This window comes from Drosophila ananassae, chromosome 3L (assembly GCF_017639315.1).
Source record: "Drosophila ananassae strain 14024-0371.13 chromosome 3L, ASM1763931v2, whole genome shotgun sequence".
NCBI lineage: Eukaryota > Metazoa > Arthropoda > Insecta > Diptera > Drosophilidae > Drosophila > Drosophila ananassae.
In genome coordinates, this window is record NC_057929.1 from 12501538 (window position 1) to 13047685 (window position 546148).

General features: G+C 46.1%; 38 protein-coding genes, 4 long non-coding RNA genes and 1 other non-coding gene across 107 annotated transcripts; 21 read left to right on the forward strand and 22 right to left on the reverse strand.

Moving 5' to 3' along the window:
- The first annotated feature begins 5057 nt into the window (after window positions 1-5057).
- Window positions 5058-7718, forward strand: LOC6496204. Its single transcript, XM_001960408.4, has 4 exons — window positions 5058-5638; window positions 6858-7049; window positions 7119-7389; window positions 7455-7718. Exons 1-4 carry the CDS (start codon window positions 5554-5556, stop codon window positions 7618-7620), a joined length of 714 nt encoding a protein of 237 aa, XP_001960444.1. The 5' UTR covers window positions 5058-5553; the 3' UTR covers window positions 7621-7718.
- Window positions 7719-12522: 4804 nt separating this feature from the next.
- LOC6494370 (ejaculatory bulb-specific protein 1) lies at window positions 12523-13856 on the reverse strand. Its single transcript, XM_001960409.3, has 2 exons — window positions 13773-13856; window positions 12523-13711 (listed from the first exon to the last, which is right to left on the reverse strand). Exons 1-2 carry the CDS (start codon window positions 13785-13787, stop codon window positions 12689-12691), a joined length of 1038 nt encoding a protein of 345 aa, XP_001960445.1. The 5' UTR covers window positions 13788-13856; the 3' UTR covers window positions 12523-12688.
- A 2425-nt stretch (window positions 13857-16281) lies between these two features.
- Window positions 16282-32109, forward strand: LOC6496206 (protein takeout). Of its 2 annotated transcripts, none has more exons than XM_014908184.3 (4): window positions 16282-16521; window positions 31132-31369; window positions 31430-31563; window positions 31632-32109. In XM_014908184.3, exons 1-4 carry the CDS (start codon window positions 16497-16499, stop codon window positions 32066-32068), a joined length of 834 nt encoding a protein of 277 aa, XP_014763670.1. In that variant the 5' UTR covers window positions 16282-16496; the 3' UTR covers window positions 32069-32109. The 2 variants fall into 2 exon arrangements, with proteins under 2 accessions (XP_014763670.1, XP_001960449.1); XM_001960413.4 differs by lacking the exon at window positions 16282-16521 and adding an exon at window positions 30763-30985.
- Window positions 22858-27019, reverse strand: LOC6494368. Its single transcript, XM_001960411.4, has 6 exons — window positions 26961-27019; window positions 24500-25871; window positions 24241-24373; window positions 24029-24171; window positions 23631-23975; window positions 22858-23571 (listed from the first exon to the last, which is right to left on the reverse strand). The coding sequence occupies exons 2-6, from the start codon at window positions 25830-25832 to the stop codon at window positions 23033-23035; spliced, it is 2493 nt and encodes an 830-aa protein (XP_001960447.1). The 5' UTR covers window positions 25833-25871; window positions 26961-27019; the 3' UTR covers window positions 22858-23032.
- LOC6496205 lies at window positions 28076-29322 on the forward strand. The gene is made up of 3 exons (XM_014908183.3): window positions 28076-28360; window positions 28414-28684; window positions 28736-29322. Exons 1-3 carry the CDS (start codon window positions 28178-28180, stop codon window positions 29113-29115), a joined length of 834 nt encoding a protein of 277 aa, XP_014763669.1. The 5' UTR covers window positions 28076-28177; the 3' UTR covers window positions 29116-29322.
- A 709-nt stretch (window positions 32110-32818) lies between the features above and the next one.
- Window positions 32819-34609, reverse strand: LOC6494367 (MORN repeat-containing protein 3). Its single transcript, XM_001960414.4, has 2 exons — window positions 34064-34609; window positions 32819-34002 (listed from the first exon to the last, which is right to left on the reverse strand). The coding sequence occupies exons 1-2, from the start codon at window positions 34539-34541 to the stop codon at window positions 33563-33565; spliced, it is 918 nt and encodes a 305-aa protein (XP_001960450.1). The 5' UTR covers window positions 34542-34609; the 3' UTR covers window positions 32819-33562.
- Window positions 34610-52285: 17676 nt separating this feature from the next.
- LOC6494366 (protein krueppel) lies at window positions 52286-85493 on the reverse strand. 2 transcript variants are annotated; one of them, XM_044715344.1, is made up of 2 exons: window positions 85215-85493; window positions 52286-54318 (listed from the first exon to the last, which is right to left on the reverse strand). In XM_044715344.1, the coding sequence occupies exons 1-2, from the start codon at window positions 85315-85317 to the stop codon at window positions 52844-52846; spliced, it is 1578 nt and encodes a 525-aa protein (XP_044571279.1). In that variant the 5' UTR covers window positions 85318-85493; the 3' UTR covers window positions 52286-52843. The 2 variants fall into 2 exon arrangements, with proteins under 2 accessions (XP_044571279.1, XP_001960451.1); XM_001960415.3 differs by lacking the exon at window positions 85215-85493 and adding an exon at window positions 54729-55324.
- An 8927-nt stretch (window positions 85494-94420) lies between these two features.
- Window positions 94421-99186, forward strand: LOC6496207 (telomere-associated protein RIF1). Its single transcript, XM_001960416.4, has 4 exons — window positions 94421-94677; window positions 94735-97189; window positions 97245-97507; window positions 97584-99186. The coding sequence occupies exons 1-4, from the start codon at window positions 94576-94578 to the stop codon at window positions 99012-99014; spliced, it is 4251 nt and encodes a 1416-aa protein (XP_001960452.1). The 5' UTR covers window positions 94421-94575; the 3' UTR covers window positions 99015-99186.
- Window positions 99187-99700: 514 nt separating this feature from the next.
- Window positions 99701-104141, reverse strand: LOC26514629. 8 transcript variants are annotated; one of them, XR_004309901.2, is made up of 6 exons: window positions 103962-104141; window positions 102377-102581; window positions 102072-102297; window positions 100470-100747; window positions 100161-100414; window positions 99701-100097 (listed from the first exon to the last, which is right to left on the reverse strand). It is a non-coding gene; the product is annotated as an uncharacterized LOC26514629 (long non-coding RNA). The 8 variants fall into 8 exon arrangements; XR_004309905.2 differs by lacking the exon at window positions 103962-104141 and having other exon boundaries at window positions 100161-100421; window positions 102377-102591; XR_004309900.2 differs by lacking the exon at window positions 103962-104141 and having other exon boundaries at window positions 102377-102587.
- LOC6496208 (glycerol-3-phosphate dehydrogenase, mitochondrial) lies at window positions 102893-107057 on the forward strand. 3 transcript variants are annotated; one of them, XM_014908185.3, is made up of 8 exons: window positions 102893-103052; window positions 104148-104302; window positions 104366-104522; window positions 104586-104695; window positions 104767-104879; window positions 104941-105800; window positions 105859-106562; window positions 106778-107057. In XM_014908185.3, exons 2-8 carry the CDS (start codon window positions 104201-104203, stop codon window positions 106910-106912), a joined length of 2181 nt encoding a protein of 726 aa, XP_014763671.1. In that variant the 5' UTR covers window positions 102893-103052; window positions 104148-104200; the 3' UTR covers window positions 106913-107057. The 3 variants fall into 3 exon arrangements, with proteins under 3 accessions (XP_014763671.1, XP_032306686.1, XP_001960453.1); XM_032450795.2 differs by lacking the exon at window positions 102893-103052 and adding an exon at window positions 103187-103335; XM_001960417.3 differs by lacking the exon at window positions 102893-103052 and adding an exon at window positions 103314-103423.
- Window positions 106674-109306, reverse strand: LOC6494365. The gene is made up of 5 exons (XM_001960418.4): window positions 109084-109306; window positions 108608-108721; window positions 107928-108544; window positions 107653-107863; window positions 106674-107585 (listed from the first exon to the last, which is right to left on the reverse strand). The coding sequence occupies exons 1-5, from the start codon at window positions 109253-109255 to the stop codon at window positions 107068-107070; spliced, it is 1632 nt and encodes a 543-aa protein (XP_001960454.1). The 5' UTR covers window positions 109256-109306; the 3' UTR covers window positions 106674-107067.
- A 1468-nt stretch (window positions 109307-110774) lies between these two features.
- LOC6494364 (protein N-terminal glutamine amidohydrolase) lies at window positions 110775-116411 on the reverse strand. The gene is made up of 5 exons (XM_001960419.4): window positions 115969-116411; window positions 113418-113571; window positions 113182-113330; window positions 112994-113118; window positions 110775-112916 (listed from the first exon to the last, which is right to left on the reverse strand). The coding sequence occupies exons 1-5, from the start codon at window positions 116025-116027 to the stop codon at window positions 112786-112788; spliced, it is 618 nt and encodes a 205-aa protein (XP_001960455.1). The 5' UTR covers window positions 116028-116411; the 3' UTR covers window positions 110775-112785.
- Window positions 116412-117571: 1160 nt separating this feature from the next.
- On the forward strand, window positions 117572-121645 carry LOC6496210 (facilitated trehalose transporter Tret1). 3 transcript variants are annotated; one of them, XM_014908186.3, is made up of 4 exons: window positions 117572-117702; window positions 119348-119823; window positions 119883-120191; window positions 120582-121645. In XM_014908186.3, exons 1-4 carry the CDS (start codon window positions 117572-117574, stop codon window positions 121376-121378), a joined length of 1713 nt encoding a protein of 570 aa, XP_014763672.2. In that variant the 3' UTR covers window positions 121379-121645. The 3 variants fall into 3 exon arrangements, with proteins under 3 accessions (XP_014763672.2, XP_014763673.1, XP_001960457.1); XM_014908187.3 differs by lacking the exon at window positions 117572-117702 and adding an exon at window positions 118252-118477; XM_001960421.4 differs by lacking the exon at window positions 117572-117702 and adding an exon at window positions 119263-119281.
- An 8899-nt stretch (window positions 121646-130544) lies between these two features.
- LOC6496211 (paired box pox-neuro protein) lies at window positions 130545-137625 on the forward strand. The gene is made up of 5 exons (XM_001960422.4): window positions 130545-131049; window positions 133737-134152; window positions 134398-134538; window positions 134613-134692; window positions 136252-137625. Exons 2-5 carry the CDS (start codon window positions 134140-134142, stop codon window positions 137350-137352), a joined length of 1335 nt encoding a protein of 444 aa, XP_001960458.1. The 5' UTR covers window positions 130545-131049; window positions 133737-134139; the 3' UTR covers window positions 137353-137625.
- Window positions 137626-141746: 4121 nt separating this feature from the next.
- LOC6496212 (CLIP domain-containing serine protease 14D) lies at window positions 141747-143738 on the forward strand. The gene is made up of 6 exons (XM_044715297.1): window positions 141747-142061; window positions 142119-142164; window positions 142223-142980; window positions 143047-143092; window positions 143153-143277; window positions 143338-143738. The coding sequence occupies exons 1-6, from the start codon at window positions 141779-141781 to the stop codon at window positions 143700-143702; spliced, it is 1623 nt and encodes a 540-aa protein (XP_044571232.1). The 5' UTR covers window positions 141747-141778; the 3' UTR covers window positions 143703-143738.
- Window positions 143739-143993: 255 nt separating this feature from the next.
- Window positions 143994-147357, forward strand: LOC6496213. Of its 2 annotated transcripts, none has more exons than XM_032450797.2 (6): window positions 143994-144109; window positions 145634-145785; window positions 145862-145951; window positions 146314-146599; window positions 146669-146916; window positions 146981-147357. In XM_032450797.2, the coding sequence occupies exons 4-6, from the start codon at window positions 146492-146494 to the stop codon at window positions 147183-147185; spliced, it is 561 nt and encodes a 186-aa protein (XP_032306688.1). In that variant the 5' UTR covers window positions 143994-144109; window positions 145634-145785; window positions 145862-145951; window positions 146314-146491; the 3' UTR covers window positions 147186-147357. The 2 variants fall into 2 exon arrangements, with proteins under 2 accessions (XP_032306688.1, XP_001960460.2); XM_001960424.4 differs by having other exon boundaries at window positions 146978-147241.
- On the reverse strand, window positions 144164-145634 carry LOC26514830. 2 transcript variants are annotated; one of them, XR_006507211.1, is made up of 4 exons: window positions 145352-145370; window positions 144603-145272; window positions 144477-144542; window positions 144164-144419 (listed from the first exon to the last, which is right to left on the reverse strand). It is a non-coding gene; the product is annotated as an uncharacterized LOC26514830 (long non-coding RNA). The 2 variants fall into 2 exon arrangements; XR_001408747.3 differs by lacking the exon at window positions 145352-145370 and adding an exon at window positions 145445-145634 and having other exon boundaries at window positions 144165-144419.
- A 2247-nt stretch (window positions 147358-149604) lies between the features above and the next one.
- Window positions 149605-177929, reverse strand: LOC6494363 (uncharacterized protein DDB_G0283357-like). The gene is made up of 3 exons (XM_032450794.2): window positions 177680-177929; window positions 177599-177627; window positions 149605-154179 (listed from the first exon to the last, which is right to left on the reverse strand). The coding sequence occupies exon 3, from the start codon at window positions 154161-154163 to the stop codon at window positions 151704-151706; it is 2460 nt and encodes an 819-aa protein (XP_032306685.1). The 5' UTR covers window positions 154164-154179; window positions 177599-177627; window positions 177680-177929; the 3' UTR covers window positions 149605-151703.
- Window positions 155786-208025, forward strand: LOC6496214 (PDZ and LIM domain protein Zasp). 27 transcript variants are annotated; one of them, XM_044715291.1, is made up of 16 exons: window positions 157500-157723; window positions 167372-167497; window positions 188505-188656; window positions 188719-188875; window positions 189898-190031; window positions 190600-190694; window positions 191946-192324; window positions 192870-193064; window positions 193905-194013; window positions 195503-196519; window positions 197000-197150; window positions 197631-197837; window positions 204023-205544; window positions 206798-206981; window positions 207033-207272; window positions 207345-208025. In XM_044715291.1, the coding sequence occupies exons 2-16, from the start codon at window positions 167387-167389 to the stop codon at window positions 207420-207422; spliced, it is 4731 nt and encodes a 1576-aa protein (XP_044571226.1). In that variant the 5' UTR covers window positions 157500-157723; window positions 167372-167386; the 3' UTR covers window positions 207423-208025. The 27 variants fall into 27 exon arrangements, with proteins under 27 accessions (XP_044571223.1, XP_044571226.1, XP_044571224.1 ...); XM_032450788.2 differs by lacking the exon at window positions 191946-192324 and adding an exon at window positions 191396-191672 and having other exon boundaries at window positions 157501-157723; window positions 205415-205544; XM_032450784.2 differs by lacking the exon at window positions 191946-192324 and adding an exon at window positions 191396-191672 and having other exon boundaries at window positions 157501-157723; window positions 196190-196519.
- Window positions 208026-208878: 853 nt separating this feature from the next.
- Window positions 208879-240772, reverse strand: LOC6494362 (actin cytoskeleton-regulatory complex protein PAN1). The gene is made up of 7 exons (XM_001960427.4): window positions 240240-240772; window positions 234681-235569; window positions 231119-232833; window positions 214489-214673; window positions 212749-212977; window positions 212240-212332; window positions 208879-210152 (listed from the first exon to the last, which is right to left on the reverse strand). The coding sequence occupies exons 2-7, from the start codon at window positions 235500-235502 to the stop codon at window positions 209684-209686; spliced, it is 3513 nt and encodes a 1170-aa protein (XP_001960463.1). The 5' UTR covers window positions 235503-235569; window positions 240240-240772; the 3' UTR covers window positions 208879-209683.
- A 24845-nt stretch (window positions 240773-265617) lies between these two features.
- LOC6496215 lies at window positions 265618-266225 on the forward strand. Its single transcript, XM_001960428.3, has 3 exons — window positions 265618-265723; window positions 265805-266001; window positions 266064-266225. Exons 1-3 carry the CDS (start codon window positions 265677-265679, stop codon window positions 266156-266158), a joined length of 339 nt encoding a protein of 112 aa, XP_001960464.1. The 5' UTR covers window positions 265618-265676; the 3' UTR covers window positions 266159-266225.
- A 1339-nt stretch (window positions 266226-267564) lies between these two features.
- On the forward strand, window positions 267565-267917 carry LOC6496216. Its single transcript, XM_001960429.4, has one exon. It carries the CDS (start codon window positions 267619-267621, stop codon window positions 267766-267768), a length of 150 nt encoding a protein of 49 aa, XP_001960465.2. The 5' UTR covers window positions 267565-267618; the 3' UTR covers window positions 267769-267917.
- A 656-nt stretch (window positions 267918-268573) lies between these two features.
- LOC6494361 (serine protease grass) lies at window positions 268574-269897 on the reverse strand. Its single transcript, XM_001960430.4, has 4 exons — window positions 269665-269897; window positions 269562-269607; window positions 269354-269508; window positions 268574-269294 (listed from the first exon to the last, which is right to left on the reverse strand). Exons 1-4 carry the CDS (start codon window positions 269870-269872, stop codon window positions 268849-268851), a joined length of 855 nt encoding a protein of 284 aa, XP_001960466.1. The 5' UTR covers window positions 269873-269897; the 3' UTR covers window positions 268574-268848.
- Window positions 269898-270488: 591 nt separating this feature from the next.
- On the reverse strand, window positions 270489-271717 carry LOC6502517 (chymotrypsin-like protease CTRL-1). Of its 2 annotated transcripts, XM_001960431.4 has the most exons (4): window positions 271374-271717; window positions 271281-271320; window positions 271071-271222; window positions 270490-271017 (listed from the first exon to the last, which is right to left on the reverse strand). In XM_001960431.4, exons 1-4 carry the CDS (start codon window positions 271639-271641, stop codon window positions 270587-270589), a joined length of 891 nt encoding a protein of 296 aa, XP_001960467.2. In that variant the 5' UTR covers window positions 271642-271717; the 3' UTR covers window positions 270490-270586. The 2 variants fall into 2 exon arrangements, with proteins under 2 accessions (XP_044571868.1, XP_001960467.2); XM_044715933.1 differs by lacking the exons at window positions 271281-271320; window positions 271374-271717 and having other exon boundaries at window positions 270489-271006; window positions 271071-271189.
- Window positions 271718-271725: 8 nt separating this feature from the next.
- Window positions 271726-273817, forward strand: LOC6496217 (protein Cep89 homolog). Its single transcript, XM_044715932.1, has 4 exons — window positions 271726-271980; window positions 272045-272473; window positions 272528-273034; window positions 273101-273817. Exons 2-4 carry the CDS (start codon window positions 272276-272278, stop codon window positions 273815-273817), a joined length of 1422 nt encoding a protein of 473 aa, XP_044571867.1. The 5' UTR covers window positions 271726-271980; window positions 272045-272275.
- A 17-nt stretch (window positions 273818-273834) lies between these two features.
- LOC6494359 (importin-11) lies at window positions 273835-277522 on the reverse strand. Its single transcript, XM_001960433.4, has 2 exons — window positions 275304-277522; window positions 273835-275047 (listed from the first exon to the last, which is right to left on the reverse strand). Exons 1-2 carry the CDS (start codon window positions 277407-277409, stop codon window positions 273917-273919), a joined length of 3237 nt encoding a protein of 1078 aa, XP_001960469.1. The 5' UTR covers window positions 277410-277522; the 3' UTR covers window positions 273835-273916.
- Window positions 277523-277976: 454 nt separating this feature from the next.
- Window positions 277977-278737, forward strand: LOC6496218 (V-type proton ATPase subunit F 1). The gene has a single exon (XM_001960434.4). It carries the CDS (start codon window positions 278201-278203, stop codon window positions 278573-278575), a length of 375 nt encoding a protein of 124 aa, XP_001960470.1. The 5' UTR covers window positions 277977-278200; the 3' UTR covers window positions 278576-278737.
- Window positions 278738-278943: 206 nt separating this feature from the next.
- On the forward strand, window positions 278944-281070 carry LOC6496219 (mannose-1-phosphate guanyltransferase alpha). The gene is made up of 4 exons (XM_001960435.4): window positions 278944-279615; window positions 279730-280432; window positions 280494-280758; window positions 280822-281070. The coding sequence occupies exons 1-4, from the start codon at window positions 279368-279370 to the stop codon at window positions 280920-280922; spliced, it is 1317 nt and encodes a 438-aa protein (XP_001960471.1). The 5' UTR covers window positions 278944-279367; the 3' UTR covers window positions 280923-281070.
- On the reverse strand, window positions 281052-281800 carry LOC26515177. Its single transcript, XR_004309861.2, has 2 exons — window positions 281665-281800; window positions 281052-281503 (listed from the first exon to the last, which is right to left on the reverse strand). It is a non-coding gene; the product is annotated as an uncharacterized LOC26515177 (long non-coding RNA).
- On the forward strand, window positions 281223-299053 carry LOC6496220 (RNA-binding protein fusilli). Of its 8 annotated transcripts, XM_001960436.4 has the most exons (13): window positions 281901-282487; window positions 285381-285689; window positions 289213-289476; window positions 290821-291097; window positions 291172-291261; window positions 291317-291371; window positions 292183-292293; window positions 292403-292673; window positions 292849-293175; window positions 293260-293406; window positions 293468-293729; window positions 297619-297863; window positions 297938-299053. In XM_001960436.4, exons 2-13 carry the CDS (start codon window positions 285561-285563, stop codon window positions 298415-298417), a joined length of 2658 nt encoding a protein of 885 aa, XP_001960472.1. In that variant the 5' UTR covers window positions 281901-282487; window positions 285381-285560; the 3' UTR covers window positions 298418-299053. The 8 variants fall into 8 exon arrangements, with proteins under 8 accessions (XP_032306236.1, XP_032306234.1, XP_032306235.1 ...); XM_014908203.3 differs by having other exon boundaries at window positions 281899-282487; window positions 292849-293406; XM_032450343.2 differs by lacking the exons at window positions 297619-297863; window positions 297938-299053 and having other exon boundaries at window positions 281893-282370; window positions 282422-282487; window positions 292849-293406; window positions 293468-296537.
- A 93154-nt stretch (window positions 299054-392207) lies between these two features.
- LOC6496222 (zinc finger HIT domain-containing protein 3) lies at window positions 392208-393128 on the forward strand. The gene is made up of 3 exons (XM_001960439.4): window positions 392208-392590; window positions 392646-392818; window positions 392886-393128. The coding sequence occupies exons 1-3, from the start codon at window positions 392523-392525 to the stop codon at window positions 393086-393088; spliced, it is 444 nt and encodes a 147-aa protein (XP_001960475.2). The 5' UTR covers window positions 392208-392522; the 3' UTR covers window positions 393089-393128.
- LOC6494358 (beta-glucuronidase) lies at window positions 393100-395475 on the reverse strand. 5 transcript variants are annotated; one of them, XM_044715886.1, is made up of 5 exons: window positions 394340-395474; window positions 393919-394244; window positions 393587-393857; window positions 393396-393534; window positions 393100-393336 (listed from the first exon to the last, which is right to left on the reverse strand). In XM_044715886.1, exons 1-5 carry the CDS (start codon window positions 395285-395287, stop codon window positions 393137-393139), a joined length of 1884 nt encoding a protein of 627 aa, XP_044571821.1. In that variant the 5' UTR covers window positions 395288-395474; the 3' UTR covers window positions 393100-393136. The 5 variants fall into 5 exon arrangements, with proteins under 5 accessions (XP_044571821.1, XP_032306091.1, XP_032306089.1 ...); XM_032450200.2 differs by having other exon boundaries at window positions 393100-393348; window positions 393943-394244; window positions 394340-395473; XM_032450198.2 differs by having other exon boundaries at window positions 393100-393348; window positions 394340-395473.
- Window positions 395476-395686: 211 nt separating this feature from the next.
- Window positions 395687-398284, reverse strand: LOC6494357 (beta-glucuronidase). The gene is made up of 5 exons (XM_001960441.4): window positions 396993-398284; window positions 396615-396931; window positions 396297-396558; window positions 396101-396239; window positions 395687-396040 (listed from the first exon to the last, which is right to left on the reverse strand). Exons 1-5 carry the CDS (start codon window positions 398148-398150, stop codon window positions 395859-395861), a joined length of 2058 nt encoding a protein of 685 aa, XP_001960477.1. The 5' UTR covers window positions 398151-398284; the 3' UTR covers window positions 395687-395858.
- A 224-nt stretch (window positions 398285-398508) lies between these two features.
- On the reverse strand, window positions 398509-404314 carry LOC6494356 (beta-glucuronidase). Of its 6 annotated transcripts, none has more exons than XM_014907286.3 (10): window positions 404109-404314; window positions 400770-401173; window positions 400383-400695; window positions 399962-400326; window positions 399724-399896; window positions 399525-399668; window positions 399370-399454; window positions 399129-399305; window positions 398929-399067; window positions 398509-398870 (listed from the first exon to the last, which is right to left on the reverse strand). In XM_014907286.3, exons 1-10 carry the CDS (start codon window positions 404110-404112, stop codon window positions 398704-398706), a joined length of 1971 nt encoding a protein of 656 aa, XP_014762772.1. In that variant the 5' UTR covers window positions 404113-404314; the 3' UTR covers window positions 398509-398703. The 6 variants fall into 6 exon arrangements, with proteins under 6 accessions (XP_014762772.1, XP_001960478.1, XP_014762769.1 ...); XM_001960442.4 differs by lacking the exon at window positions 404109-404314 and adding an exon at window positions 402985-403349; XM_014907283.3 differs by lacking the exon at window positions 404109-404314 and adding an exon at window positions 402248-402779.
- A 14035-nt stretch (window positions 404315-418349) lies between these two features.
- LOC6494355 (lysophosphatidylserine lipase ABHD12) lies at window positions 418350-421971 on the reverse strand. Of its 3 annotated transcripts, XM_032451314.2 has the most exons (6): window positions 421785-421971; window positions 421453-421509; window positions 421112-421145; window positions 420089-420287; window positions 419663-419781; window positions 418350-419588 (listed from the first exon to the last, which is right to left on the reverse strand). In XM_032451314.2, the coding sequence occupies exons 4-6, from the start codon at window positions 420172-420174 to the stop codon at window positions 418561-418563; spliced, it is 1233 nt and encodes a 410-aa protein (XP_032307205.1). In that variant the 5' UTR covers window positions 420175-420287; window positions 421112-421145; window positions 421453-421509; window positions 421785-421971; the 3' UTR covers window positions 418350-418560. The 3 variants fall into 3 exon arrangements, with proteins under 3 accessions (XP_032307205.1, XP_014762764.1, XP_044571775.1); XM_014907278.3 differs by lacking the exon at window positions 420089-420287 and having other exon boundaries at window positions 421785-421926; XM_044715840.1 differs by lacking the exons at window positions 420089-420287; window positions 421453-421509; window positions 421785-421971 and adding an exon at window positions 421239-421437.
- Window positions 419684-429527, reverse strand: LOC6494354 (exostosin-3). 3 transcript variants are annotated; one of them, XR_006507315.1, is made up of 4 exons: window positions 428992-429527; window positions 428796-428921; window positions 426076-428742; window positions 419684-419781 (listed from the first exon to the last, which is right to left on the reverse strand). XR_006507315.1 is itself a non-coding variant. In XM_032451311.2 (3 exons), exons 1-3 carry the CDS (start codon window positions 429214-429216, stop codon window positions 426178-426180), a joined length of 2916 nt encoding a protein of 971 aa, XP_032307202.1. In that variant the 5' UTR covers window positions 429217-429527; the 3' UTR covers window positions 425105-426177. The 3 variants fall into 3 exon arrangements, 1 of the variants encoding a protein (XP_032307202.1); XR_004310010.2 differs by lacking the exon at window positions 419684-419781 and adding an exon at window positions 425105-426018; XM_032451311.2 differs by lacking the exon at window positions 419684-419781 and having other exon boundaries at window positions 425105-428742.
- On the forward strand, window positions 422108-424889 carry LOC6496223 (ankyrin repeat domain-containing protein 13D). 2 transcript variants are annotated; one of them, XM_001960444.4, is made up of 7 exons: window positions 422108-422244; window positions 422374-422512; window positions 422569-422883; window positions 422939-423255; window positions 423309-423404; window positions 423468-424219; window positions 424585-424889. In XM_001960444.4, the coding sequence occupies exons 1-7, from the start codon at window positions 422152-422154 to the stop codon at window positions 424799-424801; spliced, it is 1929 nt and encodes a 642-aa protein (XP_001960480.1). In that variant the 5' UTR covers window positions 422108-422151; the 3' UTR covers window positions 424802-424889. The 2 variants fall into 2 exon arrangements, with proteins under 2 accessions (XP_001960480.1, XP_032307204.1); XM_032451313.2 differs by lacking the exon at window positions 424585-424889 and adding an exon at window positions 424297-424564.
- A 2909-nt stretch (window positions 429528-432436) lies between the features above and the next one.
- LOC26513973 lies at window positions 432437-440010 on the forward strand. The gene is made up of 9 exons (XM_044715371.1): window positions 432437-432710; window positions 432773-432841; window positions 437324-437408; window positions 437465-437623; window positions 437734-437883; window positions 437978-438173; window positions 438235-438332; window positions 438409-438532; window positions 438597-440010. The coding sequence occupies exons 3-7, from the start codon at window positions 437404-437406 to the stop codon at window positions 438304-438306; spliced, it is 582 nt and encodes a 193-aa protein (XP_044571306.1). The 5' UTR covers window positions 432437-432710; window positions 432773-432841; window positions 437324-437403; the 3' UTR covers window positions 438307-438332; window positions 438409-438532; window positions 438597-440010.
- An 11323-nt stretch (window positions 440011-451333) lies between these two features.
- Window positions 451334-523024, reverse strand: LOC6494352 (matrix metalloproteinase-2). 2 transcript variants are annotated; one of them, XM_001960448.4, is made up of 8 exons: window positions 521320-523024; window positions 506723-506824; window positions 506421-506623; window positions 455304-455444; window positions 454772-454917; window positions 453122-453912; window positions 452914-453055; window positions 451334-452856 (listed from the first exon to the last, which is right to left on the reverse strand). In XM_001960448.4, exons 1-8 carry the CDS (start codon window positions 521521-521523, stop codon window positions 452315-452317), a joined length of 2271 nt encoding a protein of 756 aa, XP_001960484.1. In that variant the 5' UTR covers window positions 521524-523024; the 3' UTR covers window positions 451334-452314. The 2 variants fall into 2 exon arrangements, with proteins under 2 accessions (XP_001960484.1, XP_014762763.1); XM_014907277.3 differs by lacking the exons at window positions 506421-506623; window positions 506723-506824; window positions 521320-523024 and adding an exon at window positions 495882-496534.
- Window positions 500082-500153, forward strand: Trnam-cau. Its single transcript has one exon. It is a non-coding gene; the product is annotated as a tRNA-Met (tRNA).
- LOC123257256 lies at window positions 519178-519971 on the reverse strand. Its single transcript, XR_006507256.1, has 2 exons — window positions 519872-519971; window positions 519178-519785 (listed from the first exon to the last, which is right to left on the reverse strand). It is a non-coding gene; the product is annotated as an uncharacterized LOC123257256 (long non-coding RNA).
- A 3419-nt stretch (window positions 523025-526443) lies between the features above and the next one.
- On the reverse strand, window positions 526444-531621 carry LOC6494351 (ubiquitin-like modifier-activating enzyme 1). Its single transcript, XM_001960449.4, has 4 exons — window positions 530423-531621; window positions 528183-529898; window positions 527812-528120; window positions 526444-527755 (listed from the first exon to the last, which is right to left on the reverse strand). Exons 1-4 carry the CDS (start codon window positions 531185-531187, stop codon window positions 526970-526972), a joined length of 3576 nt encoding a protein of 1191 aa, XP_001960485.1. The 5' UTR covers window positions 531188-531621; the 3' UTR covers window positions 526444-526969.
- Window positions 531622-542247: 10626 nt separating this feature from the next.
- LOC6496225 (serine-threonine kinase receptor-associated protein) lies at window positions 542248-543629 on the forward strand. Its single transcript, XM_001960451.3, has one exon. The coding sequence runs from the start codon at window positions 542332-542334 to the stop codon at window positions 543355-543357; it is 1026 nt and encodes a 341-aa protein (XP_001960487.2). The 5' UTR covers window positions 542248-542331; the 3' UTR covers window positions 543358-543629.
- The last annotated feature ends 2519 nt before the right edge of the window (window positions 543630-546148 follow it).

Consider the following 546148-nt stretch of genomic DNA (forward strand, 5'->3'; position numbering starts at 1 on the left):
ATACCCTTTCCGAGGTGGAGACAGATCCTAGGGCCGCGTGATGCAAATACTCGCCAGCGCCATAAATTACCACTTTAATAGTGAAGTCTGGTAGTCAGGTTTTGGGCCAAATATGTTTAATTTAGAGAGGAAAATGCTGAGGCGCCCGGCAGTGGGTGTTGCGAGTGGGCTGGGTGGAGTGGCAGACATGTGCATTAAATGTTCAACATGATTTTTCACTCATTAAATATAAAAATGAAGCGCGGAGGAAAACCGCGCAACGCACCGCAGGGTTGGCTTGTGTTTTTGGCATAATTTATGCGCATTTCTGACTTTGGGAAAGTGGGGGGTTCGCCAAAATGAAGCGAAGTGTTAATTTTGAGAAATGTGAAAAAAAAAAGAAAACAGAAAAAACGCTGGATGAGGCACCGGAGCGGAGCGGACGGTTTGCTGGAGCGTTATGCACGCGTTTTAACGCGTTTTAAGAGTCGAACGACTCTGGCTGGCGCTTGGCATATTATTCCCATGATCCACTAACCGACAATGGGAATGGTTCGGCACAACCAGAGCCACCAGAACGCAGAGTGCAGACCAAAGTGCAGACCAGAGGAATGTGACTCGACTGCCGATTGCCGATTTGAAAACCGAGCTGAAGCAATAATTCATATGCGCCGCAAAGTCTACAGCAATCAAAACGGCAGCAACAATAGAGGTCTGAGCCACCAAACCTGAGTACCCTTTCCGCTCTCCGCAGTGAATAGCTGGTCGTTTGGCCCCTCAAAGTCTTGACACTCTCTGGGAGGGTACGCAGACCAAACTGCTTCTGAATGTCTTCGCTCCGCAGTGGATGGCCCGGGAGGATTGATTTCCCCCGATCTGCCCTGCAACCCCCTGCTTTCAGGTCACAGCCAGTCGCAGACTCGGCTGCCGTCGAAGCCCCAAACGACATAATTGCAGCCTGTCTGCGGTGGCTAATGCAAACAAACATGGGATTATGAGCAGGGAGCCTGAGAAGCCCGGCGAAATTGATGATGAAGCGCGCTCCTGACCCGTCGTAACAAGTAGCTGGCGAAATGCTAAAAAATTGGGTCTCTACGTGTTGCCACAGCGACGCACAGAGGGCAGCGATCAGAGCGATTGCTCAGATCGTACGGATCGCACAGATCGTGCAGATAGCATTTCATTTGCCGCAGCAGCACAATTGGGATGAACTTTCGGTTGAACCCGCACAGCCTAATGCCATCGGAGACCCGCACAAATGCATTAAAACTAGTGCACTTCAATCATGTGCACTGCGTCTGGCGAATCGATTGGACACGCTCCAAAACCTGGGCATGGGTTGCCCGGAATTATCATTCCACCTTCGACGATTTGGCTCCCGTTTTCGGTACTTTCCGTCCTGGCATCAGCATCCTCATCAGGCTCAGATTTTTCATGGGAATTACATACGTGATAGATTGTTTCATACTGCACTATAGGAAAAACTGCTGTTCCCTCAGATGCTGTGTTGATTGGTTTCCAGGCACTGGGTTATGATTGCCATCCTCCGGCTTCGACTTCATTCATATGAGACGTGACTGTATTGAAATTGGCAGCAAGACATGCGAGCTCCGCAGCCTACGAGGACGAATGGAACTCATTTCCATTCCTCGTATTGAAGTATTATGTTTGGAAGCCATTCTAGCAGGGGATGCGGCGTCTCGTGCACCGAATCTGCATTTGAACTCTCGTCCTAAGAGATTTTGCAATAGGATCAATGTGTAAAATTTATATCCACTCATTAGCCATCAGTATTAACAAGCCCCGGAGACGCAGGCGCCCCCGGCGCGGACATGACCCCGGCTGCAGCCCCACAGGTGGTATCAGAGCACGATGTCCTCGCTCCTACTCAACAGGTAACACAGATATTGCAACCCACATGTAGGCACTTTTGGCAAATTGCGGAACAAGCGAACTGCAAATACCGAGATTACTCTGTCTCCGACTCCGGATTATGAAGCGGGTCAAGGGACAGGGCAGGAGCAATCCCATAGAGTCGTGATCAATGGCCACGAAGCCCCAGCACATGAGCAAGGAACATCCCAGGCCAGACACTGACCACCTACAAATATCGGATTCGACTTTCCCGGCTGTGGCTTCCTCCGCGCTTCCAGCTTGTTGCTGTTCAATTAAAGTTTACGCCAATAAATTGTGAGCAGTAAGTCGTTTAATCTAAATTAAGCACCAGATTCGAGGATTGTCGATGGCCGCCGGAACAGCAATCTCCATCAGCTGCCTCATGTGTCATAAGCGAGTTGTAAGGCGCCGACAAAAGCTCAGATTTGCCTGGCAGTGGGAGCGTGACACGACAATTGTGCTGGAAGCCTGTTGCACTTGGGGCTCTGAGGGGAGCCGAGTGTCACGCTCCCATCCGTAGGCTGGCATCCAAAACCAACATGCGGATGAGATCTCAGTTCTGCGGTTCCTCAGTTATGGGGTTCTGAATCTCTGCATTTCCATAACCGAGACATCGGCGGGCGATTGCTTCCTAGTGCCGAAGATTTTGTCTACGAAGCGTAAGCAATTTTTATGCTCATGTTGCTCGTAATCACCGCAAGCCGCAGGTGGTAAAAGGCGTCGTGAATAACCTCAACCTCGACGTCCACGTCTGCGGCCTCGTCTACGTCCTCATCCATAGATGGCTTCAGAGCGGGGCACAGACACCCGAGCAGATCTCCCCCAGAGCGGCGCTTCGCTGATTGAATTGCACTAATTGCGAATTAAAGCTCAGCATTTCGAAGGCCCGAGCAAATTGCATGGTTTCAAAATTGAATTGTAGAATCTATGCGGCATCTGCTGCACCACCCTATTGCTGCAGCTACTAATGAACGCCTCCTTCCTACTCCTGTTCGGGCTTGTTTGGCTTTTATTTCGCTTAATTAATTGGCAGCGCCAAATGTCTAGGGCTCCGACAAAAAAGGACTCCGTGGTCGCAACCGGCGCAAAAGGGGGAGCTGTCAACACCCAGTGGGGCCGACCCATGCCTTCCTTCCTTTCGCGAGCAGAGCTCCAAGGGCATCAGCATCAGCAAGGAGCCGAAAGTCAAGTGTCCTCAGAGAATATGTGCCTGCATATTGCAATTCTTTCATTTTCGGCAGTTTCAGCCAAAAAGTAAAAAACTAATTTTTGTTCTTCCAGGTTGTTTTCGTACTCCCGCACTCCCAGATCTGCACGGTGAAGTGGTTACCTCTGCCACAGGGAGGGCAGGACCTTTTACATGTTGCTCATGCAAAAGGGTTAATTATAACCCGCAATGATTGCTAACGAAGGATGCTTCAAGGGGCATCCTGGCATTAGAAGCAGAGAAAGAACCAGGGTATGAGGAGTGGTGGTCGAAGGAAAAAAAGCTAAAGAAAAGGCGTACATTATTCATGATATTAAGGGCCTTTGTGAGCCCAAAAAATACTCGCTTTCGGGAAGTTTTTTAAAGGTTTGAAGGATTTCTTTCACCATCTGAAGCAAAGCCCAAAAGATACATTAAATTAAATTATGAACATGCTTAATAAATTATGAATATGTTGCTGGGAATTTTTTTAAAAGAATTTGGATTTTCGGCCAGCCTGGCGCCATGAAATATCACATTCGACGTCTCGCATTACTAGCGTGCACTTTGGACTTTACTAAAAACGATTTTCCAATTTTTACATGCGAATTATCGTCCAGCCCCTGCCGGCCTCCTCCCTGGTCTGGGGCAGTCGCCGATCTCCTGGTTGAGTGATTGATAGCATGTTATGAGTTAACATGCTATTATTAGCCCACGAGATGCTACCAAACAATAGCAACTGCGGCCGAGACGAGCCTGCCACAGCCGAATGTTTGCTCACGACTTTCGCGAGTCCCTCTCAGGGCCTTTTTTGACATATTTGCCAAAAGTGGAAAATTGTGCAAGGAAACTGACTTCACATGATTTACGTGGAGGCTTATCCCGCTGAAAATAATTTTGATTGTCAGGCTCCCGCTGCTGTTCGGGTGGCCATTTCCAGCTTCACAAATCAATTGCCAATTTCGGCCCAAAAGATAATCATACAGGTCTGGTCGGGACTGGAACTGGCCAGCAGTCCAGTGCAGTCTTTCCTGGCGCCACAGCTTAGCACCGAAACATATTGGGACTTTAAGGTTTGATGCTCTTGTAATCCATAATAGTACTTCCATTGAGTATTCAAAAGCCGCGCCAAAGTCAATGTCAATACATAAATGAATACATGCGAGCTGTCAGTGTTTCTAATTACGGTCACTCGCCTCATTAATTCATACTTTGAGGCTTAAACCTAGATTCCCATTGGTACCTGTGCAGTTTTGGGTTGCTTGTCTTAGCTTTGTCGAAAAAATATCTGGAAGGTGCCCACAATCTGCACACTCATCCGACAAACCTGTTCCAGAGATAATCAAAGTCTAGAAAGCAGCGTTCTTGGGTCTAAAATATATCGGCTGTGTAAACAAATGTTCAATTGCCCCAAAATATCTTAAGGCAATGAAAGTGTGCTCCTCAGCTGTTCCCTTTCAAATTAAATAACAATGCAAGCCACTTAATTTGTTATACCATTGTTAAAGTCAACAGCTACGTTCCATAAAATCTGACTTGGGGTCTTCTATAGAGCTATATGGAAGAGCCTATGGAGCTATTCATTCGCCAGAGGCCATTGAAGAGGTTTTGAAAAGTGCAACAGTCAAGAAGACGCCGAGGAGATCAAAACACCATTTAGGGTGACAAGTTAATTAAAATTGTAAAAACTCCAAAGAGCCCGACTCCAGAAAGTGAGAGTCTCGAGAAGCCGCAGACGCCTGAGCGAAATTATAACAGCGCTCCTCCGAGCCAACTATGCATAAAATACTGGTTTCTCTCAGGCCCAAAGCCGATACACTTAAGGCGGGATTTTAAACACCGAACATCCAACACCCTACCTTGGAGTCCCTTCTCGTGAGCTTGACAATCAGCCAGTCACTAAGTCATTTGCATTTTTCATAGCCAATTAGACTCCATTCCATAGCTGATGTACCCCGCGAGACGGTCAAGATGGCTCTTTAAAGAGACAAAAGACATTCGATTTTGACGCAGTGGAACTTGTCATCGCAGTCCGGGGAAACGACGACGATGTGTTGGAGTCGTGCCTGGTGGCCGATGGCCAAGACTCGGCTGAACTTGGCTTGCGCATGCGCTACCGTTTTCTTGGCCAGTTGTATTTTGGCCATTAGCACGTACGGAGCTGCGCCCGCGCCTTGAGTCCAAGCCAAGTGTGAAAATCATACAAATGCGAGTAACCGCGGCTCCACTTACCAGAAACTAAAATTGAAGTTGGTGTTAACACACTTTCGACGGTTTTTGCACGAAAGCGAAAGTTGCGTGCCCCAGTGGAGTTTATTGCTCGCTTGGTGTTTACAACAGCCCCCACATAAACAAATAAAGAAGCAAAATAAGAAAAGCTGATCGCACAGGCAAAATTTGAATACTAATACAAATCAAAGCGGTGCAAAGTCCGTCCTCTACGCAGTTGGCCAAAATCATCCTTCGACTCAATTACCAATTTACTGACCAAGATGCCAGCCGCCAGTTCGCATCCACGACTGTTCTTCTACCTGCTCTGCGCCGCCTCCCTCCTGGCCGTCTCCAAATCGGACACCGGTAGTACAAAGAACTCTTACTTCATGTCTTACTTCTATTATCTGGTTATTAACTTTATTAATCCCTTCGCGATGCCCATATTCTACCGCTTCGCAAAGGTGTTCCTAACGTAGTAGGGCTAGTTTCGCGAAGACTAGTTTCGTAAGCGAGCCCTAGAAGTCTGTAAATATAGAGATCACTGAATACTACCCAATAAGTCTGTAAATATCTTGTAGATAAGCTTGTAAATACGAAGATCTTAGGTAATGGTTGATGGACGTCTACTAGGTGTACTCTCAACGAATTTGTGATAATCATAATGAGACACTGTGTTATCCTAATTGTACAATAAACGCAACTGTTTGTATTGCTACTTGGGATGGTGTTTTATTGCTAATTTGTTTTAAGCTAAGATTACTTGTTAATTGGTACTGGTCGGTTTGGGAACTCTGTGTAAATATTGCCATTTTTAGAGTCTTAACTTGACTGTGTAACCCATATTAGCTTTTGAATAATCGAGTCCAGTTACAAGAAGATACGTGCCGGCCAACTCAATGCCAAGCCGCTACGCTAAAGCCCGCCGATAGAGTCGTTTCGTAAATCCAAATCACCTGCCCCATAGCCGGCCACTACAGTATTCCAAATTCCCGGTGTGTACCTGGCTAATTTCGCGTTGTTTGAAGATAATTCAATGACTTATTCTCTACCTTGAAGCGTGATTGTTTTCGAGGTAGCAGTGCATCGAAAGCCGCCTTCCATAATATATGCAGCTATCCGAAGAGAGGGCTCTCGAGCGGATGCCGAACACGTCTCTCTCCCAGAGGCCCCCGGCTCTCGGCTGTCCATGATCTTGACCACCAGGTAGCTCTCAATGTGGCCAACTGGTTTCATTGACATCGAAAATCAAAATCGGCTCGTCTCCGCGGCTCGGACCAACCCGTTTGGCCCGCACCCAAGGTTAATAGTTGAAACTGTTAGGCGATCTCTCGGCTCGCCGGCTGCTGCCGCGTCAGTGGCTCGACGCGGAACTGTTTAGCATAAAACGCGGAAGTGTCTCGGCCGCGGATGATTGGGCAAAATCGTTTGTTTATATTTCTGTTGCTTTTTGACCGTTTCACGGTGCACTACAAAAAAGTCTTGAGCTACTAATCTCGATTTGGAAGGGGAGGTTGGTGGTAGAACCCTGTTTGTCGTTCTGTTTTGTTGGGGCCAGTATTATAAAAGTGATCCGATCCCCCAGTACCGTTACAACCTCCCACCGAGGACTTGGCCTACGACGCAGCCTTGCAGCTCGGACTCCTCAACCACCGCCTGAATCTCCTCGCCCATGAGGAGGAGTCCAGGCAACTGAGCCTTCCCAACGTGACCCTGGGCGGTCTGGTGAACCGCATACCCTGTAGCTGCGACACAGGCTTGTGCAAGTGCTGTGCTGGTAAGTCACGAGGATGTGTGAGCACATCGGCTTGAGAAAAGCATCTTTCCAACTCCCTGCCTATCCTAGGATTCCTTTCCGTCATCGGCATGAACAGTTGCACCGAAGTCGCCTACCGTCCCGACGAGTTCTCCTTCGAGCTGCGAATGCGCGTCAACAACAACATCTGGTTCCGGCGCAAGGTCTCCGGCCAGAACCCCCCGCCATTCTGCTTCCGACCGCCGCGTTTCAACTTCGCCAGAGCCTGCATCCAGTTCCACGACATTTGGTTTGTGGGTCGCAACATGCATGTGTGCATGTACATGTCCGGGGAGTTCCAGGGATTCGAGCTTTTCGAAAGGTTAGCTTCAGTGACAAAGGTTAGCTTCAGTAGACCCCGAATATTCTGACCCCTTCTGCTTCCAGGAACTTTGACTGCCTCCTGTTTGGCGACCATGGCGTCAAGATCGTGCCCCCGGAGCAGGGATATCCAGTGCGACCAAACGACGTGGACATTGACGACGGAGATGATGAGATCGAGGACTACGATGAGAACGTCGTACGCAGCCTGGCCGAGAAGATGATTGGCTAATCATTGGCAGCCTAGAGTTATAGCTAATTTATTTATTTATTTATTTATTACTTCCTTCAACCTCCCACCCTATGAATGTATAAAGTGCCTCAACGTCATCATCCTGTGGTTTCATTCCAATGCCTGCCCACCTGTCTGCCACACCACTTGAGTAAAAAGCCCACCTGTTGTGTATCATCCGCCTCTCCGGGTTCAAGTGCGAAAACTGCAAAAATGACGTGTGATGTGCTCCTGCCACAGATGCCACCCAAGCCACCCAGGCCACTTGCAGCCAGCCATTCAGGAACGAAATAAAAGGGAGAGCTCAACAGAGGCAGCAATTTGTAAAGAATAATGCAACGGTGGGCTGCGGCTGCACCGCATGTGCAACACCCGACAGGGAGCGGGGCGGGGCTCGTATTTGCATTGAAATGCATATGCACAAGCACGTTGACTGTTGCACTTCGTTTGACTTGCAGTTGACTGTGATAAAGGACTTTGTGCTGCAAGGATGCAGCTGCAGCAGCCGCGGCAGGGCAGCCGGAGGAGGGGAGGCGTATTATTTTGCACTTGACTGCTTTGAATGCGACTAGGGCTTCAAGTCAAGTGGTGTGCCCTGAAAACGTATGTGTAGGACTGGTGCATCCAGCTCGAGCGGCGTTGCACCTCAAGTACTTATTGGAGGGCGTGCCACAAACATGATAATGAATAAGCTTAAACATAGGCATAGGTACGGCTTGATTGCTTATTAGCTGCTAAACAATTACCCAACTGGCGGGGCTGAAACCGGTATTTACTGTTGTGCCTCTTAAATGATCAGCCTATTCATCCATAAAAATCCATTTAAATAACAATAAACTGACCCCTCGAGAGGGAATAACGAGGTGTGAACCGCAAGCTGACCAGGGGACGGCCCTAATTTAAAATTCAAATGTGAGTGCGTGTTCATAATGTGCATTTAGCGGCGTAATTGATTTGTTTGTCCGGCACACACGCGACACAGGACACACGAGACTGACCAACCTGGCCAGCCCAGGCCGCAGCACAACAGATACTGACCCTCCTGTTGGTCAATTTGCCAGGTCACGCGGTAAGAGGTGGGGTGCAGTGTATAGACTGCCCCGGACGACCCTTCTCGTTGCGGCGCAACAGATAGAGTCCCAACTCACTTAGGGCGGAGTGGTCAGTTGATGCGATTTGTAAGACACCAAATCGTGTTCTCATCCCCGTCCATTTTTTTCCCGTCCATTCCCCGAGGTCAATTATGTTATTTCCGGTTTAATCTGGTCAGTGGGCAAAATATATAAACATCACGGTCAAGTGGTTAGATCCGTGGCGAAATGGCCCCGGGGGATTGGCTGCCCAGAAACCGGATTGAGTGATACTTTTCTGGGCCCTTCGGTATCGGATTATGCCACATAAATCCAAATGAAGTGGTAATTGAATCGGACACATATTGACTCGGATTGGGGAGCGTTGTACTGACTGCCCCTCTGCATATTAGGTTTCTGGACTAGACCTGCTACAAGTATCAGCTAGGATGGCAATTTTTTCAATTATTATTTCAGTTTTAAAATGTGCATACTTTAATTCTGCATTCTCTGATTCCTTTTTTATAATTTAAATAAATAATGTGAAATAATAGATATTTTAAATTCCTTTTTAAAGGCAGTTCGCCGAATTCTTGGAGGAAATTCCATTTCTTGAGCTAAGGTCCCAGACTTTTCTTCTTCCAGCCAGCCGAAAAAAAACAAATATGTTGAATAAAGATTTTAAAAACTACCCCCAAAAGTAATTAAAACACTCGGTCCTTGCTCCAGACGAAGGAGGTGGTGGCTGGCTCCTTCCGCCACGAAGGTTAATCAAAGCAGAATATACAAAAATACAGAGAGACGGGATGGACAGCCACGCTGTCCTTGGGGCTTAATTTCTTTTAAATTTTTACATTTCGCCAGGAGGGAAGCTCGGAATGATAAAAAGAAGCCATCAGCTTCTGGAAGTGAATCTAGGAATACCAACAGAGACTGTTCCACGCACACACACTTCTGCAGCCAAATGGAAGTCCTGTCCAAAGAAATGCACTTAATATTGGTTAACTCGAAATATTGGAAGGCCAGGACAACTCTCACGTAGGGCCATTTGTTTGCCAGAAATTTTAACAATTTCCCATCAATTATCAGCGACGAAAATCTTCGCACGCGAATCGAAATCGAAAAGATACGCCAAGAAGTTCGAAAGGATACGCGAGGAATCAGAAACCCAATACAGCGACAGGATACATACACAGATACGCAGGCTATGTACGCGACTTTCATGCGTGATGAGCGGGAAATTTCCCCACTTTTCGCGTACTATGTACAGCTCCTGTACATAGCGTTCGCGAGTAAATAAGGCAGGGCTTCCAATTCGGGGTGGCAGGGCTTCCAAAGGGTTAAAATCTGTGCCTACTCGAGAAGCAGAAACATGCGTGAGCGGGGTGTGCGTGTGTTTGTGATAACAGAGTTGCCAGTCCGTCGCAGGCATTATCCTGGGAAGCCCAAGGAAGGAGCCCAACAATGGGAAGACTAAACAAAGTCATTTACATAACTAACGAAGTGGGTGAACAAAGCCTTCTGAGATGGAGGTGGGAGATGGAAGGACGGGGTGAAAAGCCGTGAGCCAGCGGGTAGTGGAGAAGGGTGCTGCTGCCGAAAGAAGCCAACGGATGTGGACGCGGAGGTTGATGGCGCGTGTTGGCGGTTTGCGTGGCCAAAATGAAAATGGCCACCGATGCGCATCTTAAATGTGATGTGTCAATTCTTACTCTTTTACTTAAAAAGCCCTAAAAGAATCTCCACCATTGCGCGTCCTGCTGGCTGCTAAGACTTTCGCCTTTTCCATCAAGGAGCTCCTGCTCGGAACGAGTAAGACTCTGAAATATTAAACGTGTCCCCGTCCCAGCTAGAATCGTACGCTAGTTCCAGCTTGCAAGGTCCAAATGTATTTAAAAATTAATTAAAAACTTGGCCACATTTCGAAACTCAAGGCTTGGTTGAAGCTTGGTCCACACATCGGCGGGTCCTAGCCTATCGACCATAGCCATATCCAACGGAAATGGCGCTGTTGGGAGTGGTGAGACTGTACCCCCTTCTGGGAGGGTACATATTTATATCCACCGCACCGCCGCCGCCGAAAAGACTGGAAAGGGCTCTAAGGAATGCCTCCGTGGCAAAGGCGCTTCCAGTCAGCAAAGCCAATACGAAAACTAGAGCCTGGATGGGAAAGGGACACTTATGGATTGTAGTCTATATAGACGCAGAACAACTCACCAAAAGACGAGTCATTATAGTAGCGATATAGTTATCTGACGCCGTTGGAGGTAGTTCCAAAACTGCTGGAGAGTCACTCCAAAGTTGAGATTATATAGGCGTCTTGGCGACACGTTACAATAGATTGAAAATATGCTAATGTAAGTAGTAAAACTTGAAACGATTATATTTCTTGTAAAAGGATCAAAGGTTAAATTAAAAAACTCCATTAAAGTTTAATAACTTCAAGATTGGTACCCATATATAATACAATAAAAATACAACTTCACATATATTAAGAGAAAGATTAAATCGAAATCAAAACTTTGTTATTAACAAAATAAATTTAATTACTCTTAGGGTCCTTCTCCCAGGTCAAATGCAAATGCTTGTCGGCTTAGTAGTAGGTGCACTCCAGAGCCTTCTTACGAATGATTTCTTTTCACCAATAGATGAAACCCACCTTTAGTTATAACCGTTTAATATCCAACTGCCTTTAGTTTTTCAATAAAGTTATGTTTGCATCTGCTATTGAGACTTTTTCACTATTCCGCCTAGAAATAACCCTTAAATGACCCCTAAATAATCCCTTATGTATTCCCAATATGTTTAAAGCACAGGCGAAGCAAATTGTGATTGAGTGGCTAGTATATTTTCGTATTCATACAAAAAGTTTTATATTCAACCAGGCCACATAGAGCTCTTGACCACATCAAGGACATCAAAATGGACGGTATCCATAGCCGAAGGAAAATTCGCTGACGGGTGTGGTCCAAGAATAGGCGTTGGGGACTGGGACGGGCCTGGGGACGGGAATATTTACCCTGGCTCCCCCGCCATATCCACCAGTAATAGCTTGCATGAGGGCATCGATAGATCCAAGAGCACTGCCAGCCAGGACAGCCACGAGAAGAAATGCAAGCTGGAAAATAGAGTCATGTTTTTAAAAAAATTCCACAACCCAAAATGCTTACCTACCACTAGACGAGCCATCATACAAACTGAAATTAAGGGCTTTCGTTGGCGGCATTGTGTTTATATAGCTCGCTTTCAAATATTTAAATGCAGATTCAAAGGCCTCCACACATCATAAAGCTCTTGAACACAATTTGTTCCAGACCGGACCAAAGGTTAAAATAAGAATTTAAAGTTAGAAATATGCATTCAGGGAATTTATAATTAGGCCAAAGGTGGATCATAAGAACACAGTAATTAATTAGTTATTTAGTTTTTATTATCCTAGAAGAAACTTCTAAATTTAGTCAAGTATGATAGTCAAGCCAGCCAGCCATTCCACCAGTTATAGTTAAATAATTTTTTGGTTTTTATTCAATTTTCTAAGCCATTAAAAGTAGCAATTATTAATAATCCAATCCCACTTATTAAAACATCTTAAGCCCAATAACTTGATATAGATATGCTTCTATTTCTATGCTTCTTATCAATGAATTTTCCATTAATTTATCTTTTTGAAGTTTTTGTTTTATATTGGAACTGACATTTACTAGGCTACTGTCAATAAGACTTATCAATTACCAGTTAATTAGCCAGTAAATTTGTAAATATCCTGCTAAGTTTGCTTTTGAACCGGGAAGGAGCTGCAAGCCCTTCCATTTGATCTTTGAAACACACTTGATTTGGAATGCTGCTTACTTTTATTAATGGGTATTACAATTACAAAGCTTGGCCAAGACAAATGTTAATATAACCCCGACACTTGTCGTTCTTAATACTAAATAGATTAAGCCTAGTCGTTAAACCGTCAGATCCTGTTATCCATTGCGTTTCGAAGTGATCTCCTGCTAACCCAGTACGCCGAGCAGGGGGGAGAATAGCCCGGCCAATATGCTCTTGGGCGTGGGAATTGAGCCTCCCAAGTCCACGCTGATGGAGCCCTGCAGCCCTCGACCAAATCCGAGCTTGTTGCCAAAGAGCGGGTAGCTGGGAGGGGGTGCTCCCGCGGAGGCGCTCGTCGATGAGGTGAACCCGAAGAGGTTGCCCAGTCCACCGAAAAAGGTTCCGAATGGGGTGAAAATGCCGAAGGGGTCCAGCAGGTTCAATCCTGGGCTACTGAGGAATCCAGTGCCGAACAGTCCGTTGTCGCCAAAGAGTCCTGTGCCGAATAGTCCTCCGTTTCCAAAGAGTCCATTGCCCATAGGGCCTCCAGGACCTCCGGGTCCTCCTTGACCTCCGGGTCCTCTGGGACCGCCGGGACCGCCGGGACCGCCGGGACCTCCGAAGCCCAAGTTGAGACCAATACCTCCGCTAAGAGGGGGACGGGAGCCTCCTGGTCCTCCGGGACCTCCCGGAAGTCCTAGGCCAATTAGAGGTGGACCACCCGGACCTCCTGGCCCACGCGGACCTCTGGGACCACCTGGGCCACCCGGACCACCTGGTATGCGTCCAAGAATTGGCCATCCGAAAGGCGGATACAGTGGTGGATAGTTGATGCCCGGAATGCTGGGGAGATGGTCATAGGGTCGTGGGTTCTTGATGATTGTTATCAAGTCGCTTCCCTGGCCAACGCCAGCCGATATCTTGCTGTACGAGGGATTCAGGGGAAGTCCTCCGCCGGCCACGATGTTGGCTGCTTGGGCAGCCTGCAATGCCGCAGCCGCCGAAAGGGCGCCCCCAGCGGAACCGTAGAGTCCTCCATCGAGTCCGCGAATTCCTCCCGGATTGGCTCCGATCAGCACGTCTAGGTAGCGCAGTGGCGCCAGCTTGATGTCCGCCAATCCGTTCAAGGCGGACTCGCTCTGGCGGGCGATTTCGCTCAGCACTGCCTGGGAGCTACCCACGTAGAGCGCCAGCGAAAGTACGATAATCTGGAAGGACCGTGTGTTAGTGGCAAGTCGGGTTGAGGGAACAGGACTAGAGATTCGTTACCAATTGTCGCGCCATGGCTGAACTCAACACAACTGATGCACTCGGCTCCCTCCGAACTGACTTTTATAGGCCTCGAGTACATGAAAATTGGAATATGGAAAATGGAATAGGAGAATAATTATACAGAAGTAGACTTTAAGTTCAGAAATCGGCTGAGGTGGGAACGCTTATTACCGTAGGAAATCGTTCAAATAATTCAAATTTGCGTCCGTTTCACAGAAACTTTGCCATTTAGAATCTAAAGACCGTGGTTTCTATAATGGCCAATAACGATATTCAAATCTTGACCAATTTATATCTGATGCTTGAGGAGTACTTTATACGATGTGTAGGTCCTTTCGCTATCCTTCTGCAATAAAATCTTCGAACAAAGTCATCATTTTCCATATGGACAGTCGCTTACACATCTATTTTGCTACAAACTTTTCTGTACACTTATGTACAAAAAGAATAAGAAATGTACGAGTTATGTACGAGTTGTAGAAGTTAAAGCTCAAAAAGTCATATTTTGGATTTACTTTAAGATAGGTTTCCGAGTCAATAAGCGCACCCGCGTATTTGGACCTCGAAAAATGTAAAGTTTGTCCAAAGAAAATATTTACAAGCACCTTGGCACTTTAAAGGATGCTTCACAGAGTACAACAGTCAAAAAAAGAAAACCAAAAAAGCAGATCGAAGTGAACGAAAGCAAATAGAAAGTTTGCTATCTGGTTAGGTGGTGAGTTTTTTGTTTATTTTTTTGGTTTTCGTTTTTAGGATTTTTTCTTTGCATAAAAATAGGAGAGCTGCCCTCCCCAGTTACTTTAAAATTCAAAGAGACTATATGTATTTACGAAGCGACAAACAGTTGAAGGACTTGAAGGGCCAACACTTTTAAGATGCTACCCTCTTCTTTTCGGCGCGAACACCTTCCTGAAAGACGTTGCCTGGAAAATGCATTCGAATGTGTTTTTATTGACGCGCCCCGAGGTTGCCCGGATGTGTTGTCCTTTGGGCTTTCCATTCCAATATCCGCCGGTGATAAGTTGAATTATTGACAAGAGTTTGCGGCTGCGACGTCGCCAGCAGCCCTGGTCGTTGTCCGGCCCAGGATGCTAATGTCCTTTACGCTTTCGTTTCACAGCCACTGGCACTCCTCGGCCTGTGTCCTTGCCGTGTCGCTGATTCGATTTTGGTCCTTGGGGTTGCCATGCCGCCCGCATCAAAGGAAGCCCTGATATCGTTTATCTGACTTTTTGCTCACTGCTGACTTTTATTGGCTTTAATTTATGCTGATTGTCAAAGCAATGTGTGCTCCGCGAAATGCTGCAACTTCATTTGGTTCAGTTTCAGATAAATTTAGGCCGTTTTTAAAATGCTGCGTCCGAGCGGCAGGCAGTCTATTTACATAAAAGTATCCAGACTAATTGAAATCGGCCCGAAATTTGGCCGCACGCATATATCATAAATGTCAACCCATTATAGCTTTCTCTGGCGGACCAGCGGGCCAGGCGGGATGATTGTCAAAGTGCGAGAATGCGTGTCGTATGTAAATTAATGCGAACGAAGAGACGGGATAACTTTGGCGATGGAGGCCTGAACATGCAAAGGACATCAAAAGGACACACGCAATAGTTCTGACCCGAGTCCGTGTCTTCAAGTGCTAATAAACTACATGCACACCGAATGCGCGTTAATAATTTATGTGGCTAATAGACGACAGGATAAACATCATATGCAGGGAATCCACTTCCCGTCCCGCCCGGCTACCTATCTCTGTGTGTATCCGAAGGACACTAGCCTCCAGGCGGAGGGGTGCAAGGGTGTCGCTACCCACTGGGGTAGTGTCAGCGACGTCAACCCTTTTTCTCCGTTAATTTACGAGACATATTTTATTGTGTTTCGGCCACTGAGTAGCCAAGACCCTGCCGAAGAACCTTGACACTATCGCTTTGTCTATCGCGATACTGTTCGTGTAATCAGGGTAAACATTTCACCTCCGCCTCCGAGCCAATTCGTTGCTTGTTTGCATATCATCGTAACATACACGAAATGTCCCTCCATTGCCTCGGAAATTTAATTAACAAAAGGGTCAATTGTCGCGTGTGAGGACCTCTCCTGCTCCCTTTATGGACAAACAATATTTTTGATTAATTTATGAATATTCGTGTGAAATTCTGTACTTTCTTTATTTATTTATGCCTGCATGGATCAACATTGCGTGTCGCTCGTAAAACCCCAAGTTTAATGAAAGAAATTCTGATAATTACATTTATTAATTCTAATCGCTCCTAAATGCGCCATAAAAGATACTGAAGCAGGAGGAAGTGATAACATCTCGGGGCGAATCAAAACGTCCAAATACCAAACAAAAACAAGCTCCTGAAGAGGATGGATCTCAGCCAAACTGTTTCCAGACCTAAATTAAAACTGAATGCCCATTTGCCAGCTCGAATTCTGAATAGTCATTCTCGGAGCTGGGACTTTATTGTCTTTTATTTTCAATTTTCCATTTGGCTCGGAAAATAAAATCAATAATCCACTTCTGACCCTGGGCTGAGTTTCAGTTTGAGACACTTTGATTTTTGGCCGAAACATTTAAAACTGACTTATCAGAACGTGTGGGTACTCTCAGGACACTACACACAACAAGGTTTCTAAGCCATCAAAGGTCTCTATGCAGTTTAATGCAGCCTCCTCCTTGAGCTCCTGTTCCACCTAAGCGATGTCCTGCGGCGTCTGGCCATGAATTTTTCATGGCACTTTTTAGGTAAGCAAAGGAGTGCACAGATAAGTGCTAACTGTTATAGCCCGGAATTCGCGCTGGCGAATGCTGCAGTTGAACCGACACGATGGCAGGATAGAGGCAGTAGGACAGGGCGGAGCTGTCACTCCGGAAAGAGTTGGCCCAACGCACGGAGTGGAGTCAGAGTGCAGATTTCCATCAACGGCCGGACATGAATAATAAATGCTCCAGTCCAGTTGGAATATGTGCTAAGCTGCCAGTAATTGGAGACAAGCCGAACACTTAGGCCATTTCCCCACCCACCTGGTACAAAAACAGTTCACGCATTGCACAAAAAGGATCTGGGTCTCCCCCAACCCCAATGTGAGCTTTCGCCACGGCAATTAACTTTACAAATCGCATGTGAGTCTGTGATTAATTATTCCAAAACCGGACTCTTCGGCCGGACAGTTAACCCATTTCGACATCGATAAGGGTTGCACTAGCAGCTGTGCTGTTGTGGCCGCCCCAGTTTTTGACATTTCAAATTCGAGGAGCACTCTTGATGAATGTTTGCTCATAAGGCGTAAATTGAAACTATTCTTGACCGTGGCCCCAAAACTTGTGGCCGCTTGACCACATGCCGCTTAGCACATGGTTTCGCCTTCGGACCCGACTACTCCAACGCCCATCTCGCATCCTTGGGTCGCTGCACATGTGTTGCCGGTGCCTGGAAAAGGGTCGGTTAGCTTTCTTATCGGAAGCAAAGTTTGCATTAATTTTGGCCCGGTCAACACTTCATTAATCACACCCGAACGGGCCAACGATTTCAAATGTCTTGTGGTCAAGGACATGTGCGTGAGTGCCGAGTTCCATAAGACGCTTATCGCTTTTATTGAAAATGTGACACACGATGCCGTTTTCCTTTTAGGCACGCACACAGCATCCTGCCCAGACCTCCAGCCCTGGCAGTCCTTACTCCGCAGTCAAATTCTCTCCATGACAGATCCTTTCTTCCCTGGCATCCCTTCAAACAGCTGTTTACTCTGGCTACAAATTTTCAAAGGTGGTTAGGCCTAGATTGGGCAATAGAAAGGGTTAGATTGGGGTTGATGACCCTGAACAGCACTTCCCATTTGCATGTGTGAGGGCAGTTCAAACTATTTGTACGAATTCAACCTTAAATTCGTTAATTTTTAGTCGAGGGGCAGAGAAACGCGAAGAATCAAATTATGATAAACAAAAACAAATATAAAATTACTTTTATAAACTCAAGAGTGGAAAAGTTGCTTCGCCGCGAGTGAAGTGGAAAAAAGGAAGCAAAACTTATTGTAAGCACATAAAATTGTACGCGAGGCTGTGTGTCTGCATCCGCATCCGCGTCGTCCTTTATCCTTCATAATTTGCAGGTCTGTTGCCGCTGCTGATGATGCTGAAGAGCCCACTACAGCTGCACAAAAAGTAAAAAGTTCCTCTTCCGTCCTTGCCTTGGGTGCCTATTTCCGTTCCCCTCAGCTTTTTTCACAGAGGAGTGGCAAAAAGTTAATGGATTGTTAGCTTGTGGTTTCCTTGGTATCTGCAATTAAAGCGCCAGGACACGAGTCCCGTCTTCTCGGAGGATCCCCCACGTCCACTTGTGCTCCGTTGGCAGTTAATGAATTGCAAGTGTTCATAACTAAGAAAACTTGCAAGTTATGCCACATGAGGCTTTCTGAAAGAACCACTAGAGAAAATTCTCGGCAACAGGATGTACGGAAGGGATGTGAAGTAACCAAGATCCAGTTCAGTATCAGTATCAATTAACCAATAATATTTCCGACAGTAAAGTCTTTCTTCCAAGACCAATAATGTCCCTGTAGAATGGCTCTGAACAGGAAACTTACCAGACCTTGTTACTAAGCAAAGATCCTTGAAGAGAGAAAAATCGATAGCCTACATCTGAAGCATAAAAAACGCAGTGAACAATGGCCAAAGAACAAAGCAGAAACAAGAATAATTAAGGGCCCAAAATGAATAACAACCCTCAGTTTTGACTGTGAAATCTTCATGTGCCGCATATATGTTTATAATTTGAGAGTAAAAAGCGAGGATGCGTGGGTAAAAGATTTTTTTGTTGAATAAAATACTCTGCGGTCGGGGAAATGCTCCAGCGCCCGGATCTAATGAGAGCTCTTTAAGGACGATTCGTGTAAGTACGAACCCGAAAAAATTAGGCAAATGCTAATTGTATTTCACCTGTTTTTAAATTTTTGGTCGTTGTACGTTCGACCATTCCTCTAATAAGTCACGGGCACGTGTCTGTTGGGCAAACATGTATGTTAACCTCCTTACATGTGACGTTAACCTCCTTACACACAGGGCACACAGAAAAACGCCTCGAGGCGAGTCCTTCTTTCGAAACTTCGAAGTGTCACCAAACTTTCGTGACCATCCCTAGGGAAGGTCGAGCAAAAAGGATTTCTGGCTTCTCCGGTCACGCCAGACGCATATGCTAATTAAGCAATTAATATTTGTGGGCGAGACAACTTAATTTATTTGCGAATAAGGCATATTTCCATTGTGAAATGTGATATTGGTGCTGGGTCCTTTTTTATTCTCCCCTCCTTGAAGTGGGGAGTGCGGTTGGGCGTCATGCGGCAAGACAATAAACTTATCACATGTTAGCTACTGCCTGGAGCTGAAAACTTTAGCAGCCAGTTTGATTTGCGGTCGCCCTGGTTTTGTCCTCTGCATGTCCTCGGCCCGCCGCCTGACAGGACACTGATATGCGACCCTGTCTCCGCATCTACGTCTTGTGTTATTCAAGTATTTCATCAACTTTCGATGCACAGTCAGCAATAATATTTTCTTAGACACATTCCCAGCTGAGAATAGGTCCGGGCACTGTTTTGCGGTCAGAGCCGTCGACAGAGGAACATGTGCGAGTCCTTCAAGACTAAAGAGAGCCAAGTGCATGTGGAAACTGGAGCTTCTGTCTTGGGGCGACACTTGCCAGACGCTGGAATGAGCGGAGTTGGGCTGCGGACTTCTGACAGATTTCCGTAAGTTTGGCTGGGTGCCAGGGGGCACACGATAGATTGCTTATGAGCTTTAAGACTTCAAATTATGTTTAGGATCGAATATAACTGTGATCCTATAATAGTTTACACCAAAAACAGTTTTGTGTTCTTTGGAAAGATAATAAAAGCCTAAAAGCTTCCGATGACAATCAGCACTCCCATGTCCCACTTTTTAATTTCACGCAAGATTAAAACTGACCTAGAGTCATCGGCTGAAGGCAAGCGTGCGCCGGCAAACCCGTTTCTGTACTCCCATCCCAACTCCCCTGTCATTGCCTGCATTCTCGTAGACTGCAATGAAGGGGTTGCTCAGCGAGGATGAGGGGGTGCCAATTGGCTGCATGACATTTTGATTTGCGTACGTTTTCCCAGAAGGGGCAACTGCAGCACTTGACACTGGGAGGCGGGCCCGGAGCCGTTTGGTTAAGTGAAAAGTTGCATACAGGATGCATTTCACCTCGATCCTTCTCCCGGGGCAGGGAGACTCGAAAAAAATGTTTAGACATTTTACACGAATAAAATGAATGCCCGAACGCCAGTCCTAATGGTTTTTCCTCCAGCCACCAGGAACCACCCTTACTTTCGGCCTTGCATCCTTTCGCTTGATTAAGATTAGAACGCCCAAAAAACACCTCCTTCCTCTAGTATCACTCTTTGAACAAAGGGGGCATTTGTTTCTCAAATTTGGTTTGGTGCCAAAGCACAATAGGGAGACTACTCGGGTGACTGTCAACACGAGTCCTGAAAAAATATCAAATCTTTTTTGGGCATTCGAACGCTTGAAGGTAGTGTGGAGCAATGATTTTTAGATTATTAAAATGTAACAATGGCAGAACGGCGGAGAAGACAACTGTACAGGACGTCTGCAGGGTACTGAAATCTTTTGACATTTCGTAAATTAAAGTGACTTCTCTCTACCCTCTATCTCAGTTCATTTGCGTTTTATCCCTAGCACCTTTTTCATTAAATATTAATTCAAGCAGAATGAAAAAAAAAACTTGTAGAAGCAGATATATGTTTGGGTGAACTTTGAAACTAAATTATTTGTTTTCTATACTTTCTTTTCACAGACGCTTACTTAAACGGAACCTTATTTAGAATAAAAAAATTATTCTCACGCCATTTTCTGCAGAAAAAGGTATCACCGCACAACACTTTCATTTAAATTCAAGTACATTTTACCGCCAATATATCGATATATCGATAAAAAAAAAGAAACTCAATTATACATAATCAACACAGCGTACTCTAGCGAGAAGCAGCGGCAACATCGACTTCTGGCGTCAGTGCCGCCCTCTGGTGGAATTCAAGCAAAGCACTCAAGGGGTTGTGGCAGTCCCAAGCAGTTTATTTTGTTTTTCAGCACTGCAGCATATTACTTTTTTCCTATCGAGGATTGCCAGGACATCAAATAGCCAGGACATATTTCCGAGCCTTCTCATGAGCACAACTCAGCCAATTTACGTCTTATTAACAAATGGTGCAGCTTCTCGAATTCAGCACATTGAGTAGATACTTTTTCCATTAAAAACTGGCCATCTAAAAATTTATCGATTTTTCAACATTTTCAAAGGGGTACCATCATAAAAATCTGCCGAAAATCGATCAAAAAATGGTTATTCAGATTTTGATGCTGTTTGGTGGGGAATTTTAATGCGATTTCATCGGTGTATCTCCCAAAAGAATCGGTTGAATATTGACAGAGATATGGCTTTAGACAGAGGTCGAAATTCAGGATCCAGGGATTGCCAGGACTTCGAATAGTCAGGACTTACGTTAGTTTCTAAAGGTTTCCTAAAAATGATATAGCCTTTGACAGGTTGCTTAATTTTGCTATGACAAACGAAAGTCATACGAGTTTTATTTGCTCAATGTGATTGAACCATAATAATTTTTATTTGGTGTTTTTAAAAGAATGATTCAACCTTAAAACGAGTAAAACGGCAGAAACTGCCAAGTTCAGATTTAGTTTCCAGCGGACGGCACCGTTACACCCTAGATTATTCAAGTTTATGGTGTATTGGGTCTCGTCAGGAGTCTGACAAGCCTCCTGGGTGCAGGACACGTCGCCAAAGCTCTGGGCTTGCACTGAGAAAAACAGTGGAGGACATGGCTCAACGTCGTAGCCAACACAGGCGTCCGTTAGATCGTAGCTGTAGGAGCCAAGTGCCGTTGACTCGCAGCTTTCCTCTGGCCGCAGGGGCGAGGTCAAGTTCCTAAAAGGAAGCTCGATGCTCCGGGAGGTGCACACAGTAAACGTAACCTTAGTGATTGGAGAGATTCTCAGGTAGCGCATGCTCTGTCTTTCCGGCAAGTAAAGAGCGTCCAGTCGGTAGAAGTTTATGCTGCCCAGACGAGCAAACTGAGTGAGGGAGTTGCTCCCAAACTCGGATATGGCCCCGTCTGAATAGCAGCGTGGATTTGACACACGACGGGGAACTACAAAAGAACTTTATAAGCCACAGCACTGCCAGAGCACAAGCCTGCCGACTTACCTTGCCGGATCCGCGTTATGACTGGATTCCCGCAGATCTCGGGAGGCTTTTCAGTGTCCAATAGAAACAGATCTCTGCTTGGCTCATGGACAAAGTCGTGGAACCTGACCAGAGCCCCTCCTCCGTAGTAAATAAAGTGCAAGTTTGGTAAGCGCCAGCTGAGGCGCTCCATGTACCGCTGGCAGTACCCATAGTCCTGCTCGTTGACGTAGGACAGGGCGCTGGGAACCAGGAGCGCCACTATGGAGCGTCCGCCGAGATTGTTGGAAGCTCTGTCGGCCGCAAGCAAGTCCTCCACTCTGCCACTCAAGGTGTTCAGGATCAGGGGCAAATTAAATCCAGGGGGGTCTGAAAACCGATTCCATAAGTAATTGACTATTTTGCGAGACTTTATGCTTACGCCAGGAGTGAGTGGTGGCATTCCACTGCTGATAGACGTTAATAATGTAGTCGGTAGTATTGACCATAACCGAGGCGTCGAAAGCTGCGAAAATAGTCACCCTACTGGCCAAAGGATGGATGTTCAGGCCCTGCAGAACATAGCTGTAAAGGAGGATTTATTAATTACACCTTAGCCCTGGTCATTTCAAACTTACGCGACGTAGTCGACCACCCAGCTGTAGGGCCAGTAGGTGTCGACAAAAACGTAAATATCCGACATAACCGTAGTCCTGTTGGATATATCAGACCATTGCTGGGACGGAAACAAGTCCATGATCTCTAGAAAGCGACAAGAGAATATTAGTAAGGGATACTAATATTAGCGGGTACTAAGGGGAAGAGTATTAACAAGCGGGAACCACCACTCTTTGAATAAAAGGAGAAAGTGCAGTTCTAGTGGGAAAATTTATTCGCGACTCATCACTGGAACATACAACTTATGTAAAAAAGGTTAAAGAATAAGGTGGAACGACAAATTAAATGGGTTTGGTTGGGGGACGGGCAGGAAGCCTTTGAACTCTGACTACCACTATTAATACGCTACGACACTTGGCACTGGTGTCACTGCACGATCCTGTGCAGGATCAGAGCAACCAGGACTGTCAGGAAGCTGGCTGCCAGGCCCGACACGCCGCTGTAGCATCCCATGTTGGCCATCGACACAATGTACCGCCATTGGTCGGGCGTCTGACAGGCGTCCTGGTTGCAGGACGTGGTGTTCGTGGTGGCCTGTACTGATACGTAAAGGTCGGGGCACTGTGTAATGGTGTAGTAGCCTTCACAGGCACTGGAAAGGTCGTAGCTGAAGCTGCTTCCACTTATCGGCGAGCAGGTCTGGTCTATCGCGGTAGAGCCGGTGGAACTCGTGGTGGAGTTCTGCTGGGGCCACTCGTAGGTGCGCGAGGTGCAAATGGTGAAAGATCCTCCGTTCTGGGTCTGAATGGTGAAGTAGCGGTTGGCGCCGGTTCCGAAGAAATAGTTCGCCGACACCCGGTAGAAGTTGACCTTTCCGGGGCCCACGTACTGGGCCGTTTGGTCAGTTCCCCAGCTGGTGGTGTACCAGTTTGAGCCACACCGCGGATTGATGACGCGACGAGGAACTGCAGAAATATACATGTATTTATGAGACACGAGTATAAGTATAACAAGTGTAATTTACTCTGAATTATGCGCTTGGCAACTGGTCCCGCCGAGGTGGCCGCTGTACTGCCTACGGTCAGGGAGAAAAGGTCTTTCGAGGGATCGCGGACGAAGCTGGAGAAGCGCTGAATGCTTCCGCCGCCGTAGTATATAAAGCGCAGATCTGGGATCTGCTCCTGGATGTACTGAATTTCTGTGGTGGCGTAGCTTGAGTCGCCGTCGTTGACAGTTTGCTGATTCGGAATGAGCAAAGCCACGAGAGACCGACCGCTCAAACTGGAGTTGGTCCTCTCCTCGTTCATCAGATTCTGGGTGAGGTTCTGAATGGATCGCAGCACATTGGGAAGATTGAAGCCCTGGGTATCTGTAGGACTTTGGGTCAAACAAATGTGCATTGGGAAAAGTCGAAATACCCACATTGCGCCTGCGTGGTCACGTTCCACTGTTGATAGACGTCTGTGATGTAGTTGGTGGTGTTCACTATGACCTGAGTGTCCTGGGCCGACAGGAGAGTGACTGTGCTGGCGTAAGGGTGGATGTTCAGCTGCTGGAGGACATACCTGCAATGGAATAGGAGCCCCAATGGAATTATGAACTGCGGACAGATCAATGCGGACATGCAAACTCACATCACATAGTCGACGATGTTGCTGTACTGCCAGGAAGTGTCCAGGTAAACAAATATGTTCGTCATCGGCGTAATGACATCCGTCAAGTCAAGATTGCTGGTGGCAGTGCACGTGACGTCGTTTAGGGATTGAGCTGTGGAAGAAATGGCCGAAAAGGCAGAAGTTCGTAACGCGTGCACTTAACTGGTATCTGAGGCATACACATTTATAGTGAGAATGTAGTGGTTCCGCGGCAGTTTTCAAAGCAGGGGCTACTTACGCACATACGTCACCAGGGAGAGGGCGGCGTTGCTGGCAAACTGGGCGATGACGGTTGGCGTAAGGGTGACCTTCAGCTGCATTTGCTTATCCAGCACCTGGGCGAAGGCGCTGGTCTGATCCTGCATTTCCTGGGACGGGGCCACATTGGTGAACTCGCTCTGTCTGCTGCAAGCGTTGATTCCAGAGCTCAAGACACCATTCGTGGAGTAGTACATGCGGAGCAACTGTGAGAGCTTCAGGCTGGACGCCTGAGTCCTCCAAGTAGCCACGTTCTTGGCGAGAATCAGACCGTCCAGGCCGCCCCTGATTTCGGCATCTGTTGCCTCAAGATTGGTGCGTTGGGACAGGAAGTACCAGTGTGGCAGCACAGTGTCATTCCAGCCCCCAGTGGCGCCCACAGAAGCGACATTGTTGCTGGCTGTCGGCACCTGGACAAGCGTTACCTCAGCCAGATCCCCAGAGAGGGTGGCAGCCCATCGATTGTCGACGCCTGTGGTCGTCTGCGACTGAGTGCGCCTGAGGGCGGACAGTCCCAAAAGGGTGTTCACCTGTACTGTCTGTTGCTGGACACCAGCGGCAATGCCAGCGATCAGAGTTCCGGCTGAGACCGTGCCCCAGCTGGTGCGGACAACGCCATCTTCGACGGGACATTGACTGGTGCCTTCGGTCCCAGCATAGGCCCAATCCGAGTCGTAGTCCAGCTGGGGCGAGGCGACAAGATTTTCGCGCTCCAAGCCCAAGCTCAGCCACTCAACGTTACTGTCCTGGTCCTTCCTCCTCAGCGCCCGAGGCAGTCGCTGGGAACGGTACTGGGAGAGCTGATTGCAAACCGAATTCTCGTCCCCGCGCTGTCTGGTGTCGAAGGTGCTCGAAAGCATGAAGTGGAGTGAACAACGCTCCACGCTGGTCAGCGAGCTGTTGGGGAAGCTGTTGGCGTTTCCAGGAATCAGCCGGGAGAGCAGGATGCGGAACTTGGGAAATTGGAAGCCGGTGGGGCTGTATGGAATAACGCCGTCAATGGCAGAGATGCCGGCAGCTCGTTTGATGCCGTCCTGACGGAAACGGTGGAGCAGGGATACTGCCACAGTGCGGATATCTGGCTGCACGCCTGACGAGGAGACGTAGCTGTTTTCCACCTTTTCGATCAGCGAAATAAGCGTGTCCATGTTAGCGGGAAGTCGGTTGTCCCGGTTCATAAAAAATGATGTGTTGTAGCACTCAACGAGGGACGGCGGAATTTGCAGCATGGCGTTCTCCTGGGCCTGCGCGACCCCCAGGAGGAGGCCAACGCAAAGGCAGATGGCTGCTGCCCTAAAGTGATTGGACGACATGGCTCTACTGGCGTCCTACTGGTTTTGTTCGTTTCGAGGCTGGAAATTAAAAAGAAAAATTAACATTATCGTAAAAATTGTTCTGACCGCTGGCCCACATCGCTGACCCTGACATGAAAATTTCTGGCCAAGTGTTAGTCACTATCTATGTTTCTACTTTAATAACGAACGCAACTTGTATTTCTAGGATTTGTAATGGGGCCGCGCCCACCCCTGTCGTAGGTTCTTATCACGCTCTGGGCCCTGGAATGTCTCCACTTTGCTTACCCAGATATTGATCAAATCGTTAGTCATTGTAAATATTGTTTTATGAACACCATAATCGGGTACAATTGTTACAATCATACACTACATTTTTATAGTTTTCTTGTTAAAATAGAAGATAAAGCTTTTAAATTTCCTCACTTCCGTTTGCCGCGACAAGTGAATCACTTCTTGGCTTTCTAATTGTGACTTTAGCAGCCTAGGAGGCAAAGAGGAAATTTCAGAGGCAAGAACTACGTCATTGCGATCAGTTGGGAAATGCTCCGAAATAAGCCCTGATAGCGATTTTTTTACATTGTTGGATTGGCTCTTACAGCTTCCCATTACTTTTTTGGAGCGTGTCGTCACCTACGTGGATATTCGGTTATCAGAATAAAAAATAAGGCGCTGTAAACCCGCCAATGAGTCAAGTCCACTGGACAGGTATATATGTACGTTGGACACACACATTCAATTCTGTTATCAGTTGATATGCGATCCGCAAAGTTTGTTTTTCTTTTGTATGTTCCATATAGATTGGTTTCGACTGTTGAACAGATAAAAGCGATTCTTCGCGATAAACGTTACTACATAGGAGCCAATGAGTCAGGTGTAAACCACACTAACAACCACCTGTGGACTGCGCCCCATTTTATGAACTATGTAAAGCCTTTTAATTTAAGGCACTATGTGATTAGATAACCAAACTCATGGTTAACATTTCATTTTTTTTATTCAACAGTTTTTCGTTCTTTGATCATGGGTTTCCACATTGCACAAATACTACACAATTTTATAGTAAAGGCACTATGGTATTTACTGTTTTTTACTGATTAATTCATAAAAGTTGAAGTTTCCGATACGCGACCAGAAACCGAGCACTACCTTGTTCCACCGGCTATGTTTTTCAAACTGCCAGATTACTTTGCACGCCAGTTATACCGAGCCTCGCCCATGTACAAGAAAGATAAGATAAGATAGCACCTGTTATAGGACTAGGTGAATAATTCCGAATAGCCCATTGTGCGAAATGTTTTTGGTGTCGTTGAAGTTCCTAATCTTTCGGAATACTCGGGGAGTCCTAGAATCCTAAGACCAGAAGCTTTTTCCAGTCGCAGTGCCTAAGCCAAGTGATTTAAACAGAGCGTCCTGGAAAGCGTCCTGCAGGAAGAGTTCCGTATGCGGCTCCCCCAGATTCCAAAGAGCCTCTAAGAGGCTGAATGATGGCAAAAGAACTAACTTGGAAGAAGATGGCCTCAGACATTAACCAGAAGAACCATGTATTGTACTTGCAACATAATTTTTTTACAAAATCTCTTGAATGCAATCTGTGACGTGTCGTTGGAGGAGAAGATGTTCTAATTCATAATTTATTTTAGCTTGTACCTGATTTTTTGAACGTCCCGGGAAACTTATTGTGACATCAGCAACTATCGATGCTGGAAGGAAGGCTGCACTATCGATATATTCAAAATACCGATTATGGATTCTTAAAAAACTCGAAAAAAAGACTCAGATTCAAAAATCGCGAATAAATTGAGATTCGGGCAGGATAAACGTGTCAAACGTAAAAATGACGATAATGGTTTTAAAACCGAGATGGGGATTTGTAGCAGCGACAAAAATTTCAATAGCACCGGAGTTATAAGATGTGGCAGCACCAAGCATTTTATTCCATTTTTAAACACTGAACGCACAGTGCTAGTATATACCAGAAAATACCGTTTTCTTATCGATGTTTTCAGTAATGTTCAGTGTTGCCAATATTGCAACTTGCCCAAATACCCAACATGTTTCAATTGGCATACGAAAATATTTAAAAATAGCGGCCAGCGGGAAAAATAATCCAAAAAAATAAATACTGCTTAGAAACTAGAATTTATAAGATCCTGCAATTAAGTATTGGTTACCATTCAGATGTACATCATCAGATGTATTTTTATTTTTTCGCCACCATAACATTTTTTATATACACTTCTAACGCTTTTTGACCGCTAATTTAGTTTTTTTTTTTGAAGAGTTGGCAACACTGGTAATGTTTAGTATTAAGATTGTTTACTGAAATTTGGGGCAGACTTTTATTTATTTTGATTGTCGAGAGCATGGGCAAGCACAGAAACGCGGCCCAAGATGCAGTTTTTGTCGCGTTCATGGAGCGACATCCAATTATAGCAAAGAATTACTTAAAGGGAGACAAGCAGGCAGCAGAGGAGGCCTGGAAAAGGCTCTCGAAAGAGCTGAACAACGTTGGACCACCGCTGAAGGACACCAGCCAATGGAAACGAGTGAGTGCACCCGAAATGACGACCAAAACTGTACCCTTGTTGGCGTCCCCTAGGTGTGGAAGGACTGGAAGAGCTGCATTACAAAGAAGATCACCAACAACCGGCTGGAAGACTCAAAAGTCAGTGGAAAATGGTCGCTGTACCAGGACACGCTAACGCCGCTGGAGGACGCTGTAGCTGTAATTTCCGACTTGTATGACATGGCCGACACCATTGTGGAAGCTCGGCCCAACCCAAGATCTTCGGATATGTCCAACAGCAGCGTCTCGTCATCGTTACGGAATATAAAAAAGGACCAAGACGACTGCCCGCTTACGGATAAAGGTATGACCCCGAATGTCTGCCGGGATGAAACTAACTCACAATCCTTCTCAGAGGACTGCGAAGAGGAGAAGGAGGAGGAAGTCGATGAAGAGGACTGCGACAATCCAATCAGTGTTCGGAGTTTAAGACCCGGCCGGCGTACAAACACCAGCACCATACAGACGACCCCAAAGAAAAGAAAGCGGGTTCATGAAGATGCGCTTTCGCTGGAGCAAGACACCGCCGTTCCCGTACTAATGGACATAGCCAAGGAGTTGAGGGATTTGAGTCGTCAAACGCGCCTAAATGCACAGCGAAGTGAAGCTAACACTCAGGCTTTGCTGGCACTTGGCACCCAGATATCAGACCTAATGCAACAGCAGCTCAGAGAACGCAAGCGGCTCAACGTTATAATGGAGAAATTTGTTTTAAAAATGGAATCTGCTGAATAGAGCCAATGAACGACATACATTTTCTTCGCAAATATGAATTTAAGTTTAATAAGGTGTTAGTGTTCGTATATCCACTACACCATAAGTGTTCGTGCTCCACTACGCTTCGTTCCTTAGCCTCGGCAATGGTAGTCCCCTCCACTGTCTCAGTTTAAGAACTGGCCATTCCCATCTCAAGATTTTGGGATTAAACATTATATATTTAAATTAAAATTTTTTAAAAAAAGAACGTCTTAATGTAAAATCCAAAAAATCTGAAAATTCATCGTCTTTTCCTGGCTGAAAAAGATCAGAAAAACCCCTGAGCTGAGGCTCTTGGGATATGTAGATAATCCAGATATGATGTGGACACGAACGCGTGGCCAAGTTTTCGTGTTCGTCCTCCATCATCATCTTCATCGTCGCTTTTCGTCATATTGCGGTAAATCCATTTAAGTTTTTAACTTGTGTTTTATGTACTTCTGCGCAAATTTGATGCCGACACGCAATAGAAAATCCGACTCCCCCATATCGGACATGGCCCACCTTTGACGCGCGGGTCGCAGGGTCGAGTCCTGGCATCATTTTATTGCACTTGAAAACTTAATTAGGCCACAATGCGGTGTGAACGCCTATTGATGTAAGAGAGAATTTTCGTTTCGCCAGCTGTGCTGGATTTTTATTACATGCATCAAATGTAATTTGTTACAAATTTGATGTGTTTCTATCTCCTTGAAAATGGCATAAATAAAAAAGTTCTTTGTGCGGCGGGCATGGGGCTGGTTGGACTCCAATCGTGGGAGTTTTAGATGATGGTCTGCCAACAGTTTTTTCTTTATCCGGAACACCCATCATTTAAATGCGTTGCAGGTTTTATGATCAGGCAACTTTTGATTTTAGCGGAGAAGGTGTAGAACATCTAAACATTCTCAGTACGAACTTGGAGCCAACTTACAGCCTCAGAAGCTCGTAAATTTGGGCCACTTTCGAAAGGACATACATACGTGCATGAAAGTGTGCCGGGTGTCAGCGGTCAGTGGGTCAGCCTGCAGATCTCCTAGCACAGGGGTAGTTGGAAACTCTTGAAAGCAATTACTTTAGTGGTTGCAAGGAGGCTTCGACTTCCGCTCGAACACAACTCGGTTTTGAGATAATAAAGCAAAACAGCTTATTTCTGACCAGCCCCATAACCGTTCCTTCAAGTTTCTTGGACAAGGACCAATGTTTGCTTCGTTAGCACGCAGAGCATTTGCATCAAAAAATATAAACATTTTGTACTCTGTGATTGGTGTTGATGTTATCCCCAATCTAGCCTGTGCCATTGTGGCGCATATCTAACGAGTAGAGCGCCGCGCCAAGTGGTCCCCCGGAGGTGGGCACCCAAATTTATTATTCAAATTCTCGCAGCTGATTCGCCTGCATATATTATGCGGAATTACAGCAGCAGAATCTTCAGCTTTGTTTTAATTCACTTAAAACTACATAAATTTAACTTTACATGCAAGGCGACAACTCACGTGCCCCTGAGTGGGGTCGGCGGCGCATACGCGTTTTTTCCAATAGTGAGTCTAGAGTGTCTTCGCCTTGTCCGGACGCCGCTTAGCTGCTCATTATAAGCGACGAAAATGTTGCGGGAGAGGCTTTAGTCAAGCTTTCTTAATTCGATTCAATCAAAAGCCCAGTCAGTAACCCGACGAATCGTTAGTCGATCGCTCGACCGCACCAGCTACGGTTCACTCCAATCCGTGGTCCGAAAATAGCCCGCCGTATACCTATATTTAGTGGGTCAGTTAGCTGCGAAGCATGGTCGCCGAGAGGAGTTACGGTCGCAGCTTGGGGGTGGCGCTGGTGGCGTTTTTGGCTGTGTGCCCGTTAATCAGTGCCAAGTTGCGTAAGTTTAGAAATAGTTCCAAGGACGTATTGCGGAATCTTCAGTCCGAAAAGCTGCATTGCATATTAACGAACTGTCTCACACCATAGTCTGGAAAGAAAACCTGGCAGATTCCCACTTAAATTTAAACAATTATTTGTACACAGCGTCCACTATCAGGCCCTGTTCCCGCGATGATCCCCAGTTGGAGCGCTGCATCATCGACGCTGTCTACAAAATCAGGCCACTGCTGGTCCACGGAGATCTGGGAGATGGCTACAAAACACCGCCTCTGGAGCCCTTGGCCCTCGACGACATCGAACTGGGCAGGAGCAGCCAGTTCCAAGCCGTGTTCCAGGACCTCGAGGCGATTGGGGGCAGTAACTTCATTATAGATCGCCTAATGTACATACGACCTAATAATGCCAAGATGAAGTTAATGAACTTTTCATTCCTTGCATGAAGTGCCAAGCCGATGGACATAGCGTACGATCTTTGGATTACCCTCCCGCGCATTACCTTCAGGGGCAAGTACTCGCTGCACCTCAACCTGCTGCTCTTAGACATCAAAGGGAGGGGGAACATGCAGGGCTTCTGCGGTAAGTCCTTCTGGTCCGTGGAGGGGAGATGGGAGCCCAATCCTAACACCTTGCTCCTTCCTATCCAGAGAACGCGAAGGCCTCGGTCAAGATGCGCGGTACCCGCTACCAGCGAGATGGACAGGAATTTGTGAAGTTCACCAAGATGACCATGCGAATTCAGTTCAAGGACTTTAAACTGAAACTCGATAACCTCTTCAACGGCGACCGGATTCTCGGCGACGTGGGCAACAGCCTCATCAACAACAACCAGGACCTGTATCTGAACGAGATAGTACCGGGTCTGGAGCGCGGTCTCTCCAAGAAGTTCTTGGACGTGGCGAATGAAATCCTGGCCACGGCGACCTTCGATGAAATGTTCCCGCCGGGGAAAACTATAATCAATCCCATATCGTTCCCCTCGCAGCCCCCCCTGTCGGGGCTGGGTCCATCCATATTCGAGACTCCTTTCGCATCCAAAAATCCGGAGGGAAGCATCTTAGCTCAACTGCCACCTAGAAACTAACAAAGACTTATTCTTACGGATTAAATATTGTGTAAAATGTACGAGTTACGTCTTTGGGCTAATGTAGGGGGTGAAAGCAAAACTCAGTTTTCAATGATTTTTTTATTATGTTGGATTCAGGCCACCGAACCGTGGACAGCTCTGAGCAAGTCCGGGTACAGTCCCTTCACCACACGCAAATTATCCTTGGAGCGCTTAATGCCTTACTCCATTTTGCTGTCGTGGCTTTGGAGAGCCGGGAAACTTTTTAATCCTCAACCAAGCCTGCTTTCGCATATTAGGCCCAAAGTTTTTAGAATGCGTAGTCACCGCCTAACGGCACCGGGGGGACAGTTTAAAGGGCACACACACACAGGCCCATGCACCCACACCACCTCGCGGCATTACACCTGTTCAATGGGTCAGGGCACGCACTGTGGCAGCGCCTCCTCTCCTGGCAGCCTCCTCTCCGGCTTGTGATTAATCACCGGCAGCGACAAAGATGAATTTACAGAGATTTTTTGTCCGTAAAAGTTTTTACTTTCATTGCCCCGGACTGGGCAGGTCCTGGGACTGGAACTGGGACTGGGACTGGGCAGTTAATTGCGTTGCATGGACTTGGACCGAGGCTGGTGGCCGGGAAAAAAGTGTTGCCTCCCCGGTGAAACTCGGCTGCTCTAATTAAATTCATGCGACGCAGCTGTCACTGGCAAGGAAAAAGCATTATCGACTTTTAGGCGCTTAATATTTCAAATGAAAATGTTTTTGATGTAAACAGAGGGAAGTCAAAGGAAAACCTTGGCAACATCTTCAACTTCCGCACTGGCCAGTGCCTCGCGAAGTGTCGCCGGCATTAATTTCATTTATTAATTTTTAACTACGCCCGCGCACCAAAATAAAAGGAGCTTGATAAATGGAAAGCTGGAAGGAGCCGAAGCTGGAGCGGAATGGCGGCTGGGGGGATGCTGGGAGGTGGCTCCAAATCTTTTTCTTTTCTTTCATTGTGCTCGTCCCCATTTTTGCTGCTTCCTTTTTTCCACCGCTTTTCTTCTCCGACCTTTTTGTTAATTTTTTTTAATTCTTTGCTTTTCACTTGAAAGGCGCTCGAAACGTGGAGATGCGTCGAGGCTCGCTAATGTCCTTTCTTTTATCATTAAGTAGAAAACGTGGGTGTCCTTTTTGGGGTTGGCTCGGGGCTCGAGGGTGGTCCGTGTTGGGCGTGGCAAGTCCGTGTCATGCTGTGGCAGGGGCGACGGAGATACGCAGGTATTTTAGCGGCCATTAGAGAAAGCCTCGCTCTGTCGGCTTAAAGTTCTAAAGTAGCCCTGTTTTTCACTTTGAAAATGGCGGTGGAGCCGAGAGCTGAGAGCACGTCAAGCAAATAGAATCTTAATAATTGATAAAAAATTTATATTAATAGCCAACTTGTATATGACATCTGTAAGACGCTTGCCGGCGACCACTAGCGAGTCCGGGTGCAGCAAGCTTCAGCTCCCGTAATTAGTTACTTAAAGGCTATATCTGACTAACAGTAGTCTCGTGCCTGGCGATTTTCTCGCAGTCGCAGGTGCAGGAGAACTTGACGTCAGGATACAGGTCAACAATGGTCGGCGTGGCGTCCCGATCTTCGAAGGACGCGTACTGCCGGTTGTGGTGGATAAAGTTGAGGCTGAGCTTGTCATTGAACCGGCGATGCTGCTTCTCGCCGAAGACCTTGTACCTCTGGAAGAGCTCCCGCATTATCTCATTGGGGTACTTGAGGTAGTTGCGCGGAATCGGATAGGGGGTGACGGCATCATTGACTCGGATGGTTCGCTCATCCTGCATCACCGAGGTCTTCACATTATCGTTCTCCCACATCCCCTTCTGGATCTGCCCAGTGTGCATGTGGTAGAACACGCCCTCCCCGTTCTTGTAGCCACGTGCGAAGTGGCCCTCGTAGCGGTTGCCATTAGCTATATGTGGGAATAGTCGGTTAGGAAGTAAAGCGCCCTTATAGCTCCCTCTACTACGAACCATAGAACATGACGCCAAGGCCGTGTCGGAAGTCAGTCTCCCACTCGCCCACATAAATGCTGCCGTCCTTGTACCACTGGATGCCGAGACCGTGGCGCCTGTTCCTCAGCCACTTCCCGAAGTACACGCACCCATCTGGGTAGAACTGCTTCCCCTCGCCGCACTTCATATCGTCGTACCACTGTCCGGCGTATATCAGCTGGACGTTGGTGCCCCGCTTGCGCAGCATCGACCCGACTCCCTGCCGCTTGTTCTGCACCCAGTGTCCCTCATAGACGAGCTGGCCGTCCGGCACCTTCTTGCCCGCGAAGTCGGCCGTGGTCCGCTTCGCGGTCTTCTTCACGCCCCACCCATGAAGCTTGTTGCACAGCCAGTACCCGGAGTAGGTGCCTCCGCCAGGATAGTAGAAGGTGGCCCGTCTCCCTGTGCTGCAGACGGGCTTATTGGGACAGAAGTAACGCTCCAAACAGGTTGCCATGCTCTCAACAAAAATTTAACTTGAACGTTTCTGGGCTGCTCTATTGTGTGTTGTGGTCTGGCGTGACAATTGCAAAATTGATTATTTGGGGCCTACTTCGTAGAGAAGGGGGGCTGCTTCGGGCGGAATGTTTTTCGATAATCTGATCCTTTGATAAGAGGACCTTTTCCAAACACGACCCACCTATACAAATGCAAATAATGGGCTCAGCCCAACTCATACATGCGTGAAAGCGTGGCTCTGGGCAGTGGCAGGGGCCGGGACTGGGAAGAATGTCATTGACACACTTGAAAGTTTTGGGGTTAGCCATTGTGTGGGAATCAAGGATAAATATAAGTCATCATAACACATGAGGGAGGTGGAAAGGTGAACCGCTCTACCCGTGAGGAGTGGACACTGATTGGGTCACCTTTATGCCATGTGCTTGTCATTTGAATTATGCAAAAAGTGCGAAATCCCACCGGAAAGTGGATGTAGCTGTTGTGAACAGAATAAGAAACCTCGTTTGCCTTGTAAAGTGCTTCCTCGCAGGGGTAATCCCCACTTCCCACAGCTCCTTCCTATGAAGCCTTTTGGTTCAACGGTTGTACAACTTGACCGCTTAACTGTGGACTTTGATTGTTAGAGCCTAGCCTGGGATCTGAGTCTGGTCCTTGCAACCACCCCAGCGAACACTGTCCGTGCCCTCCCAGGAATTCCGGGTAAGCTGTTTTGCATAAAGTGCAGCTGCAAAAAATGAGGGGTGTCGTTATTTGCCGAGGTACCCCTGGATTTTTTCGACTTCCTGCTTGTCTCAAACTGGCATCCCTTTGGTTATGTTAATTTCGATTCCGCCGCTTCAATTTCATGGCACAATGTTGCAATTTCGCTTGGGAAGCACTGATGGCAATTAATCGAGGCTATTAAACTGCCGACTATTAATATTCCGGGAACGAGCCTCCTGCTCTGCTGGCCAGCATTGGAGGTCAGCCAATCAGGTTGCTAATTTTTGCAGTTGGGGTGCTGGTGAAGCGGATATCTGCCTGCGGGTGAAGCAATTGCAAGTGACAGGAGCTTTAATTTTTCTTCCTTTCGACGGCCTACTTTCGGGGGCTGGGCGGGGACTGGTTGCCATGTTTATGATAAACTTAATTCAGTGTAAATGAACGGCGCCATGGCCGGGGGCTCAAAGTTGGGGGATACTCCTTGGGCTAACCACATCTAGGGAGAATTTCTCGTTTTATTTTCACTTCTCCTCTTCTCATCCATCCTCTTGTTTTGATAAACTTCAAATAAACAAATCAACGACGGAAAAGAAAAACACACAACTCAGAATGGTGAAAACTTTTTTCGTTTTCGGTTGAATGAAATGGAAAATTTTAATTGCTCTGCCCGAAGTGAGTACTCAGAAATTCAGGCGTTGTATCCCATCTTCATTGATTTTGGGCCCCTGTATTTCGAATTGTGTGGTTTCTGAAATCAGTATAATATCTACATAATATCTCTAATAATGTTTAGTCCCCCAACTTTGCAACCGGAACCCCAAAGACTCAGAGCTTCACTGTCAATCTAAACCCAACAGCCCCAACCCTTGCAAGTTGAAATAATTGTAAAGCGCACACATGCGAAGATGAGGACAAAATGCGACACGCACGGGAAGGACGAAAATTGCAGATTTTTCTCATTAAGCTCATGTCAGATTAGCAGGGACAGGGCAAGGGGCAGAGCTCGGTGTTGGCGCTCGGTTAGAGCCAGAAAGCAGTACACACGGGTGCCATAAATTACTTGCCCCCGAGACAACCCTTGAAAAGCAGCGCGAAACTTTCTCTCAGAAGACGGTGCGCGCATCGACGCTACCCACAACAGCATTTGTTAAAAATTAAGTGATGGGGGTGCTCAATATGGCCAGGACGTGGGTTGAGCCCGCTGGGTGGCTGGGTGGCGGGGTGCTGATTACAACAACACACAATGCCGCGCTGCGACGGATTCTTGGCGAAACAACAGCAATTGTACCGAACAGGGCGCCCCGAGCTGGTCGCACTCTGGGTACCCTCACAGGACGCTACGCCAAGTCGGATTTCAGCAATCAGAGTCAGCACTGGCGACGCCGATCTCTGTTCGCGTATGCTCATAAGGAGAGAATGCCTTCTGTAATGAAAAAATTTGCATATTTTACCGTGTCGCGACGTCTGCTCGCCGATGGGGTTGTTTCCCGGGCAGGCATCATTCGAAGCATAAGCGAAGCCCAGAAAGTACTATGTATCTGTAGGATGCCTGGCGATGAGAGTCCGGGGGTGAGGGCCATGAAAAGTACGGAGTAATGAGTGGTGCTTCGCAGCTCTTTCCAATGGCCGAAGGATTCTCCACCTCCACTACCGCCCTTTGTTTCAGTTTAACCCTTTCCGGACTGGAGAACCCTGCCCACTGGGCAGCCGGCCGGCAGCCAATGAGGGTAGAGCTCAGGGTTAACCCTTTCTCTCTGAACAGGGGTGGGTGAGGGTGCGGGAAGTCCCTCCCACCCCCGCCTACCAACATCGGTCATTGTCGATTTCGGCAAAGTTCGGGCGCAGAGTTTTCTTGGCTTCTTGGCTTCGGAAAACTTTGATTTCATTTGATTTGCATGCGCCAAAGTTTCTTCAACTGGAAAAGAAAACAGAAAGCGAGGGCCACCGAATTCCTCGCTCGAAACAAATTAACAGTCCAGTGATTATTGTCAAAAGCAAAGGAAGAGGAAGCCGGGACAAGTGCCTATCGGGCACTCGGTCCTCCTGCTCTCCTCCCCGTTTTTCCCGTCCTGTCCTGGCCACCAATTCAAAAATTAGAAAAGGGCATAATTTTAATGAACTTTCTCGTCGAGTTCTAGCCGCCTCCCATATAAACATCGCCTGGTAGCCAGAGCAGCTGTCGGAAAAGGACTTACAAGTTTTCATTCTGCTTTGCCCACTTGTCTTGGCTTTTGAGTTGTTCGTGAGCCTCTTTGATGGGAGTTTGTTTTTCAAAAGGAATTTTTTCCAAACCAGAAACGAAAAAGTTGTGCCTCGATCTTGTTGGGATGGGGGAGAGGTAGGGCGAGAGGAACCTGAACAGGACTCCCAGCGCGCAGCGTGGTGCTGGAATAATCACTTCTGCTCAGGGGCTGCCGATCGCAATTACATATCTGTAGGTGCGTGCTGTGACCTTTCCTCGAGCAACTGTAAACTCTAATCCGTAATGGGACTCAAATTGCAGCGGCTGCAAGCCAAAGGGAGGCGGGACACCTGCTTGCGCCCCCGCAATTACTTGCTCCGAGTGTCGATTCAACGCCGTCGACCTATGACATTTGTCATGCAAAACTATAGATGATGGGCTGAGCGATAGGCGCAATCCAGCTGCCAGAAGACCTCGCAATTGGGTCAGTTGATTTCTTGAGCTACTAAGAATCTTACAAATTGCCAAGTTAACTCGCCCCTGACATCGGAACTGAACACTTCCTTCATTCCTTCACGTGGTTGGGAGCAAAGTAGTTTAGGAATCCATTAGATCTTCCTTTGGACCTTTGCAGAAGGGATCAAGCTATTAAAGAATAGACGGATTTCAATTGTCTGATGGAAGACAAACCCAAAATGATTGATTAGAGGCCGGGGTGGACACTCAGGTACCTTTGAGGACCTCATCCAATGCGCTGCTCAGCCCAATCTTGCCTAATATTTTACGCTCATTTAGGGCATTATAGAAAGAGACCTGGCGGATTTGTGCAACACACCCTCCCTCCGACAATGGCCTTAACTCTTGAGCGGACCCGGAGGAATTGCAATAGCGGTTCAAAGGATCACAATGGAGCGGATGGGAAAACTAAAACCAACGCCCGCTTGACATTTGGCTGCTAAACAAATAAATACTGCAAAAAACAAAAAGTAAGAAAAAACGGGAGAGTTGCAGGAAAAAAACAGGGAATACTGTTGGCCTGGCTACTGCAGAGCGGGTAGCCAGGCGGGGGTGCCGGGGTGCGGAGATAGGGCGCAGGTCAATCATGAAGAGGTCTCGTACGGGACGGTGTTGCACGGCAGTTGCACTCTGGTGTTGCCTTTCCGAGGAGAGAATAGGAATATGATTCCCCGCCCCAGCCGAGAATTGAAACTGAAATTGAAATTGTGTCATTTCATGCCAGGAGAAGGAGAACGAGAAGGAGCTGGAGGGGACCTCGTATACACCTGGTCTTCAAGCAGTTTTATGTCCTTTGTGTAGGCTGCTTCCTTCTAACTGTCATTTTTAATTGTTTGCGTTTAACGGTTATCAGCTTGCCACCACCGAGCCGGAGTCGGAGCGGACGCATTTATCGGAATCGGAATTTTTGTTTTTCTTTGGGCTTTTTATGGGCGAAACTCTTGACGTGGCCAGTTGCCCATTAAGCTTACTTTTAAGTGCCATTCAGCCCCGTTCGACCTTCTCCGGCCCAGCCCCAGCCCCCATCCCCAGCCCCAACCAGTGCTGAAGCCTCAGTCCTTTCCCGCGCCTTTCTCTATCTGGTCGCTCTGCACTTGAAAAATTTGCGCATGCACAGCAATTTTTCGGCTCGCCTTTCACTTGTTTCTCATTTTCGTTTTCATTTTCATTTTCCTGCCTTCCCCGTATTCCAATCTTAATTTTTTGTTGATGCTTCTTTGGGGTTGAAAATAATTCATTTATGCAAATGAGGGGGTGTTTAAAATTAAGCAAAGAGCACGTAGGCCAGAAGTGGCGGTGCCGCCAACATCCACGGCGGCCGTAATGAAGGAGGTGACTGGATGGGTATCAGTGGAAGGAAAAAGCGGGCCTCGAGCAGCGCAAGGGCAGTAAGGGCATTGGAAAATGATAAAAACAAAGGTTTCTCGTCCTCCCAGGACCTTATATTTTTGTGCGTGGATATAAGTTACAATTTGTAAGCTTTTAATGGCGGCTGTGGGCAGGGGTGGGGGAGTTCCACTCGGGCACTCGGAGCCGGGAAAGTAGATGACTCATGGCGTTCTGCAGGAGCAGGAATTGGTCATATTTCTTGCGTTGTCCCCAGTCATTCATTACATTTCGCCTAATTAGTAGTCCAAACTCATGCCACTCCCTTCTCCCAGCAGCACTGCCTCTAAGAAGCCGGTTAACTGCAATCATCCAGATTTCATCTCAAATCACTGCACAGGACCTCCGCCATTGTCGAATAAACAGCTCACTTCTTAGGACAAATTGATAATGCCGAGGGGTTCCGCTTCTTCGAACGAGTGTTATGACCCTTTTCATCGGCCACAACAATCGCGATTCAGGACGCAGAAAGGAGTAGCTCAGCCTGATCCTGGCGAAACATGACATTTATTACGCTCTATTAGGCTGGGATCCGAGTCAGAGGGAAAGTGGGGAGCGGCAAGGGGACTGAAGGGCACATGTGATTGGGGTGAGGTCATGCGAATCCTTTCTCGCTCGGGGGTGAAGCGTGTACCCGCCGATTGAGGGCGAAGGGCACTCGGTTGGTAATGCGTTGGTGCGAGATTTCTTATGCAAATGTGACACACATGCACATGTGGAGTAAGCCGGGAAACCAGCACTAAACGTCAGCGCGTGCTGCTTTTGTGGCAACACATACGCATATGTGCGGGGGAGGGGCAGTCAGTTGGCAGTCAGGTCGGGCTTATGGCGAAGGCGAAGGCGAGGTCGGGAGGAGGACTGCCTCGGGGCCGGAGCCGTTGTTTGTGTTCTCTTGTTCCTTCTGCGGCACGCTGAAAGGTTAAATGTGGCCGCTGGGCACATAATTTTGTCAAGTGCTGTCAGAAGGACCTTCGCCGCCCGCCCAAGACTCCCACATGTTTGTATTGTCTGGACTCCTTACGTGCACCGTCCATAGTGCTTAATGGGAAATTAACAACTTAATTAATTCCAATGCCATTTATCTTCGGCCGGCTAGGAAACCTCAACGCCACCAAAATCAACAAATTTCCATTGGTCAAACTTCGAGCATCCTTCCCCATCCTGCCCGCAGTTCTCCTTCACAGTTAGATTTATTTATGCTTGTGCTGGGAGGAGAAGGATATGGTGCCGAATCAGGCTCGGGATACATTCACGTCCTGCCACACGCCGGAATAAGCAGTGGCTCTGTGTTGAGACTTTAAGAGCTTCTTCCATCAAATGTGGGGGCAAGACTCCCTTTCCCCAAACTGCATAGTATCCACCTAATGCTGATGTAATTCGAAATCATTTCATACTCAATTTGGAAAATTTGTTTATTTGTTTGCACGGCACAAACAGGCCTAGTTGGGATAGCGAAAACATGTCCCGCATTATGAACTATAAAATATTCATATGCGTTTGCAGGTACTGGGGAAACACATTAACAAAATTCATCCGCGCGTCGTCGAATCCACGGGCACTCATCTAATTGCATTACAGGAAGAGACTGCTCCGGGAGCAGTCCGACTGGCACCCCATAGCAGGCAGCATAGGCCGTAGGCCGGGGGAATTGCAATTCCTTGCTCTCCAAAGGAATATGTGTCGCCTCGTCCTCACTTGCGCCCGCACCCCCCTGAGCTTGTCAGTCTGTCGGCTGCTTTTCAAATTTTATGACATTTTTATTCGCCATGGAACCCTGGTTCCTGGGGCCGTGCAGGATGTCAACATACCTATGTGCTTTCCGCCGCCATTCCCCCAGTCCACGTTGATTTCGCAAAACAAACATTGTTTTATTTCCTCAGGTTTTGGGGCTGCTGTTTTGATGGCGCGGCTTTTAAATTTTTATAACTGCGGTAATTGGAGTAATTGTTTTGGTAGTTTTTATACTCGTATATCAAAACTAAAAGCTTTTCACTGTCCCCCAAGTTTACGGCAGTTCCAATACATGTCCCATTCGTATGATGTGCGAGGAAAAATCCCGGAGATTAATTGCATCTCGTCTCCAAAGCCAGAGGCCATCCGAGTTGGCGTTCCAAGGATTCGAATAAAAAGAGTTGCCTCGAACCAGGATAGTCTGCCGACCGTAATAAGAGTGCCTTCACAAAGAAAACGCCGGGGGAAAAGTATACGGAGACAGTACGTATGTAGAGGGAGTGGGATATATACATATTAGAAATCGTAATGAAACCGAGGCGAATGCAAATGAACAAAGGCACACTCGTACGTACTTCCCATCCTCTCACAGACCAACACTGCTACGAATCCAGCTACATCATCGCATCCTTGGCAGGGAAATCAAAGCGCCAAATGAGATAAAAAGAAAGCCAAGCCAAAAGGCAAAGCTGAGGAAACGCATTGAGCCAGGGAGAAAATGAAATGGAAAAAAAATTGCGAAAAAATAAAATTAAAATATCGATCAGCATCGGTGGTAACGAACTCCAACCCCTTTCTTGGAGAAGCTTTCCAAATGAGACTCCAACCGAAAGGGCTTCCGCAGCGCCTGGCAGTGGGGCAGGGCGGGTAGGGCGGGGGACGAGCGTGGGTATGTCCTCGACGTGCGCTCTTAAAATTAAAAGCATGTTTGATGAGGAAATTGAACTGGCATATGAGAGCGTGTCTGTCTCAGAGCTGCTTGGAGATGAATTTTCGACGTCTGGGGGGTCGCAGAGCCCCCTTCGACGCATTTAAATCCGTATTCGCTCTGGATTTCTATGGCGAAAATAGCCCCTGGATATCGGGTAGTCGAGTCCCGCTCCCCCAGTGATTAATTCGATGGATCTGGGCTAGCCGCTTTCCAGATACTTTCGTCCTTCCTGCCCTCCATCTGCGCTAAGAGTATTCACCCTTTGCAAATGAGCTGCCTGCATAGAAGAAGTAGCTTCGAGCGGGGAGAGTCGCCCACAAGGAGAAAAACACAATTTTCCACATTATCCTTCAACGCTGACGTCGCCGCTGGCAGCGCAGCCAACGCCAACGTTAACGCCAGCGCCAGCGCCGGCGTGGGCGCTATTCAAATTCTCTACTCTTGCTTTACACGCGCGATTTTCGTTGTTTTCGCTTTTACATTTTTTAATAGCTATAGAATTTTCCCTCGGCCTCCGTGAGGGTGGCACATTTTTTTCAATTCCCCCACCGCAACGCCAACCCTGCCAGCCACTTTCGGCAGCGTGGGTTGACACTTAAAACGGTTGCCAGAAACTTGCCGAATCCGTCGCTGACGCCGTCAACTTCCCAGCCCACCAAATCCGCGCCACCACCCATCCGCACTTGCGGGTATTAAACTTAATGTTGATAGTGTAATTTTATATTTAAAAGGAGCATCCGATCTCAAGGGTTGAGTGTCCATTTGCGCAATGGCTTTTAGGTGTTCCAGCCGATCACTAAATATATTATATATAACATATATCATATACCTACATACATATATCATATCATAAAGCTTCGTCTTCTACAGGACTACAGCTTCGTCCATGGCAATTAGTCCTAGCAATAGAGACATAAGCCATGCGCCTTGAGGGCAAAAATCATCCTTCAGGTCGCCGTCCTTAGCCCTTCTGGCTGAGGCTTAATCAGAAATTACTCCATCGATTTTTTTATTTTTCCATCTCCCAACTTGTTTTGGAGATGCCGCTGGCAACAAACAGAGCGGAATAAAAAATGGGTCTGACGCTGACTTCCGTCGAAGCTACCGGCAGCGTGCCAGGACCCACAGAACTTAAAAAAAAGAGAATCCTCTGACAGAGCCAGTTTTTTAAGCATTTGGCGAGGTAGGGGTAAGGGTAAGGGTGGCTCTTAAATTTTTTTCCTTACCACTGCGCATCCTTTCTTTTCTCGGCTGCCTAATGAAAAGTCGCCGTCAATTACAAGGACGACACGCGTCTGCAAAAAATTAATGAAAACACAAAGTTACGGGAAAAAAATGCGAAAAAATTACCAAAAGTCAGCAAACAAAAATGATCCTTGATGGAAATCTTGTGTAAGCAAATTTTCAACGAGAATGAGGTGCTTGGGAGGGGGTAACCAAATAGAAAGGAACACGATTCAATAAAAGGTGAAACAAATATGTATTCGGTGACACGGAGTAGTGGTTCAAACGGTTGGGAATTATTCATCCTGGTTGGAAGGAGTAACTCTTTCATGGATGAGATTCCACTCAGAGGAAGTGATAAGGCAGGCCAGCAATTACACATCTGTTGTGTTTCGATCGAGTCCTGGCATAATCTTAAATTGAATTATCAGGTCCTTTAACCCGGCCTGTACCTTAGCAATCTCCGCTGGCTCTGTGCTTCAACTGCTACTGCCGGCCAGAAATTTGTCTGTCCTGTTGGATCTGAGCCACGACCTTTTGTCTTCCTGCTGCGCACGTGTGTTTGCCAGTTTTCAATATTTACCTCATATGATGTCAAGGAAGCAATCTGATTTCTTGTACCAACTATTGGGGCAAATGAATGGGGCGGCAGGCGGTGGGGGCGGGCGGAGGCAGCCAGCGTACTACTTGTTTGAACATGTGTCCTTTCTTTTCAAATTGACCGTTCTGTTTGGAAATGGTATTTGGATCAGGACATGCTTGGAAGTGGCAAGGGTCAGCAGACGAAGGCAGCACCGCAGGACATGCCAACGAGGCTGGTGTGGGCAGCTGTCAGGGCCAGGACCTAAGCCCGCAAGCCTTTGAGTTTTTTGTTCACCTTGGCGGCCAGCTGCCCAGATTGCTAATAGGCGTAAATGAGACGCCCGACCAGAGCAAAGGAAACAAAAATCTATAAGGAAAACTAATTTCCGCCGCTTTCAAAGAGCTCTCTCAAGGAAGAGCCCGGCGGAGGGCAGGACGTGTGCCAGGCGCATTCTTTGCGCAAATTCCATCCTTGATCCTCCTCTGCGTGTGCGGCCCCTAAATAGGGCTTATCCCCGTATGCTAAACGAAAAACTGAAGAGACAGGAAAACTACGAATTACGAATTACGAACTGCAATCTGCAGTCTGCAGGCAAGTCAACAGAAACCGAAACCCTTTTCAAATGCCGAAAATGCCTATTCCGGATCTGTCTATGGGGTATAATTTTTTGTAGCAGCCGGCATTTGCATACCAAAAAAATTAAATATTAAAAAAACGAGACTGTGCCTGGCAGGACACACGACAAACGCACCCCTCAGAGTGATTTTTTTTGTTCGTTACTTAGACAACGTTGAAAGTCCTGCGGCTGGGACAACCCTTTTCTGAATTTTTTTTAAAAGGGGTTTCCACAACTTTTAATTTGCATTTTGTTGCTTTGTGTTGCTGTTGGGATTTCCAAAATCAAGTTTCAAACTTACCCCAGCAGTTGTCGGCACCGCATCTCTTCATAAAACGCAAATGCCTCATTTTTTTGGTACAGTTTTTTCTACTCTGAATTTGACAAGTGAATATTCAAGTAACTGAGCAAGGGTTAAAAATCCTGCGACCTGGGGTATAGGTATACATAGGTTTATAAAAAACGTGGGTACTCTAGCATGTGCTCGGGCAGAATAATTTGGGTTGCTGTGGTGAGGGTAAAAAATACAGGAACACAGGAAGCAAAAAGGGTGATTCTGGGGAATTTATTCGAGTGTCCAAAAAACTTGTTAAACTGCTTAATATTATGTTTTTAAGCATCGAATAAAAATGAACTAAGGATCATACTTTTTATAATTTTCATCCTTAAGGAGGTTCCTCATGCTTCTCGAATGTCATAGACTAGTAGAATACAAATTCTTTGAGAAGCACTAAAGGGTAAAAGCCCGCTGTGTAGCATGCAAAGCGAAAGTTAATCACAAAATACATTACGGTGGATATAAAAAATAGACGAACAAAAAAATGAGGCAGACGCGCGTCGCGTTTTTTTTCCGAGAGGGGTTAACTTAATTTATGCGCATCGCTGAGTTGGAAGCGTGGCAGCAACGTCGATTGTGGCAGTGGATGCCTTGCGAGGCTGATTATGCAGCACGGCAGCATCACGAACTGTTTTCCTTTTCGCTCGCTTTTTAATTTGGAAAATATGCCTCGGATGGCACGCATTTCTCGACTGTAACGCTAATGTGGGCCTTGTAAATTATCGATTTATGATTTGGCAGAGACTGGCTAGAAGGGCTGAGGCTGGGCCGGGTGTACTCGCTTGGGCTAGGCTACCCGGGCTTGGAACTCGGGCACAAGATCACCAGAAGGCTCTCACTTCTCCTTGGACCCTGAAACTCCTTCCTTTTCCTCTCACTCCCCGATAAAAGCACTTCAAACTCCAATTAAAAATTATAAGCGGCCCTTAAGTCGAGGTCTCTCCCTCGCTGTACCCATAATACCACCTTGATAAACATTTTTACATTAAGAAAAACTTGGTGGCCACCTGCGCAGTCGACGCCAAATGATGCCGTTAAGATGCTTATAGCGAACCGGGGCGGCGAGCAGGGGAGTAAATACTTCAAAAGGCATTTAGAACAAAAAACCAACACAAAATGAAAGCCACGTTCCCCAACGCCGCAAAGGGGGGTGGCTAAAAAGGGGTGGCAAACGAAATTAAATTTTGTACTTCGCATAAACTTAATTACTCGCCTTGGCCGGCTGGGGGAGAGGGGTGCTGCGGGCGACCAGGGCGCCCAGGACGACCAGGACGACGGGCAAGGAGAGGTCTTCCATCTTCTGGAGAGAGCCTGCGCAGTCGCGAGATCCGCCTTGGCTTCATTCATTAATGGTCGCGCTTAATGGGAAATATTAAATTATGTCGCACTGCATTGTGCCGGGCTGGCTCCGTTTTGGGTCCTTTGCTAATTTAACCCTCCGACGCCAGGACACCGCTCTGAAGACGCTTTTGTCTTCCAATGGGATGCTTGCTTTCATTCGAGTGTCAAACAAAGTCATTTCCATGTTAATTGCTCGCCATTTTGTGCCTTTGGTCCTTGGCCCGGTTGATAGGCTGATTATCCTTTCATTTATGCAAAGTTCTGGCCGTTGTTAATTCGCTTATTTCGCTGCCGTCATCCTGGCCCTGGTTTTGTCTGCATCTTAATTAATGTTTTCCTTGTTGTTATGCAAAGGAGCCGTCCTATTAAAAGGATATCATGTTGAGTCCTGCCTCTTGCCAGACCACTTTGCCGGATATGAAAGGTAATTAAAATTTCTTTATTGGACTATTTAATTGCTTTGCATATTTTGCGGCGTGGAGGTCCGAGGAGGTCTTAACGAGATAAAAAACTTTTTTAGCGCCTAGCTCTCAAAATGTGGATATGAAAATGGATCCATATTTAATCTTTAAGGACCTGTCGGTTCATGTGATGTTGCTTTTTAAAGTGTACCGTCAGCCTGAACCGATTACGCTTTTGTAATCCCTGTCCTCATGGTGCAGCCTCAAATTAGTCAGAAGGCTGCTCGAACGAAGGCTCTTAGAGTGGTCACAACCTCTGCGGCGGTCCCTTTATGCCATAAGCGAATTACGAGTCCATTAGGGCTCTCCAAGGCACCGAAAGTGAAAGTTGGTCGCTCCACGAAAGTAAGTGCGGCTTTATTAAATAATACGTGGTTGCGTCGAAATCCTTTTAGGCCCATGTATAGGTTATAATTAAATTGAGAGTCTCTGAAACTGATGCTGACCAGCATCCCTTCGCCTCCTGCCTCGCGTATGAAAAGTATGCTACAGTTTTTACGCTTCGCACAAGGCACCCGCCAAGCAAAATATAAACAACTGTGCAAGGAAAAACCCACAACAAATCGCTTAAATCGTATCAACAGTTTGCCAACGCACACCCACACCACACCCACACCCACACCCACTCGCACACACAAGCCCACACCACACATGCATAAACAGATACGAGTATGTGTAGTGAATGATAGCTTGTTGATAGCTCACTTTGCCAGGGACACTGAATGTCAACAAGCAACACTCCTTCCCCGGACCAGACCCTCGTCGAACCCGCCAGCAGCACCACCATGCATATGATTTTCAAACGTTTTTCACTTGATTTTCTCTAAACAAATTTGGCAAAAAAAAGGGGAAGAAAGGAAAGGGTCCACGACCTCCCCGGGGGAGTAGCGAAATCCTCGGCGAAGCCCGTGGAAATCGCATGTGTAGTGGCTCTTTGTCGTCATTGTTGTTGTTGGGCAATTGCCGTTTCCGCCGCCGAAGTCGACGCGGTTTATGCATGTAAATTTGTCCAAAATTGTCGGGAATTTGTGGCAAATAAAACACATATGGGGCGGGCGGAAGGGGTCGAACTTGTCTAATGTGTGCGTAATCATCAGGACCTTTATCGTAGAATTGACGTTATGGCTGTTTGGGCGGTGATACTACCGGAGGAATAGAGTTGGCTCGCATTGTGCGAATTTGAATGTCGGCGGGGTTGGAATAACTTGCTTATTTATGAGGACCATATGTGATTTTCGAGAGGATGTGAGCGTGGGAACTTTTGCGATTCGGCTTTTATTGGATTGGGGTTTCTTTTTGTTTTAAGCTCTTCCCCGTAAAATGATGTAGTTCACGCTTTATAGTCCTGATATGGCCTTGTCTTGATGATTTCCGTGGTTTTTTGTTTATCTCGTGGCTTTAATTAACTTATCGATCGCTTCTGGGGAGACAGACACTTTCTCTTGAATGGAAAATGTATCTGGTTTTTAAAAATAAAGCCTTGAGTTTTCGGGGGCAGATACCCTTCATGGCTTCCTCTCCTTCCACTTCCACTCCCACTCCCACTTCCACTCCCGCCCGTGACATTAATACCATGAATAATATACGCTCATTTCTTTAGCTTTTCCGCTGACGTTTGTTTTCCTTCGACTGCGACTTCCACTTCGTCCTTCTGCGCTTCTAATTCCAAAGGGGTTGTTTGTAATTTCTTTAAACAAAAATGTCTTTTTGCTCTTACGTAGCTTTCCTCCAACTTCGGAGAGACCGAAATGAAAAATATAAAAGTAAAATGAGTCGGGGCATCGCCGGGAGCTGCTGCTGGGGAAAGCTCTGTCAAGGGCGAGGGCGGGCGAGCTGTGGGGCAAAAGGGTCTGGAGCTGGGATGCAAAACGTCTCAATGAGTTTACCGCTCGCTGCTTGATAATGAGCAGCAAGGAGGCGAGCCAGCCGAAGCGAAAGAGCTTCGCCCGTCCCACGTCCCACGTTCCACGGCACTGCTCTCCCGGCTGGGACTGCGTTGTTCCAGCATTAAACTCTTTGATTAAGGCGAGGTGCGAGCGAGTCGCAGGACTAAGCCCGTCTCGCTCCGACACGGACGCAGGTGGCCTATTGCCGCCATGCTTCAAAATAACGAAGGTGCCACGAGGGGTTGCGGAGCGAAAGCGAAAGCACTTCGTATGCAAATGAGTTTTTCGTTATCCTTGCTGCTGACGCCGCTGCCGGCATCGCAGTCGCTGCTGGTTGAGAGGGTTGTTTTTCATTTATCTACTCCCCTCCTTTCCCCTTCCACCGGAATTACTCGATAAGAGAAAGAACGGAGCTCGTAATTCCGAGCCGAAAAGGAGTAGAAATTTTAAATGTGAAATTATAATGAGAGCCGTTGTTCCCTCGGCTCGTCGGGGCTCTCAGCGGCTCTTACAGTCTTAGAACATGCTGGGTAACGGCCTCTTTTCTTTTCACTTTCTCCCGGCCAGCTAGCTGGGTGTTCCAGCCCGAACATTGTCTTCGAGTGCGGATCTTGATCCTGATCCCTGCTAATTGTGTTTGCCAAAATTTGCATGCCCTTTTTTCGCATGTCCTGCCAGGCACTGCCGGGGGTAGCAAGGTCTGAATGCAGAATGGGAGCAGAATGGTTCCGTTTCGATATATTCACGTGTTTCTATGCCATGTCCTTTGTCTCGGAGACTATCCAGCCATTGTTTGAAACTATTTCGGTCTCGGCTGGACTGTCTTAACTTGTTTTGTTACGCCAAAGCAGCAAGTTTGCCATTTACATAATATCACAGACCAGCTCATGGCATTAGTTTTTTAATCCTTAGCTGGAAGACTTCCTGCTCGACAGATTCATCATACTGACAAGCTTCAGATCGTTGAGGTGACTTTTCAGGCTTCCTCGGCAATGAGCAGGGATTCATCCCCATCCAGAGTCCAGGTCCCCCAGAATAGCCCACCAGAAATGATACTAGCCAATCTCCCGGACTAATTGCACCCCACACTTTTGGATTAAATTAGTGCAAATGGCCCCAGGATAACAAGCATGAAAGGCTCTGAGGCCGCGGCCAACAGCCCTTCCACATTCAGTCCCGTCCCTCGGTTCACTTGAAGGAGCTTATTATAATGCCTTGCTTGGTTGGGCGCCAGGCTCGGTCAGGACGAGTCCTGTCCGAGCCTCCGTGCCCAGTCCAGTTCGCGGGTGAAAATCATAATTTTTCAATTTGAATAATGAACGGCTGTTGGCTGCGTCGGCGGTTCGTTGCCAGCGAAGCCTTTAAATTTATTTTGAATGCCTTTTATTTTCTTTGGTTTTCTTTCTTCAGCCGTGCCAGAGGAAAAATCCTAACAGCCAAACACTCGTAAACTCATTTGAGAAAAAATGTTCTGCCTCCAAGTCCAAATCATTTACTCGAAAGCTAAAAAGAGCGTGGAGAGGTGGGAGGGAAGTGGGCCGAGATGGACTACACTCCAGAAAATTAGTATGGCAATCCCTCAAAAAAAACTAACATAAGAATATGGAGACGCGAGTGAATCTTTAACTTCAATAATTAGAAACAAATATATCATGTTTGATTACTTATGCCAAAAGGACCCTCTGTGCCCGAAGCACCTCTGATTTCTCCCAGTGTGTGCTGGCAATATTCACGGAGCGCCAAACGAAGAAAGGCTAAAATGCTAATAAGCAGCGCAGTACGCGAACATTTGTCCTCCGTCTCCCTCTTATAGACGGGCTCTATGTAAGCACATAAGGCGCCCTTTATGTAATACTGGTACATACTGCCATTTTGTACATGGAGGGCTGCCAGGATGAAGCCTTTTTTGGCAGTTGAAAGGGGCACAAAGAAGTGGAGGCGTCAGTATCGCTGGAAGGTTGAATAAGGAGCGGCAGGAAGGCTGGGTGGATGGGTGGATGGGTGATGGGGGTGTCGCCTTTCCTCCATGGCGTTGTAGTTGTTTGCTCTCTCACTGGAGATTAAATGGGGAAAAACACTGTGACATTTTCTGGCTGCGCGGGGCGCGTTTTTTATATTCTTTCTTGCTCAGCTGCTGCTCCTTCTCCGGCTCCGTCTCCGTCTCCGGCTCCTGCTGCTGCCCCCGACGCAAATTCAAATTCCGGCGAAGGGATGATGCGAGGGTGGTGGCGACAGCATTAGTGGGGCGTCTTGTGGCAAATGTAAAATAATGCGAAAGGGCTTCGTTTGCATAAATTAAAAATTTATATAATGTTGCCCGTTGTCGCCTTGGTCTCCGCCTTTCGGGAGAAAGGAGCAAGCTCCGGCTAATTTTCCAGGGGTTGCTGGTTTAAAAGTTCTGGCTTGTTATTTAACACAATATTGTAATATATATTTCTTTGTTTCGCAGACATACAATTCGATAATAAACAGAATATATTTAGTTAAAATTAATGAATAATTTAATGATGTATAAGTAGTCCTTAAAGTACGCGTAGATTTGTCTTTTCAATGCCTGAAGGTGCAACAATAAATGGAAAATTGATACGACAAACTGACGGCCCTAGCTTATCGTACGTTTATAGACACATCCAATTCAATAATTTCCGATATTACAGTATAATTGTCTAGTTTTAATTTCCTAGTTGTCGCACAGGGTATATACGAGTATGACTAATACGGGACTGGAGAGCCCTTGATATTCGTTTAGTTTGTAGTAAATGGTTGCATATGTTATATTGCACAACTTGAGCTATAGGTAAGTAGTTAGTATTTACATAAATTGACCTTGTAATCGTACATATACTTAGTTACAGCTAACGCTTTAAATCGCTAAAGTTACATAGTGAGTATTAATATACACAATTAATGTGAAACTTGTGGTGAGGTCTTTGTGCAATGCGCTGAGCTTCGAAGGACTTGGCTCGAGAGGCGCTCGCTATCCGATTTATTATTTTTGTAATCATTTAATCTTGAGGAACTTGTATACCATACATTTGAATGAACAAAGAAAATTACACAATATTTTGTTGCATTTTATGATATTAGAACGAACTAACTCAAAGGACGTCGACGAAAACGCTCATCGACAGCTGAACCAAAGATTGCACTAAAATTATTCTGTAGTATACCTTGGTTTTCGCTATATACACACTAAACTATGTACAGATTACAGATTACGGTTGGATTACCTCTAAAGGGTGTATTTACACTTAGTCCCTACGCTTACGCTATCGAATGCTCAAAAATCGTATTCAATCGTATGTTAGGTTGCGATAAAATATCCATCAAAAGTACAATACATATAACTTTGGTTTGAGTTTCGATTTCATCCTAAATGTTGTATATAAATTCAGTTGAATTGTACGATTGCCAAATTGTTGTATATACTGTCTAGCTCACAACAATTTCGATACATAGAGGTATTGGAGGTATTTGGTTATAGCATTTCTTCCTGTTTACTTGGTTCAATTCTTACAATTAGAGCTAATGCTTAGGGGTACTGAGTGTGATTACTTATATACAGGTGAGCTATGAGTGTGGGTGCCTGTCTCTGCAGTGTTCTCGGGCAAAAGCGTGCTTTCGGAATAAAGGATAATCAGTTTTGGAGGAAAGGGTTCAAATAAAAAGAAATAACGTTGTTTTCATGAGTTTATTTTTCCTATTGCATGCGCAACTGCTAAACTAAGAATAGGTTTAATATAAGTGTAGCTAAAACATATCTTTTGGATCAATAAACGAGATTCATGCATAACTAGGCGCTAGTAATTAAATAATTGTTTTAAATATCAGTGGCAAACAAAACAATTAGAGAATAAAAATGGTTTATTAGTTTAACTTAAAGTTAATTTTGATTCGTGATTATTGGCATTGTTTCTTTAAGAATTCGTAAGATTAAAATAGGCTTATGTAAATAATAAAAATTAGGTGCGAATAGTTTTTCTTTCGTTTTTAGCACAATAACATTTTTGGAGCGCTGTGTAATTTACAATTGGCAGCTTTCATTTGCTGGGTGGATATATACAATCTGAAGAGATTCGAAGAACTTAAAACGATAACTTAAAGTATACATGAGGATGGCACGACATTTTCGGTTCGATTTGGTGGGGTTTTGGCGGCACAAGCTTATGGCAATTGTATCTCCTAGGTTTGTACAATCTTTAGCTTTTGATTTGGGTGCTATTAGTTCTATAAGTGTCTAAATCGTCGATCTATAGTTAGTTGTACTTAGCATTAAATTCCTGTTGCAACAATCTTCACCCTCCACTCGAATTGCAAAATTTTCAATTTTGTGTGGATCATTGCCCGTCAACTTCATCTGATGAAAACTGACCACAGCTATGTACAATTGGCAGTGGGACTGGTCTAGTGGTGCTGCTGGCGCAGGTAGAGGGCTGCGGCGTCGTCCAGGTCGTCTAAGTCGATGTCCTCGGCCTGGTCGTGCGACTCGGCGGAGCGCGGCGAGTGCATGCTCAAGTCCTCGGGCTCGGTCTGCTCGGGCATGTCGCTGGGAACGTGCAGGATCTGGGGGGGCGGCAGGCGGAACACGCGGCGAATGTCCGCAGCCTTGCGACGACCAGAGCTGCTGCAGTGCCCGTCCACCGAGCTGGCTCCGTCCTCGGACAAGTCGAGGGGGGCGTCATCCTCCATGGTGCCCTTTTCGAGGTCCACCGACTCCTCCGAGCCGCCATAGCTGGCGCACATGGCCGCGAACTTGTTGGTGGACGCCTCCAGAGCCATGGAGGTAACGGCCATGGGGTAGTCCCCGCTCATGGCTGGCGACAGAGCCGGAGTGGGCGGCGACTGGATGCCGCACTTGTGGTTCATCAGATGGTGGCGCCGGCGGAACTTCATGTGGCAGCGTTCGCACTCGAACGGCTTTTCGCCGTTGTGGACCAGCATGTGGGACTTGAGTTGGTTCGAATCGCTGAACTTTCCGTCGCAGATCTCGCAAGTGTAGGGCCGCTCTCCAGTGTGCACGCGGAGGTGGCGTCTCAGGTTGGCCACCTGGACGAACTGGCGATCGCAGTGGGAGCAGTGGTACGGCTTCTCTCCTGTGTGCAGGCGCATGTGGGTTTTCAGATGGTGGTCACGGGTGAAACGCTTGTGGCACTCCGGGCACTCGAAGGGCTTCTCGCCGGTGTGGGTGCGTTCGTGGTTCTGCAGGACGTGCTTGTAGCCGAAGCTGCGAGAGCAGATCTTGCAGGTGAAGCTCTTGTCGCGAGAAGGATCCTTGGAAGCACCGCTAACGCCAGCGCCGCCGCTCACTCCCTCGTGTGTGGAGTTGGGCGAGCTTCCGCTGGACGGCGGCGAGATGGGTCCGCCTGGGGTGTGGTAGAGGTCGTTCACGCTCATGCTGATCTCTGTCTGGAACTCCTTCTTCACCGACAACTTGCGGGCCTTCTTGGCGGGCTCGTGGTGCTGGGGAGTGCTGTTGGGGGAGCCCAGGGGATGCTTGCCGCTGCCCAGGGGCGTCGTGGCCACTGGCGAGTGCGGGCTGGCTGGCGGCGAGTGCAAGTGGGTGCCCTGGGGCGGCATCGACTGTTGGGCAGCCCAGGCTCCGAAGAGGGCCGCCGGGTTGTGCGGGAACAGTGTGTTGGCCAGTGTGCTCATGGGCAGCTGGGCCATGAAGGCGGCAGCCTGGCGGTTGGCGGCCAGCAGCTGGGTGGGCGAGAGCATGCCGAAAGCCGAGGCGGCCGCCGCCTGCTGGAGACCGATGGCTGGGTACATGGCGGCAGCGCTGGTGGCTGATGTGTTGGCGGACATGGGGGGCGACAGCGACATGGAGCGGTCAACGGCGACTTCTTCTCTCTTGATGCCGGCCAATGCAGCAGCTAAGCCTGAAACAGAAGAAATATAAGAGTTAGTAAACCGTTCATGGGAGGATTGCATGTGAGTCCTGCAGGGAAGGACTTGGTTGTGGGGCCTGGGGCTCCAGAGGTCTCTCGCTAAGAGCACAGACATGTAAGAGCAATCTCACACATGTAACATGTGCGAGAGTCCTTTTCTCTTGGCTCTTTGTGCTCCCAGCTTTTGTTTTGGGGCCAATGAGTTAGGTGCCGGTTTCGGCCAAACTTGTAAACAAACCCTAATGGCTAGGGCTCTAGTACTAACTGATTGTTGGAGATAGGCCATTGAAGTTAAGTTGTGTTCCGAGTAGATAGATTTGCCGAAAATATGATGGCCAAGTTAAGCGCGGCTTAAACACTATGTAGGTAGTCTAAAGACCAATCTGGGTGGTGGTACTTACTTCGCGTCTGGGCGTCCTGTAGCATTGATATGGCCATAAATATGTGGTGTTTTGTGTGATGCGTTTGTCGCTTCTGCCTTCACTTGAGCAAAAACACTTTGAAATCTGCTTTCAACTGGATCAGTTTGAACAAATTCTCATTTGAGCAATTTTCACTTTTGGGATATGGAGTATTCCGATTCGCGCACTTTTGTACTTTGAGGTAGAGCGTTTGCACTGTGTCCTTTATAAAAAACTTCACCGATTATGCAAAATGAGGTAGTTGCAATTATTCAAGTCTCAGTGACTTGCTTCGCAGTTGCATTTGCCAGGAGGTATTCGTTTGTTGCGCGTCTTGGATGTTCGTTAACACGCCAAGTTTCTTGAGATGTTGACGTGACGACTGGTCGCTGAGGAGTGATGTTAAGAGAGCGGTGGAGCACGTCTTTATACAGCTTGATGTATCCTTTGCTGACGAATCCTTTGAAGCAACAAATTTGCGTGTGTGTAAGAGTTGAGGCGGTTGCTGAGTGTGTGGCACAAAAATGGTTGTTCCTCTCTCTAACAGAACCAAATCACGACTGATACAAATTCGCTGCGTGAGCTAACTATAAGTACGCTTCGCCGCGGCGAAGCAATCCCACTCACCCTCTCACGCACTCACACAGCGACGACACGCACTCAATGCGCCCTCCCGCTCACACACACGCGAGTGCCGTGCAGGAAGGAGGAGAAAGCATCAGGCGACGGCGAAAACCGATCCGTAGACTCGGAGAAGCAGGTAAACTGGGACCGGAGCACTCAGCCGAGTTGAGTATCTTTTCGTTTTTCATCAGCTCGTTTTTTTCCTTTTTTACTTTTTGTTTTTACCTAAAAGTGCTGATTTTTCATATGCAAATTGGTGCGACAGAGACGGCCGGTGGGCCGGAGGGACGTTTCAATGTCGAAGTCGCAAGTCGCCTGCCGGAGTGGACTCCTGCTAGCAGAGCCTGTTTTTTGTTGGTCTTTTTTTAAGGAGGACGAGCTTGGTTGTTTTATGGCCTTACCGTTTTTTGTAGCCATAAAAAATGAAAGTCAAAACTATGCACTAGCCATAAAGGAGTGTAAAAATCTTATGGCCACTTCCGGAGCCCCGGTGTTTTTAGAGCCTTCATAAAAAACTGCACTCTAAGGCTGTTCTAAGTGGAGCAAGGATCATGGCCGAGCGAGCGGCTGCGAACCGGGTAAAGACCACAAAAAAACTCACTCGCATGATTCGTCGACATTTCCCCTTTGAACCATGAGCGCTGCGAAAAGACTCAGGCGACCCGAAGGGGATGAACGCCAAAGGAGGCCTCGGCGAAAGGGAAGCGAGAGCGAAAGAGCCAAAAGTCATGAAAAGAGATGCCATGGATGGGGTGGAATTTCAAGCGTGCGCTGTACGAGTAAGCGGAAGTAAACAAAGCATCAGCTTGTCGAGTCCGAGTCCCCAACGCGGCAGGAGTGGTTTTAAAAAATCACCGAGTGAGTTTTTCTCCAGTGGCTGTCCCTTCCCGGTGCCTGTTGAGCATCCGCCCGACCCGCCCCGCTCGGCAGTCCAGTTTAATGGCTAAATAATTATTGGCACACGACTAAAAAACAAATCGTACATCGTAAAAAAGGAACTAGTAAAAAACGGACACAGGTAGCAGCCCAGAGCCCGGCGAACCCCTTCCTAAAAAACAGTCAACGGAGTAGGAACGTCGAAACATGCATATCTGCCTCTCCGGGCGTTGCTGGTGACTTTGCGGATTGACTTTTAAATTGTTTTATGTTGATTTTTATGGCAAGGACATGCTGCGCTGGACTTATGCTGAAAATGGGTCCAGATCGTTCTGCTGGTTTTTGTAGGTAGGCCAAGGACGCGTAGGACGCGCAGGACTCGCCGGGCGGTTAATGCGAACTACCGTGGAATTTCCGAAAGTGAAACCGAACAATAGCCCTAGCAGGGGCATATCCTTGCTCTGCATAATGTTACGTAAATTTCGAATATTTTCGCCGTCCAAGAGCACGGATGGTTTCAGCGAAAGATGCTGGCAAAAATAAAGCAAAAACAGAAAAATTCGCAGAAGCATTAAACAATATTCATGCTCCCGAGATGACCCTATTGATAACGACTTCTGAGGTTTCGGACAGAACTTACTCTTCTAGTTTCAGGAAATCGCTCTTTCCAGGTTTGGGAATTAGTCAGAAGATGCCATGTTTGCTTGATAAGCGGGCGAGGCCTGGTGTTGACAAAGCAACCTCAGCTCAACGGATTTTAATAAGATCCGGGCCTTATCGAGCGTGACACAATCAGGGGACGAAAGTATTCGCGATTTCAAGTCACAAAGCCCACCAACTCTATCCCCATAGCCGAACAACACGTGCTAAGCTGTGTGCGTGGAAGTGGGTCAATAGTGCGTAGGAAAGTGCGTACGTACTCTTGATAAGCTATCCGCCGGAGGAACTAACCTGGGCCAACATTTTTTATTTTCGATTTCCCATAACACATTTTCTAATCTCGAACTACTTCGGTTTTATGTTCCACTCTGCTAAAATTTCGTTAAAACTCAGCGGCCAGCAGCTGCGTCTAGTTCGGCTTACCCTTTGGAAAATAAACACAATATGCCCAGCCCAAACTAAAATTGAAACTTTTTCCGAAAAAAAGACAAATTTTGAACAAATATATCGAATGAAAACGAGGGCTGTCAACAAAGAGGCAATTGTTTCATAAAAAAAGGGGGAAAGCAGAGAAATAAAAGCGAAAAGCGAAAGTGAAGGCTTAAAACGTCGGACGCCGCGCATGCGCCTTGCAGCCACCCCAGGAGCACAGGATAGGGGATCTTTTTTATTGTTTGGCAAGCCATGAGTGTGCCCACAATTTTTTAGTCATTTGTAACACTCAATCGATTTTATTTAGGTTCTAAAGGGTGCGGTTTCGTGATTTATAGACGAACGGGATGTGACGATTCGATAATGATGAGTGGTTGGTACAACATTACCAAATATTGGAATAGAGATGAAAGGTACTTAAAGTGCATTAGGCGATTCTGTTGCATTTAACCGTAAGCCTTTGAGAAATTCCACAGCACCCACGCGATCTCTTCCGTAATCCTTCCGCTTAGAGCTGCGACCAGAAGCTTTCCCGCGGACTCATCATTAGCCGCGCGATAATCGCTTTTCCTAAGCCAAGGATGGAAATGCGTAACTGTTTAAATCTACTTTTTAATGGGATGGGAAACCCCTTTCGGAAACCCGTACGAGCTGAATCCTGCGGCCTGGGTGATCTCAGCTCAGCTTGGATTAAAGAGGAGCTTAGTGGTAAACTGTATGAGCTTGGCGGAACCACATTATGGAGGACTGCTTCCTCGGCAGGCGATGCCCATTTCGGCAAGAATAAAAAAGTCTTCGGATAGGTGTCTTAAAGGGAAAAAACTACCCCAAAGTATCTTCGTTAGCAGCAGCATCCGCCTCCCTAAATTCAATTTTACTATTTTTTAAGGACTCGGCATACGCTCAGCACGCTTAGAGATTCCCCCAATGTCTATATCAAATTAATGAGGAGGATCAAAAGGTGTGTCCTGGGTTCCTTGCCTTCTGCTAAGGTCGTGAACTGCGAACGCATGTGGGTCTATTCTTCAAATATCGAAGGGAAGGGTTAGATTAAAGACGTACGCCAATGTTTTCCTGAATGAGCCGCCCAGTGATCTAATCAGGAAGCCTCGGAACTTCGGATTAGCTAAGCTGGTCGCGGAGAATTCCTTCAAGGATCAGGATTAGGCGACCACAGGCACAGGCGGATTATGAAAATTTTGATAAGTTGGTTCATGTTCCTACTTTTAATGTTTGTTCTACAACTCATGCATTTGGTTTTAATAATTTCATTTTCGGTGCTGGCTAATGCATAATTTTGAAACACATTCTGCTAATTACTAGCAAAACTTATGAGAGAAAAGATGCTGGCCTGCTGCGTGTAAATAACACCCTCGTCCGAGGATTAGGACGGCTAATCCGCCTGGTCCAAATGACCACGGTAATGTGTTTGCCCAGACCACGAGTGTCTGAGAGTAGAAGCATGCTTTCCACATATTTTGTGGATCTATGGGCTATACCCGGACTAATTTTAATAAAAACTATTAGTGTGACTCGTACTAATATGCGGAGGCTTTCATTCAAAAATATTTACGAAGGGCTTCGAAGTACTATCCCAGTTAAAAAACGGACAACGTCCATAAACTGTCAGGTAGCCAGATCCGCCATAAAAAATGTAAAAAACGGAAGTACTCCTGCTAGACGTCGGCGATGTCCAGTAAAAAAGTCAAACCACCCATATTAAAAAAGTCAAGGGCGGCATAAAAAGTGTGGGAAAAAAGGAGAGCCGGCCAGGCTGCCTCGGCGGCGAGGACGCGGCGAATTCGTTTACGATCCTTGCTGCATGCAAATGATCAGAACTGGACGGCTGTCTGACCTTGCTGATGATGCAAGGACCCGCTGACAATCGACTTTCCTAAGCCGGATTTAGTTCAGTCTAGGGACATTTTTTGCATTGTTTTTCGTTAGGCGATTTTTTGTTTTGTTTTTAAGTGAAATTTGACTTCTTAATTGCCGGCAACTCAAGGCTGGTTCTGGCTACCTGTGGTAGCCGGCAAGCCTGGGACAGAGTAGAGCAGAGTCCTTCCTACCCACGCTTACAGGTAGGTCAGTCGACGCGCTCGCCGTCTGCCCTTCCTCGTTTATTTAGGAATTCCATAATTATGATCCTCATTGGCCCAGAGGCCTGCTTTCTTGCGAATCGAAGAAAACGAACAAAAAAAACAATGCAGGCCAAGCCGCGAAAAAAATCGCGCCGCGCTCTAAGCCGGAGATTAGCCGAAGGATTTAGAGGAAAATCCGTAAATATTACGCCCCTTCGCAGGGGATCAAGCTTAATCGCCATGCTTAAGACTGACTTATATGTTTCAAAAAATTTAATCCGTTTGTGGAGGTAGACGTAACATGTTTTTTCTACCCTAATCCGTGGAAACAGCTGCAGGAATGAGGTAAAAGCCTGGCCGAGTAAAAAGAAATTGTAGCGTTATTGCTTTTTATTAGCAGGCATGGCGAAAAAGTTAAATCCCTGGATTAAGCTAAACCAGTTGGTCCGAGTAGCTGACCTGCACAGGTAGTGGGTGTCTCGAACCCCGGAACATGTTGCTTAGCCACTGATCCAGTGATCATACTTGGATTATAGTTAACTTAAGGAGCCCGATTATTCTTGATCTACTACAAGCGCCAGGATGTTCCAAGCCTATGGCGCAACGTGCCAACCGCAGTTCCGCAGATCAAGATTAATCTCCGGCTTAAGCTGGTTTCATTAAAGAAACTTGTGGAAGGGATTTCGAAACGGCGGGCTGCTTTTCCGATCGTGAAGAGTATCTCAGTATCTGGCCATCCAAATGCTATGCTACAAATGCTACATCCGTATAATAGATATCTTAGTGTTATTGATGAATTTTTTATAATTGTTCTTATGCAAGGTAATAGAGGAACCTGGATAGGCCGTGCCCTTCAACACGGCTCTTTGGCTATTGACCGTTTCATCATTGTTGGCAATTCCTACATCCGGTGCCACACTCCTTTATTCAACAGAAAACAGAACCATTCAATATCAATCATTGGAGTTCTTTTCCGACAGTTGCTTCCGACCTGTAGATTTCTCTGTTGTGTCAGGATATCTGCACTTTAAGTGTTTCTTAGTTCATGGGCAGGACTCGGAGCGCACCCCAAGCCAAATTTCTCCACGGTTTATCGGGGGACCGATGCAAACAACGCCCAGGCGTACAATTGCCGAACCTTTTTCTGAAGCTGGCTCTTATCATTCTGATTAGCGGTGCCGCCGGGCCAATTGTTGCGTGTCAGAAACTTTTCGCTCCAAGTGCTCTCACTCTTATCAACTGTTCAATACTTGCACTGCGCCGCTGCTAAGCTCGATTTTGTTAGAACAATACCTATAAAAATTTAAGCCGCTTCCACGGGCAACATAAATTTGCGAGTTGAAACGCAACGTCAAGATCAAGGATTTTGCTTGGCTTATCAATAGGTCGTACAATGCACCCGGAGCGCATTTTTAGTCAACCAGTTTGTTATCAGCGCCAAAGCTATTTATTTTTTAAAGAACTCGCCGGAGCCTCCTTTCGGTCTCAGTTTCAAAGAGTGGGGGACCTGTACGAAAACAAAAGTAGACTTGGCAACAAAACGCGGCAGCGTGTCACGTAGGCAATGATATGACCAATTAACCCACAAAATGAGTAAAGCAATTGCTTGCTGGTACTGCTCCATACATATAGGTGGTACTAATTTAGCTACAGGACAAAACAAGATTGATTTATAATCCCAAGTGCGCTATTTTCTTCAAAGCGGAATGATAAGCCCCAATCCCAGTCATGGCCGTTCACGGAACGCGCGTTTTGCGTGCGATTTTAGAGTGGCGCCAAAAACGGAAAGGTGCGATGGAGATGACGACGTGATGTCACTCACATGTCTGCAAGTCAATCCAATTAGGCAGAACTACGCAGTGGAAACCGCACAAAGTTTCGGCTTGACAGGATAATCAGGCGGCGATTGTTTGGCAATTAGACAAAGCGAAGTCCTAGAAAAGTCAGGCAGCAGAAAGAAGAACCAAAGAAGGCATTAAAACTACAAAAATTAGAAAAGTATCGCGTTGCACACGGTTGAGCAGCTTTTCGGGCCGAAACTTGGCATGGGGGATGGCAGGACGGGTCCTTTGTTAGCAGTGGCCTGTCAGCGGACCGGCTCTTTTACTTGTCAGCTCTGTTTTTTAGCGTAAATTTGCAAAAATGAAGCTGTAAATTGCATTGATTTGCTGTTGACAGCTGGGCGACAATTGTTGTGACGAGGGGTGGGAACAGGGCCACACGCATCCATCCAGGACGAGGACTAGGAGCGGGATTTGTAAGGAGCAGTTGTCAACAAGCGAGCCAAATGGCGATTTTCATCGGCCAATCCTTTGCAGGCTCTGTCGCTATCAATTAATCAACTCTATTGCCACCTACAACAAATGAAGTAAGTCCCTAGGTGTCCTCAAATCAAACGTATGATTTATGGCTTGCAGGAGCGCAGCTCCTTTCACAAGAGCACTTTTTTGCTCCTTCGCTCCTTAAAAATTGTACAAGTCCCGGGCTCCGTTAATTTTTTCTCTTGTCACTGACCTTTTAGCTTTGTTTAGATCGGCACCGGGACAGACCATTAAAAATTCCTGCGACACTCAGCCAGTTGGCTAACTTTTCTTTCGGCGGAGTCATTAATCATAATTCCAGCGTGGCCCACTTCAATAGGCATTTACTGCAGACTCTTTGACGTTCCACAAAGGACGCTGCTCGAGACTCCAGTTGAAGAATTTTCAATGCTCAAAAGTTGTTCTTTTTCCTACTTTGTGACATTTTTTATTCCTGTCATGCGGCCCATAAGTACATACTTTTTAGGATCGGAAACGCTTCAAATACCTTCCAGTAGTCCGCCAAACCAGGAAGGCCAAACCCCAATGAAGGAAATCCATTTCGGATCCTTAGTCCTAAAAATAAACGTAATAGAATCCAAGTATCTGTTGATTTAAGAACTCTATATGGTAATCTTTCAGGATTGGCGCCAAGGAAACGGGATACGGGATGCTGGTGCTCGTGAAACCGGGAAAAAAGGTCAAATTAAAACCCGGCCAGGTCACGTCGAGGCCATTCGGTAAGCACTTAACCCTACTATGCGAACACGTATCTCTCCCGTTGCCCAGACAGCAAATTGAAATGTCACCTTGCGGCATTTTTATAAATTATCGATTCGCCGGCTCATTCTTACGTGATGTTGTAACAAATTAACAGACATCGATTCGAACAGGATTATCCTTTCTTGTAGTCCCCTTGATCGACCGCCCCAGGCCGTGTCTGAGGAAGGATGTGGGGAGGTGTCGGTATATGGGTAGTCATGCCCCAGTTAGGTGACAAAACGCAGTGGCACGGTAATCCCTCAGATGTTTGCCGCAATCGGCGTGGGCTTTGAATTCGCACGTCTTCTTTTCAGCCGAGTATCGCAATTTCTGGTCATCTACTCCGCCTTCGCATCCCATCACCCTTTGGGGAAATTAAAAAATTGTTGTTAATAAAATTGAGGAAAAATACAGGCGATGAGCGGCGATAATCGAGAAATGTTTTTACAGCGATTGCTGGTACACCCGACGAGCCTCGAGTCTCCGGGGGAACCGGGAGATAACCCAGTCTGCCTGGTCAGCGATTGTCGGTGAAAGCAAATGCATTTCCGGCTCTGTTTACTCAATTGCAATTTCAATCGACTGTCACCGGCTAAGCGACCGATAAGCGAAGAGAAATTTCCAGGGAGGGGGCGACACCGAGTTGGAAATTAAAATATTGGTGAACTTGGCCCCTTTGTGGGTGAGGTTGGGCAGGTCCCCTCCTATCTCCTCCCAAGCTGAAAGCACTCCAATAGTGACTGCCATTTGGTCAGGTCAAATATTTATTTATTTTGTGGCGCCAGTCAAGAGGGGACTAATGAACTTGACCCAACAGAGTGATGGAACCGAGGTCTACCGCCACTCCAATCGATAGACACGGAACCCATGCAATGCAACCCGTGGAGCTGAATTCCTTTCCTGCTTAGTGTCATTAGCTTGTGTCCAAGGCAAATCCTTGCCATCCGCTTCCACAAAGTCACAGAAGCCTAAGCCAAACTGAAAATCTGAAAACAGAATAGAATTCTGACCCTAATCATGGATACCCAACCGAAACCCACGCAAAATATGTTCAATCTTGCGCAAAAGGATAACGAATTTTAAACACATGGGTAGGCAGGACATCTTCGGCTTTGGCTGGCCCGCTGACCAGGGAGTCCTCGGCGGAAAGGAAGCCGAAGAATGTGTGCATTGAGGCAAGCATGCAAAATGTGAGTCCTGCGCTCCTCCGCAAGGAAAACAAGTTCATGCGCTACAAAACACATATGCCTCGTTGAATTTCATTTTTTCCACTCCTTGTTTGTGGACTGACGGTTCTTGGACGAGTCCTTATCCCTCGAACAGAAACCCGACACTTGGGTAACTAGGACATAAAACACAAATAAATCAGAGAGGCGCTCGATAAAAGTGAAAACCATTTCCGGTATCAGCGTGTAGTCCAGGCAACTTTCGATTTCGATTGTGCGCGTATATCAGAGCCGGGGATATTTTCTATAATTTCCACGTCAAATCGGGAACAATAGGCGTGCGGACACGCCCTCGAGACATTCAAATTTCATTTCCGCGTAGGCAGGTCCTTGGCAACGATTAAACGATCGAATTTGTGGACTCACAACAAAGCAGGAGTTTCCGGCCAGGTATTGTGTGGTCCAATAATGATCGCTTATCGTATTGCAAAAAAGGTGAAAGTACATTTTATTGGGGAGACTTTTGCGGTTAAATTCGTAAATACTTTCCACAGTTTTCCTCGTTTATTTTGTCAAGACGAGAAAAATAAAATGGAGAGTGAATCGAGTGTGAAATAAAAGAAAGCCCGCATCGTTCCAGTGCTCATTTAAATTAAACAAGAATATCCGGAGTGGCATTCTTTAGCTTCCATACCCGCGGCCTGCCCAGCCCCACTTAGAATGGGCACTTAAATCGATAGTAACTAAATATTTCCGCTCGTTGGTAATCCGTTTTTGAATACAAATTGCCCTTGCAATATTCAATCAATTTACGCAACGTAACTGGGCAGTAATTTATGGGAAATATGTGCAGGCGTACAGATGCAAACGTAATGGAGCATACTTTGGTGCTTAGTTTTGTGGAATCACGTTTGCCCACTATCTTTTCCGACTGACTCAGACATGCGGGCCTTGGAACTATTTGTGAATACAAGTGCTCTTCGAGGTGCATGAGATCAATACCTTCCAATCCGATCCTCCAATTAAGTCCTTAAATGGCGGGAGTGGGAGAGTAACACTAGAAGCCAAGTCTACTTTTTATCGATTTCAGGGGAAATTCCCAATCTCGGGGCGTCGGGTTCTGAATTTTCAATCAATGGAGCAAAAAAGAACATTTAAGGACCCTTTTCCTTATCAAGATTTAGTTATATTCTGCAAACCTGTCTTGTTAAGTGAAAGTAAATCGTATCAGATAACAGGCAAGGGCATTAAAAATGTCATTCAGTGGTTGTGAGTCACATTTGCCATTTAGTTCTCCGTGTGACTTTCTTAATGAGTAATATCGTGAATTTTTCTAAAAACGGGAACTGGGCGAGCTATACTACCGTAATGTCCGCAGGTTAGCAATCCTTGCGACTAAGTATGTAATGTTGCATTTTCGCCCCGAAATTCTTTAGAAAGTATCACAATGCGGTAATACGAATCTATTTTATTCCTTGGACGTTCCCTTACAAAACGGAAACAAAGAGTAAATCCTTTGTCTGGGCCTTGGCTCTACTTGAGGACCGCCTGGTTCTTTTCTATTGCTTTTGTCTGCTGGCCACATTGACCAGCTAAAAAGGATGAGTGAGTGAGTACTCAGTACTCTGAAATTTCGCAACATGTTATACCTTATTGATGATGAGCCGGCTCGGTAAGGCATCCCTTTATTTTCTGGGGCACTGCAGCATCAAATCATAATGAGCATCTTACGAGATTTCTTTGAAACGGGTTCGCCACAGGATATCGCTTAGTTCCCACATGGTCAGGTCCGAGTCCTCTCTTGACCGACACAGATTTCGTTTCGGGATTAGTCCACTCGGCCAAGCATGAAGTAATGATTAATTAATGCGAAATGCAACTTCACTTGCACACTTATTATTTAATATGCACCGTAATGCAGGGGAGATGCAAGGATGCCAGAAAAGGATGTTTGGTAATGTGTTGCATTCACTTTCCCATGACATGAAAACGGCGCAGCCTGAAACCTTGTATCCTTTCCATGTGTGGGAAACAAACACTTTCTCTCCAAGTGCAACCCGGCGTTCGTCTCACATTACGCATCTCACATCCTGTGGCAACCTGCAAAGGATTGACACTCCGGTGACAAGTGTCATTGTCGTGAATGGAGGAGAGGTCCTTGAACGGCGCAGATGGAGATAGAAAAACCACAAGTTATTCACATGACTGGAAATAGTTGCGGAAATAAAATCCGAGGAATAAAACCTAGTTGAGTGCTAAAAAGGATATTAGAGCCTAAGTGTCCTCGAATCGTAAAAATTGCCGCTTAAGCCAAAAAAGGAATCTGGAAATGCAGACCAAGTTAGAGTCGAATATTGGACGCTCTGCAATAGACTTTGAGGAAGGAATTCAATCACTCAAACATGCTATGTGTATTCAGATTTTAACTCATCGCTGGCATAAATCAAGATAGTATCTTCCAGGGGATTCTGGTCTTCAGGTTTCTTTGCAAACTGCGCTTCAAGATTCTGGTATCAAAGATTCCTTCACAGCTATACTCTCTAACAGAGGGCAGATAAACGCGAATGCAATCATTTGCAGACGTCCAGAGCCCTGTGAGGTCCGTTTCGTTTTTTCGCTTACACGAGCAATAAGTTGCGTATCGTGGGGCTGATTCCTCACCTCATATTGCCTGCCCCTGGTGCTTTTATGGCGGCACATTGACACATTGGTGTGTTGTGGCACAAATTAGCCGCCACCCGACTTTAAGTGCCGGTCAAGCCCAGTTTCCCAGCTTTCCGAACTACGAGTAGTATTTTTTGAGCCTGAATGTTTTGCGCATTTTGCTGGGACATTAAACGGCCCATTAAGTGCGCCTACAAGACTTTTGTCTTTTCCCGAGGATTGATGTATAAGCCGTGGTTTTTCGCCTCTGCGCTCTGTGCTCAAAAAGGGATAATATAATTTAAGTGAGTTTCCTTGTGACGAAAATTTATGACTTTCTTTGCGTCAAATTCCTCTCCATTTAAGACAAAATTATCCGAGTGCCTGTATCGCGCAGAAACTCTATTTTGGTCGGCCATTCATTTTTTAGTGGTCCCCCCTCCGAGTTAATACAAAGTGGTGCCCGACAAGCGTGCTCAACGCCTGCTGCATTTCAAATGTTAAAAAGTTCAAATATTTCCCGGAGAAACCCCAAGCAAATGTCTCATTTCCTGCAACAATTGTCTCCATGTGCTCGCCACTTGGGGAAGTGATTGTTTTTTGTGTGGGCATGGGGAGGAGCGAACTGAGAGGAAAGAACTCTTCTCGGAGAAGACATATGCATTTGCTTAGCTCCGCACATAGTCACCTTTGTGTGACCCCAAGTGCGTGCCTGGGAGGGGCAACTAAGAAAAACTAGCTGGCAATGAGCATCCACCGGGGCCCGAATGTGTTCTTTTTCCAACAACGAGCACCCCTGAATTTTGAAAATAGACTCTGTTTTAAGAATATATTTTACTCAGATGAAAAAAAAACAATTCGCATCCTGGACACTCAACCACAAATGGGCAAGGCGTTGTGAAAGATAATCCCTTTTCCATCGGACAGCAAACAAAAGCCAAACACCTGAGCCGGGAACACCTGTGAGAACGTTCAACAATGCGCAGAAGATGGACAAAAATTGCATGAATCCAGGAAGACCTTGAGCAAATACCGGGCTGGAGAATTCGAGACCACTTTTGGCCAAACAAAACCTCAAGGATGCTGCCGCATTTATGAAACTGAGCTGATCAACTCCTCGAAGTGCATCCGTTTGCGTTTTCACTTTCACAATGAAAACCAAAACCGCAGCCAAATCGCATATAAATGATTGTGGGCATGTGCATATAGGCACAGGATATGCCTTCATTATGTCCTTGCTCTAGTGTCCTACTTTCTAACCGCAAACAAAACACCGGACACTGCTATCGAATTGCCAAGTAGATTTCGGCTGAGATATCGGACGAATAAAAAGAGCAGTATCGGAAACGCAAGTGAAAACATCAAATTGCTGCAAAAATAATGTTTTCTTCAAAAATATATGTTTTCAAAATCCTGTTTTCTGGATTCACTTAACCCTTTGGCCCTGGGAACAGCCAGCAACACCTTATCGTTGCAATACCATCTCATGGGCTTAATTTCGGGCCCTATCCCTTCCCCTGGGGACTCTGCTACCCTTTATTGTTGCGGCAAGTGTCACCAATCTTTTGTGTATCCTTTTCAATTTCCAATTGTCAGAGCCAGTCAACCTTGAAGGTAACACCTTCGATTATTGGAAATTCTCCAAAGAAAGGATGCACCTCGCATTGTTTTCTTTAACCTTTTACTTCCTTTCAGTTCCCGAACGGATTGTGTGTGCGTTTTAAGCCGCAAAGTCGTGCGACTTCGTGAGAACCGACCGGGATTGAATCCTTACGCCAGATCCCGCAATGTTGGAGCTCAGAATCGATTGAGCAACCCATTATGCGAGTAATGCCGAGAAAGGGATTATCCATTGAGGCGACATGCACTCGTATGCCCAGAACGGGTTCCACGAATCTTAAGCTCTAATTAAGGCTATGCTGCCTGGGTCCTAACGACTCCCCCCACTCGTCGCGGGGTGGAGAGCGGCGCAACCCACCGCACTCCATTCTCCACATGATAAATAACGGAAAAGCTGCACGTGCTGCTTTGCTGCTCGCCTGCCCACTATAAACAAAAATGGCCGCCAAAACAGAGAGGGAAAACAACACGCATGTGCTCCAAATTTAACACTTTCGCTCTCTTTCGCCCGCACGTGTCGCCCAGTTTAACCCTTTTAATGCCGTCTCCGTCTGCTTAGCGTCTGTCGGCCATTGACTTGCGCTCCCCAGAACGACGAAGCTCCACCGCCGAGCCCCCCACCGCTGGAGCACCGATTCTCTCTTTACTCTTTCGCATCACGGTCCCACGCTCTTCGCCGTACTCTCATCGCTCTGCGAAAAAGGGGAAGCCGCCATTGCAATGCCTTTCTCCTACCCCTTCCCTGAGCTCGTGTGTGAGTGTGGAGCTGCTTGAGTGAGTTTTTCCAACTCCGTGGTTGTGTATGTGCATGTATGTATGTATCTGTGGGTGTAAGAGTGTGTATTCGATTGAAAGCGAAAGGATTTCGTACATTAAAAGGGTGAAAGAGAGCATTTGGGGTAGCTGCTTATTTTTATCGATTTGTGAGTGGCGCGTCAGTGTATTAGTGCGGCGAAAACACGGACAAACACACACATGGGTTCGACTTTCATTGCCATTCGCTGCTATCCTTTTAACTCTTTATTTTGTGTGCGGGAATTATTTATGTTTTGACAGCGGTTCTCGTGTGTGTGTGTGTGTCGTGGCATTAAGCTGGGGGAGTGGGGAAGTAGGCGGAGTTTGATCGATAATGCTTACGAAATGGCGTCAACTCTTTAAGTTCTGAGTTCTTAGCTACGAAAAGTTCTAAAATCACGCGAGCGAGAAAGCTGTTTGAGTTACAATCGAAAAACTTTCAATGAATCGCCTAATTAAGGCCGCCCCCACCTTGTACATGTGGTTGGCTTCACCTCACTTATCAATTTTGGTAAGCATTTTGATGAATTGCCTTTGCTTGCCTTCAAACGGGTCGACACTACTGCCCCAAAACCCAAACGAAAATCAGAATACACAAAATGCATTAGCCGAAAGGAGATACATCATAGTCAGTTATGCCTTGGGAAAGGAAGGGCCAGCTAAACTTGTGAAGATGCTGGGTGGGTGGGTGTACATACAGATTTCTAGCAATGATAAGGCTAAAATAGTCATAAGCGCAACCCTTAATGAAGGACGCTGATACAGGATATGGGGTTCAAGTCGCGGAGTACACATGCGAGCCAGAGCCCTCCCGCCCGTCCACCTTGTGCATCCTGGGTCTTAGCATAACGTGTTCATTAATAACTAATATCCTGAAGCCACAAATAACATTAGCTGCGGCTCTGCGAAGAGCGGCCCGATGTTGTTTTCTCTCGGTTTTCAATTACATAAGGAGTGGGGCCCGGGCTTAAATGACACATGTGTATGTTCGTCTGAGCCCTGCGTCCTTCGATGAAAGTTTGAAATTAACACCCAAAATGGCCGGGACTCGTCTGCGTAATTAATGAGTACCAAAATACCCCCGAGAACCGAATACGAAAGTTTGTCAGGAAATACACCGCAAAGCGGCGCATCAACGCTCTGGAAATAAGGCCAGCCCCAAGATTTCGCACGCAGAAGTTTCTCTCGGTGTATGGAAGTTTTTCTTTGTCCAATCGGTCAAACTGTTTGGACTTGGTTTTTGGCAGTCAACAAGCAAATGATTTTAGTCCAGCCCCTCCCCTTTCCCTTTTCCCGGCCAGGCCCACTCTTCAGCGCTTTCCACCGCTAATTTCAAGAAAGGAGATGAAGATGTTCCCGCCAGTGTCCAGTCAACTGCATTCCCACGCAAGTTCGATTTCCCCAGGCGCAATTAGGAAAAATAGGAGCATAAATAACGAAATTAGATTGAAGTTGACTCGTCTGAAAACCCTCTCGAATCGGTGCCTTCAATTGGAACCGAACCGCTGAGCTCGCGGATGATCGAGGTTGCGTGCCGAGGCGGCGACCCCCCTTTAAAGCTGGCCTTGCATGATACCCAGCCCGTAAGTGATTAATAGTAGCACAATTCCCATCGCCAGAAAAGCACAAGTGCCTGCAATCCAGTCCAATTCGGCCACAGGAAGCGACAACGAATTATCCAAACCCAGCAATCCGTTGCGCTCGCATCTCTTCTTAATCGGTCTTATTCATACGTTTTATCGTGGCATATTCAACAGAACTTGATTAATTCGTGCACAAAAGACTCATTTATAAGAAAATGTGAGAGAATTTATAATATTTTCGGAGTCCATCTCTACAACGGATTGAAATTGAGACTTTTGTACTAAGCTTAAGTGGATGGCTCGTGGAACCTCCGAGCGCCCCAGGGCTGTGGCAGTAATCGGTTTGTAGAAGTCACATTTCGGGCAAGAAGTATAAACACACTCTCTCTTTGGGGGAACACTTTTATTGAGTTTAAGTAAGCGGGAAGTGTTCCCATGGCCGTAAAACGTAGGCTCATCGGGGTTGCCTGCACATCTTACCCCGCCACGACATGGTCCATTGAAACTAACGATCGACACATGCAGCTAGTTAGGAACGTACATAGAAAGTAGTTTACGAGAAACTACATTGATATTAATGTGCGATCAAACATGGGCCCTACGGTCACTAGCACATGAATAGTTGATTGGTTCTCAAAGAAACGGGAAGTTCGATCAAGGCTTAATTTATGCTAAGCGGTGGCCCATAGGTCGAAATTAGTTGTAGTTTTCGATTGAAATGTTTGCCCATTAAGTGTGGGCAACGCCCACCAGAAAACCAGACGAACCCAATTAATAGAGTCGCAAAACAAATTAACCCCAAGAAATCAACACGAAAGTTCCTCGTTCGCCGCGAGACTGACACACGTCAGAGCGTCAAGACGATAAACGCCATATGGCCTGGCCGCTCGATCCGATTCAGTCCCGATCCGACAAAAACACAAGAGTGCGGCAAGCAAAAAACTCAGATCCGATACAGCGCACATGCCGAGATTTTCGCTCTAGACTCCAGACTCCGGAGACGCGTGTGCCTGTGACCCTTTCTCGATTAGTGCAAGATGCAGGGGAAACATAGGCAAACGATACTGAAGGAGGGAGCCCGACGATGATCACTAAATTAGGGGTAAAAAGATGAGGACGAGGCCTGAACGATAAAGGGCGTCGAACAAAAAACGGAAGGCGACAGAGTCAAGAAAAGGGTGCTATGGATAGGGAACAAGTCGAGGGTCGCGGTCTCTAAATACTTGATAATGAGTTCACATTTTCTCTTTCCCGTCCTCTATCCCGAAGCGATCCCGCGGCTTCTTGGGAGCTCAAATTGAATTATCTTCTTAGCATGCCTTGTGGCATTTTAATGTGCCTAATATGTCACCCCATGCCGCATTGGAAAGAGTTTACGGGGGACCGCCCATCCGTGAGTTGTGGGGTGATCCTCAAGTGACTTCCTCGATTATTCAAGTCGCTCAAATGTCCAATTAATCATTTTGGGGAATAGCATACCCCGTATAGGAGGTCCTACGCGACAGCCGGTTGATTAAGTGTCTTAGATTTCTATCGAAAGAGAAAGTCTTCAATGTATGGGAGGCGACTGCACACAAGGAATTGATTAAGGTTGGATAATTGAATGCATGAGAAGGCTCCGCAGACTTCGAGTACTCGATGGATCAGCTGTTCGTACATCCGTACCTCGAGAGGCGAGCCTTGGAATTAGTTACTCGTCGCCAGGTCCTTTGGAAGAAGTTTCCCAGAAACAATACCGAGTAAACATGAACTTAACTCCGTTTCCCGGAAAAGGCCCAACACTCAATTTGTGTAAGCCCCACCTGATGGCTTATCAAATCGCATCACCTGTAAAAGACACACATTTGCATCCTGTGATGGCCAGCAGAACAAAAGATCGTAGGGCTACGTCACTGAAACTTATCTATAATTGAACCGCAGCACTCTTATCGAAAATTACACAAATGATTGCTAAGGCAAATACGCGAAGGCGAAGGGCGAAGACTGAGCACCGAAGAACGTCCTAAACAAATCGCACTTGGGCTAACCATTTTATCAACCGCAGAATTGCGTTTTCGTGCAATTTGGACAAACATTCTCTTTTTTGTTAGCGGCGCGCGAGGAACATTATCCTTTGGTAAATATTTACGTCTCCGCGCGCTCAAGTGCTCATTGGGAATCCTTTCCATGCACCACATCTGTAATTTGTAAGGCCGTCCTCCGTCGCCTTTCTTTCATCTGGTTCTTGTGCGATTTGTGTGTTAACCAATATCAAACATCCTCGGTTTGTAGATCATGCAAATATCACTGCGCAAACATTGACCAACTCTAATTAGCGTCCTCGATACTCGCAGACGCGTATTTCTTTTGATCATCACAGGTCTATCGCGGCTGAGGATAACCACAAAAATACCTTCCCACAATTAACTTGCAAGTACAAGGCTCTGGAGTCGTAGCATGACACACTGATGGAAAATACTCAGTAATAGACACTCGTACAAGGACACGCATTTCCATACGTCTGAGTTTTAAAAAGTGAAACCGGTCGCCCACACAGCTGCCGCTATTCTTCTTTGTCTAAAAAGAAAGTTTCAATTCGGAAGGTAAAAGGATAATAGCCCTAGGCAAGTGCTTCGATCGTAGATTGTGAGGCGGGTCGGTTTCTAACAGGCGGCACACGGTGCTGAGGAGACCACAAGGAAGGCCAAATTAGTAGAACATATGTTCGAGTCCTAGCCCCGGCGAAAGTGAAGGTGACTAGTGCGATGTTGAAAGTGAAGCGCTGATGAAAAGAAGGCTCCAGCCAGGTTGGGAACACTTCTCGGGGAGAACGCTGTCACTTACTTTTGTTTTCCTTGTTGCAATCAACCACTTTCCTTTAATGATTAGTGTGGCGCATCTAATTGATGGCATGTGGACCTCTTGAGGTCCCTCGATCATCTCAAGGGGTTGTTTCCCTAAATACGTCATATTATTGGAAGGGCTCAAGGCGTCAGATGGTGTCAGAAAAGAGAAGTCATCATCTCCGCTTAGCAATCGCAAAAGGATTTGCTCTGGACTTAAGATGCCATATGACCACACATCATAGGACGGCAGCGGGTCACCAATTGGAATTCGCAGTCGGACCCCAATCTCGATTCCAATCGTCGCGTCATCAAATCAGGCACCAAAAGCACACGCAGCAACTATGTGCCAGGACAAGTAGTAAAAAGTTGTAGGACAGAAAGGAAATTGGAGTGTTGGCAAATGGAGACGCCGTCATTTGGCGGGGATTGGGGATTGGGTTCTGTAACGTAATCATTGTTGCGTCCATTCATAGTCCAACCCTTAAATCACAGTGTACGCAATTTCCTTAATAATCCTCAAGACAATATCGAAAGACCATAACAATATCCTTTTCATGATTATCGGTTTTCTGGCATGACAGTAAGTTCCTCGAGCCATCAGATGCTTCACGCAAAGCTTCCAATCACAATGGACCCGACCCGCTCAGGCTGTCTATTTTGTCGTGACGCAGGAGCAACTTTGATGTTTATTGATTGGTCTTCAGCGAAAGGATGGCACTGGTAGTGCATGATTTCAACTTCTTCCTCAATCGAAGAATCTAAAAATGCCTAATCCAATTCCTACTAAAGAGTTTGCCACAAAGCGAAGGGGCAAAGGGGCTTTAAAACATTCGACTCTGTCCTCGCACAAAGCATCCCTTTTTCCTTATATCAGTCATTTAAAATTCCTTTCATGTTTAAGCGTGCCAAAGAAGCCGCCAGCAAGCAAGATGGGAAGCCCGCTAGAGTCCTGGGAAAATATTAGGAGTATTAAAATTTTAATGCAAATTGTTATTTTATGCAAGAATGTGCCTTCAAATGGCCCTTGTCCCTGCCAAATCCCCCTTTGAAAAAGGACTGCCCAAAGGATTTCTCGGTCATACATAAGTCGGGAAAAAATGTCTTAGAATGATACTTTTGCTTTTTTACTTTATGCATATTATGCGGAGGAGTCGACCTTTGCTAAGCCAACAAGCCAACTGAGGGATCCGCTCATGTGTGGGTGCGGGCTGTTATCGGACTGGCCAAATTTCGGTTGTGGTCCAGACCTTTTTCAATGGCCCAGTTGGTCACGAGGAAGGTTTCAAGCTTGGGCTCACCCGTGGCCCAAAAAGGATAATGAAATTGCGTCCATCGTCTGCTATTCAAATTGTTTCCAGCTGCTGCTAGTTCTTTATTATTATATACTCTTGGCCCATGGCAAGTGCTAAAATAAATAATTTAAATAAGTATTTTAAACGCAGCCCTCCTTGCCTTGGGTCGCAGGGACAGCATTGTCTTGAGACTGAGCTCCTGTAAACATACTGTCGGTTGGGTGCTGCAATGCCTGCATGTACTGGAACACTTTCTTCCGGTCGCTGACCAGTGTCCTCAAATCCACCCCTGCGGGTAATATTTAACCGGACCGCAACCCTAATCATTGGAAAACCGTTTTCAGCCCCTAACAAATAGCTACAAACACATTCTTTGGACTTTTTATGTACCAAATGTGTATTTCAATTATCAAAGTTTACGCACTCAAATCCAAGCCTATCTATATTATATAATTTATATTCTGTAAGTATATAAGCGTGCACCCATGTACCTATCGTTCAAATAAGCCTTTATGGGGTGGCAACTTTTTCCAACGACAGCAATTAAGCGCCGATGGAGAAACCACCTTGATCGGTGATTAGTTTAACCCCTTTAATTGTGCGGGGTGCCCCTCATTAGCCTCAACCCCTAACTACTTGACTTCGTTTGAGAAAAGTCAAACTTTTGACACGGCAGGTTGTTTGCCCGTCAGAGCCCTGATTCGATGCCACGATAGGCCTTTTATTTTGTGGATCAACCCCGGTTACCTAAAGGGTTGAAGCGACAGAAAGGGGTACACGGGAATAATAAGAGTAGAGGCGACCAATCAAATTGCAACAGCCATTTTGATATGTAAATGAACGATAAGAGCATAGCCCATAGTGCACTAAGGACACTCGAAAGGGAACCATGAGCCCCGAAGCTGTGCTCGCGACAGAGTTCCGCGTCTTCGCCGCCATCCTGTTCCTAAGTACCGAGCAAAAGTGTATTGAGGACATTAAAATAGCTGCAATGGGTGTTACAGTAATCATAACTATGCGGTCGCAAAATAAAATGACCATTAAGTTAATTAATACGCCTCAATTACGGCCAGTAAAAAGCTTGTGATGCTGAAGCCATAGTTTTTAATCAAAAAGACATCATAAACCGGGGCCCAGCGTGTGTTTGAATGCTGGAAGTATCCCTTACCCCCATTCGCCTCACATTGCGAGAAATCAAGCATCGTAAAAAATTAGCTGCCTGCTGCTCGACTTCGCAATAAAAAAATCACTTACATTGGCCCATGCAAAAGCACTAATTATTATAGCGCTGCCCAGCTAATAATTATTAATAAGGTGCGTTTTAGGTGTTATGTAACTGCCAAGGATGAAGTGCCCGAAACCCAGCACTTTTTGGATAGTTTCATAAGCCATTTAAAATGCCCATTAAATTTCTATTCCAACGCTCTCATTTGCAGTTACATTTTCTCCGTCGTCTCCTTACGCAATTAATTAAAATTCTGCTTTTGTAAGAACACTGAAGCAAACATCCTTTGCAAACAAACACTCGGGACTCGGGGAGAAGGCAGGCGGCCGAAGGGGGAGGAGGGCGCAGAAGTCGTTAGCGTTAGGCGGTCAAGCCTACGGCGTGGGTAGCTAAAAGCGTTATCAATTCAACGTTCCACGCCGGCCAGCTTTGTCTTTAATTGCAAATTACATTTTGAAAAATTATGCTTCAAAGGCAGTCAAAGATTAGCCAGGACTAGGTTAGGTATCGCCCTGCCTTCTTCGTCTCCGCTCTCCATTCTCCGTCGCCATGTCCTCAGAAAGGAGCACTGCCTTCGCGAAAGTAGAAAACAATTAGTATGCTTTTGATCCTTTGTTTACCCCAACAACAGAGCAGCGACAACGGCAACACACCCAGGCGTCGTTAGCACCCCAAGACCACGTCCAGCTTTCTTTTTGAAGAATTTTTTAATTTTCAAAAGCAAATTCTGAGTCATGAATACGGCAGGGGCCTCTTCCTGCCCGAGCTTCAGCTTGGTCATGATGTTTCAAGCGATTTGTTGTTTCTCATATCCGTTTCATAAAATTCCCCAGGACGTTTGCGCCTCTCCTCCGCACTTTTGTCGACTCACTTCGGTGCGTCCGTGTATTGTATTCCGTGGAGCGGGTGCTGTATTCAGATTGAGCTCTGACCCGGACTCTCGTCCGTGGAGCCATATTTTAGGAAAAATTTAATTGACTTGGCCCCACCTAGTTAGTAGTATTTCTCAAGATGCTGTACTCAAGAAATTACAAAGACTGCTATCGTTCGATTATCGGGCATGAAACCCATTCAGCGCCGCTTCCTAGGAAAGGACTGGCTTAAAGGCTCGCAAAAAGCGTGATAGATATTGAGAGAAATCGATAGTCGCTTCGTTATGGCAAATTCAAGCACAGCGCATTACGCTCTTCGCCCACGAGTAACCCTTGTGATGATGTGATGGTGCGAACACCACCAACCCTATGCTGTCAACCCATTTGCTTTTTCGTTGCTTTTCCCTTATTTTTGACAGAAAAAGCAGCAGTAACCGAAGACGACATGTGGCCCTCAGCCAGGGCTGGCGCTGGACCTGGCCGGGCCGGACTCGATCCGGACCCAGACCGGTTAGTCTTCGACGGGACCGGACCGGTTCAAGCGAATGCTCTAAACGTTTTGGGGTGGGTTTTGCAGAAGGCAGCAAGCAAAACATAAAAATAAAAAGTTTTTATAAGTCTTGCGAGGGCAAGGCGGCCGCACTCATCCAGCCAGCCTATGTGTGCTTGTATTTACCCTCGAAGGGTACCGTCGTACGGTGGACTGGTAGTATGGTTGTGTGGTTGTGGGACTTTTGTCACATGTGTCTCAATGTGTGCTGCCTTTCATGACCCTAACTGGCGCTTTATGTATATAAAATGTTGAAGCGCTCACTGAACATACGAAAGTCTCCGGAGTCCGGATTGCCTTTCACCCTTTTTATTGCGTCTTGAAGTTGTTTTATCTACCCTATGTATTGGCGATTTGTCTTGTGTACCGTTCCGAGGGTATGTACACACGTGTGTGTCTGTATATGTGTGTAACTAGAGCGTGTGTTGAATAACCGGAAATATGAGACATCAAGGCTTTTATAAATGGCGACCGTATATGGTTCTTGTTGATGGTTGATGGCTGGATCTGGGATGGCTTGGACGGCTGGGTGCCTGGGATGGCAGCTTCTAGTCGATGGGGGAGTGCGGACTTTCGAACTTCGGCTTTGCGATAAGGAACAAAAAAAAAGAGGTCCTTGACGTATGCGTTTGACAGCCCCACATAAGGGGTAAATTGAGTTTTTAGGGAGACTCGAGTAAGAGGCATAAGCAACTAAAACTTTCGGATTGTTTGCCTGACCAGACCTAGTCCTGCCCGTGTGGTATGTGTGTTAGTCGAGGCTTGTGTTGTCAAGGCTTGTGCGTGGGCCAAGACGGACAGCAAAACAAATTTAATAAATGACTTTATAGTTATTTTCGTGTCCCTCGCCCACCCGACCAGAGTAGTATGCGGGCGGGAGCGGGCTGGCAACCCCTTGCCAGCCTCACGATTTATGGGCGCTTTATGCGTGCGCGTTTCGGTGTGCGGTTGCTGTAGTCAATTGCCATGGCCAACGGCTGCAGGGACTATCAAAAAATAATACTTTTGTCTGCTCCCCACACTACCCCTTGTGCAATTTTCACGTAATACTTTGCGACCCCAACAAATAACAAAAGCTGTAAACATTTTAATTTTCCTACAATATTTTTGGCATTCTGCGAGCTAAGAGCGTCACATGCGTTGAAAATAAAACCGCCTTGCGCACACACTCTGGCCTAAATCCACGTGCCACCTCATGACTTTGGAGCCCTATTTCTAATACCAGCTGAACACTTGTGCCATTTATATCCTGGCTTGTTTTAAAACTCTGAAATTTAAATAGTACAGGACGAAACGGCCTGCAGTAGTGCGCCATGTCACCTGCCACTTGAACCAAACTAGTTGAGCTATAATTATAAATAGGACAAACACAACAAGGCTGTAAATTTCTTTTAATAACAAGTCCGGACTCCAGAGCTGTCAGAACGAGTTCGGCTTTCTCCTTTAATCACATTTAAAACGACAACGGCGACCACACAAAGTCCATAAAAAAAAGGACGAAAGAAGACCGAACCTCGAAATAATTGGAACAATTTCCTATCAAATTTATGTGCCATAATCGGTAGCAGCAGGTTCAGAGATAAAAATCGAACGCATTCCTACATCGAAGCCCCGCGAGCTCACACATAAGCGTGGAGTAGGTTTAGGCCGGACAGGTGAAAGTGGTCGCGACGGAACAAAGAAGGTGAATACCTCGGGGTCATCGGAGCCATTTTTATTGCCACCAAATCGCTTTGTTAACAATGATTTTTTTGTCCCACCGCGTGCCACTAGTTTGTGGTTTCCTCAACTCCTTGGGCTCCGTGGAACGGCCTTGTTATCCTTCCCTCGACTCCTTTCTTTCCCTGCTTATCACTGACATGGCATCTCCACGTAAAAGATACAAACGGGCTGGGTAAGCAATAACCATCTCGTTCCCTATACTGTCAGAAATGTCTCAATTGCGGCTTCTGTAAATTGGCTCTAGCCCATAATCGAAATTTCACTGAAACGTAAAATTGCCAAGGCCAGAAGGGCATCAAAAGGAAAACGGATTAGCAGCCCTTTTGGGCCTGGACTGTTTAGGCGCCATGGTTAGCCTTTCCCCCGCGTTACCCTTTCTTTCTTATTTATCGATTAGTTCTGAAGGGAGTCACTTTTTGATGGAATCCAAAGATATTTGAAGGATTCTGATGTGCTTATGCACTTCTGGAAATTGATCGCATCGTGGAATAAAGTGGACACTCCAAGAGAAACACATCCTTTGCAGGCTATTGCTTTGGAAGTTGACGTGTTGGCCTTGCATCGTTTGTTTTAATGTCCGTTGAACTAATGGCACCCTCTACCTGTTCTCGCCAAAGAGCAGATGAACTCCAAGCAACCGAGCATAATCTTATCAATGTAACGTGTGCTCGTCAGCCCCTGTCTCCGCACACTTCTTTAATATGCCGACCTCTCTGCCTAGGGACGTACGGGCAGGTGCAAGCACTCCATTTGTTACAATTACCCCAAATATTGTTGTATCCTAAACGCAAAACTATAAATGTTTCTTCAGACTCGAACTCGACTTTTGCAAAGTCGCTGATAAGATAAATGACAGTACTTCACATGCCATTCCCTGATACGGATCTTTGGCTGCCTCCTTCAGTATCGCCCGCTGTGAGAGCCGAGGGAACGTGTGCAGCCTGGTCAGACCAGAGCTCGAACTGGCCAGCATTGAACCCACAACTGGCTTATCTCAAGCGGAGTTTTTAGGGAAAGAGTTCACTTATTCATGTACCAAAGACTGCTCGTCTGATGACCCCCCATAGTGGCAGCTCTGTACACTATAAGAGACTGCATATTTTGGGTACAAAAATGGTTGTATTTTAAAGAACAATTCCTTGAATTGAACTTTGCTAGTGTAATTATAAAGAAGAATTTTTTGTGAATATTCATCACGAGCCTAAACACCTAAAATCGATTCTATTCGTGCCTCAAACCGGTACTCCTACTCAAAATTTCTAAACCTTCGGCATCCTTGCAGTCCTCTAATTACATTCTTCCGGCTCAGAACAAGAGCGAGGGCGGGCATCTCGGGCAGTTTTCGCTTTCCTTTCGTCATTCACCGGCACAATTAGTGGCCTTTGAAACGCCCCCTGCCCCAAGGACTCTAATACCCTCTAGAAAGGGAAAACGGCCAAACTTCGATTCGAATTGAAAACCCAAAATCCATAATAGAGTTTCGATTTTATTGATACGAAAATTGGTTTACACCGAAGGAAATCGCCTTGGCAGCTGTCTTGGAGGGCAACACCTACAGGACGCACGTGGTCCTGGGGATTCTATGCGATTGTGCGCAGAGTCAGACACGCGTCTACTGCCTTTCTGCCCTTTTCGGAAAGTTTTATTTTTTATCATATTGCTTTTGCATGCTAGGACAACTGGCAGAGCAAAAGATTTCAATTTTCTAGGCCAGTGGACAGGCCAGCCTCCATCTAGGAACTGAGATCCGTTTTGGGCAGTTGCTCTGGCAAGCGTAACCACGCACAACGATTTCCTTGCCGCCTGAGGATTTGTTTGTCAAAAACAGACAACAATAACATCAGCGACGAAGCTGCCTTCAGTCCGGCTTGGGCACTCCGGCAGATGGGTTGCCTGTCAAAAATGTACTTGGTTTATTTACTTTTCATCGTAGGCGATTTTACAAAAAAACTTTCCCATAAAACGTCTTTTGCGAAAAAATTATTGCTAAATATTTAAAGCAAATCTTTAACAACCAAAAAAAGCTATCTAACCAACCTGGTCAGAACACGTTTCAATGCAGATTGACAAAGAATTGAGCTACAAATCAAACAAATCATCACAAATTGAGTTGCCAGGTTTTGATGCAGATTTAAAGAGAATTAAACCACAATTCGATCAAGCCATCCCTCTCAAGGATCGGATGAAAATTGGCCAAGATATGGATACCGATTGGGGTCATATATGAGTATCCGGGGTTTCACATGGAGTCCCCACAAAAAATTTGAAAAATATGGATCAAAAATTGTGTTGTCAGGTTTTGATGCAGATTAAAAGAGAACTGAACCACAAATCGATCAAGCTATCCCTCTCAAGGATCGGATGAAAATTGGCCAAGATATGGATACCGATTGGGGTCATATATGAGTATCCGGGGTTTCACATAGAGTCCCCACAAAAAATTTGAAAAATATGGATCAAAAATTGTGTTGCCAGGTTTTGATGCAGATTTAAAGAGATTTGAACCACAAATCGATCAAGCTATCCCTCTCAAGGATCGGATGAAAATTGGCCAAGATATGGATACCGATTGGGGTCATATATGAGTATCCGGGGTTTCACATGGAGTCCCCACAAAAAATTTGAAAAATATGGATCAAAAATTGTGTTGTCAGGTTTTGATGCAGATTAAAAGAGAACTGAACCACAAATCGATCAAGCTATCCCTCTCAAGGATCGGATGAAAATTGGCCAAGTTATGGATACCGATTGGGGTCATATATGAGTATCCGGGGTTTCACATGGAGTCCCCACAAAAAATTTGAAAAATATGGATCAAAAATTGTGTTGTCAGGTTTTGATGCAGATTAAAAGAGAACTGAACCACAAATCGATCAAGCTATCCCTCTCAAGGATCGGATGAAAATTGGCCAAGATATGGATACCGTTTGGGGTCATATATGAGTATCCGGGGTTTCACATTGATTGATGCAGAATCGTTTACAAATCTATGAAGATATTCATCCAGGATTGAGTGAAAATTGGCCAAGAAAAAGATGCCGTTCTCAAAGCGATAAAGATCAGAATATTCGTTCCGTAGCCGCAGTTTGAAAAATGCAACAGAAGATCTCTGAAAGAGTCATTTCCTTCCCGTCAGTTGGTGAAAGGGTGCAACAACCCTTCAGCTATTCGCTGGCGCGCTCATGAGTGCTGTTTAATGGGTTATTAAATAACACCCGTGGATCGAGTTATAAGCACTGGGAAAAGGGTTGCTTTATTCGGTTGTTTGTTGTGATGAGCGTCGATGACACCGCTAATTGCTGGCTAATTTGGTGAAGTTCCCATAAAGGGTTTGGTGTATATAGGGGTTACAATAATGTTATTTATTTGTTGAGGCTTGTAACCATAGTCGTATTTTAAATGGAAGGAACCTTCACGATGAAATAAACACTCTGAAGGAAAGGCCCTCTTGCATTTGTCGCACTTCACGAAGCCTGCTTTAGAATTGGAGTCAGTCATGTGAACTCGTGTGAAAATTCGTCTTTATTGTCCTCGCATTATAATTAAAAAACTAAGACCAGCGATAATGGCGTAGCGAGTCAAAGTTTGCTATGCAAATGACAGGACAATGAGCACTTGCTGCCCATCTTCGTCTACATAACACATAATGGTCAGCGGCTAATTAAAACCATTGCAGACGACTGCTGCTGAATAAACAAGAAATATAACGTAATAATGGCAGAGGAAAAAGTTGTACGAACTTCCTGCGGTATTTTGAAAAGGATACTCTCCGTAAATGCTTAGGACTGGCTCAGTTATGCAGCTCGCCATGTTTTTTTGGGAATGGTTCACTGTTTTGCTTTGTCATTACTCATCAGCTCCGGTGGTTTAGAAGAAAAAAATCCAATTCACAATGGATAGCAAGGATGCGGTACGGACCACTTTTTAATGTCATTCTCCCACTATATCACCACTGTTCCCTCTTTATCCTGCTGGTCATTTCATTTTTTACTTTACCCCAACAGCACATTAACCCACCGAAAATGGCCATTAGAAACGTAGGCAAGAGAAAAATTCAAATTGGCCACGATTTTTTCAGTGGCTCGCTTTACGTGTCTTGGGGTATGTCCATTGTTTCATTTTACTTTTTGCTCATTTTTCACTTAAAATGAGCCGCCGGGCATTCCAGGCATGTGCCGCCTACCACCCACCACCCGGACTAGAGGAGAACTGTGTCGGTTTAACGCCGCACGGGCTGCGGCGCCTGGTTTTCAATTTAGGCAACAGCACCCGGGACCGGGACATCCTTTTAGAGTGTCCTTCGAGTTGAAAGCAGCTTAGGCAAGCTCGAAGTTTGAAATCTTTGTTTGCTAAACCATTCTTTTTTCGACGTTAGCAGCGTTTTCCATTAAAATTCCGTCACTTTTTTTTAGCTGCAGCACCAAGCAGGACAACCAAGCAGACCCAGAGCAGCAGGACCAAAATTTAGAAAAATAACGCTGGAATTTAAATAATAAAGCAAACGCGCACAAATGAATCTAATTTTTTACGAATGACGAAGATGAGCAAAGAGGAACTCCGGGGTCTAGTGTCCGAACGTCCAAACATCCAACGGCAAAGTACCTCCGATGAGAAGTATGGTTAAGAGCCAGTGGGCTTCAGAAGGCTGAAGGCTGAAGGCCGGGTGGGGCTGAGGCCTGGGTAAATGAAAAAGTGTTTTGCTTTCTGCTGCTTATTTTTGTTAATTTTTTCTCTACACTTGTGAATTAATTTTCATTCGTCTCACTGTGGACTCCAGATTTCCTTGACATTTCAAAGAATATAAGGCTGGAAAGGGGATGCTGTCCGTTCTACCAACTCCCCCTGCAGCGTACTCGTATTTTTCGGATTTAAAATCCCAATTTTTCAACCAACCCTACTGCGCTTAAAATTACATGTTTTAGCGCTTGTAAGCACCTTTCACGTCCGAAAACCTTTGATTGCTAGGGTGTGCCAATAATCAAGTGTGACACATAAAGGACACGCTCTGCACTCGCTCCTACATCTGCCGTCCCGCACAGTAGTTGGGAGTATTCCGCTTACCCCGTTCAAACTGTATCAGCAGGCGAAATTGCAAAACATTTTTAACAAAAAATCCAAAAATTCGTATTTCATGTCACGGTTGTGGTGGTGCGAATCACAACCGCCCCGCTCTACCGCGCCCCTTTTTTAAACCGTCCGTCATGAAGTCCTGCACAACCACCCAGCCAGGAGTTGGTGGAAATCAACTTGAAAATGGGTGAAAAAATTGCAAATTGATACAAAAAGACGAGGCTGTGACAAGGAAACAAAGGATAGGGGATTGGGCCGGGTTGTTAATAGGAGAGATCTCCCACTGTTGATTATAGGGTTGAAACTAGGATTTGGCACGTGCGCAGCTAAAGGATTTATTCTAAGATTACGGGCTCTGAAAACTAAAAATTTCATTGATTTTTCCGTTTTTCCGTTACATTCGAAAACGTAAAAATTATTTTTAGGACTATTTGGGTGGAGGACGAACTGTCCATTGAGTCCTAACGAATTTTACCAGGACTGTTATGCAATTAGAAAACGGGGTTTTGTCTCTCCTGAACCCCGATATGTGAAGGCTCTTGACGGTGCATCGGTCAGTCTATTGCCCAACGTTTCGCATGACCAGAACCCTCTATGATCAACCCCTAAAATGGCAACTCGGGCACAACAACAGCTGGTCAAGCCCAGGTCATCCACTGTCCTGCAATTGCCGCCAAAAGTGAGCAGCATTAGAAATGATGCATCCTCATTTCTTTCCTTTCCTTTCCTAAAGGATTGATTGACGTATCTTTAAGGACGGATGGCCATGCTCACATATGGTATTTTAATTTTGAGGACTGACCCCACTTGGAAAGGCATATGATAATTCCTGGCTTGTTCCTAGAACCCATCCAATTGATATCCCACCAGAATTTTGGAACGCAAGGATTTTCTAACGTAGTTTTTTCTTTGAAAACTTTTGACTTTAGAAGTTTAAGTATCTTGGTCTAAAATTTAGAAACGGCAGCTGTGCTATTATGTGTCGCATAGATAACCTTTGGCCTCACGCAAACTCACACATGCGCGTTCACAAACTTTCAGTCGAATGTGAAAACCCAACTGGGTGACTGAGTGACTGTTGTTATACTCGGCACAAAGGATAATACACAAAGGACGAGGCTGACGCAACAATGGCAATGGCAACATTTTTAAAAAGTGTTTTTGTACTGTAACGAGCTCTTGTCGTCGTCCAAAATTTGTGAGGAAACTATAGAAAAACGGGTCATGGAATTTGGGAATGGGTCATGCACAATACAAAATGCCCTATACTAAATACCAAACTATTCTCTGTAATGATTCACATTTCAGCCATTGCCTCTCTATAAGGAATGATTTCAGAAGTTTTTGGGGAAGAATAGAATTAGTTTACAAATCCAAGCAACACTTACGTTCAAAGATTCTCGTTTGATTCCTTATGGACTCCCAAATTATTGTAATCAAAATCCAAATATACCCGCGCGCCAAAGATGTCTTCCAGAGCGCTATATCCATTCCATATATGAACGGTTTGGATCCCGCCCCTTCTCGACACGTGGTGGTGCTCACATCAAAAGTGAGCAGGAAGTCACCGAACCCCAAAAATCAGTCCCCTTCTCCTTTGAGGGGACAAATTTTAATTTTTTAATCGTGCCAACTGTGGCCACGATCAAATGACAATTCAAACAAAAAATTGACAGTGAAAACGGAGCGAGCCTAGGAGCGAGCAGCCAGGGGAGTTGAACCTGGAAGTCTGTTGGGGGACTGGGGAGCTGGTTGCAGGCAAGCCACTCGAGTGTCAAGCGAAGTGTGCACCACATTAATCCTCAGTGGCAGAAGCAGCGTCCCAACTCGCGCCTCCAAGGGGTGGAGCAGACGGCAATTAAAAGCCACAAGACACGCGTCCCCTCCGGTTTCCGTGCTCCATCGACGTGGCATGTTGACAATTTGGATATGTAAATGTGCGACTAATGAACACTTTAAAAATGTCTCCGCCCCGGAGATTGGAATGTGCCAGTCGCATGGCAGCTGTTTCTAAAAAACCACGGCCAACCCAAACATAATATCAAATCGGGGAAGACAAAGTGCAGTAGTCGTCGGCGAGAGCGTCTTCCAGGTATGCTCGCAGACCCAGCAAGGATCAAGATCATCGTCGCGTGCTACCCCTCATATGAGCGAGGCACACTTTTTATGCTCCTAAAAAGTTGCAGCTTCCTTCCTGCATGCTCCTTGATCTCGTGCCCGGCGGACGTTTCCTCACGTCATCAGAGTTCTCCCTATCATTTTGAATTTGGGTTCCGTCTCATCTCCAGTTGTCTACCTATTTTTTTGTTTTCTTTTTTATAGGTAAATCTCATTTAATGCGCTTGTGCCGCATCTTCGATCGGAGATGCCTGGGCTTGTTTGTTGTTGGCTTGTGTATACTTGTGTGCCTCTTTTTAATAGGATTTTTGATGGACCTCCACCACTGACAGAGTCTTTTTTATGAATATCTGCTGCTTGCTTCAGTCGCGTGCTTTGGTTTCCCCTCGCAGTTGCTCCTTTTCGGGCTCCTTCCATCTTTTGTTATTTATAACTTTATGATGTATAAAATTTAGATGCGCATTCTTCTATGATCGTTGATCAACAAATTTTTACTTCATATCTTGCACATGAATGTGATTTCCTAACACTATATTTCCTTAGTTAGCAACGAATCCTGGGGGTATTGAAGTAGGTTCTATTAGGTCATTAGGAGACTTTCTATAGGATACATCAATGTTTTTACCATCCATTCAAACGGCAAACATTTGTTCGAGGCGAAAACCAATATGGAAAAAATATATTCGCAATGGCCACCAACGAATGTGTCGAGCCAGAAATGCAAAAGGCTTCCTAAACCAACAACCCCTTACGCAGGACAATATGCATAATTCCCACCCTTTGGATAGAGCACCCACCGTACATGCATAATGTCCACCCCTTTGGACAACAAACAGCCACCCCCTTTGGTTGCAGCCCTCATGCGTGGGGTTAAACAAGAATGGCGAATGCTACTCCCATATGTGAATATATTCCACTCAGGCACGCACAGGATCAAGGATGCTGTGTATCAGCTTACGCAACATATGCAGATGCGGTGCCAAGATGGAGGCAGGGTAAAAAGTGGCTGCGGGCTCGGACAAAAAATGAATTTTTTCTGGGAGGAACTGGGAGGTGGGGGAGCACGCTCAGGTCGTGGCACACTCCCAGTCCTTGTCCCTAAATTCAACACGTCGCGTGCCAGTGGCATCCTCCCCGAACCCTCTTTTGCATGGGCACAGATAAAAAATAGTTTAAAAAAGCATGGCAAAATGTTTCAACATCCGTGAGCAAAAACTGCAAAAAAATTGTGAAAATTGCCCAAAAGCAGGCAGAACCCTGATGCAAACTGCATCCCTTGTCAACAATGGCACGAAAATCCCGTTGCTGACCTCTCGATGACCCCAAGCCGGGGTCTATGGTCCTCTTTCCGTTTCTCTTGATGATTTTCAGTTCCCTTCGGCTTCATTCAAGCTGCAAACAAAAGGCCGGCATTTCTGTGACTGATTACATGCAACGGCAGCCTATCCTTGCTTCTATTCTGTATTCTGTATTTTGTATTCGGTATTTTGTGTTTTGTATTTCGGGAGATGTGTGAGCTGGGCCGGCGCTTCAACCAAACAATGATTTAGCAGGCCAGCGTTCTCTGATTGTAGTTATAGCGCGCCATTTGCATGCTTCCAATATCATATTTTCCCTTTTCCGATTTGTGCCAACTGGGTGGGAATGGGAAATGAAAAGATCCCCTATACCGAACCGAAGAAGGGGAAGAATATTATTATAGCATTATGCAAAGTTGGGACAAAGCAGGGGCAAGATTAGAAAACTGCAATAGTTTTTCTGCAAAAAATATATGGCATTATATGGCATCCTGCTTCTTGCTTGCCGTTTTATGGAAAATATTACTTAGTGCATGGGCTAGAAACTATTTTCTTAATCGCATATTATTATTTACCTTTCATGAGTCGCCTTCACATAACTAATCGTTCGGTGCAATGATGAGCTTCTAAAAAAGGGTATGCCTAGGGGATTAAAGGAGGAACCCATTACATGACTTGGCGCATTTCAGGTGATCTTTTAATTGGGACACACCAGATAGGAGACTTGGCTGCATATTTTGCAAGTAATGTTAGCTGCAGATTTTCGAAATGTTTACTTACCTTGAGGGCAGGATAAGACGTCCTTGTGGGTAGATGAAAGTAACTCAGGGATTCTGTCAAAATGCACAGCATGTGGCTTAAATAAAAAGAAAAGTCATTGGAATTTATTTATTATTTTACCCCATCTGAAGTCTCTCTAGACTCTTCCCCAGAAGAGTAAGAAAGGAGGTACTATTACTTAAAACGTATGTGGACAATTTACTGTAACATGTCATCCATTACACCCATTTTAAAACTCAAATGTTTGGAACCTTCCTCGTCCTTTCTGGGATAACTCAATTTAACTAAGAAAAACAAATCAAAGAACCCCAAAATAATAGGTAGTCTCGCAACATGCTAATGCGTTTGCTGCCAAATGTCACACCCAAGCCGAATTGTCTAAAAGTTCTGATCAGGATGGGATGCGGGGGCGGTCTGGGCGGGAAGTAGTGTTTGGGAGTTTGATGTTAATATTTTTATTCACACCCTCGGGGTGTGATAGCACACACTCAATTCCCTCCTTAACTCCCCTTGCAATCAACTTCTTACAGACCCAATCGAAATTTGCCTAAAAAAGGCCATTCCCTATGGTTTTTTATTGGTAAGAGGTAAGAGGGCGGCGTGGGCGTCGGCAGCATGGGGTAGTTGGTTTTGGGTCACTCTCAGATAAACGCATTATGGATAAACTTTTGTCGTAGTCTTTGGCATATAAGTCAATTACACAGATCATTTATTACATGGCTGAAGAAATCGTCGTATCTATCTTGAGCTGTAGTTGGCAACGTGTGTTTCTAATGTGATTTTTTATTCGTTGGCCATGCGAACTGAACAAACAAAACGAATCCAATTATTTGATTGTGTGCAGGGTCACTTTTTACAGTTCTATCAACGTATGGAAGTATGAAGCCTATAGTGTCAAGTTGGCATTCTACATTCAGTATTGGAATTGGCTTAACTTTTTTAAAATCATGTAAATATTGTTATTAAGGTTGAGCCAAATATACCTTTGAGTCCTGAAAACACACATTGACCTCAACTTCAGTCCACTCCAATGTAATCAAATGGCCGCTGATAAATTGCCTGAAACCATCCCCAGGCCCGGCCTTTTTAGGGTATCTGCCCAAACATGAGTCTAAGAATTTTCGCAATTTTCTTTTCCTACTATTGGGACCATACGAATATGCTAAAAAAACGATGGACCGGGCTTTTTTCACGGCTTACCAAGCTCAAGTAAATATCTGTCACTGTAAGATACAGATACTCCTGTTTCGCCCGCTCTCCAACAGGCTCTTATTTCGTGTGATGTTCCCGAGAGATAGTTTGATTAATGGCCCAAAAGTACTAGACATGCTTTGGTTATTTTGTTGTTTTTCTAGTTTTAATGTGGGCAGGGGAGCCGGAAACTGTTAACGCATATGGGGCTGGACACTATTAACTTTCGACACTCCATAAACAAAAGAGAACTTTTTACCTACAAAAAGTTCACTGTTTATAACGCGAAATCATCAAGCTAACATTTACGTTTGATTTATAGCAAGTTCATACGATTTGGGGCTTCCAAATGTATTGGTTCCGTTCAAATGCACAGAAGGGGCAGGACATCAAAACTAAGCTGGAGCTGACAACTTGCGTTCGTCACGCGAAGGCATTTAACAACCGTGGCTGCCCTCATTGGGCCTGGCGTGCTATTAATACGAATTCCTCAATCGCCCATGACCATTGGCGCTTTTAATCCTACAAAGCGGTCCTTGCGCTGAGGAGAAAGAAACTTGATTGTCAATTCTGTGCAGTGGGTCTTTCGATTCCTAATATCGCAAGCATTTATCGCATGAATGTGTGCACTGGCATATTCGAAAGACTAGTTTGATGTCTGCTGGTTGGTTGATCAAGATATTCCAGGCAGTATGTGGAAGTACGGTAGGCACTTTACAAGAAGGCTGTCGCCTGTGGGCTATCGGCAGTACTCAAAAATGTTAGGCTAACAAAGAGTATCCTTTTACAGATACCAGTTTGCGTAAACAGATGCCCAGTGGCGCAAGAGAGCGCACGCCAATATGCATAATCCCTTAGGCACACCTTGAGATCAGGACAAAACCAAACCTATGATTGCAATGAAATTGTGGAAGAATGCGGAAGAATTGTTCAATCCAAGACGACAGATGTGCGGCTTAGGTTGCGTATGCAGAGCAGGATTATTCAAGAAGGTATTTGGTTTGCTGTGAGTTATGAATGTGAGTGTCTAAGAGTGTAGTGGCGATTGGTTCCCAAAGCAATTCCAGGAAAACTACTGCAAAATCCTGTAGCGGTTGAAGGTATGCTACATAATAACGCAATCAGAGGATACTTCACTCAGTATCACTAAACAGAATATTTTACCCTTTACATTCTTTTTAAAAGGCCTTTAATAAATTTACCTTTCTTTTCTATATTTTATGAATTCCTTGAACAACACATGATGTATGTTCCCAGGTCCCCCTTCGCACATTTTCACAGATGGTGTACCTGACGCTTTTTGTTTCCAAATAGAACCAGTTACCCATGAAATCAGGTCAAAATCCTTTGCTGTGCCCTGTAATGGTGCTCCAATCTGAAATGCGTTGCATCGCAGACACCTTGCCAAGATTTATAGTTTTTTCCAATTTTCAATGCCTCATTGCGACAGCTCTTTGAACTGTGCAGCCTTTTCATCCTTTCTTTAAGGTTTATTGATTTATTGGCATTCGCAATCATCAATTTACAATTGTTCTTTCCGGCTCCTTTATTCCGTTTAGTGTATCTGCTTTTGTTTACCTAACTAAGTTGTTCGAAAGGAGCTGCTTTAGACTTCAGTGTTTTTGATGAAATGCAGATAGATGGTTGTTTGTGTTACATCTTGCAATCTCAAATGTATCTCAAATCGTTTCGATATGCAAACGAAGCACTTCGAGCCCTAGTTCTAGGCGGCTAATAACACACGCCTTGCCGAGCGGCCCACTCAGAAAATAACGATAATCCTCTCAGATTACCTTTCACTACTTTAAAGTACATAGGAATATGGCACAGTTTGCAAACAGCTTACCTAATTTGCCAACCCACTACAGGTGATTTAAATTAAAACAAAGGACAAACGTTGCGGCATATATCCCTTTGAAACCGGACCTGTTAAAGCATTCCGGGAAAGCGACTAACCAAGGGTTAAGCGGATTGTCCATCTCCTCTAAGAAGTAAAATGGACACCAGAGAATGCCGCCAGAGAAGTCCAGCCCAAATTCATACCGGGATTTGATACTATTTGAGTATATTTGTTATCCTTGCCATAAAAACAAACGCGGGGAAGCGGCCATTAGAGGACTTTTCTCTAAAGCTTTCTCATCCAATTCGTATATAAAAGGTACACATATATAAGACGTGGTAAACCCCAAACAACAAATCTTGCCAATAATTTTGAATGTTCTTGGACGAGTTTCGAAGAGAGCAAACGGTGGACTCATGGAAATTTGTTGGGCAGCTTAAGCTAGGCATAAAATGCAGAATCTTTTTGCGCCCAAACTGTTTTTTCTGTCAGATATTATAAAGGACATGTGTCTATGTCCTGTCGCCTGTCAGCCAACCAAACTAGCGCATAAATTTTTTATTCCAGCCCCACACCCCACACACGCCTAGTTATTGTTTTTTATGAGCTGCGACACTGGCACGCTTCGCCGCTATAGGAGTGGACGCCGCGTTTGGGCCGATGTTACCTTTCTGCTTTCGCACATATCATCTTTGAGTAGCAACAGACTTGGGCTTTAAATTTACACAATGAATACATATTTTCCTAGAGTTCAGTCCTAAAGACTTCAATCACAAATTATGCGAGCAAATCTGTTGTGTGCTCGTGTGTAAGGTTCACTAAAAATCACTTACCTAAGACCGCAAACAAAAACATTTCATAAATTAAGTATTCTTTAAAACAGCGTGAGTCTTTGGCAGTTAAGCTTTCCTGTAAAATATAAAAAAAAAACTCCTGTTGAGCTTGCAGAGCTGTTTGAAAACATAAATCCACTTATTCCCCTTATGCTACCCGGCGGCCATCGCAGGGGTTGTTCTTCAACTCTTTGTCTTCCATCCAATCAAAATGTAGACTCACGTCCTTACCCCTTCCGAACCGCCTAACTCCGTTCCATGAAAATTACACTAAAATCAGTGTGCTGAATCGTAGAACTAGATTCGAACGCAGGCATATTAAACTTTAATTTTATCCTGGCTGAAATTGTCCCCCCATAATTGCTTTATTATCAAAGAAACCTGGCTGCCCAGGAAACCCAAAGCTCCTAAAAAAGTGCCCAAGAGCTCCCCTACCCTGTCGCCCTACCTAGTACCGAGCTTCTTAAAGCTAATAAACTCCAAGCTACATGAAAGCAAATACCTTGCCTGGACCTTCCCCGTCCAAGTGGCAACCGACAAAAAATAGCACCCAACAAGCTTACAAAAAACTTACATGAAGAAGAAAAATTGTAAAACGAAGGCGTACTTCTCTTTTCATTAAATGGAAAAACGAGTAGCACCAAAGTCCGCCCTCGCCCAAGCGAGAAAGGCCATTCCATTCCATTCATCGAAAAACAAGCTAAAACAAGTCGAATTCTTGCCCCATCACCACCACATCCGTGCCGGTACCGCAGATGAAAGTTAACAAGGCATCAAATAACGGGAGGCTGTCTCCAAAGAAGCATAAAGGGTATCCTAGCGACGATCCGCTGGAGGATAAGATGGAGGATGTCAATAGCAAAGAATGTCCGGCAAACAAAAACACGAAGGCGAAGCTTAAAATTGTAACGCAAAATGAAAGTGAGTGGGCCTAAACCCAACTTCAGTCGCGGGGATACGCGTATACAACATATGTCGTGTCCCATCGCATGTCCGATGCCTGAGGCCCAAGTGTTGCTGTGCCGCTGACAACGTAATTCCCTGAAAAAAGGACAATCTACACGCACTCGAAGCCTCTCTCGGCAACATCTTCAGGACCTCTTCGATGGGTTTCTCTGGGGCTCCCCTTTCACACTTACTCTTCGAACTGCATTTTTACATCAGGGGGGAAATTTTATTTAAAAAACTAGAAACTACCAGGAGAGTAAAACGCGGACGTGCAAGGACCGTTTTAGAGCCTCGATTTGAACTCCGCCTTCAGTTAATTTGTCATTTGACTTCCTGGCAGCTGTCTGTCGCTAAAAAGGACTAAATAGAGTTCTATTTTGGGTAGTAGTTTGAATTTGGGGCAGTAATTACGTAAGTAATATTGTTTACTTGATTATTTACTCTTGAATCAATGCAGAGTTCAAATTTTCATCATTATTTATTGTTGAATCAATTCAGAATTCAAATTTTCATCTAAGGCCTCAAAAGAGGATTTCGCACTTCCATTCCGACTTCTCTCATTCACGATCTAAATACCGTTTTGAAACGGAATTAAAGGATTTCAAAATTCGCTTAATATTTTCCATAACACAGGCAAGGGCCAGCTAAAAGGCGTACAGCGCCATCGTGCTGGGCCCTCAGTGCAGCTGCTGGGTCCTGGTCAGTTGCAACCTGAGTGACCGTGAATTACCCAACAGCCAGCATAATGCCCAATCCTTTGGCACAGGCACCGCACCCCTTACTGCGAACTCGTGCAGTTTCTCTTCGATTCGTTAACTCAAAGGTTTCGCTACACAATCTATAATTGTTCTCCATTGTCCTGCCTGCTTGCAGTCCTTTGTGACCACACATAATTTATTGTATTTCCAGTCTTGGCAAACCAGTTTGCCTTTCCCACGCAAACGGTGACGCCAGACTTGCCATTGAAATAGCTGATAGAAGTCTAGTACTGTTGTAACCTTTTCATAATTCCAAGCAACTCCTTTTAGCCCTGTCCCTGGCCTACTGTCTACTATTTTTGTTTCTCGCCTTAAGATTGCGTGTGTTCCTCTTCTAGGAAGTGCACAAACGGAACCCCAGTAAGTCCTTCGTCCTTAATGAAAGAGTTTATTAATATATGAACTCACGCAAAAATTATGTAATCAAAAGTGTATAATATTTGTTTATATAATTAAAAATGTACAAATATTTTATAGATTAGTGTTTCAAATTGAGGTTTAGGCTAACCGCAGGTTAGGTTAAAATTAACCGCATTACGTATTCGTAGAAACGAAAACTTAACCTAATACTTTTTCGGAATAAGTTTATTATGGTTTTATTATAAAACCAAATGCGCGAATATGATCCCCGATGTATGGAATATTTCAAAATTTGAATTCAAATTTGAAATAAGTAAGCTAAAACTAGCGTTTAAAAACTTCAGTACGGATTCTCGCAAGTGCTGCCAATCATCGTTCAGAGTAATGATGCCAGACTGGCCACAAAATCCAATTTTAACGGTAGTTCACAAATCTGGCATCTCTAACCATTAATCGATATATCACAAACGATATATTTGTAGATTTTTCAACACTAAATGCTACGATTCGCGCGCTTTTTTCCTCACCATCATATTTTCGGCGCTTAAAAAATACTTAGACAATCGCACGCGGAGGAATTAGTAAATATTCAGACACTATATAATAAAAAAAGCAATTAACAAATGGACGTCGACTTCGGGGCGGACGCGGGGTGCTCCTATCACACGGTGCAGCTCTCCGCCAAAGAAGTTTTATCCGCGGGTCGCCGTCAGCACTATTGCAACGTAAGTAGGCCAACGAGCAGAAAGTGCATCTATTTCACTGCCCCTTCCTCTTTTCAGATGATTGACCTACTGGCTAGCAGCTGCAAGAGCTCCGGCCTGATAGCGACCTCTTTCACGGACGACGAGTTGGTGGAGTTCTGGCTAGGCGATATTCTGCCACTGATGTTCGATGCCGACAAAAAGATACAGGACTGCGCCGTGGCCGCTTTGGCAGAGGCTCTGGTGGCCCTCGACGTGTCCGCTATTCACACAGCCAAGTGCTGGCCTGAAATCCGAGCAGAGTTCGTCAATAAGTACACTGTGTCCATAGGGGAAATGCGCGACGCCAAGAACTCGAACTGGCACAAGATTTGGACTTTGCTGGTTCAAATCATGGACGAGGAGTTGCTGCGAGGCTGTGTCTACATCAATAAATTCCTGGCCGTGGTGGAGATGGGCTTCCGCAACCCGGACAACGGCGTCCGTTCAGAGGCCTTCCTTTGCTGGCGGGTGCTCATTAAAATCTTTGCCGCCTACGACGAGTTGGCGTCTGGCAAAAGACTTCGGCTGCTCTTGATACCGCTACGCACCTCGCAATCGCGCTCCTCGCACGTCAGTGGTATCAAGCTGCGGGTGTGGTGGTACTTGCTCACCTGCCTGGACGCGGAACTACCGAAATCCTTTGACAGTGCCGTAGAACACTTTCTGGCCTTCGTGTTCGGAGGCGGGCATAAGAACCTTCCAACTGGCCTAGCCCATAGCTATCAAACTGCGCGGGAACTGGCTCTTCCCTGCTTGGTGTCCCTGTGGGGCGTAGAAGCTAGTGAGCCTTTGCAGAGACTTCTTCGAGAGCTTCGTCTGGAGGGCCTGCCTCAACCTTCTCCGCTAATGACCGCCGACGTGCTCCAACAGCATTGGCGGCCACTTTTGGCCGCTGGGGTTGCCGGAATGAAACTACTGACCCAGCACGATGCGACTGAGGCGGAGCAGCTGCTTCTCCAGTTATTGGTGCGCAACCTCTGCCTGGCTATGTTCCGGCTCGCTGTCGCGCCCTTCACCGTGGCCTGCTGTGGGGAGATTGAGAAGATACTGCTTTCTCCGGATGCTTCTGGAGGCCGAGTAGCACGTGCCCTTTTTAACACAATAGCCACCGAGAACTTGGCCATGGAGCGCGTTTCTGCCAGTGACCTGCTTGATGTTTTGGAAGCCTTCCTCAAGCTGATACTCAAGGCAAAGACTGAAGTTCCGGCAGTTATTCTACAGAGGAGCACAGCCAGCATATTCGCCCTGGAAGCTGGAAACCAGAACGAGTTCCGCTTGCTGGGATCATTTGCGGAGCATCTGATGCAGGCCAACGACGAAGAAGACTTCGAAGGCTTCGCCGTTAAGCTGCTAGTTTGGCGCCAAGTTTCCCAAGCCCTGGGAAATTATTTGCGTGGAAACGGGCTAGAGTACCGACTGCCCCACAATGCCACGCTACTGGACTCTTGGCTGCTGTGGCCGCTACAGACTCTCGCCGCCTTTGCCGGAAGGCGCTCGAGCAACGCATTCGACTCGGCCTTCTGCGAGCATTGGAAGCATCTTTTAAACGCCGGACAAAATGCCCCTGAGAGAAGAAAATTTTTGGGCGATCTCAAGAGTTCATTGGAGGAACTTCTCAAAAGCAAGGACGAACCGCTATTCGCAGAGATGTTCGACGCTTACGTGGCCAATGCTCTAAAGATGGGCCTCTGTAAGGAGGCACCCCTGTACAAGGATGTTTTCGGGCTACTCCAGACCATTTTCCAGCACTCCTCCAACCAGCAGATGCTGGAGGGCTGCTTGAATACTCTTCGCAACCTGGTGCAGGAGCTGCGCCAGAACGAACTTATGGTGGTTTTTGACAGCTTAAAACCCACTCTATCGGGTGGTATCCAATGCTGGACGAAGCTAAAATGCGAAGGCGGTTTTCTGGAGGACTGGAAGCGGGCCATCCAGGAGAAGTTCCGGAAGCTTCCTATGAAGACCATGGCCAACCAGCTGAAGGATCTTTTTAAGGGCGACGATCTTTTTGTGATCATTCCATCCGTGTGGAGCCTGAACCCGGAAAAGCTTACCGATCGGCAAAAAGAGCGCTTTGCCGAAAAGTCGGATATACCCGCTCTGTACAATGATATGAGTCAATCGCAGGATTCGGCATCCCTCAAGCCCTGGACCCCCAAAAAGGTAGTTATTGCAAAGAGTAAGCAGGGCGAACTGGCTCTGACCGGCAAAGACGAAAGCGAAGAAAAGCCTGAGAGCGGAGAGTCGGACAAGGATCAAGCTGCTACTGCGACCACCACTCCCAGTAGAAAGACTTCGGGACGCAAAACCCGTGCCCAAGCGGATGGGGAAGCCACTACCAAAGCTGAAGTGACGCCCGTGCGTCAGACGCGCAAAAGGGCAGCTCAGAAGGAAGTGGAGCAAGCAGCCCAGAAAGAATCAGAGCAGCGTCAGCAGAGATCTCCGAAGAAGATGCCGCCGCCGCAATCAACGCCTCAACCTACAGCAGCAGGTAAGCAGATCGGTAACAGGTGGTTTCAGAACCCTCACACAATACTTTTTTGCAGCTGCCGGCAAGCAGTCGAAGGCGCCGAAATCAACCACCACTTTGCACCAAAGCGAGGACCTTTTCCCAGAAGACTCGCCCACTCCTGAGCCCACTGAGGAAACTAAAAAAGCACCCGAAATCCAGTTAACACCGCCGGATTTGGTCGTTGTGGAAATGGCACCATCCACCCAAATGGCCGGGAGCAATACTGAAGCCCTTGCGCCTGTCCAGCCTGCCGCTGAAACATCGCCCAAAAAGCCCACCACGCGATTGTGCAACTTGGTAAGAAAAATCTTCTATTAACTATGCTTTTATTCTAATTCTGAGTGGTACCTCAAACCTCTCGGTTTTGTTCCAGAATTCCCCACCTGACCGCAAGCAGACCAATAACTCTTCGAGTCCTACCATTCGGCCAAAGCCCACTGGGCACCTGACAGGACGTGGTGCCCAGCTCATTAACATGATACGCAACAAGAAACTGGACGGTGTCTCGGGCTCCCCATACGCCTCCATCGCAAGCAGTGCATCGCGCTCCTCCATACACCAGGTGACTCCCGCTCGCATCCTCGATCGCGCCGAACAAGTGTCTACGCCCACCAGTGAGCTAAACGAGTTAACGGGAACAGAGCACACATCAACGCCGATACAAGCACCGCCCTCGAAGGATCTTCTGGTGTTCTCCAAGCGACTCCCATCGCCCTCGGCCAGCCCCTCGGTGAGCATCCTTAAGAGAAAACTGCGCTGCGAAAGCCTTGACGATGCCACCCTGGATTCACCGGCTTTGAAACGCAAACGGGTCAGCTTCCACGATCCACCCGTGTCCGTGACCAAGGAGTACCTAAGGGATGTGGATGAGACACGTAGTGGCAGTATGAGTAGCAGTGGTCTCAAGACGAAGCGTTGCCTGCTGATGGACAAGGTGGCCCAGACAACTGAAATGCGGCAGGCGCTGAGGCGGCGGGGACGCCTGGACAGCATCATCGAGATAGAGCGCTTTGCCAGCGAACAGACCGCCAGGACGGCCACGACTGACAAAACGCTAGACAAGTCGTCGGCTGAAGCTCCTGGAGACGAAGACGCCTTTACCAGCTTGAAGTGGAACGAAACAACTGCTGGTAATAATCTCGATGGCACAGTAAAGAATCACGAGGTGGAATCGGCAGCGGAACCAGCTCTTCAGGATGGGGCAATTTTGGATGCGGATGCCGCCCTCGATTTGGTGGTGGATCAACAGCCCCTGGAGACGGTGCTGCAGCGCTACTTTGACAGGGGCCAACTGAAAAGTGCCGGGACTTTGGCAAAGTTTCTGTCCGGCCAAATGAGCACCAACGACAAGCTTAAGACCAATGTTCTGGAGACGCTATCTGAAAATCACTCCAAGGACTTCCTAGACCATGCGGTTCGCGAGAACCTTTCGTCGGTGGTGTGCGACCGGCTCAATCCCAACTCCGTCCTGGAATATGTCTGTGCCAAGTCAAAGATCAGCAACAGCTGCCGCAGCGGGCTACTGGCTCAGGTACCCGAGATCCTCAACAGCGGCGGGCCGCGCTCCGGGGCTGAGAGAATGACTTTCGTCCAACAGTTGCTGACGCAGTGCAGCCCCGGTGACGACCAGCTGCTCGACCTCATCGATCTCCTGATGCGCACACGCCGCGACCGGAACAGCGCCTCAAAACCTCTGCCAATATCCATTTCCGTCTCCACATCCAAACCCGGCGGCATTGGCTCTGTAATAGGTACCATCGACAACGTGGCCGAAACCGCGGCCGACTCTTCGTCCAACCTGTAATGTTAAACAGCCACCGATATGACATTTTACTGGCCATCGACGATGTAATGTTTAAGTTCAAAGTTATTTAATTTAAGTTTTAAGTATTAAGGTCAAGCAACTTTATTTCATGCCCGTTGGATTACCACTTTTCGGTACCATTTTTAAATAATATAAAAAAATTATATAAAAATGCCATGTTTGGTTTTATTTAACCTTCAAGACTACTATTTTCCTGTTGCAGGTGAAAATAAAACACACTGCTTGCTCCCTCTCCAAGCCTGCCTCTTATAATTCGCAAGCAGTTCTGGCTGGAAAAAGTATAAAGAGAGGGCTGCTGCACGAAAGTTTTTCTTCGAATGACAGATTATCTCGGCCATTTACCGTCCGATTTTAACGAGTGATGTCTTAAACGATTCAGGGAAGCCTTATTAAGCGATTGATGCAAAAAAATTTTGGAATTTCCTAACAAAAATTTTCGCAAATTTTTTTGCATCAATCGCTTATATTAGCTCCAATGAATCGTTTAAGACATCACTCATCGAAATCGGGCGGTAAATGGCCGAGATAATCGGTCATTCGAAAAATAATTCTCGCGCAGCAGCCCTCTATTTATACTTTTTCCAGCCAGAACTGCTTGCGAATTATAAAACAGGCAAGCAGGAGGCAACAATAAATTTTCAAAATTTGATGATTTGGAGATAATGACTGAATTGAGAGATCAAAGTAGTTGCGACTATTTACATTTTAATGAATTTAAATGTTACAAGAACTATAAAAAAAAAATTAAAAACTTAAAAATTCCAGATTAAAATTTGGATGCAGTCATCCGGGGCTGCGGTCATGTTGTCGGTGAGGCTGCAGTCCATTAACTGCTGTTGAATCAAGTCAATCTTTTCGGCTCGGAGAATGGTCCACGCATGAAAGTGCTGCATCAAGCACATGCACTAGCAACCGTCCGTTTCCACTTGGAAATGGCGTAGCCGGGAGACCTATTGCTTCTACTGGTTTTCCCGGTCTGATTGAGAAACCGTACGCTAGTAGAAACAGTTCCTGAATGCATATAGTATTGAACTCAGAATGCCTCCAGTCTGGTGAGGAGTTCTAAGAAAAAAAAGTAAAGTTATATTTATCATGCTAAATCTTTAGCAGGTTGATTTTTCTTACGAATTTACAGCTGGTGCTGGGCTCCACAGGTCATATAATAGTGGTGTGTTCAAGAACAGAGTAAGCCGTTATGATGGGTGTTTTCTTAAGGATCATAGCCCACTTTCATCTGGAAATGGCGTTGTCGATGGTCCTAGACCGTGAAGCATTTGGTATTAGTTCCAGTTTTCCTTATTGCCTTTATATGCAATGTGTACCAGGCGCACAGAACGTTAAGGGAACTTGCATCTTGCACAGGGTGTGTGGTATCCTGTCTAGCAACTCAAATATACAAATTAGATTAGAGCATAAAACCTTTTATCTTCTTACCTCATGTAGTGGGTTCAACCTGCCGACCGATATCCATCCATGGAAGTGTTCCTCCTTCAATGTGTATTATTGCCAAAATTTGTTTTGTACATTTCTTCAAATAAAAAATATGGGTGACACTGTTGAAAATTGTAACCTATCGATATAATGTTAACTAGTTTCGATATTTTATAATATCATCTATAGAAACAAAGATGACACGTTAAATATATCGAAAAAAATATCTTATAATCTATCGATATAACGTTGACTAGTTTCGATATTTCATGGCGCCATCCCTAAAATAAAGACGGTATTTTTAAATGATAATATATCGATAAACGTTAACTTTTAATCTATCGATATATTAGCTAGTTGTTTCGGTATTTTTTTGTTTGTCTTCTCTAACAATAATGATGGTACACGGGTACAATAAGAAGTTATCAATTATTGTTAACTATCGATATTTTTGTAGCAGTGTTGCACACCACCGATTTATACCGCGAAAAAATACTAAACCACCCGTTACCGAAGAACTTTAATGTTTGAATTTAAATGTCACTTTTTGTGGCAATGTTTGGTAATAGGGAAAAAAGATATACTTTCCAATGATTTCAGATAGCATTTACTGAAATTTTCCGATAGATAGCTTCCAAGCAGATTCACGGCTAGAGTCCTCAGGCGCCACCCCCGTGGCTACCCGTGACGTCGTCCACCGGCCGAAAGAACTTTTCGTGTTCACCCCAAAATAGGTTGACTTTTCACTTTTGAAGAAAGACTTTTGAGGCATGCCACCTACCAATAGAAGATTACATGTGATGGTATAATCCACGATGACCACTTGAGGTATAATTCACCACCGTGCCAAGCGTATTGGCAAGTTCACATGCTCCACATGAGTTATATTTTTACGTGTACATTTGGGGGTCAAGTTGTTCCACCTTCATTGGAGGGCATGCCGGTGGCTACACAGATAATGTGTACATAGGCACCTCCAGTAGTGCCTGCCCAACCCTATCTGGTCGCGACAAAGTCAAACCTCCTCCCGCCGGTCGGCGGAGAGTCCGCTGATAATGTTCACGTGCTAGCAAACAGTAACGTCGGCAGATAGAGATCCGTGTGTACATTAGACGAGCTTTCGACGCACCCATACCATTATGTAGCTTGTTTCTTCGCCTCGCCGCCCCAATCTCCGTCTCCATCTCCGGCGACGTCTTTCGAACACTTGAGTAAATGGCATTCCGGCGTGGGCGGAGCACTCTGCACGCCGCAGTTGCGTGCTTCTACCACAGCCGGACAATCCCTTGGATACACTTGTATCAGTTACAGACGGCGTGATAACTGCGCTTTCGGCACAATTAGCCCAGACACCACATTTTGAGAATGCCAAGGTCGTTTGTAGGTCTGTTCCGCTGCGGCGTATAAATAGCCGATAGCCGACTGCCGGTGGAAAGTTCTGCCCCAAATTGCGCAAGTGAAAACTGACCTACCTAACCTACCAGATCTCGTGTGCGATGACGTATGGTATCTGTACGCCCGTACTTAATTGGTCTCCGTCTGGGAGCTGTCTCGTCTCGCCGGCTGGGACGCCGGCTGGTCGGGGAGCGGGTGGAAGACACTTACTTGGACTTCTTGGACATTCGCCGATGTGATTCATTCATAAAGGCGATCCGGGTCCGTTGAAATGCGTAAAGCACTTGTGAAATCAGTACCCTTATCTGCAAGCCGCTAATGGATCGAGTCCAATAGCTGATTGCGTGGAAATTCACGGAAGAGCATTAGCCTTGTGGTGGCGAGGGTTGCTCCCCGTCGTTCCGCTTCTATATCAGCACACACATAATTGAATAATCTGGCGGGCGAAGAGCGCAGAATAATAAAAATATCAGATACGCGGCCCGTTCGCCGACAGTTACAGAATAAATACGTACCGCACACAACGTGGGCGCGCATCTCGCAGGTGCCAAAAATCGAGAGCGGTTTCTACATACATGCAGATACCTACATATATGTACATATAGGTGGGTTGGCCGAATCGCGCGAAAAACAATTTGGTGTGGCGGAAAATCTGCAGACCCTATAGACTGGTTATTCAAGTTATTCCGGAACATCATCCTGAGAATCGTTAAAAGCGCTCTAAAAGAATGTAATACACAAACAGAAAAAAATAATAAGTTAAAAAATAAATAATTATAAGTTAAATGAACATAAACTACGAAAGGACACGTGAAGAAAATCCCTAAGCCTTAGACAAAATATGCCGCGAATCGCAGACTCCCAAGCGTATCTGTTGAATACCTCGTAGCTCAGAGCGAAAAGTGGGAAATTAGCTAATTAGCTGGCGAGAGGGGATGGGGGCGTGGCCCAACAGCTGATTTTGACGAGAACGAGCCCCGAGCTGCAGTACTGCTGTGCACCGAGAAAGTTTTGCCGAGCGGAAAAGCTGCAAAGGTGCACTTTTGGTCGGCGGCAGAGCGACGGCGACTGGCAAATCAAGCGGACGACGAACCGGCAGGCGACAAGGCAGAGAATCGCTTCCAGCTCCCCAGTTCCCAGTTCCAGGAATATCGGACTACTCGGCAGTCCAGAGCACCCGCTAGTCACTAGGTGAGCTCAATAACCGATTCGCCTTGGCCCAGTGCGGAGCAGCAGCGCTGAAAGCAGCAGCGGTCGCGGAAAAGTGACTCAAACTCTGATGTAATCATTTTCACATGCTATTTTACGTCCGCCAAGAACGTTCCGTTCGCATTCTCCGTCGTCGGAATTTCGTGAGTTTCTCGGGTTCTGCTTCTGTTTCGGATACGGATTCGGATTCGGATTCGGATTCGGTTTGGGTTTCGGCTTTGGCTTCAGTCTGTTGCCAAAACTCTCGCGGCCTGGAAGCCAAAAGGTAAACACACCGTAAAGTATCCTGCCTACATCGCCGGAAGTGCGTCCCCATAACCGAGCTCCGACTCGAAAAGAAGCATTCCAAAAAGGTATTGATTTAGCGCACAGATTCAGATACTTCAGATGCGATGCGGACTGGGTTGGAATGGAATAGAACACACTTCCAACGCCGAGAGGAGAGCGAACAGTTTTGCAAAGAGCTTTGGCCAAAGCTTCGAAGTTCGAACAGCTGAGAAGGCCAGAGCGGGCGAGAGGCCCCAACATATTTGGAATACAATAAATTCTCTCTAATCGCATTGGATACCTCACGAATTTTGTTTCATTCGCTGTTTTATTCCATTTGTGATATCATCAAATGACAAACAATCACATACAGACGTTCTGCATGTAAAACCAGTTTAGTTGAAGCTTCCCGTTGGGGAGTGCCCTAGAAGTAACTGGTGTGTTTCGAAAAAGTGACTAAATAACTAAGGTTTAGGACTAAATAATAGGTTTGACACAGGAAACCCCATTTAAAAGATACAATTCCAATGACCCAAAATAATCTGCACAGAAATACAACAAATTCTAAATTCACATTCAGATCGTGTTGGCTTTGGAAAGTATTTATAAATAGAATGCACAAACCAATATTTGTCCATCCTTTTTCTAAATTAAACGTTTTTTCCTTAATCGTGAACCTTTTATGTTGCTGTGTGAACGCGAGTCGGAAAACTAGAATTTATGAAGCTTAGATTTAAAATATTACGCCAAGCCCACTCGGGGTACTACTTTGCCGCCCACTTTAATCGGATTTCCTGAATCCCCTTTCAGCTTTAACAAACACTCGATTGTTTCGATAGTTTCGTGAGAGTGAGATCCCCGAGATGACCTCGCGAATGTTCAAGTTCGGCGTCACAGCCGCCAGCGCCTGCGTGGGCTCCGTTCTGGCGTCCTATACCTTGGACCGCTGGAACTCGCCCCATGTGGTGGGTATTCTTAACATCTAAGCTACTCCTGCCCTCTTCTCACCTGAATGCTCTTCTCCGAAGGTGAACAATGCTGTGCAGCGTCCGCCAAAGAGGAAGCGCACCTTGCCCCCCAGGGCTGACCAGATAAAGTCCCTGATGAGTGGCGAGGAGTTCGATGTGCTGATCATCGGCGGAGGAGCCACCGGAGCGGGCTGTGCCCTCGATTCGGTCACCAGAGGTGAGTCGGCAAAGTGCGTCACAAACTGCTCTGACTAAACCCATAAAAATTTAATCAAAACAGGCCTCAAGACAGCCCTGGTGGAGCTGGATGACTTCGCCAGCGGCACGTCCTCACGGTCCACCAAGCTCATCCATGGCGGAGTCCGCTACCTGCAGAAGGCCATTCTCGGCGTAAGTATCTTTTTCGCAAACCTTCGGCTAGGGGTACAGTAGATAGCTAATTCTCATGTATCATCCATCAGCTAGACTTTGAGCAGTACCGCATGGTGAAGGAGGCTCTTCAGGAGCGCGCCACCATGCTGGAGTCGGCGCCCCACCTGACCCACCCGTTGCCCATCATGCTGCCAGTTTACACGTAATTTGAGCTAATCCTCGTTCCAGTGAGGCGTATAACTAACCCCCGTTTCATCCTCTAGGTGGTGGCAGGTGCCCTACTACTGGGTAGGCATCAAGTGCTACGATCTGGTGGCCGGTGACCGCAACGTGAAGAGCTCCTACTACCTCTCAAAGAAGGACGCCCTGGAACTGTTCCCCATGCTCAAAAAGGATAAGCTGTGCGGCGCCATTGTGTACTACGACGGCCAGCAGGACGACGCTAGGATGTGCCTGGCGGTGGCGTTGACCGCGGCGCGCCACGGCGCTACCGTGTGCAACCACGTCGAGGTGAAGGAGCTGCTCAAGAAGGATGACGGCACTGGCAAGCAGGTGCTATGCGGAGCCAAGGTCAAGGATCATATCTCCGGCAAGGAGTTCATTGTGAAGGCCAAGTGCATCGTGAATGCCGCCGGCCCGTTCACGGATAGCATCCGCAAGATGGACAACCCCACGGTGAAGACCATCTGCTCCCCCAGCTCGGGAGTGCACATCGTACTGCCAGGCTACTACAGCCCTGACCAGATGGGTCTGCTGGATCCCTCGACTTCCGACGGCCGCGTCATCTTCTTCTTGCCCTGGCAGCGGCAGACGATCGCCGGCACCACGGATCTGCCCTGCGAGATTACCCACTCGCCCACCCCCACCGAGGACGAGATCCAGTTCATCCTTAACGAAATCAAGAACTATCTCAATGCCGATGTGGAGGTGCGCCGTGGCGACGTACTCTCCGCCTGGAGCGGCATTCGCCCCCTGGTCTCGGACCCCAACAAAGATGACACCCAGTCCCTGGCCCGCAACCACATTGTCCACGTGAGCCCCTCCAACCTCGTGACCATTGCGGGCGGCAAGTGGACTACCTACCGCGCGATGGCCGAGCACACCATCGACGCTGCCATTAAGGGTGAGTTACTGATCCTTAAGATGCCCCAGAAAAACTACAATTAATTTGTTGTTCCCAGCCTGTAATCTCAAACCGGAGCGCGCGGAGGCCGTAACCTCCTACCTGAAGATTGAGGGCGGACAGGGCTGGACTCCCACCATGTACATTCGCCTTGTGCAGGACTTCGGGCTCGAGTGCGAGGTGGCTCAGCACCTGGCCAAATCGTACGGCGACCGCGCCTTCGCCGTGTCGAAGATGGCCTCCCTGACTGGCAAGCGCTGGCCCATCATCGGCAACCGCATCCACCCCGAGTTCCCCTACATCGACGCCGAAATCCGTTACGGAGTGCGCGAGTACGCCTGCACCGCCGTGGACATGATTGCCCGCCGCCTGCGCCTAGCGTTCCTCAACGTCCAAGCTGCCCAGGAGGCACTGCCTGTCATCGTGGACATCATGGGTGAGGAGCTGAACTGGTCGAAGGATGAAAAGGAGCGTCAGATCAAGGCAGCCACCGAGTTCCTGGCCAACGAAATGGGCCACTCGGTCAACCGCACTTCCAAGGAGCGCATACCCATCAAGCTCTCCAAGGAGGAGATTCAGACCTACATCAAGCGCTTCCAGTTGATCGACAAGGACAAGAAGGGCTATGTCTCTATTAACGACATCCGGCGGGCGCTCAAGAATTTCGGAGACGGCGACGTGTCCGGCGAACAGCTGCATGATATTCTGCGCGAGATCGACACCAACATGAACGGTCAGGTGGAGCTCGACGAGTACCTCCAGGTGGGTTACATATGCATTATTCGCTGGAATAGTTCATTCCGATTTCTCAGAAATGTGAAGAAGGCCATAAACAAGTGGCTGTCACAATCGCTGACAATAAAAGAGTTACTGTTCCGGCACACTTAGTACATATATTTGTTAGGCATTAAGAAACAGTTAGCAGACAATGGTAATCTTTATAACACATTTGATACCCACACTGAAACCAATTACAGATGATGTCCGCCATCAAAACGGGCGACGTGGCCTACTCCCGATTCGCGCGGATGGCCGAGCTGGAGGAGCAGAAGCACGAGGCGGCCAACCTGAAGCAGAAGATCAGTGTGGACCGCTCCGGAGGCGGTTTGTAAGGAAAAAGGAAGAGGACGAGCGACTTAACAACGACCACGACGACACCACATCACCGGCCACAAGGCGAGGATTAGGCTTAAGATCGAAACGGTTAAGATCAAACTTATTTTCATTTTGCTGTTAAAAAAAATCTTTAAACTCATAGAACACCCCTTTAATTAATGGAGCAACTTGATTCCCCATTCTTTCCTTCTACAGCTGGTTCGAGTTGTGGCTTAGTACCCGGACGTTGGGAGGGATTTTGATTTTTGGCATCTGGTTGGGCACCACTCTCGGCTTTTATTGGAGGATTTGGCTTAGACTGGTTCGGCTGAACAGGGACAGGAACCTTCTGAGCGCTCGGTTTTGGATTTGGTTTGATTGGCAGTTTGGGTTGCTTTTCCGCCTGCTCCTTGGGTTGAGCAGGAGCTGCTTTCTGGGCATTCCCATTTGGATTTCTTTGGTTTGGCTGAGCTGCCTTTGCAGTATTCTGGTTTGGCAGCGCATTGTTCTGTTTAGCTTTGGGTGAAATCGTCGGGGGATCCTTTGGCTTTGCACCGTTGCCAGAACTTGCCACTTGGGTGCCTGGTTTTGGAGTTGGCGCCTTAGCCTTGCTGTCCTCCTCTGCGGCCACTGCTTGTAAGCACTGCGAATTATCGGGGATGTTCTCAATTCCTCTGGTTATGGGAGTATCTAAAGTGAAAAAGAATGCCTTGATGAAAGAAAATGCACGTTTGAAACTGAAGTTTGGATTTCATACTAAAATAAGTCTGAACCCTTTTCACTATGTCCTCCGTGAGGTTTCCATCGCCGCGCCTAAAGATATACTGAGTCTTAGACACGCAATTGAACATGGCCTGGCGCTGGTTGGCTGTGAGGTCCGCGAACATGTCCAGCTTGGGGTCCCAAAAGAAAAGCAGCTTGCCCTTGGAAGAGGTCAACCGGAGGGTGTTGCCCAGCCGGTCGAGCATCTGAAAGTTGGTCAGGGCCAGGTCAGCTTTCTTTTCGAAAACTCGACATAGTTTTTATCCTCACCTCTATGACGATCTCAGTCATGGGCTTCTGCCAGTACTTGGGGTCCTGCTTGGTTACTTCCCACAAAAACAAAGTTTTTATGTAGTAGCTCTTCAAGTTGGTCATGTTGTTCTTCTTGTCCCGAAGCCTCTTCATCAACCGTATGGAGTTCTTTAAGTTGTTCTTCCCCTGGAGAAGACCCTTCTCCGCATCGTAGTAGGAGGCGCGGAAGGATATGTTCTCCGGCAGCGGCGGCTTCATGGGCTTGGGAATGGCGTCCCAATGCGGCGTTGTTCCAAAGTGTCGCCTCTGCTGCGGCCCCAGAACGCACTGGTCTGCCTTCAGCCGAATGGCCGGCACGAAGTCGACAGAGTACTCGTATCGTCCTTTCACGTCGATCGTGTGGGCGGGGCCCGATTTTTTGTAGCTCAGGGGCGATACCACCGAGCCCACTTTAATCTGTTTGCCCATCTTGGCAAGTGCCTGAGTCATTACTCCCTGGAGCCAGCTCTGCAATTTGTCCTCGCAAAGCAACTGGTTTCTGTTGACCATTTTCTGGAGTTGTTCGAAAACTAGTTTGTTATGCTCTTGCTTCCCGATGACTTCCATTACCTTAGTCATGTCAAGGGTAACGTTGCCTTCAAGGAGAATAGTTTTGAAATTATTTTCCCAGATTTTACTCTATGTGCACTCCTTCTCACCTGGTTTTCGAGGATCGGCTTTGACGATAATCTTATCATTTTCGGGAAACACCAGGTGAATGACCAAGTCGAACTCGTTGGGCATTGCCACCTTCAGGTTGTCCCCATAGCTGCCTGCAACGGATGTAATAATCTGGAGATTAGCCTAATTGATTTAGCCTAATTGGCCTTCTTTGGGTGGTAAGCCCTGGATTTGCGAATTCATTATATTACACCGCTACTTTATCAGGAAAATGTCACTGTAAGAGTCTTTTCTTTCTGGACATAAGCCGCACATTACGGTGCAGAATTTCAAGTGTACTAGAACGAGAACTTTGCTGAATCTTCGTTTTTGCGGAGATCAATAGAATATATGTATGTACGTGGCTTATCGCCCATATTGAAAACTATGTATGCTTGCTAAAACAACACGAGGGTCTGGTTTTGTAAGTTATTCCAAATACTTGAAGTGTTGCAGCTGTCGAAAGCGTACGTACCTCCAAGCGTGTGCCCCTTCAGGAGCTTGTCCAGCACCTTGTTGCTGCGTAATTGGGTATACAGTTCCTTCCTCAGGGCGTCGTAGTGCTGGGTGTACTCCTCCCGGTGCTGGTCGAAGTTGATGAACTTCCCGTTCACTTCGATCAGGTTCGCTTCAAGATTCTTCGCCATTGCCAGCTGATCCACGTTCCTCTGCAGTCAAACACTATCTGAACAATCAGTTTTTCGCTGTTGAAAACGAAACCTACGGATCGCTCTCCGTCTCAGATACTCGCACTCTTTTTAGGGGTTACTCGCATTAGATTCGCTAAAAAATACGGCTTTTTACAGTTTGAAGAAAGTGCTGATAAATTAATAACGAAGAATAATTATCATTCGATGGATGTAGATGGTTTGGGTGATCCAAACTCAGAAAATACCGTACATTTCTTTCATTAATTTACCTTTTGTGTTAAAATTAAGGAATTAAGTAATTTGTTGAAAGTTCTGAGTGAGCATACCCCTTACACAGTATACAAACATCGTCTAGGGAATAAATTCTCTCGTATCTTTGAGTGCCGGATATTTGAGCTTAAGATAGTAGAGAAACAATGTCTGGAATTCTTGCATACCGCGTACTGTCAAAAATATGTCTAAGGTTCAAATAAAGGATATTAAGACATCTCTTCATCAATATACTCCATAGATAGATATACTAAAAATATGCTTTAAATACCATAACTTATATAATAAAAATACATCTTAGCAGTTTAAGATCTTGGATTTGTGTGGCGTTTATGCTTTGGAATTCTTAAGAATAGGGCACTTAATAGCCGGAAGTGGTTGCCAGGAACCAGGAATGGGCGCTGGTCAAACAAATACTTATTCGTTTAAGACAAGGAAACCAAAAGAAAGAAATTTCGTGCATTCGAAAAGAGCAACTTCCCATATTTACACTACTGGCCAAAATAATAAGTACACAGATATAGTGTTTATTTGTTTCGATATAACTCGATTTTTTTGCTACAATGTAGTTACAATGTTACACAATTTCTAAAACAAGAATGAAAGTAAACCTGTTTATTTGATATATTTTAAACTATTAAAGCTAGAATTGGGTTAAGATATAATGGTTTTTATTATGTCTTGCATATCTTGGTGTAAACCAGGAATGTATCGAATCCCCCCATAAAGAAGGGGAATAACCGACATTTGTGTAAGAAATCCCCAATTCAGTTTGCCCAAGAATGGAATACCAACCAAAAAATGTTATTTAAAATGCAATTTCAAGAATATTTTATTAATCATCATTTTATAATTTAAGTGGTATTTATATTGATTTTCCATTAGCGCTTCACATTTGCAGAATTGAGAGAACAATCATAATTCATTGATCCGTAAATTGAGTGTGATTACATTGTGGTTTCTTTGCTTGAATTGCTGGCTTTCTTAAGTATGCACATTATGTATAAGTACTAGGGAGTTGCAAAAATATTTTACAATAACAATCAAAAGTACGATCGATAGTTGGTAGATTGGATAATTGATAGTTTAAGAAGTGTGTAACAAAGGCTGAGCGGCCAATAAAGCGTAGAATCTGTAAGTATTAGTTTTTAACTAATTTGTGGCTGGGGGCGGGGAGGAGTTAATGGTGGTCGGATGGTGTGCTGGAGAAACAACCCATGGAATTGAAACCACTTGCAGCACGAGCTTCGAGGATTCAAAGGACACCGGGGTGCGGAGTTTATTGTGACCTGGTATTGTGACTCTGATGCTGCTCACGCAGATGGTGCATCCGGAACCGGTGCATCAGAGCCGGCTGCCGGGGCATCATTGTTCGATTTCTGCTCAGTTGCTTTTAGATTTCGTCCAGTTAAATATATGTATATATGCTTATATAAAAAAGAGTAAAAAGACGCCGCAGGCGCCAAACTTAATGATTAGCTTAGAGCTAGGTATATTTCTATATAAGATATATATATGTATATCTGTGTTTTAGCAAGAGGCCCAATATTGTTTATATGCCATGTTATCGGGAGTTTGAATAGAAAAATTGGAAGAGAAAAAGAGTGGCGCCTTTGCTGTTACAAACGCGATAAGTATGCACTATCTAAGTGAGTGGCTAGAGTGACTAAATATAGATTATTTTACACGTTTTATTGCAATCGCTTGCTTGGTGTTCCTTTCAGCGATGGATGTAACGATTCAAAATCAGCGATTCGAACATGAACTCAAGGATAATCGCACAAGTACATACATACGTCGGTATCTATCTAATGCAGACACTCGTTAGAACATTGACAAAATTTGTGTTTGTTGCTACAGTTTCGTATAATTAAAAGTTTAGGTTTAACTTTGAGACTTTTGCACAGCATTTATGTATTATACATCTTCGTTTATGTTTCATATGTTCATGTGTGTACACACCTGGTAATCATACTCCCACACTACAGTACAGTACAGTACAGTACGAATCGAGTAAAAACCTCTCTATACAAATCGAAGTTCGAAATGAAAATAAATGCGAGTTTTCTTAACTAATCCGAGTATGAAGATTGGAAGCCGGACAACAAACAATGGAGAATGGAGAAAAGCCCTGCAAAGGAAGGTCACTCTAGGGACAGATCTGGCCAGGGGTTCTTCAAGACCTAGATTCTAGAAGGAATCGGGAATCGGGACTCGGGGTGCTGCAGCTACCGTAGAGCGTATAATGAATCAGTCTTTGCGCGTCACAAGTTATCAATCGAAACGGAAAACGGTTCGGTAAATACATACATATATCGAAATCAACGCTAAGCGGGACTATGGGGAGTACTGAGGGTCCTCGGGCATACAAACCGTACAAAAACTAGCTAGATACAAACATACAGTACAATACACATTATCAGTATCATCGATTTCGTTACGATTAGCTTCGATTTGTTTGTTTTCCTTTGTATACAAAGTAGATAATTTATGAATTACAATAATAATTGCGGTTCGAGTACGTAATTAATGTAAAGTACAGTAAAACAAGTTAACAAGCCGTCAAGTTCTTAGAGTTAGGTTAAGATTTTTCGTTTAAATTTAGCGTAAATTTAGAGTTAGGTGTGGGTTAGCTTTGAGCCTAGCCAAAAATTGAATTACAGAATCGAGAGCATAGCAAGTTCCTTTAGCCGTACCCGCTGGCCTGGTTACTTGTAATTGGTGCGTTCCATTCATTAGTTGGTTTAAACTTTAAAGATACAAAAAGTATATGGAGAGTAACGAATCAAAATGTCTTCGTCGGTACGTTTACATACAGGTATATATATATATATAAGTGTGTATGTATATATGCGGGGTGTATATACGAGTGGTTAGCTTTTACTTTGGTTTCGTCTTTATCGAATACGTACAATAAAAAATGTATAATTAGATTTATAATTTCTTTAGACTTGAATTTCAATTTCAATACAAATGTACGCGGAGAGCTGCGGAGAGCCAGCGTTGTAACTTCTTTGCTTGATTTTCTGTTAACCTGAATACAAAAATACATTATCATAAATATACTTTATATTTTATCCGTATTTATATATGTATGTGAGTGTATATATAAACATATATGCTTATATGTCCGCGTGTATATGTATGTATGTATATGTATGCAATTGGTAATTAACTGTCTGCTAGCGACAACTCGACAAAACGATAGGGTTCGGTAGCGGGGATGTCCTCGGCCGCCCGGATCCTTGATCCCTGCTCTACTTGTTGTTCTGGGCCATCACGTGGGGCGACTTGTAGAAGTTGTGCACGAACTCCGAGAGGCTGTACACTGCGCCCGGGCCCTTGCCGGCGCTCATGCAGATGAAGTCTCCCAGGCAGTGTAAGTTCGCTGCAGTAAAGGGAGGAGCAAAGGGAAATATTTCAGTTGTCGTTATGTGTCTTATGCGGCAGTGGAGCGGCACTCACTGTTCGAGAGAATGGGTGGATATGAGGGCGGCGGCTTGATCCAACTCCCATCGGGCCGGCGCATGTGACGCCGATCCGAGGAGAACTCAATGAGATATGTGTCTGCGGGTATGACTCTGAAGAATCTGTGGGGTAAGACATGACGGATAAGTTCGATCAGCTAGGCACCCTTCCGAGGGCCGCCTCACCTGTGGTGCTCCGGTCGCAGGGCCAGGTCGGAGCGGAACGTCTCGGTCACGTACTTGTGGAAATATGTTGGAAATGGCAGCGTGGTGTCCAAATCGAAGACCAAACACCGGTTCGGCGACGGATTGTGCATGAAGAAGACGTGGTAGTCCTGTTATTCCGGGATAAGAATGGTACCATAATCGCCAATATTAAAACGAGGAGATCATTCGAACTATTCGAACTCGAAGGCACTCACCCATATCACAACTTGATCGTCGCCACGTCCTGCTTTTTGGCGCCACAGGGGCACCGTGCGACCCTCGTTGGAGACGAAGACGGCGTAGCACTTAGACAGCTCCTCCGGGCGCGTGCGTTTCACCTGCTCGCAGAGCTTCCACACATTTTCCTCGCTGGGAACACACGAGACACTTGTTTTTATTTTGCACAGGGTCGGAGGAGATTAGGATCAGCTTGAGTCAGAGGACCCCCTACTCTACCCGCCCGGGCTAGGCCCCAGTCCCCGCACGAAATGTCAAGTGGGTGGTGTGACCCGTTCCCCTCAGCGGCTGGGCCGGAACCTCTTTATCAGCAACAGGCCGCCTCTTCGGAATTATAATAATCGATTTTGCTCGGCACGCGGCTGGTCTGGGGCGCCTTGGTCTTTGACTTTTGGCCCCTGGCCCCTGGCCCCCGTCTACCCCATCATCATCGCCCAGTGTTTATAGCTCCTTCAAATAAATTCCAATCAATTTTGCCGCCACACAGTGTTGCTAGCATGCTGGCGGAGGATAGGGCGGAGCAGCAGGAGGGGGCGGCCGAAGGGGCCGCAAACAAGGGGGCGGGCCCAGGTGCATGCGAGCGGGGCATTAAACTAGGTGCCACAGCCGAAGCGGAAAACAGGCCATATCCACAGCCGGAGCCAGGCGACGGGTCCGGTCAGAAGTAGTGGCGGAAAGTGGCTCGCGGCGATATCGTGTGCCGCTGTTATTAATGCTCCCCTCGGCAGGGGTTGCCAGGCAGGGAAAAGGGGTAGGGTGCCGGGGTCCTAATGCCAAGGGGCAATGTCTAAGCTCGCCGACTGCCACTGCACATCTGTGAGCCACAGAGGGCGCTACAGAAGAGTGTTAGCCGACAGGACTAGGGGGTGGTGGTGAGAGAGCGGGGCCTTCCAGCCTTTCCCGCCTGGAAGGAGAACGAGTGAGCACACGCCGAGATGATGGGATGACGGGCAGGAATCTAAGTGCAAATGTGAGTGCGCGAGCAGTTGCGAATTAATCAATGAACAAGTCCTGCGGGAGCCAAGGCGCGGGAGGTGAGGCGGCGGGTGGGGGCAGAGGATGAGGTCAGAGGACGCGGCGACACTTCATCCGGATGCGTGTGTTTGTGCGTCCAATAAAGGACTTTTTTATGTTCGGCGCTTTTTGCTTTATATTTTTCCCGCTTCTTTGTCGAAATGTGTCTGTGTGGGTGGGAGGGTGTGTGTGTGGGTGGGTGGGAGAACATAAAACTCGTATCACGCGGCGGGGTAAACAAGTGTAGGGGCCCACGCTCAGACACCCGCTTTTTTAGGCGACAACTCCTTGGGGGGCTGCCTGCCAAGTTGCCATAACTTGTGTCCTCGGCGTCGCCACCGCCATTTTTGCAATTAGCATTTTAAATATTGCCCCAACACAGACACAGACACACACACAGACACATACACACAGTGTGCTCGTACTTTGTTTAATTTTCGCTTTGGTTTGTGGGCGCCATGTGGTTGTTGCTGTTGGCCGATTGTTTTATAGTCGAAACGCGCCTCTCGCATGTGGCAATAAAAACGAGCCGTCCTTCCGCCCCACCGCCACTCGCAGGACCCTCGCTGGCATAAACACAGCACCAACACAGCGGCACGCGTTCTTGTTCTTGCTGCCAGACATGACCGTTTGACCCAATTTCTGGAGCTGCGCAGCACCAAGCGGCGCCGCATCAGGATTCTCCGGAACAGGACTCCAAGAGGGAGGGCGTAGTGGAGCGACCAGGGGGGACAGGAGGAGCGAGTGAGTAATGAGCGAATTTGAATGCAAAGCGGGCACTTCGACGAGCGAGGAGCACGGAACAAGCGCTGGGATAATGAAAACCATCCCAGCCGACACTGGGGCCGAGGAGCCGAAGCCGAAGGACATGCTACGCTGCGTGGCGAATGTTCTTGCCAAAAGAGATAACGCACAAAAATAAAATATACATAATTAAAAGACGGACGGAGCGCCCGCCAGAGTCGGGAGTCGGGACTGGCCAAGCATGAGATAATCATTCACACAGGACGCGCGAGGGAGCAATGGGAATCATGTGCATCGGAGGGGCTGGAAGCCCAGTCCCCAAGCACAGCTGGGAGGGATTAGTTGGGGACCATGGGCGACGGAATGACTATGATTCGAATGTGTCCCACCACTGGAAGTGAACTAAAGTAACCTCGAGCTGGGCAGTTGTTGGTTTGGGCGCCAAGATACCGTGATCTGATGAGGGAAACTACTTCTATTCCGGGGGTCCCCGGGGGGCTATGCCATGTCTCACGCCCATCAGCCTGCTCCCTAACGCTACCTATTGGGTTAATATTCAGGTGCCGCGGGTGGGTGAGTGATTGTCAGCAGCCTAATGAAAAAGTTTCCTCCCCCGCGCCCGTTCTGGGCGGCCTCGTCGTTCGTTCTGTTTGTTATTGCCGCTTGTTGTTCTTTAGCTGTTGCTTTTGCCCTGCCCGGGGGGCCACCCACCGGACTACACAGGACACAGGACACCATCGGCACGGCACAGGATGTGGCTCGGCTACTCACCAGTAACAGGACACATAGGAGCAGTCCGCTATTTTGGGGAACAGAAAGTCCGTGGTCATCTTGCTGGCGTTCGGGATGCGTTGCTGCTGAATCTATTGTTGTTGCTGTTCCTCTTCCTCGGTAGAGCGGTAGAGTGGGGGCGGCGGAGAGAAGCGGGGGCGGGGCGGGGCAAACTGTCGCTGGGCCACGAGACACGAGGACGAGGGATGAGTGGCAAAATCACTGCATAATGCGCCGCTGCCTGGACGAAAGCAGGGACATTATTGTCGTGTATCGGTGTCCGTATCCGTATCTGGAGCTGTGGCTGTATCTGTGTCTGAGGCCGTATCCGTATCTGTATCTGTATCTGTGTCCGCGCGGTGGCATTGGAGGAGGCTGCTTTCCTGGCGGCTGGTTCTGCTCCTGCTTCTGGGACTTGCTCAGCGGCATTCCTCCATGCTAGTGCGAGGTCCTTTGGCCGACAGGACGGTAGCCTTGGGTGAGTGCAGCAGGGGACTGGACTAGCGATGTGTTTTTATGCTTCTATTTTTGTGCTTGCTGTTTTCTGCCTTTCTCTGGCTTCCAGGATGCTGCTGCTTCTTCTTTCTCTACTGTCACACACATACACACACAGGACATACACTTCTCGCTCTCTCGCTCTCGATTCGGGCTTCGCTGCGATTCGATTCGCTTCGCTTCGTTTTGATTTGATTTTTTGCGTATTTGTTGAATAAATTATTCGAAGGATGCTGCCCGATTCAGGTTCTCCTCTTGTTTTTGTTTCTCGGCAACGCACGTCCGCCTGAAGAAAACAAGCGCTTTCATCCCACGCTGCCGTCCTAGTTGGGGCGTTTGGGGGGATGGCGTTTCGGGGAAAAGGGGCGGTCAGGCGGGGGGCCAGGTGACAGAGCCTGGGGCAACACACTCGACGCAACACTCGATTATACTCCCTGGCTCGGTCTCGCTGGGCTCATCCTTGGCGCCAAGTGTGCTCAGTTGCTTCGCGCGAAGACAGTCTCGAAGAAACCAAAAGAGATACTTTCGGAAAATCCTGGAAAAATCGCGCTCGTTTTAAACTTTTTTCGGGCACATTTTATGTGTTCTGCTTTCTTTTGGTTTGAAGCTCCGGTTTGGTGTGACCATCCCTGGCCTGTTGCCATATACCATTCCAAATAAGCCAAAATACCAACATACTGCTTCCAGGTAGATAGGGGGTTTTTCCCAATCCGTGCTTTTAAGTTTCAAACGACAAAATAAGCAAAGCAAAGCATACCAGCGAAGTATTCCAGTAGGAACAGCTAAGAAAGGAGAACATAGTCTACCTAGATGGCTGGCCAATTTATTTTATGAATAAACACCGGCTAACATTAAATGAAAATTTATTCTAGACTTTAGAATTTGGTTTCGAGAGGTTCAAAAGAAAGTCAACCTTAAACTAGACCCTAAATAAGACGGTATAACAGTCCATTTCTGGTTAGATTGTTTTTCCACCACCGGGTTTCAGTCGCTCACTGACAGAAACTAGCAAGTCTACCACCCCGAAAGCGGCACTCGAGCAAAACCTCGTGGCTGGGCCACTGCGCAACGGTTTTTCGGGTTTCCTAGTTAACACCTCGGCTAATCAATGCTATCTAATCGCCCACCAACTAATGGCCAATTGACGAACAATCATTTTGGCAAAAGCCAATTAGTCGCTGAGAGGGACGCCGAGCTGCGGCAGTCATCCCCCTGTTTCACAAACTCGCGACACACTCGGTAAATATTGCGGAAGGCGAGGCGAAATACTTCTCGTTCGATAAGATAAATCTGCCCAGTCTGTTTGTGGCTGTAAATGATTATTCGCTGAACTTCCTCCAAGAATTCAAGCTCTGCCAACCGGCTGTCGTCAGATAAGCGCAGGAGTATCTGTACTATGTGTATATATGACAGGCTGCGTTAACCCAACCAGATCCGCATACCCGAGGTCCATTACCACAGCTTATGGGCGGTTAAATTGGTCACTTAGTGCCTGTCCGATAAGGGAAAGTTCCACTGATTGCGAGTGGAAAACAGGCGGAGGGGGCGCTCCTCCTAATCCATCGGCAATCTGTCAACCCGTTTGCTTATCAAAGACATTCGAGCCGATCAGCGCCTCGGCCCACTATCAGCGATCAAAACGATCATGACACACAAAACGCCAATCTATTGGCTGGATGACGTCTCCCAGCCGCTTTATCGCCATGGACCCCCTCCCCAACTGGGTGGCTTGTGAGCGGGAGAGTGAGAGTCCGATGGGATCCGCTTAGTTCGCGGAGACGGAGACAAGTCCAACAACGTGGCTAGCGGCGTTCAGTTGCTTCCAGCGACTTACCTCGACGGGTTCGCTCCGCTCCGCTTTGCGCCACTCAGTGCCAGTCCGAGATCCGGGGATCTACTTCGAGTCACGACCTTTCTGGCCGGCAGAACCTGTTTTCCCGCCTCGTGGATAGTTTTTGGCAGCAGGTTCTCCATCTCTTCCCGAGGAAACCCATTCCACACACCACAATCAGAAGTGAGTATTCGTTGCAAGCTAAATTGCTGCCATGCGGACTCATTGACTGTTAATTGGCATCGATTGATCAAAGGCAAGGCGCTCACTCGCGATCCACAAACAAATCGATCGGAGCGCTGGATAATCAGCTGTGGCCCAGTCCCACTTCTTGCCCACTAGAGAGCAGAGAGAACAGGGTCAACAGTCGCGCCGCTTATCGGTTAGAATGTTAATACTAGTACTATCGGGCTGTCGGTGGCAAGGCCACTCGGAGCACCACCCAATGCCTATAGTAACAAACACAGAAGAGAGCAAAACAAGTGATAGAAGGCCTAAAGCTTAAGATACCCATTAATGAAGTATTACCAGTAATTCCCTTCGAGCAAATCGCAAATGAAAGTTTTCGCGGATCAATTTGCTATTCACCTAGCATAACCTCATAACCCCCAGAGCAGTAATCTTGATATTTTTATAATAGGAATCATTTTCCTCGATTAGAAATCTGCAACCGATAGACCGGTTAGGCTATTTTTAGGGCCAGTATTCTATTAGCTATAATTCGGAAGTCTAGTTAGGAAGTCTAAGCAAAAAATATGAACCCGAAATCAGTGAGACAGTTCTATAGCGGGGCTGTAGAGTTGTTAGGCTAAGTCGAGCAAATATACAAACCATAAACCGCCTTATGGGGCTCCAACAAAACCTAATCTCTATCAAGAGAAAAACAAATAGCAGGGCAGTGATTTTCAGGTTCTGTGACAGGTATTATGGCTAAGCGAGTTTACTGAAGGGCCGACATCGTCACGACCGATTGGTATAGGCCAGGTGGTGAGAGCTGAATGGGTTAATTCGGGAGAAGTCCAGTCACATATTCTGAAACATTCGGTTTTCTAGCTCCCAACCAAGGATGAAGGAGCACGAGAGTCTGGGACAGTCCGGAAATGAGAGCAACGGCAGGCAGGCCAGGATCGTCTCGGGACTGGATCGGCCCCTGCAGACGCCGCGTCCGCCTGGAGAACAATTTCGAGCCGTACGGCGACAAGTGGTAGCCGTCATCCTGGCCAACATAGGCGTTTTTTCCACCGGCATGACCCTGGCTATGCCAACCGCCACTATCCATCAGCTGAAGGACACCACGGAACCAGTCCACCTGACCGTCACGGAGGCCTCCTGGTTCGCATCGGTCAATGCTTTGTCGGCTCCCTTGGGAGGACTGCTCTCAGGAGTTTTGCTCGACAGTATTGGGCGAAAGAGGTCTCTCATCGTCCTGAACGTGCTAACCATTGCCGCCTGGATTCTGCTGGCCACGCCCAGTCAAACGGACTCGCAGGCCTTTTTCTGGCAGCTCATCGTCTCGCGTTTCATGCTGGGTGAGTATTCATGCGCAAGCATGGACTTCGATAACCTAACCTTGGTTTTGTCTTCGCAGGAATCGGCATGGGTCTGGCCAGTGCCCCGCCAGGAGTCTATGCGGCCGAGATCAGCGTGCCACGGACGCGGGGAAGCCTCATCCTGGGCACCTCCATCTCAGTGGCTGGTGGCATCACGATTCTGTACGGAATCGGCTACTGCATTCGCGACGACTTCCGGCTGATAGCCCTGATCTGCTGTGGCTACCAACTGGTTGCTCTGCTCTGCGTTTTGCCCTTGCCCGAGAGCCACTGCTGGCTCCTGGCCAAGAAGCGAGTGACTGAGGCCAAGCGGTCCCTTAACTACTTCAGGGGCTTTAACAAATCAGGTAAGATCAGCCTTCCCCCAAATCCCAAGGTTACGACTCCCCCAAGAAGAAATCAAAGTCAATAGGCGTTTGGCTTCAAGTTGAATAATTACTGTCATAGCGCCGTTTTGTCACTTCCAAGGCCCTTATCTGTTTGCACTTGAAATGAAAAAATGTTGGAAGTTTATTAGCACTTAAGTCACACCTTAATATTCTCCCGGGGAATCGTAAATCTGATGAAACTAATCATTTTCCATGTTCTGGCAACAGACATACATATATTGGGCAGTAATTCCCAGCCCCAGCCTTATTACTATGACTTTGGCAAATAGCGAAGAGCTTCTTGGGGGAGGTCGTTATGGAGATTCTTCTCCAGCCCTGATAATTTCTTCACTTTTCTTGCTCCCTCAGACGAGATCACCCATCCGCTGGTTTTGGAGGAGTATCAAGTGTTGCAGAAGTCGCTGCAGCAGCGGGACGCCGAGGTGAAGGAGTCCTTTTGGAGGAGTCTCAAACAGCCGGAGGTCCACAAGCCCCTGCTCATCCTGATGTCGCTGTTCGCTTTCCAGCAGCTGACGGGCATCTTCGTGGTCATCGTGTACGCGGTGCAAATATCATCGGAAGCCGGCATCCAGATCGATCCGTTCATGTGTGCCCTGCTGATAGGCTTGGCCCGTCTGATCACCACCTGCCCGATGGGCTACATCTTGGAGCTTTGGGGCCGCCGCAAGGCCGGATTAATATCCACTGTGGGAATGTCTGCGTGCATGTTCCTGCTGGCCGGACAGAGCTGGAGTGAGTTCCTTCAGGGAGTGCCCTACTTGCCAGTTGTAGCCATTGTGGGCTTCATTGTGCTGAGCACTTTGGGTCTGTACACACTGCCCTTCTTCATGATCTCCGAGCTGTTCCCGCAAAGGGTGAGAGGGCCTGCGTCCGGACTGACGGTGGCGGTCGGCATGTTCATCTCCTTCGTGTGCCTGAAGACTTTTCCCGACCTTAAGGAGGCTATCGGCATGCCCAACTGTTTCGTGTTCTTCGGGGTCATGGCCCTGCTGGCCCTGGTCTTTGTCTACTGGGCTCTGCCGGAGACCCGCCGCCGCTCCCTCCTGGAGATCGAGGAGCAGTTCCGGACAGGGAAAAGCCGGAAACGTCAAACTCAGGCCGATGTCGAGATGCAGGAGGTCTTTGTCCGGAAATCAGACAACTGATTTCGACAGATTTCGAAATCGTAAACTTAAGTAGATTCCCATGTGTGCTTAGTACTGTGATAGACCATAAATACACCACAAAATTCTATATTACACCGGGACTGAATTGGAAAAATATTCTCATTTGTTAAACCATTACCACGCTGTTTGTACTGAGCAAGCGCCGTGGAATCAAATAGATTAAGTCAGCCTATACTGAGCCGCTCGCCGATAAGGTCCCGGCCACTGTCTACCTGTTCACAAAATACAAACAACATTTAAAACTTGGTCACATTTTGTTCTCACGCACCTGCCGTTCCAGGCACTGATATAAATTAGTGGCACGCACTGCTCTTCCACCTTGATCTAACCTCTCAATCACGACACTTCAACAGCGCGGATTCTATCTCGCAACCCCCTTTCTCTCTTTTCAGCAAGTCAAGTTTGTGGCCAACGTCATTCGTTTGCCGATCATGAGAGTAAGAGAGCGACACTTTTCCCATGTGGTATAAGAGAAGTATCAAGAGCTACTTTTCCCTATTAATTCTGACAGCTACTGCATATACTGCGCCCAACAGACTTCTAATACGTGTGTAGGAGTACAAGAATTTGGAAAAAAATCGATGGAAAAATTTATTTTCAGGTTTTGATGCAGAATGAAAGCTGATGAACTCACAATTCGATCGAGGTATTCCGCTCAAGGATCGGGTGAAAATTGGCCAAGATAGAGACATCGCAAGGGGCCATATGTGGAAACCAGGCACTGGAACGGGTTGCCCCACAAGATTTGGGGAAAAAATCGAAGGAAAAATTTATTTTCAGGTTTTGATGCAGATTGAAAGCTAATGAACCCACAATTCGATCAAGGTATTCCGCTCAAGGATCGGGTGAAAATTGGCCAAGATAGAGACATCGCAAGGGGCCATATGTGGAAACCAGGCACAAGAAGGGGTTGCCCCACAAGAATTGGGGAAAAAATCGCTGGAAAAATGTATTTTCAGGTTTTGATGCAGAATGAAAGCTGATGAACTCACAATTCGATCGAGGTATTCCGCTCAAGGATCGGGTGAAAATTGGCCAAGATAGAGACATCGCAAGGGGCCATATGTGGAAACCAGGCACTGGAACGGGTTGCCCCACAAGATTTGGGGAAAAAATCGAAGGAAAAATTTATTTTCAGGTTTTGATGCAGATTGAAAGCTAATGAACCCACAATTCGATCAAGGTATTCCGCTCAAGGATCGGGTGAAAATTGGCCAAGATAGAGACATCGCAAGGGGCCATATGTGGAAACCAGGCACAAGAAGGGGTTGCCCCACAAGAATTGGGGAAAAAATCGCTGGAAAAATGTATTTTCAGGTTTTGATGCAGATTGAAAGCTAATGAACCCACAATTCGATCAAGGTATTCCGCTCAAGGATCGGGTGAAAATTGGCCAAGATAGAGACATCGCAAGGGGCCATATGTGGAAACCAGGCACAAAAAGGGGTTGCCCCACAAGAATTGGGGAAAAAATCGATGGAAAAATTTATTTTCAGGGTTTGATGCAGAATGAAAGCTGATGAACTCACAATTCGATCAAGGTATTCCGCTCAAGGATCGGGTGAAAATTGGCCAAGATAGAGACATCGCAAGGGGCTATATGTGGAAACCAGGCACAAGAAGGGGTTGCCCCAAAAGAATTGGGGAAAAAATCGATCGAAAAATGTATTTTCAGAGTTTGATGCAGAATGAAAGCTGATGAACCCACAATTCGATCAAGGTATTCCGCTCGAGGATCGGGTGAAAATTGGCCAAGATAGAGACATCGCAAGGGGCCATATGTGGAAAACAGAGATTAGAAGGGGTTCCCCCACAAGAAATGGGGAAAAAATCGATCGAAAAATTTATTTTCAGGTTTTGATGCAGAATGAAAGCTGATGAACTCACAATTCGATCAATGTATTTCGCTCAAGGATCGGGTGAAAATTGGCCAAGATAGAGACATCGCAAGGGGCCATATGTGGAAACCAGGCACAAGAAGGGGTTGCCCCACAAGAATTGGGGAAAAAATCGATGGAAAAATTTATTTTCAGGTTTTGATGCAGATTGAAAGCTAATGAACCCACAATTCGATCAAGGTATTTTGCTTAAGGATCGGGTGAAAATAGGCTAAGAAGGGAGATTAGAAGGGTTTGCCCCACAAGAATTGGGGAAAAAATTGATCGAAATATTTATTTTCAGGTTTAGATGCAGGTTTAGATCGAAAAATTTGGAAATTGTGGAAATCCCAGTGCCTCTTCTTCCCAAGGGTAGGGATAAGGAACCCCTGAGTGTCTTGACTTTTACAGACGAAAGAATTTGGTTCTGTGGCAACAACGTGTGTGGTCCAAAAGTATCTTCTTCGAGTCGCGTGGCCTTCAAAAGAAGCGTAGCAGTTGCAATTGGTAGCAATTAAGTGCAGTACGCCGATTTGCTTTGTGGTAATGGTTAATGGCAATGGTAACGTCGATAAAGTGCCATCGTCGGCAAACAGCTTGTTCCTGAAGCAGGTCCAAAATTCGGTCCTTCATTATGCCCCAGGCTTGCAAAAATTGGACGAAAAATCTGTTCTGCTTTGGTCGTTAACGAGATGAAGTTTGAAAGGAGCCAGCCACCGAGCTGCGTGCGCCCAAATGCAGGATCCTTTCAAAAGCGCGTACCCCTCCTTGGTTTCTGCTTCCAACAGCTCCTTCTTCAGCCTTACACTGCGAGGTGGCCAAGTGCAGATAGGCAGGCAGATAGGACCTAACGACTCGAGGAATATTTCTGACTGTGCAATAAAGTTGGGATTTTTCAGAGTGCATCAGCTTGGAATGCTTCAGGCGTCGAGGCGTACGTTTATGTAATTATAATAAGTTTTCAATTTTATGGCTTAATAATGCGGTGGGCAGAGGGCACGGGCATCCGCCGAGAGCTGCATCCGTTGCCAGCTGGAGCTGCCCCGTCATTAGGCGACAAGCGTTTAGGCCATGTCAAGAGCGGCGCAGGCCGAAAATCGGGCAAGTTGTTTCGGGCGATTAAGTCAACAAGAGACGGCGCTAACGTGGTATGGTACATGCCACATGATGCGGCCAACCGGGTCCAGGTTGAATGAACTGATGCTGCCACGGGATAATGCCGAAAATTGATGAGCTGCAAATGTGCGAACATTAAAGTTTCCGCTGGCGATGCGCGGCAGTAGCCGCGCTGCCTCCCTCCCTCCATCCAGCCGCCTCCCCTGGCGTGTCTGATTCCTGGCGGTAATCCGACACCTGCCGTGAATTTCGCACTTGGACGCATCGATTACCGCTGTCCGGATTGAAATGTCAACAGCCAGACCAAGGTGGAAGCATCGGCGGTTAAATGACACGTAACGTTTGCTGTGCCAACATCGAATTGGACAATCGGCGGAATAATTCCGCAGCCTGCAAGCCGACATATGTGAGGTGAGAGCAATCTGTGTGGTTTTGGGAAAACAAAGGAGCCCTTTTGGAAGGGAAGCCACGCGTAAACCGCATCGGGGTGGGATGATCAGCCTCCCCGTCCTAGGCGATCATCCCAAGTCTCGCTTACCGGATCTGTCATTATTGTCCTCTCGAACGCAGCAGGACGCGTGTTCGAGGGGACCGTGGCTTTGTTTTGATGCGAATTTGATTATGTTTATAAGGCAATAAATTTGAAAATCAGCACCTCGACCGCACAGAACTGTGACTATAACCGCTTTGTCTGCTATGACAATGCAGAGAGTACATTAAACGGGTAATTTATAGTTGACTCTTGTTGGCTGTAGTTGAGGGACCGGGGATCTTCGGTGGGTCCTGTTTTCCTTTGCAACCCTTACCTCTTCCTGCGCAAATGACATTGTTAAAACGCCCCAAGTGTCTGCAATTTGTTGCTGCACTTAATGTAGTTATAATTCTTAAAAGCTCCAGTATCCACCAGTGCGCGCATTAAGCCAAAGTAGCCCTTTGCTGATCGCTTCTTGCTGATTGTACACCTCTGGGGATCGAGCTGGTCGCCAAATTACAAGTACCCCGAAAGGGTACGATCGGAGAATCGGAGGATCTGGCCAAAGCAGCTGCCAGCTCCGCGCGAGAAAGAAAGGCATCGAATTCGCCAAGACTAGCAAATACCTGGTAGTCACAAATCGATGGGGTTTGTTTAAACTACCTGCAGGCCGTTCTCGTACTTCGTGGCCCAGAAAATCGGGGACCTGGACTTGCTCTTGCTTGGCAGAGCATGTCAAAGCGCCAAGCGACCCCTGGTGCCCCTCAATTTCGCAAGTATCTGGCAAATATGTAGCCCCACACCACTTCGAGATCATCGATCGGCGATCAGCGAGGTGGGCAAAAACCAGAAGTGATTTTTGGCAGCATTACAAATTCGGCAGTAACCGGAGGAAGGGGCCAGCCAGAACCTGTGTTTACCTTCGATCCGATAATCGCCGCTGCAGCCGGGGGGTTTGTTCCTCTTTTTGCCTCTTTAAAGTGTCTGGCAAGGTGTGCAGACTGCCACATTAGCCGGCCAATGGGCTGCTTTACACCTTTGCGGGGCGGACAGGGAGCGGAATGCGGCAGAGCCGTGGGGTGGGGTCCTCCCTAGCCCCACTTGAGGAACCCAGGACCGCCGCCCGACTCATAAAAGGTGTGGAAGGGGTTCGGTGGGCGGTGCCGCCTCAACTGCTCCAGCCCAGTGCTATCCCGCGCCTAGGAACCTCTGGCTAGCGACTTTAATTTTTCAATTAGTCGAGCTACCGTATTTGACTTTTGCTCCTCGTCAGCCGACCGTCCCATCAGGCGACCGCCAAAGGGGCCAACGAACCAGCATGATCATCCTGGGACTCGGATCTGGAATCGGAATCTGACTTTGGAATGGATCGTAAAAAATATTGCATTTAGCCAGACGGGCAGGCAGCCAGAGCGGCCGAGGCAAACGCTTTCCGCGTTTTTCGATTACGATGCAGATGGAACTTGATGTGGCAAAGTTTTTATTGTTATTTTAACACTTTTCCTGGCCCGGTGGCTGGTAGGATGGGATATGGGAACACTGGACAGCGGCCCAGGAGCAGGGAGCAAGCTCGATGGCCTAGACAAGCGTATAATTGATTTGGATTCTATGATGTGTGCTGGCCGATTTCCAGAGGCGTTGCGAGCCATAAAAACCATAATTACAGTCACACACAAGTGAAAGAGGGGAGCTCAAGGAGTTTCAGCAGCGGTGCAGAGAGATTCCCACCTCACAGTCGCTGTGAGTGAACCTCCGGCCGATTAGAGCTTGAGTTTTAAAATTCTGCAGTGGATAGGCTTTGGTGCTTCAGTGTGAATCGTACATGTATCTGCAAAAAACACCCTTTAATCTTATCGATTACAGTCTCCTAATCTATAATCTGGGTGGATCCCTGGCACATCCTATCATTAGCCTGTCAGCGGCGAGCTGCTAGGCCTGCATGGCGTGTTTATTGTGTTTGATCAAATAATTTCTGTTTTATGGCCCAGTAAGTGTCCTTTCTCCCTATTCTTTCCTCGTTGTCCCTGCCGTCTTGTTTTCTTCTTGCGCGGACCTGGCCCAGCTCCTTGCTCCTCCTTTTTCAATTTAGCCATAATTATGTCAGACATTTAATTTATCGCGGCAAAGGTTCCTTAGTCCTTTCGCAGGGGCTTCCTTTCTTGCACGCAAACTTTCGGGCCAGGACTCACCCTGCTCCGGGCTTCCTTTCTCCGCCCGAGGGAATCTCTCTCCATCCCATCCCGTCTCCATGCCCCTTCCCCTTCACCTCCCCCTATACAATTGTGGCCGCCATTTTGTGCGCCAGTGTCAGGGTTCAGTGGAGCGCAGGACGAGTCGACTCTTAATGTGAGAAAATGCTACAACTCCAGTCTCGCCGGCAGAGGGTCCTGTCAGAGGCCTCGTCCTCCCGTAATTGCTCATTTGGCTTATCGGCCGGCCAATCCACTGGCTCTCCTGCTACCACTGCAGGTGTGGAATGTCCTAATAAAACCCTGTAAACTCTATAAAAATTTCGATTTGTGGAAATTGCGTTTTTATTAATTGGCTTTGACATGCCAGTGTCAGTCCTTCGCCAGCCTGTGTCCTAGTTTCTGTTTCCAGTTTTATGGCCCCTTAGAAATCGCGTGCCTTTCGTCCTCCTACGCACTTGTAGTTGTGAGGGACACAGAATTATGGGTAGTTGGGCTGCAACTCCTAGGAACACTTTTATCTTATCGTTTGTCGGCGACTATTTACGAAATTGCCCGATTGTTGTCTTGGTCTTGCGCCACGCGTGTCCTGAAAGCAAGGTGCAACAGGACCGAGCAGCAAGGATCGGGAGGCGAGCCCAGAGCAGTGCAACCTGCCTGACTGCATCCATCATCGCGTGGCAGTCCCTTGATTTGAGGCACATGCGTAACCTGCGCCAATTTGGCGACCCGCACACACATCAACAAAGTCCTCCTGGTCCTTGTCTCCTCTCCTCAATTTTTTGTTGTCCTTTTTCGGACAATTTTCGATGCTGGCTTGCATCTGCTGATTGCAAGAACGGGGCTCCGCAACAAGAACCCTCAATTAGGCCGCCCCTGCAATTAGAAAATACGTTTCATACCAGGATTCAACCATACCAGGGTCTGTGCAGTCTCGACTTTCTCGATAGCAAAAAGCGGCGGCCGATAATTTCATCGCCGAAAGAGCGCCCACGCCACGAACTTTCAGTTTTTGCTCGATTCCCAGGCGCATTCCGATCGGATGCCCCTCATTAATGACCATGAAATCTAGACTATCTGCCCGGAGTCAATTCCGCAGACTGACCTCCAGGCACGAGCCGCCCCAAAAAGAGCCCCTAAATCGGGAGCAGCTCCTGTATTTTTTTTTGGCGGCCATCCTAATGAGTTCGTGGCACGAATCAGTGCCTGTGGCAAGCAGCTCGGCCTAATTTGCTCCAGAAAAACTTGATGTGGGTGTCTGCTCACTCCTCCGACCCTCGTCATCCGCCGCCGCTCCGGGCTCCGGAGTGGATTTCATTTCAATTACAATATAAGCGAGTGTAAATTCCGCGATAGCAATCGCAGTTTGCGGCGCGCGTGGAAAGCGAAGTCAATCGGAAGAAGTTAAGCCGTTGTCCCGCCCCTTTTCATTACAGCCGGCTTTCGGTGCACTACCCCACTGCTCGCTGCTCGCTGCTGACAATCGCCCAATATTAAAACCAGTGCAAGCTCGGCCAAATTTCCCACTTCCGTTGCTCATTTGAATGCCCTTGACAGGAGGGACTGCTCGACGAGGCGGACAGTTTGTCCCTCAACAGTCCCGTATTGCAAACATTCGATTAAACAAGGAAGTCAAGGACTCTTTTATGGTCTAATTATGATACTGTTAAACACCTCATAAGGTCTATGAGTGACTTGATCATCCCACTTAAAAGGTATTGACTGACTGGCACCAGGTTGTCCTTTTTCCTAAGGGGTACTTCGGACTCGAGAGGACAGCTCTCTAGTTGGACTTTGCTGCCCGCCTAAACGCACACTTCCCACACAGATTTGTGCGCGCGCCTTAATTGGGGCGTAGTTGGCTTTTGGTCTCGGCCGGGGTTTGGGTAATTGCTGCCACTTGAAAGGCTTTCGGTCACATAATCGCCTTGTCAGATAGAGCAAGACACACGCTGGTGCTGCGAGGCGGTGGGGCGGGACTGGGCGTTGGGCGTGGCGAGTTGGGTGGGCCGAAGGACTGAAGGACCTCGCAGCACGGACCCGGACAGGGGTGGGAGGCAGGGCGGATGATGCCACCACGCACGGATGGGTCGCTTGATCTTATTATGCCGCGCTTGGTTGCCTGGGAAAAGTCAGAGGCAGCTGGCTGGCAAATGGCAACTGGTAACTGGTAGCTGGTAGCAGGCAGCTTCTGGTGTATCAGCCCATTGTGCTTCCGACCCCCCAGCCTTTGTGACAGTTTTATCTCTGCCCAGCAGCAGCCTCAGCCGGAGGCAAGTCGGGCCTAAGAATTGTTCATGTTTTCGCACACAGGTTTTTGTGGTTTTTTGTGGTGGCAAGTGGATTTGCCTGCGCCACGCGGCTACAGAAAGGGTTACATGTTTAGCCGGTCTTGGGCAGCGATGGCCCACGAAGGCTGGAGGTTCCTCTGCTCTGATCGGCCTTAGATGTCCCAGTCATGGCCACTAATTTCCATTATACCCAGCCGATGTGGGCGCTGTGCCCCGAACTGGATCAATAATGCCAGCTCCGCCCGCCCCGCCCCCGAACAACCAACGAGCAATATGACAGTTTTATCTTTCAGCGCCAGTCACCGTCGCAGTGGAAATTCATTTTCGATTGTGAATGCCGAGCGACAATTGTCGAATTCAATTAACGCTGTGGCACCACCGAGCGTTACTCAATGCCACCACCCAACACCCGGCCCGCAACCCACCCCTCCAGGGAGACGACAGGCCGAGGAGGCGGGAAGAACGATCCGTAGCTGTGGCCGTAGCTGTGGCTGTTTCGCCAGGGTAACGGCTATGCCCCGCGTTGTGTCACAATGTGGGGATCCGGATGCGGAGCCCTGTGCCCTGGGATGCAGCACACCCCCCTGGAACAGCGAGTGAAAGGGGTGGTGGAGGTGTGGGTGTCGCAAGGCGGGGGAGCGGTTTCGTGCTGCGTTGCCTCCGCCGATTGGCCGGAACGCGGCTGCAACGGCAACGGCAACGGATACGGATAAGGCCACGCTGCCGCAACGCTCTGCTCTGCCCGGACCTCGTCCTCTGCCCCGGAAGCGATTTCTTAGCCCAAGAAGGCCCAGTGAACGTCATGCCTCGCACAGTGGGACGAATCCCGCCAGGACAAACAGAATATATACCCTTGAATACATATTATTAAAAAATTGTGAGCACCAAAAATGGAATTTCAAAAACCAAATAACATGTTTAAAAAATTTTCAGTGGGAGCTGAAGGTTTGGTCGGAAAGGTCTTCATTCCATGTTGGCAACACACTCCGCAGTTATCCCACTGTGCCCTGTCGACTCCGCTCCCGGAACACGCATCCCAGCGTCAGTGGTAGCTCTTCACCTGGCCCCCTCCACTTCCGCGGATCGGACCAATGGCAGCTCATCTCCGACACGGCAGGCAACGCATGCGCGGAGAGGCGGCCGTCGCAGGGCTCTCATTGGCCGCTGGTGGACCAAATGGGGCTGGATCTGCGGCGTTTGCGGCAGCCGTGAAAACCGGTTACACCAGAAAAACGGTTCGCCGTGAGCCCGTGAAAGAACCCGTCAGGGTGTGTGTGCCTGTTTAGCACACACTTCAGTGTGCGTGTGGTTTGTTTTCGGTTTCGATTTGGCCGAGGCTCCGCGACAGTCAGTAGCCGTTGTAGGCCGGTGGACCGAGGAGCAGCAACTCCCAGCGCTTCAGTCTCAGTTCCCCCAAAACAGTGATCGAATCGATGCGCCGAGCGATACGCGTGCAGTTAGTCGAATTCTTGACGGTCGAGTGACAAGGTGCGCCGCGACGCGAACTCCCAGCCGACAGACACGCATCACACAAATCTATCCGAGTCATCCGTCGCGTTCCTGAGCTAAGCAATCACTCAGTGCCTCCGCGGGATAAGCCCACTAGCGGAAAGTGTTGTGGTGACCCAGTGCCTGAAGGACTTGCTTTTGGCCAAACTCGTGGATACCCGGCGGTTACCTGTCAGCCAAGCTCAGAAAATTAAAGGTAAGTCGCCAGAAGATCTCGGAAAAGTTTACGATCCGAAGAGCTTACACAATTCATAGCTCCGTGGATAAGAGCCTGAGCTTTTTGGAAAAAAACTTGCAGAGTCTGTGCATCAAAAACGATAAGCTGGTAGGGAGACTTGCAAGAGTCCTGGGGATAGAACAAGAAGCTTCCATGAACTCAGGCTGCTCATGACATTCCCAGCCCTAGCCTGAGAAAACTTGGAGCAACCTGGGCTACGACAATCGGTGCTACGGGAACTGAGACGACTCTACATTATATCCCCAGAATCCCCAATAGCGAGGATGACTTATGGGTGACTTAATTAAGACCCTGCCGGCCGCCGCCGATCGACCTGCCCATAATGACCACCATAAACGATCGCAATCAATTTGTTTGCGCATAATTTGCTTTCTCAACAACTAAATCAATAAATCGAGTCGCTCCCGAGCAGGTTGCGGCGTTATTTGAAAGGCTTTAATAACGATATTTGCTTATCGTGTTCGACACATCGGTCTCAGATTTTTGTAGATCGGCTTATTTCTTAATGAACGACGGGCTAACGGATCGCATCGGAACGGAACGAGCCGCTCTCCATTCAAGCGGCGGCGTTAGTTTCGGCCGCGACTTGTGATTTTAATATTCATTTGTGAATGAAGTGGAAGATGCCACCGGATGGAGGTTGCCGCAAGTCGGAGTCGGACTCCGGCGAATTTGCAATGCAAAACTGCCACTTGGCCAATTGAACTTCCGCCGCTCGGAGATAATGCTCGTATAATTCCGATCGATCGGATCGGCGGCAGATCGATGACTTGCCGCGTTTATAGCCGAGTTTTCCCACGAGTCCAGCAAGCGGCAAGAGTCAAAAATGGTATGCTAATTAATTCTTTGTCATGCCGTCGTCTCTTCTGGCTGCCATAATGGCTCATTGATTTTTGGGAGCTTTCTATAAGCCACCGTCTTTGGTCTTCGGTCTTTCGTGTTTATTTTATTTTTCTTCTTTGGAGACAACGAGCCGCTGGACAACTTACTTAAAACTCTGGTCCAGAAAGACCAAGCTAATCATATTCAAATGGTGAAGCGTACGTTTTATTATAATTTTTTTATTTTAATTAGCGGCTGTTAATGCCCGATCGGGGATCGATGGATCGGTTCATTCAGCGGGGCCGATCCGCGGGGGGCTACTGAGTCAAGGGAGTGGGTTCGCTCCCGATACCGAAACAGAAGCTCGGCCAACCTGTCGGTTCCACTTTCGGTAATCGCACGAATTTAAATTATTGTATGTTTAACTAATTTCTATCGGATTTTATGTGTGTTCCGCTTGACATGTGCATGGAGCTAATTGAGACTTACGAGTCGATTGGCGGAGAAATCGGCGGCGGCCAGGTCTTTATCGGTACGGCTGTGTCCCTGCCCAAAACCTGAACGGGTAAAGGTCAGCTGGGGAGACGGAGATTAGCCACATCTCTAAATATAACTGCCCACTTAAAGCTTACATACATCTTTCTCAAAAACGATCTGGTGACAGAACGAGGAGTCCAGCAAGAGTTAAGGCTACTTCTGGTGTGTGGAGATGGCCAGAGAATCTCCCATGCCTAAGGTCCCGCCCTTGAGGGTTGGCTCTTGCCGGAAATTTTGCTACTCTGCCCGATGGCCTCGATCGGGCCTGGTTTCGGCGAAATGGGCAAGCAGCACGCCAATGGGGAAATTAACCCTTTCATTGCGGCCAAATTGGTTTCGACCGGAATGTCTATTTCACTTTCTACAACAGAGATGGAATGGAATCCTTATCGCCGAGCTTTTGGCCGCGGGCCAACTGCGAACTTAATGGCCCTAACGGCCAGCACGAGTTTCCCGTTCCCGTTCCGAGGTGAGCGGCTGGCCAAGAAAATAAAAAGGCCAAAAAACCAAAAACCTAATGAACAACTTAATTTCGAGTTCTTTTCTTGTTCTCTTTTATTTTCAAGGAAAAGGGGGTGAGTGTGTGGTGCGTGCGGTGGTTTTGCGGCTTAACACGCGCACTTCGGTGGTTTACGAGCTGAAAAATAGCAGCCGGACCGGACCGGGGCTAAGGACTCCCGGGCTCGGCAATTAAATCTAATGTGAATTCCATAATAACATGGCCATGACAAAGTCCGGCCAGTTACAGTTTTTGATTTATACGGTTCTTCAGCGCGTTTTCATGCCTCTGTGACAGGCCGGCGACAGCCACAAATCCTGGCCAAAAACGAGGAAAGGCTGAGAAAGTACAGGAAGCGGAAACCACCCTCCCTCAGGGCCGCTGCAGGGCAGGGTGGTGCTGAAAGCCCATTTGCATATCTCCTTCAGGATTGCATATTTAACCGAAATGAGCAATTGGCCAAAATTCATTTTAATTGTTGGCTGTTGCCTGGCCTGTATTTTGGGAGCCCGTCGCTGTGGAGCGACGCCGACGGGTCAGGGGTCGGGGCAACTCCCGATAATGGGCCAGCGGTTCACGCTGCGCCGGGAATGTGCCTGATAAGCAGCTAATTTGAGATACCTCAGCCTGGTCCCGGTCGCCGGTCACCGGGGCGGGGGACACTGAACACTGAACAGTGAACAGTGGACACTGGACATGGCCAATGAGCACATAAACCACTGCACATTAAATTCTCCAGCCGAGTAGTTTTATAAAATAATTAAGTTTTATGTATTTTCCTTACTAGATTTTCACTGTTCCCTGATCGGTTCTGGCCTGGCCGGAGAGCCGATTTCGTGGAAGCCGTAAAAAGACTTCGGGGAGTGGGCCGCTGAGGCAGCGTTCGAGCACCGAGAACCTCTCAGGTTGGAGCGAGCATCCTAATAGCCCGGCGACCACGACGACATCCATCAAAGCGTTTTTATGGCGTTCTTGCTTGAAATTTGATTAAAATTCAGCGATTAACTAAGCAGCAGCAGTACCAGCACCAGCATCAGCGTTCGACAAACAGCAAATAAACCAAAATACTTTACGGAGGCTAAGCGACTGGTCGGGGAGATCGAATCGGATCGGATCGGATCGAGTCACTTTCGGGCTTGAATTGAATTGTTGATCAAAATATTTGAGTCGACCTGGAACCGATTTCAGCCATGCCGCATACAGGTGAGTGCCTCGCTAATGAACTCTGAAATGAACGCGCCAGATGCGATCGCAGTCCCCAAGAAACCCCCAAAAAGCTAAACAGGGCCACGCTTATTACTGGCGCACTTTTGCCGCCTCCGTTTACGATCGTGCCAGTTAGCCGTTTGGCGGCTTACAGCCAAGACTGCGCCAATTTGACAAGCTGTGCCTTGAGTAGCTTGAGATTTAGGTTTAATAACATCCCCATTCCTCCATCGGCTTTGCAGGTCAAGCTGGGGTCAACCAACTGGGCGGGGTGTTCGTGAATGGCCGCCCCCTGCCGGACTGCGTTCGTCGCCGGATCGTGGAACTGGCCGTGTGCGGCGTCAGGCCCTGTGATATATCGCGCCAGCTCCTGGTTTCTCATGGTAAGGCTGGGAGATATTACTGGTCCGCCTTTTTCTACAGTAACCCCTTTTCGTCTTCTCTTCCCCGCGGACAGGATGCGTCTCTAAAATACTGACCCGCTACTACGAAACGGGATCCATTCGTCCGGGCTCCATTGGCGGCAGCAAGACCAAGGTAAGCAGGTCTTCGGATCGGGGACGGGTACTCAAGGGGCACCTATGTAGATCTATGGGGACGGGAAACCACATGTGGTCCGGTGTGGTGGTGCATGAAATCAACAAACGATTATATAAAAATCAAACGCACAGCAGTAAATCCATAAAGTATCACAGATACACGGAAACAGATAGCCCCCGATAAGCTTTTTGTAACCAGCAGCTAGTTTACATGTTCTCCCGTTTCGATGACAGCTTTTATGGCCGTGTGGGAGTTGCGGGGTGGGGCTGGAACTGGGACTGGGACTGGGTCTGACGAGGGCGTAGGACTTCGAGTGCAGAGAGCGCAGCAAATCAATCTCGCCCGAACGAGCAGATAAGCCAAAGGATGGTGATGTGATGGATGCCCACCTGTGCGGGTCGCACGCCCAATCAAGTGTGGCTGCTACCGTTTAAGCCGCCACTCGCTTCACGGCCCACAAGTGACGACAATGGGGATGGAGCCGCGCGGGGCGGGGCGGAGCAGGACTGGGGGGCTGTGATAGTGCCGTAGGCAACTGGATCACGGATCCAGAGATAACACCGAATCACGACCCAAAGCCCCAGTCTTTTAAGGGTGTTACAGTTTTGTGCACTAGTTTGCGATCCTACTAACTGCTACGTACCACTAATGTGCTGGAATAGAACTCTTTCAGAAGAAAGGGTATCCAAAACCACCGGAAATAAAGTGGGCTTCGTCAAACCCCTCGACTAGACAAACAATTGCTCAGGTGTTATGTTTGCCGACGGCACAGAACACCTAATTAACGGTAGTTGCCACGCCCCAAGTGCACAGTGCACCCAGGCTTTTAGGCCGGGCCTTTGGGGATGGGGCAGGAGCAGCCCTCCCACTTACATGGCGATTCAATAAGTGCCCCGCACTCGCTCGAACAAAACGCGCATTTAACACCTACGCTGGGTCAATAAAGACCAGAAGTGCCCCCACCGCTCCGCTCTCCGCAGCAATAGAGTCCACTGAAGGGCCGGGACAGTGGCTACAAAGGGCCAGAGCGCGTGTAGATGTCCGATAAGATCTGGCATGCAAGCTTACTTCACAAAACGGGGCTGCCGCTACCCCTAAAGTGTATTTATGAATTTTTAATGAATTGCCGCGTCACACGTGAGACCGCCAGTCCGCGGAAACTTGGCCAAATTAACATATGCAAGAGACTCAAATGTTGGGCAGGCGGGCCACAAAGGCCACAAAGGACACCGTGTGGCGGGTCCGATGCAAATCTCGGCCCGAGAACATGTCAGCTGGGAGAGGGCGTTCCTGCACTGCAAATTTTTGCAATTGTTGCAAGTGCAGTCCGCTCTGGTCCGGTTTGGCTTGGTTTGGGCCACAATTGAATTTCACGGCAATTAAATGAGAGGGGGAGACACCAGAAGGGACCAAATGCGGCGCAGTGTCGCGGACATTATCAAGTGACCAATCAACATGTCTCAGAAACAGTGTACCATAGTGCAGCGCGTAGGGATGGGCTTTATCCCCTAACGGCAGCGACTCTAACTCTATGTCTGCCTTTCTCTCTTTTGCAGCAAGTGGCCACGCCCACTGTGGTCAAGAAGATCATCCGACTGAAGGAGGAGAACAGCGGCATGTTCGCGTGGGAGATCCGGGAGCAGCTGCAGCAGCAGCGGGTCTGCGACCCGAGCTCAGTGCCCTCGATCAGCTCGATTAACCGAATCCTGCGGAACAGCGGCCTCTGGACCGACGAGATGACTTCCAGCCAGCAGAACGCAGCAGCAGCAGCGGCCGCAGCAGCAGCGGCAGCGGCGACAGCGGCCCACCAAGCGGGTACCGCCGGAACCTCGCCCGGCTACCAAGTTCCTCCAACCGTGGCGGTGGCCACACCTCCGATCCCGGCCGTTACACCCACTGTCGCCATGCGATACGGCAAGCCGCCGACGCTGATGCTGACCTCTCCGGGCGGCGGCGGTGGCGTTGGCGGTGAGCTGCCCATCAAGCCGGCTCCCAAAATGCCGCCCAACTTGGCCCATGGCCACAGTCCCAGTCACGGCCTGAACCCGAGTGTTTCGGGACTGGATTTGAGTTACTCGGCTCTGCACAAGCACTGGCTGTGGAACCCGTCGCTTCTCTACTACACCCAAGCACACATCCAGGCCCAGGCAGCGGCCTCCGGGGGGCAGTTCCTACCCTACGGCGGCGGCTACTTGCCTCACGCCATGGCAGCGGCGGCTGCCACTTCCTCCGCCGGCACCGGTGGCTTCACTAAGTCGGAGAGCTCCATCGATTTGTCCACACCTGGAGCGGCTGGGGACGCGCTCAGTGATTGTGATTCCGGGAAGTCCTCTCCGGCAGCTCTGTCCCTAGTAGCCTCTGGCGGAGGAGGCGCCGGGATGGGCCACGCTCCCGAGACCTCACCAGGGGCCCCCCTGACCCACAGCCGCAAGAGGAATCCCTACTCCATAGAGGAGCTGCTCAAGAAGCCCGAGAAGCGGCTGCGACTGGACAGCGGTCGCCTGGAGTGCCTAGAGTCGAGTTCGTGCGAAAGCAGCCAAGACAGCCCCATCCCATTGCCTGTGGAGGCCAAGCCGGAGGAGGACGAGACAGCCGAGGGCGACGAGGAGCCCGGGGAGGACCAGGAGGAGGACTGCAGCGTGGAGGTCGTCAACTAGCTCTCCTGGGAGCGCCCCGCCCCCACTGCCCCAGTTATGATCTGTGTATATATGTTAGAATAATCCTGCGCACCATGGTTTTCAGTTTCACGGACTCGGAATTAACTAAAACGTATCTCCCTTAAGCTTCGTTCCACACCAAGATCTCTGATTTAATCTGACAAAGCTTATTGATTCTCTAGACTCTAAACGCAAATCTTTGAATTCCGTTCCCATCTAAGATAGCATTCTGTAAACGGAGGTGATCCAATAAAGTAAATATTTAAACAAAAACAGACAGGTGTTTTGTTCTTGGGGGTGGGACAGGTGGGATAGTAGGCCCAAATAGACCCTCTGAATCGTCCACCGAATCGCCGATCTCTTCGACACTATTTAAATGTTGGGAGGCACGGCAGTGGCCTGCCATCGTCGGTGGTCCGGCCTGCTCTACGGCTTCTGCTTCTTAATTAACTTGCGCGCCAATGAAGTGTCAACAAGTTGCCAACACGCCGGAGGAGGGGCGCGAGGCTGGGACGGAGGCATGGAGGAATTACAGGATGTCTGACACGACCATAACTATCGATCGCCCGCGGAGACCACGCCGGCAGGCAGAAGGGGAAGTCGCCAGAGGCGACAATGGTTGCAACTGCATCTGAAGCACTACTGCCACTGCCACTGGCACTGGGAGTGCGAAAATGGCATTGCCATTGGAAGCGGCTCGGTGGAGCGGCGGCAGGAATTGTGACTGGAATTCGTAAGCAGGCAACGACGCGCGGGGCAGAATCACCTGGGGAGCATCGCCATTCCGGGCGAAGGTGTGAAGTTGCGAGAAACTTTCCCAAGACTTCCGAGCTTCCCGGCCACTGGCTACTCTGAATATGCCACCAATAAATCAGAGGCTAAAAATAATTGCCGCGACAATTGCGCAGAGCCTTAAATTATGCAAAGAGGGCAAAAAATTAAGAGGAGACACACGGGGAAAAAACCCTGCCATAATTGTATCACGTGCAGGCCGCGAATCCGCATCCTGCAAAGGAGCTCCGCACTCACTTCATAAACAATGCTAAAAGGCGTTGAGGATGCGCGCAAGGAAACTGACGGCGCGGAATTCGGAGAGCCGGCAGAATCCGCCGCAGAATCTGCAGAAGAAACGGCTGAAGAAGCCCTCTGATCATGGCGAGATTGGAATGCCCTGGCATGACTATGACTGACAGCCACTGCGACCACCACACAAAAACTGTTACACGCAGAAAAAATGCTGTGCCTCTAGATACTATTGCTTCCAATGGTGGCAAGATTCCCTAGATCATTGACGATGGAATGGAGATTATTTTCAAGTGCAGGCCAGAACGATAAAAGGCTGTGGATCGACGCTGATGGTGATCGTTGATCGCAGCGTCGATCCTGCTCGGGCGACACTTTTGGGCCAGGCCAGGATTGGAGTCAGAGTCGGAGTCACAGAATCTGAATCAGAGGCAGAATCGAATTGAAATCGGGATCTCGGGATCGGGCGATCGGCACAACAGAATATTTTTATACGCTCGCGATCGAAATATCAATGAGGCAATGGGCCAGGCCGGCAAAGACGCGTTTTTGCGGGGCGCTTTTGACGCGACAAAAAACGCGCGCGTCGCTCGCGTTTGGATTTCGCGCTGGCTTTGCCAAGTTTTTGCGCCCAACATGCTCCTCTTGTTAGCCAGCTCTTGCAGGAGAACCCGAACCAGGGAGCAGGAGCAGGAGCAGGAGCTGGCCCAGAAGCCCCCGAAGCAGACCCAAAGCCGGGCAGCTCGCATGGATTGTTGCAATGTTTCGTCGCGCTGTTGCGTTTGATTTGTGTTTTTGGTTTTTGCTCGCCCGCCAGATCGCTCGCCTTTGCTATTTCGGCATAAATCAAAATCCTGTTGGGGCATTGGCAATTGGAATTGCGGTCCGAGAGCCACAAGATGTCGGCGTCGTCGTCGTCGACGTCGTCTTCGAGGCTCGGGGCCCTTCTTTGCGACAGATATTATGGCAGAAAATTTATTTTATGGCGGTAATGGTGTTATGTTTTACGCGATTAGCAGCTCCAAATGTTTGACATTGCAGCGACATCGGAATCAGATTGGGAATCGGGCTGGGAATGTCATTCCGTCGCATTGTGGGTCTGATCCGCCGGAGGGAATGGTAATGGATGACAGCAGCAAGCACCGCAATTAATGGCTTTCAATTAGGGGCAGCCTTAAAGGATTAGGGCGGACTAGGTCTGTTCCATGGAATATGAAATGTGCGAGAGATGCACTCTTCTTCTAATACGTCGGCACATCTCCACTGCCATTTCCTCCGACAAGAGCTTCCGCTTTCTAGGCCAGAGCCTCTGGCCCAAAGACACCAGATTTGACCCGCACACTCGCGGCTGGCTCTTGGCCCCTTCCCGGGTCTCGGGTATGGGATGTGTACATTGTCTGGGTCGCTTTTTAGTGCCACACTGCCTCTTGTTAAATGAAGCAATTTTTTATGGTCAGTTTCCCAAAAGGGTGCACTTAACTGCACCTCTCGGGGTCCGAGGTGACTCGCACTCTCTGCGCGATGGGCTCGGTCTTGGGCCCACTTGTCAACGCATTTCGAGATTGATTTCTCTGTTTTGTCCCTGGCCGTGGGCACAATTAAACCGTAAAAAGCGGCAAGCCGACAGGAGTGCGGCCGGGGAGCCGAAGTTAGGGCCGGGAAGGGGTTAATTGGCGGTGGCAACAGAAGCAGTTATGTTCTCATTTAGAACGCTCCCGACAACAGGTTAGGACCCGATGTGAACTAATAAAATTGAAATGTCTCGGAGACCATTAAATTGTGAGTTTTGAGCACGTTTCGGAATCGGAATTGGAATCGGATTCGGAATAGAAATAGAAATGGGAGTGGGAACAGGAATGGGAATGGGGATGGGAATCGGACTGCGACTGAGGCTGGGAGTGGGAAATGGAATCGGTCGGAGGTAGACAGTAGCAACTTGGTGACATTTACATAATTAACCTTTATTGTGGCCATTGATTGGGGCCGCAAGGGCGGAAATGAACTGGCCGTCGCTGTCATGGGTGTGAATACAGCAGCAGTGCCGAGCTGCGGCCTGTGAGACCGACAGATCTTTCGCAAACGAGACCTGATCCAGAGACACATCCCACAGGCCGCTGAGCCAATGACCCTTCGGTGGTCCGTCGGTCTGTTGAGCGGCAATAAACGCTGAGTTAACAACTTACAGGAGCCAAACACGCCACTCGTTGATGGATATCTCAGGGCGACTCCCTGCGCGGCTCTCCTTGGGCAGAGTGGTCGATTCGGCGGTTTTCAAGCCACATGGTGGCTTTTGCTCTTTACCAACATGAGTCTACAGCCCTTTGACTTCACCAAGTTCGTCTCTTAAAAAGCGCCACCACTGACTGCCTCCGGGCCATCCTCGGTCTGGGACATCGCACCATCGCCCGCTGGGCCGCGAAGGGGTTCTTCGCCGAGCTGAACGAGGCGGATGCAAATGAGCCCCCGGACAGATCTCTTCGAATTGGAAGCCCCAATCACGGCTCCTCCTCCGCCGACAGCGACGCAGTTAATTGGGAGCTTGTGTTATGACATTCTTATCGCCGAATACGCGTCGACCCCACCTGGCGGCTCATAAAAGCGAGTGTGGCTGAGTGGCCCAATGGTTTTGGCAGCTGCGGTGAATACCGATACGAGAACAGCCCGCTAAGGAAGTGAGCGCTTCGGACATTCCGTCAAATCCATCAAATGCGGATCGGATCCGATGCGCTGCGAATCGGACGAAATGCGCATACTTCCGCATGTTCGGAGAGTCGCTTCCCGATTCACCTGCCCGTTCTGGCCACATTAACACGGCCGGCCCGCATTATCCTTGGCGATCATTAGCCGGAGCGGCAATTACGCCACTCAATTGTCTCTGACTTGCGCAGGATCTTGGCGCGGCAGCACCTTTCAAATGGGCTCCTGTTGCTCTCCGTAGGTAATGGAATTATAATTATAGCCTCGATCCCCTTGCTAATGTTGTCAGCGAGCACGCTTTCAACCAAAACAGGCTCCTCACTTTCTGCCTGAGCCTGTTCTTGGGCTGACATTAAATTGTCAAACTGTTTGCCCCGTTACCAAGATGTCCTGGTGGCCACGTGCCAGCACTCTCCGCACTGAGCACCTGAAGCAATATGCCTTAAGAAATGGGGGAGAGATGCGTTTATTTGCGTGTTTACCCCTGCCAATAAACAAAAATATGAAAAGAATTCTAGGAAGAGATAGTCTTTCAATTCTCTTTAAATCTTAGGAACCAAACGCCGTTTTTGGAAGTGTAGAGTGACTCATTACTACAAATTTATGGCACTCGCTTCGGGGAAGTGATAAGCTTATCAACCACTAGAACCGAGCATCGGGACTAAGCTCAGTTTGAAGCTATTTCTCGGTCCGGTCGGTCGCAATAATGTCGTCCACAGTATGGCTCATTTTCACTTTCACTCTGGTTCAGATGAGTTTCCCCGTGTCATCTACATTCATTGACGAAAACTGCGGAAAAGTAAAGGAAGAAAACTTATTCCAAAACATTACTACGAAGACTATTAGAAAACTTAAGGAGGAAAACGAATCCCAAAACATTACTGAGAAAATTGTAGGAGGCGAAAAGGCCAAAATTCTCGAAAACCCATGGATGGTCGTCCTCTCCTGGAATGGCGAATTTGTCTGCGGTGGAACGCTTATTAACAATCGTGAGTACTCCTATCCTATCCTTGGGTGCCCTCCTTAAAGCCCTCAGTGCTTTTCAGGGTACGTTCTCACAGCAGCACATTGCATGGTCAACGGGACGGAACTGTAAGTAGTCAGCCCCCAGATCAAGACGCCCTCTTCAGTCGCATTTTTATTGTTCCAGCGTGGCGCGATTGGGGGTGTACGATCGATCAAAGGAACTGCAGTGCTGGAACTTGAACCGAACGTGTCTCCGCAGTGTTGAATACGCCGTTGAAGCCATCCACATTCCGGCTTCCTATAAAAAACGCAGCCTCGGCGATGACATCGGCTTGCTGCGGTTGGACCGCATGGTGGTCTATATGGATCACATAAGACCTATTTGCATTCTGGCGGATAACCGGAAAAAAACACTCTTGGATGCTATTTCGCAGTTCAAGGCATCTGGATGGGGAGACAATGGGGTGGACACAAAAACCGATTTACTCTTGCAGGTGGACCTCCTTCGGACAGACTGGGCCATTTGTAGCAAGATTTTCTGGGGGGACAACCAAACCATCGACAACGAAAAAGAAAACACTAAGATTTGTGGCGTTGGCAAAATGAGCGCCAACGGCCGGGGCGACTCATGTAATGGGGATTCCGGTGGGCCTATTGGTACGCACATTTGGATTAATGGCGGAACACGCTACACCCAGCTAGGGGTTGTCAGCTACGGCACAAGTGACTGTTCCGGAAAAGGTGTCTATACGAATGTTATGCACTACGCCAATTGGATAAAGAAAACTGTAGACGAGGCGGACATAAAGGTTCTCCTTCCAAAGAAGGATCTGCTGGACGAGGCGTGCTACGACAACTTCATCCGATCCGACCCCTATCCGTGGCTAGCCACGGTCTATCTGTATCGGTTTGTGCTGTCCTACGGAGCGCTTATATCCAAGAGTGAGTAAGGCTACATGTCCTCTGCGGATCTGGGTGATCATGAATTCTTTCTCTCATTTTTTGTAGAATTCGTCATGACCACCGCCACGTTCCTACCTGACAGCGCACCCTTGTAAGTCGCGGCTCCATTTCGGGTTTATTTGACTATTTAATGCTTCCAATCTCTCACCAGGGAGGTGGGCTTCGCCGAGGGAGCCACCTACCACGTCAAAGCCGTCAATAAGCACCCCGACTTTAAAGACCTGGCCGCGGATGACATTGCCCTGCTGGAACTGGCTGATTTTGTCCAGTACGCAGGTAGCTCAGAGTTGCCCGCCTATTTGCCTAGTGACCTACTTTCAACCCCCTCTTTTCTAGCGCACATAAGTCCGATATGCCTGCCCTCGACCACTGCTGAAGCAGAGGTTTTCCGGAAGAAGAACAGAAGGCTGCTGAAGGCCACTGCTGTCAACAGCGACTTCTCCAGCAATGTCGAGATGCCGACGCACAGTCAGTGCGTCCGATATGCCAACGTTTCAAGTAATCAAATCTGCACGAGAGTCGAGTTTCTGGGGCTGAGCAGCGGCAGCCCCTTGGTAACCACCATCGTGACTGGATCCCAAATGGGGCATTCGCTGGTGGGGTTGGCCAGCTACGAGGGCGAAGACGGCAATCTGACTGTATACACGAGTGTCGACAGTTACATGCCTTGGATCCTAGGTTTAGTGAACAAAACCGCGTAAAAACCAATAAAACTGAAAAAGCAGTATGAAAGTGAAGCAAGGTGTTTTCTTTGGGGTATGCACCCCACCCACGTCCTTGCAACAGTGGGGGATAGTCTTATACTTTCTGGTGTGGTTCTTGCACAGATTTGTTGTAAGTATTCGATGTAAAGTAACAAGCGAGTTTCGAAGTCGAGTCGGCGCAGCATGATCCAAGACACAAACCCTTAGGCAAACTTGTTGCACAGCTCTCACATGTAGGTGGCGTCAATTAAAATATTCATTTCTCGAAACGGGGTGTTTGGGACTAAGAGAGTTTCTAGCCTAAGAAAATTGTAAACACGACGTGGACTTGGAGTAATTATTAGAATTTAGCCAAAATAATGCAACAAATTGTAGCAATTCTCTTGCTGGCGCTTGTTTAAATGGTAACACAAATTAATTGTAAAAAATTGAAATAAAAAAATTGAAAAAAAATTTATTTTTCCAGCAGCTTAATTTGAGAAATTTTCAACACTAAAACGAAAATCAAAATATATATATATATATATATATATATATGTACAGATAATATATGTATGTATATGCAGATAATAATAACCAGGGAAATTCTGTAAAATAGTTGTTGTAAGCTGGACAAGATTATGTCGAAGCTTGGACAAGATTAATGTCGAAGCTGGACAAGATTAATGTCGAAGCTGGGCAGGATTATGTGAAAGCTGGATCGGGTTTTCAGCGCTGGAAGAAATCAATTATATTAGCATTTCGAATATTATAATTCAGCTTTAAACTTACAGAGGTAAAATAAAACACGAAAGGAAGTAACTTCTCCGTGGGCAATATTTTTTCAAAAGTCTTCATCTGTTGATAAAAGAAATAAATTAAAATGTATACATATATGAATGTCGAAAAATTACTTACCAATGGAATTGAAGACGACGTGTCCTTCATTTCGGACCACATTTTCCGCTGCTTCAATTGTTCCCCAATGGGGATATACAATTTTTTCCCCCCCTATGCACCTCTTCCAGTGATTTCCCAAATTGGAGGACTTTTGGACATAGGGGCACCACTTGCAAGCCACTGTTTTGCAATCATTTTTGCACAACATTATGTGGTTCTCATATGCCTTCGGTTTTTGGCAAATTTTAAAACAAATTTCGCATTGATATTTTAATGTGGTCCACTCTCGACCACTGCCGTCCTTGTGCGATTCCGGCTTCCAAAAAATTGTGGGGTGGAACCTCCTTCTTTTGCGAGGAGGCGTGGCCGATAAATTAATTAAATTATCCTCCACTGCACGGGGGGGGCTCGGAAGATTCGGCAAAGGACTCATTACATTACTTAATTCTCCAAGGGGACTGGGCGACCTCCGAGGAGTTACCGCGATCCTCTCCGGCGAAACTTCTGGCCTCTTTTTGGCCACTTCTTGCCTCTTTTTGGCCACTTCTTGCCTCTTTTTGGCCACTTCTGGAGCCGATGCATCCGCGGAATCCGGGGGGCGGGGCACGTTTTTTGATGACCCATTCTTAATGATTTCCTCACGAATCGTTTTTAACATTTCCTCGTTGGAAGAAATAAAGTAGAAATTCTGAAAAATGTAATTTAAAAATGTATCATACTAATGAGGAAAGCTAACTTCGGGAGCCGAAGTTGATATATGTACATACCCTTGCAGTGGCAGCTTATATTATTATATACATATATATATCGGATCGGATATATATATATATCGGAAATGTAAATTAAAATTATAAACTTACACCAATTGTATTTTGAGAAAACATCATAAAATTTGTTGCTTCAAACGACGCTGCTGCTTGTTGCGAAACTTACCATGTGGGTGAAACTTACCACACGCGATACCGAAAATTATGTGGCAATATCATTTGCAACATTTCTCACCACTAACAACATGAATTATTTACGCGAATTGAATAATTTTCAAATAGGATTCACCCATGCATTTGATGCCTGGATGAAAAATAAAGAAGACATTCTGGAACAGGGATATTGCCTGTTCACCAGTAATTTCAAGTTATTTGCAGACTTGGCGGAGCCCTTTTTTTTTGCATTCGACGAATTCCATCTTAAAGATATGCAAGTAAGTACTTTTTGAAAAATGTTTCCTTTCTTCTTCCTACATATGTACATATTTCTTGATTATTATTTTTTTACAGAATGCCCCAAAGGAGTTGTATAAATGGAAAATATTTTCGATTGCGTTCTCCACGTTAAAAGGGGACTTGCAAATTGTATATCTAAAAGCTGTAAGTAAATAAATCTATTTTATGTTCTATACTTTTATACCCTTGCAGAGGGTATTATAATTTTGGTCAAAAGTGAGGAACGGCCGGGATCGGTCAACTATATAGCTGCCATATAACTGATTGATCGGAAATGGGATAACTTTGTTGTTTTTTTAGCTAGAAGGATGGGACTTTCTATGGATTCTTCTTAAGGCGAAACAATTCGATCTGCCGATCTGCGATTTCGTAAGGATCAGTTGGCCGACTATATAAGATCCAATATATATATCTAATAACATAAGCTTCGGCTCCGGCCGAAGTTTTATAGTTTATATACATTGTTTTATACCCTTTTTTAATAATATTAATAATGTAATTTCCAGATGACAACAGGAGTAAATCGACTTGGCTCTGCATCAATAAAAGAAGGTGTGGAAATAGTCCACAACACTCTGTTAAAAAAACCATCGTTGCACCATAAATTGGTTTGTGCAATAGCTGATAAATGTGCAGCGAATATGACGGCTATTAGCTATCTCCAGAGTATTCAATAACCTCTTCATGGTCCCAAATTTCAACAAATCGAACTTCTTGGAATTATTGGGGAAAACAAAAGATCTTGTGGAGAAAATTGTGCCAGAAGAATTGCAGCACAGATATTTTGATGAGGTAAATAGTAAAAATAATAATATATTGCAAAAATATCATATTATATATTAAAAAAATTTATAATTTCAGATTCTCAGCGTAGAATGCATGCTCAAACGACTGTTCAATGCATTCCCCCAATGGAATATGCAGCTTTTCTTCTTGAACTCGAACCGCTTTGAGCTATTGGGAGCGAAGCTGTGCAATGAATTGCACTCGGATGCGGAGGAAGGATTTTTCAAAATTAATGACCTCAAAAAACCACAGATTGCAATTAAGTTTATTGCATCTCTTACCACTGTAAAGGTCCATTTAATAAACCTTGAATTAAAGAAAAAGTAAGTATTATTTTAATATTCATTAATAAACTATTATTTAAATTTAACATTGTACTTTCAGTAGAAAATGGATACAAGAATTCAACCAGATGATGGATGAAGAAGAAGCCCCCAGACCATCCAAAAGACCCAAATGGAACACGGACACGGTGGAGGAGTTCTTTGAAACGCATTTGGCCAAGGAGGGTGGTGGCAAGAGCTCGTACAGTGTGGTAGAGGATGCCGACGACGACGAGGAGGAGGATTACTTGCGTACCAACAGGATCTGAAATAAGCATTCCCTAAAATAGGTAGATTAATAAAATTCTCAAAACTCCAACATGAAGTACTAGATGTTTTTTTGAATTTAATAAGATTGTAAAATTATGTGATCTGAAAGGTTAGGAATATCATTTTAATTAAATTATTAAATTAAAGTAATTAAAGAATTTCCCATCAAAAGTCCCCACCACAGACTTGAGCTACAAATACCGTTTCATATGAACTTTCGTGGAGCTTTTTTTGAGCGCCAGCTGGAAAGCTCTGGGGAACAGTTTAAAAATATATATCTGATATTCTACTGCAATGCGACGCCACGATAGCCGAAGATCTTGATTCATAAATAAAAGTGAATACGCTTTATTTGTTATTTCGTTATCGATTAGAGAGGAAAGTTCCCGGTGGCGGATATTTCTGCGACAACAATGTCTGGCCATTGTCAGTGACATGGGACATTCTTATCATTTTGATACACTCCCCCCCTACACCCCATCCGAATATTCACCCTTAAGAACCCATCAGTTGTGACGTAGTGAGCTCACATGGTCCTCAAGTTGGTTAATATTTGATCAGCCTGTTGGAGTAATTGTGGTAACTGAAATAGCAAATAGCACATTAATACGCGCCAAAATCGTATCTGATATCTATTTCCGATGTGTGACGCAGCCTTAACACCATAGCTTCCCATAGCATTATGGGATATCACTTTCGATCTAGGTACTCTTAATATTTATCTATTAGAGGGATGTAATTATAAGAATATAATAGTCATAAGGAAGGTCCTCAAGCGAAAGACCCTTATATTTTCGTGTTTTTGAAACTTGTTTAAAAATAATTTTTCAATAAACTAATTAGGAATCTTATTATAATATACATTTCAGCAAAGGAAATTCCGGATCAGTGAGCACGTTGGCAAATATAATTGTTGTTTAGTTTTTTTGCACAATCACCTGTTTACCTTCCATTACAATGCATTTTTCTGATAATATTTTTCTTCAAGCTCCCAGCTGCTGCAGTTGATTCTTTTTCTTGTTTTTGTAGAAATTATTGTTTGAAAAGAACTGGGGGTGTGGGGGTGGGAGTCCGCCCTTTGCCTGAACGACCTGCCCTTGAAGGGATCCAATGCATCGAACCATAAATACATGTGCCAATCCAATCTCCAACGTCAATACGCCTCTGATGCGTATGATTTATTTTTAGAAGCTGCTATCACACGCAGACCCACACTTACATCTATACGGATATAGGGACATGATACGCACTGTAGGATGTATGACACATCCTAGAAGTCCTCTGAAAAATATTTTTATATTTTTTTTCAAATATTACATCCATTATAGATTCAGCTACCATTTCATTATTATTTCCAAATATACAATTTATTTATTCATAACATAAATGGCGATTTGTCTATCATGGCAATCAATAGAGGAGCCCTGTAATCAATACTAATTATTTGCTATTATGATTACTCCCACACATAAACAGAAAATAGCAATGACACACACATAAGGGGTATGAATTACAATTGGATTCAGAGAATCTTTCGAGTTCTTATCAATTGTGTGCCATATAAGCAAGCCGGGGTGCATTCAACTGCCCTGTGTTGCAAAAACTATATAGATTTTATATATATACATATATAGAGATTTTTGCGCAGTGTAGGGCAAGGAATTAGGAGCATAATACGAGAAATATCTTAACTTCTCTAGGAGACAAATTAAAATAAAATCAAGGGGTGTTTAAATATTTTATTTAGGTATTTAATTATTAATAAACATTTTATATATTAAAATAGTTGATTTTAAGGTTTATAAAATTAAATTTTAAAAATATTTTGTACTTGAAAAAATCTATAAATTTATTATTTATTAAATTATCTATTATCATGGCCAGAGTTAGTAATTCTTTGTACTTCCAAGAGAGCCAGCTGCCTTCACATCCCTACAGTACCGATGGGGAGGGGAGGGGCTAACGAAGTAGAGTGGGAGGGAGGTAAGGCCCCCTGGAGAGCAGAGAACGGGCGGATGCCCGAGCGTTGTGCTGAATAATATCGGCCGATTCTGCTTCGGATTGTGTGTATTTTAAATCTGTTGTTGTTCCTTTTGTGCGCCCGCTGATAACATTTGCGCCTTTGAGTGGCTTGCGATTGATAACGGTAATGACGTTATAGTTAAGGCGTCATTACCGTTAAAACACACACACACCCACACACAACTAATCAAATAGATACTAGTGTCTGTTGGATTCGATTTTAGGCCATTTTAGCACTTAATTAAGGTATAACATGAACTGAAAAAAAATTAATAATAATAAACAACAACAATTGCTATGCACTCGCCCACCCACGTAATCGGGGTATTTTGGAGTAACTACCTGTTGGATGATGACACTTTAAAAAAATAAATTCTTTTGTTTTTTTTTCTGGACTTTAAAATCAAATTTAAGATTTATTTGAAACAAATAACTGTGTTATTACATTGAATATAATCTTATGGCTTATTTTTTTCTCGGGTCTACGGTCTCCGATCTCCGGTATCCGGGTATCCGGTGTTGATGTACCGTCGTTTCTCACATTAAACTTTATAAATGTAATTATATATTACATACACAATTAATTTAATTTAATAGTATAATTTATAATTAGCATTTCTCTCTGACTTATCTAGTATTATTATGTTTTTAATTACGTGTATACTTCCAACACATAATAGCAAAAAACAAATATGTTATCAATCTTAATTTTTTTTTTGCGCGCGCATTTCCCACATAAATTACATCATTAATTACATTTAAAATTTAAATGTTTGTTTTAATTCTTTTTCTTCGCTTTTTGTGTCGCTTATTTTTTCGTTTTTTTTTTTGTTTATACCTCGTCTCATTTAAGTTTAGTTTATAACTAGAGTTTACATCGATAATTAAAAAAAGGATATCTATTTGTTGGGGGCTGTGGATTAGCAAAGACATTATCTCACTAATATATATACCAATATTACGGATAGTTGTGTATATTTATAGAATTTCTGGTACTCGAATAAAATAACAAAAATTTTTTACTTTGCACTTTTGAAGCTTTTTTTTTGTAAGTTTTTTTTTGTTTTGCAATTTTTTTTGTTACAATTATTAAGTAGAATTAAGACTCGAATTAATTCATATTATTTATAAACAGTATATATTATATATTTAGATTTCAGGATCTCTTTATTGTGGTTGCAGGCCATAAAGCTTTCTTTGATTTGACTCTTAAATATTTGTAATTATTTATGTAGTTTGCAATTAAATGATTTCGAAAATCGGGGATATTGTAGATTGTGGTAGAGTAGTCGTAATTCCATGCTTGGATAGTTACGTTTTTTTGTTTTTTTTTTTTGTTGGAAAACCCTATCTACTATATTGTTAAAGATTTGTAAAAAAAAAAAAAATTCCTTTAGTTCTTGAGTTTTGCTTGTTTTGAGTTCGATTTTGATTCTTGATGGTTTTCGTAAAAATTTGTCGACTTGTGCCTGGACTATCAGCTATATATGTATTTGTATGGTTAGATACTCGTTTGTGATACTGAATTTATGAAAAAAGGATCTCTCGAATGTACATATCTATCTATCGCTTTTATTCGAAAAGTGAGGGGATCGGTTTCGATATCGTCATCTTAAAATTCTAGTAATTGCTTCGACGGCACATTGGGATTATGTTAGTAGATCTGGGTATCTGAATAATTAGCTATCTATGTATCTTTCGGGATCTGGAACAAACGAATCGAAATATGGTTGGGTGTCTAGGACATATAGGGTATATAGATTTAAATCTGAATTAGCTAGAGATAACAGATATTTCATTTTTTCTTGCATAGAGAATATAATTTTGGTCGTTGGTCTAAGACACTTTTTGGTTTCAATCCTTTTTCGCTTTTCGCTTACTTGCCTTTCTGCGGTATCCTTTCTCTTTCATATCCTTTTTTTTATATACAGAAATAAGGTGTTTAAATTGTAGAGTGACTTATGTGCGTAGTTAAGTAAAATCTGAGACTCTCGCAAGGGGCAAGGGATTTTCTTGGTTTTTCATTTTTGTTTTTTTTTTTTTAAGAGGAAAGAGGGTGTAAAAAGACACTGAAGTACACTTAGGGGTTAATGATGCTTGATTTTTTTGCTAAATTTCATTTTTCTTTTTAAGTTTTTTCTTTTTAAGAACTAGCTACGAAAGCACGGACGAAAACGGTTAAAAACTAACGAAAAATGGCTAACGAAAACGGCCTAAAAGAAGAAGTTGCGCACCTCCTCGTCCAGGTCGCTGGAGTCCACCAGGTCATCCATCACCCCAGGCACCAGCAGCTCCACCACCTCCAGCTCCTTTTTATCCTTTTCACTAACTGCTGATGCTGCTTCGGCTGCCAAAGCTACGGCTGCTGCGGTCTCGGCTGCATCCTCAACTGTTGCTGCCAGCTCGTCCTGCTCCGATCCGGATCCCAGCAGCGCCTGGTAGGTATCCTCCAGCAGCACTCCGCTTTCGATGGCCGCAACAGCCTCCTCATAGTATCAGTTGAGGTCGCGCCGAAAGCTGTCCTCGATGTTCGGATCGGCGATCATGATGGGATTTTGGTCCGACAGCATCTGCAATCCGGCCACGTCCATTTGGCCCAGATCCAGGTCCAGGGTGTCGAAGATCTCCCTCGAGAAGTCCGCATTGGAGGAGTAATCACTGAATATAATCGAAGGTATATTCGCTGTCGTGGGCGTATGACTTTGCGACGCTCCTTGGTGGTGATGTGGCTGGTGGTGATGCTGCTGCTGCTGTTGCTGTTGGTGGTGATTCAGCAGCACATTGGAGTTGGAGCAGGGTGAACTGCTCGACAGCGGAGAATTCCCATGATGCGGCGAATGCATCGGCGAGTGGTGTGGAGAATGGTGCAGCGATAGCGACAGTTGTTGCTGTTGCAGGTGCTGTTGCTGCTGCTGCTGTTGCTGATGTTGGTTGTGATGGTGGTGGTGGTGGTGTTGCTGCTGCGGCGAGGCCTGTGCCGACATGGGTATTGGAAGCGGAGAGCTGGGACATCCGAGAGGCGACGGAACTGGCGATGCAGCTATCCCCAAAGGATCTCCCGCATTACTACTGCTATTATTGTTCCCCGCTCCGTTAAGATTTGTGCTTCCGTTGTGCGTCGAACCGACTCCATTGCTCAGCCCGTTGTTGTTCAGGTTGTTGACACCCCCCCTCCGCAGGTGGTTGTTGTTCCCGCTCGCCTCGGGGCTGCCGCTCAGCTCGCTAAAGTCCAGCATCTCCTTGTTGTAGCCATTTGTCAGTGGACCACCTCCATTGCTGCCTCCGCTTCCGGAGTTGCCACCGCCACCGCCGCCTCCTCCTCCACTGCCGCCACCGCTGCCTCCGCCGCTCAAGTCATCAAAGTCTACAAAGTTGGCGAATCCCTGCTGCTCCGGCGAGGAATTGCTGTCGCCGAGCGAGAAGATCTCGAACTGACTGTGAAACGAGGTATTCAGACTGTTGTATGAGGTATCGAACTGCTGCTGCTGCTGCTGTGGCACTTGTTGCTGCTGCTGCTGCTGTTGCTGGTGGCGGATCGGACTGGCCGGCGCACTCGAGTGCAGATCCGTGGCCGAGACGCTGCTCAGGAGGCCGGGCGAGGAGCGCGGACTAGGCGGATTCGGTGGCTGGCGGTAATCGGTGGCATTGTGCGGCCCCAGCGTCGGCAGGGGATTGAAGGTGCCCGATCCCGCGGCCGCTTGCGTTGTGGCCAGATTGGTGAAGGACAGGTGTGGCGAGCTGCTAGGTTGCTGTTGCTGCTGTTGTTGTTGCGCGTTGCTGGTGGGCGAGGGCTGCTGCTGGTGATATGGAGACCCAGGACCCGCTCCACCTCCTCCTCCACCCGCTGGACTAAATGGACTCGGCGACTGATCCCTTTCCCGACGATGATTGTGCGGCGACATGACCGGCGATAGGGTTTGTTGCAACTGCTGCTGCTGTTGCTGTTGCAGCGTCTGCTGCTGCTGCTGCGGCTGCGGCTGCGGCTGGGGTGCGTAGTTCTGAAGTGCTGTGAGATCTGGCAGGGAGCCGGTGTTGGCGTAGTTGGCCTGATCCTGTAGCGGCCGGAACAGTGAGTTCGGGAATTTGGCGTTATATGGCGTGGTCTGTTGCTGCTGTTGTTGCTGTTGCTGGTGTTGCAACTGCTGGTGTTGCTGCTGCTGATGCTGTTGTTGGTGCTGTTGCTGTTGCTGCATCTGCATCAGTTGGTGCTGCTGCTGCATCTGTTGTTGCTGCTGCTGGAGCTGTTGCAACTGAAGCTGGTGCGGCTGCAGCATCGGCGACTTCCGGCGCTGAGCCTGCGGACTGAAACTCCTGCCTATCGCATGATGCGGCGAGTGAGATCGTTGCTGGACCGGCTGATGTTGCTGTTGCTGCTGCTGCTGCTGTTGGTAGTTGGCGTGCAGAGAGTTGAGATCCGTGGAGAATCCGCCAGATGCTTCTGCCGCCACTGCCATATTCAGGCTCTGGTGCAGGGCCGAATCGGAGTTGGAGCGACGCCACAAACTATCCGACGTGGGCGGGCCCAGGAGATGCGGATTGGGCTGGCCGTTGTCCAAAGTCTGCTGCGTTGTGGAGCTGCTGCCGTACGGTGACCGGTCCTGCTTTCGCTCCGAGGGTCGTCGCATCGGGCCCACGCCCACACTCCGACCCCGCGACTCGCGATACGCCGTCGGTGAACCGCCTCCGCCGCCAGCCAAGCCATCCGGCGAGGCTCCACCGCCGCTTGCTCCACTGCCTGTGCCACTGCCGCCGCTACCGCCATTCCCGGCCGTTCCTGGCGAGGATTGGCTGCCCTCCTGGTTGCCCAGGCACTCCAGAATCTTTTGATTGGCCGGCGGTTCGTCCCGTTTCGTGGCATAGACCTCCTTCATGATCCGTTCGAACTCCGCCGTGCCCTCGGCCTGCTTCTGCTTCTGCAGGGCGATCTTTTCGCTGAACTTGCGCGGATTGGCCATTTTGAAGGAGGTTGGTCTGTGCCGAGAAAAGTAATCTATTAAGAGATGTTTTAAGATATAAGATAGGGGGGGATATTAAGGGGAAAGAGTGTTCGTTTTGATTTTGCTTTGAAAAAGTGGGAAAGGTAAGGAATAGCTTTAAAAACTAATTATTTCATAAACTTGGTGACATTTCGTGGAATTTTGAGCGCCACCTAGCACTGCTGTGTCTTCACCTTATTAAAATAAGTACCTTCAGGCTGTCTCCAAAGTGTCACAAATCCATCTTGTCAGTTCTCAGAACTCCCCAGACTCTGTCCCATCCATTCTCATCTCATCTCATCCATCTCCATGGCATGGAAATGTTTAACGAAAGAGGGAGGGAGGGAGGTGGAGCCCACTAGCCCACTACCACTCCCACTCCCACGCCCCGGGCTACCAGCTCCGGTCTTGTTTTATCAATTTGTCAGTTGGAGCGGCCTGCTGATAAGCCAGATACAGATACAGATACAAAACACAAAACAGTTCCCCCGTGTCCGAGAGTCAGAATTCGCATTCGGGTTGGGATTCGGAATCGGATTCTCGATTCTCGCGGTGGCCCCCGCGGTGGCCATGCGTAGTAATGTTTGCCCGGCGCTGACCCGGTGTCTGGTAGAGGTGTCTTCTCCTCTCCCCCAACTGTCGCTTCTTCCCCCACTATCTCTCTCTCTCTCTCTCTCTCTCTCTCTGTCTGATTTGGTGTCTTTGGAGAGCAGCTAGTCGACCATGCTCCCATTTCCCATGCTCCCGATTAGCACGCTCATTAAAGCCCACGGCGGGCGTTCTGCGAGGCTCTAACCGGTTTGGCAAACTGCGCAGCTTAATGGCACTTTTATGAAGGAGTTGCAGTGCAGTTGTCTGATTTTCGCACGCTGCTCCCCAAATTACTCGAACTAATTATCTAACTATCGGCCCCTCTAGTCGCTCCTTCGAAATAGGTGGGGATCCGTGGCCCACTGTCGGAGAGAGTGCCCTCAGCGCGATGCAGCTCCCGACTTTTGTTTTGGCGCTAAAAGGGCAAATCGGGCAAGATCCGCGAATATAACGTGTTTGCTGTTGTTGTTTGGGCCGCGCAGCCGTCACCCAGATTATCAGGAAACTGGAGGAACCAGTTTCGGCCCAATGTGGCATGCAACCTAAATATAGAATGCCCCAGCGCGCAAAAATCGCGGCGAAGCAGTTGTGCGAATTGGCCAGTCCCAGGTCCAGGTCCAGCCCAAGATATTGATGGATCCAATGTGCAATTACCTCACCGCTGCAAGAAAGTCTCGGCACCGCCTGGCATTTGTTTATGTTTGCTTTCGCTTACCCTACGGCGTGGTGTTTTCCTTGTGTGCTTATCTTATCAGCAAGTGCGGCACACGAGCGACACATATGCACACTTGCAGATACAGATACAGATACAGATACAGACACAGATACAGATACAGGGAGAGAGACTTGCACACCTTTCCGCGGACGCTTACCTGTTGATTGTTGCCCCGAGAGAGAAGGAGAGAAAGAGAGAGAGTGGCAGCGGTGCGAGTGTGTGGATGCCTCGGAGTATCTGTGAGACTCGCTCGCTCGCCAGCCGCGACTCCAAACACCCGAGATCCGAGCCCTCTCATTCACTCGAACGCAACGATCGCGCGCGGTTGTCTCGCCCACCGTCTTGCCCAACGTCTTATCCGACAAATTGAAAAAGTGTACACGGAACCCCAAAGAATTCAGTGCTCGAGAAACCGAATCCAACCCGAAAGATACCACTCCCAACAGCCGATTCCCATTTTCGCAGAGCAAGTCCAACAAGTGCGAGTGAAGTGTAAGTGTGTCTTGGTCTTGACCAGTTTCTGGCACTTTTCCTCCTGCCAAAGCCCAGTGGAAAGATCGGAGCCGGTTTCGAGACCCTTGTGATTCATCTGTGCAAAGCTTGACCGTTGACTCAGCGGCCCCGAAAGCCGATCGCCGACTAATATGCGTAATTAAGAGTAAAAGTGTTTTATGGACAAGAAGCAAGATGCTTGCGGCCGCCACTATCATCCACCACTCTTTGGGGCTGCCAGAACCCCACCGAAGATAGTCGCCGTTCGACAAGCTTTATGTCTAATAACTTAATGCCTCTGCTGCTGATCAGAATCGGCTGCCGAGGAACTGCCACCACATTCAGTTTTAACGGTTTGATTGAGTTGTACGCTGGGTTCTTTCACATTATTTTTATCAGCCCGAACATGATTTAATTAAAAAGCCGCTGGGCGCAGAGGACGGAATAGAGTTTATTGTTTGTTTACTTGTTTGCGCGCCCGCTGCCGCTGATTCGGAGTGATGTGGACACGCATAAAACATCCAAATATTTTGCTATATTATACATATTTATCCACACTGCCCGCTATGTTCTCGAACACTATTTTTTGTGGATTGTTTGCTTCGATTCAGTTCGTTTCGTTTCGCTGCTTGATTGCTCCCCAGCACCCGCATCAGCGCAGACTGGCGAAAAAATGTGTTTGTGTATTTAAGCAAGGAAGCCACCAGCCAACATACAACATATTAGTGTTTTACGGCTCGCTTTTCATGCAGCCAGAAATTGAATTAGTGGGGTTTTTTTAGCCAAGGAATTTTGGGGCGGCCTTCGCTCCGCGCTCTAGAGGAGGGTGGGGGCGACCCCGAACGAATGATTAATCGGTTGTGGGGCAGACTTCAACGAAACACGGCAGTGGACAGATACTCTCTTCCATGGAGTCATCACTGGACCAGGCGACGGCCAGACGGTGTAGCCCGTTCGCACCAAAAACCAGCCAGAGGCTAGGAGCACCTGGGCGCCACTTCAGAGTTTCAGTCTGGCATCTGAGCGATGGACTGAGGGGCCAACTGCATATTAGTCCTTCGATCGAATCAATTCAAATACATTCTGCCACCTTTCATCTCGCAATAGCATTAAACCTTATTATAGCCCCGAAACGCACCGTTCTGGGCCGTAAAAGCTTGCGAGCGAAAACAAATACAAACAATTAGCCAAATAACAAAATACATATCCCGGCCGAGAACAACAAAGCGGCCAGAGCCAGACAGACATTGGCAGCCGTGGACGTGGTCGTGGTCGCCGACGTCTGGCGTTTGTAGCTTTGGGCGCTGCGTCTGTATCTGTATCTTTGCAGCGAATCGGTTCGGAATCGAGAACCAACAATGTCTATATGGCCGTATGCTATACGGCGTATAGCCTCCTCTCGCACGGCCCAAAAGCAGCGGCTGCGACGCAGACGGGAGCGTCGACGGCGACGCTGGCGATGTGGTTGAAAAGATTTTTGTGTTCGAAAATCGGCACAAAATGCACATAAAATTTTTCGGTTTCGGTTTTTGCTTTAGTTGAGAGAAAATCGTCGCTTAGTAACGTCGCCCAAGAACTGAACTCTGGCAGTGCTCCACGATCGCCTCGAGTATACGAAACCGATCTGAACCCAATCCACATCCATCTAAATCGAAACTAAAACACCGAGTCCAAGTCCAACCGAGCCACCCGATCGGAATCAGGCGCTTACCGAGTCCTCGTCGTCCAAGAAATCAGCAAAGTGTGTACCACCCGTAGTATATATCAGCAGGTTATACAATAGCCTTACTTTTGCGCCGATCCTGCGGCAGATGAATCAGACCCGATACCGCCCCGCAGTCCGCTTATGTACAGTATGCAGTATCGAGTACAGTGTGGTGTGTCAGTGTAAGGTTAGCGGGGAGCAGAAGCCCTTACGAAACCAAAATCGGTGCCCGTTTGTATTCCGTTTGAATTGAAAAACAATTTTCTGGCGAGTGATCATTTTTTTGGATATTTATTGGAGACGTCGTATATATCATTTTTGGCTCGGCCGAGGAACAGATACTCGGCCAGCCAAGAGATACGTCGTAGATCTCTGGCTCGTTGAAATTGAATAAAATTTTATATAGTCAAAAGTCAAAAAGCGAAAAAAATGTAGAAACTTTTCAAGGTGAGATTATTTTTAGCGCTTCGAAATGGCTGCGCGCAGATTGGATTTGTTTCCGAAGATTCTCGCTCAGTCAGTCAGCGCTAGCCATTCGCCATCCGCTATCCGCCAGATACAATATCTGCCAGATACACAAATTGCGAAAGTGCGGCTGCGGATGTTGCTGCGGCCACCTCCTGCACCGCCTCCTGATTTCGGGTTTCTGGCTGGCGGGCTGGCGCCACAGTTTCTGAGACATATTGAAACATGCCCGAGATACATATCTCGCGGATACAGCGATAAAGCACAGCATATTAATGAAGCTAGCTCTCTAGGTCGTCGCGCAATGAAAATGGAAAAGCAGTGCCTTTCCCGATATTCGCACTGCTGCTCTTCGGTTTTCCTTTTCGCTTGATCTATTTTCGGCCAGGGGAGTGCCTCTCTTTCTCTTCCGCCTCTGCCATCGGTGTCCACGGGGTGCTCTCCGCTTGCATCTCCATTCGCCATTGAAGTACGTAGCCTGTGATGTAATTCCGTCGTGATCAAGACTTGTTGATTCTCCCCGGCCCCAGGTCCCAGGTTCCAGGGATGTTCTGGCCAGCAAGTTCATTAACCCCTCGCTCCCTCCAGTCCGCTGGATAGTGGCTTCTGGTGGGTCACCCTTTAATTATAGCGGGCGAGCCATCGGCACTTCGACACCCATGAATCAGCGTCCGATAAGATACTACCCACCGAGTTCTAAAAGCTGAATGGGCTAGTGGTCAGCCTGCTTATGAATGAACGACCTTTGTTTACTCTGGGAGTGCCAGGGCGGGATTAATCACCCGCCGATGGGAGTGAGTGGGAAACAAGCGGAAAGTAATAAGGAGATCTGACCATCAGAAGCCGTCTCTGGGGCGACAAGCAGATTAATGGGGCAAGTGCAGAAATAGTCGCGGTTCCTGCCCAGGCCGGGAATCGTAAATTAGGGCCGTCGCGGAAATGTAGCAGAGCTCATTAGAATGGCACTTCGCCTCCATCCTGGGCGTGCGTGACAATATTTTACGGCCCGACTCCACCGGCGGGGAGGGGGTGCTGGGGGCGGGGAGACATGCTCTAAAAACTGCAAACAGCTTGGCGAATATTTTAATTAGTGCTCTCGCAGAGGCAGCTTGCGCTCGCCTTCCGCAGCGCTCTCGCCAATCATTCCTCAGGAATGCAACCTTCGCGAACCGACATGGTGGATTGCACTTCCCCTCTGCTGAGTCGAGCACATTTCTTGATATTTAGCTCTTTGTTTCGAGCACTTTGGATGCACTCCGGGCTCGCATGTCATTCGAGGCAAGCGAAACAAGAGCCGAGAGACAACCCAAGAACGGTGCAGAGACCCGGGTCGGCATTGGGAGTGGGAGGGTCTGAACGCCATTTCAGAGAGATGACCTCATTTGGAGGATCTTGAATTCACGGACGGCCACCTAGCCACCCCCCCACGCGAGCCCGAACCCCCTGCTCGACTGCACCCTTCTAACAACCGAGTCATGCCACCGATGCCATCGAGACATTTCGCAGCCCTGACCTTAACATTCTTCCCAGCCCACTCGATTGGATCACTTTCCCCTGGCCAGCAGCTCGGTCCAACGGCACACTTTCGCAGAGAGCCGAGAAATCGCAACTGAAGGAGGAGAGTTACACAATGCGCGATTCGAGCGGCAATTTGCCTAAAAGTAATCACGTATCTGACGCCTCGCAATTACATAACCGCAATGCGTTCAAAATAAACGCCCACAGACGCAAAATCTTCCACGAAGAAGTGCAGACTGCCCTAGCCCCCGGTCCCTCGGTCCCCCGAGGCTGTGCCTCTGCTCTTTCTGCACCACAAACGTGACTGGCAAACAATTTTTGGTTTCATCGCCTCGGCAAAAGCCACAAAACCCATCGAGATATTGCGATTGAGTCGGCTCTGCCACTGCCACTGACTGCTACGGTGGGGAAACCCGCATCATCCCAGACCCCACTCCAGAGCGGGGCTTTGTTTATGGATTTAACGAACGGAAAATATTTATTTTTTGGCCATGCACGTTACCCGTTGAAACAAATTATAAAATTTCGAGCGGCGCGCGCTCATAAATCACAAAGCAAACAGCATCTACGTGCACCTCTTTTTGGGGGAGGCGGTGTCCCGGAGAATCGGGAATTAATTGCCAGAGTTATAATGGACGATTGGGCGATCGGGCGATTGGGAATCAAACGAAATTCCGCGTCGCAACCCAAAAGTTATTTCTCAGAAAAATAGATCAAAACCGAGAAGGCCGAGTGGCCTCCGAGGCGCCCACGGCCCTGCGCGATATTTTATTTAATATTTGAATTGGTATTTCGGGCCAAGTCTATTTCGATCGACAGCCCCTGCAGACGTCAATGCCAAAGTCACAAATATCAAAAAATCTGATTGTCGCTCGGCGCTTGCGAAAGCGAAAGTGAGGACGGACCGGCGGCGCAGGGCCTCGGGGCAGGGAATCAACGACCACCTCGCCACCTTAACCCCTGTGCACTGGCCAACCTTCCGGCGGGGATGCAGCTCCAATTACCATTAACACCCCGCCGAGTGGGCAGCAGGGAAGGGGCGGAAAGATGACACAGAGAAACAGCCGTGTGCGTCCGTCACCGAAATAGTTCTCCTCGGGAAAATATGTATTTTTAAGCTGCGCCAACGCCAAGAATTCGAATGTGACACTTGTCCCCGCCCGTTAAGACAAATTGTTTGCTGAGGAAGCCAGCAGTGCGATGCAAATGCTCGGCATTTAATTTAGCTTTTGATTAATTCATATCCAACAGATACTTGCCGGGAAAATGTTTTAACAAATTCATTCGACTGTTCCCGATGTTCTCACAATGTTCTTCGTTCCCCAGGAGCCGGGAGCTGGGAGCTGAGAGCTGGTAGTCGGGCACTTTGTCAGCCTTAATTGCAGCACTTTGTAAACTGTCACAGCCGGGCTAAGGACAGGCAGTTAAGGGCGGCCCTCGTGGCGCAACAAGTGCTCCTCGGCCTGGGTCTGGAGTGCCGAAACATTTTCGTCCGATTTCGATTTTGATGAAAAATTATAGCCGGGTCTGCCGACCTGTTTCCGTCTGCTGCCCGTCGTTGGGACTCACTTCCATTTTGTATTTTGCATTTTGCAATTGCATTCGGTTAATCGCATTTTGTTAAGCCATTAAAGCCCACCAATTATGCACAAAAGGTAATTACAAAGGAACAAAAAACGCACACAGCGAATAGTTTTCAATTAATTGCATTTTGTTCATTATTGTTAAATCAAATGGCACATGCATTCCCCGATAATCTCGTTGCCTGCATAATGAGGGGGTCGGCCCCCCCCGAAGTGGTATCTCGAGGCCCTCTTAGGCTTGGCACTACGGCCGCGCACTAGCGCCGTGATTTTGGAACGAGATTAAATTAAATTACCGCACTCGCGGCGGCAGATGGACGAGCCTATTAAACTGTCATTACAGGACAGTTGTTTTCTAAACTGGGCCAGGAGTGGGCCGCGATTGAGGCTTTGTTGCACGCACTTTGTGCGGCTAATTAAATAAATGCGCCGATAATTACGCTTTATTAGCTCAGAGCATCTAATGTGGCATTAACTATTCCAGTGACAGATTTAAAATTGCATTATTGCCTTTTTGCTGCCTTTTTTGCAGCAACGTTTAATTTATGGGATTTGGCTTTTGATTGTTTTCTATTAGATTTAATTACATTTTCCCCGCCTGAATAGAGATGTGGCCATCTTGCCGCTATCGAACAAAGCTTGTTTTTTTGGCACTGGAATCTAGCCACGGATGTGTGGCACCCGGCTTTAAAGCTGCCTCTATTTTTGACGCGGCTCAACAAATATTTGCCCTGCCACATGCCAGTGAGCACGGTTCCCTTGTTGATTTTCGCTCGAAATGCCTCCGATCGAACGCAATCGCCGTCGAATCGCATTCGAATTGCATCCAGCGCTGGCAACTATCTCTGATTAAAATTTGCATTCGCGCCCAGTTCTCATAGAAATATGCGCGAAATATTAATCAAATTTCGCGCGGTCCTAGCATCCAGCACAATTATGGCGACCGAGCACACGGCAGTCAAACTGCCGCATAAACTGCCCGCTCATTGCGGAGCGGGGAGCATGTGCTGTCAACAGATACATAAGCGAGCACATATGTACTGCGCCCAGCTGCAGAATCTACATATTTTATTTGTGGAAATTTATGCAATTACTGGCAAATATTTGAACTCGGCCAATCGGCAAAAAATGCTCGAAAACCCCGCTGCACACACTGTTGTAGGCGGAATTATGGAATAAAGCTGGCAGCGCCAGGGCGGAGGGACTACAATGTGGTAATGAACTTGTGGCACGCCTCCTCCTCTGCGCCCACCTGCTGTTCTGGTTGGCGCGCCTCGGCTTCAGTGTCTATGTATCTGTATCTGTATCTGTACCTGTATCTGCCTCTGCGTATCTCTGAGTGCTTCCATGGCTAGCGAAAAAAGTGCCACATTCAATGTCACTTGCACTCGCCCCGCCGGCCGCTCTCCCCACTTTCCCCACTCTCTCCGCTCTTGAAAAGCGAGGAACACAATCGCAAAAGAAACTGCAAGAATGCATGCAAAGTGTCACTTTTGTCAGCTTTTCTGCTTGCCCCCGCCTCTGCCTCAGCCTCTACTATTCTGCGCCTAGTGCAGAAATATTAAAAATATCGCGCAGCACACACGCAGCACAAAAAGAAAACTCTCCGCTGTTGTTTTTCCCCGGCACAGTTTTCCTTTTTCCACCCCAGCCCCCAGCCCCTCGCTTTTCACTTTATTATTTTTCCGCTTTTTCAAATACTCAAGTGTTTTGATGCACTGACAGTTGCAGACGTGTGCCGGTGTGAGCGAAACTTTTTCAGCTTTCAGCTCTCAGCTCCCAGCTCCCGGCTCCCGGCTCCCGGCTCCCGGCTCTCAGCGCTTGGTGGCGCCGCCCGGCGAAAAAGTGGGGAGGAGGAAAAACACCGAGTCGTCGCGCCGTCGAGTTACGCCCATTTAGCACGCGCATTGCATTAGACAGCCTGGAAACTGAAAGCTGAAGGCTGAAGAGCAACAGCGTCGTCAACAGGCGGCCCTAAAGGGGAGGGAGTGGGCGTGGGAGTGGGGGTGGTGGGAAACGTGTCCTGTTAGCCGCAAGCACGAGCGCACACATGACGTCGCGTCACATTGCATCAGGCAGGAGGGCCGCCTCCACATACCCTGTAATGCCTCACATCTCGGCTTGGTGGCCGGCTAAGCCCCAATCTTCGCAAGATCCATTCCCACATTCTCGCATTCACATTCAACGGTATTCGGAAATCACTCGCCCCGGGCAGAATTTCTACGACCTCCCCCAGCCCCCCCCCCCCCCCCCCCCCCCCCCTCCATCAGCAGTTGCCAAAGTTTAGTTTCGGCCAGGCCAACAAAAGCGCGTCGAGCTCGAAAAAACGGGCCACAAGAAGAAACTGAAGAGCGAGCCGAAAAAAATAAACGAGCAAAAAGCGTTGAGCAGTTTGAAGTGTACGTGAAATTTGCATAAATGCGAAATCAACGCGTTCACTACTTGGCGCTGGGTCCTCTGCTGCCGTGCTCCTGCCCTGCCCCACCGGTCCCTGGAGGACTGCGAGCACTTTGCCACACATATGGACGTTGTTGCCGCCTGCTGCCGTGCGGCATTTGCATGGCTTGTTACTCCCCGACAGCCGTCTGCCTCCGTCCTGCCACTCCTGATTCCCGACTTCTGGCAGTTAGTGGGTGAATATGTCGTCGCTCCAGCTCCCAGCTCCCAGACTCCGGTTCGGGCTTGGCTTCACTTTTGTTTGGCCCAAAGAGCCAGCAGCCAGCAGCCAGAGCTCCAACCGCATCTCTGAAGTAGTTTTGGCCCAACTTCTTGGGACCCGGCCACTTGACAGCGGCAGCAAGGAGGCCTGGAGGAGCAGCCCGACCACAGCCAGGCAGCAAAATGGTGAAATGGAAGCGGAGGAGCTGCTGTAGCCGCCCCACTCGAGTGGCTTTTAATGAGCTGTTCCCTTGTGGAGTTTATTAGTGTGTTGAAATGGCCGGCTGGCGATGCAATTCCGATGTTCCCAGCACACTGTTTGTCTAATACCCGATTTGTTTAGAGTTTTGGAGAGACGGCAGCCGTAATTAGTTGGCTCATTACGGAGTGAAGCTGTTCCATTCGGTAAACAGATATTCCAGAGTAAACACCACCACCTGTTTCCATGTCTGGGGGGTGTGCTATTGGTACTATAGGTTCCAGCCAGCCCGAGAGTGCTGCCAAGCAGCGTGCGAAATGGCCAAATCGAATTGTCGACCCCAAAAGCCACTAGCTACTAGCCACTAGCAACATGACATCATCCGTGGCAAGCACCACCATCATCGACTCAGACTCTTTCAGCTTCAGTTGGGTTTCAGTTTCGAGGCAGCCTCTGTTGTGTTTTTTACCATCTTTGTCTGCTTTCCACACTCTCTCCGCCGATCTGCCACCATTCTGGCGGCACCCGACTGCTAATGACTGTGTGGCGTCCAAAATCAATTTGATTCCCCCGGTAATGGCAGCTCATGAGCGGCCCGCGATTTCCATAATGGACTAGTATTGGCATCGACTGGCAATCGGCTTACAAATTATTCCCCCCAAGAACCTTATTCAATTTCCACGGTTTTCAGTTTTTGCATCGAAACGGCCGGCCACGCCCTCAAATCCCCGCCCCACAGGCGCTGCCAATAAATCTTCCGAATTACCGCATGCAAATTGATTTGTTGCCCTCGCTGTGAATCAAATGGGAGCTGCAGGAGCAGGCCGGGAGGGGCTCCTCCCTCCACACGGTCACATAAATAAATTGTAATTTGCCAATTGTGTGTAAAAGTTATTAGCGATAACTCGTTTTTCGGCCTGCACGGCTCCACTGCCCGGGTAGCCTTTGGGGCACGGCCCCTCAACTGTACCCGGAAACGGGCTACGCAGCTACGTGTCGCCTCCCTGGCCCCACCCCCCCTTGGGCCACTGGCTTAGTGGCATTTGGTTATTAGTCATAAAGCTGCAGTGGGACTGGCAGCTGGACAACTTTGTTAATGATACATGGTTGGCCAAGTTTGGATTTGTTGTCGTTGTTTGTTGTAGTGGTGCCTGTGCGGCGTCAAGTTGATAAGTTGCCGGAGCAAGTTGTGTTTGAGGATCAAATAATTTGTTTACAAATTGCTTGCATATGGAAAGTTTGCGCCGCCGCTCGCCCACGGCCTTCAAGTCTGAGGAGCGAGCTGGGAAAAGTGGGTCAGGCCCGCAGGGGGGATACGTATTCAAACGGCTCCTCTGGAGCGCAAGGAGGCTTGTCCTGGAACAGAGTTCCCCATTTTTTCTGTGGACAATGTCGGATGGAAGAGAGCTATGGAAAGATAGATACTTTGGCCTATCAACAGGGCACTTTCTGTGTCAGATCAGGAGCATCCTCGCCGGATGCAAGAGCATCCAATCCAGTAATTAGCCACGGCCCTTCACTCCTCCTCCTTCAGGCCCTAAGCACTCCTCCTCCTCCTCCGCGGGGGAAAAGCGTTCGCGGTTGCACTTCCGTGTTGTTGCGCATTTCACCTTTCAGTCTGGCACTTTGGATCCGTGGAGTTGCCACCAACACATCCTCCAACACTAGTCGGCATTTATTTAATATTTTAATTAAATTATTCCCGTGCATGTGCAGTCGTCGTCGGTTGGCCGGGCGTCTAATGGGCCAACTTCCTGGCGTACAAAGTATTTACATGCAAATGCCGCCAACGTGTTACGGGCCAGCCCGTGGAAGGAGGCAGGAGGCGGGGATCGAGCCCGAAACCTGAATCCTGCAACCTGGACTCGAGATGGAGCCATTACCACCCGCACTTAACGTTAATTAAACTGCTGTGTGTGCTAAAATGTCTCTTTTCCATATGGGTGTGCATGTGAGTGGGACTGGCACGGGGCCTGGCCCACTGGCAGCAGCTCCCTGATTTTCCCAGCTCCACAGCTGCTGTCGTTTTAATAGCTTAATGTAGTTACTTCCACTTTGAGTGTCTTCCATCCAGCACACTTACAGCGAGCAGGGGCAGAACACGGAGCAAATGTGTCTTTGCTAATAAAAAACACAACACTCAGCAAAATTGTTATGCAGCAAACTAAATCAACAGACAACCGAGTCCACCGCCCACTCTCCGCTCGGCTCCACCCTTTCTCCGCTCCCGCCCCTCCCACGCACGTACAAATTACAAAGCCATTCCCGGAAAAAACTACGACAGGACCCAGGGACGGACAGCAACAGGGGCCGGGGCGGGGACTGGGGCCGGAGCTGGGGACAAAAGGAAAGACGGGAACCCGTGTAAGCCACACTTACAACACGGCTCCATCTGCCGTTCGGGGTGCGCTTACTTACAGCACTCAGTGCGGCCGGGCCCCAGTGTGGGGGTCCTTCGCAGTCCTACTCCGGCAGCCGGGATGCACTCCTCCCGCTCTGTGGGATGGGGTGTGGGGTTCTGTGTGTGCAAAAAAAGGCTATATCTAACAAAGTTTAACTCGTTTTATGTCCAGCACCCTGGAAAGCAGTGACGCACTGGGTGTTCCAGTTAGGAAGTCATCGATTGAAGTTTCCAGAAGCGAGATACTTAGTCGCTGACTGTTCCACCTTCAGAGTTCTCCGTGACACACCTATTATTCACATTCTGAAGTAGCCAGGCCTGACGAATGCAGTTGAAGGGAAACCAGAACGTGATTGTGGCTCTGTTCCCTGACATGTTCCTTCCGTCCGAGTGTGAGACTTCGTATCGGGAGTGCCATGAACCCATCGATTGGGTATCCCCTAGTCGAGCACGGCCCGGGCCTCCTGCGTGGCTGCCTGCTGCAGTCAGTCAGCCGAATATGTTGGCTCAGTTTGGCACACAAAACGACGCAGCAGCTTTTCTGCATGCAGCTGCAACTGGCAACTGGCAACGGGCAACTGGCTGCGTTGGGGGATGTGTGGTGGCAGGAGCCGTTCAACTGCTGGCAGGATTAGCCTGGACATGCCTGAATAATGTCTTTATTAGTGGCCGAAAAGAGCAATCTCGCCACGTATGTTTCTCCTCTGTCTGGTGTTTTTCTGGCGCTCTGTTTGTCGTCGGGTGTCGGGAGTCCGGGTTTTGATTTCATTAATTAGCCGCGTACGTGATATCAAGTATACGCCATGTTATTGTCATTATTACTAACGCACCGCCCTCCGCTCTGCTCTGATTCCTTACAGTCCGCGCTAGAAGAAATGGCCCAACCACAGCTGCTGCAAATCAAATTGTCACGTTTCGATGCCCAGCCCTGGGGCTTCCGTCTGCAGGGGGGCGTGGACTTCGCCCAGCCCCTGCTGGTGCAAAAGGTAAGTGCCTCCAATAGCCAGTAGCCAACACCCCAGACCCTTTTCCGATAAACGCTGGGCGATGGCCCATGCCTCTACTGACAAATGGAACTTGTGTGTTCGGAGACACCACTTGTGTGTTCCGGCACATCTGAATTCGAGTACGGCCGTGGAAGCCTTTGAAAAGCGAACAAAAAGTGAATATTATTTGTCAGTTAATTTATTTATGTGTTTAAGTGCTCGCCCGCTTTTGTTTGTTTGATAAAAATAAATCTGTGGATATAAGTTTCACTTTTTGTGGTCGCTTTCGTGCGATTTTTGCGCACGTTACCCAAAACAAATAAAACTGAATTTTTCCCAATTTTCAACAAATATTCTCTGGCCATATTAAAGCGGCAGACATACGCACGGATATATGTAACCCCCGCAAATAGACAGACACAGACACGGACGGACAGACGGACGGACGGACGGAAAACCCAACTAAAATTTGTTAAACATTCATAACAGATCTCGAAACATTTTACATTTGCGGCGACACGCAACAACAAATTTTGCTAAATCATTTTGACAACTTTATGAGCGCTTGCGGCGCACTATACTATATCGGAGTGCCGCGCGGTTTAATATCGACGTGCAATGGGAATTTTAAACCATTGCCCTAACTTATTAATTGCCGTTTAATGGCTGCAGTTTGCACTTAGCAGGCAAGACTGCGCAGACTGCGAGTGGGAGATGGTGCACACTCTGCTATCTAATCTAGTGGCACGGAAACAGGGACAAACAGTCCAGATAAATTTAGGCATGAGTTGATGCTGATACTAAACAGAGTTAATCACACTCTGTGCGAAAAACACTCTCTCTCGGTTAAAACGGAGTGAATCATGCCTGCCGAGAGCCTGATCGCGTCGAGGCCTCTGGGAAACAACTTTATGACTCAAAGGCAGCGCGATAAGGATGCCGCACCAAAGTCTAGAGAGACAGAAGTCAAAGTCAAGAGTAGGTCTATTGTACCCGTCATAAAGGCAGCTGGCTGCTATTGGATTATTGGGGTACTGTGGGTGATATGGGGCCAGAACAAGCCCGCAATAAGTCCAATTATTGATTCGAGGTGGGTAATAGCTGCTGTGGCCCCGTGTCTGCCCTGAAAATAATCTGTAAATATTTTGGCTCGTTCGGAACAACACAAGCGCTTTGGGAGCTCTTTGCTCTGTTTGTGTTTGGCTTCGAGGGGGCGTGGTCAGCGCTAAATGCGCAATTTCTATTTAAACAGCTGTGGATTTGTGTCAATGTCTCTTTTCCGAGCTGCAGCGGGCTATTTAAAACACGAAATTAAATAAGAACGAACAACAACGGAGTGCGGATTACTGCGGGAGCGAGCTGCTTCGACTCTAACCCAAGCACTTCTGCCAATTAGCAGCCTCCCGCCGCCCACAGTGATGGCCAAAAGCGCCGCTTCGGCAGCAAATGGGTCTGAAAAATTGGCCGAACTGATTCGTTTGAAATTTATGCGAGAGTCACAGAGCATACATAACGCAATTCGCGCAATTTGAAATGGAAATATTTGCGGATTACACACTGCGGACGGGAAACAATCCCAATCGCTGTCTGTTATCTAGTCGAGTCCCCGCATTTTTTCCGCTCATAAATCTGGGCGGAATGCACACTCATCCACTGCCTTTTGCCTTCCAAACACTTCAAGCTCAATTGAATTTCGAATGGCGCTCCTAAAACACTCCTCCTCCGCAGGATGCTGCGTAAAACTTATTTTATAATGAGGCACACGGAGAGAAAAGCTTGCATGCTGGGAAAGGGAAAGACAATTGATCTTGGGTTGATCAATAATACAATAAACGTGGAATTATGAAATGGTTTCCATGGAACCGAAACGAAAATTTATTCATATATTTTACTCGCCACCCATTTTGCCCCGTGCACCGCAACTGAGCTCCTTGGTTTCCAGGACACAAGCCCTGCTCCTGTGCAGCGGTACTGAGCCCAACGAACTCGACTGAACTCCGCCACTCTGCCCAACTGAGCACTTGCCACTCAAGGACTCTTCTACCTTGACAACAAATCATCATCCAGTCATCGCCAGCATCCAATCATGCCAGCTCCTTGGCTCCCGAGCCACTGCCACTCAAATTGGTGTCCTTTAAATGCTGGTCCCATCAAGATGCGACACATGGACCGAGACAGGACGAGACGGGAATAAATCCCCGCTCTCATTAAATAACAAAAACTCGAAACCCGAGGCATAAAAATAAGCTACTGAGCCGCTTAAATCGGATTAATTTATGATTTCTCCCTGGCAGCTCAGTCTTCGAGGCCAGACCGCCAGAATGGAGTCTTGTCCTGTTGCTTCCGTTGTTGTCCTGTGTCCTGTATGTCCTGTGTGTTATAAGCTTTGTGCCCACGGATTTTCACCCACTCATCCGGCAGCACACACACAGCAGCCACGTTTATATTTCATTATCAAGTGCGGGGTTCGCTTTTGACCATAAAAAGCATCACACAAAAGGCGAAAGTCAAATAAAAGCGAAAGCCAAGCTCTGCACAAATAATGGACCAAATAAGTAATACAAGAGCACAAATTCGGCTTACAAATTTCTGGCTTTTGGTCGGAAGTAAAAAATGCAATAAAAAACCATTGGAAGTCTATCTTCGGAAGCGGCGAACCTTGAATACCCTTGCAGATTCCGAAGTGCCATTGTGCTGTGCACATTCTCGTCAACATTTGTATGATGCATATTGGGAGAGAATCGGCCTACAAGTCGATCAAGGTGCTCTGCTCCATCATCGGGTAGAAATTAGCCAAGTTAGAGTCATCCCAAGGGACCGAATGGGGAAACATAGGGTTTTAGAAGGGGTAGCCCCACAGAAAGTAGGAAGAAAAGGGATCAAAAATTTCGTTTGAGGGTTTTGATGCAGAGTGACGCAGAATCGTCCCACAAATCGATCAAGGTATTCCCCGCAACGATCCGGTGGAAACTGGCCAAGTTAGAGTCATCCCAAGGGACCGAATGGGGAAACATAGGGTTTTAGAAGGGGTAGCCCCACAGAAAGTAGGAAGAAAAGGGATCAAAAATTTCGTTTGTAGGTCTTGATGCAGAATCGTCCTACAAATCGATCAAGGTATTCCCCGCAAGGATCCGGAGGAAATTGACCAAGTTAGAGTCATCCCAAGGGGCCAAAGGGGGAAACATAGGGTTTTAGAAGGGGTAGTCCCACAGAAAATAGGAAGAATGGGATAAAAAATTTCGTTTGTAGGTTTTGATGCAGATTGACGCAGAATCGAACTACAAATCGATCAAGGTATTCCCCGCAAGTATCCGGTGGAAAATGGCCAAGTTAGAGTCATCCCAAGGGACCGAATGGGGAAACATAGGGTTTTAGAAGGGGTAGCCCCACAGAAAGTAGGAAGAAAAGGGATCAAAAATTTCGTTTGAGTGTTTTGATGCAGAGTGACGCAGAATCGTCCCACAAATCGATCAAGGTATTCCCCGCAACGATCCGGTGGAAACTGGCCAAGTTAGAGTCATCCCAAGGGGCCGAATGGGGAAACATAGGGTTTTAGAAGGGGTAGCCCCACAGAAAGTAGGAAGAAAAGGGATCAAAAATTTCGTTTGTAGGTCTTGATGCAGATTGATGCAGAATCGTCCTACAAATCGATCAAGGTATTCCCCGCAAGTATCCGGTGGAAATTGGCCAAGTTAGAGTCATCCCAAGGGACCGAATGGGGAAACATAGGGTTTTAGAAGGGGTAGCCCCACAGAAAGCAGGAAGAAAAGGGATCAAAAATTTCGTTTGAGGGTTTTGATGCAGAGTGACGCAGAATCGTCCCACAAATCGATCAAGGTATTCCCCGCAACGATCCGGTGGAAACTGGCCAAGTTAGAGTCATCCCAATGGGCCGAATGGGGAAACATAGGGTTTTAGAAGGGGTAGCCCCACAGAAAGTAGGAAGAAAAGGGATCAAAAATTTCGATTGTATGTTTTGATGCAGATTGACGCAGAATCGTCCTACAAATCGATCAAGGTATTCCCCGCAAGGATCCGGAGGAAATTGACCAAGTTAGAGTCATCCCAAGGGGCCAAAGGGGGAAACATAGGGTTTTAGAAGGGGTAGTCCCACAGAAAATAGGAAGAATGGGATAAAAAATTTCGTTTGTAGGTTTTGATGCAGATTGACGCAGAATCGAACTACAAATCGATCAAGGTATTCCCCGCAAGTATCCGGTGGAAATTGGCCAAGTTAGAGTCATCCCAAGGGACCGAATGTGGAAACATAGGGTTTTAGAAGGGGTAGCCCCACAGAAAGTAGGAAGAAAAGGGATCAAAAATTTCGTTTGAGTGTTTTGATGCAGAGTGACGCAGAATCGTCCCACAAATCGATCAAGGTATTCCCCGCAACGATCCGGTGGAAACTGGCCAAGTTAGAGTCATCCCAAGGGGCCGAATGGGGAAACATAGGGTTTTAGAAGGGGTAGCCCCACAGAAAGTAGGAAGAAAAGGGATCAAAAATTTCGTTTGAGTGTTTTGATGCAGAGTGACGCAGAATCGTCCCACAAATCGATCAAGGTATTCCCAGCAACGATCCGGTGGAAACTGGCCAAGTTAGAGTCATCCCAAGGGGCCGAATGGGGAAACAGGATTTTAGAAGGGGTAGTCCCACAGAAAGTAGGAAGAAAATGGATGAAAAATTTCGTTTGTAGGTCTTGATGCAGATTGATGCAGAATCCTCCTACAAATCGATCAAGGTATTCCCCGGAAGGATCCGGCGGAAATTGGCCAAGTTAGAGGCATCCCAAGGGACCGAATGGGGAACCACATGGTTTTCGAAGGGGTAGCCCCACAGAAAGTGGGAAGAAATGGGGTGCAGATTGACGCAGAATCAAACTAAAAATCGATCAAAGATTCCCCGCAAGGATCCGGTGGAAATCGGCTAAGATAGAGACTTCGCGGGACGCTTTCGACAGAATCATAGTATCCTCTGAGAGGGTATAGGACCACGCAGGCAGCAGAGTCGGCTATTAGCCAACTTAAAGTCTAGACAGTGGAACTCAGGAGAGGACAGTGCATAACAAGCTCCTGGCGGCATCCAAGGCAACCGACGAAGCCGCCAGCCCCCACACGTGATCCCATGTCGTGGCTGTGCTGCGATGCGAGCGCTGTGTTCTTCTCGTGCAAATCTGTTTGGTTGGTTGACACTCTTCCCAACCAGTAGCTATACTCGACGGAGGCAGCGTCACTGCCATCGAAAAGTCACAAATAAGGTTGTCCTTCCAAACAAATTGTCGGCCAAAAGCATCCAAGTTCTATGTTGAAATTAATTAAAACCAAATTATAAACTTCATAAAAATATTTTATAGTAAGAGCATCTTGAGCTTCGCCGTCAGGTTAACCCGTCTTTTTCCGATTTTTTTTTTGGCTTCACTCCGCCTCTGTTCGGTTCAGTTTCGGGTGTTTTTGCTCGTTTTAAGCTTGTTTGTATGCTCTCCCGGGTTGGCCATTAATTATTTGACTCCTGTCTGGGAGGCAGGCGGCCTTTGTGTTTGTGTCGGCGTTCGCCTTTGTCTTTGCCTCAAACTATGGAAAGTCATAATTCGGGCTTCTGTGCGCGGGTATATTAGTGCATCTTTTCCAGCCTCCCTTGGCAGAGTACAGAGGGTTGCTTCAAGCCCCCAGATTTTCCAGCCCCAGCCCCAGCTCCTGGTTCGTCTGCCAGACTAACACGCCCCCGTGGTCTGTTTCTGATTTATGCCAGTCAAATTATGAAGGCAAATTTCTCTTGCTTTGATTTCGGGCTTTGAGTAATTGAATCTGCAGGAGGAGGACACCCTGCTGCGGTCTCGACGACTCTCGATTGTTGACTGTCGATGTGTGTTTGTCGTTGCCTGCTGATTGAACTTGCCCTTTTCCGGGCCCAACGGGTTCACAAAGAGGAGGGGAAGCGGTCTCAAGCCATCTCCGGCTGCGGTTGGTCTCAATTTACTCGCACATTTTATTAATTGCACAAGAGCAACCATTGTTGCTCATTCGATTGTGCTCCAGAGATACACGAGAATTGCATTTGTGCACTTGGCAGCAAATTTACATGCTTGTTGAAATTTGTGTTGCGGTTTCTGGCTCCGACTGAGAGAGCGACTCTGGAACCACAGAGGGGGCTGATTACGGCCATAAGCTGCCTGGATGGGCCGCACCTGCTGTCCAGGCTGCTGGCTCCAAGCGGAGGCTAATTCCGCAGCAATTGCCAATGGAGCGTTAATTGAATTAATAAAGAGTTGCCGGCCAGCGGAGCAAACATTTCGCGATGCAATGCTGATTTCCCGTGATTCATCTTTGTCAGTCGCAGAAAGGCGTAATTGATAAAAGTTAAGCCAGCCAGCCAGCCAACCAGCCAGTCAGACCGCCGCACATACGCCTGCGAACAAAAAGGATAACCAGACAGTGATTAAGTGCCTGGCTGCGTCAGTGCCGCGTTTGATTGATTATCAATTTCACCGAGTCCGCCTTAACAGACTCCGATTCGGGCTCCAGCCACGACTGCTGACCGGACGCCGGACATGGCCTGCATACTGCAACAGTGCATTGCCAATTTAAGAGTGTTGAAATTTATTGAACGGCCGGGCCCTTCCCCTGCACTGCAGTCCCCCTACAACCTGGCCGGCTTTCCTGTTTCCGCATCCTCTTCCGCTGGGGGCAACGAGTGCTACTTCCGTTGGGGTTTAAGAAATCTTGTTATATTTGTTTATCAATATGCAGTACTTTCAATATTTACCCACTTAGTACGAGAATTTCTCCAGACTTCTCCCTAGTAATTTGAATCTGCACCGGGGACCCAGTTCCCGACTCTGTTTAGCAACTCTTCGATTCCGTGCCTGCAATCCTCAATCCTCAATCCGCACGCCCATCCAACCAGATCCTTCTGGTCAGGTAGCTCGGACTGCTATCTGCAGTCGCTTTAAGTTCACTCGCACTTCATTGCACAAATTCTCCAGACCAGACTCGAGCACGTCTTATTTAGATTTATCCTGCCTGCTCCGCTTCAGTTGAGTTGTCGAATTCGTGCCTGCATCCGTATCTATGGGAGGCCCTTTGTGTGCGGCTGATATCTCTTTCGGCTTGGTGGCTATATCTTTAATATATTATTGAATATTTTGTGGCCTGGTCCGGAAATTGTACTAATGTCTAGCCGGTGCGGGCCACATCCTGTCCTGGTTGCCCCAGACGCCATGGCTGCCGACGCTGCAGCCTCCACATGCAAAAGTCACATAAATTTGTGCCCCTCTCTGCTGAGTCCCATTCTCGTCCTTGTGGCCTAATCCTTGCGCTCAGCATCTTGTGCCCAAATGTTGTTGGGCTCGCCTGCACAAGGAAAGTTTGCTGCGCGTTGGCTCCGCTATCTGTTGTCCTTGCTTTTAAGTTGCATGTCAGCGAGCATAAATCCTTCAGTGGAAAATGCTCGCTCCGCTGCATCTGGAGCACACACATTTCTGGAGCTACGTACTGCCACAAGTGCCTGATAGCGCGGAGGAGCTGTAAGCTGTAGCGAGGAGAAATTATTGGCCGAACCCAACCCGCTGCATTATGTGCGCCATAAATATTTATAACTTCTAAGCGTAAAGGGCAAGCGCTCGAAGCGGAATCGATCCGGATTCCAATTCGGCTGCCAGTCTGGAGTCCGACTGACAAGAGATATGTGTGGGAGCCGCTGCGAGAGACGGTCTTGGACAGTTCGATTAGTCAGCTAATGGAGGTGCACTGCGGCCTTTGTTACCTGCTTGGAGATGATTCACTTCAGGTAGCCTTCGTCTTTGTCCCTGACTTCCAATCCTCAAATTGATTTCTCTGAGTCACTTGTCTTAAGAGCCACCCGTCTCTATAAGTATAAACTTCCGTAACTCTTTTACCACTAATCGTTTAAATTTCAAATATTGGTCCAAGGTTCCCGTTCCTGTAGTCGCTCCAGTTTTTAAACGCAAGCAGATAAGTGCTCTTTCGTATTGCCTCTACTGCGCTGTTCCGGCTATCTCCCCAAAGGCATCTCAGGAGTCTGTGATTTAATTGTTGCTTAGTGGATTTTCGCAGCATCAACGCTGGATAAGGGCAAGCCAAGCGGAAACGGAAATGGCGCACCGTGCACACTTATCTCGGCTCCCAGCTCCTGGATATCTCACTTCCTGTGCGTGTTCGCATTTCTGCTAAAGGATGTGCCCGCGCAAATTGCGTGCTGTGGCGTAATCGAAATAAATTATGGACCGCACTTACGCTGCGGCCAGCGCCCGCGACCACAGCTCATGGTTCGGGCGCATCTGTACTTTCCGGAGCGATGAGAGCTTTTAGCGTTCCGGTCGTGTTTGTTTGGCTTTAATTGGCGGCAGGGTTTAGTCGGCGACAGTGGAAGTTTGTCCGGCAATTAGGGGCAGGTAATAGAGCCCCCGACGTGTGCTATTATCCTGGTTATTATTTTATTCCGTCTTTTGTGGCCCCGCAGGGCAAACGCATTGGCCGTAACGATATGTCATTGATTTCCAGTTAAGCGAGCCACGACAAGAAGCTCCGTATCGAAGGCGTCCCCCTTGGCAGCCATTACGCACTGCTGGCAGAATGTCCTTCTCGCCTGGCTGTGTCGCTCCATCTTCATGTGTCGTCAAGCGCCTTGGGGCCATGATATATTACGCCTGTCTGCTTGTCTTGTTTATTTGCCGAACGGACGACGAAACGGGGGATGCTGGGTGGAAATTTTTATTGTTATGACGCATATCCTCCTGCGTAGAAATTGAGACGCTCTTGATTTCCTGGTGATTTATTGTTGTTTCGGCCAGCCATCCAAATTGATTGAATATTTACTAAACGTCTCCGGCAGTGCCTTCTAAACGGTTTACAGCTGCGCCGGCTCCATCGATCCCAAGCCGAATCGATTGCTTTGAACTTCGGAGCGAGTGTGGGGCTGAGGCGTCTGCAAAAAAGTCAATTTTGTTAATCAACACGAACGACTTAATCCAAATTGAATGAACTCGAACCTGGGTGCGCTCCCAAAGCGGATCAGCCGCTACACATCATCCGGATCCGGGCCAAATGCGAGAAATAAAAGCAGGCGCAAATTTACACATTTTTCGCATTTCTGCACCAGAAACCAGGGCGGGTGCTGGGACCATCCCCATATTTTTTTTATCTCGCCTTCCTCTTTTTTCCACTACGAAGCGTTTGCCAATAAGTGACTACGAACCGAACTGAACTGAACGAAACCGAACCGAAACAAATCGGCTCAAGGCTCACAGCGCTCAGGTGAGAGCCCAGAGGCCTAAAAAAGCGAAAATTGAAAAACGCAGCTGCCAGGGCCATAATAAAGCCCCAAACACACAGCAAAAAGTAAGGAGCTTCTGCTTCTGGTTACAACAAGTTAAATACCCTTCCAAAAATGTCTGAAATTTAAGCCTATACTGGTTTCATCAATGAGGCCTAATTACTAAAAAATAGCTGTCTGTGACTTTTAAGTAAAAAATTAAGACTAACATTGAAAATAAATTTAAATTAAAGAACCAAACATACCCGCTCTTCATATCCTGAAACGCACATACACAACAGGGACTGAGAGGAAGAGTGAATTGCGTTTTTGCAGGGCAGTTGAGGGCGAGTGGGAGTGGCACTGGCCCCATCCCACATCCCACAGCCCGCTTCCTACTGCCCATAGCCGGCTCAGCCACGCTTGAGGTGATAATGTAATAAGCACTTTTTATGACCCTGCCGGATTTAGACCTAAAATTCCACTCCACTTCGAAATCCGAAGGGCATTGTTCTGTCTGAAAAGTTCGCTAGTTTTTCGTCGACCAGCAGGCATATCCGGGACGTTGGGGCCAGACCCCGCCTCCGGACCCGGGTCCTTTACCGCCATTTTTTATGGCCAGCTAGGATTTAGATTTTAGCCTGCAGTTGTTTGAGCTCAGCCGAACATATTGTTCCCTGTTTCTTCCTTTTATATTTTTTGTATGAAAGCAGAAATCGACTAATTGGTGGCATTCGCATTTCTGCAGTCCCGGCAAGAGGTGCTCCGTGGGACATCCGCTCTTACGGGTGCAAGCGAGTGCGAATTGATAAATAGGAGAGCTCGTCACTTACCGACTTGGATTATTGGAAGATGAAGTTCCCTAAGGCAAAAAGAAATTATATATTTATTCTGTAAACCCAAAATCAACACACCTTTGTATCTGCCAAGCTGAAGGACAAAAAATATAGGAGCAAGTTTTCCTTTCGAGGAAGTGAACTTATCCCGGCTTGCGTCTGGTGGTTCTTTGAGTTCTTCACTCTCACTGACTGAAACAATACTTTCTTTCAAATTTACCTCAATAATTTAAACACTCAATTTTGTTTTTATTTACAAGCTTTGTTGTTTATGACGCGAGGATCTTAAAAATGGCGTCGGGAGATGGACCAATGTCGATAAATAGTTTCGATATGTTATCTATTCACAATAGATCCTCTCTGCTTAAACCTATTTTTATAGGTATCGCATTGCTATACCACAGCGTACAGCCCTTTTTTGCTTCTAATAAGTTTGGGCTATACAACCGGTTAGCTAACACTTGTCTAGAACCACCAGAAAATCTTTTATGAAAACTATCGATTGCCATGTTCTGCAGCGATAACTATTCGAAATCGAGTGATGGGGGTTCCCCTTTTTGGGAAACCTTTCCCACTGCTACCAAATCGCAAAACCAGACATATTTTCCAGGCCTGGATGGCCATTAAATGGGACCCATGTGGCACAATGTTTTCCGCATTTAAGACTCTTAAGTGATTAAGCGACAGGCCGAGGGTTTGTATATATGTATGCATGTACGTATGGTGGTACTGTACATGCATCAAACATACTATCATTAATATAAAAATGAAATTACCTTGTCCAACGACAGTTGCCATTAAAAGGGAAAGAAAAGGACGAGAATCCCGCCCCACCTCCATCCCAGCAGCTCTCTGTTGCCTTGAGTGCGCGGTGCGCTTCATCAAATTGAAAAATGTCAACGATAGAGCCGGAAAATGGGAAATCAGAGAACAATGCGGCACGGGAGACAGGTATGAGGAGGAAGACTGAAACTTGGAACTGGCGGAAAAGGTAAACGGCCACGCCCCCAGGGTGTTGTCTTGTTGTTCCTGGAGAGCGTTCTGTTGTGGACGCGGCCCAGATGCATTGACAATCGACAAATGAGGAAAGATAATGCAGGGCATTAATCTTGCTACCAGCAATTTGTCAGTGTGCCTCGGCTTGGACTCCTTCGCTTCGAGAAATGCCAGTTGCAGTTCGAATTTCTCGTATTTGTGGATCTTAGCAGAGTCGGAACGGAGTGGCCCCAAGGGGTACATCTCTTCACAGGGACCCAGAAGTCTTGAAGCAGGAAAGTATGTTCTTCAAGCTAAATCACCGTACTCATATTTGCAAGATATTGCAGAGCTCCGAAGGGCACTTACCTGCACTGAACCCCCTTCGAAGGGCTTCCATCCTACCACACTGCGGCCGAGAGTCCGAAGGTTTGTCCCTGTCGCTTCTAAACGTTGCCTTCATCAATTAATTTACAATTTGCCAGACATCCGTGTCCGCATTTGCAGTCTCCAGCTCCTCTCGTCTCTGCGCTTTATCCTGTGCTTCTGTGTGGTCAGCTTGGCATACTTTTTCTAGTCCTCTGCTGGCCCACTAATGGCCATGTCCTTGCGCCACCCCCTTGACTTCGCCCTCCACAGGCCCTGCTGCCGTAAATTGCATTGGTTGCCAACTTGTTGAAAGGCGGAGCGAACTTAAATGCTTTTTAATGTTTTTCCCGTGCAGCGGAACCCACTTAAGGTCATTGAAAGTGCACTGGGGGAAACGATTGCAGGTTTATCGCTTTTCAAATGTTCAAATGTCATCACCGTTTGGGGCACGTTGCTGAGATATGGCCAGAATCAATGATCTTTTAGCTATGTCCTTTTAGTTTGTAGTTCGTAGAAGGACTTCGAAACCTTCGAAAACTGTGTCAATGGAGTTTCGAAAACAAATTTGGTAAAGTTAATTTTTTGTAATGTAGCAGAGCAGACTGGTGCTGTGAACCCCGTTTAATGGTCACAATTTAGCTTTTAATTAGATTGCTAAATTTGTTTTCAAACCATTTTGCTCGGTCGTGCGGACAGCGCATACAAATTCGATGCCCGAAAACGGAAAACCCTTGAGAGAGGTCCTCGCCTCCTTCCGTATTTTGGCCCGGAATTAGAGTGCTTACGGTTTTTCATTCTAATTGTTTTTGTGCGGCCAAGACGTCGCTACCAACCGAGGACCACCCAGCCCCCCTGGGCTGCCGTGTCGCTGATTTATTTATTTCTATTTGGCTGTTATTTTGCTGCTTCTGTTGCCGCTACGAATTTATTTTTTATTTTGTCTTCCACCAAACCAAGCGAGCGCAATTGCGGTCGTCTGCCCACGGAAAGCCCCCAAAAGCCCCGACAGACCCCGCCGCTGCAACGTTGTCTGCGTGCCGTGCTCTAGTTTTCTATTTTTGCTTTCCCGGCCGTAATGGCAACCTTAATCACGTAATGATTTTGAGCGAGAGGCGCGGGTGGGTGTCCGAATTCTGTGTGCTCCCATCCTCCTGCTACACCGCCTTCTCCATCTGCGCCAGCTCCTTGCTGTTTGCTCATTCATCTCGGGTCTTGTTTTTGTATTCCGCATTTCGCGTTTCGTATTTTCGCAATTGGCACAAATCTCGGCGTACTCGCCAAACGCTAATGGCCAAATGCTGTGGCGCTAATTGAAATTACATTTCTTAAAGTTAAATATTTAATTGAGAGAGCTACCAGCGGCAGGCGCAGGACTCAGCCTCGAAACTCGGGACTGGCTCGAGTGCCCCTGAGTACTGGAGGACTGGGCTCTTCAAAAGTTTTCGGTTTAATTTTCACAATCATTAGGAACTGCTTTAATATTTAAAGCCCTTAAGAGCTTCATTGGCTGTAACAGCAATGAATGGCCCTCTTTGACCCAATTCCCATTTTCGGGTCGGATAATGCATTGTCTGTGAGAACTCGTTCAAAAATTCTCTGCCGTCTAGCTTCAAATATTTACAAAATGGGTCACCTAATTGTCTGTTTAGTGAAGTGCCCTCTTTATGATGTTGATTCTGAAAGTCCCTACCACTAGCTAATTATTTCCAAGCAACCACATTTCTGTTGTGCCGTGGAATGTATACAAAATATACACTTTTGTTGGTGCAACACAATAGGAGAGAGTTGGGGTTGGCTAGACTGACTTCAATAGCATCTTGCAGCATCATCGATTCCTTTTCATTTGGAGACCCATCCGACCTTTCGGCGTCTTTCATGTCAATCCCCCGGTGGCAGGCGTCGTCGCACGTCGGACCTTGCAACATGGCCTGCAACTCGGCTTGTTGCTTTCCCCAGGGAATGTGGGACCAGGCCCGAAAAAGGATGACGACCACCGATGCCGATTGCCGATGTGGCATGCTTAGAATGCTCATCACGGAAGCGTCGCCAAATCCTAATTGCATTTGTCTGATTGCACTCGATGCTGCAGCTGCAGCCTCTCCGATATCTGCAATGCTGCTGTGCGAAGTCGGAGCTGGAAGCATGAGCTTCTGATGGTGATGCTGATTCATTAAATTGGTGCCCCCATCCCCCGTGGTCCTCCGCTCCACAACCTCTCGGTCTTATGACAGGAACATGTAAATGCCATTTACTGTTTCCATTTGGAACTCCCTCTCTGCTGCCATTGTCTTCTTGTCGTCATTGTCGTGGCTGGGATTGCTCAGGGCTGTCTTTCGGTCTTCTGGCTCAATTGAAATTCCATTTAATGTAATTTGAGTGCCATCATTCATGCCTCAGATAACGGCAGCGGGCGAGGGTGATTTTTGGTTAGTCTGAGATTACGTTTAACACGATTTCACGGCTGTCAGAGCGGGCGAGGCCCAGGATTGATGGATGCCGTCCACCGGTCGGCCGGACGGCATTTCCAGGAACACAAACATCTTCTGGCCCGACCTCGTTCTCCGATTGTGCCCTCAGCCTGGGACTGAACATCAAACAACAAACACGCATTTCCCAATCGCGTTTCCTGCTATGCTGTGTGGAGTTTATTTAGAGGCTGTGACCCAAATATGTGTGCCGGACTGGACTGCAGTGGATGCAGCGGCAGAACCGCTGTCCAGATACCCATCTGCCTAGATACAGATACTTTGGCAGCTGATTCATGCATCTCGCATTTCGACACGTCCGACAATGCGTAAACAATGGCCCAAAACAGTGGGCAGGGGGAAAATGCGAAAACACATTGCCGCCCAGCAGGTAGCAGGTTGGGAAAGTTTCCCAATTTCCCGGCGTGCTGCGAGCGTGTTGCCCACACGTCTTGCTTATTTCCCGCACCCAATTGCTGGCTTCATTAGAAATTGCCAGAGCCCCGCCGAAAATATAATTTATGCATGCTCCTGACACAAAACCCAAAGGGTTCAGGTCGAGGACAACCAGCTGAAGAAACAACAAGCGGCCAGATGGTGTGCGGTATTTCGGAATGGCCCATACCCAGCAGGTTAGTTTTAAGCGAGACTGAGGCAAAGACTCACTCGGAAAAATAAATGGTAAGATCAGCAATAAACTCCTTACTTCCTAACCAAAGTAATAATAAGTTAATCCTCTCACTGGCCACCAAGAACCTGCTGGTTGGAAGTAGTATACCCCGCGAACTCCCCAGTACTGGGTACAATTGGCAACCAACAAAAGCAGCAACATGGAAGCTGACGACACTAATTAAAAATGTTGGCCAACCCTTCAAATGGCTCATGCGGCGACTGACAAGCACAGAGCTCTGGACCACAGGGCCGAGAATGGGATCAGGAGCAGGAGCAGGGACTAAAGCCAACGCTGCGGCCGTTGCTGAAATTGAAAAGCTGGCTAAATCCGCTAAACTCCCAAACAACCCGTCATCGCAGCAAAACAAACACCACGTCAGGGTCAGAAGGAGCTGGGGCAGGACACCTTCCGACCTTGCCCGACCCGCGGCCCATTGATGATGTTGTTAATGGAAAAAATCTCAACACCCTTTTGCCACACTCGCACAAACACTGGGCTGGGGAGGGGACAAGCTCTGGAGAGACTGAAAGAGACAGCAGGATCCAGAGAGTCAAACAATGGCGCGTAATTTTACGAAATTTACATTCCTTAATTAATCTTGTTTGCGCTGCGGCAGTTGCCAGTTGTCTGCCGGCTCCTGCACCACCTTGGCAGGACACCTCCCACGAGCCACCCCTTGTGTGTGTGTGTGTGCTTGGGTTTTGGGGTTTCATCCGCTTGTGGATCTGCTGCCTCTGGGGGCAACTAACACCAAGCCACGCTAATGACATTCACGGCACAAGATGTCAGTCGAGGGGGCCGACATATCCTGCTGTTGCTGCCTTATTAACCCACATGTATATATTTCAGGGGATGCGACTAAATATCCTGTTGCCTAATGAACCCTTCTCGGCCGGGAGTCGAGCTCTGGGTCGGGTTGGCTCCTCCAGGTTGCACGTTGCGATTCTCGCTTTAATCAACAATTTGCGTACGCGGGACATGTGACATTTATTGAAATTCTAGCTGAGCCAGAAAGGGGAGCCTCGGCAGCATCAGCTGAGAGCAATTTAAACTCAATTTCGAGTCTGAGACACTGCGACGCTGAGACTCCGAGACCGAGCTAAGCTGTCTAGTAAATTGCTCCGGCAAGATGAGCCGGCAGATGAGCTCGTGTGAGCAGCGTAAGTGGTGATGATTAAATTGGATCCAAGGCGAGATCCGAGGGGTGCCTGTTAAAAGAAACTAGCTCTGGGACTGCTGCAAGAATAAAAATTAAATTGGATCAAAGCATTGGTAAAGGAACCTACAAAGAAGCACCATCAAGAGCCAATTACGGGCAGAGGGACATGTGTAGAGCTGATTTCATTTGCAGGACTAAATCCCTTGCAAGTGAAATGAAGCAAATTAAATGAGAAAATAAGAAACAAAACTGCCTGAAACAAGCAAGCGGGCTGCTTAGAAAGTGCAACACTTTCTGCAGATCTTTGAAAAATGGCATTAATTGCGGCATTCCGGAGTTGCTGCGTGAGCGTGGCTAGCCTAAATTGAACCTCGGACTGGAAACCTGCCTCGGGATCCATCAGCCTCGTGCGTGAGCGGGACTTTCACCTGGACTCTTGCCACTCGTGACTGAAATTGGCCATTTCTCACTCGCTTTTGCCAATTTTGCAGCTGTCACAACTCTCCGGAGCCAACTCAAAACCAAATCCAAAGCCGAGCCCCTTAAGGCGATTGTCGTTGCTCGAGAGGTGTTGCCTTAGCTGTCCAGGAAATCCACAAGCACATACATGTCGTACCGCAGATCCGCCAGATACCAGAGGCAGAGATACAAAGATATACGGATGCACAAGCCACACATGCTAGCGTGTTGAGCTCGAGCTTTGAGTCTAGTCCGGCATAAGCTGCAGATAAATGATCGGCAGGCCGGCAGCGCCCACACAGCGGATTAGTGTGCTCGTCCCCCGGGCGGAGATGGACATGGAAGTGGAAATGGAAACGGAATGCGAGTCCGAGTCCGGTTGCTCCCAAGCTCTACAAACAAATCTTTCAGAGCTTGGCGTTGGTCATTAGCCCGGAACCGGCTGCCGCAAAATGCGCGGCATTGTGGCAAACTTTTCCATGCCTCGTTATGAATATGCAACATTTATATAAATTGTCACGTTTATTGCAGTCAGACTGCCCCAGCCCAGTGTGTGCGGCTGCATCTGTCATTCTGCCAAATGTAAAAGCTGAAGTTCACTTCCAGGAGACATATCTCGTAATACCCTGCCAACAACTGAAAGAGTTGAAATCCTCCTCAGATTATTGCCCAAAAATTAGGGGAAGAGGTCCATCCAAGCTAGAAGCATGATATTGAAAAACATAGCCTTATCAAGATATTATATTAAAATCAGTTTATTGTTCTTTTGGTTCAACATGTACCCCAAAGGAAGCGTACATCAAAGCAACTTACAGTCCTGTGCAACTAGACGTGCAGGCCCGCTTCTGGTGGAACGCGCTTTTGTTGAACGTTGATTGCAATCATAATTTATAAATGTTGCCGACAGTTGCCGGGTGCCCCGATGTTGCAGTGGCCGCTACCTTCCATATTTCGCCATCAATAAATAAATATTGTCTGTCTGTCGGTCTGGTCAGTTCTGGAGCGATGGCCAGAGGTCCGCAGTCAAAGCCTGGCCATTAGTAAGTGATTTGGTGACTTTTTCCAATCTAATTGAATGTGGCGGGCAGCCAGGTCCCCGGCCAGAGGCTTTAAGAGAGCGCAGAGAGCTCTTTAAACTGCCAGGCAGACGAAGTGTTTCTGGCTCTGCTGTCTGGTAGTTTGCACTTTTTCATTCACTCTTTGGCCGGGTTTAATCGCTGCCAGCTCAGTCTAGTTGCGAACTGTTTGCCTTCCCATCAGGATACCCAAGCCCGCTCCCGCTCCCGCTCCCGGTCCCATGCCCATTCCCGTTCCCAGTTTCTGCTCCCATTTCGCGCTGGTCAAGTGTTGTGGTTGCCATTTGTTTGTGCCAGAAAGCCGCATCAGCAGTGGCGGAGCTCTTGGGTTTTCTAGTGATTTACTATGTCGAGGCAAGGGGCATGGGGCATGGGGCACGGGCGTGGGGCAGGGACAGGCGGGGAACGTGGCGTATGAGTGATGCTGCATGCATATTCATATACATTGAGATTCATTGTATTTGCGCTGCATTTCCGCAGTATTTTGTATTTTATCTGCTTTGTTCATGTTCGTTCTACTTACGACTTTTCCGCAATTTCCCTCTTTTTCGCTTTTTATGACCCCCCCAGGGAGGGCCAGGATGGGGGTGTGCTGCTGTCATATTGCTCGCCTCAGCTGGGGCTTTAAGCAGATTTATTTTCAATTAAACAAGCTCATAACTTGGCCAACAACTTGGCGCAACTTGGCAGGCTCTTCGTTAGGCTTCGACTTTGGCTCCAGATTCTCTAGTGTCCTGTGTCCTATGTCCTACGAACTGTGTGCCGTGGTCCGTGTCCTGGCCTTGTTGCCGGCTTAATTTTCGCCACAAATTCAATTTATTTGAGATACACCTAATCCACAAAAGCAAACTTGATTTATCAACATAAATATTTTGCATACAATGTGCGAGTCGAGCTTTCGGTCACCCCAAGCCCCAAACGCCCCAGAACCCCCTGATAATGCATTTCGGCTCCGGTTTTTGTTCCATTGTTGTTATTTTGTGCATCTCGATGTGTGTGCTGAACGAAATTCAATTTTAATGCACTTGAATGGATTTCAACAGCGCTTAGTTGACTTGATTACGGGCCTTTGGCTTTGGCTTTGGCTTTGGCTCTGGCCTCGGTTTCGGTTCGGACTCGGTCCATAGAATTTCATTTGCTTTATGGATTTTACTATTCCGGGTAGCCAGAGCCATTTTTCCCTTGGCTCTTAAGCAGTGCAGCAAATCAAACACTTCAGCAACTCCACAAAAGTCGAAATTCTTCGTACTTTTGTGGAAAATGTTTGTCAAGCTGCCAGCGCCACGAAGCCACTTGTCCGTATCTGTAAGTATTTGTCATAACGCATATAATTTCAAGAGCCGCCCTCAAGAGGGACCGAGGGTGTATGTACATATGCAGATGCGGATGCGGAGTGTAATGCTAAATACATGCCATGCAAATGCTGATGATAATGCAAATGAAATTATTTTTACAACATTCTCTCTCAACCCGGCACTTTTCCTTCCCATTCACGCCTCGAGCTTTCCAGCTCCAGCTCCACCCAGTTGCAATATAAATTATCATTTGCCCGATGTTTTTGCTTTCTGGCTCCTCATTTTGATTTTGGGAGCTTCACACACATGTAATGCCAGGACATGGCCCTAATGTCCGCTCCCCGAGTGGATAGTGGGAATACGAACACTAGAGGCACCCCTTAGGATCCAGCAATTGTGGGTGCATATTTAAGGGGAGAGAAAACTTTCAGAACCGTAAAAGAAAGTATTTTAAAAAGTAAGGTCTGTGCTGTGAATGTCCCCCGGTATGCTTGCTGACTGATATACCGACGGGCTTAGAATGTTTAGTTGTGCCACCTGAAAACTGGATACTAAACTACATGGTATGTGCCCATTCCAAAGGATCCTGCTCCCTCATAAGTCATTTGAAAAACAAATGCCCTGACTATTGTCGGCCAGCCGCAAAGGCTATAAAGCTGACAAATGTCGAACAGCAGATACATAGATACGTCGGAGTACATGGGTCTGGAGAAGGGGCACAACCACGGATCGCAGGTACTCATAAAACTGTCCAAATGTCAATATTCCGGAGTCACGACGAAGCAGAGCCGAAAAATGCTTTTCAGGCCGCGTTTGCTTTGATTTCAGTTGCCGGGCTGGCTGACTGACTGGCTGACTGCTAGGGGAGTGGGAGGATGGAGGGATGCGGGCCAGGACTTATTTGTTGCTGTCTGGGAAACACCTTGGCCGAGCAATTTCAATTTGTCCCCGCAGCCGACAACAAGAAAATGAACATGTCAACGGCACACGTCGGATATGGACTTGGATTTGGCTTTGGCTTTCCCTCTCGGATTGAGGTGCACGGCAAGAAACACCCTCAGTAACTGGGGCTAGCTTGTCTTTCCGGAAGCCGGCACCCCACAAGTCTTTCTCTCAGTGCTATGTTTGTGGCTCAGTTAACCTGTCGGCTCTGCTCGGCTGCTCAAATTCGTTGCGCTTCGATTCGATTCGATTCGGTTTTTTTGGCAACTTTGTAAATATTACAAAATTTAGGTGTCTCGCTTGGTGAGTACGGCAATGAAATATTTATGCACATACACACACGGCGGGCACTGTATCCTGGCTCTGTGTGCGAGTGTCTCTGCCTCTGCCTCTGCCTGTGTTTGTTTTTGCCCCGTTCTGCGCAAATATAAACCGACCGCAGTCGACAGTCGCAAGGGGGCGGGAGGCGGTGGTGCTGGTGGGGCGGCTTCTGACTGACTGGGCCTGCCAGTTGTCTGATAAACAGACAATTTGCCAAAGTGGATACGTGCATGGCGCGTATAATTTTGGGGCGCACCTGAGCCCGCTTTCTCCTTTCCCCTTTCGGTGCCCGGTGCCGTGCCGTATGTTTGGCCTAGACCCCGAGAGGAGCAACAGGAGCAGCAACAATTTCCTCTGTGGCTGTATTTTGCGGTTGTGGACTTTAGCTTGATGAGTGTATCTCGTGTGCGAGCTCGGGTGTGTGCTTAGATGGTTAGTTTGGCTGATGGGGCGACGTTGACGGGCCAAAGTGACTTCAACGGCCGGAGCTTTAAAGAGCCTCCGCCTTAGCCTTTAAGCGGGCAAGAATTGGCAGCCGCCCAGCGGTTGTTCCTCGCTGTGTCACAGCTTACTTTGTGTAGGACGCCCAATCCCCGTCAAGTCTCCGTCTGCATTTCAATTTCATGTTTGAAATTCGAAAACTCCCGCCGGTTGTATGCGTCACTGCGCCCACCCAGCCCGGCCGCCCACCATAAGAATCTCCGGCGTAACTTTTACGATTTTAATCGTGGAAATTTATGGCATTTTTCTCGCACGATTTCCCCGCGGACGCCGAAACCTCCGCCAGCCACAATGTATACCCGTATACACGGAATATATACATATATTCGGAAATAAATAAATGATGAAAACAAACACCCCAACCGCACACAGCAACACGGCCATAAAACTAAACTTTGGCCGCTAGTTTGGCCGGCCAAATATGTACATACATATTCGAATTCGGATCTGCATGTTCTGATGGGTCGGTGGAATATTCGGCCAAAGTCAGCGCCGCCGCGAATCCGCAACCGCCGCGGATTCGGGGCTCGGATTGCCGCTCATAATTTTTGCATTTGCAGCATAATAAATTTAAGCCCGGCCGGGCATTTTGCGCCAATGAGTTATGGCTTCGGCGAATCGAAAGCGAAGTTGACTAACCAGGAGCTTGTATTTTCCGCTTTTTCCAGGTGAACGCGGGCAGCTTGTCCGAACAGGCCGGACTACAGCCCGGCGATGCGGTGATCAAGATCAATGACGTGGATGTCTTCAATTTCCGGCACAAGGACGCGCAGGACATTGTGGTGCGCTCCGGCAACAACTTTGTCATCACAGTGCAGCGGTAAGTGCTTTCCTTGCTAGCTCTTCCGACGGCCTCCCTAATGCATCCTTTTCCCCATCCAGCGGTGGCTCCACCTGGCGGCCGCAAGTGACGCCCACCGGTAACGTGCCGCAGCCCAACTCGCCGTATCTGCAGACGGTGACGAAGACTTCTCTGGCTCACAAGCAGCAGGACAGCCAGCACATCGGCTGTGGCTACAACAACGCGGCCCGTCCCTTCGTGAGTGTTCTAATTTGCAATCATGGGGACACCGGGAGAAAGCTCTTTGTGGAGAGTCCCTTGGGAAAACTATGGCGATTAGGGTGGGAGCTACTTTCTCTCGGTGTACACGGAGAACCCGGGGTATCTAGAACTCACCACATCATTTATAAAATTCATAAACTGGCAACCCAAAGTTGGGAATGCGGAAAGTTTTAGTTGCCACACAACCGCCCAGCTGATGCTGACGTCCTGATGATGACCAATGATGTTGATAGTTAGTTTCAGGGCCCCCTTCCCCACTGGGCGATTATTTTGTTGTCTGTCTGTGGCTTTTCATATTCATTCATTTCATTTTCGGCTGGGCTGGGTTAGGGCAACAAAACTCCACCACCCAATCACCCAACCACCCAACCACCCCACTGTATGAGTTGACAACATTTGCATTTATACGATGTCTGTCTGTCTGCCTGGCTGACGCTCGGTTTGTTTGTGCGTAGTTTTGAAAAGTGTCAGAATGAGTAATGAATATGAGTGCTAGGATTATTTGCCTGGCAAGAATTAATGTGCGAAGGGTCCTCGCACTCCTACACAGTCCCATCCTCACACCCGAAGCACACACATCAGGGATATGCCATGCATAGTAATACCCGGTGTCGCTCTCCTTGGGTAGAGGAGGATGGGGTCTGCGTCGTATTTGCATGTATTTTATTGTTATGAATTTGTGTAATAATAGCTCCAGCCACTGACAATAATGGCAACAACAAGAGACCAAATTGATTTGGGATCATTTTATGAGCCAAGTTTCTGGCATAAAGACATGCAGAGAATATAGTTTTCCAACAAAATAAATCTACTGCTCAGACTCATCACGGAACCCAGAATCAGGCTCGCAGCGAAGGCAATAATTTGCAATTACGATAAGTGCGTGGGCAGGGCTTCCCTTCTTTGTAGTCCGTTTTTGCGGCTTTTTTCCAGAAACTTCGCTCATTTCACACCTTCCCAGTCCTCTGGCAAGTTTTCATGTATTTTCCCCCTTCCAGGCCAACGGCGGCGACGGCGGCGTGAAGAGCATTGTCAATAAACAATACAACACCCCGGTTGGCATTTACAGCGATGAATCTATTGCGGAAACACTCTCGGCCCAGGCGGAGGTTTTGGCCGGCGGTGTGCTCGGGTAAGTTTTTCCGGCCAGAGTCCGTCCGTCCGGCAGTCCGAGAGGGCCCGGACGAAGCGGCAACAAACAACTGTCTGGGCCACAGCCGTGACAGTGCAAAATATCAGGAAAAGTTTTACTTAAAAATGTTCTTGCTCTCTGGCTTGCTTGGCTCGACTTTCTACTCGAAGAGTGGAAGGAAAAAGAAAACAGAAAGCGAAGCAAACAGAAATCAAGGAAAAGGAACGCAGAACAACCGCATGCCGGTCCGAGTGGCGAGTGCAATTTGGCAAATGATAGCCAACATGGCTAGGAACGCAGTCTGGCCAAGTGCCCGTCGACGACTTTGCGGGCCAAAATGCACGCGTGGGACCGGTCGCCTTTAGCGCTTAATTTCTTTGGGGGATTCGCGGCCAACGGGGCGGATGCGTAACAATCTCGTTGCCGCCACTCACTCACTTAGCGGATAGCATACTTTCCGGCGCTGGCCGAATGGCGAGTGTGGCGGGGCAAAAGTATGCCGCGCTATTCGTTCTTGATTTAAAAATAATCTTTAAAAGACCCTAAATCTGTTCCTTCTTCTTTTCAGCGTCAACTTCAAGAAGAACGAGAAGGAATACCAGGCCGACCGGTCCGAGGTCCTGAAGTTCCTGCGCGAGGAGGAAACTGGCCAGTCCACTCCAGGTAAAGATGCCAACTACGAGCTGGCCCGCCTGCTGCTCATCCTGAACGATGGCGCCAATCCGTTCGTGTCCGATGGACTAGGCGATTAGAGGGCAGGATTAAAGCGGGCGGCAGGCGGGTGGGCACTCTGCCAGGTCAGCCAGCTAGTCAGGGCCAGTCTTTTTTAAAAACGCCCACCAGGGACCTTGAAAAGTGTGCTTCTACAAAGTGTAACTCAAATCTTTTGAATTTTCTCGTCCAACCCATCAGACCAGCAGAAGGAGATGGACTTTCGTTTTCTCTATGTGAAGACAAAGTTCTAGTCTCGCACACTTTCCGAAAGCCACCCAGTCATATCTACATATATTTCTTATATTAACCAACAGTTTCAAAGTCACGTATTAAGTCAAAGTAGATATTAAAGTATTATTTATTACCAGGCAGGCAGCACGAGGGGTTTCAAGTTTTTAGATAGTTATTGATTGTTTGTTTGTGTTTAGGGTCTGGTCGGAGGGCTGGTTTCACTTTTTGTTTAGCTCATCTCTGTATCAATGAATGTCATCCAATGCTGAAACAAACTATCCAAGACACTTCTGGACCCCCATCGCATCCCGATCTGTCTCCGTCTGTCTATCTTTCTGACTAACCCATGTGTGTATTTAAAATCTTTTACATAAAACCAACAACACAACAACTACAATCACAATCATCACACTCACAAGCATTCGGAAAATACGAGCATGATGCACCTCAGCAACAGCCACAACAGCAATACGAACAGCATCAGCATCAACAACAGCAACACTACTACCAGCAACAGCAACAGCAACAGCAACAGCAACAGCAACAGCAGCAGCAGCAGCAACAGCAGCAGCAACTGCAGCAGTCGAGCGCCACTCGCCATGTCAGCGCCCCCGTCACCAACCCCAATAAGCCCCCCAGTACCGGCGGACTCCCGACTGGCCAGAACATTTGCACCGAGTGCGAGCGCCTCATTACGTAAGTGATGTCACCCGATCCCGTGTAGCGTCCACTGTGCAGAGTCCATTGTGTATGCCCATTGACTAACACACAGCCCGGTGCATTTGTGACTAATTGCTAGGAGTTTCGAGCGGGGTTAAGGCTCTCAGGCCGGTCTTTATTCTGTAAGCAGTAGGGTTATCGTATTCGTAGCTTTGCGATGAGGTCAATCTGAAGATGTGGCAGGAGGATAATTTATCTGTAGCGCTTTCCCAATTACTTATTGACTTTTCCTGGCGGTTGCTCGAGCAGAGCCCCACAGCCCGGCCAACTTCTACTGGACGCAGAGCCACGCCATAGGCGGAAATGAGCGACGCACTCCGCTGCACCACCAGCACCAGCAGGACGAGCGGATCGGGGTGCCCCTGCAGTCCAACACCCTGGCCCCCGAAGCTCCCCACCGGCCCAGCTTGCCGGTGGCCCAGAAGAAGGAGGACGTGGAGACGGAGCAGCCCCAGCAGGAGGATCCTCGCATCATCGTGCTACCGATCTGCCCCGCCCTCCAGGGGCCCGAGTACAAGGCAGAGATGGAGGCGGCGGCGGCGGCCCTGGCCAGCGACCACGACGGGCGACCACGTCCTCTGTCCGCCAGCGGACATCCGGCGTGCCAATTGTGCGGCGTGGGCATTGTGTAAGGATTTGTTCGACGCTCCATGATAATTCATGCGTCTGATTCCCCCGTCCCAGCCCCAGTCCTCGCATCCAGTCCTCATCAGCCCCCTCCCCGACGTGTCTGCATTTTTTAATTCGCTTTTATTCCACGAAGTCAATTGTTTGCAATTCACGCGCCATCCCAGAGCCACCTGATCCAGACCACGGGACTCGCATCATTTGTATTAATTTGTATGCCAATTTAATTGGCTCGCCAGCTCGGAGCTTAATTCGATAATGCATTATAGCTTTTACATATTTTTCGCATTACCTGAGGACTCACAGGACCCTGTGTCTCGAATGCGCATACACAAAGTGCACTGCCAGTAGTCGGTAGTTCAATCAAAACATCAAGTTCTGCTCTATCATTCATGGATGTGAATGTCCCGACGCGTTCGAGGAGCTTTTCTTGCGGTGTGGAAAGCGCCACAATGAATTTTATGGACCCGTGGGAAGATCTCCTTGAACTTTCGCTGCCCTTGCCGTCATAATCCCACTAATAACGTTCCTCCCGCCATTTTTCAGCGGCGTCTTCGTGCGCATCAAGGACAAGAACCTGCACGTAGAGTGCTTCAAGTGTGCCACCTGCGGCACCTCCCTGAAGAACCAGGGCTACTACAACTTCAACAACAAGCTCTACTGCGACATCCATGCCAAGCAGGCCGCCCTGAACAACCCGCCCGCCGGAACCGAGGGCTACGTGCCCGTCCCCATCAAGCCGTAAGTTGTCTCAATTATCCTTTTTGATTTTTGGCTGTCCGTTTGCACGGCCAATTGGTCTGCGCGGAGGCAGGGGCTTGGTTGCAAATGAAATATAAATAAATTGAGCACATTCGTCGCTTTATGCCAAAATACATACATATGTATATCTGACATTCCGGCGACAAAAATCGGCCGTGCTCAACTGAGTATTTACATGCCAATGTAGGCGCCCATTTCGATACTCTACGGAGCGGATCATATCCTTTGTGATTCCCCAGAAACATCACTCATCAGAGGCATGTGGCATGCCACCCGCATAGAACTTGGAATATTACAATGTCTGCCCTCGAAAAAGTATTGAAATGTCGACTTTCTGTCCGACATACTTTCGAAATATTTTTTGTTTCGGTCGGCCACTCTCCGCATTTTGAAATGAAAGAGGCGACACTGATTGCTCTGCTGACGTGTCATCGCCTGTGCCACAAATTTTTAATAAATGAATTGGCAGCATATGTGGCAGCCTGGTCCGCCGAACTGGGCATGCACTTCCCAGCACAACTATTGGCTGAAGCCCAGATCCATGGCGTTAGCCTCCTTAGGGTGTGCGATATTGCTGGTTTGTCAAAATCGTCCGATTGCGTGACAGTTGCAATTTGCATTGGCCATTGACCGCTGGGCTTTGGGCATTGAGCATTTGGAATTTATTTGGGGTTTTGTTGGCGTGCCAAATTTAGAACGATGTCGTTTGGCCAAAGCAAATTAAAGGACCGCCCGTGGGGGGCAATTAGCAAATGGCTGGCGACGGGCAATTAATGCTGCGCACTTGGTCTCATAACTCTTTCGATTTTCTCGCCGCAGCAACACCAAGCTGAGTGCCAACACCATCTCGTCGGCCCTGAACTCGCACGGATATGCTGGCGCCTCGAACGGCTACTCCAACGGCAGCTCTGCCCCCGCCCCGGCTCCGGTAAGTAAAGACACCTGTTACCGTTGGCTCGTAACTGTTACTCGTTAACTGTTGGCGTGGCTAAAACAGCGTCAGACATCCCACCGAAACACAGAGTTAGACACAGAGCAGACTCAGACAAAGCCTTGCACCTCTAGCCGCCTTGCAACATTCAATTTAATCATATTGCCAGCAAAAATGTTTGCTCAAACTCAGCACATTTCGCCGGAGGCCACAGCACTTCCTCCGACATATGCTAAAATGCCAAAAACCATCTACGAAGCAAGAGCTGCAAAATGCAATATAATGCAAAAGTTTTTACCGGCAGAAGTTCAAACAACTCTGACAATGTTACCAAGAAACGCTTTTGTTTACCATTCGGCTTCAGCTTTTTTCTCAAATTTCCTGCCACAGAGCGTTCAAATGGAGACAGAAGAGCTTGTTGCACTTGCCTGCAGAGCGAAATATTAAAAGATACTCAAAACATATTTCAAGACATACGAGTATGCAGTTGATGCATTTAAACACGCTCTGCCTAGACTAGAGTGGAGTCTGCAATATGGGATCCTGTAGATTATTTGAACCCACACTTTCTCTCGTGGCCTTGTTTATGTGTGTGTCCTTAAATCTGAATCCTATTTCTGTGTTTCTGTGTGTTTGACGTCGCCCGAGTGATTTGCATGGAGTTATTGTTTACGTTTGTGGCACCGACCTTCGGCTGATGGGGTAAGATGAGTGCAGATGAATGGGTCTGCAGACCGACGACCACCGACCGATGGGCTCTACCCGTCTCCCACTTGGCACCGATTGTCACATCAACTCGATCGACACGGCCAGATTGATTGCACTGGGGGTTAAAAATAATGCGACTGCAGTTTCGGTTTTGCGCGGCCAGCGCATTTCGCGAAAATGTGCAATGGCTGCTAAGAGCTAAATATATATGCCAAGCGCTACTTTTTACTCGCGCCGCCGTCGTATTCCGTGTTATTCTTATGCATTTTGTTTGGGTTTTTTTGCCTTCTATAAAAAACACACAGCTGCGGCGGTTTTTGGCAGCTTTCTGGCCGCCGTGGCCGCAGTTTCGTTGCGCCCTGTGGCCAGTGCGCATCTCGATCCCTCCGTGTCCGCGACGTTGCCGTACCGTGTCCGCCCAAAGCGAGCACCGGAGAGAGTCCAGCCGCGGATAAGACGCGTTTTAATTCGACTTTCGACCAACGACCAGCGAATCAAGTGAAACGACTCACATTTCAGTGATTTTAGCAGCGGAAAGCGCTTTTCCGAAGCACTTTTGAAGTTGCACAGGTTGCATAATCGTGCGAGTGGTCCACCAAGTGGATGGGGTTTATTATAGCCCTCTCATTGACCTTGACCTATTAGCAATATTTAGAACACCACCACCGACACACACACGCACACATCAGCACCCATTCAGCCACAGGTCGTCTTGCCCGTTGCCTGCCTTTAACTAACCTCCTTTGTTAACCCCCTGCGCCCGCATTAACCCATTTAGCCTGAGTCTGAGCCCAGCCAGGAGCTACCTCTGCCACCGCCCCCGTCGCCCACACAGCTCCTGCAGTATGCGGAGGCGGACCACCAGGTGTCCCCCGAGCAGCAACACAATCGCACCCACAGCAGCCTGTCTTCCATCTCAACTGGCTCCTCATCCTCCGGGGTGGGCGGCAGCGGCAGCGGCAGTGGGTGTGGCAGCGGCAGTGCCAGTGGCGTCGGGCCGCAGAGCCAGCAGAGCTACTCCTCCACCTTGTCGCTGGACAGGTTCAGCTCTCCGCTGCACTCGCGCCAGACATCCTCTTCCTCCACGTCGCTGGAGGTGGGAGGACTGGCACCCTCTCCTCCACCGCCGCCGCCACCACTACCTACTGCTGCTGCAACTGCAACTGCCGCGGCCAATTACAGGCTGCAGGGGCAGCAGAATGAGAACGACATGAATACCCAGAACCAGAACAAGGGCCACAACGCGTACAACCAGATGCTGAAGGAGTACTCCAACAAGCTGCAGCAGCAACCATCCCTCCACCCGAACACCACACAGCACACGCCACCGACACAGAGACACAACAACAGCAACAACAACAACACGGCCAAGCCATTTGCCGCAGCACACCAACAACAACAACAGCCGCTTGTGGCAGCGCTAACGGCGACACTTGCTAATCAATTGAAATTTAACCCACATCAGGTTGCAAGCCCCCAAGCAGCAGCACCCGCAGTAGCACCGGGAACACCAGCAGCAGCTTCGACACCCCTCGTTGCACCAGCAACAGTTGATAGCTCGCCAGCAACAATAGCAGTAGCAGCAACAGGAACAGCAACAACGGCAGACACTATGTCGGCCAACGTGGCGGATGAGCCGTCTTCGATTTATGGCCAAATTAACGCCAACCCGGCAGCACCTGGCCTCGCCGCCATTAGTGGGGGCGGGGACCAGCCCTTCGAGTATGTGACGCTCACCGGCAATGTTATCCGCAGCGTGCAGGCCCCCGGAAAGGGAGCGGGCATCAACTACAAGGTAAAGCATCCCTGCACCCCAACAAAGGTCGAGGTCAGTGAGCAAATAGACTCCTGGACTAAAGTTACTCAGTAGAAAAGAGTTTTAGTTTCTCGTTTAGTCCAGAGATTGTTTTTAAATCTTTTGAATCATGCTAGAGCATTTTATAAATGATAGGTAGTGACAGAAAGGAGTGTTAATCCCTAGCCAGTTTGGGAGGCTATCTCTAGGTTAATTGGATGGAAGACTTCATTAGTAGAAATTTTGGAGCTTACTTGACCTTTGACCCTCACTAGTGGAGTTTGTAGGCGGACAAGTTAATTTAAAACGTAAGTACCCCGCTCTGCGCTCCGCTCAGCTCGCACCGCGCCCGCTCAGATCTCCCAAGATCTGTCCCTAACTAACTCTGAAAGCGATGTTAAGTGTTGTAATATGTTAGTCTTGAATCTGACTTAAAAAGAGCCCTTCTGACCTCTCACTTTCCTCTCCTCCAATCAAAAGGTCAACCAGGGCTACGCCCGTCCCTATGGAGCCGCCGCCCCCAAGTCGCCGGTCTCGTACCCACCGCAGCAGCAGCAGCAGTCGCCCCGTCCCGCCCCCGGCGGTAACAACCCGTACGCCACTTTGCCCCGCAGCAATGTCGGCCAACAAGGTAAGGCTGCCGACAACGACGACTGTCTGTCGGAAGGTGAATGGGTCTAGACACATAAGAGAGTTCGAATCTTGTACCATATGTAGCCTCCAGTTAGTTCCTTGTTTGTTTAGCCAGCAAAGTGATTGATAGTCAGTTGGAGATGGCCGGGTCGAGCTGATTTGAGTCGACCGGTCGATTGTTGTATAGTATTAACCGGATTGTAATGAGTCATTACTAATGACGATGAGCTTATATGAAAAATAAATTGCACATGACTTAACCGTAAAGCAGAAAAAACTAACAATAGTCCTCAGAAATGTGAAATATCGAGATTTCGAAATGCTTATGGCGAAATTTACTAAACAATTCTCTCTCGCTCCCCCGACACTAAATGCAAAACTATTTGGCAAATGTGGCTGCAGAAAACACTTAGCATAGTTTAAGCCTCCTCTGTATAGACCGTCTGTATATATCTCTGTGTGCTGTGTACATATGTAGGCCGTAATGTGAGGTACCCACCACAGCAACAACACCACCAGCAGCAACAGCAGCAGCAGTACAACACTCAGCAGAAGCTAAAGCAGCAGTATAGGAACTCTTACCCCTTGGGATCTAATTATAACACCCCGAGTCAGTCCCCATACATCACCAGCAGCACCAACAACAACAACTATAGCACCTACAACAATAACAAAGTCTATCGAGGTAAACAGCTGCCACAATGCAAAAGCTGGCTCGCAGAACGCCTCGCGGTTTTTAGTTTCAAGTCACTAGACTCGCTGCCGTAGACCTAGCTCACTTGTTGAGTTCGAGCTGCTGCTTTAAAGAGTTTCTGCCAATCGCCAAAACACATCCGCCCTCATTTGATTATATGCCAAATCCATTCAGGCTCAAAGCACACACAGTCCGGACCGCGGATGAATCGCATTAGCAGGACATAACTTTCCCCCATCCGACACAGACCCGACCCCGACCCCGACCCCCCGAATGACATCGACCAATACACATTTTCTGCCTCTGTTTAATAATGGAAACATTTTTGTTGACAAACTCAATCAATAGGTGGAAACATTTTAAAATGTGTTTATCATTATTACGGGCCCAGACGGGAAATTAAAACTGACAATGGCCCTGTAACCGAAGGGAGGTAGGGAAGTCAGGAAGGTAGTTTGGGGAGGTTGCCATCAGCGGTTTCAATGCCAATGCGATTGCCATCTTCCACTTCCGGGTGCTCGGAAAATGCTGAAAGGCGAATGAAAATGGGAAACACGAGAGGGTAGGGTGGCTGGGTGGGGTGAGTTGGGAAAACCAAGCCCAGCCAAACCAAAACGAACCGATACGATGCGATACGTTGCGAAAAACCAAACCAAATGAAAGCAAACCAAACCGATACACGCACTGTGAGTGCAGCGAAATGAGACCCCATTCATGGACACAGAAATAAATGATATAAAATGTATTCCTCTGCCACCCCTGCCGCTTCCTTTACGTATTGCCAGGACATTTTTCTGCTTAAACACAACACCACAATTCGGTATTCAGAAAAATGAAGAAGCGTCCATACAGTGCGTACCAAAAGAATGTTCTGGGATGATGGGAATAATACTATTTCCGAATATAGCCTAAAATAGAGAGAGGGAAGGCCCGAAGAGTGGAGCCATAGCAAGTTGAAGAGTGCTGGGCGTTGGCTTTTCGTCCTCACTGTATCTGCGGCTTTGCCGAGAACCCTTTGGGGCCGCTCCACGCAATTTATGGTGTTTTTCCTTCGCAATCTGCACATATATCTCCACTCCTCCGTGTTTGTCTGTTTGTTTGTTTGTTTATCAATTACCGCGATGCGGAGCCGGGCTGTCATAACGGAAATGAATTAACAACAAATATGGCGACGGCACCCAGCAATGGCGCTCACAATTTACGGCCCGCCATCTTGCGGGCTCAGGGCAATTAAAAATACAATTAGCAAGGAGCCCCTCGTCTTCGTTTCGGCCAGGAATCAATCTCCTAATCAAAGCGAAAATCACGCCTAACCGCAGCAATCATTTCGGGTTTTGGCTTCGCTTCCCACTTGCCTCCCCCCGGCGGCATATGAGCAAGTCCCAGCTCCCAGTCGGAGTACCCCCAATGGGCGGGAACGGAAAAATTGGGCCGGCAAACAAATGTTTGCCTTGCACAAATTCCAAAAGCGCCGACACGCACTGCCACACACGGAGTTGGGAGCTGCCCAGGGAAATGTAAACGAAAGCAGATAAATTACCAGCCATTATTATCCAAACAAGCGTCCTGGAGCTTGCTCCTTGCTTTTTGTTCTGAGGGGAGGGGCTCCGAATATTGAAGCGTGCCAGGAGGCCATACATCACATCCTTCTGGCATTCGTCAGAGTTCGAGGCAGGAGCAAGATTAATCGGGAGCACTTCGCGAATCGGGCGAAACTATGTCCCAGGCTCACTAAGCACTATCCTAATAATTGTTTTGGTCTCTGATTCTTTTAGGTTACGGTTACCCATACACGTATTAAGTACCCCAAGTAACACACACCCAAGCCAAACAGCAAACAAGGCGTGCAAAGTTGGCAAAATACCGGAAAGAAAAGCTCTACGAACACGTTACACAATCACTTTGAATGTCAATCAATACTGTTGGTTTTAAGCAATAAAATGCCCCAAAATACCTTATCTATACCTCCGTATTACAGAGTCTATAAGAATTAAAGAATATACACATGTACTTGTACCTGCTTCATGCCTAACCGCATTCAGCTTAAAGCGCTCTCGATGGTCGATTTTTCGGTCGAACATAATCTTAATATAAAACACTAATCGAACTCTGTTCTCGGCTATTCTAAGAATTCCCTTTCTTTCTGTCGTTTGCGCAACTTTGCATGCCTTTTGTCTAGGAGGGCCCATGCCGGGGGATACAAAAGAATAATAAGCATAAAGAACAACTTTTTGCTGAATGCCCTGGCGGCCTCTTATTTGGTCGAAAACCCTGAAACCCGAAAACCGAAAACGAAAAACTTTCTGCCAACATTTTTGATATGACAAAATATTTGCGGCAATAATTTTGTTTCGGTTCCACCGCTTGTTTGTTTTCAGTCCCTTCTCCCGGAACAGAGCCTGGCCCAGTTCCTAGCTCTGGCTCTGTCCCGGGTTCTGGTCCTGGTCTTGGTCGTGTGTTTCTGCCATTTTCAATTTCTGCAAAATTACAGCCAATACCGAATTATGCATAATAAAATCCAATGACTACCTGTCGACGCCATTTTTGTGCGCAGTGGGGTAGCCGTAGTGGGCGGGAGTTTGGGGGGCAGGAGGCAGGGCCTGTCAGACGTGGTCCCATAAAAAATGGAAGTAAATATGCGTGGCTAGCAGGGAGGGAGCGGAAACATTGCCCCACCGTGTGAGCGGGTGGGTGTCTCTGTTTATTGTTGCTCGCCATGGCTCTGAAAATGGTTCTGAAAATAAGAAATAAAAAATTTATTCGAGGGACATAAAACCCCTCCCCTATCCTTGCCTGCCCTCTCCCCTCGACGACTATTGTTATATCGCATTTAATATTTTCCCTCTTTATACGGCCGTAGCGATACCCGCCGTTTTGTTTGTCTGTCAACAAATTGCTGATGGGTGGAAATGAAAGTTCCGCGCCTCGATTAAGTTCGAGTAACCATCTCGTGCTTGTGCTGTACTGTGCCGCGTGTGCTTTGAATCTCACTACTCGAAATACCACTCCAACCATCCACTCACACATGACCCCGAACTGAACGCACTCAGAAGCTATTTAGTAGTAGTTGCTATCGTTTTTTGCCGCCTCCACATACAAACTTAAAAGTGCCAAGGAACTCCTCTTCTGAATGGCTTGTGATTGTCAAGTCGAAGCAGTTTGAGGCGCTGTTTGAAAGTTTCAATGTGACCGCCTGTAGTTTTCACCCCAAACAGATGTTTCCCGTGCATCCGCTGCCGCTTTCGCCGTTGCACCACCACTGATCCTCTCCGCTGCTTTCTCAGTGCCAAGGACTAACAATCGCTTGTCTTTTGTTTCTTTCTGCTCTTCTCTTTGCCCTGACCCTCTGCAATATACTAATCCCACAACACAAACTTCCCTTGAAACACTCTGCTCCCACTGCTGTTGCTCCGCCGCCCAATGAACGAAAGAGGGCGAACCCGAGGAGCTGCAGCCCCAGTTCGAGGAGGAGGACTGCTACGAAGTAGACATCGAGGCAGAAATGGCCCGCAGTCGGCAGTCGCAACGCGGCTCCAGCTTCACTTGGCCCCCGCCTCAGGACGATAGCCACCTGGCTCCCACCGCCGCCCCTCTCTATATTGCCCCACCGGAAACGCAGCATGTGGTTGTCGCGAATCCCGTGCAGCAAGTACCCTTGCCTCCTGGAGGTGCCTCTACGCGCCTCGATCCGCAACCTCCGACAAGCGACGTCGGCAACGGAGCTCCTCCACAGTGGCAGAGCTATTCGGCGCCCCAACTGACATCCTCCAATCCCCGCCAGATGCAGGCGGAACAGCAGGAGTCCAGCTCGGAGAGCTACACCTCTACTTCGACCACCACCACCACGACATCTGAAGAGTACCAGAGGATGTATGCGGCTCAGATTCAAGCCTACCAGATGCAGGAGATGCAGTCGGGTTCGGAGTTTGACTATCAAGTGGACTACGGTAGCACCCAGGACTCCATGCAGGAATACGCTTCGGGGAGGAGAAGTGCCCAGGAGTGTGTGGACTCGCTGGCGGCTCCTTTGAGCACCTACAAGCTAATCGACATGGTAAGGGAGGTGACACCCAGTCCCGTAACAACTCCTGTAACCACCCCCGCTCCCACTACTGCTCGCCGCGTCGTTTTCAACGATGAGCCTGAGATCAAGGAGCTCCCAGTGGCTCCCATCGAGTTGGAGACTATACCCGAAGCTGCAGAGGATCGCGAGGGTCTGGTGATTGAGCAGCGGTGCCAGATACTCGAGAGTGAGCGAAAGTTCCAGCCCACCCCTGAGATCAAAATTGAGATTGCTCCCGTGCGCCAGATACCACCCTCAAAGATTCCCAATCCCATGCCCAAGGAGTGGATAAATCCCATGATCAGGGTGTTGACAACAGCCCCGGAAACTCCCTTCCACTTGGTAGAGTGTCCCTTTCCCAGGCCTTGTGGTGATAATTTCGAAGCTGAGGCAGCCGCTCAAGCTGAAGCTCAAAGTCAAGCCCAGGCAGAGCCTGTAGCACCTCCTCCTGCTCCTGCTGCAGCTCCAGTCCCAGCTCCGTTTGAGCCGCCACCCGCTCCGCTCCTGAGAGAGTCGCCTCCCCGTGGCTCCCGCCTCACCCAGGCGATGATTACTGCTCCCGAGTTCGAGCTTAAGTTCGCCCCTCCGTCCGACCAGGGCATTCCGCTGCCGGAGGAAACAGTTCCCTACATGCCACCACCCATGGAAATTAAACCCTATCTGCGGGAGGACTACCGCCCCAAGTCACCCTTTGTGAGTGCCCTGACAACTGCGCCTGATCGCCGGTTTGAGGGCCACTTTGACCGCGACGTGCCCATCCACATGATCGACCTGCCCACCCCCAAGGAGCATCTTAGTATGGGCGATGCCCTGGTTACCGCTCCGGACCGCGGTTACACCCCTTTGAACCCCGAGAATGCAACCCACCGTTTCGACGAGGAGCAGAAGCAGCAGGAACTCAAAAAGCGTGAATTTCAGGTGCTGGACCACGAGGAGGAGCTGGGCATTCGTCCCGAGCCACCGCAGTCGGTGGAGTTCTATACGACGGACAGGAGCCAGCCCAGGAAGTCCTCAGCCTTTGCGGCCATGCAAGCATTCCAGCCTTCCCGGGAACCGCTGTCATCTGCCTCCGGCAGTGTAATCAACACTCCCAGGGCTTCGATTGTCTCGGCTTTGAAGGAGGAGACGGATCTGGAGTACCAGAAGTACTGCAAGGCCCAGCAACGTAACCAGAAGCGGCTCGACTATTTCCACAAGAAGGAGGAGGAACTCCAGCAGACCTTTGGCCTAAGCCAACAGGAGCTGCAGCAAACGCAGTTGTTGCAATTGCAACGGTGCGTCAAGGCTGATGAGTTGCAGCAGCAGATTCAGCAAATCACACAAAAGTCCCAACAACAGCAACAGCAACACTCTAAAGTAACCCAAAGAACCCAACAACAACATCAACAACTATCCCAAGTTAACCAGAAAACCCTTGCTGAGACCCAATCCCTTCAGGCCAGGAGCTCTCTGAGCTCCTCCTACAGTTCCTCCAATGCGACTAGTTCCTCTAACTCCTCTTCCACAGTCCCACCTCAGGCTTACTCAGCTGTGATTGTGACTGCGCCTGCATCTGCACCTGCTCCAGCACCCGTTCTAGCACCTGCTTCAGCGCCCGCTCCTGTACCTTCAATAGCTCTCCCTGCTCCATTCTCTGTAAATACCAGTAGCAACGCCTACTCCTCCACCACCAGTAAGTTCGATGCCCACGAGCTGATCGAGGAGACTGTCGAGGAGCTCGAACATTCGGAGATCCTTTTTCCGCCGCCATCCCCATTGAGCCACCTCACCAAGCAGGGCAAAGCCGTACAGTCCGGCCTCCATAAGGCGGACAACATACCCAAATACCAGCGAAACTGGACCGTGCTGCCTACCCAGAGTCCCATACGCACGCCGGAGCCGCAAGAGTTACGCGAGAACGTGCCCCTGGCTTTTGTGGACGCCCCCAAGGCGGCGGTTACTAGCGATTCCTCCACTGTACATAGACCCATAGCCAGGGCCCACGTAGCAGTTCCCCCGCCGTCGATAACGGTTCCGACAACTGTGGTGTCTTTCGAGAGGCCTCAGCTGTCGGTTCCAATTATAGTCGAGGGTGAGCGCGCGGGTCCAGTAACGATGGCTTTCCAACCGCTAGACGAGTTCGTCCGCCCGGATCAGGCCCAGACCCCGACGCGGCCTTACACTCCCTCGATGACCCAGAAGCCGGCGCCGATTGTGCCCTTTTACCAGACCGAGGAGAAGCTGTGCTTCGATGAGTGTCCAGCTACCCATGCGCGAGACTACGATATGCGAGCCGCCTCCCCATTTCCGGACAGAGCTCGGTCCCCAGCCCCAGGACCGCCACCGAACCCGCTTTCCGCCATCAGAGCTCCACGCATGAAGGAGCCCGAGTCTAACCTCCTCTCCGTCTCTGGAGGAGCCGCCCGCTTACAGACAGGCTCCATCACCACGGGCCAGAGTTACCAGGGACAGCTGCTGGCCCACTCGGAGCAGACCACCCAGTCGGCTAGGCAAAGCTTCACGCAGCAGCCGGAGCGTATAACTGAACAGCGTATGGGCAGCCTGAGCATCCAACAGCGAGAGCAGTCCTCCCAGCTGCAGCAGCAGTCTCAAAGTCAATCCCAGAGCCAGACCCGCAGCCAGGTGGGCAACACGCAGATCGAGAGGCGTCGTAAGGTTACAGAAGAGTTTGAGAGGACACAGAGTGCTAAGACCATAGAGATCCGGACTGGGTCCCAGTCTCAGTCCGTATCCCAGTCGCAGGCGCAGTCCGTGCAGAGTCAGTCGGAGTCCACGGAAAGAAGGTCCTCGTACGGCAAAACAGGCTTTGTGGCCACCCAGGCCCGGCGTCTGTCCGGCTTAGAGCAGGAGATTACCAGCTTGACCAGCCAGTCCCAGGCTATAAGTGCCCGGGCGTCCACTTTGGGTGAAAGCTGCTTTCCCCAGCTGCGATCGCCCACTTTCGACTCGAAGTTTCCGCTGAAGCCAGCGCCAGCCCAGTCCACAGTGCCGGGTTACGGAGCCGCACCATCCAGCCAGACAGCAAGCAAACTGGTGGCTCCACCACCGGGCTTCCTACAGCAGCAGCAGGTGCAACAACAGCAGATACAACAACAGCAGCAGCAGCGATCCGCCTACTCATCTGTGCAGCAGAGTTCGAAAACATCCACCTCATCGCTCTCATCTTCATCTGCAGCATCAGCGTCGCAAAGCCTAACCCAAGCTTCCTCCGCTATTACTACCACCACTAATAACCAGGCCACCTCGGCCTTCCGGAGAACCAGCAATGGTAGCAGCATCATCAAGCCTAATCTGGCCTCGCGCCCTTCCATCGCTTCCATCACAGCTCCAGCGCCTGCTCCAGCTCGGGCTCCTAACGCGGTTAAAGCTCCGATTGCCCCGAAGTCAGTGATTGCCAATGTGGTGCAATCCGCTGCTGCTCCGCCGCCTTCTGCCTCTGCGCCCGCTGTCTTTCCGCCAGATTTGAGCGATCTGAACCTGAACTCTAATGCCGATGGTTCTGCAGGTCCTGGAGGCAAGAGCACCGGAGCCTTTGGAGCCACTTCGGCACCCAAGCGAGGCAGGGGCATTCTCAACAAGGCCGCCGCACCCGGAGTGCGCATCCCACTGTGCAACAGTTGCAACGTCCAGATCAGGTGAAGTTAAAGATGGTTGTTGCATGTTCCAGTGTTTGATTTTTTGGCCTTGAGTTTGATGTTTCTTTAGATTCTACATGAACATTTATGTTTACTTTATAATCCATTATTTAACATATAATTACTTTCAGCTTTTAAGTATCTGAATAACCCAAATCTTTGTGAATTGCTGAGAATCGGCTCCCTTCTGATGGGCCCAATTCCAGCCAGCTCTAATTCGCATGCTCTGTACACGCTAACCCGCTTGTTTTTTGTCTTGCTCTGTGGCCTTTGTTGCAGTTCCTCCAGCAGCTGCGAACTCCACTAATCTGCATGCCACCTTGCCGCGAACCGTGCCTCAGCCAACAACTGACTCGCTCGCCGTTGAGCAACTGACCTCGGAGAAAGAGGCTCAAGATGCCACATCAATGTTGGCCGAGTCCGTGGGAAAAATCAACATGGGCGAAAAAACCAACGCCTTTATGCAGGAAGCCGGCAAAATCATCTCCAATATGCTGGAAGCCAGATTGGCCAACAATCCAGGAGGGGGACCGGCTAGTGCGCCACTGTCCCATGCTGGGAGCAACCTGAGCCTCCGAAGCAACAGCAGCTCCAACCTATCCAAGAGCCCGATGATTGTGCGCAAACGTCTAGACCTGGAAGATTTTAAGCATCTGGACCCCACCCAGCCGGTGGCTCTACAACCTGTGGTGGCCGTGCATCCCCTTAAGGACACGGCAGCTGCCGAGACTGGCCACCAGAAGGCTCAGCCACAAGTGCCCCGAGTGGAGATGTCGCTGCAAATGGAACTGCCCACACAACAGCACCCCATGGGCAAGATTCTGGATTTGTGCGACAGTGGCAAAGAATTAAATGCTCCCGAACCAGTGGCCTTCAGGAACACCCTGCGCCGCACAGGAGCCACACACGGTCCCCAGGCCACCCAGGCAGATCGACGATCCTACATAGAACCCAAGCCAGCAGGCATTCCGCAGAAGGGCATCCAAATCGATAACAATGCACCATCTAGTGCGCCATTCAGTGTCTCCGTCAAAGCTCTGGGTCCTAGCCGTAACGATGATCAGTCCACGATGTCGGAGGAAAACGAAAGGGCCGTAAGTCAGTTGCTCAAGGAGGGTAAGCGACCAGTGTGCTGTCAGTGCAATAAGGAGATAACCTCGTAAGTGTTATGCTTTTTTCGCTGTTTTCTTCTGTGTTCTCTCATGCTTTATGGCTCCAAACAAACTCAAACAACTCTTTCGTCAACTTCACAGAGGACCCTTTATCACGGCTCTGGGACGCATCTGGTGCCCGGACCACTTCATCTGCGTGAACGGCAACTGCCGTCGTCCGCTGCAGGACATCGGATTCGTTGAGGAGAAGGGCGACTTGTACTGCGAGTACTGTTTCGAGAAGTACCTGGCACCCACTTGCAGCAAGTGCGCTGGCAAGATCAAGGTAACCACGACCCACAGGTGGCCGGATGACTGACTGACAAATTCATTACAGGGCGATTGTCTGAATGCCATTGGCAAGCACTTCCACCCGGAGTGCTTCACCTGCGGCCAGTGCGGCAAGATCTTCGGCAACACGCCGTTCTTCCTGGAGGATGGCCAGGCCTACTGCGAGGCCGATTGGAACGAGCTGTTCACCACCAAATGCTTCGCTTGTGGCTTCCCCGTGGAAGCTGGCGACAGATGGGTGGAGGCCCTGAATCACAACTACCATAGTCAGTGCTTCAACTGCACGGTAAGTGCTCAGCGTTGGAGCGCAAATATATTGGCTTTTTCAAGTACTATATTCCCGTTTTCCATGTTACAGTTCTGCAAGCAGAACCTGGAAGGCCAGAGCTTCTACAACAAGGGCGGACGTCCCTTCTGCAAGAACCATGCGCGTTAATCCGCCAGCCAGCCCATCGGCTGATTTTGTTTGACTTCAGGGATCACGCACACTAACCAACAACCCACAACAACTATCTTCATACACTATAGAGCACCTAGATGGGGACTACTCGCATCCTAAAGCTTATATTATATTTGTCAGAGTGATTAATGCGTTACGATTATTATTTCTACTGGTTTTGTGCCCACAAATGTTATCCTAATTTTAAATGATGAACTAAGCAGTCACCCGTATGGAAACTACTGAAAACGACACGAAATCGAATTAGCTAGCCAATTGTATGTCCCGCTCTCATCAGAAACACTCGAAGCACTATTATTTATTCAAGAATCGCATTATAACCTATAACCGATAACTGATAACTACCCATACCCACTCTTCTGTGGCCAGCGTTACTTTACTTCTGTTCCGATCAGCCCGGACTAAGAGCCAACAAATCGCGCGAATGGATTTCCCAGCCAGCGAATCAGAGAGTCACACACAGAACCCATACCGGTAGCTTTTTAATTTCTAAATTTATGTTGTAAATTATCCATGATTTGAGTGTAACTTGTAAATGATCAGCAAGTGAATAAATTTCGAAATCTTTTTCGCGTTTAATCGACAAATGTGTTTCTTTTTTGGTGGCAATATTGAATCTGAGCTCCTAATTTACTGCGTGGCGTGTGTGTATTGCGTATCCGCCCTGTGTAATGTCATAATCGTTGAAGGATTTCGGTTAACTGGGCGCATGAATTTCTTTCACTGTCTGAAAGCATGCAACAGTTTCCGGTTGGAGAAAGCGACAGTGGTGTCCAAACCAATAGAAATGTCGCACTTGGTTACCTGAGGTGTGAAAAATTGTGATAAAATATTTCCATTATGGAACTCGACGAAACAGTAACAATTTTGACCTCTCTCAAAGCCATCACTTCAGCTACGATAAATACCCCGAAAGACTTACTGTTCAAATCTTTCTCGGTCATAATCCACGCCTGACGCAAGAATTTTTATTTGATCTTAATATCATTTGAGGTTAAATAAGTCAAGCTCTTGCTATCACATTTTGGCGAAAACTTCCTCAAAGGATTAGGGTGGCTCCGACTCTCTTATGTTGGCCCGTGCTGTTCATAGGCATACGCACTCCCGTGGCAATTTCATGCTTAACCAATTTTTGTTGGTTTCATTTGAGCCCGGCATTTTATTTTTTTGGCCCTGCACATCTGAAGGTGTGAGTGAGTGGCCCCACATTTTTGCCCGTTCGGTGTTAATCGTTGCCCCCCTAGAAAAACCACCCGAAATTCCACCCCCGAAACAAACAAAACTTCACAGGCCTGGTGATGGCAACAAAATTTCCGCTAGATTAAGCCTGCGGATCAGGATGTGGAGAAGGTTCAGGACGAAGGATGCAGGACGCAGAACACGGGAAGCAGGACCCTAGAGCCATCGTGCGAGGAAGAAAAACAATTTGTGGTGTTGTGGTATTTTTCAACGATTTGTTGGGTTTTTTCTTTTTATTTCTGTTGTTTAGTTTACGTCGCCTTGCACATATTAGAGGGAAGGACTTTAAGTTAGTTCGTGTGTGTGTTTGTGTGTGAGAGTCGTGCAGGACACGCATATAGTCGTAACTTATCATAGGGGTAGGTCTAACTATTTTTGTTTTTTTTTGTGCGAAACGCATTCAGAAATCGAAATCGACATCGAAGTTTAGTATTCAGTGTTGGATATTCGTGGTTTCCGAAAATGCGCGCCAAATTTGTCACCGTAGCGTTCCGTTGCGAGATTGTTATGTTTCGTGTATCCGAGGGATACACGAACATACATACATATCATTACATATACTTAGTGCTGCTCTTTGATCTGGCTTGGTTGTATTTATTTAGTTACTTGGCTTAACACATGCTACAAATGCATTCGAAACTTTCCTATTTACAATTCGATAGTGGGCTGAGTTCGTATCGGGTTCCTCCTTCTCTCCTCGCTCCATTTTTAACATTTTCTTTTTGGATACTCTAATACTTCAATGGGTAGTATGTGTATAATTGCATGTATCTAGAATTCGTAATAACTACGCGCTTCGGCCTTAATGCTTACAAAAATAAATTCAACACATTCAAGTACAACAAACATCTTATCTTAAGATTTAAACGCTACAGATTACAAGTTACAGATATTGGTTTAGATTACATTGTCGTTTAGGAGCAGCGTGAGTTCCGTGTACAAATAAATACCTTTGGGTTAACGAGTGGTCCGGACTCTGGGGTATGTCCCCAGGACCGCTACAGATGCGCCAATATATCGATCTGATCGAGGGCACTGGCCTGGCCAGCTTGGGTCTGGGCCTGCGCCTGGCTGCCGCTCCCCGAGGGCGACTGCGAGATGGTCACAATGGTCACCAGGTCCTTCCCTCTCTCCCGCGCAGTAGCCTGCCTCTCGGGCGCCCGGTTGGAGGACTCTATCTCCACGATGGCGGACGTCAGCAGGGTGTTCGCTGCATAGTCCGGCAACTGCTCCACTACCGACGGCTCCGGCATATGCAGATCCTCGTTAGCCAGCAGTCTTCCGGATGGAGCCGTCTCGATGTTCCGTTCGCTGCAAACGAGACTGGCGGGCGTTGCGTTCCTGGAGCGGTAGCTGGGTGGCAGGCTGTACTCCGATCCGCCCATGCTGCTGCTGATGGTGCCACCGGCTCCACCAGCTCCGCCTCCGCCGCCGCCCATGCCGGAGCGCAGTGTGGTCAAAGGCGCCCTGGAAGTAAGTGAATCAAAGGATGAATTATTTACACATGAGCCAAGTCAATCCGTCCGGATCTGTTTGCCCTTTGCGGGGCGTAAGGAGATGGCAAATATGTTAACCAAATGCACAAATTTGCATCCCAAGGACTGGGACCCTCTCACTCGGAAGTCTGGACTGCCTGCACTGAGAGAAGCCACTTGGACTTCAAAGTGTTAATCTGTGATTCTCTGAAGGATCTGAAGGATAGCGAGGGAGAGTATTATATGTCACCAAATGTAAAATGTACGACCATGAACCTTTTTTTTAGTGCCCTCATATGTTTGCAGTCATCAGTATGTATGGGATATATGATGACGCCCTTCGGTGGCCCTGTCCCTCCCCGTCCAAACCCAGAGCCACATATTTGCATATGGGTGTGTGTTTTCTCTATATTCTCTCATCGTTGTCAATTTAAATAACAAAAGGCCGCTGTGGCAATTGTTTCCACGAGCAGGGAGCGAGTGGATCGAAGGGAACTAAACCCAAATCACAGACAATTCACACTTCACTCTACAGAGCACAAAAGTCAACACTCGAACGCTCATCTAAGCATAATGGCCGCCCCCCACTTACTGGACGTCTCAAAATTCGAGAAACTCGCACAAATTGTATGAAGCAATTTGGAGTATGTAAAATTGCATTTAATTGTTCCGACAAAGAGGTCGTACTCCCCGAGAGGGAAGCATAGAAGCAGAGGAATAAGTCATCGGCCAGGAATCGGCCTGGCCTATCTATATACATCTATTTGCATGAATATATCCTGCCAGGCTATGCGATGTCCTGTGCATAACAGGCCATTTTCGCAGCACTTTGGCCATCTCTTTGTTTGTTTAATTGACTTGGCCGGAGCAGCCACGAGGACGTGTCCTTGTCCCTGGACACATTTTCATTCATGCTCTCCCCTCCGGCTGCCTGTATTTGCCAGCTTTTCAGAGCCTGCTTGTTATGCTGCCTGGACGGCCCTTCAAAATGTGCGCGCGTGTGTGTAAATATTTTGCAAAATTTCACAGAATTCTTTGCCTGTTTTTCACCCGGCTGCCTGAATTTGAATACGCACAGGGCAGGGCCTGCTGCCTGAAAGTATGCTGTGATTTCTTGCCACACACTTTGCATAAGTTTTCCTTTTTGACATACTTCCGCTTTCTGCCTCCTCCTTCCGTTTCCCCTGGCCAACATTTTTGGCTAACCCAAGACGGCGGGCGACCGGGTCCTCCGAAATCTGCCTTCCCTGTTGACTTTCCATTTGCATTACACACACTATGATTCGGTCGGTGAGTGTGCAAGTGCCTCCTGAGGTAAATTAATTTGTCATAAATACGTTAGTCTCTGCGTTGGAAATAGCATTAGAATACTTGGCCCTCTAGTGCCAAAGTGGCTCTTTATGGAGTCCTTCAACTCTTTTCCGTTAACTTTCAACGATCATCTTTGATCTCAGAGGCTCAATATCGTGCCAGCCTCAGAGTATCTTATTTTGAAAATTATCCTTACAGTGTCCCTGCCTTTGTCCCTGCTTGCGCAATTTGTAGGCCATAAAAATCAACTTTTCTCATTAGCCCAACATTATGCGTTCCGGGCGATAATTATTCTGCCACCCGCTTTCGGGCAGGTCTCGGATTGTCACTTAAATTGCTGTTTCAAGGACTTGGGGACTACAATCAGATTGCTCATATATATTCCGGGGAGGATTGCCGCCTTATCTCTTCAATTAGTTGCCGAATCAATTGCTGAGTGCCTGCTCCCATCATCAGACAATCTTTCGGCTTCCAAACCAGGAAAAATCGAAAATGTTGCGAAAAGTTTTCAACCCTGCCGCTGAACGAAAAGCGATGTGTCAATGTTGACACCCCTGGAAACCGCACAAAGCCAAACCGCCGTTGTCGGGCCAATGCCGGAGAAGGAGTCCCAGATCCCAGATCTCACACTCCTGCTCTTGTTCTTGCTTTGGCAATGTGGAAAACATTTTGCGGTTTGGCAGGCGCCAAACTTTGCAAATAACTCACGGTTGGCGGAACGGAGAACTCGCTGGATAAGGAGGCGGAAACGGAAGTGGAAGTACTTACCTCAGCAGGCTGCCCGCATGAGATCGATAAGTGGGCGGCGGGGAGTTGCCGCGCACAACCCCGTTCTGGCGATCGCGGTCCAACAACAGAAGTCTGCGGAAGAGAACAGAAAGGATTCGTGTGAGTAACTGTAGCCACGACAGGAAAAGGGCGTCTCGCAAATGGGTGGGAAAACGCGTCTGTGGACGCTGGCAATAGAATACACTGAGAATATATGAGAATGATATTATTTTTATTTCAACAAGATGGTAGTTCATACCTTGTTGATGAAAATACTTTCATTTGGAAATTATTTTTCTCTGTGTCCCTACAAAACGCTCTGACCACAGAATAATTATGCATAATGCAATTAATTGCGCCAGGACATGCGAGTGGCGGTCGGAACAACAGCGGAAGGACCGCCAGCGTGGTCCTTGCGTGCAGCCGTAATTTATGCACCATCAGTTCTACCCGTTCGCAGGGGCTCTGGTGGAGTACTAGGACTCTCGAATTATCCGGCCAGTACTTACCTCAGCCGGTACTCCTGCATGCTGGCCTGGTAGGAGGGTGGCGGTGGGCGATGCTGGAACTCCGGGTAAAGCAGTCCGTGCGGGGCCCCACCTCCTCGGCTGCAAGGCCTGCGGCCGCAGCGGCCCAGGTCCACGCTAGTGCCCAGTCCGAGTCCGAGGCAGCTCTGGCCCCCGGGCGCTGTCATTCTCCAAGCGGCCCCACTTACAGTTACCAAAACCACGCCGACTCCTGCAAAAAAAACGAAAATGTGGGAGGAACAGAGTTAATTTCGAAGCTAAAACGGGGAACGCCCATTGCCGATTTAATTAGCCCGCTCCTAAAGGGGCGGGGCGCTAGAGCTCTAAGTGCAGCTCCAAGTCCCAACTAAAACTCGGGCCTAAGCCTAATCATGCTGAGCAGAGACTTTCACTTTTGTTTCAGTGGAGCATGTCATCATGGCAAATTTGCGAGCTAGGCATAGTACGATTTTATTAGCGAAAATTGTCATGATCATTGTGACATCCCCATCTCCACGAAGAGAGCAGAAACCTCGCCCATCAAGATGATGATGGGACCTCCGCTCCGCTCCGAGCTTTGAGCATGCTACTCCGACTCCATTATGTGCCTGGCTGAATGGGATCTGCTGACTGGCTGGGTTGATTGCCATTAAATTATGTAAAGTGCCGCCACATACAAGCTGAAAACTTTTGGGTAATTGCCGCCGAAAATGGCGCAATGTCACGCTCCGCGAGCGCTAACTAAACGCGCCGGCAATTGATTAGACGTCGCATAAAAATACACACACAACCCAGACCATGGAGCTCTACTGACTACCACCAGCGGTAAACTTGGCCCGTTGGCTGTGGTTACGTAACAGAATGATTCATGAACGGCCCAGAAAGCGGTATAGACACTGCATTCATTATTTGCGAATTTTGCCTGAGCCTGTCTGAAGCTGCAACTCTTCTGACCGGAGCTAGAGGGTGCACCCCTAAGGTGGCCCTGCACAACCTGTTGATCCGGTCAAATATAGCTCCGGGACTAGGACTGGACCAAAGAAATCGCAGCCGGAACTAAATGCTCTGCCAATATTGACTGTTGGCTCGTCTGGCTGAAAATTTGTTTGTTCTTCGAACTGGGTCAGCAGATGTGCGAGCACAAAGCCCGAAGATACTCGGGAGCGGGCGGACACACAGACAGACTGGAGGCACCACCTCCCTCCTTTGTTGATTTGTTGAGAAGAAAAAAACCCAACAACAGTCGGCGGACACCGAACACTGAATGGCATTTATAATTGTAACAATTGTGGAAAAACACAGGTCGCGCAGACCTTTTCACCGGCAGATGGGGATTCCCACTGCCTGTCCCAATCCAAGAGTCAGTATCTCCTCCCATGCCCGCCCATGACTTGTGTAAACATCAGCGCACATCAAAAGGCGCTCGTCGCCGACTCTAATGCCATTTTCCACTGCTCGAATTTTTGCCAGATTGCGCAATAGTCCCTCCATCTACAATGCTGCACTGTGCTGTACAATTTAATAACCAAGCCCCAGCCACTTGCTGAGTAATTAACTTTTACCGTGACTTCAAAAATATGCAAATGCGTGTAGTTTTTCTGTTACCTTACACTTTGTCACTAAATTTTACTGTCACTTTAAATAGTTCTCCGTAAAACGTAATGCACCAACTAGTGACATATTTACAAGGATTTTAACGTCCTAACTTAAGTTTACAGAACCAATCAAGGTCGAGGTACTCACCGATCATAAGCAGGGCGGCGGTCAGGTGCGAGTTTGGCGGTCCGGCCAGGCTGGTAGCCCCCAATGCTGCTCCTCCTAGAGCGCAGGCCACGCCCCCTAGGGCCACGACGGCTATGAGGGCGCGCAGCGGCGGTCCGGCGAACCACTGGCCGCAGCATCCCTTGCCGGATCTCTCAGAGGGAGACCTGGAATGAAGAAGGAAAACAGATTTTCAGACGAATGGAATGGGCAAAATGGGAAATGCTGCAAGGAGCAGGTGGCAAGGGGGCACAACAGATGTTTTTCTCCGCAGCAAAGTGGCAAAGACGAGGACGAGGTCCTTTTTCTTTTTAGCCAGAGACCCGAGACGAGTTTCCTTTCACAAAAGCGCAGCGAGTGCGCAATTGTTATAATTTGATGATTTATGAACCAAGCGACCAAAAATTTGCGCACGACACAACATGAAAGGACGCGGAGTATCCTTGGTGGTTGGCAGGACGCAAAAGGCAGACAAGCAGACGACGTAAAATATTTTTGCGGAGAAAGGACAATTTATGAGACGCAGACGGCGACACAGGCAAAGGCAAAGGCAAAAGGACGTGTGCGTAAATTCATTAGGACACGGCTGGCCAGCGTGTTGGCAGGACGAAACCCTTTGCTCGGGGCGATACAAACAATTAGAGGAGGAAATATTTATAGCCAGAGGAATGGGAGTGTCATCGAAGCTGCCTCACAAAACATGATAAATCGTTGGAAAATTACGTGCACAAACATATCTCAATAAACAAGTTGCTTTGTGCGACCGGAAATTTATGTTGAATAATTTGGTGCCCTGCTCCGCTGGCTGGCAAGGATTTAGAATTTTTGGACTCTTTTATGGCAGGCCATTAAAAGCGAGGAGCGGGAAGTTGGGAGGGGAAAGGTCTTCGATACCCGTAGTGCGAAGTAAGGCGGCATGGATGTTTCATCATTGTCGTGTCATGATAAATTTGATCTCCCGCGGAAATGAGCACGCAAATACCAGAGGTGAGAGTCTTAGCCCAAACAATAATTAAATTCTCCAAGAGTTCCTAATGACACGATCTCGGCCCGAGACTGCGAGGTTCCCAGAGTGGCTAGTCAGTCGCGGTCCCCTGCTGCGACAAAGTTCAACTACATCGACGTATCTCCCAGAAATAACGAAGCATCTTCGCGAGGTGCAGACACGGACCCTTGGAGGTGGATCGCTTCTAAGCAGAAGATGATTGATTGGAAACAAATTGGAGGCAGACCTAGCCGTGGAATCCGTTCCCCATTAGAATCGGCATTCCCATGTGAGTGTGGCGGGGCCTGGCTCATTAGAAATCATCACAAATGCGCCGGAGAACTGCATTGAGCAAACATGGAAATTGCGCACTTGCCGAGTGTTTCTACACCGAGCGACACTATTATTAGGGGGGCTCCAACTTGTCCAAGTTCAGCTTATTTATTAGGCCTTTGAAGCGCCCCTTGGCTGTCATACACATATGCGAGTACCGTCTATTGCAACTAGCTCAGGGGCAGCCCGGGCTTAGAAGCTACTTGGCTGTCGTGAGCTCAGTTAGCCAGCCAAACAGTCGGGCGGTCTGTCAGTGCGGCAATTATTCAATCAGCGACTGCACTTAATTTTCATTTATTAATTGCAGTTTGTAATTGCCAACATTGACACAGTTCCAGCCAGGCGTGTTGGCTTCAACGTGTTTACTCTTCGCGCCCGCCAATCGGCGAACTTTCATTTTGCAGAGTTTCCATTTAAATGGCGGTGCACTGGTCGACTTCCTGCGACTTCTCCTCCCTTCCTTTCCGGCAGGCTGTCAGATTGACATTTGCATGCGAGCGAGCAGTTTCCAACTGATTAAGCAATTTTCAGAGCATCAAAGGCGAGGCGGCCAGGGCTGGGAGTGGGTTTTTTATCAGCCCAGCCAAGTGGAGCCCCCAGCCGGAGCATAAAACCACCTCCCGGGTCGTAAACCCAAAGACATAAATGCGCCGACCGGCAGCACCCGCGCGAGCAATTAGAAGAAACACACTCACTAATCAGAGTTTAATGAAAACTTGATTTTATTTATCAGGCGATTTCCCTGGCTGCGTGGGAAATCGAAACGAAAGCAGTGGAAAACTAATGAAATGCGAGGCTCAGACAATCAAAGCGAAATTCGTGTTGAATTTCATTTACATGAATATTTGATAATTTATTTAATTCGCCGGCGAGGAGGAGGTTTTCTCTTGCACTTGCTCTCGGCTCGCTTTTCCTTTCTTTTCACCTCGACATTATGTAATTAAAACGTGGAAAACGGAAAATGAGGCAATCACTGCGCCGGGCCGAGGAAAATGAAAATAATTAGCTGGAAAAGCGTATTAACATTGGCACATTGATTCAGAGAGGTGGGGGAGGCGGGCTTTCTATCCCGACTACTTTTCGTATTTTGGCCCACTCTCTGGTTTTGTTTCTGGCTGTTTGGTTTAGTTTTCGTTGCAGCTGCTTGCCTGGATGACGGATTAGGCCGTGGAACCCATTTCCAGCTTTCAATCAAAGAGGCCCTGCCATCCCCCTCACCCGCGGGGCATAATTACAGAGCGCTTTTCAACTTTGCCGGCGTTCTGATTTGTAATAGTAACTTTTTTGTTCGCTCATTGTGTGGCGGTCTTTTGTGGCTTTGGCAAGAGGTTTCATTTTGGTTTTTGGATTTTTTGGGACTCGAACTGCGAGCACCGAACAGCGAGCTGCGTTAATTTGGGCAGACATTTGGGGAACCGTTTGTTCTTGCGGTAAGAGTCGAGTGAATCGAGTTCAAAAGATTCGAGCTCAGAGATGTGTTCTGCTTGGCTGAGAGCCTCCAACGATTTAGATCTGGGGGAACCCTGAACCGAGATCCGCTTCGGTTTGGAAAACTCCACTCCCAGCGTGTTCTATTAAACTCCATGACGCTGGCACAGCTTTGAAATTTCTTGGAGAAGACGGGCGATAAACGCCCCAACATGTACTCCCCTTACGTGGGTTAAAGAGACATAAAACGAAAACCAGTAGCAATAGAAACCGAGACTCTCAGAACATGACATTCACCCGGCATTAAAATCGCAGTTGTTTGTTCGCCGCATATATAAAAAATGAAAGCAACCAGATCCAAGCGGAGCCGAGCAGACGGCAATAAAATATCCAAGCGAAAGAGACAAAGTCACGTTGTCTCTCGTGGCACTCGAATGGGTGTCTAGTACACACTATATAGCACTGGCGCATACACTGCAGAGCCGGCGGAGAGGGGAGCAGCAGTGGCGGAGTAACAATTTCACATACAGCCGCAGAAACTTCTGACCTACTAACTGAAAAAGAGGCAGAAGCCAGCCAGCGACAGAGCGGGTCTCTAAACTTGGGCAACGTTTTTCCAGTTAACTGCAAACGCTTTGACGCCTGACTGATGCCGGAGCTCCGAAACGGAGTGGCTCGAAGACCCGGCCTGCTTCAAGCCACCTTAAAGAGCTCGGGCTGGCCCGGTCGGTCGGTTAGACAGTATCTTCTGGTGGGCGGAACTCGAGCACACGACTTTGATAGTCGCCCAAGAGCGAAGTGTCTGCCAGTTGAGTTGTCGGAGGAGTTTTTGGCACTGGCACTGGCACTGCCGCGATTTGGCTGACACGCTCCACTCCCCCGGTTGCCAGGGCCCGGCCAAGTGAGCTTTTAATGCGAGTGTAAAAGATTATATGGCAAGCTTGGCGCTGTCCATTGACTGCGCCATTGGCAGCAGCACTGGGCAAAAATGTAGTGACCCAGTGGCTGTCCCTACACCATGCTTGGAATTATACAAGCCAGTTGTTTCTCCCAGTGCTTCGTTGCAGTCAAAGTTTTGGGCCAGCGTTTATTGCCAATTTTTGAATGCATAAAATGCAAGAGTTGCCAGCAATTGACGCCCACGCACGGCTTTTTTATGCGTCCCCCCAGATTTCTCTCGAACTGGAAGACCCTGGTATATAGGGCAGCATGCCAAGTGTGCGGAGGATATATAGAAACATCAGACGCCCACAACTTGGAGAAATGAGAAAGGCAACGAGGGGAGGTGGACGATTTTCTGGCGGGGAACAAGTGCCAAACATCGTGACGACAACGACAATGTAGACTCGCAACTGCGTCGAGTCTGAGGCATTTCTAATTTGAGATCCGTTTCTAATTTCTGGCTTTCATGTGGCACAGCCACAGTCGTGGCCGTGGCATCCACAGCAGCTATGGAGCAGCTAGCAGCATCAGCATCCGGGTTGGCAATTACTTTTACATGTTGCCGACGCGACATCGCAGCGGCAGCAGCAACATGGCTGCAAGAACCGCAGCCAATGTGGCGCGCTCTCTCGAAAACACACATCCATGTGTGTATTTAGGTGTATGTATCTACGAGATACTCGTCGCTTAAGTGGCTGCGTCATTAGGCTCTCAGACGTTGGTTGTTGTTGTTGCAGATGCTCATGTTGCTGTTACTGATGCTGTTGCTGTTGCAATGGAATCCTCCAATAGGCAACCCCGACTGGGATTGGGTCTGCCATGTATCTGTGTCGCTATATGTATGTACATAAATTAAATTCTTAAATTGCTCGTTAGCTCATCATGAGGTTTTTTCATTCATTCCTGCAGTCTCTGGTGTAGCTGCACTGGGAGAAAACTCCGAGAGACCAATTAAGCAATAACTGACTCAGATGAAAGCGTTTCTGAGAGAGATAATTTCATCGTTTAACAGAAAATTGTTAAATGAATTCGTATATATTTCATTATATTGCAACTTGTTCAACTATTTTTTTTTAGTGCATCTGCTATAGATATTGTTGGACCATGATGGGTTACAATAACAATAATCACACTGCCAGCAACCACAGCAACTGCAACAACAATGACAACAACTTTGTTGGCCGCAATGTAGGTCATTCGGAGTCCCCCCATTCCTGCACTTTTTCGCATTTCGGCGCCTAGCGATTTCCCTCGAATTCTATGCGCTTTTAATATCGCGCAGTGGCATCTTCGAGTGATTCAATTTAGCGCCCAATGGACTCCCCAGCCTCCGCGGCGGTCTGCTTTGTCTTCGGCGCGGTGTGGCGAGAGGGGACTTGGTCGAAAGTCGGGGACAAAATTATGTGCGCCAGTGGGGAGCTATTATATTTATATTTTTACGACGACTATTACCCACCCGAGATGCGGGCTCCTCAACTGGCACAATTTCGTCACCCATGAGATGCTATCGGCGGGGAGTTGTCATTAATTAGAATACATTAATGCCTCGGACGGGGGAGCTGACAGGCGCAAGTGTTGCCATAGTTGGGGGCTTTGTTCTTCGAGTCGGGCGTCGCTGAATCACAGAACCCGTTGAGTCAATTTGATGGGACAAAAGCATCCGCAAGATACTTAAGCTGCAGCTGCGAGGAGTATCTGATTGCCATGGGGCATATAAGCAACAATGAAGCATTTAAGACCAAGGTATCTGCAAGCACTAGAAAAGCCACTTAAGTGAAACTGATTTCGTGGGGATAGATTATTTAAATAATTAAATTGCGACTCTGCAGCTCCCGTGTGTCTTTAAATTCATAATTAATCGATGACAGTAGCGCCTGCCGAACTCCATTGAACTCTCCCCTGTTTTTCCTTCCAAGCGAGAATCGATTCTGGGCTGGGGCCCAGAAGTGCCTACCTCAGGCAAACAAAAGAATTTCGCAAGATGTGCTGGCGCAGCTCTCGGCCAACAACCTAAGGTCAACAACTCATTACGCTGCTTTATGTTTAATAAACATTTTGGGGCGGTGGCCTCCAGCATCCCCCGTGTTTAGTCTTGTTGAATTGCTTTGCTGTTTGAAGTGGATGTTTTATTTGATTATGACACCTAATGGCCTCGGGCCTAGGTCCTACATTGTAGAGTGCGAAGAGGGGTGGAGGTGGGAAAACATACCCCCGTTGCAGTGAGGAAATCGGCAAATTGAATTCCGAGACTTCGATATGCAAGAAATGCGAGGAGAAAGCCAATAAGAGCAAATATCTCGAGTTATGCAAAAACTTGGCCGGCAAAGCGTGAGCAATTTATTGTGGAATCTGCTCGGCAGGAATTCAGGCGGCCCTTCCTCCTCTCCCCTCCCCACCCGCGAAGGTCAACCGAAATGGCCAATAAATGAAATTCCCGAGCCAAAGCCAAAGCCATCGCCAAAGCCAATAAAAATGCAACCCATTTGGAATCGTTGACAAATCGAATCGGCAGTGGTCTGGTGCGGTTCAGCGGAAAGTTTTGCAGTTTACGGATGGGTTTTCAAAGCTGGAAAGTGGCCGGAGGAAAGCTGCAAGACCGTAACTCCTCCGTTTCCCCCTCTGAGTGTTTTTTCATGGAGCTTTTCCTTTGTTTTTCGGCGGATTTCTGGAGTTTGTTTTTACGACGAGGCGTTCTGCCATGTAAAGGCAGCATTTTCGCATCGAATTCCTTTTTCTTTGTTTCTTTTTTGCCTTGGTGGCGCAGGAAATTGCTGCCATCGATAGCTAAGCCCGATCCTGTTGTCCTTTGTCCTCTCCCACTCAGAATCGGAGACGACACTTTGGCAATTTATTTCCATTCCTTGGCTGCGATTTGCATAAGCGCCAGTCAGACGCAGGCTCATTTCCATGTTCCTTTTTCTCCTGTGGATACTTGGATGCTGGATAGTGGATTGTGGATTCGGGAATCTGGATCCCCAGACCAACCATGAAGATGACACGCAAAGCAAAGTCCCAAAGAAAGCCAGCCCAAAGGAGCAGATTAAGACAAATACAAATCAGTGCATAATTTTTCTATTAAACAATTTCGAGGGGGCGGCTTGGGAGATGAACGTGGCCGAAGAAGTGGACGTAGACGTGGACCACCTGGTTCTAAATTCAAACTTTTGGCCTCCGGCTCTGCCGGGTCACGTGCCAGCCATCTATATGCACGGACCCCTGGCAGGGACAATCCGGACACGTCCGGAGCTCGACTTTTCAATTTTGGCGCAGTTTATATTCAATTTCTGGCGCTTTAATTTCGATGCCCACTCAGATGGGGCTTAGACCGCATGCTGGCGAAGCGGGAAGGGGGTAGGAGGTTCCTGGGAAAGCATCCCTTTCCGCACACGCAAATTGGTGCTGAGAGCGCGAAAGTCGCGACAATAAAAAGCAAACCAACAGCGATTGAAATGAAATACACGGCAGAAATTAAATGGATACGTGGGACACACATTGCCTTTGCCGTTGCTGTGGCTCTGCTGTCTGCTGACTGCTTTTTATATTGTGTGTCATACATATTCAATAACAGACAAAATGCAAATTTGCAAATGTCGAAAATGGAAAGTGATGGCAGAAACGGAAAACAAAAGCAGCAAGCCACCGACTGGGCCGGGGAGAGAGTGAAAACATAACTTTTCATTTCCAGAAGCATCAGTATTCATATGCTCATGCTGAGATACAGTCGTGTATTCCATCTACACATGTTCTACTGGGCTTTGAACATGGTAAGAATTTGAAGTCAATCGGAGGCACATAAATTTAAATACTGTGTCTATGTTTGGGGCTTGTGGTCTCTAAGATTGTACCACCGACACAGTGAGATAGACCCACTGCTCTTCCTAGAAACACTCACAAAAGAAGCAGCTGCTCCGATTGACACCAGATGATGCCTTCTATAAGCCACTTCCCTGGTGATCCAACAGACCCCATGGCCTAGGTAGATACCTGAGCAAACACAAAAATCGGAGCCTCGTAGAAACGTGGACTCTTCACCTGAGAACGACCGTTTAGCTCAATATCAAATAAATTTGGAGCCATGCATATTCATAGCTCTGCACGAAACAATACGAAAATCGCCGTACAATTTGATTTGTGGCCAGGCAGGCACTGTATGACTGGCTAACTGGATGGCTAACCGGCGATGATATCAAATATCAAGTGCTGGCCATAAACAATTTGACCTTGTGCACGTAGCAGTAGTGCCAGAGACCTGCACTCTTGTTCCCCGGAGCAGGCTGACACGAAAATAAAAAAGCCAGGCCAGAGCCATAGCCAGAGCCGGAGTCTCAGCCATGCCCACTGCCCAATGCTCATCGATTACCAATTCACGTTCACACGTTCGAGGCTCGTCGCTGGTCGCTTTTGAAAAAGTCTTCGGTGGAAATCCGCCTTGGTCATGCTCATAAATGTGGCTAATTTGCAGCGCAGCTCTCTGCCCCCATGGAGGCGATTGGCGATGCTTCTAAAACACCTTGCCCCGGGCACGTTGCCTGGTTGTTAGCTGGCTGTTAGCTGTGTTAGCTGATTGAAATGCTGGGCTGGCTGACTTTCGGATTGCTTTCGTTCGTTTCGAAAATTGTTCCAAAGTCGTGATTCAGCCAAAGTTTCTTTTCGCCAAGCTGAACTCTTTTTTGGCCCGCGATAACCTGCCGAATTCTGCACTAACTTTAAGTATTTTCGACACGCAACTGGCCCATTACCCATTATCCGTGCCGACGACCCTTTCTATTTACCCGCTCTATTTATTGCAATTAGTTTTTGATTATTTGTGGAGCTGTCGAAATTGGTCTGCATCGATTGTAATGATGATGAAGTCACCCAAAGAGTCCCCTTCGATCACCTAGACAAGGTATCGGTATCATAATGGCTTCCAGCCAGCCATGAGTCGATAAAATATTAATTCAATTTCCATAACGATGATGGAGTGAATTGCGGAACCGTGTCTATTGGTCAGAGGGCCATTGCAACTAATTCATCTGAACTGATAACTGATAACTGGCGTCGAATCGAATCAACTGAAATTGGATCATTTTCGGAGCGAAACACATGGCGCGCCAATTACTTTGGCCATAACTCTAGCCCCCGGCTCAAAACTCGCATTTAGGCGGGATGTTGTTCTTGTTTCCCTGCTTCCTGTCCCTGCTCCCTGCTAATGTGCAAACGAACTCAATTACGCAGATAAAATACAGGGCCTGTGCCAGTGCCAGTGCCAGCCAGCAACAAGCAAAAAGCCATAAAAATGCGCATAAAGCGCAAAACTGATTGAGAGTTGTGCGGATACCCAGTCGTACACTCGTACACCCATGTGCGGCCACATGTATCTGGCAGATACGACGGCGAGTATCTCGCACTGAGAGCTAAGGGACATCACGCCACAGCGCATTAAAGGAAATTGACGCGGAAACGAAGCGAATAAAAACTACCCGAGCTGGCCACAACGCAGCAGTCTCTGGGCGGGATGGGATGGGTTTTGGTCTGAGAATGTCCAACAAGCAATTTCCAGCTATCAACACACACACACTCGCCCCGATAACACACTCCCCCCGCCCTTCCGCAGAAAGTGCTTACTTCATTACGCATAATTTCCTGGGCCTGTGTTCGCAACATTTTCATTTCCATGCCTTTTTTCGCCTGCCCGAGAATGACACGGAGAACTGTGCGCCGGGTGAGCCCTAGGGGTGGTTCGTCTTATCGAGGGTCTGCCAAATGAACTATGGGCTCTGGCTCTGAGACACGATGAGGGTGTCGATACACAGGAAAATATCTCGGGCTTTCTGCAGTTTAAAGTTCGTCAGAGAATGGTGGGCAGTTCTACCGAGGGGTATCTGGTTGGCGAAGAGCCCCATTGATTGCCGACTTTGACAAACGTTTTTCTTCGTGCATGTCCAGCTAGCCACATGTTTCTTTCCGTTTTTATGTGCGGCTGGACAGAATTATATGCTGATTGCAGTTCGCCGATAAGCGGAACGAAACCAAACGAAATTATGACCATGCGGGCTGTATCTCTATCTATGTATATGCCGCTCAGTGTCAGAACCGAAGGGAACGCCAGAAAATGTGCTGGGGCTGCGAGGCAAATGGAGACTAACCGCAGCTGTGCGAGATTTGCAAAACTTGCATTGTAAAATGCAAAAACTGCATCCACTCGGGAAATGGAAAAGTGGGGAGATGGGGAAGGGATCTGCGGCGTGTCTGCGTGTGAAAAGTAGACGCAAGTGTGCGTTTAATAGCTCTGCGGCTCTTGCTTGCTGAAGAAGGAGTCCCCAGGGGAGTTTTCGGGGAAAGATACTCGAAAGGGGTAGTCTCATCTTGGCTCTTTAACTTGCAAAGTACACAAAACTGACACACAGACACACACACCAGACCAGCCACCATCATGCAGATGAAGCGTTTAGCTCAGCTGGAGAAAGTTTTCTCTATGTCTTGGCTTTTGTGGCCAAGAGATGAGAGTTTCTGTTGCTGTGGCTGTTGGTATTGCTATTGCTTTGTTTCACTTCCACTTGCCTATCGCTGCTTGGGTTGTATCTTTTCAGTTGAATTTTTGTTGCTTTTTGTTTTTTGCCCATCGCCCTCGTCTTTTGTTTTCAGCTGTTTGGCTACGCTCTTAGTTATTATAGCAAATTATTTGTTTTGACTTTTAGTCGCTTGTTGGAGTTGTAGATGCTGCCGCTGCTGCTGCTGCTGCTGCTAGTGATGTTGCTGCTGCCGTTTTCCCAGCTGCTTCAAATTACCGCCTTTGTCTCGTGCGGTTCCAACGGTTCCCATTTCTCATATTTACAATGCGGCTGTGGCGGTGATTTTTCAGCTTCTCTCCATTAGTTTGGCTTATGAAAGTGCCCGTGCTCTCTAATTACAACCCCGACTCCGACCCACGACCCCCGGCCCTAGCCCTGCCAGTAAGTTGAAGACATTTATAGTTGTCACTGGCAACGAATTTTCAACCCTACCACTTCTGTTTCTGCACAAATATCACGCATACGCCGCGTGGGAGCCCAAGACAAATTGTAAGTCTCTGTTTGCCCTTGTCCTTGCTGTGCTGTGTGTGTGCCTTAGTAATTATGAGAAACGTACACGAACAGAAGCCAAAGCAGAAGTAACATAAATTATGCATTTTATTTGCTCAAGTGCCGGGGACACAAAAGGATGCCAAAGGATCCAATCCCCAGCAGCCACACGCGCATTTGTTAAATGTTTTAATTAATTTACGAAACGCGCTGCTCGCCTGCCCCGGCGACTTTAAGTTGCCAAAGCCAAACAACAATATTACCAGCAAACTGTGTAACTGTTGTCGCTCCGTGTGTGTTGTTTTTCTGACTCACTGTGTGGGGCAAGCAGATTTGCAGACAACGAACAAATAAACTTTGGCAACAACTTTGACGGCAACAACAGCACGACGGCCACGAAACTGCAAAACTCATTGCACTTTAAATTGAAATCAGTGCGAGATACAAGAGGTCGACTCCGCAAGTCCCCGCCGGCCCCTTACTTTCTGGATCCTATGCGCGCGGAAAGTTGATTTTCCTTTTTTTGGCTGCCCTTTTTTAGAGCGCGCATTTTGCGGTTGACAGTTGACACAGTGCAGTGGCAGTGGCAGTGGCAATGGCAGGAGTTGCATCCGCAAAGGGAAATTTGGGGGAAGGGGAGGAGACCCTCAGTGCCTGTCTGGCAATTGGTTTTTGGGGTAAACGCCACCCTGTTTAAGCTAAAATGCTGCCATTAAATGCGCTTTCCCCGCCGGACCGCTGCCGGAATATTGGTTTTAAATATTTAAACGCTTGCATTTGTTGTAAAACGTTAATTGAAGGCAAACCCAGACCGAGGGGTCAGAGGGAATGCCAGATGATGTCAGGGCTGAGGAAGTGGGAGTTTCCCCGCGCACTCTATCACTATCAGCCGTGATGCATTCATAGGCAAATGGTGCCCACCTACAGCCTACTGCCCGTCATCGATCAAGAGATCTACGCAACAAAGCGCTGAGAAATCGTTAACTTTCACCTGGAAATCTGCTGGAGATAAAACTGGTTTGCCAATTATTACCTCATGGCCCGGTCTTCGCAGCCAGAGGCCAATTATCAGCTCAAAACCCAAAACGCTATTTTCAAGTCCGCCAGAAAGGAGTTCGATTTTAATTGCCGTTGCCCAACAACGTTTGGCTCACCAATCTCCAGTGAAATGCGCCCACACACTCCGAATTTACGGCTGTAATGCGGGTCAAGTAGTCCGCTTTAAAACGATTTTAGCGTCCGTCTACAGAAAGTGTGTTTCTTTTTTGCAAACTGAACTTAGATGAACTCCGTGGCATTTTTGCCGTACTCTATATTGTGAGGCTCCCTCTCCGAAACAGAGCCACACACGCCCTGCTGCCAATCCCATCGAACTCAGTTCATTGCACAATAGCCAGGCCGCAGCTACAAAATAAAATTATAAAAGAGAGACGGGCGAGGGGAGCTTAGCCGTAACATAAATTATGGACTTTTGTTTAAAACCACAGCAGCCGCAAAAAATAAATATATACGTAGACTATATTCCAGGTGGAATCGAAAGGGAAAACCACTGAAGGGGACTACCCCTTCCTGTTACTGATACCCCTGATGTATACCGAGCCGTATCCACTGAACAGTCTGGAGAAAGACTGTTGTTGGGCCTCCCAGTCCACGGCATTTTCTTATATTTTATTTATGTGCCTATTTCAAAATGATGCCCATCATGGGAATAATTGTATTGTGTTGGTATTCCGAAATTTGCATCAAACGCCGCCATTTGTTTGGCTTTTGTGTGCGAATTCAGAATCTGAATTCACAATGAGCTGTGGCTCCGAGGCATTGAACTGTAATGGCCAGAACCCAACAAGCCAAGAAACCAAGATAAAACGCAAAATGAAGAGAGGGGCCAATTTCCCAATCCGAGTGCTCAAGGCCAAGCTCATTTATGGCAGTTAAAGACTTATTAAAAAAATTTGACCACAGTTAGCAAGACTTAATTGCAGTGACACAATTACGGCCGAAACCCCATTAGATTTGGCATTTTGCGGTTTCTGGGCCACACCAGTCCGACTCTGTGGAGAACTACCCAAATCCCAAGCGAATCGAATCGAATCGAATGCACTCGGGTGACAATTTAATAAGCCAGAAGATTGGACTGCCTCCGGGCCCTTCGGCCATCCTTTGCCGTCCCAATTCAGTAACTCTCTCCATTTCAGATTCCTCGACTGTGACTCTTTGCTAACTTGTTTGCGACTATTTTCCGATATTGCTGCTGTTGCTGCTACCTCTTTTGACGTGGCTGCTGCATTTTACCGGCTCATTTCAACTTGGCCCGAATGCATTTTCCACACAAGCCCAGACAGGGCCGAAAGAAGCAGGCGGAGCTCAAGCAGACAACCGCATTTTAGGTGGGCATGGCTTACAGTCGAAAAAAAGTGACTTCGAAATGACTTCTGTACGTTCTCTGGGATAAGTCCATATATCGAGACTGATCGGGCTAGCTGGAAAGCTAATGCAAACATTTACCTCCCATGCTGACATTACCTTCCAAAGCCAACGATTATTTTCTCTGTGCACTAAGTCTTCCCCTTCTTTTTAGCCATTTTTATGCTGGAGAATGGCAACTTCTTGCTTTATTGGCTTTATTGACTTTTGGCAAGTTCTCGTCTCACTTCGCTTCGTTTCGTTTTATTTCGTTTTGTGGTCAGCTCAGCCCAGCTTCTTCAACTGCGACAAGTTATTTTTTCGGAGAGCTTCCAGGGGGCAGACACTCTAGGAGGGAAGGGTATGCCGGCAGTCGGCTAGCAAACTCCCTGATTGCTGGCTGTGTTTACTCGCTTATAAAAATAAATAAACCCAACACCGCCAAATCACAAGAAAGAGACGGAGGAGCCGAGAAGGACGGCAGGAGCCGCTGGCAATTGCCAGTTGCAAGACCATAAACTGGAAAGTTGTTTGGTCAGTTCTACGTCGGCGGTGGCAGCATTTAGTGTCGAGTGCTGGCTCTTGGGCTTTGATTTTCCCGAGCTGCAGAGCTGTCGGACTGCCGGGCTGCCGGGCTGCGAATAGAAAACTTATGAAAATCACTCAATTTTCTAGATGGAAAAGTGTGTCACCGCAGATCCATGGAGTCGAGTTTGTGGAGCATCTCCCAGATGCGAATATTCGGAGTCGCAGTGTTGCAGAGTGGCAGAGTTCAGCCGACATGCAACCCGATCTTGCCTGGCTTTCCGTTTTGTTTCGTGTTGGATTTGTCTTGTTTTTTTTGGCGAAATCTGGTTTTGCTCGATACTCCCTCTGCTGCCCCTATGTATCTGTATCTGACTCTCTGCTTTGTTTCTGCTTCTGATTCTGTTTCTTTTCCATTTGCAAGCCAAAGTTGAATCATCGATGTCGATATCGAGCTGGCGTATCTTGCAGATACTTTTGCACTTCTCCGCATGCAAATTTGTTGTATATGTTAGCTTGGATTTCGGGGTATTTGGACTCGCTCAATGGCAAACCGGTTTGGGAAGCTCTGTGCGAGCAGGACTCTCCTCAGTGTCAGCCAAAAGCAATCCGCTCGGGTAATTAGCGGCGTAATTAATAAAAGATATTCGGAAACAGTCTCTGGATAATGCCTCAAGTTCGAGTTCATGTGGGCTGAGGAAGCTTGCTTGTGCTCCGGGCCAGGCTTACGATAACCTTAAGCCCGACCTGCAGGCACAGATACAGATTCGGATGAAGATACGGCGACTGCGAAAGTGAAAGTAACCGAAAAAGCCAAAACTTGCACTCTCCGGGCAGCAGTCCCCGATCTCTCAACTCCCGTCTCTTTCGCTCGACCCAGGCCTTCTCTTTCGCATCTCGTGTTGGCCGTCTCAAGCGATTTTAATGCCACTGCCGCTTTTCTTGTCTTTCTCTTAGCCTGGCTTTTGTTTTCGGTTTCAGCAGAGTTTCAAAACAAAATTAAACGCTAAGAATACGAAAAGCAACAAAAAACAGCAGAGGCTGGAGAGAAAAAATGATTACAACGATTTATACGTAGTGCGGGGCAACGTGAGTTCGACATCACGTTTCCTTTTTATTACTCTCGGAAATTTGTTGCTGGTTTTGTTGTCATTTTTCATTTGGGGCTCAGTCCAAGTCCGGTGTTCAGTGTTTTTCTCGTTTGGTTATTTAATGATTTAAAGATTATACACGCTCCACCAGGCGACCCTTTGCTCTCCGGCCCGGCACCACGGGTCCTACCCAATCTCTCCGAGCCACGAAACTTTCGCTTTTTTTACACCTTTTGGCCAGGCCAAGTAAAAAGGCCGAAAGCACAGCGCCGTTGTGTAAGAGCATGTTAATTTGGGCCGAAAGGCTGAAGGTGTTAAAATTGCAGATAATGTCTGCGGTTTGTTGTTTGAGCTCTCTCCGGTCCGGTCCCTCCGAGGGACTCTGTGTTCGCACCCCGATTGAGGGATCTCTATTAGCCGACCCAATTATCCCCGGGTTCTGTGGAGTGGAAGGCGATTTAAGCCTGCTAAGCTGGAAACTTGAGGAAGGGGTGTCGCACACGTCACCAGGTGTTATTAGAACGCTGTTCTGCCACAGATATGATTAATCCGACGTCGTGCCTCATATTGCCCTGCCTCGCGAAACAATTAACTTAATGGGCGCACTTGCGGCGGGGTGCGCGACCCCCTCCAGAACTCGGAACAGATCCCCATAAATATGCAAATCAACCCGCTCCCAGTTTAGACAAAGAAGAGCTAATTCGGACAAAGAGGTTGGCCCGACACAGTTCGGCGTTATTCAATGGGCAAACACAATTAAAACTGGGGAACACGACTTAAGATTGCGACTCGCTCTTGACTGGAGGAACTGCTGTCGCAAAATGTCAAATGTTCACAGCGGGTGCGGGTGCGGGTGTCGAGACGTTTAGGCAGGCCATTAGACAGATAGCGCGCGCATCCGTCAGATACAGCTACAGCTACATTAGCACAGATACAGATACAGCTCAGATACAAGTTCGAGTACACGCGGCATCGATTATTTGTGTTTCGGTTCAAAGGAAACTGGTTCTGCCAGTACCCAAGTATAGTAAAGTATCTCGGTGTCTCAGCGGGCAATAAATGCGTGGGAAATCGACTAGGCAATCCGATGTGGAATTATGGCCGGGCAGCCAGTCAGCCGGGCAGCCAGTCAGCAGGCCAGCGGCTAGATGTGCAATTACAGATAAGCCCGAACTCATTATAATAAAAATGAGTTATTAAAGCCTCAGACACAAAAAGCCCCAGAGCCGGGGACCTAAAACTTTTCGCCGAAACTAGCCAAGAATAATGACCTGGCCGACCGCTGGCTGAACTTTAAATTAGAGCCCTTCTTTTGTGTTAATTTCTTGGAAGCTGTCAACGCGGAGAATTAATTTTTATACCACTTGCCCGGCCTGGACCTCGTTTCCTGGTCGGGACTTTGAGAGGTGGAGAATCAAATCATGCAAGAAATTTGTTACTGACATAAAAATTACCATCATTATAATGTCTAGCCCGTCTAACACGAACACGAATGCCCGAGCACACTCGCAGCTCAAATAGCAGGGAGAGCAGCACATAGACAGTGTGTGGTAATAGAAAATGTCGAAACGGACACTGGCAGAAAATGTTGACGTACCTATTCCTTCAACTCCTCGACCTCCAAAAGAAGCCCATACCCAAAGGCGAAACTTCTTTAAAATCCACTTCAAGCCACTTTGAAAACTTTATCCCCCGAGTAGGGGTTGGAATTTCTCCGAGTGCAGTAACTCGAGACTGACAAAGGAGCGCCTGACCAAACGGAACGTCGGGCGGATGAGTGATCGACTCCGCCGAAGGAGGAAAGAATCAGGATGACGAGAAATAGAAGCTATATAGGTATGTGAATCGCCCGAAGAACTCACCTGCGCATGATGGGCAGCGGCAACGTGAAGCGGCCGTCCGTCATGAGGGGTGGTGGCAGCGTCCCGGGCAGTGGCACCGTCGAAATCACGGACGCCAGCGCCGGAGGCGGCGGCGGCGGGCCACCACTGGGGGCAGCGGGTGGTGGCGGCGGTGGCACTGCCACGGGCACAGGTACCGCCACCGGAACAGGCAGAGCGCTGTACGGCGGCGGGTAGTGCGGATGCAGGATGTCCGGCAACAGAGCACGCGCCAGTCCCAAGGCAGCGGGATGTGGGTGAGGGTGGTGGAGATGCGGGGGCGGGTGCAGCTGTGGTTGCATGGATGGTGGAGGCGGGGGCCGCCGAGGATGATGTGGCGGAAACTGTTGTTGCTGCTGCTGCCGGCGCTCCCTCCTCTCGCGGCGACGTTGCTCGCGGGTCCGGATCTGTTGTTGCTGCTCCTGCAGTTGCTGATGCTGCTGCTGATCCTGGGTCTCCGACTGGGTGGCTGGGCTGGTGGCAAGGTCGTCGGTTTGGCATTCGATGGAAGTGAAGGTGCGCGGGTTCACATTGATAATATTGACACTGTGGTCCCGAACACTTGGTTCTGGACTTGAATTATTATTCAACTTATTTTGTACACTCGCACTGAACACTTTGGTTGCTGGCACACAATTATTGATTTCCACCACGCTGTTGTTGTTGGTGGGGGTATTGGTGTTGCTGCTGTTTTTGGGGGTGTAGCTGCAGTTGACAACGCACACGCCGTTGTTGTTGTTGCTAACGATGCTCGTGGGCGAAGAAGCGACTGAGACGCGATTACCGTTGCTAGTACCGTTATTGTTGCCATTACCATCGTTGCAATTGCCATTGCCGTTGTTGTTGCTGTTGCTGTTGCTGTTGCCGTTGTTCACTTGGATCGTTAGGCTCGGCTGTCGCTGGCAGGACTTGTTAGCGGTGGCCGTTGGCGTTGCTGGCAACACAGCAACATGGGTAACGCTCTTGGCCTCGTCGACGACTCGATTGTCGGTAGTTGCATTGAGAAACACACTGCTGCTAGTAGCAACATTTGCTGTTGCTGTTGCAGGGGCAGCTTCGGTGGCTGGCACACTCACACGCATATTGGCGTTGGCTATGTCAGATTCAAATCTGCTTTCACTCGCGCGAAATTCGGCATAGAGACGCTCGAGTTCTGCCAAACATTTGTTAGGCCGCAGCACGCTGCTGCTGCTCGAGTTGCTTTTGCGGTAGTGGTTGCTGCTGGCGTAGTTGCTACTCGCGCTCGGTGTTCGCGCGCCGTAAGTTGCCGAGAGACTGATCGCTGAGCGAGAGTTGGTGTTGCTGGTGTTGCTGCTGCTGCCCCTGTCGTTTTCGTTGCTGTTGCTCTTGTCGTTGCTCCCGCTGCCAGATGCTTCGCTTGCTGCTCCAGCCGCTCTCTCGCCCGCTCTTGGCTCTCTGCCGGCCACGGCACAGGAAACAGGTTGACTGACCTGCACTGCCACTGAGCTGGTTTCCTCGTTCGGCTTTGTTGTTGCAGCAGTTTCTGCTGATGTTGCTGTTTCTGCTGTTGCATCGCTTCTCTGTTCATTGATAATGCAATTCGTTGCGCTGGAGTTTTCCTCGCTTTGTTGTGATCTCGCATTCGTTGCTTGGCTCTGGCTTTGTGTTTCCGTCGCCTCAGTAGTTGCTGTCTTCTCGGTGTTGCTTAGTGTTGCTGGCGTGAATGAAGCGCAGTTCTGCCAAAGAGAGAGACGAAAAGTCAAGTTTGCATACACCAAATGACAAGATTTAAGTTTCAAGTCGTAATTAATGCTAATTGCCGGGGGATTACCGGCTCCCTATGCCTAAGTCGGTTTCATTTACCCACAACCCCAGCGAGCACTTTCCCGCAAAAAAGGTGACACTCCAGTCACTGGAGAACTGGGAGGGATTCGAGAGGGATCCTGGGGCCCGGGCATAAATGTGCGCTTAATTGAATTAATTAAGCCAACGCATAAACATAAAACCGTCACAAGCAATTGTTGGTGTTGGTTTTGGTGTTGCTGATGCTGCTGACGTCCCTGTCTGAGCTGGGCTGATAAATTCGCCCCCAAGTCCCTTCCAAATGATGTGGGTTAAAAGCCATATATACGACGGGTGTATCCCTCGCATTTACGTTGTACTTCTTCGCTGTTAGTGTGTACCCGCTGCGGGTTCTAATTATGTTACGCTGTGTTACTTGCATTAATTACGTCACAGAAATATAATGTGATTTACTGTTGGCCCCCCTCCTCCTGCGGAACTTATTGTTCAGTCTTGTGCACTGTGATTGCGTTGCTGTTTGGTTGCGAGTTGGTTGCAATCACAGCAGCAACATCATCGTCCATGGAGGAGGGGGTGGTGGTGCCGAAAAAGCCAAACTCATCGCCAGCTAACGGTGCTTGGTGAGGAAAAGCGCGCTGGCAACTTCATTACTTCTTGCCCATAAACCTCTCGTCATGAGCCAGTCATCAAAGCTACGCACCACATCAGTGGGGATACACATATATCGGAGGGATTGGGCGGAGAGCTGTGCGACCCACCATATGGGCAATAACTTGGTCTTAGCCATTTGTCAGTGCTGCCTAAAGTCGGCCAGCCATGAAGGGTTTGACATTAGAAACGGATCAGGCCCCACAAACTCCGAGAGGATGGAAGACTCAAAGAACCAGTAGGAAATAATCTGTAACAGATCAAAGTAATTTCTGCATTTGAATCTCCAGAAAAGGGCTTTTTGAATCTTTTGAAAGGGAAAAAGAATCTAAAATTTGCCTATACCATTCTATAATAAACATTAATAAAAGGTATCGGCTTTAATTTCGATTGATATGGCTGCGGTTGTTTTGATGGAATATTTTGTTTTTTAAATGCAAATTGGTGTTTTTGTTTCCCTTGTCACATCCCATTGTCATATGCACTTATCCCCCCATTCGCTTTGTCATTTTTGTGCGGTCAATTTTCCGTTTCGCTGACGCCACATAAACAAATTATAAAGTGCGCACTGACAACACGGCCGCATGCGAGCCCCTATGCCAGTACTTTATGCCATACTTTATGCATATGACTATAAAATTTAATATGTGGAAACAAACCACGCCCCCTCTGCACACGGCCCCTGCCCCCTCCGAGTTCGATACTGATAGGCAACATATGGCGCTTATCTGCAAGGGATGCTAGCGGGGCACTTAAGGGCCTAAGTGAAGCATTAGCCCTTATCGGGGCTACAATGGGATGGCGGGAGTGGGCTGTAGAGCACGGAGTACGGAGTACGAGGCTGTCAATGAGCTCGATAAGGCGACAGTTCGACTTGGCGCTCCCATTTCGCGCCCGGGTCCCGCAATTTCCCATTGACGGCGCCAAGCAGTTTATGTTGAACCCTTGACATCAAATTTGATGGTGCTCCATTAAGCATCTGAAAGTATAACCCTGGGAGGGGGTTTATGGGGGTGAGCTCTCTCGGCAGGTAATCGCTTTTCTACATGGGCTAGCCTCTAGCCTTTTGAATAAATCTCTAGGCTAGGGAATGATATATTTAAAATAATTTAAGGCCATCGCACAAACTCACCTGCGATATGTAGTCATCCGTAAAGGAGCGCTTTAGACCCAGTCCAGCGGGAACTTTAGCCGTTAGTGGAGCAGCCTGGGATCCTACTATCTCCTGCACATCCTTATTCAGATCCTTATCTGCCGCGGCAGCTGCTGCTTTTTTCGTTGGCGATCGTAGCGATCTATCACATGGTTCGAGACCCGCTCCCACGCCGGCTTTGAGGAGCAGGGAGGCGGGCGGAGCCGGAGGAACACCTTTGGCTTCGGAGGTGGAGGAATACAATGAGTCGTAAGAGGGCGGCTCCTTGATTGAGGCGGCAGCCGAGGAGCACCACTGGGTGAGAGTATTGCCGGGAGGACTACCCAGATAGGCGGGGAACGAGTATCGGTTTCGCCTGCCACCGTCACTCGAAAATCCGCTTTTCCCGAGATAATCGAAGCCAGAAATGGCCGCATCGAAGGCGCTCAAACTAAATGGCGGAAACGAAGGCACGGGGGGCAGGAGCAGGGCATTGGATCCGCTATCCAGGACCTGTCGGTGGTGAGCGAAGGTAGGGAAAAGGTGGGGGTGATGCGATCGGCTTAGGTCCGAGGCTTCATAGCTGCTGTGCGACTTGCGGAGCTGCCGATTGAGTCGTTCGTCGTCATCTTCCTCCTCGGCCTCCTCCTCCGAAGAGCTAGGGACTGGTGTGCGCTCATAAGGAGTCCATAGCATCGAGGAGAGAGCCTCCTCAACATCAGGTGGGCGCTGGTGGGTGCGATACGTAGACGCCCCCGATCCAGTCCCAGTTCCTCCTGATCCTTGCCCGTGGCTGGGTGAGTTGCGTTCAGAAGAGGACATCCTTGGGTGGTAAGGAGCCTCATGGCTTAGCCGTAATTTACTCCAGATGGCTGCATGCCGGAAAAGCCTAGAAAAGAGGAAAAGTTACGTTTAGAAAGCTTCGACTTTTTGGCAATACTGCTGATTATCTGGTGAGAATTGGTTAAGATAGAGACATCGCAAGGGGCCGAATATGGATCCCAAGTGTTTTACCAGGAATGCCCCACAAAAATGAGGATAACATGCATCGAAAAATTGTGTTCCAGGTTTTGATGCAGATTGACGCAGAATCTAAATACAAATCGATCAAGGCATTCCGCTGAAGGATAGGGTGAGAATTGGCCAAGATAGAGACATCGCAAGGGGCCGAATATGAATCCCTAGTGTTTTGTCAGGGATGCCCCCCAAAAAAGAGGATAACATGCATCGAAAAATTTGCTTGCAGGTTTTGATGCAGATAGACGCAGAATCGAAATACAAATCGATCAAGGCATTCCGCTGAAGGATGGGGTGAGAATTGGCCAAGATAGAGACATCGCAAGGGGCCGAATATGAATCCCTAGTGTTTTGTCAGGGATGCCCCCCAAAAAAGAGGATAACATGCATCGAAAAATTTATTTGCAGGTTTTGATGCAGATTGACCCAGAATCGAAATACAAATCGATCAAGGCATTCCGCTGAAGGATGGGGTGAGAATTGGCCAAGATAGAGACATCGCAAGGGGCCGAATATGAATCCACAGTGTTTTGTCAGCGATGCCCCACAAAAATGAGGATAACATGCATCGAAAATTTTGTATGCAGGTTTTGATGCAGATTGACGCAGAATCTATCTACAAATCGATCAAGGCATTCCGCTGAAGGATGGGGTGAGAATTGGCCATGATAAAGACATCGCAAGGCATTGTTTATGAAAATTCCGAATTTTAAATAGATATTAGGAGTTCAGCTGGTTGAAGTTTAAATATTAAAAGAAAACTAAATATTTAATTCAAATACAGTTTCAATGTGCAAGTCATATATTGCTGTATTTATAATTAATAGATTTGTATTTTGGTTTTATTTCCCTCCTTTTAAACTAACCATGTTCGAGCTTTTGGATTTATTCCTCATCGAAAAATAAAACCCCCGACAACGCACGTTGAATTGGAATTGTGAAAGGGGAAATGGAAAACTTTTAACTAAGCAAATGGCTGACAAATTAAACGCTTACAATGCCCCAATTCCAACGGCAAAAACTTTTTAGCCCGGCTCGGCCTCCTCCAATTTGATAAATTGCGATTAAAGCATTTGAATTTTTTGAGGGGGCTCTCTAAGTGAATATGGCCGCCGGGGGCGGTGGCACGGAAGGGGTGGCGGCGAGGCGGGGAAAAACCTAAACGAAAACCCCAAAACGAAATAAGCCAGCAGACATGAAAAACAAGCATCCGTTTTGTGGAAAATATATGCAGAAAAGTTTGCGATGCAAAGTTTTTGGCAGCCTTGCGTCCTGTCTCCCCAAAGGAGTCAGGGAAAACTTTGCCGCAGAGGGAGATTGGGGAGCACACCAGGCCGCCAGTGTGTGAGTGTGTGCGTGTGTAGGCCGTGCCAAGTTTAAACTGGCATCGAGTGGAAGTGAAAAGGAATGGCCTAACTGCCATCGGACTGAACGGGAGACATTGAAACGGAAATGGCTGGCCAACTGCATGAGCGCCACACGGAGAAAAATGTGAGGAAAAAAACTAAGAGGAATGCATGACAAACAAAACCTTCCCCTTGGCGTATTAATTTTCTCCGAGTGCATCGCCCGTGTGGGCCCAGAGACTGGTACAAGTTAAAGGCGCTTCAAGTCCCCTTCGCAGCTTGGGATGGCAGTTTTATGTGTTGCATATCCCGAGGCGCTTGACTGTTCTAATTTTTACTAGCAGGTCCTTGGACCGCCCTTGGTCCTCCACATCTTTCTTCCTTCCCTTGCCCTTCCCCTATCTTTGGGTCTCCTTTCATGGCTTTGTGTGTTTGCGGGCTTCCACCATTGAATTGGTTTCTTTCGGCCATTCTTGCTCTCCGTTCTTTATTTTTTTCAGTCACTGTGTTATGCTTAAATAAAGATTTGTGTTAGTGTGTTTTATTGTTGTTGTTGGCATTGTTTGACGGCGTTGTTATTGTTGTTGGCTGCGCACTTTCCTTGTGTTTGTTTGGCAAGTTTATGTGCCTGGCAGAGCCGGCCTTCATTGTTATCATCCTCAATGGTCGCCATTTCATTGTTGTGTCGAAGGAAGAGGAAGAGCCTCCGACTCACACACTCAGGCATTCAGCCTGAATTAATACGTGTGTGCAACAATTGAGAGCGGGCCGTCCTGTCTGTGCGAGTTTAATATGCATGTTACCTACTTTTGTGAGCTTTTAATTAACAACAAGTTGGCGCTGCGCCTTGCGCAACAAACAAAGAAACAAAGAGTGCAAGCAGCCTTGGGGAGGGGTGAGGCAAGAAAGGGGTGGCCGGGTGGCCAGGTGGCCGGGTGGCGGGCGTGGAAGAAAGCCTTGAAATCTCAAAGGCCTTTGTGGCCGTTTCGCAAGTGTGGCTTTCGGCTCGTTAAATATGTGCACGCTGACCTTAATATTTGTGTTCTGTGTGGCATTTGCAGCTTAATTTTCAATCAAAATGGAGAATTTCAAGAGCTCTTTTTGAGAACTAATGAAGCCTGATGAATGATTCAAAATTTATAGGGCAGGAAAAGAAATTCCCCTAAAATAGCCACAAAGAAAATAAATAAACAAAAGTTTATGCCAAAACGAATACGACAGAACTTTACGTAACAAAATGGGCGAAATTTTGTACAGATCCACTCAATGGAATTATTTGCATAAGATGGCTGCCATATTTTTTACTTTTATTTTTTCTATTTGCCATTTTTATTTGACTAGACGTGCGTCAGTCAATCATGCCCCAAAGAGAAACTTTTCCCGCTGGGGAGTTCTCATCCAGAAGCCAGAAAAGGCGACGGAGACGGTGGCAGAGTCGGCGGAGGCTGAGGGGTGGCAAAAAAATAAAACTCCAAAGAAGCGTTGCCATCGACAACCGAGCACAGGGCCAAATTGCTGCCAGTATGTTTGTAATGCAAACAAACTTTATCTAATTAAAGGAACACGTGTTACACAACGAGGACACACCGCCTCTGCCACCGCTCTGTCTAGGGAGCATCTTCATCTTCATCTTCGTGATCGACACGGACCTCTCCATCCCCAGTTTCATACATAGTAGTATGTATATTCTTGGGACGCTAGCAGCTGCCTCACATTGATGACGAGGCACTCGAAATGCTTTTGATGTCTCACTTTGCATTCGCCGATTCGACAGCTTCTAGCATGCGAGCATGTCTCTATGAGAGGTCCCATCCTTGTGCCAGTATGGGTGTGTGTGCGTAACTTCCGCTTCCTGCAGCCCCAGGCCTCCCCAGGCCTGTTGCCTCCCCTGTTCCGGCTGACTGGAATGCGTCTACGACTGCCTGCCTGTCGAGTGCCTTTTGAGTTGTTTGTCAATATGTAGACCATTATTCAATCAATATATTGACACACATTTCATTTCCTCTCGGCCTCTCCGAGTGCCTCAGCCCCGCCGCCCATAATCCGGCCAAGTGCTAATCGCAAACAAAGTAGTTTTTGCTTGAGTTCCATTTCAATTTCTTTTGACGTCTCACCCACTCGTTTTGCCCCATTTTTATGGCTCGTGGCTGTTTGGTTTTCTTCGCCTTCGCCTGGGCCTTCCTTTCTTTTCTGTTCCGATTCGATTCGATTCGATTGATCCCTCCGTCAGTTTTACGTACTTTGACACACTTCCAAGACTCCGTGATGCCTTTGCCCCCGGGGACTTACATTTCCGCTTAACTATTGAGCGGGGAGGGCCTGGGGGATATGCTCCTAAAATTGAATTTGAAGCCGGAGACTGCTCCGTGTTATTTGCACACCGACCGATATTCCTTATAGTGCGCTGGCCCCATTTTTAATTTGATTCTACGCCTCTTGCTTTGGCACTTAAAAAGTTTTCCGCAGAGCCCGAAAATAGGCAACAAATCCCGACCCGAAACGGGAAACATCACTACTCGACACTGGGGGAAAATAATGAGCGCCTTCGCACTTGAATCACTTCTGAAAGAAGATTTAAAAGTTACTGTAGAAGCAAAGTCCTTTAAATTGTTCTTTGTTTTGTATTTAGATTTTGTTGACCAATCTATTCAGCTGAACAGAGTCATAGGAGGAACCCTATCACAAGTCTAGTTCACCTTAAACATTTTTTCCCACTGCCTGTAAACAAAAACGAATGCGATCGAATTGCTAAATCACTTAAGCCATTCAAGTTTCGTTTCGATTCAGAAGCGAGACGTGGAACAGGAAAATTCTGATAGAGAGATTACTATTGTAGTTGAGGGATTTGCTAAGACTGACTGGAGCTGGAGCTGGAGCAGATTGTAAGGAATTGACTTCTGCTTCAGAGCCCAGTAATCTACATGGAGCTGGGTTTTTTGAGTTTCTGGGCCTCCCACCCCCAAGAGATAAATTCTAGGCCCGTACCCTGCATAATTAAGACTGGCAAGTGCAGTATTCAATTTAAGTTTCTCGGACTTTTAGTCAGGGCTTCAATTAACCAAGTATAAACAAGCTGCTAACTTGGCCAAGAGCAGCGTGGCTAAAGCTCGAAAACAGCTAAGTGCTGCGGGTGTTCTCCACCCCCTCCCTCTCCGTCCCTCCCCTTACCACTGACAACAACACAACTTCAACTTACCATGCAGTTCGTTTGCTTTGGAGCCTTAAAGCTGCTTTGACTGACGGCTACTCTTCAAAGTTTCAAGGCTTTGGCCAAGTTTTTTGTCCTTTCCTTGTGGCGCCGCAGGACGCTGCAGGACGAGAGTTGCAGGAGCAGGACTGTTGGCTGCAGGGGGCGGGGCTGGTGCAGACCCGCCCTAATGCGCTTAATTATGCTAAAAGCAGGCAGCAACTTGCCAGCTACAGAAATGAATATTTACACCTGCCCGGATGCAAATGTGGCGCCAATGTCAAAGCCATCTAGTGAGGGCCACCGACGGGAAAACAACTAGAGGACCACTTGACCTGCCGATTTATATCCTTGCGTATTGTATCCTTTTTTCGGGATCTATCACTGATCACTGGAATATGAACTATTTTAATTGTAATGATGGTCCCTTTAGCCAGCTGAACTCGCGGAAAATTCTCGTTTCTTGGCCAATGCGGAGGTGCCAGCCCCGGAAAACACGAGCTCTTCCCAAGCTGCTCCGGCGGAAAGCGCGAATAAACTGACTGGCTCAGAAGCCGAACAATGGCTTTTCAATGTTTTTTGGAAAACTCAACACGGGCTCTCCGGGCTCTTCGGCCTCCTTTGGTGAGTCTGCGCGTCGGACAGCCTTCTCTCGTAATCTGCACGTGCATGTGGCTTCCAGGAAACTCCTCCCCATCCCCCTTGTCCCCACCATCAATGTGTGTGGAAAATGTTTGTTTACATTTGGCAGAACAACAAGCGGGGACAGAGAAGACATCAATTGGCCTCTGCCTACTTTCGGGCACTGAAATATGACTTCTGCAATCGAAGAGGAAGCTGCAATTGCAACGCCCAGAGGCAGCACATGCAACAAGCTGTTCCGGAAGCATAAGCGGCCAAGGCTAGTAAGAGCCAAAGCCTGAGGCTGATGTCCTGGCTAAAACCGATTCCCGGCACTTGGGCATACCCCTAATGAACTAGCTGATGGGCAAACTTTTTTAATTATCATTAATGAACACGAACAGTGCACAATCATTGGCCAAGTTGCGTCCTGCAATTATTTTAATGTTCGATGAGGTTGCTGCAGCATCAGCAGTAGGAGCTATAGCAGGCGCCGTCATAGCCAATGATTTATTACCACCCCTTGGCCAAGTTCGTGGAGTGTGTGAGGGTTGCCCTCCATTGGCAATTAGATAGCTCCACAAAGGCGGCAAAAGTCAATGGGAGGAGGAGTTCCTGGGCGGTCGTGGACCAAGGGGGAGTGCATGAAACAGCGTTTATGTTTAATGCGTTATAATGGCCGTTGTAAGTGTACATAAGTTGATATAAAAGTTTTATGGCCCGGGCGTGAGCAGCCTCCGGGATCCACATCCGCATTCTCTTTGGCTGCGGCTCCAACTTCGGCTACGGCTTCTGGGACCACAATGTTGTGCAGCCTCGAAAGTAAGCAAATCGATGGCCGTTTCCCAATGTTATCGCACAAATGAAATTTAGATTTAATTCAACTCTCAACACTCTATGGTCAGAAATGAATTATTGACTTTCAAATTGAATTCGCTTGTGAAGATAAAAACACACAATTTATGCCGCAAAGATGCATATTTTTGAGGTTCTACGATCGAGATCGAGCCACCCAATAAATTATTGTTCTCGGACCCATTTATTGAATTACTTTGATATTGCTAGCCATAAATTATGCATGTTCAACAATTTTCCATAATTTATGCGTGCTTCAAAACAATTTAAGCCCCACCCCGGTTCGATGGATATGATTTCAATACAAAAACCTTAGCCGGGGGCCGGGCAAACAACAACACGCTTGAATACCTCCCCGGGAGCACACTGCCGCACTTTGGCCGAGAGCCCACGCATACGTCTAAACGTGTACGTGTCCGTGTCCTTGTGTTTAGACAGTTATCCCGCCATATCTATAACTGCCTCACAATTGCAGCGCACTTGCCGCAGAAAGACCGATAAAAGAATAAACAAAACGCCTGGCGGGGGTTGCCCAAATTGAATTTTGGATACCCTTATGTGATATGTTCTTGGGTTATCCGAGGACAGCAGCATAGGCTCATGTGTCGATTCTATTTTTCTAACATTGGATTTCACTCGAGAAGAACTCTCAATATTATATTCCCTCCATTCCTCCATTTGAAGAATACATATAACTAACAAAGCAATGAGTAAGTCGCAGTTGCGTTTCCACCCTGTCCTCGCAAGGGGCCAAAAGACCCAGACCCAGACCCAGAATCAGACCCCATTTATGACATATGCGCAGGTCGCGGGGCAGTAGGGCAGGGAATGCAGGAGCGGGGGCAAACGCCAGCCTGCAGCCAAACGCATCGCCCAACTCCTTTCGGCAGGCACCCCCATTACCCAGCGGCAATCGCAAAAAATCTTCGGTTTAAGCGATTTCACCAGCTTCGGGCAGAGTTATTCCTTTTGATGCCCCGTGGAAAACGGTTCTATACGAAGCGGAGTCCTTTGGTGTCCCCCTGACAAACCGTGGAAAATAGAGAGAAGGGCTCACTCCTCGACCTTAGGGGATGCTAGGTAACCATAAAATAGAACGTGGGTGGTTAACGGAGGGTGGGTCACGGGGCGTGGGTGGTGGCGTGAAAGGCAAGAATTGCAATAAAACATAAAATTGCTGACTTCAATTCGTTTGCCATTTAGGTTTCGTTTTCCCTTTTTTCCATGCCCATCTGGGCCGTTGAGTGTGTGGGTGCGTGGGTGGGACACATATGCGTGTGCGTGTGGCGGGAGGCGTGTGGCAACCTACCTTCGCCCCTTTATATATTTTATTAGGTTTTATTTGATTTACACTTGTTTTGTGCTGAAAGCACTTCGCCCCCGAGACCGTGTTAGCCTGAAAGTGTGTGTCTTTTGGGGAGTAAAGTCCAGGAGAGGAGGAGCATCCTGTACGAGCCGACGGGTTTATGCATTTAGAAAAAGTTTTTATAAAAACGAACCCCATTTGAAAAAGGAAATCACAGTCGTCGACGATTCATAGGAATTTCTTTTTAAGCGATGGAAAATTTAAAAAAATTTTTAAAGTTTAGATAAAGCGAAATTTAAAATAATTGGGGCCAGTCGGCCACTTCTTCTAGAGATCTTCACTCGAGAGTGGAAATTAACATTCTGCATCCGTATCTGTTGCTTATCTGGCGCTGTTTTTTCTGCCAAACAGAAGCTGGATTCCTTGCTGCCGCCGCTGCAGCCAAAGCACAATTAATTAAGCACGCACAGTGGGAGCACAAAGATTTTAATTAAAAATTCTGCTGAAGCTGCACAAGTGTCGCCCGCCGGCCCACCGGCGTGCCACCTGCCCCCGCCACCTTATCGCCATTCGCAACCTTTGTCCGTGTTGCACTTTGTTCCATTATTTCATTACATGCCTGAGCTGCAATTGTAAGGCTTTCAATTTAAGCCGAAAGCTGATGAACAGCAATCGGTAATTGGTAATTGCCAATTGACAATAGTCGATTGGCCATATTGTGAACGCAGATCCTCAAGCAGGGCCTTTTCCGTACTCTCCACCCTTGACACACTGGCTGGTGGCTCATGAAATACCAGCTATGCTCCATTTTCTTAGCCAGATAACCTTTATCGGGTTAGAGAGAAACCCCGTGGAATGCTTTCAGCTCAGGGAAGCCAATTCTAAAGGCCTGCCTGCGGGCCTTAAGGTGTTAATGAGTGCGATAAGATCCAAATTAGAATATATATAATTCATAATGTTTGCGGGGCTCGCTTTTGAATGCGAGTTGCTCTTTGCCGGCTATGTTTGCTTTGGTCCTTGAGGGCATCCCCTCCTTTCATATCGATTACTGCGGCCGTTTCATTAAATCTTTTTTGGTTAAATTTGTTAAGTTTGCCGCAACAGCTCGTTGTAATTATAAATATTTATAAAAAATAGGGGATAGCTTAAGTTTTCAATCGTTTCTCTCCGTTGGTGTTTCATCTTAAATTTATTAACAAACCCTTTAACAGAGTCTACGAAGGGCATGAAAAACTGAGGAAAACTACAAGAACTCCCTTAATCCCCACACACCTGTGTTTGCTTTTGAGCTTAGCGCCAGGAGCCCAAAGACAAAAACAGCTTCACACGCTCGACTCCTGTTCCTAGTCCATGTCATGCAGCTCCTGTTCCTGCCCTGCTCTGGCTCTGGCTGTGGCTCTGGCTCGTACTCACGGAAGGTCTGTCCGCAGGTATTAGGGTCAGAAGCATAAAACATGCAAAGCTGCCGGCCAGCCTCGCCTCCAATCCTGGCCAGAGGGCAGAAAACGCAGTACGGCAGTCCATCACAGAAACAAACACTCACACACACAGTGGGGATAGAGGTAGAAAGGTGGAACTGTTAACCCGGCCAAACGGGCTTAGACCGGAATGAAAACTAGCTGATGAGTCATGGCTTTACATGCTTTACCTGCAGAAGGATGTTCTTCAAAAATAGGAATTCCCGGTTAATAAAAAAAAATTATGTGAAACTAACATCTTATTTGTCTTTAATCAATTTTAACCGAGTGCCTATTAAAAATGAGTACGAAATCTTCAAAAGTGCTGTCATATCCTCTTTTTAACCTTGGTTTTCAAGTTCTTGGACCCTTTTTCCCCGAAGCTACGTTTATCTGACTCACACAATCGCCTTTGAGGGACTGTAATTAAATACCGTACTCAATAAGTGGCTGGGCAATCTTGACCTGGCATCAGAGTTTCGCGAGTGACTGTACAGTTGAGCTTTCCGGGAATTCCTGTCCTGCTGCGCCCATAAATATGCTACACTTTGGCGCTCGGGCTACCGAAACAGGACTTTGATGTTTTCGCTGCGAGGAGAAGCAGGAGCAGTTTAGATGTACACACTCCCTTGTCATTTGCGGCTGCTCTGGTTTCCGGTTAACACACAACCACACTCGCAGACACGCAAATGCATATGCATACGGAAGTGTTGGCCTTGTGTGTCCGGGTGTAGCTTGCTTGTCCATTTTGATCCCTTGTTAATAATATAAATGATGATTTATGACCCTCCAAGGAAAACCCGCAGAGAACAGAGCGATTGTTGGAGTTTCCGAACGAAAGAGTGAGCTAGTGGGGTCACTGTGGGGCCAAAGAAGTCGGCGACGGTTAGGGCTCGATGGGAAACAGTGGTCAAGGAAATTATTGATCAACTTAAAGATGCCAGGAACTTGTAGCCTACTTGTCAATTACTCTCAAAAAGGCTTTGCTCGGCGAAACCCTCTCAAACGCCCAAATCATTTAAAGCATTTGCAAGCACATTAATATCGAATTTTGCATAGGAAAACAACAAAATAATAAAAATGGAAACCGGTGGAAAGCAAAGCCAAGGGAGGAATAGCTTGGCGCGCTTAAAAAACCACAGGACCTCGGGTTTTGTGACCTAGAGCAGAAACTGAAACAAAAAAACCAACGAAAATTTATGCAAACGAATTAAATTGGCAGGCAGGCAAGAAGGCAGGCGGCCTGGCAGGCTGGCAGGAAGCCAACGAGCAGGAACGGCATAAGGCAGTACCAAAAACAGGACCTAGGATCAGCGCGTGGCCTCCCGCTGTTTGTGTGTTCCTGCCAGAGCATAATGATATAATACATTATTTTTCCAAATTTAAATATTTGCCCGAACACCCACCTGAAACAAAAGCAATCCACTTACGGCAACGGCCCACGGCCAACATTCGCAATTATACCCGAAATCGAACTGTGACCTTCGAGGGGAGGTTGGGCCCTGATTGGTATTCCCCCAGAGTTCGGATCGTTTACGGTTGCCGCCTTGCCTGCTTATGAAATTGAAAATGGCCCAGAACAGCGACAATCATTTATTTCCATATATGAGTGCGGAATAGGCTGTATCATAAGTCAGAATCTGCCCAGGAACAACGTCGACGACGAGGCACGCCACGCACATATATCATTCTGCCAGGTGAGCGTGAATCAGAATGGAACAGTAACTGAAGCTGGAGCTGAAACAGGGAATATGGGAGGGTGGTGGACAACTGCAGTATACAAAAATACAAGCCAGGTTATAGAAAAATAGCTCTGGAAGAAAAATTCCATACACTGTGGGGAAATATTCCAAAAAGGGCAAGCATTAGGAACAGAAGATCCGAGTTCGTCCTGAGAGAAAAAGCGGATGAATGACAGGATGAATGTCGGATGAATAAAGTAGCCCGCCGTATTGGGCATCACCCGCCGCTTTCTATTGTGAGCTCCATGGCCGTAAACCTAGTATCTGGTATTCTGAGTATCCTTTAGTGCCTTCAGGCCAATGCATTTCACTGTGTCCTGACTGGCTAGCGCACACAATGAAGCTTTGCTGTGTGCGTGTCGTTGTCTTGACTTCTAGGGGAATTGTTACTGCCATGTTCCCATTTACATGTCCCTTCCCAGCCACCAACACCGCAGCCCTCCCACGCTCCCAACCAGGTTCGGCTGCTTCTATTTGTGGCGGGCCCATAACACGGTTATTGCATTAAGCCAAGTTGTAGCCTAGATTTGAAGGCCTCGCCATGCCGCGCCTCCAACTCGTCCACCTCCAGGACTTTCGCTTTGTTCAAACATTCAACGTTCATTATTCTCCCGCCCGCTGTTGCATATTTAATAAAGTTTTCAGTTAATTTTCATCATTCGCATTATTTTCGCGGCACATGCGTGTTAACAATTTATTCCCCGGCTCGCCCCATTCATCTTTTTTTTTTACTCGACTCGCAGCTTCCTAAATATTTATGAGCCGCGCGTGTAAATATTTAAGGAGCTATTTTTCGGCCAACGCCATGCTTTAAGATTTGGCTTTCCTCCTTATTAAATTTTCGAAGCGGAAAAGGTTGTTGGCATGTGGCTTTATTATAGTTTGACGTACGCGTAATTTTCCGTGCCTATAATGCGATAATAATAATTTGATAGTCTGAAATGATGCCATTAAAAGGGACAATCTGCAGAAAAATTCTTTAATCAAGTGGGGAAGTAGGAGCCGTGGATTTTTCCGGCATATCGGCGGAGGGGCCGTGACACGCGACAAAGTCATCCAGGCTGACATTAACAATGCCCGAATCAAAATTCAAAATCGCCGTCAGGAGTCCGGAGTCAGGCGTCAGAGGTCAGAGGTCTGCCCCTGGGTCCGGAAAAAGAGGAAAACGAAAACAATGTCAAACACATCAAAGTCAACCAGCGATTTTGCAGCCAACCCGACCGACCGCCCACTTGGCAATGGCGGGCAAATCAACTGAAAAAATCACAACGAAAGTGCCAGGAAAAAATGTCAAATATATACATATAGAGGGAAATATATATGTGTGCCGTGTACGGCGAACTGGAGAGATTCGACGGAAAAGTAAGAGCAAAAAGTGCACTTTTGGCAAAAATGGAAAACGATGTCAAATGCAAATTGACAGCTTTCAATATCAATTCCAAAACAATCGGTGAACTGCACGCGAGGGAAATGAAATGCCAGCAAACGAAGTAAAATCAATTTTCCCTGTCAGGACTGGTGCAGCAAAATGGTGCAGGCAGCATCTCCTTCTTGCCGCACGGCTTTCCGGCTTTTCACTAACTGCTGGCCATGTAACATTTCAACTTTATTCGATTGAAGCCATTCAAATGCAATCAAACGGCTTGACAGGTTAAATTAATTAAGCCGGATTTATGTGGATATACACATAGAGGGAGACATATCCTTGTCCAACCGTCCACTTCTCCTTCTTTCCGTCTTCCGTCCGGCTCTCTTTGGTGTGGGTAGTTGCTTTTGATGCGGTTTCCATTCGTCTTAGTCGCATTCCCCGGATGCCTTGGATGCCTTGGTTTGCTTGGTCAAGACCAGCCGGGAGTGTTGAAAGCCAGCCCGAGAGCTGGCAGTGTGAGCGGTTAGCTACATTTTGCAAATTACCCTTGTGGTGAGCCCTGCCACGTCACTGTTTGTCAATGGAATAAGTATTTAATCGCAAAATGAGTAATTTGCATAAATTAACTTGTCTCTCGGACTTTGAGCGACTGCATTTGCGTTTCCAGCGATAAGGCTGTGGCAGCTTTTGGCTTTTAGCTTTTAGAGCCGCCTTCCCCGTTCCCTTGCTCCGACTATGTATGTATTTCCGTCTCCCCTGGGATCACAAGCAATCTCGTTATCTCAATATCCACAGGACCACAGGCCAGAAATCGATGAAGTTGCATTTCAACGGAAAATTATTAAACCCGGCAGCTGGAGTCCGAAGCTGCGAAGGGGCATGAATTCAGGGCATAAATTTCATTGCCCCTTGTGAGCATTTTTCTTATCGGCAGGAAATGCTTCATAAACTTGCCACAGTTCGCCTTGACTTGAATCGAATGGGAACGAAACGAATCGATCCGGGAGGCGGAGAACTGCTGGGAATGGCAACTTTATGAAAATTATGAGGACTAAGACCCCAAGCAAAGCCGCCGCTATTGATTTTCTCTCAAGTTTATAGCAGAAAAATGGCAAATTGCACCGGCATTGGCGAGGAAGTCGGAAAAGCAGTGAACCGTGGATTTCTAATTACGGGATTAGTCCGGCTCATCTTCGATTGCCTTCGCTCCCATGTCGCTCCCATGTAAGCACAGTCGACCACCACGATTTCGAGGACACGTGACCTGTGGCCGGAATCTAATTTGCAATTAGATATGTTTTTATCGCCCTCACCACTCCAAGGCGCCTTTGGAGTGGATGGTTGTGGGCAGTGGCGTGCAAGAATTAAGTCTTCTCCCCAGTGGCTATCAATTTGTTAACAAATCCCGAAAACAAATCATCAAACGCATCAGCTCTCGAAATTTGAAATAAAGTGTCTTAACCCTCCAAGGTGGCAGGTTCTTCGACTGGAAATATTAAAAATGAAAAACTTGAAGCAAATGTAGACCGATAGCTTGGAAAGAGGCAGCTTGTAGTTTGTTGAACAAACCGAGTAATAGATCTTGCATGGCTTTATTTTGTGTCATTTCTTTAGAGGGTTAAAACCATAAATCGGAGAGCCTGGGCGGGTGAAGTGAGGGTGAGGCTTGTCGGCCAGATATTCGTAGCACTTAGGCCAACACCGCTTTTCATTCGAATGATTTTCCAGAGTCGCAGCAGCCAGCCATGACGAATGCGGAGCTCAGAGGCTGCTTCGACGACTTCCGTTGTTATTCGTTGGGAAATTCATGGAGAACTCGAATGCTTTTCAGGTCTCTGGGCCATTCATGTAGAGGAACTGGGGAAGCCAGCCTCGCTGTTATTTTTTATAATTGCGCATATGACCCTGTTTAATACAGTTCGCTGAGCAATTTCCAGCTGACTCTGCCGAACTTGGCCTTATGGGCCATTGGGCCGAATATTGTGCTCTGTTTTCTTGTTCCTTCCACCAAAGCCGCAACTGATGGCTAAATAAATGACAATTAACTGACATTGATGTAACGGACCTCACAGCCATAAATCAAATGTTCGACTCAGGTGTATTCTTTCAAAATACTGTAGAGTAAATAAAACTTCTAAGGTGTATTCAACCTATTGGATTAGAAATAGTAATATTCATTCCGTTTTTATACATTAATACATTTGTTTTCATATACATCAAAGGTACGACTGACGCTTTTTCAAGCAGACTTGCAGATCTCCTTAATGATTGGCCAATTTAGTTCATATTTTGCTCGGTGTGACCGAGGCTTCATTTTAATCTGGTAAGTGAATGTGTCAACTTGTTCCCACTTTTTGTTTGTTTGCCGTTTGCTGTCCTTGCCCGGCACCACCACGCACACCCCAGGGACACAGAGGCAGTCGACCCACCAACAATGGGTCTCATTTGGGTTGTTTTTCTTGGCTCATGACGTTCTATTATTCATTTCAATTTGCGTGTGTGTGAGAGGTAGAGTCCTTCAAAGGTACGAGTTTATTTTTCATCTGAGTTCATGGAGTCAGCCCTGCCCACAAAGGTCAGTGAAAGTTTGTTATTCTTTTTTGCCAGCTCGTTTATTAGATTGTAAGTCCCCCTGCTCCCCTCTCAGGGCTGACACATCAAAAACTTGCCGGCGGCTGCTCCTGACAAGTCGATGTGAAGTGAAGTGGCATCGATGCCAGGGGATTGGGTCAGAAACTGAAACTGGTGGGGCTGGGGCGGAGTGTCATAAACACGACAAAGTTTTCCTTTCTTTCCAAGTTGATCCCATCGAAACGGGGGAGTTCATTATGGCCAACTATAGCTGATCCGACCTGGTTTGCTTTTCCTTTTCTATTTTAGGTCGCGTGCAGCTCATAAAAGTTACAGGGAGAAAGGGCTGCCGCCGGCTAATGTCTTTCTAATGGATATCCTCGACTGCTCAACTCCGAGGCTCTTCGACTCTTTGCTCGATGGACAACCCATCAATTGTGGCCAAGTAAATATTTTGTTAACATAATTACATAAATCACAGTCAATTTTTCACTTCGTGCGATAATTTGAGCCGGCACACATGATTCCTCGCTCGGCTCTGGGTAATAATGGCTTTGGGTAAATAAACTGTCAGTTTGCATGACTGCCGCCATCACTCATACGCCCCCGTGGCCGTCGCGAACTGAGATTGTGCGCCAGTCCACGCCACGCTCGTACGCACTTGCGGGTAAACAGCAAAAGCAGCACAGCAACACAGAAGAGCAGCAACAGCAAAGCAGCAACATAGCAACACCAAGGCAACGAATAAAGTTTGGCGCTTCCGTTTCAGGTCCTCTTTTTCGCATCCTGCTGGCATCCGACTCCCGATCACGGGCAACAGACTCCGGACTTCGACTCCGGTCACATGCAATCATAATGAAGACATTTCCGGCTCATTGAACACCAAGGCAGCAGCAGTAACAACAACACAGGCTCCCTAATGAAGCAGTACGCGGGGTAATTTTCCCCAGTTGAGCGCATATGCAAATATTATGTATCTCCTTTATTATTTTTTTGGCAATCTTAAGGTTTACAGACAGGCTTACAGTTCATAGCTGATTAAGTGGCTTTAGGATTTAAAGTGAGCTCCGACTCAAGTAAATTAAATTGAAAGACAAAATAAATCAAAGCCATTGACCTATCTTGTATGGCTTAAAAAATAAATGTTATTAGTTCCTAGAAGGAATAGGTTTTTTACAAATTATGGCTTATTTATCAGGTAGCTCTTTAAGCTTATGTTTTGTGTTGGAATTGAGTCCAAGAATTAGGTATGCAGATTGAAAAGGTTCGATGCAAAGCCCGGAGGAACCCCTTCGGCAGACAATTGTTGCAATTCCGGGCCAGACAATAAATATCAGGAAGCACTTTAAAATAGATTCTGCTGAGCTCTCGGCTCTAAGCGCTCCCAAGTGCATGCTACCAAGTCGGGCAGTGGAAGACCCTTTCATGGCCGCCCCTAGTCCTGTGTTCTATATCCCAGTCCTGTGTCCCAAACAAGACACGACAAATTGCCCGGAGAATGCCTTGGAAAATTCCGAAAAAAAATGGAAAAAACAACACGGCAAAACTTATGCGCATTGGGCACAAGTCAAATTGCATTTAAAGTGACAAATGTGCTCGGCTCGGGGCCCGGTAGGTTGTTGGAGGGGGATTGGTGGGACAGAAATTGACCAAACACGCGCTAAAAATATTTCCTCGGCCAAACAAAAACCAAATGCCAGTTAACTTCCTTGCTTTCTGTCCCTCGCCCTCGACCAAGAAGCAAAAAACAAGGAGCCGGAAAGCGGAAAAACGAAAAGCGGTATGAAGGAAGTAAAAGCATTTTTCATGCTTTGGTCAGCTCCGCCCACCGTTCGCGTATGTGGGCTTGGAATTGGGGGCGTGGTGCCTGGCAGTGCTGACCCGGCATTAGAATTTATCGCTGTCAGCACTGCTCCTGCTACTGCTCCCATTCCGTCCTTTTTGATTTTTTTCCTTTTAAGGCGAAACTGTCGCTCCATGTGGTATCCAAAGTGGGCGGGAATCGAAACGCGGCTTCTCCTTTCAACCACCCAATCTCCCAACTCCCGGCATGTGACATGTGCGCTGGGAGTTCCGTATAAATTCCGAATATATGCTTTTTGCAGGCACCTTGAGGGCCGGTGATTAATGGCATTGTGTTCGCTTGTCTGTCAGCGAGATCTATTTTAGGTCGGCTTAAAGCCACTTCGCCCGTAAATATCCGCATTAAGAGCCAATTAGTAGGCAGCCAGGATCCTGAATCCAGAAGCCAGTCGCCAGAAGCCTGAACTTTCAGGGCTATATAATTCGGCTTATTAACGGTGCGTGCAGCAGCGTGTACCGGCAATTGTTATTGCTGTTGCCAAGAAAGTTGCACACAACACAGCAGCGGCAGCGAACTAAAATGATGCTGGAAATTAACTCAGAAATCTGTTGTGAGCTCATTGTCAGCGCCAAAAGTTTTCTTCTCGGGCTGGCATGCCAAAGTTGGCCCAGTCCGGACGGGGATTCGTGGACGGAAAGTTTCGTGAATGCAAAAACTTTTCGGCGAGAATTACAATCGTGATAAAAATTATGAAAATATTTGAAGTGCTTGAGTATTATTTTTTGAGCGACAACTTGGCGTGGCTTTCTGGATGGCTGGCGAAAATGTTTGCAAATCAAATCCAATTAAATCGCATTAATGTGCGGCGATAGGAGCTGCACCGTCCTTCATTGAGTGGGTTTATCGAAAAAGGCCAAGAGCAGTTGACCAGCGTAGAACTTTACTGGAAGAATTTTTTCAAGGCTTTTGATGCTGTGTGCTTGCCTTTTTGAGGCTAACATAGTAGATTACCTTGATCAACTTTTATGAATTCAAATGTGAAGTCTGTGTTCCTTAATTTAAATTACCCCACACTTTCCTTCATCTCCCATTACACAAATATTATTTGAAAAAGTTAAAAACAAAAAATTGGCGAGCAAAGCTATGCAGAACAACATTTCCACCTGGCCATGTTCAATGGAAAAACTTTTGTAATCAAACTATTTGAATTGAACAAGCACACACTCGGGGAATTCGTACAACTATTTTGCGAATACTAGAGAAAACTCATAAATCTGCAGAAACTATTGCAGACAGAGAACTGGGTCTGCAAAATCAATGGGGGCGATGGAGGGCAGGAACAATGCCAAAGTTATTTACTTATTTATGCAGGGTACACATTGAACTGCCTGAATATGCAGCTGTCCTTCCCAGTTGCTCCACTTTTGATCCTGCTCCCGTGGTCCCGTAGAGGAAGGCCCTGAAAGACATCGCTCCGCTCAAGAGACTCCAAACGCACTTGGCGGCCAATTAGAAAAGTTTCCGGAGAGGAAATCTCCAGTCAAAGATGGAACTCAAGACCGTTTTGACTGACTGGCGGGCTGCCTGAATGGCTGTCGCAATATTTAAACGTCTGCTGTAAATATTTGATGCCTAATTGAATCATTCATTCGGGGATGCCCCGCCCTCGAACGAGTTGATTTGAATAAATTTGAAATTCTGCTGAGTCTGCTCCCGCCAGAGTGCGCCGCCATTTAGTCCTTGCAAATTTTCTGTCTGCTAGGCGAATCTCAGAAATTGCATTCTGATACTCTGGCTCGTAATGGGCGTGGGCGGTGGGCGGTTGGCGGTGGTTGGTTGTGGCGTGGCATTGACTTGGCACGCGGCATAGTTTGCGGCGCATTATGCGTCGAAACGAGAGAGAATTGTGCAAATTAGCGGATGAGCGCACGTTTGCACTTGCTCGGCACTCATCAATATTTGCACTTCAATTAGTGACGATATGACAAGCACTGCTTACACATTCGCGAATTTTCTGGCTCATTCCGGAATTTTCCGGCATTTTCAGTTCGATTAGTCAATGAACACTCAATCTGTTGGAGGCTGTCAAATGAAACCTAGGAAACAAGCTTCGGTCCCTAAAACTGGGCTAGTAGTTGAGTACTATTTCTCATCCATAAGCAGATATTATTTGATAAACCATTTTGCTTGAAATCGTAACGTTTTTGCCTCCACTGGGCAGCTAGAATTTTCACATAATTCACATTTTTATTGCCAACCCGGATGGCCGAAACTTTGGTCATTTCCTAAGCGCTGAGCTGGCTGCAAAAGTAACAAGTTTTTGGACTGGGCTTTTGTCCAGGCTCATTACCGTATTGCGTGGGAGTCCCCTTCCCCTTCCAAGCCACCCTGCCACTGGCCTCCGGCTGCTTGTTTGCGCCGCAAATGAACGGAAATGGTGAAACTTTTAATTGAAACCATAAATTCTGCGTGGTTTCGGTGCCCACGGAATTTGTCAGGACCGACCCTGCTCCACCTGCCAACCCCCCATTGGAGCACCTTAAACTTGCAGAAGAGAAGTGCAATTAGCGCCATCCTGGACAAGGATAGCCGACTTCTGCCAGCACTTCTGAACAACCACGTTCCTATGCAGCTGAGAATTCGACAGGATCCTTCCAAACATGGATACTTCGGGAGCAACGCATTCTGCACCGGAAATAGCGAATGATTAAAATGGGCGTGCCATAATTTCCGCCTCACTCCGGCCAACGGGAAATTGTCGTGAGCTGTGTGACAGGAGGTACTTCTAATTGAAAAGGACGAAGCCACTGAAGAACGCTGCCGGCTCCCACAACAAGTTGTTGCCACAGACTCGTATCAGCCACATCACCCTGCTACCGAGGCTTCCACGGGCGCATTTGAAAATTCAATTTCCTGCACTTAAATGGTTTTGCAGTTCAACAGTATATTTTTCACTGACACTACCTTTTAGCATCATGATTGATCTTTAAAGAGAACACGGTCAGAACTAATTTGTTTTCGAAACCATTATAAATCACGGGACTTCCAGCATCCATAGATTAAGCTTTATAAAGTGATGGAACTTAGCTCCTGAGAGAATTTCTGGTAATTTAAACTTGTCCTGGAAAACTTTAACCATCCGTAGTTGGATCATGTGGGTGCTCGGAGCTTTGCGAAAATATCTGGGTCTGTCTAATATTTCAATATTTCGCTCCCCCCCCCCCCCTCCCCCCCCCCCCCCCATTTTTTTAGGAGTCAGTTTTTGTGTGCCACTTTCGATATTGATTTTGTTGGGCATAAATATGCTGGGTTCGCTCATTTTTGTTGCCACTTTTGTTGCACTGCCACTTCCACTCTGGTTTTATTTTTCCCATTTTTTCTCGGTTGCCGATCCTGGCTCCCGTCCGCTTCGTCTCTCCTGTGGCAATATTTTTAATTTGCCAAATGGCACAGCCAGCCAAGTGAAAGCCATACCTATACACCAAACATACGTAAGAACACGAACATGAATGTGGGTTTCTCTTTGTGGTGGCATGTGGCGGGGAAACCACAGCAGGAATTTTAATATTTCTAATGCGGGCTTTTCGAGTTTTATGTAGCTATATGGTAGTGCCAGAAATCGATATCTCGGCAATCGAATGATTTACGGCAACAATCGAGTGTCACTCGAGTTCCGGAGCCCAGGGCCGGAACACTGTTCCGCCGGATGCAGATTCCCGGCCATCAGCGCTTTCATTAGCGGCAGCCACCGCAACACGCCAGTGTGTGCAACTTAATGTGCATAATTCATGGCATATTACCAACACTTCATTTCGGCCTTATCGCCTAGCCCGCTTCTATTTTTTGGCAATAATTCGACGCGCCTGAGAGTGGGAAAAATCTGAATGGGCGAGCAGGACAAACTTTTGTTGCTTAAGTAAACTTGAAAAGTTTCAAGACATAAAAGTTTGTTGTGAAAGTCACACGAAAGTTGAATGCAATAAATCTGCACGTTGCTCGGAAAGGCATCGCCAAAAATTGTGCAATGCGCTGTCGACTCCGACTGCTCCCCGGGTCAAATCCGTTAAAACCCGTTAGCATTTTTCTCACAAAAAAGCCCCAAAAATAAGAAAATGGCCAAAAAGGGGACTGCAGAAAAGCATAAAGAAACTTTTCAGCGCATTCTTGGCTGATAAATGGGCAGCGAAATCTTGAAATACAGCGCGGATTTCACAGAGCACAGTGTGTGTAGTGTGGCATGTGCCATATATATCACATTTCGCCACGTCATGGCCAGAACTGCAATTCAGGGAGCAGGCTAAAGGACACCCTTCTGCTCCTGAACACTTGGAACGGCCAATGGAAAATGGACGGTGGGACTAATTATTCCCACGGAGTGGGTCAAGTGCTGCTCAGGTGCATGGCAACTCCTCTGTTCTGGGCCTTGAAATGCTTATTAAAACTTCTACTGCTCGCACATATGTTAGTTGCCAAGTGCAACAAACTTTCAGCCTGCAAAGCAATCAAAAGTTAGAAACGCAGCAACATTGCCTTTATGGCTGACAATTGAGTCTGTACTCCGGGCTATGTCTTGGCATTTAAGCAGCTTTAATTTTCACGCGCTATAAATTCAGGCTCCGAGCTGGAGCAGGGGCCGGGAGCTAACCCAGTTAGAAAGTCGTGAGCGTCCTTGCGCCACATGCAAAATAAAGCAAAGGGGACCAGCGGCAATCTTGGACAAAAGTGTTGAGAGCGGATTTGATGGGGCGGAGAGTAATTTTTAGATGAAAGCAACTAAAAACTCAAATTTTTAAAATATTTTAGTCCTTTATTGAGTGATTCATTAAGCGTACTTATGGGTAAGTAAACAAAAGAATATATATATTTTATTATTTGGTTTTCAGTTCCTTTCACAACTATGCACATTTTTGTAACTTATGAAATCTCTTCTATATATGGTATATAAAATATATCGCATTTTTTGTCATCCCTAGGAATGATTTTTAAATGAAATGTAGTCCAGTTCTTCACCCCGGTCCGCACCCTTCGTGCCCGGCTCTCCTTTATCATTATGTGGCAGTTGCAGCTTAATTGCAATGAAAGCGCACGGCTTCCTTCAGCAATTTGCAGTGCGGCCGGGGACTTAATCACATGAACGACACAGCGCCCCATAAACTTAATCTCTGGGCCAGGTGAGCGATGGCGGAGATTGCGAAAATGGAAGGACTTTCGCAGGACCTGAAGCTTCGGCGGAAACTTGCGGCTGAAACTGAGCCTGGTGCTGGGCTGGAAGCTGAATGGACAGCACTTTTTACGTATTTTACATTCTGGCGAAGCCTCTGTTGGCTATCGCTCTTTTTAATATATTATAATTATTTTGATTATTATTATGGAGTTAGAGTAGAATTGGATGCGAGCTTAAAGCGAGACTCTGTACTAGGTCCAAGTTCTTCAACTAATTAGCCTCATTTAAGTTACAGTTCTGTCAAGTTAAACACGCTCGCACAGACGCAATTAGCCAGCTTACCGAGTTTATGAAAGTTTCGCTGCAACACTTCTTGACGCCTTTTACAGCTAATTAATTTGCCTTCGCGGCACCCGCTCCACTCAACTACATTACTGCTTTGACTGTGACAGTTGCAGGACGTTTAGGGGGACTGGCCCCGAAAATCCAAAAAACGATGCACAGCTCTTGCATTGATAATTTTTATGTGATCCGACCTTAATTGGAAAAGTTTTCCCATTTTAATTAAAACATTTTACTTAATGCAAAATGCACCCGAAACAGCAGCACAACAAAAACACGGCCAAACAATGAGAAAAGTTATGCCGGCGAATGTGCTGGACATTTTGAATGACTTTGCTTGGCCGACCAAGTGCATCCCTCACATCGCTCATACGCCCTGTCGTGCATAATGGAGGCCCACTGACGGTTAATTATGAATTTTCGTATTTGGAGTGGCTGTCGTTGGGAAATGAGTTTATGATAGTTATATGACACAGTTTATGATGTTTTTGTAACAGGTCCTATGTATACTTTACTTTTATATTCCACATTCGCTTTGTAACAATCACGCACCACATTTGCGGAAGCGGTGGGTTTTACTGTATAGCTTATCCTTGACAAGCCACTCCTCACACTCCTCTGCGAAAGAATTCAGATTCCCGTCCGCAATTTCGATTCGGTCTTGGCTTATGCGACTTAGTCCGAGAGACAAATAGTTCCGTGTAATTTGCTTGTATGTCAAACGACTCGCATATGTCAAATGTCAAACGCTGTCCCACAACCATTTTTCTCAAGCCAACTCTTCCCTCCCCACTGAAAGTGCGAACTGTCGACGCGTGCGAATGGATGGCAAAGTTTTGCCAACAATAAATTACTATTACAACGACATCTCCACCCGCAAACGCTACTCTACGGGTATATTTTATACTTCGATTGGTTTTTCAGCGGAATTTTTAGATTCCCTCCGCCAAATGATCGATACGGAGTCATGCACTTTATATTGAGCAGCACTGGAACAATTCCTGGCAAAAAGTCAACCCGAAAAATGAGAAACAAAAGGCCGGTTGGCTGGATGTCTGGGCTGGATTAACATGGAGACTAGTAAGACGAAGGCCAGAAAAGTCAGAGGCAAATAAACCATCCGGCCAGACACATCGACTTGCGCTAGACTGGGAAAAGAAAATATTGTTCCTGCCTTCGGGCCAGTTCCGAAATGTCACAGCTTAAAGCCCGGATCCGGTAAAGCTGTTTCTTAACCAGCCACCCCCAGACTCCCTTCTCCTTAAGCTTTAATCAGTCAACAGCCGTCAGAAGTAATTAAGAGAGGTCTGGATGGGCTACTTACTAATTGAATGAGTTTACCTCGCTCCGATTTGCCACGCGTTTTTTTGATTTATTAATTTCGACTAGACTCCACTGCCAGAATCGATTCCCATTCGAAACCCGTTTCCGGTCTCGGCCATGGACTTGGACTTGGACTTGGATTGCGGTCTTCTAAAGGGAAGTACCAGAAAGTTTTGCGTCAGCTTTTATTTACGCAAACCGAAACATATTAAAAATTTATGGCTCGTTTACTGCGATTTGTTCAATTAAGTCGATACGTTTCCGGCGCCCACTGCTACCTATTCCAATCCCCAATCCGCAGTACCCAGTTCTCGGTTCAGGACCAGACCCTCCTTTCTGCCTCCATCAAAGTTGGATGGCAACTTCACTTTGCTTCGTCTGCCTTCTCTTGGCTGCCACTTTTAATTTTCTTCAAGTTTATTTGCCGCTTTCCTGTGATTGCTTCATCCCCTTCGGCCCAACCCCTTTCAGGGCTTTCCTTTTTAATTTTTATTGAATTGGCTCTTGTTACTGCTTAGACTTTGGATTGAAATTAAACGAGCGTGGTTTATGTGGCTGAGGCTGCTGGGCCGCTGAGGGAGAGAAATTTAATCAAGTTATGCAGTGCTTCCCTGGTGTTCTGCCGTTCTGCCAGGGTGGCTGCTGCCAACAAAAGAAAACAAGTCTCGAGTGGCCAGCCATTGTTTAAGCCAAACGCAAAACTTTGCCAGCTCAGAACTTAATTAAAAAAAGAATAAGTCGGCACACATACACCCGCAACACACCCATACCTAGGTACATATAAAGCCCGAGTCAAAGGCTGTGAGCCGGATCGTCAATGGCCGTCAATGGCCAATGCCGGATCGTCAATGGCAATTGGGCTACTCCACACGGAAGCTAATGAAAGCCGCGACCGCGAAATTGCGCGTAACTTGGCATAATATTGACCAATATGGTTAATTGCGTATACGCCGTGTGTGGCACTCGAGTAACATTCTGGTTACTAGCAACTCGGAACGCGTAACTGGTAACTGGAACTGACTCCTGACCGCAAACATGCAAACAAGCACCAAAGCACACGTACCATATCCACGGCAGCAGCTGAAGCTGTGCACATCAACGTAATAATTGTAATAATACAAATGCCGACACTTGCGGACAACAACGTTCATCCTGGCAAAGTGCCAGGATATGCAGGTCAACAATAGCGGAATGCACACACTCAAGGCCACCAAAGCAGCATCAAACTAGGTAAAACTCTAGTTTATTCATATTAAAGTCCCTGGAAAGGTCCAATCGTACGGGTCACATTTTCTACCCACAGCTGTACCTGAAATGCAACATCTCCATCATCAGAATCATCGCTTTCGGTCGGATGCTGCGGAGGTCGGAGGTCCTTGATAATGCTGTTGCGTCAGGCAACTTACAATGAATTTGCATAAACTTCGGGCCCGGTCTCTAGTCCTAAATTGAAATATGCCAGGCTGCCAAAACAAAAGCCAGTGCCTTTCCGCTAGTCCTCCCCCTCTTTGTTTTTCGTGTGCCTTGCCGTCAAGGGTTAAGGAATAGGTTTAGAGGCTGGCACGTTCACAAGCAGCTGACTTTATTTGCAATATGGAAATATTTTTCATTACCTTGTCTCCGTCCCAACGCCCCCGCCTGCCGTCCGCCGCCAAGCTCCTTCATACTGCGCTGCTGTCAATCTTTGGCTGTCAAGTCTCCTGGTTGCCTCGCTGGAAGCCCTGGGTTTAGCCTTGTATCTGCATCCGCATCTGCACTGCTTGTGTTTTCCGATGTGGATGTGAATGTGGCGCGCTTGTCTTGGCATATTTTATGGCAATATTTTTGATATTCCGTGTTAGTCGCTCAGCCACTTATATGCCAATTTTGCAGCCAAAGTTGGGTGAAGTGAAGCGAAGCCCACGTTATACTTGGGCATGGCTTTAACTTTTGATGGGACGGCCTATGCCGTAGCGCAGCTTGTATAAAAATTCGTAGTGAAGAATGCAATTTTCAACTGATGGCTTATAGGATGGGAATTTAAAAGCCTTTATCCAAGGTTGGAAAGTAGTTTTTGTATAATTCCAGGATCTCAAAGCCCAATGCATAGTCCCTGCTTTATCCGACTCAACCAACTTTTCCTGAAGGCAATCCGGGCACTTCAAACAACAGCCATGACCATATGCCAGTCCATCGATCCCAGCTAATGGCCACTCGACCCGCAATGACTCCACTCGAAGCGACTCTGGAATTTGCTCTCTTCTGCCTTTGCCGAAGGATACGGAAGCGGATGCGGATCTGTGTCAAGAGTAAAAGCCACAATTGAGCAACTGAGAGTTGATTGAGCCATCCACACACTCATTCAGCAGAGAGCACACATGGAGCATTAAAGGGTATGCCAATGTGCCCGAAATACACTCCTATCTGGCAGATACGTGCGGCATTAGCGATAATCCAAAGTTTGCCAGATTGCGCTTATGCCACTCGCTTAAATTGAATTGCCACGGTGCTGAGGCAGCGACTTTTAATGCGTTCCATGCAAATAACGCTCCTGGGTCCTTGCCTTTCCAACCGCCGGGCACGGACAACAATTACGCGCATTATCCTTTCGACTGGACTCGGACACGGACGCGGACACTGGCCCGGACACCGACACCAATCCCGGATCTGGACGATAACACGGCGTTTGCTTAAACAAGCATAAATGCGAAACGCTAAAAGGACACTAAAAAAGAAACGGACGTAAAAAGTAGGGAGTTCCATTGACGAATTTGATATACTCTTGAAAGTCACGAATTGATAAAAACTAAGACCATCTATAAATACTTCGGCCTTTTTGCGTTGTTCTTATAAAATATTGTTCCTAAATTCACTCGAACCAATAGAAAAATTTAACTCATGGTTCGACAAAGAATCAAGAATCCCGGATCAAATTTTCTTAAAAGTGAACTTGCGAACCAAATAACAGCAGGCAAGTCCGTTTTAGTTACAGCAGCCAAGACCTGAGGCAGTGTATACGCAAAAGAACTCCGCATTTTAATTTGGCTTAGTAGCAGCCAGTGACAGGCAGTGTTCAAGGATCGGAGTACCTTGTTAGTGGACAATCTGGACACGACCTTGCGATACCCAGGGGAACTGCGCCTAATTTTCCGCGCAGTGAAATGGCCAAAAAGCCTTTCGTCTCTCCAGCTACCCAGCCTTGGGTGTGTGCTGAAACGCTAATTTAATTTAAACTTTGAGCAGCCTTTACTCGTCTCTACTCTTGCAGATGCAAGATTGCGACTATACCTATACACTACGTATTACATTTATAAGTCTACAAGCCCTCCGTAGTCCAGTGTTTGAATTCGTTGTCGGCGTCTTTGGCACACTTTCGCAGCGCATTAGACACTGGCGCTGAGATGGGGAAAGTTAAAAAAGAAATGGAGAGATGGTGGACAGAAATAATAAAAAAGAGTAAAAGTAAAATATTTGTCCTGCCACGGCTATTGCAAGTGAGCAGCGCTGATTGCGGCACTAAAACGGAACGAGTTCTTGTGCGGCGATAAGATTTGCCCAGTCGCCCTTCGGCGCCCCAAAGACCCCCGACTTAATCGCTCCGAAGTTCGGCCATCTCCGGTCTAATGTGCTTGCCAAAAGTTTTGGGCCTGGCTGAAAGGCAGTTGGCAGTTGACACTTCGCTCGGCTTTGCCGTTATTTACGCAGCCACGCCTGAACCTGACAATCAGCAGCAATTTTCCTCAGATCCTGGCCAACTCCGCCAACTGCCTTTCAGCCCCCCTTCGCTTCCACAATCCAAATCCACATCCTTATTCTTATTCACAAAGCATCCGATAAGCATAACAGTTGTCGTCGTGCCGCCACCAAACACCTTAGGTTTTATAATATTTGGGGGAGATTCTGGAAGTTTTGAATGTATATCCGGAAAAATAATTCCGAAATTTTATTGAAAGTTTTTCTCCCTAGAAAAAAATGTTATGCTTTTCTTATGCACATTTTACAATACTAACACACTAATAAACTATCTAACAGTTGTTTTTATACCTATTAAACCAAAGTTAGCACTGGTATTTCTTAATTAAAAGTGACACAACTATTTTTCGCAGTGCACCTTTTGTGGGTGGTAGGGTGGCTAAGGAAGGTGAAGAGCTGCCAACAAATCGTCGCCATCTGGCGGCAACAATAAAAAGTTTTACAATGTAACCGAGGCAAGGACAAGGAGCAACCTCCTTGGACCCTAACCCACTACGCAGGACCCTTGTACGGTCATGTGTGGACATCAATGTGCAACAAAGTTCATAATTGTTTATGGCAATGAGCGTCGATTTGATTTTTATGGTTATGGATAAGGGTAATAGAGCAATGGGGGCTTAAGCGAAATTACAATGTCACATGAGCGCCTTCGCTTCTCAGCACTTCTACGCCGTTGAATTGAACTAAATTGAAAGAGAATGGATCCACAAATCGTTTAAGGCAGTCCGCTTGAGAATCGGATGATTTTTGGCAAAGATACAGCCATGCCTGGCGTCGAATTGCGCCCCCATACATTCATAGACTGGTTTAAAGGAAACCCAACAGAGGGCTTAACAAAAAATTTCAAAAAAATTGTATTTGTAGGTTTTGATGCAGAATTGCAGAGAATCAATCCACAAATCGTTTAAGGCATTCCGCTTGAGAATCGGATGATTTTTGGCAAAGATCAAGCCATGCCTGGAGTCGAATTGCGCCCCCATACATTCATCGACTGGTTTGAAGGGGACCCCCCACAAAATTTAACAAAAAATGTCAAAAAAATTTTGTTTTTAGGTTTTGATACAGATTTGCAGAGGATCAATCCACAAATCGTTTAAGGCACTCCGCTTGATAATCGGATGATTTTTGGCAAAGATACAGCCATCGCTGGGCGTCGAATTGCGCCCCCATACATTCATCGACTGGTTTGAAGGAAACCCAACAGAGGGCTTAACAAAAAATTTCAAAAAAATTGTATTTGTAGGTTTTGATGCAGAATTGCAGAGAATCGATCCACAAATCGTTTAAGGCATTCCGATTGAGAATCGGATGATTTTTGGCAAAGATACAGTCATCGCTTTGCGTCGAATTGCTCCCCCATACATTCATCGACTGGTTTGAAGGAGTCCCACCAGAAAGTTTAAAAAAAAATTTCAAAAAAATTTTATTTGTAGGTTTTGATGCAGAATTGCAGAGAATCAATCCACAAATCGTTTAAGGCATTCCGCTTGAGAATCGGATGATTTTTGGCAAAGATACAGCCATCGCTTTGCGTCGAATTGCTCCCCCATACATTCATCGACTGGTTTGAAGGAAACCCAACAGAGGGCTTAACAAAAAATTTCAAAAAAATTGTATTTGTAGGTTTTGATGCAGAATTGCAGAGAATCGATCCACAAATCGTTTAAGGCATTCCGCTTGCGAATCGAATGATTTTTGGCAAAGATACAGCCATGCCTGGCGTCGAATTGCGCCCCCATACATTCATAGACTGGTTTGAAGGAAACCCAACAGAGGGCTTAACAAAAAATTTCAAAAAAATTGTATTTGTAGGTTTTGATGCAGAATTGCAGAGAATCAATCCACAAATCGTTTAAGGCATTCCGCTTGAGAATCGGATGATTTTTGGCAAAGATACAGCCATGCCTGGAGTCGAATTGCGCCCCCATACATTCATCGGCTGGTCTGAAGGAGTCCCACCAGAAAGTTTAACAAAAAATGTCAAAAAATTTTTGTTTTTAGGTTTTGATGCAGAATTGCAGAGAATCGATCCACAAATCGTTTAAGGCATTCCGCTTGATAATCGGATGATTTTTGGCAAAGATACAACGTCGAATTGCTCCCCTATACATTCATCGACTGGTTTGAAGGGGACCCCCCAGAAAATTTAACAAAAAATTTCAAAAAAATTGTATTTGTAGGTTTTGATGCAGATTTGCAGAGGATCAATACACAAATCGTTTAAGGCATTCCGCTTAAGAATCGGATGATTTTTTGGAAAGATACAGCCATGCCTGGCGTCGAATTGCGACTCCATACATTCATCGACTGGTTTAAAGGAGTCCACCAGAAAGTTTAAAAAAAAATTTCAAAAAAATGTTATTTGAAGATTTTGATGTTTTATTTGGCTTAGAACGATTTGTTCTGAACTATTTTCCTTAAAGCCAGCTTAAGTTCTACATTCAATTATATATGTATATGCGTTTGGGCCCCCAGTTTCGTTCCAAGCCCTACTATCACAACTTGGTGACTTCATTATATTGAAACTTTGACGTCGTTATTTTGCATAATTTACGCCACGCTTGAATGCAGCATCCGAGTATACTTCTATAACCACGTCTGCTGGAATCGCTGGAAAATTGTGGGGCACGACAGAATGTTGGCCCAAGGGAAGATTCGGGCGGTAGCGGGAAGAGTGTGCGTGTCGGCTATCAAAGGTACCTTGACACATGCGAAACGTGAACTTCGAGACATCCAGTTAATGATTCGCACTTGTTGTTACCTCTTGCCACGCCCCCGGCTCCTAATGAAGTTGATTTATTGTGTTTCAAGGAGTCTTTGGCATTTTATCCAATTTTCTTCCACCATTGTCGTGTCTCACTTCCCGTTCACTGAACTCTGAATGGATAAAAATAGCTTAATTTTAGCTGCATCTGCTTCGCTAGTTCCGTTAGATCGAACTATTTCCTCGACGTCTATAAATAAAGTGCCACTACTTCGCCCATACCCCTAACCATCACCTTTCGCATCCACCCCCACTCCCATCCGTTCGATTTTATTCCGTTCTGAACACGCGTCTGCGATCCTCAGACATCCAGAATATATAAATAGAAAAGTGGAAAAGTAGGGTGGCCCGGAAGACCTGGTGCACCGACACCCTGTCAGTCCGATTTGGAGCGCGATGGAGTGCAGAGCTGCTCCGGTTCTTCCCACCTACTCGCAAGCCTGGTTTGAAAAAAAATATTAATATTTATATTCAATACTTCAGAAAGTAATAATTTTTATTTTATTTTAAATTGAAAATCCTAGTGGCTCTACCCACCTGCCCAGAAAGCAATCCCTTTGCCGGACGCTCTTCGACTACGGACCCCTCAATGATCCAGTGATTATCCTCATCACACTAGCCGTGGTCGTTGGATCCTTCTGCCTGCTCAGTGGCTTCATCCTGCTCTGTATGGTGTCGAAGGCTTGGCAGGATGAGACCTCCGAGGCGATATTGCTCATGGGTAAGAAGGAATATCCATATTTTGGTTTGGTTTCCCAAGTGCAAAAAAAATTCTTCTTTCAGCTATAGGATTTTTTATAACTGCCCTGTCGTGTGTGTCCTGGAAATTGACCCGGATCCAGAGAATCGCCCAGCTGGTAGAGGACCAAACTGCTTGATCAATCCAAAATTTGAAAAAATCATTAGTTAAGCATGTGCATTAGGTTATTAAAATATTTATTCAAACGTGCTTTCGATTTTACTAAACCAAGTTTAAATATTCCGCCAATGTATCCATTAATCGATTGAGACCAAGGACAGGGAACTAGTTCCACAAAACTAGATTTTTTAATTCAATGTATATACATCGATATATTCTATAAATCGCAGTATCTGTAAAATATAAATTTATCTGTAAAATATATATACATATATATTGAATATAAAAAATTAAAAACGCGCGCCAATTAGATTAGAAAATACAGATGGAAATTATAAATTTCAAAATCCCTTCAAGTTACCAGTCTTCGTCCGATGCGGAACTTAAAGCAGGGTAAAATTACTTTTCCTCTACCAGTTCGGTAATAAATTGATTAAATAATACTCTAGGAGAGATAAAAACATGAATGAATGTGCAAAAGATGAAATATCGTTCTTCAGGCACGTCTTCCAAACAGACCAGTATACACGGTGTGGGTAGGGGTGTTTTCCTCCGGAGCTAGAATTCTGAAGAGCAATCAATGATCATCTTGTACTGAAGCTAAATCGTTCCATTTTTAGAATCAGAACCAAGTTTTTATTAAATTCAGACTAGATGTGCCGACTGAAACTGAAAGTTTTAGATCACCTAAAAGAGAAATGATAAATTGAATTTGAAAGGTAAGGGTCGCCCATTGTTTCTGAGGTATTCTTGATCTTCCCCCGGCAGCTGTGGCGGGAAAGTGGAAGCAGATGATTGCACGGTCTACCTGAGGTATACCATTTCCTTAGGGTGTAGGCAGTTCAGTCCGAAAAGAGAACTCCTTGAAGGATGCCGTTTTTGCAGCCACATTTTCGCAACCATTGGTCCCGCGGTCCCCAGTGGAAAATCTGTCGCAGTTTATGGCGTTGTTGCAGGCAACTTTGCCACAGTGACAAGTTTCGCCATTACTTAAGGTAGGTTCCTTGGGAAAGGCAAATATAATCAATAAAAATATACTTCTTTCCAGGCTTCTTGAGTCAAGTCTGTGCCAGGTCTAAGCAGCCGAATGAATCGCCAAGTACGTAGCAGCTTGGGGATTTGCAATTTGCAATCATCGCACGTAGACGACACGAAAATGTTTTAGCTGAATTCCATTCTGATCCCAAAAGCCGAGAGAGGCAGTCAATGATCTTAACACTGCTCCGAAAGTGCTTACTTGCTTATTTTTTTGTTTTTATTTTTAAATATTTTGTGGCATCGTTAAGAATGCTCTGGTGCAGGGATGACGCCCGTTTGGGCATTACCATTCGCGGCGCACTGGGAAACTACCCGACTCCAGTGCGCCGACTGGGGGAAAACACATCGCTCTCAGGGCGTCCATAAATTCCGGCAGCTTCTGGGTCGAGAGCTCAGTCTCGTTCTAATCCCAGACCCGCCAAGATTGTTAATTGCCAGAGCATGGAGATCGCCGGATTGACTCGCGTCGGTGCCACGATGCAGGCGTTCCTCGCCGCCAGCCTGCTCATCCTGATGACCGCCATCTACCGAGAAGACAACGACTCTGGCTCACACTACATTCACCCCCGACACAGCATGCAGTTTGGTTAGCCCGTCGGTGTCATAGAAGCCCAATAACCCATATAACTGGTTGCCATTAACAGCCGATGAGCAGGCCGGTCCGTAAAAGTACCCTCAAGTCATTCCCTCCATAAAATAAGTTAGCTGTAATTGTAACTAATAAATTTGTAGTATTGAAAGGTCAGGTGTTATGAATTTTACAAAGCGAGAACCGACGGCAATAGCTTAGACACGGAGGCTACCCGCTCATCATCGCTAGAAATCGGAAGAGGCTTTCGGAAACTGATTAGCAAGCGTACGGTTGAGCTAACAAAACAGGTTGTATAGTCAATCGCATCGCTTTGTTTATAAAAATAAATATCATAATGACTCCCAGCACGTGTCTGCCGGCATGACTTTATTCCGATATGTTAGGGGTCTTTCTTTTACCCCGATACAATTTAAAAGCGCTTTATAACAGTCTTTACTAACAACCGTCGATTGGAGATATTGAAACAACTAAATGTTTGTTTTCGTGCCAACTGGTTTCTGGAACATTTCAAATGTTTACGATTTCTGTTTGTTTCTCAAAATGCCAAGCTCATTTCGCCAGCCCATTTGAAGTCCCCAACTCACTCTGGAAATGGCAAACAGATTCATTCAATCGGATGCTGCTTACCTCTTGCTAATAAACTTCAATCCAAAGAAAAAACATTTTTTTTTTTATATTTTTTTTAACAATGTAAAAAAAAGCAGTAACAGTCAAGTGGCCAAAAAATGAATCATTCGTTTCTGGAACACAATCAGTGTCGGTCCAACAATTTTATTCATGCCCAGAATTCAACCGATAAGACCCTTTGATAAGCCAAAATATTAAAAATATTTATTAAAATTTTATAGAAGTGACCTTAGATATTACAGTTGGCAAAATTAGATTTTCGCTTTATGATTCAAACCTAAAGAATTCATAACTTCAAACTTCGGTAAAAAAAAACTACCGAATTAAATAAGAAGCTCATTAAACAATATTTATATTCAAAGCTTATTCCTCATGTTACAAAATTTACATCTGAGGGTAGATTGAAGGGCCTTTCTTGATACCTATCAGGATGCAAGCCGCAAGAACTGTTTTTAGTTCCCGGTGGTATTTTGTTTAGGCGTATACCTCAACGCCACCTTATAGATCCAATCGCCATGGCTGAGGACGTCCGTAAGAACGATCGTATTGTCGCACATATGGTCGTGGTAGCTGGCAATACCGATTTGAACGAATTTTGGTAGTCCCCTTCCCAAGGTAATTTGGATATCATCGCCCACCGGCCCTCCGGAGTCGCCGTTGCAAATACTGGTGTTCGGGACTGCACCCGATACGCAGATCTGGCTTCGGGACAGAGTCCGGTTGTACTTTAAGGCGCAGATCTGGTTTTCGCTGCGCTTCATGTTCAAAGTCTGAAGGACACGGCTTGTTTTGCCTTGAGGACCAGTCTCTCCCCAACCAACGGCTCTTAGGGTAGAAGCATCTTCCACCGTTTTTCGCAGCGCTGGGTCCAGGATCACGCAGATGGGTCGGATGTTGTCTAAGAACAAAGATTGTGTTGAAAAAGCGCTCAAAAAATAGGAGTCTATTAGGTAGCACCTGTGTATTGCACCGGACGCTCCAGTAGCATCATGGCGATGTCGTTCACGTAGCTGACATTGTGAAAGTGATTATGTGTAAAGGATTTGATCACATCATAATCGATGGCATTGTCGTCATGGATGTCTCGATTATATTCGCCTAAGCGCACAATGCTGTAATGTGTTTTGTTAAAGCCCGCACTAAAACGTGGTCTTGAGGCACTTACTACTGATCGCCATCCGACAAGCAGTGCGCTGCCGTCAGCACGAACCCTAGAAAAATGTATCAGTTAATAACACCGAAAGAACAAGAGCTATGAGTCAACAGACATTTGGTAATCAGCGATCCACCACAGATGAATCTCAAGGGCTTGGCGACTAGAACCATGGCCATCCAAGGATTTGCACCCTCCGTTGCGTCCTTGCCACCAAACACTCTAATTTTTTTTACCGAACGTCCGCAATCCTCTTCTAGAAGTCGGGGCGGATTCGCTCCGACATAAGCGAGGACTGTAATACAGAGAACCAAGTACTTCATTCCGACAAGAATGCTTTCCAGCTACTGATCCGTCTTCAGATGGGACAACGCATTTAATAACTTTGACAGAGCTCTTATCACTAATTCATTAGTTCTCAGCCAACGAGTTCTTGGCAACACATTATATTTTTGAAATCGTTTTTGGAAAAGTCTAATCAAAGTTTTTGAACATTGTTTTAATACCATACATAGCATGCGCCGAACTCATTAATGTGGGATATTTTATTATTTGATATAATAATAATCGTGCTCACCAACGAAGAAACATAAGGCACAAACGAAGCGATTGTTAGGATTCAGATGAACCGGATATAAAGTGAGGAGTTAGGAGGAATGGGCGGGCCCATGACTTTTCCAGTCATCTCGGAGAAACCGCATTTCGTGTCACTCTCCGTCAAGGGGCATTGCTAATAGCGTCTTGTATTGGAGGAAAGAGCTCTTAAGAGTAAAGCTTATCGCAGCCAGGGAGTAAAGAGTTCACAAGAGTAAAGCTTATCGCAGCCACTGCCATCTTTTAATTTTGCGTAGATTCTGAGAACGGCTCTATTCGTGTGGTAATTGCAATAAATGACCTCTTCTCCTATAATTCCCAGTACTCGTAAATCAAAAAGTTTTAGCACGACTGTATGTATGGCCGAATTTTTTCCGTTTAACATCCATTTATTTGTCTTTGCGAACATTTATATATAAAAATCCTGCTTAGATCTAATTCAATTAAAGTATCTGGGATAGACCTGACTTTTTAGCTCCCAACTCGGGCATATTCATCACAACATTCTGAATCCACGAGGAAAAACTAAGGACATCCGTGAAAATGCGCGTGTCCCCGAAATCGTGCTGATTGTAGCTTCCTATTCCCAACTGGATAACACGCATAACACCATCAAGGACGACCTTCCGGTAGAGGGCACTACCAGCAGGTCCCTCCATGGTCACTGGGTTCGGATTCTTAGCGCAGAACTGGGTGGAGGCCAACGCTACTCCAGTCTTCTCCGTGCAAACCGACCGGTTCACCCTTTGCATAAATATGGGCCGGAGGTCGTGGGTTGAGAATCGAAACTGGGGCACCCGCCAACCAGTGCCGACAAACTCATTGGCTTCAACCATTTGTGGCGGCAACAAAATGCAGATCGGCTTGATGTGTTCTAGAGTTAATGTAGATCTGGCAATTTGAATAAGAATCGAGGAGACGGATTACCTTTATATTGAACGGGGCTGAACAGTTTTACAAGAGCAATGTCACTGGTCAGAGTTCGATTATTATAACTACGCTTCTTAAATGTATATTCTACATCATGATCCTCTGGCTGCAAGCTGGGAACGCTACCACTGTTGCCCAAGCGGGCTTTTCTAAAAAATTACATAGCTAATAGTATTATTTTTAAAATTAAAAATTGAGATTACATACATTCCCTTCGGGGTACAGTGTGCAGCAGTCAGAATGAAACCTAAAAAAAATGTCGAATTAACAAAAAAGGCGCCTAATGGTTTGGTTTCTTACGCTGGCTGATCAGTGATCCGGCACACACAATACTTTGATTGACATGCAGAAAGGCTACCCACGGGCCTAGTGAATCATCCGTCTGTCCAAGGCCTGGGAGCCCGCAATGTTCGTCTAGAACTTGTGCCGAACTCGACTCCAAATGGGACATCAATAGTCCGGCGATAAAAACGATCGCAGCGCTCATTGCGATCATATTTATACTGAGGATTGGTCTTATAAAAGATTTAAATTTATACGTTTTAGTGATTGGAGGCCATATGTACATATGTACGTATCAGCCTCTGTGCTCAATCTTCGGCCCTTCGGAGCTTTAGCGAAAGCTGCCCAAAATCTATCTCCGTTTCAAAGTCTCCGTACTTATTTTATTTCCATAAAATAATCAACCTACATATGTATGTACATATTTACATATATGTGAAAACCCAATCTCTGGGAATTCTTAAGCTTTCTATATTCGCGGTAGTAGTTGATTATTAACGTGATCTAGAGCACTTTGAATGAATCGTCGTACACCTTGCTGACCATCCAAAGAAAAAGAATCCCCCCCTCGCTGACATTATCCACAGGATGATGGCTGTCATTGTGGAATGTCATATTCGCTGAGGTGACTTTATAAAAAATATTTATACATGTAGTTAGATTTATGTACATTAACAAATAAAACTTAGTTTTAAAAAGACGTGAGCCCTCCAGAATGGGGTGATTTGTGTCTTGTAGGCGGTTTCTCGGCACCCACCCCGGAAGGACTACCCAAAAAACCGGGTCAAACACCAGGCCGAATGTCATGGCAACGCGGCCAATAAGTCCTGGGGAGGGTGGTATTTTTTGTTTTACTTTTCGTAAACAAAGCAGTCTGGACAGAAAGCACCAGACTTCACTCGAGAATAAAGCTGAAAGAAATGAGTACGCGAAATATAATGATCACGGATCTGGATCAACCCGATCCGGAGCACCAGCCTAAGCGGAACCGCAAGGTCCTGCAGACCCTGTCTGGTAACTTTAACCGTCGGTCGCGTAGTGTTGAGGTCGAAGTGAAGCAACGTTCCGAACAGCAGTCAGCCAAGGATCGCAAAAAGGATCGGTCATTTAACTCCCTGGTATGAATCCCCTGGTCACTTTGTTTCGATTCCAACCAACTCCATTTCCTATAGCTTCAGGCCAAGGAACAGCAGCTGGAGCAGCTCCTTCAAAGGCTAGCCACCCTCCATCGCTACAATGAACAGTTCGCCAAAGAGAACGAGCAGCTGCGGACGGACAGCGCTGATCTGGAGCGGCGCCTAGCGGAAGCAGAGCTGCGTGTGGCCAACTGCTCCCGTTGCCAGCAGCTAGGCCAGCGCCTGGAGACGGTTCTCGGTCAGAACCGAACCCTAGCCGCCGATGTGGACATGTTAAAAACTCTGGTCTTCCGGCTAAATGTCCAAATAGAGAATTACCAAGATCAGCGACGCCACGGTGAAGAAGCGCCCCCAGCGGGGGGTGTTACATCGTCGACGACTTCCCTTTCTTGTCCACCACTACCCACCCACACACTGGGCCCTCTCCTGCAAGCCTACGATGAATCCCTGAGAGACAAGAATGCGCTGTTGGCACAGTTCAACACAGAGTTTGAACACTTCACAGGGGAGCTGAAGCGAGCACTAGAGGAAAACACCAAGTTGGTGGGTGACTTTTTAAATCATTCTCAAACTTCTACAGCAGTCTAATCAAACTCCTATCTTTTGAAGCTACAAACGCAGGAGCAACTACGTCGAGACCTCGGCGGCTGGCGGGAGGAACGTGTCTGCCTCCAGGCTCAGCTCGGGGTATGTCGCTCCAAGGCAGAGGCCCAGACCCGCAAGACCGATCTGGCTAAAGAGAAGCTGGTGGAGGTGATGCATTGCTACGAGCAGCGCACGCAGACTCTGCTGTTGGACATGGACCACCTGCAAGCGGCTTATGCCCGCACAAAGTCGGAATTGGCCGCGCTCAAAAGTGCTCCGCCTTCTGTTGCAGTTACAATTCCAGTACCTACACCTTCAGCTGCGCCTGCCGATTCGGAGGCTGTTATTCAGTGCAAAGCGCTCCTTGAGCAACTCCGGCATGAACACGCAAGGGAGCGAGCTTCTCTTCAAGACCAACTGCAAGCCACCAATGCCCGAGCAGTTTCTTTGGCCCGCAGCACAGAGAAAGCAAAACACGGACGGGATCGACTAAAGGCACGCCTCCGAATGGCTTTGCAGTGGGCTCAGAAGCTGGAAGCGGGCCAGGTGGAAGTGCAGGACACCTACGAGGTAGTACGACGTCTCGAAGTGCTTGTCCAACACAAGGAGTCGCAGCTGCGGGGACTGCACGCTCGTAATGCCGAGGAGCTGGACAAGCTTAGGCACAAGCTGCAGCAAAAGGACGAAACGATTAAGACACTCCTTCGGGGAAAAATGGAACGGAGGCCAGCAGTGGACTAGGTTTAAGTAAAGATAAATAACAATTAAAAATATATAATTTCAATACAAAATACATTAATAACCTAAGATTAGAAAGCTTTTGAAGCACAGCAGTCCGGATCAGCCGGACTCCACCGATCCACCGGCCAGGGTGTCGTCCGCAGACGTCGCTCCCGAACCGTATTCGAAGCCGTTTCCCGTTCCAGAAGAGCCTGCGCACACCACGCATGCTTTGGGCACCGTCTGCTCTATGTACATGGTGATCCGCTCCAAAACCTCCGGCACCACGGAACGCATAAGTTGCTCGTACCGCTGTGCTCCCAGCTGCACCTGCAGCGACTGCAGCTGCCACTTGAGGTACTCGGTCAGGGGTATCTTGTAGACGGGATCCTTTAAAACCAACTGCCGGTGGCGATCGTCGTGGTAGGTCTTGGCTGAATAGCCCTTGGAGTGAAAGTCCTCGCCGCCGCCCGATCCAAGTTGTTGCTGCAGATCGTCCAGCTCGTGTTCGTCATGAATGACCAGAGAATCATAGAAGCGTGGGGTGGTTTTCGCGGCTCCTTCCTCTGCGACGGCATACTGTTTGTCCATAACCTCGCCGAGGGTTTCGTCAACCAATTGGAGTATGTGCGGTAGGCGGGCAAGTAGCAGCTCATTGCTGCCGAAAATCGAAGCAAAGGCCAAGCAGAAAAGCTTTCGTTTTTCGGCATGGGTGTCCGGGACCATGGGGAACATCTCGATCCATACGTCCAGAATACGGGCCAGGGCATCTGCCTGCGGCAACTCCTGCACTACGGACATGAAGACAGTCTGGTCGATGAGCAGGGTGCGGGCCACGATGGTCAAATACCAGCCCATTGTCATGGGGTACTCCTGTTTTAGGCACACCTGCTGGAAGACGAACGGAAGGGCCGGCTGCACCAAACGCAGTCCCATCGCCGCGTCCGTCTTCAGGCACGTCTCGAATATCCGCAACATTGCGATAATTCCTTCCACACGTATGTCCTCGAAGGAGCGAACACAGTAGGCTACAAAGCTTTCCCCATAACGACTCAGATAGGCCTGGGCATCTAGAAGTATGTAGGCGTGGATCAGTTGCAGCACAGTGCGCAAATTCTCCGACGACATCTCGATGATGGGCAGCAGATGGTCGCACAGAGCCAACAGCTCCGGGGTCAGAGCCGTGGAGTTCCCAATCACAGCCAGCCAGAGCATGATGCCGTCTTCGATGAGGTAGACGTGCGAGTGTTGCTGAGGGGGAAGCATGGGTTTATCATTAAAATTTTGTGGGTAGAACCATGGAATTATCATTAGAATGTTAGAATAAGAATTTATTATTTTCTTTAATTTAGAAAATGTAGTATCGAAAAAACTCATTACCTGATTAATGGATGCGATTGGAAAGACTCAACTGCGTTCAAAATTTCATTCGCTATAGACCCAAAAAGACCGCTAGACTCCGTTCCCTATCCAACTGCTGCCTAATATGAGTATGAGTATAGCTCACCTGAAGGTCTGTGCTCAGCTTAATGACGCTATAGAGGAACGGCTTCATGGGCTCTGGGACATCTCGGATGGTGCGTACGAGCTGCTCCAGGGTCCCAATGATGGCGCAACGCAGCAGATCGTATTCTTCGCTTTCGCGCCACAGCATTGGCAGGTAGGCAATGAACTGCAAAGCCTGCGGCTCGATGTACTCGCTCATTTTCTCCACGAGCAGCGTCATGGTGCCAAGCACCACTATTTTAGTGTCACACTCCTCGGCTTGATGCAGAAGCATAAAGAGGGCCTCAAAAAGAGAGGGGAAGTATGGGTGGAACGCCTCGGGCATAAACTCAAAGTCGTCGATCAAAAGATTCAGGGTGCGCGCGGCGGCCAGTCGAGTAGGCATATCTTCTTGACGTCGAAGGAGATGCAGGCATGCTTCATAGGCAAGTGGGCGAAGTTCGCGGGGCAGCTGCACGCCCACCCAATGGCCAACAAGCCAAATTATACGTCTTCGCAGGATGCGAAAGTTCGGAGCCTCTACGCGTAGCTCCGCCAATAGTTGCGAGGTCAGCCAGGCCCCAAAGTCTAGCTTATTAAAAAAATGAAATGCAGCTTGGCCCACCGCATTGTAGATTGCGTCCTTCAACAGGATGGCCTTTAGATCTGAGTCGGCGGATAGCTGGAGCTGCTGAGCGCGACGAACAAAGCGCAGAACCTCCTGGATCATCACTTGCGAGTGCTGCGTAAAGCAGGTGAAGTACAAAGTCTCCACACTGGGCCTGAGAGCATATTTCCAGGCGTCGCCACCGCCATCGTCCTGGTCATATCCTTCAGGATCCTGTTGCCACTCCTCCAGTTCCTGTTGTGTTAGAAGAAAGTAGTGGGTTACAATTTTCTCGCAGATATATGTCACTCTCTCCGCCGTAAAGAACTTGGCATGACTCTGGGCCGCGCCGGCCAGCAACTCATCCTCTAACGACATTCCCGACAAACCATCTGCTGGTGCACTGATAGTGTCATTCCCGCTTAACATAATTCCTTTCAACATGTTCAGGGCCTGGATGGCAAACGTGCTAAAGTTCATCCGGTCACCGGCATCGAAAATCAAGGCTGTGCCCTCGTGGAACACATAATGAAAACTGAACTCTAGGGCCACGGGAACGAATCTGGCAAAAGATATTGAATGCCGCTCCATCAGTTCGTTAAGAGTCTTCATCATTTTCAGAATAAAACGCTCCAGTTCGGTGAGTATAGATGACGTCACGGGCGTCATGGAGCCCATCCTCAGTTCATAGCGCAATTCCAAGCATTGGCGTAATCGTTGAAAGAGCTGCTCCACAAAGTTCATGTGGTCTGTAGATTTGTACGGCTTGGCACAGCCATAGACTACGAGCTTTCGCAGTGATCTCATCACCACATAGCACCGCTGGAGCGCACTGAGAGCAACGGACTCTTCTTTTCGTACAAACTGTAGGAAGCGAGCCGTCAGAGGGGCCCAAATATCCCAAGCCAAGTAGCTGAAGATCTGGGAGCCAACCTCTTCAAAGGCCCTTTGCTCGGCCATCAGTCGGCGAGAGGCCAGCGCCTTCAGTACGTAGTGCAGCACAAGAAGGATGCGCTGTTGGAGAGCGCATTCCGCTCCAGATTCCGCTTCGGTGCGGCAGGCTTGAAGTTGTTTTATTAGAGTCGGCAGCAAATCCGGCCAGAAGCGGGGATAATCCGTGCGGGCTAGACGACCCAGTAGGACTGCGACCTGAAGCGCCACTTGAGGCACTTCCTCTGCATCATAATGCTGGATCAGTACGTCTCGGATCTGCTGCTTTTGCTCTGCTGGCAGCTCCTGCCGCGAGTTGGGCCGCCAGTACCGCTCCACTCCATTTTTAAGGTACACAGCTGCCATCCAGCGCACCTTGACCTCCGCGTCAGAGGCAGCGTCCACTGCACTCCGCGACTGCCGCCTCATGCTCAATCGAGCGATGGTGGGGAAAAAACCCGGCTGCTGCTCCCACTCCCGAAGCTGGGCCTCCGCTTTTTGGACTATCTCATGACTCGGGTTGGTGGCCGCCTGCAGGGTCTCCGCCACCAGCTGCTCCACCGTAGCCGCCGCTCCAGTTGCCAAAGCCATTGCCCACTTCCTCTTCAATTAGCGGAGGGCAGTTGCGAAAATTATTGGCAAAATCCTGCGGCGCGTGCTGCTTCTTGCAAGAGGTCAGTGTTGTCAAATGTCGGTTTGGATATCCACCCATAATTAATCGGCTAGCTCTGAAAAGTTTTCAGAGTGAAAACCTCTAAAACTTGTTTTTCCCTAAATATTAAAAATTACGTTAACAACATTTTTTACGGATTGATATGAATTATATATATATATATAATGAATATATATTGGGAATTGAATATATATATATATTCTTAAAACTTTTTTTATTTAACGTTTTTTGTTGTCTTGTTTTAGAATCCGGTAGTTTTTTTGAACAAAAGAACTGGGAAATTTTTTGACTCTGATTCTTTTGAACCTAGGAATCTTTGTCAAAGTTAAAGCATATATGTTTAATGTTCAAATATAAAATTCCTACAAAAAAATAAATGTTATGATGTATCGATGTTTTTTTTACATAGATCGATGTATCGATTGTTTCTCTGGTTAGACAATATTGGACCGAAATACATTAAAATTTATTTATTGAATTTGTGTGTATTGTTTTGTGTTTATTTGTTAAAAAATATTCTACATTTTAGGCTATAAGCTACTCGACACCTAGAGGAAAAAGGCTAAAGTTGGCCAGAATAATGCTATACTGCCAACTCTATTCGTGTCATGTGATAGAGAGCAGCTGACACACAGATTTTACCTTTAGAGAGCTTTTATTTTCGCTGTCACTTTGCTTCGTCTAAAAAACCGAAAAAACCCACTAAAAAATGGCTCTGCACTCCGCAATTAAGGGAAAATTGATCAGCGTTATTGGCGATGAGGACACTTGCGTGGGCTTCCTCTTGGGTGGCGTCGGAGAGATCAATAAAAATCGCCACCCCAACTTCATGGTCGTGGACAAAAACACGGCCGTGAGTGAGATTGAGGACTGCTTCAAGCGCTTCCTCAAGCGCGACGACATCGACATAATCCTAATCAATCAGAACTGCGCCGAGCTCATCCGCCATGTGATCGACGCACATACTTCTCCAGTTCCTGCCGTACTGGAGATTCCCTCCAAGGATCACCCATACGACGCCAGCAAGGACTCCATTCTGAGGCGCGCCCGTGGAATGTTCAACCCGGAGGACCTGGTGCGCTAACTTGGATCCATCTAGGCATCAGCTGCCACCGTCAGAGTATTGCTTTCCATATTAATTCGCCTAATGTATCTGTAGAGTCAGTGCTTTGATTTTGTTCTGATTGTGTATTTAAAAACGTATATTAAATGGTTTTTGTTGAATAAATATAGTTTAAATAATGAACCACATGCAAACATCAATAAAAGTGAAGATGGCTTTGGCCAAATGGAGTAGCAGGCCTGCAGTATAAAGAATATAAGAAAGTTTGAAAGTTTTATCGATTTCCCAACTCCCAACCCTTACCATAGGTGAAAATTATAAAACATACATTGTTTGTTTGTTTAATTAAAGTATAATTTATTAATTCAATATAAAAAAATTAACAACACCAATATGTATAAATTGTAATACCTTTGCAACCATTCACAATAGATGTCTCTTTTTATCAGCTATGTAAGCTCTCTGTTAAATTTCTTATCACTCTGCGAGTCTCTAACAGTCTATGCCTTCCCTGAGTCTTTTTTAAAACTTTCTCAATGATTTATGGTCATTCATTGCTAAAACATTGTGTTAATACTAATATAAAATTATTTTACGACAGTTTTAAATAAATGAAAGTAACTTGGAAGAGCGTCTTATCAAACTGGCTAGCATACTGTTGGGAGCTCGAGTGCTGTAAGCGCAATCAGCTGTTTGAAAGAACAAACATTTTCTCGGTGGCAACGTAAACAGAAGATATATCCATTCCGCAAGCTGATTGATTGGCATTAGTCATTTGTTGAAACACGCACACTGGAAACAGGAGCCTCCGAAATGCTAAAGGCCGTTATTCTAATCGGTGGGCCCCAAAAGGGCACCCGCTTTCGCCCTCTGTCCCTGGACACACCCAAACCACTGTTCCCGTTGGCTGGGCGTCCTTTGATTGCCCATCATATCGAGGCCTGTGCACAGCTACCCGATCTGCGAGAGATCCTCATTATTGGATACTATCCACAGACTCAGATGGAGGGCTTCGTGAGCGATATGCAGGCCCTATACAGCAGCAGTAATATAAACATCAGGTAATTGGTTCTGCAAAGCTAGGCAGCTTAAGGAATCTCATTTGTGACGTGGCTTTCCATAGACTATGTTCTGAAGTTCTTGTTTTCGTCGTTAAAATGATACACTTTTTGCAGATACCTACAGGAGTTTACCGCTCTAGGAACGGCTGGAGGAATGTACCATTTTCGAGATCAAATTCGTGCCGGAAATCCCCGAGCCTTCTTCGTACTTAACGGAGACGTTTGTGCTGATTTCCCGCTTCAGGATCTGCGGGACTTCCACGAGAAGCGCCCATCCAGCGCTCTTGTGACTATCATGTCAACGGAGGCCACACGTCAGCAATCGTTGCACTACGGATGTCTGGTTTTTGATCGCAACACTGGAGCTGTTTCTCACTACGTCGAGAAACCTAGTTCATACGTATCAACCTTTATCAATTGCGGCGTGTATGTATGTTCCATGGATATATTTACAGTGCTAGCGCAGATTTTCCATTCGAGAGGTCAGGAATATGGCTGTCAGGGATTCTGTAATGGCAACGGGAACGGTAATGGCAGAGAGCAAGGCCACATCAAGTGGGAGCAAGAAGTGCTTACACCACTGGCGGGGACTGATAAGCTCTTCGCCATGCCAGTGCCCAATTGGTGGTCCCAGCTGAAGACAGCTGGTTCGGCCATTTACGCTAATCGACACTATTTGGGGCTCTATAAGAAAACGCATCCGGAGAGGCTAGCTAACGTAGGCACGAAGCGAGGCGAAGGCGATGGGAGCCTGATCTGCACTGTGCTGCCCGATGTGTATGTGCATCCGAGTGCCACCGTCCACCACAGCGCAGTGGTATGTACTCTTTTTTTTTATATATTTACTTTACCTCTTAGAACTTTTAATTTTTTGCAAGCTGGGTCCAAATGTTGCTATCGGACCAGGTGTTACCATTGGGCCTGGAGTTCGCATCCGGGAGTCTATTGTCCTAGAACAGGCTCATATCCAGGATCATACATTAGTTTTGCACTCTATTGTGGGTCGTGGTTCCACCATCGGAGCTTGGGCCCGCGTGGAAGGCACTCCCAGTGATCCGGACCCAAATAAACCATTCGCTAAAATGGAAAACCCACCGTTGTTCAATAACGAGGGCAAGCTCAACCCCTCGATTACAATTTTGGGTATGTTCCAAGTTTTTTGGCTTTGAATATAGTTGGACACCAACAATCCCATTTTCTTCCTAGGCTGTTTCGTACAGGTTCCCGCGGAAAAAATACTGCTCAACAGCATCGTCTTGCCGCACAAGGAACTCGGTCGCAGCTTCAAGAACGAGATCATCTTGTGAGGTGGTGAGAATAACCATGCCTTGCATTGCGCCCTATCCTTATCAGTATGCCATTTTATACGTTTCTATTGTGCAATATTCCCAAAATCGAACTATTAAATTTTTTGCCCTTAAAATAAATGGGTGTGGATTTCGGGAAGGCGGGAAAGTATTTTTGATTTTATTTTAGATACTGTCCATTTAACATTTACGAAGGGTATCCAGCAAACCATGAGAACTAAACGTATAAGGGTTAAAGACTGATATCGATAAGGTTTACCTGCGTGTCACGCGTGAGGCGCAGGTAAGCGACCCACGCACACTCACACAGGTTCTCTCTCTCGTTTAGACCAAAACGCGTTTACGTTCCTCAAGTATCAGCCAGTTAGTCGTCGTCGCCTGTTGCTTTTGCTCGGAGTCTCGCCCTTAAGAGCAAAACCTACGGATTTAAATATCTAAAATAAATATATATTTTAGCAGATGTGGAAAGCTTACTTAACATGACATTGGCCAAAAGGAATAAATAAGCAGGTGAGTGGTGCATTCTACGTGGGCAGTTCTTTATTCCCGTTGGTAATTGAGTGAGCCAAGAAGAGGAAGAGCTGAGAGACAATACAAATACAACACAGGTGTGAGTGAGTAAACGACGCAGGTAACTTCAGTTGGGAGAGAGTGGGAGAGGCTGCCGTGCTCACAGAGCGGAACTGTCTTGCGCAGCGTGGGAAACTGTAAGGGATTGGGGGAAAAGGGAGCTCGTACTTACCCTCTCACACCACCTTGTAAGCCCAGCTTATCTTGCGGAGTTGCGCTCTTTTCTGCCGCGTTTCCAACCACTGCCTATTGGCAAACACAGGCTTGGTTCATGTTGTTTTTGTTAGTATGTGCGTGCTGGAATCTTGTTTGGCATGCCACCTGAGTGGCTCTCAGGTGCTCTGTGTTGCTCTCCCGTTAGCCCGAAAGCGCAGCTCGCTCTCCTACCTTGGTGGTTACCTGGGTTTCGGTGTGACGATCAGTTGTTTTTTCAACCTGAAGCGAAGTGGATGCGCGCCGTGGTTAAAAAGTTCAGGCACATACTTGCACACACTCTCGCACGCACACCTGTAGACACACGCACACAAAAAACAGAAACTAGAAAAAGACAACAAGTCAAAAAGTGGTAGCAGCAGCAACAGGCAAAAAGAAGCAACAAGTGACTTGTTTTTTGTTGTCTTCTCATTTCGAATCCAGTGGTACCAAGAACATGAACTAGGCAATTGAACCAAGCCAAGTAACAATTTTGAAAGCCTTTAAAGGCGTTAAAAAACGCAGCAATAGTACAGGTGTGAGTGCGCGCGAAAGAAAAGAAAGTGCAATAAAATCCAAAAATTGTGAAAAGCCAACAATTGCAATGTATACAACGTGTTAAAAAAAATTACAGAAAACGGTTTAATCGAGTGAAAGAGAGTAAGCAGCAGAGAAGGAAGGAGAAGGTAAAGGTGAACATTTAAGAGCTCAAGATATCACTTACCAACCACCTGTAGCAGCACCATCACCAGGAGAGGCGATCGAGAGAAGAGAATCCGATTGAGAACCGTTCTCTTGTTGCTGTAAGTGGCACTTAAATCTATTAAACATCCGAAAATGAATGGACACGCCAACAAAAACGACTGGCAAGACAAGAAAAAACAGTAAGCTGATGCGCTAAACAAAGTGAAAACAAATTTACAGTTAGAGAAATGGCTACGCGGTGAGAGAAAGAGAGGAAGACTTGTTTGTAATACCCTGCTCAGAAGAGAGTCTTTCGGCTAGGCCTCCGGAATTGCAACAGTTATGATGCTTCCTTGACGCAAATACTACTCTGAAGATATAAATTTAATATTCGAGCTGGTTGGTAAAAGTTCTTGGAGGATGCAGCGTATTTTATAGCTAGCTCGGATTGCAACCACATTTGACTTATTGATGGCGTTGCACTTGTTGCTAACGTGAGATCCAAAGGAGGCAAGGAGATCGCTGCAAGGGGCTGAAACGTTTTCCTCTTCCACCTCACTTTTTTTTCGAATAACTTCGGCAATTGGCATTTCTCGACAGCAATTTGCGCAATCATAAGTTTCCTGTTGCTCCAACATCAGCAACACCAGCAACACCACTGCAATAACCACGAATAATGGCACACGCCAGCAGCAACAAATAAAAATAAAAACATATTTGCAAGCCGGAGCAATACAAAAACAAAACAACTTGCGCAATTCATAATTTAATAACCAAGTCCGACAAAAACTACAAAGTAAAATCTGCTCACTTTCTGGTTTACCAATCAGCAGGCAGCAATTCATTAATTGCATTAGTAGTTTCTGCTGGCCGCTGCTGTGTCTTGGGCATTGTCGTTGTTCATCTCCTGCTGCGCCTGCCACTAATTCGAACTTAATCACCAACTTTCGTGGTATTATCTCTCAAAAGCGTAACGGCCACTGGTCGGGGCGATCGTCTTTGCAGAAAAAAAATCAGCTGAAATACTCTATTGTTTCATAAAATACAGTTCGTTTTAAAATCTTAAAACAAAGTGATACACAGCACCTGTAGTTCATGTTAGTGAAGTTCACCTGTGGCTCGATTTCGGGTTAGTGAGTTGGGTTTGGGTTTCTTCTATTTAATGAAGGCCCAACGCTTTCCCATTGTCTTCCTCGGCCATTCTTTATTTAGCTTAATTGGGCCCAGAGAGCTTACCGTTATTCGTTAATGAAGGGAATATAACCAAGTGTGCAAGAGGTGCAGCATTTTACTATCCCATCAAATGTCCAATGAAAGTGAAAAACAACCTGCGGCATAATACCTCCCTATCGTTTTTCATTGCAATCAATTAAACGCACATGGGCTATCTCATAAGCTTCGTACTTATGATATGCCACTCTCGAAAGTTGGCGGCAAATCATACGGTTTTATGGGCTCAGAGGGCTTAAGTCACTCGTACGCATTTCCATCCGGAACCGGAAATAGAGCACCAGTGTGCCTTTTACCTTAAATTACAACATTGAACCGTTGGCCAACAGAATTACAGTTCGGTGTATGGGTTAAGCCAAGGGTTAGTAGCGACGGGTTAAAGGTTACGAAGTGAGAGACTGCTGTTTTTATTTTTTATAGAGTTCTTTGAACGTGGGAACGCGCTTATTGACGAAGATTTCCGTTAACGTAGAAAACAGCCGAAAGGGCGGTCCAACAGCCCAAGATGCAGAAAAACGTCAAAAAAGGTAAAAAGCAAACGTCACAAATTGCACAAGAGCCGCGATATGACCGCAATCGCTCATTACCACATGGTCAGTCTTCAGGAAGGGGACTTGGGGACTGGAACTGAAAAAGCCAACCACTGAGACTGGATGATAAATCCCCCGGGGCTTTGCGCGTTATTAGTCAAGTGTGGACTATAAAAAGGCAGCATTATGCTTCAGAAAAGAGACACAAAATCAAGGAAGTTCGGCTGTCAAATGTTTTGACTGTACGAATAGCTATTGTCCTGAACTTTTATATCAAGCTTTCAAATAGCACTTAAAACATTATCTTTGCAACCTGTGGCAATTAAAAAACCTATATTTTGACAGTATGTCTCAGTTGATGCTCAAGTTAGAGAGCTTGACTGTAAAAGTCCCTCCTCCGATCAGATTCAAAACACGAGGAACACTTAAAAGTGGCTTAATTACGAAAGCCTGGCCTTTTGCACGTATGCATTATTTAAAATTTTTAATTACAACAAAAGAGCAGAACAGTCAGCGACAACTACAAAGAGCCACTTGCGAGTTGCGCCTGCGCGCCCCGATTAACCCACGAGCGCCATTTTGGTGAACTTTGCGAGACTTGTGTTTTCATTAGGAGTTGAGCTTTTCACATTAAAAATGCTCATAAAATTGCACTGTAATTTTTCGTCCGCTCCCTGTTTATCGCACTTTATGTCTGTCCCTGCGACTTTGTTGTTGGGCGAAATTAAATTTCAAATCGACAGCTTAGGGGTTAATACTTTAATTTCAATTTGACCCCCTTGACGTCAGCTTAGGAGGAGACATAGAAGCCGCTGCCAATTACAAATGCAGCTGAAAAGCGGCAACGTATGGCGGGAAACCTGGCAACACCACACGTGGGTTTAATTTGACGGTCTGAGGGACTGATGGACAGGAGGAGGGCGGGCGAAGGAGCGATGGATTGCATATGCAAGGTGTCGCGGTGTCAACCTTTTGCCAAGTTTTACGCGAATCTCCGGACTTTGGCTTTCTTCTCTATTTCCCCATACGTATATGTACTTTTAGGTGCATATAGTAGTTTGGCTTTGGCAAACTTTTGACTCTGCCACAAACCGATTCGCTTTGTTTGACATTTCTTGAACGTACTTGTAATTATTGCTTGCTTAATATGCAGCCCAAAGTCCGAGTGTGCAGTTTTTCAGCTTTTCAGTTTGCAGTTTCAGTTTGAATTGTGTAATTAACTCTCTACCCTTCGCAACCACTTTAATTTCAGGCATTGCCGCAGGCCGAGCAGTCCTGAGATGAAGATAGCCCAAAGCTAACCCCTGAATATGCGGCCCGAGCTTCGGATCGAGGAGCATCACTAGTAATAGATAGGATATAGAAAATATATTGTCACACGATCTACCATCATCTTAGGAGCACTATCATCACAGCAATCGGAAGCACAGCCATGCAGGTTCCCGAACACATTGTTTCACTCTACATTGCCACCTGTGGTCAAAATGGACCTGGCTTGGGTTCCGACGAAAAGGAGATCATACTGCTTGTTTTTGTGCTGCTGGAGGTGACAAGCGGCCAGGTGAGTCTCTTTAAAGTATGCTAAGGAATATGCACTTCTCTTAGATTATTGAAAAAGGTCTACCTGATATTGAATGTGTCGGTCATGCCGCCATTTTTATATTTTCTTCTGAAGGCATCTTCCATGGCGCCGCCCACTGACCACCATTTTGTTTGATCCGACTCGAATGTCGTCTACGCTTTAATTAATGAATGCTGAGCGATAACAGCCCCAAGTCTCACACATACATAGGTACTCACTAATAGCAACACAGTGTCGGCCTGCATTTTCAACTGGGGACGTTCATTAAGTTACAGAACTTGAGCTTTTGATTTTGAGTCGTAATCGAAAAGGGAAAGAAAAAGAAAAGAAAAGAAATACTTCTAATTAGTGGGTATATCTCTGTTTAGTCTGTATTTACTAAGATCAACACTCCTCATTTTGAACGATTCTAAATATAAGTATTTATGTTTGGGGGAATATCCCTCATGGGAAGACAGGGAGGCGAATACAATGTATATGGGTATTTGCATATTTTGAGTTTACCAAGCGTTTGACACTAATTGTTTGGAAAAAATCTCTAAACATCCGAGGTGGCTAAGGGCATGCCGACCCATGATAGACTGGCTGTCCCGTCGATAGCGAGGGCTCCATGGGATTACGAAATTCCCTCCTCGGGGCCATTAAAAGTTATTTGTCATGCGCCAAAGCAAAGTTTTCCAAGAAAGCACACCGAAGATTTTCAAAATGGAAATGATGTAATGCGGCTGAGACTGAACATCCTGGGAATGGAACTGTAAAGCCTAACTCATATCAAAAATAGAGTATACTCAGTAATTAAAAGAATCTAAAAGTAGCTTGAAATAATTAAATAAAACGATAGTTTTAAGATCCGATACAAGATTTTGAAGTGAAGAAGCTAAATAAAAAAATAACTTAAGTTACATTAATTTCCCAATTTGTTTCAACAATTCGTGGGGGTTCAATAATGATGCTTCCAATATTATTTGCCCAATACTTGCAATCTCGAGTGCACACAAAAACCTGTACCTGTGAATTACGTGGGAGGCTGCGTGTTCAGAGACCTATCCATAAAGATATAGAAACAGACTTAGGCACAGGTATAGGTATATAAGTATGTAGATATGGATAGATGGAGGTTGTTTTCGCACCGGCTGGAACTATTGAAGGAAATTGCCCGGCCATTAGATATCTGTCTGTGATCTGTGTGTACTTTCGGGTCGGGGGCTCTTGACGTTATTTGCTGGCATTTGCTGTGGCGGCGGAGTCCGAGAGATGTTTGCCTGACATTGTCGCGATTTTATGACGAGCACGCAATATTTTCGTAAGTGCAGCTCCCCTCTGAAAACTCCTGATCTTAAGTGGCATTTAATGGCGACATTGGAGGGCCGCAATTACAGACGGGCGCTTCTATTTCTGAGCGATTTGAGAGACTCCAAGACTCTAATTTAAGCCCTGACCCGCCGCCATAGCAGCTTCCAGCTGGCAAATTATTGTGAATTAATTACTTAAAAGCTTAAACTCCGGCTTCCAGCTAAGTGTGGCTTTCGCAAAGCGGTTGGGCCATGTCTTTGAAACCAATTTTTATGCTAATCTGTGCGGTGATTCCCCACCGAAGATATTATTATATTATTATATTGCTTTTCTCCCGCTATTTTTAGCGGGGTCATGAGGTCAGCAGACGATCGAATTTCTCCAAAATCCTCCTCCCCCTCCACCTGCAGCCTTTCCTTAAATTTGGAAACCTAATGAGCTATGTCAGTTGAAACCAGACTTCTGAATAAAATATAATTTATATGCCTTCATCTGCGAAATTTATGCTAATAGTTGCGCTAAACTATGCTCTATAACAGTATTGCAAACTGGTGGAAAGTGGTGGTTTAAAATCGGTTTTTTTTTCTATTTGGAATATTCGATCACGCGGCAATAGCGTGAAACCAGAAAAATATACTAAAGTCTGTCTACGAAATTTTGAATCCTAATTCTAGAGTAAAATACAATTTTCCAGTTTGTCACAGAACCCTTCCGATTTGATACTATCAGAGTCAGACTAGTGACACTATATCAAAGAGTCGTGTTAATACCTCATTTTGTTCGGTATTGGACCGAATGGACTTCGTCAGCTTGGTCCCAATATTCTGACAGTACTGACAGCAGTGGGCTGGGGTTTTGGCATTGGAGCTCCCCACCTGCCGTAATTGACAGTCTGACGTGCCTCATAATGGCCAATTGGCCGATATGCTGACCGATTCTGTCTGCCATTTGTCTACCTAATGGAGTGGACTGTGAATATCTTTTTGGGACAGCTCGGGGAGCAGCAGGTGATAAGAAAGCTGATTGGCAGAAGAGTTTGCAGATACTTTCCCAAAACGGAAACGGAGTTTTCCGCTGCACGATTGTTTATGATATAGAGGATCGATCCATTTCTACCGCCACTTCAGCACAATTTCTCTGACAGTCTGCGGTAGATTTCTTGGTGCAAGTGCTATTGGCTTGGTTTACACTCACTCATATGTATAGCCATGCGGTGTAATTGGCATGTTAATTACAGGCTAGTTATGACTCGTATGGCAACAATTAAAGTTAATTAACATTCGCAAATCAAACTGAAAAAGTCGCCCGAGTGGAGTACCGAGAGGGGCGCCTGCTCTTAATCTCGCCAGCCGGCTCTCCGGCTCTACTTGAACCAATTAGAACTCTTGGCTTAGATTAATCTCAATCTGTCTGTTCTGGGGTTTCATTGAGGTGCACTAGTAGTTTAATAAATACACTTTCCTAAAGCATATGAATATATATCGAAGCTGTCCCTATCCAAAGCTGGCATAATTAGGAGCTTCCTTAACCTCCGGCGTAACCCAAAAATGTGAGTCCGATGAATTTAACATGACTTTACGGTGCGACTCTCATGCATATTTCATTTCCTCGGGAATCGTAGTCCCACATCCCCTCTTCCTTTTAATTTTTTGTTTTGGCATTCAAAGCCTATGCAAATCGACTCCAGACGCCATCGGAAAACAAAGAAAACGTGTAGATTTAGCTTTCTTCCAAAAGCCTACCCCCAATGTGTAAGTTTCTGATCGTGTGAGGAATTTGCATAGAGCTCATCTACCTGTAGTAAGGCCCAAATCGGATTTAAATTCACCTTTCCTTTCTGCATATCCGTTGACGTAAGCTCAGTTTTTAAGTCACTGAAGGTTCCGAAATGTTCCTTCCCAGAAGTATACCCTGAAGTATGTCTTTGGGGGATTTTAATCGCGATGGTCCTTACTATCGGTCGACACTGATAGGAAACAGTGGCTTGTTAGGCGGTGGTACTTTGCAAGTAATGATGATAGTCTTTTTCATTCTATATCTGTTATACGATGTTGAAAGCTTCTTACGACTATTGGTGGCTAGTTTTCCTCAAGTATTTCATTATTACAAGCTACAAATTTTAAGTTTTATCAATTTTTCATTGTTTTACAAAATTAATGGAATTAAATCAATGTGGCATCTCATTAAATATTTGTATTTCTTTCCACAGATCGTTGGCACCAAACAAATACTCGTGCGACCCGATGGCTATTTCATCAAGGATCGCACCATATCGAGCTCCTCGGACACCTCGAGTACAACCAACCACACGGCCAGCTCCCCGCCCCTGGCGATCGGGGATGCTGCCAGCGCCAGCAACAATGGCACTGGAAGTGGCAACTGCAGCAGCCTGGACAACCACAACACGGAACTCGTTCTCCCAATTGCAGAAGCCCAGGCGGCGGGAAAACCTTTGAGCGAGGCTATCGACGAGGTGCGCATAATCCAAACAAATCGGATTCAAGTCCATTTGCCATCCACGCCATAATCGGAGCACGTTGTTTGGGTCGTTTTGGGTTGTTGGGATTTGGGCTGTTATCAGCCGGAGAGCCGGTAACCGTATCCGATAAGATTAGGCCTGCACTACCCACGACTTCCAAATGCACGTGAAGAGTAGGGGTAAAAAATAAAAGGTCTATTTATGGAACCCACCCTCTCAAAAAACAAGAGAATGAGTCGTTGTGGGTCCATGTTGAGACATCCCACTTCTGTGACTTATCAATGGAAATCTGGCTACACAGTGAAAAAGTAGACTCATCATTATGAATGAAAAAACTCAGCATATGTTCTAAGTTTGTAGGACATCAGACAGAAACGGTTATCAGATGGAATGACGACCGGAAAGCTAATTCTAGCGTTTCCAATCACGATGAAAAGTCTATTTTCTTTTAGGAGTGTTCCAAGATCATGCGCTATGCCCATCCATTTTAAAATTATAAGAGTGTAACCTTTGCGACTGCCTCGCCACCAACTTTTGCCCTCGCCCCTTCCAACGCTTATCTAAGAGACCCTCCGATAAGGGGAACACTTCTGGCAAGCCCCCTCCCACGTTTGACTCCCATTTTTTTCAGCTTCGGCTCCAAACCATCTTCTCCTCGCTGGAAAATAATGTACATACATTGGACTTAAGTTATTGGCAGTTCATACAGATAAAAGATACAGAGATACGCGAGTGCAAGAAGGAACTTTCAGATTTATTTTTTCGGAGGAATTGAGAAGGGAGCTATGAATAGGGCTTAGGCAACAGTCCATTCAGGTGAATGCTGCATCTTCGGGATGCATCTTCGGGATTTGTTTCCAGCTCAGCCCGTGACGCATTGGAAATATCCAGCACAAGCGTGGCATACTAATTGCTTCAGTCAATAGGGTCAATAAAAGCCATCGGAACTTCATAGATAACGAGGCAGCCGGAGAAGCTGCATTGAAAGCAGGTTTGGGATTAGTGATGTCATGCGGATTGTGCTTCGCACTCCTTGCTCTGAAGCGATTTTGATTATCGTGTCCAGGGTGTAATGCGACATTAAGCCGCATGTTGTATTTACTCACCATGACATGGCTGAAACTGTTCACTTAATTGGCAATAATTGCCGGCAACTAAACGGGTTTAAGCCAGTAACGGAATTGGTGCGGCGAATGTGAGTCTACTTTTCCTCTCTCGTCCGAGTGGAATGTTTGGGATATTTTCGCCCCTACCTTGGTGACAGATATTTGACCTTTGTCTCGCTCCCTTCCCGACGTGGCAATATCTCGAGCAATTAATAAGCTAGCCTATTTTCAGTTTGATGCCTACCTTCGTTCTCTTTCGCTCCACGACACTGAGATCAAGCTCGTCACCGACGGCCAGTTGCCGCTCAGGCAGTGTCTCCACCGGGAGGCCAGTGCCAAGGATCTGGAGCTGCCGACCTACTACAACCGCTTCAGCGATCTGCGCAAGGAGTTCCTGCGCTACAAGTCCGGCGACCTGGCGCATGCCCTGGTGCCCGTCAAGGATGCCAAGAAGATGCTGCAGGCGCCATCGCTGCCTATGCCGCAGTCCATCGCCGAGATGTTGGGTGGTAAGTCCTGTGTAGTCCGAGAGATCCTACCCAGGTGTTCTTATGGTTTTCCAATTTTTATGTTTTTTTGGCAGAACTCAATACCTTATCGGTGGAGGATAAAGACTTTTACATACGCGAATCTCGCGACATGGTTACTGTGATCCAGACCCTGCTGCAGGCAGGTAAGTACCAACAGCTGCCCCCCTAATTAGATCTCTAAACAATATTTACATGCAGGTCACACATTTGCTGCAAACGAATTGGTCAACCTGGTACTGGAACCTGGAATTTGGTGAGTACTCCCTACAGGCCCAACGAACTAGTTCTCTGTAAACCGAGCCCCAAGCACAAAGCCCCAAACCCAACACATTTCAACCGAACCCAACCTGAATTGACTCGGAGCTACTGAAGCCGCACACTCAGCTGATTCAAGTTCTGTTTCTGTTGAATACAAAGAAAAAACTCACTCAGAAAACCCATAAAGAATCCACTGAAAGACGGCACCCGAAGTGGCTCCCAAATCCGAGCTGGGAGCGCCGCTCACGTCAGTCGATATTTGGATTGGGAGGCGATAAGAGCTCGGGAGCGTCTATGTAAGGGGATCGTCTCTGGATCGAAACGTATCGGGTGGCATCGAAACGGATCGTAGGGCTCTGTGGTTATCGCCCGATCTTATTGGAAAATTTCAACCACCAAAGGCCTGCCTAAGGTCTGTTTTAGACCAATTACTATAAAATATTCAATTAGCACAGAGAGGTAACCCCTACTTCTACTATAAGTTACTGAAACTCCTTTCTGTCCGGCTGCCAAGATAGATTCTTCGTGTTTTTATTTTTCGCATTATTCGTTTTGGTTTATTCGTATTTTTTACTGGCCCATTTATGCATGACATTCTGTATTGTTTCGGGTCGAGAACGAGTGTGTGTTGTATTGGGAGAGTCAGCAAAAAATATTTATGCGACTTGGTAATCGCCAAGAACTCTGGCTGCACATTGCAGAACGTGACTGCGACGCCGTTTCGTCCCATCACGTGTTGCATAACCGTTCCTTGGGGAAAGCTTTTAAAGATTTCCTAACCGATTCCTATTTTACTTCTCATCCAGCTCAATTGACGACGAGATCGACGGCAACTGCATTGTGCGGGCCAGAGGCTTACCCTGGCAGAGCAGCGACCAGGACATCGCCAAGTTCTTTCGCGGCCTCAACGTAGCCAAGTGAGTGATGAGTGCAACCCATTGATAAGCCGGATCAGTGGGGTCAGCTCGTCGGAGATTACACAGCGACCCACTTTATCTTCTGTTAACCGCTCCCCTCTCCTTCTAGGGGCGGCGTTGCTCTCTGTCTTTCTCCGCTGGGGAGGCGCAACGGTGAAGCCCTCATCCGTTTTATATCCCAGGAGCACCGCGACATGGCTCTAAAACGGCACAAGCATCACATCGGCACCCGGTATATCGAAGTGTACCGGGCCTCGGGCGAGGACTTCCTGGCCATCGCCGGCGGTGCATCAAATGAGGCGCAGGCGTTCCTTTCCAAGGGCGCCCAGGTCATCATCCGGATGCGGGGTCTACCTTACGACTGCACCGCCAAACAAGTGGTAAGAACTGTTGATATACAAAACTGTTGATAAACTAGTAAACTTACTGTTATAAGTTATTACTAAGTTAGTAATAAAAACTACGCAACAAAATCTAACCTGTGATCTAAATCTCAGGTTAAAGGCTTTCTAATTAACTTATATAATTTGTAATTTTATAAATGTGTTTCCCTAGCTGGACTTTTTCACCACTGGTGACACGGCACCCTGCCATGTCTTGGATGGCAATGAGGGCGTGCTTTTTGTGAAGAAACCGGATGGACGAGCCACCGGGGATGCCTTTGTCCTGTTCGCCCACGAGTCGGATGCCGCCAAAGCACTGGGCCGTCACCGGGAGTCTATAGGCCAGAGGTACATTGAGCTATTCCGCTCCACAACCGCCGAGGTACAGCAGGTTCTTAACCGCTCCATGGACCCGAAGAACTACGAGTCGGGAGGAAACCACAGCCAGCCCCCGCTGATCGCTCAGCTGCCGACGATGCAGCTTCCGCTGCTGCCGCAGGTGGGTGCCACACATGGCCTAGCCGCTCACGGCCTCGCAGCCAGCTCCCCTAACCTGTGCCCCCCTGTGCCTCCCCCTCCACAGCATCTCATCACATCGGGCACAACAAGGAACTGCATCCGACTGCGGGGACTACCCTACGAGGCGATGGTGGAGCACATACTTCACTTTCTTGACGGGTTTGCCAAACACATTATATACCAGGGTGTTCATATGGTGATCAACGCGCAGGTGAGTTTTTCCAGTCTTATAATTGGCCAGGCTTGTAAGCATTGATGTTCGCAACTTTCAGGGCCAACCCAGTGGAGAGGCCTTCATCCAAATGGACTCGGAGGACTCGGCCCGGCTGTGTGCCCAGCGCAAGCACAACCAGTTTATGGTATTTGGCAAGAAGTTCCGCTACATCGAAGTGTTCCAGTGCTCCGGTGATGACATGAACATGGTCCTTAATGGAGGCCTCGCGTCGCCGGTGGCTCAACCACCGCCCCCGCACCACGGCCATGCCCATTCTCACCCCCATAAGCAGCCCTCGCTGCTGGCTGCGGCCACCTCGGGTATGTTCAGTTCGGCAGGTCAATCGGCATCGGCCTCTACTGGCACTGCCTCCCAGTCGCCAATCGGCGGCACCCACTCCCACACACAATCACACCCCCCACCACATCTACACTCGCATGTTCCGGGCCACGCCCCCTCTCACACCCTGCCTGCCTCCTCGACGGCCATTTTGCCGAATCTCTCGGCTGCCTCGGCGGGCGGACTGGCCTCCTTTATAGCCACTCAGCCAGCGGCTGCTCATTCGGCTGCAGTGACTCTAGCCCCGCCAGGATACTCGCTAAATCCCTTTTCCCTACCGCCACCAGGATCATCGCCCGCGAGTGCTGCCGCCGCTGCAGCAGCAGCTGCCGCTGCCACGCCGGCTCTCTTGGCACAGCAGCAGGCACAGTTTATAGCTCAGCAGAGCCTCCTGGTGAGGCAACAGGCTGCCGCTGCCGCTCTGGCCGCCGAGCAGCAGCAGCAGCAGGTGCAGCAGCAGCAACAGCTCTACGCAAGTGCTATGTTTCAGCAGCATCCGTTGTACTTGCAACAGCAACAGCAGCAGCAACAACTATACGCCAGCGCCATGTTGCAGCAGGGGCAGCCCCAGTTTGTCCTTATGCAAAGGCCTTCGGCTTCCTACTTGCCGCCCTTTCCGCTCAGCTATATGCCCACCGCTGCAGGAGCGGGAGCGGGAGTGGGCGTGGCACCAGCCGGAGCCACAGTGGCCGGTGCAAGTGCAGCAGCTGCAGCGGCAGCTCCCGCCAGCAACTCGTCAATGAAGAGGTCGTATGAGAATGCATTCCAGCAGGATGCAACGGGAGCAGCGGCTGTGGCTGCCAGCGCAGCAAAAAGAGCCCTAACCCGAAATCCCAGTAGCGCCTACTCCTACTACAATCCGGGAATTTAGAATTCGGGAATATATTCACATTGAAAGCATTTAAGAGCCAACTCCAACTTCGGCAACATTCCGCGAGTGGGTAGGGGTGTTGAAATAATAATACAAGCGCACCCATACATTTAACCTTCTCATGTACACACAAACCACATACCAGACATTTTTAGAGCTTAATTTTGACCAATTTGGAGTGTAGACTTAAGTACTTTTCTTGTATGGAGTACTCGTAGTAGGCTAAGAATATTTGTGTATGGTCTAAGCGAACAATAAGATATTTGACACTCCCCACACAAACGCAGGCACCCACTCACTCGCCTAATCACTGATCACCCATACATAAGCATAAGTACACAAGGCTAACAGTGGGAGATATAGGATATATGGGATTATGCGTCTATATCAGTATAATGCCAATCGCCATTGTTCTACCCTGCATTCCACGGATTTAATTGCATTTTTTGTAAAAGCTTGGAGTATGAGTATAGCTGCGTGTGTGTGGGCGTGTATTAAGTGGAAGAGGATATACATTTATATATATAACCGATCTGTAGTCCCTTCTGCTCACCGACTCGAAGGCAATCAACAGAGGCTAACGTCGTTCATGGAGGGAGAGAGCTAGATTCGATGTTGGGCCCCCGCCCATTCAGTGCAATCTAATTTTAATGTCTACCCTTTGGTTACCACACCCCCAACCGATGGAATCCGCCCGCTCCGTCCCCCCATGAACGGCGTCAGGTGTTGGCTCAGCGCAAATTTAAGAAGAACTTGAAATCGAAAACGTTTTCGAAACCGAAACCGAAACCGAATCCGATAGCTAAGGCGAAAACTGTTTGAGGGTTTACACACGTTAAGCGATTATAAACAAGTTACCCTGTTCTGTAAGAAAAGCACTTTATGGAATAACCGTCGATGGGTGGAGTTGTGTGCCGATCGAGATATATACATATACACTACATACTATATAAATACTATATACACTAGCTTTTAAGATCGTAAAATTGTAAAATGGGTTTGCATATTAATCCACTCGGCAATCTTTTCCCGTGTCTCTCCATGGCAGCTAACACCAATCAATTATTTAATACAATAATAATAATCTCATCGTTTTGACTTGCAATACCGTACTCCCGTACACGTATAAATAGTACCTAGATGTCTATGGTGTAGCTCTTAAGTGTGCGTAACTGGTGTTAGTCGCAACCGGGGTCTATCACTCTTCCTCTCAAACTCTGAAACTGTCAATGCCTCCACTGTTTTGTGTGTTCTCTGTCATCACTAATTAAGTTCGGGACCTCAACTAGATGCTAGAGTCTAGAGCTTGTTGTCTTAAAGTTGTGTCTAGTCTGCATATCGGATGATAACTGGTTAATGGTGACTCGGGCTTACATATGTATACCTGCAATATGCTTTATTAGCAGTAAGGCTGTCCTAACTATACGTCGTTTTTATTACTTTTTTACAATTTAAATGAGCTTGACTCTTCGTGGGAGTCTTTTACTTTCTTTGAGTAAACAAAAGTCTCGATTAGATCCCCAAACTCCAAACCTTTCCCTCGTCACCCTTCTCTAGCTGCGTCTAACACTGAGTTCTGCTCTACTTGATAAACTGAGTAAGTCCTGGCGAGCTCATGGGAAAGAATCGCCTAGCGCCTAGCCTAATCTTTAGCCTAATTTAACCCATAGTGTTACTTTGTTATTGCCAATCGAGTGGCTTCCAAACGGGTTTTGCGGCCACCTTAAAGAAACAAAAACAAAAATTAACAACAAGCGACAAACAGTAATATCTACTTAACTAGTTTTAACGCACATCAGTTTTTAATGTTTTTTCTGGAAACTACGATTTTTGATATTCCATTCTTTATACCACTAGATGTTTATCAAACAAATTTTTAATTAATTTTTTACATCAATAAAATACGACATACCGCCTATCTGTCCCCTCTCTCTTTCTCTATCATCATCTATTTCGCTCTGTGTGTTACTCGAAGAGTAGAGGCTCAAAGATCTGCAGACCTACTAAAACCCCTCATGAGAATCATTTTGGGTATAATCCTCACTAACTACTCCTCGTCTCTACCCCACCCCTTATCCCGTCCTCGTCCTTACCCCTGTCTCTCACCCCATACAATGAAACACCTTATATGTATGTACATGTAACTGGGGTATCGGGCTTGGGCTTAGCTTTATACTCGATCGCGTTTTCAGCGGGAGCAACCAAAAGCCGAGCTGCTGGGAGTGGATTGTGCGGAGTTTGTTTGGTTTCTGTTTCCGTCACTATGCTCTAGCTACATTATAAATATACTACTACCTAGTAACCCTAAGTGGAGTGTCCATCATGATCTCGTACTAGTCATATAGAAGCATCTTGTATGTAACTCGGCGAAGTCTGAACGGGTCTTCGGGAGCCTCGCGAGGCCTGGTGCTTGGATTCAAAATCAATATCAAAATCAAACAAAATTAAAACAAGAAAATCGAATCTCAAAATTAAACAAACAACAATCGGCCAAACATATTCCAAAATTTGTACTCGTTTTTGTGCGCAACTGTTTTCATGGTATCTGGGTGGTAAGGTGGTAAGATACTCGTTCCAAACAAAAATACAAAATACAAAGTATTTATGTCTATCCTACCATTTGCAATGTCTAAACGGTGAGTGATTTGAATTCGATTTTACCTACAGCTAACCCCTGACTAACCACTTGGCAGTTTCTTACGGACGTAAGATCTCACACTAATCTACTAACAAAATGCAATGACAAGTTGACCAACTCCGCAATGCAATGACAGCCGCTAACCACTGAGATGATTCGCGGATATGATCGACTGTATAACACGGGACAAAAGAAACTATACATCTTGTACAAAGTCTCTCCACCCAAATATATTTAACAGCGATGCCATACTCACAACACTTATACCCCTAGAATTCTGAAAATAATCTCTGTGTCCCGAATAAATTAGACGACTTCAAATATTGTCCGTGATTAATTCAATTTATTTTTCTTTCAACAGGTGCCACTCTACTGGGCGCCCACTTTGGGGCCCCGTACGCAGCCTTTGGTGGAGCTCCCCCACCTCCACCTCCGCACACTCCGCTTCTGGCCACTCCACGTTCGCATCACCTTCAGCATCACCCGCACCACCCGGCGTCCGCGTTTTACCCACCGCCGCTTGTCTATTGGCCGTACCCGAGTCCACCCGTCTCCCCGACCACCTACTACAGTCAGCCGGGGGCGCACTCGCCCTCACAACCCTTGGTAAGAAATATTCCCTCTATTTCCCAATTCGAATTCTATTCAGATTCATAATTTGATTCTCTGTTTTAATGCAGTACCCGGTGGACTTCTTCCCGCCCTCTCCACTGTCGCCACCCAGTGTGGCCATACCGCATACCAGCACCGGCCTGATACTCACGCCCACTAAGGCAGCTGTGTCCTTTGTGCCGCCAAAGCAGTTCTCTCCCACCACGTCGGCGGGTAGTGGAAATACTAGCTCCAACTCCAGTTCCAGCTCCAGCTGCAGTTCTGGCTCCGGAAAGTTGTCCCTTCCTATGTTGCCAGCCATCACCTTAAACGGATCAGAGGAGAATGCCACACCCAATGCTTCGACAACCACGAAGGCTGCCCATGGCCAGGAGGGAATTGAAACATCGTCAAAGTCCCTTCTTAGTATAGACACAAACCACGGAACGGCATCCGCCGGCGCTTCCGCCACTGGTGTGCCCCCGCTAAAGACCGGAAGCCAGGGGGCGGGAGGAGCGGCTGCCACACCTCTTGTGAGCAACTCGTGTGTGGAGCTATTCATATCGTAAAGCTACTGCGCGAAAGCGGAGCTTATTGTCTTGCCAATCGAAGAAAGCAAACCATTGCCCAGCCGAGAACCAAAATGGCGAGGAGCTAGCCGAGTCTCCAACACACGTGGTGGGACTGAACGAAACGAAGGAATCTCCCCGCCGTCTCATGAATTTTTATATTCCCTAATCTGTATGTCCCCTAAGGCTAGCTTAGTGCCCCAGTGCAATCCATTCGACGTCTTATTTATTCAGCTGCTGCATTATATCCAAATATACACATTAGCCAATTAGCGAAGTGAAGAGAGCGCAAAGAAATCGACAAATTTATCCCTAGTCAATAGTCAAATTATTTATACAACTATCTTTATGCATATATGTATGTGTGTATGTACTTTTAGCTGCATGTTAATGTTATTGAAAAAGCCAATCAGTTAGCGCACCTATCCTTGTATCCCTAGGATTACATCCATTTTTTAATATTGTTATTCCGTGTTCACGTGAAAAGAATTGCAACCTGCAGTCTGCAACATGCGACTTGCAACAGTGCAACCCATTGTTTTTGTCGCCGTTTACCCAATCCTTTTTCAATAAAAAGATATCAGTTGTTTTTAATAAATAAACACATTTATTTAATATATCAAATTGAAATCATCGAATGTTTAAAAGTCGGTATCATTTATTTTGAGCGGGCTTAACAAATTCACTTTGATCCGGATGCCGTTACGAATCAATTAATGCAACTATCTTCGATAGTCAGAACAGATGCGGATGTGTATATCTCCATCATAAATAATCCGCTCGCCGGATGATAAATCGCTGACAAATGGCGTTACAAACGGACGAAAGTCCCACCGACCCGTTCGAAGGACACGGTCGTTGTGAACCATCATCCGGTCGCACCGTACCATTACCGTTACATACATTTAAAATAGATTAAAACCCATCTGTCGGGCAGGTGCAGCTCTGCAGCATCTAGTTAGTTCTATGCTGCATCTGCCAGCCGCATCCGCTGCTGCTGCTCCTGCTCACATGATAATTTATCAAGAACCGGCGCCACCGCTGCAGTGGACATCCTTCGGACTTCCTGGTGGGGAGGCGCTAGAGCGGTAGACCCCAAGGGGTTTGCGGGAGTCGGAGCCTATCAAAAGCACATTAGGTGTGCCGCTGCTCCGTTGACAAGTTGGCCTGTGAAAAAGTAAATGAAAAATGTTGGTTAATGCGCCAAGGCCAGAAAAGGAAGCATTTTTGGAGTTTCCCAAACACGATTTTTTGTTTTTTATGGTTCCACACTTGACTTAACAGCGCCCTGTGCACTTCCTCTAATGGCACGGAAATGGCCGTATAAATCTCATTTGTAATCGCCGAGCGAAAAACTATCGCCAGACAACGCCTAAAGTAGGCAACCCAATAATGGAGAAGTTGCAAACTTTGCGGCGCTGTCACTCGAAACTAAGTCAATAAAAAATATCCCTGTCCCCATCCCCATCCGCTATCGGTGCACCGTTGGTAGTCCCCATCCGTGGCACAGGGGCGGTGCAGTCGCAGGCAGCAGTACCGATTTCATTGGGATTGCAATAACAGGACCGACGATTGGCGGCGGCATATTTTCGACGACTTACCAACTGTCGTCGCCGCTGGCAGGGACTTCTTCCGTTTTGGTATTAAGCCATTGAAACTTTTATTGATTTAGGGGATTTCGTTGCGTTCCAGCGAGCATTTCAGCTGACATTCTCTTTCCAGGCACTAGATACTACAGCCGAAAGGCACCACTTTGCATGGCAAGAATACTAGGAACTCCAAAAAAGAGCACTCTTATGGCAACTGTAATTACGAGGCATTCAATCTATAAAAATAATAAAAAAATCGATGTGTGATAACTTTTAGTTTTGAGCTTTAAATTCACGCTAAAAACCATTCGATTGTTAAATCCTGTTTGTGTTTCTGTGCGCAGCAAAGTCTTTACAATAACAGGGCCCCAACACCTGTACGGCAATTTTTGACCAAATATTTAACCAAGAGGCCCTCCAGTCCCTGAACCTTTCCGATTGTGTCTACCCTCTTGTTGTCTGGCGCAACAAAAAATCAATTTCAAGCACATTACCAGCCTGGCAACTTGATTTTATTATTTACTCGTATTTGCCGTTTGACAGATTCGCTTGGCTGCCCTCAAAATTTCAAGCGTCCTCACTCACATTTCAGCAAAATCGTGGCAGAACCCGTCCCAAAGCTGAGCAGAAACGGGGCAGGGGCAAGGGCCGGGAAGAGAGGCGGAGCAGCCTTTAAAATTGCCCAAGGGGGCTCGTCGGGCTGAATTACTGCAGTGCGCCTTTCGCCAAGGAGCAAGGATACAAGTAAATCGAAATAATAAGAAAGAAAAAGCTGGGAAAAACTCGAAATCCATGTATGTTTGCTCACAAATCTTGGGCAAATAAAGTAGGAAAATTCACCAGGGGAGGAGCGTCATGTAAGTGTGGCAGGATTTTACGTTTTCATTAGAGGACTGTCTCGGGGAATCCTTCCCCGCCCGAGATACCCAAGTTTACAGCAACTTTATCCTATTTTACAAACTACTTTAGGCAATTGATTGTGTGCGAATGTGGCTGTGTTAGAGTCTGCATCTGCGCTTCTACTTGTATCTGAGTATCGGTGGGTAGGTAAGCCTGTGTGTATCTGTATCTGCGAGTGCTAAAAGGTGCCGGCAACTGAGCCAACGCTTTTTGATGTCTCTGCTGTATGTTTTTCTTTTTTTGTTTTTTTTTTTGCCTTGCTTCTCCTTGCTCTCTTACACGATTTCATTTACTTTGTGCAGGCACAAAGCCTAAGCACTCTGCACATGGGCGTGTGTGGGTGTGAATTGCTGCTGCACTGGGGTGGGAGCGCTTGTGAGTATCTTTGTGTGGCTCGGAGGCAATGAAGTGCATTTGAAGCGCACTTGATGCACGTACAGCACGCAGCGCCTTTTTAGACGTATTGTAAATGACTGCAGTGGGGGTGGGGCAGCGTGGTTCGTTAGTTTTACACACACCCACATGCCCACCTATACATACGCACACAAAGCAAAGACAGGAAGTGGGAGAGTGTGTATGTGTGGGTGTCTGTTTGATAAGTGGCAGCAATTTTTTTTGCCCCCTCAGCTCTTTTATATTTTTTCTTCCCATATCTGAGACTTTTTTCTGCTCCGGCTGACACTACGTCATCTTCAGTATCCTTCGTTTGTCCTGCTCGCTCCCCTTGCCCTGCATCGCGGGCCACTAATGAAATTGTTAATTTTTGTGAGCAAAGTCACGTACACGATGTGTTGATGACGCTGAAGAGCTAGAGACGCCGTTGCTGCCACCGCCAACGCCACTGGCAATTGGCACAGGCCAAGGAGAATTTTGTACGGGAGAGGGGGCAGGAGAGCTCTGAGGGGGTTTTGGAGGTGATGGCAAGGATTTTCCACCACTCATAAGTTAAATGGCCCTTGTAGTTTTTATGGCCGTCTCTTCGACTATTTGCTGCTGGTTGGCATATTTATGAGCAACAGTTTTCCATTAACATTCGATTACTGCCCGGCACATAGAATCGAGTATGTATCTCTCCAAAACTTGTTCAGTGATTTGTTCATTGCTGCAGTCACTAGAAACTAGACCCTAGACACAACACACACACTCGTATTCGCACTCACACATACAGATGTTGCACGTGCAACATAGCGAAACAGAAAAGACATCAACAGCCAAAAAGCGAAAAAGTCGCATTGCAGCAATTTCTGTTACGCTATGCCAACTGCTGCCAAAAAGAAGGTCCTGGCAGGACTGCCCATTAATACCGTTTACCTCTCCCCGCCTGCCAGCATTTCCTTTATGTTCGGTTGCTTGGCACGTAGCCATTGCAATTGTTGTTTGTGTTACGTATACGTATTACGTATACGCCAAGTATGGCCCGCTAGCTAGCTGGCAGGCTGGTTGCTTGCCTGACTTGGTCGGTTCGCTCGTTTTGCCTGTTTCGCTTCAGCTCGCTCGCAGCTGAGTTTCGGTTTGCATTCTGCTGGCCTGCCATTTCGCTACTCGCATTGTACTTCACTCTTCAGCTGCTTCGGCTCCTTCAGCGCCTGCTCCTGTTCCTGCTACTTCAATGCCATTTCGTTTTTATTTCATTCTCTTTATATTTGAAGCCATTGTGTTTTTGCACAAGTGCAGAACGATACAAAACTAAAGGCGCAATGTGGATAGCCAGCCCCAGATTCTATTTTGTTCTAGCCATTTTGTGCCGTGTAGCTGTAGCCTTCTTGCCCGTTGCGTTTTGCATAAATTAGAATGCATGAAATTTTATTGTAGAGCAGCAGGAACCGCAACAACAATTAAGTGAGATTTGTGGCGGAGCATATGAGGGCGGTGAAATTTGAATTTTTATGGCGCAAGGATTACAGATGTCGACGTCTTGGTTGGATGCCATCATCAACGCCATCACTTCTCGCTTTTTCAATTTGCAATCCCTGCCACTTGCCGCTGCCACTTTCCACTGCCATTTGGCATTTGTTCTCTTGGCTAAGTCTTCGGCACCCCTGCCGTATACGTAATCTGTTTAAATACACAATAAATAATGGCGTATGGGGGAATTTGCATAAAAAGCCCGAACCGGAACAATGTGCGATACAGGACGGGATACAGGGCGGAAAACAGGATGGGAAGCGGGACGGGACCTCACGTATTTTTCGGGGCAATCATGAGCATGCCATAATGCTTGTGACCACGACTATTAAATCAACACGCGGCGCCATGGCCAAAAGCATTGGCCCAAATGGCAAAACGCTGCTGCCAACAATGCTGCCACACAAACTCCCACAAACACAAAACCAAACACACATACACACACATCCTGTGCGAATAGCATACGTGTGCGTATGGAAAATACATATTTCACATGATTTATTATTATTCCGTGCGGTTGTTCTTCTCCTCGTTTTCATTTTTTTTATTTTTTGGTCGGCGTATTCTGCTATTATTTAAATTTTAAATAGCTGTAAAGTGCACACACACTGCGGCACACGCTCTTAACTCCACTAGAGTGTATTTCGGCCATTACAACGTTTGCCTTTTCAGCTGCTGATGTTGCTGTTACTGTTGTTGTTGTTTCTCTTTTTGCTGTTGCTGTTGTGTCATTATTATTATCGTTCATTGTTTGCTGGCATGTTGTTCAGTGGCTGCCATTTTGCGGTAAATAGAGTCGTTTAAATGCATACACACACCCCGCACTCTGCCCTCTGGCCACACCATCCGAAAGTGGAGCTGGAGCTGAAGTCGGTCTAGAGCGAGATTTTATAATAACATTCATAATGCAACGTTTGCATGTCATTCGCTGAAACAGCAACTAAAGCGCAGCAGCTAAGCAGCATGAAAGGCCCAGCGATGGCGGCGGCACGCAAATTGTAATTTGTATGTAGCATACTTTTCAGGGCACTCGCTCGCAACTTGATGCAATAAAAGCAAATTCTTAGAGCACACGCCAGCTAATGGAATCAGCCGAATTCAATGGACTCATTAAACTATGCAAAGTTGAAGTCGCGACAGCCATAGCACAAAAAAAAAAATTCAAGGCATTTTAAAGCGGTATTTGGAAGCATATATGTATTTTCTCTGTGCATTTTTTGGCGTTCTGGCTTTCGGGCTAATAACATGTCACCCGCCGATGAATGGGTGTCTTAGGTTCTTAACGGATTTTTTCACATGGTCTTAGCCACCATCCCCAGTCAGTTCTTCACTTGCGACGTCAGTGCTTGGTGACGAGCTCTATCGATTTTCCTCGCCAAAACTCAAAAGTTATTAGCTCTTTAATGGCAGCTCTTGAGAAGCAGGCAAAAAGACTTGGAAAATTGAAAAATCCAATGCCAGAGAGCGATTCATTTTCATTCCTTAGGGAGCCTGAGCGACTATTTGCGGGATTTACGGGCGGGTGTCCAATTGCATATTAACTCGAGTGTGTTGCAGCAACGCAGCTTTGGCCCACTACTTGCAAAAAACATCAACTGACACGGCTGGCAGAGAGAGTAGGACAGAAATCCGAGGGTATGGAGTCGGAGTCAAGTCATGAGCCAGAAATAAAGCCCTGCCCTACCCAACGCAAATCCAAGAAAAGAAGCAGCATTTTTATTTTTGCACGCTTCGCTGCAAAAAAGGAGAGGGGCTAGCAGTTAGCTGGCTCCGGCATAACTGCCATTGTGCCTGCGCAACGAAAATAGAATGGCAAAATAAAACAAATAGAAATTTATTGCCTGGAATTTATGACAATTCTCCTCCTCGTCTGGATGCCCCCTGCCTGATGCACTCGGCATGTCTCCCTGCCACTGCATGTGGCTCGAAATCCAATGTTTAAACTTCAAAAAAGCAAAACACTCTAAGGATATTTTATGACAGGATCAGTGCGGGAGTATCTCAGGAACAATAATCAAAAGTAAATATTCAGGTTTCGGCACTTTACCCAAGGAAGAGTTAAAATTTTGTAGATAAAAAGCTTGATAAGTTCTACCAAAATAAAATTTTAGGCAAGAGTTATGTGATTGTGGAGGGAATGTCTGTCATGCAAAGAATTTGCATATTCGACCCTGGAGGCGACATCTTTCCGTTTACGGATCGACCTGGTCGACAATTATCTTGCCATGGCTGGCTCTTAAATGGTTTTTCATTTCGTCCTGGCGTCAGCAATGTTGCTGGCGCAGATTTGCTGGCACATGTTCAAGTACGATTCCTTGGCCACTGGATGTGCCACTTCTTTTTGTCTTTCCGCTGCTGGCGGTACTGCCAAGTGCCAAAGTCCCTCCATGCAGCACTTAAAATGCATTTTGCTTCTTGGCCGCTGCCCATCTTCCGCCTTCTGTCTTCCAGCTCCCAGCTCCCACCGCCTGCGTCTAATTCGATTAAAATGTTGTAAATTATTGCACTCGCATCCAAGGCATCTGCACCGCGTGTGTGTGAGTGCTGGCGAGAGAGTTTTGGCCATATTATATAATGCTTTATTGAATTTGCAATTCGAAGTGCGGGAATCCCCGAGTGGTAAAATGGAAAATGTGTTTTCAATGAACGTTTTTGTGCGTTCGCCCATAAATCTCTGCCGGCGGCCAGGGCAAAAAGGACATGTATAAAAATCACACACACTCACATGGCCAGCTCCTTGAGGAGGGTGCAAGAGGATACGAAAATTGAATTGCAATTCCCTGACATTGGCAGCCGAAAAGTGCTGCTCGGAGAAGTCGGGTGTCGGGGTATCGAATTGCCGAATAAATGCGTGTGGCTTGTAACTTAAAAATCAATTTTTCCCAACACGAGCAGCAGCAGCATCAGCAGGGAGCATACATAATGCATTCATTCATTTAGTCATTTACGCATTCAAAGTGTGACAGGAAGAGCAGAGGAGCAGGATGGAAGGCAGGACGCAAAACAGGACGCACATGGGGAATATCAAAAATGTTTTGGGCCCGGCAATCAAATGTGGTAATTTAATTTATTGTTTATATGAAAAGCGAAATATGAAGAGGACTAAGAGGGACGAGTAGCATCTGCCTAAGGCAAGTAATCGTAGTTGCGTAAATAAATAATTCATCTCCGTGCGCTGCAGTCATAAACAGAAGAATTGTTCCACTCCAGTCCAGATGCCGGAATCAGACCCAAACAAATTGATATTAATGATTGTTTGTCCCCCGAACCTAGTGCCCTCCCTGCCTTACCTGCTACTCGATTCCGCTCAGATCCCAGATCCTTCGGGACCCAGACAGTCCGGTATCTGCAAATATAAGAGTGATGGATAAACGGAAATTAGTGAAATATTCAGTGATTGCTCTGAACGCATCACATTAAGCAGGCTTCTGTTTTTATATTTTCTGCTTTTGTTGCGGTCAGCCATCGAAAAGTCAATCAATTCGATTACAAATAAATAAATATTTTAATTAAAAATCAATCACAATGCCGCACAGGCGGCAAGCCCTCCAGAGGGCGAAATTAAAATTCAATTAAGCGGCGGCAAGGACTTTTTAGCTGAGGTGTGCGAATATTACACGCACAGCGATTATTTACGTTTCATTGGACAATAGTGAAGAAAAATTCTGCCGGTGCCAGGCCATAAATCATTGCATTGTTTTTAGATATTTGCACCTGACCACAGGACCAAAATAAGGATAAGAGCGGCGCGAGGCTCGCTGCGGCATAATTGTATGCGTGCACAATATTTATTATTTATCGCCTTGGGCGGGACGTTGTCCTTGCCGCCTCTCTGTAATTGCAGTCCTTTCTGTAACCGACCGGACAGCCAGGACCCCGTACTCGGTTACTCGGCTGTCCTCGCCGTTGGCGATAATGGATAGAAGCAAGTAACTTTTAATTTTAATTTAAAATGCAGTTTGCCGGCTGCATGCGTGTGCGGCGCCACCCCGTTGCCAATACCCTCTGGCCCCTGCCACCCCGAGTCTGTGTTTATTTACGAAATGAGTTTTAAATTAATGCGATTTTGTTATTTATGAGCGGAGCTCGCGCGGCGTATACGCAATGTTAAATTAAAGCTGCCCATTGACTTGTGCAACCCTTCCCCGTCCCATTGCCATTCCTCTCCTTCTCCCTCTGCCAAACGCTATCCCTATACCTGTCTCTTTTCTGGCCTGTTTTCCATCTCCTTCTTCTGCTGGCCAACACAAACAATTGAACTAATTTCCCAGCAGGCCTAGCTGTCCGCTTTCGAATCCAATTGGTATCTAAATTGTAAACAAATCAATTGCTGGCCACAAACAGGAAATCACCAAACGCACACTGAACGAGGACGAGCACGAGGACGACACTAGGACCAGGAGCAGGACATCGGAGGGACAGAGACGGAGCAAAGGTGGAGCGAGGAAGCAGAGTGGCACACACATTCGCAAATTGCATTGCATTTCATTTTCTGTCTGAGCTTAAACTCATTAAATATGCAATAAATATCCGAAGCTGCAAAGTGGAAATGAATGCATTTGCTGCCTTGACACTGTCTCCCATCCGGAGTTTTCGCCGTTCCCTTCAATCCTCCCAGCCTCCGTGTCTGCCCCTGGGCCTCCTCTGCCCCTAGTCTCCTCATTTGAAATTCTAATTGTTCCACGAATCCATCAATGAAACACTGCTATACTTCTTGCTCTCGCAACGCCGTCCGCTCTTGATTATACTTCCATTGGATTTTCGCAATTGATTTAAATGTATAATGTGAGCTTCAATTCCGAGCTCTTTGTTTGCCAATTGATAATAAATTGTAGCTGTCAGTAATTTTAATACTGTGTGTCTATCAGTCAAGGGCCACACCTCTGGCCTCGACCCAGCCGCCTGTCAGGACGATTGATGTTGTATGATAGATACCAGTTCCTTGTATGATAGATACCAGCTCCCGTTTTGGCTCTACGAGGCCTATCAAATACCTGTAATATATACAGTAAATTGTGCTTGAAATTTGAAGGAAACTTACAGAGATTAAACCATTTCTGTAGTGCAACATTTTCCTGCAATTCCCGATTTGTTCCGATGCGATCCCTATCCTGATAGTCTGATTGATGGCCTACCAGGACACAGATCCAGTTGCACCTCTGTTGGGGCATATGCAAATCGGCTGTGGCATAATTTTGAGACTAACAAGGCCAAGTTTCAGGCCGCGTGCCACGCACTTCCGTCGGCGAAAAGCCAAAGAGCGAAATGTTGCAAGTTTGTGACTGTGGCACGCAACTTGTGGCGTGTGGCAGTGGCAGCAGGGCGTGTTAGTATGACAGGCAAACGCCTCGAGCGGTAAAAGTTGAAACAGTTGAGGCTGGAGCTTACGCTTCGATGCAGCTGCTCCATTACCACTCCGAAACTCGAGCCCGCAACTACTCCTGCCACTATATAAATGTACATAAATCCGAACAACACCGCCCAATTCCCGCCCTCGTGCCCTTCAGGCTCTGGACATTTCCGCTTCCGCCTTGCGAGACAAACCGTTCAGAGTCAACATTTAGCAAGCCATTTGATATAATCAATGATGTTGGTCGGCAACGAAAATAAACCAAGCGTGGCAGGCATGGAAATTGAACAGAGTCCTGCCCCCTGTGGAATCTCTTATTTATAATCATTCACCAGGGCAGGGGCAGCAAGGAGCCCACTAGGCCAAGGAGCCAAGGAAAAAATGGAGTTGTTCGGCACGACGATGTGATACCACGTATTCACGTCAAAGTATTACAAAGGAAGACTCGATTTATATTATTGTACTAGTTTCCGTGTTTCAGGATAGGCAAAAGAAGAAGGAGGCACAACATTTTTTGATTTTTTTTGAATTTTTCTTTGTGGCACAACATTATCAGGTACAGATCCAGAATACAGTTGTTGTCCTTTTCTGTGCTGGTCATCCGCCTGGACCCCTGGGAGTGGTGAGAAAATTAAATGGCACTTTAATTTGCGTATGTCCCGCTTGCGGGCTCGTTTAATGATGCGTGAGGAGAAAAATCCACAAACCGAATGACGAAGGCCAAGGCTCTCAGAGCCGAAACCTCAAAAAGTCAAAATTCGGGACTCAGAAGGACACGTGCAGGCGAAGGAAAATTAATGAAGCTCATACAGAAGCATCCAGCTCGCACTAATTAAAACTGAAACACAGCCAGATGCAAATCCTAATCCCGGTTCCAGGCCCAATTCAAACAAGGAGCTTAGTAGTGTCCTGTCCGAGAAACTGTCGCCAGCAAGTGGCGCCGCAGATCCTTGTTCCTGCACCCGTGCCTGTGCAGTTGCCGCCCAAAACACTCCGCTTTATGCAATTATGATAATAACAATGAAACGTAGTAGTCAACGCCTCTTTGTCTGGAAAGAGCGGTGAAAATATGGCCAAAAGTAAATGAGAATGGTGCAGGCAGGCTGGGAGACGCCGCTGTTGAAAAAGTTTCCGAGTGCATAATTTCAAAAAGCAGCCGACAGGGAGGGGGTCTGACTCTGGAATCTGCAGTTTGCTTTGCCCAGGCCTCACACATAATGAAATAATTGCTGCGACAGGCTCGAAGTATGCGGCACCATTTGCAAATGCAACTCGCAAATGGAGAAAAGTCGAAAGAAAGCGGAAGAAGATTGCCAACAATTTTAATATGGCCCAGAAGAAAGTTTTCTTTGCCGAGCCGAGACATAATTTAATAAGCAGTCTGCTCCTGCCCCCAGCTCCTGCTGTTGCAGTCCTCGCTCTCAATTTGTGACGAACACGGAGGAACTTGGATACCGATTGGTTGCATACTCTGCCTACAGGAACGGCCTAGCTCAGGGAAGAGACATAGGGGTCGGTTACTTCCTAATCAGTACCACCGCCACACAATAAAAATATTGTAGACAGAGTTTGGGAGGAGATCCAGTCAGTTGGAAGGATATGAATTCAAGACAGGAAACCGTGCTATCGAAGAACTAAGGTGGTGAGGTTCTTCCGCTTGGCCCGCCCTACCTGTAAAGACTTAACAACTTCACAACGAAGTATTGTTGCCCTTACCCATTTAAAATGAAATCTTTCAGCTCAGGTGCCCATTAAACTATAATTTTACTTCATTTCAATATCAATTAATCAACTTCATTATAAAACATGATTGCTCTTCTTTCTAGATTGTGCTTAGCCTAATTCCTATAAACGGTTGTAATACCGGTTACTTAACAAATAATAATGGATTTAATAATAATAATAATGGAATTTTTTTTGGATGTAATACAAAAAGTTAAATATTCAAAAGATAAAGGAATATATATATATATGTAGCTGGGTCAAATAATAGTTAAAGTAGATTTTATGCATTACGATACCTAAATATTCATACGCTTTCTTTGAGCGGCAATAATACATGCTCGAGTCTATATTGTACTCACGAAACCAAATCCCTCGAAGTCCGCAGGCCTGTAGACTGGAGCGCAGGGTGCTTTGATGAAATTTAAATTAAATTACGAAGATTCGAAGTATATGTTGCCAACTATTTTGCTCTACAGGAAAAGAGTATGAGTATTGGTTCGATCCAATAGAATTTACAAAAAGGAAATTTAATTAAATGCTACTTAAAAATACCCGCTGCTACTGGCACAATTTATTGCGCATGTCTCCTTGTTGTTGCTGTTGTTATTTAGTCGCCTCTAAATGATTGCTGCAACGATCGCCGAACTGCCCTTTACATGGCCGAGGTCATGTTGCCGAACATGAGGTGCTGCTTCACAAAGTGAGGTTATGTCCTCACACACGTTCCTCGAAAAGTTTCAGCACCGCTCCTGATCCTATGCTGCCCCAATCACGCACACGTCTCCGGCTACCAGGGAACTCCTCGCCTATCGTGGCTTGGGTCTGGTCCGGATTCGCGCACGTTTAGGAGCTGATCGAGGAAAGCGGTTTCTGAACGTCTACCCAGCAAGGCACGCGGTGGCTCCGCCGTGGACTTCTGGGTCGCGACGGGAAGCGTTGTTTGTCGTAGGCTCCGGTGTAGCTCTACGCCCACTATTACGGGGTTTTGAGGATGACCTAAAACACTTCTATTAATAACCTAATAGGCAACTTATCCGCCTGCTCACCTGAATGTTTCAGACACACACACACACATACACAGACACGCGTGCTGATGCCAACGGCTGCGCACGTGCACGGTCAATATTCAGCTGCACTTGGTGGAAGACTTGAGTGCCACTTTGGGTACTAACTTTTCCCACGTGGGATTTGGATGTGGATTTGGCTTGGGTTTTTAATTGCTATAACTCCAACCGTTCACTTTTGATTCTGGATCGCAAAAGAACTTTTCCTGGGTTAGTGAAGGGTAGCTTGTCAGTTTGCAGAGTTGCCAGATAGTTCGCCTTAACAGCTTAACAGGCGCTGTTACCGCGATCTGTTATCGACTTATTATATCGAATAAGGCTAATCGACTATCGTATCGAATAAGTTTGTTTACGTTTTTTTTATAGAATTTATTTTGTCTTGTTTTAAATTTTATTCGTACCCTCACACCACAGGTTTTATCGACCTGCTCATAGAAAGGAGATGAAAGCTGGAAAAGGGTACCTCACCAAATGTCTTTGGCATGAAAAACTCCTAATTCCTTTCCATTGTAGTCTTCGAGCAAATATAACGACTGGCCTCGCTTCTCTTTTATTCTGGCCTTGATTCCTACAGGTGCTAGTTTTGCGTTAACATGCATAGCCTGGTTGCTGAGAACGAAATTCCTCTTTATGACTTCCTGACCCACTTCGAAAGTTCGAGGTCGAGCGCGCAAGTCGTAGTTATTTCGGTTCTTCTCATATGCTTTAATCAATCTCTTAGCGATATCCGCTCGGATTTTCGGGAATTCGTCTGCTCTAGGAACCTTTGCGGATCCTTCTGACAACATATGGATGTTTCTTAGCAACTTATAATCTTTTCCATGCGTTAGCATGTGCTGGCCAAAGATTACATAGTAAGGAGATTCTCCAATTGATTGGTGAATATTATTTCTCAAGGCAGAATTAATTTTTCCTATATACAAGTCCCACAACCGTTGGTCTGACCGAATATATGATCGTAAGGCTGCATTGATCGACCGATTGACCCGCTCCGCCGCGTTGGACTGTGGGGAGTAAGCACCAGTGAAGATATGTTGGATTCCATGCTTGGATATAAAGGCTGCGAAGTCCTGGCTTTTAAACTGAGTGCCATTATCGCTAACCAAAACCTCCGGCGTTCCAAAACATACAAAAATCTCCTCTTCTAAGTAATCCATCACTACCTTAGAAGTGAACTTTTTGACCGGCCTTAGCCAAGTAAATTTGGAGAAATGATCTAAGAGAATTAATATGCCTATATTTCCGTTCCGGGTTCTTGGCAATGGACCGATAAAATCGATATATAACCGCTGAAATGGTCTTTCACTTGTGGCTTGACAACCCATCGGCGGTCGAAGACGTTGCGTCGGATGTTTACAAGTTTTGCAAATATCGCAATGTGCTATATAATTGCGCACATCTATCACCATATTTGGCCAATAGAAGTTTCTTCGAAGTCGCTCGAGACATTTTGCCACCCCGCCATGCGACGATGTTGGTTGGTCATGTGCAGACTGAATTACGCTTGCTCTCAATTCGCGTGGAACTAGAAGTTTGTAATTTGCATCGTCAACTTCTTGATTTCCGCTAGCGAAGCCTGCTCTATAGTAAATATAGATATCCATGACTCGAAATCCAGGTACACTGAATTTTTGGACACGGTCTCTTAGCTGAATATACTCCTCCGATTGGAATGCATCTGACTGCAAGTCAATCTCTGGAAATACGTCTACTTCTATAGCCAGTAGCTCGGTTGGCTCCTCGAAAGATCGTGATAGGGCGTCCGGTACGACGTTTTGACTTCCCTTGCGATGTTCGATTTTAAACACAAAGCCTTGTAGCTGAATCGCCCACCGGGCAAGTCTCCCGCTGAGATCAGTATTGGTCATCAGCCATCGCAGGGCTGAATGATCGGTGACAACTGTAAACTTATGCCCTTCTACATACATGCGAAACTTCTTGATGGCAAACACAACGGCTAGACACTCTAACTCGGTAACTGTATAGTTACGTTGAGCTCCATTTAATTTTTGGGACATGTATGCGATGGGACGTTCGTTGCCTAATTCATCACATTGTGCTAGCACTCCTCCAACTCCGCACATTGACGCATCACATTGGATTATAAATGGCTTGTCGTAATCAGGATGAATTAGAAAAGGCTTCTGAGCGTCAAAAGCTTTCTGAGCGTCCTCGTTCCAGCTAAAGATCTTTCCGCGAAGTAAATCAGTAAGTGGGGCTGTTATTGTTGAATACTGGGATATGAATCGACGGTACCAACCGCACATACCGAGAAAACGTCTCAGTTGCTGTTGGGTTTTGGGGATAGGAAACTGAGATACCGCACTGACCTTTTCTGGGTTCACTTGCAGTGTTCCTTCACCCACTACATAACCTAGGTATTCTACTTTTCGAAGGCAAAATTGGCTCTTCTTAATGTTGATTGTAAGGCCGGCGTGGCGTAATCGCGTTGCCACTTCTGATAGGTGCTTTAAATGCTCGTCGAAACTTGGTGACATGATAAGGAGGTCGTCCAAATAGACGAACACGTGAGATTTCATTTGATATGGTATTACTTGATCTATCAAACGACACATTGTCTGAGGGGCGTTGCACAGTCCGAAAGGCATACGTCTAAATTGATATAATGGCCTATTCGGGACGGTGAATGCCGTTTTAGGTCGGGACTGAGGGTCTAAATTGATTTGCCAAAAGGCATCTTTCAAATCAATTTTTGAAATGCAGTGAACTGGGGGAAGACGGCTTAACAATCCTTCTAGATTCGGAATCGGGTATGAGTCTTTTATCGTGACCTCGTTTACCTTCCTGGAATCGAGACAAAACCTGACTTTATCGGGCTTGACTATTAGTACAATCGGAGATGACCATGATGATGCGGAGGCTTCTTCAATTACTCCTAATTTAATCATCCTGTCGATCTCAGCGCACAGAAGCTTTTCACGTGCTGGTGATAATGGGTAATGTCTTTGTTTGATTGGTTTGGCATTGCCGGTATCAATCGAATGTTCGATTAAGTTCGTAATGCCAAGACCATCTCTGTCAGATGACGGAAAGAAATCTATTACACCTTTGAGTCTGGATTGATCCACAGGTGATAACTTAAGTTTGGAAGAATCTTCCTCAAAGTTTAATTCGCTTACGTGGCTTTCCAAGGAAACAGAAATTCCGAATCTTTCCCAAAAGTCTATTCCGCAAATAACATCGAGTGTGATCGATGGTACTATTAAGAACTCCATTTCTGCCTCAATGTGGTTATAGCTAATCTTAATTGTGATCGTGCCGAGGGTGGATTGTTTTGTTCCATCTGCGGTTCGTACGTGGCCGTGAGCCTTAACGTATTTGTATTTTCCTGAAACAATACTTTTAGCTAACGATCCGCCGACTACGCTCTTATTCGCACCACTATCTAGCAACGCTAAATACGATTGATCGAACACGACTAAATTTGCGAACGGACGGATGTCATTGTTTACTTTACTTATTGCTGATATTACGCAACTATGGTAACCATGTTTTGATTTCCAAAAATCTCGTTGTCGTACTGCTGAGCGACTTTTATTTTTCCTACAACTATCGTTTGTAAATATTCTACTCCTGATTTCTTTATATTCTCTTAACCGAACGTGATATGGCTTGCTATGTCGGTCCTGGGATTTGTCCGGTGTCTGGTTTGGGTGGTCAGGGATTACTACGCTTTCATTTGATTTATTCTTCTCCTCGTCCGAGTCTACAATCGGGCATCCGTCCTCGGATTGGCACGGTTGTCCGCCTGGAAGTTTCCCGATTTTTGGGAGCAGTTTGGGCAAGTGGGCTTATAAACATTTATCGCGCCACACCCGTAGCAAAATACTCGATGAGGCTTAGGGCAATCTTTGAATCGATGACCTAACGTGTCACAATTCCAGCATTTCGTTCGATTCTCATTTCGAATCGCCGAAATCTGTGGTTGGTTTCCTTGCAAGGATTCTTCAATCTCTTCGTCTAAAGAAATCTCATTTATGTTCCGCCTTATCGGTGGGTAACGTGAACTAGTTTTAGCTCTTAGATTGTTAAAGAACTCTTCATGAAGGTGACAGTGCCTGCGTAAAGCAGCTATAGTTGGGGTTTCGATATGTAGAAGGTCATGTCCTAGGTCGGATCTAAGATTGTTTCTAATTGTTTGAACCAACTCAGAGTCTGAAATGGGCTCAGATAGCGCATCTGCGATGGCTAGGATGGAGTCAAGAAAATCGTCGAAACATTCATTATTTCCCTGTTTCCTTCTACGCATCACGGCTCGAATGTCCTGATCTGATCGTTGGTCTTTATATCGTTCCCTCAACCGAGAACAAAGTAATCGCCAATTCATCTCTTCTGAACTTCGGTGGCATCGCCAAAAGAAGGTTAAAGCTGGGCCTACAAACAACAAATTCGCGTACTCATACAAAAGATCAAAGTTTCCGTTTAACGAGCGACGTGTTAAAGTATTCACTCTGTATATAAAATCCTCTACGAAAATATCTTTTGGTGAGCCGGAAAACTGTAGCTTCCAGTGAACAATTAAGCTTGAAATTTGGTCAGGTCGGATAGTGTGATTCTCTCTTCGATTCTCTAGTGAACGATTAGCAGAGATGTTATGGTTACCTGACAAATGACTATCAAAAGGCTGGCTTTGTAATGGGTCGGCTGGCGGTAATTCCACATCCCACTCAAGTGATTGTCTTTGAGAAGTAGGAATGTTAAGGTTTTGCATTGCCAGACTGATTTGTTCTGACAATGTTGAAGAGAGTTGGGTTTGGTATGCTTCTAATGCATTCGTTATGAGTTCCTGAATTCTCCCTTCTGAAATGCTAGTCGTTCTTTGCGAACCTCCAGCACGTGGTGAACGCTGAGGTTGCGAGCTGGTGCTCGGACGGTTATTGGATATGGTTGCGGTTGACCTTGTTGTCGGTCTGGTATTCGGACGACTTCTAGGAACGGCGCCTGTTCGTGAGTTTGGATTGGATCCGTTTTGAACTCTCGGAACTTCTAGGGTAGTGTCTTGCGCTCTTCGCGTGCTATCATTGAGCTGCGACGATAAGCATGGTTGTCGACAATTTGGACACGTTTCATTTTGCAGTAACCAGGAAGTTACGCACGTTCGATGAAAGCGGTGTTGACAGGGGGTTTCGACAAAGTCTATCTCGGCGTTGGTATCATTGCATATGGAGCATTGCACCGACTCAATGGCCAATCTTGAACTATTTTCGGGACTACGCCGAACTGACATTGTTTCGTTTTCGACATACAACAACAACAACAAAATATAACGAAATTTGATAGATATTAAGTCTATTATTTCCACAATTTAATTTCGGAAACCTGAATTTTTATGGGATATCTTGGGTCTTATCCTTTGCTGTATCGATTTCATTTAGTACATTACAAGGTTTTCTGTCTGTCTCTTCATATTTCTATTGAATCTAAAACAACCTGATGTGCTCGTTGCGATAAATGAAAGAGTATACTGCTGAATATTCCAACCAATATAATTCTCAATTTCATTTAGGCAACTTTCTGTCAATAATAAAGGGTGAAAATTGAAGCCAAAATATTGAAAAATGAGGTATTGCTGAATTTTCCAACAATTACAATCCTCGAATTTATGAATATTTATGGTTTGATGAGTTGATCAAGGGCTAAGAAGGAGTTATTGCTGAAACATTCCAGCCAATACAGTCTCGACTTCTTGTTCCTTAAATACATGTATAAACAAAGGGATATTTCAAGAGAAACATCTTCCTAATCCTTAATTTGTTCCCTGGTCTGGTTCTGAGGATTTCCCAAAACACAGCAGTCCTAGTGGAATTAAAAGAAGGGTTTTCTGAAACTAAAGAAACTTGGTTGGAAGGCTGACTGTTAGGATAGGTTGGAGGTTAGCTCGTGAGAGCAGGGGCTGCGATTTGGTGTTTTGTTTGTTGCTTAGCTAGATGTTTTGCTAGCCCCACGTTGGGCGCCATTTTATTCTGTGACGAACACGGAGGAACTTGGATACCGATTGGTTGCATACTCTGCCTACAGGAACGGCCTAGCTCAGGGAAGAGACATAGGGGTCGGTTACTTCCTAATCAGTACCACCGCCACACAATAAAAATATTGTAGACAGAGTTTGGGAGGAGATCCAGTCAGTTGGAAGGATATGAATTCAAGACAGGAAACCGTGCTATCGAAGAACTAAGGTGGTGAGGTTCTTCCGCTTGGCCCGCCCTACCTGTAAAGACTTAACAACTTCACAACGAAGTATTGTTGCCCTTACCCATTTAAAATGAAATCTTTCAGCTCAGGTGCCCATTAAACTATAATTTTACTTCATTTCAATATCAATTAATCAACTTCATTATAAAACATGATTGCTCTTCTTTCTAGATTGTGCTTAGCCTAATTCCTATAAACGGTTGTAATACCGGTTACTTAACAAATAATAATGGATTTAATAATAATAATAATGGAATTTTTTTTGGATGTAATACAAAAAGTTAAATATTCAAAAGATAAAGGAATATATATATATATGTAGCTGGGTCAAATAATAGTTAAAGTAGATTTTATGCATTACGATACCTAAATATTCATACGCTTTCTTTGAGCGGCAATAATACATGCTCGAGTCTATATTGTACTCACGAAACCAAATCCCTCGAAGTCCGCAGGCCTGTAGACTGGAGCGCAGGGTGCTTTGATGAAATTTAAATTAAATTACGAAGATTCGAAGTATATGTTGCCAACTATTTTGCTCTACAGGAAAAGAGTATGAGTATTGGTTCGATCCAATAGAATTTACAAAAAGGAAATTTAATTAAATGCTACTTAAAAATACCCGCTGCTACTGGCACAATTTATTGCGCATGTCTCCTTGTTGTTGCTGTTGTTATTTAGTCGCCTCTAAATGATTGCTGCAACGATCGCCGAACTGCCCTTTACATGGCCGAGGTCATGTTGCCGAACATGAGGTGCTGCTTCACAAAGTGAGGTTATGTCCTCACACACGTTCCTCGAAAAGTTTCAGCACCGCTCCTGATCCTATGCTGCCCCAATCACGCACACGTCTCCGGCTACCAGGGAACTCCTCGCCTATCGTGGCTTGGGTCTGGTCCGGATTCGCGCACGTTTAGGAGCTGATCGAGGAAAGCGGTTTCTGAACGTCTACCCAGCAAGGCACGCGGTGGCTCCGCCGTGGACTTCTGGGTCGCGACGGGAAGCGTTGTTTGTCGTAGGCTCCGGTGTAGCTCTACGCCCACTATTACGGGGTTTTGAGGATGACCTAAAACACTTCTATTAATAACCTAATAGGCAACTTATCCGCCTGCTCACCTGAATGTTTCAGACACACACACACACATACACAGACACGCGTGCTGATGCCAACGGCTGCGCACGTGCACGGTCAATATTCAGCTGCACTTGGTGGAAGACTTGAGTGCCACTTTGGGTACTAACTTTTCCCACGTGGGATTTGGATGTGGATTTGGCTTGGGTTTTTAATTGCTATAACTCCAACCGTTCACTTTTGATTCTGGATCGCAAAAGAACTTTTCCTGGGTTAGTGAAGGGTAGCTTGTCAGTTTGCAGAGTTGCCAGATAGTTCGCCTTAACAGCTTAACAGGCGCTGTTACCGCGATCTGTTATCGACTTATTATATCGAATAAGGCTAATCGACTATCGTATCGAATAAGTTTGTTTACGTTTTTTTTATAGAATTTATTTTGTCTTGTTTTAAATTTTATTCGTACCCTCACAAATTTATGTGGCATGCGGAATATTCAATTTTCACACACAAAACTCTCGCAGACGAGGGCCTGCTGCATGTGCGGATAAATTTTTGGCCGAATCCGAAAACTTCTTTTCGAGCACATTCTTTTGCTGGAGCTTAACTTAATTGCCGGGAGCTGAAGAGCCGGAGAGCTGGGAGCTGGAGAGCCTCAGAGACCATAAACTTGAGCTTATTGGCAGCCAGATAAACTTGGCTTGTAATTGAGCCCCGTGGCCTGGGGCGGGCAGATAAAGGAAAAAGGATAAGGGCAGGGATGAGGGCCGTTCGCAGCTAATAAATTGGCTGTGGCTACGAAAGCAGGCCCCATCCCCAGACCCCTTACATATGCATTACATGTGTAATTTGTAACGAAATTAGAAGTTGGATGCCGCAAAAAGAGAAATGCACTGCGGAGGAGGAAGGACTTTTTATTTTTGAGCCAGGAAGCAAGGAAATGAACTGAAACTGAAGATACGAGCCGTATATATTCGAGGATGTCTGTGTGTGGTGCATACAGAGCGTCCCTCCTTCACTCTGCACTCTTCGTGGCAAGACAGATAGCAAAGTTGAGTCTCTGGCCAGATTAACTTGTAGCCGAGCAAACAGTGCGCTTTTCCACCCAGTCGAAGAAATTGAAAAACTTTTTCCCGCCTCTATTCACCGGCTCCATTCCCTACCCAGTCACTCTGCTCTGCATTCTCATCCGTCAGTTGGCAAGGAAAATTGTTCAAAGGCGGAATAAAAAAGGAGTACACTCGCATGCATGCATCTACGCCCCCGGCCACGCCCTCGGCTGCAGCTAGGACATGTGTTGCTCAACGCCTTCCGATGTACCGATGTACCAGTGTGTGGCACGTTGTACGTTTGGGTGCTGAAATTACTTGCAACTTGACTGCTATAAAATTCAAATTAACTCCTCGCCCAGCCAGAGCAGCTGCTTTTCCCTTCTTTAGTTGGGAGCGTGTGTGTGTCTTTCATGCCTCTTTATGTGGCAGATGGGCAGGGTGCGGGACAGCGCCACGAAGTATGCCTGGGTTCACTCTAATATGAAAAAAGAAAACAAATCTTAATTAAAAATTATTGTTGACATTTGGCGCAACGCGCCCTGCACTTTTTTCCCCGGCTCCTCTCTCCCGGCCGGCTTTCTCTCTGGGATTTATTTTATGTTGGCACTCACAGTCTACGCCACAAAAATGTAGTTTAACTCAAAAAATTAATAAAAATATTAGCATGGGGAACAGATATTTGGCAGTTCCCTCCTACACTGAATGGCTTGAGTCTTGTTATGATATATGACTTGTTTATTTTCCTTTTCAATTAAGAGCTCATTTGCGCCCTCAGGTGTTTATGTGTTGGTGGCTGGGTGGAAATGAGTGTGTGGCTGCGTAATTCAGATGAGTGGGCGGCAAACGAGGCGGCGAAGCAATTAAAAAGCCTGCCAGCGCCCTCAACAAGTGTGCTTGCGCCACACCAACACCGCCCACATCCAAACACCCACAAAAGCCAGTGAATAAATACGCGAAAAGCGGAAAATACCACCAAATACGTAGAAGCAACGGCGAGGGGACACGAACATTTTGAGTAAGAGGCCTAATGTTCCCTTATGGTTTTTATGGAGTCCCAGAGGCTGTAGCAAGTGCTGGAGCCAGGCCCAGGTAAATATTTGATGGCATGCATAAGGTAAGTGCCGCTTCTGAATTCCGTCATAATTCGCGGGCCGGCCGCAGAAACGGCTCCCCCGAGTGTCATGCCCCCATCCAAAATAAATTGAATAATGTGCCCTGTTCCGGGGAGCGGTATGCGACTTCGATTTCGACCAGTACAGAATGTCAATTAGAGTTAAGAGGGAATGCGGGCACGTAGCTTAAAGCCAAGTCGAAAGTGGAGGCCATTTTGAATTTTAAGTCAACTCAGGACTTTCTACCCTTGCCCACCCTTCCAGCCGACGATCCCCCTCGGGTTGGGGCAACTCGAAAGTTTTGTTGCAGCAAAAGTTTTGTTTAACTTTGTTACGCTTCTATTTTTTATGTGATATTAAGAACGCGTTTAGCCCCGCTGCTCCGCCTTTAGCAGCTCCGGTATACATACTTCTATGTATACTTTTCCATATACATGTGTATATATTAATGTACTACATAGATTCCGAGGAATGTAGGGCGCCCTGTCGCATGCAAATAAACATTCAATGTACAAGGGAGAAGAAAGTTTCGCATGTTTGGGGTCTGGCTTTGTCTTCAGTCTGCCGCCTTCTGCCCTTATTGTCAATTGGTTTTTATCACTGCATTTTGATTTTCTTCCTGAATGAGCTGCTCAATTGTTTTCCTTGCTGGAAGCACCAAGCAACCTGCAACTAGCGACTCACAACTGGCAACTGGAGGTTGAAACTCGAGGAGAAAGTTTGTTTTTATTGCATTGTCGTGCGGTTGCAAAGTCACCGAAAGTATGCTTTTAATTCTGCCGTTGCATGTATCCCAGAGATACTTTCGGAGGAGGAGGAGCTCCAAAAACTTGAGTCATTCCGAGTGGCGAGGAAAACTTGCAGCTGATTAAGCGGTAAATTATGTGTCACCCAGGATGCGTTGAGATCAATTTTCGGCGCTAGCTTGGCAACAAAACTCATTAAAAGGCGACAACTCGGCAACTCGTGTCGATGGCTGGATTAGGTACTTCAGGTGGGCTAGGGAGGTACCTTCTAACCGGGAAGGCTCCATCCACGCAGGGCAGAGGCAGAGGCAGTGGCAGACGCTGGTCGTTTTAAAATATTAGACATCACGAAAATACGCATCGTGCAATTAGTCCAGGTTCAAAGCTGGTAATGGCCTGATAAAACTTTGAGTGCAAATAGTTTGCCATCTAACGCAGCTAATTAGGAATAATTGCACACAAGCCAATAACGGGCAGTGCAATATTTAGCCACGTTGAAATAATAAATATAATAATTTATGCCAAAAACTTCCCTGAGGCGAGTCATTTGCATAAGAACATATATTTTTTTACGCACGGCCCGTGGCGCAGAGAAATACTTTGCCTTCTAAATAAAATATTTTTCCGCTTTATTGGCTTGCAAGTGCCTGACTTTGGTTGGCTTCCGCTTGGCCTAGCCTAAGCTGCAAAAACTTTTCCATGGGCGGTTTTTCTGCCCCGCCGCGGGCCACCTTTCCTCCTTGCCCGTTGCCTCGCTGCCGTACTGTGGCAAAGCCTATGACAGCAAAGTGTATATAGTATCGACTGCGACCTTCGGTGCAGTGTGAGAAAACGTGCACCTTTCCTCGAGTTGCGAGTGGCACGAAAGTTGGGTGGTTGGGCGGCAATGGTGCAAAAAATTGGCACAAGGCAACGGAAAGGAAAGGAACCGAAAGGTGAGGAGAGGAGCAAAACCAAACCGAACGGTGCCGTTTCAGTTTTTCCTTAAGCCCAAATTGAAAACTTCTCGGTATGGATTTATTTACATAATGCAATCCAAGCGAATCGAGTCAAATGCAACCCGGGTTCTTCCCAGCAGGATCCCTAGAAACGTTCCGCATCCTCTTTTCTGGCAGCTCGCGTTTGTTGATTCGCGAGCGTGCTCGTATTTTACATAACAATTGCAATTGCAGTTGCAGTTGCAGCTTTCGTATTTCATTCCTGCCTCTTGCTTTCGGTCCGGCCCGGGGGAGATTGGAACACAATTGATTTAAATGTTTGCGCACATGTTCCGAGCAGAAGAAAAAGCAAGCGAAAAAATTGCCGAAATTTCGCAAGGGGGCCCCAACGTAATATTATGCAAAATGCCAGCATAGGCGACGATGCGGATGTGCGGATCTACGGATGCGGATGCGGATGCAGATGCAATTGTCGCAACATGTCGCTGTTGGCAGGAGTTACTTTGTTGCTATTGGATGTTGCCACTGCCACTGCCACTGGCATTGCAGTTGCATGGGCACGACGGCGTCAACAACATTTTTCCAACTCAATTACCCGGCCAGCCGCGACGTGTGTGGCATTTGAAAAAGTCAAGAGTCTCAAGCGGCCAAAAGTTGTCGACGATATTGAATAGCGACAAGAGGGCGGGGTAGGAGAAAAAGGAATTTAAATATCGAGTCGTTTAGGCAGCTCAGAGTTGCTTTAAATTCATGAATCCTAAACCTGAGTCCGACTGTTCAGTTCCACTGTATTTGCTGGCTTAGCCACGTGTCCTTCACATCTCCACATTATTTGCCAGCCACAAACACAAGACAGTCACACATGCAAACAGCACCTTGCACTAATAAATAAACAGAGAGGAGGAGCAGGGGCGGGAGAACTCCACTCCGACTCCACTCACAAACTCCACACCCACTGGCTAATCACTCATATAAATAAAGTCTCCCCCAGACAAAGGCACACCTGCAACTGCCTGCAGCTCCCGATTGCAAGCAGCCAGAATATTCAGGTAGGATTTTCGCAGGCACAGACACAGGCCCATGCTTCCTGTAACCCAGTTAACCCTTCTCGCTGCCGTTTGGCATATGTAAATTATGACAGTGCCAAGTCAGGCACTTAACTCGAATCCTTCTCGGTGTGCGGCTGTCAGTCAGCCCAGGCAGACGGAATATTTGTGCTCAGACCTTGCATCAACATCAACAACACCAGGCACGAGCAGGAGCAGATGCATCCTTGCCTGCTGATTACAAAAGTCAACTGGGTGGCTGCTTTTACCCGACCCAGCTGAATCCCATCCGGCCCATACCAACACGTTCTGACAACCACACTTTCCGAGTGTTTGCTGGTTGCACTCGAGTGAGAAAATACTTTATTAACACAGTTTTTTGGCCAGACTGGTTGCACAGAACGAAAGAGGGTTGTACGGATGATGTGTACACATTATACACTGGCTGCCATAGACTAAATAGGTTTTTCCCTGTGCATGCCATTTAATGAGCAGCTTACTCCTGCACTCGCTTTTGAAGCATTCTCAAGTGCCCTTCCGCGTAGTTGTAAGCCCAAACTTAAACACTTTTCCACAAAAGACGAGTGAATTATAATTGAAACAGAAAGAGCCAATGATGGTATTAGGGCGCCCAAGGACATGGATTCGATGGCGGAGTCGAGGGCACTCGACTCGACTAGAGTGTCCTTTAAGGAAATCCCTCATTTTGCTTCTTCCTAGACTCGGATCAATGTTGTCAGCTGCAGCCGTTCCTGTTCCTGCTCCTGTTTGTTTTTCCCACCCGCTCCAGATTTGGATTGTTGTCAAATTTTTTGATTGCCATTTCTGTGCATGAGGCTTGTTTGCATGTGGGCCACGCCCTTCAGCCCTCCCACGCCGGAGTGCCAGAGTTCGTGTCATTTTTTCGAGGGCGCATGTTTGGCGTCGCCGGCAGTCAGTTAATAGCGAGCTGGCAAGGAACATCGCCTGACTCCGCCGTATCGGGATGTCTATCTATATATCAATTCCATCTGTCTATTCAGCCATCCGTCTATCTACCCGCCTGTCTGTCGCGCCCTACTTCCTCCGCCTCTGCCTCCGCCTCCGTCTTCCTGCTTCTCATTTGTCGGGTCATGTTGATTTCTGACATAATATTGACAGCTAAACAAATCCAATTATGCCCCAACTCCACTCGATTCCTTTAATTTCCCACACTCGAGTCCTGGCTCCTTTGGCTGTTCTGCTGTTCAGTCGAGCGCTTTAAACGCCCGCCATTCCGGGGCATTAACTGCTGACCAGAAGCACCAGCAACGACCAGCAAGGCTCGGCAAGGTCCTCGCTCTCCCCAGTCCTCCTCTTGCGGAGGTGTGCAATTGAATTATTGCACTCAATGCACAAATACCAACACTCTCGGCTGGCAGCCATAAATATGAAATTTTCAGCACAGCCAAGGCATCCTGCGCCTAAGAGCAGGCAGCACCATTTGGCCGGCAAACAGTCCTCTCGGTCCGGCATCCGCTCCACGCTCCCTTCCTCTCAGCTCCACGATCCCCTTCCCTGGGCCCTCGCTACCTCTCGCTCTTCAGACAGCAACCATTTTACGGTTTATTTTTGGGCATTGAATGCAAATATTGGCATAAATTTCGGGCATTTGCGGTCACAGCAGAAGCATCAGCAGCAGCCAGGACAGCCACGGCACCGGCGGAAGAAAGAGACAGGATGTGGGCGGGCAGAAAGGGAGGCCTGGATATGTGGCTGTGCATTGTTTGTCTGACTGACTGAGTGACTGACTGACGGAATTCTCTCGGATTTTTGGTTATGGATTTGACTTTGTGTGTGCCTTCCATGCATCCAGCCAGCCATCCAGCCACACAGTCCGGTCCAGAGTCGGTTCAGTTGAAATCAATTGGCTTTTGCTACAAATCCCTCTCTCCATTTTGCCCTGTACCATCTACCTTGTGGTTGCTCCTGTGCTGTGGAAACAAATTTAATAACATCCACATGGTAGCCAGCCATGGGAAAAGCACACTGCACAGAAAGAAATAAAGATACATTTCGAAATGAATTGTAATCAAACTTTAAGCAAGATTTAGTTGAAAACAAGTAAACAAGATTATTTTCCTAATATCCATCTAATTTAACACAGTTGACATGACAGGCAGTGTAGTGTGCTGTCTGCCAAAGTGCTTTCGTCCTGGGCTTCTTTCTGTGCAATGAGGGGAAGGGTACCGGCTTGGGCTTGTCATTGGCATATGTTTGAGTGTGGCTTGGCCAGCAAACTTTAGCTACTTGGGCAAGATGATGCCGAAGATGAGCGGTGGGGTAGCTGGCTAGGTTGGGGGTTTTTATCAAGAGTAGGCAGGGCTCAAGGCTCCACCTCCTGCCTGACTCTTTCATCTCCGCCTCCTCCTCGGCCTCCACCACATCCACACACGCATGTGATTTATGTGCTTGTTTTTGGCTGCCTTCTGCCGGACATTTATCAAAAGGAGAGAGGACAAAACAAGCAAACAAAGGAGATTCTCAGCTTAGGACAGCACACAAAAGTGTACTGGGGAAAGGAAACTGGGTGGTGGCGTCAAACAAGCAGATTTTTCAGTTAAATTTACTTAGGCCTTTGCGCACTCTAAAGAGAAGGAAACTGAGGAGAAGAGGGATTTATTTAGTCCGTGCTTAAAGTCCTTGCGGGGGAGGGGATTCCCTCCATTCCGAATTCGATTCGATTTCAATCTGTGCTCGGTTCAAAGTTCAATTAAGCGTACATTTGCGGGCTGATTTCGATGTTCTCGTTAAGCCCACTCTCGCCTGCCATTTTAGGGCAAACATATAAATTTGCGTGCATCCACTCACCACTCCCAAACACCCCCACTTTTTGGATCCAACCGAACCGATTCAACACCCGTAAGTTTGTCTATCTGCGGGCCGACCAAATCAATAAATTAAACACCCTCGATTCTTCGTATATCCCCAGATCTAAGGATGCGGAGTCGGAACACGGTGGCCTTTAAAGTTGCGCTTGCCAAAAACTTTTCGCCTATTTCGGGGAACCGTAAATTGTTGACGGAAATTGGCAAAAACATCAGAAAACTTTTGGTGCCTAAAACTATGCTAATTTCCGACGTGGCCATTGTCTAGTGATTCTTGTCTGCCCGGGGTCCGGGCATTGGGAATTATAATTTTTGTTGAGAAACCAGAAGCGTAAAACTTTCCATACATATCGGTTGACGAGCGGGTTAAAATAAAAAGTCTCCACGTCCGGAAATCCAAAGGGAAGTGGTTTTATACATCAGTTTTCGCAGAGCCAGAGGGGTATGCTGTTTTCGTGATCTATTAACGTCTTAGTTATAAACTTTTAATTGTTCTCTGATTTCAGTTTGATTGTAAGATATAAATTGTGGGCTTGACTGTTCTTTGGCTTTATTTATGATTGGTCAAACCTTTGCCTCTTGGCCTTAATAAATCTCTATTACGAAGAACGTTTCAATGGCCCCTACCCCCTTGGATTTGTTCGTTGATTATGACAGAATTTAATTCCCTCGGTTATTACTGCGCTGTCGGTTGTGCTCTTATGGTAACTCAACTACCTGCAATCCTTTGGGACACTGGAGTGTGGCATAAAATGTAACTCGTTTCGCGGACCCTGGCCTTGAACACATTTTAATTAGCTATCACGTCCGCGTACCATGCCAACAGCTTAACCAGCCACCTGGATGCCGCTTCCCTCCGTCCTCGTTGGCATGGCTTCTCTTGGTTTTTCCTCCTTTCTTGAATCCTGCTTTCTTTCTTCTCCGATTTTCAGTAAACAGTCGGAAAGAGTGCTACAGATTTGTTTCGTAACGTTCGCTTCCTGCCTTCATTTATAGAAAAGCTACTTAGACACGACTTTCAGCCAGGTCCTGTCGAAGGGAACGGGCGCTCGGCAAGAGAAGACAGGACAACAATAAAAGGCAGGATGAAAGCAGGCAGTCGGACTGATGTTTAGTTGCAAAACAATTAAGCTGAAAGCAAAGCTGTGTATTGAAGTATAGCTGTGAAAGGAAGCGGTTCGACAAAAAATATATAGCACTAAGGACGAAAGCCGGGCATTGACAAATGCCGAGAGACAGAACGCAAGAGGCCGGGATAACAGCGCAGCGGAAGGATACACACACACACTCTGATAAATGGAGAGAGAGATTTTCCAACATTAGCATTAATAGAGCAGCATTAATTCTGCGGCCTGGGCGGCAAACTTAAAGAGCAATTTCACCACGCCTGGCGTGGCCACCTTCTTCATCTCCTTCGTCGCATTTGTGGCAATTATCCGGAACAGGAACCTCTATTAATTTTGCAGACCATGCTGGGGCACAACTTGGCTTTTCCTTTAAAATGCATGCGAGGAGTATAAACCCATTAAGGAGACATATACACAGGATGGCTTCCTGTTTCGTGAAGAGCACTTGACAGGCACCTGACTTTCGAGCAGAACAAATGTTTGCATATGTCGGGCGGTCTCTATGCCGGGCTCCACCTTGCATAAATAATTAATTTAAAGCATCCTTTTAGGAGCCTTCCCTTAAAATTGTAGACAAAACTGCTTAAATATGCATAATTACCTGAAGCGTCCGACAAGATGCTGGAGTCAAGTTGCCAAAGGATTGCAGCAGAAGGATAAGTCATTCATTCCGGAAGAGCTTGGGCTGGTATGTTCCTGTAAAGTTGGGGAAATGGTAGGAAAATTAGTTGTAGGCCGATGTCGTGGCATATTCATGAGATTGAGTTTACACAATTGTTGAATACTTTCGGGCCCTTTGCAAATGCTAAATTAATACCAACCAACCGAGTCGAGTTGAGTGGAGCAGTCCAATAAAAATCAGTTTAATGTGCTGCTAACTCCCTTTAAGTCAGTCTCAGCCCCTGGGACAGCACGCAACCTGGTCATGAATGCGCGGGCGCCTTCACTTTCATGTCCCCATGTTCCACTCATCTCTACACTCGCATTCACAGTCACATTCCCATAAATATAATTACAATAATAAAGGAAATATTTACAAGAATTGTAAATACCTCGAGTCGAGTCGACAACTCGGCACGCACGTCCTCAAATTAATAAACTCCAATTGGAGAATTTCCAGAGGCCCCTTCCGCCTCAGCCTCAGGGCTGTCCTGATTGCCGGGGCTTCCTGACGAGCGTGTGAGCCCGTAAAGACTTCCTGCCTCCGGGCCAGGACTCTGAATGCGTGTGTGGGGTTCCCGGAAACTAGAATGAGCAGGGGATAAGATGGGCAGGATGGGGAAGGAGCCCGGGATAGCAGGATCCACCAAAGCAGCGTGCCGAATTGTGACACTTGCTGCCATTTTAACTGTTACTTTTATTGGCGACCATTCCCAAAATCTCTTTGAGCATAATTGCATTTTCCTCTCCTAAAACTGTCAGTCGACTTTCGAAAAGAAAAAGCAATGAGGGAAATCTTAAAGTTCTATAAAAAAATCTAACTTCCTATTGCAAAAAAACAAGCACCGGAAACCACACCAAACTCGCACTGTGTGCCGTCCTCGCAGTAATATCGTGATTAAACTGGCCACACGCCACAATGTCATCAAATAAAATGTAGTTAAGAGGTTAAGTCCACTTGACAGCAGTGGCCCAGGGGGCGTGGAATTTCACTTGGACAATGGTTGCTGAGATCTACCACGGAATTTATGATTAAACCAGAGCCAAGCCGAAAATCTGCGACTCGGCCAGAAGGTAAGCCTCTGACTGGTTGGCTGGATGGCTGCCTCGCTGGGTGACTGGTTAGCCACTGGCTGTATGCTAAAGAGATCAGTGCCTACAATGGACGCCGACGTTTACCGCAGGCCAAAGTGGCACACTTAAGTGAATTACAAAGGCAGCCCGAAGGCTGGCAGGAGGTGCTATGGGAGGAGTCCTGGGTCTGTGAGGAGGAGCAGACCAGTCAACGCGTTGACAGCCACAACAAGCGGCTTAATCGCATTAGTGCGCCAGGCAGGGGAAGGAGCTGGGAAAATTGAGGTGCCACCGGAGTGGTGCGAACTGTGAAAACTGATTGTGTGGCGCCTCCAGCTGCGGGAATGCCCCAGCTCCATTGTGAGCTCTACTATTTATACAAAAGGGAAAAGCCAGCTGGAAACAAGCAGCTACAGTTGCCAGGGTAAGGGGGCAGGCATGAGCAGAAAGTAGGATCCCGAGCAGGAGCTGGAGGAGGAGACACGGTACCCGGGCAATCGTTGGGCGGGTAGGAAATAAAAAAATTCGTATTTATATTACACAAAAATGTTTTTTCCCAGGAGCCAGAAGTAGGACTTCGGCTCGAGCCCTCACACCAAAAATAGCAATTAATCTACGACACAAGGCAAGGACGAGAGACGAGCGACGAAGTGCGCACGGGGCTGGAAACCAGAAACAGGACTAAGGCAGAGGCCAGAAGGGCAAAGGCAAAAAGTGCTTATTCCTGCTTCCTGGCAGCAAATCCAATAACTTATCTTGATTTTATGGTTATTTCAACAAAGGCCGGAAGTTGTAGGTGCAGCAAGCACGAAGGACACAGGACGGAGGACAAGGGCATGGGGCGAGGGCGAGGGCGAGGGCGAGGTCGACAACGAGGACGAACAATTGGCGAAAAGTTTTGTGGCGTCCAGTTTTGCATTTTGCACTTGACATGTCATTGTGTGTGTATGAGGGGCAAGGCAGCAAGGGGGCAGACGCTCGCAACGGATCTGGCAAGGACTCGGCGACTTTGTCTTTGTCGGTGTCTGCCGGCTTGCAACTGCAATTGACATATGGCTTCTTTTCGTTTCGGTTTCTGGGGCTCGGCGAGTAGTAAATTTTAAATGAAATATTTTATTAGAAGCGTGCTACAAATGTCCTGCACTTGTCCGATTTCCCACAGAGCCCTGGTGATGGGCGATTATTGACTTTGTCACCTGACCACTCCTCTTCAACCTCAACACCCCCAAGCCACCCCCTAAGCTGACATCAACAAGATTAATTGAGTTGCCTGTGTGTGCGTGTCCTGCGTGCCTTTGACATTTATGAGCCGCATAAATCTTCGGGAGGCAAGCAGTCTTACATTTAAATGCAACATAATTCGCCAGCCACTTGCCACATGCCACGCCGCCACTAATTGATTGGACAATCCGGCTGACCACTTAAAGGGCCCAGAGATTATTCGGGGATTAGTCTTAAAGAGTCAACAAGTCCCCGAGAGCTGTTTCAATTATTATTTAAATTCCCCACCCGCCCCGGGCGTCTCTCAGTTAATAATCAAATTATTTTTTATGCAGCCTCCGCCAAGTACAGCGTCAATTACAAGTTGAGATTGAAAAGCGGGCGAAGTAACTTTCGGGGGCAGCCAGGAAAAAAGAACAAGAGGGAAAGTGGAAAGTGGCACAAGGAAAGCGGGGTGGAAAAGCAGCTGCCAGCAGCAGAAAGCCTGCCTGAGGAGCAGATAGCAGGCCGCCCCATGAAGCTTTTTGTTATAGAGCAACTTTCCGGCGGAGAGATAAGCGGAAACTTTTTTCCAGCCATTACATATTCATTAAATTGGACTCAAAGTGGAGCCGGAGAGAGGCGTTGAGCTGAGCCAAGGGCTGAGCCATTTCATCTAATTGGTAATGGGACAAGCGTCACTCTCGGCACCTCCGTCTGCCGTTCGGGCGAACTTCTCAAGCAGCTTTTGTATTTGCGTGCCAAATAATTGAAACAAGCTCAAAACTCGTTTAGCCGGCGAAAAAACCGAGGCGAGAAATGACGCAATTTGGACTTTGCAGCTCTCCCTTGGCACTGATCTCAGAAATCACAGCTCAAAATATATATATTTATATGTTCCACTGATGTCAGCTTCGCTGGAATGCCACGCAAAACCAAAAACAATGTTGCACTGGGGTGCACTTCATACCTTCGCCTATATCTGCCACTTTTCTTTTAATCTTAGAGCGAACGTCGTCTATTTGCCATTCAACAAACAATTGCAGGCTTTTCTAAATTTAAATATTTTATTCCGATTAATAACTGAGTCGCCCACGCATTAGAAAGTACTTTATAGAAAGCGACCACATAAATTGCTGCAAAACTGAACCGCTAATGGTCAATATTTTCTAATTAAATGCAATTAATGTGCATTCGTGTCCTGCACACATAATAAAATCGAATAAATGACAAAACGGGAATTAAAGAGCCAACCGAAAACCGCAAAAAGCCATTGAATGCGGGACCCTCACAAATAAATCATACGCCATGTTGTCACAGATGTTTTGCCAACGATTATAATTCTCCATTTTTTTTTAGATGGACTCTTTAAAGGAATTAAAATCAATCAGAAATTATGACCCGGCAAATAAGCAAATATTATGGAAAAATGACAAAACGCGGGCCAGAAAGCCAATTTAATGTCATCAATATGCAAACGGAATTTGCATAAAAATAATAATTGTCAACTGCCTAGTTGATTTAAATGCATGTTGACGAGATCCGCCACGCTAATTTGTTTGGAAAACCACCATCCACACAATTATAATATACACACTCACATACCATATATGTACATATGTATATATCTATTTACGGGTACACAGTTGAGCGTAAAAGCGGAAACTGAGCACAAAATGGCAGCAATTAAACAATCAACACAACAATTACAATTGTCGACGCACTATCGCTGACAATGTTGTTAGTTGGCATTAATTTATTGGTATTTGGCCTGCAGGACAATTAACTTTTCAATAAACTTCAATATGCTTTATGTACCTTCCGCTTTAATCTTCGCAAAGGAATATTTTTCTTTTATTTATATAAGCCTATTGTAGTGTAGTAACTAAATATTTTAAAATGTTTTTCTAGCACCTTTGCTAAGGTAGCTTCCGACCAAATTGCAATGATATGATCGATTTTTTGCTAAAATCTTGATGTTACCACTGTTAAAATTTATGAAAATCGGGTCAGGATTTATATGCCAGGTTTCCGATGAAAATTATAGTCCTGGAAGATCGGAAAGGAGAATCTTTTTGAAATCGGACGCATTTTATGAAATAAAGTCCTAATTTGCCATGTAGTTTCTACACGAGTCCTGCACTTGATGTTCTGGTGACTCTGAACTCGCTCATTTTTATCGATCTAAATGTGTGCTTGGATTGGAATGGAGGATTTGGGATGGCATGCGGAAGACAGAGCTGGGAGAAGGCCTGCTCTCCGTATGATTGATATGTTAATGTATCACGTATACGCCGTGTGTGCCGCCATCTTCAAGCGCTCCCCCATCATTTGCATATAGACATAATATGCAAATATCTGCCGCAATCTCACTCGAAAACAGGGAAAAGAAGAAACCTGAAAGCCAGAAAAGTATCTGGAAAGTTGTGAATGAGCTGCAGATGTTGACAAAATGTGTGTAAGCATAAATTCATGCATGTGCCACATTGGATAAACATTTTCCGCCAGACCTGGCAGCTCTGCGACTCCTTTGAATTGGCTTATTAGAGGAGAGAAAGAGTGTTCTTGTAACGAGCCGAGCACCTGGAAGTTCTGTACAATGGATCTGCTGCTGACATCTCGCAGTCGACAATGTTGCGCGTTTATTTCTGCATAGCTACAGTCCTACCTCTGCTCTGACTCCCGCTCCCGTTCCTATTCCTTTCGGATTTCTGGTCTTGCCGCTTTTGTGTCTGACCGATTTGCACTGATTTGTTGGCCCTGCCTACAGTCCATTGGCTTGGCCTTTTCCGGGGTTCCCGGGTTAGCCTACAAACGGAAAACAGAAACAGAGCTCGTGGACTCAAAATAAAAAGCCGCCACACACAAAGGGACTGAGCTGTGCTTTCATGTTCCGGTTGGCATATGTCCGTTGTCTTTTGTATTAGTGGACCTTTTTTTGTGTGGTCCTTTTTTGCGGCTAAGCTGATTTGGGTTGCCAATGCTTTTTTTGTCGCTACAAATGGGCGTATGAGTGATATTTCTGATCTTTTTTTGTCGTTACAGCGCCCTTTTGTCGGCAACAATTGATTGATTGATTGAACGTTTTGATAAGTGCTGTCTCTGTCAGTGGGTTAGACTAGTCCATTCTTTATGGGCTTTAAGGCAGAAAGAGTCCAGACAGGATACTCGACGAAGACCACTTGAAGCCAGTCAAAGCTCTCGAGAACTTCCGGCAGAGACAAAAAGGAACTGCAGCAGCCTCCGCAGGCACCGCAACTTGCACTCGAAACGGATTTCCTTGTTATGCACACCGCCTAAATAACAATATGGCATCCTGACGGCTCTTTGCAGATTCTAGCGGCTCGTGGGACCTGGGACTTCAATGCAGAGTCGCCTCGCAATTAGCACGCATCAATAGGCACGCCCATGCACTCCAGCTCTAGCACAAAGCAAGTGAAATAGCTATGGCGAATGCTAATCAAGAGGCGAACAACAATCATCTGCCTCTGAGAAATGCACTACGCAGGAACTGACACGAGCTCCTGAGACACGAAGCTGAGATTTCGAGAACAAAGCCTTTGATTTGCTTTGGAGGGGCTTTGGAGGAAAGGCTCAGACAGGACCCAAATATGAAACCCAGTTGGTCGTAATGACCTCAGGAATTGACTGAACTGGACACCTTCCCAAATGTTACAATTTAATTGCAGACAATTCCTGAATTTGATCCACTTATTTTCTGCAAAATATGGTGTGAGCGCCAGCCTCCTTTGCTTGACTCTTTGCCTGCCTTTGGAATTTTCACACATGCCGAGTGCCATAGATCATAGTCAGCTCCAGCTATGCCAAAAAAAGAGAAAAAAACTAACAAGAAAGCAAAAGGACATTGAGCACATGCCAGGCGGCGGCACTACAAACGAGCTTGTTTCCGAGTTTCCGAGCGAGTGTGTGTGGCAGCCACCGCAGGTGGCACGACCGGCTGGTGGTTTCTGGCCGAAAGTTTTGCCACAATTAATGCGGATGTTGAATATTTTTAATTGTCGACAAGCATGCCATATCATGGGACCAGAAGGAGACATCCTGGAAGGCACAGTGGAAGAATGCAAATTTCTTTTGGATAATTTTAAAGTTTCTTTCCTCCCCAAGGACAAAAGCGCTTTTTAGAGCGCTGCAAATTGCAAGTTTTTGGCAATTTTTCCTTATTTTCTTGGCTTGCAGCTACCGCCATTTCACGCTCAGAAGCGTGAAAATTAAAACAGGGATACGGGGATGAAAGACGGAGAATACCAGAAATAATTAAGGGCAATTTAAACCGACCAGCAGCAGTGGCTTAAGGGGCCTAGCCCGGAGTTAGGTTTAATTTACAATCAATTACGGCGGATCCTCCTCGCATTGTTAACCTGTCCGACACATTTAAATGCAATTTAATGCAATTTATGGGCTTCATTGGGGTTTCGCCACCATCCGACACCCGGTCATATTCTCGATCCGCAGACCCCAGCATGCTTTATTATTATGCACGAGCATATGCAGGGTACGGCGAACAACGGCTCTTATTAAAAGCGGAAACAATGCGCACTTCCGCTTCAATTGTGCGTGTGAGTGCGTACATGTGTGTGGCGTTGCGATGTGTTTTCAGGATTCCGACTGCCAGCCTGCCAGGATTCAGGCTCTGCTGCTCGAGCACGCAATGCGAAATGGGGCGAGGTTTCTCCTTATTATTCATGCGGCACTGGCCATGCTACAGCTCCTGTTGTTGCGGCTGATAAAACTTAACAATTTATAGCGCCCGCCCAAGAGAGGGCGTGGCCACTCTGCGTACAAAACACTTGGATGCACTCAAATAACGAGGCCCATAAATAAACAAGAGTTCAATTAATAGGGTCAGTTCACGGTGCGTATACGCAACGGCGAGGCACAGACTCGAGAAATCTTGAAGGCAGCCCTGTTCCCCACGAATAACACCCATAGAAACTTTAGAGTTTTGCTTTCTAAGCAGAAAGTTAATATTCTACGAAATATAGCCACTTACCTCCGCATTTCTCTTTTCCACACGCCACAATATATGTTCGTTTCCATCCTTCACCCAGCCATGACATCTACAAAGAAGAAAAAAGAAGAAATATTAGAGTTGGTTCTTTGTTCTCCGCCAGGCGGAAAATCAACATAAAATTCGCATTTGTCACACGACTCTTTAAGAGGCGACCAGATATATCAATCCAGAATTCACATCACTACACCCACATGTAAGACACAACCAAATGGGTGTAGCTCCGTCTCGGACACATTTGTGTTGTGATTTATTTTAAATTGCGTTCAGTTTTGCGCTTCTACGCTCGATTTCGGTTTCGATTCAGGGTCAAATGTGACGGCTGCTGGATGTCGTCTTCGTAAGCTTATTTTGCCGTTTTTAATGTCATTTTAAAGACAACCAACTGACAGCAAAGAACACCAAAAACCGTAGCCCGAAAACCAAGTGCCCATACAAGCGGAAGAGCAAAGGGGCGAGAAGGCGACGGAAGAGAGAAGCGGGTAAAAGGACACTGTGGGTCACAAAATATGCTGTCATCACGATTATCCTTAACGTCGTATGGCTGCCAATGCCAGTTGTTTCCTTTTCCGTTATAACCCTGGACGAAACACACACACATAGCGGCACACAAGTGATTCCATTCCGGATGTGTAAGAATTTGTAAAACGAGCCAGAGATAGAGACGCAGGACGTCGCCAGGACCTGTTAGACGCACCAGAGAACTCACTCTTCGATAAAAGCCAAAAAGGGATAAGGCAGAAGGCAAGGGGCAACGGCACACAATCAACTCTGTTTGAAAAGTGCGTTAGCCACCGTTAAAAACGGGTTGTCCTGCGTCCTTCGACTTACTAGTCAGCACAACCAGGAGAAGAAAAAAATTCTGGGGACCCAGATAGAGACGGTCTCTTTGTTGTCTGCTAATTTCGTTCTGGCACTTTTTCCACTCCTGCAGATGTTTCTGAACCTGAAGCTGCTCTATGTTTTTTCACTTCTGGGCTTGCTTATTTTTTCTTCGTCATTTTTTCGTCGACTGCAAATTGAAATTTAAAATTTATGCAAATTTTTGTGCGGTGCTGTCAAACGAGAAGAAAATAATAAAAAAGGGTTTTTCCAAGGGTAGTACATCAATTTGATTTTATTTTTGATGCTGCTGGTAATTGAGTCTGGGAGTGGGGAAAACACAATGGGAAAACTCTGCAAATTAATCGAAATTAAGCCCGAACATTTTTATGGCATACTTTGGGGCCACTCCACGCCCAGACAGGATTCGGAATGGAACAGGGAGAGGGGTTAGCTCCTTATCTAAAATCTGCTGGCATGCCAACGCTATTACAGAGTCAGTTTTTGGTTCGCTTAATCACTGTCCAGCACGCAGTCCCTGTGTCCTCTCGTTTCCCAGGGCCCTTCCGCTTTCCACTCCTCATATGTGAGCAAAGAGGCAGGTCTCCCTCCAGCTCCCGGCTACCGCCCGGCGCCTTGTTTTTGTTGGCAGGCGTCATCGCCGCGTGCAATTAATTAAAAACAAACAAATTTGAAAATGCACGACAGGCTCTCGTTCTCTCCTGAGAGAGGCGGAGACCGTACCGCAGGATTCGCAGGACGCCAAAACTGTCAATGAACAATGCCAGAGTCCGGCGGCCAGTGGTGGGCAGGACCCTGGACATGGGACAGTCGCCTGGCAGGCGACAAAGTTGCTGCCCTAAGCGTTTTTTAATGCACAGCGCTGATTTCCCGCAGCCAGCCCCACTCGCCTTGTCTCTTTCCCTTAACTATTTCGCTCTCTCTCGCCCCTTTCCAACGGCGTCTCTGGGGCCCTTTGGTAATTTCGTTTTATTATTTTGCAGTTTTCTGTTGCCAGCTCTGCTCCACTTTGTAAATATTAAATTATGAGAGAAACACGAGAAAAAAAGAAGAAACGAATCACCGAACTTCTGAAATTTCCCAAATGGAAACAGGAACACGAACACGAATACGGACACGGGCAGGAGTTGGGCACAAAAACAGATAACAGTTACGCTTACGGCCGTAATAACTGCAGTCTGCCGTACTACGTTCTCGGCACTCCTCGCACTTCGGGCCAACGTCTGCAGTTGGCAGTTACCTGGCTGACTACCTGGCTTGCTGGTTGGCAGTTATGACACCAGGTGAGTCCCCCACTCGCCGCCCTTGCCACTTCCACCTCGTCGAGCTTAAAAAGGAGTTACTTTCGAGGGTATTATAAAAGTACTAAGAACTTGCCCGGCCCACTAACTGGATAACGGATATAAATTATTGATATAAGTGTGGTAGAGTGGAGGGAACTGGTTTGCGACCAGGGATAATATTTCAATTATTTCTTTTATTTAGAAAAGGAAATCCACCCTACGACTTCATCCGAGCCGTACATTATAATATGATTTAAGTTCCTTAAATTTTGAAATGTTTTTTGCAAATAACAAGGATTCCAATTATATTATCACCAATGGCAAGTATCACTTCTTATTTGATTCGCTTCCCTGGTAGTTTCTGGGCCATAAAGCCCTTTCTATTGCCAAATAGTGCTTACATTTCATGGGCTTAAGTGCCTAAATCAGTGCTTCATATGCTTCCTGTGGCCATGGGAGCCTCAAATTCGATTTGCTTTATTAAATCTGTGCCGGGCATACGGCCTGCCTTCTGTGCAGTTTCTGTTTGTTTTCTGGCTTCATGGCCGCTTAGGCACCGAAAATCCCCGGAACGACAAAGTCCTGCGTAGACGTAATATGAGTGTGTGCGGGATTCTGCACGGCCCTACCACTGTTACGGCCTGTGCCACTGCTGCTCCTTCAACAATTACATGACGCCTTGCCCTGCAAACTGCGCCATATGCAGCAAATGGCCCCAGTCATGGAAAATGGCAATGGGAATGGCAAGGATTCATACATGGATATGCCAATGATGGTCATCGTGCTAACTGCTTTAAGTGCAGGCACACAGGATAAAAAATATCAAGAGCGGGATAGAAAGAGATAGATAGGTAGAAGAGAAAGCGATAGAACAGAGGCAGCGAGAGTGGAAGAGAGCGAGCAGACTCTAGGCACTTCGGTGAAAAAATTTAAATTGAAAAAACGACAAAAGTTTGCGGCCGCATCCGGAGCAGAGTCCTCATCTTCCGGCTCTCTACTCCTGCCGGCTGCTCCTGCCACTGATCCTGCTTCATTCTCATTCGTGTCCTGCGCCTGCTGCTGTCGTTTGTCGCATGCAATAAGTGCTAGTTGAGTGGCGGCACTTGAAACCAGAGCCACACATTCAATTGGCCCCGGCCACCCCGTTGCCCACCTCTTTTGGCCTGGTTTGAATTCTGACTGTTTTCCAGCAACGCTTCGGATTTCACTTTTGGCCCTGGGTGTCGTTGCTGGCGACCTGACGCCATCATTTCCGCCGACCAGCACGGAAGTGGCAGGCTCCCCTTTCACGTCCTTCCTGCCGCTCTTGATCCTTCACTTCTTGTGCATTTTGTGCCGCGGCTACTGCATGCGAAATGTCCTGCATACATTTGTGGGCAGAGCCGAAGACGGGGCAGCAACGGCAACGGCGGCGGCGATTTAAAAAAAAAGAAAACAAAAAATACACAGAGGGAAAAAAATAGTAAAATAATCAAAATGGAAATAAAACGCAAGTGGAAACGAGACAGCGTATGATAATGGGCATAAAGTAACAGCCAGGACATAGAGGGCACAGGAACATCAGGCGGCTTAGAAACAACTGGCCGCTTCTTTTAGGTTCTTTCGGCTCAGATATGCATACAAAAAGGTGTGGTGGCATGTGTGCAGACAGAGAGAAAAAGAGGGAGAGTGTGGAGGAAGAATTGCTTGAAAAGAGACAGACCGAACAAGAGCTGGTAATGTCCTTTAGCCAGTGGCAGCCATTTGCCAGTTTGTGGTTTCCGTTTCGCGTCCTTTCGTCGGTGCAATTTCAGTTTTAGTCGAGTTTTTAGTGGCGTCGTCCACAACTCGGCCATTTAAGCACATTTGTCGTCTCATTGTCCTGCCCGCTCGTCCTGCGTCCCCTCTTCCTGGTCCTCTGTCCTGTGTCCTTTTCTGACCACCGCTGACAGTGTGCTAATTAGAAGCCCTTGTTGCTTGTGGCCACAACAAAACAGACGTCGTCCACAGGACATAAAACTAAGGCACGGGAAAACAATGAAAACTACTTTCAGGCCAAAGTCAGAGAGACGAGCCGAAGTTCGGTTTGGGCCATAAAATGCATGGATGTCCTCTTAAATGTCCTGGCACGTTTTGCGTGCACTGCACATTTTTATTGTGCCTGTGGCCGTAGCTGGGGCTCTGCCTCTGGCAAGACGTGTGACTTTAATTTCGTGGGGCCCAAGGATGTGGCTCTCCTTCGTCCGTGTTTTCTGTTTCTTGTTTCGCTTTTGAGGGAAAACCCCCCCGAAAAACCACAGAGCCAAAAAATATAAATAATTGCTTTGCTTGCTCAACTGTGAGAGAGAATGTGGCCGAGGCATGGGGAGGGTCCTAGGATTGTCTTCCAGTGCAACGCACATTAGTCAATCCCCTTGCCCCTCAGTCTCCGCCCCTGGACTCGGAGGGGGGGCTTAAGGTCTACGGGCCACATGACTTCATTTTTCCTCAGCCCAGCCCGGAGGAGAACATTTATAAAACAAAATTTGTTTATTATGAAAATGCAGCGATGCGAGATAAGCAAGTGCCAGTTGCGAGCCACAACAAAGTTGGCCACTTGACTGGCCAACTGGCCAGTAGCCCTCCTCCATTCTCCACTCGCCCTGCCGCCTCTTCTGCCCCTACTCTTCTCGAGTATCCTTGTTAATTGCTGCGGTTTCCGGCTGCTGCCTTGGCGCTTGCCAACAGAAAAATAAATGAATATTTTTGCGCCAGCTTAGACATGAGTGCAGAATAAATTGTTTGGCATCAGCTTCTTCGGGCTGCAGCTGAATATATGTGTGCCTGTGTGTGAATGTGTGTGTTATAAGTTGTATGCCACACGTATCTGTATCCGTATCTGTATCTGCACTTGTATCTTTTGTTGGCAAATCATGCGCCTTGCAAGTTGGCCTGCCGGAGACTTGCTTGAGTAATTGCCAGAGCATAAATAAGCAACCCCTGACCCTTCCATCCGGCAACCCGCTACCCGTTCCTATTGCGTTTTATGCGGCGCTCGAGCGGAAACGGAAATGCGAGCTTAGCCCAGCGGAAGGAGTAACTAACAGGGCTTAAACTGTTTAATGGTCCCGCAATAAAAACCGAACAGCCGGCATAAAGAGTAATGAGTGCCTTTTTAACCAAAAAGGTGGACAGCCAATCGATAATGTTGCTCCTTTGCGTAATTTATGCTTCTCAGCTGCAATGGCGGAACGGTTAAAAATGTCTTCCAACTGCATCCATAATTCCTGCACCAGCTCGTCGGCAATAAATCACAAAATTTTCATCTTCCATCTGCTATGGAATTCGGCTTGGTCTGCGACAGGAAAAGTTGGAAAATCAGGAAGAGCAGGCAGGGAAGTGGACGTTTTCCAACCCCGCTGCTGTTGCTGTTAATTTCATTCATTATTTATGGTTTACCTCAAAAACGCATCAGCGCCGGGTGGTGGAGGAGTGTGGATGACAGTTGCAACCGTCAACCAGAAACCCACAACCGACAACCTGCAACTCGCAATCTGCAACGTGGTACGTGCATCTAGCAATTGCCATCACCTCGCACCCATGCATTTACACTTTTAATTAACAAACGCACGAAAATGCTATTTTACATGAGACATGTACACCCAAAGGGGGTTGAGGCTGCTATTAGAAAAGTCACACAGAAGTTGCATGTGCGAGCATTAATGCAAATTCTCACCGGCCTGAGTGCAGAACAGAGTGGAACGAATAGGCAACTAGGCTAAATAGCATAATAATACAATTAACTTCAATGTCCGAACGAGACAGCTTGCATACCTAATTGCCATTAATAGGGCAACAATTTGAAAACAATTACCGAACTGATTGAATTTGAATAGGAAATTTTAAGAGAATGTCAATCAAGTCTTTAATAATTGGATCTCTCAGTGTAGTTCATTGTCTTTGGTCCTGCCCTCGCATTCCGTATACGCCACATGGGCCGCATTCTGCAACTCCTTTTGCGGTGAGTGCATTGTTGTGTTTATCCGCTCCCCTCGATGCAATTAAAAGCTGGCATTAATCAACAGGCTCCTTCCCATTGCTCCCTCTCAGCACCCCTGTCCCTAACCAGCGCTGCAAACTATTCTCCCTTAGTAACAGTTTCGGCTGGCTCCTTCCTGGCTCGCCCCTCCTGCCTTCCGCCCCGCCGGAGGATGCTTTAATTTATTTAGACCAAATACAACGCCAGCGAAAAATGGCAAACGACAGAAATTTATCTCCTGCACGCCTTGTCGCATAAATTATGTCGAAGGAGGAAGCCCCCTCTGCCTTGCCCCTGCCCTTCGAATATTTGAGGGGAGAAATTAATGAAAGCAACGCAGCAGCGGCAGCAGCGAAGGCGAAAAGATGCCGAAGCAGCGTAAAACACGAGACAAAAGACAGTTAAAATGAACTCAAATCAAATGAAATGTGGCTGCCACATTGCGGGACGGGGAACGGGCGGCTGCTGGGGCCTAATGACAGCCACAGTGGGCTGTCCACAGTGGTGGTGGGGGCAGGGAGAACGGAGAACGGCAAGCGGAGAATAGGAAGCGGAAATGAAAACTGCGATGCCAAAGGACAGCACCGAAGATGCAATGCGACTGCTGCATTGGGAATGCAACAAATCACAAGTGCAAGAGAGGCGGCAGCAGCAACAAATGCTGCATGGCAAATGCGATTGTCAAGCAATGACCTCATTAGGGAGGCGTGGCCGGTGAGAGGCAGGAAGCCGATGCTCATCCTGGCTGGCTGCTGCCACTCCGCATTTCCATCCAGTCTCTGATCTACCGGCCCTGCCACCCCCGGCATTAATAACTGGCGACCGCAAACAATTACGGCTGGGTGGCAAGTGGGCAAGGCACTGCACTGAGAGAAACCGTCAGGCGTTACAGTAATTCGAGAGCCTCCAGGGCCTGGATCTTTCGAGCAGTGCGGTCGAATGAAGACAAAATCAGGAACAGGAACAAAAGGAGGAGGAGTCGCCTCAGGCGAGCTGTCAACAAGCATAGAACGTCATATACGTCAACGGAATGCGAGTGCGAATGTGCGGGGAGCAAGGAGCGTCAAGGAGCAAGGATCCTCTAATAATGGCGATAAAATCAGTGCTAACAAATAGCGACAGGAGAAGGGAGCGCGGGAGACGGAGAGAGCCGACGAAGTCGAGCCGGTGAAAGGGAACAGCAGTGGCAGCAGCCGCACAAAGGTGACAAAATGTGACAGCGCTAAAGCGGGACAATGACATGGAAGCCACCACACGGAAGAGCCGTTTTCGAAGCACGTCCTGCCCCAAAAAAGCTCACCCATACAGGGACACCTGTCAACCGCACTCACGAGTGGCAGCAGCAGCAGTGGGATCAGGTTGAAGAAGGAGTCCTGGCTGGAGCCTGGCAAGAACTGTAAACTGTCATATCCTTAAAGCGGGGCTTAGCCTTAACCAAGACAACCAAAACAAATTACGTCGCATTTAAGTTTCATAATACGCTTAAAATGAAAACGCACAAAAAGTTTTGGGCAAAACTTTTCCAATGGTAGTGGAACGGCAGGAGGAGCTGGGTTGGAGGGGCCGGGCCGCCGGATCTCGGGACGGTTTCTTTTGAGTATTGTCAGAAACTAAACCTGCGAAAAGCACCTGAAAGGCAACCCACCTGACAGACCCCGACAACGAGTCCTGGCCGGGGTCCCGTCTGCATGGAGACTGCAGTCTGTGTGCCATGTCCTGTGTCCCGCGTCCCGTGTCCTGTGGCCAAGACAATGGGCTGCGACAAGTGCAGGAGTCTATAAAAACGAACGAGGGCGGGCCAAAACTAAAAACTTGCAAATGCACATCGGAGCAGAGCGGGGAGGAGGGAAACCGCATGCTCGACATGGAATAGAAAGAATAAACTAAGAACTGCAACTACAACAATTTTGCGAGAAGAAGGGGGCAGGCGGGGCACATCTCATTGTCTGCACCCTCCACAAAAAACTTCGCTTGGATTCTGTGTTTAAAAGGGCTTCCAAACAGCAACATCAACAGACAAGCCGGCGAACAAACATAGCATTTTGTGGGTGGTGTTGCTGTCGTCTTTTTGCCATGTTTTTTCACCTTCTCGACAACAAAACCCTCACACACACCCACCCACCAAATCAGGAGCATGGAGATGACAGCTGTCTGGTTTTGGTTTTGGGATGCACTCTTATTTACACTTTATTGACTCGAAATCAGGCAAGAAGTATTTGCTAATTTATGTTCGGGCAACAAAGCACTTAACTTTTTGAGGCTTTTAATGAAGAATGCGGTTCTTTTTACCCAGTGGGGGTGGAAGTTGAAATACATAATTGGCTTTTGAGTTCGAAATTTGTTCAATTTGGCCTAGTATCCAGCCCGGGGCTTGCTGTTTCACCTTTGAACTCTGCTGGGAAGGAGTCAGGCTTGCCACTGTGCTTCTGCGCCTTTGAATGGTGTCACCTGCGGCGCCTTCTTAGAAAATAATTTTTGTTTGGGTGCTTTGAAAAGGATCAGGGATCTAGGATCTGGAAAATTTCCGCTGCTTTTTGAGGTCCTGTGCAAAACAAAGTTCGCTGCAGTTTTCATAAATCTTATATGTGCTTGTGCGATAACAAGCATGACCACATGCAGGGTTCGGACCTGCTCCAGTACCCGAGCCACTTCAAAATTATGAAAGCCAGGCCGAGGGAACAAGCGCACAGTGACCCCAATGAAATGACAGGACATGCACGGGGTACAGAGCTGTACTGGCTTGGAAAATTCATGGGTCCTTGGCAGCTGGCCCGCAAAACCAGAGGTGGAAATCCAAGAGAGGCTGGAGCCTACGCCATTGGCAGAAAACAAAACATGGCCGGCAGGAGAGGCAACAGAGCCAACGGGGCTGCCACTCATTGCCAAAAATTCTTGCCACGAGCCGAAAGTCCTTTCGGTCGTTGGGTGTGGCACAATTTTACTCGTCTCCCCCCTGCTGCCTGCCTGCCAATGACCCTCCTCCTTTTTCTCCTGCCGAACTGGCATTTTTTGGCAATCAGCTTCATCTTCTAGTTTGGGAGCTCGTTCTTGCCTTTCATGTTTGCCAAAAGGGAACTTTGGCTCGTTAATATTTTTGCACAGCGGGCGTGTAAAAAGGATTCCACATCCACAAACGAAATCAAAAAAGTTCGAGACAAACGATGGCAACAAATTTTGTAAATCTGCATAAGCAGGCGCTGCCTGAGACGGTGACCTCCACCCAATCCTTTGAAAGGTATTTGCAATATTCAGCTACCAGGCTGCTTCGAGGCCCCATAAATTCTGTGACTTGGCCTTTTGTCATTTACCCATATTGAGTGCATGTTGTGTATTTTGGTGTGTGTGCGGGGCACATACAAATTTCATTATCCAGTTCCCGAAAGAAAGAAAGAACAAAACAAAAACGCCATCTCTGAACCCGATAAAGTCCCCTGTAATGGCAATGGATATTCGAAACGCGGCAACACAGCCAGAAAGGGATGCCTAGGCTAGGCTAACAAAATAAAATGGCGCATAAAATTTTAATGCATATCAAATGATTTAATTTGACGCCACATAAAAATGGACACAAAACGAGCGAGTGCCTGCCAAAGTGTTTAAATAGGCAGGCGGTAGACGGCGGTGGTGGCACGGGCGTGGCATGCGTGTGTGCGGTCGCTTGGAGGGGGTGAAAAAAAAGCCAAGTCTCCGTAATTACTTTGATGAAAAATGGCAGTTTCAGTGATTAAGCAAAGCCTGAAAGCGGGGAGGAGGAAATAGGTCTACTTGTATTAGTACGCGTGTGTATGTGCGTGGCATGTGGCACCATTCACTTGATTACACATACGCCATGTTGTGCGAGGCGAGAGCAGGAAATTGAGCCTGTGGACTAGGCGGAAGTGGCCAAAGGCAAACGATGTGCCAGTGCCAGCCTGCAACTGTTGGGGAGAACACGGAGCGAAAAGTTTGGATACAAATGGTCTCAAATAAAATGTGGCAGCGAGAATCCCCCTACTCAATTTTTTACAGTGCATTCTTCTTTAAGAATGTGCCACCCTAATGATGTCAGCAGTGGAAAAAACACGCAGAAGCCGCATTATTTGTAATTGCCGCGGCATGTTCACCAATGATCGCCTCGCCTTGCCATATCCTTCTCCTTATCCCGTAGCTATCCCCTGCGAGGACTCGGGGCCATAACTCAGGGCCCTGTCCTCCTGTGAGCTTTTAAGTAAATATCGACGAAATATGCCAGGACATGCTCACTTTGCGGGGAATGAGACCTGCGACGATCTAGCGAGAAAAACATCTTGCCATAAAGAATGCGCAAGAAAAATTGCATCCACGATAGCAGCATCGGAGTTGCAGCAGCACCACCACCAACATTGACAATAAATTGCAGCAAAAATGAGCAATGAGTAATTCATATGGTGAGACAGAAGCTGGGTCTGGGTGGTCCTTAGGCCAAGAGCAGGACGATGAGCGGCAGCAGGAGCTGAAGGCAGTCGAGGGAATAGCCGCAGAGCGAGCAATTCAACGGACCATCAATCTTGACTGCTCTCGCCCATCTCCTTGGTGCTGCTCCTCCTGGCGCCGCCGAGTCTACATCAATTTGGCAGCGGACAATGCGAACAGGCCGACAGTGGGCAGACGGACAGCCAACGGACATGACGCGCTTTTATGTGGCTGCTGGGAATTGAAGAGGCAACAAAGGCGGAAAAGCGGAAAATCGGGAAGAAGGAAAGCGGTCGGTCGGTCGGTTGGTTGGTTGGTTGGTTGGTTAGTTGGTTGGTTGGCTGGTTGGGCGATGGGTCGCTGTACGTGCGAGCTGAGCGTTTGTAATATGCTTGTAAAATGCAATAAATTTTGTTAGCTCGCGCTTGGACAAAGTCACAGGACGCAGAGGCAGCCAGCGGTGTGGGCAACATTGACGATGGCAAGCCATAAAACGCGTTTTTGATTTGCCCCAAAATTTATGTGAGCACATTAAACGCGAGACAGTCGCAGCAGCAATCGAGCAACAGATTGTTGTGAGCCATAATCTCCGACTGTTATCGTGGCACACCAGCAATACCAGCAGGAGCTACCAGAGCACCAGCAAGAATGCTGCTCCACCGTCAGGGGGCGGGAGGGTAGGCAGCGACAGGTGTTGTCGTTATGTGCCACAATCTTTTTGACAACCCGCTGCATATTAAAGCACCATCGTTGACAGGGTTGATTGGTGTGTCTGATGTCTCTGCTGATTCCGGGGCAGATGTTGCCACTAATGCTGCCGGTTTCCGCTTGTTGATTGCGAGCCAGAGTGCTCAAGAAACTAGGCTCCGATTCTGACGTTTGTTGTGCGATAAAGATTATGGACTATGGGTTCCATATTTGTCACTGTGTGGATTGTGGCTCCGAATAATCGAAGACTGCCCAGGCCCTGCGATCTCTGTTTACGTTTCTGGTTAGATGCTCTCCCGAAATCACTACTGCTCGCAGCGCGGATGGTCGCGAAATCTTTGTTTGTTTATGGCAAGTTTTATGTATCGGACGATTCGCAAACGGCAAACATGTGGGTCTATGTCTATCTACTGGCATCCAGAAGTATCTGCTAGTGTCTGTGTGCCTTGCGGCTATAAACGGAACATCTGCGTATGTTGACGTAATGCGGAATGGAAATAGCTGCCAATTATTCAGGCCGAAACATTTTAAACTCGTTGTTTATGGACCCGGCGTCATCTCATCTTTGGCTTTCGGTTAATGCTCATTTACGGCCTCGTTCCGGGTTTTGGTGGGTTGTGGTGCCATGGGGCTACTGGGCTTTGGGGGGTGTGGGCATGGAAACATGGGGGCCCTAGGCATTTTAACTGACCTCGGTCAGTGAGGCTTATTGAGATGCACGGGCTGCTGTGTGGCTGAGCCATAAACTTGACAAGACAGCTAATGGAATTCGCCATGGAATTGTGCTCGGACTAGCAAATGGATTCTTAATTCCCATCTGAAGGACCTCATCCCAGCTCCCAGGACTGCGATGTCATTTAAGCCCACTCACTAAACTACAAACTGCAATCTTCCAGAGACACAAATTGCACTTCAATGGCCAGGAAATATTTTGAGGAAACCGAAAACAATTGCCTCGGATATTTATGCGACCTTTCCCAAGGAACTTGAACCCAAAATCATGCAAATTGTTATATATATTTCAATATTTTATTAGCCCCGGGGTGGGTGAATTGGAGTCCAAATCCAAATCCGATTCAGATTCGGATTTGGATGGTGATTCCGATTCCTCGCCATGGTCATAAATTGCAGCAGTAGCAGGACGAAGGACTTTTTGGCCATAAATATCGCAGCCATTACCCAAAACACAAACTACAAAATACAATGCTAGGAGAGGCTAGGACGGGAAGTATAAAGGCGACACATACACAGAGAGATAGAGAAGCACGGATGGCACAATAAATAAATCGGGCAAGCGACTTTTTAAAACAAATATAAGCAAAGGAAAACAAAACAATTCGGAATGCACAACCCTAGGCAGGGGGAAGGGACTGGAGGAGGGAGGCGAGAAATGGCGAAATAAAATTTGCATTTTTTGCGCTTAAAGCTCGGTATCAGCAACTGCGGAACGACAACGAGATGTGTGCAAAGTCAAAGTCAACAGAAGCGAAATGTTATCGGTTATTGAACAAGTATCGTTCAGGGGAGGGGAGCCTGCGGGGTGGGGCTTTGGTACCAGAGGGGCTGGGGGGCTGGGAGCTAGAGATGCTTTGTATGGGCATATTCCGCGGTGGCTGATGCTGTTGTCAGGCCCTCTAAGTAATCGCGAGTGTGGGGGAGGGTGTGTGCCGGCTCATCTCTATGTGCATATTTTTGTCCTCTGAAGGTGCGGTGCTGGTGGTTTCTTATGTGTGTCTTTTTATTTATTTGTTTTCGTTTGCTCTTCGGACAACCATAGTCTGCCTTTAATGAGGGCGAATTTTTCGTGCCCTTTCAGTGCCAACAGTGCGTATGAGTAATGTCATCTCTCAAGCTTCACAAGAAGTGACCCTCCCCATTTGGGAGTGGTTTTTTCACGTCTTTTCTCTCCTGCTCCTATCTTTTTCCTGCTCCTTGTTCTAGTCTTAGTCCAGAGGGGTGGCCCTCCCACTCGTTGGCATCAAAAATCATTTGATGTTTCCATGGCTTTTCAGGCGACTCTAAAAAAAACTTTGCCGGGACCGAAACATTTTCAATACATTTGATTAAACCGAGTTCGGGTCCGGGTCCGGATCCGGCTGCTGTCCACTGCCACTCCCTTGGTAGCCTTGCCAGTAGCAGGCTCCACCCCACCCCCTCATCATTGCTGATGGCCGTGCCATAAAACGTTTATCTCCCACACTTTGCTCTTTCCCTCCCTATCGCTCGTTCTCCTCTATCGCAGTATCAATAAATTAATTTGAAAACTTTGTCGCTCCTATTTGATTCCCCATCTGCCTCCCCCCCTCCTCCTTCACCCACCATCCTCCATCTCATTCGTTTTTCTTTTAATTTTTTTGTGCAAATTTTCGTCTGTTTCAAATTCGTTTCATCGTCGGTATCTTGTATCTATAAGTTAGCATCGGCATCGTTTTCTGTGCTGGCTCCGTGTAATTTGCTTTCCAGCCCCCGAGCCCGAGCCCCAGCCCATGCCATGCCGTCCCTACTTTTTGGCCAACTCGAACAGCATGCAACTAGGACAACTATGAGTTCAGTGCGATGGCAGTTTGCTCGACAGGCAGTTAACATGAACCACCGCCCAAGCCCCCTTGCCAGTGCCCTTCCTGGCATCCGTGTGTGTGTGATAGTTTTTTTTGGCTATTGAATTGGTTTCATGCTCATGCATTTTATATGAAATTGTCTGCATGTCTGTCTGACTTTTTGCCCATCGGGTCACGCCCACTCCTCCCCACGTGTAATCTAACCGACCGCCCCACCGCCCGCTAGCCAGTTGCAACATTTTCGGGAGCCCAAAAATTTACATCGCTTAATTCGTTTGCCGAGAAAATGTTTTTCGCCTGCAATTAGTGGACAACATTTGTTAGCCAAACACTTTCAAAGGCGGAGTGGATGGGCGAAGGTGGCAATAGGCGGACAGGGATACGAGATGGGAGAGGAAGGATGAAAAGGATACTGGACGGGAGGCAAAGGAGGCAGCTAAAACTGGCAATAGGCAATGCAGGTAGCAGCAGTAGAGCTCTTATCTTTATTACAAAAAACGAAAAAATGCCAAAAGAAGCGCGGCCAAGGAGGGAAATGAGGGCTGGGAAAACAGAAAAAATTTTAGGAAAAACGAAGAATTCGACTAAGAAGGAGGAACGATGAGGAAGCAGCAGGAGCTGCAAAAAATTGCCAAATGGAGATGGGAAACTTTTTTCCTTGGCTCTCGTATGCTCGACTTTTATTTGAAGTAGAATTTTAATCCATGGTTTTTTAATGCGGGCGATAAACTTTTACGGCAATTGTCGACGGCATTAGCGAATGGAAGGGGTTCGAACAGGGAAGGGGAGCTCTTTTCATTTTCCCTTTGTTATTTGGGCGATCACCCACTGGCCCACGCGCCTACTCTCCCACACACCCCCACCCCCACCATCAGACACACAGAGGCACACTGCACACACTCCCCCTGCGATAAAGCACAGGTGGCAACTAACGGTGTACAGTTTCATTATACTCTCCCTTGTTGACGCTTTTGATGTTTAATGCTTTAATTAAATGTTTCATTAGCACGCTCTGCGCTGGAGGCGTGGCAGGTGCCCACCCACCACGGCAATAGTTTTGGCCAACTGGCTGGAAAGGTGGCAAGAGCAATAACTTTTTGGCCCAGAGAGACACGGCGGCATCATATCTTGATTGTGGGGTAATGTGGACTCATTGGATTGCGATGCTTGAAAACCATTACCTTCTAAGCCCTCCCCCTTTACGCGATTAAGACTCAATAAGAGCCTGATTGCACCTGCTCACTAATGCTGATTAACTTAGTGTTGTTTAGTGTCTGCGACACTGCATTCTAGGAGTATACTTAGCAGCTAATATAGTTCTTCGTTTACATGCAATTTGGAATACTTCGATCTAGTGTATAGTTTTGGAACAAATACAACGGCCAATCCCAACCAGACCTTATTGGTTGTGCTTACACGTAATCCCTATGGGTATATGATCTATTTGCATTGGCTTACCCGCTCTTCCATTCGCCGGTCTCGCTCGCTCGCCTCCGTCTCTCTCCCGCGCCCCTTCGGCTTCCAAAATTCAGATGCCCATTCACGTTTTCAGGTGCGGGTTTGCGGGCTTTCGGTTGCGCCTTTTTTATGCTTTTTAATTCAGTTGTAGCTTCTCGCAGTTGTTGCTGGCTTTGCTGTTTCTGTTTCTGTTAGTTGTGGCCATAAAAAATCCATTTTAGCCGGGCCAACACGCCAAACCAGTCGGTCAGAGTCTCCGAGTCTAGCGTTTTGTTATAAATTCACGACTTCACCGCAACGGCTCGGTTCGCAACCCCAGGGCTCCCCTCTCCGTCAGCAGGAGCGACCTTAGCCAAGGCTGAGATTGAAAAGATGACAAAGATGGCTGCAACATCCGGTTGGCCATGTGTGAGGGGCGCCCTGTGTGAGTGACTGTGTGATTGTGTTCGTGCTTAGGGTTTGGGTGGGAAATGTGAATTCCAGACAGACATTTCAAAAGTTTCCAGACATTTTTCAAAAGTCCCCCATTAACCCTCAGAAAACATAAAACTTTTCGGCCAACCGATTACTTTTTTATGTACCAATATCTTAGCCTTCTAATAACTTGTACCTCTAACCTCCTTTGACATGCTAATTTGGAGTCCCTGCTATAGATTCTATGATGTTTTTGTAAACTGAACAGACCTTAAGCCGGTGTTCTGAACTCTTAGCTCAGATTTTTGGAAAACCGCTCCATTTTTGGCCAGGTTTTGTGTGCCTGCCGCTTACAGAGAACAGCCTAGTGACAGTAGTCACTCGAGATTCCGTTTGGAGCAGCTTAGCTCCTTGTCGCGTAGAACTAAGAGCCATCTTAGTTGTACTAGATCTAAGGGTATGGACTCCACCACGGTTTTGTTTCACGTGTATGGGTGCGATGTCTGGCCCGGCACTCGCACTTTGTAATTGCAATTGTGCGAGTGTCTGGCGATAGCTCTTGTTGCCGGATTGAGCGCTTGAGGGAATGACGCATTGGCTCGCCTCAGACTTTTTCGGCTGATTGTTCACTTTTTCGAATGTCGTATTTCGCTTTTTATTATTTGTAGTCTGTGATGGTGTTGTTTCGGATTTTACACTTATTTCGCTGGAGGAGCACTGTGTGTCGGAGTGTTACTGCTTGTCTTTGTTTAACATTTGCACCGCTGATCCGATTCGAGTCCCCTGCCTTCAGAGTGGGTTCCTACAGGGGGACGGTGGGCGGTGGGCAGTGAGCGGCGGGTGGCGGGCAGTGAGCGGCGGGTGGCGGGTAGCGGGTGGCGGCGGCGAGTAGGGGAGAGATGCAAGAGAGAGCCAGAGCAACCGGCACAGACGAAACGCGCAGCACAAATGAATGGAGTTGTCCGGAAAGCGGGCGAGCAAAGCTAGACGAAAATGCTGGCCAAAGCCGAAGAGCAACGAATGGCTGGGAACCCGAAGTTCCGGCAGAGCTGCCTCTCGGAACCCACATCCATCGCCATTCTGCTCAGGCGTGTAGGTCGTCTAGAGGCCGTTCGCGTTCGCGCTTCTCTTCGTTAGCTCTCTTTCAGCCCCAACGGCTCTCTTTGTGGCCACATTCTTGGGGCCGAAAACTGCAAATCAAAGTCGAGGTCGTTGTACGTTGTACGTAGTCGGGATGTCGCTGCCAGCGTCTCAGCTGCTGCTCTGCCGCTTCTCTGCCACTTCTCTGTCGCTGCGCTGAATGATGTTTAATGCCTGGCCCGATCTGCCACCGTCCCCCATACGCCACCCGCCACCCGCCACCAGCCTAGCGCCAGCGCCTGCTCCCCCGTTCCAGCCCCTTGCCGCTGCTGCTGCATTATGCTGCCATGTATCTGTCTCTTCATTTTTCGCCCGTGTGGCTATGTGTTTGTTTGCTCGGCATGCCTTAACTTGGCTTTCTTTTGAATAATGTTGCTTCATGCTTTCGCAGTCTTGGTCTTCATCTGTCTGCCTCGGCAGCTCTCGCCCGCTAGTACCTCCTTCTCTGCCCTCCATCATCGTCTGCCCAAAAATGCTGTTACTTTTTATGTGCAACCCTTCCGCCCCCTTTTCACCCATTTACCGCCCCTCCTCCCGGAGAAGGAATTCAGTTAGCCGCTCGCTTTGCCCATTTTTACTACTTTTTTGCTCCTACTTTATTTTTTCCCCATTTTAATACATTTTCGGCTGGTTTCGAGGCCTGGAGTCGCAGCTTTCGCGCGTTTGAAATAAAAACTCGTTATAAGTAGAAATTCTTTTCTTCTGGGCTAGTTCCACCTGTCCCCCCTGCCATAGTCCCTCCTCTGGACCGTTCATCCCCCTCTCTTCCGGCACTCATCTATTCCCTTCCTTAAGCACTCTTTGCGGCCACTTTTCTTTATTATGATTTTTTCCTCGCTTCTCGGCTGCTCGGCAGCTTCGCAGCCATAACAAATGTGTGAACCGCCTTTGGCCAAAAGACCGCAAAAAAGAGGCAAGACCAAAGCCGGATTCGAAGCCAGAGCGGCTTATGCCCTCAGAAGTTGGTAAACGCCCCGATCCGATCTGTTATCTCGGGCTGCTTAGAGTTCAGCATTCACCCCTTTTCCCGGTCAGCAGCCTAACCCGATGTGCCGGCTAATTTGCTTATCACTTTGGCGGTTCGGCGTTAGTGGCATCGTCATTGATGAGAAGAACGATAAGATACCCGCTCACGTGTAAAGCGGAATCGATGCGAAATAAGTTTCTGCCCCAAACTGCGAATTCATTCCGGCCACGGACTATTTAACATCATTTATCGTGACCCGTAAACAAAGCCCACCAGGGGTCTGAGGCAGGGCCAAAAGAGTTCCAGCTGAGACGCATGATTAGGCAGAAAGCCACTGTTATTGGCCGGGATCAGCCGTTTTTGAAGTTTGCTGGAATTTAAATTGCTAAGGGGTGCTAATGAAACGGTTCGGTTGGATTGATGACTCGATTATTGCATTCAGAAAGTGACCCAAAGAAAACGCGGGCTGGCGGAAAAGGATGAAAAAACTTTGCCCTCGCCTCAACATGGGCACCCTTTGGTAGCACAAAAGTACTATTTCATCGTCTACTCGGGCGTATACTTGATGCCATCAAGGCGTATACTTGATATCTGGGATGTGTACCTTTGCCAGATATAGTCAGGCCACTCGCGACTCTAACTCAGTCGCTTCCCCACCCCTTATCACTTGATTGAATTGCAATCGCACTCACCTGACGTTTCGGGCGAACTCCCAGCCATACAAGAACGCTCTTCGATTTCTGGGCAGGTGCTTGTTGATTTGGGCAAGCGGCGCGACAGAAAGTTGAATGTAGAACCACTTTGAATCGTTTACGACCGCCACGGAGTGTTGGATTGCACACGATTGCCATAACCATAAGCCATATAACAGAAGCGGATCAGAATGGACACTGGGACACGGCATATGTATTTGATTTCGGATGATTGAGTTTCGGATTCCGCTGGCTGATCACTTAGCCCTCCGCTGGAGGTCTTGCTTTGTGGAGTCATGTGATTGTACAAGTTACTTTGGATTGGGTTGGGTGGGCACAGCACAAGCGACCTCCTCGCTGGAGAATCCCAGCTCGACTGACGCTGCACAACTTTTCGGCGGAACCTGCAACTCCAGAACATGGCCGGAGTTGGCAGGCACAATTCTACTTCTACCACTTTCTGTTGGCCGCCAAGGCGAGCTCAGGGCAACCTCAGCTGACGGACGTTGCGTGGTGACTGAATACAAACTTCTCGGGGACTGGCCCAACGAGAACTGCTGTGAGCCGTGGACTCTCTGCAACTTCCCAACGCCGCCGCGAGCGAGAGAGAAGTCCGCAGCGCTGCCTTTCGCCAGCTGCGCTGCACTGCAGTGGCGGTGGGTGGGTGGGCGGTGCGGCATCGGGCCAGACAACGAGTGCATTGGCATAGTAAACTTTTGCACGAGGCGCCGTCAGCCTCACGCTTCCGCTCCCACTCCCTTTCTCTGTCGTTCCTCTCTTTCTCTTTCGGGCGCTGCGATTCCGTTAGATGTGCACTTGACGTCTGGCGTCGCAACAAGTCGGCGGCGGCGAAGTCGACTGCAGCAGAGCAGCGGCTCAACGCCGTCGACTGTCTGTCTCGCAATCGCGTTGCTTCGTTTCGGAAAAAGGATATCGCCGAACGGGAACGAGCCAGAAGCACAAATTCCGACGAACCAAGCCCACACGAGCCCAGCCGAAGGCCAGTGGCGCCAGTAAAGTTGCTCCTTTTTATTTTTGGAGCTTGTCTCTGAGAAGTCATAGCCCTACTGGAGTTTATCACTAAAATAAATGATAGATTTAAAGAATTTCTCCTTCCTGCTTCTAACAATAAAATTAATAAAGAATTTGAAAATGTCTGAATTTAAAATGGTAAAGGACCACCAGGCTTTAATAGCTTTACCGAGAGGCAGAAATATGAATCCTGCCTAAAGATAGGGAGTTTAATAGCCGCCTGGCTTTGGATTACTCCAATTCCGTAAAACGGACAAGGCGGAGAAATGGGGATAAGTAACTCCTTTTGGGCAAAAGGGCTGGGAAACACGGAAACATCGAGTTTAGCCGGCATTTTGCAGTGCATCCGCTTAGGGTGGATTCAGCACTTTCTCTCTCTCTCCCGACCATGAAAGGCAGCCAAGAGAAGCTGTGGAAAAGAGCGCAGGAGTTAAGAGAGCTCGAAGGCGGTTGGCCTTTTTGGGGCAGGTCAAGTCGCCGGCAGAGTAGCCTAACGACGCCGGCGAGGACCTACAGCTGACGGACACCGCACACGAGACATGGAAGCGGCGCCCAGAACGAAGCAAAAGGACCCGGCCGGGACCCTCTCGTTATTAGATTCATCTTGTTTAGCGCTTAAGCAGCTTGGAGCCCGGCTCGCAGCTGAGGGCAATCCCCAACTGACCGTAAACTACGCTCGGCTGCTTTACGGCCGTGTTTCTTGCCAGCCCCTGAGCCTCCCTCCGCCGTGCACACTTTTCTCATCATTATGCCAGCTTGATTTTTATGCCCGGCATCTGGAATGTTTCATTAAAATGATTATTAGCACATCTCCAGAATCCTCATAGTGCGAGTGCAATAGCATTTCTTTGGACTTTCCCCAACATCCAATTAGAGCAGAGTCCTCGAACTGGCGCCTGATTAGACGGTGAGGGTCCTTGTCCGATTGGCATTGTTCACACCACTCAAGCTATGGCGGCCAACTGTCCAGTTGGTTCGACAGTAAGCCGCCCAACCTCGGCCGCATGCGAGACGACAGCAATTAAATTATCAAACAATTTCCCAACTGCAGAATTATTATTAAATTTTTCCAACCCACACTCACCGCTCGGCCTAAATACTTATTGGCACGAATATATACGTATGTAAACGTCCAGATTTGCATGAGCTAGGGGATCCCATCCCTCGAAGGACATTCTGCACACATGTCGCCTATTAACCGCGTACAATTTTCATATGCAAAATTGGCAAAATTTTCGATATGACCAAAAATATGCATCCGAATATCAGGCACAGGACTAAACGGCTAACAAAAACCAATCCTCGAAAGGAGCTATCGGAATCCCCTTGTTGGCTAAATCAAAACTTATCGCTAAGCCGCGTCGGGAAGCCGTTCAAAGTCTGGGCTTACTGCTATATGTAATATTATAATTAAAATTAAAAATTAAATCGTAGGCCACTTACTATCATTTCTGGCAGGCTCCACTGTTCTATTACTGTGTGGGATTCTGCATTCAGCAACGCCCCCGCTCACGGCCTCGCCTTCGCCATTATCCTTCCATCCCTCTCGCCGGCAAGTTTCAAACTGCATTTTAGGCATTTTGTCGCTAAATTGAGTTCCGGTTTTAGATGGCTTTTGTGTGGGTTTTTGGGTCCAGCCAATCCCAGTCCGTGCCCTTCTACGATCCTCCGACGCAGGTCCTGCCAATAGTGTGGCCAGTGTGTTTGTCTGTGACATGTTTTTCGCATTTTTTGTGTTCCGGGCTGCGTGTGTGTATTTATTTTATGACCGTCGCAGTTTGTTTTACAAATATTTTTATCCGGGCTCTAAATAAATTCGCATAAAATTTGCGCCGCACAACGTCCGCGAATTGCCTTGTAATTAAACCAGAAAGGATGCCACGGCTGCCAAAAATAGCCGGGAGCGAGCTATAGCAGCCATTGGCAACCAGTAAACCAGTAACAAGAAGTTGGCAGCAATTAGCAATGGACACAAATAAATTATTTACAAATTTTCTGCATTCGCCATAAACAATCTAGAATAATGCCGTGGCACGAGGGCGAAAGGGTGAAGCGGCAGAGGGCCGAGGGCGGACTGGCAGGAAAAGAAAAGCTGGAAAAGTGGAAAATTATGGCAATAGCCACAAGAGCTTTAATTAAACATTAAAACGATGCTAATCAGCGATCCCAGGGCAATTCCAATTCAAAACTAAAAGCCTGCATTAAAGCGGACGAAGGGAGAGGGCAGAAAATGGCCATTAGATGGCCAACACCAACACTAACAGCTGAGCCGGAAAAAATGCTGAATATATATGCGCAAAATATTCAAATGCATCTAAATAAATATGAGCATTTTATAATTTTATATATGCAGATAGGCTAGTCAAAATCATTGTCCTTCCCCTGTTGCCCCAACTGTCCATCGCCCCGCCTCCTCTGGAATATTGAAAAGGATTAACTTTGATCAGAAATGGCACTGGGAGCAGTCAGCGCCGGACAGGGCACAAATTAAGCTAATTGCGCGCCAGATATGCCGCCCCGTTGAGGTTCCACTCGAGGGTTATGGATACAGGATACTGAATACTGGATTGTGGATAGAGGATAGAGGTGCTGCCGATCACATTAATAGTCGCATTTGCATTTCCACTGGTCTGCACTCTATCTGGCAAAAACAGTAACACGCAACCCGGCCACCCAACAGCCCGGCCAACAGGCAGATAGACTCATTGTCAGTCTCCCCGGACCCGATGATGAAATGTCCTGTCAAACTGACAGCCAACAAAAATCCATCTGTCGAACTGAGTGCCGAGTGCCTAAAGCCATATTCACCAGACAATATTGGAGGCCTCTGATTGACAGGTCAAGAGTCAATTGAGGGGTCGTGTCTCTGCCTTTGGATTGACTTTGAATAATGCACAAATGCAGTCACAATTGGCTGGAATTTGCCAAAGATACAGGATTACAGGATAGGGGATACTAGATACACGAGTACAGGATACAGAGGAGAAGAAAACTCAGTCACACCATTATTCACCGGGGCCTTGAACTGGCAACTCGGAAGTGGAAAGTGGCATGTGGCTTCTTTACAATCCGTCTGCAAGGCGTAATAAATTCGTTCCTTAAAGCTCCCAAAATCCGTCTAATTGATTTGATTTCCCCGAAAGTCAAACGGTAGAAACTTTCTACAAAGCACTCAATTAGTTCAAGGTGGCAGCTTAGTGAAAACTTTTAAGCTGCTAAATTAAATGAAGTGTGGTAGCAAACCAGCAAAAGCTACGCAACTTTTTGGCTAATTCGCGAAGATTTTCAAGCAGGCAGCTAATTGGAAAATCCATCCACCAACCACAGAGTCGGGTCGCGTGCAACTTGACGTATACTTAATCTCTTTGACACACACACTGGGTATTGGGGTGGCTGGTGTGCTGCTGGATTGGAGGAGAAGCAAGTGTTAGCCAAGGGGAAGCCCTCAAATGGGTTAACAGACAAGCCCGGAACTTGACACACTCTCTGAGCTGTGCAAGATGCAAAGCAAATATAAACAAATCAGCGGACAACCATGGAGAGTCAGCAAAAATGGCAAACACACGAAGCGAAGGGATAACGATAGATGGCCCACACTCTGGTCAGGAGGGGGATGGGCATTTTTAGGAGGTCCAACTTTAAAAAGTTCACATCAGCAGAAACCTGCAGAAGGGCAGCAGCTGTCATAGCAGCACACAAAACATATGGAAATTAAATTTTTGTGAGAAAAACGAAAAATGACACATTTTTGTTGCAGCATTTTTGGCGCAGGCTGAGCCTCTGACCGAAAACGGTATCTTTCTCAGTGGGGGCGGTCGAGTATGGGTTTTAGAAAATGAAACTTTGCATCGAGTCCTGGTGCTCCGAAAACCTCCGAAACCTTCAAAAACAAGGCCCTCTGAGCCTGAAATCCAAAAGAGCCGAGAACTGAGAACGCTGCCCACACAACTGCGGCTGCGAAAGCACTTAATCATCTTAAACCGTTGTTTGCATGGTTTGCCGCAGACGTGGCCACCACCTCCGACCCGCCAATCCCCCTCCTCTTACCAACGGGACAGGAGCCAAGCCATCTGCCTCTAGCCTCCATCCACGCCCCACAGGCAGACACACTTCGGTCCTACACGTGTTTTCATATGCTGCGTCGCACGCAAAACAAAAACAAATGCCTAAAAAAAGGCAAATGAAAAAGAAAACTGCAGGACGTTCGCATGTTAGTGAATATGAAATGCTCTATAAAACGATGAAACAAATGGGTGTTTTTTCATTTGAGGCCTTCCCGATGTACTTAGCAGGTATAGCTGATGATTCCTATTTACTTAAAAAACGTAGTGATTTAATTAGTTACAATAAGTTAGACCCATTTCAATAATTACGTTTTTGTTTAAAAACAATTATTATTTTAAGGGATTTTAAAAACTATAAGTATTTCAACCTTTCCATGAGCCTTAAACTCATCAAAATCTTGGCAACATTCCGTTGGATAAAATATGATTACCCATTGGAAGCACGTATCCAGGTAAAAACCGAAAAGAGTTTTGCCAACAAAACGGATATATAACATCCAGCTGCCATGCCATTCCGCCTCCAAAACTCATCCCGCACAGTATCTCCTGCCACCTCAGCGGTATCCCGAGACCCCCGGCTCTTCTGCCACTTGTGCTACGATGCCACTACCGCATTGACCAGTTGCGCAGCAAACTAAACACGTGGCAGCACCTGTCCAACCAAGTTTCATATCCAGCAGCCCCGCCCCATGTGGACAAACGCCTCCACCCCCGCCATCGCCCCCGGGCGACCACATTTCATACAGTTTCCAAAGCTAAACCGCATTTAGCGCGCGTTTAGTGGTCGCCATTCTGTTTGCCATCGCTGCGCGTTGTTGCCCAGATTTATGCAATGGAATATGCCACTGTCTAAAGTTTCAAGTGCCATTCAGGCCCTTTTATCCTGTATCCTGTACCCGCCACCCTGCATCCTGCCCTCGTCTTTCCACCCACCAAAAGTCCACCCCACGTGCAGCAGGATAAACAGAGGCAACTTCGCTTGGGTTTTTGGTAATTAAAAAAATTTTTGCTTATATGCAAATCAATTAGTGAGAAACTAAGAGGGTGTAGCGCGGGACTCTAGGAGGTGGGGAAAAATCTCAAAAGCAATATAGGGCTTTGTTGTTGCTGATGCCGTTGTCATCGCTCCTCTAATTTGCATCTCTGTGGCAACATTTGTTGGCGTGGTGGCCACAAAGGCTCGAAATTGAAAGGCTCGAAATATACATGTGCAGTCCTTGGAAGGGTGTTGTGAGCCGAGAGCTCCAGAATGATTTGCTCTAGAATTTTGAATTATTTTCGAGAATTGAACAGCAAATGGACAGAGAGAAAAACTTTGCACATCTTCACTTAAATTCTTGCAATTATTATAATCGAAGCAAAGACAAGAAAACCCATCAAGGGTACCCATTTCCAAAGCTTTCTTAAGACTTTGTTTAGGAGACATCGATTTCAGTAACACGTTTTTGTTATGTGTCCTTAGGAAAAAATAAGGAAAACTAGAGGTTGGGATAGGAAAAGACTCATTTGATTGCCGGGAGCAGCAACAGTTTGCTCTGCACTGCGGCCGTGTCCTGGGCCAAAATGAACGGCAGCAAGAAGTAGGGGAGGGGCAGGATGCTTTGCATATTGTGTACTTAACTTGTTTGACTGCCGGGGCCAGGAAGCAGGGTAGATGGGAAAGGACCCGGCCAAGACTAGGAACAGCGGCAGCAACAAGCGACGGCCGACGAACGACGGAAAGTTGCCCCACTCCAGCTGGCAACTCTTTGAAGCCAAAGGGCAAAAACTTGCGCAGGCAGCTCGCATTTCAACGGCAAGAAAACAACTAAAAGTCAAATAAACAATTCAACTTTGCGCTGTCAACGGTAGAATGCAGCAGGAGGCGGGCGAGAGGCAAGAAAAGGAGGAAGGGGCTGCAGCAACATCATCATCGCTCATAATAATACAAGGAGCCGCCACCAAAGGAGGCGCCACCGAAGGAGCTGGCGAAGGGCGCTTTCCACCATAGTTTCTTATTTCCTACGCTTTGCATCTTTTATTTATTGTGCTACCATCTTTCCTCTCTTTCTCTCCCTCACTCCCCATCTCTATTCCTCTGTTTGCCACTTTTCTAGTAGTTTTCCAGGTTTCCTGTTTTGCCAGGAATGTTTTCCTCGTTCAAAGGTTACAGCTCTTGACTTTAATTGTTAACAAGTGAGCTTAACAGGACACCTATGAAAAACGATGAGATAATATTTCAAATTTTCAACCCGGCCATGGCATATTTTCTGTTTTTCTCGGGATGATGACAAATGCCCCGGATCCTGATTAAGAGACCGCTAAATGACAGCTACACAACCCATGATTGTGTGGCCGTAACTCATAATCTTCTTCGGGCCTCAGCAGGCCTACGCAGCGTATACGTGATAATTATGCCTTCGCATGCCAGGGGATGCCGGGACATAAAAAAATAATTAATGATTCTTGGCAGGAGACCGAAGCTCCAAGTAAAATAAATCATGTATAAAACGGAATGCAAATTGAAGTGGCCACCTTAGAAGCTGGCCAATTCTTAAGTTAAGTTCCCGAAAAAAAGCATCGTTCGCAATCGGGGCGAGACTCGCATTTGAAATTCAATGAATTTCGTACTCAGGTAAAGAGGATGAATGGTCGAACGAAGCGATTGGGAAATCGAAGGCAGTCAGGAGCCAAAAGTAGCCTGTCAGGAGACATGGTCCTGTCAATTGGACGCCACTTGAAAGATCCCGAAGCAGCTCAAATTGGAGGTGCTGCCACGCTGTGCATTATGGATGACTTGCCTCTTGGCAGTTGGCTGCGCCAGTGCTCGGTGCTCCATATCCCATGCCTCCGTTGGATTCAATTTGTGACAAGTCAGCTGACCAATGTCCTCGGAAAGTGCCATAAATTGTGCAGCGTCCGAATGTCCTGCACTGCACTCGCTAATTATCAAGAGTGCCCAACGACGACGACGACTACGACGACGAGAACCATTAAAAATGAGTGCAACTCGCACTCGTAACTCATGTGCTGTTGCCTTTTATTTATGGACCCGTGGGATTATTAAGGACAATTAAAGGATTGTCGCAAAATGGGCAAAGCATTGGTCCAGATTGTTTACAAATGCAAATCCGCTTTAAACTTTAACACCAATCCAGCAGAGCCGAGTCAAAACTGAAAGCCAATAAACAAATTGGCCCCGGGGAGCTGGCAGCTCAACAGGACCAGGCCAAGAGCCCAGGACCGAAGACAGCGGACAGCCTACGCAATAACAATTAGGAAAAGCTGCAGTGTCGTTTGTATCTGGATAGGGAATTCCCCAAGGATCAAGTTGCAACAAGCTGCAGCAAGTTGAAATTAATTTGGCATGTCACTATAAGTTTTCAGCCTTCCAGCTTTCCAGCATCTTAGACTCGTTCCCCAAAGACACCAAAAAGTTAAGGGAATCAGGATCGAAGCACATTGGATGGGACAAGTTGTCAAGTCAGGCAATTAATAATCCAATTGGCTCGTACTCGTATAATTTTGCATTTATTGACTGTCACTTATCGGCCAAAGACAGTTGGGCACTGCGACAACAAAAAATCAACAGCTGGTGGGAAAGCCCCCTGTATGACCAACAGGACAATGCAACAAAAAGACAATAAGCGAAGTCGGATAAATGAAATTGAGCAGAGACTGGCAGAGCTGTGATAACTGTCCGATGTGTCAGAGCGGCACTCGCCACCAAAGCCTTATCATGCCACTTCTGGGGCAATTATTTAGAGAGGCTGTCAAATATTGCACCTCTTTAAAATAAAATTCTCTGCCAGGGTATAGAAGTTCTTGCACGATAATGTCAAGATGGCGCTATCAGTGTCAGTTTAATCCGAACTTGCGTTCGCCGAATCACCAGTGTGGCAATTATTAATCGCGAAATGTACGGAACTCCAGTAGCGATTGCACCGTCCTATTTTCCGAACAGGTTTTTGGAGAAAGACCGGAGCGTGAGGATGGTCAAAAGTACGATGGAATGTATGGGAAACAATCTGAGCATTGTGGGTAATACGGACTTTAATACGGCAGTCTAAAGGCAGGAGGACATGGGCTGAAACATCGTCAGGGATTTATTCAATGGGCCAATGTCAGTTACACGAGCACATAGCTTTTGACGAACTGGCGCTCTTTCTTGGGAAGTCAGATCACAACAGTCCATTATGGAGACATTAGCTTTGGTGAGGACATAAATCTCTGAACATCTGAGCTTCTACAGATATTTGATTCGGAAACTCAAGGCCAAGACATGCGGGACTAAGTCGGATTGTGTTAAGTGGGGAAAATGGGGAAAGCGCTGGGAAAGAGGCGTCGGTCACGGACAGGAGCTGGTGGGGGAAGGGTTGGACCGGTCAGTGTTGGTGGTTGTGTGGTAATCATGCAAGACACGCTCGACTCGTAGAGCAACCGCAAATACATAAATCATGCGGCTATTTTAAGACCCCCAAAAATAGAAAAAAATTGGAGATAGTGGAACGAGCAAGAGTAGGGCCGGGGCGGAGAAGATGAACAGTTACGGTTAGTCCAGGTAAATGAACTAAAAGTGCGAAGCGGCGCGTGCAGAGCGGTAACAAAAAGCAACAAGCAATGGCAGCGATCGTTGAGCGAAATGGGATTGCCACACTTTCGGTTTGCGAGAAAGAGAGCCAAAGAGAGGGACAGATAGAGAGGAAGAAAGTGGCAGGTGATGTGGTGGGGCCTGTGGGGCGGTGGTGTTCGGCCGGAAGGTAATCACCACATTTGAATGAACACCGAGCGACGACTGCTGTGCTGACTGCACACACTCGTTCACTTCCATTCATGCCAGCAGACAAACAAAAAAGAAATTCGAATAAAGCCAGCCCGAAAAAACGCGTTTAACAGCTGACGAAGTCGGCGTCAACGCCGACAGCAACAGCGATTATGCAATCTTTAGTCCCAACTAAAAACTCTAAACTGTAAAAGCGCTCTGCCCACTGACCAGCAGCGGCAACTGCCGGCGAATCCGTGGAGCGTGGAAAGAAGTTTGGACCCCTCGAAGACAGAAGCGCCAAGAGATCTACCCAGCCACTGAGCCACGGAACTGATCCCCTGATGCCATGCGATCAAAAATTTTTCGAAATAGTACCCAATAATAATCGCAATAAATAGAACCCAATTGTCCCGAACCCGTAACCCTAGGAGCTTATTCGAACAAACTTTGGAAATACAAAATGCTCCATTACCAGAGTTACAATTGGTATTACAATACCAATTATTTTTCATGGTCAGTTATTTAAGCTAACACTTAAGTTTTAGTTTTTCTCCAATCCCTTGTTGGTTTGTCTTGTTCTACTGGCTGAGGCGCTTTTTTCTTCTTAGCTGTTTTTTTGCTGCCGCGCTGGCTGCACAAGTTGGCCAGCAAAGTCGGTATCGCCGGCACCGTCGCCGGTGGAATGTGGAGAAAGTAGGCCGCGATTGTCTAGGCGCTGCCCGAGATCGCTGTCTCTTTCTCCGTTTCTGGCCTCAGACGATCTGAGAGCGTCGCGTGCATGCAACATTCCATGTTGCTGCAGCAGCTGCATCTCTAGCTGCTGCTAACAGTTAGTCGCCCGTTGCAGTTCCGTTTGCCGCAAGCGGATTTCTGAGCCACGCTAATTGGTCTCAATCTGTCTGGGAGAAGCGACATAAGGGGGTAAATGGCACCGGGGCTGCAGAGCTGTGCGGCGGCAAGGTTGTTGCACGTTCGAGTTATTAGCGCAACATTGTAGCAGCCAGTCGGCCATGGAGCTAATGCACTCTTTAGTCCATTAGTCGGCCGCCTAATGGGCGACTGGCGAATACGCGAGAGAGAAGGGAGCCCGGCGATCGGTCTGTAATATTTTCAAAAGCTGCAACTCACAACTTATTTGGACAATCATGCAGTAAGGTCATGAGATTCAATACTTTAGGACTCCTTTGGCGTGGAACCCAGAGGGATTTGAGCATTGAAGACCCATTCAATGCCCCTCCCGATTCCTGACCTATACAAACTCCGGAAATATTGTAACTTTGATGTTGAATACACTGCTATACAAATTTCCAGCTGCTGTTTGCTGCGCAGTATCCCAATATATTAGTGTCTGCCCCTCTGCGCACCCTCCTCAAAGTTCCACACAGCAGTCAGGGCAAAGTACTTAAGCTTTTCAAACGCTCGCGAGTGCGAATGTTAATGATTGCCTTGGTGCGTCTGTGTGGGTAGATCAATTGTGCAAATATTGAGATTTTTCGACTCAGAGAGATAGTGGTCAGAGAACGAACCAGTATCGGTGGCAGTTTAAAAAAACTTTTCTTTATCGCATTTATGGAATTTCCAGCAAACCGGAAGTTCGTTTACCTTTCGAAAGTTGCCTCACACTACCCACTTACCACAAGAGAGACAGAGAGAGTGAGAGAGCAAAGAACAGGCGGAGAAGATCAACGGACACCGGAGAGGAGCTCCCGATCCCCTTTGGGGCTCTCTTAGCTCCACTCTTCTCTTCTCTTCAGCCGTCTACAAACGAACTTGACACACTGACGCAGTTTTTGCGCCACTTCTGGTGGCGCAGGGAGCTGGGGCTGCTGGGGGCCTGCCGATCTCCCCACAAACTGTTAAGCTGAATGCCTGCACCGCAGTTGCTGCGCAGTCGTCGGTGGCGCAGAGCTTTCTGTTTGCCGTTTGATTTATATGCCGTTTGCACTTGAATTTCTGTTCTCAGCAGTTCAGTAGGGGCTCTTGTCCCTCTTCTAGCCACTTGCCTGCTATTTTAGTCGCTGTCTGCAACTTGTTTAACTGCACTTGTCTGCTGCGGCGAGTTACAGTTAAGCCAGGCCGTTAAGACGTCTGATCACACACAGAAACAAATAAGTTACAACAGTGCGGAGTAACTGTCTTGAAAACTTTCATTAAAAATGTGAATTTGAAACTTAATGTTTTACTCATCGGCTTGTTCATTTATTCTGTTTTCAGTTTTCTGTTAAATTATTTTTCAGTGCAGATTTGGCTAGAAAACACGAGCCAATAACTAGTTAAAGTAACAACCTTGTAGGCCCACTCCACCATATAAATTCAAACACAGACTTTGCTTGGTGTTCCCGTCAAGTTCTTATGACGTCATGACCGCCTATAGAACGGAATCTGTATGTGGAAAAATCTCTTTTAAGCCTCTGCTGAATCCTCTCTCTATATACACTGGCCGGGATATAATAAACGAGAGGCGAAGGCAATTTTCCAGCGCTGCCAACGCACAATAACTGGGCAACATAATTTACAGTTTTTAATGACAACATTTACCGCAGCATACTTCACGGCCGCCCACAAAGGATATGCGTGCTGGTTGACCAGGCTTCCCTCAGCTCCCCAGTCACAGTACCCTCCCCTGCCCTTTCGCACTCTGATGCGGCCCCTATTTTACCCACCCCTGTGTCGTTGGACACATTGTTGTGTTAATTAAATGTCATACGTGAGAAAATTGGCGCCATATTGGATTTTATCTGTGTGGCGAGGCAGGGACAGTGGCGCGCAAGAGGAAGGCAGGGGTGGTACAAGGACGGAGTCAGCGTGAAACTTTTGCATGTGGCGAACTGCAAGTGGAACCCCGCTTATCTGGCTTTGGCTTTTGGCAAATTAATGAGACACCTTTTCTGGATCCCTCTGGTTTTTCGCGTAGCCCATTTGCACTCCACCTCCTCGGCTCCTCCGCTCAACCGTTTTTTCGAATTTTCGTCACCCCCTTCAAATTGCTCCACGGAACTCGGTTGGTTCGTTTTGCGTCTTGTGCGACCCGGCCAGCCAACTTATAAGTAAAACATGTAATTTCAATTTTGTGGCTCTTGTTCTTCTCCGATTGTTGTTATTGCAACACATCACGTATGCAGCGCGAGTTTTTTTCACCAGCGAATGGTGGACGGCATCGCCATCGTCATCCCCATCGAACAACGAACATGGAACGAACAACGAACGTCGACAACAAAATTGAAGTTGATAATAATGCAGTGCGATTTCTTTTGCGGCGACTCCCGCTCATGATGTAAGCAAACAGTGGGGGCGGGTGGTCAGTGGAAGGAAGGGGCGTGGCAGCGTTGGCGGCTGCAGTTCATATGTCAAATTTTTGGCACATGTCCAACGGGGCAAACAGCAACAGCAAGAAGAGGCAGGGCAAAAAGTTACAGAGAAAGGAGTATAAAAAACTGTGCGGCAGACTCGTAAAAATCATCCGGGAGCGGGGCAGGGCAGCAAGCGGCATTCTTAGTGAGTGTTGGAAAACGACGGCACTTAGAGACAACCAAAAGAGGAGGCATAACTACCTAAAAACAAATAGACAAAATAGACAACCCACACCCACTCCAAACACCACGATCCCCATCCCCGACCCCTTTGGCTTGTCTTTCGGGTTTTTGGTGATGCAACGGAAGCGGATGTTCGTATTTGCACTTTTGCATTTTCGCTAAATGCGCAATTTTGTTATGCGCCACTGGCTAACGGGCCACGCCCACCTGGCCGCCCTCGCGCTAGCTCTATACCACCTCCCAATACCTCTGTGCCTCTCCATATCTCTGGTTCCTCCTTCAGTCTCTCCGTCTGCTGTTTGGCACATGCGGCGTATGAGTAATATTTTTGTTTTTTTTTTCTGTCCTGAAGACCCTGGGTTTGTGTTTTTTGTCGGTTTCCTGTGGATTTCAAGTATTTTTCTAATTAGTTGAAAGCCCCGAACGACTGGATTGAATGAATGACTGGCTGACGAACTAGACTGCCGTTCTTCACAAGTTTTTATCGAAATTTCGAAACGATGATGGGTATGCAAGTCTTTAGGCTAATGAACGAGCACCCAGCAGAAAAAAGCTACGGCCGCCGGGACGAAAAGAAAACTTAGACAAAGGTCTGGAGTTCTGCCTTCTGTCCATAATCAAATTGCATTTTGTGCAATCAACGCATAGAGGGAAGGGAAGAGAGAGAGCCGGCTAAAATTTACGGGAAAAGGGGGACTGGAGAATATGACAAAAATTTAAAATGAAATACAAACGTTCTGGCTGAATGGCTTGGACATGGACTTAAACCGGAAGCGGAAACGTAAACATTACTTTCAATATTTGGACCCAAAGTGGACACTGCCAGTTGGCCGGACATGAGGGGTGAGGTCGGGGAGTGAGCCAAGTCCTGTGTGCATCCAGCGTATGAAAGCTGGGTCCGGCTTCTGTGTCCTTTTGCCCTCGTTCCCCTGTTCCTTGTCCCGTGTCCAACCATGTCCTTTTTCGGCATGTCCTGTCAGGCCGCAAAACGCAAACTGCATACCAAATGCGTGTGTGTCGCAAAAAAGATAGAGCAAAATGCTTGTCAGGACTGGAGCCAGCACAGAGGAGATTGAGGGACGCCAGGATCCTAAAGGCCAGTTGGGCAATCTTTTTGCTGGACATTACAATAAATCTAAAATAAATATACAACAAACGAAGCGACTCAGGAGGACAACAGGGGCGCTCAGAAGTGTGGCAGGCCCGAGGTACGGAAAATGACTTTTGCCCTAGCTCCCCAGCTGCCCCTCGCTCACCACTTTTGTATTTCCCTTTTTGCCAACTCATTTCCTCGGGGCCGCCTTCGAAATTAGGTGCAAAATGAGCACACAAAATAAATTTTCAATTGCAGCCCCACCACCAGAAATAAAAGGAACAAAACCGCAATAATAATGGTCAGTGGCAGCCAAAGGGGCAGTGTAGAGAATGGAGCTCCCCCAAAAACTGGCCATATTTAAAGGTGGCTTAAAGGCATCGCATGCTATTTTCCCGGCTCGAGCTCCCACCAGGTACGGGCATAATTGTTTAACGAAATATGAATCCCAAAATAAACCAGAGACCCCAGCCACGCCCACGAATGCACTGCTCATTTCCCCCTTGATGGCCCAAATCGGAAAAGTAAAACAGAGGGGTCATCGATATATCAAAATGCAAGGAAATGTGTATAACAGGCAGCGTATGAAATGACGGCCCAACAATGAATGATAAAAAAGTGAATATAGTTGTTTTTCTCAGTGCAGCCCCTCTGTGCCTCCGCCCATAGACATAACCAATGCCAAAGCACCGAGCACCGAGCCGAGGACAGAGACATCTTTACGGTTGCACACAAAATTTATGCGTGCTTAGTGCATGCAAATGCATAAACCAGGAGCTGTTCTGCATTTGTGTGTGCGTATGGCGCAAAGGTTGCCGGGGAGTCCTGTGGCAGGACCTGGCATCTAGTGCAGTGTAAATGCGTTAATCTGCAGTTTTGGCATCAGGCGTAACCTGAAACCCGGTAACAAAACAATTAAAACAATATGCAATTTTGATATGTTTATTCATTGCAGGCTGTCTGCTTTTAAAGGCTCTGGAAGAGATTCTGACGGTGGTCGGGAGGCAACTACAGTTGGATTACATTAGAGATTTGATTTCTCCTGCCTGCGTAATTGCATTTAGTTTTGAGCTCCGCTTCGGTCGCTACAGTTTTCAAACGGACAAATGAAACTGAGAAATTTGTTCAGTAGTCCGGTTGTTAGATTGGCAGGAGCTGAGGAAGGACAACTGGCAATTTGGTATAACGTTAGGATCGGTTATCAGAACGACATAATAAGGGGATTAGGGGATGGGAGCTTCAACTGACAAACTTCTCTATGGCAGGCAGTGGGCCAATGCAGGCTTTACTCTATTTACAGAAAATCGGGTGGCTGCCAGAGCTGCTCTTTGGACCCTAAGTGTGCGAATTCGACCACTGTTGTATATAAGACATTTGCCCAATTGCATTAAATTAGGAAACCGCCAACCAAATGCAGCCAATGCAGAAGCTTTTTAATGAGAACTTGAGGCAATATGAAATGTCAACAAATTATCCTGCCCCACCCTACGAAACTTGAAACTGTCGATTTAGCTGATTGTGCAACAACTGCAGCAATTTACGGAAATTTTCAAACTATTTTGCACATCATTTTTGTGGTTTACTGCAGATACTTCCCCCGCACAAAGGATGACCAATAAAAGTGATTAACTTTCGATCTACCGACGCCGTCGGCGATGGCGGACGGCTGATGCACCACTGCGGTCGAGTGGTGCGATGGTTAATTGTGGTTTACTGTCCCTGCGGATCCTGCGGCAAGGCTGGCTGCTGCAGAGTTGAGTGGATGTACAGCTCAAAAACAGCGCGGCACCCTGTATACAGGATACACAGGTATATAGAAACCCTTTTTACCTCTGGTCCGACATTTTTGTTTGCGTTTTGGCGGTCGCCCTAAAAGGTATGCTACACTTTTCAGCAGAAGCTGTTGCCCTTTCCGGCTTCCCATCTTGCCGAAAGTGCTTCGCGCTGTTGTTGGCAATTTAACAAACATATCCGCATTAAGGTTAAAAACTTTTAATTGTTTGCTTGTTGGGAGACACACACACACTTACATAGGGGTCGCAGATGGCACATCCGTCTGAAAAGGGGTCGGGACCCAGCCCCTCACTAATTAAAATTCGCGCGCATTTCGCGTTGGTCAACCAAAAGCCCGAAACGGCAACAAAAATAACTTTTGGCCCAAATGGCGTTTCTTTTGGCCTCTTTTCGAAGGCAAAGAGGCGCCGTCCAGCCAAAGAGTAGCCACTACAAATACCCAACAGCGTTTTTCGGGCGTTTTTCTTATTCGCCTTTATTTTGTTATTTTCTTTTTCTTTTTTTTTTTTGTAGCGCCTGGCTTCTGTTTTGGGCTTGTTATTAATGTTACTTTTTTAGCTTTTTGTTTGGTCTTGGGAGTTTGGTCGCTTGACCCCTCCCCTGCTCTTCGCCCTCGGGGCGATCCCTTTTGGCATTTCCTCTATGCGACTTGTATGTCACTCTTGTGTGATTGTTCTTTCATGAAGGCAGTAGTGCTTCTAATTATTTAGTTTTGAAAGTGGAATATTCGAAACATAAAATAAGCTTTAAAGCTTTAGGTTCCTTGAAAACAACAGTGAATTACAAACGATTTCGCATACGCAAACCTTTGGGCTAGGAGAAGGTGGTCAAATTTACGGAGTCCCTACTGTGGTCTATTGCCTCTGTTGTTGTTGGTGTGGCAGCCGCATTCTAATGAAGTTTACCCACAGCAATTGTGTTTAGGAAACGTGCCTTGGCCTGCGTTTCAACGATTTTTTGTCAACGCGCGCACAAAAATGGTTGAGAGGGCAGGCGGCGAGGGGGCCGAGAAGCTGAGGAGGACGAGGATAAGGATGAGGCCACTAGCAAGAGCAAAAGCAGGAGCAGGAGGAGATCATTGTTTGCCCTGGTTGTAGTTGTAGTTGTTTGTCCTGCTGCTACTGCGGCTGCTATTGTGTTGTGTGCATGTTTAGACTTCTCGGAGCAGAAAGTTGTTTTTGAGTTTATTTCTTGTTGTCGTAAGCGTAATTTTTTGCGCCGGCCAAGACCCCAACCCATTCGGCGCCCTTTTGGCCTCTTCTGGTTGATTTAATAGAATTTAAAGCTGGCAGGCAGCGACACATTTGCCAGCTTGGCCGTAAAAATGGCCGAGAGAAATTCAGCGGGACGAGTGTTCTTCCTGTACTCGCCTTTCGTGGCTTTATGTGCGACAATAAACATGAAAAGAGCCATAAATGCTTTTTCGCTCCTTTTTCAGCCAATTCCCGGAAAAAAGCTTCAAATCAAATAAAACCAGAAGCTCAGTCGGAACGACACCAGTACCACATTCGAAACCAGATACCCTTTCGTGCCGGATAGGGCTCGACCCCTCCCGTCCAGTTGCTCAAAAAAAACAAAGGTTCGGCGATAGTTTTATTTTATTGTAAATTCATTGGAATATATGGGCTGCTACACAAAAACTTGTTTGTAGAACGCGGAATTATTGCATCTTCTTGGGGAAGGCATCCAGCAAACGGAGCCCCGACATGGGTACACTAATTTTCATTAGCGTAAGGATGAGTTCGTGCAGTAAGGACTATTATTTCGATAGGAATGACTGCAATGAGTGAATCTAATTTATTGCTGGCTCTTTCCAATCAATGGCCTCGCGCTTACTTTTAAGGTTAATATTGCGGTAAACAAATACAAAAGAAAACAATTTGGATCCACCGCCATCTATACGATGGTGCTGGATTATCAAATAGTTATACACAAGTTTTCCAGCCACATTTGGTTTTATCACCCTGGCACGCACTGTACAAGTTCGAGGAGCAAAAAATAGAAACATGACAAAAACCCAATAAAGTGTAAGTAACGACAATGGAAAAACGAGGCGTACCAAGAAGGAAAGGGAGTCTTTAGCAGAAAGAGGGGAGGGGAAGCGAGAACTGGAGCTGGTGCGGAGTAGACCACGCGGAAATAGACACCAAAATATTGGCAGCTTGTTTAAGCTTTTTGGCCATTTGGCATTTGGCTTTATTGTTGTCATTGGTGTTGCTGTTGTACTAGCTATTGCTGGTCCACAAAAATGTTGCGGTTAACAACACAGTGGTCAACCACAAGTGGAAAGACGAAAAAAAGTGGTAACAGCAGAAGGCAGGACATAGCCTGGCCAGGCTAGGCCATGGTGATGGCTGGCAAAAAGTTTCATTTATTAAAAAGTTTGTCACGCGTGTTTGTTATTGTTGGGCAACATTTTTGTAATGAGTGGCAATTTTTCACGTGTTTGCCATGACAATTGCCACCGCCTGCCCTTCTCTCCCTTCCTATCTCCGCCTTTGCTCACCGCTCTCTTTCCGGCAGTCTCTTTCCAATTAGTAAGCAGTTGGCCTGCAACTCATTGGCTGTTTACACTGCCAAGGACAATTTATCTTGCCATAATGCGAAATTGTCGCTGCCAGAATGTAGGCAACACATTCAATGGAAACATGCCGCAAGTTCATAAATTCGCCCCGCCCCCGGTCAATTTCTTTCTCTCCTCCTCCTCACCCCTCTACCTCCACTCAACATTTCCCTTTCCACGCCGACAGGCAACGCAGCTGTAAATTTGCCGGCGCGCATGTGATTTATAAAAATGTTGATTGGAATTTTCGAACTGCTGGAGCGCGTAGGGCCTGCGGGCAGAGTGGCGAGTGGGGAAATATTCAAGTGAATATCGATAGCGCAGCTTTTGCCCGGCACGATTTTTCATAATTTTTTATGCCTTTTAATGTTGCCACGCATCCGGAAGCAGCCGCAGCAGCAGTGGCACCAGCAGCAGAGGCGGAAAAGGCGGCAGCTGAGCTCCGTGCACTGCGGCGTATGAGTAATATTTGTTATTTATGCAAATGAAGTTGGCCCGAGTGCCTGGAAATGGGAATTCAAGGATTTTTTGGGGCTGGCTAAAAAAGTCAGCAAGTGAAAGAGGAAAATGGGAAGCGTAGGGCCAGGCTAAGAGCAGCTTAAAGACTTCCTTTGTGTCAAACACCCAAACATCAAAAGGCGCCCGACAATAAATTGCGCAAGTGACAAAATGCATTCGCCGGTGGCAGGCCTTGTAGGGCAAAAAGAACAAAAACAGGAACAGAGGTCCTAACAACACAAAAACAAAACAAGTCTTGCAACTGCCCAGTTTATGGGCCTGGCCAAAGAAATCCAAAACTGTTGGTAACTTTTTTTTGCTTTTCCTGATTGTGCACGGAGAAAAAAACGGACGTATTGTTTTAATTTCTTCTCTTCGGAAATTGTGTGGCTAATCGACCTTTTTAAAACAAATAATGAAGTTTCAGCTAATATATTTTACTTGGGCCATGTCCCATATGTTCAGCTTTAGTTTTGTCCGTGTCTTTTCCTGTTATCCTCATGGGCCATTTGCTTGTTGCTTTGTTTTTTGCCTCCTTAGTTATGTGCTGCAGATGCACTAAAAAATGCCAAAGTAAACACGAAACGAAACGAAGTGAACGCCAAAGGAATGGCAAGAAAAGGAGCGGGCATGGCAGCACCCTCGCCCCTAACTTGGTCCCTTAAACTACGTGCAACATGCGCCACGCAAATGGAACAACTGCAGCTCCTTGCTGCATGCGAAATTGGCGGCGTATCTGCAGCGTTAAGTGGGTCGCCGTTTTCCTAACAGGACAACACACGTCCCCTACCACCCCCCATCCTATTTACAGCTCTTCTTCCCCTTTACAATCCTGCCACCATACCGTCCTTCGCACTTGACTCCACTCGTGTCCGTAACTATTCAGGCGTTAAGGATGCACGCAGGCGGGCTGCTATAGGGAGGGCTAGTGACACTTACACCAATTTCCGTCCATTTCCAAAAAACTAGCACGGCCTACTGCTGTCGTCCGACACCATTGCTTCCCCTTCCCTTTGATCCTCCGCCTCGAGTCCTCCTGCGAAGCGGCTCTGCTGATGACTTGCCGCAACGATTTATCAAACTAGACACCGACAAAGGCAGCCACTAAATTGATTATGCTAATTACGGGAATCTCTGGCTTCAAAGTGTGATATTTACCAAAAATGCACACTGACCCATCATCCTTTCAGCTCTCCAGGTAGCAAACAATGCTAGTATTTATTTTAGAGTATCTATGGAGCTCTGCTCAAACTAAACGAACTGATGGCGTGGCCTCAAGCCCCCTATTAGCGACCAGTTAATTATTACCATTATGTAATATCAGCTTGGAGGCAAATCAAGGCCCTGCCCGCAGCATTGAAAAAATTAAATATAAAATTGCACAGAACATTAAATTTGCATAGAGCCCCAGAATTTGGGTATAGGTTTCGTGGCTCTGTTGTGACACTTTTGTGTTGTGTTGGATGTCACAGAATGTGCTGACAGTTCGCCAGTCAGTCATTCAGTTAGCAAAGTTTCCGGTAGCGGGTAACGAGTAAGGGTTGGCGGGATATGTAGGGACATTCTGTTCACCCTACCCCGTGCCCCCTGTCCCCACCCATTTTCCGATTTGCTTTTCCATTTTCATTCCCAGTCCCGGCTTTCGTCAATTGTTTACTTGCCAGAGATGATGACAGCAGTTTTGTTTAATTTCAGTTTTAGTTTACCCATCTCTTCGCAGACCTATTCCATTTTCCGCCTCCGAGGGTCTCCGACTCCGCTTTCTTGCACCCTCGTCAAATAAAACAATTTATGGGCTGGTGCAATGCGAGGGCCTGGGCAAATTAAAAATTTGTGCACAAATATAAAAATCGGGCAAAGTTTTTTCTGCTGCTGTAGCTGCTGCATGGCACCAAAAAATGTTGTCAACTTTTATTATAACTTTTTATTTGTTGCTGTTGCTGTTGGTCTTGGTATTGCAACTGTTTCTGTTGACACTTAATTGATGGTGGCAAGCCGTGATTGGTGCCGGCGGACGAACGGTAGGGTTATGCTGCATGTGGGGTCGGGACCACTGGGCAAACAGGCAGGGCTATCAAATGAAATTGGCGGGAAAATCGTTTTAGCAATTGCAGTTTTAGTCCCGTTTTTGTCGCCATTAAAGCAGGTCAGGCCAGGCCAGACAAAAGCAACACAAAAAACAATCGCATCAATTATTTAAATGCTAAAAATACAATACAAAATAGATAGCAATTGAGAGATAACATTAAACAATGTACGCAGATTTTGAATGGGAAACCAATTGATATTTGTAGTGTTAAATATTTTATTGAATTTTATGGAGGCCAACTGACAAGTAATGGGCTTTAAATATTAAGGCGGGAAGACCACTTCTAGGATCCGTAAAAATTACCAGTCTCCGACTTGAGGCATCTCACGTAAATCAGGCTGAACAGTTCGGCCGTTGCCCGTTCTTGGCCTTTAAATTACGTTATCATTGAGCTGAATGCAATTAAGCCACGAACGGGCGTTCGGTGTGTCAATCAACGCCGCATAATGGCAGAACTCCCCAATTCGCAGGCCTCCATGTTTAAGCAGATAATAAAGCAGCCTGCCGGGGTCGGGGACTCAGTGGGGTAAAGGGAAAGAGCAATGGGGGCAGTGCGAAATGAACGGTGGCAACGGCTCCGAAGTCGGAGCACGACCACGGACGCCATGAGCCGGGTTATCATTGCTGTGGTAAGCAACGTCTCGCTCTCACATTCATGCAAGCACTTGCATTTAACCACAGAGAAGGAGGCAAGAAAATACACTAAGAGAAACTGCAATTCTAATTGTTCTGCACTAACTTAAGCCTCTAAAAGCATCGCTCTATTTGTTCTGAAGCTTGAAAATATATCTAATTATTTAAGCAACCTTGCTAGTAATCATTTTCAGAGATAATTTCTTCTTTGTGCATCAGCCGTCCTGGAGTGCCGGCAAAATTGACTTTTGCCGTTTCTCGAATACATTTATAGCGCCACGGAAGCCCCGGAAAGTTGGCTTCGACGAGTGAGGAGGACTCCACCAGCAGATTCCGATTCGGATTCGGATGCGGATTCAACGGCCGTCCCAATTGCCACGAACACGACACATGGCGACAACTTGCAAGACAGCAGGCGGAAAAGGGGCGGATAGCGAGGAGTGGCTGAGAGGCAGATAGTTGCCTACCTCACGCACTCGAGTGTAACGTGATAATTTGTCTGACGTTATGTTGATGCAGACTCGGTCTCCAGGTCCGGGTGGGAAACGAGTGCGGGTCTGGGTCTGGGTTCGGGTTGTGTCGAGATTGCCGGGTCCGGGCTTGGTTTGGTTTCTACCCAGTGCTGAGTCCTTCGGTGCTTGGATCCTTCATTCCTGGCACTGCCCCCCTCATTTGCTGTCGCTGCTTGCCATTCAGCAATCTGTCACCTGAGTAACAATTATAGCTGCTGGCATTTTAAGTGGGCGATTGTAAGGGAAATCTCCGTCGGAGTCTGGTCCACATGGCTGTGTGTGTGCAAAGGATCAACTCAATGGCTATACATGTATGTGTGTGTGTTCGTTAACTGCAGCAACTTGACTTGCCAGTTACTGTTTCTCTCCTGAAAAAGCAAAAGCAAAAGAACCTGGGACGTTGAAATCAATCAGCTTTCCCACTGCTAAAGTCAATCGCAATTGCAAATAGCTGTGCAAATTTCTTGAATCCAAAACTGACTTTATTAAAAGTTGCACAAAGGCAAGCCAGATGAAATCATGAAGTCTCTGCTCGATATTAATATTCATACGCCCTGTAATACCGAAGTGTGTGGCAGCGGCGGTGTGCGACTAGTCGCCGTTGCTGTATCACTTAAAAGGAACTAATCTGAGAGTTAACCAACAATTTGCCAGCAAATTGCAAGGCAGCCATAAAATGTTCCAGTTAGCAATCGATGGGCCCTGTCGATTAAATCACAAGCCCAAGACAATCGACAAGAGAGGCAGACATAGAAAACCGCAAACGAGCGGCATAAATCAATTGGTTTTAATGCAGAGGCCTCTGCTTCTTGCTTCGGCCCCAGTCCCTACCACCAATCCGTGCCATGTCTCGAGATTTTGACTCTGTAGCTCAGAAGCCGGAACGCGTTTCCGATCATAAATTATTGGCTAGCTGGGTTTCAGGCCCAAGGATATCCCAAAACCAGCTACGACGACAAATTTCCGCTGCCCAAAAACCTAATTAAGCCAGGAGCAGGCCATGCACTTGGAAACAAATCAGGTCAATTGCTAGAAACATTTAATCCTCCATGTTTAGCTGAAATGTGAGAAAAAATGGTCAAGGATCTAGAGTTTGTTTTACTTTATAAAGTTGCAATTCTGATTATAATTCTTATGTTCGGGGAATTCCTCCAAGTGCATTTATTGTTACTGGGATGTCGATGTTGTCGCTGGTGGTAGTGCCTTCAGTACTATGCTTTGACGACGATGTTGCTGGAGTGTTTGCCCGGCTCCAACGCCGCTCAAGTGTTGCTTTCGTGGTTAATGCTTAAGTAATTACAATGCCTGGCCAATTAAGTATGCACGGAAAGGGGCGGAGGGGCATTGTTACCAAAGCTGGATGTTGCTTACCTAATGAAGCCTCCTCGCATTAACAACAACGACAATAACAACCGGACTGGGGCCCATGGGCGGTGCATCAAAAAAGGAGACCGGGAACGGGGACGCACTGATGTGGCACAGCATGCAGCTAATTATCACACTTGAGCGAAAAGTCAGTGACATCACGTTATACGGGTTCTCGGATATCCATATAGTATGTTTGGGAACCCCAGAGACACTAAGGATGCGTTGTGCCACAGGTTGAGGCATTGGCAACGACATCAACTACAGTATCGTCCACAGCTCCGGCAACGGGATAGCCATCTAACTATTCATTACCCGTCACACCCATCCTGACAAATTCTCTAAAGCGGATTTTTATGAAAATTGATGTTATGAACTTGTCGATCTCTTCCCTTTGATTGATTGACGCCTGGCGTGAGCTCCATGCTGAAGTGTATTCTGACAATGTACACCCTGTCCTGAGCCAAGAGACCCGACTCTGACGTAAGCCCCCTCGTGAGCCAACAAATCTGTATGTATTTCTAAGTAAAAAACGAAAAGGAAGCCAAGAGCCGACAGCAGTGGAGCATCTCCCCTAAAACCCAAGACTTTTCGCAGACTTTGTGACGCTGTGAGTGCTGCCCAGGATTATTTTTCAAGCACATCACACATTAACCGACATCGCCGATACAGGTGATTGATACAGATTTACTGGGAATTTATCCATAAATCGTTTAAGGTATTCCGCTCATGAATCGAATGATTATTGACATAATAGAGCCATCGCTGGGGCAATATTGAGGCTCCATGCACTTTTCAAGATTTTTAAAAGGGATCCTCCAGGAATTTTGATAAAAAAACTAAAAAATTACTTGTTTCTAGATTTTGATGCAGGTTTACTGGGAATTGATCCAAAAATCGTTTAAGGTATTCCGCTCATGAATCGGATGATTATTGGCAAAGATATGGTCATCGCGGTGGGTCATAAAGCCCTCTCCATGCATTTTTCACATTTGGAAGGGGATGCCCCAGAAAATTTGAGAAAAAGTCGAAAAAATATTTTGTTCCTCCATTTGGATGCAGATAGGTGGAGAATCTGTCCACAAATCGTTTAAGGCATTCCGCCCATGACTCGGATGACTATTGACAAAGATAGAGCCATCGCTGGGGGCAATATGGAGGCTCCATGCACTTTCCAAGATTTTTAAAAGGGATCCTCCAGGAATTTTGATAAAAAAACTAAAAAATTACTTGTTTCTAGATTTTGATGCAGGTTTACTGGGAATTGATCCAAAAATCGTTTAAGGTATTCCGCTCATGAATCGGATGATTATTGGCAAAGATATGGTCATCGCGGTGGGTCATAAAGCCCTCTCCATGCATTTTTCACATTTGGAAGGGGATGCCCCAGAAAATTTGAGACAGAATCGAAAAAATATTTTGTTCCTACATTTTGATTCAGATTGATGGAGAATCTATCCACAAATCGTTTAAGGTATTCCGCTCACGAATGGGATGATTATTGACAAAGATAGAGCCATTGCTGGGCGCAATATTGAGGCTTATTTGCAATGGTTTATCCTTCTTTGGGAGCCTTATTGTCCTTCTGTGCTTTGGCATTTATATATTTTTTGCATACATTAATATGCATTTTTGAGCATTTTGAATTGAAACTCTCAGGACAGTTTGACAAAAATTCAACCAAAAAATTTTGTTTGTTTCCTTGTTGCCCTTAACCCATCTGCCTTAGCGCTCGGCCTTAAGTCACTGGCCAACATATAAGCCACTTAAGGTTTTGTGGAACACGCGCCACGGCGGCAATTTAGCGCCAAGTTTTTAGGGGCGTCATCGATGCCGGGTCGGCTGCCAAACGCATTTGCTATCCAATCCTCCTCCCGCCCCCGGTCCGAGGGTTAAGGTTTCTCCTTTATGGAAGGAACTGGAGAATGGGGTGCAGGGGTAGGGAGCTGCATACTTTAAGGAACTTCTGGCAAGGCAGTCGTGGCCCATAAATTGCCAGGGCTGCAAAGCTGCTTAAACGAATTGCCGCAGCCCGCAAGAAGTTGGCTTGGCTAGCAGTTGAAACTGCATCTTCCTACGCGAGTTGGCCCCTTGCTACATACCCTTGCCCCCTTATGGCGCCTTAGATTCGGGCCTGCATCCTTTTACTGGCAACTTTTCTGTTGGTCTTAAGTTGTGCGCAATTTATAAATAGTTTGTTTAGTTTTAAAGTTTCGCCTGCAGTGCCCCATCGCTCTGGTGATCCGACGAGCCGGCATTATCTACTGGATGCTGCAAAGAGTATCTTTTTAAAGTTTTGATACTTTGCACGATAGGACGGAGTGCGGTGCGGGACCAACTCTCCACATAAGATAAGGAAAGGAATTTATTGGCAAATTAGATTTGGCGCAGAAATGTGCGCAATGAGGGGAGTAATTTATGTTACCGCCTCCCTATGTCCATGTCATTGTTTGCTTTGGGTATCCAAAGTTCTGTTAGTCTTCCAACTCACCCAGCGAATATTTTTTGTATATTTTTCATTCCGCTAAACGGATATTAAGTGGTCTGAAGTTGTATTTAAATTGTTGTTTAAGCGGGTGCGACCAAAACTCAAAAAAAAAACTTGGATTTGATTTAAGGACAATATAAAATAAAGAAAGGTCTTCAAAGACAGTTTAAAGAAAGTTCACTCTCATTTTATTTTTAAATCTCCGCAGTCTGGGGAAAATATCCGAAATTGTTGGCCTGCGCCTGGAACTATGGAATCGGAAAATATTCATCGAGGCATTCCAGCTGTTCTGGCAACCCTTGCCCATTTGCCCTCTGATTTTCCCGACAAGATCCCTCTGGCCCTCTGACGTTCAATGCAGCGCCCTTCAGAGAGAAAAAGCGTTTGACAAATCTGACAACGCGACTAAGCGACGCCTTGGCAAGGCCTCCCCTTCTATAACCCCGCTACCTAGGGCCCTCATCGGCCCCCGGGAAGTGGCATGCTTTTAGCATATTTTACATGCCAATCTCTCTTGGGACTCTGACTGCAGCTACTGCTCCTGGAAGAGCTTGGCATGGGGCAAGGGGAGTGTGGCCTGACAATGACTGCATTTATGCAAGTCGTAAGTAAAACTTTTCGCACGCAAAACGCAACTCGTAAAGTAAACACAGTCGAAAACTAAGTTTTCGCTGCCCCTCCGAAATGGGAAATGTTAAGAGGAGATGGGCGTGGGGCTGGGGGATGAAGGTTTGCAGGAGAAGGCTTTTTAGGGCTTTGGGGTCTTTCTGGGTCTTGCGCTCAATTTGCGCATTTTTTGCGCGCAATTACTCAGCGAAGGCTTAAAGTGCAGCCACGCTTCTGCGCCAACCCTCACTACCGCCCTCTATCTCTCTTGATACACTAGAAAAAGGAATTTTTCGTTATGTTAAAACTGTTCCTAATACAATGCCTGAGTACCATATACTATTATTACATAACTATTCCTGAACTGAGGGCCATTTAATAACGATCTAACGATACATTTGAATTATTTGGAAGTTATACAGTTCCCGATACTAGGGTATTCAGAACTCAAATTCAAATTTATTTTTCATTTTCCTCACCTTGAATCTTCCCACTTTTCTACCGACCAAGATGACAAGCAAGTGAGCCCCAGCTTTGGCACTGACTTGGCTTCCCTCTCGTTCGCATAAGCCGTCCAAAAGGTGCAAAAAGTAACTGCCTTAAGCAGCTTTGGGCTCGCCTTTATTCCTCCTATCCCCTTCCCACCTGGTACCTGTCCTAGCCTCTTAGCAGCTTACCTGCAACATTTTTTACGGTTGGCTAGGAGAATTATATTGTTGACAGTTGTCACATGCGGCGTATGCGTAATTTTTGGCGCAGCAAAAACTTTTCAAAATCTCTTAGTCCAGAGCTGAGTTGGCGCTTTTCATTAACTGCTTTTTAATTGCCTGCCAGCTACTGGACCCTGACCGCATAAATCTTTGCAAAAACAGGAAGGACACGCATACCACTCGTCTTCCGCTCATTCGCTTATCCTTTAGCTTCAGCCTCCAGCCACTCAACAGCTTGTCAAATCGACTTTTAATCTGCTGCATATGGCCCAGACCCAACTGACCGACACTAATTCCCGCAGACACCCGCCTCAGGAAGGATGCCGAGACGGGGGCCTCTCCGGTCCCCACCTGTCCACCCCTGTCCACTCCTTTGCCCCCTGAGCTGTTCACTGCCCCGAAAAGCCATCTCGGTGACAAATGCCACACGTTCATTAGAGCAGAGAAAGGAGTAGAGAAAGAGTACACAGAAAACATTACTAGTTAGAATCCTTTTACCCATCCATTTTCATAACGAGAATTATATAGCCCAAGTCTATATCTCAACCAATTGGCGATCAATTCTCAAACGAAATATATAGATTTATAAGACAATTCTTCATTAAGCATTGAGTTGGCAGGATGAAAGGATATTATATTTTTTATAGTTTCTATATATTTACCATACTTTATATTGTAAATTTTTCGCAAATCAATAACTTTCTGGCTGTGTAGGAAAGACCCTGCTGAGTATGCACTTTCAAAACAAAGTCAAGCGGGGTAGTACTGTCCCAGGCTGAAGTATTTGGCCTCCACTAGCTGCGTGATTCATTCCTGGCTACGGTCGAAGGTGGGGAGTCCTAGAACACTCAATGCCTTTCCGGTCAATCAACCCGTGCATGTGTGATCAAAGTCGCTGCCCAAAGACATCCGCTCTCAATGACAAACAAGCTCCATAAAGAGCGAAATGACTGGCGACACACACTCTTGCCGGACTTCTCGTGTGGGGAAGGGGCTTAAGGAAGAACGTGAGGTACCCGAAATTTATGCGCTTGTTTGTTCAACCGATCTGGGGCTTTACCAAAGCACAACTATTCATTTAGCGTTTTATTTATTGCGCATTTCATTGCGGCCAACGGCATGTCAAGTACTTGCCTTCCTCCTGGCTAATGGATTGCGGCACACAAATCTTTAAAATTACCCGTAAAACTTTGAAATTAGTGCAGACCCATCCAGAACCACTGGAAAATCGGCAAACTGGCAACCGTCCGAGTCGCGTCCTGGCTAATTTGTAGTTTGAATTTTGATCAAAGGCCAAGTGCAGACAAGACTACTGATTGCTTGCGAGTTACAATTCTTGGGTCGCACAGGAAAAGTGTATGCCACATGTTAGTAGCTAATAGGGAAATACGGAAGGGGTCCAACTTAAGAAGTCGTGTCAGTCTTGCGAACATAACTCTAACTTTTGGACTTAAAGAGAAGTTAGCTCATAGAGTTTAATAGCATAATTAAAGATTATGCTATGATAAATAAAATAATAAAAATATACACATAGACACAAAGATGTCCAACATTCCAAATAAACTAGTCCAGTTTTGAGTATTCAAAAAATTGGCACGTTGCTTTGAAAATTTTGTCAAAGCTGGTCAAAAAATGATTTTTCTTTAAGCTTGCATAGCTAATTGAAGCCCAAAAATAGAATCCGGCAATAGAAAAAGGTGGGTGAGGGTGAGGGGTTAAGAGAGGTAAATGCATAAACCATCGCCGATCCAGACAGATCGGCTCAGCCTCGATGCCTGACAGGCTACACAACTTTTGCAAGCCCCAAATCGCAAAATCCCAGGCATGTGTATGCGCCTATGAAAAAACCAACTGCGAATAAGTAACGTAAAAGTCCTGCACATACACACAAGGGCCAGGACACTGGTTCACATGCGGAACGTAACGTAAAACGTAAAATATTCGTGAATGCAATTCCCATGCAAACCAACACCAAAGCAAGTGTGTGTTTGTGTGTGTGTGGAAAAAGTCAAACTACAGCATTGCGGATGTTTCAGGACGTTCAACTGCACTTTGACCCATATTCCATTCCATTCTGTTGCAAATACGAGTGGCTGCCTGCAACCCTACCACAATCAGTGGTGGCAACAGTGGCCAGAGAAGAGGCTAGTGGAGTGGGATAAGAGCAAGGGGCCACGGGGGTAAAGGCCTTACGGGGCAGCCTCTGCAACCGCAGCTAGAGAGCCGGTGGCAGGCTCAGGCGGCGACTGCTGCACGTGCAACCCATGGCAGGCGATTTCAGTTTGAGTTATGTCCGCCGAAGCCCAACAAAAAGCACTCGCACCTGCACTTCTAAAACAAGTATATAGTATAGTAAGGTCTCTACAATAAAGACTTTGCATGCTGCCCAGAAAAATGAGTGCTAAATAGTTTGGCGAAAAATAACAAATTTTATGAAATTTTAATATTATTAGTACAACCATAAAGTACATTCTCACAGTGTGGGATTAGAAGGTGGTTAGAGAAACAGGAAGGAGTCCTGCTGCTGAAAGGTATCTTCTCCTAATCCCGACAATAAGTAAGCGGCATGTGATTTGCCCCACCGACCCGTTCAGAACCGTGCCACAGCACGACCAAGCCAATGAAAATACTTGCACGACACTTTAACTCTGCAAGCCCATAAGGATAACCCGGCACATGGCACAGCTACACCTAACTCATAGAAAGACAAGAAAGGAGAGCTTACTTCGGGCGGAGCCGAAGTTGATATACCCTTGCAGTTCAGTCGCAGTCTTCTAGGTGGCGCCACGCATCTTATATTATTAGATATATAGCGAATCGTTTATAGTCGGCCGATCCTTATGAAATTTGGCATATTGCATTAGTTTGCCCAAAGAGTAATCTGTACCAAGTCCCATCTTTCTAACTTAAAAAACACCAAAGTTATGCCAATTCCGATCGTTCTATGACATCTATAGGATATAGTCGGCCGATCCTTATGAAATTTTGTACATAAGATATTTTGGTCAAATATAACATGTGTGGAAAATCCCAACCCTCTAACTTAAAAAACACCAAAGTTATGGCATTTCCGATCAATCAGTTATATGGCAGCTATAGGATATAGTCGACCGATCCCGGCCGTTCCGACTTATATACTGCCTGCAAAGGAAAGAAGGGTGTGTGCAAAGTTTCAACTCGATAGCTTTAGAACTGAGAGACTAGTTTGCGTAGAAACAGACAGACGGACAGACGGACATGCTCATATCGACTCAGGAGGTGATCCTGATCAAGAATATATATACTTTATAGGGTCGGAGATGTCTCCTTCACTGCGTTGCACACTTTTGACCAAAATTATAATACCCTCTGCAAGGGTATAAAAAATAAAAACCGAGAGCACCTTTCTTAAATGTGATTTTATTGGGAAACTATTTGGATTTATGGTCTGGGGTGATATTAAAACATTCTCTAATTAAAATATTTCTAAAGTGAAATATGGCCAGAATTATTTTCTGGCAATTAAAAATGCCACAACACCTTCTCGGCTTCTTGCTCACTTTCCGTAACACAAACACAATCATATTTCATCAAACAAAAGACCGAAACGACAAAACCGACAGCAATAAAATAAAAGCGACAAGGATAAGGGTAGTTTGCAAGGGAAGCAGAAGACTGGAAGAGTCAAAGAACCGTAGTCCCATGCCGGAACAGATAAAGCATTTCCCATTGACCAGAAGCCAGAGACCATTAGAGCCACGTTATGAGCCGCCTCCCACCGGGACAGCACCAGCACACATTACAATTTGGCAGCCGTCGTACCGCACATCCGCAGTGCAAGGTAATAAACAACAAAAAATACGCCAACAAAGAGGCCAAACTCGTACAAAAACTCCGAGCTCCTGTCCCCTGACTCCGGACACACACACGGGACAGGTGAACGAGGTAATTTTAATTATGGTCAGTCGATGTCGTCTTGCCGGATTCATCAGCATTCAGGAGGCATGTGACAAAGTCACGAACCCGTGCACGGCGGTAAGATAGGATGATGGCGCGGGTCTTTCAGTTTCAGGGTCGTTATGGATGTGCGCCAATTCGAGGACAGTCGTCCTGGTGGCTGTGGCAGCGGTCGTGTGTTTGCCTCTTAGCAAAATTACATAAATTAGCCGCGAACATTGCTTTTTTCAGCCCGTTTTTCCGTTTCAGTTTTCCGCTCTCCAAATCAAAGCCTGAAAATTTAATGGACTCCTGTGTGCAAGATTTCAAAAGGACGCACAAAACATACAGCCCACGAGGGCAGACTGGCACACGTGATACTTTTTTTTTTTTTGGACCACCTGGCTTTTCTACAGTTACTGTTACATTACTATTACTGATTTCATTAGGATCCATGGCCAGGGATCTATGCCTGCTTTTCTAACCAAGCGCTGGATGTCCTGTTCTTTTTCTGTTAGCTCCATTCGCTTCTTTTTTTCCAGCGGTGTACCACTGCGTATACGTAATGTTGCAGTCGCAATCGTCGTTGTCTGCAGCGGCTGCTGCGACTGCTGTTGTACATTTTTGCTGCAGTTTGGGAATTGGTTGGCCCATCCCTAGCTCGGTCGACTGGTTGAATGTTTTGTGCATTTTTGCGCATACCTTTGGCATTTTGGCAAAGTCAAAGGTCGTCCCCTCGGCCGCCTCGCCGACCATTTTCTTGTTGCGTTTCTTTTGCGGTAATAAAATGGAGCCAGGTTGGTCCTCGCAAAATATGGGCCCATCTCCTGCCTCTCTATCCCTCCTGCCTCCACACCCCAATACTCCACTCTCTTTTCTCCGGAGCATCGAAAGGGGTAATTTAATTTATGATGCAGTAAAATTGAAAATCCTCCCAGGCATTTCCAGGTGCGAGGATAGGCCACGGTACCTCCTGCCTTTGGTGACATGCTGCTGCCGAGTGCGAGTGTCTGGCCATGGAGAAACAAGAAGTTGCGGATACAGAAGAGTCTCAAAACGGAGCCCAGAGGCAGTCAAAAGCTTGGCCAGGTGGCTACCGCAAACGCTCCCGACTTAGAGATTTTGGATGAAAATGCATGAGGCCATGATGTGCCCGGAGACCCTGGGCTTACACTTAAAGAATATAAAATGGACGATCGGTAGTTTTCGTTCTAAAAACAACTATATATGAGTAAAAACATTATCTATCAACTATTCCCAATTATCAATTTTCAGTGTAACTTTCGCCCCACTCCTTTAGATACCTTCCAACCATCAATATAAAATGGCCCCGACAAATAAAAATATTCAAAATGAAAATAAAGGCGAAACGTAACCTGCTAAAAGTATGGCAAACTGATAACAGACTGGCCACCACACCACTTCGAATCGCATCGCCAGGCATCGACTGCTGCTGCATCGACTTTTACTCCTTCTGCTCCCAATCATCATGCTTGCCTTGATGGCAGTCCCAATCCTTTCTCCGGATTCGAATTCGGTTTCTGTTTCACAGGCGCTGCATCTTCCCGGTAGAATGTAACAGTGCATCCATCTGCGGCTCAGTGGTCCTCCACGTGGCTTTGCATATTAAATACGCGGCGGAGGCACGCGCGGCGCTCAGCTCAACCGCGACAAGGCCATAAAGTACCTGGAAATGCCTGCCGCGACAACACAGGATACACGCAGTTGCAGTTGCAACAACAAAACAACAGTACCATCAACAGGCAGCGACTAGACCTCACGATACCCAATATATGTATATACTACCCATTGGCGATATGTCGTGCCTTGAATTACTTTCTCTGTCATCGAGTGTACCCTTTATTCAGGAAAAAAATACAGGGTATACAAAAATTGCGCCTATCGCAGGATTCGTAAAAGAATTACGAGCTGGTAACGGTGGCAGAAAGTGCAGATGAAACTGGAGCTGGGTGCCGCGAGTCGAAATGTCGGGATTCAGGGATTGGGAGACGCAGGGTTAAAGGGTTTCTGGGCAACGGGGATACTGGGAACTGGAGACCCGTAGATATGACGGGTATCCAATCATTTTAACGAAAATAAACCACAACAGATGGCGCTGTTTGTGCCTTGTAAGTTAATGCACGAGTAGGCGGCCTAGGGGCGTGGCCGGAAGTGACAGATGAGCACAGGTTGCGCCTGCCACATGGCAGCTTATCTCAGCATCCTTGTTTTTGCTGGCCGGCTCGACGTAAGATTGTCTGGTTTATTCTGCGGTCACTTGTGGCATCCATCGCCTCCGCCGCCTTGCCCCTGCCGACTGCCACGCCCCACGGCCATCATTCGTATTCCTTTGCTCGTGATTGTTTACGTTGCGGTTGGCCAACCGCCACCTTGCAATTGGAATTTTTGTCGCATTTACCAAAGTGCAACACGAAACAGCAACTGCCACAGGAACGGAAACAGCGAAGGCGAACGGCTGCTGCAGATAAATCTCATGAAATAATTACACGTGTTACAGTAAATGCTGTTAAATTGCCACCATTCCGAATCTACCCATGTCCCTTACACGCGAAGAAAATAAGACATATTAGCTGAACTGATTACATCGGCCAACGGTTGTCAGGAACCCAAGAAAAGCATTCCCAGCTACCTACTTTGGTGTATCCCATTCCTATTCCCATTACGAATTCGTTACAGTGTACCCTTAACGGCAGGCAAGGAGATGGCCGGGCCATGTAAATGCATTCATGAATGAGTGGACCTCATGGACCACGGATTGCACGAAAACCGGCACAGACGAACAGGATCTGCGAGTGTTTCAATTTGCACACAGCCTGTGGAAAAAGGCAAAGGGGTATGAAAAAGGGGGCAGGGCAACCGCAGGACTTATGCCCAATTGGGAAAATTATTTTGTGCCACTGCGGCATATAAAATAAAAATTAAAAAAAAAAAAACAAAAAAGAAGGGGGAAGAGATGGAAGACGGGTCAGTAAAAGCCAAATACACCCGGCTTGTGGAGAGTTAATAACATGGCAGTCGGACGATGGGCTTAAAATATAAATTGAATATCAACTGGAAGGGCGGCTCATTAGCGGGCAGTGAGTCCTGGCTCAGGGACTGCTAGGGTCTGCAAGTGTTAATTGAAAATTAGACTGTAGGCTGCAGAATATTTATGCGTTTTATATTTATGCCGCTGATGGCGACACCCCCCGACCGTACAATGGCCTGGGTGGAAACTTGGTCTTTTTCAAATGAGAACATTTTCCTGATTGCACGACTTGGCCTACCCTTTTCAATCGGGTTTGTTGGCTTTTCCTTTTTGAGATTTTTTGTGAGCCCTCTGAGTTTTGGCGCAACGCCGCCGCATTGAAGTAATCACATAAATCACGCAACGCTCCGAGGCTGTAAAAGCGTCGCCAGCTCCCATTATGACTCGCAGATAAAATGCCCTGCAGATGCATAGAAATAAAAATAAAGACCCAGTGGCAGCGACTGCTTTATTAAGCATAATGCGGCCATAAAGCCATTCGAGCCAATCGAGTCCTCTACCGCACAAAGTCCAGCCAATCGGCAATCGATAGGGAATAGAACGCGGAATGGGAAGCGATGAGCCCTTGCAGCCAAAGGATTATGCCAAGGTATGGACAGCTACCAATGATTGATGGGCCACTGCGGCCAATTCTTGGCGCTGGCTTTGTTTCGCCTCCATGCCATCAGTGCCTTATGACTTCCATGGCTTCTATTGCTTCCGCCGCTGCCCGCGGCACCTCTCAATAAACCGTAAACCCGTAAATCATTTTCTCCGTCCGTTGCGTGCCAAGTCATAAATACCTACGACCTCCGCAGCCTTCCTCTCTAGTAAATATATTGAAAGTTCCTCTAAAGCGGCCTGGAGCATTTTAATTAAGGCGGAAACACAAAAAATCCCAAATAACAACAAATTCAACAAGTACTCGGGACCTAAGGCACGAACTACAATACCCTAGGCGCTCGGAAGTGCAGCTTTTTTGGATGGAGGGCTAAGGGATACTTACTTAAGGGGGAACTTAAGGGATTCCTTGCTTAAGACGCAAACTCTTCAGATATTAGAAAACTGGAAGGAAGTCATCATTACATCATTGCCTTTACAAAAACCTTTTAATTTAAAAAACCAAAAATGTATGCCATTCTAAATGGCGAACTTTTAAAACGAGACTAGATCGGCCAAGTCCACGAAACATGTAAGCTACCCTTTTGCCGGGACACTATCCTCTATGTCCGGATAAATGACACAACCGGAGGGGGACTAAAAACTGCAAAGGGACGCAGCGGCCGAAAGAAAAATGGCCAAGGCGCGAATTGTTTGACAAGAACGCTGGACTGCGGACCAGTGTCATCCATCAAAGTAGCCCAGAACCGGGAGCGGGGAGATTGAAATAACTGCCACTGCAATTATCGCCTCTGAATCTTGCAGCCTGCCCCTGTGCCACCCGTGGCTATCCCCAAAGGCCATTTCCCGCTAGATTAGGCCCACTGACGATACATAACCGAATTAGCGCCACGGGGTCTCGTATTTTTATATGACAATTTTTGGTCTGCAAAATTCCCATTGCGGGCTTCTTCTTTTCCCATCTTCTACGCTATACTTTCGCCAATTTTATGTTTTTTTGCCTTGCCGGGCATGCATCATTCCCGGCTGCAGCCTGTAATTTCAGCACCCAAGAACAATTCGGTGGACTGCATCTTTTCGTCATGCAGCTAGATTTATGAACCTGCGGATTCAATGGGCCTCCAGACCTCCGGTTGTGCCTTTGGCTACATAGTAAATCATTTCTAAATTATTTAGTCGCTCTCGGTTCATATATATATTCATATTTTTGGCGCCTTTGCTCCACGTCGACGACGGGGTCGAAATACAGCACGTGATTGCGTTATAAATTACAAGCCATTGGATTCATATAGTGCTCTACCCTATCTACAGTCCGAATTTCAATACCCTGATACATGGGGGTAGGTTGGGGATGTTTCCCCCAAGCTCGGCGTTCCTTAGCGAATTTTGTTGACATTTTTATTTTGAACGCTGTCTCTCTTCCTAAACGTTCTTATACAGCAATATACTTTTATTTTCATACACATTTTTTTATTATCTTTTTAAGCAAAAGATGCAAGTGAAAGATTTTGGCCTGCAAGCGTCAGTTGTGTTGCATGTAATTTAATATTCATTATATTTGCTATAAACGCTCTGCCACTATGATTGCATGATCTGTCAATCTGCCCAATTGCCAGGAATTTTCTCCTCCTTTCCAGCCCCTTCAGAGGGTGCTGCCTCCAACCCCCCAAAAGAGACTAGGCTCCTGCCTTGCCTTTTCAGGCGATAAAAACGAAGCGAAAAGTGCCGGTATCTATTAATATCGCTTTTGGCTTTTTGCTGGCAGGCCAGAAGGGAGCTACTGCTGGAAATTGGTAACTAGTATCGGGTTGTTGGGAAAAAGCCGGGTTGGAAAAACGCTGAAAACTTCTAACAAACGACACCTGCCCTAGGAAAGTCCTCATTTCCCTTCTCCTTCCTCTTCATATTTTTCCATTTTTTATTTGTTGTTTTTTAGTGGCGTGTGTCTTGCTTTTCTTCTTGCTGTTTGCATTGGGTGCCCCTCTCCTTTTGGCGATACACCGCTGCTGATGTTGCACGAATGTTGTAAATCAAAAGTAGGCGAGTCACACGAAGGGTCTTCCTCCTCATGTGTCCCCCTCTCCAGTTGCTGCCGTACACCTCTGTTTGTGATTCTGTTTCTGCTGCTGCTGCGCCTATTTGACTGGCAGGCCGAGCGGATAACGCTGGCAATTATCGCGCTTGTACCGCACGAACGGCGGAAGCGACAGAGGCGCCACATCATGTTACCCGGTTCGTTCCGTTCCGATCTCCTGCCCCACCTCCAGCCCCAGTCCCAGCCCCTTCCCCGGCTTCTGCCCCATTCTTTTGTAGCCGGCATCCTTTACTTTTGACCTATTCTTTTTTCTTTGTGCAATCCAATTGGCGCACAAAATAATGCAAAACAACAGAACATAAAAGCAACAGCAACAACAATAACCGAGCTCCAAGTCGCCAAAAAATATTGCTAAAAGAAGCGGGTAGCTATCCCTCTTTAATCCCGCCCCTGGAACACCCCCATCCGGTCAGTCAGTCATTGAAGTCATTTATTGCCACCAAAAGTTTTGCCCTGTTTATCATACCCTGGCCCTTACTTTTAGTTCTTAAAATTTTGACCACGAGCACATTGGAAGTTTCAAAAAAAAAACATATATTTTTTAATTTTTTGGAAGATTGGGAGAATTTATTAAAAATCTAAGAAAATTAGATATCTATATCTTGATTGTCTGTATACCTACTCCACAATAGGGTATATTTACATTCGAAGCGTATGATTTCTAGAGCGGATCTGATCGACTCCTTTGCGCTGGAACGTCCACTGTTTTCCATTCCGTTTCGTGTGCAGGAACAATTTGTGGACAAACCGACCGTCATTTGATGGCTGTTCCCTTCTTCTGTTGCTTGTCCACCGACTCGACCTCCAGTCGCTCCATTCCTTGGTTAATTCGCAAGGTGGATCCAGACTGCGCATTGCTTCGAGGACAGGGTAGTCCCAGAAATGGGAATCCCAGGAGGGGATCCCGATAAGCGGCACTAGTTTGTTTGCTCGGGAGCCGCACGGAAGATGACGTGCCCGGGATGTTCCATAAATGAGGCTCTGAGTTAAGCAAACAACCCAGAAATACAGGACATACAATCAAATTAAGCAAGGGGCAAACGGAGCTTTATATCTGCAGTAATGGAGCTCTCTATCCGCTGTCATGGGTATTTTCAATGGTTTTCCCAGGAACTATTTAATTTTCTTTTACATTGTTCCTAACTATTAGCGGAATAGCCATTCAACAATCAGAAGATATAAAAGACAACGTTATTTATTTCTTTTTTAAAAGGTTAAACAGCCGGATCCAATCCTTCGAGTAGTTGGCGCCACATTTACATTTTGTAACACCTTGACAGATAGAATTGAATTCAGTCCAGCTGATTTTTCTAATAAAAAACCTTTTTGAGTCCGTCTACTTAACCTGCATCGCAACTAAATTAAAAATGAAGCCACGTGACTTGATGCGTATCCTACTATTTTTCATCTTGCGTTTCGCAATAAACTTTTTCTTTCCATACCGCCAAAAATTCAAAGGTAAGATGAGTAGCAAAATTCGGACTGTTGGCGATAACATTGGTGGGTGATAAAGTGTCACCTCTAGGAATGTGTCATCTCTAGTAGCTTCAGCTGTTGCTTACATTTTTGCCAAAGAAAATAACAAAATGGAATTTTGTGTGAATTGCTCCGAAAAAACACGCAAATACAAATGCAGCAAATGCTTCGCGCCCTAGTGAGTCTTATTTGTTCAATATTGTTCTTGTTTTAATATAATTTTTCGAATTCAGCTGCTCCGTAACCTGTTACAGGGCCCACAAGGACTCCCCCGAATGTACAGCTGCGCAAAATGCTCAATTAATAGAGGAAACCCACGCCCAACAAGCTGACTATGAGGAACCCACTCTTCACGCACCATTCTCCACGGATGATACAGTCCAGCTGGAGAAGCTGCAACAGCTAGGTATGGCTGTCAAGCACGTTAATCGCATCGAGGTTTAATCCATTGATTTTTTTTATTTTTTCTGCAGATAAGAGCCAAGAACTGCGAAACCTTCTGCACAATCCCCATCTCCGCTCTCTGCTGCAGCAGATCGATGTAGCAATAAATGCCCACTCGGCCATGGCGGCGGCCATGCAGGAGCCCCTATTCCTAGAGTTCGCCAACGCCTGTCTCCAGGTTGTGGAGCCCATGACGGAAGCCGAACGGGCTGAACTTGAGTTGTGTTATTGATATTAAGCGGTTTTGGTAAATAAATACACATAGAAATATATTTTTTAATCACTCCAAACTGGAGGATGAATCTGTGGATACATTTTTAAGAAAAGTCACCATCCAATCCATTTTTCTTTCCTCGTGAGCCCTAGGCACCATTGCCTTGTCCAGATGGCGAGACAGTGCGTAATATCTTCTCCTCAGAACATAGGCCATCTCCTTAGGCTGCCTGTTCCGGGAAAATATTCCATTCCGGTCACCACCAACTCTTGAAACAGCTGATAAAAAGCATAAAGCTAATAAAATTCACAAAAAAAGTACTCACTCTGAGCTGTCTGAAAATCAGCAAAGTTCCAAACAATCTCTCCAATGAACCACTTTTTCTGGCGTAACGTGTCGAATGCCAGAAAATGCCGGGAGTACAGCTGGCGCTGATAGTTCGGGGAGCCGACAACCAAAGGAAGCTGAAAAGAGTAGGTCAAGGTAATTTCAGCTGCTTCAAAGGAAATATCTTACCGATCGATAGTTATTTATCGCATTTGCTCCATACTCCATTATTATAATTGGTTTCCCGGTTTCTTTTCGCCAGTGCAGAGCCTCCTCAGTAACCGCCCCAGTAATCCCTTCCAAACTTCTTGTATCCCGATACCAGCTATTGTACCTATTAAAGCCCACAATGTCTAGGAGCTCAGCGAGATTATTTTTTTTGTCATCATGAAAAGGTCTGGAAATAGCAGCTGTCAGAGGCCGACCCTGAGCTATTTTTCGAATGTACCACATTAAAGATCTGAAAACGGCAAGAGCCTTATCCCGAAGGTATTCATAAGGCTGGAAATTTAAAAACTAACTGAAAGTATTTAGCAGATCCATACCCCGAAGAGCTATATGGCTCGTTGGCCACCGACCAGGCTATAACACTCGGGTGATTTTTATCTCTATGAATAAGTTGCTCCAACACGGACATGTGGTTCTCCAGAAGGTGGCGATTAAGAAAGTTTGCATCTATATCCACTGCTGAGTATTCGTCAATAATCATGATGCCACATTCGTCAGCAAACTGCATGAACTCCTCGGAATAGGGGTAGTGGGTCGTGTGGTAGGCATTTGCTCCTATCCACTTCAATAGATTGAAATCTCTTAGCATCATAGGATAGTCAAGACCTCGGCCTCGAGTCTAAAAAGAGGTTTGTGAAAATACTGATATACATATGAACATATATAAAATTGAATTCAATTTAACCAATTAATATATTTAGGTAAATCCCTCACCTCGAAATCCTCGTGTCTACCAAATCCTCTTAGGTATAAATTTTTCCCATTTAGAAGCAAACTATCATTGTTCCACATTAGGCTACGAATACCCACCGGCAACCGGTAGATATCTAGGATTTCGTCGTCTATGGACTCCTCGCCTTTGTAAGCTCCCTTGTGCAGCTCCACCTGCAACCTGTATAGGTAGCCTGGCTGGGGATTCATGAGAAAAGGCCACCAAGCTCGTACATTGTGTACCTGAAGACTTCCCCTGAACGGATGTCGGTTGATCTGTGCCGCCACCACCTGGCTCTCCTGGTTCTGAAGCTGAACGTGGATATAATAGGCTCTATTTCGGCTTTTCCCATAGAAATCTCCGTCTAGAAACAGGCGGTACCTGACCACCCCCAACTGTTCCGATGAAAAATACTCAGTGTCCACGTCGATGTCACTGATATAAATGCGGGGTGTGCTGTAGAGGTGGACGGATCGGTAAATGCCCGCGTTATACATCTCAAATGTGTATCTCTCTTTGGTCCGATTTCCCTCTGCTTCGTGGTTATTCCCCTGAGGTATGGTGTAGCCTCCCTGCCGGTTGTCACACATCACTGTCAACCGGTTCGTAGCTCCGAAGTTTACATAGTTGCCCACCTCCATCTCAAAGGGCAAACTCCCAGAGTTGTGGCTCATGGCGGGCTCCCCATTAATCCACACCTCAGCCTTGTAGTGAACACTCCCGAAGCGCAGCCATGTGCGGCGCCTCCGCCCCCAGGAGCCGGGCACAAAAAAGTTACGCTCGTACCACACGGCTCCCACATGGTAGCGCAGTGATTGGCTTACAGTTATGTCGTTGTAAGACGCAGGTACAGCCATGGACAGTACCTTCCGACCGGAATGGATGATGCCCTTTTCGTACCATTTTTGCTGATACCCTTCCTTTGGTCGCGCAGACGAAGCTTTTACCATTTTCCATATTCCATCCAGCGTGTGCAACTCACGGGTCTCGGAATCTTGGGGATACAGCAAGCCTCTCGTATGTGGGGGCAACCGAAAATGCTCATTAACTTTTTCCGCCTCGGATTTTTCTTCCCCGGATTCTTCTGAAGAGACATAAACTGCTACTATCGAGTAGATGAGTTGGATAACCACTCCGAAAGGGATCCAAATTGTGAAGTGCATGGTAATTGACTGAATGAAGACCTCAATCATGAGAACCGTGGGAAAATGTATTACCTAGATTGTCATCGCTTAAATGCGCTGTGTATAATTTAGTTAAACACTGACTAATATTCTAGCGGAACCTTAAATCAAATATCCATATAGAAAATTCTATTTTCGGAGCTGTATCTTTTTAATCATTGGATCTGTTTTAAAAATGCAAAAATTTTTTATTGCATGCATTATATAATTTGAATTGTATTTTATATACATGAATAAAAAATTCTCCTATAAGCTATTTATTAAAAAATACTTTACAAAATATTACAATTTAAAAATTTGTTGCTACTAGGATACCCCATTGGAAAGGCAAAAATTTTTAAAGCTCTTGATGTGTGATCACTTTTTTCGATATATACAAGGTGAGATCCTCAGGCAGCTGGCATTGATGTAGCTCCTGAGCAAGTGCGAAGTAACGTCTTCGAAGGATAAAAGCGACTTCCTTAGGTTGCCGGTTTCTGGTAAATACGCCCTTTTTGTTGCCTCCCACACGGGTTATGGCTAAAATGCATTCATAATGTTTTAGCATCAACTCAAATTATACATACAAAATGAACCCACTTTGAGCAGTTCGAAAATCCGCGAAATTCCACACAAACTCCCCAATAAACCATTTTTGAGTCCGGAGTTTATCAAAGGCAATGAAGTGGTGCGAAAACAGCTCCACTTGGTACTCCTCCGACCAAACAAAGGCGGGAAGCTATAAAAGAATAAAACTGTAAAAATTAAAAAGAATAAACTAATACTTTTGACTAACAGAGTGCATGCCCTCCATGGTGTCTCCTCCATACTCGAATTGAATTATGGGCTTTCCGAAAGTTTTCCGCCATTTTTGCGCCTCGTCAGTAAGCAGATTAACTATCATGTCAGTTCTCCCGGTATTCTGGTACCAAGAGTTATAGCGATTGAAGCCTACTATGTCCAAGAACTGGGCCAAATGACAGGCGCTGGGATTGGCATTGATTGCCGCTGTCAGTGGACGACCATGGGCTATACCACGAGTATAATTAACCAAAGATCTGCGGAATAAAGCACAGATTAACGTTGGACTCCACCTCGAAATCGGGCAACCAACTCAAAGTATTTTAGAGCGCCCGGCTTAAAAGATCTCGGTTCGTTGGCCACCGACCACGCAATGACGCTAGGGTGATTCCTGTCCCTGTGGATGAGCTGCTCCAATGAGGACATGTGGTTTTCCAGCAGCTCCGGTTCAAAGATATCAATATTAACCGCTGGACATTCATCTATTATCATAATTCCGTGCTCGTCAGCGAACTGCATGGACTCCTCGGAATAAGGATAATGCGAGGTGCGATAGGCATTGGCACCTATCCATTTAATAAGGTTGAAGTCTCTGGCAAGAAGCGCATAATCCAGGCCTTTCCCACGGATCTTAAAGAATAAAAATATTGTTAAATAAAGAGTTTAACTTTGGTTTAAAATTAAAACCCACATCGGCATCCTCGTGGCGTCCAAATCCTCGCAGATAAAGGGGCACTCCATTCAATAGCAAGCTTTCGTTGTTCCAATTTAGATTTCGAATTCCGACAGGCAGGCGATAGGAATCTTGCATAACTTCAGCCTCCTCCTCATTGGTCTCCACAAACAGCTCAAATTGAAGATCGTACAAGTAGCCAGGATCAGGATGCATCAGGTAGGGCCACCAGGGATGAGGGTTGGGTACCAACAGAGTGCCGTGGTAGATCCCTTTGTTTATCTGCTGAGCCGCCACCTGGCCATCTCTGTCCCTTAATTGAACAAGGACATTTGATAGCCTAATGCCCATATAGCTATCCTGACTTCCATCTATCCATAAACGATACTCAATTCGGCCCATACCCTCTGAAGTTAGTTGGGAGCTGACCTGCAGATCGGAGATATGAAGTAAAGGTGTCGTATAGAGATGGACACTTCTATGAATCCCTGCGTAGTTAAAGAAGTCGAAGGAGTAGCTCTGGATGGGCAAGGAGCCATTGTCCGTTTTCACTTTGTAAACCGATCCCTGGGGAATTGTTCTGTTCCCCAAACGATTGTCGCACATGACGGTGATACGGTTCTCTCCGCCAAAGTTTAAGAGTCCCGAGATGTCTGCCTCGAAGGGCAGATGACCAATTGTGTGATGGGTGGCATTTCTGCCGTTAATCCACACTAGAGCCGAGTAGTGAACACTGTCGAATCTCAGCCAGGTGCGTTGGGTTCCTTCCCAGAGACGGGGAGCAAAGAAAGTGCGCTCGTACCACACGGTGCCTACATGGTCCCTCAAGTCATCCGTGGTGATATCGTTGTAAGAAGCAGGCACAGGCATCGCCAAGATGTCTCTTCCAGTCAGTCGCAAACTATTCGCGTACCACTTCTCCCGCACACCCTGAAACGGATCGGACGCTTCACTCCGGACTAGTCGCCACATTCCATTCAGGCTGCGCACCTCTCTGGTGGCAGATTCCCGGGGATACAGCAAACCTCGGGAGGGCGTCGGCAGGCGGACGCTTTCATATTCAAACTGGGGGTGCTCCACATCAGGCTGCTCCACGAATCCCTCGCCGTTTGAGGAACTAAGCAGTAGCAAAATGCTATAAAGCAACCAAGTGAAAGTCTGGCACACTCCCAGCATCCTGTTGCTTCTTTGGAAGTGGAAATTTAATGGAAAATCCCAATTTAATGGAAAATTCGTTTAATTTAACAACTTATTCGTTCAATTAGATTCACTCTTCTTTTTCGGCAGGCAACTGATAAGAGTCAAGGTATCGGCGACAGAACGAATTCATGCGGAATTAGGGATTGGAACGAAACGCGCGCAGTTCAAATAAATTTTGTTTTCACAATTAAATTGATTTTTAATTTCAAAAAATATATATAAAATAAATCTTAAAATATACTTTATATTAAGATACGATTTTTGTAATCATATGCAATTAAAACTTGTAATGTATATATACATACAAAAAATACTTTTCTTGGAACCTACAAAATTAGGGAGGTTATAAATAATTCATTTATTCCTTAATTATAAAGGCTTATAAAAAATACAAAGCACTAATGGCTCAACTAATTTGAAGTCGTATATGGAAATTATAGGAATGAAAATGAAGATACGAGGTGGCAGTGCCCAAGGGAACTACATAATTTCCTGGAAAAATTTATTTACAAATTGCCTCTTTATCCTTCTAGGATTTCCACTCTGCGATATAGATAAAGATGTCCTCTGGGATGTTGCATTGATCGAGGTCCCGACCTAAGGCAAAGTATCTCTTCCGAAGCAAGTGAGCCACTGCCTTGGGCTGACGAGCTCTGGTAAAGACTCCCTTCTTATTTCCACCCACACGGGTGTAGCCTGAAAAAATGATAAGCTTGTTATCTAAAGCTTCCAGGGATCTTGCAGGTATACCTACTCTGTGCCGTCTTGAAGTCGGCAAAGTTCCACACGAATTCACCAATAAACCATCCCTTCTTACGCAACTCGTCAAATGCCTTGAAGTGCCGGGAAAACACTTCCATTTGGAATTCTTCCGACCACACATAGGCAGGTTGCTTAATTAACATAAAATAAATTAATAAAGAACCTTTTTCCTTCGCTATCTTAAGTCCTTACAATATGCAGCCCCTCTAGTGTATCTGCTCCATATTCGGACATAATTACTGGCTTCTGGTAGGCTTTGTTCCAGGCAACAGCCTCGTCAATCACATTTTGGGTAACCATGTCTAAGCGGCCTGTGTTTGTGTACCAGGCATTATACCTATTGAAACTAATGATGTCAAGATGACGACCCTGAAAGCATAATAATAAAAATCAATGGCAGTGCAGCTCTGGGAGCAGTTTAACCCTTGCTTACCGCCTGATCCTTAGTGTAAGGAGTAGCAATGGCCGCTGTAATCGGTCTCGTTTTGTCCAGAGAGCGTGTGAAGTTGGCCACCAAACTATAAATATTCATTTTTTTTATAACAAAAGTGACACTACATATTTTTCGTAGAATAAATATTCACTTACCTAAAGTATGAATCCGCAGTCAAACTTCCCGTACGCGGCTCATTCGCAATCGACCACATAACTACACTCGGATGGTTCCGATCCCTGTGGATAAGCTGCTCCAGCGAGGATTTGTGCTTGCCGAGCAGCTCCTGGCTGAAATTTCTGAAAAATTAAAACCATCAATAAGAAAACCATTAGAAGAAGGACGAGACTCAACTCAGTGTCCACACTGGGACATTCATCGATGATCATGATTCCGTGCTCGTCAGCGAACTGCATAGACTCCTCGGAATAGGGGTAATGCGAGGTACGGTATGCATTGGCACCTATCCACTTCAGCAGGTTGAAGTCCCGGACCATCAAAGCATTATCTAGACCCTTTCCTCGAATCTAAGCAATCAAGTGATGTACCAGATTAGATGCCAAAATAAATTATTTAAAATTGTGAAACTAACATCGGAATCCTCGTGCCGGCCGAAGCCCCGGAAATAAACCGATTTTCCATTGATCAGGAACTGAGTTTGGTCCCAACTCAGAGTACGTAGACCCACTTTTAGACGATAAACATCCAAAAGCTCCTCGTTGGCTGCTAGTAGCTTGATCTCCAGCTGGTATAAATAGCCTGGGTCTGGGTGCATAAGGTATGGCCACCAAGGCTTCACCTCTGCTACCTGTAATTCGCCCTCCAGTTTACCATCCGACGTCGCATTGGCCACCAGTAGACCCTCCTTATCATACAGATTTGCTTGAATATGCAGGTCATTGTCGGCTTCGTTAACGACGCTTCCTTTCACAGAGACCGAGTACGAAACCTCCCCATCTGATGTATAAAAGTTTAATTATCATATTACACTCCGTTTTGTATTGTTTCCTTACCAGCGTTTTGGTTTTTCAAATTCGTTGTAACCTTCACTTCTTCGATAAGCGTCTTGGGCGTTGTGTACAGATGCACGCTCCTATGTATTCCAGCGTAGTTGAAAAAATCAAAAGTATAGCTCTGAACAATGGTCATTCCGTTGTCGTTGGGCACCTCGGTGATCTTGCCCTGTGGTACTGATGTCTGGATCAAGGCGTTGTCACACATCACGGTGATCCGATTTTCCGACCCGTACATCAGCACGTCTGTTACCTCTGCCTCGAATGGCAGGTGCCCCATCTCATGCTTCACCACCCTCTTGCCGTTAACCCACTAAAAAATAGGTATTTGATAAGATTTTTAATGCCGATAAAATCGATTTCATGCATGCGAAATCATTCACCCACCACATAGGCTTCATAGTGGACACTGCCGAATCGCAGCCAAACCCTCTGATCCGTGCGCCAGGAGCGGGGCACAAAGAACCGGCGATCATACCACACAGTACCCACATGGTCACGCAGGTTGTCTGTGGTTATGTCGTTGTAGGATGCCGGAACAGGCATCGGTATCGTCGGCTGGCTTTTGCTAAGATCCTTTTCAAACCATTTGTCCCTGATACCCTGCGTAGGATTGTCTGGATCCGACCGAACAAAGTTCCAAATCCCGTCCAGAGAGTGCACCTCCCGCGTTTCCGATTCCCTGGGGTAGAGCATTCCGCGTGTGATGGGCACTTCCTTGTTAAGCAGTAGTAGAGCTATGGAGGAGTGCAGGACATATAGACCGGTCACCAGGGAGAAAAACGAAAAAGCTGTGAAGAGTTAAAAAGCAATCAAGATGTTAACTCCATTGCGATCAAAAGGGAATGTTAACAAAGATGAGCCAGGTTATTAATGGAATAAAGTTTTTTTTTTTGGGGCCATTTAGAAACAAAACATGAATCAGATAAGATCTTATCTTAAAGGCTGATAACTAGTAATGGAAAAATAATTGCACGTGAATACGTTGGAAAGTTTCGTTGTCTGATTATATTCAATCTGTTGCCCCTTCAATCTTTCCGGCCTTGGGAAAAACTAATCCAAACAAGAAATTCTTTTATGCTACTGAATGTTTCTAAATGACTAATACTCCAAACATGTTCATATATAATCTAATCTACCTTCCATGAGCTTTTTGTTTCGACACATCGCACATTTGTTATGAAGATTAAATTGTAATTTTGACCGCGCCTCAATGTCGGCCTTTTGGTAACGGTACTCACGTGAACAATTGGATACGTATTCCGATTTTCAAAGACGGCGGGCGAACCGAAACGGAACGAATAAAATTGAAACGGAAATGAAGGGGTATACTTTATAAGAAGAATAAGAACAACACGTTAAGGACAATTGAAGCAAAGCAAAGCCAAACAATGCGAAAGAGCCGGCCACAACAGACGGCGGAATTGGAGAGTCGAGCTTTCAAGGCAAAATTCTCTCAGCGAATACAAATATGTGTCACCGTGACAGCTGCCGCTTGGATTCATGTTTTTGTTTTCAGTTTTCTTTTGTTTAGGTTTTTTGCTTTAGGCATTGTTCGGCACTTTGTTTTGCTGGTTAAACACGTTCTTAGACACAAAAAGTTGAGGGTAACGAAAAAACCAACATTTCAGAAACCGCCACAATCCCATAATACCCATGCAGTTAAAAAAATACAGAGCTCCTCACGTATTTTCGTGGAGACAGAAAAAAACTACTTCCTACATTCTCTATTTTGTCTCTCCCCAAATCAGCTGGCCACCAAAAAAGCTTTTCCAGGGGAAAAAGCTCCTTTACCAACAACGGTCGATAAGCCCTGATCGATAGGCGGTGAAATCGATAGGCCTATTAAAAGCTATTAGACTTACCCATTATGTTCTATTGGAGAATAAACCGTTTCCTGGACAATCAAATCTTTCTTTTAGCTTCTGCGGTAAATTATTTTAAGTTTGCACTTCAATTCGCCGGGATAAAATAAGAAACAATATGACCAGGAATGTCACACAAAGAACTAATATCTGTATCAGAACATTAAAATGTCTGTTTATGTTCTTTGTACTTAATAATGCTCCAAAAAACCGATTTTACACAAAATCTTTAAGCCTTATTCACAATTGTAGGTGGCATAATGAAAAAAACCATCCTTACTTTTTGAGCCGAGTTGGGAAAATATATAGAAAATAAAACAAAATTCAACTTTTAGCAGGAAGTACTGGAACGGAACAATTTGACACATTTGAACACTCGAACAAATAAAAGGGTATATTAATTGTACACGAGCTGACACATTCTTATGCAATTCTTAAATTAAGGATACATAACGAACTGTTTTTATATTTAAAGCTGTCCTAACACATGACTATCAGCAGTCCTGCGGCGATTCGACACCCACCGCTTGCAGAACGCAACTGAGCTCCACTGACGATGGCAGCTACTTTTAAGCCTCCAAAAATCCCAACTTAAAATGCCTGGCACAGCAGGTGTTGCACCGTTAGCAAAATGCGGCGCCAAATTTACATTGGAATGGAGGGCACTCCATCCCATCGCGAAATGTGTTTCTTAATCAAAGTGGGAGCCAAGCCAATGTGCTTATCAATGTGCTTACCCCAAATTTCATATTTGCGACAAGTAAGGCGGATCTTGAGGTGCATGGCTATATGGTAAACAGTTCACACTTATCCGTCAGAGAGGCAATTTCTTGCTGCTACAGTGAGTATTTCGACGGCACTGCCAGACGGAATCTAATTCCGATGACGAATCCGGATCCACGGAAGACCCCAAGCGGATGTGTCGTTAGTGGGGACACAAAATTGCGGTCGCTCGGTCGCCGGTAAAGGTCGAAGGTTGGGTAAGGGGTCGGGGTGGGATGTGGTTGTTGCTTGGAGGGCGGAAGACACGCACCGTCACTGCACTGAATGTGCCCCTAATTAAGCCTTACTCCCCCCAACCCTCTCGCAACGATAAGCCGAAGCCGCTTGTCCCAAATCCAAGTCTGCTTCTCGCTGCTTTCGGGGTCAACGGCAGAGCTACAGTGAAATCACCATATTTATTCGCTTAATATACAACTTTTTCATTTGCTTAAACAAGACTCAAAAAATGTTACAAAATTTATTTATGTTTATTGGGCTTTAAAACTTTGACGTGAAAAACATATATTAAATATCAAACGAACCAATTCTTTAGGAAAGGTTTCACTGTATGTTCTACTAAATGGTGAGAGAATGAAACTAAAAGAGCCCTGCACAGGGGCTAAGTTTCTGAGGACTGAAGTTTAATTAGTCTTGATTGGGGACGAATTGCGGAAGTTCTAGACTCCAAAAAAAATAAGTTGACATTAATTGATAAATTTTCCATTTTGAACGTAAATGAGCGGAATACTAAAGAGTGAAATATTGATAATATTTCAAATAAAACCTAGCACAGTTTTGAAATAACAATACTTTTTATGGAAAGAAAATGAACTACTTTAAATCATCAAGGGTTATCGGGAAACCCGACCCAACAATAATCTTTGAGATTAAGAGTCACTCCTCCACCGTCCCGGTCAAAAAATCGCACTTCCAAGAGCTGTTTGTTGGGAATTTAATGGAATGAGCACCAAACTATCTTTTTCCGTTTTTCTTTTGCGCTGCTTTCACTTTCAAGGTGAAGCCCGGTGGCCCACTAAAATGCCAAAGAATCAATGTGCCGGCAAAGAAAGCGAAAATGTCACCAAAAGTAAATATTTACCCATTTTCAAATATTTCGTGACGAGTCCCGCGGAATAATGGATGAAATAAAGATAATTATTTTGAAGTATTGTGCACTTAGGAACACTTTAGCCGTAGGTAAAACTCGGCCACAGACTGGTTGAGCGATCAAATGTTTACAGTCATCTCGCGGCTATTAATATCCGTTCTAAGCGATTCGAATGGGTAAATAAATAAACAAACAACCGCCGGCCCCACTCACCAAATCGGGAGATTCACAGAGACTGAAACGCTAAGCCGCGCTTAAAATCAATCTGTTATGCTTGGGGTTAGGTCGACACTAGCCACCCGCTAAGCTCGCAAATAACTAGTAACTTAGGCCAGGCAGCAAAAACCAAACGACGACGGACGGCGACGTACCACCATGAGGTTCGAAAGCAGACTGAGTAGCAACTGAGTGTCCGAGAAGCCGGAGCGCCCCGCCAATGGGGGCGGCAGACTGTTACACCGTAACTACAAAATGTAAAATATATTGTATTCTATTTGCTATAAGAAATGGATTAGTTACTATGCCGTTAGTTCACAAATGTTTCATGATTACAGAGGCCGAAAGCCAAACCTACATCAATTTACATGCTCCATTTTTATATAAAAACGGCATAATTCAATAAATAATTGGTAAACTTTGATCAATTAGGATACGGCGAAAACTGGGGGTGATGGAAATGCATCGTATTTTTGTTCTTGACTTCGGTTTAGGAGTCCCCAAAAAAAATTCCCCAAGTTTTGGGGAATCGAAAAGAACATTATATCTAAATTTTAATGCAAAATTAATGCAGATGAGTCTACAAATCGGTCATGGTAAGCCGCTCAGGAATCGGATGCAAATCGGTTGGGGAAAAAATTGATAGGGAACTCTGTTCGAAGGTTTTGATGAAAAATTTCGAAGAATCGACCTACAAATCGACCAAGGCGATCCGTGTCGGACGATCGGATGCAAATTAGCAGAGTTTGAGACATGGCAAGGGGCCATATGGTATGTGGAAATCATGGCTTAGAAGGGGTCGTCGCAAGGGGCCATATGTGGAAAACAGGGCATAGAAGAGGTTGCCCCACAAGAATTAAGGAAAAAATCGATCGAAAAATGTATTTTCATGTTTTGATGCAGATTGAAAGCTGATGAACCCACAATTCGATCAAGGTATTTCCCAAGGATCGTAAAAATTGGCCAAGATAGAGACATCGCAAGAGGCCGTATGTGGAAAACAGGCACAAGAAAGGGTTGCCCCATAAGAATTGGGGAAAAAATCGATCGAAAAATTTATTTTCAGGTTTTGATGCAGATTGAAAGCTGATGAACTCACAATTCGATCAATGTATTCCGCTCAAGGATCGGGTGAAAATTGGCCAAGATAGAGACATCGCAAGGGGCCATATGTGGAAAACAGGGATTAGAAGGGGTTCCCCCACAAGAAATGGGGAAAAAATCGATCGAAAAATTTATTTTCAGGTTTTGATGCAGATTGAAAGCTGATGAACTCACAATTCGATCAATGTATTCCGCTCAAGGATCGGGTGAAAATTGGCCAAGATAGAGACATCGCAAGGGGCCATATGTGGAAAACAGGGATTAGAAGGGGTTCCCCCACAAGAAATGGGGAAAAAATCGATCGAAAAATTTATTTTTAGGTTTTGATGCAGAATGAAAGCTGAAAAACCCACAATTCAATTAAGGTATTCCGCTCGAGGATCGGGTAAAAATTGGCCAAGATAGAGACATCGCAAGGGGCCATATGTGGAAAACAGGGATTAGAAGGGGTTCCCCCACAAGAAATGGGGAAAAAATCGATCGAAAAATGTATTTTCAGAGTTTGATGCAGAATGAAAGCTGATGAACCCACAATTCGATCAAGGTATTCCGCTCGAGGATCTGGTGAAAATTGGCCAAGATAGAGACATCGCAAGGGGCCATATGTGGAAAACAGGGATTAGAAGGGGTTCCCCACAAGAAATGGGGAAAAAATCGATCGAAAAATTTATTTTCAGAGTTTGATGCAGAATGAAAGCTGATGAACCCACAATTCGATCAAGGTATTCCGCTCGAGGATCGGGTGAAAATTGGCCAAGATAGAGACATCGCAAGGGGCCATATGTGGAAAACAGGGCTTAGAAGGGGTTCCCCCACAAGAAATGGGGAAAAAATCGATCGAAAAATTTATTTTTAGGTTTTGATGCAGAATGAAAGCTGATAAACTCACAATTCAATCAAGGTATTCCGCTCGAGGATCGTGTGAAAATTGGCCAAGATAGAGACATCGCAAGGGGCCATATGTGGAAAACAGGGATTAGAAGGGGTTCCCCCACAAGAAATGGGGAAAAAATCGATCGAAAAATTTATTTTTAGGTTTTGATGCAGAATGAAAGCTGATGAACCCACAATTCAATCAAGGTATTCCGCTCGAGGATCGGGTGAAAATTGGCCAAGATAGAGACATCGCAAGGGGCCATATGTGGAAAACAGGGATTAGAAGGGGTTCCCCCACAATAATTGGGGAAAAAATCGATCGAAAAATGTATTTTCAGAGTTTGATGCAGAATGAAAGCTGATGAACCCACAATTCGATCAAGGTATTCCGCTCGAGGATCGGGTGAAAATTGGCCAAGATAGAGACATCGCAAGGGGCCATATGTGGAAAACAGGGATTAGAAGGGGTTCCCCCACAAGAAATGGGGAAAAAATCGATCGAAAAATTTATTTTCAGGTTTTGATGCAGAATGAAAGCTGATAAACTCACAATTCGATCAATGTATTCCGCTCAAGGATCGGGTGAAAATTGGCCAAGATAGAGACATCGCAAGGGGCCATATGTGGAAAACAGGGATTAGAAGAGGTTCCCCCACAAGAAATGGGGAAAAAATCGATCGAAAAATTTATTTTCAGGTTTTGATGCAGATTGAAAGCTGATGAACTCACAATTCGATCAATGTATTCCGCTCAAGGATCGGGTGAAAATTGGCCAAGATAGAGACATCGCAAGGGGCCATATGTGGAAAACAGGGATTAGAAGGGGTTCCCCCACAAGAAATGGGGAAAAAATCGATCGAAAAATTTATTTTCAGGTTTTGATGCAGATTGAAAGCTGATGAACTCACAATTCGATCAATGTATTCCGCTCAAGGATCGGGTGAAAATTGGCCAAGATAGAGACATCGCAAGGGGCCATATGTGGAAAACAGGGATTAGAAGGGGTTCCCCCACAAGAAATGGGGAAAAAATCGATCGAAAAATGTATTTTCAGAGTTTGATGCAGAATGAAAGCTGATAAACCCACAATTCGATCAAGGTATTCCGCTCGAGGATCGGGTGAAAATTGGCCAAGATAGAGACATCGCAAGGGGCCATATGTGGAAAACAGGGATTAGAAGGGGTTCCCCCACAATAATTGGGGAAAAAATCGATCGAAAAATGTATTTTCAGAGTTTGATGCAGAATGAAAGCTGATGAACCCACAATTCGATCAAGGTATTCCGCTCGAGGATCGGGTGAAAATTGGTCAAGATAGAGACATCGCAAGGGGCCGTATGTGGAAAACAGGGATTAGAAGGGGTTCCCCCACAAGAAATGGGAAAAAAATCGATCGAAAAATTTATTTTTAGGTTTTGATGCAGAATGAAAGCTGAAAAACCCACAATTCAATCAAGGTATTCCGCTCGAGGATCGGGTGAAAATTGGCCAAGATAGAGACATCGCAAGGGGCCATATGTGGAAAACAGGGATTAAAAGGGGTTCCCCCACAATAATTGGGGAAAAAATCGATCGAAAAATGTATTTTCAGAGTTTGATGCAGAATGAAAGCTGATGAACCCACAATTCGATCAAGGTATTCCGCTCGAGGATCGGGTGAAAATTGGCCAAGATAGAGACATCGCAAGGGGCCATATGTGGAAAACAGGGATTAGAAGGGGGTCCCCCACAAGAAATGGGGAAAAAATCGATCGAAAAATTTATTTTCAGGTTTTGATGCAGATTGAAAGCTGATGAACTCACAATTCGATCAATGTATTCCGCTCAAGGATCGGGTGAAAATTGGCCAAGATAGAGACATCGCAAGGGGCCATATGTGGAAAACAGGGATTAGAAGGGGTTCCCCCACAATAATTGGGGAAAAAATCGATCGAAAAATGTATTTTCAGAGTTTGATGCAGAATGAAAGCTGATGAACCCACAATTCGATCAAGGTATTCCGCTCGAGGATCGGGTGAAAATTGGCCAAGATAGAGACATCGCAAGGGGCCATATGTGGAAAACAGGGATTAGAAGGGGTTCCCCCACAAGAAATGGGGAAAAAATCGATCGAAAAATTTATTTTCAGGTTTTGATGCAGATTGAAAGCTGATAAACTCACAATTCGATCAATGTATTCCGCTCGAGGATCGGGTGAAAATTGGCCAAGATAGAGACATCGCAAGGGGCCATATGTGGAAAACAGGGATTAGAAGGGGTTCCCCCACAAGAAATGGGGAAAAAATCGATCGAAAAATTTATTTTCAGGTTTTGATGCAGATTGAAAGCTGATGAACTCACAATTCGATCAATGTATTCCGCTCAAGGATCGGGTGAAAATTGGCCAAGATAGAGACATCGCAAGGGGCCATATGTGGAAAACAGGGATTAGAAGGGGTTCCCCCACAAGAAATGGGGAAAAAATCGATCGAAAAATTTATTTTCAGGTTTTGATGCAGATTGAAAGCTGATGAACTCACAATTTGATCAATGTATTCCGCTCAAGGATCGGGTGAAAATTGGCCAAGATAGAGACATCGCGAGGGGCCATATGTGGAAAACAGGGAGTAGAAGGGGTTCCCCCACAAGAAATGGGGTAAAAATCGATCGAAAAATTTATTTTCATTTTTAGATGCAGATTGCAAGCTGATGAACTCACAATTCGATCAAGGTATTCCGCTCAAGGATCGGGTGAAAATTGGCCAAGATAGAGACATCGCAAGGGGCCATATGTGGAAAACAGGGATTAGAAGGGGTTCCCCCACAAGAAATGGGGAAAAAATCGATCGAAAAATTTATTTTCAGGTTTTGATGCAGATTGAAAGCTGATGAACTCACAATTCGATCAATGTATTCCGCTCAAGGATCGGGTGAAAATTGGCCAAGATAGAGACATCGCAAGGGGCCATATGTGGAAAACAGGGATTAGAAGGGGTTCCCCCACAAGAAATGGGGAAAAAATCGGTCGAAAAATTTATTTTCAGGTTTTGATGCAGATTGAAAGCCGATGAACTCACAATTTGATCAATGTATTCCGCTCAAGGATCGGGTGAAAATTGGCCAAGATAGAGACATCGCAAGGGGCCATATGTGGAAAACAGGGATTAGAAGGGGTTCCCCCACAAGAAATGGGGAAAAAATCGATCGAAAAATTTATTTTCAGGTTTTGATGCAGATTGAAAGCTGATGAACTCACAATTCGATCAATGTATTCCGCTCAAGGATCGGGGGAAAATTGGCCAAGATAGAGACATCGCAAGGGGCCATATGTGGAAAACAGGGATTAGAAGGGGTTCCCCCACAAGAAATGGGGAAAAAATCGATCGAAAAATTTATTTTCAGGTTTTGATGCAGAATGAAAGCTGATAAACTCACAATTCGATCAATGTATTCCGCTCAAGGATCGGGTGAAAATTGGTCAAGATAGAGACATCGCAAGGGGCCATATGTGGAAAACAGGGATTAGAAGGGGTTCCCCCACAAGAAATGGGGAAAAAATCGATCGAAAAATTTATTTTTAGGTTTTGATGCAGAATGAAAGCTGAAAAACCCACAATTCAATCAAGGTATTCCGCTCGAGGATCGGGTGAAAATTGGCCAAGATAGAGACATCGCAAGGGGCCATATGTGGAAAACAGGGATTAGAAGGGGTTCCCCCACAAGAAATGGGGAAAAAATCGATCGAAAAATTTATTTTCAGGTTTTGATGCAGAATGAAAACTGATAAACTCACAATTCGATCAAGGTATTCCGCTCGAGGATCTGGTGAAAATTGGCCAAGATAGAGACATCGCAAATGGCCATATGTGGAAAACAGGGATTAGAAGGGGTTCCCCCACAAGAAACGGGGAAAAAATCGATCGAAAAATTTATTTTCAGGTTTTGATGCAGAATGAAAGCTGATAAACTCACAATTCGATCAATGTATTCCGCTCAAGGATCGGGTGAAAATTGGCCAAGATAGAGACATCGCAAGGGGCCATATGTGGAAAACAGGGATTAGAAGGGGTTCCCCCACAAGAAATGGGGAAAAAATCGATCGAAAAATTTATTTTCAGGTTTTGATGCAGAATGAAAGCTGATAAACTCACAATTCGATCAATGTATTCCGCTCAAGGATCGGGTGAAAATTGGTCAAGATGGAGACATCGCAAGGGGCCATATGTGGAAAACAGGGATTAGAAGGGGTTCCCCCACAAGAAATGGGGAAAAAATCGATCGAAAAATTTATTTTTAGGTTTTGATGCAGAATGAAAGCTGAAAAACCCACAATTCAATCAAGGTATTCCGCTCGAGGATCGGGTGAAAATTGGCCAAGATAGAGACATCGCAAGGGGCCATATGTGGAAAACAGGGATTAGAAGGGGTTCCCCCACAATAATTGGGGAAAAAATCGATCGAAAAATGTATTTTCAGAGTTTGATGCAGAATGAAAGCTGATGAACCCACAATTCGATCAAGGTATTCCGCTCGAGGATCTGGTGAAAATTGGCCAAGATAGAGACATCGCAAGGGGTCATATGTGGAAAACAGGGATTAGAAGGGGTTCCCCCACAAGAAATGGGGAAAAAATCGATCGAAAAATTTATTTTCAGGTTTTGATGCAGATTGAAAGCTAATGAACCCACAATTCGATCAAGGTATTCCGCTCAAGGATCGGGTGAAAATTGGCCAAGATAGAGACATCGCAAGGGGCCATAGGTGGAAAACAGAGATTAGAAGGGGTGCCCCACAAGAAATGGGGAAAAAATCGATCGAAAAATGTATTTTCAGGGTTTGATGCAGATTGAAAGCTAATAAACCCACAATTCGATCAATGTATTCCGCTCAAGGATCGGGTGAAAATTGGCCAAGATAGAGACATCGCAAGGGGCCATATGTGGAAACCAGGCACAAAAAGGGGTTGCCCCACAAGAATTGGGGAAAAAATCTATGGAAAAATGTATTTTCAGGTTTTGATGCAGAATGAAAGCTGATGAACTCACAATTCGATCAAGGTATTCCGCTTAAGGATCGGGTGAAAATTGGCCAAGATAGAGACATCGCAAGGGGCCGTATGTGGAAAACAGGGATTAGAAGGGGTTCCCCCACAAGAAATGGGGAAAAAATCGATCGAAAAATTTATTTTCAGGTTTTGATGCAGATTGAAAGCCAATGAACCCACAATTCGATCATGGTATTCCGCTTAAGGATCGGGTGAAAATTGGCCAAGATAGAGACATCGCAAGGGGCCATATGTGGAAAACAGGGATTAGAAGTGGTTCCCCCACAAGAAATGGGGAAAAAATCGATCGAAAAATTTATTTTCAGGTTTTGATGCAGATTGAAAGCTAATGAACCCACAATTCGATCAAGGTATTCCGCTCAAGGATCGGGTGAAATTTGGCCAAGATAGAAACATCGCAAGGGGCCGTATGTTGAAAACAGGGATTAGAAGGGGTTCCCCCACAAGAAATGGGGAAAAAATCGATCGAAAAATTTATTTTCAGGTTTTGATGCAGAATGAAAGCTGATAAACTCACAATTCGATCAATGTATTCCGCTCAAGGATCGGGTGAAAATTGGTCAAGATGGAGACATCGCAAGGGGCCATATGTGGAAAACAGGGATTAGAAGGGGTTCCCCCACAAGAAATGGGGAAAAAATCGATCGAAAAATTTATTTTTAGGTTTTGATGCAGAATGAAAGCTGAAAAACCCACAATTCAATCAAGGTATTCCGCTCGAGGATCGGGTGAAAATTGGCCAAGATAGAGACATCGCAAGGGGCCATATGTGGAAAACAGGGATTAGAAGGGGTTCCCCCACAATAATTGGGGAAAAAATCGATCGAAAAATGTATTTTCAGGTTTTGATGCAGATTGAAAGCTGATGAACTCACAATTTGATCAATGTATTCCGCTCAAGGATCGGGTGAAAATTGGCCAAGATAGAGACATCGCGAGGGGCCATATGTGGAAAACAGGGAGTAGAAGGGGTTCCCCCACAAGAAATGGGGTAAAAATCGATCGAAAAATTTATTTTCATTTTTAGATGCAGATTGCAAGCTGATGAACTCACAATTTGATCAATGTATTCCGCTCAAGGATCGGGTGAAAATTGGCCAAGATAGAGACATCGCGAGGGGCCATATGTGGAAAACAGGGATTAGAAGGGGTTCCCCCACAAGAAATGGGGAAAAAATCGATCGAAAAATTTATTTTCAGGTTTTGATGCAGAATGAAAGCTGATAAACTCACAATTCGATCAATGTATTCCGCTCAAGGATCGGGTGAAAATTGGTCAAGATAGAGACATCGCAAGGGGCCATATGTGGAAAACAGGGATTAGAAGGGGTTCCCCCACAAGAAACGGGGAAAAAATCGATCGAAAAATTTATTTTCAGGTTTTGATGCAGAATGAAAGCTGAAAAACCCACAATTCAATCAAGGTATTCCGCTCGAGGATCGGGTGAAAATTGGCCAAGATAGAGACATCGCAAGGGGCCATATGTGGAAAACAGGGATTAGAAGGGGTTCCCCCACAAGAAATGGGGAAAAAATCGATCGAAAAATTTATTTTCAGGTTTTGATGCAGAATGAAAGCTGATAAACTCACAATTCGATCAAGGTATTCCGCTCGAGGATCTGGTGAAAATTGGCCAAGATAGAGACATCGCAAATGGCCATATGTGGAAAACAGGGATTAGAAGGGGTTCCCCCACAAGAAACGGGGAAAAAATCGATCGAAAAATTTATTTTCAGGTTTTGATGCAGAATGAAAGCTGATAAACTCACAATTCGATCAATGTATTCCGCTCAAGGATCGGGTGAAAATTGGCCAAGATAGAGACATCGCAAGGGGCCATATGTGGAAAACAGGGATTAGAAGGGGTTCCCCCACAAGAAACGGGGAAAAAATCGATCGAAAAATTTATTTTCAGGTTTTGATGCAGATTGAAAGCTGATGAACTCACAATTTGATCAATGTATTCCGCTCAAGGATCGGGTGAAAATTGGCCAAGATAGAGACATCGCGAGGGGCCATATGTGGAAAACAGGGAGTAGAAGGGGTTCCCCCACAAGAAATGGGGTAAAAATCGATCGAAAAATTTATTTTCATTTTTAGATGCAGATTGCAAGCTGATGAACTCACAATTCGATCAAGGTATTCCGCTCAAGGATCGGGTGAAAATTGGCCAAGATAGAGACATCGCAAGGGGCCATATGTGGAAAACAGGGATTAGAAGGGGTTCCCCCACAAGAAATGGGGAAAAAATCGATCGAAAAATTTATTTTCAGGTTTTGATGCAGATTGAAAGCTGATGAACTCACAATTCGATCAATGTATTCCGCTCAAGGATCGGGGGAAAATTGGCCAAGATAGAGACATCGCAAGGGGCCATATGTGGAAAACAGGGATTAGAAGGGGTTCCCCCACAAGAAATGGGGAAAAAATCGATCGAAAAATTTATTTTCAGGTTTTGATGCAGATTGAAAGCTGATGAACTCACAATTTGATCAATGTATTCCGCTCAAGGATCGGGTGAAAATTGGCCAAGATAGAGACATCGCAAGGGGCCATATGTGGAAAACAGGGATTAGAAGGGGTTCCCCCACAAGAAATGGGGAAAAAATCGATCGAAAAATTTATTTTCAGGTTTTGATGCAGATTGAAAGCTGATGAACTCACAATTCGATCAATGTATTCCGCTCAAGGATCGGGGGAAAATTGGCCAAGATAGAGACATCGCAAGGGGCCATATGTGGAAAACAGGGATTAGAAGGGGTTCCCCCACAAGAAATGGGGAAAAAATCGATCGAAAAATTTATTTTCAGGTTTTGATGCAGAATGAAAGCTGATAAACTCACAATTCGATCAATGTATTCCGCTCAAGGATCGGGTGAAAATTGGTCAAGATAGAGACATCGCAAGGGGCCATATGTGGAAAACAGGGATTAGAAGGGGTTCCCCCACAAGAAACGGGGAAAAAATCGATCGAAAAATTTATTTTCAGGTTTTGATGCAGAATGAAAGCTGAAAAACCCACAATTCAATCAAGGTATTCCGCTCGAGGATCGGGTGAAAATTGGCCAAGATAGAGACATCGCAAGGGGCCATATGTGGAAAACAGGGATTAGAAGGGGTTCCCCCACAAGAAATGGGGAAAAAATCGATCGAAAAATTTATTTTCAGGTTTTGATGCAGAATGAAAGCTGATAAACTCACAATTCGATCAAGGTATTCCGCTCGAGGATCTGGTGAAAATTGGCCAAGATAGAGACATCGCAAATGGCCATATGTGGAAAACAGGGATTAGAAGGGGTTCCCCCACAAGAAACGGGGAAAAAATCGATCGAAAAATTTATTTTCAGGTTTTGATGCAGAATGAAAGCTGATAAACTCACAATTCGATCAATGTATTCCGCTCAAGGATCGGGTGAAAATTGGCCAAGATAGAGACATCGCAAGGGGCCATATGTGGAAAACAGGGATTAGAAGGGGTTCCCCCACAAGAAATGGGGAAAAAATCGATCGAAAAATTTATTTTCAGGTTTTGATGCAGAATGAAAGCTGATAAACTCACAATTCGATCAATGTATTCCGCTCAAGGATCGGGTGAAAATTGGTCAAGATAGAGACATCGCAAGGGGCCATATGTGGAAAACAGGGATTAGAAGGGGTTCCCCCACAAGAAACGGGGAAAAAATCGATCGAAAAATTTATTTTCAGGTTTTGATGCAGATTGAAAGCTGATGAACTCACAATTTGATCAATGTATTCCGCTCAAGGATCGGGTGAAAATTGGCCAAGATAGAGACATCGCGAGGGGCCATATGTGGAAAACAGGGAGTAGAAGGGGTTCCCCCACAAGAAATGGGGTAAAAATCGATCGAAAAATTTATTTTCATTTTTAGATGCAGATTGCAAGCTGATGAACTCACAATTCGATCAAGGTATTCCGCTCAAGGATCGGGTGAAAATTGGCCAAGATAGAGACATCGCAAGGGGCCATATGTGGAAAACAGGGATTAGAAGGGGTTCCCCCACAAGAAATGGGGAAAAAATCGATCGAAAAATTTATTTTCAGGTTTTGATGCAGATTGAAAGCTGATGAACTCACAATTCGATCAATGTATTCCGCTCAAGGATCGGGTGAAAATTGGCCAAGATAGAGACATCGCAAGGGGCCATATGTGGAAAACAGGGATTAGAAGGGGTTCCCCCACAAGAAATGGGGAAAAAATCGATCGAAAAATTTATTTTCAGGTTTTGATGCAGATTGAAAGCTGATGAACTCACAATTTGATCAATGTATTCCGCTCAAGGATCGGGTGAAAATTGGCCAAGATAGAGACATCGCAAGGGGCCATATGTGGAAAACAGGGATTAGAAGGGGTTCCCCCACAAGAAATGGGGAAAAAATCGATCGAAAAATTTATTTTCAGGTTTTGATGCAGATTGAAAGCTGATGAACTCACAATTCGATCAATGTATTCCGCTCAAGGATCGGGGGAAAATTGGCCAAGATAGAGACATCGCAAGGGGCCATATGTGGAAAACAGGGATTAGAAGGGGTTCCCCCACAAGAAATGGGGAAAAAATCGATCGAAAAATTTATTTTCAGGTTTTGATGCAGAATGAAAGCTGATAAACTCACAATTCGATCAATGTATTCCGCTCAAGGATCGGGTGAAAATTGGTCAAGATAGAGACATCGCAAGGGGCCATATGTGGAAAACAGGGATTAGAAGGGGTTCCCCCACAAGAAACGGGGAAAAAATCGATCGAAAAATTTATTTTCAGGTTTTGATGCAGAATGAAAGCTGAAAAACCCACAATTCAATCAAGGTATTCCGCTCGAGGATCGGGTGAAAATTGGCCAAGATAGAGACATCGCAAGGGGCCATATGTGGAAAACAGGGATTAGAAGGGGTTCCCCCACAAGAAATGGGGAAAAAATCGATCGAAAAATTTATTTTCAGGTTTTGATGCAGAATGAAAGCTGATAAACTCACAATTCGATCAAGGTATTCCGCTCGAGGATCTGGTGAAAATTGGCCAAGATAGAGACATCGCAAATGGCCATATGTGGAAAACAGGGATTAGAAGGGGTTCCCCCACAAGAAACGGGGAAAAAATCGATCGAAAAATTTATTATCAAGGATCGGGTGAAAATTGGTCAAGATGGAGACATCGCAAGGGGCCATATGTGGAAAACAGGGATTAGAAGGGGTTCCCCCACAAGAAATGGGGAAAAAATCGATCGAAAAATTTATTTTTAGGTTTTGATGCAGAATGAAAGCTGAAAAACCCACAATTCAATCAAGGTATTCCGCTCGAGGATCGGGTGAAAATTGGCCAAGATAGAGACATCGCAAGGGGCCATATGTGGAAAACAGGGATTAGAAGGGGTTCCCCCACAATAATTGGGGAAAAAATCGATCGAAAAATGTATTTTCAGAGTTTGATGCAGAATGAAAGCTGATGAACCCACAATTCGATCAAGGTATTCCGCTCGAGGATCGGGTGAAAATTGGCCAAGATAGAGACATCGCAAATGGCCATATGTGGAAAACAGGGATTAGAAGGGGTCCCCCACAAGAAATGGGGAAAAAATCGATCGAAAAATTTATTTTCAGGTTTTGATGCAGAATGAAAGCTGATAAACTCACAATTCGATCAAGGTATTCCGCTCGAGGATCTGGTGAAAATTGGCCAAGATAGAGACATCGCAAATGGCCATATGTGGAAAACAGGGATTAGAAGGGGTTCCCCCACAAGAAATGGGGAAAAAATCGATCGAAAAATTTATTTTCAGGTTTTGATGCAGATTGAAAGCTGATGAACTCACAATTCGATCAATGTATTCCGCTCAAGGATCGGGTGAAAATTGGTCAAGATAGAGACATCGCAAAGGGCCATATGTGGAAAACAGGGATTATAAGGGGTTCCCCCACAAGAAATGGAGAAAAAATCGATCGAAAAATTTATTTTCAGGTTTTGATGCAGAATGAAAGCTGAAAAACCCACAATTCAGTCAAGGTATTCGGCTCGAGGATCGGGTGAAAATTGGCCAAGATAGAGACATCGCAAGGGGCCATATGTGGAAAACAGGGATTAGAAGGGGTTCCCCCACAATAATTGGGGAAAAAATCGATCGAAAAATGTATTTTCAGAGTTTGATGCAGAATGAAAGCTGATGAACCCACAATTCGATCAAGGTATTCCGCTCGAGGATCTGGTGAAAATTGGCCAAGATAGAGACATCGCAAGGGGTCATATGTGGAAAACAGGGATTAGAAGGGGTTCCCCCACAAGAAATGGGGAAAAAATCGATCGAAAAATTTATTTTCAGGTTTTGATGCAGATTGAAAGCCAATGAACCCACAATTCGATCATGGTATTCCGCTTAAGGATCGGGTGAAAATTGGCCAAGATAGAGACATCGCAAGGGGCCATATGTGGAAAACAGGGATTAGAAGTGGTTCCCCCACAAGAAATGGGGAAAAAATCGATCGAAAAATTTATTTTCAGGTTTTTATGCAGAATGAAAGCTGATGAACTCACAATTCGATCAAGGTATTCCGCTCAAGGATCGGGTGAAAATTGGCAAAGATAGAAACATCGAAAGTGGCCGTATGTGGAAACCAGGAACCAGAAGGCGTCGCCCCACAAGAATTTGGGGACAAAATCGATCGAAAAATTTATTTTCTGGTTTTGATGCAGAATGAAAGCTGGTGAACTCACAATTCGATCAAGGTATTCCGCGCAAGGATCGGGTGAAAATTGGCCAAGATAGAGACATCGCAAGGGCCCGGTGTTAAAGGAGCTGTTCCTTTTGTGTCTTACAACAAATTTTTAAGAATATTGTTTAGAAGATTGGTTTATATGTTTTAATGCAGATTGAAGTTTGGTGAACCAACAAAATCGATCAAGGTTACCCGCTCGACATGCTATGTGTGGTAGCCCGGGTTTTCATAGGCTGCCCCAAAGTAATTGGAGAAAAATCTTCAAGTTTGTTCTATGTTGTATTTTTATTACAAAACAATTCTCACAATGACAGACTGTACACTAAAAAGTTTTTTTGTTCCTAAACAGCTTTAATTTGCATGGTGAAAATTTGGAACGTGTCTGTGTGGCGCGGTAAAAATTGATTTAATCGTCTAATACATTTATTTATTATTAGTTCTACGGAAACGGAACCATTCCCTTCATGTTGACTGCGTCTAGTATACCGCGTCCCGGTAGCTCTCCGCAAACTGCCGAATGAGTCCGGGCAGCTCTGGTGCCCGGCAGAGGTACTTGTGGCCATAACTATGGATGGCACTAAACCGATGGAACTCAACAGGGCCCCAGGCGCGGTCCCGGCTATCTAAAGCAATTCGATACAGGCGGTAGCCAAGTTGGAAAGGCACCACCACATCGTCCTCAGAGTGGATAATCATGATTGGCTGCCGAAACTCTCGAACATGCATGTCCGACTCGAATCTTAGGTTGTTGTTGTACATGGGCCTTGAGATGGTAAAGTCGAACCAGGGCAGATTTTTAAACAGACGGGCAAAAGGATGTAGGCGGATCTCGTCGCGGATGTTGGTGAAGGGGCTCTCAAGGATGACCCCGCGAGGGCCCCTTTCTCGTAGATCAGCCAGCTTTGCACACAGATGCGTTGCAACCCCGGTACCCAAAGAGTGTCCCCATACGAATATAGGATTAGAGGTGATATTGGCTATATACTCAAATACCATTAGAGCATCCCTCACTACTCCCTCCTCCGTTGGCGGCACGGGATCGGAGTCACCAAAGCCTCTGTAGTCAAAGGTAAATACATGATAATTTAGGTTTCGCAGGAGCTTGTAAACCTCCGAACGGTGGCCACTGCCTCGAGAGGCAGTATTTCCATGAAGATATAATACTATAGTGCCACCCGGCATTCGCAGCAAACGCTCGTAGAAAAGCTGCTTATTCTCTGGGAGAACAGAGGGGAATTCGGAACGAATTGCCGAAGACAGTTCTCTTAGCTGCTGATCGCTTTCCGGCGATGGCTCATCGGGAGCCAAATCCTGCTCTACTTCCGCCTCAACGAGCAATTCCCGCCTGAATCGACGTACTGCGTGACGGGGTAAAACATGCCACACCCCAAGGTTAACACCATCCTTATCCGTGTCGTGTTCCTTAACGGTGATGTAGAAATTCCGAGTTGCATATAAGCCGATGTTTTCCGGCCGGGTAAGATCCAGACCCTTGGGGTATTTTACTGGAATAAAGATTTGGTTCTATAAAGAGTAGTAAAAATGTATGTACATTGACATTTATGTGAGTTTGACTTACTGAAAGGGAGGAATAAGATGCCGCGCTGCATCGTTACCGAGTAACGAAAGATCAATGGCAACAGGACGAAGATTAAAAAGAAGATTACAAGACATGTTTGCAGAGATCGCAGTCCAACCCTGTAAAGTAGGATGAGCGGTGAAATGCGATTCGGTTGTAAAGTCGTTACAACTATGATTGTAATAAAAACAAAATGAAGACAGGTGAGCCATCGAGAGGTTTTATGGAATTTTATAGCAAATATATTTATTTACAATCTGGGAGCCAGACAAGCAGAAGCGGAAACGGAACTGAGCCGGCATTTGCTCGCGGATGGAGCCCATGTAACGAACTAAAAGAGTTTCAAGGATTCTGAAGGGATGAAAGTTCTACAAACGGAAGTTCAACAAGCGCACAACATCGAATTTCGAGCATGAAGATACTTACAAACCAGTTAGCCAACTAAGGACGATCGTTCCGGGAATGACTGTGGCAAAGAAAACGGATCTTAGACAACTATGAAGCTCGTACATTTTCGATACTGATTTGTTCACGTCCGTTTAGCGATAATTGGTTTTATTGGGAAGCAACTTAACACTGATTTCGACAGAATTTGTGCGATATATCTCTTATTTTTTGTGCGGAGCTTTCGCGAGGGAGAGACAAAGCAGAGTTTTTGGTTATTAGTAAATTAAATTTGTTTTTTAATGGATTTCCCAGACGTGGCACGCATGCAAAACCGGACACCGGACTTAAGAACTGTTCCTCCACAGAGAGCGACCTTTGCACTAGACCAGGGTGATAAATTGACACGAAGTTTGTGTGGTTGGGTGATCGGGTGACTAAATATGCAGTAAAAATGATGTGGGGGTAGGGTGGCTCAATTTTTAGGTGTATAAAAGTAGTGAAAATTTACTGAAATAAATAACAAATATGTTTGGTAAACCATATACATACACAGTTATTAAAGTAATTCCGGTTATTAAATAAAAAGATTCTCGTTGACTTACTAAAACGCGCATATTAAAAAAAAAAACAATTCAATCGAACCACCCAGGTGGGCATTGTGAGCATTATTAAAGTGGGAATGATAGTATAGTGGTATCAGATATACGCACAACTCGAGCATGACTAATACGACATGGAAATACATTTAACTTAATCCTCTAAAAGTTAGGCATATTTCATGAACTTTTTGTGTTGATGGCAGTGTTCGTATTTTAATGGGGTTTAGGAGCTCCAATGGACTAGGCGTTAGAAGTTTCGGGGATTAAGCGTATCTTTATAAATATTAAAAACGAAAAATGAATCAATCTAAATATAATTAAAAATCAATTATTGGGTGTGGTCAGAAGCAGAGGTCAAAAGCAAGCTGCGGAAGCTATTTCTTCGGGTCGGTCCAACAGGATAAAGGAGCAAATACGGAACAAAATACAGGGATTTCCGGTTATAACACACATTCGCACACACCTCTTTAGTTGTCGCCGACGCGTGAAGAGCATAACTGCAAAGAGTGGAGAGGAGATGCGGAAAAAGATCACAAGAAAAATCGTTAGTAATTCGGCCATGCCATTTAAAGTAAATGCAAAGTGCCCACCGCGGAGCAGGCGACAAATTCATAGACGGCGAGCTGGAGGCACAAGTTGCGCCCGCCAGCCACTATTAACCAATACTTTTCCAGATTTATTTTTTTGAGAATGACTAGATCCACGACGCCTTGGGCTGGAAACCACGTCTCTGAGTGCACTGATCGCCTGCTCCGTCGACGGCTTCTGCTCTTGCGGCCAATTAAAGCTCAAATTGTCAATTACTTGAACTGTCCGGTGAAATGCAGTTGGGGAAGCGATCTATTCCATCATCATAGTGATCTGTTGGGGCGGAAGAAAATATCTTTGAAAACTGTGCTTGTTAAGTGGGTGTGGCAGGAAGCTAGGTGCGTGCTTCTAAGTTGAAGTGCGCATCATACTGAATATTTTGAGTAAACGGGGGAGACAGTTGCATGTTTAGTAAACTTAACTCCTCACTCAACCTAATCGCATTTACCCAATACGCATTTTCAATTTAGTTGTTTATTCGTTCATTCTTTATGTAATTTATGTTTGAAGAGGATAAAAGGACCAATGCGTTTTGTTGTCCAACTCACCAATCACGCGCCAGCAACAGTCAGCAATATTTCCTTCTCCTGGCTTCGGCAACAGAAATCGCTTCCCAGAACCCCGCTTTTTCTAATTTTTGAGAAATTAAAGCCGCTTTCTATTGGATTTGGAATTTTAATACTTTCTGTGTTAACAGCTGTCAATGTTGTTGTCTATCGATGGCAAACGGGCTCAAGAATCCCCTTTCTCTAAACACCGCCTGTTATCGGTATCGGACGAGCTATCGCACCCAAGTCAGTTTTTTCACATTGGCGGAGCGGCGCAGCAACAAAAAATTGCGAATTAGGAGCAAAATTGAGAATATACGATCCAGATCTAGATCGGAGGGCCGCGAGCGGACAGCAGTGTGGAGCGATGAGAACCGTGGAGGAAATCCGGGCGGAGTACCCGCTGCACTGGCACATCTGGCACGGCGAGCTCGAGCAGCTGCAGGAGGCCATCGACCAGGTGAGAGTAGCGGTTGGTTGGGGTGGGGTGTGGCCCTGCGGAAAAGTGCTAATTGAATTAGCGCGGGTTGCGGAGCACGGCTCTAGCGATAATACAGCCGAAACATTCTAATGATTTGACATATTTCAGAACGAGAACGATAAGGAGAAAATCGATCCCCGTGGGCGGACTCCCCTGATGCTGGCCGTCCGAGTGGCAAATTTGGCCTGTGTTAAGTGCCTGTTGACGGCCAAGTGCAACGCCACTTACGAGCACGAGGGCTGGTCCAGTAAGTAGTCTCCGAACGTACTTTGAAGCAAATTAAAGCCTTTCTACCCTTCATAGTCGTCCAAGAGGCTGTTTGCACGGGTGATGTAGATATCCTTACGGCCATCATTGAGGTTAGAGATCTCCAGCGCCATGTACAGCGAGTCACGCATGTTCCCAAGCTGCTGCAGCACCTGCTGGATGCTCCCGATTTTTACATTGAAATGAAGTGGGAATTCACCTCCTGGGTGCCCCTAATGTCGCGACTGTGTCCCAGCGACACCTACAAGGTTTACAAGAGAGGAGCCAACGTTAGGATAGACACTACGCTTTTGGGCTTTGACAACAATACTTGGCAGCGGGGCAACCGTTCATATATCTTTAAAGGAGCTAGTAAGGCAGAATATAAATTCTTCAATAGTTATTTAACCGATTCGTATTCTTTCAGAGGAAACCGCCACCATGATCGAAATCGACCACGACACGCACGAAGTGATGGTAGCACAAATGAGCAGCGATATTGGTGACATTGTAGCCATTCCACCTCCCCTGGGTACGGTGAGGGCGCGACTAAATGCTCCAGTAATCACCAACAATATTGAGATGGACAAGATTAGTTTTGAACGGAACAAATGCGGTATTTGGGGCTGGCGTAGCGAGAAATCGGAAGTAATCAATGGATACAACTGCAAGGTGTACGGCGCCAGTAATGTTGAGTTTGTAACCAAGACTAGGATGGATCACCTAAGCGAGGAGCAGATTAAGGTAAGGTGGATACGCTGATCCGCGCAAAACTGATTTTTCAAAATTTTGTTTAGAACAAGACAGCGCGGACACCCTTGCATAGCTTACTAGGAATAGCCGATGAGGATTATGTACCCCCCGCCGATGCTACCGCTGCCTCTAAAGAGCGCGTAGGTTAAAACATTATTTATCCGTGGCTTCGTCCTATAACCTAATATTAAATACATTTTTAGACACCGTCGCCTCGATTGGGAGATAGTTCCCCAACACGAATTGAAAACGGCAGCAGTTCTTCTCCCTCAGGAATGCAAAGTAACGGCTGCACCTCTGCCTGCGCATCCGTTGCAAGCACTCCCAAATCTTCCGTTTCTCCCGAGGAGTACTTCAGTCCGGATGTGGATCTCCAGGGACGCGATGTGGGCGGTCCCAAAAATCTGAGCACAAAGGTTCAGCGCTTTAAGGCCAATCTTTGGTTAGCCGAAGAGCATCCGATACGGCTCCAGGAGCAGGTGCTACCCATCTTGGACCTCATGTCCACCATGGCTAGTCCTCATGTTTCCAAATTGCGAGACTTTATCACAATGCAGCTTCCGGCTGGGTTCCCGGTAAAGGTGGAAATCCCGCTCTTTCATGTCCTCAATGCCTGCATTACTTTTGGCAACGTGTTTGCCCTTACCTCGCCCGTGGACCACGTAGCCACTCTGCAAGAACCAGACCGGGTTACGTGCCTGGTGGACGATCGGTGTTTTGATGTTCCGGTTAGCTACACAAATCGTGGGAGCGATTCACGGCGGCAGATGCCAATAGACGAGGACGACATGCTCCAGTACGCTATTGAACAAAGTTTGGTGGAGACCAGAGGAGGTGGAGGCGCATGTGGCGTAGACGCCCGTGATGACGATAAAGTGGACATTTGGGAGGTGCTGAAAGGACAGAACGTCGTTGGATCGGATCTCCTTCCCGAGGATGATGAGCAACTACAGCGGTATGTAACGGGGACTGAGATTGATTTTAAATTATAGTTCGGGTTTTTACAAAAAATAAAACTCTTGCCATTGCTAGTCCCCATTGCTTTTCCTCCCACTACTACCTCTCTCCACATCGCCAGCAATACGGGCGACATTCCCCCTCTCCTAAGCACCATCCCCAATCCTTTCCACACTCTCAGCTCCAACTGGAGCCAGAAGCGCGTGGACGTTCCGCTTCAGCTGGGGCGCAGTTCAAAAACGACATAAGCTACATGAAAAAGATCTTCAAGTAGAAGAGTCTCCTTAATTCCTTTTGCTTGTAATGCTGCTAGTTTTCATCCAAGCTTTGTGTGTATTGTGCTTCTTCCCAAAATCATTTCAGAGTACTTCAAGAGTCGTTAATGGGCGCCCATGGAAATGCCCAAAGTGGTTCTCCAGTCTCCGAGGACGACGATGACGGTGGATTCCGGTATATGGACCCCGATTTGGCCATGGCCATGAGACTGTCACAGCAGGATCAAAGGAAATACGAGTTGGAACGGCAACAGGAACAGGAGATGATAGATCAAGCACTGAAGCTGAGCCTGCAGGAGCACTAATGTCCTACCGGAATTTCCAAATTAAAGTTCATCTAATTTCTAGTGTATAACATCGGACTATTTTGTATAAATATTACGAGTACTTTAAGTTAACTTTTGTTTCCCTGCCGATGTATTGAATTGTGATACAAGCGCAAGATTGTCCCCACTTTATATATAAAATGAATCCAAAGTAGCCCTCAAGTAGCAATGTAGCTTTTGAAAGTGCATCTAGTTTTAGAAAGTCGACACTATAACTTTAAGGGCGGTCACCACATAGCAGCACATGTCCCATATCCGCTGAAAGTTTTCTTTCGCGCCGAGTCGTTTACCGCATGTGTGTCTTTAATCCTGTACTGAGTATTCAGCATTCCAAATAATTTATACTTATAAATATAAAATACCCGTGGTCTAAACCAGAGTGCGGACGTCTCTATTGTCTAAGTTCAGCGTTAGACTGACCACCGCTTCAGCTCACATTGTAGGAATCGGCCCATGGGAGCTTCTTCGGAATTGTTCATTTTCTAGGACTTCATGGTACTAGATGCAGCATAATTCTCGGCCGCGAGGTGTGCTCAAAAGGACGGTCTCAGAACCCTTCTGTCATTCTATCCAAGAGCCAGCCATGTATTGCTCACAATGAAATATGGTTAAAGGTAATTTAACTGACAAATATGGAAAAGAGCTCATCACAATAATTTCAAAGTTCCAATTCATGACGATACAAAATTCTTTTTTATTCCGCGTTATATACAAAGTAAAAATTGAAAAAAAACTTAGCCTAAAAACAAACCATGATTAAAAGTATTGCAAATTGGTTTGGTGTAGCTTACAGTCTATATTTTCAACTCCACTTTAAAAAATTTCATTGCAAAAAGTCGAGGGTGGAATTAAAGAATATGATTTAACTGATCAGACTTTAGCGAGCAGTGCTATGTGAGCTTATCGGGTTCGGTCTAAGGTCAAACTATAGTATATACATAAATACGGACATGTTCCGGTGTTCACAAATTTCAAATCTTATCTACATATATTGAAATTTTACATTTTGTTTCTTATTTAAGAGCATTTTTTGGTTTACAAATTGTCTATTAAATAAATTAATATAATAAACAACAACTATAAGACACAAAATGATAGTCAAACAAATAAATAATTTGATTATGGCATTACTTAGAATTAATACAAACTAGTAAATATTAAATTTAAAAAAATTGCACAGGCATCTTGCCACGTACCTAAAACATAATTAAGTGAAACCCGGATCAAGCCTGATAAGTTTACTTTGTGCTTACCTCTAGAATATATTCAGCTGATGGCCACTACGGTAGGGTAAGTCGTAGTGGTCACCGTTGTCGGAATTAAAATTAGTAACGGGGATGGAATCACTTGGACGACTAGATGTACTTGAAGCACTTTTGCTTATCGTGCGGTATGCGCGTCTTGAACAGGATGGAGTCCGCTCGGAACTGAGTGTTCAATAGCGGCGTGTAGCCAAACACGCGGCTGAAAAAGTTTATGCACTTATGCCGCTCCTGGAAGTGCGTATCGTCTTCGCTAAGTGAAACCGGGCAACCAGGACAGCGGAAGGTCCACCTGGATGTGACTTTTACAGGCGGCTTTCTCGTCATGTGCGACACAAGAAAGTTCATTGCAATGTCCTCGCAGTTCATGTACTCATCCACTTTATCGCGAATTGCCTGAGGCAGGTGATAGGTGTAGAGGTACAGGTAGTACTTGTGTACAAAGGCAGCGCCCGTCAGGACCATGCTTAGTTCGCAGCTGTAATTGGAGTTGTAGTGCCACTGGCCGTTCGGATTACCCAAATCCCACGCATGATAGCGGCCGGGAAAGCCCACAACCCGGTCACGGTGCTCACGCCATACGCGGAATCCGAAGAGAATCTCATCGTGCCTTAAATGTGCATCATCGTCTACGGAAAGCACTGCCTCCGTTTCAATAACATCAAAGGGAAGAAACCGGTTGTTCAGGGAATTTCTAGGAGCTCGCACAACAGCTACCGGCACTCCGATATCCGGCCAACGTAGATCGTCTAATGGCGGCTTGGGGGAGTTCCAAACCACGACAACTTTGTGCAAATAGGGAAGTCCGTACAACCTGCCCAATGAATCCATTAGCACCTGTTCCCTTTCGTAGGTTAACATCACGATCGTGAATTGCTCTCGTGGATAGTTTCCGCCCAATGCTTCTCCAAATTCTTTACCTGCGCCGCCAAGTCCCTTTCCGATGGGCCGGAATCCTGTGTGAGAGCCCAAGAACTTAGCTTCGGAAGGCAGAGCCGGGTCGAAGGGCAACTGAGGGTAGAGGTAAAATGGGTCTACCCAGTCATTCCAGGCTTCCTTAGCTTGCATCCGCAGGATAGTGTAATTTCGTCGAAAGGCCGGGCTGGGATATGGTGGCTCGATAGGGCCCAGAGACTCTTCTGGTTCTGTATCAATACCAACCGGTGGATCTGATTTTAATGGTGTAAAAGTGCTATTAAAAACACTCTGCGCCTGCACTGATGGAACTGGTCTTGGCGGAATTCCCAATCGATCACGCAAACTGGCAATAACCGTATCGACTGTGGCCTGCACCGAGCTGAGGTATCGCTCCCAAATAAGCCGTCCCTGGCGACGCAGCAAAAGCAAATCCGCATCTTGAACAGCGCGTAGCAGGAAGTGGAGTTCTGTGATTCGAGCTTTAGGAAGGAGAAGTGCAGTCCGCCTCCAGTCTAGTGTTTCAGCATATGGTAGGCGAAGCTCATCAGATCCTAGGATCACTGGTATGGCTCCTGAACGCAAAGCTTCGTAAATCCTAGCAAGCATCAGCGTAGATGACACTCTTCCGTTTAAAGGAGGCAGAATCAAAACAAAAGTAGAATCTTTCAGTAGTTGCTTTCGGGAAGAGTCTGAGCCACAGAGTGTCCAGTCCGGCACAGAGTCTGCCTCTTGCTGTTCCGTGGCTGGATTACACTGGAATTGGAGCACAAACTGGTCCTGCGTAGCTCCATTGGCCATATCCGTCAGGTGCTCGATTATAAAATCATCCAACCTCACTGAGGCTTTTTGCTTTGGTCTTAACTCACCCTGGAATGTAAGCAGGTACTTCCGCCTAGCTGGAACCATCCCAGCACACTCCTGCCAAACATCTCCACCTGGGGGACCTAATATTGGCGGCACAATGATATCATAGCCAGGTCTGAATTGTTCCCGTTCGAATGCACTCTGCACGACAATGGCGCGCATGGTGTTTTGCTTGTGAAGCGGATTTGTGCGTCGTGAAGAGAGGTCCCTCCGAGCAAGGTTTAGCAGTACATGGTTTCGTCCATCGCCGCCCCAGTATGGCAACCGATATAATTTTTCCATATCCACAGGGCATTCGTCTGCTTGACCCGGAGTGGAGGGAACCTGCTGCTCGGCTTCCTGTGCCGCGTACCGATTGTTCCTTAACAAATCCTGCTCCAGAAGAGCCTCACCCACGAGCACCAAATAAATGCACGCCATTTTAGGGTCTCTTACAATATGCGCATTGTATCCCAATGTTTGCTTAATAGTGGTCTTTAAGAAACCGTCAATATCATAACCATGTTTTTGCACGCTATGTTCATCCGGGTCGTACAGGTACACAGGAAAGCCAGAGGTCAAACTACATCGAGAATGATTGAAGCAGTTGTGCATTTCGCAGCTGGCTGCCATGCCCCATGAAATAGGACTCATCCTTCGAGGCAAGGTGTTTGGCAATAGAGAGCGCGGCAAGGCTAGATCGGGTGTATTCCGTTGCACTGCTTCCCGCTGAGCCACCTGGGCTTGCTCCACTGAGATTTTAAGGCGCTCTAGTTCTGTTTGCTCTCGCAATAGCTCCTGTTTAAGCTCCTCGATTTTTTGATTGTATTGACTGATGTCAGACTGCAGCTTTTGGCGTCGGGACTCCAGTTCTCGCAGTTCCACCGAAACTGTACTCTGTAAATTTGTGTTTGTAGTGGTTTTTAAAGACCCATTGCTTCGTAACTCACCTTTATTCGAACTAACTCCTCTATGCGCATTTTAAGATCTCCGGCTCGCATAGCAGAAAAGTCTTCATAGGCATCCAGTAGAGGGGAACTGCGGTGCACATCCAAGGACGGAGCATCCTGCTCAGACTAAAACAAGCGAAGGATTAGATAAATAATAGTATTTTCATTATTGAGTGGTTTGAAAACAAGAGCCTACACTAAGTATTCTATATGCAAGGCAGGATACGAAAAATAGCAGCATTAGGATCACGGCAAGAAGTTTGTACCGCCGACATTGTCGCAGCCATGACGTTCCCTGCCCCATTGCGTGACGGACCGATGGTGAGGAAGAGGTGCAAGGTGAGGTGTCCTTTCCAACGCTTCCGCTGTCCAGGTTGTGGTACGGCTCTACAGAGTTACCCAGGTCTAACGCCGGGGACATGGCATCAGATCTATGGTGGCACTTTCAGAAAAATAACATTTAGCTATTTTTGTTGTCTTCAGCTAGAGATGGGACAGTAAAAAAATGTTTCCTTAAATCATCGCTACAACAATTTATCGATATTTTTGTGTAACAGTGACTTTATATCGTTTCATGTTTCGTTACTTCGCTTCATGCAACAAGTTCGTTTCAAACATACTGCAACTGTCGAGCAAGGTTGCATTTAACCGCATGCAACATGCGCGGCGCAACATGTTTTATATTGTTAAGTTGGGCCTGAACTCGAGCATCAATGTCCAGGGCAGCAGCAGTGGTGTCAGTTTTCTCTGAAAAAAAAAACAAGAAAAAAAGCTAAATCAATAAAAAAAACAGCTAAAAAAACGGAACACCAGAGAAAAAAATAAACAAAACAGCTGATTTTTTTTAATTTTCTATATGTTTTTCATTAATAAATCCCCCGTTCAATACTTTATACATAATACATAATGTACAAAAATGAAGAATTATAGTATATTTAAGATGTCGTCGTAGCAAACTAAAAAAAATGCTTAAATTTTGCTCAAAAAGCCAGAATTCTCGCTGCCTGCTGTTTTCAATTTTTTCCGAAATCACACATAAAAAACAAACTAAATCTGACGGGAAAATAAGGGGAAATTACAATAAAAACACCATGAAAAAAATAATATACAAGCAAACAATTATACAAATAATTTATACACAAAAATTTTAAAATACATATGTACACAAACATAAAGCAAATTAAAAAAATTATGAACAACATACTAATAAAAAATATAATATAAACCATTAAATAAAAATAAGCGATTCTTGGGAAAAAACTAATTTGTTTGTTTATATTTAGTTTTTTATTTTACTTTTTTTTTAATATAACAGTTTTTATTTAATTTACAACGCAATAAATTTACAATAGATTTCATTTTATTTGGCTTCAGTTTCATTTTGCGGAGAAAATTCCTGTTCATTTTTTTGTTTTTTTTGTTCTTTTTCTAACATTGTGCTTGGTACAGGGGCGCACGCAGGGGGGGGTTTTGAGGGGTTCGAACCCCCCCCGAAATTTTGAAAAAATTGCAAAATTAACGGGAAAATAAAAATATAAATTTCATATTCATTCAAAAATAGTTCTGGCAGATACCACGAGAGCGCCACTTACAAAATGAGTAACTATATTGACATATTGATAACCTATAAAATAATGTGACGTTTATTTAAGACCTGCCCAACAAAAATGTCTAATGCAAAGATAACATCATTTTTCAAACCAAAAATGCGCCAATTTTGGACCCTAATATTCCAAATACTCCATTTCCCGAACAAGTTCAAAATGAAAGTGAAAAGAAAAAATCTTTCCAAAGAGAATCCCATAAAAACTTTCATCGAAGCTTTGGACGTTTGCGATAAAACATTCTATCCAACGGTATACCGATTTCTTCAGATCGGTGCAACACTGCCAGTAACAGTGGCTTCGAGCGAACGGTCGTTCTCTACACTACGAAGATTGAAGACATATTTACGCAATAAGACTGGAGAGCAAAGATTGAATGGATTGGCGCTTCTGAACATTCACCGGGATCTGGAAGTAACCTTTGACGCAATATTGAGTATAACGGCCCAAAAACCAAGAAAGATCGATATTACATTGTGAATTATTTATGAATAAATTATAAATATTCACATTCAAACTTAACTTACCTAACCCCCCCCAAAAATATTTCCTGCGTGCGCCCCTGGCTTGGTAATTTGGTTAAAAATATAAAATTACCCAGAAGAAATTGCAAACTCAATATATATTTTACCCATAATAAATTTATAAATCCACAAACAAATAAAAAAACTAAAAATTATTATTTTAAAAGCCGTTAAATAATGGTATATATTTAGCTCCCTAAACAGATCTTGCCTACTATTGGTCGCAGGACCAAAACACTTTACAATTATATTCGTAGCAAAACCGAACATTCCCGAACGATTCTCATCTGAAAAGGGTTTGGTCTAGAGAGATTGCATAAGCCGATTGGCTAGCAGAGTTGCAGCTGCCACTCGTTTTCTTGATTGCGATTGGTCCAAAACAAAAAAGACATCATAAGCAATGGCGGCAAAGTAAGGGAGCACCCATCTGGAGGCGGCACCATAACCGAATTATGAGAGATCTTTTTTTTGTTTTAAATGTATTATAGTTTTAATATCCCAGTTCTTGTTGTTCTTTAGATATCACAGTGCCATCATTATATATAAAAATAAATAACATATATATTAAAAAAGTCTTTTAATAACTGGCATTAATCTGACTTTAATATTTAATATGTAACAAAAAAGGAAAGGGGAGCCGATCCGCCTAATTTAACATGAACAAGGGGAGGAGAAAGTTCCCAGACAGAGACAGACATTTTTTTTCTCAGTTGTATTTTATTGAATATATTTGACTTTGAATAATTTTTAAGACAATTTAATTTATCAATAACAACATTAATAAAAAGGAGGAGATGAATTAAAACAATTTAAATTTAAGAAAAAAGAAGAGGGAGAGGCAGAGCCGCGCTACCGATACACTTGCTGGGGGGAAGGGTCTAGGCGTATTACCCATAGGGCAACTTTTTTGTTTTGAACCTTCCCGCCATTTCAGAATTGGTAGAAACGGTCACATTAATATTAAAATAAAAAAAATACTAGAAATTAGAAAAAACAAAAATACCAGAAAATTTAAATGCCCTAAAAAATCCACCTATCGATAGGCAGTAAAGTCCCACCACTGCTTACAACTATCATCTCTACTATTTACAGCGTGGGTGAAGCCAGCAAAGGAGAAGCGTAAAATGGTAAGTAAATATTAATAAAAAATATAAAATAGGAAAATAAATTTAAAATCTCTCTAGGAACCGACGAAGAAGCATGGAAACGTATTCCCCGGAGGTCATCAAGAGGATTTACTAGCAGCAATTGGCCGGCGTCGCTGGAATTCTCGGTAGCGTCATCAATGAGTTCTTGGAAGTGGACGCCTCGACCCAACGCACATACATATTGCGGCGTCACATATTTGGCACGCAGCATTTGGGTTGCATTCACTGGCTGTGGCAGCAACATCGGCGTCCAACAGGTGAGTCTTATAAGCAAATGGCTACACTTATTATTTCCAATTGGAAGAAAAGGGGTCATATGTGTATATTATTCATGTTCATCCATTTTCCTAGGAAGATGTCGGCAGCGGCACTTTGGCAGCAGCGTCGTCGGGGATTGGCGTCGACGTCGGCAGCAGCATCGCCTCAGAAGGGCGTCGGTGTCGGCGTCTCACGTAGGCCGCGCCGTTTCCAAGAAACATTGCTGTGGAACAGCGTCGGCGGAGACATGGACCGCAATATAAGCTACATATTCTCGGGAATCATCAGTTCCAGCTAGCGTCGAAGGAAAGAAAGCATGTTTGCCACATACATGCGAGCAGATTTAGAGGAAATCTGTGAGCGCGGCTAAGTGGGCATGAGGTAAGAACAATTTAAATTGTGCTTGTCGTCAATACATTTATCACAGCGTGTTAATTTCGCAGGTCATTGCCGTGGTCAGGGTGCGTGTCCCAAAAAGGAAGGTCATCAGGAACGGATCGTAGACAATACAGGTGAGTCAAAAATTGCAGTATACAGAGACAGACAAAGACACACAGAGACAGACAGAGACAGACAGAGACAGACAGAGAAAGACAGAGAAAGACAGAGACAGACAGAGACAGACAGAGACAGACAGAGACAGACAGAGACAGACAGAGACAGACAGAGACAGACAGGGACAGACAGGGACAGACAGGGACAGACAGAGACAGACAGAGACAGACAGAGACAGACAGAGACAGACAGAGACAGACAGAGACAGACAGAGACAGACAGAGACAGACAGAGACAGACAGAGACAAACAGAGACAGACAGAGACAAACAGAGACAGACAGAGACAGACAGAGACAGACAGAGACAGACAGAGACAGACAGAGACAGACAGAGACAGACAGAGACAAACAGAGACAAACAGAGACAGACAGAGACAAACAGAGACAGACAGAGACAGACAGAGACAGACAGAGACAGACAGAGAAAGACAGAGACAAACAGAGACAAACAGAGACAGACAGAGACAGACAGAGAAAGACAGAGACAAACAGAGACAGACAGAGACAGACAGGGACAGACAGGGACAGACAGAGACAGACAGAGACAGACAGAGACAGACAGAGACAGACAGAGACAGACAGAGACAGACAGAGACAGACAGACAGAGACAGACAGAGACAAACAGAGACAAACAGAGACAGACAGAGACAGACAGGGACAGACAGAGACAGACAGAGACAGACAGAGACAAACAGAGACAGACAGAGACAGACAGAGACAGATAGAGACAGACAGAGACAGACAGAGACAGACAGAGACAGACAGAGACAGACAGAGACAGACAGGGACAGACAGGGACAGACAGGGACAGACAGGGACAGACAGAGACAGACAGAGACAGACAGAGACAGACAGAGACAGACAGAGACAGACAGAGACAGACAGAGACAGACAGGGACAGACAGGGACAGACAGAGACAGACAGAGAAAGACAGAGACAGACAGAGACAGACAGAGACAGACAGAGACAGACAGAGACAGACAGAGACAGACAGGGACAGACAGAGACAGACAGAGACAAACAGAGACAGACAGAGACAGACAGAGACAGACAGAGACAGACAGAGACAGACAGAGACAGACAGGGACAGACAGACAGAGACAGACAGAGACAGACAGGGACAGACAGGGACAGACAGGGACAGACAGAGACAGACAGAGACAGACAGAGACAGACAGAGACAGACAGAGACAGACAGGGACAGACAGGGACAGACAGACAGAGACAAACAGAGACAGACAGAGACAGACAGAGACAGACAGGGACAGACAGAGACAGACAGAGACAGACAGAGACAAACAGAGACAGACAGAGACAGACAGAGACAGATAGAGACAGACAGAGACAGACAGAGACAGACAGAGACAGACAGAGACAGACAGAGACAGACAGGGACAGACAGGGACAGACAGGGACAGACAGGGACAGACAGAGACAGACAGAGACAGACAGAGACAGACAGAGACAGACAGAGACAGACAGGGACAGACAGGGACAGACAGAGAAAGACAGAGACAGACAGAGACAGACAGAGACAGACAGAGACAGACAGAGACAGACAGGGACAGACAGAGACAGACAGAGACAAACAGAGACAGACAGAGACAGACAGAGACAGACAGAGACAGACAGAGACAGACAGAGACAGACAGAGACAGACAGAGACAGACAGAGACAGACAGAGACAGACAGAGACAGACAGAGACAGACAGAGACAGACAGAGACAGACAGAGACAGACAGAGACAAACAGAGACAGACAGAGACAGACAGAGACAGACAGAGACAGACAGAGACAGACAGAGACAGACAGAGACAGACAGAGACAAACAGAGACAGACAGAGACAGACAGAGACAAACAGAGACAGACAGAGACAGACAGAGACAGACAGAGAAAGACAGAGAAAGACAGAGACAAACAGAGACAAACAGAGACAGACAGAGACAGACAGAGAAAGACAGAGACAGACAGAGACAGACAGAGACAGACAGAGACAGACAGAGACAGACAGAGACAGACAGAGACAGACAGGGACAGACAGAGACAGACAGAGACAGACAGAGACAGACAGAGACAGACAGAGACAGATAGAGACAGATAGAGACAGACAGAGACAGACAGAGACAGACAGAGACAGACAGAGAAAGACAGAGACAGACAGAGACAGACAGAGACAGACAGAGACAGACAGAGACAGACAGAGACAAACAGAGACAGACAGAGACAGACAGAGACAGACAGAGACAGACAGAGACAGACAGAGACAGACAGAGACAGACAGAGACAGACAGAGACAGACAGAGACAAACAGAGACAGACAGAGACAGACAGAGACAGACAGAGACAAACAGAGACAAACAGAGACAGACAGAGACAGACAGAGACAGACAGAGACAGACAGAGACAGACAGAGACAGATAGAGACAGACAGAGACAGACAGAGACAGACAGAGAAAGACAGAGACAGACAGAGACAGACAGAGACAGACAGAGACAAACAGAGACAGACAGAGACAGACAGAGACAGACAGAGACAGACAGAGACAGACAGAGACAGACAGAGACAGACAGAGACAGACAGAGACAGACAGAGACAGACAGAGACAGACAGGGACAGACAGGGACAGACAGAGACAGACAGAGACAGACAGAGACAGACAGAGACAGACAGAGACAGACAGAGACAAACAGAGACAGACAGAGACAAACAGAGACAGACAGAGACAGACAGAGACAGACAGAGACAGACAGAGACAGACAGAGACAAACAGAGACAGACAGAGACAAACAGAGACAGACAGAGACAGACAGAGACAGACAGAGACAGACAGAGACAAACAGAGACAGACAGAGACAGACAGAGACAGACAGAGACAGACAGAGACAGACAGAGACAAACAGAGACAGACAGAGACAAACAGAGACAGACAGGGACAGACAGAGACAGACAGAGACAGACAGAGACAGACAGAGACAAACAGAGACAGACAGAGACAGACAGAGACAGACAGAGACAGACAGAGACAGACAGAGACAGACAGAGACACACAGAGACAGACAGAGACAGACAGAGACAGACAGAGACAGACAGAGACAGACAGAGACAGACAGAGACAGACAGAGACACACAGAGACAGACAGAGACAGACAGAGACAGACAGAGACAGACAGAGACAGACAGAGACAGACAGAGACAGACAGAGACAGACAGAGACAGACAGAGACAGACAGAGACAGACAGAGAAAGACAGAGAAAGACAGAGACAGACAGAGAAAGACAGAGAAAGACAGAGACAGACAGAGACAAACAGAGACAGACAGAGACAGACAGAGACAGACAGAGACAGACAGAGAAAGACAGAGACAGACAGAGACAAACAGAGACAGACAGAGACAGACAGGGACAGACAGAGACAGACAGAGGCAGACAGAGACAGACAGAGACAGACAGAGACAGATAGAGACAGACAGAGACAGACAGAGACAGACAGAGACAGACAGAGACAGACAGAGACAGACAGAGACAGACAGAGACAGACAGAGAAAGACAGAGAAAGACAGAGACAGACAGAGACAGACAGAGACAGACAGGGACAGACAGGGACAGACAGGGACAGACAGAGACAGACAGAGAAAGACAGAGACAGACAGAGACAGACAGAGACAGACAGAGACAGACAGAGACAAACAGAGACAGACAGAGACAGACAGAGACAGACAGAGACAGACAGAGACAGACAGAGACAGACAGAGACAGACAGAGACAGACAGAGACAGACAGAGACAAACAGAGACAGACAGAGACAGACAGAGACAGACAGACAGAGACAGACAGAGACAAACAGAGACAGACAGAGACAGACAGAGACAGACAGAGACAGACAGAGACAAACAGAGACAGACAGAGACAGACAGAGACAGACAGGGACAGACAGACAGAGACAGACAGAGACAAACAGAGACAGACAGAGACAGACAGGGACAGACAGAGACAGACAGAGACAGACAGAGACAGACAGAGACAGACAGACAGAGACAGACAGAGACAAACAGAGACAGACAGAGACAGACAGGGACAGACAGAGACAGACAGAGACAGACAGATTTGTGATCAGTGTATTGTGTGTTTACAGTGTTTTGTGTGTTAACAATGTTGCGTTATTGTGTTTGTGTTGTACTTGTATAATTTAGAAATAAATAACAATTAACTAACAATTTAATTACACTTTACATTAATTACAAGAAAAAGGGAGGCAAGCACAGTCTACTGTTGCATACACGGGGAGGGAAGAGTCTAAGCGTATTACCCTATGGCAACTTTTGTGCTTCGACCCTTCCCGCCATTTCTGGTTCAGTAGACGGCCACACAAAAAATACCGATTACAGAAAAAAAAAATACCAAAAAGAAAAAATTTAATATTTAAATTTATCGATAGGCGAGGAATTGTCATCCCTACCTACGCCTACCATCTCTACTACAAAAAAACGCGTGGGTGACGCCGAACAAAAATTATAAATGAGGTAAGTAATTACATTTCGCTGCAAAATAACAAACTAATATTTAACAATTATTGCAGGAAACGATACAAAGGCATGGAGGCAAGCTGCGTTGATGTCGGCGGGTTGTTTTTAGGCCGCGTTCGGCCTGCAACGAGGGATTTTCTTGGAGGCGTCATCGATGGAATGGGAGTCGGCGCCGGGCCAGCGCACACACACATGGCTGCATGCATCGTCAGGTGAGTCTTTTTATTATCATGTGGCCCTTCTTCTTCTTAAACATTAGAAAGAAGAGGGGTCATTTCTGTGGAACATGAGGTTTGACGAATTTGTTTTCTTTTTTTTGCAGAACGGCGTCAGCGTCGGCAACATTGGCTGCGGCGTCGTATGGGTTGGCGTCGACGTCGGCAGAGAGGATGGCTGCAGAGGAACGCCGATTCATGGAAGCGGCGTCAACAAGTTTGTGGAAGTGGCCGGGGCAGCATCAGCGGCGTAGCAGGTAGGTTTTTTGGCGCAGCTGGCTACTCTTCTTCTTGCTTATAGGGAGAAGAAGGGTCATAGAGAAAAAATGTTAATTTTTACCCGTTTTTCAGGGAAGAAGTCGGCGGCGGCACGGTGGCAGCAGCTTCGTCGGAAATTTTTGGCAACGGCGGCAGCAGCGCAGCTCCAGACGGGCGTCATGTCGGCGTCTCACATCGGGCCGCGCCGTTTCCACGAAAGCTGTATATGGAAAGGCGACGGCGGAGGCATGGCCAGCCACTGATGGTGCGTAGGCATAGTAGGCGTCAGGTACGTGCACATTTGTTTATGTTTGTCGTCGAAAGTATATCCCAGCGTGTTTCTTCTACAGGTCGTCGCCGTGGTCAGGGTGCGTGTCCCGGAGGAGGAGGTAGTCAGGTGCGTGTCCCGGAGGAGGAGGTAGTCAGGTGCGGATCGTCGTCAGTGCGGGTAAGTAAAATAGTGCAGCGTGCGTTGCTTCAGTCAGGTTTATCACAGGTTTATTATCACAGTTTTTATATTGCAGGTTGCTAAGGACTAGACTCGGAGGAGGTCCCCAGCCATGAGAAGATCCATGAAGGATTCTTGATCCCCAAATGCACTGGAATCATTGGAGAGTGCATTTGAATCTTCCGCCGTGTTATCAGAAGGTAGGCCGAAGGAGTCTATAAGTTTTTGGAAGTTTTCTAATAGCTTTTCCATCATCTTTTCCAGGTTCTCGACTTTGCTCTTCATGGATTCCTGGAACTCCACATCCCTCTTGCGCTGTTCGTCGAATTGCTGTTGGCGCGCTGCTGCTTCTAGTTTATAGTTTTCTAATGTAATTGCATTTTGATTTGTATTGTTATTTTTATCCAATTGTAATACATCAGACGGCTGTTGGCGCCGCATAGGGGGGGTGCGGGGTATATAGTTCCTTTTCAGGGGGCGGGACTGGACACCAGGAGTACCCCTTTCAAGGAAGAGATGCGGTTGAGGACGATGACTGTGATGCCCGCGATACCCAGGATGGAACCTCTTTTGCATATGGATCTGGCTAACATGTGGGCGCTGAGGATGACCATATCCATGGTGAACGTGATGCCCCCGCGGACGAGGAGCCCCCCTTGCCACCCATCTCCACTTCAGGTCCTGGTATATAGGACAACCCCTGTAGCAGCTGACGTGGGCGCCGTGGCAGTTTGCACAGCAAGCAGGAGTGTCGCGAGGTTTGTTGCATGAAGCTGATGGGTGTCTGCCAGCACACTTCATGCACACATACCCCCGCGTACACTCCTCCTTTCTGTGTCCATAAAGCTGGCAGCGGTAGCACTGCGTCAGCATATTGCTTTGTCTGTGTATGGGGATTGCCTTCGGCCTACCCACTTTCATTTCCATTAGGGAGGGGATAGGTTTGTGGATCAGGGGCGTGGGGGTCTTCGCCTCGGTCAATTCTTGGGAGGTCCGTCTGTTTGTCCATAGCTCTTTAGCGAACTTGCTTTTAAAGTTAGGGGTCTTCATGTTCTGAGGGGGGAGAGGGGAGAAGTTTGCGCCATAGTTGTCAAGGTTTTCTCGCAGCTTTGTTGCGAACGTTGTCTTTTCTTTGTCGTCGTTTGGGGGCGGCTTATGTACTTGCGCTTTTGTCCGAATCGTTACAGGGCCAGTATCTACCGAGCTGGCAGGGGATTTTCGGAGGCTATTTGTATTTATTGGCGGCAAAATTTCTACCGCCTGAATCTCAATTGGGGACTTTATAACATTTGGTCGCTTAGCTATTGCCTCTGGTGGTGTTAGAGGGGGGGAAAGCGGTCGTTTTTGTGTGTCCTTCCTCGTCTCCCTCTCCGTCATATAGTCGGCAAAGCTGAAGTCTGCCGCCAAAATTCCCTTCCACATCTTGGGCGAGGGGGGAAATATTGACTTATTGAGCATTTCCCCCTCAGTCATAAACCCACTTGCTTCTATACGTTGGCACTCACCACTTTGCGGAGGGCCATTGTCAAATGTTGCGTGTTCCTTTGGGCTTGAAGTTTCTTGGTTCCGTGAGACCTCCATGTTTAATACTCTTTCCTTTTTGTTTTTATATATGTGTTTTATTTTATTTCGAGTTTTGTGATCAGTGTATTGTGTGTTTACAGTGTTTTGTGTGTTAACAATGTTGCGTTATTGTGTTTGTGTTGTACTTGTATAATTTAGAAATAAATAACAATTAACTAACAATTTAATTACACTTTACATTAATTACAAGAAAAAGGGAGGCAAGCACAGTCTACTGTTGCATACACGGGGAGGGAAGAGTCTAAGCGTATTAAGCGTACAGACAGAGACAGACAGAGACAGACAGAGACAGACAGAGACAGACAGAGACAGACAGAGACAGACAGGGACAGACAGGGACAGACAGGGACAGACAGGGACAGACAGAGACAGACAGAGACAGACAGAGACAGACAGAGACAAACAGAGACAGACAGAGACAGACAGAGACAGACAGAGACAGACAGAGACAGACAGAGACAGACAGGGACAGACAGGGACAGACAGAGACAGACAGAGACAGACAGAGACAAACAGAGACAGACAGAGACAGACAGAGACAAACAGAGACAGACAGAGACAGACAGAGACAGACAGAGACAAACAGAGACAGACAGAGACAGACAGAGACAGACAGAGACAAACAGAGACAGACAGAGACAGACAGAGACAGACAGAGACAAACAGAGACAGACAGAGACAGACAGAGACAGACAGAGACAAACAGAGACAGACAGAGACAGACAGAGACAAACAGAGACAGACAGAGACAGACAGAGACAGACAGAGACAGACAGAGACAGACAGAGACAGACAGAGACAAACAGAGACAGACAGAGACAGACAGAGACAAACAGAGACAGACAGAGACAGACAGAGACAAACAGAGACAGACAGAGACAGACAGAGACAGACAGAGACAGACAGAGACAAACAGAGACAGACAGAGACAGACAGAGACAGACAGAGAAAGACAGAGACAGACAGAGAAAGACAGAGAAAGACAGAGACAGACAGAGACAGACAGAGACAGACAGGGACAGACAGGGACAGACAGGGACAGACAGAGACAGACAGAGAAAGACAGAGACAGACAGAGACAGACAGAGACAGACAGAGACAGACAGAGACAAACAGAGACAGACAGAGACAGACAGAGACAGACAGAGACAGACAGAGACAGACAGAGACAGACAGAGACAGACAGAGACAGACAGAGACAGACAGAGACAGACAGAGACAGACAGAGACAAACAGAGACAGACAGAGACAGACAGAGACAGACAGACAGAGACAGACAGAGACAAACAGAGACAGACAGAGACAGACAGAGACAGACAGAGACAGACAGAGACAAACAGAGACAGACAGAGACAGACAGAGACAGACAGGGACAGACAGACAGAGACAGACAGAGACAAACAGAGACAGACAGAGACAGACAGGGACAGACAGAGACAGACAGAGACAGACAGAGACAGACAGAGACAGACAGACAGAGACAGACAGAGACAAACAGAGACAGACAGAGACAGACAGGGACAGACAGAGACAGACAGAGACAGACAGAGACAGACAGAGACAAACAGAGACAGACAGAGACAGACAGGGACAGACAGACAGAGACAGACAGAGACAAACAGAGACAGACAGAGACAGACAGGGACAGACAGAGACAGACAGAGACAGACAGAGACAGACAGAGACAGACAGGGACAGACAGACAGAGACAGACAGAGACAAACAGAGACAGACAGAGACAGACAGGGACAGACAGAGACAGACAGAGACAGACAGAGACAGACAGAGACAAACAGAGACAGACAGAGACAGACAGAGACAGACAGGGACAGACAGACAGAGACAGACAGAGACAAACAGAGACAGACAGAGACAGACAGGGACAGACAGAGACAGACAGAGACAGACAGGGACAGACAGAGACAGACAGAGACAGACAGAGACAGACAGAGACAGACAGAGACAGACAGAGACAGACAGAGACAGACAGAGACAGACAGAGACAGACAGAGACAGACAGAGACAGACAGAGACAGACAGAGACAGACAGAGACAGACAGAGACAGACAGATACAAACAGAGACAGACAGAGACAGACAGAGACAGACAGAGACAGACAGAGACAGACAGAGACAGACAGAGACAGACAGGGACAGACAGAGACAGACAGAGACAGACAGAGACAGACAGAGACAGACAGGGACAGACAGAGACAGACAGAGACAGACAGAGACAGACAGGGACAGACAGAGACAGACAGAGACAGACAGAGAAAGACAGAGACAGACAGAGACAGACAGAGACAGACAGAGACAGACAGAGACAAACAGAGACAGATAGAGACAGACAGAGACAGACAGAGACAGACAGAGACAGACAGAGACAGACAGAGACAGACAGAGACAGACAGAGACAGACAGAGACAGACAGAGACAGACAGAGACAGACAGAGACAGATAGAGACAGATAGAGACAGATAGAGACAGACAGAGACAGACAGAGACAGACAGGGACAGACAGAGACAGACAGAGACAGACAGGGACAGACAGAGACAGACAGAGACAGACAGAGACAGACAGAGACAGACAGAGACAGACAGAGACAGACAGAGACAGACAGAGACAGACAGAGACAGACAGAGACAGACAGAGACAGACAGAGACAGACAGAGACAGACAGAGACAGACAGAGACAGACAGAGACAGACAGAGACAGACAGAGACAGACAGAGACAGACAGGGACAGACAGAGACAGACAGAGACAGACAGAGACAGACAGAGACAGACAGAGACAGACAGAGACAGACAGAGACAGACAGGGACAGACAGAGACAGACAGAGACAGACAGAGACAGACAGAGACAGACAGATACAAACAGAGACAGACAGAGACAAACAGAGAAAGACAGAGACAGACAGAGACAGACAGAGACAGACAGAGACAAACAGAGACAGACAGAGACAGACAGAGACAGACAGGGACAGACAGACAGAGACAGACAGAGACAAACAGAGACAGACAGAGACAGACAGGGACAGACAGAGACAGACAGAGACAGACAGGGACAGACAGAGACAGACAGAGACAGACAGAGACAGACAGAGACAGACAGAGACAGACAGAGACAGACAGAGACAGACAGAGACAGACAGAGACAGACAGAGACAGACAGAGACAGACAGAGACAGACAGATACAAACAGAGACAGACAGAGACAGACAGAGACAGACAGAGACAGACAGAGACAGACAGAGACAGACAGAGACAGACAGGGACAGACAGAGACAGACAGAGACAGACAGAGACAGACAGAGACAGACAGGGACAGACAGAGACAGACAGAGACAGACAGAGACAGACAGGGACAGACAGAGACAGACAGAGACAGACAGAGAAAGACAGAGACAGACAGAGACAGACAGAGACAGACAGAGACAGACAGAGACAAACAGAGACAGATAGAGACAGACAGAGACAGACAGAGACAGACAGAGACAGACAGAGACAGACAGAGACAGACAGAGACAGACAGAGACAGAAAGAGACAGACAGAGACAGACAGAGACAGACAGAGACAGACAGAGACAGACAGAGACAGATAGAGACAGATAGAGACAGATAGAGACAGACAGAGACAGACAGAGACAGACAGGGACAGACAGAGACAGACAGAGACAGACAGGGACAGACAGAGACAGACAGAGACAGACAGAGACAGACAGAGACAGACAGAGACAGACAGAGACAGACAGAGACAGACAGAGACAGACAGAGACAGACAGAGACAGACAGAGACAGACAGAGACAGACAGAGACAGACAGAGACAGACAGAGACAGACAGAGACAGACAGAGACAGACAGAGACAGACAGAGACAGACAGGGACAGACAGAGACAGACAGAGACAGACAGAGACAGACAGAGACAGACAGAGACAGACAGAGACAGACAGAGACAGACAGAGACAGACAGGGACAGACAGAGACAGACAGAGACAGACAGAGACAGACAGAGACAGACAGAGACAGACAGATACAAACAGAGACAGACAGAGACAAACAGAGAAAGACAGAGACAGACAGAGACAGACAGAGACAGACAGAGACAGACAGAGACAGACAGAGACAGACAGGGACAGACAGGGACAGACAGAGACAGACAGAGACAGACAGAGAAAGACAGAGACAGACAGAGACTTTTTTTTTAATATTTTTTATTATTTTTTATTTCTTTTTTTTTAAATTTTTAATTTGACAATTTTTTTAAATTTTTAATTTGACAATTTTTTTAAAATTTTAATTTGACAATTTTTTTAACAATTTTAATTTGACAATGTTTTTGACGTCGCAACTCCAGGTCCCAATCAGTTGTGGTCGGAGAGTCTCCCGGAGTATTACCCGAAGGGCAACTTTTGTTCCGGGAGACTCTCCACATCGTTGGGGGGCTCCTGGAGAGAGCACTTTCTCCTGTTGTTGTTTCTGGGGTCGTCGGGTCGCATTCGTCCCATGGTCGTCTTGGCGCTGGGTGGCAGCTCCATATGCCAGGCGGGACCCGTTGGCAGCTCTCGCTTGTGGTACTTTGTCCCAGGTGGCAACTCCGACCACCAGGCCGGGCAGGTTGGCAGCACTCATCTCCGAAATGGGTAAATATTGTAAGAAAATTTAAAATTTGTGAGTTTTTGTATTGCAGGGAGACATTTAGGACAGCACATTGAGGGACGGCATTGTGGGACAGTGGATTTTGCCAGTTGGCGTGTTCGAGGGCGTACATCTTTCGGGAGCATCGGGTCGTTTCATCTTGGATGGTAAGTTTTTGTTTTGGTTTCTTCTTCTTATTAGTCTTCCATTTGTCAGTAATTTTGTCTTAATCTAATCAGGTACATTTGCAGGTGGTTCCAGTGGGAGTCGTCATTTATGGTTATCACAGTTGGTTGGTTAGTCGGCCGTCAGCGTCGTTAATAAGGGATTTTTAGATTAATTGCATGGAAAATTATGTAAGTATTGGAAACATGTGAGACAATAAGGGTTTTAAGACAAGATTGAAAACAGTAATTAAGGACGACACTAAGCAGGCAGGCTGCGTAGATGTTCCTGGAGCAGGTGCCATCCTTTGGAAGTGCTATCGCTTCTCTGGCATCGAATCCCTTCAGGGGGGTATTTGGAGCATAATTAATTTAAATTTTCCATTATCATTTCAGTTCCTTGGTGGCGTCGGCGTGGGAATAGGAATTTCCAGGTAGATACAAGCGTATCAGGAGCAAGGTCGTCGTTGGACAGGAGCTTTGATGGGGGAGATATCATAAGATGAGTTCCAATAGCATTTTTGGTGTAGAACCCCCTGTGAGATTTTTGTTTGTTCTTTCTCGTTTCAGGTTGCCTTCCCCCTGTTGTGATGCAGCGTTGGAGCACGCAATCACACACACACACCCCACCCCCTCTAGTGGAATGCAGCGTAGAGATATTTGGAGCATGTTAATCACAGCTTTCTTTTGTCATTTCGGGTCTTCGGTGTTTGTGACGTGGGATGGCATCTTCCCGGTGGGTTCTTTCATGTGTTTTGTTTATCCATTGTTCTATATTAAATTATATTTAGCCTTTATAGATTTTGCGCCTTCGTGGAGAGGTTCGTCAGGTAGTAGGTGAGTAGGTTGGGCTTTTTAGCAGCATCAAAGTGAATATTTTAATCTCTTTTATTTCAGGTACAAGGTGAGAATAGGAGAGGCGCTTCCAGCAAGGATTAATTTAAAGCAATGAAACAGGGTCAAAAGACAGTTGGGATGAGAAAATTAGATAAGTTCCATGGCATAATGATATAGAGCCCATTGTAAGGTATTTGTTTCCTCTATTCTTATTTCAGGTTGCCGATGCTGCGGAAGAAGGAGACGTCGTCAAGGAGGTTTATATGTTTCAATGCCGGTTATGCTTGTTGCTGTCCCCTGTTGGTCAAGGATATCACAGTTGGGTATCACAGGGTTGACTGTCTCCTTATTAGGTATATATCACAGTTGTATATCACAGTGTTTATGTTCAGGACGGGGCCGTTGTCAGGGTTTTGATTAAGGAGAAGGTCGTCTGTGAACATGCTTATGCCAGTTAGTCAATTTCTATTACAGGTACTTGTTTTAGGGTCGTAGAGGTATTGCTATCCTGGCAGTCCCCAGGGCCATAGTCAGGGATGACAAGTTGTCTTATTTCAGGTGTCTGTGTCCTAACATATTCAATTGCCTGGGCACGGGTAATGATGCCTTTTTCATAGTTCCTTCTGTAGTGGTTTATCATGTGCCCACAGAATCGAAAGGGAGTAGGTGGTTTATAGTTTACGATTTGTGTAGAAGGCTTTGAGGTGGCGATCAGTCTATTTTGCCTGTGTGGCCCATTTCTCTGCAGCATATTGGGGGACGGGGAGATAGCGGACCAAATTTTCCTGGGTATTTTTTTAGTTTTAATGTTTGGCAGGTGATCGCGAATAAGTTTAGAATACCTGGGCCTGGATTTGTGAATCCTAGTTAGCTGCACGGGGCTATGGGCTAGCTGCTTAATAGCCGGGTTTGTGTGGGACGTAGCCGTGGCGAAGAATCGACAGCTTTGTTCCTTATAGGTATCGTCCAGGGTTTTAAGGTTGTGGTTTTTCTTGATTACTTCATTCTTAGTGTATATGTCATAGCCAAGTGCCCCCCTTATTACCCTATTGGCAGCAGACTGAACCTTACGTACCGACGTATCTGAGGCTAGCGAGGCCCAAACTGGCAGCGCATACTGCCATAATGGCATAACAAGCTGTTTTAGGATTATAGCCTTTGTGTTCCTCCTGAGTGTACTGTCTGGGCCAATGAGCCAGTTCAGCTTTCTGGCTCTGGCACGTATTTTAATGCAGAGCTGGGTGGTGTGGAGCTTAAGCGTCAGTTTTTCGTCAAGGGATACTCCTAGGTATTTGTATGTCTTCTTCTCTGCAATTTTTTCATTATCAATGAACAGCTCACACTGTCCATTGGCCGACAGTCTATTTAAGGTAAAGCCCACCTTTGCGCATTTGGTAGGATTGATTTTCAGCCCCCACTTCCTTGCCCATGCCGTGAAGGCGTCGAGATATGCCTTCATGCCTCTGGAGGCTTCTTGTTGAGAGGCACACCTATAGAGAAGAGCTGTGTCATCTGCATAGGTGGCCAAGAGGAATTTACTGGGGTCGCTTCTGTGGGAGTTGTTAAGGACCTTTTCCGGGAGGGGCATGTCGGATGTGAAAATTGAGTAGAGTATAGGCCCCAAGACACTTCCCTGAGGGACACCAGCCTTGACTGTCCTGGTGGTAGATCTAACTCCATTTCCTCCTTTGACGTAGAAAGTCCTTCCACTCAGGTAGCTGTGAATGAGATTAAACAGCTGGGCGGGAAGGAGTTTTTTAAGTTTATACAGGAGCCCATCGTGCCATACCCTGTCAAAGGCCTGGGTAAAATCAATGAAGACCGCTGTGCAGTACTCCATATCCTCGAATGCTTTGAGGATATGCTGGCATACCCTATAAACCTGCTGCTCCCCGCTATGCTCCTCCCTAAATCCAAATTGATGATTCGGTATGGCTTTGGCAAATTTTTTATTTTCCAGCATCTTCTTGAGGATAAGTCTCTCGAAGATTTTGGAGAAGCCAGGAAGGAGACTTATGGGACGGTAGGAGGAGGGGTCAGATACAGATTTCCCAGGCTTTGGGATCATAGTCACTTCTGCCCGTTTCCACTCCGTCGGGAAATAGCCAAGTCGCAGAGCACAATTAAAGATATGTAGGAGGAAAAGGAGGGCCTTTTTTGGCAGTATTTTTATTAACTTATTTGTTATTTTGTCTCCCCCAGGACTCTTCGATGTGGGAAGCCCAGTAACAATAGTTTTCAACTCCTCCAACCGAAAGAAGTAGCGCGCATTGTCAGTACGTCCAGGTGGGTTTTGCAGCAGGGTATTTAATTCGTCAATAATATTTTTTTTATCCTGATCCAGGTTGCAGTCGTCAAAGTTATTGGAGAAGCGGTCTTCAAGGTGTGCGGCAAAAACCTCAGCTTTCTCCTGTGCCGTCTTCGTCCAAGAGGTGCCGGTCGTCCTTCTGCTGGTGGTCGTCATGGGAGCGCCTGTTGAGGTCTTAAGGGGATAATTTGAGGGAGGCTGACGCTTGAGTTTCCTTGTTATCCTCCAGATTCTCGTCATTATGTATCGGTCGTCAGGGTTCAGACGAGCAAGTTGCCCACCAACGCAGTTTTCTCTTGCTCGTTTGATAGCCTTTGTCAGTTTGTTTTTGAGCCTGGAGGCTTTTCTTTTGTTGTCGTCAGTCTTATTTCTCTTCAATTTCTTTTTGCAGGACTCATATTGCGCTATGAGGATTTTAGTGCGGAGATCAAGTTTGAGTTTTGGCTTGGAATTGTGTCCCTTATTATTATGTGCACCGGTGGAGGGAGTGGCATGCTTTCCAAGTGCTTCACCAATTTTACGGGTAAGCAATTTTATACCATCATCAATGTCTTCCTTTGAATTAAGCTCCATGTTTAAATTTAAGCTCCTTTCAAGTGTAACTTGGAACTCCCTGATTCCCTGGTTGCTACGGGGAGGATAGAGGGGCCAACTCGGACTGGAGGAGGGAATTGCTGCTGGAGGACTCAGCGGAGTACGCCCACATGCTACCTCAATCAGCAGGGGAAGGTGATCCGAGGAGAGCGCGTCCAGTGAGGAGATCCTGATGTGCTTTGGGGAGAATCCACTATAAACCCCAAAGTCGATCATCGATGGACTCCTAGTCCTGCTACAACGCGGATAATGGGTGGCCGAGCCTGTAGCGAGAACATTGTATCTGCGTTTGGTGTGGATAGCGTCCTTCAGGGCATTGCCTCTGGGGCAGCCACGGTGGGATCCCCACATTGCATCCTTAGCGTTCCAGTCTCCGGCAACAATGAAACGTGAGGACTGGGTTGGACACATGTCGTCAACTGATTTAAGAAGGCTGGTGAATTCGGACGTGGCCCATTTAATGGCTGGCGGACAATAAATAGAGGCGAGTACAATATTGTGGACAACGATAGGGCAAATTTGTACCACTTCTTTCCTTACAGGGTCGAGAGCTTTGTGGGCTACTCCGCACTTGACTATCGCAGCAGCCCCCCCCCTGCGCTGCGATACAGGATTTATAGCTGTGTAGACGTGATATCCGGGGATTTTAAAGGACCTCGTCTTACACTCGCTGACAAGTAAGACGTCTATATTGTTATGCCTGAGGAAGGTAGTCGTCTCTTTTATTTTGTTCTGGATGCCCCCAGCATTCCAGCAGACAATCTTTATGCCTTTAATAGTATTAGGCATAAAGTATGTCATTGGCGTCTTGGGTGTTCTCCAGGATGGAGGCCATTTCAATTGTTTGTATGGAGCAACTGGCTAGCAGGTCATTGTTGAATGTAAATTCAGTGTTGTCAAACGCGTAGGCCATTTTATTAAAGAGTATATATAGTTTATTGACCTGTTTTTGTAATTGGTCTAGTTTGGCCAGGACTTTTAGCTGGGCAGCCTCATGGATTCTAGTAAGGAGCTCCTGCAGCTTGTGCCAGTGCTGCTGGGAGTCTACTTTGAAGGGGGAGGAGTTGTCAGAGGCTAAGCCAGTCTGTTTTTGTAAGGATCTCTCAAGTAGATTTGCCGATCCCTGCCGTCGAGGCCGTTCGAAGGATTCCCTTTTCTTCTGCTCCAGTTGGAGCCTCTCCTGGAAGCGAGCCAGGTGCGCCTCTGCTGGATTGGGACGCTGTCTTCTTGAGGCGTTGTTGTTGTTGTTGCCCCTCCTCTGTTGCCTAAAGGGGTTGAGGTTGCTGCGCTGCTCCATGGGATGCTGCCGTTGGTGGTGTGGTCTTCGGTCCCGATTTGTTTGGGCATTTTGTTGTTGCCTTGTCCAGTGGTAGCGCGGGTCCTTGTTGGGCCGTTGTTTAATAGAAGGCTGGGGGGTAGGAGTAATTTCATTACTCTGCAGGATACTCCAATAGTTGTTATTTCCAGGCTGGTGTCGTTTCTGAGAGGGACCTATATCCTTCTTCAGCGGGCGGTGACTCCGCTGGCGTTCAGGCGGAGCAACCGGGCGGACGGTATCCTTTGCCAATCTTCTCTTCGCCTCCTGGAACACCCTACATCCCTTATAGGCACTTACGTGCCGACCTCCACAGTTGCAGCAGCGGGGGGGTATATTTTTTGGTTTTCTGCATGCTGTAGTGGGGTGTTGCCCTGCACATTTCATACATACAAACGACCTTCTGCAGTGGCTCTTTATATGCCCATACTTTTGACATCTATGGCACTGGGCCAAAGCAAAAGGCATAGTTTGGCGGACGGAAGGGCAAGGACATTAACGGGGGCGGGGGCTTGTGAAAGGGGACAAAGGGGAGGGGCAGCGCTGAGGGTGTCTTATTATTGTTCTTGTTGCTGTTGCTGTTATTGCCGTTTGGTATAGCCCCATCCCTGACCCCATTGCTCTTTCCCCTACTGGCCTCGGCTCTAACTCCCTCCCGTTCCATATAAAGCCGTTGGGCAAAAAGACTCTTAAAAACTGGAGTCTTTTTTGGGATGTGCAGGGAGGGGGATACATTAGGGGGGGTAGTGTGAACCGTTGCCTTGACTTTCATGGTTACCGGGCCCGTATCCAGGGAGGATGAATCACCTGGCTCTTGCTGCAGGATGTGGCTGTAGGTGGGTTTAGGCGCTGTAAGTAGCGGCGTTTGAGCCACTACATGGGATGCATCGGGGGGAGGGGGATTTGACTCTTGTTCTTTTAACTGCGAGAAAAAATTCCTCAGCAGCTCAACTGATTGGATTTTTACCGGGGATTGGTTGGGACAAGTTTGAATCAAACTTTGGTTGCAACAGGTTTGAGCCGGCTGATCAGACTCAGTTGCAACCAGCGACTTGTCCCGATTTACTCGTTTGTTCTGCCCAGCTGTAGAGTTCGGTGATGAAGATAATAGTCGCTTTTTATTATTGTTTATGTTTATGGCAACAGGTTTGGCATGATTATACTTTGACACGTACTCAGTACTTTCACCCTATCATCCGGTGTTTTTATCAGTGCACTTACCCTTTGAGATCTCAGTCGGGCTTGTCTATATATTTTGATAACGATATTATCGCCGAACATGATACATTTGTTTATTTCTGTTATAACATTTTAGCTGGCTCATTGAAACAATACAAACACACACGCACGTTCCTTTTATCGTATTTAGTTAGCTCCCATTTCGAATTTGTATTTTTAGCTGTATCATGATGGAAGTGTCAAATGTATGTAATTCGGGGCCGTCATAATTGAGTGGGAGTTTATCTATATTATTATGGAGGTTTTTTTTGTGAGGTAAGCACACCTATATAGACTTTAAACTTCCAGCAATTGTCGAGTATTCAAAATAAAAATTACATGTTTTGAATTTAAAAATATTCTTTTTATTAATTCCTCTCGATATATTGTATATAAAAAGTTGGTTTACAGCTGAAGTATCATTTTTTAAGATTATGTAAATTAAACTAAAGTATAACCAAAAATGCAACTTCTTTGTTTTGTTTGTCCTTTTTTTGTCACGGGTTTCTTTCGTTTACAATCGCACTGAATTTATGATAATATCACATTTACACATATTAAATTAAATTAGAAAGTTTAGTCAAAACAAAGTTAGGGGAGCAGACCAGGGAAGGCTCACAGCTAAACCCTGGTCCTCTCCCCATCAAAAAAAGCAATACTATACTTATTTATAAGGCAGTTGTGGTATCGATTTTCAACTTGGAATTTCGACTCGTCCTGTATATGCTGCTTGCTTGCACACTCGTATCCTTAATGCTACTCATTTTAATATTAGGATAGTGTATGTATAGGGTATATCTTATTCGTATTGTTTATCTGCTCAGATCTGGTAAAACAGCCCTGCTATTTGTCCAATAGATGGCTCCAGTGTGCACAATTGGCAAGTGTCCATGAATAAATCAGCCAAGTGGCAGGTCCTAGACGCCATATCCTTCATCCTGCATCTATAACCGACCCTCACTTGGCTCCTGATTTATTTCTTACTTAATTCTAGTGAAAGGCCGCTCGGTGTCGTCTTTGGGGGGCAATAATGCGCCAGACTGTCACACAGTTGCGCTCTGCTTCATAATAATAACTTTATAGTTCCAATTAGATCTGATAGACACTCTGATTCTACAGAGTTTCACCTCTATTTCTACTTCGATTTGTCCTCTTAAGTTTATTTTACTTTCCTTTTTAGATTAATTAAGTTTTGAGCTTTTGAGAATCGAATTCGAAATAGGAATCTGTCACAATTTAAATCAAAAACCTTCCCTACAACTCCTTCGCTTTTACGAAAATGGTATTTTATGGATGCCTTAACTTAAGCCCTTCCCCCGACTCTTAACTGCTCAGTATTGCGGCGTATAATAGTCTGATCAGGAGCAGAACGAGACTGATCTGCAGGGATTGGCTGCCACTTCTCCCCGTCCCATCCTCGTTTTCTTCTTCACTCTCCCCAGATACCAACGAGGCCGTCCAGTGCTCCTCATCCACCTCGTTGGCGTTTCGGACGCACTGCATCCACTTGTGCGACGACGGAAGTGCCTTGGCATGGGCCACGCGCATACGGTCGTCGTTAAACTGCCAGTAGCCGAGATTCTTGAAGAAGTAGGTCTTGCCGTCGGTGTACTGGAAGGCGGCGTCGATATTGTAGCCCACACCCGACCAGATGCTCATGTCCCGGGGATAGTCGAGCTCCACCTGGTTGGTGGCATCGTCCAACCGCCAGTACTGAAAGCCGCTGGTGAGATAAGTCCGATTATTGTGTCCCCACACGAAGGAGGCGTCGATGTGCGAAAGGGTGTCCGGAAGACCCAGACTGGTCAGTGGCTTCGGGTAGCCGGGAGCCAAGTTCACGGAGTTGAACACATAATATTCGCGACCTGAATGAGTTCAAAGGAGTAAGTTACAATTGTTTATGTCCTCATTTATCGACTTACCTATGAAGAACACGATCTGACCCCTCTTATTCTCGTAGACCGCATCCACCTTGGTGAAGTTCTGCGGCAAAGCAGCCCAGTGCCGTCTGGTTTCCGTGGGATACATGTTGTATAGACCCTTCTGTCCGATGCGCCAAACATACTGCAGAACAGAAAAGTTTTCTGTTGAAACTATAACCCTCAGAACTTGGAGAACTATACTACTTACATGCTTTCGGAAAATGAAGAGCTCCCCGCGAATCAAGGAGATGGCGTCGTAGCTGATCTTGCAGTTGTCCAGCTTGTGCTTCCGTGGCTTGTGGTGATGGCTGTTTCTGTTGCTATTGGTCGTATGAGTCCGGATTGGCCTGGGAGTGGTGGTGGTGGAGGTAGTGGTTGTGGTAGTGGGTACTGGGTATCTGTTTCGGTTCCTTTCCCGCTCCCACTTCTCCCGATCCAACCTCTCCCGATCCGACCTCTCTCGGTCTGATCTCTCCCGATCCAACCTCTCCCGATCCGACCTCTCCCGCTCTGACCTTTCCCGCTCGGATCTTTCCCTCTCTGACCTTTCCCGCTCTTGCCTTTCCCGCTCCGCTCTCTCACGCTCCGACCTTTCTTGCTCCCTCCTCTCCCGCTCCTGCTGCTGCTGCTTTTCCCGCTGCTGGCGACGCCACTCCTCCTCCCGCTGCCTGTGCATCCTTCGCTCATACTCCTGGCGAGTCTCCGACTCCCGGTTGGGATAACGCGGTGTCTGGGGATAGTATCTCAGTGATCGCATCGTGGTTGTGGTGGTCGTTGTTGTGGTTGTTGGTCTCGGAGTGGCGTTCGGCCTGTAGGGACCCCAAACCTTCTCCTTGGAGCCGTACAGCTCCTGGATGCCATTGCGATCGTCGTCGGGCAGCTTGCCGTCCACCTCGTTGTTCTGGTACCAGGGGAACATGACCGCATTCTGGTCCGAGGAGTGGCCCAGTCCCAGCGAGTGACCCAGTTCGTGCAGCGCCACGTTCAGAAAATTGGTTCCTGCAACACGAAAAGACATGGAATGCAACATAAATACGCTGACTGGTTAATGGCCAAGACAAGGATACGACTGTCAGGGTTGCGGGTTGGGGTTGGGGTTGGGGTTTTTGTGGTGCTACCAAGTCGCCTTGACGACTTTGTAAGTGGCATAAAAATGGCGACGCTTGCAACATTTTAAAATGGCTGCCAACGTCACGCGTCATGCTGACAATTTTTTATTGGCATTAAAAACCATTAAAAATGCCGAAGCACATCGCCATTGTGGCCATGTTTGCGGAGTTTGCGGGGTTCGCTGACGATTTATTGTGCTAAATTACAAAACGCAAGCAAGGGGCATGAGGCATGAGGCAGGATTCGAGCTGCAGGCTGCAGGCTATAGGCGACGCGTCGCCAGTCATGGTCCCTACTTTCACCTCATCCTCGTTCGCTACGGTTCATGGTTGGGGCTTCCTTCCTGCCTCATGCCCCACCGCAGCGTTTGCTGCCTTTATTGATTTTGCTCGCATGTGGTTTTGGGTCTGCACTTGCAGAAATATGAACCAAACCTTAAAAAAATATATATAAGGATGTAAAGAATATGTTTTATATTTTAGGAGGATAATGATATGTTCAAGTCAGCTTATAAATATTAAAGATAGAACTATGAGAGGTCCAGAAAGCACTTATTTTCTGTTAGTGTCCTTTAGGACCAAATGGCAGCGGGAAAAAAAACCCGCAGACCAGACTGCATCAACGCGTAACAATATTATTGCAATCTAATGTAATTAATTCATGTCAAAGGCTGAACACAATTCCGCAAGGAGGCCATGGGATATATGGTTAGTTGATGAACTGAAACTAAATGAAAATGGGGACTCACCGTGGCTATCGTCGGCATTGCCATCAAAATTCCAGGTCTCATCGGCGTCAAAATGGGCATCCCCGCCACGGCCCTCGCCGGGATAGAAGGCGTGGGCCAGCACCTGACCGGGTCCATCGAATTTATAGCCATCGCCGTGCTGGAGCCTGGACAGAAAAAAAAAAGTGGGGAGATCCTGGATTAGTCCTTCAGCGATTCAGGATCCGGCATAAAAATTACGAGCGAAGCTAAAAGGAAATCATATTCACAGCTTATCTAAGAACAAGCAGCTGCAACATAAACTCTTTGATTCAGGACAACGCACAGGACCTGCTGGCAGTTGGACTTTGTCCTCGGTGACATTCCATCATCGCCATCATCGTTTCGCCTTGGCTTAATACTTGGCTTATTTATCGTTCGCCTGGTTTTAAGTGCAATTTTATGTGCGTTTGGCTGGTATTTCATGTTTATGGCACTGAAGACTCACTTTTTTTTTTTTACGATCCACCCCCTGAAAACCTCGTGGAATATCCTTGAAAATTTTACCACTCACCGTGCAAAGAGTATCTGGATGTCCGCCTGGTCGCTGTACACTTCCCGGAACGTCAGCTTCGAGTTGTTTTCCCAAACGGCCAGGGCTCTGCCCACCAACCTTCGGATTTTCTCGGCTTCGGGCATGGTGCGGTTGACCAAACTGCAATGAAAAAATATAAAAAAAATCTTACATCAGCATGCTAAGATATTCCACTTTGTAAGCACTCGGGCAACTCTCCCCTTTTGCATAATTTGAGCTCCGGCTGAACTGAAAGTCAGAAACTAAGCGAAAAGTCACCCACATGTAGGCCCTGTATCTGTCTCTTATCGTGCGCTTGGGAATATTTTGTAAACCGCTAATATGGTGGCCAGTGGTGCGCCAACTTTCGTCCTGCAACACCCGCAACTTTCACTTTGTCATGCCGAAAGTTTCGCCCTATTCTTTGGCTTAAAGACGGAGGCGGAGTCCTTCGGACTTTCGTGGTTTTCACTTAGTTTAGGGTTTTGTACATTTTCCTCCAAAAGTTTGCCCAAACACACACACCGGATAGTGTCTAGTACCTGGAACACAAGTCGGGTCAAAACCGCAGCAGCGCAGGTTTCGGTTAGAGTTCGGGGGCTTATGTATATTTTTTTGGGACACTCTGTGCTACATATACTCGCCACTTGCTCGATTTCCGTCAAAAAAGTTTTCCAAGGCACGGGGCCCGGGCTATCTGTGTTCCGTGTTTTCACATTTTATGCAAATTAGTTATGTTTCTTTTATGCCGGACCCGTCTGCTGCTGCTGCTGCTGATGCTGATGCTTCTGCTCTTAACTAACGCAGCAAAAAAACAAAAAATATACATAGAAGGGCCGAAAGTTGATCCTTTTTTGTGGTTTACCTAAAGCCCAATACCCAGGACCTGGCCGTATGCTTTCTCCGCTCTAGCCTCTCTTGCAATTTGCCAAGTCTATGTTTTTTTTCCTAGTTTTTTTCCACTGTTTCCTTTTTTCCCAATTTCTCTGGGGCGTTGCGTGTCGGACTTCAATATGCATTGAGGCATTTAGCCAAGGACCTGCAGCCTGTGATCGTTTCCCATAAATGGCACCGATTGTTTCGCTTTCCAATTACTTTTCTAAGCCATTTAGCCACTGAGATTGCTTATGGCCTAATGGAATTTCTGGTTTCCCTTATAAAAACGGAAATTCGGGACATGATTTCATGGATTCTTTATAATTCTCCTAATGCATTGAACTGCAGCCTGAAGCCTGCTTTCATCTCTCAAATGCAGCTCCACTTTGGCGGAATTGAAAGGCTAAACAGCATCCTGTGAAAACATCCTGGGGCACTCACGTACTGTCAACTGCCGCATGCCACTTGACCTGCAACTTGGACACAGGACATCGGACATTTTACAGACTCCGATTGCGACTTCTGGCTCCAGGCTCACAGGCTACTGCCATCTAGTTCCTGGCCGAGACTCATGGCCCATGAGCTTCTGGCTTCTGGCTCCTGGCTCCTGGTGGCATCGAAACCGAATCACCGTGTCACAGTTCATTTCCATCGCTTTTTGGGGGACCCGACAAAAACGTGCTCAATTGCAACGCCATTTGTTTGCCCGACTGTTGATCCGTTGGGCCCAGGCCCAGTCCTTTCGGATCCTGTCCGTATGCGGATTCGTTTCTGGATTGGTAGGAAGGAATGGAACTGAAACTGGAGCCCCGTTTGCCGTTTGCTATTTGCGCAGAGCTTGTTGCTTGCCAGAGTAAATTAACTCAAGTTGCAACTGCCCCCTATGCCCCATCCCGGCATCAGGAAACAGTCTAATCCCTTTTGGTTGTTAGGACGGCTTCGTTTACAGGGAGAGAAAAGTGGGGCAAGTCTATCTATGCTTTTAATTTTAATTCATTTTTGTATATTTTAATCCGAAATAGATTTTAAATATACTTTTCTAGACTTGCCTCAAAAGTTACAACTTCATTATTTATTTTTCTCAGTGCCTCATGTACTGACCCTTGTGTCGTGCTAATTTTGTTGCTGTTGCGTTTGGATTTAAATGCAAACCGCTGCAGTGTATCCGGTCACGTAGCCATTTCCAGTTGCTGGAGCAACAGCAACAGCAATAGTAACATCAGCAACATGCAACTACAACATGCAGCACCACTGACGGAGTCGGGCTTGACCTCTGTTTGTCTTTGCTCTGTCACTTTGTGTGCCGAGCATTTAAATTATTATGAACCCAGAATGTGCACGAAACCTGCTGTTGTTTCAAGGGGGGTAGGGCCAGTCAGTGTATACCTTAGTATCCCCGGGTTCTGGGCTTCGAAAAGCGGAGTTAGTGCCGCGAGGCAGCCGGCCGGGGGGCTGCCGAAGAGGCCTGCCAGGTGGGCCACCTGTCTGGGGAAACGTGTGCTTTGGCCAATTTGTAGCCATACACGTAAAACAAACTGAACAATTAGCCAAATGGACGGAGCACTCTCTATGGCCTGTGAATAACAAAAGGAAATCATCCGACTGAGCGGTCAGGTTTGTTCTCTGAATGGAAATCTGAATGGAATTAGGGGTTTTCTAAGGCACATATTGCATAGGTCTCTGAAGGACTAAACCCAATGAAAGCCAGGTCCTTACAAAACAGTAATTGCTACCACTTATAATCAGATCATCATAGCTTCAAATAGACTCAGACTATCTCTTTGAAATATTGTTTCCCACATTTAAGACTTGGAATTCCCTTACTTTCAAAATTTAAAATCAAACATATTGATTGCGGCTACAAAAGACTAAACTTGGTTTCTAAGCCTTTGATGTTCCCATCGCCGGCAAGTCCTTGAGCCAACTTGCATTTTCATTTTCTGCCAGAGTCGGACATGTTCAATACTCATTTGGTGCAATGTCACCATTACGCCAGCCTGTGACAAGCGAAGGCTTGCCAAGCCGGAATCGCAATATATCAGGTGATCCACACACACCCAGACACACATGCGAATTTTGATTAAAATTGCACCAGGGTAGAGGCAGGCGGTTGAGCTACCTGTTATCCTGGCACTTGCCTCGTGCTTCCTGCCCCGATGTCTCCTTACTCCTGCACTTGCATCCTGTCTGTTGGCTGTCGTCTGTCACTGGCAATTGATTGAATTGAGCACATCGAGCCATGAAATGTTTGTCCGCAGGCTAACAACTAAATCACCGTCGGCAGTTTGAAGCTTTGCATGCTCCTCCGGGAAGACGGCACTAAGTCATTGCCCAAAAAAACAAAAAAGTGGTGGACTGGGCTGGGCTGGGCCGGAATGAAGATGCCGTAAGAGAAAACGCCAGAGGCCCAGTTGCCGGAGACGGAGACGGAGCTGGAACCACCCACGGGTACTGCAGGCATTGAATTTTGCAATTTCTTCTCAATCGCATAGATTTTTCTTCCCTCCTCGCCAAAAATAGACAGCGCGAAAGAGAGACACAATTTCGTGCACATTTTACTCGAGTTTTCCTGCCATCAACTTCCGGCGAAAGTTTTCGAGCGCGGCATTTTCTTTTTTTTTTTCTGGTGCTTTCCCCCTTTTTTTTATTTTTTGCCTTTGTTGTCAGACAGCTATCGAAAAAGTTTCGCCATGTTTGTGCTGCTGCTAACAAAATGAGTTTATTTTTTGCTTAATTTCGCACAAATTAAAACCGTCGATGCCGAACTTAGCACAAAGCTTGGGAGCTGGAGAGCTAGAGAGCCGGGAAGTCGGGGGTTCTGGGTGTAAAAAATTGTTCTTTTTCGCAATTTTTCCTTGTCGCGGCAGAAAAGTTTGGGTTTGCGACGAACAACATTTATCCTGTATACGCTATACGCTATAAGCCATACTCCATACTTATATGGGCCATAAAATATCTAATGTATAGAAGAGATTTCGAGTCAATTACATAACTCTACTCTGGGATAAGCGGGAGTGGTCCAGGGCTCAGTTGGACGAAAAGTGCTGTCAGCTGGAAATATCGTAAGAAGTGCAAAGTGCCTGGAGAACATGTCTCATAAGTGTCGGGCTCAAGTTTGTTGGCTTTGGATATTGCGGCGAAATACTTTTACACATGAAATAATTTTCTCATATTTTATATTTCTTATATTTAAAATATTGATTATAAGCTACAAAATGTAAACCCTAATATTATAACTGAAGTGAAAGCCAGGTAATCAGGATTAACACTGACGAGTTCCTAAAGAAACAAACATTTTCCGGGAATATCCTTTTACACGGACCGCCGGAGCTTACATATTTTACTCACACACACACCTGGTTTTTGGGGTCGAAAATCTCAACCGAAAATCCAGCAGGGTCGGCCGCAAGTCTCATAACCCCCGGTACCATGACATCCCGCCCCAGTACATCGACAAACATAATTATGCCTAACCGTCTGCTTAACATTAAAAATTTAAGCCTTTGTGATGCGATGTGGCATCTGTGTGGATTTGAGGCAGTGAGTGTGTGTGTGAGTGAGTTTTTGGCCAAAAAGGGTTTCTGACATGGGAAATAAATGGACGTAGCAAGGGGGGCCAGACAACTCAATAAAATAGCTTAAAAGCAGGACAAAACCTGGTCTTAAAATAATAGCCCGGCCAGATGGGCCTTGAGCTGGGGAGGACGATTGGGTCAGAGTCGAAATACATTCAAGCAAATGACTTTGCATCTTGTGTTGTCATAACAAATTTAATTAATAAATAATCGCAATTTAGCCACAAGAGTAATAACGTAAAAAGTACGGTTTGCAATAAATGAATATTTGCCATTATCCGGAGACATTTGACAAGTCTCAAGTGTTTAAAATTGCAAATGTTATTTTCTCATAGAACGCTACTGTAGAAGCATACACATATGGAGGATGCCGGAGGCCCCAAAAGGTAAATATTTGCCACAAGAAGCTGCCCCAAGTATGCAGCCATGCTGCCAACCATGCTTGTCCTTTGGGAGCCCCGGGGGGATGGAACTGATGGAATGGAGCACACAAATCCGTGGTGGGAGTGGTGTACTTCAGAGTGCCAGGGCAAAGCTATTTCAAATATCAGAGGTTACCACCTCCACAGCCCTCAAAATGGCATATACGTTTACAAATTTATTACCAAAAATGATTTTAGCCATTAAGCATTATTAAATTGGCAGGCTGCTGTATTTCGTCCTTAGGCTGTGGCGCTTAAATTTCGTTGATGCTCTGTTTATATTTTAAATTATCTAAAAAGCCACGATTTGCTTGTTCATACACTTTACTGAAATTATATTTTAGTATTTGCTTAAAGATTATTTAACATTCTAGTTAGTCTTGTGGATACTCTGTCCTGCTATCGCTCACTCAAGGAGGTTGTGATGGATACCATATCGAAATAACATCACACCCAGGTTGAGTGAGTCAAAGCAAGACAAAAAGGCTGCTAACTTTCGTTTCGGATTGGGGTTCACTGTTTTGTAAGGACAAGCAACTTTTGGCACTTCATTTCGGGGTAAGTTTGCCAAGGCTTAGGTGACGATTCAGCTTCTACTTTAACAATAACACTAACACTAACCGTAACAGCAACAGATTCGCAGGACAAAGTGCCCATCCTTTACCGTTCTTTCCCTCTCTCAAAAAAAAAGAGATATAAAGTATAAAAAAGGGGCTGAAAAGGGACCACTTTACGCATGACTTTTGGCAAACAAATTGCATGTTTTATACATTTTTCGATTTGTAAGTCCTGGCTTGGCACTCTGGTTCTGGGGTCCTGGGTCCAGAGTCCTGAGTCCTGAATCTGGACCCAGACAAGGGCTTACTCCCTAATTGAGTGGCAGTCGCATGTTTTATTTATGATCCCGAGACCATGATGGAAAAAAATAAATAAAAAGCACAAAATCGGACCCCGATACCCAAAGACTGCTCCAAATTAAGAATCCACACTAATTTGACACTTGATTGAATTGAAATTTTTAAATGTTTCGTCGTGCCACGTCCAGTCCGAATGGAAGGATGTCAATGGGCGGAATCCTGTAAAGCCGGACGATTTGCAAGTGTTATACAATGGCACGCAATGGCGGAAAAGTGCTGGAATAGTGTCTCCTTGGTCAGAGTGTGTGTATATTCCTCACAATAAGTATACGCAATAAATCATAAAATAAATCGCTTACATTCATCGCTGTCAGTGCACAATGCTCCCATTCAGTATACTTCAGTTCGAGCCATTCCTGTTCCGATTCTATATTTTTTTTTTTCAACAGCAGGAGCAGGAGCAGGAGCAGCAGCAACTACGAAGGATACGTCTAACAAGCTGTCACAAAAACCCGCACACAGAAGCGGAAGGAGAAATCTATACAAAACCATTTGACAAGCAAAGGCGCACCGCATCGTGGCAAAGTAAGCAGTCAGAGAAGCCCGGGTGCCAAATGATGCGCAACGTTATCTAAACTTCGACAAATGTGGGAGGTGGTGAGCGTGCACTGAGAGAAAATGCGACAAAATTAAGGGTCTATTCTGTTTTTGAAAGAGAATATTTAAGGACTTTGTCAGAGTCTGTAGAAGTATAGCACCAATCTAAACTCTTCTTCGAAATAATTTTTAAGCATCTCTTATGTTTATTTAAGTAATTTCCATTCCAAGAAATAAATTTATTTATAATATTTATTCTTTATGTGCATTCAACTGACGAGGGGACCCATCAGCAGGTAAAAGGATCGAACCAGAAGGAATGAAGCGGTGCGCGCTTGTCACACGCTTTTCAATCAAATTCAAATTTACTCGGCACACAGACACAACCAAACACACCCACACACACTTACACACACTATAGTACTGTAAATTCAACTGTGAAAATTTAACACATTACCAAGCGAAGAAAGGGGGGAAACCTGTTGGGAGGAAAGTGGAAGGAAAATCGTGGGCAAAGTGTAGCATACAAATTGGGGCCACCAGCAGGAGTGGGAGTGGGAGTGCGAGTATCTTGCGGATATGCGGCGGGCAAAATGATAGAAGATGGCAACCTGATGAAAGGGAAGAAAGGCACAAAGTGAACTGCGGTTAATGCATATTTAATATGCAATCTGTGTGTCAGGCAGTGGCGAATGTATAAATGAGTTTGCATAACTTAGACCATCAATACATGCAATTAAAATCTCCTTCCAGCAAGGCAGGCAGTTGTGAAGTTATGTGGTGGGGTGTTTTAATGAATTTGCAATTCAAACTTAAATACATTTTAGGGATTAAGCCAAAAAATCATAACGAGAAAGCAAAGCCACAAGACAAATTAGTTAAATTTTGTATGCAATTAAAAAAAATAAACGCATAAAATTTGCAGAATAAGTTTCAGTTTTAGTTTTTCAACTACAAATATTTACCACAACTTATTAGAAAGTTTGCGATTTTTCATTATTACTACAAATGACCGGGCTTTGTTGCAACAAACTCTCAACAAGTGAGCCACATAATTACGTTATTACAGCTGCCCCCCAAAGTCCCAGGATCCCGGTCATATCAAGTCTAATATATATCATGTGTCCGAGGTCCTGGGTACACAACTTTTTGGAACTCCGGTATACGGAAAGTTTTCGGTGAAACCATGAGAACTGTTGCTAAATATTTAAATACAGAGCCATCGCTCAGTTGGCCGCAGGGAGATGGCTAAAAAGGTGCTACCAGATTCCATCAGTGTTGGACAGCTTTTCGACCTCGTTTTCATTTTCGTTTTCGCCTTTTGCTCTTTGGACAAATTTTAAGCGCTCTTTGTCGGTGGCTTTGCTTTCCGGTTTTGCTTTTTGGCCAAAAACAGCTTTTCGCCGGTATTTACACGGCCAACTACTGCGACGTATTGGTCGCTTACTGCTTTGCGGTGTTTAATCTACTTTGCTTATGCTGCAGCCTCCATTTTTAGCCCCTCTCTTGGTCCTTTTTTACCCTTCCCCCTATCTACATCCGTTTGGCATTTGCTTTTCCGGAGGATTTCCAACTTCCATCGCCCCAACCCTCTCTCCTGCCGCGACAGCTGTGTGTTGTACATGTGTGTTTATCCCGATTTTGTACGCCCCTCTTAGCCGATTCAAAAGTGTGTGTCGTGGTCCTGGGCTGGTTTGGTTGGCTGTGTGTGTGTAAAAAACAGCTTAAGCTGCGTCTCACTGACTTTGAATTTTTTATGCGCTAAGTCGACCCCGGCAAGCGGTATTCTCCGGTTCAGAGGCGGGCTAAGCTGCTTTCTGCCATGCTTTTCTGGTTAACTGCATGCCGAACCCATGTCCTCGAATTTCCACCCAAAAACATGCACTCACAAAAAGTTTTTGTGGTTAGGACAACGTATCCTTATTTAAATGTAGTTTTTTTAAGCTAAAAGTTCAGGTTTCTATTTTTTATTTCTCCAAGTGTATCCCCTTGTAGCTCGCTGTTTGCTGGGGATGGAGTTTCCTCAAATTGAATTGCACATTTAAGCGCATTCACCTAAATGCAAATCGGATAATGGAGGTTACCTTTTTCCGCCCGGGCGTCGACACTGCACTAAATTGTTTGGCATTAGAAGTGTTTCTGGTAGGGGAGCAGGAACAACAAATGTCCTGCCCCCCCCTTCTCGTTTTTGGGATTCACACTCGGGGCTATCATAACAGCTGCAGATGCAGCTGGCCATAACGCTTGCCATTATCGAAACGCTTTGCATAGCCGGGTCAGACTGCAGGGATACTATGGGTTAGGGATAGGGATAGCAACTGTTTTGGCTCAGACACAGTCAATTGCCAGAGGCATCCACTTGTGCCCCAAGGTAAACTCAAAGGCAAATGTTTGTGGCATAAAGGGAAATGTGGAGTTACCTCCTACACACACAAGGCCAGAGACAGAGAGAGAAAGTCTGGGAAGATAAAGACATATTGTAAACATTAAACAGCTATCAGCCGGATACGTTCGACTTTATTGATTTCAGCAGAGGTGGCTGGCACCCTCTCCACCAGTCCGCAGGTCCTTTTCCATTGTGTATTATTATTCGAAGGAGTGGAGGTGTCAGCCGAAGTACGTACTTTGATTTTACAACCCGCTGGGGCGACAGCAAAGGCAGGGCCAAAGGAAAAGTGTCTTAGAAGTCAACTCACCTGCAAAGAAACCAAAGAAAGAAATTGAAATTTTAGTCAATTGTATATATATTGTATAGCTTATGTACAGCGGATGCAGTCGCTACAGTTTCCCCCTTTTATATGACCTTATATATAGGTATATTTATGTTTATTTTGCTGACAACGTAAGCTCGCGAAAACGGTTGCTGTGACAACTATTGACTGACGGAGCAGGGCGGGACGTGTGAGTCTGGGTGTGTGGAAGGGCGTGGCCAGGCCGCCCTTTTTCCATTCTGTATATGTGGTATATTCATTGGCTCACGTATCGATTACTGGAGTGACGTCGAAAAACAAAACAATTTGTCAAACAAATGTGCCAAAAGTTGATGCCATCCAATGGAAAACTTATGGCAAACAAAAAAATAAACCAAAAAAGCAAACAAACAAAGCAAACAGGAACAGGTCCTGAACCTTCGGGGTGGAACGGTGCGTTGATGGCAAGCCAGCAAGTACAGTTTAGAGTCCTTGATGCAATGACGCAAGAACTTACGTAATCCTGACAAAGGAAAAGCTAACTCACAGGTATTACCTAACAGGTTTTATTTATTTACTTTGTTTTAGGATAGCCATGAAACAGGATAATGATAATTAAACAATACAGTTAAGGTTTGTTTATCAATTATAAATTGAAAAAAGTCCATGTCCTTCATCCTTGAAGGGAAACCCCCATCAAACATATTGCCTTCGTTGGGGAAAAGGCAAACATAAAACTATGGGCAATCCAAAAAGGCCACAAAAACCATTGTTCGATGAGTAATATGCGGTTAATAGCCATGGCGGAGAGACTGTATCGACAGCAGCTGGGCTGTGGGATGTGGGCTGTGGGGGGTCGTCTCATATCGTCGTCCATATGCCACATCCATAAAATCGAAGTGTCCCGATGCCAGGGACACCATCAACTTAATGATGCATAATGATATGGGACGCGAGACTCGGCCCATTACCCACACGCAGGACTAACCTAGCTGGCAGGACACCCCCTCTATACGTACATAGGACTTTGTCCCCCAAAAAGCATCCACCATTTTTGGTAAGCACTTTGAGTTTGGCTGCTTAGCAAAAATGGCCCAGTGCCGGCTTGTCAATTATTTATTTTTATTGGCATCATAATGATTTCTGACTGCGATAATGATGATGGAAATGGAAATGGAAATCGAAATGGAGCTTTGACAAGATTTTGTTTATTTTAATTTCATTCTTAGCCAAATATTTAAGCAGCTGCGGGGGACTTCCAAGTATTATATATAGATTTTTATTGATTAATATTATGTATAAAGTATCTTTTACAGAACTATCTTATCAATTAGTCGACTCTATTCGAAAGTATCTAAGTATCCTTTGGGGGTGGTTGCTGTCTGTGCTGGAGTGGAGTGGCGTCTGAAATGCGTTCCGTGTATGGGTATTTGTCATGTACACACTTAATGCTGAAAGAGTGTCACTAACAGTATTATAGTCTGTTTGTCCACACCTACCGCCGCCCCTTCAGTCATGCTGTTGGCGCGTATTTGTTTAGTGCAGGTGACATTTAAATTAAGCTGCTGCCGATGCCATTTCCCAATCCACAATCCCAGTGTTCCTGTTCCTGCCCCAATTCCCCTTCCTGCATCCTTTTCCTCCATCGCTTGAAAGTACTTTCATGTCGCCGGTCGACACAAACACTCACACACCCATACACCAACACCCACTCACAGGACATACAGGATGCATTGGGATATTCAGGAGAGACTGAATGCAGACAGCGCTCGTTAAACTCAATAAACGTTTGCACTTTTTATTTATGTTCCCTTACGATTGTTCGTCGCTTGATTAAATTTCTTTGTTGTTTTTACATGTGGGAGTATTTGTGTGGGCGTCTATAGTGTGTGTTCTATGTGTGGGTGTTTGTGTGTTTAAGTGTCTATGTGTTGGTTCGTCCCACTGACAATTAAACTAGCCAATTAAACTTTAGCCTCTGAACCCCTAACACATCAGTCCAATAGCCATCGCCTCGTCCTGTCTGTCCTTTCTGTTTGCGTTAAACTGGCTCCTGGCTCCTGGCTCCCGGCTCCCGGCTCCTAGTCCTGATCCTGTTTTTGCTCCTGCTTTTCCGCCACAAGGATCCACTGGTCCCTGGCAAAGTGTTAATACACAAATACCCAAATGTGTAGTTAACACGAGTTTGTGTTTCTTCTTTCTGCTCGTCTTTCTCCTTTTAGCCGTTTGGGTTTTTGGCCCGATGGCTCTGCCAGGAGGAGGTGGCCAGGAGGAGTAGGAGATAATAAAAAAATCCAACAAGAAATTAAATAAACTTAAATGGAAGAAAAAAACTAAAGCCAATCCAAAGGAAAACCAAACATTCGAGAATGCATTTGCCACCAAAGAAATAGTTAATAGGAGCTCCGAGGATATAAAAGGTAACTAACTAAGCAGCTAAAAGTGGATTGCTCTTTTCAATATTCTCTCCTTAAAAGCCCATGGATATATATTTTTGCTGGAATTTTCAACTCTTTAGAAGTCAAAGCCAAAATCATAGAAATTGTTTGTCTTTTGGCCTGAAAGCTTTACGGCTTATCAGGCACTTTCCATTTGAATCATTTTAATTCGATTCGACATTTAGAGAGAGCACACAATTGCCATTCTTATGCGGATGCCATGGCCTCGATTTGTAGCACAAAATCAGAACAAAGTGAAATGATCCTTTCGAAAGGCATACAAATTGCTAAGCATATTACGTATACGCCCCATGTACACCCGTCTGTTCTGTTGCTATGGGGTGAAATGGGAACGAATCCATTGATTATTTATTTATGGCAGGCGAAAGGTGTACAGAGCGTTGTTTGACAGATTCAATTGTATATATACATATAGAATATGTACAATGCCAATGCGTGCGAGTGTCGGTGAGTTATTTCCGTTTTATATTGAGTCGAAAATGTCAAATGCATAACGAGAGAAATTCACAATTTTGATGTAATTGACAGCCAGAGTACGGAGTGGGGCTTGGTTGGTTGGGTGGCTAGATGGTTGCCTCTATGGTTGGTTGGTTGGTTGGCTGGCTGGATCGTTGGGTTCACTGGCAATGTGGTCATATCATAAAATGTCAAACTTGTTTGCTGTACCAGTTGTTCGTGTGCTGGCAAACGGCAACATTTGGACAAAATGCCTTCTTATTTGACAGGCCATTTGGCAGTGACATGACGTTACAATGAACATCTGCGACCACAGACAAGGGCATAGTTATAGTCCACGACTGATTTATTATGCAAAGCGCTTTAATTAGAGTCTGGCCAGGACTCGGCAAGAGCCATCTGGCCGCAACGAGCGCCTCATCCCACACCCATGCATCCATGCACAAATACCCACCTACACACACACACATAATAATTAAACAATGAACCGCAAAACAATTAGCTGACTGTGCATGACATCCAGGAGCCAAGCCACAGCTGCTTGGGATCCTTGTGTTGAAAAATATTAAATCATGCCAAGGAATTTAAATCCCCACACGGATAAGTAACTGCAAAGAATATGTATGAGCTCTAGAGTTAAAAAAAAGGTGCTAGATATTTTATTAATATAAAGCAGGAGCTATAAATTAATTAAAATAGTTTCTTTCTGTGTCCTGCTTCGGGGCAGTCGCATATGCAAAAATCAAGCTGACATCTGCTTAAGTGGCTCTGGGTTTTGGGCCATGCACCTGGCTTTTACCAGATGCTGCCACGCCACGGCCCCCTTGCTGTCTGCCAGGTTGATTGGACATGAAATTGATAGCTCACCCATATGCAATGCACATATGTGTGCTGGTGGGTGTGTGGGTGAGGGTGGAGCTCTGAGGTGGCTTTGTGTGCGGGTGTATAAGTGCGGTTTGCATGTGTCGGTGCTTAAGCAAGTTAATTGAATTTTGCACTCAAGTCGCCAATGCTGCTGCTGCCCCTGATGGTGTTGGTGTGGCAGTTGCTGTCGCCGATGGGGTGTTGCAGTTGCAGCTGCAGTTACTGTCGCTGGCATTGGTGCCACACTCAAGCATTGACAAGACATTTGTGAAGTTTTAAGTGCATTAGCTGTCAGGCAGCGTAAACGAGCCATGTCCAGAAGCAAAACGTATTTATGGGAGTGTATTTAGCCCCAAAAAATAGGCTATGTAAGTATGGAAGGCAAATGCATTTGGAAAAATAAATACCTTGACTGCAACTGTTGTGCAATTTAATTCTCAAATAAATAAACAAAGAGCCAACATGTTTCCCAACCAAAATATGGGAAAATTTATGCATTCTCGGTTGGGGCTTCCAGCTAAATTGAATATTTATTGAGAGCCAGCCCCAGCCGTAAGTGCAAAAGCTGAAAATTAATTTTAAGCTCCTGCTCCCACCTCCCAGCTCCTAACTCCCAGATCTCAGCCAAAAACATTCCCTCGAAACATTCTTCGAGTGCTGAGCTGAAATGCCAAAGCGTCGAGAACTGCAACTGTAAGCAAATAAAAAGCTGCCGAAGAAAAAAAAAGGAACAGAAATATGTAAAAATGGTGGGAAATACTGGCTGCCATTCCGTTGCATAGATAAGCACATGCTATAAGTTTCTTGTATAACTGGCAAAAGAACAAAAAGAGAACAGGAGCAGGAACAGGAACAGGAACTGAAGCCAGAAGAAGGAGCCAGAGCTGCAGTCCGGGACACTCGGGGAGTTGTATTACCATCCGCTCGCGCATCCATAAATACCGCACACCCCGCGACGAAAATGTCCGCCAACTAAAGCAATTTACAGTTCTTAAAACAGGCAACGCGGCGAGGCATGCAACTGAACTGACCTGCCACCAGCAAATGGGACATGGAACGAGTCAGGGAATGAGAACAAGGACCAAGGAGCTCGTGCTGGAGCAGGAGCAGCCAAACCAAACAAATGGAAAAAATGCAAATTATCTGGAAGATGTGAAGTACAGGATAAGAAGCGATGGCTTTTTATCAGAAAAACAATTATTGAAAAATGATTTTTATAAAAACAAAAGAATGAGAGGCCTAGTCTTGTATCTTCATTATAGTTTTTAATATAATACCAATTTCCGTCAAGAAATAAGTCAAATTTTCTTGTAGTGTCTTCTGCAAACGGACATGGAAGTCGAAATTTCGGAGTTGGTATCCTTGCTCCTTGTATGCTTCTCGATATGTGTGTGTGTGGTGCAAACTTGAGTTCTTTGCACACATTCTGGCACTTGAACATTTTTCTTATTGTTCCAAAAGGGCAGACAGGAGGGGCAAGAGTGCTAGCAAATTGTGCGCGCTGTGTTCTCTAACGTGTTGGGCTTAACTTGGCTTGGTTTCTGGTCTCGGTTTCGGCCTGGCCCGTTTTATTTGCATGCCAAAAGGCAACACACAAAGGCCCTAAGTGAAAAAGTAACTCGCCATGTCGATGTGACTCTGTGTGTGTATGTGTGTGTATTGGGGGCTATGTGGTCTGTGGCAGGAGCCAAGGAGCAACTCACTTTGCCTGCTTAATGCATGAGGCTCGGATGAAAAATGAACTTAATACAGTTGCAAACTACATGGACCGAAAGTCAGTGCGAGGGCGGCAGGATAATTTCGAAACTGTTCCACAAATTTGCTCCTGTTCGGGTAATTTGTACGCTGATTTGCAAAATTGGATATTAGAGTGGTTGGTATTTAGGGCCCACTCTCCCAGTATTGAACTTAAAGCCAAACTGAAAGTGGCCAAAATCTATTTGCTTTGGTTTTATGGCAATATTTTCGGTTTATCCGTTTTTGCGGTAAACTTCTGAAACAAGGACATTCAGCATTTGCTGGAATTTAAGGAAAAAGGACCTCTGAGAGCACAAATGTATTGAAGAGTAAGTTATCCTTTTGACTTTCGAGGTCTTCATCGCACTCTGTTTTTTGGTTTCTTGGGTTTTTGTGGGGAAAGCGAGTCATGCAATCGGACAATTTATTCATTGTCCGGCTGGGTTTAATCCATTAACGATCCTTTTTGGCGAAAGAGATTTCTTTAACAAAGTTTGCCGACATTTCGCCTCAATTACAAAGCAGACAAATCATCTTGAAATTGAACAATAAGCTCTCGAGCTGCAGAAAAGCAAATAAAGTTTGCATAAAATTGATTGAATAAAGTGGAGAATTTAAAGAAAAAACTCTTGTTAAATTTTATTTATTTTTGGTTTTGTTCTTAAGGAATTGTGAAGATGATTGCTCGAGTATTTTATTTGATTATTCAGCCACTTTTCGATGCAGTTGATCGCTCTCAGGGTCGAGAGTATTTGCTTTGGAGAAACTAAAAGTCCAGGCACGAATTTGAATACATTTTTTCAATTACGACTAAAGTGGCAAAACAGTTGTCAACATTTCCATCCAAGACAAAACAGCAGAAACAGCAAAAAGCGGCGGCAGGAGGCGGCAGGAGTTGGCAGGACAGGCAGGACGACAAGGAGGAGCCAAAGTACAGTGGTAACAGCTTCTACGGTATCAGCATGGCTACAAAAGCTACAACAGCAACAGCAACTGACAGCTGCAGAAAGAAAGATGTCAGTTGTCAACAACAATGCCCCAAGTTGCAACAATAAAATTCTGACACATTGAAAAATGTCATTGTGTAACTTAAGTAGCCGGCATGCAAAATGGGGAAAAATGGGTGGCAATAGCGGCTAGATGGAGGATGTTGGGCTCCCAAAGGATGTGGGTGTATATGTATTAGTTCTTATGTAAGGCACACACATTACGTATGTGTCATCTATGTTGGAAAATCACAGACACACAGGATCCTGCCTTTGGTTGCTGACTTGGCCGACTTCATCTTCATGCGTCCTGCCTGTTAATTTACTTGCAGTTCCGTTCCATTTTTATGGACTGCCGCCATCATGCTTCCCCCTTTTCTAAGCATGTGTTGGTGTTCTCACACACGCACACACACTGGCAAGTATGTGTGTGTGTGTCGGCCATTTGTTATGCAGTGATATGGCGTCAGGCTAGCCTAGCAGCTTTTTGTGTGATTTACATAACAATCCCATTAGAGATGGGTGCGTGATAAGCCAAAGCAAGATGACAGATTGGATTGGAAAAATACAAAAAATATAAAAAAACTCTTCCAACAAAACGAAGATGATGTGATATGAGAAGTGGGAAGAGATATATAGGTCCTTAGAAAAACAAGTTATAAATCAAATCTTTCACAAAACTAATCTTATTAAATAAAAGTCTAACTGAATCCTTTTGATATCCTTTATCCTTAAATATCTTCCCACTCACGCACACACCTTTGGCACAAAAAATATCGCCAGGACTCACGCAATCACACACGTGCACCTACTTACACAGGACATGCACACCGAGTGTGTGCTGCTTATGCAAGCGAGAAATTTGTTATAATGTGCAGACCATAGAAATATATATAGAAATGGCGTGAGGAGCAGACGAATCGAATAATGCCATGCCATGCTATGCCAGGGAATCGCATCAGGACGAGGAGGCAAATCCTGTGTACAAAATATAGCTCACATTATGTGTTGTATGTACGGTTTTGATAAACGCATACAGAACCAGCGAGCCGTGATACTTTTGGGCCTGGCCTAAAAGGCAGGAGGAGGGTTCTCAGTCAAAGCTGAAGCCATTTTCCACGCCGATCAAGTGCACTGAGCCGGTTTATGGCTGCGCTTAACAAACCTCGACGATGCTGCCGGCGGCACTTATTGTTGCGATGATTTTTTCGTCGCCTCTCGTGTTTTTTTCCTTTTGTTTTTATTTATTTTACTTTGTTTTTATTTTTCTTTCAGGGACAGTCCGGCACTGGTCACTGGTGCAAGTGTTGTGGGCGCCTGCGGCTTCGTCCTGGCCAGCCCTGGACAAAAAAAAAAAATCCATCGCATAATTTAATCCACACTGCCTCCCCCATTCCATGCGAGATTCCCCACAGGACTCGTCGGGTGTTATCACTGCGCCAGCATCATTATTAAGTTGAATGGAAAATAATTGCTTTTGGATAAGGCAAAGTGAAAGAAATAACGAAAAAAATTAAGCCGTCGCGAGGCGACAAGTGTCCTGTCCCAAGGCACTCTCGGAGAAATTCCTGCGAAGACGGAGACGACCCGGCGAAAGTCGAGGAAAAGTGTAGGAAAGTGCTTGACAGTTGTCTCCAACGCCTTAAGTGATTTGCGTAAGCCGATGGAATGGGATTCCTTACCGTGTTTCTCTCATTAGCTTACGTTAAGGGATTTTCATTCTCAGAACGAAATCGGATAGGAAAGATCCAGAGTCGTATTCGTAACTTATGCAACGTGATTAATTGCAAATTGCAGCCTCATAATTAAAGCCATTGATATTCGGCCGGCTGTGCCTTTGGCCAATCGGGGCCAGATTTGGTAACAAGCTGTCTCATCTACCTTCCAGATGAATAAATTATGGCTTTTAGGCTTTTCGGGCTCTTTGACTTTTGACGTCTGATAGTTCGATTGAATGTCACAACTTCAATTAAAATCCATTAAATTTCCATAATTAAATTGAGACGTCAATTCAAACGGAAAGCTATGATTCGGTCCAGAACTAATTTAATAAATTGGCCAAATTGTAATTAGTTTTACACCTTGGGCGGGTCCAGATGAAAAACATAGCCAGGCATTGGGGCCAAAATTGCCTTTAATTTTAACAAGAATGCCTCCTTAAAACGATACTCTAGAGGTCCTGACAAATTTCCATTTTCATGGCTCATGTGCATATGCCAGGATGTCAGGATTGTTTGCCATTGAGCCGGGCCAATATGGCGTCAGATGCGGCTAAGACGCTTACCAAGACAGTAATTGCTTCAGTCTATGCGTGAGCGTGCTGCATTTGTCGAGGACTTACGAGCTTTTTCATCTTTTCAGCCAGCTTTTGTAGTCTTTTTAGCAGTGAGAGAAAAGGGTAAGAATTTAAAGCTATGTATACTTGGATGTTGAAGCTTGTTGAGTAGCTAGAAGGGAGTAGAAGTACCACGTATAGATTACCTTTATTTCCTATCATTATCCTTTAAATTTCTTCCAGTGCAGCCAAGTTTAATGAGCAAAAATGTTCACACTGCCTGAGCCATATAACCCACTTAAATATGTCATGTGCATACGCCTAATCATACGGCGCAGCATTTGAATTTCCAATGCCGGCAGCAATACACCCCTCGAAGTGTCAGGACAGTACTACCATACCATACCATACCATACCATATCATACCCCATATATGCAATGAAATATGTAGCGCATGAATGTCAGACACAGCTGAATGTCAGAGAGCGGGGATCTGGGATGCGGAATCCAGGATCTGCGCGCAGGACTCCGAATAGAAATGGTAATGCGAGGAGCTGGCTGGTGTTGCTGTCAAAGCACTTTATGTCACAATAATTTGCAGCCTCGTTGAGTGAGTGTACGTTGTACATATCTATTCATTTCACGTAGCCGGAGTGAAAGCTAACATCTTCACGTTGGCAAGAGGAGTGGGTTGGAAGTGGGGCTGGGAATGAAGGACTTGGCCAATATGCATATGTAAAATATTTATGAGCGCGTGCAAATTCATTTCATTGCTTCAACGCTTTTTGCCTTTCGCACTGTTTGGGGAAAAAGGGAAATGCTGGAAATGCTGAAACGGCGGCTCATGGTGATGATAAAGGGGTTATGAGAATTTGTCAACGGCAAGCCCGGTTGTACTTGGCTTAAGAAATATGCATAACATTTGGTAGAAATTTTGCAAGTTAATGGCAAATATTTGCACATCACAGAGCGGAAGTGAAAAGCAAGCAGCTTGGGGAATCCACCTCGTGCCAAGATTTCCATTTTTGTCCTTTAAAGATACACAGATCCATTCTACCAACCATTTAATGCGATTCCGCGGATAAGTATCCAAATTCCAAGCCTTGGGGGTTTGGGCCACATTAGTCTCACTAGCCTTGTTTTTCTTACCCATCCAGATAGTTTATTGTGGCAGTTTATTTGTTGTTTTCACTGTGTTTCGGCCTCTGCACACGAGTTTAATGCAGCGCGCGACAAATTTTCACAGGACATTTGCAAACATTTTCATGCAATGTCGTTATGTTCTGCTCAGCTTATGGCTCTAACTTGGCCCAAATGGGCGGCTGACAAATTGTCAGCATGGCCGGCAAGCCAGTGAGCCAGCCAACCAGCGAACCAAGCAGCGAAATAGCCAACATTTGTTGCCATTTGCTCTTCTGTTGATTCTGTTTCAGTGGCTATGTTTTGCCATTTTTGTTGCCAATGTTGCTGATGTTGCTTTTGCTGTTGGCTGTTTGGCTGTTGCCTGTTGGCTCTTGGCGGGTAAATAAATACAATACAACATTGTAGATTGTACAATATGCACGACACGCGTTTATTTGTATTGTATTTATATTTCATGCTGGGGATGCCGACGCTGTTGGAATCGCACATGGGGCACCAAATATTCAGGCACCATACACCAGCCACCATGAACCATAGCTACCAGGATCATGAATCCTGGATCGGGGACGGCCGTGCGGAAATCGCAAAAATATTTTTGTGCCCCGCTCTGCGGAAATGAGAAAAATATTTCAACTGGGGGGCGGCCATGTCGTTTATGCCATGCAATTTTAATGCCGAATATTATTTTGTAAATGAATGGAGTTTGTATGGTCGTGGTCCTCTATGAGTCCTGTTTTTATTTCTCTTTCCAGCTTTTAACTGATTTTGGTCGCCAGTTAAGGCTAGTAATCTTATTATGCAACACTTTTGCATTAAATTGAATGTTATTCCGCTGTCTAGCTTGTTTATGAGTAGCTGGTGCAGTGAATGCGGCGTATGCGTAATATTCATACGCCCCGGGTTGCAGAATGTTGCTGCTGCGTGGCAATTTCAAAGGATTAAGCGCTTGAGTGCACAAGGACATGACAGTATTGTGCGAGGCGTTGTATCTATGTGGGTTTCACTCCCCGTCTTCATTCCACTTCCATGTCCTTGCCAAACTTCCCCTCTGCATTGACTTTGCATACAAATTAAAGTTTCCGAACGCCGGCTGCCATGGTTTATGCAATTGAATTAGACGAGCGGAGACATCGACCCGGTCCTGGGTTTAGGGCATATCGGTTAGCCCCACCGGTTTGATTCGATTGGGGGGCGCCATCTCGTGTGCAACTTAAGCCGATTTCATCGGTCACCATGAATCGGAATCGGAATCGGAGTTGAATGCGATTCGGTACTTATGTCTGATGAGGTCTCAAATGAATGAAATGTAAGCTGATTGGCTTAAATGATATGCGCTTATTAGGAGGGTAGTTGGTAGTGTAAGAAAAGTTGAAACCTTAAAGACTGCCATTTTCGCAACTATTTTCTCTCCGTGCCACAACAATTCGCAATCGTTGTGCAACAAAAATCTATTACTCGGCTCCGGCTTTTGGATTTTGACCTACGCGAGCTGGGGGCAGCGTGCATTGAACTGGTCGCGTGTCAGATTGCGTTCAATCGCCTCGCCTGGCCCCGACCCAGCCCCTCCTCCAGGCGGAGACCCCCTTTTCTGGGGGAGCCCCTGGGGTGCCATAGCGATTGATTGGCTCTGGGGCGGCGTGGAGCGGCGCGTCGCATTTGTCCTTTTGTTTATTGGCCATGTGAGCTGAACTATGGGAGTGTGTGTGTGTCTTTTAGTTGGAAAGTTTTTCATTGTATATAGTGAGCAGCTCTATGGATTGCGGATTGGGTTTCCATCCACCCATCTTTTTTTCTTTATTTTTTATTTTTTTCGAGCAACTGCATTAATCCGATTTCCGAGCCATTGTGCTCGTGTAGTTCAGTTTCTGGCTGCTCCACAGCGCGCTGTGAACTTTAAGTTATATAATGCCATTGTTTGTTGCATATTTACTTTTTGACGGTTTACTGTCTCCTTCCCAGCTGGGGGCCCTATGCAGCCATTCTGCAGGCACGTATATGTCGTTTACGTCGTTAGCTCAACTCCGATTCTCTATTCAAAACGAACACACTCCATCCACTATCCACTATCCGGCAACCACTCGAATCCTTGATCCATTCAGCACACTCGTGTGCAGGAAAAGGCTTGCTGGCTGGCTGGCAAGCGTAACTTATATTGGCAGTTGCATTTGGGTTATTGTCTTTCGAATCCGTTAGCATTTGGAATTCGAAATGCAAGCGAATCGGTCCTTGGTCTGGGCCCAAGGGGGAACGGCAATCTGCCAAAGGCAATGAATGTTGCATGTTGCAGCTAGGAATCCGAAATTCAGAGTCAGGTAGCAGGCAGCTGGTTGCATGCTGATATTAGCCAATTGACTGAGCCCACACATGTCCCTTCAACATTTTTGACAATCTGGCATCTGCCATCTGCCAAGGGAGGTTAATATTCGTATAGCCCCCTTACCGGAACCTAACTCTATTAGGTATAGTTTGCAGAATTGATGGATCTAGTGGTTAGACTTTACATTTTTAATCAAACATAATTGATACTCCGGCATCCTGGTGGAGGTTGGGTGGCTTCTTCAAAATGAATCCATTAATTAAGTTTTCGACTTTTGAACAGTGAGTTTCCGCTAATGAGCTCCTTCCTGTATCGGAGTCTGAACGTCGAACTCGCTCAACCATTAAGCCAAGCCAGTTCTAATGGAAACTTTAGCCAAAATCTCGGTTCACTTTGCCACAAAATTAAATATTTTCTGCCTGGGCACCTGGGCAACTGAGCACCTGGGTGCCCCCTGGTCCTCTTTCCCCAGGACTGGAACCATTTGGAACCATTCGAATGTCATGCTATCCGGCACTCGAGCTCAACAAATTTAAACTTGATTTTCGTATTTGCTCTGGCAATTTCTTCCTGCCTCTCTCCGGGCGTATATCCTCTTTTATTTTTCCGAATTTTTTTTGTCCTTGTGTTTTGGTTTGCCATTTTTCGGCTAGCTACCTACATTTATGGTTAAAAAGTTTGCACTTTTTCCCTGCACTGGGCTATGGTTCGGATGCAGTTGAGCATTGTGCAATGGCCGGCGAACAGGGAGCAGGGAAAAGGGTCCAGGGTACTGGGAACCCGTGGAGAACATTTGTTCGTGGGTCTTGTGGTTCGTCCAACGTGCGTGCCGTTGGCCATTATTACACCTCTTTCTCTGGAGTGGGTGGAGAATGGCTGGAGGTCCAATACCAGCAGCAAACCAACCACCCATCCACCCATTTGTGCACCCATGTTGGCCCGTAACTGTTGAGTGGCACGTGGAGTTGTTCCCTTGTAGTTTCGTATAAAGTGCATTTTGTTGCCATTTTTCCACGGCGCTTGGCTTATTTCGTTTGATTTTATGCGGTTACGTGAATTCATTCGAGTGGTGCACCCTTGCTCCACTCCTCTTTTATCCTTTCCGGGGGTAAAAAAACCGCTCTCCACCGTATCTCTTGTACCAGCTTTTAACGTAAGCGATTTTTTATGTTCGCCTGTGGTTTTAATTTCAATCATTTGGCCGGTTGGAGTTTGCTCCGTTCGGTTAGTTTGTCGGTTTGGTTAGTTGGTTTTTGATGGGAGCCCAGGATGGCAATACCACTGGCCCTAGCCCGGAATGACTGGCATTTTTGCTTTGAAAATCAACGTTAATAAATATGCAAATGCGATTAGCGTTGCATTGTTACCACCAACACACCTACCATCCCAGCATATGGACGGAGATTTTTCATTACACTCGAATATACACACGTATATACTCAAACACATATGCGATAGCATGGCTCCGATGAATGGCCTTAATGCTTTAATGGCCACTTGAGTTGCAAAAGTTGGTTGGTTCGTTCCGGCCACTTTTTCATCCGGAGCGCCAGTGGTGGTGACGGCGATGGCGATGGCTTCCACCTCTACATATGCTACAAATTAGTTATAATTAAGTTGGAGGAGCACACGTTGCCGAGTCACTCTATATACGGTTACGGCCGCACGGCTACGTGCCGCCTCAGAGTGTTTTAATAAGCCAGAAACAGAAACAGAAACTAAAAGCCAAGCCAAGTCAAGTTGGGGGGCCCAGAGTCACCTCCAGTCCTGTTCCGCGCCCGCCCTTATCCGCCGCCCCTATCGCTCAAGTAACACAATTCCCGCTGCTGCTGCCAACTTGCTTACTAGACACATTAAATGTAATTAGCTGCGCTAAGGTTAACACAAAACTACAGTTAAGTCCCACTCTCTCTCGGCCCTCTCTGCCTCTCTTTCTCTCTCTAATTAGTTATCTAAAGTTAGTTGGCGACACTAATGGCAGTAGCACAACTATACAAACAACTACAACTACAGCGATGGCGTATAGCCATGGCGGCGGCTAAATTGTGTAGCATACTTTCCAGCATTAGCATTAGCATTTTTGCCCTGGCTGGCGGCACAAATCATTTGTTCAAGTGCAGGAGCCGGGTCTAAAGCGTTTCTTCTATTTTTTTTCCATATTTCCTATATTTTAGCCTTCTTTCTACACCTCCCTTGGCCAATCTCGTAAATCACTCAAAACATAATGCGCTGTAGTTAAAATATGCGCACAAAATGCGGGGAAATTTGTTGAAAGTTCTTCTTGTTGCTCGCTATTTTTTTTATAGAATTTTGTTTTTTATTTTGCGGCTCTCGCTCGGAAGTTGTGGCCTGGCTTATTGAGTTGCTTGTACTACTAAGGACACGTCCATAAATGTATGACTAGCATGGAGCTGGAAAACAATAAAAAAAAGGAAGCTCGAAGGAGGAAAAGTCTAAGGACGAGGAGTGCAGCTGAACGCAGAGACTTTGTACTTGAACAAGTTTTTGAAAAATTATTTGATATATGTGCTGTACCCAGAAAGTTGCGGAAACAGAATATATTTTACCAGGATTTTAACGATAGGATGTATGTATAAAAAATGAACACTTTATACCCTACACCGACATGAGCAATGAGCTCATTTATTGTTATGGGTCTGCCGATCGAAACTTTTCATTTTTGTTGTTTATTTTGGGGACATGTAATGAACCCATCCTAGAGCCGAAAAAACCCATCCCCAGCATGCTCGTTTTAATTTGCTAACCAATGTTTATCCAATGTTTCATATACATATTATTTTTTTGTTATATTTTCTTATGCCCATTGCCCGGGGACTGTTTAAATATTTTTATTAATTCCTTTCCAACTGTATGGCTTCTTTTTTGTTGGCCTGTTACTTTCATTCTCATTCTTGTTGTTAAACAAGGGAAAAAATTGTTGCGTTTTGTGTGGGGGGAAGTCAGGGGCGGCAGAATGGGGGATCAGGCAAATGGAAAAAAGCGCCAGAGGGCAAAGTTTGTGCCAATTTGCAGTGGCGGGACTTAATTTTTAAATATTATTTTTTCCTTTTTTTTGCTCGCTCTGCAGAATGGAAAATCATAATAAATAAATACAATTTTTATTATTACATATTGTACGAGCAAACAGAGTGATGTTGTCAACGAACCTTTTTTCTTATTTTATTTTATTTGATTTTCGTTGTTGGGGTCGTGTCTGCCAACAGCTTCAATTTATTTTCAATGTTTCAAAATAAAGGCGAGCAAAAAAATGAAAAGTACAACACGTAAATGGAACATTTTAGCGCGCTTTTAAGCAATACCCCACCCTGACAGCCCTCACACAACACACAGCACAGCACACACACCATCCACCCTCACCTGACACAACAACAACATTATTGCACTTAGAAGTTCCGCACGATAAAATTAAATGACGGCTGGAGCTTCAATTCTCCTCACTTCCCTGTTCGAAGCAATCTATATCAGGGCGGTATCCTGCAAGGAGTATATGCAGGAGGGAGAAAATGGAGAAATCACTTATGGAGAAAGTTGCTGCCCTTGTACGTTCGAAAAGTCTCGGAAATTATGTTAGCGCTAACAAGGTGAAAGCGCAAAATGAGAAATCACTTAAACAATTTGATATTTGATTTGCCTGCCTGTCCTCCTTAAAGATTTATAGAGTTTTTCCCTCCCATCCGAGATTCCCATCCGATGAGTTTATAAATATAATACCAAACATAAAACTGGCTTGATTTTGGATTTTTGGGTATGCTCTGAATTATGGCCATAACAAATCTTCGCCCCAGTTACAGTCAGCGTCACGTAGCAACAGCAATGGCTGGTCTTTGGGAAAGTCGGGGAAAATCGGAAAAATCGGAGCATGGGAGGCCGCCAACCTAGAGACTTTATTGATAAAGGCATAATTTATTTGAACAATCGACAAAACGCTTTTGTCAATAAAGCCAGATAAATATCTGGCATTGTAGCAGCTTTATGGTCGATTTTTTTTCCCTTCGGTTATAGCCATTTTTTCCGCTCTTTGTTTTGCGGTTGCGTGACAATGGCCGACAGGAGGAGTGGGAGTGAAAGTGGGCCAACGATATATCTGCCTGGCACTCAAAATCGGTTTATGGCCACGCTACAGTGAAGCTATAATATATCGACCTGACTATAAATAGTTTTAGTGACGGATATCATTCCGAAGCTATTAGTTTTCTGATTGATTTAAATTTAATATTGTTTTTACGATAAACCCTTGATCTGGTTAATCCCACTGTAGGCAATTGATTTTCATTTATTTATTTTTATTAATTTCTCTTCACGCTCTATCTGGGTGGATTGCGCCGTAATGTCAATACTTAATTGAAATGTTAAGCCATTTATAAATAAAAGGTCACTTTTAATGAACAAATTGTTTTAATTACATTCGAGGTATGTACGTTGTCCGCTGCCAAGTCAATGAATAATAAGCCTTTGTTTTCTGCCTGCAGGGCTCATGCAAAATTCACTATTCATCTCAAAAATGCTGACATCATGCAATATGTTTTATATACTTTATACACATATGCTGCTTGCTATACAAAATATATATATATATTTGTTCTTGAATATGTTAAACAAAGAGATTTATGCTGAAAGCCCCCAACATGCGCTTAGGCTGGGAAGACACGACACGTCCCACTATTTTGCAGCAGTTTTTTTCCGCCCTATTTTAACGTGACATGTCAGTCTGGGGGATTGAGGCTCCTGGCTCCTGGCTCCTGCCTCCAGGTCCTGGTTCCTAGACCTGACTCCTGTTTAGCTTTCTATACTTTTCCGTCTTCTCCTCCAGAATGCCCGGCTCACTTGGCAGGCAAACATTATCGCCTACGTGAGCTGTTAGCATAAGTGAGAAAGCCAGCCAGCTGGAGTCGAAGTTCGCCACGTGTTTGTGGCAAGTGTATAAAGTATCTGTATCTGTAAACGTATCTACAGTGTATGTGGGTGGGGGGATGGCTTTCATCAATTTGTTAAGCATTCACACGTTGCACTGATAATTTTATTTGATTTTTATTTGATGCTACAAATTAGATGTGGATAGTGGAAAGGGCTGCCCGCCCGCCCTTTTTCTATTCGCCCCAGTCATGCTCCTCCACTTAAATTATAATTCTATTTGAGTCCTTTTTGGCCCTCTTTGCTACCACTTTTCTGATTCCTGCCTTATCGCCCACTCTCTCTGTCTGTATGCTTGAAATGATTATTTTATCGCTGTTGGCAAACATTTGTAAGCATTTTAATTACATTAGAAAGCGAACACTTGAAACTTTGTCAACCGGCAAGCGCAAAAACTTACCACAAAAAGTGCAAAAATGAAACGCCAAGAAATTACAGCCGAAAGGACCGCCACGAAGTGCAACTGAAATGGAGCAAAGTCTAGAAAATGTTGCAGCGGAAAACTGTCGCCTTGGCCATAACGACGGCATGTTGTAAGGATGCTTCTCTCTTTTCTCCTCCGTCCTATCTGCTTTTGGCCATCGCTTTTGGGTTACAAAATGAAAAGTTGCGGAACTCGCGGAAAATGTCGCCCTTTTTTCACCATTTGACGTTTTAGCCCAGTTTAAAAGCGCGCCCCTCAATAGATACATACCTGCAATGAGACAGAAGTAGAAAGAGAAAATATTAATAAAGGTTTGGCGGCACAAGGCGTGGTTGGTTGGAAAAAGGATATATTTATGTCATCCAACTGGCGCCTCTTAGGGCCAAGTAACACAGTTTACTTTGTTAATTGGCATTGGCTTAAAAGACATTTCCCAAAAGTCACCCATAACCTTTAAGCTTTCTTTGAGAAAGTATTTAAAAAGAATACTTTTCAAAGGGCTTACAAAAGTGTTAAATAAATTTAAAGAATTTTAATCCCCATTCCAAAAAAGAAACAGAAACCTGCCTAACAACATTCAATTAAAAAACTTTCATTAGCCGTTTTTTGTGTCGGTGCTTTTTTTCAGCTTTGTAAACAACACTTGACCAAATGTCGTCCTTTTTTCGTCCTGGCACCCACATTGATCAAACTGGTGCGTGTTTCGTCAGTCAGCAGTCAGCACTTCTTGGCAGGGGTCCTGTGTACATATGCACAGGACATTGTGCGACAGTGTGGGGTTAACAGGACACCGCGACAGCAAACAAAGTATTGTACATGAAAAAAAGCGCCCAACGACACCGCCATCGCCATCGCCAAATGGCCGCCACGCCCGAAGGCTGGCTAGGGGTTTAACGGTTGTTATCCTGCCATAGGGTTCAACCGGGTCCCGACCATGTTTGCGTGTCCAACTTTTAGCCAAACAGTCCTTCGACAATATTGATCCGGGCGGGCTCAATCTGCGTCAATCTAATTCAATATGTGACTGCCGTGGAATATTGAAAGGCAACTTAATTACATATGAAATAATTACAATCAAATTTTGTATTTAATAATAAATGAGGAGTTTTCTGCTAAATTTGGCTTTTGTTCAATAGTTACTTTTATTCAAGGACTAGTCTTTTGCCTTTGTGCCCTCCTGCCTTTCTGAATTTTGAATAAAATCTATTCCGCTTACAGTTCGCTTGAAAATGCTTAAATAAACAATTATTTTGAATGGAGATCAAGAAGGAAATTTTAACAATTTGTATCCCCTTATGCGGAAGAAACTAAGCCATTTATAAATTTATGCAGACTAAACGCAATTCCCATGGATGACCCACCTCCTCCCAGGGCAATTTCCTTGGCCCAAAGTTCCTGGGCCAGCGAGTGCTGAGCGAGTCTCGGGCTAAAGTCAAGTCGAGTCAAGTGCAATTATAATAACCAACAGTCAGATAGTCGAAAGCTCAATGAATGCAATGCAATGCTCGAGTTTCCAGTAGTTTCCACTAGATATACAAAGATGGATACAAAGATTCTCGGGGCAATGGAGATGTAGATGCTGAGATGCTGACGCAGATGTAGATGTGCGGCCAAAACTTGTGTTTTGTGTGCAATTGTGTTGTTTTAATTGCCGCTGGCTGGCTGGATGGCTGGGAGTCCGGAGTTCGGACTCTGGGACTGCGACAAAAACCCATCTAGAGACAACAAATGAAAGAAGGAATAATGGCTAGCGAAAAATACATGGGGACACCCCGCAATGGCGATAGAATCGGACAGAAAATGAAACGAAACGGAAAACTAAATCCAACACTGCTGTATTTGAAGTTGGTGGCTCGTAGCTGGCAACTCACTCTCGGCCTTTCGAAAATAAAATTAATTTAAAAGTTTTAAACAAGTTTTCCATTATATGGCTGCACGTCGAGCCACCGAGTCAGTGGTAGGATGGAAGGGGCAACTATACTCCGACATTGGGCATTGGGCAACTTTCAGCGCCGAGTAGTTAGAAACATTAAAAGTTATGCTCCGATTGTTGTTTCCTCCTCCTGCCTCTGTTTATAATAAATTTTTTGATTTTTTTTGGATTCCCAGTCCCCAGTCCGAGTCCCCTCTAGAGATTTAACAGTTGCCGGCATTTTTGGGCTATTTAATTATGATTATTTTTAAGCAAAGCCTGGGATTTTCGCTCTGGAGGTTTAACGGAAATGGCTGGCACATTTTACCTGTCCCCGGCATTTGTTTTAAAAGCTTTGCTCTACTTCCGTTTTCGTTTTCCTTTGGCCAGACTAACAGTATGCGTGATAAATAAATTATCAGTGCCATTTTGGCTGGTCTCTAATTAAATTGCAGCTGTTATTTTTGAAACTAATGGAAGCTGACAAACAAAACTGATGTCATAAACAACCATAAAGCTGCAACAAGCGAAAAGCCAATGCGTTATCCATTTACAATTAGTTTTAAACAATAATAATGCATTTGGATGAATAAAAACAAATTTATGGCTGAAATAAAGTGGTAGAAATTGACGATAAGCTGCAAACTTTTTTAATGTCTGCCATACATGGCGGATGAGTAATTTGAACTCTCAACATTTTTCAATAAAATATGTTTCGTTTTGAAATTATCTCGTTTCGCATAAATAAGATACAGGTATTTAACTGAAACTGAGCTGCGTGGAGGGAAAACAACAGAGTTTTTCCCTTTAATTTCTCAATTGGGGGGAAAACATTTGTTCGAGGACCTTATCGTTTTGTTTTACAATGTTGTTCGGGTAACCATTTCACCCCCACAAGACTGTTAAGCCGCCGTACAGAATGCCGTCACTTAACTTCATTACGGCTGATGCCCATGGCTTGTGGAAAGGGCTAACAGGATGGCTCTGGTGGGCGGTGGAAAAATAAGAAAGGAGCCGAAGGAAAGTCGAGGAAAGCCGAGGAAAAGGCTAAGCTTTATGGCGTGCGTAATGCCAAAGTAGAAATGAGCGCACGTTAGCGCAAAACGTGCTAAAATTTAATGTTTCAGGTTTCGTTCAAATAATGTAAGCGAGCGCAAAATGAATGATAAACGAGCACACGTCAAATTCTTGGCCAGACCGAAGGATTCCAGGCGTAAGCGACCCTGGTGTTGGTAAAAGGTCCTGGATGCCCAGGATCCCGAAGCAGCTGGCAGAGCAGCCATCGCTCCTGCTGGTTATATAAATGGTGCATGAAAAAGCCAAAATAACAAAACGAAGACCAAGTGAGTTGCACGTTTCAGAGCCCGTCCCTCCTGCCCATCCTGTGCCCGCCTTATCCTCATTTCGGATTTTATCCCTTGTCTGTGGGGCATTGTTTACGTTTGGCAAACATCTCCAGCGTTTTTACTCAGGAGGTGGGCTCACCCCTCCATCAGATCGCCATTTGCCGTGTTTTTGTTGCTAAATTAGAATTATTGAAATTTACTTTAAGCCATAGCTCCGCTCCAGGATTGACATTAGAGTCAGCTGCCTTATAGGGCTTACGTTTACGCTTGAATAATAAATTTGCTGGCGCATCCTGGCCCGCCTCATGCCCCACGGCCAATAAAAACTTTGAATGATTAAATAGCTTTGGCTTGGTGGCCCGCCCCCCAAAAGGTGTGAAAAAGACTTGTGCGGACAGCTGGCTAGGCATTATCCTGTAAAGCTTGTCTCCACTCCTCGCGTATATCATCCAGGACTTTGAAAATGAAATCAGACATAGGTTTTTTTCCTCCAGCATTGTTTGCTGCCAGCATATTTGACTGTTGACAGCTGTCTAGCCGAGGCTCAAAAACTTGGTATGAGGACGGAGGACAGAGAGCCTGGCAAAAACTTTTTGGCATGTCTACGCTTTTTTCCACGAGGCCGCATCGCGACTTTTGCAGTTCACGCCGCATATGTTTGCATAAAATGCAACTGTAGCAGCATCAGGAGCATCAGCTCCAGCCAGAAGCGTCAAAATGAAAGATAAATTTTGCAAACACACATTGAAATCACTGACTGCGAAGCCTGACAAGCCAAACAGGATTTCATAAAAGGACTCTCTCACTGTAAAATATTTTAGAAATATCTTACAGTTCTTAAACATTTTCGAAAGCTTTAAATATTAATTAAAACGATATGGCCATCATTACGGGAGTCCCATAACAAGGACAAGTTAATTAATATAAAGCATCGGAGCATGCCGGCCAATACGTCGATAAATCAACATTGTTAATAACCATTTTAAATAGTTTTCGAAAGTCATAAATAAAAAGCGTACACTTTTCTTTGCATACCAAATTTATTTTTAATTATTTGCTGTAATGCTGCTGTAATGATTTATGGAGGTCTTTAGTAATAAAGTTTACCTTATTTTGTAGATTGGGTGTGTGAAGCAATGTAATCGATCAATTACTAGTGGTGTTTCATTTCATTAAGTCCATTTCAGGACTGGCTGGTATACAACAATTAAGCCACCAGCAGCCAATCAACGTATAACTCTTATTTTAACCGAAACCGAGTACCAGTACCATTCCGGCGCCAGACCAGACCAGACATCGGTCATCAGGGGAGTGATGAAGACAAAAACCCCAGGCTGATATCAATGCTGACCAGTCGGCTGACTGACTGCCATCATATTTCCACTCATCCAACCATCCTCCTGCGCCAGATGGGGGGGATAATTTTTCATTTTCATCCCGACACCTTTTTCAATTTCAGAAGTACAAATGTTTGAATTTGTGCCGCTCGACTGACTCTCGACTGCTACTGCCAGCTAGTCTGGTTCTGAACGTGGCCTGGCCCAAAACCCATTCCCGCTTATCCCCATTTTGGGTGGAATGCAATAAAATTTCAATATGCAGCTCGGAAAAGTCATTTCAACATGGGAAGCCAGGTGATCCAGAGTTTAGTTTTAAATGCACTAAGCAAAAATAGTTTATTGTTTTGAGTTAAATATTTTAGTTCTTTAGAGGATAGTTTGAAGTATAGTATCATATATACTTTCCATTTAAGGGAGTAATAATATTCTGATTTCCAACTTTTGCCAACGATATTTGAAATCCTTTTTTATTCCAGATACTGAGTATGTGGAAATACAAAAAGTTGGTAGATGAGTAGATGAGTTAGCTGAAAGTTGAGTGAGGAATGCCACTCGAAGGCAGCCTGGAGCGTTGGCTTAGCAATCAATATGAAGCAGCCACTTGTTTGGCTTTCTTGGCCTCGCCAGGACTTGAGGCAAAGTAGCCGTAGCCATATCCTCATTCTACTAGCCTTCTAGACTCTGATTCCAAAGAGGTGGCCCCAAGTGACCTTTTCTCACTCCGCCTGGGCACTGGGTTTTGTATTTTTACACTGGTCTGGCATTTTGGCTTCAAGAAGCTAAAAAAAAAAATTAGAGGAGGGGGCCACTGGCAATATTGCAGTTTTGGCTCAAGTTGCTCTGCGTCTTCTTCGTCCTTTTCTTGTTATTTATAACTTTTTCTTTGCGCGTTCAGAAAATATCAATTGAACACGTTTCCACACACACGGCAAAAAATATGAATGCTTCTTCCTTGCTTCAAGTTGCCAGGCTTAGAGTGCACTTGAAAGTCCTGGCGGGAGTGAGACGGGAAGATACAACGTTGACAGCGGAAGTTTTTTGTTCCTCTGATTTTTTTTCCCATTTTTTTTTTTTTTTCACTCCACATTTCATATTTAGTTACGGAGCGAGTCACAGATAGAGCGACACTGAGAGAGAGAGAGGGGGCAACGCTCGGTCATGCTTTTGTTACAGTTTGCTTAATTGCAACGTTTTGTAACATAATTGCGGGACTGCTGTATCCGCCAGATACATTCTGCAGTTGCATCCTTTTGTGCTGCCTCAAGTGGCATTTTAACCAATGCCCCCGCACCTGCCAACCGCCTCCAACGATTGTAGATTGCGCACATTTCTGTTGTTGTTTCTGGCTGTTATTTTTTTTTTTTTTTTTTGTATTTTTCGGACCAGCCTGCTTCGAGTGGGGATTCGAGATTCGAATTTCGCACCGACAATGGGCCCATTGATTGGCCGACGAACACGTACGAGGCGGTTCATTAAAAAGCTCGCCCCGGCGCCTGCAAGTAGGCAGCACGAAACTCGAAACATTTTCAAGGCTTACAAATCATAATTAGCGTTGCGGCCCCTGCATAATTAACGCTATCAGTGAGCAAACACATTATTATGTACGATTATTATCAGAGGAGGGGGTGCAAGGACGAAGGGCAGGGAGGAAGGGAGCTGCTGTGCTGGCATAAAAGCTCACTTAGTATGCCAGACACAGGGAGAAAAAAAAAACAGCTAGCGTCTCCGGGAGTAGGCAGCTGCCAATAAAAATATTCACTCCCCCACACTGACACCGCCACCACCACCCACATCCACATCCTTGGATTTTTATGGAGTACGAGGCTGCCTCCTGCCATGGCGTTTTTGGTTAGGTTGGCATATGCAAATGACTTTGGCGCCTGGTGCGTCATTATGCGTGGCTGCCACCACCCGCCCAGGCGTCTGTGTGCTTTGGGCACTGATGGTGCACTTAAAACAAATACTAGGCCAGAAAAACAATTTTAAATAAGGCTTTATTCAGAATTCTAGTCTCAAAACTTTAAGCCTAAAACCTATCATTTATATTTCTCCTAATTAGTAATCACTTTCCCCTATATTTTTCTCTCACTGCAGCTAGCTGTATGGAGGCTGGGGGCCCAAATGAAGGTAATGGCGTCAAATTCAAATCGCGTCTCATATGTTTTACTTTTGTGCGCTAATTTTATGATCATTTGGCAACGAAAACGGGAGGGACGTGTGTCGCTGTCAGTCGGGAAACATTCCACTTCCTTCCTCCCGCCAATGGCATCCTCCATGCCCCACCCACCAACCATTTAGCATGTCACGTGTAATTTGCAGCGACCTTTTTTCAAACCCCTACCTCGCCCCTGGTTCATGTCATGCCCGGCTCACCCCCCTCACCAATGTGCTAACGACCAATTTGGGTCTGGATGCGAAACGAGCCTAAAATATCCCCCTATGCCATTGTTTTGCTTTTTTTTCTTGGCTGTCTGTATTTTGAATATTAAATTAAATGTATTTTAAAGTGCGTTTGGATTTTTAGCTGGAGTAGGCAAGTTAAAGAATGTAAAGGAATCTTTTCTAATCAATAATTTCTGAAGTATTCAAGGAATTCACTACAATCTGCAACGCATGATTAGAAAACAAACTTTCAAATTTGATTTGGCATTTTTGAGATATTTGCGGAAGGCTTGCCAAAACCTAGAATAAAACTGTGAATATTTTGGGATGAAATATTGAAAAATAAAGCCCGGTTCTCCTGGGCAACTAGCCAAGCTGATTGGGCTGCCAATATAGCCTTTGTAGCGGTGGCGGCCATAACATTTGCTTTCGAGCGTCATTAGTTATGTAAAATGCGGCCAAAAACCGTATACGTGGGTTAGCCGTATGCGTGGGGGAATTAATTAATAATTGAGCCTGTTGGCCAAATGCATACTAAACGGTAGCAGAGAGGTCTAACCCACCAGGCCCTTTTTTTGCCCGTGTTGTTCTGCAAGCGGTTTTAAATAGCGCGACAGTTTGAAACAAAAGCCCGGCCACAGTTGAGAGCCTGAAACTTAGACAGGCCGAAAACACTCGACAAAGAGCAGGGGCGTGGACAAAGGGGGGCTTGGAAGGGACGTTGGGAAAAACGCTACAATTGCTGACTAAAAGATGAAATTCTACATTTTTAATGCGCCTCACCTGACACACCAGTCGCCTGTGTCAAGTCGAGCCAGGTACCGGTTGGTACTCCAGCAGGACACACTCGCACAGGATACACACATACATATACATATCCACAAAACAATGCAGAAAGGACTCAACTGATGAGGTGAGACCGAGACCGAGGAGGAGAGGCGGAGGACTGTGCGCGGCTTGTTAATTTCAAGTGGCATGTTAACTTTCTGACATTAAGTTGGCATTTCATGTCAACTATGCAGCCGTTGTTGAGTGCCACCTTCGTCTCCCGTCCTTGCCTATCTCTTTCCTTATCCTTTGAGTATGTGCCTGACTGTGTGTGTTCCTGTGAGTGTGTGTTACATGCGGAAAACGGTGTTTAGCAAAATGCCATCATTATGTTAATTATAAATGCGCCGGCTACGCCTTGACTGAAAAGCAGTGAGGGCAACACCATAAGGATCAGAGCAGGACAAGAAACACTGCATTCCCTTATACACGTATGAGAGTGTGTGTGTGTGTGGGCCTGTGCTCCTGCGGCAGTTACACTTCCGTTTCCGCTGGCAACGGAAATACTAAAACGCTGCGTTTTTGTGATCCCGCCTCCAGGATTCCGCCCGGTTTTTAATAGCCTGACATTATCTTCTATATCCCGCAAAAGTGTGCAATTATCAGGAAGTCATAGAGAGTGACATCAAGCTCAGAAAGCTAATCAAAAGGACGCTGAAATTTTAAATCGCTAGCCATCCAACCTGCCATAAATTACGTATTCATAGAGTTACACATTTCTACGCATTATGGATACAATATATTTTCGATTTGCGTACAAAGTTCGGCCATATGACTTGACACTTTCAGTTGAACTCAATTAAGTTTTGTGGAAAAACAACCTCGATGACGAGTCATGATTTGATTTCTTTCCCTTTCTATTACTATTATATTTGTCTCTCTCGTTCTCTATATCTATATCTCTATCTATCTATATATATATCTGTATATTTCATATTTTTCCCTTTCGGTTGTGATGCAAATTATATTCGATTGTTGATTCGCATTCGCTGTTGTTTAGTTTTTGTTTTGTGAATTTTATAATCCAAGTTTTTTTTGTTTAAATATAAAGGAAAATAGGAAAACTAATCCACTTGATAAATGAGTTAATTATGTTGTCATTGCCCTGGCACGGAGGCAAGAAGGATAATTCCCACCACTGTGCTTAACGCAAATTTACTGAAAACAAGGAAAACTTTTATGGCCAAGCATCCCCGGCAAAATGGATGGATGAGGCTTGGGCTAAAATTATGTATACTTTCATCATCCAATGGAGAACTTAAGTTGGCTTTCATAGCCTCTATTTCCGGCTCCCTCGCCGCCCCTCGAAAGCAGCTGCTTAACCGCACTGACTTTTTCGGAATATCTCTCATAATCTGTGTCTGTCAACGCCTCGGACTCCGCTTCCATTCCGGACTGCTCTGACGGCCCGTCGGCCAGCCCCTTTCAATCCCTGAAAAGATGCCTTCTTTTCCCGACTATCCAAGCGAAATCTCATTAAAAATGTCCTTGCGGCCGACGAGATGGGCATAAATCGGAAAATTAAAGCGCAGAAATCGACAAGGATCTCGAAGGGGCAACAGGACGAGGAAAAGCGCGATTTAAGTCGCGGAAAAACTTTATTTAACAAGATGGTTCAGAGGGGCTCACTGGAGAAGGCAGTTGAAAAATTGAAGAGAGGTGGCAATGCCTTGAATTTATGGCCTCGACTCCATGTCCTGGATTCTGGGCTACTGTTCTCACTCCCAGTGCCCGGTTCCCGGCCCGTTCCCGGTGCCTGGTATAAAAACCCATTTAAAAAGCAATTATTTTGCGTTGATTCAATATGGCGGCGTTTGATAGATGCCAGCCAGCGAGCAAGCATCATCAGCGGCCGAATCGGTGGCAGCCAGTTGGCCAGTTTGCCAGGTGGCAAGCGGCATGTGGCAAGGTGGCAGGCCAGGTAGCAGAAACCGAATCTCCACTCATTTTTCTGCGGTCAACCAGTGGCCAGTACGTTGGGATACAGTTTGTATCACAAAACAAAGTATAAGAAATATATGAGAGACAAAGGCTTTTTAAGGATGTATTTTGTTTAAAAAATTGACAAAAATAACCTTGTAATTAATTGTAATTTTTCTAAAAAGTCTCTTCTTTTTTGGAGTAACCCTTATTGTAGCTCCACAACCACTGTGTCACCACTGCAGTTGGCTCTGCTAGGGCTCGGTTTTCATTTTTATGACGACCAGCAGGAGGATCCTGCAAGTCCTGCCAATGGAGCCCCTGCTGCCTCAGCAGAAATCTGCATCTGTCCGTGTCAGAGTCCCTATCTGGGTGTGAAAAGGGTTGTGTGTGAGACTGTGACTGTGTGTGTGGCTGCTCTATCAACACTTTGCGCCTTAGTGCATGCCATGCATAAAACAGTGGGTCCTAGCTGCGTGTCCTGCGATCCTTTTTCTGGCTACTGGCTGCCGGCTGCTGGGCTCGGTCCCTATCTACAATTTGTGCTGACAGGCAACAGGCAACTTGTTGGCGCTACGCCAACTCGGTCAACAGTTCGATGACGTATGCAGACTGCACCCAAAAGTGTCCTGCAGTGTCCCATTCGTATTCTTTCTCCAGCAGCCTTCAGTTGCGGGCAAGGAGCAGCAGCCGCAAAAATATTAAAACACGTAAATAGCGAAGGGAGCTGCAATTTCTGACCGCCCATTAAAATTTAAATGGAAAAGCATAACACTGGTCGGTGGGGTGTCCTTATTTATATTTCATTTTGAAGACAATACTTTCCAGAAAGTGCAAAGGTCAACCAAGCCACAAGACCGCTGACATTTACGCGCAAGTCTAAGATTACTTGATGGCTAATTAAGAACCTATTTTTGGTAATTGTGTAATTAATAAATTGTGTTCTTTTTTGGGGGGAAATTAACGCTACATTACTCTGCCTTGACTTTGACGTCCTTTCATCTGTCCTTTTTGGGACAAACCTCCTGCCACTATCTATCACTTTGCCAATTTGGATTCCTCCAACTCTGTCGATAACAATGGATCATCATCGTCCAAACCTGCAACCATAATCTTTCATTAGGACCCCGTACTTTACACTCCAGTTCACACAGCATCCTTGTAACCCATTTGTAGACCGAACATATTTCAATTTCCTTGGACCGCTTTCCCATCCTCCATCCTCCCTCCTCTAGCCATCCAATTTATGGTCCCTTCATTGTTTTTTCGCCCTCCTCCTCTGGGCATCCGTTGCGACAATCCTAAAATGTCTGGAAAACATTTAGGCCGCATTTCATTTCATTACGTTTTTATCTTTTTTCGGCAACTAATTTCATTTTGTGCATATTCAAGGCTTGCCTTTGCCTTTTTGGGATTTGCCAGGTCCTGGCCAGGACTCTAGGCCCGTGCAAGGGCTTAATTAATTCCCCCCAAAACAACAACCGAACGGAAAGCAAAAAATATTTATAACTTTCTGGGCCACACAATACTCTCTGGGTGTAATACTGAAACATATTTTAATTTATACTCCTTGGATGGTGGGTTTGTGTGGCTTGTCAATGGCCGAAAATCTAAGAAATTTATGCATGACTGCAACAGGGTCAAGTTGCAAAGGCCTTTAGCCTTTAATGCCACGCAGCTGCTGCTCTGCTGGCCGGAGGGGGGAAAAGTGGCAGCCTGAAACAAAAACTGAAAGAAGTTTGAGCCCTTTTTCAAAGGCGGCGGGTCGGGGGGATCCAACTTTCCAGATAAGCAGATTTATGAGCTAAACAACGAAACTCAAATAACTGGAGACACAATTCGGTTTCTCGGTTTTCGTTTTTCGGTTTTTGGTTTGCCGTTTTCTGTTTTTGGTTTTCGGTTCTCACTCTACCAATTCCATTCGGATCAGATCTCTGGGCCTAGTAGCCCGGGAGTCTGGGAGCTGGGGCCCGGAAGCGTGAAAGCCAGATAAAAGCACATACGCACACACTCGTTCGGGGCGGGAAGATTTATGAGCGGGCAGGACATGGACAGTACAGAACACAAGGATGTGTGTACGGCTGATGGGCAGCAGAATGTCACAGGAAGTGCGAAGCGAGCAACTATTGACACGCCATGTCCTTTTACACTGAAAAACTGAAACACCACCACATACCCATACCCATTTCCAAAGTCCTTCGCATATATATGTATAAGGATTGGGTAACTTCAGACGTGCGTATAATTTTACGTTGCGGTCACTCAACAACAGGAACTCTGCTCCCCAAAAAGACATCACCCCGCCTCCGACTCTCTGCTCCTGTTCACCCAAAATTAAAAAAACAGGTAGGTAGGTGTCAATTTCGTTTTCATTAAGTTTCTTCTGCTTGACTTGGTCCTGCCGGCTTCAAGAGGGGTTCTCTTAATTTGCGTCACTTTGCTTGGACGGCGGTCTCAAATTTCAACGAGAAAAAAAAATACAGTCGAAAAAAAGGGAATCTCATCAAAGAAGGAGGGAGGCAACTGACTGGTCGTCGTTTGTAAAACAAGAAGGAGAAGCCCTACTTACGTCCCGTCTTCATTTTTGCATTAATTAATACTTATTACCGAAAAAATACACACCGAAAAAGATAAAACACTGGTCCAGGGTCGGGCTAACCAAAAAACAGAGCAAACTTGCGGGCCAAAAGGGCAGCGGACGACGCCTTGGACTTTATTTTTCGGGGAGCTAGGTAAAATTTTAATCACTTCCTTCGGAGGTAACATTTTGGTTTCATTCCGCCTCTGCTGTTGCTTAATTTTGTTCACTTTCAAGCTAGCTGCTGCTGCCTTTTTTTTTTAAGTTTCTGGGGCTGAGTTGGTAATTTGAGTCTGTTAAAATTTTGTGTTGGGCTTTTACTTTTTTTGTTTCTGGTTGACTTTCGGTTTGGAAGGGAATTTCCTTTGTGGCTACGCCTAACCAAGGCGAGGACTTAATTAAAACTAATTCCATTTAAATATTATATGGAGCATTGTGTGCTCCAGCGACAAGCGATTTTCACTTCCTTTTTCGGTTTAATTGAATTTTTGCAGGCAGTCTTTGTCTGGAAGGCAAATCTACAAAAGATTCTTAGAGCAGGGTTGACTTTTTGGCTTAAAATCTTTGGTTTTGTTTGTGGCCAGTTGCCGTAAACAAGGCCAGGGGATTTAATAAGGACGTGGACTACTAAGGGAAAAGTTTCCCACTGCCAGGGGGGTCAGAGGTAGCGGTTGGCTAATTTCTTCCATCTCTTCCATCATTTACATTAACATATTTTCAGGTTTAATGAAATTTTCACATCATTGTGCGATATTTTGACCATAAAATAGCAATTTCCATAAATCAGATATGATAATTACCAATCGATACTATTTTAAATAGATTCTCTTACCTTTTAACCATTTTTTAGTTGATACTATTTGCATATATTTATTTTAATAATATAATAAGGATATATAGTTTGTTTTTTTGAATGGAAATTAATTAAATCTGAAGAGCTCTTAATAAAAAAAGGCATAAAGCACATCAATTAAATTAATAAAACTGAGAATTTAATTGGGCACAATGAGAGAGCCTCGGATGGGGTATGAAAATCATTAGAAACAAAGTTGAACAAACTGAAAGTATCAGTAATCAAGTAGAAAATGTTTGACAATTGATGGTTGATTGCAGACGGGCAGTCGAATAAAAAATGTCAGCCAAACACACATTTGCATTTTATTGTTAGTGCTGTATACAAATTACGTATACGTAGATGTACAATATTTGTGTATATCTCCTAATTGGCAGGCTGACAGCGACAAAAACAACAGCGGATGAGAAATTGTGGTGTATAATTTCGAATTGATTGCTGGCATATGCCAATAAGGCTAATGGCCCAACCAGGACCATATCCAGGCCCAGGAAAAGCGGGTGAAAATTGTGTAATTTATGAAGAGACTCGGATCGTATGGACTAACTAGCCGGACCGCACTTAATTAACATGAAGCCTGGTTGGAGCCCATAGAGGAGGTTAATTTGGCCCAAAATATATGGCCAATAGAGAGTGCAATCTAATATTAATGTATTGACCCGCCTGCATTTATTGGCATATAAATCACTCACTGGCACTCGGCACACTCTAGCACTCCCCATACACTCACAACCAAATCACAATTCAGTGGGGGCTTCGGTTGACAGAGCCCCCAATCTTAGGGAGAAGGCTTAGCCGAAGGCACTTACCCAGCTTTTGTACTGCATCCATCCAGGCAGTCAGTGGCACTCATTAACATCCTTTTTGTCTTCCAGCGTGGAACAACAACGAGGAGGCGGATGCATTTCTTGTGTGTGTGTTTTTTTTTTTCGTGACTTGCTTTCATGTCAATTAATGCGACGCACTCTTCAAATATTAGCAGACATTATGTGCCGGCTTGCAGACTCTCTTTAAGGATTTCCGCCGGAGGAGCCATCAGGCTGCTGCAGGATCTGGCGGCTGTTTGCACAATGAGCACACAAATGACTTGCAGCACTTCAGTCTGGCTTTTTGTTCTTTAATCGGGGGCATTATTATGATGCCTCCACTTCGACAACGATGACGACGATGAGGAGTCCTTGTTCGAGTGGCAGGGATTACGTGTTGACGTTGAATGCGCCGCTGATTCAGTGTCCTCCACACTTCCTTCCAGCTGGAGTGGCTTTTGGTTCTATCAAGAGTGAGGGCTGAGTGCCACCAGGCGATCTCGGCCACCAGGCTCTCCGTGTGAGCTACTACTGCTGTTGCTGTTGCTGCTGCTGCTGCTGAACTTTTGCTTTTTCATTATACTGCTGTAAGGCTCTTGTCCTGGGGGAGCACCACTCACACTGACCACTTGGCAGCAACTGAGCTCCGTGCCAGCTGTGCCACCGTATTTCAATGAAAACTGTCACCAAGCTCCGCTTGATCTCCGAGCTTTTTCCACAGAGCTTTGCTGGTCTCGTCTCGCGTATAAGAGATTTCAGCGCAGGCGCATCCTTAATTGGTGGTCGGCTTCCGGCCGAAGTTGGGCCTTCGGTTCTGGTTCAGAGTTCGTCGTCGCTCGGCAGTCGGCCACTGTCGTATTTAGTTCCAGTTTCGGCATTTAACCTGCCTGCAAGGGGCTCACACATGAAAATTAAAAGCGCTTAACAACAATTAACAATTGGCCAGGCTTTCTCGTTTTTTTCCCCACCTTTTTTGTTGGTGGGGTAGGGGGTGGGACTAGCATCGGCCGACAAACAAATTCCCTGGTCAGAGCATTAATCAAGACAGTTGTGACACTAAAACTACCAACAATTAATCAGCAGAGGCTCAGGGGCAGCCCAAAACCATCCCAAAAACCAGAAAGCCTGCATTAACTGATTGTTGTTGGTGGCCCAGGACGAAAAACTTGTCAGTTTGAATAAAAGTTTTCGGCCAGTCAGCTGTAGCTGTAGCGGTAGCGGTAGCTGTATCTGAAGCTATGAGTTACGTTTTGTATCGAATCAAATCAAAGTTTGATTTGACAGCCAGACAAACAGTGAAGACCGTCCGAAAGGATACCCGGAATTGATGTTGTTCTTTCCTTCCTTCCCCAAAAAACAAAGTTTGAGTGGTAACTTTTTGGGAAGGCCAGTGCAGCATAACCAGAAGTTCATATTCCACATAACCACAACACTGATACAATACCAACCCTGTCGGTCATCATCTTCAAATTTCAGGGAAGCACGGAAGCATAGAGGCTGAATATTGGCCCAAAGCCATGGCCAAAGCCAATATCAATTTATCAATTAATGCGGCTAATGAGGAGGCGAACTGTGACTGGTTGCTGTGTCACTTAATGCAAGGCTCTTTCCCCCTTATACATATGTATTGCAAAATTAATTAGGATTCGCTCATCATCAACTCTGACACATAGCCCCATAAATAGTACAAGGGGGGAAGGATATACATACATCATATACCATCCATACCATATATAAATTGTCTATCAGGCGACTTGGCGACTCGACGGGGACTATATAAACGTAACAAGATTCCGCCGCACCACACCACACCGCACAGCAAATTGTTGTTGGGCTTTAATTGACAATCAAAGCAAGTAATCAAATTTGCTGCCTGACATTTTTCATTAGAATTATTATGTAGTTACAGTGAGTATAACCCAGTTGCGATTGCAGCAGCCCCGCCATTACCCCTGGCCATCGGAGCTATATCAACAGCATTATATCGCGCCCACATCAAAGGCGTAAAATTGTGTGGACAAGAGACCTTTAATCAACAAGACCCTAGGTTCATCCGTAGTTCAAAGTTCAACTGGGAAGTGGGTGGGATATTTGGGAGGACAAAAATACCATAAGGAGTGGTCACAAGTCACTTTGATTAATTCTAATAGAAACTATACTCATCTAAAGTATGGAACATATTCTTGTATTATCGAGTACTCTCCCCCGCATAAACACACTCTCCTTGACATCCTTGACTTTCTCATTTGCGTCATCTAAATTGCATCTTCGTCCTTTTGATTAACTCAAAGTGCAAATGCGGAAAACCGCAAATCTCATAGTTAGTTGCATTATCCAGGAAATCCTTTAATATTCACAGCAAGGACACATCAAAAGGAAATATGGCAGAAAATTGGTAAGCGTTGCGGCTCATTTTGTTTTTGGTTTTTGGGCTATTGGGTTCGATTTGATTCTGGCGCTTGTCATTTAATATCCGCAATTAAAGTGGTCATCAATCAAAATGAACAACGCGGGGCGGCAAGAAACCTAAATGAATTAAAAGTAAACGAAAGAACAAAGAATGAATGCACAATAAACGGCAGGACTATAGCGGCAGGAGAGGAGAAGCGCAGTAAATGAACGGGAAACGAAACGAAAAGAAACGACAGAAAAGGAAACCAAAAAGGAGCAGCAACCGAAGGATGAAACCCAACACAAACAGCCGAAAAAAAAAATAACACACACACTCACACATAGACATACTAGCCATGACCGTTATGGCTGTCCAGTAATGCACTTTAAGAAAATGGCGTCTATATGACAAGATATTTAAAGAAAAAAAATTAATAAGAATCCATATTAAAAGATAACCAACAAATACAATATCTATTTTAAGCACTAGACCTACTATTTTCTCACAGTGTTCGTTATCCTTGTCTTTTCGCTGTCTCCGCTCATCCAGGGCGGCGATAAACAAGTGCTATACAAACAAAGATGGCGCTGTACGCTGAACCATTGATGATTGAACAGGACATTAATCTAACAAAATGCAGACAGCCGCTCCGCTCCGCAGCCAGGAGTGAGGACGACAAGGAGCCGGGGGTTAGGTAATGGCAGGGGGCGGGCCAGTTGGCGAGCAAATCAACTGACCAACTGTGAAAGTGTCAAATTTCAAGCCACACATTGTTGGCTCCTGCGACCTGACCGCCCCACATCCTGGCCTACCATATATCCTTGCGGTTCTGGCTGTTGCCGCTGGCGACATCGGCCACGGAAGCAAACATAATTACGCGGATGCCAATGCGCCACACAGACAAGTATAATAATATGGCAGGATCATACGCAACCATATGTACATACTTATATTGCGTGTTTGTTCCAAGTCCTGGTCAATCCTGGCGTCACTCGCATTTGCGTCATTGCCAGAATTGCGGAGGTAAATTAATGGCGCTACAATAAGTCATTTCAAGTTTATTCCTTACGTTTTCTTAGAAATTTTATAAGAGCCTGGGAGGGTGGAGATTTTGAAAACGTAGTTACTTTCAACTGGGGGATGCCCATCAAGAGTGTGAGATGGGCATGGAAAGAAAATTTTGCCCCCTGCGATGGCTATATCTTTGCCAATAATTATCCGATTCTTGGGCGGAATACCTTAAACGATTTGTGGATCGATTCCCCATCAATCTGCATCAAAATCTGAGAACAAAATATTTTTAAGATTTTTTGTCAAAATTTCTGGGTAGTCCCCTTAAAAATCCCCCTTCAAGTCATGGAGCCACAATATGTCCCACTGCGATGGCTATATCTTTGCCAATAATCATCCGATTCTTGAGCGGAATACCTTAAACGATTTGTGAATCGATTCCCCATCAATCTGCATCAAAATCTGAGAAAAAAATATTTTTTAAATTTTTTGTTAAAATTCCTGGGACTTCCCTTTCAAAATTGTAAAAAAAGGCATGGAATGAAATGTATGACCGTCAGCAATGGCAATTTCCATTCGATTCTTCGGCTCCTTTCGTTTTCCGTAGTTTTCCTTTCTTGTTATTAGAAAATGAGTAATTAAGCTTTAACAAATACCTAATCAGTTGTATCTTATCTGACTTTCATTTCATAATTTGTTGGCCATCCAAATCGTTCTAATAAGCATTGGTAGTACTTTTCCCAATTGGACTGCCTGAGGCAATGTCTGTTGAAGGACTTCTGACAACCCTATTTCACAAGAGCAGAGTGGCGCAGTGGAAGCGTGCTGGGCCCATAACCCAGAGGTCCGAGGATCGAAACCTTGTTCTGCTATGTGGTTAAGTACATTTTTTTTCTATTCTGTTTATTTTTATTTTTTTGTTAAATGATTTAAGCTATGACATTATTTAGCAACTACGGCCATTTAATCAAAACATCAATCTGAAATGCCACTCGATGCGTGCATGGGACTTTTAATGAAGTTTTGTTAGGCAAATTACGGTGTCGAATCACAAAAGTGGCAAAATGCAATCGCTTTCGTTGTTGTTTGTTCGTATGCAAATGCTCCAATTCGCAACGTCATCTCGTTCTGATGGTTTTGACAGGATGACGAGAATGAGAACGAGGACGAGGCCGAGGACGTGGACGTGGACAGAAACGAGGCCTGCAGGCAGGAACAAAGGCGTCAGATGGAGTTGCTCATTTGCTGTCCATGGAAAATTAGACGCTAAATTAGCACACAAAACTGATGCAGTTGGGTACTAGACAGAGTGGGTGGAGGGACCATTTTTGGCCTGGAAGGGGTCATTGGGTAATTTTGGGCCACCCACACACACACAGTCATCCAGCAAAGTGTTAAGTTGCCCAAAAACGATGCCCTGCAACTGTGCAACTGTGAGGGTGAGTGCTGCTTCTGATGTTGCTGCGGTGCAGTGACTGATGTGGCACAAAAACCAAAGGCACAGTCTGACTGACTACTAGCCAGCGGAAAAACAAAGCAGGACCCTCCCAGGATTTGCCACAAAGCACTGTTACAAAACTGTTTCAAAGTGGATAACTTTTCAAAATATTTTAAACCTATTAGAGACCTATTCCTTTCATAACTTTGAGCTTTATTATAATCCTTATGGGTCTCCCTAAGAACCACTTTATTCTTTCAGTGTAAAATTTACCAAAAAAGCTGAACCGCTCGTCCGTCAACTGATTCCCCTGCTCCCTCTGAAACCCTTCTATAACCAGCTGCTGCTTTTGTTGCGGCTGCGTCAGCGGGCGATTGCCAAATGGGTTTTCAATAGGTCCTATCCCTCAAAACTCTTCGGCACTCCGACTCCAGCTCTCCAGCTCCAGCTCCATCTCCGGCACACTCGATGGCTCAAATTCGATTTGCCCGCAGCTCGAACAGGAAGCGGGGGCCTTGTTGGAATTTGTGCGGTGGCAATTTCAGCAAACCCACTGCTGGTTATTAAATTTTGAAATGCTACACCTTGTGCGGTATCGGATTGCCCCGACTCAAGGAGTACGCGCTAAGACAAAAGGATATACTGTATATGAGCGCAGGCAGGAAGGAGCTATGCCCCCCAGCCCAGCTCCTTGCCCCCGTCAACCTGAAGGCTTTCGGAGTTCATGTTAAATTCAAAGGACCCAGCCAGCATAAGAAAATATGCCACATCATAAATTTGGTATATCAAAGTGCGAGCTAGTATGTATGTGTGTATATGTGTGTGTGTGCGGGTGCGGGTGAGCAATCCTTTCACAGACACTAGCCCACACACAGACAGATGTTGACACAGTTTCCTTGAGCTCTCCGTCTGAGCTCAGCACAAAATGTCTATTTTAATATGAACCCAAATTGAGGATTTTATTTATGCACGAGCTTAGTTTACAATACTGGGCTAGCTTTACCTCAAGGAGCGCCCTGGCTTTTGTTTGCGACTGTACTTCTCGCTACTTTTGTTTCAAGAACTGCAAGGTTTCTTGTTTTTTTCCGTTTTTTGGGCCATAAAATATAACACAGACAACTGGCAAATGACTTATAAAATAAAAAACAAAACAGATACTGAGGAATTCTATGAAAAAATATCATAATAAAAATCTCCAGCAGTTAAAATAATTGTCACAGTAATAAAGCAATGCACAAAATTATATTTGACCCTATCGAGGGGGGTTCTATGGGTTATGGTAAGGAATTGAAGAACATAGAACACATCTATTGATGATTTAGATCTCAAGAAATAAATTACTTGAGAAAATCTTTTCTCATCTTTAAGCATTTATTCGGGAGCTTCCATTATAAAAATTCCCCTGGAACTGCCCTCGAAAATTGGTCTGGAAGTTGCTTACTGCCAGCAGTTACTGTGTACTCTGTGCTGTTCTGGTTGCACTTGCTCCATTTTATAGCTGGCAAACATTATGGCCATGATTAATGGCAGATAATAATTTCGAGTGCCGAGCACTTGACAGCATACGAAAAGTCAGAAAACTATGGCCAATGGACGCCCATTAGCCCTCGCCGCCCCCCGAAAAAAAAAATGGCCAAAAAGAGTGTGCCATGGGAGGGTATGGGAGGACGGCAGGCAGGACGAGGAGCCAAAAAGGAGACGGGATGAAAGGACAAAGTGCAGTAAAGGCAACTCTGCAAATGACTGCTGCAAATAAACAGCAACAGAAGCTGAAGCTGTAGCTGAAGCAGCATAAAACTATTGCCATGTTCTGTTTGCGGCATTAAACGCCTCTCACTCTCACTCACTTTCCCTCTCCCTCGGATGTGGTAGCCCCCTCTCTTTCGGTGCATTCGTTGGCCTTCTCTTTCACTCGAGTGCATGTGATTTACTCCGACTGGCGAATAAATTATGATGAGAAAAGCGCTGGCTGCCGTTGATCAGCAAATTATTTTATGCAAATTAAAAATCATAAAAAAATGGATAATAAATAAAAGCCAAAGAGCACAAGGGGCAGCAGGCTACACTCGGCGAATGTGAATCTCTCATTTTGTTGGAGATCTGACCACTTCGGAGTCCACTGACCGCAATTTCGCTTCTGTGTTCTGCGGGCATCTAAAATTGATTTTGGCCAAAACCCTACGTATCCCCCCTCTGTCAGTGGCAGCTGTCACAAATGATATTTCAATTATGGTTTCTCCACCACCACATCACCCCACCGAAAATTTTAGTGTCCAATTGTGGTGGAAAGTCTGAACACATTTTCCCAAAAACTATTCAACTCTTTAAGCTCAGATCCAGACCCGATCCAGGGTTTCCGGTTACAAACGCCTTTTGGCTAAAAGCTCTGGCCAGAGACCAGGCACCAGCCACCAGGCACCAAGGGCACAATAGCCGACAACCAATAACTGCAACCCGAGGTGAGGCAGTGGCTCTGGACAAGCAGAAGCTAGTAGCTAGGTCCTTTTTAGTCTCTTTTGTGTGTGAGAGTGGCCGTCATAAAATTACTTTTTATCATTGTAACATGGCCAACAAGATGACGCTGTGGGATGGCCTTTTCGCCAGATGTACCGATACATACGGAATGTAGTTTTTATGACGTTTGCCACAAGGCATTCGAGGCATCCAAGGCATCCATCCATCCATCCATCCACGTCGTTCCTTTATGTTGCATCAGCTAAAAGGTTGCTGATGCTGCTTCTCTTCTACTGGTGTGTTCCTGCTACGTGCCCCTTACCAGTGCAACGTATTAATGGCTCGCATGCACGCTAATAAGCATAAACGCAAACTCAGGACGAGAAACTAAGACGGAGACTCCTGCCTTTCCGGTCGTGTGCGTGCCAAGGACCCTCGCACGACGGCTCTGACTTCATTGTGCACTTTATTAATGTTATTAAAAATCTAACAAATGCCCAGCAAGTGTGCAATGCATTCGCTGCGGTTTATTAATGCCACAAAAACGGGCAATTAATGGCCAGCCCTTGACCACATTGTTGCTGCTAATAGTGGAAAGCTGGTCGGGGCTGGACGAAGGACTACAAAGAGCCCGAAAAAGGGACTCGGATAAAAATGAACTCCTCACCCAATTGCTCAGCAAATTAAGCTAAAATACTCGGGCTGCCCTGGCCCAACTTTTCTCTCTACTATATTTCAAGAATTTTTCAAACAATTTCCTTTGCCCTCCAAAAACTAGAAGGAAAAAATTTAAGGTCCGACAAGGAGGACAAGAGGTAAGTGGCAAGTCCGGGCAACAGGTGGCTGTGACCGTTCCTCCTCTTATTGACATTTTTCCTGCCTGGACGATTGTTTGCCGATGCATTAAGCCATGGAAAATGGAAACTGAGATGGGGGAAAAAAATGTGAAAAAATAATGGATTTTACCTTCAGCTATATGCACTTTAAAAGTTAACTTCAGGGATCTTGCTTGACTTCATTCTGACTTAATTAAGACAGGCTTAAGAAGACTCTGAAGAAAATAGAGGGGAAAATTCTGTCAACACCTCAGAAGAGAGCATCGTTGGAGACACAAAACTGCGAAAACTTCGTTTGCAGCCAAGTAAGTGTCATAGTACCAGGACACAATTGCCAGTGCCAAACAAAGCGTCTCCCTTTTCCTGACTTCCAGGACAATTGCCAATTTAGTTTAAACATTTGCGCAAAGTGCAAGTTTTTGGTCACTTCCGTTGAAACTGTTGCTGCGTCTGCTACTGTCACTTGATTTGTGGTAAGCTAACAGCAATTCCACAGGAAATTAAAACAAAGAAAATAGTTAAATATTTGAAATATTAGAACATTTAAGATGCTTCTGTTTACTTAATAGGGTTGTATATAAGAGTCTTAAATGTATAAAGTAAAGTTAAATAAATCGAATCACACTGCTGTTGAATTTTTCACTGTGCAACTGTTAATATCTCAAGGAATCCTGCGATGCCATGCGACAACTTTGTGGCAGGATGTTGTCATTGTGTGTTTACGCGAAATGCGGTAAAAACAAAATGAGTACAAAACTGCTAAGAACGACTTCCGCCCCGCAATTTCCATGCTGAGCGGAAATGGAAAAACACTTGCAAACACACAATCACCCAACCCAGAACAGAGCACTGTATAGCTCAGCCTTGTGCTGTCGTTGTGTTGCAATTAAGGCGAACACATGCAGCTTGGCCAAAAGCAGGTCAATACATATTGATATCCATGCTCCAGCCACCCAGCTAGCCATCAGACTCACCGGGTAAGTGTGTATTTGTATGTATATTTGATGTAAAGTCAATTTGATGGGAAGAGCCACCGCTGTGAGATGCTGGCTTCTGGACCCCGATGCGTAATGCTTTAATTTAGTCGCAATATTGTCCTGCTGCCATTTCTACCCCCTTTTTCGGTCGCTTGCCACTTAATGGCCAATTAAGGGTAGACGACACAAGAAATAATTAAATAGCTATCGCTGCATGAACTCCAATGAACCAAGCTGAACTGAACAGAATTGAACCTTGGAGGGGGTATGGGTATGGTATGGTATGGAGCGTTTCAACTTAAAGTGCCACACGGCGTATGTGCAATGTGTCAGTCGGCATTCGGCCCGGACAGCCCGAAAGTATGCAACGCGAACAACTTCCTCCTCGAGCTATGCAAATTTAATTGGAAATTTCATAATGAGCTGGCCAGGCTCTCTGGCTGTTCTGGTGTAGCTCCTGCTGTCCTGCTTCTTAATCAGAAGGACGTCGTTGGGAAGGTCCTGTTTCCAAGCTGCCCGTTTAATATTTCAAGCGCAATTATGCAGCTGCGCATTAAAAATCAAATACAACACTAAAAGTGACAGCTGCAATCAGAGCGCGGAGCAGGAGCTGAAGCTGGATCTGGAGACGTACCGCCTTCGACTTCGTTTCGGCTCATCATAAAATTCAATTTGGCGCAAAGTGTTTAATGAAAGCACCCCATTCCCCATCCGCAGTGATCCATCCGCAGGGAGCAACTTTTTGTGCACCCAGGAGGTCATCTTGAACAACCAACTAAAGGGCAACTATGGCAGCCAAATAAGCTACTGGTTTCGGAAAACACTGGGAAAAACACTGAATTGTTTTACATAAAAACAAGCTCGTCGGCCATCAAATTATGCAATCCCATTCTGGGGGCCAGTGCAATGGCTGTAATAAAAATTAACAAGCTACGCAACGTTTGAGTTTTGAATTAATTGACAGCGCGTATGCACAGGACAGGAGGAAAGATGAGGACGATGGGATGAGGACGACGACGGACCCCCTTGGAGCCAGGGCTGTAGAAGCTGTAGCTCCAGTCAGGATGTCAGAAACAGGAGGTTATGCTCCTCCAAACACTGCTCTGCTTGTAAAATTATAAATTCGCATCTAAATGAACGCTGCAAAATTAATGAACTGCATGCAGTTTAATTGAAATGAACATCCACAGGAGGGACTGGCAAAGAAACTGCCAAGCTGTTGGGGGCTACCAAGAGGGTAAATCATAGTACCGGGTCGGAATTGAAGCATCGAGATTGCATATAGACCCCGCCAAAAATGTTCAGGGGTGGGATTCTGATTAACATAGAGGAGGTGAAAGGACTCAATGCCCAACTTAATGATTATGGAATTCGAAGAGTGTTTTCTTAAAAGTTAAAGTCTAAACTTTAAAATATTTATTTGTTGCCTCTTACCTCCATGTTAGATCCGTTTTGGACCATTTGGGTCCCTGCAGAACATAGCGTCGCACTCGAATACTGTAGCCGATGTCGTGGTCCAGGTTATCCGGCGAGAAATCGTACGCACTCCTCTTGTCGCCCACACCGCATCGGGGCTGCTGTATTAGCCTGGCTGTTGCCGAGTCAATTTTCCCCGTAACTGGAATGTTGCCAAAAGTCTGCAGACGGTAATGTTAGTTGCGAAATTGTGCATAATAGATGCTAAAAAGACAGGGACAAAATGGGGCAAAAAAGGAGGACGAAATGCTTCTGCTCACCTGGAGACTCCGGATTGCATCTATCAGCTGCTTCTCGGAGCGGAGCGCTCCCGTTTCCAGATCCGACTTGGGCAGATAATCAAACTGCATGAGGTAATTGTACTGCAAGCAGAGATGGATAGATACATTAGGGAAGTGTGCCAAAGGTATCTCAACAGCCCGGCCATAAGCAGGGCGGCAACAATGGCAGCCGTAGCCATAGCCATAGCCATAGACGATGTCTGAGCCATATGGCCGGTTTGGTGAGCCAAACAATTTGTCGTTTGCAAATGATGCTCTGCCAACATGGCCGGCAAAAAAAACCCCTCAAAAATACAGAAGGAAAAAAACAAAAACAAAACCAAAAACTTTTTGCATAAAGTTAATGATAAAAGCAACGCCAGATAGGACGGCAGTGTGGCATCAACACAACCACATAAACAGCAACAAAAACTTTAACATTAATAACCCAAAAAGTATGCCACAGGAAAAAGTGCAAGGAAGTGTTTGATGGAGGAGTGTTCGAAGAAGGAAGAAGCGAGAGGACTTGGCAGGAATGTGAGCCATTTTCCTATCTCTTGGCAAAAATAACAAAGCTGGCTTTTAGGTCTACGGTTCACTTAAAGGCTCTGTACTTTAAGTGGTTTTCTAATTATTTGGTTATTAAGAAGTGCTGCTAACTTGAAAGTTTTTAGTAGAGTTGAAGTTTTTGAAGTTTTAGAACTTTAAAGGATACTCTTACTAAGGGAAGCCCTTGGAATATTTACATATATATTCTGCATTTTTGGGTCATAACTGTAGAGTGCGAAAACAGAACCCAAATAGAACTTAACTCGATTCGATTCACTGGCCATATGTGTGCTGCCTGTGGATTTACATATTTTTACATCGCGTGCGCGCATATTTATTAACTAACACACTCACACACTGGATGGGTATACCCACACTACCGCCACAAACATCCAAACCCCCACACACACACCCTTACACACAGCGAAAACAAACTTGACACACACACCAGCAAATTACGTGACCTGCAAATTAAATTTTCTCTTTCATTTTCCCCACATATGAGAAAATTGTCACCATCGCACCACTTTTTTTTTCCCATCCTCCCCAGCCCGACAATCGACAACTTTTCGATTTCTATTTTTTGCCTTACTTGTTATTTGTCAGTCGTTTAAAAAATTGTGAAAAAAAATACAGGAGAGGAGTTTTTGAATGGCCAAACGATTTGCAAATTTCACGAAAAGAATCGTTAGCCAAAGTTGTGCGGTTGGATTCGGTAGGATTGGATTAGGATTGGGAATAGGAATAGGAATAGGTCTTTGGATAGGTCTTTCTACAGGGAGAGAGAGTTGTGCTGTTGGCATTCTTATACGGACAGTGGACGTGATGTGTGGCGATTAGTTGAGATTTATTTAGAATGATGAATGGCCTATCTACATTGTGTTTAGGTGCTGAAAAGTTGCCATCGTGTGCTGCATACACAATTCAGAAATTCCGAGTTCCAGGAATCAGAAGTCCAAAGTTGGAACACGCATAACGTTACTTGAACTTATTGCAAGAAGAAAAAGTTATTTTCTTTTGAAATTATTGAGGCACTAGTTTTATGATGAGCCGAAAACTGTTTTATTTACGACTTTCAATAAATCCAAACTTCTAGAGATTTGTTTTTACAACCCGAATTTCTTTAATTAAATATTTAAGTCAGCTCGTAAAGCCAGGAAACCGAGAAAACCTGGGAAACAAGCCCCTAGCTGGAATGGTAAATAAAATTTTTGGCTGGCAGTTGCCACCACTTTTGTGACTCTGACATTTAGAATAAAACGAAAGGAGCTCCAGAGGTAACCACATGTTCTAGTTTAAACTGACGCTTATCAAAGCAACATTCTCTCCTGACTCTTGGCTTTGATTACTTTGCTGGCTCTTTGCTGGGTCTTGGCCACCTTCGCCAGAATGGCCAGAGGTAGCATTTTGTATGCTTCTGCCATTTTATTTATTGTTTTTTTACGTAACTCCCGCAGCGTTGCAAGTGCACCATGCTCTCAACCATGTTCAACAAAGGACCAGTGCCAGGAGCAATGGAATATAAACCTCACACTTGGACGCTGGAAAAGGTGCCCCATAAACGAGATGTTGGCCCCTCCGGTTAGTCCAGATTTCATGGCCGCACACACTTGTGCGTCACAGCACACAAAAAAAAATGTTGGCTTACTCCAACGCTTCTTCCATGGGATTGTCACGTTGCACGGGAACGCGTCAGCAGCCACTACGTAACGCAGTAGAGTATCGTAAGAAAGCCCGCACTGCACTGTGGGCAAAAAACAAAGCAGCAAGCACGCAAAGTTTACCAGTTTTTCGCGCCAATTTAACAACATTGCAGGGTCTCTCAAGCAGCTAACTTTGTTTGAGTGGCAACACTACAGGGTTGCCACCAAAAATGTTTTGAAAGCGGGTTTTTTCAAATGAAGATATCTAGATTCGATTAGTATGGGTCATTCATAAAAATTAATTAGGAAAAAAAATAGGTTTATGCACCAAAATCGGATTTTTTACCCATTGTGCACTGGCAAATTGAAATTCATATAACGTGCCCCCACTGCTATGTGGGGTCTCTGGCCCTGTCTCTTCCCGTTTCTTGCTTAACCCCACCGACTACACGAAAACAATATCAATTAATATATGTAGAAAAGTATGTTGAAATGCAAAGGCAAAATCGAAGTACAGTGTGTCTTCAATAGAGTGTTTGAATCCCATCAAGTCTTCAAATTATAGTATATCCGGTACTTATTTAGTTAATGTTTGGGTTCAAAAACTATATGATACCCGGTACTTCTGAGCCTCTAACTCTCCTAAAGTTGCTGCTAAGTAACCATCTTCTTTAGCCTTTTTTCACTGTATTAACTGCCGAGTGGATAAGTAAAGAATAATGTGACATTCAACGGAAGCCGAATGTCTGGTCGGTGGAGACATCAGCAGACGCCTAAAGTTTCTTAATGAACAAAGTGCCCCACCGGCCCACCAATCGAGGTTCAGGGCCGAGAAGAAGGGCCAAGTGACTGAGTTCCTTTCGGGTTAACGCAATTTGGCTAATCGAAGGCTTTACGGACGGTAAATAGTGGTTCGGAAAGGTGTGCCAAATGGCTGAGAGAGGCCTAGCCCGACAACGATGATGGGCCAACCTTTTATGACGACAGTAAACTATAATTCGTAGTTATGAATGAATGAGTATCTATTTGAATGTGGATGTGAATGAATTGCACAAGTCTCCTGTAGAGCCCCCTGCCCCATCGGATGGCCCTCTTATGGTATCAATCATTTATGCATTGGCCTTTTGCGTTTTTAATGGGAAATTTGTGGCCCAGGGTACGTGTTTGAAAATCGGGAAGTGCATTGAAGTGGGTTGTGGGTTGGAGTGGGGATTTTGGGGGAGGACGGAGTACGTGGCCAAGCCATGATTCTGACTAATAGAAAAGCGCCGGTGAAGCGGAAAATGGGAAAGAGGTGAGCACGGCGTCGTATCAGAAACAATAACACTAAAACACTGCTACGTGAGTATTTGTCGTGTAAACAAAATCATGTTATCAAAATATAATAACGGAAAGCAATAACGAAAAAACAATTGAGAAAAGTGCGAGAACTGGTCGGGGGTCACAGTCCTCTCTATATATATATATAGCTTTTATTCCACTTGGCCACCCCCTCACACTCTCCTACAATAATTGTGTTGGCTTAATTTAGTTAAGTTGGCGTGACACTCGGAAAACTTCTTGCCAGACCCCGACGTGTGGGCTGGTGAAAGTGTGAAAGTAAATTGAACGATGAACGAAGCGATATGTTTATTATTTTATTGGATTATAATTATACGACAGCGGGTCACACGGAAAATGAAAATAATGGGCTTACCGAGGCGCCCCTTCGAATTAATTAATTCCAAAGGGTGCCCAGGCTTTAATTAAAATTAAATGAATGTGGGGGATGGTCCAGTCTTCGACTTTAAAGAACCTTAATTGAGATCGCAAGATATCTTATTGTTTTCATAAATCATCGATTTCAAAAACAAGTAGCACGGCGACCGCAAAAACAAATCATAATGCTTCATATGCTGGCCATAACATAACTCTCGGCTCCACATGCGACAAAAGCTAATAAAATGCCGACAGACCGACCACCTACAAATGTCCTCGGATCGGCAGGCAAACAAACCTATAAAAATGACAGGCAACTGCAACAAACGAGCGCATCCATCTAAGCCGCTCGCCCTCCTTGTGGAGGCTCTGGCCTCCATAATCCATACACATGCATACATGTGTAGTGGCACACACAAATGTGTGCCGTCTGCCAAGGAGGACACTGCCTCAGATCCTGCCACAAATTCTAGGAAATGCGCAAAAGAATGAAGGAGCACCGAAAGGAGCAACCAGAAGCTAGCAGCCAGCAACCCGAGCCGGAAACAGAAAACGTAGCAGCCACAAAGAGCATGAAATCGGGGCCAAATTGCCAGGATATGGACCCGAATGTGATGACTGTGGCACAACAGGTTCTTGCCACAAACAAATTTACTGCAATGGAGTGTGTGAAGTGGAACTTAAATCAATCATGCTAATGGCTTTATTGGCTTTGCAGTGAAAACACAAATACAACTGTGTGAAAGTAATCAAATCGAGAGTTTATTTTCCATTTAATATAGAAAATATTATGGCCATAAAGAAGCTTAAATATTTTAAACAAATATGTAATAGTTTGCCTCTTGATAACTCTGTTGGATTTTGCATTCTTCAACATTTCAGACTTCCCCATTCTTCTGGGGTGACCTGCTCCATTTAAAGAAACACACGTTCCCACTTTTGGATGCCCAACCCAACCCAACCAATCATTGCCGTACATTTCCTGTTGCTGTCTCATAAAAGTCTTGGATACACACGCGTCTTTTGAAACATGTGCGCGAGTCATCGCCCCAGACCACTATATAGAGTTCCACTTCCATATCCCGTATTCCATATCCCATATGGAGTCATCCCACCCACGCCCATGCCCATTCCATAAACTGCATCGGCTCCTTGGCAATTTATAGACTGCGAATTTTAATAAAAAGGATGTGCCAACTAACGGCTTGGAGTGATGGACACGCCCACCATTGGAAGCATTTAATAAAAAAAACACACACCCATATACACACACTACACTACACTCCACACCCCTTTCCAAGGCTGGACAAAGTGAAGAGATGGTTAAATTAATTGAAATCAACATTGATTAATGTGGGATAAGAAAAGCAACGAAGCCAGAGGAAAGAGCAGAGAGACTGGGTACTATATTATTGAAAGTTGCTTCGTTGTCCATAGAGCTGATAGTACACAGAGAGAAAGGACTTGGAAATACTTGAAGTATGAGGAGTATTAAAGGACTAATGTAGAAATAAAATAGTAACTATGGCCTATGGTTTGTGGTCTCTTATTCTGCCAATTATTGGTTTAATATATTTTTTTTATTTAAAATTTTATAATATATTTCTCTCTGTTTAAACCATCAAATGAACCGACCACAAAAGCTGCAAACACGCAACATTCAATGCGACTGGCAACTGGCTCGTGGTCCGTCTTTCAACCTGCCACAAGCCGGGTCTGTGTTTGTGTTTGTGCTTGCACTTTAATTAGACCACAGGACGTAAATTGCAATATCCACGCTCACGCCCACATCCCCACTATCCCACTATCCTCGGCCCACTAAAGACCACTCCATCTGGGGCTCGGTGCGCCCAGAGTTTATGGGAAAGTGATGAGACACTCGGCACTTGCGAGCCGCCAGGTTCAGGCATTTACTTTGTCGCCAGCCCAGTCCAGCTACGGAGCAACAAGTCATCAAAGACCCTGCTACCCGTATCACCCACCTCCTCCATCCGCTTCAGCCTCAATCATTCCGCTTTCAATCATTCCCATCCCCATCCCACGGACACCCGCCAGGGAAAATAAATTCAAACAATAGGTTCTTGAGAGGAGCCACGGCGGGAAAGTGGAAATGGAAATGGGAATGAGAATGAAAATGACCGGGAGACTGGCTGAGTTGCAGGTTCCAAGGCGAAGGCGCACTCTTGATTAACTACGCTTTGTGCGATTTGCAATAAACAAATAAATCATTATTTATATCAACAGATCTGGCGCTCTGTTCCGCTCAAAAACAAAGCATCCACGTTTGCGTTCAATGACTCGACATGACAGTTAAATAAACAGAAATCGATGTGCGGACATGCAACGCCTTGGCCAGCTATCTGAAATAGCTGCAACATATGGCCCCTGGTCAGTGCCGGCCAGCCATCCAGTCGTCCAGCCATCCAATTATATGTAAATACCCCCGACAAGTTGGCTAAAAAGGTTCCGTTTGGTTTTAACTTATGACATTAAGACCATTTGCAGACGGAGCATTAAGACGTTGGCAACCCGATATGGCCGATGATATATGCTCGCCTGTCCATATCCCGGGGTTCGGAATCAGCTTTCCGCTTTCAGGGGAACCTTTGTACATAAATTCTTGAAATAATTCAATTGAGAATGTCGTATTTTCAGCAACTTTATTCCCACCTTCTCGAGTAAAATGCCATACGTTCTCAGGGATACTATTAAGTCCATAAATGTCTTCGGGTTGTCGAGCTTTAATGATTTGACAAGCATGTCTTCTAAGATAGTTTTCCAGTTTCAAATCAATACGATTTGGGACTCCTTTGAAATTCGATTCATTCATTAACTGAATAAAGTGCAAATTATTTCCCTTTCAATCGTTCATCTCTGACGCTTCAACCCGTCATGTAATTTGATTCCCTGTCGGATAATGTTTCTCAGGCCGCTTCTGGCATACAAGACCTATGCCCGGGCCGAGACAAGATATTATCTTGTGGATGCTGCTGGAGCGGCTACTGGTTGTTTGGCGCCAGTTGGGTGTGCATTATGTAAGCAAGGCCAGAAACCTGCTGCTGGCCACCATTATTTTGACTAGCCTAGTTGGATTACTGGCACATACAACCCATCGACCAATATCTCGCTGGCAAATGCACACACTCCGCTGTTGGCCAAACCCGTTTATGGCCAACAATCTTTTTGATGAAATTAGCCGAAGAAAGCCTCAGCGAATCACGGATGATGAGTGTATCTAAATTGATGCTTAAGCGGAAAAATAAAATCCCCGACCAAATGAGTTGGTCAATATTTGTGCACTCTGAACCGCGGATACTGAGGCGGCAGGGAGATGGGCAAGAATGTCGCTGACTCACAGAACTGGGCTCAAACGATCAATCTGGAAACAGGTAAGTAGCCAAAGGCGATTGACTTTATAAAGAGAAAAAAAGCTGATTATGACGTATAAAAAATAAACAAAAGATATGTTTTCAAGAATCTCTGAATACTTTCTTTAGAGGTCTTTAAGAAATTGGAGTAAATACCTTTTGAAAGGTTCCTTTTCAGGACTGAGATTACATTTTTCTCTCTGCATAAATCACTGACACACACGCACAGCCAACACCTACATACTCCGTCGTTCCCCGACGCCTGGCGTCCTTCTTTGGCTTTCAGGCTTTGAAGTCGAAGCCGAGTTTGAGGCTGTAACTGCAGCTGAAGCCGCGGCTGATGTTGGGGCAACATGCCGCATAATTGATGGCACAGGCAGCGCTTAAAAGGAAACCTGCTCGATGCACAAATGTCGCCCAAAAAAGGCGTTGTCATTGCCATTGTTGTTGTTATGTTGCTGTTGCTGTTGCTCTGTCGGATCGGATGGTTGTGCCAACATATTGCAAGCGATTCTCTGGAAAAGGCCAATCCAACAGCAGCTGCGGCATCATGGGCATCATTAAAATCAAGTCAAGGAATCAAGACTACGTTGTTCTGTAGCGTTCTGGTGTTCTGCCTTTTTGCCAAAATGTCAAAGATTTTTCATTTCCCCGCGCTCTGCCTTGCTGGGGTCTTAACAACTGCCGTTAGCTCGCGTGCTCCCCGGCATTCTGTTTCCCCAAATAAAGCCAAAACCAAAAATAAATAAATCGAACATGAATTGTTTTTATATGCTCTTGATTGTTGCTGTTGCTGCCGCTGCTGCTGCTGCTGCAATCAGAAACTCGCGTCGGGGCACAAAAATGTGATAATTAATACGAGCACCCAACTCAATCCCCAAAAAAAAGGCAAGAAAAATCAACAAAAAACTCGAGGCAATGAATCTGGGTCAAATCCAATTGCTTTATATTTTGTTTATATTTCTTTTGTGCAGCTCTAGCACTCTTAGAACTCCGCCAATAACAAATTTCTTTCAGGGGTTATATAGGGGGTATTTATTTATGCACTTCCACCTTTGTTTTGGCTTTATTTTTTTTTTTTCATCCATGGTGCCAGCCAGCGAAATCCACTTGGATTTATTGCGCTTTTATTCTTCCTGCCGCGCTCACAGAGTCAGACTGTTAGGAGAAGCGAAAGAAATCTGCATACGTCTGGCCGGAGTGTGAATGCATGCGATTCTGCTAATGGCTGGACGTCCGGCTCTATCCACCACCCCCAACCCAACCATCCCAACCAGCCACCCAATCTTTCTTGCAATCCTCCTTGAGTGAAATTCATGCAGATAATGCTAAAACTTTCCACACACAATAACAGCAACGATTGTGCAATTCCGATAATGCATTATTCTTTTTTGTCAGCACTCACCCGAATGATATGCGCGTATGGCAGAAACATAAATACATTTATGCGTCCTGCTGGATATTTATGTGTACATATGTCAGTGGGAGTACGGACTAGGAGTCACTGGAGGGTACGTCTCACTCGCTCAGCAGACCTAAGTATATTAAGTTTGTGACAGAAGTGTCACAGTATCTAAATATTATTTTAACTTAGGGGATATATTAAAATGAAGAGCGAGGAAATGTTTTAAGGATATAAAATCTTAACTATTAAGTATCAAATGAATAGTCTGTGCATCTTCTGAATACCTTTTTCATCGCAAAATATTATCCATTTACTTGGTGGCACCATTTCCCTATAACTCCACCTAGACAACCTCATCAAGCCATCTGAAAAAGCCATCTACTATCTACACTTTCCCTTGGCCCCCCTTGTATGCATGAATCATTGAGATTGCCAAACCAAAATTGGGAACAGGACAGCTCGGCAAACAATTTTTCGTGGATGTAACTGAAAGTATTAGCGCGGAGATTGGCTGTCCTCCCGGATGTCCGTATACGTATCCTGCTTTGGCTAATGTGCATGCAGATTGGCGCAGAGTTAGGGCGGAATTTCGTTGTCGAAAAATTGTGTATTCACAGCAAATGTCTCATATTTGGGTATATGCAGCCATAATGATCCAGCGGATACGCAGAATGCATAAAATGCAACAAAATGAGCGGAAAGCGAAAGAAAAATCAACATAAATGCATCAATCATACGCAGCGTGGGTTGGCCAGACTAAAGCGCACTCATCCCATCTCCCCTCCCCCACCTCATACGGATCGCTTTTTATTTCTTACGTCCCGATGCCCCGTACCCCGAAATGACATTAAAAATCAATCAATGGCACATAAAATTAATGAATAAGACAACAACAATGGAAATCGGGTTGCTTCTGTTTCATCCGTGGGGCTTATCTTCCCGCCAGCTGAGTGTTTTTTTTTATTTTTTAATGCTGCCACTTTTTGTGTTATCAGCTTTTAATTAAACATGTAATTCAAACGAATAAATAATTGAAAATGCTTCCTATTTACTTTGCATATTAGCTGAAACGTGCATTTTTAAATTCCAATACCGTGTGATTGTCAAGTTCATTCGACTAAAGGACATTTAATTCGAAAATAAATCCTTTATTTTTAAATATTTGTTTTGAATATTAAAAGACCATGGAAGCTTAGGAGCCTTGTAGCCTAGATGTCTTCTAAACACACAAATATCATATTTATTTATGATCTAACATGTTGGTATAACAAGAAATGAAATATATGATTTTTGAATCATTTTTTAACTTGTTAAATTTTCAACACTAGTCCATAATATCCTCCAGGCTCTCCACCACTGAGATTTTTTTATTTAAATATATAGTTTTTCATAAACGACTCGCCGGTGTATTAGCAGTGTTTTTGTATTCCACTCTTTTGCGAAATGCAAATTGGGCATTATTTGTTCCCCATGCTCGGCTCGAAAATTTTTCCGCTCCTTGCATTTCAATGCGTGCCAGGCAGCACAAATACAACTGCATTCCGCCACACACACAAACACGTATCAGATGTAGTTTTTTATTTTCCATTTTTTATTTTCCTCCATATTTTTTTTAGCATTCCGTAAAGCTAAAAAGGCAGCAAGCTTTTTTCTATAGCCCAATGCAGTTTCCTACGTGACACAATTAAAAAAATAAATAGAAACTCCACCCAGCCACCAAAGCATTATGTATTGAAAGCGAAATTTAATAAAAAGCTTTTTTTCGAGCCAGGTGCATGTGGCATGAACAGGATTCGCAGGTCCTTTGGTTGCATGCCATAGGGTTTAAGCAAAGTGTTGGGGAATTAAAAACTCAGAAAGGCTAAAATACTCTAATTTTTCGAGGTTCAGAGACGTGTCATAATATTTATCTTGAATAATTGGATGATGATTTCAACCAAACCAGTTTCAGCTTATTAATTAAAATTTTGTATTGTTTTTATTCCAATATTAGTCACTCATTCAAATGTGACCTGGGATTTCCTGCCCTCCAATCACTTAGGTAGCTGATCAAGTGTCATTAACGCATTATAACAGGTGCCTGGCGACTTTTCTCTTTGGGCTAACCCACACAATACCCCATTCATTGACAAATTACATTAAAATGTGTAAATTTATTCGTGAAGCGGAAATATGTATCTGTTATTGTATGTATTACAATAACGTTAATGTGCCACTTAATTTATTAAAATCCCCCCCTGCGACTCTACGGATTTTGGAGCAGATCCGTGAATCAGCAGCTTCGACTTAATGTGCCGGGGCAGTTAATTAATAGCGGCAAATTTAATCTGTTTCAAGTCGGTTATGTCTGATTCTGAATATGAGTCTCAATCTGTATCTGAATCTCTCTGTTCAGATACAGGAATACAGGATACAGGTCTCTCATAATCAGAAACAGGAACAGAGACAGCTGTTTCTGATTATCGCACATGGGGAGTTGGCATTTAAAAATTATACGATCCGATCGCGTTCCTCCTACTTTATGACAGTGCCGCTTAGTGCATTCAACTGGCGCTCCAAGAATTGTCATAAGCCTATTAAAATCCGACAATGCTGCCATTCTGGGCATTGTCTTGATAAAGTTGGGGACTGCCCGGCCCTGCCCTGCCTTGAGTGTGTCCATAAAAGCAATCGAAGAGGGCTGAAGCCGGAGCTGGAATTGGGAAGTGGGCTCTCCTACCAGGAAGCCATAAAACAATCAACGAAAATGCTCCGAATGACTTCCATCAGCTGCAAAGGCGTTAATTGCATTCCGAAAAAGGAGAAATTTGAGGAATATCGAGGGATTCTTATCTGTCAACCCAGCAGCTTGACAATGAATCAATTAAAGTGACTAATGATAATAAAATCTGTCATCTTAATAGCTCGTAAGTTTCAAGAACTTTCAACTAAATGAACAATAAATTTTCAATTATCTACCACCACAATAATGAAGATTCCCCAAATTTTAAGATAAGATATTTTTGTATTATAGTGGTTTCTATATTTGAAAAACTGTTCCCCGCCAGAAGCCAGCATTTATTTTTGGTAATATTTAATAGTTCCTGAAAAATCCCATTTGGAAATGAGTAATGCACATATGCATTTTGATTGTTTTGCGCTTCCTGCGAAGAATACAAGACACCTGTTCTTGGTTTTTTTTTTTTGGCCAGACCAAAATTTCTTTGTGTGCCCTCTTGCGTTGAATTCATTAGAAAACTACCCTCGACGAGTGGCTGGCAGAAAGGAGAAAGGAAGAGCCATGCCACAAATAGCAATTGCAAATACAAACACAGGGCTGAAAGTCCCCAAAGTCTGCGGATGACATCGCTTCCTTCTGCTGTTTCCTATAGTTGTGCCAATTAGAATTTTGCGAAAACTTGAAAGCAAATTGCAACAGTTTGTTAGGTCGTTCCTCCTCGTCCCAACCCCTAGCCCCTAGCCCATTCTCTGTCTCAGTGTCAGTGGCAACGGGATTTATATACATATCCCCGTATATATATTCGATTTCTTGCATATATACATATATAGAGGGCTGTGCGTGGTGATATGCAAATGTGCGGTTGTAAGAGTGCAGATAAGTTAACTTCACTTCACTTTCTATGTGTGTATGTATGCACTTTCCGGACTACTTCCGCTGGGGCATGCCACTGCAGTGTAGTGCAGTGCCGTGACCCTGCCGCCCTCCTGCTACTCCTGTCGTAAACTCCACTCCTCCCTCCCAGCCATAAACCTAAGAACAACAGTTACACGTGAAGAAATACGTTATAATATTGGCATTTTTATTCGTTTTTTTATAGCATACTTCTCTGAAGGAAGTTCTTCCAGTGTAGAGCATCTTGCTCTTCGTCTTGGCTCCATTTTCATCATTTATTTGATTACACGCCACTCATAAACGCGAGTGCGTGAGTGTATTCGAACAATTCAGTGAGTGTGTGGGGGTATCTATGCTGTGTGTGTGTGTTTGGTGTGTGTGTGTGTGAGTGCGTTTATTGAACCGGGAGCTGTGGCAGCGCCTAGCTGGCGACACTCAGAACAACCCATCTACTATACTACTTCTTAATACGAATTCGCTGGACGACAACTTCGTCCCAAGTCGGTTCGCTCGGATTCAGTTCTTTTCTTTTCGGTTCCGCTCATATCATCGACCATGTACATGTTTATATATAGTGCTCCATATATGCATACCACACACTATATATCTATATATATACATATATATGGCATATGTTCGCCCTGCTCATCCAGCGGGCAGCTGTAGAGCGGCGACATCCATCGCCTTTGATATCCTTACTAAATAAACAATATGCGGGCCCAGCGGCGACCTCGACTCGCCTTTCCCAAGCACCGTTTCATAGATATAGGCCAATTTCTCCTTGTCCCTGGGAATGTAAACATTCATTTTGAAAAATTCCATTTTCTAATTAAAATGCGAGAAATATGATGAGCAAAATTTTGAAGTAAATACCTCAAAACACTCCCTGTCTTACAGCCATGAGCCAGACCTTATTTCCTTTCTCCGTCGCTTAATCTTTTATATTTTTTTTCCAGCCATTCAGACCGACCCTTCAATTACAGTTTTCGCACTTTAATAAATGCCAAGATTCGGTCCAAGCCGCATGAGCAGAGAATGCCTGGCTGACTGAATGGCTGGCTGTCTGACGGGCGGAAAGACGGCGGAACTGAAAGACCGGCTACGTATACAGTGGTGAGGTACCCACATACATAAATAGTTCATCCTGGTCGCCTCGCATGTCTGGCGCTGCTGAGTCAGCTCAGCTGCCTCGGGTTCAATGTCCTGGCGCGCCTTCAAGAATGCCACCGCGACTCCTTGGCACACAAAAACAAAAGGGAACAATAATAAGTAAATTGCTCATATTTTGTTATTCTGATTAAAAAGGCGCCCGTGCTCATTAACCGTCGCAATCCACCAGCGAATATCCTAGTGGCATGGTCTTTTCCGGGCGGGGGGATGGGGGCATGGGCCTCACCAGGCGCTGAGGGGGCAAGCAGCAGACCCACAAATGCATTATGAGCCATGGGATGCAATGCCCCAAACAATAAGCATGCATTGTGCACTACGAACTGCAGTGGCCGAACCGGAGACTGGTGGCCCTCATTTCGTGGCATCTGAATGAGCACAAGTACAGTGCGTATCAAAAATAGTAAATAATTCTTGATTCATGTTTAAAATAATGGTTTTTTTTAGAATTGTTATATATTGCTGATAGTTAATGCTCAATGAATAACTCCAAAACCTTTCAATTACTATAAAAAATATTCCAATTCATGTTCCCTTATCTATGACGCGCACTGTGGTTTCATATGTAGACCGATTTGGGATTTTGGGGTCATAGGCATGAGCAGCCACAGCATAAGCAGGCTGCATCAGCATCGGCCCAGTGGCGCTGGGAGGGGGCTTGGATTTGCCTTATCTCGATGGTCCATACCCCCTCATCCCTTCGAATCGGTCGAATCGAGTGATGTCTGATGCTACTGCTGCCACTGCAACTGCAACGGAGCATTTGTGCCTTCTGTGTGTTGATTTAATTTTCAGCTGTTTGCCACTGACCTGGCCCTGTCTCCTTACCCTGTTATTGCCATGCAAATTTGAAGATTTAATTTTGGTTTCTCTGGCAGCTTAATTATTAATGCCACAAAGGTAATTCATTTCAAATAAACCAATTACCATTCATTTGGGAATTAAGAAATTAATATTTTAAGCATTTTTATTCAAAGATTTTTTTAAAAAACACTTTTTTTGGACTGCTATTTTATAAAACTTTTGATAAAGAATACATATTCAACATGTCGTATACTTAATGTGAGCTTTTTTATGGTTTTTCTTTGTAAATCTCTTCAAAAAATGCATATTTTTTTAAAAAATTAACCCACACCACTCTCACCCCAACTCACCATAACATCTTCGGATATTTTGGAGGGTTTTCCAGACCTCCCCGCCAGCATATCATGCTGCTCCAATGTAACCTGTTTGTAATCATCATTATACTGATTTTTGTGATAGAGTAGATCGGGGAGATCCTGAATTCCTGCGGCTAAGTTAACGAGTGCAAGCAGGGTGGCAAGTAGCGCCAGCCTGCCGACACATGTGGAGCACATTTTTCTTTTCGCTTTTTATTTTTTATCTTGTATAGATAGGGGGCAGGAAGGGAGAGGGATCACTTAAACTTTACACTTTTCTTTTATTAACTCGTCGCAGATCACTTGTGATTCGTTGATAACGGGAGCATAATTAATTGATGTGTTGCACTAACAATTCGAAATGTGGAATTGAACTATACTTATTTTTGTTTCACTTTTAACTTTGTTGTTGTTGTTTAGTGGCCCCGGGGGTTGACACACACACATGCGCAGTGGCACACAAATAGCCGGCGGCATCAACAGCTGCAACAAGAACAACAACAACAATAAGAGGAGAGACCCAAAGCAGCGGAAGTGGGGGTGAACTGTTTCTGCTTCTTGGTCTGCCTTTTGTGTTATGTTTTTTTTTTTGTTGTGGCCACTGTTTCTTGGTAGCTGGCTCTCCCTTTTTGCCCTTTTTTTTCGCTGTTCGCTTTTCCGCTCCTTTACATATGACGCATCCGCCCCGTGGGAGGTGGGGGAAGTTCGTGGGCTGGGCTGGAATATATATTCAAATCCAAAGGCACACACTATTTAAGACACATTAGCTTTTGTGATGCGACTCCGAGACACAACCACACAATTAATTGGCACACGAAAGCAAAAGGCCTTTGTTTTCTTGTCCTCTCTCTCGTTTTTTAATATATTATCCCGATGTACCGATGCTAAATGCCCATATTTTCATTCCCGATCCCGAATCCGTTCCCGAGACACCACCGCTTTTGTTCGTCCCACAAAAAAATATCCAGGAAAAGTGGGCGGACGAGCGCAACTCTTTATTCGTGTTTCGTTTAAAATACTTTATATGCAAGCATAAATCTTTCCGACCGTCTTTTATTTTATACTTTTGTTGGTTTTCTTTTATTTCGCTTTGTAAAATATATCGTTACACCACTGGCTGGGGTGGTGTATTATTTTTATTTCGCTTCGACCGAAGTGGCGGGTATACCGCTCCGCGAGACAGACTGGCAGTGAGTGTTCGCTTGGCGGCCAGCGACTTGCCTCCACATTCAGTTCCCACTCAGCTCGAAACCCGTTGTCTCAATGAGACCCCATGAGAATGGCCTATTCTCCGCCAGCGCTGAAGAGCCCAAGAGAGCTCGTTTCTGGAGATCGCTGCTGGAGAGAAGTTGGATCTGGAGCTGAAGTTGGAGCCCGAAAATTTACAAGGGATAACGTTTTCCCCCCAGCCCCAACTATCTGTCTATCTGTCTCCATGGATCATCCAATATTTCTCTTTCGGAAAAAAAAAGAGAACCGAGATACTCGAAAGAGAAACGATCGATGCGGGACCCACATTGTGGGTGTATATTTTTTAGAGATTATGCTACCTACTTGGTAGTCCAAAATAGTCCGATCTTAACACTTTTGTGCCAAGATTGGCGCCACTTGGGACCAAGATTGCACAACAAACACAAAACAGACTGCTAATAATGATGGATGGACCTCTTCTCTGAATTAAATTACACTTAAAAAATTAATAATTTGTGTTTTTGAATTGAAACTAGACAAAAATATTTAGATGAAGATTTAGCTACATGTTCATATTTTCTTTTGGTGACTAAACTACTTTCATTAGTAATCAATCATAGGTCAACCTTAGATACAGTGCGTTTCACTAAAATCAAATTGATTTATCAAGCTAGTCATTTTAAGGCATTTAATCATATAAAAATGATTCAAATATTAGTCCACTTCGATAAAAAACAAAAACTGTCATCATATTTGCCATTATTATACAGGAGTCTGAATCGGAAACAGCATCTTCATTGGAATGTAAGGAATTTGAGCAGCGACATGATCCTTTTTATCTGCAAACTTGTCTTCGCCCATAATTTGCTGCTGATCCTTCCATATTCAGGATCTTACCGACCATCACAGCAAATTTTATACGAGTTTTGAGATTATCCTTCCTTTCGGAAAATCTAAAAACCACAATTCACATATTAAAGATCCGCTTTGGTCTTATTTGAGTGTACGCCACTGTCACCATACGTATCCGAAACTACTTGCCGGCAAATTCGTAGTTTAGACCGAGGTCTGGGGTCAAGTGCTAATTGAACACGAAATTGAATGCAAAACCGATTTCTGTTTTGCTCTCAGCCTGCAGTTGACCCACAAAACTCGGAAGAACTACAAAAAAAGGCCCAGCAATGACACATGGTCAACAGAGAAATGTGCGTAAGAACTTATCAATATAACAGGGCTGCATATCTTATCTGATTGATTATTTTGAAATATACTATATTACTCAATGCATTACGACATGTTCCTAAAGAATATTTTCAAGTATTCCTCCTCAAAATACGTATTGTTTTACTATGGTCGGTGATGAATGGAGATATCACCTACTTCCTGTGCCCGATAGTGCCGATCAGCAACAGAAACATAACTAAGGTTAGTAACTTTCGATGTCAGTGACTCAGTGGGGCATTTATCTTGTTTGTTGCATTTCCCTGCGAATCCGCCTGATAGCTTTATCTGGCTCTTTTAATACCAAGTCCGCCAGTCGGACGAATATCCGATATTGCCGGGAGCAAGTTCGTGACATAAATCAATTATGGAGAAGTGTCGTCTGGAAATGGCCGGGAGCATGTTGTTGGGATATCTTCACTGTCGCCCCAGCTTGTATAATGCTCATATTATATGTGTGGGCGGTGGCACGGATGTCTAGCCGATTTGGGAAATCTTATTTATTTAAATGCGTGTAAATGTACTATGGTTCCTGTGCCTGCACTTGAAACAATAAAATAGTATATCAATCAATTTATTTAAATTATAATAGATTACAAATTTTAAAAAGGAACAAGAAAACTTATTTTATGTTTTAAGCCCTGGCCGCCATTTTGTCTTAAGCGCATGCTGCCATTTTTAATTGATGGATCGCCGTTTCAGTGTTGGAAACTGCCCCAGGAAACGGATATTGCCAAAAAGTTAGTATTTTTTTAGTAATTAGTATTTATTTTTTTCAAGGTGGACTTTTCTTGGTGTATGGATAAGCGTGTGGCTCCTATGTAGCAGATTGTCTCCCATTGTGCAATGTGCTTTATGAGTCAATTTAAGGCGTATGTTCGACTGATCTAAAATGGAAGTGGGCACATGTACCCCGGCGGTGGGACATGTGATTTACATACTACCATTTCCCAAGTGCGCAAATTCGAACACGTTCCTCAAACAGACAGGAAATCAAAGCAATTACTAATTGTGTTTTACATAGCCAGAAAACTTTCTCGCAAATGACGCATGCCAGGTTATGGCCATTTGGTCATTGGGAATGGACCGGAAATGCCAGCCCAATTGACCTCCACCCACCCACCGTAGGCAGATGTATCTGTATCCGAGTAATTAATTAAAATATGCAACCAGTGCACTTGGATCTCCGCTTTCCCTGGACTCGTGCATTGCTCTCGCCTTGATGTGTCCATCAAATCAGATGAGAGGAACTGCCATCCAACCACCTCGTCCAACGATTTCCATTTAAAATGTCCATTAATCACATTCGGCGGAGTTTGGTTCATTATCGGACGAAAAGTGTCACACGGCCAACTGAGAATTTATTGAAATCACTCGCTCAATGGCAAAGAGATCTCAAAACAATTAATTTGCAAAAATTACAAGTGCAAAAAATAATTCCATATCCGATTTGCATGAGAAATTTCTCACAAAAATACACAAACACGGCGAAAGCCATCAACCGAGAAATGTTATACCCGCATATTTTGGAAATTAGCCAACAGGTTGCCGGGTGGACAACAAAAGATATTATATTTTATGTAGAACTGGTCGAGATTTTAACTCCCTACCCTTACCTGGAGGCTTCTGCTGTAGTTGTTTCTGATCCAGTGTGATCCGAAAAAAATATAAGCCCGGAATCCGATTTAAAATTTACGAGTATAGAGTGAGATTCTTTTTTCACACCCAAAATGTAGCGGCTCCATGGATGAGTACCTTTACCAAAAATACAACCCAACGACTCTCTTTTTTCCCATGAGTTAACAGCCTCTGGGATTTTGTGGCGCTTGCCGGATGATCATCGGCCAAAAAGCTGACGCACACTAAAAACGTAAAAAAAAGATATATTTCCAAGTGAGAGACCCCTGTTAGTGGCACATCACATGTATTACGCAGAAGGCGTCTGTCTCAACAAAGAAATAAAATATACATATTAAAAACCAATAATGCCTAATAAGAAATTAATAAATGATTTAGCATTAAACAAATATATTAAAATACAATTTAAAGTTTAATATCTTCAAGCTTAAGCTTTCTTAAAGTTCTCCCAAATCCTGCATAGAGAAACTTTGATTATGCTGTCTCGGACAGGTTTCCTCAATGAAATATGATACGGGGGATTCCCCGTAGAGCTTATAGAAACCTTTGGATGCTGTGAAACCCCTCCTTTTCGGGAACTCTCCAATTCCCTGCACACGCACTGCGCCTGTTTGTTTCATTATCTGCATAATTTAAGCAAGTTTTCGGAAAAGCCGCAGAAGGCCAAGAGATAGAAGTGAAGCTGCATAACTTTGGCTATACTTCAGTTGCATTGCGTGTAATATTTAATTATAAGAGCTGGGCCACCCATCGCCGCAGCCGCCTGCAGCACAACTTTACGGCACTTGCCAATTGCACTTCGGTGGCAGCAGCAGCAGCCTCCTTTGGGGCGGTGGGTGGCATAAACGTCTTGAGAGAGCATAAAATATTTAATTGTGTCACGTAACTTTCTGCCAACTACTGACTGGCAGCCGGGGTATGGATAGATGGCAGGCAGCCCCTTTATATATATACGCTTACTGCAGTATGCATTACAATTTCAAGTCCTGATGAGATTACATCAAGTCAAAATGAGATTACAAAACGACAAGTGCTAAACGAAATTATCCTAGACATCTCGCGGGACGATTACCATATGAAATATACAGCTTTATTCATTTGCTTTTCTCCTTTTTAATACAATGATGTAATTAGTTTATACGTTCATATAAAAAAAATATATGAGTGAAATGAGAAATCTTCCGCTTGGCTTCTTCAGTTTCCAATTTCAAATTACCCAATGCGATTAAATCCGCTTTCAGTTTTTTCTGTAATCCTTTCATTTACAACTATGCTGAGCAGAGAGTTTCTTCAGATGCAGTTTTAAGTTTTTGCTTTAAGTCGAGTCTTTGTTTTTTCGTATAATGCGAATTAATTTGTGATTCCTTATAGGATACACACATGTTATATATTTAATTTCTAGATCTGGTTTGCTCCTCGTATCTGTTGTATTCTCAATCATCTAGTTGTGTTTTCGAAAATTAAAATGCAAACAGCTAGACATTCTATTTATGTTTCTTAAAGTGACGTAGCTCAAACACACGGTGGCGACGGCAACGGCGACAAAACGGGATCATAAAATAATTTAATGGTTAAATTAAGATTATATATGGGCTTAGGGCAGCGTGTAACGGACGTAGGGCACCTCCACATCCTCGCCTTCAACGTCGTTGCAACAGATCTCGAACACCAAAGAGCGCTCGTGTGGTTCAATGCGTCGCTTGGACACACGACGCACCACCTCCGACATGGGGAGTGGCAGCCGCTCGGAGCACTTGGCTTTCGGCATGAAGAAGGAGTAGAGCATGGAGACTCCTTGCGACAGCATCGTTATCTTAAGCTTCTCCTTCTCCTCGAAGTAGTTAAGGAACTCCTGCAGCGACAGCTCGCCGGTGACCTCGAAACGATCCCAAAGCGTCCACTCCTTGCCATAGTAGGTGTTCTTGGCGGCGGGCAGCGGCTCTGAGAAGGCCATCAATGGCAGGGCCAGATTGGCAAAACCGTTCTTGAACTTGTCGAGACTCCGGTGGCCACCAATCAGCTTGATCACCTCCAGAACGGCCAGGCCGGAGAGCACCGATGTTGTGGTGGCGATGGCGGGAATAATCTTGCCCGCAATCAGCTTGGACTTGTGACGGTCGGCTGGGGCGATCTTGTAGTTCGTGGCTCGCAGATTGGAGCAGGCTACAATGAAGTCCATATGAAGGTTGCTGTCATCGTCCTTTTCAAAGTCCAGTGGAGTAATTTTCGAACTCTTGTCCGCGTTCTTCAGCAGCTCTGTAATAATCTTATCTACACGATCCTGGTCGACCTCTCCGTCGTCAAAGTTGTTGGCCGAAGCAGCAGCGGCGGCTTCGTTAGTCTCGATTTTCACGCCCGAACGGGGCTTGAATTCCGGCACCTAAAATAAGTCTTCTAAGTAGGATTAAAAGACAAAGAAGTGCACAAAGAACTTACCTTGACTTGCTGCACCAATTCGGCAACGGTATCGCGGTTGCGCACCTGTTCGATGCCATAGACCTCAGCGCGCAGATTGGCAGCAGCAAAGACGTAGTCCAAGTGCATGGGGTCGTTCACATCGAAGACCAGCGGATCGGGACAACGCTTGGGACCAGACCAGAAGGGCTGGCCACTGGAGGTAATCTGATCCGGAGGGAAGTTGAAAAGCAGCTGCTTGATCTGGTTGGCATACTGGTCCTCCCAGTGGAGACGAGCCCACTCGACGCACTGCGCAAAGTTCTTGGGCTTGTCGTCGATAAGGGCTTTCTAAAGATTCGCACAAGAAGTAAAATATTATCTGTAACTTATTTAGAAAGTCAAGGACGCACCTTAATAGATTCGAGGATCTCTAGTGGCTGAATTCCCGGCAGCTTAGCGATGCGCTCGGTAAACTGGGGATCTGAGATGTATTGGGCTGCGTTCTCCGCGGACTGCTTGAAGACACCTTCGAAGGAGTCGCGGGCCCACTGCAGCGTGTGCTCGATGGCATTCGGGAAATTCTTGAGCGTACAGATGGGGATGCTCTTCTCGGGAGGGTCCTGGGACGAACTGTATGACTCGGTGGCGAAGGGAACGATCACCTGGACGTTGCCCATGGTGCCAAGAGTTCCAGTCTCGACCAGCGGGATGCGGTTGAAGATGCACTTTCGATCCATGTAGATACGGGCATCCACATTGTCCAAGGCATTGGCCACTCCGTCCAGTTTTCCAAAGAAGTCCTCGGAGAAGACCTTCTCGGTCTCTGAACCAACACGCAGCTCGTATGCGGTGACCTTAACATCGGGATTCATGCGCTGGATAGCGGTAGCAGCCGTGAGCGACTTAGGCTTCTGGACGTCGTGCGGCCTGAATAGGAATTGCCGGTTCAAGTTGGACTTCTCGATAAGATCCATGTCGGTGACGAAGATCTGGCCCTTGCCGACGCCCAGACCAAGCATTCCAAAGTTTTTCAGCAACTCACAACCAATGGCACCGGCACCCACAATGAACCACTTGGCGTCGGCCAACTGCTCCTGGAACTTCCTACCAAAGATGGCAATCTGGGCATCGTAGCGGGAGCCCAGTGGTTGGGCATCCTCCTCGGTAACGCCCTCCGCCGGCAAGCACTCCACGGCGTCGAAATAGAGCCACTGGAAGATTGGGGTAAACTTTCCACTGCACGCCTTGAGCACCTCCTGGGCGACAATTCCACCAACAGCTGCGTCCAGCGGGCACGTGTTGCCCGAGCAGATCTTGGCAAACTGCAGCACCAGTTTCTCGTCAATTTCCTTGTTGTTCTCACGGCACAGCTCAAGGAAAGCTTGGGCATCCTCCTCGTTCCAGGGACGGGGCAAAGCTCCGTGAGTATGTTTGTAACAGGCGAGCGCATTGAAGGCCACGTGAAGGGTGGCGGGCGCGTCCAATTTGGCGAAATCGGAGATCATGAACTCTGGCTCCAAAGTGGCCTGCTCCAGTGACTTGAAGCTCACAGTCTTGGGCATCTTGACCTGGGTAGCGACACCGCCGCTCTTGTACTCGCCGAAAGTGCTGGTGTCTCCGATGCTGAAGGTATAGGGTCCCAGGACGTTGATTTTAATGGGCTGGCAGCCGTTGAGCTCGGTCATGCCCTGCACCTCCGAGAAGGTGACATAGTCGCCGTCGGTGAATCCGTGACGAGTCTCATCCAGGCAAGTGACGACTCCCTGGGCGTCGTGAGTAACGCTAGCGATCATGGTGGACACCGGCTGGGCGCCATCCTGGTCGTAAATGGTGAAGTTCTCGCCAAAGTCACAGAACACCTTAGCGAACAGTCCACGCGTCTCAGCAATGATCAGAGCAATGTTGTTCTCGTGGGCAAACTTGCCGATGCGCTGCTGCTCCTCGGACGAGGAGTTGGTCAGCACCACGACACGGAACTGGCTGAGGAAGTCCTCCGTCAGGGGACCGGTGTGCGACTCCGTACGCACATAGCTGTTCAGCTCGGCCAACTGGGCGCAGGAGGCCTCGGCCCGGTTCTTGCCGATGTCGGCCTCGGTGAGATAGAACTGCGACGACAAGTCATTGCGCTGGAGGAAAATAAAACGTAAATTAATAAATAATTTTAGCCAATGATGAAATAACGACGCCGGTGGGGCGGTGGGGGGCAGTGAACGGTGGCTGGCGGTATGACTAACAAAGAATATTTGTTGCGTTCCACGTATAAAACAAAGCGAATGCGGCGAGCAAAAGGGAATGCAAAAACAATTGCAGCCCCGCTATTCGAGTCCAGTAGGGTTGTCTCGCTCGCACCATTTTCGCAAATAGAAAAAGAAGGAAAAACGAATTACACACACAGTTTTTTAACGAAAACTGTAAGAGAAAAACCAGAGAGGCACCTAACCTAACCTAATTTTGGATGAAACAGTTGAAATTGAAAAAAAATGCAGGCATGAATCATGGAGCGACCATTTTCAAGCCACTGGGGTGGGTTGAAGGGATACATTTGCATTTCCCGCGCGCTCTTTCCACTCACAATAGCCAATTATCGATTTTTTCACTCCCGAGACCGCGACACTGCCCCCGGCCCCGATTGCAAATAGAACACACATACCCCACAAGTTGCTGTGTCATGCAGGGTAATAGACTTCACGCCGCCCAAAATTACATTCTTTGCAATTTCCAGGCCAAGTCCACCAAGTCCCGACAACAGGATGTCAGAGTTGGCCATCCGGCGCATGGCGTCGTGCCCGAGGACGTACAATTGGCGCGAGTACAGCGACTCATCGATGTCTCCGCCAGAGGCGGCATTGTTGGCAGCCATGCTAGCTCCTCCTAGGTGCCGACTATTGCTATTGCTGTTGCTGGAGCTTACGGTGGAGTTCGAGTTCGAGTTGTTGTTGTTGTTGTTGGTACTGCTGTTGGAGATGGGTTTGGTGGTGGTGGAGCTGGAGCTGGCTGAGGATGCTTCGGTGTCCAGGCTAATCCGTTGCTTCTTCTCCGGGCGATTGCTACTTTCCTTCTCCACTGCTGACGATGTACTAGTACTAACGTCGTCGCTGTTCGTCTTTGCGTTTGCTTTCGCCGCTGTCTCTCGCTCTCGCTTGCACCCTGCCGCATTTAGAACGCACGTGTCAGAGGTAGACGACGATACGCACAACTCCAGCTGCTGCTCTGTTGCCGTCCCGCTCGAAATGTCAACGCCGCCTGCTGCTTTGTCGTGATTTTCGTAGTTGTTGTTGCCGCTGCTGCTGCTGCTTGCTGCTCCACCGGCTTCCTCGCCAATTCCCTCCTCCAGCCTCCGCTTCTTGGCCAGCGGCGAGTGGTCTGAACTGCTGCAGGCCGGCGAATCGGCCATCAGGTGCTGACCACTGGACATCCCGTGTTCGCGAATGTTTGCCAAAATTTGTTCCCTGTTCCGGTTTTAGTTCCGATTCCTGTTGCTGGTGCGGCTCACGCACACACACACTGACTACACACTGACCACACGGAAACACAGAACACACGCGAAAATACGAAAGCAACTGGACGTCTGGCTGGGTTCCTTGAATACTCTGTCCGATCGTCTCAACGACTGGTGCGAATTTCGCTGAATTTCGCAATATTCATCCACGAAACAGTACACGCTACTATCTGCACGATCGATTTGCAAATTTCTCGATAACTACACAGTCCCCAAAGCGCACTTGGGCTCCCAACTGCTATTGATTCCCCGGTTGGTATTCAACACTTGCTTGCAACGCGTTTCCCCGTTTTCCCTGATGGTTTCTTTTCGAGCACAATAGAGTGGTCAGTGTTGCCAACTTAGCTAATTTTCGGATTTGGTATTGGGCTTCCATTAGCTGGTCACACTCTTTATCTCCTCTTTCCTTTTCCTCTCCTTCGCGAACATGGCGGGAATGTACGAATCGGGCGGAAATGTATCGCTATCAGAAGCTATGCCTGGAATTCTATTTCAAAATTGTAATATTTTTGACTTTTAGGATAACAGAGAAGTTTCTAATCTTGCTTTCGGTTTTCTTCTTCTGTTTTTTGAATTTTGTTAGTGTGGCATCACTGGTAAAGGACACCCTGTGGCGGTTATTTTTGAACAGAGTGGCAGCTTTCTCTACCAGTGTTGAAAATGGATAAATTTTGCGCGGTTTTTAAATTTACTTTTCAAGTTTCATAAGTATACAATTTACTTTTCATGTCCATCTAAGGACCCTCTCTAACATGTAAAGTTTTCTGTTGTAGCACACAGTATATTTTTGAATCCATAGCCAACTCAGCACATCATATTGTAAGAGATTCCAAAAAAAATGAGTTTCAGCTTAAAGTTTTCTTACATTTTTCAAAACAAAACTATTTTATAACTCAATTGAAATATATCTATTAATAGAGTTTCCTAGCCATTAATCTGTCGGCACTTGAAATAATTATCCTGAGGCAGGAAGGACTCCGATTGTGGCACGCGCCCCTCAACAATTGCCTAACTGACCCAAAACTAGGTTCTGTCCCTTCGTCATTTTCGGGTTCAATATCCTTTGAGAGCGGCTAATCTATTTTCGGTCGGAGGTCCTTGTTCAACGGTAGTCGAGCATGAAAATGCGTAAATTTCTACGAAAAACACACGGAACTCCTGGCATCTCTTTCCACTTTCCTAGCGGCGGGGGTGTCCTTTTCAAGTGTTGAGAGCGTGCCATTAGGAAAATGCAAGGGGGCAACAGCTGCAGGATCTATAGCCCGGATCCTGGTGAACAGTTGCGTAAAATGCATTTTAATTTACAGCTACAGCTGCGCGAAACCCTGATACCGTTTTATTCTTTTTGGTATAAACGCGTACCCCCTTTTCTACCACTAATTTTAGTCTATGCCATCGCCCGATCTCGATCAGCAATGGAATAATAAACCAGCCGCGGAATTTATCGCGTGCGGTGTGTTCTAAGTCGTCCTTGTCGCGTGGCCAATCCCCACAAACAGTGAAAATTCCGGACAAATTAGCATATACCGATCCTGGCCAGGCGGGGGTGTCCTACTGCCCATCTGTTCACCAAATATCCTGCATCGCGTGCCTTTGTAGAGATATGTAGCCATATTTGGATGGGGAGTGAGGTAAACCCTCCCCGAAGTCCTTGGCTTAATTAAGGCTCATCACATATGGCCGTGCATCCCTATGCAAATTTTCACTCATTAATCAATTTTGAATGTAATTTGAATATTAAAACTCGAAAAAAGCGGCTGACACTATTCATTTTGTTGCTGTCATCGGGACGTAGGGTAGAAATGCATTTATTAAAATTTGGCAAATGGTTTTCGGGTTTTTAATTGCAGAAATAGGCAAATGCAGGATGTTGAAGATAAGGAATGTTTTTATATGATTAGAAAATGGAGGTCCTGCTTTCTTTTTCAATTTACCTAATATCTCTGCCCCTTGGTTTCATCATATTCCTTTAAAATTTCTTATAAAGATAGTATATTCCTTGACCCACAAGGGCCAAGAAACTCTCTCAACCCAGTACATATCTCAAATTGCATTTATAAACGGCAGACAGAATCTATCTTTTATGACGATCAACATCTTCTATTGCCACTAAATGACTGCGGCAACGTTTTCCCTCATTTTAATTGTCTGGGAAACTCAGTTTATCGTTCAGAGACAATCTATAACCAGAAGAAAGAAGAAAAATACAAAAAAGAAGGCACGGCGTAAATTTTAACAGTCCGAACAATTAAAGAAGGGACACTTCTGGGCCATACAGTTTCGAGTTGTAAACGAAAAATACGTTACAAATCCAACGCTTGGGCGACTTGGCTTTTGGCATCCCAGCGACTTGGTCAAGTGTTTTCTTCCTGCTGCTGGTATTGCCGTTGTCGTTGCTGCTGGTCTTCTCCCCTTGTTTTCAGTTTCTGGCCTAAATACGCGCCGCTTTATGCTCACTGAATAACGTGTGAAACCCGAGTGAAGGAACCTACAACCTGAAGGAAGTTCCCCTGCTGCAATTTTGATTTGGCCCCGATGCAATGGCATTGTTGCTGGTACGAGGGCGTAGACAGTCGGCCACAGGTGAGTGCGTTTGGGGTGCCCAGGTAACTGCTAATTGGTGTTGCAACTGAAATTAAACTGGCTTCCCCATTTTTAGTTGAAGTCGCATCCAGATAGTAGTAGGTTTCAATGAGAAATCCCACCGAATGCAATCAAAATATTTACAAACGCATTCGAGTGTGAGATCTGCAACTACAAAATTTCCAACAAAACAAAAAATACGAAAGTCCCCTCCTCCTTCGAGGTGTGAAAGGACAATGCGCCGCTGTAAGAGCTGTCACGAAAATGCAAATGCCGACTTACCTGAATCTCAACTTGAAGCAACTTCTCGGCAAAGGGGTTTTCGTTTTCCCGTTTTTTACTTCAACCGGGGCCAAACAATGGAGGGCACGACAAAATATTTTCAACAATTTCGAGTGTCTTTTCCAGGACAACCAGAGAAGTGACACACCAGAGACCAGACCGGGCTAGAGAGCCGGAGGATCTTAGATTTATGTATGTAAATGCCCGTCCAACACTCAACCCAGGGGCTGGAAGTCGAAATTAAGTTGTAATCTTTGTAATTTTGTCACTCCAAAAGGGGTTGACAGCGGACAGCTGCCTCACTCCTTTCCCTTTTCCTTAAAATATCCTTTTCCCCAGTGAGACTGCACAATGCGACACATTTGTTTTGTAAATATTGCGTTTGTAATTAATGCGCGAATATCGAGAGACACATTTTTCATGAATTTGCATACGATCGCCAGAATAGGAGTCATTTTTCAATTGCTACTCATTTTTCATTATAGCCATAGAGGGTTAGTGTATTCAAATTTCATTTAACAAAGATTAATAGGTTCAGGATAGGATTCTCAAGGTTTGGGAAAGTTTCAAGTCCAAGGTTAAGACTTATGTAGTAGAAGGGAGACACTTTTGGGGATACCTATCTAATGATATAGTTCTAGACTAAAGTCTTTCACTTTCAAGACTTTTAGTGAATAAATACTAATACCTACTGTGCAAAAGACATCTAATCAATAAAATACTCTTATCAATTGACTGTCTTAATCCCCTAGCACCTCCTTAAAATCTTCCCTTTCATTTAATCAAGCCATCAAATGGATAAAGTTCCCACTGGAAGGACAAACCCATTGAGCGATAAATCAACTGAAAACTTTTCTCCATTCAAATTGGCACATGCAAAATGATTTTGCAATAATTTGTAAACATTTTATTACAACATCCAGGCCCAGGTCGCAACCCTTCTTTTGGAATTCACCCCCTTTGGAATTTTGCCAGCTACTTATGATGCGTCGATGGCATTCGGAAAAGACAAAAGGACTTTTGCAAAACGGACAGACAGCAGATGATGATGCCATGTAACCCCTAAAATGCATCGAGGATCGGGTGAATCGAAGGTTGCCTTGCAGCGTGCTTTGCATATTTAATAATAAACTGTGTCCCAGTCTCAGTCGAGACTCGGTTTATTGCCCATGCATAATCCCCTTTAATGTGCTGGCTGTGGCCGGCATTTGAATAATGCTCAGTTAACGCTTTAATGTGCTTAGTCGCTCGTCGAAGGTGTGTTAAACACTTCCTGTCTGGGAATCGGGATCCCGACTTTAATGTGTTTCTGATACACTCGGCTTATGACTGGGCCTGGGCCTCCCCTTACAGCCCCTACTTTTTGGCTTCTTTTTGGCAACATTTTTATTGAGCGCCGCGCGCATCGAATCCATCAATTTTATTGCCAGCCAGGAATATTTTTATTTGAGATCAGCCAACGTCCACAAAAGGGCGACACTTCCTGAAACAAAAGAAGCCAGAAAAGTAAAAAATAAAAAAAATGAAATGTATGAAAAGAAACGTTACAACTGTCGTAAAGTTTCGTTGCAGGCATCGACTTTAAGCTGCTTATGCGAGCGAGGAAAAAAATTCTTATAAAATGTATTATGTGATGGTCGTGCAAAGCATTTTGCGGTTTATCCTTTCAGCAATAAAAGTATCCGATTACTGAATGCACTGGGAACCGACCAAACAGTCAGCCAACCTACCGACTCCTCTGTCTTCGTCTTCGTCCTGTCAGCGCATAGATCAAATGCTAACAGCTCACACAAAACGAAGGAAAAGGAGCCGAAGGATGCCACAGCTGTGCCTGCCAGGGTTCGCTCCTTTTAATTAAAGTTTTAAGCCCTTTAAATGTTGCAGCCTGGATAAAACAAGGCGACAAGGGCAAGTTAAACGACAGTCAAAGCGTTGACATGATATCCCCGCAGTAAGCTGAGACGTTCAGTCTGGGAGAGGGTTCCGGAATTCTGAATCTGAGCTTAGCAAGCAGCTGGGCCACAGATGGCACACAATTTGGTTGAGGGCATTTACTAATTCTTTGCTATTTACTAACTAACAACCAAAATCATTTTAGCTTTAAATAATAAGAGAGTCCGCGGATCTCCACCTTATTGTCCTCATTGTGTTCTCCCAGAAAATTTAACAAAAAATCCAAAAAAAATGTTGTTCCTAGGTTTAGGTGGAAATTGTTAGAGAATCGATCTACAAATCGTTTATGGTATTCCGCTTAAGGATCGGATGATTATTGACAAAGATAAAGCCATCACTGGGGGCCAAATTGTGCTCCCCTTGCATTCTGAACATTTTGAAGGGGTCCACCCAGAAAATTGAACAAAAAATCTAAAAAAAAATTTGTTTGTATGTTTTGATTGAAATTGATAGAGAATCGATCTACAAATCGTTTAAGATATTCCGCTTAAGGATCGGATGATTATTGGCAAAGATATAGCCATCGCTGGGGCCATATTGTGCTCCCCATGCACTTTCAACATTTTGAAGGGGTCCACCCAGAAAATTGAACAAAAAATCTAAAAAAAATTTTGTTTGTAGGTTTTGATTGAAATTGATAGAGAATCGATCTACAAATCGTTTAAGGTATTCTGCTTAAGGATCGGATGATTATTTGCAAAGATATAGCCATCGCGGGCAAAAAATCTTTTCCTAAACAAAAGCAATGAAATATTTTAATATATTATGATTATATTTCGGGCTACCCAAAGCAGAAAAAGCAAAAAGTAATGCAGCCCACGACCTATGCACTTTTCTAAAAATAATATCATTGCACTCGAAAGAAAGTTATTGACCCGTGCTAGGGGCACTGGAGTGTATCAGTCTGGAAAATCCTCAAGTCACATCCTCGGCAACTTTTTGGATCAGCCCCTAAGGAAGTCTGGATGGGGGTGAGTCTAAGCCCGGTCTCAAGTGGTTCCCATTTTTAGGCAACCCCTTGAGAGGATTACAAGGGGATCGTGTCTGTTTCAGACCGGGAATCGCATCTGGAGTTACACGAGTGAAATGGCCAGCTGGGTGACTTATTCAAAATATATTTTTGTAAACTCTCGACTCGACCCGCCTGGCCGACTGCAATCACTCATAATGATTATGTGGCATTGTTTCTGGTTCCACTCCCCTAATGATTCAATTAACAAAACGGCAGAGGCTGAATTTCCGAATTCAAATCTGAAGTTGACCAGTTGCAGTTATTTATGTGGCATGTGGGAAAAACAAAAGGGTTTTTGGGAAACGGAGAACTTGGCCATTCACTGAGAACTTTTCCCGATTACAAGCCCTTTTGTTGTCATAACTCTGAATCTGGACATTTATGTGGACGAGGATGCGTTGGTCCTGAGAGGATGCGAGCCAGCCGATGGACATCCTGAAAGGGTGGCTGTAAAATAATGAAAAGCAAGCTGCTCAGATTCAGGTAGCACTCATCTCAAAACTTGTGCGAATAGGTGGCCAAATAAATTTTATTAAAAAAGAAAAACTCATAAAACTTTAATTCAGATGGGTGGCTTTGCTTTGGGAGGAAAATCCAGATGAAAGTTGTTAGAATTCTCTTACCTAAAATATAATTAAATCTCAGTTTTCTAATAAATAAATTTGTCTAGGCACTTTTTAAACGAGAATATAAGATGCTTTAGGTGACATTTTAAATGAACTTAACTGATTTAATTTAAGAGACTTTTCAGGATATTAGTTTGCAAAATATTTATGTCTTTCAGCCAAAAATCAATGCAGGATTTTATTCTGCCTTTGAAATTTATGTTTGATATTTATTGGTTTTGGCTTCCCATAACCAATTTCCTTTTCTTTTCCTCAAAAATCTCCTCAAAGCGGCATTAGAATGCTATTAACTAGCCGCCGCAAATTCAAATATTTTCGAGTCAAGAAGGTAGCTCTGCAAATTAAGGGAAGCGGCGGGACATTTGTTTGAGCAAATCAATTAGTCACAATGGCCCTCGGACGCAGAGCGCAGGACAATGAAACTGAAAACTGTCCCTCAGCGGAGACACTTTTCCCGACTGCTCTTTCCTGCTTTTGTTATTATGCCATATAGTCGGGGACATAAGGGCGTTAATTATCGGCCAGACGTTTAATGAATGCACCCGGGGCGAAGCGGAGCTCACGTAATTTAAATTTGCTTAAGGAGATTGCGTGTGTTTTGTTTGGTATGCTAGTCATTTAGTTAGAGGACCGACCCAAATACCGAAAGAACTACCCACCCTCGTCCACTTTAGTTTCCGCTTCCTGTCTTGGCGATGTCGCATCCTTCGAGCAATTAGTGGAGCGCTCGGCTCACAGGAAGTCCCAATAAAAGTGGAAGTCGGCCGGGGGACGGAGACGTCTCATAATTTCTGGACTTACACGAGTCTTGGATTTAATTTGGCAGTTCCTTGAGATACTGACACATCTGTTTTTGGCCCGAGAATAGCAATTTTATATGGCCATAAAGTGCGATTTTGGTATGCCCATCGTGAGAGGCTTTGGTGGGACAGGATCGTATTTTATATCACACTCCGGCAGCTGGCCACCGAATCCCATTATAAAATCGTTTATGGGCCGCACATCCCTTCACCATTGATTGATATATGGTGAAGGGATGTGCTGCAATTGCCCTGATTTTTCCCCAAAACTACTCGTAATCCCAATGGATGTCTTATTTAGTCTCAGCTTGGTCAGCGAAAATTCTCACAGCTGCGCAGGCGCAAAAGTATTCGCTTTCACCGCTACATTACCATATAAATTGAAAAGGGTTAGAAAGTATGCTTTGAAAGTATCAAATATCCTGGTTTTCAATTAAAAAGACTTTACCTAATTGCGAAAAGAATTTAAAATTTACAAAAGATAGTTTTGGAAAACGCCTGCCTTAAAGATACAAACATAAAGTTCATGATTGATGCGCTGACAGAACGGACAGGAAAAAAACTACACACAAATTTTTAGAAAAAAACCCAGAAAAAAACTTTCGACCTTTGTCAAGCCAAGTTTTTCCAACCAACCACCTCGGATGTGAGGAAAAACTGAATGGCACAGCTGCCGAGGAAAACTCCCAGTTCGCCATATATGCAAATCAGTTTAACCGTCACTCAGGAAAGCCAGTTCATCATCATCCGAGTTCTGCGTTGCAATTTGAGAAAGCGAGTGACATAATTCCCGACAGCGTGACCAACTTTGATTGATCTCCAGCAGATCGGCGAAAGAAATCCAAGGCGACAGGCATAGCGAATTCGAAAACTGGTACAGCGACTGCTTTCTCCTATTGTCCTCGAGAGGATCGTCCTGCGAAAGTGTCAGAAATTGCTGCGATTGATCACTCGAGTCCTTAACATGATGTAGAGAGTTGCTTTTTGCATAATTTAGTAAGGGCTTACAAGGGACTTACAACAGGATTTATGGGAAAGTTGGGAAAGTGATCGTAAGTCTCATAAAAATAAGGGTTATTAAATATGAGAGAATGTTGAGAAAAGGTAGTAGTATTATCCATAAGGCATACTATAATTCTCTAAAATCATATACAAATCATACAATCTTTCTTTAGAATCCACTTAAACTAATTAAGCAAATTAGGTCAAAAACCTCATTATTAAGACTGGACCTTTTCACCTTCTCCCCGACTACTTTCTCCATTATCGACCGCACAATCGACCAGCACATTGACCCAGAAAAGCCGATCGGATCAGTATGGAGGATTATGCAAACATTTGTGGACATGATGTCATTAGTCAATGGTCCCATATTTGAACTCTGACCAGAGGCGGAAAGAAAACCCAACAAAATGCTGGCAGAAAATGCGGAAAAATCATGGCAATTTCTCAAGCAAAACCGCAAGTTACGACAACCCTCGGGAAAAGGGAAAGCAAAAGACCCATTCCAGAGTGAAAGGAAGAAAGCTGGCAAGACGATACCTGGACCCCTGAACCCCTGCGAATATCAAGGGGCCTAGGGCCTACCTAGGGGTATGAAAGATTTTGCAAGTCGCTTACCCAAAAATGGCATAAACAATCTCATTGTGCGCACTCGAGCCAAATGATGTGTGAGATATCAATTGTCAAATTGACAATGGGAAGTGACAGATCGGTATCTGTAGCGTTCGCTCTCTCCAACGGGCACCGTAATAAAATTAGAAGTTTATTGATTTGTCTTGACAGTTTTGCGAAGGAAAGGAAAGTCGTCGTCGGGCATATGAAAATGGAAACTCACGATTCCCGGACAGATTGCTGTCTGGTCGCTCATTTTCAATGGGAGTGCCACTCCGGCCACTCCCCTCGTCTTTACCCCTTGCTGATTTCGCGTCCAGCTCCTGCTGATGCTGATGCTGCTCCTGTTCCCCGTTGATGTCCTATAAAAATTATATGCAATTAGATATAAAGAATTTCCGACGACTCGTCGTAAAATATTCAACTTTATGAGCCCAGTAAATATTTTGATGGCCAGAAATTCGCTAAAAATTTCTTTGGATTTCCCACTGATACTTTTTGCTGACATCGGACAGAGTCCTTGGACACTGACTTGACTGACAAATGAATTTAGATATCCTGCTGACCACGCCTTAATGTTGTTCCTGATGCTCAAATTCAATTTTCCAAACAGACCATTAATGACGTGAGTTAGCATTTCCTTGAGTTGAGTTCTTTTCACTCCCAAATACTAATTATTATTAATGCATTTTCAAATAACTTTTAAGAGATGGTAAATGCGGGTTAATAGGTTATGGGAAATAATGTTTAACAGAATTAGTGAATGAAAAGCATTTATTTTGATCATACTACTGTATTGGGAAGTTCTTAAGGCTCCATTCAGTTTAGCGTTCACTCAAATCAGATTGCCAAAGTTTTTTTTTGATAATAAATCTAATTAGCAGGCTCTTTGACAATGGCATGTCCTTGGGCAACTACCTGGGCACACATTGTCAAGAAAAGCTCTCGAGGAAATCCGTTTAATTTCCTCCAAACTCGAAAAGGCTGTGACTAAGTTTTCCCGCAGGAGCTATATGACACCAAGAGAAACTTGAAGGATTTATTCTAAATATTTCAAAACCAATTTAATTTTTATTTTTTTATAAAATATAAGGGTTCTTTCCTTTTTTTATAACAGGATACGATTCTTAAATGATATCCTTAAACTAACATGATCCACCAAGATACAAATCTAATATTTTTGTTGCACTGCATTCGACTCCTTGTGTTGTTTTGAAAGGACTATCCTTGCGACTTTGTGTGAAAGTGAAATCGAGTCAATTGCGGGCGTGTTTCTGTTAGTCTTGCGGTTGCCACCGACTCGTGCTCCTGTTTTCTTTTTAGTCCTGTTCCCGCACAATTGGTTCAGGTACAAAGTCAAAGATTGCCAAAAGGTGTTGGGAGATGCTTCTTATCCGCAGCATTGTCTGCCTGCTGCCTTCGCCTTCGCCGACGCCTGCTTGTGTATGCACAGGTGTCATCCCGAGCATATACACCTACTTTCCCGAGCATGGAAAAATTATCTCAGGTGAGCAGGAAGGTGAAATGGATCCACTCGAGGGCAGAGCTCGTGCCTGAGAGTCTCCTTTGTTCGGCCGCATAATGAAAGCAAAACGTTCTGAAATATGAATTGAATCTCCTCGAGTGCATTTAATATACATTACGTTCTCGTCCTTCCGTCCTTGCAGACTCTCCTCTAAGCTTGCACCTTGCTAATATCCTGGCGCTCCCTGGGTCCTTTGCCGACAAAGTTGCCAGTCGCTCGCTGTTTGCCAAAAAGTGTGTGCGGGCCATACAATATCCGTTGAAACGTTTAAGTGAGATTAACAAGTGATGACTGATACTGAGTTTGGCACAACGTGCTCTAACCCCCGGGTTGTGTGCTTTCTATTAAATTAAAAGTGGCAAGGAAAAAGGCAAGGAAGCTTCTGGCAGACATTGTCATATAGTTTGGAAGTTATTGCAGGCTCAGGTTTGGGGAATTCGTGTTGAAGCTGTAGATTGAAAAATCTATTCTTCGCAGAGACATTGTTCCCCTGATAGACTTAGTATCTTTTCAAAACATTTCAAACCCTTTAAACTAAGCATGCCGGTCATTTAATCCCAAAAACTCAAAACTCGAAGCATATTTCTCAATTCAGGAATACTTCAGGGCTCTCTTAAAACAAACATCAATTCACCTTTTTGGCTATTATTTCAAACCGTTTCTATATGAGTCGGCTGCCATTAACCAATTTTGGGTACAAAATGTCCTGCGGCCAGTTGGGCATCAATTGCGAAGGACATACCATGGCCGTGGAGCAGCTGGGGTTCAGCAAGATCTGCGAATCCGGCTACTACTTAGCTTCGGCAGGACTCGACAAATTGGTAGTACTGCGACATGGCGACACTGGCGACTGGGTTGGCACCTTGACTGGCCATGAAGCCGGAGTGTGGAGCGTGACCTTGAATGACGAGGCCACCATGATGGCCAGCGGCAGTGCAGATCGGACGGCTCGCATCTGGTGCGCCATCACTGGCGATGAGCTGGTGAAGTTTACGCTTCCGGAGGCAGTAACCTGTGTGGATTTGAACGAAAAGTCCACTTGCATGGTGGCGGGATGTTTGGGAGTAGATCCCGTAATCAATCTCTTCGATCTGAATGGGGCCGATTGGAAACCATTGTTGTCTCTGAAAGGTCACTCGAGGGGCGTGAGGGATGCCATTTTCTGCCGGAACGATTTCTCGCTGCTCACTTCGTCCTATGATCGCACCGTCAGGATGTGGGACTGCGTGAGCGGGTTGGAGACACACTCGATTGTCCTGCCGCACCACGCCAAGTCCCTGGAACTCCACGCCGATAACGACATAGTGACCATTGCCTATGGCAACAGCATCATCTTCGTGGATACCAATAACTTTGAGATTCTTAGCCAGCGCAGGATGGACTTCAAGGTGACTGGTGCAACCCTGCACCCTAAGAAGGAGTCTTTTGTCTGTATCACTGGGGACGGTCGGCTGAACAAGTACGACTATGTGACGGATGCCTTGCTGGACAGCTTCTATGCCCACAAGGGCGAGCCCATCTGCTGTGTCCGGTACAGTCCCGATGGCGAGGTCTACGCCAGTTCCTCCTGCAGTGGCGAAATGATGTTATGGCAGCAGACTGTGGGCAAAAAGTACGGCCTGTGGGACTGCGCCATGGACCCGTGCAGCAGCGAAGATGCGGATGATGAGGAGGAGGACTCCATCAGCTAGTCGACCCACACAACTGTACTCGGTACGGAGAGTACCCTCAATGCGGGGCCACCACAGGGTCCAGCTTCAGCTTCGGAATCTGATTATAACTCTCATTCTGGTTCAGGTTCTTAGTTCATTTTATTTTCGTTCCCGAGTTTCAGTTTGTTCATTCCCCATAATCAAAAATGAGAAAAAGGGTCACGATCCTTCCCTCTTTGTCCCTTTCTCTTGCTCTTTCTCGCTCTCGGCCATCTAATAAATTTGTTTTGTGATTGAAAACCCCCAGAAAAGGCCGTCGATCTACCTGCTACCTTTTTATGGTTACGTTACCACGCACTCTCTTCTTTTTTTTCCAACCTGTTTTCTTGGATGATTTTCGAAAGGATTTCGAAAGGTTATTTGATTTCTTTTTCGGTTCTCGTTGGATGGCTGATTGCATCGCTGCTTTATGGTCTTTCTCACCCAATGCAGTCATAAATGCGTTTTTATTATTATTTGACTTTGGCCGCGGAGTTGGGGATAGCTAATGCGTATCCCTCTCTAAATGCGTATCCAAAAGTAACTCCAGTTTCCCTCCAATTTCATTTATTTGGGGGGTTGTTCACTAGCAAACATTGGATACAGATACTGAGACAAAATCAGAAAAATATCCAGATTCAGATACACGTGCAGCAGCTCTGAACGCTCTGCTTTCCTGACCTAAGATTTTTGACAACTTCTTGACTCCTCGGCGTCTTGTTTGTTTATCTTTCTCGGGGTTTGCTCTCCGCAAATCGTTTTCCATAAATATTTATAATTCCTTGGCTGATAAAACGAGTTCCTCGCAGGCAAAACACGTTTTCCACGCGTTTACCAGGAACAGAGGAACCTTTTCACCCAAATCTCCTTGTGTGTTTGTCCCAATAAAATGAGTCGTCATGCTAGTTTTTCTTCGTGGTCACCACAAGTGCCTTTCTCTCTGATTGATTATTTTAATGGAAAGTAGCACAGTAGCCGCAGGATCAGCAAAGGATTAGCCTCCACGGTAGCCAGTCCAAATATTTGCATATTCGAGCAACTATTTGCATTGCTCTTTCCCAGAAATCCATCAATAACTCTCCGATCTGACCGCAATTTGTCCGAACAAAAGATCCTAGATAAGTAGAAATCATTTATAAATGTCCTGGACAGAGATTTCGTAATATTAATGATCGGTCATTTGCCAGTGAGAACTGTCCTGTAACAATTTCTGTATAGATCTTCCAGCCTGTTTCTGTTTTGATAGGGATCACTGCGATTAAGACTGTGAGTTTTATAAATGGGTTTTACGCTCAGGAGTTGGTCAAGAAAAGGTTTAAAAACTATATTTTGTAAAAGGAATATCATAGTTGGGGAAAAGGTCCTCTTAGGACCTTTTATATTCTGTAGTTCATCTACTGTCTCTCATTCTTGAAATATACAAATTTCCTTTTGGTATGCCTTTTAAATTCCAAAAAACATAACGTACCTCCCTTTCTTCTTAATAATTTGTTAATAAAACCCTCCCACAAAAAGTGTTTAGGTCGAACCCTTGAAATATCCTTAACCTTAACACACCTGCCTAGCAAAATTTTAGAAATTGCGGTCACAGTTCCGTGAACTGTACAGTTTTTATGGTAATTTTCTTTTAGAATCGAGAATGTTTGAAATATATCTTACGGCAATTTCGAGCGTTACTTAGCCGCCTGGTCATGCTCGCTGAACATTTCACCCCCACCGGAACACGTGGCACCTAGAGCTTACTTTTTAGTTCCAATATAGTTTCCTATATAGAATGGGATATGGGATATCTTGGCCCTCCTGCTGGGGTGAAATGGACTGGGTGTGCTGAGGCGATAAGACGCGTTGCATTCGAAATGAGTGTAACGTATATTTTATACAAGATGAGGACGTTGAGGTTTCGTTAGATACCAGATAGTGTTTTACCGACCGCGACCTTCGACCCCACCACACTGATAATATTTGTCCAAGTTCTTATCGGTGCAGTGTGGATTGTCGAGAGCATAATGGTAAGCTACTGATAAGATCCCCCGGATCATGGACTAGCTCAACCAGCATTAAGGTGTCTAATCAACTGAATACCTTGAGTGCGTCTTCTATTGCCCGCACATGTCACGACAATCCTTTAGGATCTGCCCTCATAATACAGGACACTTGAACAGCACGTCCTGGGAAGAAGCACTTTTCCACCTCTTTTCTACGCCCTTTTTCCCCGTGTTTGTGTTGACACAACCCATATAAGCGATATAGTCGCCAGGATATCCTGCTTTGGGAGGAAATTACTTAAAGGGATCACGAACTCCTTCCCCCTTTCGTTAAAAACTCCTTGAGTTGTTTATGTTTTCAGGCATGACTGCAACCGAACGCCAGTAGAATTCTCAAATTTGTTATAAAGTGTGTAAATTCACGTTGCTTTTCTTTCGGAGGGAGGGTGTGTCCCATAAACAAAAAACGGAACCACAGGGGAAGGTTCTGTTCGAATAGGAGATGATGCTGCCTAATCGAACGATACGAACGAACGACAAACGATCTTTGCCTTTTTTGGGGTGATTGCACTCCAGGGACCCCTGGTCCTAGCGGAATCCTACTTTTTTTTACCCATTTTTTCCATGAGGTTTTGTGAGGAAAAGCCAAGAGGTTTTCCCATTATTTCGTCGAGTGCAAAGGGACAAAGCAAATGATGTCTTTAGTCTCTGGATCTGACTTCCAGGGTTTTGTTCGATTCTTTGTTTCCGCTATAATTGGATTTAAGCAAATAATATAAATCTCATTTTATTGCTTTGGGTAGTGT

Coding starts and splice junctions, on each gene's coding strand:
- LOC6496204 (XM_001960408.4), top strand. CDS start 5,554: ATGCCAGCCGCCAGTTCGCATCCACGACTGTTCTTCTACCTGCTCTGC. Junction 5,639..6,857: donor CGTCTCCAAATCGGACACCG/GTAGTACAAAGA, acceptor CCGATCCCCCAG/TACCGTTACAACCTCCCACC. Junction 7,050..7,118: donor CTTGTGCAAGTGCTGTGCTG/GTAAGTCACGAG, acceptor TGCCTATCCTAG/GATTCCTTTCCGTCATCGGC.
- LOC6494368 (XM_001960411.4), bottom strand. CDS start 25,832: ATGTCGTCCAATCACTTTAGGGCAGCAGCCATCTGCCTTTGCGTTGGC. Junction 23,976..24,028: donor CGTGACCACGCAGGCGCAAT/GTGGGTATTTCG, acceptor AAAGTCCTACAG/ATACCCAGGGCTTCAATCTT. Junction 23,572..23,630: donor TGCCAAGCGCATAATTCAGA/GTAAATTACACT, acceptor ATATTTCTGCAG/TTCCTCGTCGCGTCATCAAT.
- LOC6496205 (XM_014908183.3), top strand. CDS start 28,178: ATGGGCAAGCACAGAAACGCGGCCCAAGATGCAGTTTTTGTCGCGTTC. Junction 28,361..28,413: donor ACACCAGCCAATGGAAACGA/GTGAGTGCACCC, acceptor GGCGTCCCCTAG/GTGTGGAAGGACTGGAAGAG. Junction 28,685..28,735: donor CTGCCCGCTTACGGATAAAG/GTATGACCCCGA, acceptor AATCCTTCTCAG/AGGACTGCGAAGAGGAGAAG.
- LOC6496206 (XM_001960413.4), top strand. CDS start 30,898: ATGGTCGCCGAGAGGAGTTACGGTCGCAGCTTGGGGGTGGCGCTGGTG. Junction 30,986..31,131: donor GTTAATCAGTGCCAAGTTGC/GTAAGTTTAGAA, acceptor ATTTGTACACAG/CGTCCACTATCAGGCCCTGT. Junction 31,370..31,429: donor TTCATTATAGATCGCCTAAT/GTACATACGACC, acceptor CCTTGCATGAAG/TGCCAAGCCGATGGACATAG.
- LOC6494367 (XM_001960414.4), bottom strand. CDS start 34,541: ATGGCAACCTGTTTGGAGCGTTACTTCTGTCCCAATAAGCCCGTCTGC. Junction 34,003..34,063: donor CCTTGGCGTCATGTTCTATG/GTTCGTAGTAGA, acceptor TCCCACATATAG/CTAATGGCAACCGCTACGAG.
- LOC6494366 (XM_044715344.1), bottom strand. CDS start 85,317: ATGGATATAGCGCTCTGGAAGACATCTTTGGCGCGCGGGTATATTTGG. Junction 54,319..85,214: donor TCAAACGAGAATCTTTGAAC/GTAAGTGTTGCT, acceptor CTTCTGTTTCAG/GCTTAGCTGCTGCATTGGCC.
- LOC6496207 (XM_001960416.4), top strand. CDS start 94,576: ATGGACGTCGACTTCGGGGCGGACGCGGGGTGCTCCTATCACACGGTG. Junction 94,678..94,734: donor GCCGTCAGCACTATTGCAAC/GTAAGTAGGCCA, acceptor TCCTCTTTTCAG/ATGATTGACCTACTGGCTAG. Junction 97,190..97,244: donor GCCTCAACCTACAGCAGCAG/GTAAGCAGATCG, acceptor ACTTTTTTGCAG/CTGCCGGCAAGCAGTCGAAG.
- LOC6496208 (XM_014908185.3), top strand. CDS start 104,201: ATGACCTCGCGAATGTTCAAGTTCGGCGTCACAGCCGCCAGCGCCTGC. Junction 104,303..104,365: donor GCTGGAACTCGCCCCATGTG/GTGGGTATTCTT, acceptor TCTTCTCCGAAG/GTGAACAATGCTGTGCAGCG. Junction 106,563..106,777: donor AGCTCGACGAGTACCTCCAG/GTGGGTTACATA, acceptor AACCAATTACAG/ATGATGTCCGCCATCAAAAC.
- LOC6494365 (XM_001960418.4), bottom strand. CDS start 109,255: ATGGCGAAGAATCTTGAAGCGAACCTGATCGAAGTGAACGGGAAGTTC. Junction 108,722..109,083: donor GAAGGGGCACACGCTTGGAG/GTACGTACGCTT, acceptor CATCCGTTGCAG/GCAGCTATGGGGACAACCTG. Junction 108,545..108,607: donor AGCCGATCCTCGAAAACCAG/GTGAGAAGGAGT, acceptor TTCTCCTTGAAG/GCAACGTTACCCTTGACATG.
- LOC6494364 (XM_001960419.4), bottom strand. CDS start 116,027: ATGACCACGGACTTTCTGTTCCCCAAAATAGCGGACTGCTCCTATGTG. Junction 113,572..115,968: donor TCCTATGTGTCCTGTTACTG/GTGAGTAGCCGA, acceptor GTGTGTTCCCAG/CGAGGAAAATGTGTGGAAGC. Junction 112,917..112,993: donor TCCACCCATTCTCTCGAACA/GTGAGTGCCGCT, acceptor CCTTTACTGCAG/CGAACTTACACTGCCTGGGA.
- LOC6496210 (XM_014908186.3), top strand. CDS start 117,572: ATGCTATCTAATCGCCCACCAACTAATGGCCAATTGACGAACAATCAT. Junction 117,703..119,347: donor ACAAACTCGCGACACACTCG/GTAAATATTGCG, acceptor TCGGTTTTCTAG/CTCCCAACCAAGGATGAAGG. Junction 120,192..120,581: donor CAGGGGCTTTAACAAATCAG/GTAAGATCAGCC, acceptor TTGCTCCCTCAG/ACGAGATCACCCATCCGCTG.
- LOC6496211 (XM_001960422.4), top strand. Junction 134,539..134,612: donor CCAGCTCCTGGTTTCTCATG/GTAAGGCTGGGA, acceptor CCCCGCGGACAG/GATGCGTCTCTAAAATACTG. Junction 134,693..136,251: donor TTGGCGGCAGCAAGACCAAG/GTAAGCAGGTCT, acceptor TCTCTTTTGCAG/CAAGTGGCCACGCCCACTGT.
- LOC6496212 (XM_044715297.1), top strand. CDS start 141,779: ATGTCGTCCACAGTATGGCTCATTTTCACTTTCACTCTGGTTCAGATG. Junction 142,981..143,046: donor CGGAGCGCTTATATCCAAGA/GTGAGTAAGGCT, acceptor CATTTTTTGTAG/AATTCGTCATGACCACCGCC. Junction 143,278..143,337: donor TGATTTTGTCCAGTACGCAG/GTAGCTCAGAGT, acceptor CCTCTTTTCTAG/CGCACATAAGTCCGATATGC.
- LOC6496213 (XM_001960424.4), top strand. CDS start 146,492: ATGGTCCCAAATTTCAACAAATCGAACTTCTTGGAATTATTGGGGAAA. Junction 146,600..146,668: donor AGCACAGATATTTTGATGAG/GTAAATAGTAAA, acceptor TTATAATTTCAG/ATTCTCAGCGTAGAATGCAT. Junction 146,917..146,977: donor AACCTTGAATTAAAGAAAAA/GTAAGTATTATT, acceptor TTGTACTTTCAG/TAGAAAATGGATACAAGAAT.
- LOC6494363 (XM_032450794.2), bottom strand. CDS start 154,163: ATGGCCAATCCGCGCAAGTTCAGCGAAAAGATCGCCCTGCAGAAGCAG.
- LOC6496214 (XM_044715288.1), top strand. CDS start 167,387: ATGGCCCAACCACAGCTGCTGCAAATCAAATTGTCACGTTTCGATGCC. Junction 167,498..188,504: donor AGCCCCTGCTGGTGCAAAAG/GTAAGTGCCTCC, acceptor CGCTTTTTCCAG/GTGAACGCGGGCAGCTTGTC. Junction 190,032..190,599: donor TTGGCCGGCGGTGTGCTCGG/GTAAGTTTTTCC, acceptor TCTTCTTTTCAG/CGTCAACTTCAAGAAGAACG.
- LOC6494362 (XM_001960427.4), bottom strand. CDS start 235,502: ATGTCCTCTTCTGAACGCAACTCACCCAGCCACGGGCAAGGATCAGGA. Junction 232,834..234,680: donor CGGATGACTACATATCGCAG/GTGAGTTTGTGC, acceptor TCTCTTTGGCAG/AACTGCGCTTCATTCACGCC. Junction 210,153..212,239: donor CATGCGGGCAGCCTGCTGAG/GTAAGTACTTCC, acceptor ACTTACTTCCAG/GGCGCCTTTGACCACACTGC.
- LOC6496215 (XM_001960428.3), top strand. CDS start 265,677: ATGGAGTGCAGAGCTGCTCCGGTTCTTCCCACCTACTCGCAAGCCTG. Junction 265,724..265,804: donor CCCACCTACTCGCAAGCCTG/GTTTGAAAAAAA, acceptor TGAAAATCCTAG/TGGCTCTACCCACCTGCCCA. Junction 266,002..266,063: donor CGAGGCGATATTGCTCATGG/GTAAGAAGGAAT, acceptor TTCTTCTTTCAG/CTATAGGATTTTTTATAACT.
- LOC6496216 (XM_001960429.4), top strand. CDS start 267,619: ATGGAGATCGCCGGATTGACTCGCGTCGGTGCCACGATGCAGGCGTTC.
- LOC6494361 (XM_001960430.4), bottom strand. CDS start 269,872: ATGAAGTACTTGGTTCTCTGTATTACAGTCCTCGCTTATGTCGGAGCG. Junction 269,608..269,664: donor TGGATCGCTGATTACCAAAT/GTCTGTTGACTC, acceptor ACATTTTTCTAG/GGTTCGTGCTGACGGCAGCG. Junction 269,509..269,561: donor TTGTCGGATGGCGATCAGTA/GTAAGTGCCTCA, acceptor AACACATTACAG/CATTGTGCGCTTAGGCGAAT.
- LOC6502517 (XM_001960431.4), bottom strand. CDS start 271,641: ATGTACATATGGCCTCCAATCACTAAAACGTATAAATTTAAATCTTTT. Junction 271,321..271,373: donor CGGATCACTGATCAGCCAGC/GTAAGAAACCAA, acceptor CATTTTTTTTAG/GTTTCATTCTGACTGCTGCA. Junction 271,018..271,070: donor CAGCCCCGTTCAATATAAAG/GTAATCCGTCTC, acceptor CATTAACTCTAG/AACACATCAAGCCGATCTGC.
- LOC6496217 (XM_044715932.1), top strand. CDS start 272,276: ATGAGTACGCGAAATATAATGATCACGGATCTGGATCAACCCGATCCG. Junction 272,474..272,527: donor ATCGGTCATTTAACTCCCTG/GTATGAATCCCC, acceptor CATTTCCTATAG/CTTCAGGCCAAGGAACAGCA. Junction 273,035..273,100: donor TAGAGGAAAACACCAAGTTG/GTGGGTGACTTT, acceptor TATCTTTTGAAG/CTACAAACGCAGGAGCAACT.
- LOC6494359 (XM_001960433.4), bottom strand. CDS start 277,409: ATGGCTTTGGCAACTGGAGCGGCGGCTACGGTGGAGCAGCTGGTGGCG. Junction 275,048..275,303: donor AGCTGAGCACAGACCTTCAG/GTGAGCTATACT, acceptor CTTCCCCCTCAG/CAACACTCGCACGTCTACCT.
- LOC6496218 (XM_001960434.4), top strand. CDS start 278,201: ATGGCTCTGCACTCCGCAATTAAGGGAAAATTGATCAGCGTTATTGGC.
- LOC6496219 (XM_001960435.4), top strand. CDS start 279,368: ATGCTAAAGGCCGTTATTCTAATCGGTGGGCCCCAAAAGGGCACCCGC. Junction 279,616..279,729: donor AGCAGTAATATAAACATCAG/GTAATTGGTTCT, acceptor CACTTTTTGCAG/ATACCTACAGGAGTTTACCG. Junction 280,433..280,493: donor CCGTCCACCACAGCGCAGTG/GTATGTACTCTT, acceptor ATTTTTTGCAAG/CTGGGTCCAAATGTTGCTAT.
- LOC6496220 (XM_032450345.2), top strand. CDS start 285,561: ATGCAGGTTCCCGAACACATTGTTTCACTCTACATTGCCACCTGTGGT. Junction 285,690..289,212: donor TGGAGGTGACAAGCGGCCAG/GTGAGTCTCTTT, acceptor TTCTTTCCACAG/ATCGTTGGCACCAAACAAAT. Junction 292,294..292,402: donor CGCGGCCTCAACGTAGCCAA/GTGAGTGATGAG, acceptor CTCTCCTTCTAG/GGGCGGCGTTGCTCTCTGTC.
- LOC6496222 (XM_001960439.4), top strand. CDS start 392,523: ATGGAATTTTGTGTGAATTGCTCCGAAAAAACACGCAAATACAAATGC. Junction 392,591..392,645: donor AGCAAATGCTTCGCGCCCTA/GTGAGTCTTATT, acceptor TTTCGAATTCAG/CTGCTCCGTAACCTGTTACA. Junction 392,819..392,885: donor GGAGAAGCTGCAACAGCTAG/GTATGGCTGTCA, acceptor TTTTTTCTGCAG/ATAAGAGCCAAGAACTGCGA.
- LOC6494358 (XM_032450198.2), bottom strand. CDS start 395,287: ATGGTAAAAGCTTCGTCTGCGCGACCAAAGGAAGGGTATCAGCAAAAA. Junction 394,245..394,339: donor GTAGACACGAGGATTTCGAG/GTGAGGGATTTA, acceptor ACCTCTTTTTAG/ACTCGAGGCCGAGGTCTTGA. Junction 393,535..393,586: donor CGATAAATAACTATCGATCG/GTAAGATATTTC, acceptor TACTCTTTTCAG/CTTCCTTTGGTTGTCGGCTC.
- LOC6494357 (XM_001960441.4), bottom strand. CDS start 398,150: ATGCTGGGAGTGTGCCAGACTTTCACTTGGTTGCTTTATAGCATTTTG. Junction 396,932..396,992: donor GACGCCACGAGGATGCCGAT/GTGGGTTTTAAT, acceptor TTATTCTTTAAG/ATCCGTGGGAAAGGCCTGGA. Junction 396,240..396,296: donor CCATGGAGGGCATGCACTCT/GTTAGTCAAAAG, acceptor ATTCTTTTATAG/CTTCCCGCCTTTGTTTGGTC.
- LOC6494356 (XM_001960442.4), bottom strand. CDS start 403,030: ATGCACCTCAAGATCCGCCTTACTTGTCGCAAATATGAAATTTGGG. Junction 401,174..402,984: donor TCGCAAATATGAAATTTGGG/GTAAGCACATTG, acceptor AACTCTTCACAG/CTTTTTCGTTTTTCTCCCTG. Junction 399,669..399,723: donor TGTCCCAGTGTGGACACTGA/GTTGAGTCTCGT, acceptor TTAATTTTTCAG/AAATTTCAGCCAGGAGCTGC.
- LOC6494355 (XM_032451314.2), bottom strand. CDS start 420,174: ATGTACGAGCTTCATAGTTGTCTAAGATCCGTTTTCTTTGCCACAGTC. Junction 419,782..420,088: donor CTTAGTTGGCTAACTGGTTT/GTAAGTATCTTC, acceptor CCTACTTTACAG/GGTTGGACTGCGATCTCTGC. Junction 419,589..419,662: donor CATCTTATTCCTCCCTTTCA/GTAAGTCAAACT, acceptor TCTTTATTCCAG/TAAAATACCCCAAGGGTCTG.
- LOC6496223 (XM_001960444.4), top strand. CDS start 422,152: ATGAGAACCGTGGAGGAAATCCGGGCGGAGTACCCGCTGCACTGGCAC. Junction 422,884..422,938: donor ATATATCTTTAAAGGAGCTA/GTAAGGCAGAAT, acceptor GTATTCTTTCAG/AGGAAACCGCCACCATGATC. Junction 423,256..423,308: donor TAAGCGAGGAGCAGATTAAG/GTAAGGTGGATA, acceptor AATTTTGTTTAG/AACAAGACAGCGCGGACACC.
- LOC6494354 (XM_032451311.2), bottom strand. CDS start 429,216: ATGTCCCCGGCGTTAGACCTGGGTAACTCTGTAGAGCCGTACCACAAC. Junction 428,922..428,991: donor TTGCATATAGAATACTTAGT/GTAGGCTCTTGT, acceptor CGCTTGTTTTAG/TCTGAGCAGGATGCTCCGTC. Junction 428,743..428,795: donor AGGAGTTAGTTCGAATAAAG/GTGAGTTACGAA, acceptor ACAAATTTACAG/AGTACAGTTTCGGTGGAACT.
- LOC26513973 (XM_044715371.1), top strand. Junction 437,624..437,733: donor ATGGCTGCATGCATCGTCAG/GTGAGTCTTTTT, acceptor TTTTTTTTGCAG/AACGGCGTCAGCGTCGGCAA. Junction 438,174..438,234: donor GTAGGCATAGTAGGCGTCAG/GTACGTGCACAT, acceptor TTTCTTCTACAG/GTCGTCGCCGTGGTCAGGGT.
- LOC6494352 (XM_001960448.4), bottom strand. CDS start 521,523: ATGTGCTCCACATGTGTCGGCAGGCTGGCGCTACTTGCCACCCTGCTT. Junction 506,624..506,722: donor ATGCAATCCGGAGTCTCCAG/GTGAGCAGAAGC, acceptor TACCGTCTGCAG/ACTTTTGGCAACATTCCAGT. Junction 455,445..506,420: donor AAAACGGATCTAACATGGAG/GTAAGAGGCAAC, acceptor TTTTCATTGCAG/TTTGGTCAACCGCACCATGC.
- LOC6494351 (XM_001960449.4), bottom strand. CDS start 531,187: ATGTCCAGTGGTCAGCACCTGATGGCCGATTCGCCGGCCTGCAGCAGT. Junction 529,899..530,422: donor ATGACACAGCAACTTGTGGG/GTATGTGTGTTC, acceptor ATTTTCCTCCAG/CGCAATGACTTGTCGTCGCA. Junction 527,756..527,811: donor AATTGGTGCAGCAAGTCAAG/GTAAGTTCTTTG, acceptor GACTTATTTTAG/GTGCCGGAATTCAAGCCCCG.
- LOC6496225 (XM_001960451.3), top strand. CDS start 542,332: ATGAGTCGGCTGCCATTAACCAATTTTGGGTACAAAATGTCCTGCGGC.